The 576,716-nt window shown below is 40.6% G+C and overlaps 2 protein-coding genes and 1 long non-coding RNA gene across 6 annotated transcripts; 1 reads left to right on the forward strand and 2 right to left on the reverse strand.

Annotated features, from left to right (window-relative positions):
- Positions 1-51,007: 51,007 nt before the first annotated feature.
- Positions 51,008-389,505, reverse strand: ARHGAP6 (Rho GTPase activating protein 6). Of its 4 annotated transcripts, none has more exons than XM_061998789.1 (13): positions 388,693-389,505; positions 113,540-113,699; positions 93,283-93,354; positions 83,952-84,208; positions 79,028-79,223; positions 75,691-75,746; positions 71,834-71,984; positions 70,531-70,679; positions 67,123-67,302; positions 62,927-63,024; positions 56,586-56,848; positions 55,045-55,125; positions 51,008-54,060 (listed from the first exon to the last, which is right to left on the reverse strand). In XM_061998789.1, the coding sequence occupies exons 1-13, from the start codon at positions 389,197-389,199 to the stop codon at positions 53,354-53,356; spliced, it is 2,877 nt and encodes a 958-aa protein (XP_061854773.1). In that variant the 5' UTR covers positions 389,200-389,505; the 3' UTR covers positions 51,008-53,353. The 4 variants fall into 4 exon arrangements, with proteins under 4 accessions (XP_061854773.1, XP_061854791.1, XP_061854796.1 ...); XM_061998807.1 differs by lacking the exon at positions 388,693-389,505 and adding an exon at positions 219,441-219,589; XM_061998812.1 differs by lacking the exon at positions 388,693-389,505 and adding an exon at positions 182,795-182,854.
- Positions 389,506-391,651: 2,146 nt separating this feature from the next.
- On the reverse strand, positions 391,652-395,679 carry LOC133624941 (uncharacterized). Its single transcript, XR_009818206.1, has 3 exons — positions 395,584-395,679; positions 394,981-395,097; positions 391,652-391,868 (listed from the first exon to the last, which is right to left on the reverse strand). It is a non-coding gene; the product is annotated as an uncharacterized LOC133624941 (long non-coding RNA).
- Positions 395,680-431,747: 36,068 nt separating this feature from the next.
- Positions 431,748-457,823, forward strand: MSL3 (MSL complex subunit 3). The gene is made up of 13 exons (XM_061998820.1): positions 431,748-432,358; positions 434,329-434,411; positions 434,984-435,079; positions 436,307-436,407; positions 437,338-437,429; positions 438,234-438,356; positions 438,826-438,986; positions 441,727-441,885; positions 443,140-443,402; positions 443,780-443,889; positions 444,065-444,164; positions 444,603-444,687; positions 456,886-457,823. Exons 1-13 carry the CDS (start codon positions 432,260-432,262, stop codon positions 456,983-456,985), a joined length of 1,572 nt encoding a protein of 523 aa, XP_061854804.1. The 5' UTR covers positions 431,748-432,259; the 3' UTR covers positions 456,986-457,823.
- The last annotated feature ends 118,893 nt before the right edge of the window (positions 457,824-576,716 follow it).

Below are 576,716 nucleotides of genomic sequence, written 5' to 3' on the forward strand. Positions count from 1 at the left end.
GCACAGGGACAGCCTTTACCTCCTCCCATATCCAGAAAGACCTTTGTGCTGTAGTTAGACTGTCCTTAACCATCCCCATAACTCCAATATTAGACATCCCTTCCCCTCTAACTTCTCACTGTGCTGCCCATCCTCACTAAAGAAAGCATTAATTCCTCCAGTAACCCCCTTCCTTCCCTTGGTCCCCTCTCATGCCACCCCTTCCTACAGTCCTATGTTTCCAGTGGCACTGGCAAACTGAGAGCGGCTGTCAGAACATTCTTCTTTGAACTATGGGGAGAAGAGAGACTGAAGTTGGATCTGCAAATATTGCTGCCCTACCAAAGACAGGAACCAGTGACCACTCCTCCACCACCATCAGTGCCTGATTCCCTTGCATCTTCCATCTGCAGCAGCACCAGCATCACCAGGCATTCTGTGAGCAGACATTCCTCAAGCTTCTGTTCTTCAGCAAGAGCACTGCAGGTGGTCAGCAGCCAACCATTTCCTCATTCCCCTTTGTCTCTGTATCCCATTGCCTTAGGCAATCATGTAATTTAAGGTTTCACTTCTACCTGCTTTTCTTTCCAGCAGCTAGATAACTCCCTGACACCTCAGCCACCTCTCCCTTGAACCTTCCCAACTGGCCCAAACTGCTGCTTGAGGGACCCAGAACAGATGCAGCTTTTAAGACAGTAGCAACATCAACAAAACCATTGGCAAAGGAGTTAAAGTACATGTGGTCTTTTAATGAGTTTGTAGCACAGTCCTTCCAATACAACTGAGGGGACAGAAGAGAGCAGGAATCAAAGGATTCCTTTGTTTCATACAGGCACCAAATACAATACACCACCAAACCTCAGCTGTCTTAATAGTTTCCCTCACCAAACACACCCTGGGCCTTGTAAAACAAAAGGAGGCATTAGACCATGGGCCTCACCTTAAGGAAGTTTACTGTTGGTCTGTAATCTCTTAGTTTTTATCTCTGAGGAAAAAGCAGTGGCACGTCTGGAGGAACCTCTGCCTAAGTCAATCCCTACAGCCTTGTTTGCTTACCCCTGCCATGTGCCTCCTCAGAAGTTAAACTGCAAACAAACCAGCTCCTTCTTTCAATAAAATTCAAAGAAAGTCTTTGTTGAGCTGTAGTGAGAATCCAAAGAGACACAGTAAAAACCACAGGTTCCAGTCCTTAGAATGGGGAATTAAATGGGACAACTTTTTTTTTTTTTTAATTTTGTAGAGAGCAGTCTTGTTCTGACTACAGCAATATTTTTATTGTGAATATTATCATTCCTACCACAAAGGAGGAACAGATGGAATTTCTACTCTTGACTGTAAAGCAATTCAGCCCACTCATATTAACTGGGTCAATATTGAATTCCTGAGTCGGAATGCTATCAGTGAGTGAGGGCCTCTCAGAAATCCTCTCCTCAAATCCATGGTATTTCATGATGTATGTAATGCTGAGTGTTTGAAATGAAGCATTCAAGTGTAAAGAAGAGAGCAGTTTTGAAATTTGGTCCATAAGTATGAACACCTTTCTATTGGATTGGTCAATTATCACACATCACCTCCCAAGAAAAATACATCACTAATCTTTTTGCATAAACTTTTAGCAATACTAAGTTTAATAGGAAAAAAAAATCTGAAACTTGTATTACTAAATCATGCAGAGGAAACAAAATACAAAGATTTAACAATGATTGCTTTGCTTAGGTTGTTCAAATTGACAAAACAAGTGGGTGTGCGAGAGCCATAATTAATACAATCAGGGTTTGAAATTTCTAATCAATCTCAAAATAGAAGTATCCTCTTTGTAAAAGATGGATGAAGTCTTAAAAACAAATCTGTTGCACAAGTTCATCATGCATGGAACCAGAAGTAAAGGGTTCTAAATTGAAGCAAATGAGATTCAGATTAGATGATAGGTACTGTGAAGCATTTCTGAAAGATTGTCTAAGGAAGCTCAGAGATCTCCACCAATGTAATTCCTAAGAATAGGTTAGATAAATTTAGCAAGACATATATGAATATATTAATTCATTGTTCCTTGGCTTAGGAAGCAACAAATATTTTGTTCAGTGCAGATCACTGTTCTGTATTATTACAGCTGTGGTGTTAATTTTTAATTTTACAGTATTTACTACCTAGCACTTAAACATATTGTCTGCTTGCATTTATGCATCTTCCTTTCCATATTTGACAGATAAGAAAGCAATAGAAAAAATTGTCTCATTATAGCCTTTACCAAATCTGTAGCCAAAGATCAAAACAAAAAAAAAAGTCAAAGGTTCAGGAGTTTCAGCTCCCACTGTCATAGTCACTGGTAGGATGTAATAGCTCTTTATAGTGGGCTAAGCAGAGCTAAGTGGGGTTCTAAAGGCATTATCCCAGAATTTCCTTTTTATGGTTGTTTTGTTTCAATCAAAATATCATTTAAAGCAAGCTTTATTTGTTTTACCTATTGTAGTTGCACTTCCACAGATATTCCCTCTACCGTCATCCCGACTCCATAATGAAAGTCTCAAGAGACTTCTGACAGCTTCATGAGCTGTCTGTGCTGATGCTACGTCACATACAATGGAATCGGGAAATGGAGAATTCAGCTTTTGCAAGAAAATTTGGAGACAATAAAATAAATTTAAATGTCTTTTAGGGATTTGTGCAACTGTAGCATCTTAACTGGTTCAAAATACATTTTCCATATTTTATCAAATACAATTGTAAAATTGCCTAATATCTAGTTATTAAGAAGAAAAATATTTTCTTATTTTTGACTCTATGCTTCCACTTACTTTTTCTTTAAAGAAAAAAAAAAACATTATAGGCAATATGTGTAAGTCTTTGATTTTCACATAGAATTGTATTAGAGTTCAACTCAACTGCATTTGCATCTGTTTTTTGGAAAGGGAACAAAAGTTGTGCTTTTAATACATAAAGTTCTTAGGAATGGTTTAGTATTTAAAGAGACATCTGATAGATGAATTGTGATAAAGTGTACTAGAAACAAAGCACAGAAAGCTAACAATAAATAGTGCACAGGTAATGAACTCACAGACAAAAACGCTTTGAGAGTAAAAACTAAGAGAGTGATAATTGAAGAGTTATTAATAGGAGGTCTGGAAAGTTCTGAGAAAAGATAAACCAGAAATACTTAGAAGTGTACATTAAGCACATGGAAACAACCTTTGCTCAGCCTTACCACCAGCATCAATTTAAAGTCCTTTCTGGCCACGTGCACCCTAGGAGTATTTTCCTGAAAAGTAGCTTGCTGAACTAACTGCTGGGAGGATGGAAAAACTCATTATATTATTAGAAACTTGATCTTCTTGGATCTGTCTCTTCAGCTAAATTTGCCAAGATGCATAATCCACTGGAAGAATAATTTGAAAATTAACCAACATTTAACCAACAATTACATCACTTTCCATTTTGGTTATGAATGTTTCAAAGTATTTCTAGGTTTTGTGTTACAGCTTTTTATTTTAGTACCACCATTGTATACCTGCACATAATATATTTTAGCATGCACAATATATTTGTTTGTATAAACTGTGGCACATATTTCAACACCTATTTTCAGTAGTTTTCTCCAAGTACTGAGTTAATCATAACTGTACCTAAGTCGTACATTTGAGATTTAAAATAGGTTAATTTAAAGATGATCTACTTTATGTTGTACTTAATCTAATTGCTTCATTAAGAGTGCTTCATTAGGAGTACAAGACTGGCCCATGTTGAAGTTGAGGTCCATATCTGTGTAAGGGCTACCTTAGGCTGTATCATACCAGTAGTTTTGATTCCTGGGCCACACCTGATAAAGCTGAAATAGGTACTTAGAGCCTAAAGGAAGAAATTGATGCTCAGAAGCAATATGCACATTGACAACATGCTGTGGAGTTTGACTTTTCTAAAGTCTCATGCATACATAAGACCACAGTGAAACTCCAGCTAGAACTGAGCTCTTCCAGATCACGTCTTTGAGCACAGGAGTATTGATTTACAGCTTAAAAATACTTTAATTATTTTAATAGTGGTGTCTATCTCTTAGCAAGACAAAGTTAGGGCATTAGTCCCTTTGAGCTTTTTGAAGTCACAGCTTCTATTTTGCCACAGAAAGTCAAAACCAGGCATTCCTTGGCTGGGGAGACAGATAGACCAACCAACTACTTCCTGTTATTCACATGGACTAGGATAAAAGGCATGGATTTGGCAAGCAGAGACCCAACAAAAGAGCCCACCGTGATTCTGGAGCCCAGAAACTGGGGGATTGACCCTTGATGGGAAGGAGTTTTGGATCCAAATCACAGTTCAACAAGCTGTTTACATAGTTTCATCTAATAGTTTATTAAATCAAAACACTCAAGTAGTCCCAAAGAGCAAAGAAAGCCAATTAAATGAGATGAATAAGATGCACCACAGCTCATGAACTACAGTACTTTAATTGTTCCTTTTGACCATTTGCTCTGGACTGTTTCCACACACAGATTAGCTGACAACGTATAGGTGTTAGCTTGAATGAGGAGGAGGGAGATGATCAGTAAGGCTTAACATATCAAAAATACGTGAGGCCACTTTTCAGGAAATGATTCTGAAAAGGATTCTTCTGATGAGTCACTGAGACAGTAAGCTAGGAATAGCATACATGTTAAAACTCCACACACACTCAAAACCAAAGAATAGACAAGAACAGAATCAGAACATCAGTGCAAGACATTTTTTTTTAACTTCTTTCCAGTGCTATCACTAACATATGAACATATCAGGTTCTCAGCTATCACAGATTTCAATAAAGGTTGTGTATTTTATCAAAAAAAGCTAATAACAAAAATACGTGTTTAAGTAAAAGTCAGGTCTTCTAACCAGTGAAGATAGGGGGGTTTTTTTCAGTATGTCTTCAAAAATATATCCTGATAATAAAAGACTACATTATAGTTCATGCTAGTTTAGTCATAAAACTATGAGGAGAAACAGATAGGTGGGTATGAGGAAACAAATTGATATGCAGACAAGAGAAAGAAGAAAGAGTGATAAAGTACATTTCTCCTCATTTGTATTCTTATGAACAAATAACATTTGTAGTAGCCTCCTTTACCATGACTAGTGGCAGTCAGAACAGTAGATCACAGCAAGGTTGACAGGAATCAGAGTGGAGAACTCTGCTTCACCCATGGGAGCAGCAGCCCCATAAAGACATAAGCGACCAGCCAAGAGACAGAACAAAGGATGTTATAATTCTTAAAAGCACCAAAATGAAAAGACGCCAGTCTATAACACAAAGCATTTCCTTAGTCTCTGCTGGGAAAGAAAGGACAAGAAATTAGCACATCAGTATGTCAGCACAACCATTTAATAAGGTTGATTGTGTCTGATCTATAGCATCAATTTGACCTAGCACTATACTTTCTATCTGAAATTATTAATGAAGAATGGAAGAAATACTGAGTGTAAGTATAGAAACAAGAAGTCCAACTTGAAAGAACACAGGTCCACAACAACTTGGAAAACATATACTGTTCTTATTTAATACATTGAAAGGATTAAGCCAGATATTCTTTGGTTTAGCTGTAGCAAGGGCAAAGAGCGGATTTCTTACTGTCTAATCTTGAGACACTCTAACCTGTCCTGGAGTGAAGGATTACTTCAGTAGTTGGATTCATCCCTTGCTTCCTCCACTCCCCTTCTTATCTATCAAGCTGAAGAGATACTCTCTTTCATAAACGACAGTGGAAGAACATCTGAGCATCAGCGGAGAGATGTTCCAGCAGCAGCAGCAGGCACTGATTTTCTTTATTTAAGAAAGGAAAATAGAATCAAGACCAAGACCTGCTAACACAAATCCAATGAGATACCTCTTGTTGACCATGGTCAAACATCAAAGTGTAAGACCTGTGGTCTAGTGTCACAGGCTCCAGGTCTAATTCTGCTACAGAATTTAATAGGTGATTTGGCAACTATAACTGTGTCAACATCTCAGCTTTCTACTCTGTAAAACTTAGATAGTTAGATCAAGCTATCTATTAAGTATTTTGAGATCTAAGGAAACGTATGCCATAGAGAAACTCGTATTATCTCGCAATAACTTTGAGGCTCTAGTTCACACTGCAATTCATTTGGTTGGTGGGTTGGTTGGTTGGTTTGTACGTGCCCAGTACCAGAAGCAGTCATAGACCTGTGTTATTTGGGACCTGATCTTGTAGGAAACAGCCTCATGCCCTAACGAGAGATTTTCCTTGATGCATGCAATGAAATCAATGCATGTGTGTATAAGGTGCCCCACCTAGGCCTGAATAGCTGGCTACATCAGACTTTCTGAGCATGTAGGGATTAACTGTGCAGAAAGTATCTCACTCAGCACAGCACAGAGGTGCAAGCAGGGGTCAGTTGTGGCTTCACAACTCCTCAGACCAGGACTGCTAAGTTTCGTTTCCCACAAACATCTCAGTAGCAGCACTTCACCATTTCCCTTAAGGCTACACCTGACTGCGGTCCAATGTGGCCAAGGGAACAAATAATGAGGAAACTTCCACGGAGGGAACATATATTGTTACATAAATGCTTCCATAGGCCCGACTACTGTTTCCTGAGAAAGGAAACTCCATTCATCAAGTCTGTAATAAACTGACATCTCATCAGCAGGGAAAACAAGAGGAAGGTACTTGTGAAGGGAGAAATCTCTCGCTCTATATATAAGAATTGTTTTCCTTTGCATGCCTAATCTGTGAGGTGACTAAAGTTTTACCCACTGGTGCTATAATACTCACATGGGAAACATTAAGTTAACTATTACAAAATTAAACTGTAAGAGTTATTGGAAACTAGAGCTGAGCAAAATATTAGAATTTTCATCCTAGGGGAAATTCTAATATTTCAACTTTTGTTTGCTTCCAAAATTAGGATGGAAATGTTGAAATACCTCTTTTTCATAGAATGAACGTGTTCTCAGCCACTTTTACATTAAAATGAATTTGATAAAGGTGTTATAACATCTCCTGGGAATCGTTGTTAAGGTACCTTGAGCTTAGAATTGTGTTAACAAGGATATTTTAGTTGGGTTATTGAACCAAAGCCATAAAAAAATGCTTAGGGTCAGGCAAAACATTAATTTCATCCTTTTCTTCTTCCAGGTTATTTAACTCTTGTATTCCCTTTAGCAAAAAAAAAAAAACCCACAAAAAACTCCTCTTCCAGAAAAAAAAACCACCTTAAAAAAAATGTTCTATTCTAAAAAGGAAATAAGTTTTGCAGCGGAGAAGTCTCACCATTCAATTTTTAAGACATTCAAAAGTGTTCTGTATTTTGTGTCTGATCCTCACAAATGTTGGATTTTTTGGTTAAACTTCCAAATGAGAAAACTAATTTTGGCTCTCATGTTGTTGCCAAAAGTAATTATTAATATGTATTCAGTAAATGTTTTCAATTGATCCATAAAAGAATGTATCAAACAAAAAAAACCAAATCATTGAAAGTTCTATCTCAATTTTTTATCATCTTCATTCTTCAAAGGCTTCCTGGTTTGATTACATGCCCTCATAGTTGATCTGCAGTTTAGGAAGTTGAAACACTCACCTGGCATATTTTGATATTTGCATGACCTAGCAAGGAGCATCCTGGGAACTTACTATTTTTTGTCTCTTCAGAATATTTATTTTGTCCTGATATTGTGTTTCTGGGTGCTGCTTGCTGGGTACACCACTTTTATACTCAGAGTATTCCTAGTATGTTGGCTGAAGTCAACTTATGAACAGAGGAATTAAGATCAGAATGGAAAAACCTCAGAAAAATGCCCCTATGGAGGTGAAAAGGTATCTGCAATGAAATGCACACTAAGGCACTTGAGAAGCAAAAAGAGGGGACCCCACTGTTCAGATTCTTTTTGCAGATTTAATCTGCCTAGATGTTTTCCACTTACAGATCATTCATTGATCTTCTGATGTTAGTTTAGTTGGCTGGTATTCTCCTGACATCTGAGGTCTAAGACCCTATTTTTCTATTAAATAAATAGGGCCTGAGACCTCAGATGTGTATACATATACATTTTTGTAAAATCCTTGTTCATATCTTTTTGCTGTTCTCATACCAAGGCTAAAGGTTACGGTTTTAGTTTAAACATAATATTTTCATGGTTCATAAGAAAATCTGTATTAGTTTACATTTTTGGCAACTTTCATTATACTCTAGTGATTCCTAGAAGTCCTTGTACTTTCCTGCTGGTGAGAGATACTTTCCATAAAATAACACAATATAAAAATAGTAATTATTAACTCACTGTGATGTATTTTGTTAAGGCACAGAGTGCATATTCAAATGACAATTTATTCAGTGTGCAGATTTTTGGCCATATTTTCAGTTTAAAATTACTGTTGCAAAATATATTTTTTAATTAGCATTAGGAGTTTGAATGATGAGAAAGACAGGAGCTGATCCTAATTAGTTGCAACAGTCCCAAATCTCTCATGTTTCGCAGATAACTACAGTTCAGTTGACTGAGGGTCTGTGCACTGCAGAAGGCTTATACTTTGAAAACAGCTCTAAAAATCAGTTCAGAAACTCTAAATCTCTGTTCTGACATCATCAATGTCAATAATTGCATATTTTTAAAGGCTAATGAAACGGTATATTCAGAAACTGAATAAGAATTTTCATATCTTTTTTTCCAAAGGATCTCCGAGTTGTTCACAAACCTGTAGATTAATCAAATTCTAAATAATGCACATAGTGAAGGTAGCCTCATACACCACACACCTGCATAATGTTACTCAACAGAGTACATTTCTGAGATGTTAGAGGTACAACCTGGAAGATACTTTATATGTACATAAAAGACTCAAGAAAAGGTTCACCACTGATACAGGGAATTATTACTGATGGGAATTATTTCTCAAAGCTCAATTCAGGTCCTGCATCCCTTCACTGACAGTAGGTACAGATTCAAAAGAGTGGCATTTCCTCCCAACAGGTGTTTAACACTCTGCCCCTGAATCAATGTGCAGAACCTGCTGCCACAATCATTCCAAGGCTAAGGAAGCCTAGGCCATTGACTAGGCTAAGGAAAGCTTGTGTTTTTGCAAAAGATGTCTTACTCTATGTCTTACTACATTTAAGATGGTGTTTGCGTAGGGCTATACATGTCCATATTGTATGTGAATCTGCAGGAAGATTACATAAACAGTAGTGTGGCAGGCTTCTAGACTATTCAATATCAATAAAGGTACTTTTGTCTTTTTGTAGGATTCAACTCGTGAAAGAAATGGAATTGAATTTCTTAAATACTTTTAAAATTTCTCAGGAATTATTTTCTCCAACAAGTCCCTTTTGAATGCCCATGTGAATGCCCGTATTTTGAATGACTTTGACAAGAGTGCAAATGACTGGCTAGATGAGGGGAGAGCAGACGTCATCTACCTTGCCTTCAGCAAGGCTTTTGACACTGTCTCCCACAACTTCCTCATAGAAAAGCTCAAGCAGAGTGCGTTAGATGAGTGGACGGTGAGGTGGATATAGAACTAGCTGAATGACAGAGCCCAGAGGATGGTGATCAACAAGGCTGAGCCAAGTTGGAGGCCTATGGCCAGCAGGGTTCCAGGGGGGTTGATTCTGGGGCCAGTCTTATTCAACATCTTCATCAACGAGTTGGATGGGGGAACAAGGTGTACCCTCAGCAAGTTGGCTGATGACACCAAACTGGGAGGACTGGCTGATTCCCCAGAAGGCTGTGCTGCCATTCAGCAGGATCTCGAGGGTGAGGGAGCCCTGGCACAGGCTACCGAGGAAGAGTATGGAGTCTCCTTCTCTGGAGGTTTTCAAAACCCACCTGGACATGTTCCTGTGTGATCTGATCTAGGTAGACCTCCTTTGGCAGGGGGTTGAACTACGTGATCTCTAAAGGTCCCTTCCAATCCCTACCATTCTGTGATTCTCTGATATCAAATTAATGTATTCTGAGACTGACATGTATTAATACATTTTCAGTGTATCTTTTAAATAAACTGAGAATGTCTACAATTTTACATGTGTCTTTACAAAACCCCTACTGGCTATCAGAAATCCATACATTAAAGCCCATTATAAAACAAAATTATATAACAGGAATAATTCTAACTATTTGAGATGTGTATTTTACCCTATAGCATATTTTTATCTCATAGAATAAAGTTATTGTTGGTCCATTTTCTGCACATATTTAACACAGATCACTTTCTAACAGTTTCTGAAATTGCTTGAAAAGTTATATATGGAAAAATGCCTCCACAGGCATTTGGAGCTACATAGTAGTTAGGGAGCAAATGATAATACTAGTAATCTTTCACATAAAGATTTTACCCAAAAATCTGAAGCAAGTAGTAGTATATTCATTTCACAGATGAATAAATACATAAGCAAGAAGAAGGGGCATCAGCCTGTATTCTTAGCGGTTTTATTTCCTTTCCTTGTCTTTCAGCTTGGATATGAAATTCAATTTGTAGCTATAGGGTCCTCAGAGCAGCATGTAATAAGGTCAAATACTAAAGCAGATTAAACTGCAAAACAGTTTAATAGATTTTGAATGGAATCATAGGATCATACACTGTGCAAGCAAAGACAAGCTTTAAACCAAGTTTAAATTAGTAGCAGGAAAATCTTATGAGAAATAAAGGCAAATACTGTGAATTAATGCAGTGCATTTAACTAGAGCTCTGAAAAGCTGTACCTACCTTAGTGTTTTGACCAGTAAATGAAGTGACAAATTCAAAATCTGTGTTTAACAGAAAATCATCTACTGCCCTGCTATCAGTAGAACTTTACATGCTTTCCTAGTAACAGAAAGGTACATGTTCATCACTGACTGTGCAATTCTTATGAGTAAAAGCCCAAAGTGAGTGGATTCATCCCATTGAAAAAGAAAAAAAATAACTATTTATAGGCTGGACATGTATACTAGAAGTTGTATGCTCATAGCCTGATAATGAAAATAGAGACCTTGGCACATATTTTGGGAGAAGCAGAAGCAGACCAGATCTGTTTAATTGGAATAATAAAAAGAATGAATGTCAAACTATAGATTATATTCACATATTCTATTTCACTTCTCACATTCCAGGTTCCTGTCTCTTTACTTAAAATATTTCAACTGCTCTAATTTTTCTTCTTCTTTGTTTTATAACCGCTTTGTCTGGACGTGCTGAACAAGTTATTCTTATCTACTGACTTCAATCTATTAGGCAAATTCTGAACATGCCAAAACGACTCATACAGATTAAGTTAGATAATGTGTCTGGTAACATATTTTGCAGAACACTTAAATTACACATGTAGTCATACACGAACTGTAATTTAATTTTTCAAATATATTTAATTTAATACAGTTTCCAAATTCAGATGCTTTCCTCTCAAATGCATATTATGTTTAATCTACTGATCTTTATGTCAAGCAACTTTGACTACAAAATGAGTATTGTATATTTTTTTATATCATATCCGAACCAACCAGCTTGAAAATTTCTCAAAAGGAGAAATAGGGAAAAAAAAAATCCCTTGACATAGAAGAATTATGTGAATCTTATATGATTCTTAATGAAGAATCTTTCATAATGATCTCATAACCTAGGTCATGTTATTTCTGAAATGTTAAGCCTATACACTCAGCTTTGCAAGCAGTAAAATCTAAGCCAAAGGTACTAAATTGTCAGCTCCAAAAGCTGAATTCCTCAATGAACCATTGCAATAAAACTACACTTGCAGGAATGAGGGAAGAATATAGGATGTGTTTCATCTTTTAATATCTAGAGTTGAATGAAGAATTGCTCTTTTCATACCACAACTTGTATTTCAAAAGTTAAAATACTCCCAGGGCAAGCAGTATGCAGTCAAAAGTCCCGATAGGTAGTTATTGCTATGCACTTAACACCAGCTCAGATAGTAAAAGATTCTATTTCTGGAGGGAAGAAAAAAACCAAAAAAAAACAAAACAAAAAAAACCCCAAAAGGTCAATCCATACTTCTTTTTACATATCAAATTTCTACGCAACTAAGTATGAAATTTTTTTAGCCCTTCTGCAAACTACAACACTTTTCCATCTTACACCATTTGGAACAATAAAGACACCAATAATGTGTTGCCTGAAAATTTCAGTGCAGCTACTCCATTCTGTTTCAGCCAAGGCAAAGCAAATTTGGGAAGCAAAAGCAGATTTGGTAACACTCAGAAAAACTATATCCAGAGACAGACAGCAACTGTAGATCTCAAACACAAATTTAGCTTGGAAATGCAGTAATCCAAAGCCTCAAATAAAAAAAAGTAAATATCTTACTTCTGCAACCCAGTTCACAACTTCTAGATCTTCTAAGTGTTGCAAGAGAAGAATCTGTCTAATGCCTGAACTGACAGTTCTTCCTTGTTACTGAATAGGAAAGTACTTCAGCCTCCCTCAAAATTCAGTTCCTCTACTTTCCACTACAAATTTGTCTTCCATTTTGAAACTCAGATTCTTCTTACTATTTGCATTCTTTGTATTTATTGCTTAGACTTAGTTTCCTCTTACTCATAATCTTTCTCCCATCGTCCATCTTGTTATTTTTGTTTATCTATACACAATACTGGAAAGGCACTGTACTGCTGAAATTTTCAGTCTGAAATACTTCTGCAAGGCTACACCTTCTAGCAATGTATTCAGGCAGCTTGATAGCATGCCCTTCACAATAGCAGTTATTAGGAGCTGCATTGCAAGTGCTCGTTTTCAGTTAACAATCTGTCTAAGCTCCTGTGAAACTGTTAAGTTATAAATCACTTCACTCTGTTATTATAAAAAGGTGGTAGCACACAATTAGCAATATAATTATAGAATTATTGCACTCCACAAATTATACAGCCAGGCCCCCAACACACATAGCTGCAGGGCCCCAGTGCAGCTAGGGGATTTTTTTCTTCTAAAGCAACAGATGTGTCAAGATGGATTAGAAAGCTTTTTCCAGATGCATGATCTTAGGGCTTTTCTCCTCTTTTTATTTTTTTTTTTCTTTTGCTGCTAATCTGGTTTATCTTTTGAATCATCTTCTCTAAGAAAACATACAAATTAAGACATGATTAAGACATAGCTAAAGGCAATGAATTTCAGGTTAGGACTCCAAAATTTAGCAAACATATCTTGCATCTTAAAGTGAAGATGGCTGTATGGCACTCGGCTTAGAGCCAAGATGAAAGCACATGCTGGGAAACACTCATAGTCCTTCATTATAGAAAGAAGCTGAGGGCCAGCTTGCTTCTTCACTCAAAGGAACTCCCTATGAATAGAGAAGATACACAATTTGCTCTGAAGAAAAGTGGAGTGACTTGCTAACACCTGTGCTGCAACTAAGGTCAATCCTTTCTCCAGAGCAGGGCCCACCTAAGCTGCCATAAGACAATAAAATACAGCACTTTTCCCAAAAGTTTAGTTAAGCCTAGGTAATTTAAATGAGTCTTCAGACAAAACTGTCGGCTATATGTCATAGTTAAAAGGAGCAGTAGCATCAAACTTCTATTTACAGGAACATTTCTGCAGGAAGGACATCGAGGTACTGGAGCACGTCCAGAGACAGGCAACAAAGCTGGTGAAGGGTCTGGAGAACAAGCCTTATGAGAAGTGACTGAGGGAGCTGGGGATGTTTAGCCTGTAGAAGTTGAAGCTGAGGGAAGACATGATCACTCTCTACAACTACCTGAAAGGAGGTTGTAGCAAGGGTGGGGGTTGATCTCTTCTTCCAAGTAATAAATGATAAGACCAGAGGAAATGGCCTCAAGTTGCACCAGGGGAGGTTTAGATTGGAGACTAGGAAGAACTTTTTCACTGAAATGGTTGTTAGACACTACAACAGACTGCCCACTGAGGTGATGGAGTCATCATCCCTGGACATGTTTAAAAGTCACATAGATGAGGTGCTGAGGGATATGTATGGTTTAGTTTAGTGATGGTCCTGGCAGAATTAGGTTAGTAGTTGGACTTGATGATCTTAAAGGTCTTTTCCAACCAAAATGATTCTGTGATTCTATGAAGGCAGCTGGACAGACAGATAACACACAGACTTGAAAAACAGAAGTTAGTTACTTTTCACATTTCCAGGAAGGAATTGGGATCACCCGAGCTATCTGTTCACCAAAAACAGTTTAACACACAAGCATATTCCTGATCACATAAGATCCTGCAGTTCCCTTTATAACAGAACATGAGAGGGGAAAAAAGTGGTGGTGGTTTTTTTTTCCTAACATAGGCAGCTTCTGAATTCTATGCTCTAATAATAAAAGAGTGGGAGTCACTAGGATGGACTTGCATTCTCCAAGAGCAAAAACCAAAACCTGCAGCTGCTGCATCTGAAACAGCTTTCATAACTCTCCATTTAAGACCCAATGATATTTTTGGGGAAGCTGAGACAGGGGGGAAGGCAAAAGCAAGCTGTACAAAGTAAACATTAAAAAGATGTTTAAGGAAACAACAGATTAAAACGTAGAAGGATTTCCAAGTTGCAGTGGGCTGTGGACTCGCTTCAGTCAGAAGACATGCTGTCTCACTGCCTGGGCTCAGTTTGCTACATAACTGCACGCTATAATTAGTCTGATAACTGTGCACTTATTTTAATGAGTAGCAAAGTAACTGCCAGATCTGCCTATAGTTGGACTTGTTTGTCAGCCTATAAATTACACTTCTATTGCCTATACTTTGGATTTACAAGTCCTAAAGACCCTTCTTTGCAATTTCCTAATTATTGCAATTTTGATAATTTTATATGACCACATTTTTACCAAACAAAAAATATACTGAAGAGTTTTACTAGTTTAAACTGGCTCAGCAGTTGAAAAGAAAAGCACTTAGCATTTTCACCATGTTTTTCAGCCTGTGACTGCTTAGTGAACAAGTAAGTATTCAACTGCTCATTTAGCAGATTGCTCTGGAGAGGAACAGCAGTCTTACAGAAATGAGCACACAGACAAAGTTTTATTAAAATTAAATGAATTCTCAAACTGCTTCTCTTCCAGACATTTGCTATTTTTTCCAGTAATTTTTGGCAATGCCTGAAGAAATGTGGTTCTCCCTGGCAGTACCTGCAGTGTGTGGCACAGCCCTGCTCCCACAGAGAGCTGCTGAACAAGAAGCTCAGGAAAACCCTTGATGTCCTTCACCTGTCCTTGCTTTCTGCAGTTCTAGGTCTCATCACTCTGGCACCTTGTGTATATATTTGGTCCAAGATTGAAGGAAGGATACATGCCATGGGTATGTTTGGGCCCCAAAGAGAGATTTGAGAGAAGTTAGCACTGTGTTTCAGCTGTGGCCATCTATTTAAAAAAGCCAACCCTAATGTGCCCCAGACACTTGTACTGTGACTTCCTATTTAAACCTTATCAGCTTTAGCAGAATCCAAAATAGCAGACACCAGCTTCACTAACACGGGCACCTTAGCACTCTGTGGTGTTGAGCTGTGACTATCATTGCTGAGGATTCAGGCAGCAAAAGTGAGTTTTCCAATGAGCAAATCTAGCCTACCACAGATACCTCGGCATTTGCTTTCCTCCTCTGGATTTCCAGCTCTCAAATATTTATTGAATTAAAGGTTAGTAGTATAGTACTCTGTGTCTAGAATGAAGGAAGAAAAGCACATCATTGAACATATATATCCAGAGCTAAGGAGAGCTAATTCCCTCTTAATTAACACCTCACCACTCTCTCCCCTCATCAAGAAACTGCCAAGGCATTGACATCCTGCTCTTGCCAATTCTTATTAAATTATCTGGAAGCTCATACCAGATTATCACAGTGGCTCCATCTGGTCTTGTAAACCTATCTTTTCAACCCCTTGTCCTCTGGATTACTCGCCTGTACCTACTGCAAGAAGAGAGGCAGCCCATCACACATGGCCATGGTGTGGTACCTAGTGGAATGATTTCCAGCATCATTATACCCTAATAAATGCCCATGGTCTCAGCTCCATGGCACCTGGCACTGGGCAAGACGGGGAGCTGGAAAACCCTGCCCAGCACCAAAAAAGGAAGCACAGCCACAGCGGACTCACAGTTCTTCAAGCACTTTTTAACATATATCTAAGCATTGGGGAGTCTCTTTGAGGAAACAGCGATTTATAATTGTTACAACTTTCCTTTTACAAAATTCCAGCATGGAACTATAGATGCACAGTAGATATAAAGGCAGAAAACCCCATGGGTACATTCTTTGTATCAGCAGGATTAACACTACTGCGCTACTACTACTTCTTGACACTACTACTACTTCTGGAAAGAGAAGTGTTCCCAAGATGGTGGGAGAAAAGACATGAATGAGATCATCTAATCCAAGGTACCTTCTCCGAGCTTAGATACATAAACCATTATATCATCCAACTGAGAGGGACTGACAGTGGCAAAAGGAAGGGCAGTGACAGGTAAGGTTTGCTCTACGCCTTTCTAATTTCCAATAGACTAGATTTTCTAGCCTTTCCTTGTAAAGCAGGGTTAAAAGATGCATCCCAAATCATATAATAGTTATATGAAGAAATCCCAATAGTTCCTGGTACCCTCTGTAAACCCTTCAACTCTTCTAGGAATAACAGCAAAAAAAAATCCCAAAGCTTTGCAATTGTAGAGTGCTGTTTGCTTTTCACACTGCAATAAAGATTATTTGTTGCCAAGATTAAAACTACCCAAATCAGACTATTTAGTCATAAATTAGAAAAAATGATCATTATCTGCAAATGGCTTTGTAACTTCTTCCTGTATGTCTTTTCACACACACAGTTTGAGCTGCTACATGCCTGTCTCTGTGAGTCTAGGGGTAGCCAGCAAAATCCCCATGGCTGTCTGCTGCATGGACACTGAAATGCAGAACTCTATGTGCTGATGACTTAGCTAAAAAAAAATAAAGCTAGGTGAACTGTGATTTCAGTTTTCACCATGCATTATATTACTCCTGATTAAAAACTTTATATTTTTCACTAATTGTCCCCCAAAATGTTACTTTAAGATTTTATTTCCAAAGACTGAAGCTGAGAAACACTTTACTATTAGTTTTCCTAAATTAAATGCTGTAGAAAGCCTACTCATATGGGAAATTTGGCCAATAAATTAAGCAGAAGAATTTCCCCAAAATCTCTCCAGTCCAAATCCAGAAACATATATAAATTATTTTTTTCTTCATAAATTTTTTAAGAATTAAAGTTACATTTCCCGGTCTCTAATTCCCACGTTTGCTGGATATGGCCCAAGCCAAGACCGTAGGTCCATTAAGACCTCATCCATAGTGAAAGCAAGTCCAAATCTCCACACTGGGCTTTGCTTTTATCTCCTTAGAAAACCTCAGTGCCCTAATCTTTGGAAATAAAATTGTCATAATAAATAAATCATCAGCCATTTTGCCTCATTAAAACTCTTCTCTCCCAAACCAGACGAGAAATATAGCTAAGGAGGTCCCAAAAGACTAACTATAAGCTAATTTTGAGTAAGAGTGGAGAAAACAGATGAAAATGCACAATTATATGAAGTGAAAAAACACTGTTGGTGACTTCTAAAGAGTTTGACAATTCCCTTCAAATTTTCACCCTCTTCTATTTTAAGAGTGATCTAGAAATCTCAGAAAGGAATTTTAGACATTTACAAAGCTCAATTTTTAACTCAAGTCTGGAGGGAGATGAGCTTTCATGTAATATTTTTGTGACTTCATTCACTCTGTGAAAAATTTCCAAATATTCACTTGTCATATTAGTCAGTGGCATTTCAAGTGCATCTGTGAATTGGTGTCTGGCAATGTATGAAGGGAGAAATTTGCCCTGAAGAAGTTCCACTGAAGCGTACAAAACTAGAGATTAATTTAAAGCTCTACAATGATTGAGTATTCCGGAAGCTACATGTTTTGATATGAAAGCGAGACCTTAATACCACAAAATATGATATGATATTTGTTTTCACTGTCATGGCACTTCTAATTTTTCAAAGGTAATTTGTAAAAGCATTTTGTGTGTGGCCAAATTAATTTTTTCCAATTACATTAGAAAAGCACGAGAGCAAGAGCTGCGCTGACATAATACATTCCTTTAAAATGACAAATAAAACTATCTGATTGAAATTCACAACTCTTGGGGAAAAGAAAAAGGAAGTTGTAAGAATGGAATGATATCTGTAGCAGCACTTAGCAAGGATGAATGAGTTCCAGAGGGAAAATAAGGAACACTTCCTTTTCTTAAGAGAAACTAAATCAGTGTAATTTGCTTTGATGTTGATGGGAAATTACTGTATGCTTTGAAAAACTAGGACCTAACAGACTGCTATTCAACAGGAATCACAGTGGTCTGAAAGAGAGCAGAGAGGTGTATGTGAGAAGAAGGGATAGGCAGAAGAGGTCAGATGCAACAAAGCAACGAGAAGGTCATTCCCAGTGATGTAAAAAGGAAAGGGACAGCTGAGCTTCAAAGTAGCTACCCACTGGATTTCATGGCTATTGTTTATAACACTTTGTAAGATTATTTATTTAGTGTTAATTAAAAATTCAGCTCTAAAGGGAAAAAAATAGCATGTAAAATTAATATCTCTATAGAGATTAAAATGGTCCATTTGGAATTTCAAAGGCAGGAAATTCATGAAAACTATCATGCAGTGGAACTGTCAAGCATTCAGTAATATCAGCTACTTAAGGAAAATGCTCAGTATCTCAGAGGCAGAGTCTGATACTGACTCCTATTCTCATTTAATGCTTAACTTATTCAACACTTCATGTCTATGGACTCAACTAGAATGCCTGGTATGAGAGGTGCTAGTATTGAAAATGTTGCCTTTACTACCACAACGTATTACTAATCACTATAACTAAATACTCCATGTAGTATGGAGTGTACATCACACACAAAAGACAAAGGACAAAACTAGTGCCCAGTTTAATATATATATATGTTTTTTTAAAAAAAATTATAAAAGGATAACAAACAAACTGTAATGATCTGGACTATAACAACAAATTGCTATTTTTATTAATAAACCATCAGTTCAATCCATTCTGACCACTATGAATGGTTCATCAGTGTGGCCTACAGCTCCTCAGATGACCGAGTTGAATCAGGACTGAATTCTGCCTCAAATCCAATAAGCTGGAAGAAACCTTATGTTAGTTTTGCTTTTTGCTGTATAATTAGCAAAAATAATCCTATTGCAGTTGTTGCCATTATCCTGTGACTAGCTCACTTTATTTTAGCATATTTCACTTCCTAGCTTGCCTTTGGTTAAGGATGTTGTTCTGCCTCCTGTTACATAGGATTGGGCCAAAAAAAAAGTGATTTGCACCATGTTTGTTACTTGTGCTGTATCTCAAGGCACAGCATGATGCAGAATATATAAGAAGTGCTGTCAGATGCAATATGCTAATGGCACCTTTTTTCAGTGCAAGACTTTTACTTTGAAATGGTCTCAAAGTCCCCCCATTACTTGCTTTTGTGGAGGACAGAGGAGCATCTGTCAGAACTAAGCCCATGTTTTGTTGATTTAATGGAAGCAGACTATGATCCCTGAATTTCTGTATATAACCCTCTACATTACCTGTGCTCTTTACTCTGATCTACCACCTCCATGAGAGCAGTCCACCCTAAGCTTACCAGCATCACCTTCACTCACTCAACTCAGGTTTAATGACAAACATTTAGGCATTTCTAGCAGGACTATCTACTTTGAAAGACTTAAAGAAGAGGTTTCAGATACAAGCACAGAAAGCAAAAATCAGTAAATCGTAACTCCAAGAAAATCCTCAGCCATTCTTAAGGAAGATCTGGCCTGTCTCTTTGAGCTCCACTCTGCAAGAATTCCTATCTTACTTCTCTTTTTGTAGGTCTGGGACCTCAAATTCAGAGAGACAGCCCTGCCTCTTCTTATATTCTGGAGTCAGATTTTTCTGCTGATTCAAGTGCCCCTGACAATCTAGCTAGCTCTGGTTTTTTGACTGCTCAGCAGGATTTCTCCAGCCCCAATTTGCACATAGCTATGCACAAACACATAATCTAAATATGAACACTGATGGGACTGCTTATCCTATGCATTTAAAGCTTCTCTCCTACTCTCCTTACCCAGCCCTGTTGGCTGACTGCCTCCAACTTCCAGATTATTCCTTTAGTCCACTAGAGATTACTAAAACACTTACATTAAATGTCACACAATCCATACATTTTGTCAAACTTGGGATCTGGGTCCCTTGCCAACTTTTTGTGGAGACCACACAATGCTTTCAAATATATGGGAAACACTGTAAGAAGAAGAGAAGTCCAGCTCTGTAGGACCACACTGAAGATCCATTTAATTCAGGAACTGATTTCAAAGTAGTGAATATTTTGGAACAGGAATATTAAGAGACAAAGGCAAGCAGACACAGATATTTTCTTTGTATATTCTACCAGTTCCTGGTACTGCACAATCTAGGACTTACCGAGCAAATGGTTGCATCAGCATCTTAATGTTTAATAGGACCAGGTAGAGATTTCTTCCATGAATTTGTCTCATTTCCATGCCCAAAAATGCTAGAAAGGTAAGCTTTCCTCCAGTTACTTGCTTTTACTGGGGTTCCCATGACACAGAAGGTAGTAAAACCCATAAGATCACACTGATTTCAGCACTTCAGAAGATAAGTACCTGGAAGACAGACAGCTGGCTCAGCTTCAGTCTGGATGAGAGCTTGATGGTGCTGCTAGATGGAAGAAACCCTTTCAAGGGCAAGCCACAAGCCTGGAATTAAATGTTAACTCAATACATCTGCCAGCCTGTGTTTACAAACCACTGCATATTCAAAGCAGCTTGAGTTTAACAGTCTAATGATAACGGAAGTGTAATCTACAGGATTAACTACTAATTGCAGAGTTGTTTCAAGGAGTAGGCATCATAAGTTTGTAGTTAAAGATTCAGCTGATCCATCTACTAAAGACAGTGCTGACTGACTCAAATTGGGCTCTTTGCAGCCCTCAAGTCAGAACATGCTGGCTGTGGTTTCCTCTATCTGTAAGAAAGTGTCAGAATCTCTGCATCTATATGGCAAGATTCAGATTTGAAAGCAGACACACAACACAGACAGTAAATGAGACAGCCCTGAGGGAAAGTGAGCGTACAAATGTCCCTGAAGAACTGAATTCTATGTGGGACACCATTCCAGGAAGGACGATACATCTTTCCCTCTCTGTAGCTGCAGAAAAAGTTATGTGGCCATACAAGAAGCCTGTAGATGGATTTAGTAGGTCATAAAAAAGATATTTTCATATTTCTGATGAAAACATTTCTTCTAAGGCACACACTTTTTTGGAACTATGGTGATACCTAGACACTCACAGATAGATTTCTTGTCACTGTGTGGGCACAAAGCCAGAGTCCCAGAAGAGCTCATTCTCGGATTCTAAGAAGATAAAAATATAGAATGAGTCAGAGGCACTGCAGGACTTGCCTGGAGTTGAAAAGGTTCAAAATCCTAAAATAACCTTGCTTCTCCTGAATCATAGAATGGTAGTGGTTGGAAGAGACCTTTAGAGATCATCTAGTTCAACCCTCCTGCTCAAGTAGGTTCACCTAGAATAGGCCACATGAAATTCCAGGCTAGTTTGCAACGTACACAGTCCCAGAGTCTGCACAAAATTCAAGCCATATGACAGACAAATAGTTATAAAACCTGAGACTAATGGAGATAAACCACCATACCTGGAATAGGAAAGCATAGTGGATGCACACAGCATAATCTCAACAGGGCCAAGAAAAGCACTGAGAACAATTTCTGTGAGCAGAATCAGATTAAATTGATATATATTTGCACAATCCTTTGTAAGAACAATTGCTTGAGCACATGGTGTAATGCAAACCAAATGTAAAGGTAATTAATTTTCAGACAAAAGCCTGTAGGAAAACAAAAGCTACCAAAAAATACACATATATTATATAAATATTTAAAGTAATATTCTAGGCATATCTCCTGGAAATCAGATTGGAGCTTTCTTTTCCAGGCTAAGCTACTTTGTTCTGAAGTCAAAACTTTTGAAAAGTCATGCTGTGAAAAGTAAACAAAGAACTCACCTGTATTATCTGATTTCATGGGTAGTTGTAAGTTTCTTTTCAGTCCTTTTACACTCCTGCTAGATGGGTGCACTGTCCTCCTAGCATTTATTCAACAACAAAATAGCCTAAAATACCATTTAGCTGCATACCAGAAATTGGGTGGAGTGCTCACCACATCTTTCAGCTTCTCCTCAAATATTTGCAGAAGGAACCACTTGTTTGTATGTATAGAAACTAAAATCCTAACATATAACAGGAGACTGTACAATACGTTCAGCCATGGGGAAGCAGTCTTTGTAGCCTGATCCAAGCAATTGCAGGAGCCAGCTTACTTTGCTGACTACTAAGACAGAATGGTTACAAACACAGCAGGTCACTGCTGTTTACCCTTGAGTCTCCTAAGACCATCATCCCTTGCAAGGTTGGTGGGACCAGATTAACTCTTCATTCTGGTGGTTTATCATCAAAGTAACACCATTGGCTTCTCCAATATGCACCATTATGAGATATCGCAGATCTAAAATAAATCCCTCAGGATTAAATTGGGAACGCCAAATTTCCATTCTAAAGAATAAAATTGCCAATTTTATTGCCATTTGTGAAGATGGTCACAGAAGGGCTAACCCTTCACTCCCTCAAGCTCTCCTTTACTTCAAAGGGTTTTGGAGGATGGCAATGCAAGAGTGTATCCCAGTTGTAACCGCCTGATTTCCAGTGATGGAAAATTTAGGCCTAATCCAAGAAAAACACAGAGAGAAAGACACTGGTTTGGCACAAATTCCTGTACTGCATCACCCCCCTACATATGAATGATTGCAGTGCCCTTATGGATATTTTTAATTCTCTTGCTATATAAAAACATATACATTCAGGAAAAATGGAAGGAAGACTCTCATTCTAGAGCAAGCATACTGATTCCCAAAAGACTGGAAATGCTCTTGAAGAGTAATTTGTCTTAATGGAAACCTCAGATATGGCTATTTTTGATGCAGTGACTAAACTCATAACTTACAGAATAAAATAGAAACATTTGTCAAGAGCTGCAAACCAATTGTTGAAAGGCATGCATTTATCATGGGATGTTAAATATAAATTTACACAAGTGCAGAAGGTTTTGCTGTGATGAACCCTTTACAGAAATAGTTAATTAACATTCAAATCAAGATTCATTCATAGCAATTAGCAAAGCCCATCTTAGTAAAGTGTCTTTAGCAGCCAATATTTGTCATCTGGAGAACGGAACAAATCACATAAAAGCAGTTATGAATATGGGAATGATTTAGAGTTTATTAATAATACAAAGAACAAACCTGTTTTCTGACTCTTCAAGGAATCATTGTAATTTGCAGATTGCAACGTAAAATGGAGCACAATGATTAATCTGTGAGCTACAGAAGAACTACTATACATATAACAGATGTCTGCTGTGACAAGGGACACATTACCTCCATGTTTATATTAAGAAAGAAGAGGGATTCAACTGTTTTATATGGGAGAGTTGTGGGAAAGATCTCAAAAAGCCCCCTATGAGAAGGTGGGGAATTATAAATATTTGCAAGTGTTTATTCAGGTGCCAAGTACAGTACACTGGTGAAACATGGCCTGAACGCAAAGGGGAGTGAGGGGTAAAAAGTCTGATCTAAATGTAACCATATTCATTTCCCTGGTACGGATATTGATTCAGTTCATCTCACTTGGCTGAGACAAAATTTGTTTGCTCATTAACATCAGCTCTACAGATGAGAGGATTTTTTTTCCAAATTAAGTCTTGCCAGAGAAAGAATACTATTACAGGCAGTTACTTCTGAATAATTAGAAACACAGGAAGCAGCTTGTCTTCATAAAGGTAGGTGAATGTCAAGCTTTTGGAGAGAGCATCAGATGCCCTTCTGCTTTCTTTGTACTAAGCTTTGGCAGCTGCTGATGCCTTTGGTCTTCTCACACCACTACCGTCTGTTTGCACCACTAGGCCAGGTTCTTTGAGAAATGTGAGAAGTCCGTCTGCCTTTGCCAGGACAGCAAGAAGAAAATGGGCAGTACCACTGCCTTTGAATGAGCTGCTGAAAAGGCTTGGTGCCACAGCCCCTATTGCATTGTTGGGGTCCTCTTTGACTTCTGATGGGAAAATGTAAGCATTGCTGCTCTTAAAAAAAGCAAAACAGTAAAGCAGACAATAGACATAAAGCGTATGATTCAGTTAAAGTTATCTACATATGTCCAACCATGCTCAGATCACCTCATCTAAAAATGTAGACTGGTAACTGGTGTCCTGAACAGCTCTCTTGTCCCTACTCAGCATACTTTGCCTACACAGGGACACCTATATGTAGACATCTAAATGAAGATGTCCTAATTTACAAAGTGAATATATCGAAATTTTGTTTTTATGAAAGACTATGAGAACTAAGACACAGTGCTTCTGTTTGTTGAGATGGGCCTTCTCACTTGTACCTCCAGGGAGACTGAAATTTTGGGGGTCCTGCCAGTGCTTATATGCAGTGATAGCATAGGGCACATATATCCATTGTCCTCTCTGAAAACTGATCCCATTATATAAAAAACAAGGGCATCACAACTGGCTGTTTCTCTCCCCTTTTGAACAACTTTGAGCAGTCCAAGTAACATACTTTTCATTCCAAAATCTTGCTGTTTAAGTTTGCCCCCTAATGGGAAGTAGCTCCAGTGCCCATCAAATCCATATCCTTTCTTTCCAACCATTGCCTGCAGGGAGGGGGATGGGAAGGGAATGATTTCAGGGTATATCCAGCTTCATTTGCCCTCAGGGACACCAGCAGGAAATTATCCCAATTAATTCAGTATTAGCAGCACCGTCATCTATACCAGCACTGGAAAATGATGGGACCATCCTCAGCTGATGGTTCATTTGCCCACTGCTCTAGGTGTCTGGTAAGAATTACTTTGTTAAATGATGATAAACAGAGGGGGGAAAAAAAAGAAAAAGAAAAGAGCTTAATACTTCAATCTGATCCACCCTGAGGCTTCTCAAAAGCCTGGCAAGGAAGCAGGACAACAGCTGAGTAGCTGGGTATGCACAGTGTTGTTTAGCTCTGCTTTTCTTACCTGATGTCAACTTCCAAGTTCATTTTAAATCATTTCCAGAAGAATTCAGAAGACAAAAAAAAATTTTACAGTGTCAGAAAAAACTGGAATAGGTACTATCCAACTGGAGGGGAAAAAAACTCTGCATCTTAACTGAGCAGAGAGTAACTCATTGATTAACTAGCTAAGCATGCTGTGGTTTTCAGTACAAAAGAAGTGTTTGTGAAATCCCAACTGACTTCAAAAGTAAAAGAACCAGGTCTTTCAGAAAACAACATATCAAATATACACCCACTAAAACCCACAGGCATAAGCATAACTGTATTTATTTCACAGTGGTTATTGGTATGAAACTGCAGTATCACCAAGCAGCAAAGCAGCGTTTGGCTCACTCTCCATTGAAGAAAATTGAGAAATGCATGTAAGATTTGTAGTATTTGATGCCTGCCAGTTCTCTTCATGCTTCTAAAATATCATTTTCAACTGATGCTTCTAAAATATCATTTTCAACTGAGACCTGGCAAACTTATGCATATGTGAACAATCTCAAATTATATGCAATGCAAAATGTGCTAGGATCAGAAAACAAGGTATTACTGAGAATAGCTTTTCCCCTACAAAATAGAGGTTATTTTTGAATGGTTTCCCTTAAAGAGAAACTGGAAGTACAACTATAAACTCCGAATCCAGTCTCATCTCCAACAAGAAGCAACTGTTTCTGCACTGTCACAGTAGCACCAATTTAAATTGTCTTTATTAGAGGTTGCCTTCAGAGGAGGCAGGAAAAAGGACACATGACACTCCTCTGTTTGACTCATGGGCATCTCACACACATCAGAAGTCAGAATAAGAAGCAAAGAGAGGAAATACAATCTCATACAGGAGATGCAAAATAATACAAAGGTGGATTCCTTTGCAGAGGAAACAAGCACCTCAAGCCAACTGTCTTGAGCAGGCAGCTGAAGGGGAAGTGAGCCATGGTACTGCAGAATGTATAGAAGCCCTGACAGATGATCCAAGTGCCTGGGGAATACATAGGATTCCAGGACTACTTGAGTTTGTCTTCTACACTAAATTTCACATGATATCATTAACAGAATGACTTGCAGCAAAAACAAGATAGGATTTGCTAAAGGAACTGCTCAGTGTAGTTCAAATAACAGACTAGTCAGAGAAATGTAACAATCCCACTTATTCCCTGATTCATCTGCTCTGCCTAAGAGCATGGAAAAGTGAGAGGAAGGAGAGAGTAAGCGTTCCAGTTTGCAAAGCAAGATATAAACAAGGAATGGGGCACTGTCATCTCCTGTAGTACTCTGGTGGTCTACTAAAACCTTTACCAAGACTGTGGACACAAAGGTCTACATTTACCTTCCAAAATCCCAAACAGGTAAACCTGTACATTTCTCTCAGGTAAACCTGAGGAAAAAACAAATTAAAAATAAGCCTAAGAGAAGTAATTTGCCAATAAGAAACATCAAGGAAAAAACCCTGACTCTTCTACAGAATAGCTTCCTGACATAATTCAGTTCTAACTCCTCTTATTTTTATAGGTAGAACACAGAAAGAAGCAGGATGGAAAAACAGTGAAAATAGGAAGCAAATCCAGGTGCCATTTTGTAGCTGTACTTGTCTGGAGAAGGCATTTATCCTGAAGCTAAAGGGTATAAAGGGCTTTCAGATCAGAAAAACAGCCCCTTCTTCACAGGTGTTAAGAAGCAATTGACACTGCAAACCGATTGCATGGGCAATTCTGACCGAGGATGTCTACACTAATTGGAGAAAGGCCTCTAATCTTCTTCAAAGCAAAGCTATGCAGCAGCCTTTCAAAAGAGTAGTGGGACAAGAACTCAACTCTGTAAAGACAAATTTCTCAGATGTAGATTCAATGGCTATCTAGGTTAACAGCCATAGAATCATAGAATCATAAAATAGTAGGGGTTGGAAGGGACCTTTAGAGATAGTCTAGTCCAGCCCCCCTGCCAAAGCAGGTCTACCTAGATCAGGTCATACAAGAACACGTCCAGGGAGTGTTGAAGACCTCCAGAGAAGGACACTCCTCTCTGGGCAGCCTGTGCCAGGGCTCCGTCACCCTCACACTAAAATAGTTTGTTCTTATGTTTAAATGGAACTTTTTGTGTTCCAGCTTCATCCCATTACCCCTTGTCCTGTCACTGGATACAATAGAAAAAATAGATGGCCCAGCCTCCTGACATCAAGCAGTGGGGTGCACTAGATAATTCAGGAGGTCTTTTCCCATCAATATCTGTATACCTTTGTGAAATGATCACAATGTAAGATGGCAACTGTCACACAAAGGCCACACATCATCACATCCCAGAATTTTCTGCTGAGGTGACTTGCCCACTTGCATGTAAATTAATAAAGTAGATCCAGAAGGAAATAACATAATTACTGAAAGCCAGCAGCAAGAGGTTGGCAGGGAGCTGAAACACCACAGTTTTGATAAAAAATAGTAATACAGCTAGTAATATTTAACATTTATCCATGCTCTTAGCTTTCCAGAATGCCAAAATTCAGTAAGTCCCAAAGTCAAAATTTGTCTTCAGAAGTGCTTACCAAACCACTAATACAGTCCCATTAGCAGTAGGTTCTGGATATTCTTCACTGTAATACTGAGCCAAAAGCCTGAATCTGAATTTTGGTGTTCAGCTTGGTCCTTCTAATCTTAGCACTGTGTGAGAAAGGTACTCCAAGTCTAATGCATGTACCAATGCATGTACCAATGCATGTACCACCTCTATGTCCTTCCCACAGGCATATTCCTCCCTCTGACAAATTGGGGGTTGTGATGGCAATATATGAATTAAACTAATCCATCTGGAAGCCATCCAATTCTAATCAACACTATTAAAAGAAAATTCTACTTTTCACTGCCAAAAGTAAGCCTTAGTCTCCCAGATCATCCGGCACTAATGAACTCAGATTCACTTTATGTCGCTGTACATGTATGGTCAGACAAAATGGAAAAAACAACTGCTGTCTACCAACATAATAAAAAGATTCAAACCAGTTCAATCCCAATCATCACATTTGAAAATCCGTTCGCCACATTTGCAAAAATTTAGGACCACCTTTTGTTTAATTACTTCCAGGAAACCATGGAAGATTTCTATTAAAAGCTAAATCCCAGGACCACTGTTAGCAGAATGTGCAATGTATGAGGTCCTGTTTTAATACAGCTTTCAGGAGTTAGATTTTCACCATGCTTCAAGATGTAGTTTGAAACAAACGTCTGGTTGTTAGCTGAATGCGTTATTATAATAGGGAGCAATGCTGTAGTGACACAACATGTGAACAGCTGAAAGAAATACAGAATGATGAATCCTAAGCAAATAAAAACCTTTCATAAAGGAAACATTCCAAAATATATTTCCAAACAATGGTTGACTGCAACCAAGTAATTCACACCCCGTTGTGAAACAAACATTAATAATTTCTAGCAGACACTAGGGCTCAGAAGCAAACAATGATCTCCCCTTCTCCCTCCCTCCACTTCCAGGCTGATTTACCAAAAATGAGATTAAAAGTAGCATATATTAAGTCAAAGAACAAAACCCACTTGCAGCTCTAGTAAAGGTATTTATTTGAGTGCTATTTCTAGCAGAACACTCTTTAAAAAAATAATCAATCCACAGGCTTCAAAGCCAGCTTAACACTTCAAAAAATTACTTTCTATCAAGAGTATTTTTGGCATGGGCTTTGGCTATTGTTTTCATCACACTCCTTCCAAAAACTGGTATGCTGTAACAGAGCAGCTACAAGCACAGACCTCACATAGGTGACAGTAGCTGTGTGCATTGATTTTGCAGTTACTTGAACTTGCAAGGAGCTCAAGGAGCTGAGTGGTGACAACGTTCACATATGCTATGTGTTAAAACAGCCACTAATTTTGCTTAAAATGGCTTTGCGCTTCAGTAACATTAGTATTTTCCTGTTGAAGCTATAGAGCAAATTTTAGCCCTAGTCAGCCAATGAATGCTTTAAAATGTTTAGGGTACTCTAATTAATAAAGCTAATAAATCTCAGAATGTTAAAAGTAAAGGGGTTTTGCTAAAACCTAGTGAGTAACAATTTTCAGTACTCACTTAGACAAGTAGGATTGAGGAACAGGAATTAAAAGTCAAACACCTTAGGGTACAGGTCTGCATCGGCCCTGTGGGCTTCCTTCTGGCTCTTCTGCTTTGCACAGGTGGTTCCCTCTTTTTCCTCAGGACCTCTCCATCATTAGATGATTAGTTGTGTGTCTGTCTTCTCTCTAGTACTATACCCAGCCAATATCAAAGGTAGTAGCTCACTGGTGAGCAAGCCTCAAGCACATCAGAAGTTTTTTAAGTCTGTTTAATCCCTGAAAAGTGCAGTCAATGTGAGAACATCCCCATCTGGAGTAAAGTCCAGTCTGCTTATGGAGCATAAAACCTCAACAAAAGCAGAATGTCCAGTGATTTTTAGTGTTCTTAATATCATAGAAAAATTAACGTGCAAAAGTTTGAGGTTTTTTTAATTTTTAATCATTAAAATTTTCTGATTGATGTTTTACCTTATTATAAACCCTGAGGCTGTTTTCATATTACCTACTTTACCTATGGCTGAGGCACAAACTTTGCTGTTTCAGCAGTTTCGTGCAAAAATTGTGGGGGTTTTTTATACCACTTACACCATCATCATCAGTGTACACACCCTACTGGAAAAAATGCCCACGTTCTAAATAGCTTTGCTAATGCTGAATTGCTTTGTTCCAAGAAAAAAGAAAAGAGCTTGTTGGTGCCTGACCCAATTTTACAGAAATCTTAAGAATTTGTTATTGGCCAGTAATAAAAGCATAACAGAAATTCAATAATAAAAGCACTTTAGCAACAAAGTTATACCTAAATGATTTTGTATTATAAGCTGTTCTAAAATTCCATTCTAAAACTTTTCCTTATAAATATTTCTCTGAAAGTTTTTGCCCAAGTTACTTAAAGATACAAGAGTTTTTAAAAGCAGAAATTTGAACATTTTTTACTGCTGCAAACGGTCTATAGCATGCCAAAATTCAGCTGGATTTGTTAAGGTTTCTGCATTAACATGTTTGCTGTCTTCCCTCTTTCTCTCATTCTGTGAATAAAAATGATTCTGTTTCAATACAGCCCATCCTTTAATATAATCTACATGGAGCAGAGACTGTTGGTCTAACTGTTTCCATAGCACTTAGAAGAGCAAATTCGTTTGGACTCTCTAGTATAAGAATATACAACAAAGATGCCACAGAAAGCAAGAAATGAGTGATGTGTCTCTTCTGTTTCACCACTCTGAGCATTACTTCAATTCTGAGTATGAGTTTGTTCTAGAAAATCACTAATTCTCTGACAGAATTAGACTCAGGCATTTATTTTTGGTTTCACTTAGGAAGCTGGCAGTACAACTGTCAAGATGCTAAAAAAAATGTCTTCCTTTTTTTGTGTTGCTTCTAGAAAGGAAATATTTGCCTGTTAGTGGTTCTGAGTAGAGTTAATGTGAGTCCTCTGCTGCAAGAAGTAATAATGCCCCTCACAACCGAGGGAATAATCAGTCAAAGCCTGTATTAATATCTTCCCCGTAGGTTTTTAGGATCTGTAATATTAGGGCAACAAATCTCTGCCTGTTATAAAGTCCCCTGAAAGTCACTACCACAGGCTCTCTTCATTTTCAGCAGACAAACTGGAAATAATAAAAAGACCTTAGAGAAAAGCCGTTCCATCTGCTACCTTTGTCCAAAATCCCCAGATGTTTCAATGCAAGCTCAGTTTCCCTGCAGGAATGAAGAAGTAGCAGCTTGTGTCTCTGAAGGCTCCAAAGGGGACCTTGTCCTTCATGCTCAGAGTGCCCCATGGTTTCTCCCAGGCTGGATAATGGAATGAACTCCAAAGACAATCTTATTAAGAAACTTATTAAGAAATCTGAACCAAAACTGCAAACAGAGGTCTGTGTGAATTGGGCCACACAGAAGTGTTTGGATGAACCTGAAGCTTCATGTTCTGCTTTTGTTGATGAACACATCTAACCATGCCAAGATGTGGCTCACTGTTTAGATGTGCCAAAGCAATCAAACAGATGTCTATTTTGTGCCTGGACCTTATCTGAGGAAGCAGAAAGAAAAGATTTAGAAACTCCAAGATAAGGCAGGGGACAAATGACATTACCTATAGAATTTGCACATCATAAGGAAAAAATGAAGGAAAATTATGTTTAAATGCACACACTCTTCAAGCTTAATTTAAGTCTTTTTCCTACCACTTCTCTCCTAAACCCTCAGCATGGAAAATTAGGCTCACACAGACCATTTTCATGCTCATTTCATGACATCCAAAGGTTCAACTGGATTGTCTGTCAAGAATATGTTTCTGGGGGAAGGAGTTAGCGCAATTACCACTTGCAAATGCTCTATGGAAAAATGGATCTTAGGCCCACATTTAGTGCATAAAATACTGAAGTTCCCTCACATATGGGTGCCAAAGGTAAGTTTGCCTTCTACAGCTCTGCGTGTGTCTATAGAAATATAAAACCACATAGGGTTACAAAGCAGAAGCTATGCCATGTTTGCTTAACAAATGAAATATAGATACTTAAATTAAAATTAAACAGTCAAGTCTTTGTTATTGTAGTAGAGTCAAACCAGTGTAAAAATCCATAGAATAAATAATCTATATAATCCTCCGGATAAAGTAATTCAACAGAATAGCTCATATCAGCTCCAAGAATTTGCTTGTGCCTGTCTGCATGACTAGGTCTCCATTTTTAATTTAAACTGCAAATAGAATATGCAGTTATCTTCTGTAGGGCTTTGCAATTGCTTTTCTCTAAATAGGTTGTGGGATTCATCTGGTCCTTAATCTGTATGGGACAAGATATGTTATACAGAAAGTCCTGTTCGTAATTTTGTTTCAGGTTTTCATAATCAGTTTCTTAATAGGATTATGCTCCAGGTTCATTCAATTATCTCAGAACAGTTTTCCTCAGTGCTATGCTCTATAGTAACACTTTTATTCTTGCTGTGACATAGAATGATGTCGTTTACTGCCTAAGTATTTGTTGTTATTGGAACATGGCCCAAATGACATAATGCTGAGCGTGTCCTTAAAAAAAAGATGGAGGAAAAAGATAAAAATCTTTTCCAGCCAAGTGTACAGCACAAGAGAGAGATACTCTGACTGCTTAGAAAGTGTTAACTTGAAATCCTCAGGCACATGAAGTGTTAGCAGTCAAAAAAAGGGTACAAGCAGGAATAAGTAGGATCACACTTCTCTGAAATTCCACTACTGATTATCCATAAGAATGAGTGGCACTTCTTTGAAAATCCTTATGGACACTGATTGTAACTGCTCCTTCAGCCAGTGACAAGCTCCTGAGGGCTACAACTGAAAGTCCTTGGGCAGAAACCAAACCATGTTTATTTTTCTTCTCTTTATTTACAGGTTCTGTCCAAGTATTTTGACCCCAGAATTGTAAGGTTTAGAGAAGAATAACACTGCATGCCATGTTCTTTAGTGGTCACACCATGTTCAAGGATAGTAACTTCAAAGGTTGTGCACATGCATGCAAGCCAGCCCAGGGCTTTGTCCTATTCCCTCATCCTGATGGAGAATCACAAGACTTGGGAGTGGGTGGGAGTGTTTTTTTCTTAGATACACAGATGTACATGGTAGTGGTAGAGCATCTTCTCAAGAAAGAGTTTATCAGGTTGCCTGTGGAGCACCACACTGATGTCCTCACTTCTGCATGGACTTTGGGAGGGATGTGGTGCACCAGAGCCTGATAGCAGGCCACAAACCAGAACCAGTTTTTATGAACACCTGCACAAAAGTGCAGGTCAATACCACTCCATCAGCTGTCAGATCTTCTTTCTTTACTGCCGTTTGAACCCATTAACAGCTTGCTTGGACTTGCCCAGCACACTCATGACAAACTTTTCATTATTGCCCATGGTCCTCCTCCTTCACAGAGAGGCTGCTTGCATCAACAGAGCTTTCTGATGAGGATGTTACGGGAGACAGTGCCAAAAACCTTGCTGAAGTCAAGGTAGATGACATCCACTGCACTCCCCTCATCTACTCAGCTGGTTGTGCACTCATAGAAGGCTATCAGGTTGGTCAAACAGGATTTCCCCTTGGTGAAGCCATGTTGACTCCCCCTGATAACCATCTTATCCTTCATATGTTCAGTGACAACATTCAGGATGAGTTGTTCCATCACCTTTCCAGGGATGGTGGTGAGGCTGACCGGCCTGTAGTTTCCTGGGTCATTCTTCTTGCCCTTTTTGAAGACTGGCGTGACATTGGCCTTTCTCCACTCCTCAGGCACCTCGCCTGTCCTCCATGATTGTTCAAAAATGATGGAGAGAGGCTTAGCAATCACATCAGCCAGCTCCCTCAGCACTCTAGGATGCATCCCATCAGGACCCATTGACTTATGAGCCTTAAGCTTGGCCAACAAGTCTTCCACTGTCCTGGCCATCCTGTTATCCTTGCCAGACTGGACTTCCTGAGTGTCGGCCTTGGCTGTAAAGACTGCAGCAAAGAAGGCATTCAGTACTTCGGCCTTTTCTGCATCCTCAGACACCAGGGCACCCTCAGCGTTTAGCAGTGGGCCCACATTCCCCCTCACCATCCTTCTGCTGCTGATGTACTTGAAAAATGCCTTATTGCTGTCCTTAACATCCCTGGCTAAATTTCATTCTAGCAGGGCTCTAGCCTTCCTATTTGCACCCCTGCATGCCCTGGTAATGTTCCTATACTCTTCCCAAGAAGCCAGCCCCTGTTTCCACCTCTCATAGATGGCTGCTTTCTGCCTCAGTTGTCCCAGCAGATCCTTGCTCATCCTTGGAGGCCTCCTACCTCCTTTTCCTCCTTTGTTGCGCATTGGGACACACTGATCCTGTGCTTGGAGGAAGTGGTGCTTGAAGATTGACCAGCTCTCATGGGCACTTCTGTCTTCTAGAATCATATCCCGTGAGATCCGTCCAAGTAGATCTTTGAAGAGGCCAAAGTCGGCTCGCCTGAAATCCAGGGTCACGTTCCTGCTTTGTGTTCTGCCTTTTCCACACAGGATCTTGAACTCTACCTTCTCATGGTCACTGCAGCTGAGGTTGCCTCCAACCTTCACATCCCCAACCAGGCCCTCATTATTCGTCAGTACCAGGTCCAGCAGCACACCCCTCCTTGTTGGTTCCTCCATCATCTGTGATGATCTGGTTGATAATAAACTAACTATAAGCCACCAATGTGCCCTCGTGGCCAAGAAAACCAATGGCATTCTGCAATGCATCAAGAAGAGTGTGGCCAGCAGGTTGAAGGAGGTTCTGCTACCCCTCTACTCTGCCCTGGTGAGGCCTCATCTGGAGTCTGGTGTCCAGTTCTGGGCTCCCCAACTCAAGAGTAACAGATAACTTCTGGAGAGAGTCCAGCACAAGGCCACTAAGATGATCAGGGGACTGGAGCATCTTTCTTATGAGTAAAGCCTGCAGGAGCTGAGGCTGTTCAGCCTAGAGAAGACTCATAAATACAAGTATTTGAAAGGTGCATGTCAAGAGGATAGGATGAGTCTTTTTTCTACATTGCCCAGTGATAGGACTAGGGGTAATGAACACAAGCTGGAACACAAGAAGTTCCACTTAAAGAAAAACTTCTTTCCTCTGAGGGTGATGGAACCCTGGCACAGGCAGCTCAGGGAGAATGTGGAGTCTTCTTCTCTGGAGGTTTTCAAAATCCACTTTGTGTGATCTGATCTAGATGGATATGCTTAAGCAAGAGAGTTGGACTAGATGATCTCTAAAGGTTCCTTCAAATCCTACCAGTCTACAATTCAATGATTTCCCTATATCATCCTTAGCTATCAGACCTCCTTTATACCTTCTTCTGATGTTAAAGAACATCCTCTCCTACTAGGCTAAACTAGGCATCTTTCCTTTAAATGAGGCTCACTAACTGGTGTGCCACTCCCACAGGGTCATAAACTAACTGCCAATAACTATGGGGTGCAGGAAGGCCTGAGGGACTCTGTTTCACTGCCCAAGAAGACAGTCAGCCCTTGGGCAGAGAGACCTGGGGCTGTAGGGAGGGATCATCTAGGGTTCAGGCTGGAGAGGGGACACATAGCAGAAGACATGGTTTCTACACATGCAGTAAAGGTAGTAGGAACTCACACTTATTGTGGGTATCAAATAAATTAACTCTGGGGATCTGTGCTAAGCACTTTCTGTGCAAATTTCTGCCCAATATGCCAAAACCATGATGACAGGAGAGAATGAGGTTAAATTAATAGACCTTTCACTAACTGTATGTATTCCGCAAGTTCAAAGCGTTTTCCTAGTTTGCTGAACAAATCCTTATTTGCTAGGACATTCCCAGTCACTTAAGTTTAGTAATCCAGTCATCTACTGAAGAGAGGGAAATTGGATTATTCCTGTATTTATCTTCCAGTAAAGCATATTCTTAGAGACCTGAGAGGGTAACAAACTTTAGAAAGGCTTGAAGTCCTTGTTGGAGAAGGGACCTACTCCTGACTGCAACAGTATTTTGTCAGTATTATAAGGAAAAACAATGTATCCCTTTAAATTAATTCCATAAATTGTGTGTTACAGCAGTTTATTCACCAGAAAGCACTAGTGAATCATAAAAAAAAAAAGGACATGTTATGGGAAATGCAGTGTACAGTATATATTAGCTCATTAAGGCTCGTGTGTTTCATAAGGCAAAGCCAGAGATTGTTCAGTCTAACTGTACCATCAGAATGAGAGCTGAGGAAAAGGGGGGAAAAAAAGGCTTTCTCAATCCAGAAACCCAGAGTGGAAAGTGCTCAAAGGAGAAGGATTACAACTCCTGTCTGACAGATGCTGTTGTCCACTGCCCTGAGTAGATATGAGGTCCCTGGGCGGGCAAAGCAATGTACTCTGGAGCAGTCTCCACTCTTTTCGCTTACCTAAAAAACTGACACTGATTATTCCAGGTGCAAAGCAGCAGGTTTGGGTTTTTGAGGTTTTTTTCTGGTGGGTGAGAGTGGGTGCATGTGTACAGACAGGTTTCACGCAATCACACTTGAAGCTTTGCTCTTCTGGTGAGGAGAGAGTTAAACAGTGCATGCACTACACCGAGGAAAGGTAAGAGCAGAGGCTCAGTCTAGCTACCAATGAAAAGCTCCCAATTTGAAAAGATGTATTTTTAGATTTTTAACATCTATTAGGTGCAAATGGGGACTGGGAGTGGTCGTTTAAACTGAGCTTTTGTCTTTCTTTGAGAATGCAGAGGATGTTGAGTGGGCCTTCCAGAAATGCACACATACCTGTCTCCAAGGGCTTTGTAATCAGGATAGTAATATTCAAATCATCTGAAACAGCCACAGAATAAGATAACATCTCCTCAAGTGAAAGATCTGACACTTTGGTTATTCCCTCCTTCCTATTCCAGTCTTTAACTGCCAACAGGCACATATAGTCTAGATTGCAGTTGCATTGATCACATTTGTAAACCTTTCTTATGTGAATGCCAGCTGTTTTCCCTTCTTCATAGACCAGAACTTTCTCTACTAAAGTTGCATTATATGAAGCACCTCTTTCAAAGACCACTAACAATTTTAATATGACTTCCCCATATATGCAGGTGCCCTCAACTGCATTCACAACAGCACACAAAAAAGCAGATAAGTTCACTGCAAGGATTGAGCATAGTGTCTTGGATGTTTTCAGTGAGTGTAAACTTCTTAACAATTGCTCTGCTGCTATACTGGAAGAAGCTTGTGAGAGCCAGATTTCAGTGTTACAATAGAAAAGACGGGTTAAAGACACACTTGGAAGAAAGTCTCAGTTTTCAGCACAAATTTACATGGCCAACTTTGCAAATAAAAGCCTAGTGTTTCACGTGACCTTGTTTCTAAAATTCTAGAGGGATTTCAGTTGTTTCCACTCCAAAAAAGCAAAACATTTTGTTTTCCTCTGAGACTTCTTACATATTATGTATAAACTTTCAGACATCAAAATGAATGTAGTAAGCCAAGTAAACAAACTAAATTATGTATATTTTGAATCATTGTCTGCAGAAAGTGACCATAAGAAAGAGCAAGAGGAATACAAGCTCTTCTTTCATGTACGGTCATGCTTTTCTGGTTCTTTTTAACTCTTTCAAATTATTTAGCAAGATACTGATTCAAAATTCACTGGGGTAGAATGCTATGCCTATAGGAACAAGCCATTATTCAGCATGGCCTAAAACATCTGAGATGAAGAAAAGAGAGAAGATAGCTTTTCTTTACTTGCAACAATTTATTTCTCATGCAGGGCATAAAGAGCACCTCTGTCCTGAAGATAGTTGGAAAACCCTGGCACAGCAACCTGAAGACCTGCACTACTGCTTTTGTCCATCTTGCATCTAAATGAGTATTTCACTCATAGACAGCACGGTGTGCCCTGGAATGGACATTTTCAGTTCAAGAGCTGGCCTAAATAAATAAAGAGTGGATCACTGAAAATTTTGTTTTTGTTTTCTTGGAAATAATCCCACATTTCATTCCAAATCAAGCAAAGACTTGGCAGGATCTAAACCAAACATTTCAGTCAGTACTAGTGCACCCCCAAACACACCCTCCTTCAGTCGAATGGTGAGGACATTTACCCGAGGCATGGAAAATTCAGATTCAATCTCATTTTCTATGTAAGGTTAGTTCATTTTTATCATCTGCCTTCTTTTCAAGTGATAAGGATTGTCCAGGCATAGTTCCCTCACTCTCTTTTTCACTGAAGAGCTTAGTGGAAAACATTGGGATGTTGTCCTGAGGAGGAGCTGAACTTTGTCTCCTACTCTCAGCATGTCTCACCTCTCAGTGCATGTCCCATCACATACTTCATCCCAGTGAATATCTTCATGTTAATAACTCATGGCTTAGTGATACCAAGTCACCCTGAGGAAGATTTGCCTGCAAACACCCTTTAGCGTTGTAGTTCATACCCTGTCCTTAGGGGAGCTGGGAGACAAGGGAGGGGGTGAAGGTGGGGGAAGGAGTTTTCAAAACTAGGTCTTCCACATTCCTGGTGGATTGGCTATGAAGAAAGATACAGAGGTGCCTGACTCCCTTCTATTCTTCTGGCATAAAACAACAGAATGCACGCTACCCAGCAAGTTCAGACAAATAGCTTTAGGATGCCAAATCTGCATTTTTCCTTGAAGAAAATCCCTCTCTCCAACCCCCTTCCAAAGGGATTAAAAAGTATCTGCCAGCCCATCCCTTCAGGCTTGCCTATACAAAATCAACACTCCATAAGAGCATTTGTCTCTTGAGTTAGAATAGTTTTTTCCATCTAGTAAATAAAATATTTCTTAGTCCTAATAAAGAACAACAATTCATAGTTAATAACTTTAACAAGAACTTTTGATACACTTCCAGAAAATAAACCTGCAACTAATAGCTTGGGACTGAGAGTGTTACTGATCCTGCCAAGTCTATCTAGTGCAGGAGTTTGGAGAGTAAGGGAGACAATGTAGGCCCCACAGTCAGGATTTCTTCAAAAGGGCTCAGAGAGAAGCAGATTCAGAAGCAGCTCCTCTCTATCACAGCAGTCCCTACCTGGTCCCTGAGCAGAAAGGACATGTATATTCCTTTCCTGTCCTTCACAGCAGTGACACGCATACATGTACCGTAGCTTCTGTCTCAGATAAAACCCTTAACTTCCCTCTCACCATCTTTAGTTCACTCCACTGAGCACAGAATGGCCCCTATGGAGAACTTCACTGAGCTATGTGAAAGCTTCTGGGGAGTTCCTGGCCAAGAAATGTAAAGGCACAGAAAGCATGAAGAAAGACATACAGAACAGAGAAAACAAAAAAAGGAGAAATTATTCAGAAACAGTTTTGTGAGAACAGGTGGATGGAAACACTAGACAAAGGTTACAGCAACTGTTCTTGATATAGTGTGAGGGGGTTTCAGGGGGAGAGCCAATTGCCTATCACACTGGTCCCAGGAGGAGTGTTTCACACAAAAATTGTTTGGGGGCACAAACAATTGGATGGGAGCAAAGGAATAAACCCTTTGTCCAGCAGCTTCCTGTACAAGTCAGCACTGAAATGAATGGTGTTCTGGAAGGAATGGACTTCATCGACAAAGCTTTTGGATATCATTCCTATGTCTGGCTCCATCAGTGAGGAGTCCTGGGATTCCCTGTCATGGACACATGTGCCACCATCAGTCAGGATAGCAAGAGGTCACTGGATTATTCCATAGCCATACCAGATGAAGCTAAGAAACACAATACAGGTAGCCTTCAGTTGCTGCACAATAGCTAGTTTCTGGGTTGATGTCCCAGAGACTTTATGGAGACAGAAAAATTCACAAGGATGAAAGAAGGCCAGTAAGAATACCTTTGACAGAGGTGGGCTCTAAAAGAAAACAAAATGGTTATTTGTCCAGGTAGGTTAAGCATAGGTATGCCCATGGCAAAAAAAAAAAGGGCATTCAGTGCAAAAATCTCCAAACTATTGTAGTTGGTTGTAGAACTAGAAGCAACATAGGAAGCAATTTACCCCTGCATAGGACTATACGAGCATAGTAGATTTTAATCAGTTGATTAAAATGCCAGAGCTTCTTCCATTGTGTCTGACAGTATGCCAGAATTGTTATCAGCTGGAATTGATCTCGTATTTCCACACAGAGCCATGCTCTGTCTTGTAGATCTACAAGGTAAACCATTTAGCTTGCAAGTTTTCTCCCAGTTCTACATTTCATAATCTGGATACACCCTAGTATCCCTAACGATTCTCCTTGAAGCATCCCCTCTTTTATGAGCCCAAGAAATCCACTGTTAAAAAAAAAATAGCTTCTTAGGCAGCACTACTGGAAAAGTGCCATGATGAAGAAGTCTGGGTAAAAGACAACCTGAAGAAAGATGAGCAACGGCCAACTAAGGAAGTTTCTTTTGTGTTCCCAGAGTCCCATGATCACAGTTTTTGGTGATCACCTCAGTGCTTGGACTGCTGGATGATCATAAGACACAGGAAATTACTGGAAAAAAGATAAATAAACAACTAAATACATAAATAGATGCAGTCAGTGCAGTATGAGTATTGGTACTGAACATTTACAAGCAGAAGAAAGGTTGGTCATTTTTGCTCATACTGTTAAAAAGACCTGAACAAGCAGTGACAGTAGATATGATGTAGAATTTCTGAGACTTGCACCTATTTTCATTTTTGCAGTGGTTTTTCTAGGTAGCAGCAAGATCCCTGCAGGAGGTCACCTTTCCCCAGCCTCATCATAGTGAAACCAGGGAGCAACTGCTCTATGGGGATTCCTTTATGTTCCCTGGCACTGCAAGGATACAAATGCACCCACAGACTCTCCTCACAGATGCACAGCAACAGGATGAGAATGGTCACAAGCTGCAGCAAGGGAAATAGAGATGAGACAAAAGGAAAAACCTTTTCCAATGACAGTGGTCAAACACAGGAACAGGTTGCCCAGAGAAGTTTTGAAATCCCTGTCTCAAAACTTGATGAGACACAGCCCACAGCAAGCTGCTCGCTCCATTTAGCATTTGACTCTGAGTCACAACCTGTGAGAGATAAAGCTTAGTTTCCTAAATCTCAAGTACCATTTATGAATGAGCAAGGCCCCACTCTCCCCTCACAGGTCTGCACAAAATGATGGAAGCTATGACTTGTGCTTCAGGCACTGCAGTTTGTAAAGTCAGGCACTCAAAGTCACCCCCTAGTCTCATTTCTTCCCAGCACTCCCTCAAGGTCAAGTTGTATCCCTTGTCCATTTGATTTTCTCTTTTCATCACACCAAAAACAGCAAGGTCTACCTGCATCTGTCATGAAACCACTGCAGCCCCACAGCAGCTGTGTGTGAACAGATCACAGCCACTCTGTGTGGAGACTTCCACATCTGCATGGCAACTAATGACTTGTAAATGGGAGAAGTCCTAAAACTCATGCTTGCACAAATGCTTGCATCCCAGGCAGCTGAAGTGGCAGAGACTGTGCCTTGCCCAGCCTCAGGTATTATAGAAGAGGGGTCTAGATCAGTCCGTCCCTGAATATGCTTAAAAAACTTAACACTGCCTAGGAGCTCTCCTTGAAAATGGCAATGTTTGAGCTGCTTACTGGCAATCTCTTTTCCTTCCTTTATCCCTGCTGAAACCTAACTGTGATTAATATTCACATGTTCTGCTGGATTCTCTGTAAGCAGTGCTAACAAACTGCTTGAAAGTCTTCCAGGCTTCATTCATTTTGATGTGGTTTTGCTGCCCAGTATAAAACCTGGATGAAATTACAACCAAAAGCCATTGCATATCACACTCTTTAAAATCCCAGAGGTTCCTGGCATAGTAATGGGCTGCTTTGCAATACCCATCTTAATGTTTTACATTGCAAAACAGACAGGGCAATATCCTACATGGGTAAGATAGAAGGTGATGGGAACACTAGTGCAAGGTTAGATGAACCTTTTGACCTGCCACATGTGCTCCCATAAGTGCTCATCTCCTATGATAGTGAGGTCTCAGGAACCACTAATGAAGAATAGCAACGAAATCTGCCTTTCCAGCCAAAGTCTTCCCAAAGGAAAGATCTAAGGAACTGAGTGGATGCTTCCCTCTCCCCAGATATTGTGGTCACCCCAGGCCATGAGAGTTACACGTTGCCAGTGTGGAACAGAGCTGCCCCGTGTGGTGCCTGTGACGTCATGCTACACGTAAGAGCCGGGGTGCTACCAGAAGTGGGCATTTTCCTTATAAAATGGTTTGTCTTGTGAGAAAAATAAGATACAACCCAAACATTTTTGGCTAACTACTGCAGTGATGTTATTTAATAATAATTGTGAAAGGGGATTTTGTGAATTTTTGTTTCATTCTGCCTGGAACAGAAGTGTTTTCTAAAACACTAAGAAGTGTTTTCTAAACTACTTCATTGTATCACAGGGACTTCATCTGAGTCCACCTCATTCACACTGTTGAGTATCATACAACACTAAGGTAAATACTGAGAAATGCTTTAGGATTGTCACTGCCTCTGAAAGCAGGCATCAGGAGGGATCTCACATTGTGCTTAGGATGAAAGAAAAGGTGAAAGTAGGGCTCCAGGAGTGTTTTTCCCCAGCTGCTTCCCCACAGCACAGGGAAAGCATCTCAGCCACACCTAGGGCTGAACAAGGCTTTGCCTTGTAGTAACACATGTAGTATCCTTACAAATCCCCTATAATCTGCAGGAACTGATGCTTAAAATAAAGAAAACTCATCCTAATGGGCATAGTTTAGGAAGTGCCCATCCTAATGGATCTGAAACACTTAGTGGCTTTATAAGTACAATGTCCTAAGAAGTGCCCATTAGGATGGGCACTTCTTATGACCTGGTACTTATAAAGCCGCCAAGTGTTTCAGATGCATTAAAATTAAATGATCAATATTATGAGAGTCTGATTTGGCTTTCAATGCCATCCCATTACATTACATGATTCATTACATGAATCTCTAAATAGACTCACTTCCTTTGGCAGGGCAATCATTCAGTGTTCAACACATTCAGTGTTCACTTCAGAGCAGCCTTAGTGTTAAACATGTGACAACAACAAGCAGAAAAACTGAAGCATAACTTAACACCCTTAGAAATGGTCCCATGAACAAAGCCAGTTTTATGGCTGTCCTGCCATATCTACAAGAGTATAAGGTTTGTGAAAACATGAAAGGCAGCTTAGCACTCAGACTCACAGAGACAGCTAGGCAATGAGACTCTTTCTCTGGTTAATCCCTTTGTGGGAACATGGCCCAAAACTCCTATACTTTAAAGAAAAGGTCCACAAGCTCCGACATGCAACAGATATTTGAAATTTCAGCTGGCCTCGCTATGTGATTTGTGTCTTAGTTTACGGAACAAAACTGAAAAGCTGAAGGGCAACACATACATATATACATAAAGAAAACCCCTTTTCCCCTCTCTTCCCCCCTCTATTTCACATGGGGCAAGGTTGGCAGGGTTTGGGTTTCAGCCATGAGGAACTCGTCCTGGCAGCCTGTTTTCTGTGTGCAAGAACTGAGGCATTCACTGCGTCTCTTGTTGATCCAGTTATAATGGATTTACGTTACCACAGTTGTGCAGTGAGCAGAAACTTTTTTAAGTGGAAAGGTCTGCTTCAGTTGCCCTGATAGTGTGTTTGCTAGCCTGCCAAATAAACAATGTCTCCTGTTGGGTGATTGGAAACAAATGTAAGAAATTCTCGGTATATGATGCTAATCCTTATGGTATAATCTCATCTCTGCTCTGCAAGGACTTCTCCAGACACCAGAGCAGAATTGGTTACACAGCAAAGCCTGTGGGCTGGCAGTGAGAGTCGGGTGCATGGCCACCCTAAGATCCCATCTGGAGCTGCGCTGAAGATGGGAACCTCCCAAGGCTCATAGTCTGCTTACAACCTCCTCATACCAGAGTCTGGCCCTGCACAACACTTGGGTGTGAGGGATGTGCTGTAGAGGAGTATCAGAACTGTGGAGAGATGAAGATCTAGGGAGGGGAGCCAGCGTGAAGCCCTGAGGGTCAGCACCCCATGAGGGTCAGCACCGCTCCTCCCGTGGGCACAGGCAGCCATGAGTGGCTGACACCCACAGCAGCCATTGGGGCCCAAGCTGGGTATGTGCCTCATGGTCACAGTTACGGCTGAGAGGTGCTGGCTTCCAGGGAGAGCTTTCTCTGCAGCTGTTGAGGACACTATAGCAAATCCACCAAGATGTGAATTGGACATTCACCAAGAGGTAAAAGCATCATGATTGTGGTTCATAGGGTTGGGTTTTTTTTCTGTCTCCCTTCTGCCAAAGAAACCTCTTAAGATTTGTTTGGAGGTATACGTAAACCTGAGGGTCAGCATGAGTCAGCTTTTGGCTTTGAACATCAAATCCAAGGCTAGACCTACATGGGGCACACAATAGACTATGCTTCCCTTTTCTAACATGCATCATTGCAGAGAAATGCCCTCCTACACAGTGATTATAGAAACACTAGGTACTTAAAAAAAAACAAAGAAAAGAGGCAGTATGAAACATACTATTAAGGTGTTAATACAAAGCATACCCTGAAAGCTCAGATCTTATCTACTCCTATTAGCTTTGAGAGGTTTCCAGTGGTTTACTCTGTACTTTATGACATACCTCCACAAACAGGGAAAAGTTACCTACATTTTACAGTTACAAAATGAGCTCCAGTACAGCAGAGCACGGCAAACAAACCTCTGACTGCAAAGTTGTGCTTAAATTAATAACATGACTTTATTGCTTTTGGTGCCAAATTTTCTTCTGTCCCAGTCCACCGTGTGGGGGCTGATCAGACTTGACACCAGGTATCACTCACTGGTGTGAAGGAGGAATGGTCATAGAAGACCATTTTAAAAAAAAACCTTTCTATGAAAAGGGATAGAGAGCCTTTCTCTCTAACTACTGTCTTCTGGTTACTTTTGTTCTTTCATTGCCATCTGCATCCTCAATGTTCCTTATCCATGTGCTTAAGCTAATTCCTTGTTCTCAGAGGAAAGGACAATTACATATCTTTTCTGCCCACTCCCTGAAACACACAGTAGAAAATTGCTGGAGGCTCGTATGAATATTAAACCAAAAAGCTTCTGAACAGCTGTCCTCAAGGGGGCATACAGACTTTTGCTCCCTCTTTCGTACACGAGGCAGGTCTAATGGTCCATGTGCATGTGGAGACCAGGGGGAACAAGGGGCAGAGGAGAAAAATACTAAATATAATCAAGGCCCCCAAGATAACCACAAAAAGGGCAGACATCTCAGGCAGCACCCTGGGGGCTGGGAGCCGAAGGCTGCCCTCAGGCCCTGCCCTGCCCCATCCCAGCATGGCATGGCACTAGCTCCATGGCTCAGGGCTTACCTGCAGGGACAATCAGATGTCTCCTTGTGGGTTGTGGCAGGAGTAAGGGATTTCCCTTACAAACACAGTAGTTTTTCTGGAATCCTTTTTTTTTTTCAGCTCTTTCATGCCACTTTCCCGTTATTCCTGCAATAGTAGTGAAACAGAATCTTCTACTACCAGCTAGCCAGGGCTCATTATCCATGGGTAACACGGCTGCTTCTCAAGGCTCCCGACTCACCTTGTCTGACTCTCAGGAGAGGCCCTTTTTCGATGCCAAAGGTGTATCTGAAGGTGTCCAGGAAGTAGCCCAGATCCAGAGGCTTCCTATTTACTCCCAGTACAAATTGTGTTGTTGGTACAGCACACTGCAAGGTTCCCCAGACTCCCTGTGACTTAAATCACCATAGGCAATACCCACATGCCCTAACACTTGGGGCTTTGGCTTTTCAGTGGAAAACAAGTCAAAACAACTCAGGCAAACTAATCTCCAGCACTAACCAACTGTCCAAGAGGATTGGGAAAACCAGGTGATAGACACCCTAAGCTTAAATACACCTGGTATATCTCAGGAGTATTGTTCAATCTCCAGATGACAGGAAAATACTGTGAAGGGGGTACATATTGAAGGTCACTTCTTCAGTCTTGACTAGTGCACAAGGAAGAATGCAGAAGCCATAAGGTTGGAAGCAGAACAAAAGTCCGTATGAATCTGTCCCAGCATTTGTGTCACAAGGCCGTTGCAGCAAAGGTCACACACATTCTCATAGCCAGCTTCTCACCAGCTCCAGGGATCAAGCAAAATAACTTGCAGTGGCACAGAGGACAAAGCACACCAGCTAGAAGGGCCTCGCCACACCTCCTGGGTTCCCTCTGGTGCTCCCACTTTCCGACTACCCCTCTATTCCACCACACCAACCCTGGCTATTTCTAGCTTGACTTCAAATCTTGACTCTTTGAGGATAGAAAAGCCTAAAGGTTCAGAAACAGATCTGTCAGTGGCAATTATGAGAACACAGCACTCATTCTCCACTGCAAACTTTCCTTCTTTTCCATTATTTTTTTTACTAGAGAGGTTGTTCCTGGAGTCTTCCAGCTCCCCACTGTCAGGTGACAGAGTTAGCAGCAATAGGCTCTTCTAAAATAATCTTCATCCACTGACAACCCCAGTGGGATGAGGCTGCTACTCCAGAGATCCTCCTTTTTTTTTTTCTTTTCAGCCTTACTGCTTTTTTCACAGACTGCTGAGTGGCTGATGTCACTGGAGATGGGACTTTTTTTGGCTTTTAGGAAGATTTCAGAAGAGTCTCCTTACAGCTCTGAGCTCTTTCAGGGCTTCGGCTCTCCCTGCTAACAGAAATCAGGCCACAGCTACATGATGTTGATACTACCCTGGGCAAAAGCATAGTTGGTAACCTTTAGCTGACCACTGGGAGTTACAGAAATAGCCTGCAGGCGTAAAGAAGAGTTTGTTCTGCATCTCACCCTTTTAAACCTTTTTTTAGGAGAAAAGCCAGATGCCACTTCCATGTTCAACACTCAGTCTCCCCAAAGTGATCATAAGATTCTTGTTCTTGAGTGACTAGTGTGTTTTTACTTTAGTAACCCTGCTTGGCAGGTCACCACATGCATTTGTTATTTTCTGTATAAGAAAGTGCTTACCAGTCCTCCTTCCTTCCTTCCTTCCTTCCTTCCTTCCTTCCTTCCTTCCTTCCTTCCTTCCTTCCTTCCTTCCTTCCTCCCTTCCTTCCTGCCTTCCTGCCTGCCTGCCTCTTTCTTGCTGTCTTTCCACTCATCTACCCAACTCTGTGAGGTTGAAAATAGTAACCAGGGCTCAGGTGATCTTTTATCTTCATGACTGAAGAGTTTTTAAACTCTAAAAGACGCTTTGAGTTTTCAGTAGCCCTTTTTCAAAGCAAATGACATTTGGAAGACAATGCAGTAAGAAATCTTCCTTCCTGAAGCATGAACACTCAAGCAAAGAGCAGTCTCTTGGTGACAACCATGTGGGAGCTGTGGTTTCTGTGTCTATAAGCTGCCTAGTCTGGGCAGAAGTGGTTCAGCTTCACAGAGTCCCACCTGGCCAGAGCAGCTGGAGGTGTCCCCATGCCCCAACAGCAAGAAGGGCTTTGCCTGCCAGAAAGAGAATGCCAGGGCTGGTATCCATGCCTTGCCCAGTGCTTGCATGGCCCTATACACATTCACACTCTCCATCCTCTCCTTCAGGTACTTGAATGTGAAGCCCCACAGCTGAACACCCGGCCACCGTCTGGGCTTGCTGCCTCCCACCAGCACACATGCACAGGGAAGAGGAAGGGGATGCTTGTTGTTTGGTAGGATGGGGACAGGTATCTTCTGATCTTTTTCCTAGATCTGTTTTGGGTGTTGGGTTTTTTTTATTCTCTACCTCAGATTTGAAAGCAAACGCTTTTGTTTTCTAGGCCCTATTATTTTTTTTTCTAAATTAAATCTCAAAGCTACGGTTGGAAGGGGACATAAGGAAATGGAAAAGACTGAGCCTAGCAAAAGGAAATGGCGATCTTGAGGCATCCCCTTGTGTACCCTTTGTTTAACAGAGACATTGTTAAAAGGTTGTTCTGTTTTGTTTAAAAGTTTAAATAATCACTAGAAGAGCGTCCAGAGTCTGAGGCTCAAGTCCTCACCGAGAGAGCACAGCAACCACCCAGCTGGAGATACTGCTCTCGCCCACTCTAATATGCTCTTTCACCCCCTCTCAAATGTAATTCTGGAGAGAAACGAATAAAGACAGCTCTCCTCTTCCCTCCCTCCCTCTGCGACCATAAAAACTCCAGTGGCAAAGACATTTGCTTACTCAGCAGCAAAGAAGATTAACCCCTGTCTTTCACAAGGAAGATTTTATCTGCTGCCTCCATTTGCCAATGCCACTTGGGATTCAGCACATGCCTGCTCCTCCCTTAGATTTCTAAAATGCCTGAATCAGGTTGATTTAATAAATCCCATTTTTGGTTTTTAATTCACTGAGTGAATTAATTAAATTCTGGTTCTGTTCATGAGCACTTTGAGATCAGCTGGAAACAGTTTTCAGTGAATAAATAAATATAATTAAAAAAAACCTAAAACCAAACAAAAACCATCCAAAAAAAGAGGCAGTGTCCCTCTCTCACTTTCCTGGACTTCTTACAGCACCTGGCAGAGATGAGTGTGCCATGTCCTTCAGCTGGTCATCTTGCCAGGCCCCCAGGAGCAGCACTGACAGCCCCGTCAGCCTCAGGTTCCCACAGGAACCCAGAGAACAGCACAACAGCCCCGAGGCCTCCGGATAAGTTTCAGCTTTCCCAGGAGCTGGAAAGGTGTTCTGAACATCTTGCTTTTCTTTCCCCAGGTTGTAATAATTTGTTGAAATTAGACAACAGCGTTATTAAATGCTCATTTTTATTGTTTCTAGGATTGCCAACCATTGTCTGTTTTACCGGACCTTTAGGGTGGGATTCATTCAGACAGACTTGGATGGATACCTAACAGAGAGGTCTCTATTTGGGCAACTCACTTAGGCTTCCTTTATACAGGCAGTGAAGAGAACCAGGCACTTCTAGTCACCATCCCTTCAAAGGGGACCATCGTTCAAAGAAAGACTCGAGGAGGATGTATGGATGATGGCACACAAATACCCATCTCTCTCCACTGAATGAAAAGGGAGCTTGTCAGTGACTTTTCCAGATGCAGACACCACCTTTGGAGATGCTTTAAACTTCAGAAAAATTAGATGAATGCTATTCTCAGAGACGGTGCATTTTATGACCCAGCTCTCTCTCTCTGTGTCTACATGCCTTGAATAGCTCTGCAGTCTCTGCAGCGCTGTCTGGAAGCTGAGATGCCTTCCCCTAAAGCGACTGTAGCACAGCAGCAGTTGGCTATTCTCAGTGATGTTGTAAAAGGGCTTACTGAAAGGGCTTACTGATGTCAAGATACTCTTTAATGCAACTGAGAACAATTTCCACTGCTTTGCAGTTCTGTGAGGTTACAGCATCGCACAGTGGAGCTGCTCTTTTCTTTTTTTGGAAGTGAACGCAAAGAGAGGAGAAAGACACAGAGGAAAGTGAAGCTCAGACATCCCCTCTGCTTCTCAAGAGGAGAAAGAAATCCCTGACCCTCTGGCAGCTCAGCCTCACAGACCACAGTGGTGCTCTAGAAAGGCTGGAATTGAGGTTTTTGACCTCGACTGATGCCTGTGAAACAACAAAACCAGTAACAAAACAGGACACTCCCCTACTCCCCAGACCATACAACCACAAATTCTGTCCCATTGAACCACAACACTTAACAGCAGGCAAGTTCTGAGTGGTATTAGTCTGTGCCATGGTAGAGGCCTAGGCTCCCAATGCAGACAGCTGAGCACTCCAGACATTTCAAGCAGCTGGGCTGGCTTAGGTTTCTAACACACAGCCCCTCTCAAATGCTTGGCTGGGCTCTTGCCCACACATTGAAGCAGTAAGCCCTGCACTTACACAAGTAGCTTCAACAGGGCTGACTTGCAGCTTCTGCTCTGGGATGGGCAGCCAGTGCCGCCCTCCTGCTCTTCCCCATCTCTGAGCCCGTCTCCTCTCCTTTCCTCTGCCTACCACTTGTAAAAAACAATGAGCTTCCTGAATTTTACATGTTCATTGTACAGGGCAAGTTTCAAGCCCCACAATTCCTCCCACCACTCAAAGAGCTGCTGATAGCTGGGATAGGAGGTTGCAGAAAAGGGAAGAAGGTGCAACTTACCCTTCAGCAGTGGAGCATGGTCTTGGAATGAGCAAGTCAACTGTGTAACCACATCTTGTTTTATAAGACAGCAGAATCAGTAATTTTTAAAGTAGTATTTTAAAGTCTGAGCATTTCCTTTTTTCCCTTTGACTCCCCAAGGTTCCCTGCCACATTGAGGTTCCTAACCATGTTTGACTTGCATGTAGAGCTGCACCGATTCCTCTAATTTTCTGTTTCTGCTACAGAAAAGAGCAACCACTCACCTAACCCCTGACCCATACCCAAGAGGAAGTAATGCAGACCATCATGGGAAAGAGGGCTTTTTCAGTCCTAGGTGTGAACTAGCATGGTGTGATAGGAAGTGATGAGAGGGAACTGAACTGTAGGAGTTTGCTCTGACCTCCACAGGAGACCTTCTCTACTACTCTTCACTGAAGCAGAGCTCCATGAGCCTTTTGCTACAACAGGAATCCTGCTCCCAAGGGAAAGAGTCAGAGCAAAGGCTTTGATAGCCCCACACTAGAGACTTTCCCTGTAAGAGACAAATACTGTGGCTGTACAAGAGAATGTGTCATAGCAAGAAAAAACAAGCAGAGATCTAAAATGGAACAGCCTACGCAGATCCATCAGCTAACATAAAAATAGAATGATACTTTCAGGGCCACATTTCTTATGAAATACAAAAAAGCTATCTGGAGTCCTGTGTCCAGTTTGGGGCTCCCCAGCTCAAGAGGGACAGAGAACTTCTGGAGAGAGTCCAGCATAGGGCCATCAAGATGATCAGGGAACTGGAGCATCTTCCTTACGTGGAAACGCTGCAGGAAATGGGACTGTTCAGCCTGGAGAAGGCTGAGGGTGAACTTATTAACACTTAAAAATACCTAAAGGGTGGGTTGTCAAGAGGATGGGACAAATCTTTTTTCTGTAGTGCCCAATGACAGAACAAGGGGTAGTGTGCACAAGCTGGAACACAGGAAGTTCCCCTTGAACATAAGGAGAAACTTCTTTCCTCTGAGGGTGAGGGAGCCCTGGCACAGGCTGCCCAGGGAGGGTGCGAGGTCTCCCTCTCTGGAGGTTTTCAAAACCCACCTGGATACGTTCCTCTGTCACCTGATCTAGGAGAACCTGCTTTAGCAGCGGGGGTGGACTAGATGATCTCCAGAGTTCCCTTCTAACCTCTAACATTCTGTGATTAAGTGACATTGAAAGAAATTACAAAAGTGATTTAGACCTGGAAAGAGGTACAACCAAAAATTATGATATCCTTAATCTGCTTGTGATAATTTGGCTCTCTCCAGTTCAAACTAAATGGCAGAAATGATATAATCTTGTCAAGCATTACTTTAATTCATCAAATTTTATTCTGTATCTCTTTTCTTGAAAACAATTGTATATTTCAATGTGTGTTGACAAGGTTGTCCTCCAGCAGTGACCTTGTTTTTTGTACTCCATTTTTGCATAAACTCCATATAAATGGTAATATACACACATATACACTTATATACAGAGAGAAGTACTGTCAAAAAGCAAGCTCTTGATGAGGCTGAGTGATCATTAGACATCTTCCACTAAAAACGTTTAAAATATACATGTGCGTCTGTATTTAGAAAGGGGTTTATAATGGAGAGATGGACATCTAGTGAGCAGAGCATACTCTGCAGCATGATTTACTCTATGTCTAGTTTGGAGGACTATTAGGGAGCTTTAATTCGCTGTAGCCAATTCATATGAAGCCTGGGATAATACTGAGACAAGATCAAATAGTGAGGATTGCTTGGGAGAGCTCGTTTTTGTCCTTCATTATGTTCCACTGTCGTCTTAATTTGAGGTGGGGTTTTTTTTGATAATAAATTGACACACAGCAGCTGCAACAAGCTACATGCAAGACCCTTTTCCTATCAAGTCTCATATAATGGCAGCATTTGGAAAAGCCTTGCCACCATCAAAAGGAGCTGAGATTTATTCTGAATGCAGTATTCATAAAAAAAACTGACCAGCCTGACAGTCCTACAGCGGTCAAAGGCCAAATCTTGCCCCTTTCTATGAGAGCTAGTGCTTTTATCCTACAACTTGACTTGGGAAATGGAGATATGATGGACAGACTCTTTATTTGGTGGATTTTTAAGCCTAAAGCTCAAGTAAAATTTTGGATCTTGTATATTTAAGTTGTATTTGAAAGCAGTCCTTAAGCTCCTAAGCCTTTTAGATGTTTTGACAGACACTCAAGAATGTAATAAACACACAGCAGTCTTTTGATAAACCTGACTTCAAAAAAAAGGAGCAAAAAATATGCTCAAAATTTTGCTTAGCTTTTTATTCCGTCATTATGGCACAAGGTAGAACTTAAAGACAACATCGCTGACTAAGTCTTCAATTCATTAAAATTAAGACTAGTATGTTTTATAAAATTCTTTTGATATGATACACTTTCCCTTACCAAGTGATAAAAAGAATTTGCTCTAGAATACTGAAGTACATTGCCACCCGCTGGCCATAAACAGTATTGCAATTCAAAAATACCAGAAAACGTATAAAACAGCAACACTTTAAGGACGCAACACAGTCACTGAAGTACTATTGACCCAGACTTTGGCAAAATATTTATAGAAATGCAGCTGTGAACTTCTCCATATGTCACGTTCACTTCTGAAACTCTGCGTGTCTCCCTTCGGTACAGTCTGTCTGCATTCTATTTTTTTCTTCCTCTATAGTGATGATGCTTTTGTTATTCCAAAGGAAAAGCCATATTCTTTCTCAGCTGTTACACACCTCAATTTATTTGTTTTGGTTTTCTAAAAATTTGGATTCCAGTTTATTGGTTTAGAACAATACATAAAATCATACACTTATAAATATATATATTATATCCTGTATACATAACATAGGTCTTCCTCTAGAACGGGAGGGCAGACTTTTGCACTATATCCTCAGTTGGTTTAGGCACGGCCTTGCTCTTAAGTTGATTCTCTGAGCTGCTTTCTACCAGAATCTAAAAAAAATACTTTTACAATCTTGTATCAAATTTTAATTTTGTTTGCAAATATATTTATAAGAAAAAAACAATATTTGGTATTTTCCCCTCTAACTTCACTACTACCCTTATAAAATATATGGCTTTTCACGTTCCACTCTATTTTAGTGTTTTTTCAATAGGCAGTGAAAAAAAGGACAACTTCCCCTTTAACAGGTTGGGAGGTTTTTTTATATAAGCACAGAAACCAGCTTGTGCACTTTCTATAGAATTCCAATGCATACCACGGTAATGTTAAGTGCAGTGATTTTTTTAAAACAAGCAGTCACAACTGATCGACATCTGTATATGAAAACATAATAGATGATTATCATACAATACCCATTACAGAATATACAGTCATCAAAACTGCAGAGATATAAATACCTTTTTAGCGACATCAAAGCAACGGGTTTTCTTTATACACAGCGTATGCAATGCAGAGTTATTAGACTAAAATTTTCATCTTGGCTTTTTTTCTCAAAAGCTCGCTGAAAAACAGGGACATACTGGATTTGTAAATGGAACTGCTTGACAGCACTGGTAAGAAATGAAAGTGAACAAAGTTTTTTAAAAAAAACAAAAGGATACGGAATTCAGTCAGTACAAAACAAACAAACGAGCCCTCCCCGTTTTCCAATGTCACCGTTGTTTTCCTATGAGACGGAGGCACGGGTACAGAGGCAGTTCCGTGGAGTCCGATCATACAAGGGTTTCTGGGAGAGCGTCGGGGTTATCAGCTGACAATAGCTCCCAAATTTGCCACCTCTCCCTTTGCCAATCATGCCAGTCCGCCTCTGAAACGTTTTTACTGTTCTGACTTTGAGGTGCCGTGGAATAGATGTGACCTGCTTGGGTGCGGGGGGCTGGCCGCTCCTGCCTGGAGGTGGCCTGCTCTGGGGCTCTGGCTGGCGGTCCTCCAGCTGCCCTGGTCCCTGAACTTTTTTCTTGGCGTTGAAATCTCCACAAAGAGTGCAACGTCGAAGAAACGCTGGATCGCTGTGACAACGCAGAGCTCGTTTTTGTTGGGCCCGGGTAGGGGGGTGGAGGGCGCTCTTTTCTGTAGGAGGGCTTGGCTAGGCCCTGCAAACAACCCACGTTCGAGTCACGCTCACTCAGGTCTTCCACACTGCTTAAAGTCAACTGCTGCTCCGACTCTGAGTGCGACAGGCCCGAACTCCTACTGCTGACTTCGATTTGGGGGTTACTGCAGACCCGAGAGACCGTGGGGTGGAGCTGACACTCAGGAATGGCAGCGGTCGTCTGGCTCCTGCGCATGACATGTTTGCTGGCGTCCAGCTCAGAGGAGCTGCCCTGCCACCGAGGAGAATATGCGGCGAGGTTGCCCTGGGAAAGAGAGCACTGTCCAGGCCGCAGCAAGCTGCTCTCGTAAATGTTCCCGTGAGAACCTGGGGGCCAGAGTCAGAGAGACAACATCAGTCTGAGTCACCATTTATCTACGTAGTGTTTACTGCTCTTCCCCTGCATCAGGCTGCAGAAGAGGTTTGGGGGCTTTCCTCATCAGGGGATGCCGCTGGAGGTGTACCGGCCTCATTGCTGGCTACACCTGGGGACACAGAGCAAGAGCCCCATATCTGTCTGAACCCTGTCTGATGTATTACCCTGTGACTCTAATACTTTGACATAAAGCCTTGCAGCACTTACAGAATCACAGAATGGTTGGGGTTGGAAAGGACCTCTAGACATCATCTAGTCGAATCCCCACTAAAACAGGTTCACCTTGATCAGGTCACAGAAGAATGCAGCCAGGTGGGTTTAAAAACCTCCAGAGAAGAAAACTCCACAGCCTCTCTGGGCAGCTGTCCCTCACTCTCACAGGAAACTTTTTCCTTGTGTTCAAGTGGAACTTTTTGTGTTCCAGCTTATGCCCATTACCCCTTGTCACTGGAGACAACAGAAAAACTGTTTCCTCATCCTCCTGACACCCACTCTTTAAGTGTTTGAAAAGTGAGTGGGTGTTTTAGTCTCACAGCTCCTCTGCGAGGTGGGTGCATATGTGAGGAAAACAAAGGCAAGAGGGGTCAGGGACTTGCTGGCACCAGTGGCAGTGTCAGCACGAAGGGCTGCCAACCTCACAGCCTGTGCTTGTGCCACTGTGACAGCTGCTCAAACTCCCACTGGGCATCCACCTTCCAGTGACTTTTAGAAGAAGATGAAACTATTTTTTTAAGTAATTTTAAAACAAATTTTTAAATTATCTCATGACAGTTTGAAATTTTGCTGCATTTATATAACCACTGCACTTCTCTGCACCTTTTAGAAAATCAGCTCTGGATATTGTGAATTCTCCTGATTTCACTGTAGTTTCTCAAAATCAAGCAACTGTTTGTGTCTCTGCTAGATTTGGGCTTAAAACTTGACAAATAACTGACCTGTTATTGCTGGATCTTTGCAGCCACTTTTCAGCGTTGAATGCCAGGTGCCCCAGATATCAAAATGATCTTCAGAAACATCTAAATAGTGGTAAGAGCAGGAAGATGAAGAATCAGTCCTCTTAAAACCATTATTCAGAAACATACAAATGGAATAGTATAACCTTAGGTATCAGAGTCATTAACATATACTAGCATCTGACTTACTATGCACCTAAAAAACACCTCAAATGTATTTGTTCAGAGTCTTGTTTCAGGCTTAGATCCTGTAATGGATTCAGTGAGCTCTGTATGAGCAGGATCCCTGAGTGTGTGCTGGTGACTGGAGTTCCCCTGAAGTCCTTACTGAAGTCAGTCAGAGAATTTGTACAAGAACAGGAGGATTTGGTCAACAGAAGGTAGTTCATGTGGCAAAGCTCCCTCATGCAGCCCCAGTCACGGTGAGGCACACTCTATCAACTGCATCATCTCTTGGGTCTTACACAAAAGTGCTGTCACAGAATCGAGATGTAATGTGCATGTCAGGCATTGTGCTGGCTTACAGCTTTCCTGCCTTTTTTTTTTTCTGATTCCATCTGGCAGCAACGGAATTTCCTGATTTGTCATGGTCCAGTATTGTTGTGATGCATATTAAAGTTTTAAAGATGGTAGATATGATAAAAAGTCATGTAATTTCCTGTTCATAACTTACTAGAAATCTGACCAAATTTTGAAACCTCTTCAGAGAGTTAAGATGCCGAACATGGAAGATAAATACTCTTTGGCATTTATAGAGCATATAATTGAGATAACAGTCTAAATCCCACTAATTCCAAAGGGAATTAAATGCCTAACTGGTAATCCTGAAATTAAATGGTTTTAAAAATATCACCGGTTATCTGCATCCTTAAGCATAAAAAGTTCTTAATGTTTGGCTCACTAAATATACATTTCATTCACGTTTTGGGTTTTGAAAAATATTTTCAATTAAAGGCATCTTGAAATGCTGGTGAGCTGTCAGTTTAAACCACAGTTATTTACAGAAGAAATCATTCAGGTGTGCACTTTCTGGATACCTATGCAAATTACAGATCCACGCACTAGCATTGCTAGGCAGAAGACTGAATGCTGTGGAATTCACCTGTGTTCTCCAGTGAGAAGATGTTGAGGTCATTCTTTTCAACTGGAGAGAATTTGTAGTTTGATATCCTAAGATATCAGATTTTTCCAAAATTGCAGATATTTGCAAGAAGCAGGATTAGAAATCTGTCTTTGCCACGCTGTCCCAGATAGGCTGAAAAGCCGGACGTAAATAGTTCTATTTTCCTAAATAATAGCTCCAAGGTTTGAGAAATGTCATACCAAGAGCACCCCTGACAGTTGGCTGAGCTAATGAGAAGGACTAAGCAGAGACTTTTCAGGCTCACAACAAAAAAAAAGGATGTTGGTCATTTACACTACTGCTCCTCAAATGGTATCTGGTAACGCAAAATTTGGCACTTAATTCAGAACCTCCCATCAGTCACTGAGGGGTAGGAACACAAGCAGGGTGTGTACTCTACCTTTTTCCGTTTGTGATGCAGAAGAATTTTCCTTTATCTTAGGCTGTAAATGTCCAACCAGCGTGTACTGTTCAGGTACCTTGTACAGCTTGTCTGGGCTGCGGGCAACTTCTTCTTGCATTGCCATCAGTGAGCGCTCAGACAGCACCGGGGAGTTGTTGTCATAAGGGGACACATCTCCACTTGAAGCTTTGTTAGAGTCTGTGGAAGAATGTCTTCCTCCTGTGGAGTAGGAACCTTCTGACCGCAGCATCTCAGGGCTCCTGAGAAATGTTGATAAACAAACTACTGTTAATGAAAAATGCTTTATGTTCACAACTGAAGGTGACATTTGACATCATACAAATAAAATGAAATACAAGGATATGATCACAGCTGCTGAAATGAAAACACTTTACAAGCAGTACAAAGGTGAAATTTCTAGGAGTAAAATTTTTGCCATGAAGTGTCCAGCAGAGGCCACTAAAAATCAAAACATGTTGCTGTCAAGAAAGAAAACAACAAAAACCACACAAGTGTACAGTTCACCACAGGAAATTAAACAGTGAATCAATTCCTTATGTTACCTTGACAATTTAGCTTGTTGCAACAGTAAATCTGAGGGCATGATAGGGACGATCAGGTTGATGTTAAGCAGTATGCTAAAATCTTCCACTCTAAAGTACTACAGAGCCAGAGAAATCAAAACCTTAGCACCCCTCTCACACTGTGAGAAGCATCCTCTTCTACAGACAACAGAAAGCAGATATTCCACATGGGACAAGCAGATATACCTCTGATGGAGACAAACAACTGGCACTGCTGGTAACTCCTACAACTTCTTTTACCTTTACATCACCAACAGCATGGCCTGCATTTAATTTTGATAACAAAAGGCAAATGAAACCCCTACCAACCTACAGCAGAGGCTGAGAGACAACTCTCATTTTCTAAACGTCTTGGGAACACTGAGGGGGATTTCTTGAACTGTTACCAGTTTACTATGCAAATAGGAGGGAGTCTGTGAGTCACTGAACCTCCCCCAAAAATACGTGGAAATACTCTCTAAACAAAATGGGGTTTTTCTTTCCTATTGATCATTCCTAATTGATATTTCTATTACTCATTTTTTATTTCTTTGCACTTTGATCTTTGTTTCCTAGATGCTTCTCTTTTGCTTCTCTCTCTTAGAGACCTCACATTAATAACTGCTCTAACTGAACAGGTAAAAACAGAGGCTCATTCTTGTAAATGATCACTGAAAATGGTCAGCCCTTCTGAGTCAAATCCAAAGAGGGGTTTTTAACTGAGTGACCAAACAAAGCACATTACTTGTTATGGAACAATAACCTTCTTTCCAGACAACTGAAATAAAACTGAAGAAAGAAAATAAAGAAAACACACAGGGGTAAGACAGATCATCCACGGCACACTAATACAGAATTCATATTAATACAGATATAATTAACAGACAAAACTTAACACAACTTTCAGGCTGATGAAGTTTCTTCCTGGCTGATTTACAAATTGCATGTCCCAAACCATAAAATACATACATTCAATTTCATTCAATTACTCAAGATTCCTTTTTTTTTCCCCACTACCAAAGCAACCACAAAATGTTGGGAATTAATTAACTAGGTTTACTCCTTGGTAACTCCCAACAAGAAATCCATCACTGAACTGATCCTGAACCTTAACTGGGGTCAACTGAAAAAAACAGAGCTGTCACTTAGCAAAGTAGTGCTGTCTTAGGCTTCCCAGTGTGGTTGGTATGATAATGGAGAGTCACTAAAAAATAATAAAATTAATCAATTCCTCATTATTTCACTTCTCATCTGAAGATGAGTCCAACATAAATTCATCTATAAACAGTCCCATGCTGAAGAATTATTGCCTTTTAGGTATGCACAGTTCTCTTAGAAATCTTTTTTCTTTCTTTTCCATCCCTTAATCCCTTCTTTCTGCCCTACTGCTTTCTAAAAATCCTTGTGTAGTTGATGTGACTTAAGATGAGATTTAAGCAATATCTTGGGAATATTAAAGACTTGAGAGTAAAGGGGAGAAATAATGTTACCTGTATGTTTCCAATGATTAAATATCTTTCTCCCCAGCTTTCTAGACAGACCGTCACCTAAACCTCACCCTGCTCACATGCAGACATACTTAGAGCTAACGGTGACCCCAGTGAAGCTTATCGCATGTAAATCTTTGCAGGATCAAATCTCAAATTGTAAGTATGTTGCACAAAGCAGAGAGAGATGTATACCCTCACTCAGCCATGGCAAGGTAACACAAGGAATAGGGGAAAGGGAAATGGAAATGAAAGAATGTGGGAACATAAACTTGAGCTTTGTGAAACACTGATTTCGTGTCTTACCTTGAGTGATCTGTTATAGTCTATCTCTTCTCAAGACAAAGTTCCTGATAAAAATTTACTTGAATGGAAACTGTCAGGTCTTTGGAAAGATCCAAATGGTCAAGTTTCTAAACTAATTTACAGTTTCTGCTAGTATATATATATATATAAAATCACTTTAAAATTTATTTATAAAAAAACAGCTTTAAAAATCAAGGAATATGTCCATGGACTCTGCCAACCTCACTACAAGAAACCATGAAAATCGATTGAATACTTAAAACTGGAAATCGATCTCACAGATTTGCAGCTTTACCATGCTCTTTACAAACAACATAAAATATAACTTGCAAAAGATTTTGGCTTGCATCTTTCCAAATATAAGGAGTTCCAAAGAAATGTAAAGAAAAATTTCTTCACTGTGAGGGTGATGGAGCACTGGCACAGGCTGCCCAGATGGGTTGTGGAGTCTCCTCTGGAGACATTCAAAACCCACCTGGTTTAGTTCCTGTGTGACCTACTCTAGGTGGCCCTGCTCTGGCAGGGTGGTTGGACTAGATCTTTTGAGGTCCCTTCCAGACCTTGAGATTCTGTGATTCTGTGAATTCTCACATTCTTCTTAAAATAAAATTTTTGCATCTATTTGCTTGATGGTTTGAGTTCAGTAGCAAATAGATGTTTAGTACAATTTGAAATTCACCTTCCACTGGTTGGCTGTGAGATTCTCTATCCACACACTGAGGAGTAACTAAATTGGGAGGAAAATATAAATTATGAACAAGATACCCCTTCTCCTGTATGCAGCCTATGAATAAGGGCAGATTAGGGTCTCCACAAAGAATAATTTTCCAGTGGTTATGAACTATGTTGAGGAAAAGATTTAAAAAGTGGCTATGCACAAATAGATTTCAAAAAGATTTGAAAGCTGCAAAAGAAGCCTGTGCCACATATTCAAAAACACTATTTCAGATTTCAACACAAAAATTGACTATGCTATCAAGGAGTCTTGGGCTTTGCTTTTTAACTGGCATCCTTCTAAACTGATGTTAGCCACTAGAGTTTTTTGGCAGAAATCTTTTTCTGTTATACCTCAAAGCTTGTGAGTGGGGAAACAATTATGTCTTCCAAGAGGCAAATCATCCAGAGTGTGACAGATTGGCAGCATGCAGTAGTAATTTCCACACATATTTGACAAACATAGGTGCCACTAACAAAACTGATTATTGTGGGATTATGATGTGGTTGCTACTGTTAACAGGGTAGAGGACTTTTATTCAGGGAATCTGCAGCTTTGCAAACTGCTTTTATGCATATAGTATCATCTATTGTATTGCTTAATCTTTGTGTCACAGGTTAGGATGGATCAACACCTATCATCATCACCCAAAAACATTTACAAATTCAGTAAATAATCATAAGAAACAGATTTTATTTTTGTGTTAGTTTCAAGATGCTTCATCTTACACCTGGAAACCCCAAATTCCATGTGATTAAGCCAACATACAGAAAAGTTGGGTAGTCATTCACAAAAGCACATTTCATACTTTAATTAGTGCTTTACCATGAACAATTCCCATCAACTCCCTGACACATCACTCACAATGCTCAGCTCTTAAGAGAACTGAAAGCTGAGGAACATCTGATTTGTTCTCTTATGTGGAGGAAAATGTGGATTGTGTTTACTCTGCTAGATCAGAGCGAAGAAAGCATGTTAGGACATCAAAAGCAGAGATGTGAGGGCAATTGCAGAAGCAGGACTTTCAGAGCAATTAGTATGACATTAAAGTCTTGAAGTTGATTACATACTCTAAGCTTTGCAGCCAACTAGCTTTCTGATGAAAATTGTCTCAAGAATATGTAAAGTTTTCTGTTCCACAGATCCAAATTTGGATCTCAAGTACATGACCAGGAAATTTCCAGGAGTAGTAAGGATGTATTTTGGAGGCTCATTTTTTTCAAATCAAGACGAACACCTCCTTGTTGTCTGATGCCTCACATTTCTCACAGGAAAATTAATCAACAAATATGTAGCCTCAAAATTCACATTATGTTCTGAAATATATTAACCTCTTAAGAGCATCACACTCTTAACAATAACACTAAACAACATTCCTGCTAATTGCCTGGAAAATCTTAACCGAGGAGTTGCAACCACAGGGGAAAAAGATCTCATTAACATTAGGTCACTTACATGATACCAGAGTAGAAGAAAAATGACAGTAAATTTTTCCTACATTATTGATACTTCATCTGTTAATTACTGAAAATACAATAAACTGGTACTATTGTAGCTATTTAGTTTCGTTAACCTCTTCTTACAAAACCCCTTTTGTCAGCTGTGTCCAGTCTTGCACAAAAGATCCATTTTCTCTTGTAGGTGTGCATGCTGGCTCAAAAGTAAAGGAAGTTCAAGGAAAAGTCAATTAACTTAAAGGAAACAGGAGCTAACAATAATAAGTTACATCCATAAAGATTCGTGATAAATTTATGCTCAATTGATATATGTAGCCACATGTAAGACACGTTTTTATGTCTTCATATTATATAGATGGTGAAATCCAGCACAAAGGTTTTTGTTAGCTTGAGTCAGAAATAATATGATCATTCCGAACTGAGGACTTAAAGAAAGAAGTCTCTACAGACCATATTGTACGTCAGGTGATTTGCAGTGTCTCTCCTAACTGTGGTCTTTGCTCATGGCAAAAGTTAAACAAGTGTAAAAGGCAATTAGCAAACCTTTAATTACCCTGCATTTACTGTGATCTAAATATACACGTGGTTACTTGTCAGTTAGACATCAATGAACAGAAATTGTTTCACGTCTGGTACACTGAGAAAACACACAGAGACAATCACCACAAATCAGATGATCTGTGATAATTGGCTACTGCATGCTATGTGTTCATGTGGTTAAGTCAACAAACTAATAACATTCTTTACAACACATGGTATATCTTCTGCACGTATTTTTGTTTTCAATTTTTTCATTAAAGAAAGCTTTTTCCTCCACATGCTAATTATACTATTTCTTTTATATCTCTCCCTTTAAAGCCAGGCAAGCTGTTACCTTCAACTATACAATGTTCAGAGGGAGAGAAAAAAAAAAACAGCTAACTGTCCATACAGATTCAATTTTAGTTATGTTCTCAATGCACTAGGCATTTTCCACATACACAGGAAGACAGAGTCCAATCTGTCCCAGATTGTTTAGAGTCTAGGAAACGTCTTAAAAATTCTTTAGAATAAGCTTGTCAAATTTTGTGGTTTTTTTGGGTCTGACATATTGGGATTCACTAGAATAAAGGCAACAGCTGTGTGTCCCATGAGAAAGCCAGCAATCCTGTTAAACCAAATGTACAAACTCCAGCATTAAGGCACAGGGGTGTAGGCGTAAATACATTATACACAAAGTTGGAATATGTCATGTCTTATAACTGCAATAGTGAACGGTACAATTTATTTCCTCTGCAGACCTTTCACAAAATATACAATTAAATGATATCCAAAGAGTGTCCATAAACCTGCTGTCATGGTGGTTGACTTGTTTGCAATGTCCTACGTGTATACAATGGGAAAAGAACAATAAACTGGTCAAGTCGGGATCGTGTTAAGGCACTCTAGGGTGTGTTTCGAGGATAGTGTAATATAGGTCTCCTGTGACTGAAGACTACAACAAACCTAAGACATGAACCAGCAGATCACTAGAATACATCCTGTCAGATAATAGTGCACTGAATATTTTTATGTACATGTCATTCTGTTCTCTGCAGCAGAATGCAATCTTTCCTCTGAATCGGGAAACAAGATTTGTGTTTAGAAAACACTGTACAAGAGTCATCATTTCTTTGGCAGAGTCTGTGTAACGGGAAGGATATTTCTACTCCACTGTAGACAGTGCACTGTAGACAGAGAGTTGTGGAAAACTAGAACCTTTTGAACACTTCCAGTGGGAGATAAGAAATTCCCAGCAGAAACAGGGACGATGAAAAAACAGATTACTCACGATGACTGGGAAGCTTTCCTCCTCAACAAATAGTCCACAACATCTGGGTCAGTCTCTAATAGGCTAATAAGCACTTCATTCTGTAGGTCTGGGGAAACCTATGAAGGCAACAAAACATACGGCTTAGTTGGGGGATAAATATCCTTTCACATACATTAATTTTGGTACTACGCTTAACCTAAAAGATTGAGTACAAGTACATTTATGGAGAGTATGTAAAACAAATATTCAGAAGCTTCCACTTAGAAGAGAAATTTCATGTAACAACCGGTGAGGTAAGGCTACAGATCACTTTGGAGAATGTCAGATGCTGACTCCTGTTGAATAAGCCACCAATATTAGTATATAATACCCAACCACTAGTTGGGTATTATATCTGATAACAACACTGGCAATGCTCATGCATTGCAATCTCAAAAGCTCCAGGTTGAGATCCTCACCTCCCCACCTTACATCCCCATTCAAAGACCTGGGGACATTTACAAATTCCCATTTCAAACAACTGCACTTTTCTTCTTTTAGAAACAATGTGAAATGTAATTACACTGGAAGGAGAATGTTTCCTCACATATTCTGTGGCATTTGACTTATGTCCTTCTCACATGGAAATTTCACGCTAACTGTTCTATCTATGAAGTTCTTCAACTGCTCCATTTCAGTGAGAATTGCCAAAGGTCAACATTTTTCTAAGTGAAGCCTTATAAACATTTCATGTTCAGGTATCCATACAGCCAGATCCTGGGATCTAGAAGCATTCCTGCTTATGCTTAATCAGAACTTGAGTAATTATAGAGTTAATCTGTTCATAACTCAGGTTTGCAAGTAGGTCCTGTTGGATCTCCAGCCACTCTGGACTTTGGGTAGTAGCAACAGGCTCTGACAGATTCTGTGTTGTCTTCTTTAGAGTTTGGCTTTCTGATTTTTTTTCTCTAGTGCACTTCATTTGGAGATGAACTTTGAAAACGATTCAGTTGCTGCAGGACACAGCAACGTCTCCTGGGCTGGTAGCAGGAACAGCATTCCAGAATCTGCCCAAGTAAACTTTGTGCTTCCAACTGCATTTTACATAAGTCTTATCAATCCTTAAGTTGGTTTGTGGAACAGTGGAACATTCAAGTTAGCCTTCAAAGCACTGAAAACAGATGAAACCATCTGAGAACCTTGAACTAACAGCCCAGGTTCACTCATGACAGATGGAGCTGGAGGCAAGACAATCTCAGTAAGGGGTCATCAACTGTGCAATACGCTTCTGGATGCAATTTGTCAGAGCCTGAATCTCTTGACCTTCAGGTCACACCACATGGGTCATTTGTTCTCCCTAACATTTCCTGGGAAATAGGAATAGAATTACTAATAGATTCCTCAGGAGAATACTTCAGTTTGGGAGGTATTTAGAGAGTCAAGTTACAGAAAAAGCATATTTATTTAAAAGAGGAAATAATTTGAAAAGAAATTAAATTAATTTGAAAATAAATTAAATAAATTTGAAAATAAATGAAGACATGCCAAGTTTAAGCCAGTAAGACAAAGTGTGTTTGAGTTGTGCCTCCCCACATTCAGCAGCTGGGCACAGTTCAGAAACTGGCAAATAACCCGTTGTATATCCCCTAAAACATTTTAATGCATCCTTACGACTCACTGAAATTAGATAGTAAAGGCCCTGACATCAGTGAAGCAATGTCAAAATCCATCTTCTCTATGAAATCCATGTGCTTGCGTATTACTGATGTCCATAATTGCTTAATAAAACCAGTCTGCTGTATCCTGGGTTCTGACAAATAGAACCTTCTTGGACTGCCAATATATCAGATTTATTCTGATACTGTGGTCTGAGTGTCACAACACATCCTGATTTCCTGGATTTTATTTCACAAGTGTTGTCCAAATTTCAATGCTGAAGCCAATCTGAGTTTTAGAACCTCCCCATACCCAAAATTAACAGGAAAAAAACCCCAGCCCAAACACAACGACACCTTAGCAGCAATACATTATGTTATTTATAGCTGTAGGTGAATGCTCTTTTTTTTTTAAAGTAGGATGAATGTCAAGTATAAACAGCAGTTCTCATTAATCCTCTCTCTGATGAGTTTAGAAAACTAATTGGTGCTGCCTGATTTCAAATGATCATAGTTTTATTACAAGTCTTCTCCTTTCAATGCATCTAGTACCAAATGATGTACTGGGCTAATTATCTTCAAAATAGTCTCTCTGTGCTGCCCATGAAAACATGACAAAGACAAAGGTAAATCCTGGAGCTTTATAAAACACTAACTACGAGCAATTTGACACAATTCTATGGATTGAGAGCTGCGACATGGCTCCAGAAAGCAGTCAGCCCTTGCTATGGCATTGGGAGGAATGAAAGCACCCAGAAATGCTCAGCTGCTAGACATTTCTATAAGTTTCACATCAATGTATTTTAGCTTTCAGGAGAGCACCCAAGATAGGTTTCTTTTTCTCTCACATGCAGTCAATCTCTCCTTTTGAAATCCAATTTTAAACTGCCTCCACAATCTGAAAAGCCACTCTGGGAAACCAAAGAAAGCTACCTATTTTTTTCCCCCCAAACTTCATTTAACCTTCAGCAGAAAATGCAAGCACTGAAGAGGTAAAGGAATAAATCTGTTACAATTAAGAGAGACAGTATGTAAGTTAGTCTAACCCTAAGCTCCACCCATTCCACATCAAAAGTCAGAATGTGTGCCTAAGTCTGATGTGCTGAGAGGTGGTCGTGCTGTAAAATGTTCTTAAAGAGGAATAACAATAAGAAGCCTTCAAGTATTGCAAGTATTCTTATTCAAGTATTATTTTAAATCTGCTAGTTTAAAAAACTGCACTCTTGGCCGACAGACCTTCGCACAAGAGTGCAGTTCTGCCGCTTTATTTTCCTAGTGTGGAAGGAAAAATAGCAACTAAACTTTCCCCAAACTGTGAAAAGCATTTAAAAAAAAAGAAAAGAGAAAAAAAGATTGCTGACTGTCTCACTGGAACAAGAATAAAAATAAAGAAAAGGATATAATGTAAGGCAATACAGTGTGAAGGAAAAGAGAAAACCACAAAGTTCATCTGAGGCTAACTAAGGCTGACAGGCAGGGCTTGTGACTGCTTTCTCTTGCTCTTCTTGCGTTTGAAATCTGGTAGACACTTTCTCTTCACAGTATTACGTGGCCATCAGTCCGACACGCCCCCAGTCCAAGCTTGTCCATCTTCTCCCATCAAGGTATCCAGCTTTGCTGAAGCACTAAAGGAGGTTTCCAGAGCACTTTTCCTCTTGCTTTGGGAACCCACCTCTTCAGTGTAACATATAGGTTCGAGACACAACAATCAAAGGTATTTTCACCTTTCCAAAGCTGCTGGGTTTGTTAAGACATGCTTTGTTAAGACATGTATGCCTACTAAAATGAAGACAAGACAGTGCCCAGCACTGGGTCTGACTGGCCTCTGCTACCCCAGAGCAGAGCTCTCTCAGGCAGAAGTCATATTGAGCTGACCTGTTAGTCTGTAGACAAAAAGAGGAAAAGGTAAAGTTCCAGAATAAACTGTCCAGGTACTGCTAGGCACAAGGAAGGGTGATTTAACTAAGCTGCATCTTAAGTAAACAACATGTCCAAGTCCAAGGGTCATCATCCCTTTTATGAAGAACTTTCTCACTTGAGAAAAAGAACAGAAAGGAGCTCAGGAATTACATAGATGTATGCTTCTCTTATCCAAGACACAAATGGGAGAGTTTTGTCCTTCCTCTCCATCCAACCAACAGCCTTTGGTAGAGGAGGCTGTTCCTTAAATTAACCAAGGGTCTCTTACTCCCTGTAGAAAAAATTGGTTCCCTGACTTCCGAAACTGTGAGGTGAAAGGTCATTTTCAGTTTTGTCTTCAAACCTAAGGAGTAATTCTGGTGCATTTTTGGTATACAACTGACCAGTCAACTTCATTATTTCTAGAGACAGAAATTTTCGATGGAAGATACTGTTATCTACACAGAAATTATTCCAGGCAAAATAAGAACAATTTTTTAACACTATTACTTACTGCAAAATATTCTTGATAGAAGACTACTTTTTCTACCAACAGTAATTGATCCTGATTTAATGCAGTCTCCACAGTTTATTTCATCCTAGTCTACTTTAATACCAATAACATACTTCCTCATTTAACTTGAAAATGCATAGGAATAATGTGAAGAAACATCCACCTACCATGAAAAGGGCTTCATAGTTTTCAATCATCTTTTGTACAACAGCTATGATAGCAGTGCTCTCTTCAGCTCGAGCTGAGCTCTGAACTGAGAACTCTTTGTCTGTAGATTTCTGCTTGTGCAACAAGTTGGGGCCAAAGATGGTAGCCAAGTTAAGTGATGTCATTTTATTCCCAGTGATCTAGAAAACAGAATAGAAATAAAGTGGTGTCTTGTAGGGTCTAATGTATGCAGCTATGTACACACACACAAACACACACATACACACCATCTCTCATCTGATTTGGTAGATGTTTCATTCATCAAAACCGAGTGCCAGTCAAATAAAAATGAACAAGTTTTAGAAAAGTTGAAACCCTTTGGACATCTGTGCAACAAGCACCACAGATTTTCTGGATATATTTTTGAATGGACTGGAGGAGGAGAAGGCAGAAGTGCTGCCTGCCCTTACCTCCCTGGAAGCTCAGCAGTAGCACACTTCTTTTGAACTCAGGGAAACCTCCCTCCTACTTCATCACCTCAGCATATTGCTATCTCTTAGGACAAAATACTGAAAACCGTTAGCTTTCTCAAGCAGGACTGAAACAGATGCAATAAGGAAAACCACACTTTTCCATATTTAAACAGTTAAGGAGCACACTCAGTATTTTTCTTAGTATTTGTCTTTCTGCTTGTTTCCTAGAACATGCTAAACATTTACTTGTTGGGTGGATTTATTTTGTTTTGTTTATTTTTTATCTTTTTCCCAAGTTTTCTAACTGTACTCAAAGAAGCAACAGTAATCTGGTTTTGTAGGACAAGGAAGGCTAGGAATACACATTTGACAAGATAGAAATTATCTGAAAAAATATGTCATAGAGGTTATTAAATCAAAATTTTAATTGACTTATTTGTGATCAGACTACTTTTTCCCCCTTCTATTCATTTAACAAAGCAAAAAGCAGGGGTCACGTGCTTCCTCTCTGTTGCCCTGCTCAGTTGCTATTCTGGGAACGCAGAAGAAGGTGCCAGCAGTTTGACTATATAAGACTAAGTGAATTTCAGCTGTCGACCCAGTATTTCTTGCAGGGTTTTTTTGAAGGACAAAAAGACAACCTAAGAGGGATTTTTCATTTGTTTCAGTTACATTTGAACTAATAATTTTTAAAAGGGACAGGAAGAGGCACCAAAAAAAGGCAGTAAAAACAGCATTTCAAGCAATGAGTGATACAAAATGAGTCCTTTCTAAATAGTGGGAGCTTTTTTGTAGCTGATCCTCTGCCAAATACTCTAGTCAAACTTAACAACTGTGCACTGACTGCACCTGCTTTATTTTTTAAAGAGCTCAGCTAGACAGTATAGAGATGATAGTAAAAAGAGCTTTTCCTTTTATTGGTGGGACCACTGTGTAATCTTGCAAAGACATCTGCACTAAGTAGGTACATGGACAGTCAGAGCAAACACATTGGTTCATCCCAGAATGACTACTGAGTGCAGCACATGCACTTATTTGCACATCACCATGCACTCAGATGGTTTTTGGGTGACTTGCTTTTAAACATTGTCAGAGTACTGAGCCACCAAGGATGTACAGGCTGAATATTCAGTGCCTTGGGTGTGCCAGGGGCAACTCCTGGCTGTGCCTAGATCTGCATGTGCAGGCTGTTTGTACAAACAACGAGTTTTAAGGGCAGCCTCAGAGCATCCCTTAAAAAATGTTGTAAACATATCCACTTAAGTTAATTGAATGAGTAATTTTAATAAAGCTAGTCGGGCATCTTCATCTTTATGACTGAAGGGCTTTTGAAAGAATCTGTGGAGGGGGCCTGTGTGCCAAAGCTTGGCTGTTTTCCTTTCAGTAATAGCAAACAGTCTGATGAAATACTTTCACTTGCCCTGTATGCTTTTATTCACTTAATTATTCCTGAATAGCTTAAATAATTGTGAGCTGAATACTGTATTATCTGTAAAAAGTATCCAATTGCACATAATATTCCTGGTGCTTACAATGCTGCCAAGGGAGCTTACATAAATTTGCCTTGCCAAAATACCTGTAGCCAAGCTGATATACTGAAATCAATGAAAATGCCTCTAACACAACTGGTAGGCCAAACCACCTCTCTTAAGCAGTATCATATAGCCCTGCAATAAGATCCTCTTGGTTACGTTCCTGAATCAACAGATAACTCTTTGCAGGATCAAGGGGATAACAACCTTGGTTGGCTTATACATGTTTTTAAGCACAGTATAATTTTTACAGGCTGCTCTTTTTAAATGCTTTCCATCACAGTGGTGCCGGTTTTTATCAGCTCTTTGCTGAGACAAAAATAAAAGCATTTAAAATGGATTCAGAAATGCAATAGGCCTTGAAGTCACATACAGAACATTGGAAGTTAGGACTTGAGGCAGAAATTTGTCAAAACTCAGTCTCACAGTGTCAATTGTTAAAACCAGCCAACTGCAAAAGATGTCAGCAGGTTATCCATCTGGAAGATAAGTATTCTCTAGGAGTTTCAGATGAGTCTGAGAAGTAAACTCAGAAATAGTGCCTATCAAAGCTCAGAGGACAGAGAAGTCCTTCCCACAGAAAAAAATGGTACAATTTTGTCAAGCAGTGACAGTCCCCATCTCATTCAAACTTAACATATTTGCCACTTTTCACAGAGCAGTCCACTAGTTCAAGGATTTTCCTGCTAGAAAACAGTAAGGCTGGATTTTCAGATCTCTAGTGTGAATGGCGCAGACACCCACACGCGAATTATTCAGAAATCCAGCTCAGCCACTCGGCTAAGGGGATTCTTGGCTCTGAGGGGGTGGGTGTTCTCCAACATCTCCACTGAATTTGGTCCAGAATTCAAGAGTAAGGAGGCCAGAAAGAAAGAAGGGAAAGCCAGCAAAGGTAGATCCTGACTCCAACTAGTGATTATGTCTGTTAGTTGCAAGGGCACAGCTGGAGTTTCTGTCCTTTATTTTTTATTCTTCACTAGCACAAGGAAGCTAAGGCAACCAAGAAGTGAATTGCTATGTCCAGACATTATATAAGAAAGCAAGAACAGAGAACAAAAAGAGAATGAAAAGCACACCCTTAAATAGCTGACACTTTTCTGTATGAGTATTTTTTCCATAGAATACAACAGGATAAAACAAGGGGAGGGAAAAACGATGGATAGCATCAAACATTCTTAACAGCAAGGTCGATTACACTGCAAAACTCCCAAAGGAAGCGGTAGATGCTTTACTGATTAAGTCATACAAAAATTAAACTTTCACAGCCCTAAAAACATAGTAAACAACTAAATGGCAAATGTGCAGGCCACATCTTTCCCATCTGTCAGGGCTACACCACCATCGTGTTTGTTTCACAGCTTTTAAAGATCACTTAAAGGTCACAAATTAAGCAAAGTCAAAGGCAGAAGTGACCAGGATTTACCTCTTGGCCATCCTTGTCTGTGGTATCTTCTGCATGGCCAGCCACTGTGGAGAGGAACTGCAGCAGCCGGTGTAGGGTATCGCAGTTACAGGGAGGTAGAAGATAAATAAGGAGCTGTAAGGTGCTTAGCTGTTCATCTGGCTCTAATACTACGAGGGGAAAAAATACATTCTAAGAAAATCACTCCAACTAATCTAAAAGCAGAACATATATACTGTTTCCAGCCCAAAGGAAGACAAGTAAGAATAGCTTTGTTTAAGGATCATTTTCCTTATAATGTGAGAACAAAACAAGAAAAATCTAAGGAAGTATCAAAAGCGTAACAAATACTCTTATGGGATTTTTGCCTTGGCTGGTCAACTTTTTGCTCACAGGTTCATAGGATCTTTTCTCAGCTTTTAAGAGACCAAAATCCATGTTGAACTCTCTATCAGTGTCACTGGACACAACAATTCTGTTTGATTTTGTATTTAGTTCATTCATTTAAGTAAAGCTACTGGTATATACAGGGCACCATTGGGAAGCATTCCAGTCAAGTTTATGCTCCTGCCATTTTCAACGGGTTTTCTTACAATTTCACATCTTGCAGAGGTATTGAGGACCAGAAAAACCACTAGAGATGTAAAGGACTTTCCACAACTACCATCACTTTAATCACCTAAAATGCAACGGTAAAATGCACTGACAAAAGTAGTTCAGACGCAGGACTTCAGACATGAAAGCTAGAAAGAATCTGAAGAACACATACTAGGCAGCAGCTTAAGCTTGAAGGGCCCACATTTATTTTTTCTCAAATCTGTGAGAGTTTGCACTCAGGTCTTAGGCAACATATTTGGGACCAGTTAACATGTATGGCTTTGAGGATCCATTAACTATGATGAAACTTGACCTTTTGAAGCTAGGTTTGTGAATCTGGACTGGAAATTTTGGTCAGTGATCAGTTCTAAAATTTAAAAGCATCAATGCCATGATACCAGGACTGAAATGGGAATCTGTCACCTGCTACTGCTGAACCAAGGTTAGGGTGAGAATTTATTAGATAATATTAATCACATCCTACATATAAATGCAAAAGTAGGTATAATAAGTGAAATTTTTGTTGGTTTAGTGTTCTTACCTATATTTACACAGTATTAAAACCAAGGAAAGACCTCAGCAAATTTATACTATACAAACATTTGGAGCAAATCAAGGCTATAGTATTAATTGCACAGGAAAAACAAGAATATGGTTAGTAGAGATCAAAGAATTCCAACAGGTAAGCTTTGGAAAAACTGCTAAATAGAGATGCTGCAGAGCTCACAGAGAGTGTTGATGAAAGGTGTATAAAGTTCTCTGGTGAGAAGTGGGTCAGGCATGTCACGCAGAAATTCCTTTAACAAAGCAGCAACATCATGAATGCTGTGCTCTTCGTCTAATACAACATCTATGCCCCGGTCAAACTCTTCACGTAACTGAAAAAGATGATGACACAAAACCACAGTCTCAATTAGCACATTACATCCCAATACAGAAAAATCTTTTAACCTGCAGATTTACCCATTTTCACTTTTCACAGGTTAGATGTGACTGGTCTTTGGTCATATCAAAGATAGAATTAGTGTCTAATTGCTGCTTATTCCATGATACATAACTTAAGATCTGTACTAGACTGGAATAAAACACAATTCTTTCTTCCTAGATAGTATATTACACTTTTATGGAAAAATGTCCCCCAGTAAATATGATTTTTGCAGAAACGTAAGCTTAATATCAAAGGCCAAAGCCAAGCAGAACCAGGAAAAGTGCAAGAAAAGCTTTTTTATACCACCTTACTGCATTATCCCTGGATTTTAGGACCAGAAAGACTAATACCACATTTCATTATATCTACATTTTTGTGCAAAACCAATGTTAATATCTACCAAACTTGCATTTCTCTGGTCATTTAAGACTATATTTAAGCATTAACAGAAAGCAAGTAAGACTTCATAACATTTGTCCACACATATCTTGTTCTGCCCTCCTAATTTAGGCATACGCGACCTGACCTAGGTTGACCTGTTGCTGTAGGGGGGTTGGACTAGATGATCTCTAAAGTTCCCTTCCAACCCCTACCATTCTATGATTCTATGATCATCATTAGGGAGGTAACACACAGCAAGCTAATACCATTACAAGATATTGCTATTTTTTTCCTCAGATAAGTTCTGCATAAATCAGAGGCACCAAATTTCCCAAAGGCAGAAGAAACCCCTCTCCCACTATGCCTTACAAAAGATAAATGCCTTTCTGGAGAGATTTCCCCGTACTGAGAGTAGAATATTTTCTTCAGGCTGAGAGCTCCACTTCTTTATCTCTTTTCATTTTGAAAATAGTCAAGATGATTTAAAACAATTTTTTCTATCTTTGCTAATAATATGAAGTATCATCATCTTACAAGATCATTCCAGACATATCAAAAAAGAAGGAAGAAGATAAGTTGCAGGCAAACCATTCGTCTATGATAATCTGTGCCAAATGTTGACTTCAGACAAAACTATCTTAAGCATGTATAGTGTGAAAGAATTTAGAAAATCCCATGTTTTCTGCTGAAATTGTACTTTCATAACAGGTGTGAGAGGTACTGTATAAAAACTTTTCTAATTTATTAAGACTACTTTTAACATGAATATCAGTTGTTACTAACAATGAATAAATATGCTCCAAAAAGCACACTTTGCTCTTTCTCTAGCATCATGCTTCCCCCTGCTGATTTGCAGTAAAAGATTTCCCAGTGCCAACTTGGGGATTTCATTCCCAGCTGAATTCTACTCTTCAGACTGGTGGCAAACACATAACATCCCCGTGAAGAACCATAAATTACCTCTATTCAGAAAATTGCTTTCAAACTTACTGCTCAAAAGCAGTTGAGGAAACAGATTAGCACTGCATCAGGAATTTGGAATTCCCAAACAGCTGTCTAAATCATAAATTGTTGTTTAAGCCCTGAACATAGCACTTCTGATCATATATCCCATGAGGGCTGTAGAGATGGCCTCATTAGCACAGTATCAGATAATCATTGGTGAAACACAGCCACATTACAGAGCTAGGTATCACAGCTGTTAAAAACTGTGTATTTCCAAGTTTAAACTTTAGGTCTCTCAGACTTAATTCTCAGGGAATACTTTCAGACTTTTGGAAAACACACTCGGTGAACTACAGCATGCACTGGAACTTGACATCTGTGCAGGGAGAGGGGATGAGAGACCACAGCTCCAGTCATGTCCCTCTTCAACCTCAGGGCCTGTTGGTTGCTTCACCTGCAGAGCTGCCACCAAGTCACCAGGCTTGGCATAGAGGGCTGCCCAACCTAAACTTGCAAACAATGCTGTGTTCAAGCGTCTGTATTATTTCTGGGCACAAACCTGTCCCTGACATCTCAATGTACCAGACTTACCACCTTGAGTCAACGTCAACTGAGGAACCTTTGCCCTACATCCCACTGAAGGATGGCAATTTGTCCCTACATCCCACTGAAGAACGGTAATTTGTAATAGAGGTACTTGTTCCTCATTTCCTCTCCCTGTTCACTAACTAAAAATCCTGCTGGCACGTGCATTTACTTATGTAGTTATTGCAACAAACAAAGTTGAAACGGGACATTTTCTAACTGGGGCAGGGGGTGGGGGCTGGGGGGAGATAAACAAAACTATGCCTATTCTCTACACAAGAAAAACTAATGAACAGCTGCAAAAGCACACCAAAATCTGAGTACTGGGTTTGGCTTTCCTTGGTTCAGAAAATGAGTGGAATTTTAATTGAATCCAGACTTTCTCATGTGTTCATGTTGACAACATTTATTATTGTAACTGCAAGGGCCAAGCTGATGCTTCTGTGTTGTTTAACGAAATATATTAGTTGACCTAGTTCAATAAATTAGTCCATGTAATAGAATACATAAATACCCAAATCTCTCAATTTCCTCAGCTTTTGAAAGCACATTAAAACCGACACTGGTGAAAGTCGTTGACGTTGAAAGTAGGGCTTCATTTACAACTAAATGATACAAGCCCTCTGCTTTTTTTCCCCCAGAGGTATGATGCAATTGTACTCACTCCTGAATGGTAATACATGTTGTGACATTGGAGCTTGTAACGCAAATGACAGGCAACTTATTTTTCAATACTTTATCTAGTTCAGTGTTGATCTAACAATTGCCCCTGCAGCTTCGTGTTACTCCAGCCACTCAGCAATAGAAACTGCTAGAGAATAAGCTACAAATCAGCAGGCTGTACTGTCCTACCAGCGAGGCTCAAGTCAGTTTAGCTGATTCAACATAACTTTCCAGATACCAAACATTACACTATCATTTTTTTTTGCAAAAAAAACCTATTATTTTTGGGCTCAGGTGCAATCAAGCCTTTTTGGGTATTTATTTTTTTCAGTTTCATCTTTTTGGTCTCATACTTCCTGGCAGGAGTATTTTCCTGTAACTTTTTGTTCCCTCCCTAAGCACCACACAACCATTAAGCACTATTCTGTACAGCTCTAATTCAATATATATTCTCAGCTTCTGGGAATAAGCTTCTAGGGCTGAGGAAACGCCCACTTTTGACTTTGTCTCTGGAACGTAACTATACACCATCTTTGCTTTTTCAACATTTGGCTGAGACTAGGAGTTGGTCTGCTCTGACCTTCAAGTTTAACAGGGGTAAAAGAAAGGTGATATTTGGGAGCACCAATCTGAGGGTCAAAGAGATTGTTCTGTACTTGCATATTTTCTCATACTGTGAGTTTTCCAAAAAAGATTTACAGTTTAGGTTTACTTTGGGAGCTTCAGCTGTTTCTGAGATGAAACTAGCAGCCAAGTTTGGGTTGTTTTTTTTTTTCCCCTACAGTGTAACCTTTGGAAAATTTCATCACTGTAGTCTATTTGGATCTTCAACTCCATGCTACTTCTGCACAGTAAAACATATAGAGAGTGTTAACCTGCTGAGAACCTGACAAGGATTTCACCAGATGTAAAAAATGACTCAACATTGTCTGTTACATGCCATCAAAAAAACAATAAAGTCACTGACCCAGAAAGCCTTAAGTTCACCAGGTGATAGATGGAGAGGAAATCACTTAACAGAGAGAAATCAGGTTTGTTTGTACTATAGCTGATTAAAGAAAAGCACATTTACATCCACTCACCTGTCTTACTCTCTTTTTTGAGCTTCCAACTCTGAATATTCCTACTGTCTGGAGACCTGCAAGTGTAGCACATCAGACAAATGTTTTACTGTTTAATTTTCCACTTAAAATTGCATTGAGCCAAAGAATCTGGGCTATGTGTATACTCAAATAAAGTCTGCAGTGTATTTCTCTACAAACTTGTACTTACCGCTCTGAGGCAAAACTCAGTTGTCTTGGATTAAGAAGCCAGCCGCTGTAGTTTTTAAGGACCTCACATCACCTAACCTGCAAAATGGCATCTCCGTGACATTTCCTGCAATGCCATTCTGGTAGTGCCACACTGCTACTCTGTGAGGGACAGCGGTATGCAAAGAGGGAGGCACTGCTCAGTGTGTGGAGGTGAAACTCCCAGGACTGACATCAAAGGAAACAGGCAATAAAATAATGAAATACTTGATCTGTGTGTTTGGATACAGGAAGCAATGTTTCGGGTTACCCACTAGCTCTATAGTGCCTGTCAAGACAAAGCTGAGAATTTCCTTCAAATGGACATAAGTAAGGCCTGGGAGTTGGGTGTACTTTATAGGGTAGGAACAGTGATATTTGGGGGTATTGGTCTAGATGATCTCTAGAGGTCCCTTCCAACCCCTACCATTCTATGATTCTGTGATCAGCTGCTATCATTTGATGATAAATGGAGAGACTCTGTTTGTAGCCCTGAGGCAATACCTGGAAAGTATACAGAGAGGGAAAGCTATAAAGAAGTACTGTTGTACTTCAGGCAAAGTGCAAAAGGTGTGCATCTTGTGTCATTTAGACTTACAGAGATTTGGAAATAGGTGTTGCCTGCTATTCCGTAAGAAATTGGTTCAAACCTTCTTCTGGCTGTGTAGATATTACTAGAATATCAAACAAATGATAATGGGGTTGTTGAATGGACATACTTCGCTGAGGAACAGAAATGGAAATATTTGGGAGTAAATATCACCTTAGAGGTGACACAGTCTTTAGCAATAAGAATGTGAATGGACATCTTAGAGACTCAAGCAGCTGTGTACATAACATCCTTTTACACAGTTATAGGTTTTTCGTAAAAAGGATGAAATTGTCTATACGTTTTAAAAAGTTTATGGTCTAACAAAGCTACTTTGCAACATTCACTTTCTTTCCTGAAATACACGAGATGGAAAATCACCTTCCAAAACAAACCCCTTTTGACATCCATGAGGCTACACTTGCTTGCTAGAGACGTTTTAGCTATGCAGTGATGTTTGGAGTTCCAGATTTTCATCAGAGAAATTCAGACAAAATTCTGCCTTCTAGTTTTTGGTCTCATCGTGACACCTCTCCAAATATTTTTCTATCTTTGGTTAAAAGAAAATTACATTAATGGAATAAAAATAAACCAGAAAAAGAGAATCATCTGAGATGAGATACTCATATTGGGCTAAAACTAGAGGCTGGTTACCAACTCCTGCACAAACACACAGTATTTGTTTTACACTGTGGTTCTGCATAATGCCAAGCCCTTACAACTCTGGGACACGATCCCAGGGAAAACAGGGAAGACGAACAAGGCACTAGGCTTTTATGAGCAAAAACATAACCATTTTTTCTTATGTAATGTTGAAAAATGATCACTTAAAGCATTCGTGAGAGACCCCTAGGTAGTTTGCTGCTGAAAAACTGACCTAAAAGGCTTAAGTGTACAGGCAAGTATTTTCAGAATCAGAAACTTGGTCCATCATATAACCTGGAATAATGTTGCTGTAGGACTGTTGCTACAATAGAAACTCTTCTATTATCCCCAATGTCAATGAGCAAGCAGCAGTGTCTGTCTTCTGCAGTCTTTAAATCTCTCAAAGTCGGCCAGTCCTGATGACTGTGTTGTGGAGGGCAGCTTAAACTGAAAATTGAAGAACATCAATATTTGCCTCAAATTATCTCAGATTACTGTGTGGTGGGGTACTACAGTATACTCCTAGAAAATCCCCCCCAGAATAAAAAACTTTCTTTAGAAGAAAACTTCAATGTGAAGTATGTATTTCAGTAAATAATGTTGTCTAGAAAAGAATCTTATGTTATCCTGTTATGACAGTGGCTTAAGTGGATTAAAAAATTTGTCACAGATGTTCAAGTGACACAAAATAACAGTATCCAAAGGGTACTCCTCTGGATGGCTTTTTTTGCTGACTCGGACATTTTCATGTTCTCCAAATCAGCTGCCCATGCTTAAAGTGATGGAAGTCATTCATCTCAAATCATTCCCACATTTATTTGCCAGCCAGGGTATCTAATCTCTATAAAAGGCAAACAATGACTCTTTCTCACAGTTTTTCTTTCTGTAGTTGTAAGCAATATAGTTTTCAGCTACGTACTGTAAAAGCTTAGCATTGTTTTTCTAAATTGCAGTGCCTCATCTGAAAAAGCCTTTCATTCAGAGTCAGTAAATTATTTATTTCTGGTCAAATTAGGCATCAAATGCATTGTTTGGTGTTGCAGTCATCATTACTTAATGTTTTATTTATTATCTGGCCATGTGATAACTCCATCTTGCTCTGGCCAAGTTATTTCAATTTCCATTAAAAATATTTACAAGGCTGCAATACATTGAGAGAGATGTAGAACAGATACCTTGATTAACTATTGTTTCTGCATTACATAAAGCTAGTGGGTGGTTTGTGTCTGGGTGATCATGAAGGCATGAGAAGAATATTTGCAGAAGTTTATAATTCCCTACGGAGAGAGCAAGCCAGATCCTGGGGCTGATCAGGAGGACTCCAGCCAGAGACAAACTGAGTATCCAGCCTGCAAGCTTTGTAGTGAAGAGGAAAAAACTTCTTGGAGGTTAATATAATTTAGCACAGGATTTTTTTCCTTATCTGAGCCTCTGTCTTTAAATGCTGTTTCTCATTAAGTCTTGCACTGTAGTATAAACAATTATTTTAGCTCTTACACCTAAAGATCCACTGGTTGCAAAGAATGGTTCCAGGCTGGCTGGCACATTTCAGACTTCCATTCTCAAGGTATGGGTAAACCCATGGGGTGTCAAGAGCTGTTCCTGTGTAGCTGAGCGCTCCAGTACAAGGTGAACAACTTCCAAGAAATTCTTCTTACCCTGTGATGTATGGGCCAGTTACGAGCTTAAAGCACAGACCCTTAGTTTGGGAAGCTATTATCTAAGCAATTATTTGCAAGAAAGTATCTTTAGCAAGAGGTAACATAGGAGGGAAAACATCTGACCTTCAAACATATCCTTGCAATTGCAAGTACATCCTTGCTTCTCAAAATACGCTTGTATTTATATTATGGTAAAAATAGATCTGCCACTCCTGGGAAAACAAAATATTCTTACCATGCTTTTCCAAGTGCTGGCAGCAACTATCCACAAGCCGGGGAACCTGTCTGTAAATAGGGTTCAGGCTTAGTTTCTTATCTCTTGCCTTTTCTTTCTTGCTCTGGGCTTCTGCTGGCAAAGAAAGCTGGAGAGCCTCTAACAATCGTGACTGATTGTCATCAAGATCTGTAATAGAGTCCACAGACATCGCGCCCTGTAAAATACACACACATGAACAATCAGTATGGCTGGAGAAACAAAAACACCACAGGACCTTACCCAACAAAGACTTTTGCCTACCTGCATTTCAAACAAATTAATACACTGTTTTTTGTAAATTAATGAAGTTATTGTACCAGTGTAATGGAGGGGAAAATCACAATGGTACCAATGCTATTATTACCATACCATAAGGAATATAAAACAGATATGGAAAAAAATAAATGCCTTCCATTCACTTGGCACACCTTTTTGTGTTGTAAGCCTGCACATACTGTAGGACAAGGATGTTCTGGCAGGGGAGTTGGACTACATGATCTTTCGAGTTCCCTTCCAATCTTTAAGATCCTGTGATTCTGTGAATCACAGTCTGTGTGTGCATTTCAGCTGTACTGTATTTGTGTGCACAGAAATATACACACATTTTCAAACCTGATTCCCTCCTTCTTCTGTAGCTTGGGCCGTTGTACCAATGAAAACGATGTAAACAGATTTACAACCATACACTACACACAGTTATCACCCTTGTTATCACAGAACAAAGACACACCAGAGAAGTAGATGAGTGACGGTTTTTAGATAATTCTACTTCATTTATCTTAATACTTTAAGATCATGACAATTCCAATGAAAGTTTTGAAATTTGTGTTTGGATTATGGCAAGGCACAGAAGTTCAAGCGGTCTGTAAAGGATTAAGCAGCACAAGCAGCAGGAAGTTTATGGCATGTTTTAGTGTCCACATTCAAAAAATAAGACTATTTTTTTCAAACCACAAGATTACTGTTACCTCAAAACAACAACTTCTCTCAGTTGTTATTAGACTTACAGGCAAAAAATATTTAGGGGACATCTAGGCTTATAAAACATGACAAAACAAAGAGAAAAAAATTATTCAAAGTATCTATTGTAAATTATTTTCATCTTTTTGAAACAGAAGATACATTTTACCATAAAATAAAACATACAGGGATCCATCACATCATCCTAAGATCATCCCACTCAAAACTTTCAACAACTCAATTTCTTAAAAGCATGCTGTTTACTGACAGCTACTTCATAGATTTCTGGTGAGATCTCTGTTAAATGAGAAGTGGACAACTGCTTCAAGTTCTAGAAGATCTTCCACAAGCCAAGACAACTGAAGTTTACAAAGATTTCCAACTCACAGGCAACTCATACAAAGTCCATTGAGATTACATATTAATTTTAAAACAGTTCATAACACCTTTTTAAAAAACCATCTACCTGATCAGGTGTAGATCTATTTCTTGTAATTCATAGGAGACTTACAAATAAAACACAGTGAAGTTTTTAGATTTTTTTAGACCCCCATCTCTGAACAATTACTAGACCCTTTACAAAGATACTTTGACCTTGATTTCTGATGTCTCTCAGAAGCAAATTTCCCATCCCAAACCAAACCAAACAAGGATTTCTGTCTATGATCCATGTGTGTAAAATTCCAACTGAACAATTTTTCTATTTGGTTTTTAAGAGTTTGGGGTTTCAGATAGAAAAATTATTCAACTGACACTGAAAATCCTAACATCATCCTCACTGCTGCAGATCACAGGAAGTTCCTGTACAAGTGCTTTCCTTTACACTGTGCCTTTACTGATCCTTCTCTGACTGCAAAGCACTCTCACCTCATGAATCATTATAATCACAGAGTCATTTAAGTAGGGTTCAGACCCCTAAACAGATGTAAATACAATCAGTTCACAATTATTGAGCATTTTATCAATGTTGTGGATTAACCGGGGCACCGAGCTGGCTTTAGGAGGAATGACCTTGAATTTAGTGGCTGAAGTACAGCACTGCTTGGCAATAGCAAGTACAGATCAGGTCTCATTTTAAATTTGAATACAAACAGGAAAACACTGCCAACACACTCCATGGATTCATCACAAATTCTGACAGACCTGTTAGCTTGGGCTTAATCGTACTTATACTACTGCTGAGGAATGATGCAGGAGTGCATGCACATCACTGCATAGACTATTAACACAGAACTACTTGAACTGCAATGCCCAGCAACTGAAGAAAAATCAAGTTCTATCCACTAGGCATTACCTTTGTACATAATGGATACCAGTACTTGATCCAACATGACAAGCTCAAAACCTAAAGAAACTGGGCAAGTCTTTAGCTGAGCACACAGAAAGAGTAAAGAGGAGATCAAAGAGCAAAAAGAAAATTAAAGCCAGAGGGACAGGTGTAGAATGAAGGTCAGATGAAGCTTTTCTTTATTTTTTAAGGGTTATAGAAAGCTTTTCTCTTTTGAAAAGATGAGCAAAATTACTGAGTATGTATGGGATCAAGTACAACTCATGGCAGGCCCATTTTCCTTCCACAGAATGTGCCATTTGAGTACTAAAGTAGCATGACTGAGCTCCTGATACTTTAATAAATTTTTGCCACAAAAGATATATATTTATGTGTGTATATCTAAAAAAAAAATTGATATATTAACAGAATATTCTCTATAATAAGCACACTGAAAGTGCCTTGCTGGATGACCATGGTCTCAGCTTCCAACTGCTGGGCAAAAATCTTACACAGAAAATGCAGTGACAGTGATTTCTGTCTAGTTCTTGGAGAAGAGATACCCACAGCACTCACATCATGAGTTCTGTAGCCAGCATTAGCTTATATGTCCTACTGAAAGCCTTAGCTATATGTCTGAAGACACACTTGAATACACAAAAGCGAATGACACAGTTGCAAAGAAGTGAATGTTGCAGCAAAAAGCAATCCTTCCAATTTAAGAGCACCCCAGTTGTCTGTGTAGTAGTTGTGTGAGAAATTGGTTATAGTGGTTGCATGTGCTAATGAATCATCCTCAAAAAAAAAATCATTTTAAGCATTTGCTTCTATAGTTGAAAAGAAACAGGTAAAAGATAAGTGCAGGTTTCTGTACCATCCCTTAAAAAAAACTCAGGACACTAGAGTAAGTACACCGATAAGCAGAAGAATGAAGGATGAAGACAGACAAGATATGAGGCATGTTGAGCAACTGACATTTCATGAAGTACATTACTGAATAACTGAAGTTCATTCCCCAGGGAAAATGCCAACTCCCTCCATCTCACACAATCCACCTTAGTTAACTTTTACTTCTCTACAACCTCATAACCATGGACTGAAGGTTCAAATTCAACACTCTGAAAGCTGCAATCCTGGTATTAAAAAAAACAACCAAGCAAAATCCCCCACAAGCTTCTAGGAACTCGATCCGATGGAGCTGTATCTCTCGGATGTAACAAAAGATGCAGGTTCCTTCTGCTTGCTGGCTGCTCAAATGCATGTCAGAGATCTTACCACACTCAATGAGAAGAAGAACAGATGACCTACACCTGAATTATCTTTCCCTCATATGAAAACAGTTTATGAAGCCAATGGGTGTATACAGTGAATTTCTTTTTTTTTGTCACTGCCTACGCCAAATTCTGGAAGAAGTTGGCAGCTTTCCCTTCACACTTACACTCAAGTGTACTTTGCATTTTTGTGTGAACACAACTGCCTGTTCATATCATCTGGACAAGCCAACAGCTGTGCATTATGCGTATGTAAGGATATGCAAACATCTTCAAATATCACGCCCTTTGCTACTTGGAGACAGAATGTAGACACTTTAAGCTTCAGCTGACAGCTAGAGGGAAAGAAGACAGGTCATTGAGGTCTTAATCTACAATTTACAATCTTAATTTACAATTTCTCCAGTTCTATGCCTTGTAACACTGTGGATTGATGAGCCCTACATAGGATTTCTGTCAAATCCTAGGGTTTCAGAAGTTTTATCCCAGTGAGGAAAGAAGGGGACAACCCTACAAAAATATTTTATTTTCCAGGGTCTGTTCTCGTACCTCAAATTCAGGGAAGGAGTTACTGAAAGTATTTGGGTTTTTTTCCTCCACTGCAAATTAAATTTAAAAGTAGTAATTCTAGAATCTCTATCTCATGGTAAAAACAACAAAAAAAGTCTGTTACCATTACTAGCTGTGGTACTAGAAAACTAGAAAGCTCAGAGCATGAAATTTACTTACAAGGAACAGAACCCTGCAAACAAATGGCATACCAGGTGCCTATCTTATATGCATAATTCACACTCAGTCCAAACCACCACACTGTGTTCTGCTGCCAAAGGCATCTTCATAGACTGTATGCAGAAATGTCCTCCAAAGAGCCTCATACAAATTTACTCTGGCAACTTCTTACCTCAGAGGACATGATCAGAATTAGATCACGAGGATTTTTATTAATATTAGGATAGGGATTTATAATTATATTTCAAGTTTGTGGCACTTTATGAACATAAGCATACGTACATAAATATCAATCACATAGGTTTATTCTTCCCCAGATGAAAAAAATAGGTTGAAAACAGATGGAATTTGTTAAATCTGAAAGATCTAGATAGAAGGAGGTAGATGAAGTAAGTAAACAGAAAGACTTCTAAAGAAATCCCTCTGCCACTTCGCAATCTGTAATGCATTTGTACAGTCCGTATGAACTTTTCCCACCAGCACCAGAAAAAGATGTCTACTACAATTAGTATTTTCTGGTATTGACCTGGCCAGCTTCCACCTGGAAAAAAAAATACCTATTTGTACATGAGGGAAGAAATATTCTACAATCCACAGACACAACAAGGCTTTGTCCTGCTCCAGACAGACTCTCCAGACCTACTGGCATGCACCACATTGTGATGGGTCTACTTACACGCCTCCTTGCTCGTGGTGCTGGCTCAGGTGTGTTAGGAGAAGTGGATTCGTTCGGTGTTTCTGAGGTTGAGCTGAGAGATGAGTTACTGCTTGAAAGTTCTTTGTTCTGCCTTTTAGTTCCGAATGGCAAGAGAAAGGCCACAAAATCTGAAACATCTTTTTGCTCTTCTCTCTGAGTATCTTGCTTGAGCTTATAGGCCCGGTCATTAGCAATCACTTGGGACAAGGGCATTCCAAAAGCCTGGGGAATAAATTCTGCAACAACAACAACAAATAGCATTTATTGAATATTTGCTATTTATTTAGTACAAAATGAGTTAAGTATTAAGCTGTTAGAAAGAAAAACAATCTAAAGTCTCTTTAAATATATAACAATTCCAAGGAAGTACCGGACTGCATAATAATAACATTCAAACAAAAAAATAGTGGAGATATGCCAGGTAATTGTAGCCCATGGTATCTAAATCCTGTTTCTAGTAGGATTATGCAAGATACACCATATAGAACCTTGGAAAAGAGCTTGGGTACAGATCAAGATCTTAACTTCCACTGAAAGCAACTGGAAGTCAGCTACCTTTGACTACATGAAAACAGAGCAGGTGGCCATCAGAGGTTCCGGTAACCTAATCCTGAGACAGAGGAGCCAAGCTGGTCTGTGCTACAGCTCTCTCGCGTTTCAGAATAGTTTATTTCTCAGAAATGCTGCAGGGCACCAAGGTCAAGGGGTATAACCACATACAGCAGTCTCATTATAGGTAAGGATGTTATACAACTACCCGTATGGAGATCCACTATTCAGACTAAGCTTTAATCTATATAGACATATAGAAATACAGGAGAATGTGGGTTTGTCTCAATTATCAAAAATAACATAATCCACATCAATAAAACCGTACTGTAACAAAAGAGCATTTATTGAAATGCTCTATAGTGAATCAGCCAACAACAACTAACATTGAGTTCTCATCATTAAGTTTCAAATCTAGACGTATCTGAGATGAGTAGAGCCAAAACCACTGGGCCAGACTGCTAACTAGAACTGTTTCATGCTCAAATGCAATGAAAAAAATAGCTATTGACTCCACTCATTCTGGTGAAATGGGTGCAACTCCTACTAGATTTCAGCTTCAGACCTGGATCAAGAATAATTAAAGCACCAGAGATTAAAAATTATATTCTTTCTTTAAGTAAGTATGAAAAATGAAAAATTAAGAAAAAAGGAAACAAAAAAATTCTTACATACTACCCCTCTCTTTTGTCACAATTGTCTAAATTATTAAAGGACAAATTTGCTCGTGGGGGTTAAATCTGAATATATCTTTGATGCCATTTTTCTAGGCTTGCATTATTATTAAGATTAAAGTAAGGCATTAAAAAGAAGAGTATATTTTATGAATATTGAATGAAAACAGTACTAACCTATCATACTAGAGAGACAAGGGCCCCTTGTTCTGATTTGTTGAGAAACATTACCGCTCTTTAGAAGTATGAAATGTTAAGACATGAACTAACTTTGGTGGCCAGACAAAACTAAATCAGGAAGCAGAGCCTCACATATCAAGTAAGTCTGGAGGTGACCCATGAGTAGAATGACATCTAAAACCATCTGCATTTAATTTAGGACAAGAAAGAACATCATCACATGCATATCAAGCAATTTGGGGATTGCCAGCTCTAGCAGTCCAGAGTTAGACCCATCCCTCCTGTACCCAGCAGAGTGTGCCTATAAAATGATGAGACTATTAGTATTAAAAATATTTACTGTTCTGAATCATCTTCCCAATGAACATTTAAGACCACAAACTTGAAAGACACATACACAACATCTCACCCTTTCTGGCCGTCTAATCAGGTACTCTGTTATACCTCCAGCACCTCTATTTGTCTGCCCTTACTCAACATTTCCTGGGAAAAGCCACTGAGCCAACTGAAATCCTAAACATGAAATATTTATGTGATTTTTGGCTCCCAGCCACTTGTGCTTCACATTGGGATAGGACATAGTACATAGCCCAGCAATGCCCTACAGCACATTGATGCCATTGATGCCTACAGAACTAGGACCAACTGGGGCAAGATGAGCAGGTGGTGATATCTCAGTACTGCTTAAAAAAAGATTATTAAAATGACCCTCTCTCTGACTTTGTTATGTAGTGCTTGGTATTTTGAGGTAGGTGTTGCTCCCCCTTGAAAAGCTTCAGGTGTAGGACACCAGCTTTTTAACTGCTCTTGTTCAACATGCCTGTGTAGCAGTAAAAGGACACTGAACTTCTGCTCTGGCTGCTTTGCTGCAGGCCTCCTCCTCAGAGGACATGAACCACTTCCCTGATTTCTCAATGTCTGGCAGAGATGGGAAACTGGATGAAAACCAACTGGCTGATTTTCAGACTAAATACAGATGGAAATGATGCTGTCTGGCAGTGGTAATTATGTTAAGGAATTGGCAAAACCAGTAAACTTTTGCTCGTTTGTTGAAATTAAGAGAATTGGTTGCACCCTTCCGCAGATTGGCTCCAGCCTCAAGTTCCCACCACAAGTAGAGTGTGTGCATGTGTGTCTGTGCTGTGAAGGGTGACAGTAGGGAGTGTATTTTGCCCACCACTCTTCAGAAGTATTCCATCCCAACAATTTTCTCTTTCAGCAGGTAATGTTGTATCCATTAGGGTAAATTTTGCCATTTCAGATTCATTAAGAACGGCTGTAGTCATGCAAAGCATTTAGCAGCCCATTGATGAGGAATAAAGGTCACTGACTCAGATATAAGATGTGTAGGTTTGAGGCTCTGGTCTCACAATCTAGTTAAAAGCTCCAACTGCCTATTTCCTGCTGTAGGCTGGGGATCCCTGCTGTTGGAGATGTTTAATTTGTATGAAGAAATGTTCCCTAGAGCAGAGGCTCAAACTTTGGTCTCTTGTGCATATAATAAGTGTTTGCCAAAGCTACTAAGTTAGTTACTCTCTGTAAAACCAATAAAAATTTGATCACTTAATCATCAGAGTGGGCAGCTTAAAAAGAAATTTCACAGAAAGCACCATGTAAAAATATAAAACAACCTGGCACTCTGGGCAACCAGTGTGGAAATATAGACTCATATCCCTTAGCCCAAAAGTAGCATATAAGGACTTAACTTTTGATCCACTCTGGGTTTCAGTGTTTACTGGCATGGGAAATAATTAGCTATTTTGGAGAAGTGCACAGTTTCTCCTACCAGAAAGTTCATCTTGCAGCTGAAGAAAGTTTCTTAACAAAATTTTGATAAAAACTGGTATGTTGTTAAGAAATCTTTCTGTGACGGCAAATCAGCATTTTCTAATACAAAGCAGCATGTCATAGAAAGACTCCCAACCAGAACAAATGAGAGTTTCAGTGACAAGAAAACCTTTTCTTTGCTAATCAAATGATGACATCCAGGATGTCATCCATCCATATAGTTAACCTACTTGGGCTCATGCCACCCCATTCAAGTATAGTTTTGACAACCTCTTTAAAGTTTCAGCTAGTGAAAATTATGGTTTCCATCCCACAAACCATAGCAGTCAGTTAAGAACCAGTGAGGTCTATATTCTAGACCCTAATGAAGCATTCAATGTCAACAAAGTGAACTGCATACAATACAGCAACTTTGCATAGTGTCCTTACCACTTTGGAGTTTTTTATCTTAAGTATAGCTTTTTAACTAACGGTTTTGAGCTGCTAAAACCTTGTGACCAGCATCTAATGAGGTGTTTGTACTACCTCTATTTAAATGACAGGAACAGAGTAGGAGAGAGCTTAGAGACTATTATGCATCAAAAGAGATCTTTCAATGGACTTAAAAGGGTCTTTAAGTTAATATACCCAAGTAGCCAGACTGGGTAACTCTGTTTTTGTAACTGAAATTAATTTGGATCCATAGAGGGAGTGAGTGAAGCAAGGAAATAAGGTAAGTGGAAAACTTGATCAATAATGGGAATGGCAAAACTCCCTCTCTCTACCTGAAGGTTTGTCAAAATCCTGCCCTGACTCAGAAGACTTGAGATAAGACAGTGTTCTCACAGCATCAGTTCTGTGGCTGAAACTCCCTTCTCCAGCTAGTCAGAGTTCACCAACTTTCAAGGAGTGATAAAAGGCCCTTGCAATCACTTTAAGTTTTTCTGTGGACAGTTTTAGATTTTTTTTCCAAAAAAAGAACACAGTAAAACTGACAGGTTCTTCAATCCTTTAGTTGACTTTAGTACTTTAGTGTGCTCCTTAAAAAACCTCCTTTCATATGCCTAGAGAGCAAGAAAAACATTTTTTAAGTTTTTTAAAAAGCACAGTGGGGTGCTGGAAAGGCTTGAGAAAAAAATATGTTTCTGATAAACTATAATAAAAAAGAAAGTTCATCTATTCAACTCTCATCTTAGGCTGTGCCAAGGCATTCTAGCATCATAATAGGTTGAATTACTGAGGAACAAATGCAAACATTAAGAAATACCTTTACATTTGTTAAGCATGACTGGGGAGTAAACATGGAATACATTTTCAAGAATTCTGAACTAAAGAAAAAAAATCAAACATTTACTATTGGATCTGGATATGCCACAGAATTACCAGGAAAACCTCTTCTCAGGAACTCCAGCATATACAGCAGCATTGCTAAGGCCTCATGGATGAACCTGCCAAGGATTTACATTTCACACAAACAACAGCAAAAGGGATGATACCCAGCTGCTCAATATATCACATGACAGGTCTCTTGGTACACCTGTAGGGTTCACTGGAACCAAGGCAAAATAAAGATGGTTTTCCGACAAAATCTTCTAAGAGAAATCCTTTTTCAGAGGCATCCCTCTCAGGAATGCTTGTGTGCACTTTACAAGTAGGCATGCTTATGCTGACACCCGTATCACTGGCAGGAGACGGACAAAAGGCTCCACTTCTGCTGTCGTCAAAATTAGCAGTGAATTTGTAAGGGAACACTACCCGGCCGCCAGCATGCAGAGCATCCTGAGAATTTCTTATTCCGAGCAGCACTGACATTTTACTGCTCCTCCACCCTGAGTACTGTTTGTTAACAGCTAAAGCAAATGTTTGGAGACATATGGGGACAGCACAATTGAAAGTCATGATGGCCATTAATAACAAGCAGGCTGGGTAGAGAAAAGCAAAGACACTGAATGATAGAAGCTGAAAAGATTGCTTAAATATCTGGGTGGAGTGCTGCTCTCCTGTTTTGTCTGTTTACATTCGGCAAGTGTGCTCTGGTGACTCATTCAGAGATGTAAAAAGAACTGAAAAAACACTTGGTTTAGAATTTTGTTTTTAAATTAAAAGATCTCATTAAAAGATGAGATGACAACAGATGTACCTGTCAAAAAGGGCAAAATAAAGACAAGAACCTCATTTAATGAGCATTCAATTCTACTTTAGTGTCTTTGTTGGCCTTCAGAAGTGTAAGTTTGCCGAAACTCTCACTTAAAAGCTACACATGTTGATCAACTTATTCACCTAAATAAACTATGTTGTTAGGAGAGTAAAATCATCACAGATTGGACCAAGTCCTAAAACATGAGTGATTAAATCTTTTTAAGCACACACTGCTGGTGGGGTGGGGTGAGGGAGAACAGTCTTGGGCACAAATCAGAGAGAAGTGGTACCTCCCCAGAAAGAGCAACTTCAGAAGTCTACACCATAGGATGGTTCAGTGCATGTCAGTGCTAAAGGAGAAGGTTTGCCAATCAAGGCCAAGGACACAAGTCCTCCCTGCTCTTTCTCACGAACTGCCCACACATGAAGACACAACGCTGACCGCATGCACTAGAAGCTGTGCAAGGCTCACGCCTTGTGTGCCCTGCAGCAGGGCCTCCATCATGTATCCCTGCTGATCAGCACAGTGACCTTTTTTCCCCATCTCTGTGCCTTCCTGCACCAGGCACATCTCAGTATCTTTGGCTGCAACTCCCACACAGGATCACACGGTGCTGTGTTAACCTTCAGAAGCCTATTTCTTAAAAAAAAAAGAATGTTCAGGTGGCACATATTCCAGGCAAAACCGAACAACATGGCTGCCTCAGCTCTTACTTGTCCTGGTATGTGGGGTCTCCTAGGTTGGGATACAGGAAACTCAGTATATTTGGAATTGATTACATACTGTTCAAATTGCAACTGTGCTTACAAAAGTGATGCTGAAGGGATGGAAATGCTGTTTGTGTCAAGACAGACACAACTCATCTGCATGAAGTGTTCTGGAAATTTGCTTCCCTACTGCCCCTCTGACATCCTACAGTCTGGTCTCACTGTTTCTTTCCGATAATGGTGCAGCTGGGCTAGGTACCAAAAAACACCCCCCCAAAAAAAACCCAAAAAGAAACAGAAGGCAGGCATTCTTTTCAGGCACAAGGACTAGGGACTTGCTCGAGTGGCTAAGTGTGTGCACCTGGGCTTTTGTGTGAGCACATCCACATCCACAGTGCAGAGTGTTTGTTTTGCATCGGTTGCCCAGAAATGGAAGATACTTTCTTTATAAAATAAATGGTAGAAATGCTAGAGAAAAAGCAACCATTGAACAGACCAGGATAATACTTCCAGCTCACTGTGACACATATACACACTGGGGAAGGTTAACTCTGATTTTGGGTGTCACACAGACCCCTGTTCAGGGAAGGTGGTGAGGTTCAGTCATGATATGGGCACAACAGGCTCATCCTTATGGAGACCAGCAGCACGAGGCTTGACATTTTTTTTTGCAGAGCCATGTTATCATCTGAGTGATGTTGCAGATATCTGGGCTGGTTTTGCCTAAAGTTTGCTGTTGGTAACAAATAAGAGCCAATATGGCTTTCTTTTCACTGCTGACACAACCTGGCTGGGAACCTGACTCTTTCCAGTTTCCTCTTCCTCTGTACCCTTACTGACCAAGCCAACAACACTGTCAATACAGACAACCCAAAGGAAAGAGAAATATAAGGTTTTCTGAGCAGTGCTGCAGCGTTTTTCCCTCAGAAGGTGCTACTATAATATTTTATACACAGTGCAAGCATGTAAGACATTTTTATAAATGAGAACAGAGCAGTGGAAGATAGGAGAAAGAGGACAAAAGCAGAGGAGTCATGTTTGAAATGCCTGAAGTTAAAAGAAGAAGAATAAATTTTAAAAAGGAATTAAAATTAAGAGAATCAGCACAGGGATTTTAAAAAATGCTTGGATATAGTTAACCAGATGATACCAGCAATGCTGAAAAACAGGAAGTAGATAAATATACACAAAGATAAATAAGTACAAAGTGCTGACCTTTGCTGTGGGCAACTAATGAGCCCTAAACAGCAAAGTGGACTCATAAAATCCATTGGAATAAGACAAGAAAGCATATGCCCAAAGTTACTGACTGGAGTATAAAGGCTATCATGCAAACAGTCCCTGAACAGAAATGTAACAGCAGAGAATATGATCGGTAAGTGTTCAGTAAGTACAGTTGTGTAATGGTCAGAAACTGAGGTCAGCTGAAATAAATGAGGCCATATGGAAATCACAGAAGAGTGTAATACAATGTAAGAAACTAGTCTTTGAAAGATCTAAGGCAACAGAGACTTCAGAGGAATAAAGAGTAACTCCGGGTTAAGCACTTATATGCAGCATCAAAGGAAGCTATCAATTTGTCAAGGTACCACACCAAACAGGCATTGGAGGAGTTCTGGAAGTGCAATTGCAAAGATCCACCAGGTTTGGGTGATGCAGCAAAATTTGATCTTTCGTGAATTATCAAATCAATTTATTACTGCTAAAATCTCCTACTGCAATAAAAAATGTGAGAATAAAAATATGTATTCGAACTCTCAGAAGAGCTTCTAAATACAAATTTTCAAAGGAGATTACCAAAGTTGTGCTATCCGTATGGGTGGAAAATATAAAGCTCTTCGTGCATCAAGAGTTCATGAGAGACCAAATATATTTAAAAAAAACCTAAGTAAGCAGGAAGCAGTTACCCATTTCCGATACAGAAGAGCACCCCACAGACTTCTATGAAGATCAGTATCTGCCAAATGCACTGAAAAGCAGGGACGGTTTTGCACAGGCCTGTGTTGCTTGGCACTATTAGCTGCATGGAGAACTATGAGGAAAAAACCCAAGGAAACTAAGACTGATTAACTGCACTGCAACCAAATGTAATGCATTGGTAGGAGCAGTATGAAATAGATTTTTTTCCCCCAAAACTGGCTATAAAACCATGAAATCTCTTCCTTAAAGACTCCTTTTGCATGTAGATTCAATCCCACAAGTAATTCTCATAACAAATGAAAGATTTGGCACTCACAATGCAAAGTGGGAGGCCATTTGATTTATCCAAAAGCATGTGTCATGGGACTTTCAGTTTTAGAACGACTAATGCAAATATTTTCCATAGGCACTTTTAAATCAAGAAAATAAGAATCCTATCTATGAAGTCACTAAACCCAACAAAAATCTTTAAAAAAACCTCAAACACTTCCTGACAAATATCTCAACTTTGAAATGGGGATGTTCATTTTTTCAATGGATTTTCCAAGTTTCATCCTTCTGACAAACTAGATCACAAGAAATAACATCAGATTAATCAAATCACTTCTCTTGTTATAAATGTGTGTATTTATGTGTGTGTTTGTGAAGCTGAGGTGAGTCTCACTACCACTTTTGCAGAACTTCTTTTTCAGGTGGAAACACAAAATTAAGTGTGCAATTATCTATGTGCTGAAAACTGCATTTTGATGGACACTTTTCAGCTCTTCATGTCCAGACTTAGTTCAAATGGCTGAAAATCATGGGTCAAGTCCAGTGGATTAGGACACAGCCCATACAGTTGATTAATGTCCAAATAAAAAAGTACAACCATATCTGTAAAGCCATGTCACATGGATTCTATTAAAATCCAACTGATAAGTAGTACTCAATCATTTATACATTTTAAACAATGGCTGTTTTACCAAGGTTAAAAAAAAGAAAAGCAAACTAACTGACTTGCTTGGGCAAGGCTGGGTTCACGTGCTTTGCAAATTGAAAGAGGAGAGTGCAAACGCAAGTAACAACTGGATCGTTTGTTATCCAGACCACATTCTCCACTGAATGTACAAAATGGGGAGAAATAACAAGGAAGAAAAGACGTAGTCCTTTAGCTACTCCTTTTCTTCCAGGAAATAGCTTTCAGTTGATGAGACCTGGGTTGCACTAACGAAAAATAGTAAAGACAAGACATACTTTTCAACTTTGAAATAAAATACCTAGGCAGTATGTCAGCTCAGTAATATTTTCCTACTCCAGAAAATATATAAGATCAAAGAAACCTCATATGCAAAACTGGAGACACAAACAGTACGTATGTACCCATCTTATTTTACCTTTGTCTTTGTTCTTCTCCTTTCCCAATGAGTCCAGTTTCTTTCTTAATGATTTCTTCCTCTTTTGTCCATCTGTGAAAAGAAAAAAAGAAAGAGGAAGTAACTGAAGAGAAAAACTGCTGAACTGACTGATGCAAAAGTTGTAGGAACAGGGAGTGAGATGGCAGCAGTTAGGAAGGGTGCAGGATACATTTCACAAAGTCCAGGGACTGTCACCATCCTTTAGCCCAATGAAGTGCTGCTTTTGTTCTCTCAAGTGCCGAGGTTGTACTGGGGAAATAAAATATATCCCACTTTGTGCTGCCGGGCACATCTACACATGTAGTCATGCAGCCTATATGGCAGAAGGGAAAGCTAATTTTGAAGACTTTCACAACGGCGTTTGTTGCTGGATGCTTTTAATAGCAAGGTACCATACACCTAAAAGTTACTGGTTAGCCCGCATCCATGGTCACAAGTCCATAATTCAGGTGTGGAGCTGAGGATAGTATTTGGAGAGGGAGAATTACTAACCACCAGGATAAGCTCTGCATACCAGTCATACCAGTTGGGTGATAGCTGACCACATTCTCATGACCCATCTGATCTGAACTCACACTAGGAGCTGGCAATTTGGTACAGCATGTCCAGATTGGTTCAGATGGATTAGTCTCAGAGAAGTTATTGTTCTGGCACCCTATATACCATCCAAGTTTTCACTAAGGTATTAAGGACCAAAGATTTTGAGCAATAGCCTAGGCAGGTTCATTCTTGAAACAATTATGTCAAAAGGCTGGCTATCATTATTTTTTTCAGCAGAATCTTATATAAAGAAAAGTCAAAGAAACACATTTTATTTATTAGTTCTCAACAAATACCAGGGATTAAGATATGGGTCTGCTTTAACTTGTAACTTTTAAATTTTTTAAATTCCAAAGCAACATAAAAGGTCTAACACAGGGATTGATACTAACACAGGCACCACTCTAGCTAAAGGTTCACAAACAGGTACTTTTGCCTTACTAATTTCGTAACATGGCAAAAACTCAAAAATCATAGAATCATAGAACGGTAGGGTTGGAAGGGACCTCTAGAGATCATCTAGTCCAATGCCCCTGCAGAAGCAGGTTCACCTAGATCAGGTCGCATAGGAACGTGTCCAGGTGGGTCTCGAAGACCTCCAAGGAAGGAGACTCCACAACCCCTCTGGGCAGCCTGTGCCAGGGCTCCCTCACCCTCACGGTGAAATAGTTTTTTCTTATATTGCATCTGTGTTTCACTGTTATGGCAAGAAGGTCATCAAATAATCTGCCTCAAAATATTATTCTAGTTATGTAAGCCTGTGTCTTACATGGTCTTTTACAGTAAGGAACATAACACAGAAGATCGAAGCTGATCTTTGTCAATTAACTCTCATCTTAGCAATTAGGGGTTGCAAGTGAACACAAGTTGTCTCCCCATAATTTTCACTCAACTCCTATTGAAAGCTGCATCCAGAACATTACTCAGGAGAGAGGTGGACAAATTCTGACTTTTTCATAGCAAGTTAATATCCTCTTTAGTTCAAAATTAACATTTCTTTTTACCTTGTGTAACTGGTGTGAGCAACTTCTCTTGCACTCTGCATTTAGAGAGTACTTGCTCCCAGCACTCACTTAACTATGATACTCAGTCCTCATTTATTGAGGTAGATTATCATTTGCAGGTTACGATAATTCCCCTTTTTCTGCATCTGCTCTGAGGAGAATTAATCTCTCTGAAATGAGGCTGATTAGAATGGATAAGGTATTTTAGACCAGAGTTCAGCAATATAATGCTGGTAATTCATTGCCTAATTTGGTCTATGATTAGATTTTCCTTTTTTGTAGCCACGTGTTAGGTTCATAACTCAAAGTCATACTTTGATTGATTAATATGCCCAGTCTTTTCATGCCTTCTGACATTTCCATTTGAGAAGACTGAGTTTATTACAGAAATTCTTCTTTCACCTCTTGGCAACATGAATAGTCGGTAGCCCACCTACATAGACCTGACAGCATAGTTTGTTTTTATAGGGTTACCTACTGCCATTGTGTTCTGGCTTTATATAGATAAAATCATTTTTATAATACTTTTTGCATTAGAAATTCAAATTACTGCTTTGCAGTAGCCTTTTGATAAATGACTTACAGTTCTTTGGAGTCTTAGAGCCTTATTCTCCAAAGACCCATTTATTGATATTCTGACATTTCACTGAAGTACACTAAGATGTAAAGATGAGAACAAAAGTCAAAATTGGATGTGAAATAGAGAGTTTTGCTGTTATACAATAGCAACTTCTGGACTGTTTTAGTGCAGGAAATACAGGAAAAATGAATAGTATTCAATATTAAACATATGAACAAATAGCACTCATAATCTACAAGGAAACCAAGTTTGATGACTTCTAGGGCCAAACTATCAATGCTTTCTCATGAACCTTGTTCTTAATGGGTATTCCTTGAAATCCAACACTGAAGTAATTACTCATTAAATCATAGGCAATGACAAATTAAATGACAGTTTGTCTCTGTAAACCTCGAATTCTGAATACAAACGATGCTCAGGCTCAGAGGAATGTAAGCAGCAAGAAGCACTGAGAATGGACAAACCAGAAAATACAGAAGAGTCCACTCTGTGTAGTGCTGTGCAAAGAGAGCTGGGCAGAGTAACAGAAGAGAGATATTTATATTGGGCAAATAGTTGCAGTTCCACTGCAGGCCGTGGAGCTATGATCATTTACATTCACAGTTTACTCCATACCAAGAGGAAAAGAGTTTCATATGAAAATAAGTCTGGGAAGAACCTCAGTGAAAAGCTAAAGATTAGATGATCTGCCAAGAGGTCCGAGGTCAGCTCCAGTTCTTCTCTTCCTCAGCAAAAGAGGTGATTAACTACAATCTATACTTTGTAAAAATAAATATGTTTTGAAATCATTGTTGACTCAGGTTACATAAAGCATGAACACTGATGAAATATTCATAACATTCAACTCTAACAGCTTTACTTCTTAAACAAGCTCAAATCATAAGAATAATGCTTAGCGCTTGTTATGTACAGTGTGTTTTGAGAATTTAATCAATATCCACAGCCTTCACCATGCATCATACCTACTGTACATTTTAAAATTAACTAGTAAATACTTAGGCAAAATAGTATTTTATCAGCCCAAAGTGCTATTATATGTGGACTGGTATTTTAAATCACAGTTTGGAAGTGTTTAAACCATAAAATGATAAATGCTGTTGAGCTTTTATCCATTCTTTTGTGTATATAAATATCACTTAATGTCTTCTATTAACAATATGCTCCTCCTCCAACAGATTCCACTCAAGAATATTACTAAGATGAGAGAAGTACTCAAAAGATAGCAATTGTCAAAAGTGAAGGAAGCTGGGGTTTTTTTCTTTGTTAACTCATTACTTTTTTTTCTGATGAACACCTGCTCAGGCAGCTGTGCAGATCATCTTTTTCAGAAATGAACTTGGTTTGTTCAACGCTTACTTATTTATAGGTTTGCTGCATTTTTCACTGCAATGCAGACATCTCTGGGCATCTACACATTAAGACTAGCATGATGAATATTTAAAAGACCAAGAGTCTGGAATCAAACTCCTGAGTGCATATTAAATTGCTATGTGACCTGTTTTTCCAAAGTGGTGAGCACTTTCAGGTTCAGTCAATGCCAAAAGACTTTTCTATTTGAAAAATTAGGTCACATTTTTAGGACTCTGACACACACTCTGGACAACAGTCTACAGAATACAAGAGTATTTGCACTGATATAGTGACTTTGGATAAGAATTAAGGAATTTTACTTCTGAGATTATTATTTTGGAAATTTTGGGTTAAGGTTGAAATTCACCTGCAGTGACATCACTAACACGGTTTAATTAGCAGTTACACTCTCCAATCCCAGATCTTATTTAGCTTATTTCAGGGCCTAGATTTCATTCTAATAAGACCACAGTTCAACAAACTAGGTAATAAGAAGCCATTTTCACAGTGAGAATATATAAATTTCAGCTCTGAAAGTTCAAAAAATGAAAGAAAGAAAACTGTATTTTTTTAATGATGGATTGCTCCGTTTCTTTGCACAGGATCACCTACCAACACCACATATGACCCAAAGAGAGAGAGAATGCAGTCTGAATCCTGTTACTGTTATTCACTTCCAGTACTGCTTTACTCATTTTAAAGTCATGGAAATCACCAAGTCTATTGGGTAGGTAACTGGTGGCATAAGCAAAAGCATCGCCAGTTAGGTACAGGGAACTGAAGATGATACAGTTAGTGGCATACCTGAAGTTAACATTCAGGAACTCTTGGCAACTAGTTTCCTATTATGTCACTTGATGGTCACTATATTGTGAAGCCCTAATTCAATATATCTTTAATAATTAATATAACATGCAGTAAAAAGTGCAATAGCACCTGAGCTCTCTAAGTCATTTTTATGACACTATGACAGGATCACGGAATGCACCCTGATGAGAAAAGCTTGAAGCGAACCTGTAACAAAAACGTGATTCTTCAGCATTTCCTTCTCCTACACATGGCCTTGTGGATTATCTATAAGAATAGATGCTCCTTTTATGTTACCTATATGTAAGGACACTTTTTTGTTAATTTTGTTAATCTTAAATCAATATAGAGACTTTAAACTAATTTAACTCAGTTGGTTTTTGACAAAAAAAAAATCTTCTGTTGTTTATGGGATTACTGAGTAAAAAGAACTCCCCTCCCCATCTATTGGCAAATTCCTTTGCTTATAATAATGTTTCTTGTCCATTTAGGGAAGAAAAATTGTCGTGTTTTACAATGAAGGGTTATTTTCATACAGTATAAAGAGAGGAATTATGTGAGAGATGAATATCACACAGATCATTTATCAGAACAGAAATGCATGAAAAAGTTGATACTGTGAAAATTGTAAAACACTTCCTCATAGTAGCTATATTCATGGCCATTTTCCCTTATTAGTCATTAGTAATTGGACCTAATTGCATTTAAAGAAACAAAAAATGTACTTTCTAAAAGCGTGATCTATTGTGTTTTGAAAATGACTACCAATGGCATCACAAAGCAACAAGTTTGACCTCTCCTAAGGACTTGTCAGTTCACTCATTGAGTGACACATTTCCCCAGTGCCAGCCTCCTGCACTCTGCCTGCAAGCTGAACATCAAGCTATAGTTTCTCTTGCCAGCATAATACTGCAAGTCATAGAGACTCTGAAATCAGAAAACACTGCTAAAGTCTGTTGACAGAGCACAATAAAGACAAGACTTGCACTTCACCCATTGACAGCTGCACTGTGTTTGTGGTTGAAACAGCTTCTTTGGGTCACTATACAAAGCAAATTTGCTTCTTGAGCTGCCCTACTGAAGAAGAGAGTGCTGGTTTTACTTAGCCATTTCAGTGACTATAAATGTCCATCTTGAAATATTTATTTAGGTTAACTTGTTGAAATGCTCTGTCTCCATACAGTAATTTCCAAAGCACTGTCAGCTGCAGCGCAGATGGAAGGTAAACAATTTCAACTGGAGAGCTGGGAGCTACAGATTTTAGCAGATAAAGGAATACAAAATCAGAAGGGTTGAGTCTACAGGTACTTTCCATTGCTCACTCTCTCACTCATCCTCACCAGTACACATATGAGAAGATCTCCATTAGTGACCCAGATATTCCTTCAGAAACCTTGGATTATCTCTCTGTTTTTCACACCACTTCTCCTTACGGTCTACATTGCCCTCCTGATTTCATTTTGACTTCAAGCCCGCAACTGATGGAAGAAAGGCCATATTCATTCATGCACATCCCTCAGCTGCAGCCATGACTTTTCAGGTGACAGCCAGATCACATGTGCCCACCCCAGCCCAAGGAGCCAGGTTTTGGGCTGCCCACCACAGGCACCACAAACATGCTTGGTGGCAGCTTTCCTTCCTATGTGATGCTTTCTCTGATGCAGCAAAGAAGCTTCAGCACTTCCCTCTCAGGGAAGTTCCCACTGAATGCGTATATGACAGAAGAAATAGTGTAAAAAAAACCAGAGCTGAAGGTAAACTGGTTCTTCAGGAGAAGGGCTGCAGTTCCCCAGGAGCTGTGTGCACATGAGACCAGAGCTGGACCATTGCAGCCCTTTGGGCAGGAGCACTACCTGACCCAAACCCTTCTCAGGGCAACAGTGAGAAACTGGGCAAGGGCTGAGGAAAGGCGACTGCACAGGTGTGGTGGCTTAACACTGGCTGGGTCCCAGATGCCCATCAAGTCATTCTATCACTCCCTCTCCCAAACTGGACACAGAAGAGAGAAATATAACAACGGCCTCATGAGTCAATATAAGGACAGGGAGATCTCTCAGCAATCAGCACCATGGCCAAAACAGACTCAACTTGGGGAGAACCAGTTTGATTTATTAATGAACAATCAGAACAGAGTAGGGAAATGAGAAATATAACCTGAATCTTAAAATATCCCCCCCTCACCCTCCTTCCAAGTTTCTACCTCCTCACCACAGTGGTACAGGGATGTGGGGAATGGGGGTTATGGTCAGTTCATCATAAAGGGACTTTGTTTCTGCTTCCTCTCAGAGGGAGGCCTCTTCACACTTCCCATTGGTACAGTGGGGGGTCCCTCCCACATGAGACAGTCCTCCATGAACTTCTGCAATGTGGGTCCTTCCCATGGACCACAGTTCTTTGCAAACTGCTCCAGCATGGGTCTCATCCATCAGGGAAACAGTCCTTCAGGAACGAACTGCTCCAGCGTGTGTGTCCCCCAAGGGATCACAAGTACTGATCAAAAACTTGGTCTGGTGTGGGCTCCTCTCTTCATGGGTTCACAGGTCCTGCCAGGAACTTGTTCCAGCGTGGGCTTCCGACAAGGTCACAGCCTCCTTCGGGCATCCACCCTCTCCAGGTGCAGGGTCCTCCACAGGCTGCAGGTGGATCTCTGCTCCCTTATGTCCTCCATGGCTGCAGGGGCAAGGCCTGTCTCACCATAGGCTGCACCATACGCTGCAGGGGAACCTCTGCTCCAGTGTCCAGGCACCTGCTCCCCCTCATGCTCCACTGACCTTGGTGTCTGCAGAGATTCTCACTCCCTGTTGCTGCTGCTGTTTAGTAACTGTGCAGCAACTTCTTTCCCTTCTCAAATTTGTTAATTACTGAGGCGTTACCTCCATTGCTAATCGGCTTGGCCTTGGTCAGTGGCAGATCCATCTAGAAGCCAACTGGGACTGGCTCTATCAGATACGGGGAAAGCTTCTAGCAGCTTCTTACAGAAGCCACCCGTGTAGCCCCCTCCACTACCAAACCTTGCTACAGAAGCCCATGACAGCAGGAAATCATGTTCTGAGCAATACACAGCATATACGGCATCATCATTTGAGAAAACCCACAACCATCAGACAAAAGTGTTTTTTCATTATCTTCTTCCTCATCCCATCTGCCTCTTTGGTAACCTGCAGTTAGAGCATCTTCTTTTCACATAGGCTTCAATCCTTTTGGGCTAAGGCACTACTGATTGCCGAAATGAAACATAACGCAATTACAAAGTCCACATGTGTAGGTTTAAGGTGATGCAGCTGCTGGAAATTTAAATCCTGCATTATACACAATGTCTTTACTGTGGAACAGTAAGAATTCATCCACACTGGTATGTGAATTATATTACTTATCTAGCAAGTATAAGTTGCATGGAACTTGACTAGAAGGCAAAACTCTTGGTACCCTCGTCTGCTTCCAAAGAAAGCTGCATCCCTACATGGACCTTAGTTTTATTAACCAAGCAACACTGTACAATAACTTTGTGTGATTCTCATACAAGTTTTTAAAATGTCATGCAACAACTAACCTCCATAATTTGCTTGACAAGTATTAATAGATTTTTTATGCAGCTCATAAATTCTGAAGGCAAAGCTGTTATTCCAATTTACACCAGCTGAGCATATTATGAGCCGACTTTCCTGTCTTTTAAGAAAACATATCTAAACAGTGTAGTTCCAAACTAGAATCAAATCTTTTAGAGTGAAAAATGCACCATTTCTATTGAACCCTATTCTCAAGGTCTATTTCTATCAAGAAGAGTCATGCCCTAACTTCTTGAACTAAAAATGTTACAAGCTGGAAAAAAGCAGGGCACATATACAGACTATAACTGTAACATGATAGATATGAACTCTTCTTCACACACAAAAAAACTTAGCTTGGCCAACAGCCTAATTCAGATAGCAACTACTCAACTCATAAGGATAGAGCAATCATATGAAAACGTGACATTTCACATACACCTACTTACACCTTCCCTACTGGATATAACTTTTTAAATAGTCTCCAAGGATATATGTTGGACGAAAACAACTAGTTCGGTACTTCCAAATATGTTCTTGCATGGTCTTTTATCATGAGTGACTTGCATTAGCTTCTATGCAAATGAAGGTGAAATGTACACTAAAGGGTGAGAACCAAATCTTAGTAGATAAGGGATTTGGGCTCTGGAGCAAGGTCAGGACTGTGGAAGCTACAGATAGAGGGAGGGGGCTGTCAGCACAGCCCTCCCCTACAAGGAGAATACAACTTTCCAGTCAGGCTCCAGGCCACTGCACTGTGCAGGAGCCTCCTGGCCTAGGACTCTAGATGGTAGGGGTGCCCAAGAAAGCTGTTTCATCTTCAAGACTACTTCCTCCAAGCCCAAGATTGGTGCATCCTCCTGAGTAAAAACTCAGGTAAAGGAAATAAGAGGCCTGCATGGATGAACGGGAGGCTTCTGGAAAATCTCAAATGGAAGAAGGAAGTCTGTGGAATGTGGAAGAAAATGACTGGTTGCTTGCAAAGATTACAGGTATGTTTTCAGAGTATGCAGGGATGAAAGAAGGAAGACTAAAGCCCTCTTGGAAATAAATCTAGCAAAGGATGTAAAGGAAATAAAGAAGTGTTTCTTAAGTATACCATCAGGAAAAAACAAAGACCAGGGAGAATGTGACCCTGCTGCTGAACAAGGTAGGTGCCTTGGTGACAGAGGATACAGAGAAGAAAGAGCTACTGAATATCTTCTTAGCTTCATTCCTTACTGCTAAGGCCAGCCCTCAGGAAGCCCAGTCTCTGCAAGCCAGAGGGAAAGGAAGACCTTCCCTTGGTTGAGGACGATTGGATCCACCTGGAGCTGTTTAGCCTGAAGAAGAGAAGACTGAGAGGAGATCTTATCAATGCTTATAAATACTTAAAGTGTGAGTGCTGAGAGGATAGGCCAAGTCTTTTTTCTGCAGTGCCCAGTGATAGGATTAGGGGTAACAGGCTCAAGCTGGAAGACAGCAAGTTCCACTTGAACATGAGGAAAAACTTCTTTCCTGTGAGAGTAAGAGAGCCTTGGCACAGGCTGCCCTGGGAAGATGTGCAGTCTTCAAAACCCACCTGGACATGTTCCTGTGTGACCTGACTATTGCTTTGGGATAACTGTGTTTGAAAAATTGTGAAAAAAAAAAAGTTTTGGCATTACTACACTGCAAAAATATATAGTTTTTCACCATTTCAATATTTTTTTACCTACCAATAAATTTTAAGTGGCTGTGTTACATGAACACTGAGGAACGAGACATTTAGTAAGTTCTATAGAGGAAATGAAAAATCACAGCACTAAACTATAATTGTTTTGGAGCTTATTTGTATCTGCTGAATCTTTAGCTGGACCTAAGGAAACAAGTTTTGCATGGCCACAAACAGTTAATCAAACTTTTTTTTTTTTTTTTTGCTAGGATGAGGAAGACTGCTGCTGCTGCCATATATAGAAAGGACAACGGCAATAACTCAAACAAGCATGCAATGCTACCTGGCAGCCCTTAGAGGATTCCAAATGAAGGAGCAGTGCCCTTCTGTGGCTGTCACTGAGAGGAGCAAAAAGCAAGTGAATCCCTAGAAAGGGAGAACAGATAAAGGTGCAGCATGCTAGGTCTAACTCCCTGTGCACAGAGACAGCCTCTCAACTAAAACAAAACTCTGCTTGCTTCAGTGCCTACATTAGTGCAGGATTTCCCAGGTCATAAGAAATCCCAAATCATAGTGTTCTAAATAAAATAAATAAATGAATGTCTTTATAGAAATAATAATTAAAAAAAAAAAAAAACCACCAAAAAAACCCCCCTAAAACCCCCTAGAGAGAGTGGGCCAAAGGATAACTTGCTACATATTTTACTCCAGGATGATCTTTTGATGGAGCACAGGCCTTGTGTCAAGATTGGAAGTAAATTTTGTCTCCATGTATACTGGAATTAGAGAGAAACCACTCCTTCTATACTTAAGGGCAGTATTTGCTACACTGAAACTGATGACAGGATTCATGAAATAGTCATGTGAACTACCAGGTGCAAGACAAATTACACACACTATATTTTTTCACATTGTAGCAGTATCTGTCCTGTGGCAGGAGATTCCCTCAACTCAAAAGGTAGTAAATTCCTACCTTAAAACAGATAGTGGTACATCAGGGACTTTGCTGCTGCCCTTGTCTGTACATGGAAGACGTTCAGAAACCACAATGAGGGGCAGAGGTTTGAAAGCTTTGAGAAAGACTGAACAACATCCCCTGCTTGGAGTGCTCTCATAACTGACAGTAAAACAGGTAGAAAACTGCCTACACTGCTACATCAAAACAACCACAGTAAAAGAAAATATTTAAGCTGGACTGAAAAAAAATCAAAATAAAAAATATCAAACTCCAAATAAACAGCAAACAGGAGCCTTGATGCTGCCGTTTGAGATAGGAAAAATACAAATAACAGCTCTAAAATTGCCTTCAGTCCACTGGGGATAGGGGAAAGCAGACTACCTTCTGACATCAGTTACCTAAACAAAAAGTCATTTTAGTCAAAGTGACTCCTGATTTACTAAGAGGCAGAATTACCTTTAATCCCTACAGTTTGGAATGGGCCAGGGGCAGACCAGACATTAAATTGCTGGCATTTAGATGGCATTGAACTTTTTGTGTGCTGATAATCTGGCCTGCATGTCTGTACCGGCAGGTGAAACAGCAACCAAGTTTCTCCACATCTCCCTTAGAACTTTCCCACAGGTTGCTCTTGGTGTGAGCATGGGTTGAGTCCTTCAAATGAGAAAAAAATTCCCCCAGGTCTCTGGAATTCAGGAAACCTGCTGATGGTCACAGAGGTGGTTCTGGGCACCCAGGTCCCCACCGAGTTCTTCCCATCACTTTGGTATTGTGAATCCTTCAGACAAATCTTTTTTCAAACTCATCTTAAAGAAGGAAACTGTGCAGGAAAATAAAATACCCTTCATAACTCGCTCCCTCCAGGATTAACTAAAGTAGTCCACAATATTCCTGCTTAGAGCTTTAATGAAGAAATGAAAGAGAGAGGAGCTTTTTAAGGCAAAGCGTTTAGGTGCAGAAAGTCTCTCACTGGACAGGTTGGCGGCCCCTTTTGAAAGGAACAAAACACATAACAGAAATAAATCTGGTTCTCAACTGGAATTTTAAAAATACATATATCAGAAGAACACACATGTTAAAGCAAAGCTCTGCCAAAAGGGAGTGTGGAAATTAGTAGCCTGTAAGGTCAGTATTCTTACTAAAGGTTCAAAAGCTTCTCACATGGGATATATTTATTGGTATTTATTTTTTATCTTTGAAATGTAATAAAGTACATAATTTTAAGTCACTATAGAATTACCACACATGGATTATTTGCAAAGCACATAACAAAGGAATGGTACTACATCAAGTACTACAGACAGATCTGGCAGAACACAATCAAGACTCTCTCTGTTACACTAGTGTTCTCACAAAGACTAAGAAAACAAGCAAAAAGAATAATAGACCTAATTCTGCAAAACATAGTGTTTTAGAGCCTCTGTTAAAGCACCTTGCTTCCTCACACTGGTTTGCTCAGGCCATGTGTCTGTACTTTTCAATATGGCCAACAGTCACAAGTAACATTTTAAAACGGAAGCTGGTTTCCCTATGGTACACTAATACAGAAAATACTGAATGTTATTTATACATACTTACAGTCAATAGTGATTTCAAGTGTATTATTAAGGAAATTACATTAGACAGGAGGTTTTTTCCTGTCTCAGAAGTACTTTCTAAGCTCAATGGGACTTCATATCAAATGTAAGATATTTGATATATGAGGCAGCAGCCTCTGGGCCTGTAAGAGCAGTACCTTAAACACACAACAGTCAGTGACTAAATAAGCATCTGTCCTAATAATGAACACAAATATTTATTTTAAAAGTGTTGTGTTACATGAGGATTTTTCCATGTTCACATTAAAACTGTCACTGATTTCACCGAGAAGTATAGCATTCTCTACTTCTGTTCTGTATTCATATAGCACTGAAGAAAATGCCTGCTGCTTCTCAATCAAAACTTACCAAAATACAAACTAATTACTAAAAAGACCAAATTTTTTGTTTAGTGGTGAATAAAAACATTTGCTTTTAAAACTATGAGCTTGTCTCTAACTGATGGGATAGATATGCTGAATACAGCTTTTCTGATGTATACTGACATGTAAAACCTGCAGTGATACAAGAAAATCTTAGAAATCAATTTGCTGTGCATTACATAGTCTTTTACTAAAAAAAAAACCTGCCTCACAGTAACATTTTTTTAAAGGAACAAAACACTTAACACTTAAGTTTTGAAGATAATAAATTATCTTCTCTGTTCTATCCATTAGAAAAATTACATTCTTGCATGCTTCACATATTTCCATTTTGTTCTTGTCTCGATAGTGGCAAAAAGTCAAATTTGAAAAATCACAAGAAATTTATGTGAATTTCTTTATTGGGAGAAGAAAAAAAAATATTTTTGGCTCACATCTCTCTTGTATGGAACAGCTCCTGTCATCTTCTCTTTGGCAAACTCCTGTGTAAGCACAGCGTAAGGCTGTGTGCTCTCACAACCTCTACCCTGTAGCAGCTGGGATTTCTCCTAGTTTAAAACATTAAGTCAATTTTATTTTCTTTTTTTCCAAACTGAGAGAGATTGTTTCTGTTTTCCCAGGAGGGAAAAAAATTCTAAGGAAAATCCATGCTTCCATGGAAAATTTGAATTTGCAAGGGGGAAGCTTCTGTGTAAAAATCAGTAAGATACACAGCTTTCACCTCTGACCAAGTCTGATACAGGAAGCCTGACACAGTATACACAAGATTTACCAAAATATCATAAAGGAGCAGAATTTATCTCATAGCCTTGCTTGTCTTTCATATAATCTTTGTGAACATTGCTGTATTGAAAGAAAATTCATAGACTTGTACGATCATGTTAGAGATGATATTTATATGAGAAGAATTAGCAGAAGTTGGCATTAAGAAGGGTGGTAATAAGCTTGTTCACTTAAAAGGCATACTGATGCCAACTCAAAAGCATCCAGTCTGTAATCCCATAGATCCATAAAGGATAGGCTACAGTTTACTCAGATGCTTTCCACTGTTACAATAGCCTACAAAGTATACAACATGGTCAGTGATTAAAAATAATGAGCAGTTTGGAGCCCTTGCAAAAATGCAAGTCCAGATAAAAATCATAGTCACTCTCAGTGTTAAGAAAATGGATAATGAAATACAATGCCAAGTAATGTAAGCAAAAAACAGATCCAAAAAACTACTCCTTGCCAAAATAAACAAAAAGGGGACAACAAATAACTCTGGACTGTGATTTTTATTCAGAACTTAACTGGAACGTACTGGAGGCAAAGCGTGCAAATTAACAATAAAAATTCAGAAAGCTCAGCTATGTATGTTTTCTTCCATTTCAGAGACAGGGTTGTCTCAGCGCTCAGTCTGTAACCACACACTTATCCAGCCCTGCGCCTTCCAATTCACCTCACTGAAAACAGTTGTATAGGAAAAAGCTCGATTCACGTGAGCAAATGCACAGTGTCACACACCTGACGGGACTGGCTACAACACTTGGGTGCAAAGATGTACAACAGCACATGTTCCAGCAGCTTAAGCAATGTCTCCCCTTAAATGATCAGGACTGCATATAGGTTTCTAAACCCAACATTTGATCTCATTCATTATAACTAATCAAAATAACTGAGAATTAGATTTTGCAGTAAAATTAAGGATTATCTTGTCTTTCCCCAAATGTCCCAGTAAGTCTAAAAAAAAATCAATTCCCTCAGAACATGGAACATGTGCTGTAATTACTGAAACTGTGTATAACCCAGTTGCTGTGAATGATAAGAACTTGTGTGGATAAACATTCCTTTCATAGGTGGCATCAACACAGTAAACAGTTTTCTTAGTAAACGCAGGTAATCTCTTTTATTACTGAATCACAGAATGATACAGGTTGGAAGGGACCTCTAAAGATCATCTAGTTCAACTCCCCTGCTAACGCAGGTCCACTTAGGTCACTCAGGAATGCATCTAGGAAGGTTTTTAAAACCTCTAGAGAAGGAGACTCCATACCCTCTCTGGGCATCCTGTCCCTCCTCTTGACATGCATCTTTCAAATACTTCTAAATATTAATGAAGTCCCCCCCAGTCTCCTCTTCTCCAGGCTGAACAGCCCAAGATCCTCCAGCCTTTCCTCATAAGAAAGATGCTCCCTGATCATCTTGGTAGCCCTGTGCTGGACTCTCTCCAGAAGTTCCCTGTCCCTCTTGAGCTGGGGAGTCTAGAACTGGACAGAGTAGAAAGGAAGGACAACTCCCCTGTCCAATTCTCAAGCCAGTCAAGATCCCGCTGAATGGCATCACAGCCTTTTGGTGAATCAGGTGTCAAAGGCCTTGATGAAGTCAAGGTAGATGACATCCACTACTCTCACCTCATCTAGCCATGCTTTTATAGAAGGCTATCAGGTTGGTCAAGCAGGATTTCCCCTTGGTTAATCCATGGTGAGTCCCACTGATAACCATCTTTTCCTTCATGTGTTTTGAGATGGCATCCAGGATGAGTTGTTCCATCCCCTTTCCAGGGATGGTGGTGAGGCTGATCAGCGTGTAGTTTCCTGGGTCATCTTTCCTGCCCTTTTTGAAGACTGGAGTGACATTGGTCTTCCTCCAGTCCTCAGGCACCTCACCAGATCTCCATGATCATTTGAAAATAATGGAGAGTAGCTTAGCCATAATATCAGTCAGCTCCCTCAGCACACGTGGATGCATCCCTTCAGATCCCATAGATTTATGGGTCTCAAGCTTGCCCAACAGGTCTCTAGTCTGATCCTCGTCCACCAAGGGAAAGTCTTCCATTCTCCAGACTATTCTCCTGACCTGCAGGGACTGGGCTTCCTAAGGTCCAGCCTCAGTAGTGAAGACTGGGGCAAAGAAGGCATTCAGTGATTCTGCTTTCTCTGCATCCTGTGTCACCAGGACATCTTCCTTGTTCATCACCGAGTTCACATTCTTCCTTATCTTCCTTTTGCTGCTGATGTATTTGAAAAAATCTTTCTTGTTTTTCTTTACTTCCTTTGCCAGGTCTAATTCCAAAAGGGCTTTGGGCTTCCTGGTTTTGTCCCCGAATGTTCCCATACCCTTCTCAAGAAACCAGGGCCTTTTTCCACCTTACATATATTTCTTTCTTCTCCTTGAGTAGTTTTCTGTTTTTCTAGTAGTTTCAGTTATTACATTTGGTACACTCACTAAAATACCTGGGTAGCACATCAGTTATTGTCAGTTTATTGTCAGTTCTGGAAAATGAAGACAAATTCTGTGGCCCATCTTTGAATTTTCACTCCAAAATATTTGACAAACCTTAAAATAAACCCAAAGGTACAAAGTAAACAAATATAACACTTGTACCAAAGCATAAATATATTGTGTTATGGGACACATGTGAAAACCAGAACATCACATCCAGGGATTCATTGCTATTAATTCTTTAAAAAAAGAATGACATATGAAAACTGAAAAAAAACTTCTACGACTCTTGCCTAGTAGAACTTCTAAACTGAGCAATCCCAGGCCTCTGAAACCTGACCTAGTGCACACACAAACAAAAGCTCCCCTGTCAACTTCCTTATCGTTGAAATACTGGCCTGAAATAATGTAGAAGGCTAGAATCAAAAATTTTTAATATGGAAAACAATGACATTCTGTGAAGGTGAGCAAAACCTAGATAATATATTCCCCTTGTTGATGCAAACTCTATTCTATCCATATTAAGATAATATTTTCAAACTTTAATAAGAGAATTCAGCATAAATTTTCATTTATCTCCCCCTTTTATAGAGGATAAATAAAACACCTTTTTCTAAACAGTTTTCCTCTTCCTCAGTGTCTCATAATTGATTGGTCCTACAACCTTCTTCATCACAAGAACTTTTTCTGATTCCTAGTTTGTTCAAGTCCTTTCAGTAAAATGAATTTCATCACAGCTTTTTTTCTCTCCTATTATAAAGAGATTAACTTCCCTAAAATGAGAAAAACACAGTTTATATTCTAAACAGCAACTGTAAAGAAGCGTCACCAGAATTGTATTGCTGTGCCCCCCAGAACATCAGACAGCAAATTACAAATCTTCCATTGAGTAACTGAATTGGTAGAGAAACTCTGTAAAGCTCTGCTTGGAAATGATAGCCTCTTGCTGTCATATTAACCCAGAGCAAGGATAAACAATTCTCAGACTAGTTTCTGGTGGCACACAGGGGAGTGACATGGGAGCTGAAAAATGTTGGTTACAGAATCTGAAGGACAGATATGAGGCACCAAAACAAAATAGCAAGAAACAAACCTGAAGTATCTCTGTAAATCGTATAAAAATAGTAACTTTCAATCAATTTGAATTCATTCAAATTGCTGGCTGCAGGGCAACTGTAGTGTACTTTAAATGACAAGCTGCTTAAAAAAATTCCTGTGGGAGGTGGTCCCCTCTCTGTGACCACAGGATAATTACTTAAGAGATGTCAGTAATGTGCTTCAGTAATGGTAATGGCTGCACTACAGCAGAGGAGAGGGATTACATATCATTGAATCATAGAATGGTAGGGGTTGGAAGAGACCTTTAGAGATCATCTAGTCCAACTCCCCTGCAGAAGCAGGTTCACCTAGATCAGGTCGCATAGGAACATGTCCAGGCGGGTCTTGAAGACCTCCAAGGAAGGAGACTCCACAACCCCTCTGGGCAGCCTGTGCCAGGGCTCCGTCACCCTCACAGTGAAATAGTTTTTTCTTATATTTAAGTGGAACTTTTTGTGTTCCAGCTTCATCTGATTACCCCTTGTCCTGTTACTATCTACTATAGAAAAAAGGGATGTCCCAACCTCCTGACACTCACCATTTAGATATTTATAAATGTTAAGAAGATCCCCCCCTCAGTCTTCTCTTTTCTAGACTAAACAGCCCCAGTTCCCGCAGCCTTTCCTCATATGAAAGATGTTCCAGTCCCCTGATCATCTTGGTAGCCCTGCACTGGACTCTCTCCAGAAGTTCTCTGTTCCTCTTGAGCTGAGGAGCCCAGAACTAGACACAGTACTCCAGGATGAGGCCTCACCAGGGCAGAGTAGAGGGGTAGAAGAACCTCCCTTGACCTGCTGGCCACACTCTTCTTGATGCATCCCAGGATGCCATTGGCCTTCTTGGCCACGAGGGCACATTGCTAGTTGATATTTAGCTTATTATCAATCAGGCGTCCCAGGTCTCTCTCTGCAGAGCTGCTCTCCAGCAGTTTGACCCCCAGCCTGTACCAGTGTATGGGGTTGTTCCTTCCCAGATGCAGGACTCTGCACTTATCCTTGTTGAACCTCAAGAGGTTCCTCTCTGCCCAAGTCTCAAGCCGGTCGAGATCCCGTTGAATGGCAGCACAGCCTTCTGGGGAATCAGCCAGCCCTCCCAGTTTGGTGTCATCAGCCAACTTGCTGAGGGTACCCTCAGTCCTCTCATCCAGGTCGTTGATGAAGATGCTGAACAAGATTGGCCCCAGAACTGATCCCTGTGGAACTCCGCTGGCCACAGGCCTCCAACTCGATTCTGTGCCATCGATCATCACCATCTGGGCTCTGTCATTCAGACAGCTCTCGATCCACCTCACTGTCCACTCATTCAAGCCACACTGCCTGAGCTTTCTGATGAGGATGTTATGGGAGACAGTGTCAAAAGCCTTCCTGAAGTCAAGGCAGACGACATCTGCTGCTCCCCCCTCATCTAGCCAGCTGGTTATGCCCTCGTAGAAGGCTATCAGGTTGGTCAAACAGGATTTCCCCTTGGTCAATCTGTGTTGACTCCCCCTGATAACCATCTTATCCTTCATATGTTCAGTGATAACATTCAGGATGAGTTGTTCCATCACTTTTCCAGGAATGGTGGTGAGGCTTACCGGCCTGTAGTTTCCTGGATCAACCTTCCTGCCCTTTTTGAAGACTGGCGTGACATTGGCCTTTCTCCACTCCTCAGGCACCTCCCCTGTCCTCCATGATTGTTCAAAAATGATGGAGAGAGGCTTAGCAATCACATCAGCCAGCTCCCTCAGTGCTCTACTATGTATTCCATCAGGACCCATTGACCTATGAGCCTTAAGCTTGGCCAACAAGTCTTTAACCTCTTCCTCTTCCACCCAGGGCAAGTCCTCTGCTGTCCTGGCCAACCTGTTATCCTTGCTGGGCTGGGCCTCCAGAGGGCTGGCCTTGTCCGTAAAGACTGAAGCAAAGAAGGCATTCAGTACTTTGGCCTTTTCTGCATCCTCAGACACTAGGGCACCCTCAGCATTTAGCAGCGGGCCCACATTCCCCCTCGCCATCCTTCTGCTGCTGATGTACTTGATAAATGCCTTATTGCTGCCCTTAAATCCCTGGCTAAATTTCATTCTAGCAGGGCTCTAGCCTTCCTAGTTGCACCCCTGCATGCCCTGGCAATGTTCCTATACTCTTCCCAAGAAGCCATCCCCTGTTTCCACCTCTCATAGATGGCTGCTTTCTGCCTCAGTTGTCCCAGCAGATCCTTGCTCATCCATGGAGGCCTCCTACCTCCTTTTCCTCCTTTGTTGCGCATTGGGACACACTGATCCTGTGCTTGGAGGAAGTGGTGCTTGAAGATTGACCAGCTCTCATGGGCACTTCTGTCTTCTAGAATCATATCGCATGAGATCCATCCAAATAGATCTTTGAAGAGGCCAAAGTCGGCTCGCCTGAAATCCAGGGTCACCGTCCTGCCTTGTGTTCTGCCCCTTCCACACAGGATCTTGAACTCTACCATCTCGTGGTCGCTGTAGCCAAGGTTGCCTCCAACCTTCACTTCTCCATCCAGGCCCTCCTTATTTGTATATAAAATGTTGTGCAATCTGATCAAGGCAAACCTGCTTTAGCAGAAGGTTGGACTAGATGATATCTGGATGTCCTTTCCAATCCCAACCATACTGTCATTCTTTTTTATTTTCTACATTATTATTTTCACAGACTGGATAACTTTTTTTCTGGTTTACTTTGATTCATTAAAAAATTGGTTCAACGGCATCACTGTGTCTGTGCCACCACACCACTTTTGCTCACAGCCAAAGCTGAGAATTCAGTGGTCCCTTGTCATTCCTTAAATAAGTACAAAGCAAATGTAAAGAAACAACAGAAAAGACAGATTTTCAGATGATTGTGCAACAGCTGTCTTTGCTAGGACAGATCTTCAGCCTACAGGAAACAATAGAAATGGTCACATTAGTTTTAGTTAGGCTTAGTTCTCTTCCACAGTAACCTTAAGTACAGGTCTCCTATGTGCATGTATCCTCCATTGGGACTCTAATAGCTAAGCTTCTCCTCTTCAATTAATCTCCTGTTCCTTAGGAGCTCAATGTTTTATGTTGAAAATTAACTTGATTTGTAGGAAATAAGCACCACTGTCTTCAGGAAAACTTGGCCAGGATTCATCTTACTGATGAAGATCTCTTCACTCTCTGTCTGAACTGCTTGGTTTCCTCCAGAGCCAACACAATACAGAGTGAAAAAAGCACTTCTATGGCATGATCTATCTGACCTAAATAGACGTGTACTTCAGGATGTCAGGAAGGGTAAGAAAAGCCTTTTTCTCGCAACTCAGTATCAAGGCATCCTAGCATGAAGAGATGTGATTTAGATTATCTTTCCTGTAGACATCTGTCCTTGATCAGATGATCCCACCCCAGGTGGCCTGAATTCAACAGAGCAAACAACTTCACTAGTTGTTTCTACGTAGTTACTATGTTTGTTTAAGCAAAAATGAAATAGAAGACAATGTCTGTGCAATAAACAATTGAGTATTTTCTCCTTTTTCTTGCTGTGATACAAAGTCAGTGGCTTAGCAGTCTAAACAGAAACAGTTTATCAAGCCCTTACCTTTGGGGATAGTAATCTGACAGCCCAGGTCACAGTCCTGCTGCAACTGATAAAAAGCCACTTCCTGCAGTCGAGCACGCTCCAGCTCCGAGAGGCTTTGAACGGGAACTGACTTCAGCCGAACACTGCGCCCTGACATGCTGTTCCAAGTGAAATCACCCTACAGGAAATCAAATGGGAAAATATGAAGCATCATATGGTATGCACAGTTTAACAAACAGAACCATCTCTTTTACTGCTAGGAAAAACAACACAGGTCCTCTTTTCTCAAAGGCCATTTTTTTGGACATCTCTAACCTTTCAAATATCTTTGTTTTCCTAAGAGCAGCATTCCTTAAAAGGAGCACAGACATGCAAAACAAAAAGTCAACTCTGTCTGAAACCATTTAACCAAGTATTGTTGTAAAAACATTGTGATTCCAGTAACCAAAAGTACAAAGCAGGGAAAAAAAAAAAAGCGCCTTTGTCTGCTTTACCCAGTTTGCTTTCTTTGTGCAGTACTCATCACCACTTCATTCCTTTCTCCACACAGTCAGTCAGACATGCAGACCTCCTCAGGTCCGTGGACAACACTTGTTCATCCCACTCCACCAGACTGTTCAGAGAACACATAGACAGAGCCCCTTCTGTTTTCTGATGTACCTCATTCCCTCCTTATGATGATGCTGTGTTTAGACCAAGACTGACTAAAGGACATGCTGTTTCATGTTTTTGATAAGCCGTAATAACAATGTATGTGTTAAAACTTACACAGGGGAAAAGCATGAGATATGCTACATATCTGTAAGGTACCAATTATGCTTGGAAAGGAAATCAAAAGCTTTAGCTGTTCTATCTCCCACCCTTGATAACATACACAAAAAGCTATTCTTTTAGCTAGTATTTAGTTTGAGTGAGAGAAATAATCATCAGTCAAAAAGAAGTGCAAGCACACAGACAAGCTTAAAGGCTAATAATTAACTTCAAGCAAGAATTTCAGAATTCATCAAAGAGTAGATTTTAACACTACAGGGAAAGAAAGAAGAATTTGTTTTTCATTCTAATTGTCTTAAAAATAAACAGCAAACTTGTCAGTAGGTATAACCTGATACAGTTGTAGGTAATGGAAAAACTTTGATGCACATCAGCTGAGCTGTACATACAAATCCATCAAGCTGCCCTTCATCACAACACGGCAGACTTTAATGAAATTCATTCTCATTTTAAGGGCTCATTTTCAGTATATATTTGAGCACCTGTACTTTCACTGCCTGCTCACTTTTTCACCCTTCCCTTATAATTCATCTGTTCGGCACACACATCTGCAGTCCAAGGATATCTTTAAAAGTCATTGGCTAAAGCTTATTACAAAAAAACAGTAAAAGGTGACTTTACTTAGCAGCTATGCATCCTCTTGCATATAAACATCCTTGTGCATGTTTCCGTATCTTTTACCTATATATGTGTAAGTGTATATATATGGCCACACATACAACCTATATCCACTGTTGTGTATACAAACAAATACAAGTACCTACATCTGCATACCTGTGACTGCATGTGTGTATTCACATATCAATATAAGAAAAGAAAAAAATCATTCACAAATATGTGGCACCATCTACCAACATAGACCACAGGAACCACACATTAAACACTGTTTCTTATGTTGTACGAAGTACATTTGAGTTCATCAAGGAAGTTTTTTTCATAGTATCTTCTTAGTATCTTTCATAGCAACCATAACAGAGAAAGCTGCTACCTCAATGTGAACAACTGCACACCTGTACAGTCAATGCATGTACTACACTCAGTATATTTATGAGATATACATATATACATACACAGGCCACATATGCGAACTTCTGCACTGGCCCAGACTATGGGAATTTGTTCCTTCATTTTCTGCCTCCTCATCTCTTCCTGCTCTTCTAGTGCCTTACTTTTGATTAGATACATTCAGTAATCTCAGACAAGCTCAAGAGTAAACTCAAACAAAACCAAAGCAGCAAGTCACATAAACTTTACTTGCAAGTAAACATTTACATTTTTAAAAAAGCTGTTGTCATTTATAGATGAAAGTGATCAAGAACAGAATCCACAACCAGACAATGTATACTAAGAAATTAATTCCTTTCCAATCCTGATAATGCAAAAGAAACTTTACAAGTGCAGAAGTATGCAATTCAATCCTCCTGAACATATAATGTACAAAATGTTCTACAGTCAAAATGTTATAAAGAGAGAAATACAGTTCTTTATTGCAGAGTTGGAGGGGATTTTACCTTATCTATTCCTCTGAGATGAGCATTTTCATAAACAAAAGTATCACTAATACTCCTACCAAAAATATTTAAACCAGAGATATTTAATTTTAAAACAAGAATGGGAAGCAAAAAGGGCATGCATTAGAAAATGTTGAGGTAACAGAATATTGAAAACTGTGAACTATTTAGGATATGTTCTCTTTCCTGTAGAGCACAAAAATGAAGGGGTGCATGGGTCTTCTAGGGCCTACCTTAAGTAAAATAAATATCCCTTTACTGATTTTTGCATAGACACATGAATTCTTTTTTGGAGGAAAATCACCAAGGTAACTCTGGAGGTAACTCCATATCCTCTGTCTTATCTCTGAGTTAGCTCTCTAACTGCAAGCAGTGAGCAGTATTACCACAATGCCACAGCTCAACTGCTATTAGCCCAGCCAAACCAGTTAAACTCACAGAGACAGGGCTTGCTAGCTGTGGTTGAGTCCCACATTAATTTTCTGTTTTGGAGACCCTAGTACAACTCTTTGCACAGAGCCAGGCTGCTTTATATGAGCAGAGCAGCCAACTCAGCACTGTCTCAGGAATCCTTGATATGAGAGCAACCCATCTCCTTTTTTTATAGGAGGTCAAGGTTTAAAATCAAAGGAAAGAAGTCCTCAACAAGACTAAGAGGGCTGCCTCTTCCAATCAGTTGGTTTTTTTTTCTTTCAGTCTGCAAGCTTCCAGTATGTCCCTGGTGCTCACTGGGTTGGTCCTGTCTGGCTTGAAGCTGTGGGATGCAAGCTCTTCACCTTCCAACTCCACAACAGGTCACCAAGCAATGATAAAGAACATGGAATCACTCTGCCCAATTTCTGTACACTGAAAAAGACATTCCTCTTTTACAGTTCTGCGGGTTTGATAAAAATCTCTACTAGGTCACAGCAGAGATCACAGCAGGTTCCATGCTAATGGAACATTTGACTAATTAACTTAAATATTTTTGGCAGATCATGTTTTAGGGCCAGTGGAATCACCTCATCTGTTAAAGAAGTGAGAGGATCAAGAAATAGTTCCTTGAAAAAGTGTCTTTTATTTCATAGAAACATAGAATCATAGAATGGTAGGGTTGGAAGGGATCTTTAGAGATCACCTAGTCCAACTCCCCTGCAGAAGCAGGGTCACCTAGAGCAGGTCACATAGGAAGATGTCCAGGCGGGTCTTGAAGACCTCCAAGGAAGGAGACTCCACAACCCCTCTGGGCAGCCTGTGCCACTGCTCCCTCACCCTCACAGTGAAATAGTTTTTTCTTATATTTAAGTGGAACTTTTTGTGTTCCAGCTTCATCCCATTACCCCTTGTCCTGTTAATATCTACTATAGAAAAAAGGGATGTCCCAACCTCCTGGCATCCACCCTTTAGATATTTGTAAATATTAATAAGATCTCCCCTCAATCTCCTCTTCTCCAGACTAAACAGCCCCAGTTCCTGCAGCCTTTCCTCATATGAAAGATGTTCCATTCCCCTGATCATCCTGGTGGCCTTGCGCTGGACTCTCTCCAGCACTTCCCCATCCCTCTTGAGCTGAGAAGCCCAGAACTGGACACAGGACTCCAGATGAGGCCTCACCAGGGCAGAGTAGAGGGGTAGAAGAACCTCCCTTGACCTACTGGCCACACTCTTCTTGATGCATCCCAGGATGCCATTGGCCTTCTTGGCCACAAGGGCACATTGCTAGTTCATATTTAGTTTATTATTTGGTAAATAAATATCACTGTCTTCAATTAGACAAAACACAGTACTTGATAATTTAATCTATCCAAAGGTTCCTATGCTTTGTATGACACAAGGCAAATTAAGACTGTACAATTTTATATACAGCTTGTAAAGTACTGAAAAATCAACCAGAGTTGGGAGAGGTCCAGAAAAATTAATCTCCTTTGAAGAATGGGTGCTGCTGTAATTACATTAGTCACACCTCCCTACAGCTATTCTCCACTCTGTGGGACAACCAAAGGAGGGAAAGGGCAGGACTGACATGGAAAATGTTTTCTGCTTCTCTCTCCATATGAGGATGAACATTCCATCAGTCTGCTTCAACATCAGCCTGACACAGCTCCTCACAGAAGACCTTTAAGCAGCAAGTATGAATAACTTGGTTTGTGAAGCTCATGCCCTGCAAATAGCAGCTTCATCACCAAGGAAAAAAAAATTGAAACAAACAAACAAAAAAACAACACTGCAAAACCAAAGATAGATGAGTGCATTGTTCTGGGATAAAGTGATCAGCTTGATAAGGCACAAATTGCTTACTGCAAGGGTGCTTTCACAACTGACTTTTAAAAAATCCTACACCAGACTAAAAGCCTTCTCTGTTTTTTTGCAGCAAGCAGTCACTTCTTTTCCCTCACAAGTTTCCATAATATCTTTCCTCCACTCAGCTGAGCAGTTCACTTACTGGGTAACTAAAATACCAAAGCAGATGACTCAGTAAAGGAGATGACTGATTAACTGCATCTTGTGCCTTTGAAGAACCTGTCCACTTTTCCCATATTTCTTATCCACAATCATAAGCACTTTTTTAATAAGATGCAGACTACAGATTTACTAATATTCTTTGGAGCATTTTTTAAAAAATGAGTTAGATGTTCAGTGGCTCCAAAATAAACATTAAGTGGTACATCCTGACTTAACTAACACTGTGAGCTTAAATTACTCCTAAGTATGTGTAGGCTATTCTTGTGTGCCTGACCTCTTTCTCCTGAGTCACCAAGACACAGTCTTTCAGATGTCTTTTACTGAAGTCTCATTCTTCTGTCCCTCGTACAATACAGAAACTGGCTGACAACTACTGCAAGAAATCCTGAATGTAGATGCAAATCTACCAGTGCTGATTGATCTCTGTTGATCTCTGCAGAGTTTTAAGCCTTAGTGACTGATATGGACAATGTACAGGGTGAGAAATAAGAACCCATGCGCATGGTAGTGCTAAATAACACAAACTTTAATGCAAGATGGAGAAAGTGACTTTTATCTTACTGCATTGCTGTTACTGGTAACAACTTTAGTCTGTACTGATTTAGGTAAATGTAATTATCAGGTTAGCTGTTTATTTTTCATTAATCTTTTGTTCAAATCCATTTGAAAGCACTAAGATCAAAACCAATTATGTCTATTTGTTTTTCTCCTACAGTAGCAAGACTTTGCTTGTATTGCATGCTTGTACTAAGATGGACCTTCACTGTAAAATAATTTAGTATGTTTGCACACAAAAATATTACATTGCAAATAACGTGGCAAGTACAGCATTACTATGTCTTAATTCTGCTTGATTAATCACTACTTTAAGCTCCATGAAACTGCTTATCATTGCCACTTAATAAACCTTTCACTTACCCATGTCATTTATTTCAAATCTCTCTAAATTTGTTTCCACATTTGTCAGGCATAAACCCTCACAAATTCACTGCTAGTGCAGGTAATCCCTCTCTCACTTCCTTGGTGTTGCTGTTAGTATGAACTAAGACTAGTTTTGAAGAGAAAGCTGATCACTTCAGTGCAGCTATACACTCTTATCATATGAAATCAATGTACAGAATACTATTTCTGACAGCATAAGAATTAAGGAGAAGGGGGAAATAAACTACATTAAATATCCACTTAGGCTCTACATGCAGTTAAGGACCAAATGTCTAATCCTTTACTAATGCCATCCTAGAAAACCAACTGTAGATTAATGAACAGTTAGGAGAAAATAGGATGGTGTGAGTGTACTGTCCGATTCTCTCTGTCACCCTATTACCAGATGCTATTCCTCAGTCAGCACAGCTCATTGGAGCCAGTGTACTGATTATAAGCTACTGCTACAAACCTAGGATGCTTCAGCATCTCTAAGCTCAGAAGGTGTCACAAAGCTGCTCTCAAGAGACTGTTATTATCATAAAGGAAGACAAGTCTTTCAGATTGATGAAATGGCATCTAAATACTAAATACAAAGAAGCATAAAGCTTGCTCTGTGACCTTGAACCATTCAGAGGAAGATATCTGAACACAGATGAACAAAGGATGAAGTCCCGGTAATTAATCTTTATTAAGAAAGATTGACTTCATTAAAGTCGTTATCTAGGGTGACATCCTGTTCTCCTTGACGTCAGCGGCAAAATTATTAATATGTCTCCACTAGGAAGAAAATAAGTACAGTCCAGATGATCCTGTGTTACAGTTCAGAGCCTTGTAGTAAAGTTACCTTGTCCCTTGCTGAATTGTACTCATGTGTATTAAATGATGTACAGATAAAGCTAGGATTTTTGTCAAAAAGATCACACTTAACAAAACAGTTGTTTTGGTATCAAACTATTTAATGGCAATTCATGTAACAATGGCCAATGTTACCAAAAACAGGCACTTCCTCTCTCCTAGTTAGCATCCTGTCTCATTCCCAAGGCTGGAAATCTGTGTACTTGGGATCAGCACTGCAAGACAACTCCTATGGGACACTGAAAAGTTGGTATTCCTCACAGGGGAGGCAGAATTCACATCCACAGCAGAAATATTTCATCTAACAAGACAGCATGGACCCAGGTCAGATAAAGATACACATTTCAGAATATTACAATGATGATTTCTATTTATCCGAAGGGGAAAAAATTAAAAAAAGAGTCCTTCTAACTTTAGTCTAAGGGTAAATAGGGAGCAGAAGAATGAGCATACTTTCATAGCAGTATTAAAATTGCTAAAATAAAGTGAAAATTATTTCCTGTTCTTCTACGGTCAACCTCTCCAAGTTTTCCAAATGCCTCGGGATATTATTTCATGTTTAGAACATTTAGAAAAAAATTACTGTGGAATGGAGATGTATTTCATTCCTCTTCTGACTTTAATAAACACAAATTATGTACAAAGTTATTGCCTAGCAAAATATTCATCCCTAACATACCCACTCTGTACTGGAATTTTTTTATATATTCCAAAACTCAAGTAAGAAAGCTCCATTAAAATGCACCAAAATGCATGTTGATATTGTCAGAATTTCTTACTTCAGCAGCTACCAATATTTTTGGAGGAATTATCCAGAAGCACCACAATTTGTGCCAGAAAGGGCCATGTACTTCTTTGGAGGTGTCAAAATGGAGAATAGCTTAAAAAGCCTAAATGCAACTGTAAAATTACAGTTGAAATTTTGTTGGTCTTCACATAAACAGCTTTTTGTGTATTTTTGTTAGTGAAAGAGAATTAAGCTATATTGCAACACTCCTGAATTCTTCTGCTGGTTGAGAGTACATGCATAGCTGCCATAACCACAACTGCATGCAGTGATAACCTGATCTGCAGCAATTAAGCCACTCGAGACCACAGTAATGGGCTACACTACAAAAGCCAGAGGTTTCAGCAATCTCAACACAAGAGATCTGTGATAACCTGGGTTGATCAAATGGAGAATTTTCATCCCTTTTCATATATTGTGTGTTTTGAGAGGCTGGTGCTATGTTTTTCTCAAGTGCTAAAACAGTTTCCTGCTTCAGCAGGAATAAAGTGAACTCTAGCTTAACAGCAGCTTACCCAAAATCAAACACAATAGCTGCACAAGTATTATTTTTAGTGGCAAAGCCACCTTAAATAGATCTTGGTCTGGCTTCTGCAACCAACATAAACATGCTCGCAACAGCCCTCAATGCTCAGCTGCTCATGAAGCAGAACAAGGAACCACTTGCTCAAGTGATTCAAGTCTGTGACACACCAAAGCATGGCATGTCCTCTTATGTCCTTTCTAAGTTTTCAATACTCCAACTCTTTGGAAAAGGTGGGGACTGTCACAAAGATAACCTCTGCTCGATACTGTAGGTTTCAGTACCCATTCACGCCATGAATGCCATCCATTCATGTTACTCTTACCAAATGCAAACAGTTCCAATGAGATTTCAAACATGAAGGAGTGTTCTTTCTCTTAAATCTAATGAGATTAGTGTTAAGCGTATGAAAAAATTAGAGCTGAAACTATATGTGAAATGCATTTAAATCAATACAATCATACATCCTATGCATAGCTTTACTGGTCCTTAAATAGTACATCGTACATAATGCCCCAGTGAAACAATAAGGATCTCTGCTAGCACAGCACAGAAGTTAACCATTTCTTCATTCAACACCAAGTATTGATGTGACTGTAGCCAATGCTTTGAACAGTTAAGAGTGGCATTTATTTCTATTATGTTCAGTAAAAAAAAAAGGCAACATTTTGGAGAGAAGTAGATGATCTACTACTTGAAGGAGAGAACACACATGAGAGAGTACATGTTTTCATTTCCGAGTATGCAAAAATCATATCAGTCTGAGTACTGGACACAAGGCTAAAAAGATGTATTTGAATACTTTAGTTTACTTCCTGGATTTTGAGCTTTTAAGATACGTAGATTACACTATCTGACTTGAGCATACCATCCGAATTTCATCATAAAGTAAAATAAAATTAAATAAATTTCTCCAAGAACTGGGATTTGGCTAATAGTAAAGCCTTTAATTCAATAAAAATCCCGATTGTTAATGTTTCAAGTGGTTCAAAACAATGTTTTCTATAAGCTTCCATTACTTATAGACAGGGATTTGGGGTCTAAGGAAAATGAAATCTCTTGTGGATGTGAAAAATAGACACTCTGATTGCCTATATACCAGACCTGGTTGGAAAACAATTCTAGGGGATTTTTTTGTGGTGTTTTTTTGTTTTTGTTTTTGGCAGGGGGGAAGTGTGGGTGGGTGTGATTTAGTTGAAAGGACCAAAATGCAAGACTTCTCTTACATTTGGAAGCAGAGTGAGAGCTCTTCAGTTACTTAGCTAAGATACACAGGACTCAGGAAGAGGTCTGTACTACCTGGGTTAGAGGAAGAGCTGGAACAGGCTTTATCCTATCCCAGTCAAATTCCCTAATCAGGGCAACAACTCCCCACATTACTACATGGAACCTTGGTAGAGATCGTTAGCCCCCTCCAGAACAATCTGCAAACTCATTATATGACTGGCTACCCTCAGAGCCAACTTGGACACCTCTACCAGTGACCATTCATTCACAGAATCACAGAATCATGTGGGTTGGAAGGGATCTCTAGAGATCATCCAAGTCCAACTCCCCTGCTAACACAGGTCCACCTAGACCAAGACACACGAGAACGTGTCCAGGTAGGTTTTGAAAGCCACCAGAGGTGGAGACTCCAGACCCTCCCTGGGCAGCCTGTGCCAGGGCTCCATCACCCTTACAGTGAAGTAGTTTTTCTCTATAGTTTTTTCTGCAGCGTGACTCTGCATGCTCCTTCATGCATATTCTCTCTTTCACGGCTTGGGTGGAAAAAAAAGCCCATCAAAATTGAGCCTATTTCTTATTGAAGGTAGTTTTCTTTGAGTCATGAGTTTACGTCACCAGCCAGCCAGCAGCATTGGAGGTGTTAGTAACACAGAGTGTGCGTGCCTCTCAGAGGCAGGGACAGGTACATTTCAAACATGCAGAAAGCAAGCAATTAGCTTTTAGGGATTAGGAGTTTTCACTTCATTTGCTACATAATCACTGCACACTTCTGTTTTGGTTTTATCATTCACACATTATGTTCAAGTGTGCAAACACTAGCCTGTCCTACACTCTGATATCCGGCAGCCTGGGAGCAGTCTGTACCACTAAGAGAGTTGTAGCGCTCTATCACTCTACTCTACCGGGAATGTGTTTCTTGCTTTGTTTGGGCTTTTTTTTAAGATCTAGGATATCAAATTCCACCCACATTGACAGTTGTTTTGATGACTGTCACTTTCCTGTAGACCCTGCAAAGACAATTCTCTATGGAAAAGTTTAAAAAGTAGAGAGAAAGTCTAATAATTGGGGAAAATATTATGAGTACAAAGACGTGGCTTTGCAATCAATAGCATTATCATTACTTTTCATATATGTAATTACTCTTCCTCTCTTTTCTGTGTATGCTTGTCTTCTTGCAGTGCATGGTAAAGGACAATAGTTTATTGAGAAACACTAGCTCATCTCTTATAAAAAAAATCCTGTTTGCACCCATGAATCTTCTGATTTGCCATTAATGTAAATACCAAACCGAGTTTCACCATTTTTTATGAAACCCCCTCAGCTACACTGGAACTACAGAAACTGCTGTCTTGATACATACCTACCGGTCAGACTAAAGGATCAGTGTACATACGCAGAAAGACCGATAAAGAGCACCTTGATGCTCATCATTGTCTATTAAGGTAGAGGAACATTAAAGATATAGCATTCCAAAGCAAGAAATGTGAAGTGGATCCACACAAACAAAAATACTGTGCTGTAACATCAATTTTCAGGGGAAAGGTATGTTTTGTAAACTGCCCCTCCAACCTGAGGCCCCCCCAAGTTCAAACCACATGCTGGCCAGAGAGTCCACAACTTCTGTCTTTGTTTTTAAGCAGCAAATTTACTTTGGACAGAGAAAGGGAAAAATAGCCCATAAAGTTCCCACTGTTATGAAAAACAGAAACAATTGCTAGAGTTACAAGCTCCTCACAGACTGAGCCAGAAGATGAACAGCTCTTGGTCTGTACTTTCTTCTATCCAGCTAACCCAAATTTAAAAATGCAACAATAATACTGTCGTGGCCATAAAATCTGATGCTTACAGAGTTAAGAAACTCTTATTTTCCAAACTGAACCTATGCAGCTGTTGTGCCATCAGCTTTCAGAAACCCTTTATCCTCAGCACATTTTGCTCACAACTGCCTGGGTTATAAGATCTTCATACCCTGAGTACATGGAAAAGGGTAAATGTGTCACTGCAGATTTCAAAGCAAGCCACCCGATGAAGATATTCAAATGCAAATCAGCCTAATTATACAGTTTGGTTTCACAATGTTAATGCCACTTCTCATTCCATCTTTTCATTCCTCTTGATTCAACTATGAAAACCAGCAAGGTCATGAAACTGGTCTGTATTTGAGGGCTCTCAGTTTGTTGATGGATCTTCAGAGCCTGGTAAGTGGTAGGTAGTGCCAGCTTTTTCCCCCCACTGAAACAAAGCCATTCTCTTTTCTTCAAGCTTAGTTAAAGCATAAAAAAATTAAACCCAATGTCATCGTGAGCACCAGGTTCAGCACGCGTTCTCCACAACGCTTAACCTCTACCCCACTACGTGTGAGATTATTCCATTTCCTTACCTGTCAAATAAGGTTTTTTGTGTCTTCAGCATTCTTTAGCATTTGATCAAATAAGATTCTAATTAAGGATCTGGATCTAACTACGTCATTTTACAAAATAAGAACAAGGTAAGAATGAAGTCTGTGGTGGTTTAACCCTGGCTGGGTGCCAGATGCCCATGAAGTCGTTCTATCACTCCCCCTCCAAAACTCAACATAGAAGAGAGAAATATAAGGCCTCATGAGCCGATAGAAGGACAGGGAGATTGCTCAGCAATTAGCATCATGGGTGAAACAGACTCAACTTGGGGAGAACCAGTTTGATTTATTAATGAACAATTAAAAGAGAGTAGGGAAATGAGAAATAAAACCTGAATCTTAAAACATCTCCCCTCACTCCTCCTTTTTCCCAAGTTTCTACTGCCTCACCCCACAGTAGTGCAGGTGAACAGGGAATTGAGGTTAAGATCAGTTCATCACAGATGTTTTCTCCCATTGCTTCCTCTCAGGGGGAGGCCTCTTCACTCTTCCCACTGCTACAGTGTGGAGTCCCTCCCAATGTGAGTCCTTCCCATGGGCTACTGTTCTTCATGAACTACTCCAACGTTGGTCTCATCCACGGGCTGCAGCTCTTCACAAACTGTTCCAGTGTAGGTCTCAGCAATAGGGGAAACAGTCCTTCAGGAATGAACTGCTCCAGTGTGGGTCCCTCATAGAGTCACAAGTCCTGACAGCAAACCTGGTCCAGTGTGGGCTCCTCTCTCCATGGGGTCAGAGCTTCCTTCAGGCATCCACTCGCTATGATGTAGAGTCCTCCCTGGGATGCAAGTGGATCTCTTCTCCACCATGGACCTCCATTGCTGGAGGGGCAGGGCCTGCCTCACCATGGGCTGCACCACAGGTCACAGAGGAATCTCTGCTCTGGTGTCTGAAGCACTTCCTCCCACTCCTCCACCACTGACCTTGGTGTCTGCAGAGATGTTGTTCTCACACTTTCACTCCCTGCTGCTGCTGCAGTTCAGTACTTGCGCAGCAACTTCTTCCCCTTCTCAAATATGTAAATCACAGAGGTGTTACCTCCATTGCTAATTGGCTCGGCATTGGCCAGTGGCAGGTCCAGTTTAGTTCCAACTGGCACTGACCTTGTCAACTACAAGAGAAGTTCTGGCAGCCTTTTTTAAAGAAGCCACCCCTGTAGCCCCACTGCTATCAAAACCTGGCCACACAAACCCACTACAGTGTTGTTGACCTGAAGTTGTGTACTGGGAATCTGAGAGCCCAGCTGGAGCAGCTGTGACTCCCAAGACATCTTTTGCTGCCAGACATCATGAATCTTAGCAGGGGAAAAATTGAATTTTTCCTTTCTGAACTTTGAAGCAAGCTGAGAACCCAGCCCAGGGGAAAGTGCGGTCACAAAGAGAAGTCCTGACTAGCTTCCTCACTTCTTACTCCAGAGAATATGTTCCAAGATAGCACACGGAATGGTGAGAAAAGGGCAAGTCTCTCCTCAAAAATCCTTCTCCTCTGTGGCTGTGCAAGCTCAAAGCCAACTGTAATTGCCCAATCACTACTTATCAGGTGTAGCTAACAGAGACTTGGACACAGCTGCCATGGCTCCCTGAAGCACAGTGAGGAGGACTCCTTGGTGTCTGCCTTACCTTCTCATGCAGTTAGCTTAGAGCTTTTTAAAACACCTTTGAAAGCTTTCTACTCTATTATATTTACAACACGGTTTTGACAACAGCAACACAGAGATTGAGTATTTAATACAGTTCGCTAGGGGAAAAAAAAAATCCTTGATAAAGGCTCTGCTTCATAAATAATGTCTGTCATGTTCACAGTCTCTACACACAATGCTCTCATCTACCGTGTGTGGGCAGGGAGCATAGGAAATTTGTGAAAAACAAACAGTGAATCACCAATGATTTTGATGGCAGCTCTGCCCTACGTGGCACCTCACCAAGCCATCACTCAGAGCGACAACTTTGTTTCTCATCTGGCACGACTCAGCGCTTCATCACGTTGCTCACAGAATAGGAGAAAACGTGGATTAGAGTTCATGGCAATGGCAAGGGAGATTACGTAAATCATTTTGTGTGTATGTGTGTGTGTATTATATATCCACCCAGATGCTTTGTGCACCTCTAAACTGAGGTAAGCTGAACAGCCTCCCACCTGCTGGAATACAAGGGCCTGCACTCACAGCTCAGAAATGCATGCAGTCCTTTCTGGCTCAACATCTTGGCCACTAGTGCCTGCCTGGTGAAAGCAAACACAGATATTTGACGTCCCTCACTACAGAGCCTTATCCAAAGCCCAGGAAAATCAATGTACAGGCCTTAGTATTTTCAGTGCCTCTTAGATCAGACATCAAATCCTCAAATCATGCAGCTCCTCACTCCCATTTTCAGTCTCTTTATGCACCACTACCCAGAGCTGAGCAGTGCTGAGGACAGCCAGCATGTTGTACCTTAAGCATTGCATCATACAAGACTTACAAGGAAAAAAATAACCCTCGTTTAGCTTCGAAGAGAGATGAATAACCTTCTCATTGATCGTGCTTACATCACAACACAAACACAGGGCACTGAAGTTAGATTTATCTCTCACTGTCAAAATGCTGTAGACAGAGATCAGTGTTGTCCCAGTGATCTCAGAATGATGCTGTGCATTTGAAGTTCATGCAATCATTCTTCAAAAATAAGTTTTGTCAGCCCATATATCCTGTGATATTATTCTTAGAGATTCCTTAATAAAAAAAACTCAGCTATTTAGACTGGAAAATGGGGGCATGCTTCTTCATGAATCCACTCGAACCATGCGACCAAGGAACTGCCATTTCCAGGCTCTGCACAGCAGCCACCCTACAAACAAAGACTCTAAAATCACTAACTTTTTTTGGCAGCTTGCAGAAAGGTAAGAAAAAATGGCTGTGAGGGACAACTAGGTTGTCCCTTTTGTATATATGAGATCCAGAAAAGATTATATTCCTTTGCCTCCAATAAGAAATTTGAAACTATAAGTCTCAATTCTTATTTATTGGAACCATAGGTTGATAGAATGTGTTTCCTTCTCAGAAACTGAGAAGTCCAGTGACATTTGTTGAGTTCTGTTTTGAACCAGGGTTCTTCAAGGTACTCAGTGGCTAACAGTTCTCTTTTCAAAAAAAAAAAAAAAAATCATAGAATCATAGAATGGTTGGGGTTAGAAGAGCCCTTTAGAGATCATCTAGTCCAATCCCCCTGCAGAAGCAGGTTCACCTAGATCAGGTCGCAAAATCAGAGTCTTTTGGGGTATGCTGTCTACATCTAGATTATATTATTTTTATTTCATTTCTATTAGCTACCAGTATACCTGGAGAATTATTTTCCCAATTTCAAACTACTTTTTTTTCAGTAATGCACAGCTTTACATTTAAAAATATGCCATTCAGGATAAAATATTATGATATAAAATGTTCACACTTTATGGAGAGGCTATATAAAATATACTCTATCAGCAACAAGATGGAAGACAATACATTTCTGTTATCTGCTTTGGATTCATTTCTTCCCAGAGCACCTGAAAATATTAATCTTAAAACTTTAAACTCTTAGGCATTGCCTAATCTCCCACGAAGAAACTGGTTAAGTGGTTCTGATACTGTAACATTTTCACTCACAGATAAGTAGTACAAGACTTTTAACTTGTTTCTTAATTATGCAAAATTCCAAGGACTTCACCCTCACTCCAGAGGGTGCAGGATTAGGAAAACGGAATTAGTAGGCATCTGAGAATTCCTCTGGATGATCTCTTGTTACACCAGTGACCAATATCAGCCACAAAAACCTCAAAGGACTGTAAAAAATAGTTCCAGAAACAGAACTGACCTAAAATCTCACTTTTTTTAGTGAAAAAAAAAAAAATAGGGTTTAGTCTTTAAAAATATCATTAAAGACAGGTTTTCGGGGCGGGGGGGGGGAAGATGGCTTGGTCAAAAGGCTTGAAAAAGTTTGCAGCTATGAAAGACATTCTCAGTCCAAAATGCTCTGGTGTGCCTCATGTGAGCTGCGCTACCTTTCCCCTCTTGAGCATGGCTTCTTATGACATACCACTTCCTTCACCTCCAGAGATGGCACTGCACCACTCAAGTCCCTTTATGGTTCATTAAAATGAGCCTGGGGTATAAAAAACATCCTGATATATTCCAGGAGACATGGCAGAGATATTTTGAATAAAAGCACATTCCATTTTTGTAGTTCCCCCAAAAGTAATTGAAAAATGATGAGTAGGCTTTCCTGGATTTCTTTCAAACTATACGGGGGGAGACTGAGAGACAGACTGGGCCCACACAGACACACAAGGTTTCACACATTAAGCTTTGGGTGATACAGTTTGCTCAAATGTAAGTAAAAGATTTACGCTTGACATGACCCTAAGACATGTGAAAATATAGATGTGGTAGCAAGTTGCATATGCAAAAAAGGCACTTTAAATATATCTGAGCTGTCTGGTCCACTAACCACAAAACACCTCGTTTGCTCCAGAGACTGACTGCCTCTGCCTCATAGACTCTAAAAAGCAGAAAGCAAGTAAAATACAATTAATATATTTAACTTGGGGGCTCTATCTCACGATTTGAAGTGTTATCTATTAGCAGATGACTCCCAAAGAGATGATGTAAGTACTCTTGGCAAGTTATATTAGACTCTAATAAAAGCCCATACAGTGAGAAAGATTAGAAGAGAACATACAGCATCAACCCTGTTTCTAGAAAAGGAAGCCCTCAGAGGGAATTGCAGAGACTTTGGTAAACTGACAAGAGAGCTGAAAGGCAGTCCTGGAGGAACCAGAGCTCAGTTTGCTCAGACATGCTGGTGCTGCTACTGTAATCTCTAAACAGCGGAAGAAGGGTATGCTCTATTTTTTCTTGAAGACTATTGAAAGCAGTCAAAAATTCTGAGTTATTGCAATATCCTGAAAACCCCACTTTACAGTTTTGCTTTTATAAAAGCAGTAAAGTAGATTTTACTGAAGTTCCAAAATTCACGTGTAATGAGCAGCATTAGGTACAGCCCACACCTCGCCAGTCACTGAATCACAAGGGCTAACTCCCATCTTTGGGCATGTTTAGATTTCTCACCAGCAGAAAGCAGAGCATACACAGAACTATGTATTCAAATTACGTTTTGGAAAACGATGCACTAGATTTTAAAAGAGTATTTGGTGAGAAGCGAGTGCAGCAAGGACCTTGTCCAGCTCTCAGAGGGACCAGTGTAGACAGAGAAAAGCTCACAACAGTTCCCCACGCACCCAACCAAGGTTCCAAGCGCTTTTTCTGAAACTTGAAGCTTAAAGAACACATGCCTTGCTCCCAAATTATTTTAAAAGACACATCCTCCATCCACGGTCCCTAAATGAAAGACATAAACAAACTGAGAGGCAGACTGAAAACCTATTTTTAGATGAATGGACAGCATGAAAGCTTTCCAACTTCCTCTTCTTATCCCCATTTGCTATTTCTTCTGTTCCCGTCTCTTCTCCTCCATATACTTTTGTTGGTGACTGTCAAATGCTCTCTGCTCCTATTTAAAACTCTTAATGGCAACCTAGCAGATGTCCCCGATTCAATTATTTTAATCTGTGTTAAGTGGCCACAGCAGCTGTTCATCTCCTCTTATTGACATTATTAATACTGTAATTAAAATATACTTTAGTCAACTGAAAGATTCACATAAACCTCTCTGAATTTGCTTCTCACTACCAAGAGAGGAAAGTGCTCGGTGAAAAAAGAAGGAACCAAGAGTCTGGGTTTTAAGAGCCAGTGTGAAGCTCTTGCTAAAAAAGGCATGCGTTACTTGCCAGGTTAAGTTTGCTGCTGGGGCTCACACTATTGCCATACAAAGAGCTGGCCATCCCACAGACATGTAGCAGCTCAGCTCATTGCTTTTGAACTTTTATCAAAGTCTACTAACACTGAAACAGCACAGCATTTCACCTTACTGTAATGTAAAGGTCTAGGGAGCAAATTTATTTTGAGTTTCATAGAATCTTAAAGAGTTCTTAGCTGCATTATGCCCTTTATTAACCTGAAGGGGATTGTTTGATACTTCTTAATAATCAGAAAAAGTATTCAAGGGAAACTCAAGCCATAAGCCTGTATTTCAAAATAAGAGGAATTATACACTTAAGTATCATTGCAACTTGCTTCTAATAGGCTGCCGATGAATTTTAGTTAATCGCCTTAGACCTGTTCTTTGTTCTCCAGATCCCCAGGGATCTCTTCGAGGAGCTGCTGCACTGAGGGTGTGCCTACCATGTGCCGAACTGCTTTGGAAGCTACACTCAGATCCTCTAATACAATTATACGTAAGGATCCAGCTCTTCAGATCTTCAGAAGAGTCACTTTGGCAAAGCAGCAGGACTCATAAGCTCTATTTGCTGAAGTTGTGGCTATTTGTTGGGAACCAGAAGAGGACAGAAAAAAACCAAACTGATATAAATAAAGCTCTTTAAGAGTCTTTACTCAGGTCTGAAGAATTCAACAGCTGCATCCCATTCAAAAAATGGAACAGAATAAATATCCTCAGCTACAAGACCAATTTTCCAGCGGCCAAGTTGAAATCTTAGTATATTTCTAAAAGAAGACATTGATTTTAAAGGCAATTTTTAACACACATTTCACAGAATTTTACAAGTTAACTTCACAGCATTTGATATTTGCTTTAAAGCTTTATCTCCAGGAAGTATGTGAAAGTATAGGTGCATCTCAGTGTATGTGTTTACATAAGGAATTCATAGGGAATATGTAAAGCTCCAGGTGCTGCAGAGCAAAACTGGCAGGAGTGTTCTCTGCGCTTATGGAAAGTGAGAAGCTGAGAAAAAGAACTCAAATGCACTTTTTAATTCTATCCAATGATTTTAAAGCCATTTTCATCACACTGTGTTCCTCAGGACCTGAATGGTTCTTTCTTTGAAGCACGCAGCTAAAATTCTAGGCATTAGGAGGACTGTGGGCAGCTCCCCAAGCTGCTCTTTCCTGCGAGGTAACTGGGCTGTGGCTGGACAGAGACAGCACATTTCTGCTAGTGGCAGATATCTAGGGTAACACCATCCTGATTGCCCTCATCCCAGTCTGAACTTCTGTATTTGAGTCTCTAGTTATTCACACAATGTAAACTGAAATTTGCCTTAATAACATTTTCTCCTAATATAGCTCTGGGTCACACAGAAGCATTCAGTATCTTACGGGACTGACAACTGATGAAATACATTACCCTGGCTGAATAAATGATATACACTGTATACAAGAGATATTTTGGTAAAGATGAATATAAATACCCAATAATACTTGCAGACAGAAACTAAGAGAATATTAAAGAACGAAGCATCTATTAAATGTATAACAATGTTTATTATTCCATAAAAGGCTACTTCTCTTACTTCCCTTGTTTAAACTCTCCTCTGAGTGAACAGTAAACACATTTTTCCTCTGTGACTTCTCACACAGTACAGAATTAATGGATGAGTATGTTACTAGTGTTACTTTTATTATTATCATCCATACATCATTCATTACAGAATTAATCAGCTTATTCTTGAGGCTTTGTGAAGTCTTACACTTTCCATCTGACAGAGTAATGAAAGCCAACAATGGCAGAAGTGCAGAGTAATTATGAATGTTTCAAATGCTGATAGATCAGCTATGGGGTAGACCAGATTTACAGTAGGATTGCTTTCAAAATACGTGCATCTACGTCTAACTAGACACTCCAAGTACTACTCTTAACTAGAGGTGAGCAACAAGAATTTTTGGGGAAGAAATTAATTTTGTTTGGTTTATAGAAATAAAAATGAAATTCCAGAAATGTCCTTTTCCTCACTTTTTCCCATGCAGGGAGGGAGCATACAGTGGCCAGCTCAGAGGTCTACACTGTGGCATAACTGCAGATGTGTAGTGAGATGAGCTGAATTCCTCCCTTAAATACCATTTTCCCTGGCTGATGAGCACTTCAAAGTTTCCTCTGGGCTCTGACCTTTGCTAGCATGGCAGAAGAAACATGATGAACACATCAGTGGCCATCTACACAGCTGCTTGATAAAAACGGGGTTTTGTGGCTAACTTGCCAACAAGTTTCACAGGGCCGAGAATTTGTTCAGCCGCAGTCCCTCTCATGGTCCTCTAAAACAAGCTCAGCAGGACCACCACAACCTTCACTGAACCAACCAATCCTTACACAGCCCAGACCCGTGCTCCAGATGAAGCTGCACCCCTTGTTAACAGCTCAAGGTTATTCTTCATTTTATTAATTTCATGGCCAGCAGTGAAAATGTCAGCTGCAGATGAACCTACCCTTGCTTAGCTCATTGCCCGCTGTAATTCCCTGAAGTCCAATTGCCATTTATAGCGATGGGGCTGGGTGGAGCGTCCCTGGGAAGAAGGAGATCACAGGCTGCATTCTTCAAATGCTGCAAGAGTCTTTTCCCCTAAGAACTGGGCACAAGCTGTGCTATTACAAAACAAACAACAGTCAGGGTCAATTTTAAATTATACTACTACTGGTTTTCAACTAATTTGATGCCAATCTCTGCAAGAACAGTTTCCAGCACTACCAGAATTCACCCTGAAAATCATTCCAATGAGTTCTGTTACTAAGGACGTGAACTCCCACAAAAAATGAAGGGCAGATCTGCAGTAATTTCACTGAAAGTAGGATTATGCTGCCTTTTTGTTTTTCCCCCTGCAGTACAGAACATTAAATGCCAGCTGAAGCAATAATATACCCATCATAAACATTGATATGCCAAACTCAGAGCTGCAATGCACTGTGGTGTTATGTAACTAACAGCTCGGCTTAGAAACTAATTTAAATTAATAATGCCTTAAACTTTCCTGACTTTTACTGTCTTCTCTCAAAAAAAAAAACCTTCAAACAAACCAAAACCAAAAAGAAAACCTAATCCAAAAGAGAAAAAGAGCCAGAGCTCTTTCAAATTCATTAGTGACTTGGTTATTGCCAGACTGTCCTATGCAGAAGGTATTCACACTACAGCAGACTACATAGAGAAGCATCCAATAGAGGAATGCATGGCATCCATAGACTGCAATTATATAGTTAACACTGTCCTCCTCCCCCATCTCTTCCAAACAGCTAAAACTGCCTTCTATCTGAAAGCAAACCAGAAGACAATAGTACAAATACCATCCACAGTTCACATTTCCAAGAGTACTCTGTTTAAAAGCAAATCAACTCCTAAATTGCTCTTTCCAAAACAAGTTTTTTTCTACTAGCTAATAATTACAGAAGAATTTTCTCAAGTTTATTGATGGTGGGAAAGAGAAGCACAGTTAGAGCATTATTTTCTTGTAGAGAACTGAAATAACACTTTTTCCAGATTTCCACAGAGATGTTCAGTGGAAAAATGCCCAGTATCCTGAAAGAGTTCTCTCTGGAAATTAATTTCACTCTTTCCCTCCCATAATAGTCTTTTATGGATGTGCAGATAAGCTTACAATAAAAGAATATGCAGCCTTTAGAAGCACACTGAAACATTCATTTCTGATATCTGAAATTACTACCTGAGAAGACCAAGTTTATTGTATAGTATTCCAAATCAGTAAAGATTTTCTATCAATCTAGAAAAACTAAGGGTTTGGGGTTTTTTTAATATTATTTCCTAGCATAGCTCCTGATGTGAATCCAAGTTCTACTTGGCTTAGTTGTTTTATACAAATAGTTGCATAACAAAGACAGGAGTAAACTCCTGTGCACATGCCTTAAGCTCTAAGGTAAACGACTAAGATGCCAAATATTAGAGCATGACTGCATGTCTGGACTTCTCATTTATTTCTAATTCTTCTGGTAGTTACAAAAGTAATTCAAAGAGTCATCCATCATGTTTCCTGATAAATATGTCTTCATAAAATGTGCCTACTTGTTTTTTCACTGTACCATGGGTGAGAGGATAAGAAGCATTTCAGACTGCTCAAGATAAACAGTTTTTTAAAACTTTAAGATTACCCAGATAAAAATTTTCTCAGAAATCTAGCGGGGAGAGAGGGTAGGAGGAGGCAGAAAGAAGGGAGAAGGAAGAGGCACTAACCCAGTTCATTTATCTCACTGGAGAAGAGAGAAGGGCTGTCTTCCAGACTAGCTAATCATTTCAATCATATCACCTCACACAAGTTTGTCTAGTGTTTTGCAATAGGAACTAATTTGCGATAAACATTACTGAACTTGGCAATGAGCTAACCATCCATTCCACCACATTGTCACCGTCCCTTCAGAAGGTTGTCCCTACAAGAGACACGCAGCTGCTCTCCAGAGGGAGAGCTGACAGAGGTGGGTCTGCAGCCACAGCCTTCAGCTCAGCCCAGGGTCCTTCCCCTTAAAGGCTCTCATCTCTGTTCTTGGGACTTGAGAGTGAGCTGAAGGGGAAGTCAGGAAGGCATACCATCAACCTCAGATGTCACCAGTTTTAGGTTTCTAACTGTGTTTTCCTGTTTTTTCGTCAGTGTTTTCCTCTAGTACTACAGTGTTTTCCTCTAGTCCTACTGCTTTGTGGTCACTATTCCTCATTCTGCCCTTCAGTCCCGAGTAAAGGAAAACAACTGCTGTACAAAAGCAAATGAGAAACTGAACACCTATTATCATCACAAAAGAATACAACAATAAATCAAAGTGATGAGGAGGGAAAAAGACTGCAATTTATCTTCTACTTAATATCTCTTCTGTGTTACAGCATATCTGGTATTTCAAATGCAGTATGCTTTTAAAGATGACCACTCCTCATAAACTGCATCTTCCTTTTTAACCCATGAGTTGCCTAAGCTATGGTGAATTACTTGAAGCTCTTCTAGAATATGGCTGTCCAAGCTGCATCCCACTGGTCAGGCTGGCTGCACCCTGAGAGATCACTCTACTGTGCTCCCAGCCACTTCTGTCATCAAATAGCACAGCCTCTCAGCAAACAAATATCCTGCTGTGTAACAAAACCCTATCCTGGCCATACAGATCTGTTCTAGGCAACATCACCAGTTGCCTTTGCAACCCCCAAAACAAAGTAAATCAAGTATTTTGGAAGCTGGGTTTTTTTCTTGCCCTTTCTAACACAAGATGCACAAAAAGCTTTTGATAGTCTGCTCATCCATGTACCTACAGCTGCTCAGGTTTACATTATGCCGGCATAAAAGCTGCATAATTATGCTTGACATAAATACTGGAAATTTTTTTTATAACAAAATACTTGAAAGGTCAGCTTGTAGTACACTGCTGTTGAAGAAAACACATTATTAAGCAGGATGTTACTGCATGCTTTGAATATCTTGTTTCATCACTTAGGACCTGCTTTTTGAATGTAAAAAATGACATAGAGTGCTTGTTTCCCACTGACCTTATCACCAGATTTGCTCATAACAGTTTGAATTAATAAGGCTATTAAATCACTTCACATCTGTCCTCATGTGAACACTGTCAGAATCTGCTCTTTCACTCTCAGTTCTCACAGATTTTTCATTGTATAGAAGGTGCCTTCTGTATAGATACATATATTCTGTATAGAAGATACTCAAGTTGACATTTACCTGGTCAACAGCACCATGTTACTACCTAAAGACAAGGATGGAGAATTTATTGTCTCTGCTGACAGCCACCATAGATTTTCAAACTCCACATGCCAAGAAACACTAATCTAAGACATCTTGTGGGTTTTGTGCTGTGTTGGATCTAGATCTGTTTTCTAAATCTTGGACTATGTTTCCCTCGTTAAAAAAAACCCAAAGGAAACCAGTGTGACACAAAGATACAGCTGCAGAAGCTGTAAGAATTTTTTTTTTGCCAGCAGAGGTATCATCATAAAATTTGGAAGCATAGGTATGTGTGTTTGCATGCATATTTGTACTTGTAGTGCAATGCTGGTTTAAGAGACAAATTTCATACATTTACAACAATTAAAGATCAAAATAGGATTATCAAAATGAGAACATTCAGTTGTTACATGTTGAGAAGCAGGAAAAAAAGACTGTTAGAAGGATGAAGACCTTGTAACTCTCTCCACTGCCTCCACTTCCCATCCAGGCTGAGCTTCAGTGTGCCGAAGGGGAGCATGGGGAGCCTGAAAAATTCCCTCTGTGCCATGCTAATGTAATATAAAAACAAACTAAATCAAACCAAATTAAGGAACAGAAACTCTATTACAGCTTGTAACACAATGTAACAAGTTAGCATCTGTTTTAATTTCCTACATATTTAAGAAGCTTCTGTAGAAAGGTGTGGACCAGACCTGAGCACAGAGACATGCCAGATAAAGTTACATGGTCTTTTACAGGTTTCCACTGGGTTGAGGGCTCACCTCACCTTGCTACTGTTACTGTGATAGTGAATATCCCCCACTGTGCTTGTTTATATGGCTCTCTTAAGATTGTAGGGAGGTCTGTAAGTGTTGGTGTAGGCAGACTCCACTGTCCCCAAACAACCAGTCAGTCCTGACTGAAGAGCAAGCCCAGCTTCACTTATATAAATGGAAGATATTTATATTTTACAAATATTTTACTTGTATTTTATTTAAGGCTGTCCCTACAATTAACAGGACACAGCATGGCACCCACTTCACACCAGGCAGTGCTGATGAGGAAGCTGAGAGGTCTTACCAAGGCTCCCAACTGACCAGTCACCTGAGTTTCTTTGTAGGGATGGGGACGGTTTGCAGCCAGGACCCATTCATGGTCTGGGCATGGCAGCTGAGACGTGACCTCAGCCTGGTGGTATAGCAGGAGCAGCTACACACATGAAGGTAGAAGACATATCTACACAGTCAAGAAACATGTATGTAATCAAGTATACACAGTTTAACAAGTGACATCAACAGGAGTGGAATCACTATCTGTGATAGCACTGTCAACTTGCAGCTAAGAAAAGACACTATGTGCTAGCTTACAAACACAATGAAAGTTTAATTTAACACATTTTGCCAACTGAAGGGTGCACATACAGTTAGCAACCTTAGCTCAGCCATCTGCTAAGCTTCAGCAGTCCCATGATACCGTGACTAATCACTGTGGGTAAGGACGGTTCACTAAAACCATAGGTACTCAAGCTAAGGGCTCAGGCTGAGAGCTGAGGAGTTGTTTGATTTCAGTTCAGAATGGGGAAAAACCATAAGCCCAGAATCAGAGGCTGAAGTTTGTATTCCCCAAGTACATGTGTCTGGACTTGTGCCTGGGTTTGTGCCCTGGCAGTTACCCAGCTGGCAGGGATCAGCCTTAATCCTCACTACTGCCTTCCTCTGCACAGTGGCCATGTCCAAATGTTCTGTCATGAATAATCCCTGGATTGGGCTAACTCTATACTCAGGAGCTTTCCACAGAGTTGGTCTGGACCTCAGCTACATCAGAAACATTGGTGACAATCCAATGACACAGATAATCAAGCCCCAGCACCAGAGGATGCCCTCAGACACGGTTCAATCTGTCTGTGTAGACACTGCCAAAGACAGCAGAGCAGGAGGCAGAAAAGTAGATGCACCTGCAGTCACAGCATTTATGTATCTCACATTAAAAAGTTACACTTTGCAATATGCCCTAAGGGAGAGAAGACATGAAGCTGTACTGTCAAGAGTAAAGGAAAGGGAAAGAGAAACATCTCCTTTGTTCTCCTTCAGCTTCTGCCGCTGGGCTAGACCTGTGCTGCCTGCTGCCTGACCTTGGCAACACAAACAAGAGATTCTAACCCACAACTGATGAGGTCAATTCTTCAAACTTGTACAAAAATGGTAATACTACATTTTGTATTTTTCTTTTCACTGCCCAAGCTGTGTGAAATATTTCTATGAGTGAACTTGTGTATACACCATATAGCAGCAAAGTTTTAACTAAAGTAAAAAAATAACTAACATCTATCATTAATATCAGTGCTAAACCATTAATTAACATATAGCTGTGTTAAACAAGGCTCTCCAAGGCACCCTCAGTCTTACTGATTGGGTCACACTACTCTTAAGCAAGGCAATAAGCTTTAGCTGAGCTTCAAACAACTCAATGTATCCCCAATTTAGGCAAGTTTATTTCTACAGAGCTGATATGTACATTTGTTAGCATTTTATGCTGTTTTTTTACAAAGCAGACAGTGGAGTTGCCTCTCTTAAACTACCTAGGAAGTTGTACGCTCCAGTTAACAAAGACATATGAAGACATTGGTATTATTTACAGATAGTGGGAAATACTTCTTTCACCTACTCACCAACCCACACCACAGCCAGTGGGACTTCACGTCCAAGCAGTTACGCACGAGGTGATGTGTGCTGTTCAGTGACAGCCAAATCACTAAATCTCTCAAAATACAAAGGATATCTTTCTTTTGGCACCCTGATGTATATGACTTGCAACAAACTTGACTGTTGGCAGTCCTTAGCTCTGCAAGGGCACAGTAGCAGCACTCTCTTCATTGCACATTTTAAACCAGGTTTTCAGCTCAATATATACTTCTATTCTTTTCTGTTTTCATGCCTGCACAACCCTTCTGACATTAGAACATAAATAAACACCACAAAGTACTTGTTCTGATACAATGGGTTTTCTGATACAACAGTTTCCCAGTTCCTAAGAGAAGATCCCACTGTCTCTGAGGTCCTTTCCTCCTGGGATAAGAGATTAGTTTTACATTTTCCTCAGATTTTGAAAGGAAAACGTAGGTCTGTGACCTACCCAATATATTTTCCTACTTTGAGAAGCATAAGAAGGAGCTGTTGCTGCCTGTTTATTCTTTTTCCTTTAGCCCAGAGAAAATGATCATTCCATGAGAAAAAAGCTATTCACTCCACTTCCTGGCAAGACAGAAGGTGATCCCGTTACTCCTTGAGAAGTAACAGACGAAGAGATATTTTCACTACCTCCACAAGGAAGCAAAAGGGGATCAACACCTTAAAATGCTAACAGATTCTATGCCAGTGGAGCAGAGTGGAAAGTTTAGGCTATATAAAGATTTTCTTTAGAGTTGTGCCAGCAAAAAGATGGTACTCGTAATTTCCCTGTCAGTTAATGCTGCTGAGCATTTCTTACTCCATGATCTTACCTCAGCTAACTATTATCCAATCAAACTACTGTTCATTCCTTTCTTCTCCTACTTAATGCAGAACAGTAACATCAACTTTTAATTAAAGAATGTTCACCAAATACAGAAATTATAAGCCACAGAAAATAGTTGGGGTGATTTACACTACTATTGCATTTTTTTTTCATGGTAGGAAAAAGCAATTGTAGCCTAGTATGCCTTACTCAGCAATTCTGCAATGTTCTTCCTTACTGAGACTTTAATAAGATCAATGGTAATAAAATTGAAAACATCACTTAAAAATTAGTGTATTAGTCTGACTTCTATCACCATTAAAACCTTGGATTCTTTTGTCCTGAATCTTCACACCAGGACAGCAGAAACACCATTAACTGGCTGGTAAAATACATACCCAAGCATTTCAGACGCCAAGAGCTTTATACATCAAAGCTAAAATTTTAGTCACATAATTTTGTTTTCTGAAATGACTTTTGAATATTATTAAACCACATAGTTAAGCTTGTTTTCATGACCTGACATAGTACTACTAGCACAGGACATGACCTAAATTGGCTTATTGTAACAAAAGCAAAATATCTTACTTTTCTTCAACTCCCAACTGTGATACGTATGATGGAAGACCTCAGGGCTTTATTTTTAAAGGCATGAAGTCATTAAGTTCTGGGAAACAAAATGCCTTTCAGAATGTGATCCAAATGCTGGAATTCACCCATCTTCAATGGGGCACACGAGGATGTTTCCTGTATAGGCATCTAGGTGTGCACTGGTGCTCAAAATTGTGTGCAAATAGATACTAAATATATACTAATAATCCAATACTCAGAAATAGTTTTTTCATCCAATATTGAAAAATAATTTCTCACTGAAAACTTATTATTTCTTAACGCAATAAAAACAAGATAGGTTCCTGCAGTGGAAATACCACACATACACACACCCCCCCTCACACGCACACACACCCCCCCCATTCAGTTTCTTAACTCTGCTCATGGTAGCGCTTTGAAATTGTGCCCTCCTTAACTTTGATGCACACTTTTTCAGAGAGGTCACTTCAGATGATTTGTTGAAAAAGACAAATGTACTACACCATTATAATACTAAATTATATGTGAAATATAAATTTGGCACACAATGCTATACTCTGTGAAAGAAATTACATTAAGATAATTTGGGGAGTTGGACTAGATGATCTCTAAAGGTCTCTTCCAACCCCTATCATTCCATTATGCTGAAATAGATGAAACAGATAGGAAAAACAGAAAAGAAAATTATAACTAGCGAGAGTGGACAGCTCTTAAAGCTCAAGGCAGCTCTTAAACATTTTTACGATTTTTCTTCTTGAAAATCTCCCATGAGGTTTCCAAAAAATAACCCCAAACCAACAAAAAAAGAGAAAACAAAAAAAACCCCACAAAAATCCCACACACAAATAAAAAAAGCCCACCACGAAATGACAACAAAATCAACCCCCCAAAAAAAACTCCCATGAGAGTCAAAACCCAACATAGCAAGAAGATATCATGCACAGCTCAAATATTTTTGCAGATTCTCCAGTTGCTAAAATCTATTGTTGTTTTTTTAAGGCTATGACTGCTTCCACATTCCTCTCTCTGAATCTGCTAAAGCTGTGCTGTTGGCAAGTATTGCTACATTACTTTTAAATGACATTTAGTCTTTTTGCTCTTGGTACTCATGAACTGGGATCCAAAATTAAAGGGAACTGCCCTCAGAGACAGCAGAAACAATGGATACCAAAACTAAAAAAAGATTAAACATTTGCTTTCTGTCTCAAGATAAATTCCAAAATTCAAAGGAATTTTATCACCAATTTGCTGTTCCCATCAAATATTCATTAATGAATGATCCAACTTCCAAAACAGACTGTAGAAGATTTGTCCTTGAGATCTACAGATTGTTTATTTTAATTAAGATATTAATACATGACCATTGTTCTTTTCCTGACATAGTGATTGGATCTTGACCACTTGCCTCCTAGGTGTAACTTTGCTATGCCAGCGTGTACTGCAGTCACAACATGACTGTAATAGCAATTCAGTTCTCAGTTTAAACTTGGCAATGAACACTCTTTCTACTTTACGATGCATTATCAATTATACATACACAGAATTACAAAGTAAAAATTCCAAAGGAGAGAATGAAGATCTAGCTCTTCTGTACTCTGACCAGGGTTTATTTTAGCAGATGTCTTGATAATGGTCGATGAGACAGTGCCATGGGATGCGGACGGAGCCTTGGTGCCTACAGCTGGCCTCCAGCAGGGAAGGAAGGATCCCTTCAGAGCAAGGATACACCTGAACTCCACAGGGCACCCAACAGCACCTAGTGCACATGGCTGGCTGAGGCAGCAGTCAGGTAGCAGGAGAAGAGCCACAACACAGCACCATAGGGACACATCTGTCACACATAGAGAGTGCCAGCAAAGAAGCATCCATCTTGGTCTCTAAGATGTGGCATTTGACAGCTCTGTGCCACTGTTGCTTTCAGAAGATTTTCCTACTTTCATGAATAGCAAAGCATGTGGATGAAAACTCGCCCTTCTGAGATGGCTGCAAAACCATTTGGTGTGCCGTGGCGTGATGTGCTGAAGTTAGCAGCCACTCCGGGCCAAAAGTCAGGATTTCTCTTCCAAACTCCTCTAATCTTATTAGTCTTTCCATAGGAATGAAGTAGAGATAGCAACACTGTTTTGACTGCTAATGCTTCACGTAAAAATAAGCTCCTAAGGACTCCAGATAGAAAGCAAATCTGCCAGTCAGCAAAACATTTAAGTACATGCTTAGTTTAAGGAGTTTTGCCACCTTCTGTGTGCAACTATTCTCTTGAATCATAGATGTAGGTTGGGCTTTGTATGGCTGAACTTGAACTAGATGTAGGTTGGGCTTTGTATGGCTGAACTTGAACTATTTAGTAACTCATCTCACCCATCACAAGCATCCTTTGACCTAATGAGGTGCTTGCTCTTTTTTATTGACTACAGTGAGGCATGAGACAATTGCCTTATATGTTTAAACATTAGATGAAAAAGCTCATGCTCAAAAAATCCTACCCATGATGGCTTACCAGTAACTCAGTGACACAAATCCACCACCGCTATACTCATTACATAAGCTCAAAGACCATCAGCAAGACCCAGGCCAAGTGCTTCAGAATAATTTTTACTTCAAAACACCGATGATAACAAAATACATCTTAGGAGTTTCCTTTTCTAGCTGCCCACAACCCAACACATTCTGGCTTTTATCAGCTTCAGATAGGAGGTAAAATATTTTCATCCTTCTGACATACTTATTCATTTTAAAACACCTCATAGGAGGAAAAAAGTGATTCATTACTGACTTACATCAGTGTCGACCAGATCCCAATGACACAAAAGCAGAACATTGCAAAGTGAAGATCCACTAGATCTTCAGAGAAGGTCCAATCCGAAGCAAGTTCAGAAGATGAAGCCAAGTCAACTATAAGGAGTAACTTCAAGTGCCAGTCCTGGTTTACCAGTCTAGAGAATTGTTTTAAACATGGAAGTTCATGCAATAAATTAAATTCTGGTTTTGCTGTATTGTATGACAAAGGAATTTGCCTAAAAAATGACAGATGTTCGTACATTTGTATTCAGGCAACTCCACAGACGTAAACACCCATAATACCCTTTAAATGAAGGGGGGAAATAGAAAACAACAACAACAAAAAATCTTTTCCAGTTTTAGGGAGGGCTTTTTGTTGTACCTAATCAGAAAGTTCAGAAGTGTTGAGTATTTGGAAAAGGTTATCTGCGTAAGAGAAAACTTGATCATAACCTTAGGAAAAGAGAATCACAGATTTTGGAAACTATGATATCTGCCTTTTTTCCTGCTATTTTAGCTAGTACAAAATATTTCCCGTCCCTCCAAGACCAGATGGCTTTAAGTTTTAACCTTGTGGACTGCAGCACCAACATTGGAATAGAACTGGAAGCACAGACGTTTTCATCCTCATTAAATGGTAATGGTTTTAAAATTTAGTTTCAGCTTACATCAGGTCCATGACAAAGCTTTTGAAATGTGTTACCACAGGAGTTTCTCAGTTAGGTAAAAAGATTGGACAAAATGTTTACCCGGATGCCTCTGTCTGCCTTAGTTTCACTTAGCAAATTCAGGATGTCTCAAAATTTATGATTTGAGGCCAGCAGGCAACTATAAACCAGAAACTTCAGAGTTCCAGACTCTTGGCTCACCTGAAAAGCCATCCTATTAGACCCTCTGGTTTTAAGATATGCTTTTTTGATTTGTCATAAATTAACAAATTTTGTATGTTCTGTTACACAAAGACTGAGCATTTTTTCATGGAATCATTTTACTCAGTTTTTTCTGTCTTCTTGTACTGCTACAGGCTGTTCAGCAGTCAAAGGAAACCTTTGAAAACCTTCTCTAGAAAATGATCATCATAGGTGTTATATCTGACTCAGAATGCAACTGTACGATCAGTGGGATGCTTGGCTTTACCATCTGTTCTTGGGCAGGGAAATATGCTGACATACCTATGGATTACCTTTTCTTTCCTGGAGGAAGACATTAACACGTTTGATACGGTACCAAAGTGTAAGACCCTAGGTACCACATTTCAATTTTTTTCTGCTTTCCACTCTATAAGCAATCCACAAAGTCTTCATCACTGACAGACAGGTGTAGATATTGATTGTTTATGAATATGTATAAAGAGGCATATTACTCCTGCACCTCTGATAACATTTGTTACAATAACCAAATTACAAGGATTTCAAAGTGCTGCGTCAAAGCACCTGGAAAACAAAACACTCAAGTGCCCTCATGGGGACATAAGTTAGCAGGAAGCAACAGAAACTCTTCCTGCATGCTCCATAGCTGGAATTCAAACACAAGGGAAGACAATATAAAAGGCAATACTCTGTGTGGGCAGATCCATCCACCACTGTATCCTAGTGTACAGATACTTTTCCCTAAACATCTCACATGAGCAACTATTTTGCATCTTTCTTCCATTATGCTGCTATTAGATTATTCTCCCACTTGGGGAAGGGGATCTCTAATAAAAGAATACGCTCCTCATTTTGCAGAATAAAATAGTGTTCTCTTGCAGTTCCAAATGATGCAGATCATCAAATCACAGGAAGCACAAACTTTGGTCCAAGAGCTTTTATTATACGATCCGGGCAGCATAACAAGGGCCACCCCTGAGGGCCTCAATGTGCCACCACAGTATACATGTTAAAGAACAGCGAGAACACAATAAAGCAGGAATCTTTCTCCATCTCTGCATTCGACCTGTGGCTATGAATCAATGGGAGCTAGCTACATCAGCAACATTGCCAGCTGACCAGCAGAACCCGCAAACACAGAGCCTATCGTCTCTCCACCCACGTTCTCTATGGCACTCCAGCACTAGCTGATGCATATCCCCTGGCTGTATCCAGTTTCCCCAGCAGCCCAGCACCAGTCAAGCCTGCCAAGGCCAGCTCAAAGAGCACAACTGAAGGCAGATAACCAAACTCATCCCAGCAGTCTCGGCATTCTGTGAATCCCAGGCAATCAATGCAGCCCCAGCAGCCAGGAAAACCCCACCTGCCCATGGAGCCTACTGCCCTATCTGCTCTTAGACATGGCTCTGGAGCTGCAGCAGTCCACTGACAATAAAAAGCAGGAGGAAAGCTTATTTATTTTTGCTCTCTCCCCTCAGTCATTATGGCCAGTGAGCATGTGTGTTAAATCAATCTATGCACTCTCTCTGTACAGTCAGGTCAGAATTGGTTTTTATCAGTTTAACTTCTGGAAGATTGGAACAAAAGATCAAATCTTAAACCAATTTGTAATTAAACCAGGAATACAACTGTCAGATCAGATCTCTTACTGCAGATTTATCATATGAGTACAGTCTGTCCTGAGAAAGCTTCATGAAGTTACGTGGAACTTCAGAGGAAGAAATATGTATTAACAAACAGCAATGCTGTACAAAGGGAAGACAACACTTTTCAGGATTTTGCATCCTACAGAAAAATATAAACATACTAACATGATGGCCTTTGCAACAGAGAGCTAATAGCATGTTCCTTTACATTTAAAAGAAACCAAGTATGCAATATAGTACATGCTCATTATGTGATCCAAAAGGCCAGAAGATCATAACAGCTTCTTCTAACAGTGCAACAAGCTTCCACAATTCTTTGTTCATCATCCTTCATTTTATACTTAAAGCTCATTAATGCTTCTACCCTGGAGAAAGTCACAAATCTCATTCTTTCTGTATCTTAGAACTCATTTCTTATCACCACTGCAAAAGAGACAAAACACAAACCCCATCGCCGCCATATGAGAGCTCTTTGTAAGGCTGGTTTTAATTTCATTCTTTTCCTTCTCTTTCAGGATTAAAGAGACCAGCAAATCAAAACAAAAAAAAAAAGCTAAAATATTTTAGGCATTTTCACTTGCTTTCAAAAATCAATCCATCTTCTGCAGTCAGTGGTGTATGCCTCTATTAACCTTCCCCTCCTTCTCAGTGAGGACTCTAACTGGAAAAACAAAAGTGTGTAACTAGCAGAGGAAAAAAAAATACATTAAACAGAAAAAACCTCCCATATTTTTGTTGAGCTTAGAATTTAAAAGATGAACTTGAGTTGTGATATTTTGTACCAAAAATAGCACAGTGATTGAGCAGAATAAACCTGCTATCCTGAAAAATGGTCACAACATGGTTTGAAAAATGATAATATATGAAATTATAAAGAGGACCTTAAAACTTTAAATCTGAAAAAAAAGTACTTAAAATAGAGACATACCTAATATACACCATGAACTTGTACCATGATTGAATTTGACTTTAGACAGTGAGAACATGACACTGTTGCAAAGTACCCTGTGCTTCCAGTAAAAATATAGAGAATTAAATCTCCATGGACTATTTCTAGTTTTTTTCTTACAAATTATCTGAGAACACAAGGCCATATCTTACTCCTTCCCTTACTAAAAGATAAGAAAGAATACAGCTTTTTTTTTTCTGAAAGAACTGAGAACATAATAAAACATTTTATTAAAATCACTGGCTTAACTGACTGTGTCAACGAAACAGTCTAAATCACCTATATTCCTGTAAAAAGGCACATTCACACAGACAGTTATTAGCTATAATATCCTTAAATTAAGTTTGACAGGCTTATGTTGTAAAAGTTCCCTTTATGAAAGACACAGTGCCAGATCCCAGGCTATACAGCATTCTCAATAGATATACCTAAGGGAAAGATAGGAGAGAGGCATTTGCTACCAGCGCAGCGAGGACTGTCACTGACCTGGCATGCTGGAGGAGGATTTCCATCACACTTGCCAGAATTCACTTTCCCAAATAGTTAGGAAAATAAAGAAAGAGGCTCCAATCCTTTCAGTTAAAAAAAAATCTCCTCCCAGGACCGGCTTGGGGAAGCCAGTATCATGCTGCCTGTCAGCCCATTCTGACAGCAAAAGTGCTGCTGGAGCTCTCCCAGAGAAAGGCAGCAGAGATAGCAATGGCAAAGCAGAGATGTGGCCACCAGCAGTGAGCTCCTGCTGCCAAGAAATCCCCAAAATGTGTCCCAGCAGCGAGTGCAGGCTGGGCCTGGGCTAGATGTATCCTGGGCACTCACTAGGCACCTGCGCTCCCGCCATGCGACACTGGTGTCTTTACACAGACTTGCAGAGACTCTACTTCCAAGTCCCTTCAAGACCTCTATGCTTTCGTTTTGCTTCATTCAACAGGAACAAAACCACCTTGAAGTGAGGAAAGTTCAACTGAACTAGCTGTCTCCAGGACAAACTTGCCATAGAGGCATAGCTGTCCGCAGCATCAACATGAGCCGCCTATACTGTCTGGCTTCAGATCTTGGCTTTAGATGTAGGCGTCAGGCTCTGGCCCTCTTCTCTTCAGCATCATTGACAAAATCCCTCTCCATGGCATAATTTTTTCCATTCTCATCTCCTTTAAACGTGACCCTGAATCTACTGAAGATTAGCTTTTATTAGCTTAATGGCCAAAGTACCATCTCCTGAAGCCAACAGAAAGTCAGAATTCTGCCATGAAACCCACTTTTTCATCCAAAATATTCTATATTTTTAAAATGCACGGCCAAAAAACTTTCATTCTTTTTTTCTGTTTTAAAAAGTAAAGAAATTTAAGAATAACATTAACCATCTAGAAATAGAAGGGGGAAAAAAACCACTTTAGTTGAATCCAAACCAACAAATCTTTTGCTTTTCTAATGAAAGCAAAGCCTAACCTTTACAATACACTGCCCATACACTGAGATTTTTCTTCTGCATATTGACAATGTCCTTCTACATGGACATTTGCACTAGACAAAAGTAAATGGCATTGAACATTTCAGAATAACTGTATGCCAAATGTTGTTATTTAAAAAGAAAGGCTTTTACTCACTACACTGGAGGATTTGCAGAGCCCTATTATTACTAGCGTGCATTTCAGCCCTAAGAAGCTCTACACAGCTCTTCTCAAAAGTCCCACAGAAAAGAAAGGCAGAGAACTAGAAAGGAGTTACTGCAGCACTGAGGATAATGCACTTCAACTCATCTGTAACTCCACTAGTGCAGGATTATCCCACCAAGTAATACACCACAAACAAGAATTTAAACCTCTGCTTGCCTCCCTTGGCTTTGCATCTGCCTCTGGATGTCAAAGAAAAGCTTTTAGCAATGAACATCTATATGCACAGTTCATATGAAACACGGTTCACATGAGGAAAAATGCAGCAGCAAATGAGGAAAGCAAAATCTCCTTTCCACAAGGGATTACTCTATGAACTGTACAAAGCCACTGAGAGGTAGTCATGGTACCTCAAATTGACTTCACCTGTCTACAGGGCCCAGTGCAACACTATGCTGAGTTGCCAGCTCATGTCCTGCAAGAGCGGCAGCACTACCAGCCCAATGCTTGGTCTCTCCTGGAGTAGAGCAACCCTGAAGCAGCATGATGCAGCCCTGAAGTAGCACGAAGCAGCCTTTCCACTGCTGGGACAAAGCATACAGGGCAGCGACTGGGAAAGGCCAGCTTCATGAAGACTGAATTCAGCTCTGTTAAGTGCAGAAAAGTGAGTCAAGCAGTGAAAAAGAAACACAAAGATGGAGGAGGGCAATTAAAACAGGAAAGGAAAAGTATAGCCCCCCCCAAAAAGTGGGAACAATAAGTAGTATTGGACAAAGCTTTGAATATTGATTAAAAAGTTACTAACCTTTAAGCAAGTAGAAGCAATACCACTGAATTCAAGTGGGAAATGTTCTAGCTTAATTTGTTCTTAAAGGTAATTTGCAAATTAAGAACTGGCTCATTTGCCCTCATTTGCTTCTGAAAACCAAAGGAAGACTTTTAGGGAAATGAGAATAAGGAACCAGGATCAGAAAAGGGAAGAGATAAAATTAGTTCATTTGAATGAGATTAGAAAAAAGACTGAGGCAACAACCCTCTGCATGCAAGCCAGTGGACCTGAAGTGAACCCAAAATCTTGCTTATAAACATTTTGAGGGATCTCCACATCTTGTTAATTGACAGATCACTAGATTTGAATTCCTGCTTAACCAATCTGATAGTCATGTATGAGAGTATAACTGGCTGGCTAGATGGGGTGAGAGCAGAGGATGTCATCTACCTTACTTCAGCAAGGATTTTGACAAAGTATTCCATTACATCCTCACAGAAAAGCTCAGGCAGTGTGGGTTGCCTGAGTTGACAGTGAGGTGGATCGAAAACTGGCTGAATGACAGAGCCCAGAGGGTGGTGATCAATGGCATAGAATCAAGTTGGAGGCCTGTGGCCAGTGGGGTTCCACAGGGATCAGTTCTGGGGCCAGTCTTATTCCACATCTGCATCAGTGACCTGGATGAGGGGACAGAGTGTACCCTCAACAAGTTTGCTGATGACACCAAACTGGGAGGACTGGCTAATCCCCCAGAAGGCTGTGCCACCATTCAGCGGGATCTCGACTGGCCTGAGAGTTGGGCAGAGAGGAACCTCATGAGGTTCAACAAGGACAAGTGCAGAGTCCTGCATCTGTGAAGGAACAACCCCATGCACCAGTGCACCATCAACTGATCTGATGGAGAACAGCTCTGCAGAGAGAAACCTGGGAGCTCTGGTGGGCAGCAAACTAAACATGAACCAGCAATGTGAATGGCATCCTGGGATGCATCAAGAACAATGTGGCCAGCAGTTTGAGGGAGGTTCTGTTCACCTTCTACTCTGCCCTGATGAGGCCTCATCTGGAGTACTGTGTCCAGTTTTAGACTCCTTGTCCCCCAAAGGGACAGGGAACTTCTGGAGAGAGTGCAGTGCAGGGTCATCAAGATGATCAGGGGACTGGAACATCTTCCTTATGAGGGAAGGCTGGGGGATCTGGGGCTATTCAGTCTGGAGGAGATTGAGGGGGGATATCATTAACACTTAAAAGTATTTAAAAGATGCATGTCAAGAGGATGGAGTGGCACTTTTTTCTGTTGTCTCTAATGACAGGACAAGGGATAAATGGATGAAAGCTGGAATACAAAAACTTGCACTTAAGGAAAAACTTCTTTCCTGCCAGGGTGAGGGAGCCCTGGTACTGACTGCCCAAGGAGGTTGTGGAGTCTCCTTCTCTGGAGATTTTCAAAACACATTCCTGTGCAACTGATCGAGGTGAAGTTGATTTAGCAGCGGGTTGGACTAGATGATCTTTATAGGTCCCTTCCAACCCCTACCATTCTATGAATCTAAGATTTTCAAGGCCACAAGTTACAGCTCAGAGCTAGTCAACTAAGAAGCATGTTGGTACATTAAGAATTTATAAACCCAAGAAATGCCTATCTCCAAATCCACACTTCTGAAAATGTGTCCCCTAAGACAGAGATTTTGGAAGAGCAAATCAGCAATCAGTTGTATGTCTGTTTGTTACTACCTTGCAGTGGTTTATAGCTGCCTGTTTATGATTTCAGAAAGGTCCATTTTTATGATTACCCTGACAAAAGACATGAAGTGATGAGAGAATTATAAGAGCATTTTTTTCCCCTTCACATACAGTTCACTTCTATAGAAAAGCAGCCCACCATTCTCATTCCACTTGTTCCAGAAGTCTTCCCCTGTTTATTTACAATTTTTAAGTTTTGAAAGCAGCCTTTCCCAGTTCACTAGCTACTGCCTGACAGAAAATTATTCCCTCGTTTCCTAAGATATAACTAAGAAGAAAGAAAATACAAGCTCAAATTACCATCAAACAACATACCTTCTAGTTTCACACTCCTTTCACAGGAAAAAAAATTACACACCTGGATTGAAGTCCTATTCCCTCACCTCACCTATATCTTTACTACACAGCCTTTCACAGAGAAAGAGAGCATGCAGGCATAGCATATTTGCATGGAAGAGACAACTTGAGGAAGTTAAGAAAATCACCTGCATCTTGCTGAGCTCCTTCTTCTTACAGGTACTGACTGCTGTAGAAAAAGGTAATCTCTATAAATATACAACATACTTGGCATAGGGCACTGCTTGAAATCAAGGCAGAGATAAGCAAAGCCTGAACAGACCTTATTTTCTTTAGCCATAGCCCATTTTGCAAGAGACCCTTAACTGGAAAAAAATCCTGTAAGAGATTGAAAGGGACAGACTGGGTAAGAAATCACATAGAGGATGTAGAAGCATACGAAAATAATTGGAAGACACCTCCAGCAGATTGCAGAGAGCATCAGACTAGTGACCTGCAACCTGAGAGAAGATGGAAGAGTTTCAAGGCAGGCTGAGATAATGAGAAGTATTAAATATTCCACTAGAGACATGAAAATAAAGTAGATGAGACCTTGAGAAAAGCAAAGGGACGCTGATGTAAAGCAAAGAATAAAACAAAGAGCTTACAAAAAAGGATACAATTAATGTGAGATCATATGAAATGAATTGAAATTCATCTAGAATGCAAAACAGTTAGATTTCCCCAAGGGATTAATATCTCCATTTCTCTTGATACAAGTTCACATGCAAAGACTATTTATTATTGTTGCCTAAAAATTCCAGCAAAGTATTCTCAAGTCTAAAGCATCCATGGGAAATTTCTCCTCCTGACAGCTAAAATCAACCAAATTGGTACATTTCAAATATCACAACATGACGAAAAGAACAGCATGAAATAGCTCAGGTATTTTTTTTCCATCACTTTTATTCTACCATCAAAGCCATGTAAAATGCCTGAAAAACATTCTATGAAAAACAATCAAGTTAAAAACTTTTTTGGGCCCTGCAAGCAATCCCAGCAACTCAGAGCTGTTTGTGGAACACAGCTGTCCTAGGAGGCTTCATCTCTTTGCCAAGTAGGAGTGAAGGAATCCCATCAGATACTACTTGTTCATAGATAATGTTACCTGAAATAAGATTAACCTGAAAGATTTTCTCCTGAGAGAAGTATCGTGTCATTAACATGAGTGAATCTGCATGTTACCATATGTTCAAGAGTGGAAAATTTCCACAGAACTTGAAAACTTAGGGCTTAAGGTCTACTTAGATCCCTGTAAACTGATTAAGTCTTGGATTAATGGAGAGGAATGACTCTGAAGGCCTCTAAGGTACAAATCACTCCCCTCCAGCTGAGAAAGAGCAGTCCAGAGTTACAGCAAACACAGAGTCCAACTGGAATGTACTGCTTCAAAAGAGGCAATTAATAGACCTTGACTGCAAAGTCAGATACCCTCCTGGTTTCTCCTGTCATACAGGCTCTCCTCCCAAACCTTTTCCAACAACTTGGGCAGCCCAGAAGTCAGTGGTGATCCATGTAAGTGCAACATCTCTATGAAAAGAACCATTAGTAAGGTAAGGGCTATGGAGGTTTCTAGACACAGGCTCATATTTCACATGACTTAGCCTTACAATTTTATTTCTCTACAATGAGTGTTACTTTAGGCCCAAGTGAGCTTCTCCTTAAGTTAACAGATATGCACCTACCATAACCAAAAAGCATGCCTGATATTGTTATCAGATCACATTTTCTCGCACATCTAGTTATGCAAAGCACAAACTCAGACCATGTTCAAGCATAGCACCAAGGAAATGGAGTGGACACAAGAGATCAGAAACATGAAGAACAAAGATGAGGAAGGAACAGAAAACTCACAGCTCTAGGTGGAATTCCCCCAGCTTTGGTGAATGCCAAGGGGCATGGATCAAACTCCCCTCAGTCATATTGTTCAAAGACAAGTAAGGTACTTATTCCTCAGCTGCCCACAATGAACTCAGATACTTAAAGAGTGTCTTAATTTATTCTCTTCCATGGATAATCAGGAAAGATAAAACTGATGACACTTAAGCACTCACAAAATAAAATAAGAGTTTTGCAGAGAAGAAATGGGGAAGGAGGAAAAGTCAGTTGACATTACAACCCACAGAGGAAGACAAGGATGTTAGTACCTTCAGTGATTCTCAGCACAGAGCAAGATGTGTTTAATACAACTCCCACTCAGTTAACAACTTTTTCCTCTTCTGAACTGTAACTGATGCATTCCGTGTCTCACTGAGCTCTCTTAATAAACACACATCTCTATCACCAGCATATGGATAAATTACCTTAATAAATATTTCTGGCTTAGTGTAATGTGCTAATCTGTAATGATAACAGAAATATACCTATCACTGTTATCTTCAAAGCACTGACCAAATACTAATTAATTGATCAATGAACGCTGCACTAGGGAGTGCTAACAGGAGATTAATATGTTCATAGATATGTGGGCGGCTAATGTTTATGGTCAGCATTTAATTTATGTACCCAATTTCACCTTCCAAGAAAGGTTGCTCCCTTAAGGCAGGTCATGCATCTGCCTGCAAGGGAAGGGTGAGAACCAGGAAGCAGCGGCTGAGTCGGTGCCAGACCTTGCCTGACAGTGGAAAAAGTCACTTCAGAAAAGCCTGGAATGGTCCCAAAACCTCCCTGCCTCCTGCAGCAAGTGAAGAGAGAGAGAGAGAAAGAGAGAAAACTTTACAGCTTAGGCAGGATAACACTGGAGGTGGCTGACATTTCAAGGAATAGCATGCTAAATTGGAAAAGTAAGCCTTGGGACACAAAGCAAGTCTGAGTTAACTCTGTGATGGTAGTGCTTAAAATTTATTTTGCAGTACAGTATCTTGCAAGTGCCCAGAGGAAGAGTGAAGACCAGTAGGAGCACGCCCAAGCATTTCCCTCCCAAGCCATCCACCATGCCACATGTTCAGGCTGCCAGAGCCCAGGAAATTCATTACCCATGGCACCACATCAGCCAACATGCCAGATCATTTTGTGAAGCTGACAGAATCTGAACAGTAACAGAGCACTGCAGCACTGTATCCCTCTGGGTAAACAGATCCTGAATTACACCCCTGTGAGCACATCTTCAGCCACAAGTGGATGATCCACAAGTGAACAAAGTCTTAAAACACATTGAGATCATGTCAGTAAACCTCTAGATGACATTCACAACAAATCAAGATTTTCTTTATAATCCCATTGATTGATGGCTCTTCAGTTCAGCTATCTTCGGTCTGCCACAGTCATCTTCTATTTCCAGTCACAACTCTATCCACTTCAGTGATCCACCTTGAACAGACAGGACACTCCTATACCAAGCAGCTATTTTTTAATGGCAAGGTAGTTGCATGAAATTATTACCTAGTTGTAAAAATCTTAAGACAGTGAAAGTTCCTGTAGACTTAACCAACAGAAAATAACTCCAGATTCTGTTCTAAATTGATCTCCTATATAATAGTCCCATTAGCAGAGTTTAACCACCACCAAATGGTATGGTTTAATTCAGTCTAAATGTAAGCAAAAGAAGGTAGGTGGGATGGTCACCACCACGAAGGACATGCTGTTATTCTTTGGACAAAAACAATGGCAACTATGTAGACCCAGGCATCTTACTACAACAATGTCCCCCAAATTGCTTTAATTTACAGGTAGAGGTGCTCTGTGTGCCATATGCTGGGAAAAAAAAAGAAGTCTTTGATTACCCTATCTCCCAGCTTTTCTTCCTCCATCCCAGAACAACTCTTTGCTAAGGCAATCTACACTCTCAACAACACAACTTTCCTGCTTCAGAAAGAGGGCAGCCTTGAACTAGCTTTGACCTACACATCTGAGTAGCAGAATCTCATTGCAAGTAGCAAAGGCTTTTCCATGGCGTCCCTTGCTTCTGGAAGAAATGCAATGCACTGGCAGTATGGAAGCCCTAAAAAGCTCAGAGATGCTACACTCTTGTTACAGGCCAGCTAGCTTTTCATCTCCGAAGAACTTACCACCCAAATCAATCACAGAAACTTACAGCAGTATGATAAAGTAACAATTATTGGCGGGGGGGGGAGTGGCGCAGGGAGGAAGTACTTTGACAATATGTCAGAATTTGGCTTTGGTAATGCAGATGCTCCATGGCAAACACATCCAGGAATGGGTGAAAAAATGGCTGCTGTTTTCCCACAACTTGTGTTAGCAGGTTTGCACTTACAAACTTAGGTGGCAGAAGCTGGATTTATTAATCAGGGAGCTTTCAAAGTACAGTTGCTGACGCTCCTCTCCTTATTTTGGCCCCCCTGGTTTTGCTAATTCCCAGTGACTGAATTCTATTCACTCACCAAAACATCATTTTCTCCTAACAGAGACATTACATATTCATAATCAGATGGAAAGATATGTAACCACCTAGGCAACACACACAGTGAGAGCTGTGGAAATTCTTTCACCCTGAGACTTCACACATACACAGTCCAGACATCTCAGCACCGCAGCGCAGGCAAGGTGGCAGCGAGAAACCCACATGGGAAATGTCAGAAAGGCAAAACGGGATGAAAGATTTGTCAGACTTCTGAATGTAAATAAGCACTGCTGTAAAAAAGTAAGAGCCTCTACAAGAGTGCTGTAGTTACATTAAATGCTAAATACATCTCCTTGTAAAACTGCATGTAACTATCAATATTCCTGGCAAAATAGATTATATAAATACTTCAAAACAAAGACCAGGCCTCACTGAAAGCTCTCCAAATGTCTTTGGGTTAAGAAATACTTCAGCACTTTGTGCTGCAAGGCTGGACTTGCATTTAACACGCAAGGGTATCATATATCAAAGAGAACTTCTTCCTTTAAAGAGCTGAGTGTGCCTTTCTTAGAAAGCTACCAGAACTCCTTTCCATCTTTTTTGGCTGTCTGATATCACCAAAACTTATCATATGTAGACATTAGGCAAGAGAGATAATACTTCATAACTTTCCATATACTGGATCAGGTCTTGGATAACAACTGGTCCAAATAGGGCTGGAGTTGTTAAGTTTCACTCTCAGGCTATGACCATAGCTGATTCAACAAATTCATAACCAGCTCCTTTTAGCAGAGTATCAATTATTTGATAACAAAAGTCAACACATTTCAGTCACTCCTTATCTGCAGCTAACTCTTTAACTCACACTCTTACGTGAGGCTACAGCTTACTCAATAACATGTCAGGTTCCACACGCTACAGAAGTGCTTCCTCCAGAGGCTGCAGTGATACAGCATCAGGCTCCCACATCCAACACTGCATTCCCACATCCCTGGAGTCTCTGTCAGGAGCAGAAAGGTGGCTACGGTGCAATCTTGCTGCCACCAAGGAGCTGCTTCTCTCATAGGATGCAATGAGGTCGTGCTCAAAAGAGTCCTCACCACATCCTTGTGGTATGGCCATGAGATGACGAGTCCACTGCATGAAGCCTCAGGTAAGCAAGTCAGTTAGGAAGGGCTCATACTCACCAATGTCTTCTTGGGAGATGGCATCCTCATGATTTGCAGAGCACCCCCTCCGCAGCCCACTGAGCCTTCCCAGCCTGTCAGCATTTGCACTGACACCTTGAGATTGGCCTCCCTGACTGCTCACTCGGCTCACTTCGTCTCCTGCTTCCTGAGGGTTTAGCATCTCTCTTTGATGTTAGGCTCAGCCTTGGACAGGGTAGTCTGTGCTGATCCAGTCAGGAGACATCTCTCCCAGTCGATGCTGTTATGATCACAGAGCTGGATCCTACAGCCTGTGCACACCCTCACTGCATTTACCTCTTCTTTTCATTTGATTGTTTTGTTTTGTTTTGCTTTAAATATAACATCCTTTTAACTCTTCTGTTTAAATCTGTGCATTTAGAGTTGTGCTACCACTAAACTACAGCACAGAAACCCAATCCCGCGTACAATTTTACACGTCTCCAGATGAACTTGTTAACTGAGTAAAATCAGCACAAACTAAATTGGATTTTCATTCTACCTTATAAAATGCAGCGGTGCCTCAGGTGACCTTGCGCATCTACCTTAAAGAAAGTCAAGTCTTAACATATACTTCAAAGCAATGGAGAAAAAAGTCATCCTATCATAACAAGGTGAATCTGAGCCAGGTCACCTCCCCTTTCAAAGATACCAATTTTTGTCCATGAAATTTAATGTTTATGGATAATTTTGAAGGTGCTATCCTTAACAGCTGAGCACCCATTTTCACTGAAGAAACACGGAGAATCATTTGCTGGAAAATACAAACCCAGTCTGGTCAGTTTCCCAAATGAGAGTTTTCTATCTTCAAAAATGATAAAGATGAAGACAGGAGTGATGCTTTTTAACAATAAAATACTATTAGCAATTGCATAAACTGGGCTTCAGTTCAACTCCTTTGGTTTGCAATTCAATCGGTATGAAGACAGAAAAATCTTTGCTTTAATTCTACTTTGAAAATACTTCATAGTAGCTATTTGTAGCCATTTTGCAAGAATTTACTTTCAAGACAATTGTGAATAACTTCTCATCATTTTTGATCTAGGGAAAAAAAAAAGACAAGTAAAAAAAGTATGTTTTCAGATTATATGCTTTCAGATTATACCAATATTTTTTCATGTGAAAGACTTCAGATTATCTAAGGAAAACTGTGAACTAGTTGGCTAAAAGAGACATTAAAATATCACCAAAACTCAGTAAACCTTAAAGTTTAGTTGTTCAGACAATTTATAAGCATGTGCTGCATGTCCACAGCTGTCATAAGCATTAACAGCTCCAGCTAAGTGCCCAAGAATCAGAAGCTGAAGAATTGTATCAAAAAGCAACAACATATTGAGTTTTGGGGAAAAATCATACAAACACCTGCATGTTCTCCCACGCCAGAGCATAATTCACAGTACTAACTGGGAGGTTTACCTGAAACACAGTTAAATACAGCTGAGAGGAGATACCATTACCTTCAAAGGTAAAGGAGGTTCATATACTGTGTTTGCAATCAATCCCTGAGCATCACATTATCTCAATTAATTTTTGCCTAGTTCAAAACAACATAAGCATAAAAATATTAGCATTTTCTATAAGAACATTTAGTTCTTCACGTCACAGCTGTCCTTGTCAGTTCTAGGAAATAAAGTATCTTCTTTTTGCCTACACACTAACAATTAAGTGGGACTGAAAGGTTTTCATTTTGTGTGTCATAAAGAGCAGAAACAATGCACATCAAGCAAGTACAAGAAGTTCTGCTGATGTCTCTCTATAAATGCAGTGCTATTTGGTAGTCATGGGATGCTGGAGGAGGGCAGTCAGATGCAGTGGAAGGGATGAGAGCCAGTCTGGAAGAAGTCCAGACAAAACTGAAGAGTAGCTGAATCAATGAATTTGACATGAAAACAAGAAGGGACGTGGACAGCAGTTGGAATAGCACAGAGAATCAAAAGTGCAACATGCGTCTTAAGATGAGAGACATGAAAGTAGGTTTCTATGAGGGAGAAGAAGAGAAAGATGGTGAGATGCAAAGAAGAATTGTCCTGCAAGGTGACTCTGAGGGAGCCTGAAAGAGTGAGCATGAAAGATCTGGAGATGGGGTTGTGTCACCAGGGCAAAGTGAATGAGTTAAGAGAAAGAAAAACAATGAGCCACCTCAGCATCTGGGGAAGGATGAAGGAGGAGAGGGTTGTAGAAGGAAAAGAAAAACAGATAGGACATTGTGGGGAAGAGGACATTCATGTCACAGCTTTCAAACACAGGAATAAATACTGGTCACTAACACATGAATATCTAAAAACAGAGCTTTCCATCAGTCTTCCCTTTACTTCAAATACTGCAGTTATCTCTCTCATCTCACATGAATCCAAAAAATGGCTTACTGAATGGCAAGAAGGTAGTAACTAGTCCTCTACTGAGTTTAAAAATGCATAAAATTGGTGGCAAATATTTATTACTTTGTCATCCGTGGAAAAAAATGTGCATGCTTCATGCACTGCTTCTCAGCAACTCAATAGCAGTGAACTTACTCCAGTTAAATACCTCAGTGTCATTCACTTGAAAACTGGCTCTTAATTCAACCACAATTTTTAACAAGTGCACAGTGTAAAATTGGTATGAATTATATCAAAGCTAATTTAAAAAAACCCAAAAAACTCAAAGAACTGCAAAATAAAAATGAGGATACAAACCTACAAATCTGGGAGCTCTCGTTATGAATTGTTAATGCTGAAAATATTAGCAAGGACATCTGTAACATAAATCTTACTCCCAAAGAGCTAGGTAAACATGCCTGGTTCATGCAAACAGGGCTTTAAAACTCAAGCAAAAATTGTGAAACCTTGTATTTGACATTCCGTAATTTTTCATACTTATTTTTTATTTTATAAAGATATTTAATGGTTTAATACCTGATTAATTAAAATCAGTAACCTTAACTCAGAACTAATTATGATCCTACATAGAGAATCCAAGGGGAAGGCAAAGTGCTATGTAAGTGAACCTCTCCAGCCAAAGACTTGCAGTGAGATTTCAAAAAATGCAGAGTAGTCTCTAACTGTATTCCCATGAAATTCAGCTGTAAAATGCTCCGAAAATTCACTAAAAAAACTGAAACCACCATTACATTTAGATATGTAACCTTAAATTGGTGAATGAAAACTCAGGTTAAGACACCTTTTATGTATTCTAAAATGAGTGTCTGTATACTCTGGGATGTGATGTGTGGTTTCTGCTTTGGTATTATTCCTCCCAGATGCTAGCAGCCAGCTGGGTCCTAAAAAATTACGAGGGTTAAATTCTCTTCCTCAACAGCATTTATTGAAGCATGTCTATGTCAGGGCTGGTTCTGCAACAATGCTGCAGGGAGAGCCAGTAAAATTCCCCTCCTGCCACAAGTCTGCATCATCTTTCACTTGCTCTATAATACACCATCATTCCTACATTAAAAAAAAATATAACTCCACGGTAACCAGAGAGAGTTTTAAAAACACTTTGCAAAAAAATAATCACGGTGGGAAGGAAGGGAGAGGATGAGAAGTAAGGAAGCTATGAGATGAAGAAGGCTCGGCCCAGTGACAGCCACACTTAACAAAATTTCTTGAAGCAGAACAAGGAATGCATTTGTCCCTTGAAAAGTATACTTTTCAGAGATGCTTGAATCCTTGCTTTCCGGTACATAAATAATTTCTTCTCTGCTGTCTCCATAAAGATCACGCAGCCTTGCAAGTGCAGCTGAGCTGGGCAAAGGAAGAGCCATTTCTCAGCTGAACTCGTAAATTACTTATTGTTTTAATATACTGGAAAATTGGCAGGAAGCGGGGGAAGGTACGTCAGTTACACAAGACTTCATACCACCACTTATCCTTGTCTTCCATTAAAAAAATGTTAGTTGCTGTAGCAACTGTCAAACCGCACTCCGGTTCCTCTTCCTCCAAGATACAGAACTTCTCCAAAACACTCACATACAACACAGTCCTCCCCTATCCAAGGGACAGGTTTCTGGAACTTTTGCATTGTTTAAAAAGAAAGAAGCTCTCCAAGGAGCTGAGAAATCCTTCGCATGGCTTTTGCTTTATGGTACACTTCTGTAGAATTACCTGAAATCCCTAAAACTCTTTCCTTTGTTTCCCCCTGCCTCTACCTCCTTATTTTTCCCCCTTCTCTTTTTTTTTTTTCCCCCCTCCATCTTTCTCAACAGTATAAAGAATGTTACTCCATGCTGCTTATTTCATCACTACATCTGCCAGCTTTACACAAAACATCTACACATCTGTCGGATGTCAGTTCATCTCTCATTCCTTCCTCATGATAATGGGGACATCACACAACACATGTTGCAACATCTCTAAGTCAGGAAGACAAAGCCAAGGATAGGTCTCCTACCCAACACCTAAAGAGACAGGCCCTCTCCACAACCAACGCTTCTCAGTCATTCCTAGGGAAACCCTGCTCTGTCACTGAGGAGAGCAAGTCTTCCCTCAGCTAGCTGAAATTCTCCTCCAGTGGACAGATTTGAATAAGCCACAAACAGAAATAAAAAGAGAGGAAATCATTAGCATAAAGAGAGCCCTTGAGAATGTTCTGTCAGAAACGGACAGGTCACACACTGTTGAAGAAAATCTCATGAGAAACCGAAAACACATTCCTCTTCTTTGTGCAGCATGCCAATATCAATGATAAGCAAAGATCCCTGGGAAGCTCTTACATGCTCAAGGACACTACCCAGGGCAGGATGTTTGCATAGTAAAAGAGAGGTGCTACTCACCTTCTTACCTCCCTTAATCCCCAGTAGCTCACTTCTACTTCTAACCAGAAATTGATGCTTAAAATATTTTTGTGCCTAAATGCTTCTGGTTTTAAAAACTATTAATGTAAATAAATGCATTCTCATACCTAATGGGATGAATATTCAAACTGTCCTCTAGAAAAGAGAGTGTCATGTTATTGCACAAATTGTATTCAGGAATAGATACAAATTCTACTCTTCCAAAACAATTTCAGACTTGGATATACTTCCATTTTCCTACCATAATAGTTTTACCATAATTTTCCTGTGAAATGTCTTGTAAACAGAGTGATTAATGGTTCAACATAAAATTGCTTTTGGTTCTTCTAGAAAGGTCCAAGCTACCCAGCCACTTCGCCTTGGAGCTCGTTTCTTCAGCATCATAAGCATCATCTTTGTTTCTTTCTACCAACCCACTTGTTTCTCTGACAGGGCAAAAATGAGCTGAGAACACCCAGTGTACTTGTTCTGCCTACAGCAGCAGAAAGCACTTAGGCAGCTATGAGAGGAACGGTTAGCGTGTGTGTCCATACAAAATTAATTGCAAAGTTATATGCACAAGCATACCCTCAAACTAGCTTTCTGTGAGTGTTTACAGTGAAAACAGTTGGACTGGCTACATAGCATAAACAAGGTCACTTGACTCCTGGGAGCAGTGACACACAATTGCCAGTTTGAACTGCAAGTGTTGAGTCAAGCTGTTCCCCAAGTTAACAGTCCTCTCTCCCTGCAATTCAGTGAGGAGTGCTGAGGGATGACCTTGGTCGCTCCCAGCTCTGCCACCAAGAGCAGCAGCTGAAAGCAGGTATTGGTGCTGGACTTCCTATCAAAAACCCCAAAACAAATTACCTTTTTTCTGCATTTAAGAGACTGATGGACTGTTTCCATGCCCTAGATGCTCTTCTGGGCTCCCTCTGTTGCATCTTTTGTCTGAACAGACACTCTAAGCAGCTTTGTTTTCCTGTGCTTGCTCTTCCTTTTGCATTTCTACTGATATGGCCTCTCTACCACCACATCCCTTCTTTCTATAATACCCCATAATTTATCCAGACTCATGTGTTTGCATGACAAGGCCTCAGGCTGCTAATGAACATCCCCCTGAAAGAAGTGCAAAAAACCATTTGCTTTTTGCTACTACTTAGCTTTTGTAGATCTGCACAGAATGAAGAAATGCACAGCAGCCAGCAGCTCCAGGACACCTCGCAACCAATGTCAGACTTAGTGCTGAAACAAAGAATCCCAGAGCTATAAACAAGGGCTGCTGTAATTTGCACTAAGGCTCCCAAACCAGCACTGTGAGATTTATGTTCAAAAAAGACGTGACAGAGTAGGCCCTCATTAACTATAGTGTGTTTAACTACAATGCAAAGCAAGCAATTCCATCCTGTTAATTCACCACAGCTATATCATCAGCCAGGAATCTCTCCAGAGATCTTCATCCTAAACATGAAAAATATCCATGCTGTTACAAATCCATATGCAGCCATGCTTTCATAGATGGGGACAGACTGAACTGAGAAATTACTGACCCTAGAAATGAATTTACCACTTTACTGCTGGCCAAACACAGTTGAGCTACGCATTGCAAACAACATCTATGCTTCTTTCTTCAGTTGATTCAAGTCACCTTGTTGATATACGTTAGAAGATAAATAGAAGCATTCACACTACACATTTGTGTTGTCTACAATAGCCATAAAGCATAGGTCATACAGCTGTAGGCAGATATTAAACTGCTCCAGTAGAATGTACAAACACGCATCTTCTGTGCTGGAATGATATATGTGCTGTTACCACCTGCTTCCCTTCTGCCTTTGTATTCACCTTCCATCTTCATTCGGCTGTGACTCATCTTGCAGGAGTTTGGGAGAAATTACTTTCAGAGTGCTGCTCACTGACTACTTGCACATGAAGTTTCAGCTCAGGGAGCTGCACTGTATGCTCACAAGAGACAAAGCCACAAATTGCAAATTGTACATGCTCCTTAGACAGTGGCTGTGTGTCATAATTTGCCTAAAACCAAGGACTACATGAAGATGCGTCCCCCTTGCCGCAGCCATGCAAAATGGGAAAGGTCTTTGCTCAGCAGTGCTCAGCACCCCTGCTGATTATTAACGCTCCACCTCAAGAGTAGGAGACTGTATACCATGTGAGCATTTAAATGTTACTTAAGCTACCCTAAATTACTATTTTTGCAGCTATTTATACCTCTAGCTCATGCCTAGGCAGCAATTAATGCATTTGGACCTCCAGCGCATTAAGATTAACCCACAAAAAAAGTGACACATAGCTACTATTACAACCATTTTAGCTTATTTTTATTATTATTCCTACACAAAGTTGTCTCAATTACACAAAACTCTTTATTTTAATATGACAGCCTGCTGATAGGACCAGCCATTAAGCAAGAAGCTTCTTAATATTCTTCCTCTGTTATCCACAGCTTTATGTTTCACATTAAACTATGAGTTGTACCACCCGCTTTTGCTGCTCCAGTAGTATTTTGTGTTGTAAGGTTACCCCACTTTCAGTAAGACATCTATTTAATCTGCTCTGCTTCATCGTATACTAGAGCATTTTACTAAAAGTTATTGTAAAGGGACAACATGTACAAGCCAAGTTTTACCCACATATAAACAAAGTGGCACTTGAACCAGAAATTACAGAATGTGGAAGAGGAACTGTCTAACTTGTCTTAAGACATAGATTTTAAAATACTTTTCTTGCATGTTTTCTATAATTTCAGATTTTTCATTTGAGAGATTTTCTCAGTCTGCCTGTAAGTAATTAAGTGAATCTGTTCCTTAGAACAAGTAAATATTTGATAACATTTTCTTCTGAGTTCTACTTTAGCTACAAACCAAAAATGACTTCTAATCCCATGTATCCTGGAGCTGATTACTAGAAACTCAGCTCCCTTCAGATGAAAAAATCCAGGGTCTAAGGGAGAGAAAAAATAATTCATACCCATTTCCTGACACAGGAAGCTTGAGTGCATATGGCCTGATAGAAGGAGAAAAAAATCCCCAAAACTCTCAAATGTCTGAGCCTGGTAGCTTGGCTACTTCTGAACACTTACCAGGATACAGTAAGTTCCTCCTCCCAAAAAAAGCATGATGCGTCATACAATACAGCACAAGCCCATAGATTATCTTTTCCATTTTTTAAAAAACTTTCTAAACACAAAGTTCTACAGCATTGAAGAGGAGCAAGAAACTTCGGGATAAAGCAAGGAAATGTAAAAAAGTTTAAACTAGGAGAGATTTTCCCATATGGCCACTTATGATGGTTCCAAAGAAACAAAGGTCAAAACACAAAAAAAAATCAAGTTTTTTGAGAAAGCAGTTTACTTTTTTTCTCTTGTTCTTTGGATTTTCATTCTTTCCTTTTATATGAGGAGCTGCTGCTCCTTAAAAGCAATGCACTGCAATTACACAAACAGCTTCTACTCCACCTCTTTCAGCAACAAAGTTTGGGGGGGGAAGATTGGGGGGGGGGGGAAGATTGGGGGGGGGGGGGGTAATCAACCCCAAAAAGAAGAAAAGAAACAAACAGAAGAAGCAGAACCTCACTGCTTAACAGATTAATTTTTTTTTTTTTTAGAGAATAATACAATTTCAATCCAAAGAAAGTAGTTTTGTAGTTGCAAGCAGAATAGCATGCATATGAAGCCTGAAAGACATCCTCTTACAGACATTAACTACTATTGGAACACAGAAGCCTTTATCAGAAACTTTCAGAGTTAAAATTAAAACACTATTTCAACAAAGTACAGTATAATCACATTTTAATAATAGTAAACATTATGATGGAGGAAACCACTATGAGACTGCAGGATCTTGAACATTTACTGAAGAACTAAAGAACTGTAATGGTTCCTTCTTTAAAGGAGGGAATCCAGCTCCAAGCTATGGTTAGGATGTAACTGCAATGTCAGTTTCCAAAGTATCAGTCTTAATCAGCAGAGAATTTCCTCAGTCAAATTTAGTTTGGTACTGTGAGAAAAATGAATGCTGACTATAGTTTCTGTTATACCACAACATCTGCAATTGTAGTATGTAAGTATGATTTGCCCATGTTTGTAACACTACATGTAAGAGCTGAGAAGCTCAGGCTACAACAGCTCCAATCTAGCCAGCTCAAACGCTTGTCTATACTACTTGCCTACTTTTGTTTCTGCCATTCTGTCTTCTAGAGGGTCCCTCCCAGTCACACAGTTGAAAAGCCTCCTCTTACTTGACAAAGTGCCAGCTCCCACCCCATCAAGTCCACAGTGCACAAATGCTCAGGTTAAGTGCATGGCAGCACCTGTGATCACTGAGTAACAAAGTAAGGGCTGTCTCAGCATCCAGCCATCCTACAGCTAGGCACATTCCCATCCCCTGACCAAGATATCGGTGTTCCCCATTGAATCGTTAGGTATTTACCCACAGAGAAATGTCTACACTTTGTTACTGTGATGGACACTATTGGTCAGGCAATGGAAAACTCCATAATAAACCTTGGAAAAGACAAAGGATCAGATACAAAATGAGTTACAGAGCCTGAATCTGGTGATAAATAGCTTGACAGTTACAAGGAGAAACATTGGAGAGAGGACTTAGAAGAGAAGAAAGAGTAACAATTCTAGACACATTTCCAAACTGGGTTTGACTCTATGCATTTCACAAAAGGAAAATACAGCCTAAAAAAAGGGGACTATCCCTCACTATCCTTTACAGAACTTAGTTGTTAGAATGTTACTTGGTAATTAACACTGTTACCTCCTTATCTGAATGTAGAATTTGACCAATGCAGAAAATAGCTCGGTGAACAAGGTGGGCAGTTAGAAATGAACAACTGACAAGTAAACTTGAGATATTCAAGTATTATTGGCATTTGTTAAACATGAAAGGAGGAAGGAAGTTGTAGCAGCACCATTACTATACTAACATAATTAATATAAAGCTGTGATGTCACTTGTGGTATCAAGATGTTGAACTCATATTTGTATATGCACTCAAAACCTATAACATATTCCTGTCCTGAGAAGCTATTTGCCAGAGCTCAGAAAGGAAACTACTTCATAAATTGCTCTTACTAAGCATGACTCCAGCAGTCTTATATTCACTTATATTCAGTTGCTTGTCTGCACTCAAGTCACTCTAAACTGACATTGGATTAACCAACAGTTAACATGAACTTTACAAACAATATGATTTTTTAAACTAGGTCTGCAGATACATATAGATATACATATGTAGCATGTTATAGAAAATACATCAATGAACGTTTAAAGGGGTAATATTTTTCCAGTCATTCCCTGTTCCCCTTTGGACTCCTAGTTGCTGTTGGCATCTACTGCTCTTTCATGTTTCAATTACTATTAAAGTTACAGTAACCATTCGAATTACTGTCATGTATCAGGTCATTACAAGTGGGCTTGTCCAAATGATTTACAATAATCATAGTGGTAATAACAGTGCCGCAAGGAATAAAATTTTAGAGCATTTTTCACATCTAGATGGAGACATACCATGAGTTTCTATGCAAAACACACTCATCTCAGAAGCACGAAGCAGGAGGGTTCAGAGTCTCACTAGCCTACCACTATACTGGAGCTGATTTCCTAGCTAACACAAGCAATTCTGTCAGGCAAAGATACGGGTGAGACAGCAGAGTCTGGTCTGTCTGTAAACACCCTACCACAGTAGGAATGAGAAAAGCAGCAGCAGCTGGATACAGCTGAGCAGATGGGAGAGTAGAAAAAAAAAGAGTGAGGCTGTACTAACCGCTATGACAGTCAAAGCTTAGGGGGAAAAGAAAGAGTTTTACTTATCGTGTTCCCTGCCAACACCATCTACCATTATTTCCCTGTTCTGTTCAGAACTGGATGATTATCATCATTTCAGTAAGATTTTCCATGCTAGCACAAAATCAACTCCAAAGAAAGCACCCAGAAAGCAGCAATTCACAGTGACTGCCAACCCTAGTTAGCTTTAATGGAGCAATTCCATTTAATGAAAAGCTTTGACGGTCTCATATGATATTTTTGAGAAAGCTTCTCTCTTTCCCTATATCACATTGTTTAAAATGCTATTGCATTTCATAATCAGCCATTCATAGTGCTGAAAGTATGAACACATATATACTTTCACACAACAAATCTAGAATGCTTCTAAATTGTTCTCTGGGAAGAGAATGGAAGGAAAAAAACCCCAAAACTTAACAGCAGGGAAAAGAATCTTCAGAGAAAGAGAAGCAGAAACAAGATTTTCAGAAGCACCAGGAAAAATCAGACAAGAGGGAACCAGAAAGAGGTGCAGTAGCATCCTTCCAGCCACATTTCAGAGCCAGTGGACAAATACAATGGTGCCTGCTGAGTTATCTTGCCAACTCCTCTCTTCCTGATGACCAATAACCAGAAGAGGAAAAAGAGATTCTTTTTAGAAGAATAGTCTAGACAGTTCAAAAATAGCCTCTGTGCCCTTGCCAAGGTGCAAGGGAAATTGGAGAAGTAGGAACTGTGGTTACTAAAACTAAGGTGTTGTTTTGACTGTATTTTTCATCCACCCTCAACCTTCTGGACTTCCACAAGGAGATTCATATCCATGCAGCTCCCAAAGAAGGCCACCTCCTACCAAGGCTTAAGTGAGAAGTACTCCTGACAGATTTCTAGGTCCCTTTCATACAGTGCAAAACGCTGAATATTAGAAGTATTTGTGATGCAAAGTGGTAAGAGGTTCCAGAAGCTGAGATGTCTTGAGGGTTTTTTAGCTCACCCTTTCCCCTCCTGTTCGTTCCAGTAAAAAATTCTTATTTGCTTGCTTATGACAGATGCCCAACCTGGGGAAAGAGTTAAAAGTAGCAAAGGAAATCATATTCCTCCTTTCCCATTTTCACATTTCATAGAAAATGGCAAAGAGTTGTTTATTCTTTCAAGTGCATGTTCTGTGCACTCAGGATGACATTCCCTCAATGGAGACACGTAGAGCTAGCTAACATCAATTTACATTAAATAATCTTAAAATAGAAACACATACAGTGTTGTTTTTAGACATACTAGGTAATGCTTTCACATAGTCTGGTTTTGCATTTTCAGGCTTTTCTTCAGTATGTGGGAGATATGTCATCTCACGTTTTAATAGATGTGGTCATTTTCTCTCTGTGGCTAAGTTAACAAATTCTTGCAGGTTGTGTTCCAACATTTGGAGACTCTACATTTCCCACAAGATCCTGGTTCAGCAGTACTCCACTCTGCCAGTGAGCCTGCACAAACTTGAAGCAACTGAAACTAGAGAGAGTGCAGAGACAGCATGGGCTGCTGCAGGAAGATTGATCATGAAGTGATCAGGGATGTTAAAACCTCTATGCAGAGTGTTAATGTTGCATACACATGCCATATCATGTAATACAGTAAGTCTGTGGCCATCATATCACATCATAGACCAATTTGAGTTCAAATCTTAGGCTGCAAAGAAAAGTTTTGTGTAAAATTAAACATTCTGATATCACACTGACAAAGAAAATTTTAAAAAACCCTATGTTTTGACCCATCAATCTTCCTCATGATCCTGACGGGTTATTTATTCGGCCAAGTACATAATCTAAGCATTTCCAATACTGCTGCTGCACTTTTTGTTAGTCATCAAAGAAATTGCATTTTGGCACCTAGTATACAGAGGTCTGTAACAGATGATCTCTGTTTCAGAGATCAAAATTCTGCAATGAGTATTACTGCTCAAGGATACGAAATCATGATTTGCAAACACGGTCAACTCAATCATCTTTCTATCAGGTGTTAGACTGCAACATCTTTCAGACAGACATGAGGTTTGCAGCAAGATGAAGCAGCCCACTTGCACAATACAGTGTTCAGAATGGCACTTCAAAGTCTAAGAGAAGCTTCTCATACTTTGGAGCTTACACTCAGAATAAGACATCTCTGGCAATTCATCATCAAAAACGAAAAGCAGATGAGGTATTGAAGTGCTTCTGTTCCTGTAACAGAAGTAGCAGGAATGAAGATGACTACTGATCATATGCACAGTTCCTTGCATTTCTAGGTCTCCCTGTCAGTACTTCACTTAAGGTTTTGTATTTTTTCAGTCAGATCTGAGAGTTCTTGAAGCACTGCTCACTTCTAAAATACATTAACTGGCTTCCCTGGAAATAGCACATAGCTGGAAAAGAACAAAGGTCATAAAAGTAAAACCTGCACTATGGAATAAGAGAAAGAAATCCTTTGAATTTACAATTTTAATTTATAAAGTAGTTTGTTATTGTCAAGATCAGCACAGCATAAGAAAATCTTCATGGGCAGACTGAAAAGAAGTCAATTTTGACAGTCTACTGTCTTCAAAACCTCTTGGTCACTCTTTCCCATCTTCCATACTTCACTGTGCACATAGCTTTACAGAATCACAGTCACTATGTTACCTGGTAGATACAAAGTAATTCAGTTTTACATACAGTCAGCCTGACTAGTGGCAAACACACATAATCCAAAAGCCTAGACATTTCCAGAAAAACACTGCTAACAACCCGTCATCATTCTTGACAAAGATGTGCTTATTAGAGCAAGTATATTTTTGCAACTTCTTTAAAACATCACCTCAAGAGTTTCTTGAGCTTTCATGAGGAATAAAATCTCCCCCTGCTTTTTTAAACAAGAGTTTTAAATCTACAGTTGCCTTCAGGTCAAGTTTTCTACCGCCAAGGGCATAACATTTCCTCACATTGTTATTGATGCCCTAATTATGAGTGTTGTATTTACCCTGGAAATATAATAGGAACTCACAGATTATATTATCCAATTAGATCCTCCTTTTCACCCCCACTTCTTCAGAGACTATCCAATTAAGGCCTAACACAAAACTTACAGTTAATGCCTGGTTGAGGCTACATTAATGACAGCAAGTTCATATGTATCTAAATGCATCACAATTCTATACTGTCATAGCTTTTGGGTTTTTAGTTTTGCCATTTTGCAGTAAACTCAGTGAACTGAAGTGAAGCTCCTGTGGTTTTAAACCCATTCCCTGATTACATGAGAATCTCAATTTCACATCTTATTTTGCTCCTTAAAGCAGGGTTTGAGCCCTCAGAGTTGTACAGAGAAGTTAGGAAATATGTTAATTCTTAGAAAACTGAAAAAAGAACCAACAAATACGTATTTTTTTAAATCTATCTCCATATTTTTTCATCTATCTCATGGTTTCTGGATGCTCCAGATAGGATAGTTTGGCTGCAGAGGAAGGAAGGTTACAGAAATTTAAACCAAAGAAGTATGGCAAACTAGGAGAAGGGTAGAAACATATGCATGGCTTTCTCTCTGTCAAAATGTAGACTGTGCTACACTCATCTGAAGATATATTCATTTAAAAGGTAGAAGGAAAGTAAGACTTATCTAGGGATCATCAGTTGTGGAATTAATTCTCTGTTGGTTTGGTCATTAGTGAATCTTGTGGATTGCTCCCAAGTACTGAGGGAGAAAGCAAATGAAAGAGTTCTGTTATTTATAAAGTATAAATAGGAGAGTTCTAGTGTACTACATCTAAAAATGGTATTTACATATTGGATGAATTTTGCCATGAAAAACTATGTAAATGCGTAAGAAAGCACAGATTGTGTATCTTTTAACATAAAAGCAGAAATATACACCATGCTCTATTGAGACTTGGGAAAAATAAACCCAACCACAATAAGCTACGAATTTCATTTTCAGACTGTGGTTCTTACATACATTCATGTTCAAATATATCCTTATTCATGCCTCACTAAATAAGGCATATACATTCAGGAGAAGTTACAAGCCTCTGCAATCTATAGCTCACTTCAGAGATTTCAGTTTATCTTCACTAAAATTATCTGCACTTAAGTGAAAATAAAGTGCAGGAAATTTAGATTATTTCAGTGCTTTATAGTTCAAAAAGAAACAAAGATCAAAGGGAGAAAAAGTTAAATCCTCTCTCTGATTTCACACCCATGTATAACTGCTAAGGACTGCTGACTGCAGGACCTTCAGATCAGTCTAGGATGTTTCACTGTTTCATTAAGTGGCAACTTGTGAACTGCAGTCTGACATGGCTGCATTTGGAGAAAATATGTCCGTAGCTCTTCCTGTCAAAATCCCAACCAACCTAATAACACCTATACATATAATAACCATTCGATAGTCTCTAAATGAGCTACCATTTCAAGCTGATCACCATAGTCCACGGTCCACTTGAAATTTAGCTTGACATATACATTCAACTGCTAAATGTTATGATCTGTTCTACCTTTTTGAGATGATAGGTGAATTCTCTTTGAGTAATAAATCTTACACAAATGCAGTTCTCAACTCTCAAGTCCATAGTCAGGTTAACCCTTTCCACAATGCACCTATAAGTAGTCACTGTGGATAACAAGTTTTTCTAAATCACAGAACCACCGAATCTTAAGGGTTGGAAAGAACCTTGAATGATCATCTAGTCCAGCTTCCCTGCCAGAACAGGACCACCTAGAGTAGGTCTACAGATGTAATATGAAGAATGTCAACACATAGCAAATACATAGCAAAATTTAATAAATATACACTTTAAAGAGATGATGTGTCATGTTCTTCCAACCTACCATTTATTCCACAGGATTCTCCATCTTCCTCCCACAAATATGGAAAACAAAACAGCCTAAAAAGATCTCTAGTTACCTGCAAAGTAGATTCACTGATGGCATCATGTTTCTTTCTGATGTCCTATAGTCTACTGTATTAAATCACAATCAATGTTTATACTGCATAACTTTGATACAGATCAGATAGCGTGCCACAGCTCTGACATACTCAGTGTAGGCTGTTTCCATTTCTTAGGGTAACAATTCAGTCATCAAATGTAATAAAATAAGATTTTAAGACAGCAGATGGCATCACTCAGTTATTTTTAACTGCTATAAACTGACCATATGCATCCTATGTAGCATAATCAGTTTTTGAAGATTAGTAAATGGAGTTTTATGGATAACATAGAAAAGTGACATTTCAGAAAATTAAAAAATGATGTATTACTGTTTTATCTATCTGGTTGCCTAGATCTGTATTGAGTTGCATACAGACTTTTTAAAAAAATGCGGTTGCCCTTCTTTGATTTGCCAGATATTTCTAAGCCCCTAAGTGAGCCTCCTACAAGCCACCAGCTGAAGGCATTCCTGTCTTCACTAGGTCAGCAAGAGCAATGGCTGGCTTTCAGAAACCTGGCAGATGTGACTACAGCTTAGTGAAAATTTATAGACTCATTTCCTCATCAGTTCCCACTGGGACCCCTATTAGAGCTACATCACACCAACAGGCACAAAAATCACAAAATATTTCAAACCACTGTTAGAGGAGTTGCCCATTCAACAAATCAAGAGCTGACAAAAAATGGAGAAGGCTAGAAAAGCTCTCAATGCCCATTCAGCCTCACATGGAAAATAACAGCCAGGATGAAAACAGACCTGGCTCTAAGCTCTGTGAGTGGCTGCGAAACAAGATCTGTTATTTAGTCTTCTCTTACAATTTCTTTCTGAATGTTCCTTACATAATTGCTAGGATGATGTGAAAAAAGTCAGAAAGATAAATTTCCTTTGTGTGTTCAGATGATATATAGATTTAACAAGGTGAAGTACAAAAACAAAGGTATCTGTGTGCAGGCTCAATCTGCTATACAGAAATTGAGAACTCACAGAAGGCAAAGTACTAAGTCATTTTTCTGATCCCTTTTCAGAAGAATAACAAAAACATTATGTTCTACTCAGTATTTAGAAAGTGGTTGTCGCAGTAGTTTGTAGGTGTTGCAGTAAGAGTTTGCAATCATAAACCTGTATTTTTCCATGTTCTATTCAATCAGAACTGATGCAAGAATGCACTGTGGGGATCTTAAGCTGCCACCAGAGAGCAGTCAGGTGGACTTAGCAAGATTTGTAGATTCAAAGACAGCAGCCCACGGTACAAACCCAGTTCACAGGTGGCCCTGTGCTGGCTGGTCCCTGGTAAGTGCCATTGCCAACTGACCCCTACTGATTGACCTTCTATTCCACAGAGTGGTTACTTCAAATTTTTCATGATAGAGATGTATAGGAAATGAGGAAAAGGCCATACAGAGAAGGTAAGAAATAAGCCAGGGTACAGAAGAAACTTTCTCCTCCTTGTCTACATGTCGAATCATGGAATGGTTTGAGTTGGAAGGGATCTGAAATATCATCTAGTTCCAATCCCCTTGCCATGGGCAGAGAAATCTTTCACTGCACCGGGCTGCTCAAAGTCCCATCCAGACTGGCCCTGAGCACTTCTACAGATGGGGCCCTTCCACAACCTCTCTGGTCAACCTGTTCCAGTGTCTAAGCACCTTCAGAATGAAGAATTTCTTCTTTACATATAATCCAAATCTACTCTCTTTGAGCTTAAAGCCATGCCCTCTTGCCCTAGACTACATGCCCTTGTAAAAAGTCCTTCTCCAGCTTTCTGGTAGCACCCCTGTAGACACATACACAGCTCTGCTTTTCTTTATGCACTCATAACATCTTCTCTGGTCTTATCTTTTTAAAATCTATTCCCAGAGCCATTCTGTATGTACTGCCTGAACTCAGAAACGGCAGCCTTAGAGAATATTTGGCAATTCTTTGTAGGATTGCTAGTAGTTTATCCTTGCTTGATGGATAAGTGCAAATAACCGCTAGCATGCATTTTTAGTATTTAGTGTGCATTTAACAACAGCTAGGAGCTTGAATTGACCATCTTCTGTCTGTAGATTTTCAATGAAAAATGAATTATGAAAGGTCAAAGGGTAAAGTAATTTCTGAAGAAGCTATAGATTTCTTCAGAAAAGAAAAAAATGACTGCAGAGAATAGTGGAAACGAACATTAGAACTAATGAAGATATTATAAAATCTTTGCATTTTGTATCTTTGTAAAGACCTGTTTTCTCCCTTGGTGTTTAGATCAGCACATTAGCAGCACACTACCAAAGCATTCATCCTCTTTATGCACTCAGCCTAGGGCAAAAATATGCTTTTTCAGACATTTAGAGCATGTCATTATGCTTCTGAAAAGCAAACAGAGCTCCAAGAACTGTGAGAAACAGAGGAGGGAAAAATGGAAGGAGTCAGTCCCTGATACAATACATTACAGAAATATTCTCAAATCTTTTTTCTTTTTATGGAAGTCACCTTCTGAAATGTTGGCTCTGAGTGCTATTTTTTTTCCCAAGGGTATTTTTTTTTTCAAATCTGCTAGTATTACAAATTAAATGTCATTTTTTCTCCATAATAGAATTAATTAGACATATAAATCTAACAATAATGTGAACTTAAACCAGCAGCACCATTACTAATGCCACAATGATTGGTGTTCATACTCATTATAGCCATATGCCTTCTACTGAGTCAGTTTTGAAATATGTACTAGTCCAAAGGATATTAGACAGAAGATACAAGACTAAATTCCTGGAGGTCACCAAATAGTCATTAATGTTACCTATAGTTAATATAACTACTATAATGACAATAACTATGTGATACAGTGGACTACAGTAGCAGCGGTTTGCCTCAAATGATCTTGCCCTGTCTTATCTTGCAGCTGCAGCTTAAGAAAACAAATGATACAGATAGAAGCTAAAAACCACAAAGCACTAATTCAGGAGGTCTGTACTCAATGTCACAAGTGATGTGAGGCAGACTTCAAATTTTAGGTGAAGCATATACATTTAAATATCAGACCATATCTTAACATTACCTAGAAGTCTAACATTACACACAGAGGTCTAGTAGGGCTCTCTAAAACAGAAGTCAGTTGCCTAAGACCTGTTGCAATCAGTATTTATTAACTCAGCAGTCTGTTTAAACACTGTAAAATGCTACTGAGGACTTTTCACACATTCATGTGCCTTTATCTGCGTGTCGTGCCCCCCCCCCCCCAGTTACATGTAAACTGGAATGCTATTAACTCCCTCAATACTGAAGTCATTCTGCCTCATTCAATGAATTTTGTGAAAACTGAATCTCTTTAATCAAATCAGATAATATATTTGTTATGTAGATACAGACATACATCAGCAGAGGAAAACATAGTTCCCTAGACATTACTACATTACTTCATATTTAGCTACAGCATGCTTTTGAGCTCACCTATATACATAAAGCATTATATTTTCCCCAGCTTACTCCTGGTAGGGATAAACAGGTCTCTAGAACTCCATTAGTTCCTACAATGAACCCCTAAACGATTCACTTCATGATTTGCCTTCCTGCACCTTCAGAATTATTTCCTTCCCAAATTATCCTTTTTCTTTTTCTGGTCTAGTCTTCCCAGCTCAATTATGAATTTAAATAAGCAGTGAGAATGGACAGTTTCTCAATGGTGTAACAATCTACTTACACTTTTTTCTCAGCCGTCCTAGTTGGTTTGTAGACACCTGTGTGGCAAAAGCCAATGGATTAGCTATCTCCTCACCTCCTTTAATAGGGTACAACTCTGAAAACTTGAAGAATTATCTTCTTTCTTGTCTTTTGCAGTGTTTTTAAACTGGTGGTGGGAGGAGCAGAAAGTCTTTCTATCTTTTCTTGTGAGAAAAAGCTTAAATTCCCATCAGAAGTGACTCACCGACATTAATCATATATACACCAGATTGAAAGGCACTCAGAACACGAAGCCTGAATCCCATCCTCAGTTAAGTAAATGAGAAGCAAATTGCTCAGCACTATCATTTTAACTGCCATATCTGTACAATTTTGAACAATGGAGCTGATGAATATAAATTTATTGTTTCTAGTAGTGAACTCTTACAGAAAAGTGCTGCTGAATCTTTTGGAAGAACAGATAGCTGAAATAAGTATCAGTGTAAAGATTTTTGTACAGGACATATTTGCTTCATTTAGCACCTGGTTTATGCATTCAAATAAATATCCTTATCGTTTAATCAAGCATACACACATCAGAATCTTCAGCAACCAAATTATGCTATAGTTTCAGATACTGCATCTTCCGCTTGCTTCTCGCTGGGAATGTTGAGAGTTTTTAAATTCAAGTACAAATACTCAAAGACTACTGCTTATATTCAAGACTACAGCTAAATGTGCAGGGTGAGGGGGGTTGAATAAAAAGAGAAAAATGATAAGAAAAAAAATCCTACCATCTCTGAAATGTAGCTTCAGAATTACAGGATTTATTTTCTTAATTCAAAAAAAAGGAGACAACAAAGTCACATTTGGAAATAAATCCTATTGAATCTACAAAGCAGGGAATTTTCCTGTTCATACTATGCACACAATACTGCTCTACATTCTTCATCAAGTGGGCTCAGGCTGTTTGCCCTTCTGAAGTTTTTAACTTTGCCTAATACTAACTATCCAGCTCCCACAAGAGTACACTCAGAATTATATATGAAGAATATTCCATTAGCCATAAAAACAGTAGAATTACAAAAAGTGAACTGCACTGATATTTTCACAGCAGTATTCCAATGCCCAGGAACTAGATTATGATCTGTCACGGTCCTGTAAATTCAGGATCAATCAAGTGTTGCTCAGATATTACCTTGGCAAAAAAGAAATCAAAGCCTCATTGCAATAAAGTGCTTGAGTTATTGCTGAGTTAACACTGGCATTTAGTTATAGCATGTTTCCTGAAGCTAAGGCACAACCTTGACATGAAAGCACGGCTACCCTGAACAAGAGACTACTTATTTTACAAATAGATTTAATATGTAGCTACATGTGACAGAAAACTAAAGCACTACAAAAGAACATAAATTTAGCTAATTAAACATCTAGAACATTTAGAATGTTAAAAAATACCCAACCCAGAAATTGTAGCTACCACTAAAAATAATAAAAATATCTAAGTACATCCTACTTATGTTTTGCAAGGGTAAGAGTAAACCGGTCAAATTTCCCTATGGGTAGATGTATAATGTAAGAGTCCTGGTCTAAAACTAGGAAATACTATACTTTACACATTTTTACATCTCTAGAGACAATGTTTCTGTGACTTCAAAGCTTCAGTCTCTTCTAGTTCCTCACACAATAATAGAGCTTGCTGCTTCAGATATATTGCATGTGTTGCTTCTGGTGTTCCGCCTCCCAAATCTTAACAATGAGTAAGCCTCCAGGAATGAGCAAAGTGATAATCTTGCTCTTTGTGACATGGTGTATAGCTTTTTGTATAAATATACTGCCTCAGAATTAGGTTACAGCCACTTGCTTTGTGAAGCTCTTTGAGGCAGATTGCTGATGAAACCTCATTCAGTGGCTTAAGTTGGTCATCCAAAAATGTAGGTATTCCACTATTCACTTCTGAAACACTTGAGAATGACTGTACATCATTCAAGAAAACAAAAATCCAGAAAGCAGAATCCCAAACTGACCATGATGCCACAGCTAAAGAGTCACTAATAATGTCAGTAAATTAATTTATTCTATAGTGGGAAAAGAGTTAAGTGGGAGCTACCCAGCAAGGTGAAGCTGCTGTAGCATCGCAGTATAGATGTTTTCTCCGTGTTGCACATGCACATTCCCTTGCCCTAAAGGGAAAAAATAAAGGTGTAAGTAGATTGTTGCCCTATAAAGAACCCAACTCAGGTTCACATCTTTTCTCATGTGGTTCCTGAAGGATTTGTTGGTTGGGGTTTTTTTTCAGATTCAGTCAGCACTTAGCAAAGCAAGAAAAACAGAAATATTCTGATTTTTGGTGACTAGACACAGTATTCACTGTATTTTTAACAGTCTTTTGACATGTTTGAAAACAAGCACTTCCTAGAAAGGGTTAGAGACATCATAAGCTGCAATTGTCCCTGATGAGTAAGTCATCTGGGTAAAGATTTTATGTAGTAAATAACAAGGACATCAGTGATAAATTGGTCCTGATTGCTATTGATGGTCCCAAAGCCATGCTATTGTCATTGAGTGTATAAAAGAGTGTAAGACCTCAAAAAGTCATACTAATAATGTAGAAAAGTTCAGCCTACAGAATATCAGTTCAGTTGTTACAGAAGATTCTGTAATGACAAAGATCAGAAGGTAAACGTTTGTCTCTTGCTAGATTTTGAGTGCATTAAGAATGATTATGTTTGATTTTTAAAATGAACATCTCTACTCTCTTCTGTGCCAAATTTTAGAAATCAAGTGAGAACAATATCTCATATCATTTGAGACTTGTGACTAGTAAGAACAAATCAACTATGAATAGTTTGTAAGCTAAGTTCATAGTAACATATGCAGCATATTGAATTCACAGAGCAACAGAGGGGACCAACCTGTATTAGTGTGAAGCATCTAGCTTTTCAGTAATCACTGATTTATATGTGGGAAGACCAAGATGAAAGGTTTATGTTAGATGCTTAACATGGACTGTACATGGGTGTTCAAATTTAGGCCAGGGAAACTGCCCAGGCATCTGTAGCCCATCTGGCATGATCAATGAAATCTCAGTCTAGCCAATCCTCCTGGCCTCATCCCTGTCACACTACCCTAAGAAGTTCAGAAAGTGGTCTCCCAGACACACATCTAAAAGGCCATGTGCTTACAATACAGAGGGATGACCACAGTGTTCATTCAAAAACATGGACACAGGTTCCATTCTTATAGAATAGCCTCATGGCTAGAGCACTAAGCAGATGTGGAAATACATTTCTTTAAAAAACAAAACACAGGAAAAAAACCCCACAAAACCAAATCAAACTCCAAAACCAACCACCACCACTACCACAAAAAAAAATCCAACTACCAACCAAAGCAGCTATAATGAGAAACATGGAGATGCCTGATCTTAGGCTATTCTGTAGCCTAGTGCGTTGTAGCTTTTCCAAGAAACTGGAGTTTTGACCTTCCAACAGGCCACACCGGGGAAGAGTGAACCTGAGTTCTCTGGGTCTTGTGCAGCCGTATCTGGCACAGTGGCAGGTCTCTGTTACAGCACCTGCTTCTTCCTTTCCACTGCACTGTGAGCTTAGGCTCACACACTCAAGGTGGTAGTTTCCTCTCCGGAAAATGCCAAGCGTATCAAAAGTCTGTTACAACTTTGCAGCTTGTCACTTCCCTCACTATTTACTTTAGACCCAAAGAAGCTGCTTAAGGTCAGAAAGGAACCATTTGTGGAAGAATGAATAGGAGTCCACCAGTCTCAGATGCAGACTGCACCCTGATACTCAGGCAAGGATGAGTGCATTGTGCAAGATCCAGAACTTAATTCTTTCTCTTCTCCAGATGATTTATAACAACTGCTGTGATACAGGTTGGAACACAGTATGAAGCTTTTCATGCTAAATTTCAAGTACATTTCTGTACTCATCATTTGGATTCTTCTTTCTTGTCTGTGTAGAAACATACTGAGGAAACATATACTATAAATAAAACAAACGTCTTTGAAGAGGCCTCAGATGCTCAGGAAGTCCTTTGCAGTTTGTGGTTCAATCTATTTCCTCTCATTTAATCTGACATGTTGGCTTATTAAAACCTCTTGTGGTGCTTCAGATATTTTCAATTAGTCTTATTAAGACCAACTTCCCTCCCATTTAAACTAAATGGGAGTTTTCACCCATGTTATCTGGACTTTTTCATTATCAGAGAACAAATTCTAAACTGATGATGTGTTAACACGGTAAAAATAGAAAGGGGATGATCTCAATACAGGTAATCACAAATAACAAGGTTATCTAAATACAGAACTCAAATGAAATACATCTTTTGGAGTTAAAAGGAAGATTTTTCTCTCTCACATCATTGTAATTCATTTCTAGCTTTCTTATGCACACAAAAACATATGCTTGTATTTGTTTCTACCTAATGATATAAGAGTCTCAGAAAATTATGTCAGTAACCAGGAGTAATGACCAGTCTTGATTCTGATATAACAACAAAGAAACAAAAGAAAGATCATAAAAAATTGTAGAAGCAAACATTGAGTGCCCGAAGGGAACAATTCATCGCAAGTTAATGAGTACCCAATATGAAACCAAATAGGAAAGCAACAGAATAGGAATATGAGACCTATCAAAGAAAAGGAGAAAATGTAAACAAGAAGACCATAGAATGAAATACGGTGTCAACAAAAGACAGAGCAAAATTCAAGGCATCGCAAAATTGGGAGAACTGGAATGAGCAACCAGATGCAGGAAGACAAGAAAGAAAAAAAGGTAAAAAAGGGTAATTGATAATATTTTATAAAATAAGATACTATTAAAATAAAAGATAATGTGATATATAAACCTTAGCATCCTGTCAAATTTTAATTATCTTTTCAATTACTAATTAGGCCTTTGCATGGATTCCATGGAATGACATACCTTCAAGAGTCTTAATGTTACTGGTTTTTTTTCTCCCCACCGTGATCTACCCATCACAGTGGTGAACCAGAATCCCATCAAAGTGTAGAACAGAACATCTGATGCAAGATAACTTTTGCCCCTTAATGCTATAGGAACACCGAGTGTTCTTCCTAAAGGAAGAACATGGCAAAAATCTCAAAGTCATCAGCACAGTATGATTTTACATGTGCTCATGACAAATAAGTTTCTCTGAGAATGCAACCTAAAATGGAAATTATCTTAATTTTTTTTTGAGTCTTGATTGGAATAATGACTTTTTCAACCATGTGTGCATCAAAGAGAAGACAGGCAATAGACATTAACAGGCCCACGGCCACATGGTGCCCAGCAGCTGTACCTGCACATGGCCATACCAAGTTACACACACGCTCATTTGATGCATCTCCATTTCCTCCCCCCAGCTCACCAGACTGAATCCCTTTTAATCAAGTATGAGACAGACAAATGCCAGTATTGTCACCTATGTATCACCTTCTCTTCCTCCTCTCTCAGGAGCAGCACTGGGACTCAGGGAGCGTAGGGAGAAAGCTGGGCATCTCCCCCACAGCCTCAAAAGCAGCAGCAGTGGTCAGAGCAGGACAAAGCTGTTACAAGCTAGTGCTGGAAACTAATGTCTGAACCAAAGCGCAAAGGATGACACCTGGAGCTTTGCCCCTCTTCTCCTTTAGGAACAGTACAGAGCAAGTTGTTATTTACATGTTACAGAGAAAAAGCGATTTGCATCCCTTTCAATACTGATGGATTTCAACTAGGTGTACTAAATCTTAAAAAGTTAAAAATGGAGGTGCGTTGACCATGGGAACATTAAGTCATATTACTGCTTTTGCTAAAATTACTTCAACCGGTAGTTTATTCACTTCAGATACAAAGTCTTAAGATTTTTTTGACTGTGGGGACTTTTGTGCAATACATGTCTCAGTGAAATTAGGTGCATTAAAAACTGTCCCAAGGGTAGGTATAAGTCTTTGATGGAACTCAATATACAGACAGTAGTGTTTACTTCGGAGTAACCTGGGAAGGCAACCTTTATCTCTTATTTTAATTTCAGTACTTAAGGCTAAGTCTTTCAATAATTCTTAGTATTTAATTCATAAAGAAGATAGTGGACATTTTCTCTTTTAGAGAATCCAGTATTAAATAGAAATTCCATTTCAGAAGAGATGTTGTTACAGATTAGGTAAAATTAATATTATGTTGAAACTGGACAAAACTGAATCAAATTGATGTCATGTAGCTAGGCAATTCTGGTAAAGCAAAAACTACTGTTCCCCTGGGAGAATAAGAGGTTTTCTGTATATTGAAGAAGTGCACAAAACACACCATAGCAAACAGAAAAATTAATTGCTGTACTTTAAAAAGCTAAGTCTGAAAGAGATATGCAGCGACTTCTGTGCTTACAGTCACTAAAAGGTAAGGACTGATTGTACAGAACAAAATTTGGTTTGAATCTATAGCAAAAATGCTCAGAGTACTCAAAGGTTTGCTGGAAATGACAGAAAAGTTCAAAGGCAAGCAAACTTCCATTTTTGCAACAAAGAAGGCGGCACTACAAAAATTAATCTTGTACATTAATCTTAGCATTCCTCACAAGTGACTCAGGCCTGCAGAAGAAAACATTCCCACTGTCTGGGTAGAAAACGTTTCCCGTATGAGAAGGAGGAGAGGAGCCTGACCACCACTGGTTTTACTACATTCACTCTGATGAATATGTTTGCAGACCCTTCAGCTGCTCAGGGTCCCAAACTGCTAGGGAAAATATTTTCCATTTACCAACAAAAAGACTTGAGCTTATTATACAAGTGAGAGAGAGTTTAAGTCAGAGCATTCATAAACAATTATTTAATTATTTCTAATTTATTATAATAGTCCTTGGTAAAAGCATCTTACAACCATAACTAGCAACAAAGTAGAAGAGATGCTAATAACTCCATAGCAATACATGTTTACACATTAAAGAGCAATAAATATATACCTTATGTGGTGATGAGTGTGAAAAAGACCATCCAACAATGAAGAGTGGGAAATACTCTTGGTAAGTTGGAGGGGTGAGAGAGTTCAGAAGCCACATATAGCACCTGAGCCAAACAGCTCCTTTTTCAGTGAACGCCTGGTTCTGTCAGGAGCGCTGACCACACACTGCTCTCATTCACTTCAGTAAAAACCAAGGCAGCTAATAACTGTAAAAAAATACATTTCAAGGGTCAGTCCTGATGCTTCACTCTTGAATCCTCAATGCTTGCAACAGAAGCAAGAGTGTCCCGCTGGGAAGAACAAGAAGCAAGAGGAGTTAAAACCACATGCTTTCACAACTGCTGGTGAGCTGAGTAAAGCAACTGCTCAAACCAGCCCCTAAGAAGCAGCAGATGCAGGTGTCCCAACTTATGTTACTTTAGAACACTGAATGACCACACTCATCATTCAGGAGAGGCTGGCATCCTACCAACTCTCAGTCCATTCACCCTCCTTGGGATACAATGTGGAAATTGCAGCATGTTAAAGAGAGAACAGGAGGCTCGCAATGCCAGAGTTGGGTGCTGAAGGTACCTGCCTGGGCAGTGAGATATTCCTCAGCATCATCGCCTTGCATCGACTTCCCACCAGTGTCATGGGAGACTCCAGCTGCATTTGAAGACGGGATCAGCAAGACAAGCAAAGGACTGCTGAAAGTCAATTTACTGTCTTTGTAAAATACATAGGACAACAAAGCAGAAGACTCAAAAATGTCTTTGGTAGAACCAGGTAAAAAAACCGAAAGCTTGACTACTTGCAAAACAAGAAGAACTCCACATGAAACAATTAAACTCTACAGAACACTTACAGTAAGCAACAGATGTGATTCATTTACCTTAAAAGTATTTCCCAACTCAGTTACTCCAATGAGTTTCTGGCTTTTTATTAATGTGACATGAAAGTTCAATTCAGAATTATTTTTCTCTATTTTTATTTATATACGTGGGAAGCATACACAATCCAAATGTCATTTATAATGTGTCCTTGAATGAAAATTACCAGTTTGGTCTGAATAGATTTTCTGTAATAGCTTAAGTCTTTCAGTAACTGCTTTTTCACAACATAATGTATTGGGAAAGGACATAGATTATTGAAAATAACTGTATTGGCAACCAAGAAAGCAAATTATTAAGAGAAAATATTTCAAGTTTTTGAAGTCAAGTCCTCCTATTATAAATTGTATTTTCAACTTTCTTTTACTTTTCTTTATTAAATATTTTATTATATTCCAATGAAAGAGATATGTTGTAAAAGGACATAAAATATTCTTCAAGTAAATTCTTTCTCTCTGTATCTTGCACAGTACGTCAGTCACAGCTTAGAAGTTGTAACAAAAAAGAAGCAAATAATTTCAAAGAATACCACCATAAAACATGCAATTCCTTGCTGTTTTAAAGAAACTCAAGGCGTTTTTCCACTTCTCACGCTATGATAAATGATGTAAGACAAAAGGATGGAATTTAAGTTATTAACAGATTTTCCCATCTATCTCCTATATCTCAATGTGCTTTTTTGTTGTTAGGGGTTTTGTGGTCACTGTTAAGTTTGGCACAGACAAGGATGAAGTGTTTCCAAGTCATGACCTACTATAAGCTTTTATATGAAAAAATTACATAAAGGCTTGCTACTTAGTCAAGTGTTTATTTTAATCTGTCAACAGGTTACAAAGAAAACAACAGAATGAAACTGAGATAGTATGAAGAAAAATAGTTATCATATATGTATTACTTTAACTAAACTGATGAGTTTCCAAGGTGATTTTGTAAATGAATGCTTTCAGAAAATGTGTATGTTAATGTCTTTAAATTACATATGTGTAAATAAAAGACTAAGTTATTTCAAGAGAAAACACAACACAGCAAGGTTATTCTTATGTTTTTCCAATGAAGTTATGAACTCAAATAACTTCCTTCCCCTCGTCACCAGGTGCTCCATAATTTCACCCAAAAAAGAAGTCCAAGTAGGCATCTACACACATTTATTTACCATTTATTTTTTAATTTCATCCACAGACTATTAATTGTCTTAATATACATACATGCTACATATATATTTACTAACTTTTCCTAAGCACCTTTGATAAATATACAGGACAATGATATGAACTTCATAGAATCATAGTATGATAGGAGCTGGAAGGGATCTTTAAAGATCATCTAGACCAAACTCCCACCAAAGCAGGCCCACCTAGATCAGGTCACACAGAAACATGTCCTGGAGGGCTCTGAAGACCTCCAGAGAATGAGACTCCACACCCTCCCTGGGCAGCCTGTGCCAGGGCTTCCTCATCCTCACAATGAGATAGTTTTTCCTTATGTTTAAATAAAACTTTTTGTGTTCCAGGTTCTTTCCATTTCCCCATGTCCTGTCAGTAAATACAACAGAAAAAAGTGATGCCTCAACCTCCTGGCACCCACAATTTAGATATTTGTAAATATTAATGAGATCTCTGAGGAACCTGAGGAAGGTTTACAGAAAACTTGATAAAGAAATATACTCATCAGGATGTCTGATGGCTTCACTAAAAGATTTCACTGGAAAAATATTATCCAGCAGTATGAACCTTAAATATACCTAACCTTACCCAGCAGAGCAGAAAAGGCATATCTCTGTTTAGTTTGGAATAACTGCTGCTCTCATGCTTTAGAACATCTCACCTGTATTGGAAAGGCATCTCTCAGAAAGTCACTCACATGCATCATCTAGAAAAACAGCAATAAAGCAAGTAGTGATCTTTAATAATTTAAATAAATAAGGATAATGTCAAATGTCATCAGAAAAACATGGTGTCATGGTTTGACATGACAGCCTTTTCTGGTAAGGAGGAAGGGACTTTAAAGATGGCTCCTGTAAGAAGTTGCTCACAACTCTCCCAAGCTCTGAGCCAGACCCACTGCTGGGGCTGAGCCAATTAGGAACATCCACAATCACTTTCTATGAAGAAGCTGGAAGAGGAGGCTTCTTCCTCCTTGTTCTTCCTGTTTCTTCCTTCTTCTGTCCTTTTTCCTTTTCTGGCTGGTGGTGGTGCAAAGAGTGGGAAGAGTGAGAGAAACAACCATGCAGACTTCAAGGTCAGCAAGGAAAGAGAGGAGGTGTGCTGGAGCAGAGACTTCCCCGCATTCTACAGAGAGGACTGGTGAAGCTGAGCTTTGTTTGCATTTTGCTAAAGACGCCACATCAAGGGCACAGACTCATTTTGCTGAAGACTCCAGACCAGGGGCAGACATTCATTTTGCTGAAGGCCCCACATCAAGGACAGAGATCACTTTACTAAAAACCCCGTGCCAGGGGCAGTGACTATAGCCAGAGGAGGCCTTATCCCAATGGAAAGACCCAATATTCACAGAAGCTGTAACTGTGGGGAAGAACCCACGCCAAAGAAGCTCATTAAAACTATGGCCAGAGGAGGCCATGTACTGTGTGAGGGTCCCCATATTCACAGAAACTGTAACTGTGGAGAAGAACCCACGCCAAAGAAGCTCATTAAAATTATACCCAGAAAAGGCCATGTCCCGAGGGAGGGACCTTGTATCTGCAGAAACTGCAATTGTGGAGAAGAACCCACATCAGAGATGTACACGCCAGATATGTCCCGTGTGAGGGCCCCTGTATCAGCAGAAGCCGCAGCTGCCAGGAAGAATCCACACCAGAGAAGTTCATTAAGGACTGTGTCCCATGGGAGGGACCCCATATCGGAGCAAGGGAAGAAGGCAAAGAGTAGTCCCCATCTGAGAAGACAGAAGCAGCAGAGCCCATCTGTGAGAGACTGACCATATTCCCCATTTTCTGCCCCCCTGAGCTGTTGAGGTGGGGAGGAGATAGAGATACCAGGAGCAGTGTGCTGGGCCCACGAAGAAAGGAGGGATGGGGGAGGGAGATCTTAAAGTGCTGGTTGTAATTTTCTCATCATCCTACTCCCTTTTTGCTTTTATTCCGTTCTGTTTCTTGTAGAATAAACTTTCCTACTTTCCTCTCTAAGTTGAGTACTGGAGTCTGTTTTGCCCGAAACCATAATTGGCAGCGAGCCCTCCCTGCCCTTGTCTTATCTTTTTACTCCCATTTCGCTGGGGCCTCTGCCATCCTAATGAGGGTGGGGGTGAATGGGGGCACCGAGCAAGAGACTGTCGTGGTGCTCCTGTGCTAGCTGGGCCAAACCACAACATATGGAAACTCAAACCACCGAAGTAACCCACCACAGAAAGTCAGTAAAAGAGAAGGAAGAATACCCAGTTTCCTCACATGGACATGGGCCTTGGGGTGGGAGATTCCACTTCAACTTAAAGTCCAGCAGACTGTAAGTTAGGATAGCTGTAATTTAAGATTTGTCATAATGCCAAATATTCTCTACAGAAAATTAAATTCTGGGGTTTCTTTGATCACTATTTTAAAAAATGAACTATAACTCTTAGAACCATAAACATTAAAGAAGCAATCCTTATACAGCTCCAGATATTAAATTGCAAACTTTTAGAAAGAGCATTTCAGGTATATTTCATGCTGACAGTTCAGTTAGTAAGATACTGAGAACTTACAGAAGTATTCTACTGAAGTCAGTGGGACTACACACACTGAGTTGTCACACAGGATTTTATCTTAATCTTTAATGCGGATACTGCAGAACTGCCCACGTACCTACTTTCATGGTAGATAAAGATGAACAATATAACCCACATCTTTTATCACTGTAGTTAACCATTACTCCCTTCTCTTATTCAATAAAGATTGACTTCTTGATCTACAAAATCTCCTGGTTACCTATCAAAATAGGACCCATTTGCTCCAGTGCTTATTCAGAGATCTCTTTCAGGAGTCAGTTGACCTATTCCTGATTAATCTTGTCCCTTTCCCTGAAATGCTTTTCATCTAATCCATCCAATCTGCCTGGATGGCCTCTACATTCTCCTTTGCACATTTCCTATTCTTAGATTTCTTCACTCTCTTCAATGTGTCTTCACCACTTTTATACTCACACTAGACCCTAGCAGTGTGTTAACAAAAAAAGGACATTTACTTTGAAAACAGATGCATTAACCTCCCAACTAATCCCACTATTACATTGCTTCCCTTGCTTCTATTCTTTTTACTCAAATGGCATTCATTACTAGTAATCTTGGTTTCTTCATCACTTGAAACACAGGCACACCAGGTAGCTGCTGCAGCACCGCACTGAGTAAAAACTCTGTGGTAAGGTTACAGTCCAGAAACCAGTGCTCACACTGCAACCCTGTAATGAATATGAATTAGGTCACCCTTTAGTGACAAAACAAGCCACTTCTCACGTACACGGAGTAAGAGCATTTGTAATGGGCAGAAACTACTTAACAGCCAACACACAGCAAACTAATTAGAGTTTATCTGGATGTAACTTGCTTACACTTCAAAAATGTAAACTCTTCAGGACAGCTGTTTCAGGTCTCACTGTCGCTTACACTGAGGATCTTGAGAGTATACCATTGTTAGCAGCTTTACATAGTCAAAGAAATATAAAGGAATGTTATTGCAAGTGACAACTAAACGTTCTACATTATATGTAATGGAAAATGCATCAAAACATAGCCGTATGATAAAACATCTTCCATCTGAGACAGAGTCCCTGAAACCTGTAAAAAAGCCACGTTTCTGTTATTTATTTTAAATTTGCACGATCTTTGTTTTTTTATGAAGATGATTAAAAATTAAATATTCTTATCTCACAAATAATGCAACAGAATTGGACTGTAGGTACTTCAGAGCAACTAAGGATGTTTAATCTATTTTATTCTAGGATTCTGCCTTAATTTGAAGATTCAAAAGTCAGCAAAAATAATGTACCATATTCTGACAGAAGCACTGAGATCTGCTGCTGCCACATTCTGTGATTTTCTTAAGAACAAACCCAAACCAAACAAAAAAAAAAGAGAGACCTAGAAGAACATCTAACAATAAAACTATCATTTACTTTCGAATACATCTTTCTATACATGCTAACAAACTCCCTGTCTCTGCTGAGGAGGTATTAGACAACTTGGCAACTAGATGTGAATGACACAAAATACAAAAAAGTCTCCAAATGTTCAATCCTTCTGAGCACCTGACAGACAAAAAGTTCCCCAGATGCTTAATGCTTAGTGAGATCTTTCCACATTTCTCAAGAACAAGCCTCAAAAACATTTTTATTTCTTGGTGCCAAACCATTTAATGTGATCCTATCTTCTTCATTATGTGTATTCTGGGAAATTAGAGTGTCCTGTCTTTGAATAAATCTTTACCTTTTCAATCCACACAGTTCTCAGTATGTTTTCAGTCCTGTACGCCTACAGCTCACTTTGCATGAATTAATGTGACTTTCCCATAAAAGCTGGCTTGAACATCATAAATAATTGACAAGTGTTAAATAAACTCCTCAGAAAGCAAAGCTCAAGATGAGATGGAGACTCCCCCACAGTCATCGCACCAGGCAGCAAGAAGACAGAGGCCAACACAGCCACTAGTCCTCACCGTCCCAAAGCTAAGTGAGACATTCCAAGGCAGAGACTCTTGTAAATATTTTGAATGTCACATTCACATGGAATATCACTAACAACTGAGTGCATCACCATTACACAAGTTACTCCAAGAATGCAGGTCTTATTAGAACAAATGCTTTCTGTCTCCCTGCTTGTGAAAACTCCAGGGCTAGCATATAGACAAATTTTCACCTTTTTTCTCTCATTTTTAAAATTACAGACTAACACGCATGCAGAACATCCCAAAAATACGACATAGGACAAACAACTTACATTCATTTCTGATAGCACTGGCCTAAATAAGCTTGTGGTCAAATTCAGCTTTCCACAAACTGCACCAAAGGAGGTCATCTGCATTTCCCTTAGGCAAGTGGAGCAGCTTCAGACTGAACATATCCTTCTGCCCTTCTCTCTCTTCTCAGGTCTTGCTTTACATTTGCCCTTACATACCACAGTTTGCTTTCTTCTTGGCCTACTAGCTACCCTCATCCCTTTCAATGCCATACACTAGTAAATCAGTCCTCTCACCTCCCAGTCACATGTGATGCCATCTCATTTTACCTATCTGAGAAAACTACATGTGTCTCCTCCCATCTCTTGCCAACTACAGCAGCAGGTGCCCCAACTCCCTAAACCTTCACACATACACAACCCTGGCTAGGATGGAAGAAGATAGAGGAGGCATGAAGGGAACAAGTCATTGAGAACTGCTTTAAAAAACAATTAAGCAACACCCATTTCCAGCATAGCTGTTCTCTGTGTGCATTCACCAGGTCCAGGGAGATTGTACGGCTGTGGGAGACGATTCTTTTCTGGCTGGGGAGGCTGTCTGGAGAAGGAATTACAGAACAAGGACAGGACTCTCCCTTGGTGCTGGGCCTCTGCCAAGACAAGGCTATGGGATGAACCTGACCTCTGAAACTTGCCTGAGGATTAAATGAGCTTCTTCACATTGTGTACAAATGTAACTGTTTTGATTGTGGTTTGCTGTCCTACTAGACTGTAATATAGAGTTTTTCTCTCAGCATAAACCAATTACATCAACAGCCCAGTGCATCTTGGGACTACACCAAGAGCATCTCCTCCATGTGACACACAACTGTCACACCAATCCCTCTTGTCAACAAAGGAGCAACAACCTTCCTGGCCCACAGCTCAGGCAAGAGTAAGGCACCACAAACAGACTCTTGATGGACACCACCACAGTGCTCAGTCAGGTCAATACAGAAAGAGACAATCTTATTACATGTAAAAATTTAGTGTGATGAGGAACCTTCAGATAATTCTCTTTTAATGACCAAATCTCCTAATTTTTTTCCTAACATGACTGTCATCAGTGATGCCTTCTCAAATTTCAATGTGAAGCTGACAAAATGCAGGGCTCCAATGCCTTTATCAAGGAAAATATAGATCTGTGATGAGAGTTTTTTTATAGCTTCTAAGAATATTTCAAGTAATGGAGAGTCAAAAGCAGGTATGACAATACCACTTGACAGAAAAACCACACTGCCTACAGAACAAATTCTGATTATCTTAAAAGACAACAGATAGGACCAATCTCTTCACCCAAGGTAATAAGCCCCAAGCAGAAAGTGTTCTGCCTTTTCAACACTCCACCTCAAATCCTCCAAGCAGCTACACTAACAAAGATTGACATCATCATTGTACAGTCACAAGGGTCTATTGTGCTAGGTTCCCATCACAAAAATATCTTATCAAGAAGCTACCCCTCTCATTCTTCCTATGGCAGGTAACCTGCAAGTACAGTCACACACGCTGAGCCATCTATGATGCATAAGGCACATGCTGACTGCTATCTCTCCGCAGGCCCCATACCTTGGCTTGTCAGTACTGCCCGTGAAGAGGCAATTCCTAAAGGAGAATCTGAAAAAGACTAAAGGAAGTAGCTTCTGCCATCTGGATGACCTGATTGATGCATACCAGAATGGCCTTTCTTTTATGAAGTGATACACTGTGCCTGCATCTGTTTGTTATAAATACATCCAGCATAAGAGTAATCACATACACTGCCAGACTGAAGAGGATTTTGTGTACGTGGCAATCGGCCTTGGTCACCTTGACTGAGACACTGAGGGAACTGGAGAAAAAAAAGAGAGCTATAAAATCTCCTTTACAGATACAGTAGTAGAGTTAATAGGTCATCTCAATATTCATTTCATTCTACTAATGAAGAGATTGTCTGATGGACTGCAGAACACAGACACAGACTCCATGGAACAGGCTCACAAAAGGGACAGACTTGTCAACTTTCTCATTTTTAAATTCCAAGATAATGGTGGTACTGCAACAAATCAGCTTCTGTGAGCTTCCAAATATTCAGCGGGATATTTGTGTTTAGCAATAAACCAAAACATTACTGCCTTCCAAATATTAACAATGTGACATTGCAAGCTACTGACAGCAATAGAGAAAACCTTTCAGTGAGGAAAAAATCCCTTAAAATCAATTAGAACTCTTCTCCTCTAACACATCCTTATTTAATATATCTATTTATTTATGATAGCATAGTGTATCTATAAATATGATTATGTATTATATATATTTAGATATATTTAATATATCTATACATTTATGACAGCCTTCACATAAAGGTGCTTTAGCTCAGTACAGATCCTGTAGAGATTCCTCTGTGGAGTACCAGTAAGTACTAGCAGTTTAGTCCAAAAACTTTGTGAACATCACGTAAGACTAATACTGCTCAGCTTAAGTAGAAACAGCCACTGTTAGAAAAGAGTCTCTTAAAACATTAATCATTTCTACACCAGTACATATACTTTGGGCACATTCCATGTTCTCGCCCACTTCCAAGACCGTATCTTCACAGCCCAGAACAGGCCCATGAAGAGATGACAAAGTACATCAGCTTACAGAACAGAAACATTTGGCTGACTGACTGGTCCTGAGGAGCATCTGAAATAATACAAAAGGCACTCTTTCTTTTATGCTAAAGAGCTCAGGACTTTGCTCTTTTTCCCCCTTTCCTTTCATTGACTGGAGACAGATGGTCCTGCAGGTTTTCTCTCAGCTACTTCAGGATTTCAGAACTGGTTTGTTCTGTTCCAACAGCAGTACTCTTCTTCACTACAGGTACACACGGCTCATCACAACAGCCTGTGGTTAGAAGACACTACCAGCCTTCCACAGGATCTTACTACCAATGCAAACACTTTTAAACTCTCAAAGTCCATCTGCTTTTTGGACAGAACTGTTTTTTTCCAGAAGAGTTACCAAATATTTATCACTGTTAATGTTACAGCTAAAGGCAAGTTTAATTCTTCATTATCCTGGTGAACATTCCTTCTTATTCAGGGCAACATGCACTTTTCAGGACACCACCACCACTTTAAGCCTAAAAATGACTAAACCTTTTAACTGCTGTACATCTCCAAGACAAAAAAAGAAAAACTCCTGGCAACAAGTCAAGAGGAAAAAAGGTTTACATAAGACTTCAATGTTCATTTCAGTACTTTGACTCCAAATACAGAAGCAATATTATCTGTTTTCATCATTGATATACTAGTAAAAATTGAAAAAAACCCCTATATTCTTTTGGCATCTCACTTTCTCTTCAAAGCTGGGCTTTCAAGATCTCAGTACTTTTAAGTGGCTATTAAAGCAATACATTCTTTCATATATTGGCATTATAGGGACTGGCATTACTTAGAAGAAAAAAAATGTCAACTGGAAAACTGACATTGTCATTTTGACAGCCTTCTCCATTTAGAAAGGTAGAATTGCACGTTTCTATCAGACAAATAAATATTTCATGCCTTTTTAAAAGCATTGTGGTGTAAAGTTGTTACAAAAATGTTAGAGAGCATCTTTGATTTCCTTGCTTTTGTTTCAGAACAGTATTCCCATTTGATAAAGATTTCATGAGATATTTTAGGTCTGCATGTAGGATTTCTTAGCTCTGAAACATGCATAAAGCTTTCCAGCTTCCATTTCATAAACATGAAAACAGCGTTGAGCTGCAATCCAGAAAAACTTAAATAGGAAGCCAAAAGCAGTTATAGGTACAATATCTCCTCCCGAATCTTACTAATTTTGGTTGGTTTACAAGCAAGTTTGTAGGGTTTTTTTCCTTAATATGAATGAAAGACCCACATTAACAAGAGAGAAGGCTTGCATCTATAAGCCACATAGAGAAAGTGGCTGTATATTAGCAACAGATTCCCACTGTTTTTTGAGGGCAAGACCAACTCTCCCTGTGCTGAAATCTTTTGGATACTAATTAACTTCTTGGTGTAAAGTAATACATTAAGGTATCCATGAGAGACAAAGCTTAGCTGTGCATGATGAAGCTTGTGTATCCATATCTACACTACATGCACAAACTGAGTACACGGTATCGACTTCCCAGGGTTGCAGATCCATGCAGGACCATGCAGATCCCTACAGTTATGTCAAGTAGCTATTACGAGGCTCATGAGCCAGCTACAGATGTCAAATGCTGCACAAGTTCATGGGTATGCAGGTTGCCTAAGCAGCACAAAGGTACACAAACTTAATAGCAAGGTTGCCTGCCAGGCCCACATCATGGCAGAACATGCTACAGATCTCTGGGGACACTTGGGCATAATGCAAGAACTGCCCAGCATACAAGTCAAATACAGCAGAGCCACTGGGCTGGAAAACAGCTTTGCAGAAAAGATTCTGGCAGTTGAACCTCAATAGTTTCCCAAATTGCATTAAGTGGTGTCAACAGCAAGTCAAGGGAGAGGATCCTTCCCCTCTACTCAGCCTGGGTGAGACATATCTAGAATGTAGGTTCAGTTCTGGGCTACCCTGTACAAAAGAGACAAGAACTTAGTGGGGCAAGTCCTCCAGCTAAGGGACACGAAGACAATTAAGGGACGGGAGTTTCACTTGTACAAGGGATGGCTAAGAGAGATGAAGAGAGGAAGCCTTGGGGGGGTGAGTCTTATCAATATGTAGAAATATCTAATGGAGGGAGGAAGTACAGGCTCTTCTCTGTGACAGAAAAAGAGACAGCAGGCACAGAGTGAAATTCAACTTAAATATAAGAAAAAAGCTTTCACTGGAAGAGTGGTCAAACACTGGAACAGGTTTCCCAGACAGGCTGTGTAGTCTCCATCTCTGGAGATACCCAAAACAAAACAGGACACAGCCCTGAGTAACCTGCTCTAGCTGACCCTGCTCTGATCAGGAGCAGATGACTTCCAAAGGTGCCCTTCCAATCTTAACTATTCTCTAACTCAGTAAAAATAAACCCAAAAAGATAGCTTCTAATCTTTCCCTGGTACAAGTTATATTAGATAGTACTTGTAGAACTGGCAGGAATGCACATAGAGAAATGAGGCGTTTAAGCTGACAGTGCCATTCATTGAAGTTTATCAGTAGACTCAAGTCAGTTATCACTTTCATCCTCCACCCATCCTAGAGGAAGGAAAAACTCTTTTAAATCCATAAAACTTCTTCTGTCAGATAAATAGAAACTTTTATCTACAGTAGTTTACCAACCAGCTGAGAAAATAAGTGCCAAAGTCTCATTTAGAAAAACATCATGCTATTTTATCAGTCTTGGATTCTTAAGAAGTATTAATTAGTACATTCTTGAAAAAAAAGTATCTCTTGCAATAAATAATTACATCCCATGGAATATTCAAAGCTACTATGAAAAAAAAATTCTGCATAATTCAAAATGATAGCACACACTTTTTCATTATGCAGCACATGAAAGTGTGCTGGTTGCACACTTCTACTCCATCTAAATGGGGCCAATAAAAATCACTACCAAAAGCAAGAGCTCTCCTTTAGGGGACAAACAAAAAATGAAGTAAGAAAGAATGTCAAAAACATTTGTCTGAGCAACCCATTAACAAACTACCCAAGAAACTAATAAGTCTATAAACCTTTCCATTCAAAAGAAATCCACCATATTTAGATTTTATTTTACTATTTCATGCCAATGATGAGGTTGACTCAAAGAAATTAGATTCAAATCTGAATATGAAGTTTTCCGAAATGGTGTGGCTAGGGAAGAACTCCAAGGAAACAGTCTGGCCTTTTACTGTAAAGCAAAGACAGTAATTCTCAAAATAAAAACTTACAAGTTTTCTAAAGTCACAAAACCATAAAGATAAGCCAGACTATTTATTCCTTTGAGCAGCTTTCATTCATCTTGCTTTCTTCAAATTCCTCCAGAGCAGAAAGATATATTCCCTTTGGACTTAAGGTTATTTATGGGCAGCTCTACTGAAAACGCACAGATATTGACATCTATCTGATGCTGAGACACAATCAGGAATCACACTGCCCTCTCTTACACAAAGCCTGTCCCAATTCATTGTGTCCTGACCCCATTTCCTCACTGAGAGGGATTCAAATATGCAGAACAAGTTAACTGCATACTCCATGACAAATGTAATACATGACCTTCACTGATGTCAAAACAGCATCAGCTATAGAAGTTAGTTAACATTAAAGAGAAGATAAATGTGAAAAGATGGCATGAGTCTTTACACCTTCAACCAGCGTAGTGTTTTTTACTAACAGAGGTAAAGAGGATGAATTTGTCATATTTGGCAAGCATTTATCCACAACTGGATTTACCTGCATCCTGTACTGTCTGTACAGCAGTGTGGCATGTTCATACTTGTTAATAATTAAAATACTGAGGAGTCCTATGAAGTTGTTCTGTCCTCTATATCATGATGATGATTACAAATTAAGTCAAAGCTCAGTTAAAGAGATACTATTCAAAATCTGGTGATAAAGCCACCTCCAGAGGTTAAAAAAAAGACAAGACATCTGAGAATGCTTAAGTACTGCTAGAGTGTCTTAAACCAGCAATATTTAGGAGGAGAAAAAACAGACTGTAGCCTTTTTCAACCGACTCCAATTGAAGAAGAAACAACTCCCATTCATGTTAAAGGGAATAGGATCAGAGTCCTGCAGACAGAGATATGCTACGAGCCACACAAAAATCAAATATGTTTTAAAAGTTGCACATATAAGTAATGTCCAAAATTTTATCAGGATAGACTTTACTGTATTCCATTTATTCATTGCCACATCACAGCTCACAGCCTGTTACCAACGCTACCAAGCAGCCTTGGCTAAGCCAAGGCCATTCCAGAGGAGTTTCACAGATGAGAAGATGCATTAAGGGATTTGACTTACAGGAATGATTTTAACATCTTGCTAATCTAAGTGATATTGCACTAAACTCATGTTAATACCTAAATTAATAAAGTTGAGAATAGGAAAAAGAAACAGAGATTGTTGTGTCAGCTTGCAAAGACAAGCATCTCATGCCCATTAACCCAATATACATTTCATAATAAAGCCACATATCAAAAAGCAACAGCGCCAAACCCAGTGATGGTTAGTGAAACACAGTGCCTGGCAGCAGGAAAGTTGGGTGTAGCATGCAATCTAATCACAAAAGCTGGAAATGGGAAAAGCCAGACATGTAACACATGCAGGAAGGGAATGAAGTCGTCCTAAAGCAGCAATCCTATTTTTCACTTTGTTCAAAGGCTCAAAGGATTTGCCTGCTACAAAATAACCGTAAGCTAAGGAAATGCACTGAAAAATGACAAGCCAATGAGCACTCCACCAGTGGTTCCCCAATAGCAAACCACATACACTGAAATCCAAAAGGCCTCCACTGCAGCATTCTTTAGCAATCCATGGAAGCCAGTTACTGAATGTAAAACACACTTTCAGATCCTTTTTTGAGACTCTAGCTCAACTATGCTCATATAACAAGAATAGACTATACACTCCTCAAACATCTGAATCAATTTTAAGGCAAAAAAGTCATTGAAGGCATCAAACCTCCAGACAATTTCTACAGAGCTTTGCATTTTTGCTGCCACTTCTGGTTTCCATTTCACTCCAGTCCTTCTCATATTATTTAATTCACTTATTTAATGATTTATGTAGCACCTATATCTGTAACTATCAGCAATGCTTCTCATACAGCCTTAAAAGGACTTGTTTAGGTTTGCAGGGTGAGGGGGAGGAAAGGGGGTTCTTTCTGAGCGCATTATGTCAAGGTTGTTAGAAGCCAGCAGATCCTGGCCTCCTGATCCATTTTTAAATGGCAAATTATGAAAACAGTCCACACGTCGTTTCTCAGTAAATCCAGTTTTACGATTCTACTCATAGTAAAAGACAGAATCTGCATTTTGGTGAGAAACAGTATGTGAAATATTCTATAATTTTCACTTTAAAAGAATGTGAGAATCACTGGCTTCTTACAAACTTGACATATTCAGTACACACACACAAAAATTTAAACATGTCCTTTTAAGGCTGCATAGCTTCTGTCTTTAAAAAAAAAAAAAAGACAACAAAAAACACAACCCTCACATATTTGCTGGGCTGGGCTGCTAGCACTTCCCAAGGCTCTTCTCTATCCCTCTACGAGAATAAAATCGTGCTCTGTCCCCATGCACATGGGGACAAAATTACTACATCAATTCTCACAGAATCACAGAATCAAAAGGACTGGAAGGGACCTCAAAAGATCATCTAGCCCAACCCGTTGCCAGAGAAGGACCACCTAGAGTAGGTTACACAGGAACTCATCCCGGTGAGTTTTGAAAGTCCCCTGAGAAGGAGACTCCCCAACCCATGTGGGCAGCCTGTTCCAGTGCCCAATCACCCTCACAGTGAAGAAATTCTTCCTGGTATTTCTTTGGAACCTCTGATGTTCCAGCTTGTACCTGTTGCCCCTTGTTCTGTCATTGGACATCACTGAGAAGAGCCTGGCTCCATCCTCCTGACACCCACCCTTTTTCATATTTGTAAACGTATTCTCACCAGAGGGGAAGGGATGGCCAAGTGACATTTCTTCCATGCAGCAAAAATCTTTTTTTTTTTTTTTTTAAAGTACTCTATAAATGGTAAAAAACTGGGGAAAAGTTTAATTGGATTCGATCATTGCATTAAAACTACAAGCTGTTCTTCTGTCCTTTTGACTCTAAAGCTCAACCTTCATTTTCCAAATGCACTTGACTACCAATCTTTGTTTGCTTAAATTCTGCATTTCCTGCTTTCATGGTAGTAATATAGTTCAAAGCCCAAAAGACCAACTGGTATATGAGATTTTTTTGTCTTATAAAGCAATCTCTCCCCATCGTAAATACATGCCATTCAAAAAAGAAGTCTAGAGATGAAAATATAACTTTTCCAGGTTTTATGGCCTCCAGCACATTTTGTCTCCATGGATACTCAAGGCTATATTTTTCATTTATTCAGAGTGGAATAGGAGCCTTTGAACAGATATACATAGTGCTAATAGTCGTTACACATAGAAACCACCACAAAATCCCCAGTGGAAATCTTTTTCATCTAAAAGAGTTTTTCTGTGAAAATCAACACTTCTTGTGGGCCTCATAAATCCTGGGCAGAACAAGTATTTCCTATTCCATACAATACTTTTGATGAGGGAACATGAAAAGAGGAAGGTGATCATCCTCTGACTGATAGACTGAGAAACACACTGCTTTCATAGAAGGAATCTCCTAACCACTAACCTGAGTTATGCCCAGTTCATGATTCATTTGTTGTCATTGCTATGCTTTAATGGAAAGAATTCTCTTTCTTTCCTATTTATTCCCTTGATACATTAATTGACAATAATCACATTCTTCTCATCTCCCCTTTCATTAGGCTGAGCAAAGTTATTCTCCTCCAGTCCTCAAGATGATAGTACGTTTATTTCCTTAAATGTTTTCTTACAGTTCCTCCAGACATTAATTTGTCTTTCTTGAACACAGGGCACTGAAAACGTACTCAGTGTTTCTCAATGAAACTGTACCAGTGCTCTTTGCAATGGTATAATACTTCCCTTTCTCTACCAAAAAAATCTAACACCTGATATACTCCACAAGAATACAAGTATAGAAAAGTCAAAAAAAAAGGAGGAGTGGGGAGAGGCACTAAACCCACAACACAAACACTTCTCAGAGAACTATCAAATTATTCTGGTACAATATGGCTATGGTAAAATTATGTTTCCTTTTCCTCTCATCTTCCATTAATCATTATTCCTTGTCTTTAATAATGATTTCCTTGTTCTAGTCCTTCACACAACAGATGTCAGAATAATCAGACAACAGAATAATCAATCCATAGGTGCCTGAGTCACATTTTTGGTGCTTCTTAAGAGCAATAAATACATTTGTTATTCTCCAGCCATATGCGAGCAGCTCTGAAATGACTGATCTATCAAAAATGCTTGAGATAGATTTTTAAATTTTATGTCAGCCCCTTATGGTATTTTGAAATGATATCTAATGACACAGTCAATGTAAGACCTGCAGAGAGAGTAATATATTTCACAAGAACAATCAGCACAGCTGTGGGAAAAACACACACACAGGACTTTTAACTTTGTGGCATTCTTATGGTCAGTTATGATGGCTATAATATGGTTCTCGGGATCTGGGAAGATCAGACACTTAGGTTTTGTTCTTTAATTGGAGAATCACTTATACAAACTATCTTGGTTTCAACACAGCATCTCCAATGTAATCAATCTGTTGACAGTGGGGGTAGAAAATATACCTGGTTTAGAGGTCATACCTAGATTATTTTTAAGGTATACTACACCTGTAATGCATAATAGCTTCGTTTCAGTCCTCATTCTTATGTCTGAAGAACATCGTCAATTTGTATCACTTTCCCCTGTAAAGAACTCAAGCTTTACTTTTGACTACTTTCACAGAAGCCTTTAACCTCTCCAAGCCACATCTTTCTTTACAGAATCTATTCTTACCCTTTGTTCTGAAGCAGTTAATTCTACATTTGCATTTCCAATAAAACATTTTATGTATGGCTCAGAGTTTAATGATTTGGGTTTCTTGAAAAATGTCTTACATGATGTCTTTAGTTAATTAATTCCCTTACTTTATGATTGCATTTTGTTCAACTTTGTATTTAAAATCAATTAAGTGATAAGCATTTATTCAGGACTGTTTTCATGAGTTCTTCAACAAGGTAATTCCTACATCCCAAGGCTAATCCTGAAAGACAGCGATCTTTTCATTCAATAACTATTGGGGGAAGAAATATGATGACTACTATATCCAGAAAAATCCTTCCTATCATTATTAACAGTATCTTCTCCAAGAAATAAAAGTTTCCCAGACCTCTATCTCCCAGTAATATTTCTTTCTTTATCAAGAACTTGTAGAACAAAGCTGAACTCAGGATCTATAGCAGACTCTTAACATCATTCCACTTCATCTCACATCTTAAATCTACCCAGGAAACGTAAAGCATGACAAGGCAAGGGCAAGTGCACGTCTTTGCTCCACCCCATCAAATCAGGAGGCCTTCCAGGCCACCAATAACTGGAGTAGCCTTCTCACCACCTCAATGCTTTTCTGGTACAGGTTGGGAAGCATAACTAATGCTATTGCTTATTTCACACAAAACTCACTCAGACAGGAAAATTGAAAAACGTCATAAACCTCACGAAGCTTTTAAAAACTTTTTAAGTTTGTGGACCCCTTCTGCCAAAAATTGTCAGAGAATTAGTCAATCTGACCTAATAGGAGATTCTTATCTACATTAGACAGATGTTTAAAGATGGACAAGTCTGAAGACAATTTTATCTTGATTTGCCAGTTCAGAAGCACTTCTCACCTCTGTAGTGTAACAAAGGCAGTTTTAAGCAATTTGAGTGCAGTTGTATTTTCCCCCCCGACACTTTGCATGAGTCATCACTTCAAAAAATGCCTTATGCTGACCTTACAACCATATTGGCATGTATTTCCTTTGAACATTTTGCTAAGTGCTACTAAGCTTTACAGCCTTGGGGAAAAAGACGTAGGAGAGAGCTGGCACACTTATACTTCGATGAGGCATATATATATCTGTTCCTCTTCTTCCCCATTCAGATTCATGACAGGTAAAAAAAAAATCTCTTTATTTAATGTAATGATATCCTTAATGTCAATCTTACATTTTTACAAATATAAATTACAATTTCCCCAGAAAATGCTACATGTCCTTGGTGAGCTATGCACTACAAAGGGACACTGCTTCGAACAAAGACAATGATTTGAAATCTTAAGTGCAGCTATGTAACAGAGGAATGGAAAACACATGTCATTTTTAAATTAACTCAGTTTGCAGATTTTCTTTAGACAGTATGTACTGTTCTGTGTCTTCTTTATCTCATATATTCTGTTTTCTCAATTTTTCCACGGCAGAGAATAACATCAGTGAAGCAAATGAATTAGGGAGAGGAAGGAGACTGAAGAAGTTCCCATTACTTTTAAGTTATAGTCATCTTTGTTAAAGAAGTATATTACGCTCCCGGTAGAGTTCCAATTTCTTCCATTGCCAATGTATCTGTAACTACTGCTAAGGAAATGCAAAAGCTTCCTTCAAATTAAGCTATCCATACAAAAATCATTGATTGTCACAGCAGCAATGGTGCATACAAAATAAATTTGTCCACATGAGCAAAAGGTTTCCCCATAGTAACGAACATCTGCTTTGCTTACTATGGTTTTATGTGGTAGAGAGGCATCTCAGAGCTTCTTCCATAGAGGGTACACCAAGTGCCAGCAACGTTTATACTCTGTGGGCTATGCCAGGGGTGCTGGTGCAAGAGTTGAGGGGTACAGGGGCTGTAAGGGGTTAGTGCTGAGACTGCAGGCTGGCTTCCAAACACACCAGCAATAGGGTCTGCTTAGCTATATCCTTTTATCTTTCTCTCTTGTCAATACTTTGCCTTTTTCTGAACTCCACCTCCCCCTCTTCTGAACCCAGAATCAGAAGTCATGCAAAACACACTTCGAGACAAACTCCAGCAGAGTGAGAAAGATTAGATATGTGCTCAGCTTTCCTCTTCTGTCCTGCAGGGGCAGCAGATCTCAGGCTCTGAGGGGATGCTTCTTCTGAACAACTGTAGAATAAAGCTGATTAAGGCATCTATTTACAAGATGGGAAATAAAAAAAAAAGAAAAAGCCATGAGTTGAAAAGGTCACCAAGGGCGGTATTAATCTAAATGAAGAAGGCTGCAATGTTGATGTCAACTGCTAAGCTTGGACTCCATTTATAGTTGGGGTGGGGGAGGGATCAGGATAGAGGATATTTTCTCTTTGACTTCAGGCCATGATATGAGCTCCAGTCACTCTGCTCTCCCAGCGAGTCATTTGTTTCCACTGGGCATGAAGCCCATACCTGAAGAGAGCAACAAGTGCAAGGCACATTTTCTAGGCAGAGGCATAGAATAAATATGTCCATCACAGAAAAGAGCTAACTTCCCTTCCTCAGCCAAAACAAAATGAAGGGGGGAAAACTTCAATAAATACCTAGGACTGCAAAAGTGCAGCTTAAGCTAAAATCTCATGTTGCCTCAAGAATAAATTTAGGACAATATGAAAAGATGACTGTCAGTCACAGAGTTCTGTAGGAAACCTTCAGTTGAAAGAGTGAACCAAAAAAGAAAAACCACCCTACTTCTGAGACACGGAGCCTGCTGTGTTTATGTAAGGGATTATGTGTAGCTGTGTGAAACAGAAAGAGGCAGGGATTCATGGCTCAGGAGGTCCCCTGTGTCTCACATTCCTAGATATTGGCCAAGTGGAATTTTGCTAAACTTTCCAAATATTTTCCTTCCAAAGAAATCACTTTCGAGCTTTGAGCAAGTATGAAGAATTGCAGCCTCAAAGAGTGATATTCTTATAAAAAGTTCCACCAAAATAGAATGAATACACTTCTTTGAAACTTTTGGGAAAAGGATCAGTCCCCTAATTTGGCAAACACGTGACTAATAATTGCACCAGCTTGTTTCTAAAGTGCTTTTTTCTGTTTGTTATTGCCATTCTTTCTGGAGAAGAAAGAGGTTCTCAGGGGAAAAATAATTAATAGACTTAGTCAAGAGATCATTTCCTCTGGTCCCTCTACAGTGCTAATTCGCATCAGTCTCCAGGAAACAAAGTAAAGTGTGAGCACTAAATACAACCTAAGCCTACTACGAATGGGAGGAAGGTGTGTACCGAAGCAATGGGGAGGCACGTGGATGTTTAAAAGAGCTCAAGGAAAGCTATTCTTTCTTTTTATTGGGTTTTTTTTGCACTGTACAATTTTCCTTGGTGCTCAGTTTACACCTATCTTGACTTACTAAGACTAGAAATACATATTTCAGAGGTCATTTAGGAAGTAATTTAAACACAATTAAGAGGGTACAACCCTATGGGAAGTGCAACTAATCCAGGAAACTACCAAACACTCCTGGCACAAATTTAAAAAAATTGAACTAAGAGGTGGCCTGTAGGATCATCATAGACTCTCCCCAGCACAAGACCAAAAGGCAGACATGGTTCTGATCAAGGTAGAGAAGAGGTACACAAAGATCAAAAGGCAGCAACAAGAAAGTAGGCTGTCAAAACTATCATACAACCTGAAAAACTTCAGGATAAGTTGGCTTTATGCATCAGATCCAGACTACGTGCCAAAGAAGAGGCATCCCTCTGCAAGCACAGCTGTGAGTAAAATTCAAGAGCATCAATGTTATTCCTGTAAGTTCTGTAAGTTCACCTATAGATTTACCTACAGATATATTTTGGCCCTTAAATTTTTCTCCAAGTCAGTATTTTTTCATTCCCAGAACTAATCCAATTACCTCTGCTGCTGTCAAAATTCAACTTTCTGGGTTTTTCTTCCTTCTTTTTAACAAAAAATTATTTTTGTTGAAAGACAAAAGCTACCATCGAAAAGAACAGGGTTTAAGGAACAGTATTTCAGAGAAATAATTGCCTAAGAACTGCCCACTAAACCCCCAGTAACACTGCATCTAGAGTGCCCACCCAAACACCATGTTACTTTACCCATTTGAAACAATGAGAATGCTCTTGTAGCTCAGCACGTCAATGCAGTAGGACAGGAAAAGTCTTGACCTTCAATCTTCACCAGATTCCCTTACTTATAAGCATCCTTGAAAGCGCCATTCATAGAGCTGGGACCATCTGAAATTTGTGTGGCACAATATGAACAAAAAAGACAATCCCAAATGCAAAGAAACCTCATCAGAAGACATAATTATAGTAAGTGACATGGAATATGCAGCCATTTGTTTTCCTACTTCTGCTTCAAGTAGAGAAGGCCTGAAAATATAATCCACAAAAGCTCATGTAAAAGCAACTTTGTTTGCCTGATTGATGTAATCAAAAAGGCCTGTTCCTTTATCTACTTATTCGGAGCCAGATTGAGAGTCTGTACTTAAATATCTATCTAAATACATAAATATGCACTGTGGTGAGTCAGAGTATTTATTGTTGCCGTGCTCCAGTCACCCTGTTTCAAGTTGCATCCAAGCTTGCTTTAAAATGGATCCACAAAGATAGCTTAGGGCTAGTTCAGGTGGAATTAAATAATATGAATAGCAAGACACATTAATTCCTCATGGTAAGTCCATTAAGTGCAGACACTTATCCCAGAGTAAATGTGACCTCCTCTTTTCCCCTTTGCTTTTGCATCCTTAATAGACAAATAACCATTCTACTGAGTTAACAGAAAGATGAATAGCATTACTGCTAGTTGGGGGAAAAATATGTTTCATGCCTGAGAACACCAAGATGAATCACCCAGAACACAACAAGGTTATTTGCGAAAACCAAGGACATATGTACACTCTCTCAACCATACTACCTCTGAATGCTCCAAAACACATTTTAAACACTTCACAGAACAAACTACGTACAAGCTCTGCTCCTATCAGCTTATAAATTTGATTTCATGAAAAACCACATAATTTACGTGCTCAAAAGGGCAACATAAAGGTTATCCTAAAGATCTGGCATGGTTGCTCAAACACAAGTATACTTTGTTTCTGAGTTGGAGTTAACTAAGATAGTTCTAAGCTGACAAGATATGTTTCAGATCAACAGTTTGCTTTCAAAAGCTTAACTCCATTGATGACAGAGAGAAAATAAATGTAATTTGCCTTTTAAAGGGAAAGAGAAAATAGATAAAAACTTATTTTAAACAAAGACTGCACAAGTAATTCTCAGAACACTGAAACCATCCTCACCCTTGTCAAGCAGTCATGTGAATGCTGGGATTTTCAAAAGCAATGATTTAAATCTGCATTCAGTGAAGAACAGGCTGCCAAGGGAGGGTGTGGAATCTCCTTCCTTAGAGGTCTTCAAGACCCACCTGGAAAACGTTCCTGTGTGACCTGATCTAGGTGGACCTGCTTTGGCAAGGGGGTTGGACTAGATGATCTCTGAAGGTCCCTTCCAAACCCTTACCATTCTATGATTCTGTGAAGTTTGTTTTACTCCAGACCTCAGTGTATGCAAAGTTGCAGCTCTTCAGAAAACTTCAGATACAGCATTTGTAATATACACCTGTAAACAAAATATCACCCCTGTAAAACAAAATCTTGATGTAGCATTGCGCATTGCTCAGCACCCTTAAGAGAGGAACAATGTTAGATAAGAGATCAAACATTCAAGTGTTTCAAACAAGACGATCACACAATGTGACGACAATCCATACAAGACAAGGAGATAAAGAGAGGGGGAATCATCTTTGCAACTGAAATCGTCCAGCACAAGTGAACTTGAAGGGTTCAAACCAAAACCCCAACTTGCAAAATTACTCCAGAAAAATTAAAGGAAATATAATTAGCAAATGACCAGGAAGATCTCAATAAAGTACTAATAAACCTATATTGGAGAATGTGTGTTAGTAAACTAAATATGAACACACAAAAAAACCCACTAGAAGTAGAAAACTCTGCTATTTGCTGTTATTTACAAAGAGATGTTCTAATTTGAAAAATCTCACACATTAAAGTAAAAAACTATCAATATCCAATTGCACCATATTTATTTTAACATTGAAAATGTAGAGAAGACTAGAAAATTTATTAAAAAGTGCAATTATTCCACTAGAAACAATATCAGGATCAGTTGGGCTGATAATGTGCTCTGCACTGAGGTTTTAAAGGATGGTTGTGAATGACCTACAAAGTATCTGTATTTCACAACCTCTCATTTTGCCACTTGCTGGCAAAAGACAGAATTTAAATGGACTTTAAAAAAAGAGAAATAAGCAAAAAAATCCATCCTTAGGAACATGTCACTAAAGGAAAGGAATGCAATGATGTTTCTTCAGTCAGAAGTCCTTTTTCAGGCCTGAATTCTACATAAAGGGCAAGTGATTCAAACTATTGGTACAAAATAAGCCAAAAGTAAGATATAAGTAAACTCTGCTTAACATTACATGCAAGTTAAGGTAGAAGGTACTATATTTATACTCATAGATATTAACTGTAAGGGCTTCCTAGCCCTTATTTCTTGCCCAATGCTTTGGGATGTTTGGTCCAGGAGCTTACTACTCATCAGAAGAGCACTCTGTGTGCATTTCAATTACTCCCTATTTACACTTGGGACAGAAATACTGCCCTTCACCTTTTTCAGCCCTGCAGAGACAAAAAGGAGTTGTAACAGCATTAAAAGAGTCTTGCTACATAGTAACAATTACTGGGTATTTTGTATTGGCAACATCACCCGAGAAAGAAAAAAAATCCACAGCCCGAGGCTAAATGTACAAGAGTGGCTCCTAACAAAGGCATCTTTTCAAATTGAGCTCTGCAGACCTATAGGTCACTGAAAGACAATACATTTAAAAATCCAAAATGTTATTTTATTCCCATCGCTTCACAGAAAACATCTCAATGCCACTGTGACATAGTCAAAGGCACAATAACAGGTCTTACTCACCTGGGTTTGAAAAAGCCTGCGCCAAAACAAAATTAGATGACATTAAATGGATAATGGAAATGTGTAAACAAAAGGTGATACAAAATAGTGTGACATACAGGATAAGAAATCTCAAGTTCATCCCACTGCAGGAAGGGCCACAATCTTGACTCCAGCTCAGCCTAATTTACAGTCTAATAGGCACAGTATGACAACTTTTAATTTATAGCCAGAAATGCTGTTCTAACACTGAAAGATTTCAGTACTGTCCAGCCATTACGTATCCTCTCCAGAAGTAAAAATGTATGACTCTGTTAAGCATCACTGACAAATAAATTCTCCAAATTCATGCAGAAAGACTCAATAAATGCAGACTCACAAATTTATCATATCGAGAAACGCTTTCAAAGATTACAACACTACCAGATAATTGCAAGGGACACGTCTAATGCCATGAATTACTTCTCTTCAGAAGTTCCCTGTCCCTCTTGAGCTGGGGAGCCAGAACTGGACACAGGACTCCAGATGAGGCCTCACCAGGGCAGAGTAGAGGGGGAGCAGAATCTCCCTTGACCTGCTGGACACACTCTTCTTGATGCATCCCAGAATGTCATTGGCCTTCTTAGCCACGAGGGCACATTGCTGGGTCATGTTCATTTTATTATCAATCAGGACTCCCAGGTCTCTCTGCAGAGCTGTTCTCCAGCAGTTTGACCCCCAGCCTGTACTGGTGCATGGGGTCGTCCCTTCCCAGATGCAGGACTCTGCACTTGTCCTTGTTGAACCTCATGAGGTTCCTCTCTGCCCAACTCTCAAGCCGGTTGAGATCCCACTGAAAGGCAGCACAGCCTTCTGGGGAATCAGCCAGTCCTCCCAGCTTGGTGTCATCAGGGAACTTGCTGAGGTTACACTCTGTCCCCTCATCCAGGTCATTGATAAAGATGTTGAATAAGACTGGTCCCAGAAACGATCCCTGTGGAACTCCACTTGCCACAGGCCTCCAACTTGCCTCAGCTTGGTTGATCACCACCCTCTGGGCTCTGTCATTCAGCCATTTCTCAACACATCTCACCATCCACTCATCCAAGCCACACTGCCTGAGCTTTTTTATGAGGATATTGTAGGAGACAGTGTCAAAAGCCTTACTGAAGTCAAGGTAGATGACATCCACTGGTCTTCCCACCCAGTCAGTTATACTCTCATAGAAGGCTATCAGGCTGGTAAAGCAGGATTTCCCCTTGGTTAATCCGTGTTGACTCCCCCTGATAACCATCTTTTCCTTCATGTGTATTGAGATGGTATCCAAAATGAGCTTTCCCATCACCTTTCCAGGGATGGAAGTGAGGCTGACCTGCCTTTAGTTTCCTGGGTCCTCCTTCTTGCCTTTTTTGAAGACTGGAGTAACATTGGTCTTCCTCCAGTCCTCAGGCACCTCACCAGTTCTCCATGATCATTTGAAAATGATGGAGAGTGGATGAGCAATAACATCAGCCAGCTCCCTCAGCACTCATGGGTGCATCCCATCAGATCCCATAGATTTCTGGGTGTTAGGTTTGTCCAACGGGTCTCTAGACCCGCCCTTGTTCACCAAGTGAACGTCTTCCTTTTTCCAGAATATCCTACTATGCTCCAGGAACTGGGCTTCCTAAGGACCAGCCTTTGGCAGTGAAGACTGAGGCAAAGAAGGCATTCAGTAGTTCAGCCTTCTCTGCATCCTCCGTCACCAGGGCATCCTCCTTGCTCATCAGCAGGCTCACATTCCCTTTAATTTTCCTTTTGCTGCTGATGTATTTGAAAATGCCTTTCTTGTTTTTCTTTACTTCCTTTGCCAGGTTTAATTCCAAAAGGGCTTTAGCCTTCCTGGTTTCATCCCTGAATCACATGGGAACAGGTGAAATCTTTTGTCATTTGCTCCTGGGTGGTTTAGGCTTTTTACACATCACACACAAATGAAAGCAAGGGATGTAATGCTCAGCTGTTACATAGTGCTACACCTCTGCAATCAATCATCTCTGGTGTTCCTCCAACAGTCCTCCCAAGCATGCAACACCATAGCAATTCAACTCTGAGGTTACAGTGACACAGGTCAGCAGCTCCCCACTAAAATGGGATAAATCCCTTATTTCTGAGCTGAACAGAAGGATTAAGATTCACTACCTGTAACTTATATGATGCTGAGAGATATGCAGGTGTATGTCAGGCATATCTCCAGTGAAAATACATCATCAAGGTATGTACATCTTCTCAAGACCTGAGCATCTCACATCCCTTACTGGAATGGCAGCTCCTGAGGTTCCCATTTACTTCTCAGAGGCTGAAAGACAACTCTTCCAGTCATTGTACCTACTCCTACCTTTGCAAGACATTGCAGATAGCACAAGAAGAAAGAGAATCAGCAGCTGTAACTCTGAAAGACATTCACACTCCAGTAAAAAGCCAAGTCATGCTCTTTCTCTCCTACCACCTGTTTCTACCATTTGTCCAGATGTGCTCAGATGCTGGAACAGGCTACAAACCCAAGTATGAAAGCACTCAGAAGGAAAGACCACAGAAACAGGCATCTGGGAGAAAAAGCATCCAGCTAATCAGGGGGTTCCCCAATTATTCATAGAGATCTCTGCTTGCAAACCAACAAAATTTCCAGTGCTCTGCCACAAGTTACTTAGTACCATACTCTGCACTAAAATTAAACACTCACTTGGTTGTAAGGTAGCTTTCATAGAAATGGGGAATATTTCCAACATTCAGTATGTGCAGCTACAAAAGCTGATATTAAAGGGGTACATAATCACTGTATGCAAATATTAATGACAGCCTGCAGTGACAGAAAGATGAACAGTTCACCACAGAGGAAAAAAAGAAACATTTAAGGCCACAGTACCAATTAAAGGATGTTTTGCCCAGAGGGTCGCTGGAATGCGAGACAATCTGCCAAGGGAAACAGAGGGTGTGGCCTCTGCACAAAGCTGGACTCAACATCTGTTTCAAGAGCCGGGACATATTTCAGCAAGAACGAGACTAGGCTGCAAATACCTACATTTTTCTTCCTGCACAATTTGTTTATGAATTTGGTTTGGTTTCCAAACAGCTAGCACTATATCCTATGCTCATTCAAGACCCCATCTGGAAAGCATAAATATATTTCCAAGTTTTTAAGCAACCTTGATATCTATCTATCAATTGATGATCTTCAGATTATTTTGTTTAAACAACAAAGTGCTTTGCAAGCCTCAGGATACTTATTAATAGGACCAGACTGGAAAAATACAGTAATCTACTCAAATGAGAATTTCAGCCTGCAAGGATACTGAATCCATACACCAAGTCACGTATAGATGAGGATAACAGGAGCTTTTACATACTAATGGGCAAAGGGAGAAAACAATCATCATTAAACACTACTTAATTTAGATTTCTAAATCAAATCTGTTGACCCAGACAACACAATCAACTTTCTAAATATGTAAACCTTTTCAAATATTATACCCTTATCAAAACTGAAAGAAAATGACTGCAAGTTTCAGGAGATACAGACACTCAGGACAAAGTTTGGTTGTTACAGATCAGGTACCTATACACATAATTAGGCATTCAAGAGGCCCGATTTCAAAAAAACGGATGACCCACAGTAAACAAAAACAGTGAAGAATGACTCTAATCTAGGGGAACTACACAGCATAGCGTAATGGCAGCATAACAAAGGTGATTGATAATCAAGTTCAGAAAGTAATGCACTTCAAATATGCTATTTAAAAGTAAACATTTCAATAGTATGATGAAATATCAAACAGCCCCCAGTATCATTTCCAAAGATTCATTCACCTGCTTCAAAAATGCAAAGCATCCAAGTACGAAACAACAGCAGGCTATCGTACAGGTAGTTATGATCAGCCCTTACTCTTCCTGCATACCTGAGGGCACTGTACCCTGAACAAATCCAGACTTTATTTATGTTGCCTTTAGCAACCGAACACTATTAACATCTACTTAGTACTGTTGTAATATTCAATTCTCCATGAGCAATTCCTAACACTTTTTGATTTAGTAGAGGATATATTCAGGAAATCCCTTTAACTGTGCACTGTCGATAACACTTAGATAGTAATCACTAGAAAGAAAAACAGTACTTAGTTTTCTTTTTGAGCCAGCCATGCTCGATAAGATTCGGGTATCTCCCATGGGAGCATTAAGATTTGACACCCCTTTAGAGAAACTCAATGTGAACCACTAGGTTCATCAGCAAGCCTTTCTACAGAAAGGCTGTCAGATTCTTTTTGTAAGCAATACAATGCATGCACACCTCCTTTATTCTCTAGGCAAGAAAAAGCTTCACTGCGTGGAGTGAAATGGCTTTCTATATTCTCAAATGTCACAAAAAGGCAGGAATGGTGTGAAATTTGAACTCAGTGCATCTTTTCTAAGCCACTGTATTTCTGCTGCAGGTACAGGTATCCAGTTAGAACAAAAGCATAGGTATACTACTCAGTGAATAGTGAAAGTACTTAGCAGACAAACAAAAGAAGAGGTGCAAAGGTGTTCAAAAGAGCCTGTAAGCATGACATGTAAAACAGATTGTTTCTTAAGTGTCATCTTTGTTTGAAATTTAAATTCTAAATAACTGAAATTTTGAAGAGCCTGACCAGCAAAACTACTTTATTATTTGTTAAGTCGCTAGAAAAAAAATATCTCAAGTAATTCCTTCACAATGCTATGCAGACACTTAGGCATAAAAGGTAACTGATTAGCAACTGAAGATAAATAAAACTGGAATCAACTATCCAAATATATCTGTGACCTCAATCGTCCTCTGTTTACACAGCTTCACTCTTCAGGCTTAAAGTATAAAAATGTGCCTGCAACTTTCAAAAAGGTTTTGAGAAACAGAACTGAAATACAAACCATCAGCCTGCAAGAAGAATATAACCACAAGGAGTCCAACATTTTTACTTCAGGGTACTTCTGTACAACACCACCTTCACATCTGAACAACTTCTAAAGGTCAGCATGTGTCTCCACACACCATCTCTTTTAGAAAGTAAAGCATTTCTGCAGAAAAATAATTAATAAAGAAGTACTGGAGAATAGGCTTGCTCAAAAATCATCACAAAAGGACATGACAAGGACAAAAATCCTCATCTTGCACTTGATGTTCACCTTCCAGGCATAGGTTGCTTATTTTTGCTATGCATGACCTTGCTGCTCAGGCAGACTTCCTTGGTATCATAAGCCCAAAACTTTATCCATCCAGTAGCTTTATGAAGGACTACTGCTGGTTGACTAAATCCCATCTCAGAGAAGCACCACCAGCATAAATTGTACCAAGGAAGCCAAATGGATTTCTCTACATTCACCATCACTCTCCGGGCCTAGTCATCCAGTTTTCCACTCAATGCAGAGTGGGTCCATCTAAGCCATTGGAAGCCAGTTTCTCCAGGAAGACGTTGTGGGAAATGTCAAAGGATTTGCTAACATCCACATCCACAGCCTTTCCCTCATCCACTAAGCAGGTCATCTTGTCACAGAAGGAGATCCGGTTAGTAGAGAAAGACCTGCCTTTCATAAAGCCATGCTGACTGGGCCTGAACACTTGGTTGTCCTGTATCTGCTTCACAGTAGTACTGAGGAGGATTTGTTCCATAACATTCCCTGGCACTGAGGTCAGGCTGACAGGCCTGTAGTTCTTAGGATCTTCCTTCTGATCCTTCCTGCAGATGGGGGTCACATTTGCCATCCTCCAGTCCTCTGGGACCTTCAGTGAGCCAGGACTGCTGGTAGATGATGGAGAGTGGCTTGGTGAGCACTTCCACCAGCTCCCTCAGCAGCTCATGTGGATTCAACACAGCCTCATTAACTTCTGTGAATCAATGTGGAACAGCAGGTCGCATACCATTTCCCCTTGGACTAAGGAGGCTTTATTCTGCTCTCTGTTTTCTGGCTCAGGGGGCCAGGTATCCAAAGAACTGCTGGTCTTACTATTGAAGACTGAGGCGAAGAAGGCATTAAGTATCTCTGCCTTTTCTTCATCCTTGGTTACTAAGCTTCCTCCTTGCATCCATTAAAGGATGAAGATTCCCCTTAGCTCTCCTTTTGTTGCACATATATTTATAGAAACTTTCTACTGTCTTTTACAGCAGTGGTCAGTTTAAGTTCCAATTGTACCTTGGCCCTTCTAGTTTTCTCCTTACATGACCCCACCACAGCCTTGTAGTTCTTTTGAGCTGCCTGACTCTTCTTCCAATGGTCATAAATTCTCTTTTTGCTCCTGAGCTCCAGCAGAAGCTCCCTGGTCAGTCAGGGTGGTCTTCTGCCCCGCTGGCTCATCTTCTTGCACGTGAGGACAGCTTGATCTTGCTCCTGTAAGATTCCCTTCTCAAACTATGTCCAGCCTTCCTGGACTCCTACAGAATTGCCTCCAAAGGGACACTGGCTACTAACTCACTAAATCTGTCAAAGTCTGCCCTTTGGAAATCTAAGGTAGCAGTTCTGCTGATCTCTCTCTCTGTTTCTCTGAGAACTGTGAATTCAAATATTGCATGATCACTATGCCCTAGGTGGCCTCCAACCATTACATTCCCCCCCAAGTCCTTCTCTGTTTACAAATATCAGGTCCAGCAAGGCATCCTCCCTCACTGGCTCTCACCAGCCATGTGAGGAAGTTATTTTCCACACACTACAGGAACCTCCTGGACTGTCTCCTCTCTGCTATGTTTTATTCCCAGCAGACATCCTGTAAGTTGAAGGCCCCCATGAAAACAAGGGCCAGCGATCCTTAGATTTTTCCCAGCTGCCTTAAGAACATTTTGTCTACCTCCTTATTCTGGTCGGGTGGTCTGTAACAGACTTGTACTGTGATATCAGACTTATTGTCCTTCCTGATGATTTCTACCCATAAACATTTGACTCTACCATCACCATCACTGACCTCTAAACAGTCAAGGCACTCACTAACATAGAGGGTTACCCCTCCTCCTCTCCTCCCTTGCCTGTCCCTTCAGAAATGAATATATTAGGCCACGTCTATTCCCAGTCAATACCTGAGAGCAGACTAATAGGACTCTATCCACATGACTCTGCACACACAAGAGGAAGGACACTCATATTCGTGTGTGTAGAGCCACAGGAATACATGCAGAGTTCAAGTGCTGTAAAAAATATAACCTGAAGTGAAATCTACTTCCTGCAACTTTTTTAAAGCTCGCGACACACACAAGAGCTCTTCACTTCCTGTCTTCTCCTCATCCCATCTCTTTGGCACTAACTCAGCCGCTTTGCACAGCGGATAAAAGCCCACCGGACTCACTTCAGGTTCCACCAATCCCCATCAAAGCTTGGCCTTAGTGTTAACTACTGAGTGACAAATAGTGTTCACTTCCTATATTTATATACGCTCTTTAGAGATTAGCAATAAAAGCACTTTCAAATGTTACAAAAGTGTAAGCATGAATCATCACTGACACTGGGAATTTCACCCAAATGAAGAAGGAAGGATTGGACTCAACAGCAATCGGAAATCTTATTCCTCCAGCAAAACTTCCAACTTGCATGAGGTCAGCCCAAGTCCCTGATGAAAAAAATCCTTGAGTCAGATGCCAGAAAGCTGACATTTAACCATTCCTCTGCTGCTAATTACCTGTTCTACAGTTTGCTTGTATGACCAAGCTCAAAGTTTTCTTTGCAATTGAAAACAACACCTGAAGAGTGATTTAATTCTTTTGAACAAGTTAACTCTGCCTTTGAGTACTCAGACTATGAGAAAATAAGCAGCTCCTGTGGAGTACAGTTTTAGTGTCTAATGAACAAGAACTTATTCTCCACGAATCCCACCGCCTGTCCTCTACCTCACCAAACTGGACTGCAAATATACATTGAGGTTGATCAGGATATGCAGTGGTCTGCTCCCATGTTCCTTCTTGCTGACGAGTCCTTTGGTAAGAGAGATAAACCAGAAAAATGGAATAGTTGAAAGCAGCACACTTACTAGTCCTGTAAGATAAATCACTTGTAGATTTGACTACAACCAGGGTAATAAATGTGGTCTGCTTGCGGCATGTAGTTTTGTTAAAAATCTGTGAGAAGCTGAAGGCTCGAGTCATCAGGGAACATCTTGAAACCAGAAAGGCAAGTAACTCTTTTTAAAAGTGGATTCTTGCAAAATGTAAGCAAGCCCACAGGAGGATGTCAGTGCTTAGATCTCCTCACAAAGAAATTTTTACAGTCCTACCTTACAGATTTACAGCATCATATCCAATGTTACCATTCCACTTTGAATCAGTCTGTAATCTAATAGTTACAAGTAACAATTAGCACTACTACAAGTAACAATTAGCATTACTTCAACTAGAATATTGGAAGAAAATGTCTATTATCCTCTTTTTAACTCCTTCTGTTCTCCAGAAAGCATTCGGAGGTTCACTAGTGTCACCGTTTCCCTTGCAAATTGTTTCTTTTGCTTCCTCTGTCCCTCCACGCAAACTGACAGACTTCAGACGATTAGAGTGGCAAATCTGCCCAATGCACCAGCAAAGGGTCAGCTGGGCCCAGGGCAAGCCAATGCACAAGCCAATGCCCCAAGTACTGCTGGAGACCAGGAAAACCCCTTCTTTTCCTAAAATACCCTCTAATATCTACATTGGTGATGACCTCACTACCAGCAATAGATTCCAGAGGCTTGACCCAACTCAGTTGTGTCCTCCAGGACCTACATATCCCTTCCACTCCAGCTGCCAGAACTCCCAGGTTTTGGCCCCCAGGAAGAGTCTCACATGTTCTCTTCAGATTAATCCCCTGCAGTACTTCATAGGTCACAGCAGTTACTTCAAAAATCCCAGCTCCTCACCATCTTCTCGTATTCCCAGGTTAAAGACAGCCAGAGTTTCCTCATCAGGGCAAACGTCATTTGCCTGCAGGGAAATCCCTTCTGGTAAATATTTCAAGAAATAAATCAAGATTAAAGATGCTACACCAGGATTCAAATGGCTCTATCCAAACCAAATCATACTTCAAGCTTCCTGCTTTGGATCAGTTTGTTGGTCGGGCAACACCAAAAGCTATCTTCACATGTGTAAAACAACTACATTTCACGTTACTGGTGTATGTCTAAGTACAGGACTATTGGTGGTTTAGCCAAAATACATGAAGCATTTTTTAACTCCCCCTTTAACTGCTGCTAAGATGAAAAAAAAATAACCAAAACAATATACAAATTTAGGAACCAACAGTAAGAAATCCAAAGACAGAAAAGTGATCATCTCTCTTAATGGAATCACTTAACAAATGTTCCTGGAATATTTGGAGATCTTAATATCAACTACAGACACCACAACACCAAAAATAATTTGTAAATCAGAGTGAATTCAGATCAATGGTTAGTGGATAGGTAAAACTAACTTAGGTCTAAAAATTAAAGGGCATAGCTTGGCTAGGCAACACACTGTGACAACGCGATATTGTTCAACTTTCTACAAGTTTTCTTTAAATATTATTTAGATATAAATAGCAAAAAGAGGGAAGAGGTCTCTGGGCTGGAGAAAAGATATTAGGAGAAAAAAACCCCACATTTCTGTGACTCAATGCAAGTGTCACCCTTTTTTTTCTTCTCTCATTTACCTAGTCTCCATTAGCAAAGTAATTTTATTCATTTTCATCTGACTAATTTCTTTTAACTTACTTTTCAATGGGAAAAAAAATTGTCTCAGCTGGTTAAAATGACCTCTTTGCCTACTGGAGCTTTTTGGTGAGTCAACACTGATGTGGAGTTCAAAGTGTAACTGTGACATAATTATCAGTCATCCTACTCACAATACACATTGGATCAAATGCACTATAGGTTATGTGATCATCCCCACAGATGTTACAGTCTTAAACTACTAAGTCTTTGTTTGGAAAAGCTATGCTTGCAAATACACTATAAAGCTTCAGAATTGCAACGGCATCCCTGTTGATTTATGGCTACATTTATCATGTAGCACTGGCAGGAGCACATTGCAGAGCTAAAGAGCTGGTAAAGTGGACACTGCTAAACAACATCAGTTTCACAACATTATACTCAAGCTGACTTTAGCTTGGTCCTACAGGTCTGGTGGTGCACCAGACACTAGGCATATCGTCTAGTTCAGCATCATCTGCACAAAACACTATTTCCCATGCTCCTGGACTGCTCCAAGACATGAATCAAGACACATGAGTAGGGAAGACTGGGAGATTCCCTTCAAAAGCACATTGCTGATCTGAATCAAGATGCTAATGCAGATGCTTCCTTACGTACTTTTATGAAAATCATGAAACTTTAATTATCAGTCCTGATAAGGAGAAGAAAAGCCCACCACGGAAAGCACTATAATTTCTTCTGCCAATAAATAAACCAATTGCTATTAAATACTATCATACTGTCTAATTTTTATTTCACAGTTATCAAAACAATCCAAGAACTTGACTTGTATTTACACCACACGACTATTCAAAGTTAGTAATAATGGTACTAAGTTATACTTAAGCAGTAATTACTAAGGCCTCAATGCAATAAAGCTTAAAAGTCTCAGCTGCAGATCAACAAAGCATGGGGCTTTTTTTCAGTTAGGCTATCCAGAGACTTCCCAGTAAGCACATGCAGGGATAATGCACAGCATCCAGATGATTATTCTCTGAACAAACCAGTAACATCACCTGCAGAAACCATTTACCACCTCTATGTATATCTATGTGTTGTCATTTTATTATTGAAATACATCTTGATACAGTAAAAAATATTTTAAAGCGCTAGCTGCACAATTTCCCCATAGCTGCAATATAGAGTAAATCAAATATCAGTGGTTTTGCAACAGTGGTAATAGTCATCTGAAATATGTGTCCATCCTGCCTTTTCCTTCACATGCCTGCTGACCCTGAGCCTAATCCACTATCTGCTGCCGGCTGTGGGCAAGAAAATGGACTGATACCCAAGTGATACAAACAGTAATGTGTTTGTAAGTAGTGGTTAATGGTAGACTGACCAGTACAATCACAGGAAGTAATAAAAGTTTCATGGAGCTAGCATGTGATGTGACTGTCACTGGTACTCTATGTGTCTAAATATGAATGGGGCAATCATCCTGTTAAAAGAAGAGGTTCCCATGTATTTGATGCACAATAACTAGTTCCCCAGTGAAATCACTACTCACATATGATACAAGATGTATGTGCTTCTATATAACTATCTTAGTCAAATGCCATTACCTCCAAAAGCTGTAGTATTACTACAGTAGCTGAACACACCAACACCTATAGTTGAGTAGGTATGAGTATTTGCAAAGATAGACGTGACCCCAACCCTCCCAAAAAAAACCCCAAACCAAACAATCTTTTCTACTTTAAACTCTTCACGTAACATTTTTAAAAACAGATATAAAACCCTCTTAATGTCTAATATTGAAAGAATCAAAGTGAACGGAGTGAGAAATGCACATGGTTGTGTATTCCATAAGCGATGCACTTAACCCATCCTCACAGTGCTTAGCAGCTGTTCTCATCGGGACCAGAAAAGCAGCCCTGCTCTGACTGACAATTCCCACAGAACTTCACGAACAGTGAGAAAACTGTTCAATATTTACATGAGCACAAACAAGAGCAGCATCAGACCTCGCATGCTATTACTCGTGCTAGCATTTATTTATGACTTCAGAAGAGGAGGCAGCTGGCTGTTTTTATGCAGCTTTTTTTTTCTTTTTCTTCTTTTTTTTTTTTTTTCCCCTGCCCAAGCAACCGAGAAAATGCTCCTAATAAGGCTGGTAGAAAGGAAGTGGCTTCTCAACAGCGCAACCTCTTCTGAAGGAAATAATAAAATATGGTGTTATTATCTCAAACGCAGCGGGAGCGGTGCCGGGACGTTACTCGAGAGCCCTTCTGGTGCTGGGGGCTCGCCCCCTCACTCCATTTGCGACAAGAGGGATAAACGCGGGAGGTGGCGCTCAGGACCCCTCCGAACGCCCGTCTGGGGCGAGGGAGTCCCTGCCCCCCACCTCCCCCCGCGCCAGCTGCCTCTCGGGAGGGCGAAGCCGCCCCGCCACAGAGGGTGCGGGCTCAACCCGGCCTCCCGGGGTTGGGACCTCGCCGCACTCTTTTTTATTAATATTTTTACAAATAATATTTTCGTGTCATCTCCAGCAAAGCGCGAAACTCCCACACGGGATAAGCGGATGGCAGCCCCCGGCTCCGCTCGGTGCCCCGCCCGCACGTCGAGGCTGCGCCCACCGTGGTGGGGCGCGGGGTAGCGTCCGGGGCAAGACGGGACGGCGGCCAGTCTGACCCGCTCGCCCTCGGCACCTTCCGTGCCTCTGCGCGCACACGGATGACGGGACGCACCCGCCGCCTGGCACACGTGGGCGCACCGTCCGCGGAGCCCCTTCCCGCCCCGGCACTCACCGCGTATCGCAGCGCGGGCTTCTCGCTGAACACCGAGTCCCCCATGCGTGCGGGCGGGCGGGTAGAGGGGCCGCTCCCTCCACGCTGTGCGGCGGCTGCGGCGGCGCTGGGCGCTGCTCTGCCCTCAGACGGCAGCGGCGGCAGCGCGTGGCTCCCGCCCGGCAGCCTCCGGCCCCATCCCCTGGAGCCCCTCCTCGCAACTTCTGCCTCCACCCCGCCCCCGGCTGTCCCCACCCCGCCGCGGAGCCGGCAGCCCCTCGGAGGAGCCGGGCGGCAGCAGGAGCAGCAGCAGGAGAAGGCGGTGCTGCCTCCGCTGCTCCCCCGCGCCGCTTAGGAGAGGCGGCGGTTTCAGTCCTCCCGCCCTGCGCCAGTGACTGCCCCGCGGCGGGGCCGGTCGGCTGCCTCCCGCCGTGGCCCTCAGCCCGGCCGCACCTGAGGGCCGACCCGCCGGCGGGGCGACAAGGGAGCCTTCCTGCGGGGGGCGCCGCGGCGGGACAGAGCTCCCGGAGTGCTGAGTGGAGGCGGCGCTGGGGCCGGGGCCGAGGGGCTCCGTGCCCCCCTCGGCCCGTCCTGGGCTGTCCCTGACACCGGCTCAGGACTCACCGAGCCAAGTCCCCCATGAAGACGCCGACCCAAGGACCCCCGGCCGTGTCCCTCATGGAAGAGCCGACCCAAGGCCCCGAACGCTCGGGATCGGCGGCCCCGTCCCTCATCCCCAGGGCAACGTACCTGGCCGGCCCCTCGCACCTGGCCGGCCCTGGAGCTCGGCGGGGCGGCCCCGGTCTCACAAACGGGGACGTAAATGTGAAGGAGAGAGGGACAAATAAAACTAACTTTCAAATTCGTGACTTTGTAATGCGTCTTTTGGGAATACTCTCGATGCATAAACGCACAGGCTTTGAAAAGCTAAACGCTGTTTCTCGGCCAGTTCATTATTTTGTCAATACATATTTACACAAACTGTGGAAGATGAAACAAATCCGGTAGAAAAATTGCATTTTGCTGTGTTATAATTAGTAGTGACTATTGTGTGACTTGCCTAGGGAGACTATGGCACCTCCATCAATGGAAGTGTTTAAAAATATATAAACCTCCCTCAGTTAGGCATGACCTCAGCAGAGCGAGGCTTAGATGATTTCCTGAGCCTTTTTCCATCTTTTTAATCATTTTTCAATGCTTTGCACGAATCTTTGTTAGCACAGTAACTCCCCTAGTTGTTCTCTGAGGAAGTGGCCTTATTCTGGTGCTGCATGACAGATATGAAATTAATGAGTTTTACTGTTTCCGACCTACAATCTAGACAAACGTGTTACCAGTGCCTCAGATTCTCTATGAACAAAGGTAACATAGTTCTTCTGTGGAGAAAAAATAAAAAAGGGTATTTCAGGAAGAGGGGAAAAAAAGGTAAAATAACTCAAAATACATGCTGGAAAGATAAATCAGTTGGGCCAAAGCTTTTATGTGCTCTGAGATCCAGTTATGGATCTTTTGTAGATCTTAATTCCTATTGCAGAGGAAATAATCTTTAGAAGTTCCCATGATCAGGGAGGTAATTCTCAGTTAACTCAGAGTGGACAAAGAATACAGTATCTGCATTTACCCATAAAGTCCATTTTTGTCTCTCGGATGAACAGTCTGTGCTACTCTCCTTCCTGGAAAACAAGGCAGGGTAGATTGAGCAGTTGGAGAGCATGTATTGGAAAACACCAGCCAACTAAAAGAAACTTTAATCATTAGGAACCCCAAGCAGGCAGGCAAAACAAAATAAAAAAGTTTTAAAAAGCAGAAAAAGGAGTGTCTGTTTTTCCCTTATGCAGTTCTGCTTTTTAATTATGTCAAGGCTTCGGCCCAAGACTTCTGCATATGCTCTGATTGCAATCATTTTTTCCTCTGCTCTGCAGGTGTGGCGTTTGACCACAGAAAGCAACCAAAAAGCAGGTGAACAAAATTGGAGAGAAGCGTACAGTATTTTTACCCTCAAGCTCTATAGCATCACCAACTTCTTTTTTAGCCATATCTTCTGGAAGTGATCAGTGCAAAAAGAAATGCTAAACACTAGAAATGGCTAGGATTAAAACGGAGGGGGGAGGAGGCGTGGGCATAATAATAATGTTTCATTAAACATTGCAAAGTGAAAAAAATAGTATGGGACCAGAAACTCCCTACTGAATAAAAATACAAGGGAAAGGAGAGATGCAAAACTTGGAGGAAACAGAGAAGTTTAAGAAAAGGGACAAAACCATAAAGCTCGGAAGGTGAGGAATGCCCCAGAGGGAGAAGCCAGGGAGGGGAAAGACTAAAGGTGAGGTTTTGCAGGTTGAACTTGTCTGGGCTACCATTTCGTTGCCCCTGCTCCCAGCCACATGCTGTCACCGCCTCCTTTCCCTCTGCCTTGGTGCTCGTCACAAAACAATACAGTAAATGCACGCAGTTTTCTTCCCATATAGCAGGCTGAATCAGCTCTCCGAGGGAGGAGATGAGTACCAGAGCTGGCACAAAGGAAAGCAGGAGCTTGTCTGGTTGGGAGCAGGGTACCAGTGGCTGAAGAGTAGCGTGCATGGAAATATCTTTGCAATAGTGACAGGTTCTTACATTGGTGCAGCTAAGAGTGAAACTAAAGAATATGCAAGTGGTAAATAGAGTAGAACTTCTTATGATTACAAGGAGTTATGGGCAAAAACTTAGAGTTTGGAGGGGCATCAACCCAGAAAAATGCAGGTTTTCTAGTTATCTACACAATATGAAAAATAGGGAGAAAAGATTTTAAAAGTACTTTAATTTATAAACTCTGAAAGGATTTGGTAAATACATCTATTAGGAATTTCGCAGTACAGTTCAAGATTTTTGTGTCTCTAATAAAAAAATTTAAAACTACTTGCTAATTACAGATGTTTTCAGAGGCCAGACCTTAAAACAAAAGCTTTCTTGATTCTGAAAGCAAGTTATTGTGGCTGTGACTAGAAAACTTGCTCATACTGTATTTATGGTAGCCAAGGAGCCTATCTGGCTTCAAATTTCACAGGATTTGGAGCACACCCATGGTCTCCAATAAGCAGCAACCAACTGAGCTGTGCTACTCAGCTGCTTGCAGTCATACGTCATTCTTTTAAGCCACTCAGCAACTAGGACTAACATACAGATCTTCCACAGCAGCTCTGACTACCTGTTCCCCTTTCACATTCCTTCCTTATTCACATTGATTTATGGTGTTCCTTCCTGGTGTTCCTTCCAAATTTCCTTCCTCCTTTGTTTACCTGATCACGTGTACTCAAGGAATGCATGGACCTTGCTTTGGGAAGTGTAAACCTTCCAGATTGGCTTCTCTTAACAGCTGATACAGAGCATAACTCGATTTCTTACATATTCACTCCAAGGCTACTCAACCAAGAAAAAACATCAGAAACTAGAAAATTTTCAATAAGTCATTTTAAGTAATTTCTATTGTATGAAGTACTGCTTCTTTGCCTTTTGTTTTTTTTAACACTTTCCATGATTCCCATTGTAGCTGTTCCTTACACTGCTTTAAGAGGCTGTAATGCTTTACACCTGCAAATGTAGATTACAGTAAAACCTTCATTCCTTCTATTTATCATTTGTTGTTGACAACAGCACAGGAGAATGCACATTTCACCTAAAATTTAGTTGCTTCCAACACAGCATCTGGGAAATTAGCAGGTAACTGAATTTTACTCTGCTGATTGTTAATGAAGACAGGTTTTGTCTTTCCAATATTACCCTGTGAACTAAGTGCTTTCTCAACACTAATTGTTATAAAACAAAGGAAACTAGCTATACAGTTGCAGACAACACACAATTATGAAACTGGGGAGAAGTGACTTCTCTACTTCTCCACCACAACTCCTGGAACTAGTGACTCAAGCTGTCTGATGTCACATCAGATGAGGTAGGAAAAAATTTCCAAATCCACCCTATTACGGGAGGGAAGCCAGCTTGGTCTTTAGAGCAGTAATGGATTTGTCTCACCTAAATGTAAACATCTACAGTCTCCATGTTGGTTTATCACCCTGCCCCCCCCATTTCAGGGGAAGAAACTGACACATCTGGTGGCCAATTTATGTTATTCCAAGTAGACATCTAAAATAGGTCACATAAATTGAAGTGCCTGCTTCACTCCAGTGGGAGCCCATGACAATTAGTTCAGATGGCTGCCCTTTAGGCATCTGCAGTTAAGTGAGAGGAAGACCACCTGGGAGCTGAGCTAAGGGATCAACCTTTAAATCTCACTTTGACTTTCAGAAAACTCTTTAATAGTCTTAGTGTCTTTTCATTCCAGAAAGCAGGGGCTGCTGTACTTACTGGATGAAAAAACAGTCAGCTTCTTCAGGTGAAAAAGCTTCAAGCAAGCATGAAGGTCTTGTTTTGTTTGACCTTTCTAATAGCACATGAATGCAGCTTCCACACAGAGCTAACTCCAAATCTGGAAAAGACTTGCCTCTGTGGCTGCTGAACCAGGGCCAAGAGTGATACTGGCAGCACACGTCTTCCTCTGGGAATTAGCACTTTTCTTATTCTGGCCAAATGTTCAAACAGTTATTACAACTTACAGTTTAAGTCTATTCCGCCTCCTCAAAAAAAAGACAGAGAAAAGATGAAAGACAAGTAAATCAAACACATAAACCTCTATTAACGAAACCTAGAAATTAAGGAATCAGAACGTAGGGGTAATACACTGCAAAAATACTTTGTTCAAAACTAACTTTTTAAAAAAGTATTTGCTTGCTACCTATCAAAATATGTTGATGGTTTTGTATCAGTTTGTTACAGAACTAAGGAAACTAGTATTTAATGACCATGAAGAATGAGGTGTCATCACACTCACAGAGAAGCTTTTTCACAACAGTGACATAAATCTTCCTAGACAAGAGAAGCCCTATTTAGAAAGAACTTGATTTTAGAAAGAATTCTAATTTTTTAGATGTCTGAAACCCCTTGATATAAGATGTGATGCAGTAGAAGAGCATGACAATGCTACAGCTCTCAAGGGGCAGTTGCCCAAGTGTTGCTCATAGTGGTGGAGAGGAAGTTAGCACTTTATTCCTCCAGAGCAGATAGAAAGCAGCTTGTGTTCTCCAGACACAAGCACCCATCTTATGCTTGCACTAGGTGGTACAGGCCGAGAGAGACAGCACCATGTGCAGACCCACATAAGGCTGTGCACATCCATTGTCCAACTCTGTGAAGCCCAGGAGCGCAAACTGGACTCCAGATCACTAACTCGAACCTGTAAACTGTGCTGTGCGAAGGGTCAAGAGGAGCAGTTTTTCTTAGGAAGAAGATCTGTAGGAAGACCTTCCCTATACTCTTCCCCATACCCTCTGCCTGTAATCAGCCAGAACTGCTGGAGCGGCTGCTGCTGCCTGATGGATTACCATCGGGAAGAAGCAACAGCAATGCAAAAGTAGTCCCAAGGGAAGGGTTCAAGAGACTCAAAACAATGTGCCCTGGGGCCAAAATCAGCTCTTTTGGTAAGACCTCAGTGCAAGAAACTGACGACTTGTGGAGCAATCACAAGTGCAAGTTTTTGCCAAATGAAAGTGTCTTCACAAGCATCCAGGAGTGTGTTAGCACCAGTGTGTCACGAGGATTTCACTCAGATTTCATCCTAGTTATGGCATTACTCATACTTTTTCCATCCAATAAATCTCCGTACTGTCTATAGGCCATTGTATATATGCTGTATAATGTAAAGGCCAATGATGTTCTGTATGTGATTGTGCACATTACTGCACTATCAGATATCAGCATCTTAGCAAAGAAATTTAATCCAAAAGACTTTTCTTTTACAAGAAGGTTAAATTACTTCGTGTCACGTATGTTTGCACATTGATCTGTATCTTCGACATCAGTGAAAATGCACTAGAATGTCTTTAAACTAGAAGTCCAAACTACTAATTTGTAAATAAAAAATATGACCCTATCACACAATATAAAATATTTTTTCAACAAAAATCAGCATTTAGCCTGTGGGTCGCTAGAATTCATTCAGGTATTAAAACCACAAAAGAAATTACCAGTTTTCCTGCCATCTTTTGCTCTCCTCAAATGCCTCAATTTTAATAAGTGGGACGACTAACTGCTTGAAGAAAAATGACAGTTTCAGGCCTTATTTTTTTTTTTTTTTACATATTTGGTTTTCCTTGCTGACAGAACAATCAAAAAAGATAGGAATAAGGGAGGGAAAAATTAAGGGAGGAAAAAGAGAAGGAAAAAAGAATGGAAGCAAACTTAACTTCCAGGTTTAGAGTTTTAAAACAGTTTAAGGGGCTTAAGCATACAAGCCAAAAATCTTAGTGAAGTCTCATCTCTGTAAATGATACACATCTGGGAAAACAACAATTCACTGGAAGATTTTTCTAGTTCCTGAAAGTGGGTAGATCTCCATGTATTTTCTTCCTTGTTTATCTCCTTGCAACTTATATTCACTGTAAACTACATTACTGGGCTGAGCTCTTACTAGCAATTATCCTTCTTCTTAAAATGTCTTCCGAGAACTGGAGAGGGAGAAAAGCACAATTTTCTTTCATTACATATGACTTTTACAGAAATTGCAGCTATATAAAAAAAAAAATTTAAAACACTAACTTGAAACAAATAGACTCCAGATACATGATTTTCTCACTCTGACTAGAAAGAGGAATGCTAATCAACAACAGATAGAAGCACGGACTTCTATCTAAATTTACTGTCTGGGCATTTGACAAGAATTTAGAAGAGAGAAGTTCTCTTCCACAAACCTAAAGTTTATTCAAAATTGCTTTGTGGACAGTATAGACTGTTAAAATTCAGTTAGCATGCAGAGTTAATAACTACATTATAAAACCTCCCAAGAAGTAATGTAACTACTGTACATTTTGACTTAATATTGTAATTCATAAACTAGTTTTGCAGTGTAAAAGTAATTATTTCAAGACTGGAACAAGGCCAAGCCTCTTGTGACCAACAATAATAATATTCATAACATTAACAAACCTCTTCAAATGCAGTCATTGTTTAATATGTTGCAGGCTATATGTGAAGTGGTTACAAACATCATGTTTTTGCAGTTGTCAGTAATTTGGGGATTGTGTAAGCAGATGGACCTTGTGTTCTTCTGTTCTGGATTTCAACTGTAAATTAAGAGTCAGGGTATTATGCTTCCTAGTATTCACTGGAGCTGATTGAAAAGCTAGTGTTCCAGTTGAGAAGGAACTTTGCTTTTCAAAATTTGACTGTCATCAAATGTAAAGCCAACATTTTAAAACTCCTTGCAAACTGTAAATTCTTATACTTTCTTTTTCAGCCAGAAAAAAAGACAGATCATGAACTAGTCTCCTTGGTTAGCAATAAGCCAGATAAAAATTGCCCTTTCCTCTGAGCCCTGGAGGTGCAAACTGCCCTCAGAGTGACAGTCCCTGGGAGGCATCCCAGTACATCTCAGCTCTAGCACAGGGATCCCGGGAAGCCAGAAAGCTAGCCTGGCAATTAGTATGGAATTAGGATTTGCCACGGTCCTGTGACGCCCTGAGGTCTTGGCACTGGCAAGCTGAGGGCTGTGCCATCTCTGGAAGTGCCAAGCCCTGGCAGGCAGCCTGACCGACAGCCAGTGAACACACTGCAGGGCAGTTATGCCAGGCAGCCTGCCTTAGAAATGGGAACCTAGATTTTTCTGGGTCACCAGGTCTTGGTTTAGATCATTGGATGAACTCAACCAAAGATACACACTCTGAGTTAGTCCCTTGGCCTTGAGCTGTGGGACAGCCCTGGAGGATTTTCTCACAAACCAGATTTTCTCACAAACTAGATTTTCTCACAAATCCAGAGCCCCAACGTAGCCTGCTTGTAACCCAGGGATAGTTTTCCTGGATTGATTAGAAGTGGATTCAAGGAGTTGCAAATGAAATATTTGAAGGCCAGCAAATTGGCTTTTTTCACTGCAGCAAATTTCTACTGATCACTGTGATTAATGGCTTTTGAAATATTTCTTCTTTTGTATTTATAAAATGGAATCACACACAATTACCAAACACTCTGAGTTCCTTATGAGGTATTTTAAACTTGTATATATGGCTGTCCACTGAGTTAACAGTGTGCTCTAGCGATTTACGTTTGTCGTCCGTTTTTTCTCTGAAGAACAGGTATGGTTACAATTTCACTGTATGGAGTTCTGAGGGCTTTGAGCAGTACTGAGTTTTATTTGAGTATCATTTTCCTTGGCGGTAAGTTCATTATTGTTTTCACCTCAAGGCTGCAAAAGCATCAAAGCATATTTGTTTTCTAGTAAGAAATGTCAATCACCTAATGATTCATAAAAGTTCTCCTGACTTAACATGACAAGTGAGAGTACGAGGGAACTGACTTCAGCACTCAAAGCAGAAATTGGGAGATGAAGAATCTGAAACACTCTGGATGACCCTTAACCTAAGTATGAAAAGACTGTAAAGTAGGTAGGAGAAAAAAAAGCCCAATCCACAACAGCAACTATGTCTAAGTGTTCCAGGTGGGATTCCTCTTCAGATTCAGATATAGCTACCTATCAGTGTCTATGCGTGAGTTAGGTCACTGATATAGTCACCAAAGACCTACTCTACATCTATGCAGACAACAGAGTGGGAAGAGTTTGTGATGTGTCAATCTCAAGCTGTTACCATGTTTGATCTGGTGAATGCATTTCCAGACCCAGCTGAGTACACTGACTATGTGTGCCCACCTGTAGAAGCTGCCATTGTAGACACGTCCATGTACATAGCCCTACAACCACTATGCTACCCGAAGGAAAGAATGACTACATTAAATACCTTTTGCCCAGCTGGCTGTATAGTCTGTTTCAACAGTCATATGTTCCCAAAATATAAACCAAAATGCATGCAGATTGGAGCTTGGGGAAGGGATTTGTAAGCAGACCTGTCTTGTATGTCCAGGCAAAAAGGATTACTACCTCATCCAAGAGAATTCATGGACTAACCCAGTACTAAGCAGTACACATTGCTGAAAACACAGCCCAGTAAACGTATAGCAAAGGGTGTATTTATTGCACTTTTGTTCACCTCTGCAGCAGTCGTGACAACAGTTTCACCAGACGTGACTGCTGTGCTGTAAAGATGGCATCTCACTCTCACAAATCAGTCCTCACACCAGAAAAGCTGCATTTAACTGAAGGGTTATAACATGTTAGCGCTCACAGCTGCTTCTCTGTTGCATTCAGTGAAAGGCTAAATCATACAGCACTTGGGTGTCTGGTGCTCCCTGTTACCTGGAAACTGGAGCCCTGAGTGCAAGCACTGTTGAGAAAGTGATTTTTAAAAAGCAACAGGCACATGAAAGCACAATTCATATGAGAGATGCACCATCATCCAAGCAGTTTCTCTGCTTGCAGAGCTGTATTGTTCTAAGCTGCAGGATCCTTTACTGATGTATATATACTGAATGCCTCTTATCTTGGATGCAGTTATTCCAGTATATCCCAAACTATGGTTATTCCCTTCACAGTGGTGGGAAGAAGGTGAAAGCAGGGCACAACCTCCCAAATCCAGGGATCCAGAGGTGCCCAGCCATGAGCAATGACACTTATGCTAATCTGGGAGGGGAAGATTCCCCTGGGCAAAATAGCTTGGGAAAGGCTGGGTTGTATAAAAATGCTGGCCTATTCTCAAGCAATTGTTTTGGAAAAAGGTAAGCTATGAATTGCAAGCACTACAGCTATTATTGAAGAATCCCCCAGGAGCCTGCTCTCCTTCTGCACTAAGGACGACCAGCTCCTTTGTAGTTAAATTCTTCTCAAGTGACTTGTATTGCTTTAACTGTCCTGGTAAGGCTCACAAAAATGTACATACAGAAAAGGCTTTGGAAAGATTCATTGTGGTTTTATGCTAGTTTGATAATATTGGTGATTTGAATGAAGCCAGCATAGGAGAAAGTGGGAATAATGCAGCAGTGAAGCAGAACTATGATCTTTTTTCCCCTTTTTGTCCTTCTCCCTTGCCTGAAAAGTTGAGGGGAAATCTTGGAAACAGTCCTATAGGCGATTTGTTCTCCTGAGCTGAGCCAAAATTCTGTGAGCCAAGAGCTGGGCTGAATCTCTAAACTTTTACTGTTTATATTGAAGCTTATATTCACTGGCTGCAGGAGTTTTAGAGACCACTTCTCCTTACACAACAGCTGGGAGATATCAAAGCCCTTGTGAGCTATCCACCCATTCACCTCCAATTAGACTGAGTGTCCACAAGATGCTGAAAACACCAGAGAGTGTTAAGGAAAAGGAATTCATCCGCATGGGACAAGGAATTTAAGCTGTTTACAACTTTCTGCTCTCTGATGTTTATTACTCCCTCCACTATAAAATGTGCCTCCATCTGCGGTACCTTGTAGCGACAGAGTTAATGAAAACCCAAGCTGCATTCCAAGGATGGCAATACAGAATGAGAGCGACCTCAGCATTGTTTTGTTAAGATCTCAAATTGCCAATACAACAAAATGAAGTAATGTGCTCTGTCAACATACAGTATGCTTTATAAATGGGATCGCCTGTTCATCCGTTAGTAAAACATGCAGAAAAGCACTGTTTGATCGGCTATAGAGCAGCTGACTGCTTTAACTTCTTCCTTAAGACTTAACTGATGCATGAAACTGCTGAAAGTCTCCTGCAAGTAAAAAAGGCAAAAAGATATCAAAAAAAACCCAAACCAAACAAACATCTATTTACAAATAGCCCTCACTTTATGTGTCTGGTCTCAAGTTAGCATTTCTTTATCCGTATAATTCAAACAAAAGTTAGCTAAAGCACTGAGTGTTGAAAATGTATTTCCACGGGCTTCAGTATTAATTTATAAAACTGTTATTTTTTTTTACAATCAAAAGATGACTGTATTAGTTAATGTTGAAACCTCAGACAGGTTTCATAAATTTATAGACAGCTTCCAGATTCAATTTTGCTGATCCAAGCTTCTTAGGCAGAGTTTATGGAGCCAGACTTGTCATATGAGCTATTTCTATAAGCCTCAGGTAAATATACACAGGGCTCGTGTTGTCCGAGAAAGTGGTTTTTTCTCTTCTAAAAAATTTAAGTTAATCTTAAGCAAAAACAAAAGTTTATTCAGTACATTTTGTATTTATTATTTTTGATCCATTTTGGGAAGCATTTTCCTTCCACAGATCTTCTTCCACTGCTTCTCTCAAACTCACTTTAACTCTTTCATTTCTTTTACCACTCTGCCCCATAGTCTGCTGCTCTGGTCTCTGAGCTAGAAAAAGATAGATGAAGAAAAGAAAAACGGGGGTTTCAGGTATTTCTTCCTCCTTCTTCCCAACCAGCAGCACACATGCCTTCTCTTTCTTATGTATCTACTTTAACTCAAGCCTCATAGAAAGTTTATCACAAAATCAATTTCGAAGTGTAAGGTTATACTCATATAGCTGAAGTCCTGATATGGATACAATTACAGGGATTAAATGGATATATTTTATTTCCTTTCAAATTTCAACTTCCATCTAGAACAGTTTTATAAGAATATCACTCTGTCTGTAATAACAGAGTTCCCCAGTTTTCAGAACACATAAAGCTGTGATTTGTAAACTTGATAGCCCAAGCAATAGCTCTTATGTAAGACCTCCGTTTAATGGTGATCTTTCAGTGAAATGTCTTCTAAAAGTTTTCCCATAAAGTACTCAAAGACAGCTATCAAAGTCAGGAATCAAAGGATCTGTAGCTTCCCCTTTAGGTATACGTGAGCCTGGCAGCGAGGTGGGAAAATGTGTCCTCTCCCCAGTTTAATCTGTAACAATTCCCCATCCACCATTGTTACCAAGCTGAAATTTGAAAAGTAAATCAGGTTTTTTTCCACTAAATTATGGTATAGTATACTCACTATAGGTAAAAATTTGTTACTATATCTGCTAAATCTTTCTGTGACCAAAAATGGGATAAAAGATAGTGTTAGCAAATAAAGAATGGAGAATGTGGCAATACAACATGGATGAATAAACTTAATAATCATTAGCTGGAAATGGACACCTTCATGTGATCAAGAGCTTTCATATGACCAATGCCCAGAACTCAAGAGCCTTTTGGAACAGGCTCCAATGCCTGTTGGGGCAGCTCTCAAAGATGAAGACACAATGGCAAGGAGCTCCCACTGCTGCTTTCTGGGACATTAAATTGCACACACAGCTGGGGACCCAGGTACCCCAGCAATGTTGCCTGAGCAATCCCTGTTGGCTTAGCTCTACTCACAGCCAAGGATGAGAATCAGTCTTTGTTCCAGCACAGCTTCGCTGCTGGCCTTACAATGAAATGATGGCACTTGAACTGTCCCATGAGGACTGGAGAGACTTGGCTGGATGCCCACAAAAATCCCTCCAAAGAAAAGGAGATAAGTGTTTATGTGAGGAGAGACTCAGGCAGGTTCTTTGAGATGGAAAAGAGAGATTTTCCCCCTTTGTTGGTTCTCATGAGAAGGCAGGTAGCAGTTTTTGCTGCTGATAGTGCCCAGACCTGGTGGTGTTCTACAGATGAACACTGCAACGATGGACACAAAGCAACAAAGTCATGGCTGAAAACTGCCTGTGACAGACTCTTCTACTCCCTCAGGTTCACAGCTGTACCAGCACAAGAAGTTCTCTTGTGATCCTGGGTGAATCATCACTAACAGAAATTACGATTCCCATGGGTCGACAGAGAAAATAATTTTTATGCTGCTCCTTACTTCATTTTAAACAAAAGCATCTTGACTTGCTCTACCAATAGGCAGAGAATATTTGACTGATTTCTTCCTTGAACCATAAGCAGCTAGCTTTCACACATCCTGGTTTGTCAGTACCTTTATGGCCTCAAGTTGTGCCAGGGGAGGTTCAGGCTGGATATGAGGAATTTCTTTACTGAAAGGGTTGTCAGGCATTGGAATGGCCTGTCCAGGGAGCTGGTGGAGTCACCATCCCTGCAGGTGTTTAAGAGACAGTTTGATGTTGCACTTAGGGAAATGGTCTATTAGTTGATAGGGTTGGGACAGAGGCTGGACTCGGTGATCTTAAACGTCTCTTCCAGCCAAAACAGTTCTGTGATTCTGGAACATCTCTGGACTGGAACATCTCTCTTATGAGGAAAGACTGTTTAGCCTGGAGAAGAGAAGGAGGCTGAGGAGGACCTTATCAATGCTTGTAAATACCTAAAGGGTGGATGTCGAGAGGATGGGGTGAGTCTTTTTTCTGCAGTGCTCAGTGAAAGGAGAAGGGGTAATGGACACAATCTGGACCACAGGAAGTTCCACTTGAACAGAAGGAGAAATTTCTTTCCTGTGAGGGTGAGGGAGCCCTGGTACAAGCTGACTAGGGACCTCCTTCTCTGGAGGTCTTCAAAAGCCACCCAGATGTGTTCCTGTGTGATCTGATCTAGGTGGACCTGCTTCAGCAACTAGATGATCTCAAGAGGTCCCTTCCAACCCTGACTATTCTGTGATTCTGAGATTCTGTGGTTGTGGTGATCTACTCCATGAGTCTAGAGGGATCTAGAAGACAATACCTGTATATGTCAGTCTACCACCTGGATTATTCCAATAAATTGAATGATCTTTAGGCTGATGAAGTTACCTTACTGAATTGTGAATGGATGCTCTCAGTACTTTAATTCAAAACCACTGTGAAAGATCCAAAGTGCAATACAAATCTCCCTCTTACTCTTTATTTAATCACAGGCTGCTGACAATGGCTGTGATTCAAGGCAGAAGCTAACTACTCACATAGCTTTGAGTATGTTTGTAGCACAAAGACTGTTCATACTTTTAAAGCTCTGTACATCCTTAAATGTTTGTCTAAATCTAAGTCTAACTTGATTTTTTTTTCCTCTGTGGTTCTTTACAAAGCCTTAGGGCAGTGTGCTGAATCTCACAGTGACTCCTGGAAATGATAACTATGGGATTCCTCCTGCTTTTTTTGTGGAAAACTGCTCCTGAACTAAAGGCAGAGAAAGCTATGCAGCTCTGGGTGCTATATTTGTTATATGAAAACTACATCTGCTACCTGCAGGATGACTGCAGGTCCAGCTAAGGATCTCAGATAGACAAGCTGCTTCTCAGGCATATTATTTCAACTGGACAGAGAGCCATGGCAGAACTTCATACAAGACAATCTTCCACATTGACCCCTCTGTCCCTCTGTCGTGACCTTTTATGAGTTCCTCTGGATCCACCTCCAAAATACCATCCAGCAAGTAGAGTTTTTTATTTTGCACAGCTGCGGCATGACAAATGCTGCAGGAGGTACCTGAGCCTGAACTGTGGTGCCTATTTGATGAAGGCTAAAAAGACAGTGGCAGTTCTGCTGCACTAGGGATGCCACAACACAGATGATTACACTCCATCATTTTTTGGTGAGAATCCAATCAAAACAAATATGGGGGGACTCTCAGCAGAAGGGAGGAGAGCACTCTGTATCTGCGGCAAACAACTGGAGACACCTATGTCCCTCTGCCTCAGCTGCAGCTGTACCACAACATTCTTCTGGAGCTCATGCATTACTCAGAGTCTCTTCTGTTTAGTTTTTTAAAGCTTTACAGACTTTTTAAGCAGAGGAAGGGAGACTCAGATGTTCCTCTCCCTAAGTTTTTAAAAAATCTGACAAAATTTTGTTAATAGATATACTAGAACCTGCCAATCCTTTAAGGCCTGAGCTTTGTGGATTTTTCTGGCTCAGGATCTTTTCTTAACTGTCACATTTAATATTATTAAATGAGCAATACCATTATGGTAAATTTGGTATTATTGTAATTAAATACTATCAGCTATATAAAAAGGAAAATAAATTAAGTGAATCAATGTTCTTTTGATTAAAATTCAGAAGTTAAATCCAAATACCAAAGTAAACTGACACCGTCACTTCATCTGCAAGTAAATTCTTCCTTTTCCCTACAGAACTGGAACATAAAGGCATTGCCAATATGCAGATAAGCACTGTGTACTATACAAAACAGCAGTATGTAACACACTGTGTTGTAATGGAAAATCCCAATTTAAGATCTGCAGAGCAATAGTAGAGAGGAAAAAAACTTGGAGCTACCATTCATAGCATAGTTGGTGTTTTTGGGGTTCTTTTTCCAAGTGAGGTCAGGGAAAGAGATTGGAGAACTACATTTACAAGGCTCCTCCTACTCAAGCACAATAGGAACAACCCTGTTGTTCTCCTTATAGTTAATAAACTATGTTCTTCATAGAATCATAGAACCATAGAATGGTCATGGTTGGAAGGGATGTTTAGAGATCATCTAGTCCAACTCCCCTGCCAAAGCAGGTCCACCTAGATCAGGTCACACAGGAACGCATTCAGGTGGGTCTTGAAAACCCTCCCTGAGCAGCCTGTGCCAGGGCTCCCGCACGGTGAAATAGTTTATTCTTATGTTTAAATGTATTTTTTTGTATTCCAGCTTCTTCCCATTACACCTTGTCTTGTCACTGGATACAATAGAAAAAAAAGGATGCCCCAACCTCCTGACATCTACCATTTAGATATTCGTAAACATTAATGAGATCCCCCCACAGTCTCCTCCTGAAATATTGTGTCCAGTTCTAGGCCCCTCAGTTCAAGGACAGGGAGATGATGATGAAGGGAATGGAGCATCTCCCTTACGATAAAAGGCTGAAGGAGCTGGGGCTCTTTAGCTTGGAGGAGACTGAGGGGTGACCTCATTAATGTTTACGAATGTGTACAGGGTGGGTGTCAGGAGGATGGAGCCAGGCTCTTCTCAATGATGGTCAATGATAGGACAAGGGGAAACCTGTACAAGCTGGAACATAAGAGGTTCCAAAGAAATACAAGGAAGAATTTCTTCACTGTGAGGGTGATGGAGCACTGGAACAGGTTGCCCAGATGGGTTGTGGAATCTCCTTCTCTGGAGATACTGAAACCCACCTGGACAAGTTCCTGTGTGATCTACTCTAGGTAGTCCTGCTCTGGCAGTGGGGTTGGACTAGATGATCTCTCAAGGTCCCTTCCAGCCCTTGAGATTCTGTGATTCTGTGAAACAGCTGTTCTGTTCAAACTTAGGTGGCTGTGGTGCCCATGTTACTGAGAGTGGAATTTGAGAGTGGAATTTGTCTTAGTAGACTATAAAAACAAACAAACAAACAAGTTTCTCACTTATTGATAAAGCCCTGAAATGGTACAGTATGTTTATGGTGCGTTAGACAAACAGCATATGCTGCTCTAGACTTCTCAAACACTCCTGCCATTCAGACCCTGTGCACACTCACAATGGGCTTAACCCATCCAGCCATGGGCTGCCGCCAGAGGAGTGGTCCTGCATCCCTCTGCGTTCCTCATGTTCCTCCCCATGCTCCTGATTTGGTGGCTGTGTGGTAAGGCACCTTCCTCTGAAAGAATATTAATAGTCTTCTGGTGGATCAATTTTCTGTCAGATCAGCTCCCCCTGAGGTCACTCAGCTGTTTACCTGCTGCAGAGGAAGCAGGAGGAATGGATGACTACAGATTGTCTTTCTAAAGTGGCCTGAAATTAAACCAGAGTAATTAAGCATGAACTGTACATTCACTCTCCAAAAACCCTGCATATTCAGAGTTTATTACTCCTAAAAGAGGTTACATTACTTGTTGTTTTCCCTTTCTGCAAAAGGACAGGCCCTATCAGTGTTACAAAGGATTTTTCTGTGCCGTACACAACTCTATTGTGGAATTCACACTGTGTGAGAGTCAGAAGAGGGGTTCAAAAACCACATAGACGAAGTCCCCAGTCCTCAGCAGTTATTAAACAAAATCACTCAGATTATCGTCTAGTTCAAGAAGACCCTAAATCACTAACCATCAGGCATGGGAAAACATACCTTATATCTTAAACTTCTTTTTTTTCTACTGTCTTCTACACTTTTATCATCATTCCTGCCTACCACAGAGAACAGCATTATGGTGTTAGGGATCCTCTTCATCTCAGCCAGTATGTCAGTTCTTATACTGATATACCTACACTTCACAGGAATTTGGCACCTCGTCTGTAATTAATGAGTCCCTTAGAGGGGGGACACGGGGTTATCAGTAGCATTCTTGCTAGTGTCAACTAGCAAAGGTCTGCAAGCACTGAACTCCTAAACAAAAGTTGCCCACAAAATAAAGCCTGGAAAGTGGAGGAAAAATTATATCCACGAGGCTGAATGTCCTCAAAAGTAAATACAGAGCGGGAAAAACACAGTGGCTGCAAAGACAGTTGCTTTTTGACCAAAGAGAAAAAATGAAAATGCTACTCAAACAAGAAAGAGAAATAAATATTAAAAAGAAATATTAATTTTTTAATGAGTGCATTTGAGAGTTCAGATTTTATTTATACTTCACCTGATCTATTAGCTTTAAGCTTTTGCAAAAATATCTAGGTTTAGATGGCTCAAGTTTGTCTGCAGAAGAGGCCTTAAGGTCTCACCGAGCTGGAAGGGATGTAGCCACAGGTTTCACAGAATCACAGGGTAATTAAGTTAATTAAGAATTAACCTGCCTTTTACTCTAGAAACCAGGATGCAATAAAAACAGATCTTGAAGAGTGCTGCTTTCTGGAACTTGGGGCCAGAGGATTGGTATGGACTTAGCTCAAATACCCGTGTCAATGCATGAACATGAAATGTGGTCCTTAGATGTACACACTCATGTTAAAAGAACAAGACCTTCTGTAGGATAGCTCTTCTGACTTTAATTTTTCAGTGAGGGGCAGAAGTAAAGCCAAGCAGAGCATCCCTACCTATCAGAAACATCACTTTGAATCCTCCCTTAGCCCTGAATCCCACCAGAGCCCCATGCACAGCCTGGCACCCTCCAGCTTCCCTGGAGCAAGCTCCACTCCACACTGGGGAACAACAGCAGGCAAATTAGCAGCGGGAAAGCTTTGACAAGTGTGTTTATAGAGCTGTTTACAAATACAGGAGAGAGCAGGAGAAAAAGAAAGGACAGAGACTGCGGACAGCTTTGGCACCCACAGCCCACGGAGCACACTTACCAGCCAGGAAGGAGAAAGGCAGTCCTATAATTAGAAAACGAGGCAGACAGGCTCTCTTGAAAAATGCTCACTGCTTTGAAAGGTTAAGACCAAGCAATGGCCTCATCTGTGCCCTTCTGCAGAGGCCACCAGCAGTCCCCGCATTCCCCTGCTGTCACCACCTTCCCCGTTCCCTCGCCCGCCAAGTGCTCAGGGGGAATCTCATCACAGAAGGCTCTGCTCACTTCTCCAGACAGCCCTACTCATTTACTGGTGCTCCAACAAGCAATACCTGTGCATGTCTTGGCCACTGCCATTTATGAGCATGAGCTGGGAAAGAAACCTAATTGTTTGGTATTTTGTAAATGACAACTGAATTTAGATTATTCAGGTTCGCTCTCCAGAAGCAAAAGGGCACTTCCTTAACCACTGCACTGCAGAGTTTGCAAGACAGATAACTGTGCAGTCTGCTGAAGACATGGACCCAAACTCAAGCCTGCCTGTTCCTCTTTAAAGCTATTTTTGTTCTGTCTAAATGCTGAGGATTCAGAAAAGCTGTACAACACACACTGCAGCTTTACTCCTCATTTTCCGCTGACACATTTTCCTCCACCCTTCCCAGGAGCCCTCAGCATTGAAGTGAGAGGGAAGGCAGAAAACTGCAGAAGTTTCCCTTTCCTGTAGGGAAAATCGTTTGAAGAGCCATAGAAGATGGACACTGGTCTCCCTCCATGCATTTCAGAGCTGTAAGGAAGAAAGACACTTTCTGGAGAATACAGTCACCTTGCAGGGACAAGGACTCCTGGTTGTTTTCTGCCCTCTTGCTGCCATAGCTGGGGAGGCTTTAAGGTTGCTGTTTGTTTCCCTTCAGATGATTGAAGCTCAGAGGGTGATGTGTTCTGCCCTCTCAGATGCCTGATTTCCTGACAGACCCTTATGGCTGTGATCTCCATCTCACCAAGGCTTAGCACCATTACATAGACACATCTAGCTCACCCAAGCAAAGCAAGAAAGGGCTGGTTGGAAAAGCCTTTACCCTCATACAAAATTTTGCTTCTGTTCCTGACCCTAATGTAAATTACCAGTAGAAAATCTCAACATTTAGTAATTTGGTTTTAATTTAAGGGCGTCTCCTGACAAAAAGTGGTGTTTTGGTTTGGTTTGGTTTTTTATCATGCAAGCTCTTTTTGACATAATATTGTGTTTCAAAGACCAGTTTTTGCATTGAAAAATAAAGCTTCCTTAGACCTACTCTAAGAACTAAGCTTGTTTGAGCATACTAAACTCTATGGGTGATGTAAATCCTTCCTTTTTTCTAACTGGTCTTAAGTATTTTCTTTAACACATCGTTTGAGTCAGCCTTTTTTTCTTTCCTTATTTCCTTATTTCACCTGCAGTAATTCGTTTCTCTCTGTTACTACTTTTAAAAATACCAACATTATGTTTTATGATAATTTTAAAGTATTGCTGGCCCTCCACTTACACTCTGTATTTCCAACTCTACCCACCTTCTTATGAAAGCTGGCTTTATGCCTAAAAGGATTTTCCTAACTTCTTGGGCTATCCCTGTCCTTTGTTCACTGTAGAGGCTTTTTATTTGTTCTCTGTTCTTCCATAGAGTGTTCCTGGTGCTGCCTGTGTTGTTCAGAGAGAAATGATCAGTCTGAGGACTTGAAAGGACAACAAAGAATAAATTTAGTTCAGAATCATTCCTGTGACCTGTAATAATCCAAACATGTCCAGGGCACATGCACTCCCACCACCCCCACCCCCACCCCCACCTTGCCTCCTCCTACACGCACACCACCCCCTTCCTCAATGAAACATGTAATTACTTTAACACACATTCTCTGTAAACTGTGCTTCATGATTCCGCAAACCTTATGTAAAAGTCTGAGGAGAATATGAAACTAAGCCCCTATAGGGAAGAACTGAAGGTAATTCTGGATCAGATGTAGTAGAAACATTAGGAACCTTGCCCAGAATAGTCTTTGCCTTTTTGCAAATTACACTGCAGTATGTTTAATTTGTTATCGATTAATGTTCAGATCTTCTTTCTCACTGTTTTACTTTTTTTCCTCTGGTTTTGATTGATAAAGGCTTGGCTTAGGCTATTTTTTCCTCCCATTGACATGACTTATGACGTTGAATTTCCCCTTGGAAGTTGCAGGCTCTGCTAAAACTCTCCATGGCCCTTGGCAGTCTCAGTGCTCCAAAACAGTAACCTTTCACAAATGGCAATAAACTACTTAGTTTAAATTTCCAGATCATTCATAAAAGCAAAATACAAACAAAATTAAATACAGGTTTAACCTTGACACAACTGTAGTTACATAAATGTCTTTATCAATTCCTAAACTCAGTTTCAATTTGATATCAGTCCTGAATTTCACGTCAACTAAAAAGCTTAAGACTGCTTCAAAACATATAAGATTCGCAAAGTTTGCTCTAAAATTCCACGTGCCCCACAGTTTATCAATCTGTTACCACCTGATCGTTTACAGAATAATCTCTTTATTTGCTTTTCACCATATTAGATATTGAAGTGAGACAAACTGGCCAGCAGCTTCCTGGGCTGCTTACTTAACTATTTAGGAAGAGGAGATTTCAGCAGAAATACATGCCGGTATTGCCCCTTATCACATCATCTGAACGGCTCTGCTTCTCCCCTCGGGACGTTCCACATCTCCAAATCTAGCTTATTTTAAAGTGTTTTACTTATCTGGAGACACAGGAGCTTGTTATTATGAGTAATGAACAACACACTGCTTTTCTTCATTACAGCCCTGTGCAAACATTGGCTTCGTGGGAGCTCTGGGTGTCGGTTGCAGGGAAGGCTTCCAGCTGGGTGTCTCTCATCACCAGCACTGCCTTCCTCCTTGTCCCACCAAGCCCTGGCTCATTCTCTGGGGAATGTGGACCAGCACCTTGGCCCCACTACCCTTTTCTGAGCGACTCTGCAATGATCATGTATCAATAACGATCATGCAACAATTCTTTGCTGAACAAAAAGCTGTTTTCAAGTCACATTTGGCCACTTTGCAATAATTTTGCTACCTATATCACACCATAAAATGCACGAGGCAATTCAGAAGCCTGGTGAGCAGGTGGCAATACCAGGGTTAAGGACTTCTTGACACTCAAGAGCTGGCTCCCAGCTGTATCAAAGGCAAACCTCACTTATACACCAGTTTACACCACCCGAAGTGCAGCGCCAGGGGTGGGAACTCGTTTGTCCAGCACTGCTGCCAAACCACTCACGCTGTGGAACCACAGTCCAAAACATACAACGTTTCATGGCGAAACTTGCTTAGGCAGCTGCTGAAAAGGTGAGACGATGCTTACACATGCATAGTCCTGAATGACCTATCTTATGCAGACTTCAAGATGCTTCATAAATATAACCTGAACCCAAATATTATTTAAACCATCTATAAAGAAACCACATCTCTGAGAGTCAGAGCTCCAGTTCACATGCACCAAAATGATGACATGGGTACCTGAGCATCCACCGCTGCTCAGATACAGGGCACAGCGCCTGCAGCAAGGAAAACTGAACAACATCTGAAGCAACTTCTTGTCACATGACACACTCCCACCCCTTAGTTTCTACTCCACATTCATTTTATAACAGCAGCTTTGTAGTCTCTAGAGAGAGCATGATTTTGAAGCCAAGAGCATACGACATTGTTTCTGACTGCTTGGAAGCTGTCATCTTGAATCAGAGCTCTCCTGTGGAGGACGCTGTACTCCAATATCTGACTCGTCTGTATCCACATGTTTCTTTTTCTATGCTTATTACTTTTTAACAAAAAAAATCATTATCTTATTTAGCATTTTTCTACTGTATTCTTCTAGTTACTACAATGTTTTTAAAGTTTCATTTGACTCTTTTCCTCTCCCCCAAAATATTGTTATAGCCTGGAGAATAAGTCTGATGTCAAGATGGGCCTAGCTTTGAACGCAGGGTGGAGAAACTTCTGATACACTTCCAGACCATTTAATTCTCTAGTCAGGTATCCAAGTATCTACAAAAAAACAACTTTCCCATGCCCTGCACGTCTGTGAGACGTAGGAGAGTAAAGCACCCAGTCTTTCTGAGAGGTAAGGTGCTGATTACACAACTTTCAGCACATCCTGAAAGCCGATTCCAAAAACTAATATTGCTTTTGGCGTCACGCAGAGTTCTTCACATGGCCTTTTGAGCAGAAAGCTAGCACAGGAAGGTGAGAAGGTTTTTAACATAACTTGCAAAGAAGAGAAGTATGGAGCGGAGAAGTGAGATCAAACAACCCAAGATCCATGTCAGACTTTGCCAAAACCTGGCCACATCATTCATGACATTTCTTTACTGTCTTCTCCATTTCAACGTGGTCATGCATCAAAGGTCACTCTGAAAAATTGTATTAAACAGAAATTTTACACTTTCTCTTCTATCTAGTACTCATGAAGAAGGGTGGTTACGCTGCAGAACTGCAGTACAAACTGCTGTACTTGGAGACAAAAAATTACTCAGATGCTAAAAAGCTCAGAGGTGTCAAAACGGATCCTCAGGCAAAAAATTATTCTTATCAAACTGATGTCATGAACAGTCTAGGCACATACAGGAGATAGGAAGACAGCCTAGGAGATGGGAAGACTTTGTGCAGTGTGAATAACCAGGACTGTAATTTAAATAGCTGATCAAAAATAACCAAAACTTCAGTGCACAACGATTCTGTTGTTAAAAGTTGCGATTAAGACAACAAAGCACACTGAACAAACAGAACCTTTTACTACAAAAGGAAATAAATTCCCTGTGTCCCTTCTAAACTGGAAGCCAAATTTTCTTTATTGACAATTCTTTCACTGCCAGGCTACCTTTGGAAATCACTCTGGATTTCCTTAGAACATTATATGTGAAAGGAATTTTCTTTTCACATTTTACATATTCAAGCTGTCCCAAACCAATTTACCAAGCAGGCCAACACAACAGCGGGGAACAACTAGATCAGGATCACTTCACTAACGCTATCTGGAAGCCAGAGAGACCTGAAAAGCCATAGAGCCACCGAACTCCTTGCACTGGTGGTATGCCCACAGCAGTATCAGAATGTTATAAGCATGAGCAAAGCCCTCTCTCTGCCAGGTGCTACATAAACATCATAAATTTATAGTTTACTGAAAAAGCAACCAGAACCTGAAATGGACACTCCCTTCCTCCAGAGCGAATGAAGGGAAAATAAATAAGTGAGACAGATAAATAAAAGTCAGCAGAGGAATTAGTGTCTGGCCTAGAACAGAAAAAGGGTGAGCCTCTAAAAATGATAGCTTGAGATAGAAGCACAGTTGCCAGGAATCAGACTGTATTCCTATCAGGTTTAAGATGTTTTAACAAAAGGCAATTAATTTTTTCTGTCCTGAAAGAACATTTAAGCATCATTTTAAACAGTGGGAATTTTTCTCAGCCTTTACCCTCTGCCTATTTTCACTCTTGACTTCAGAGTAAAAGGCTCTACTCTTGCACAAAAAAACCCCATACACAGTCAGAAAAAAGGCCACCAGTTTCATTTCCAAGAAAAACTGGGACTTGCAATTGCAAGCAGGCTCAGCACTAAGCCTTTGCAGCTAGAGACCACGTGGTATTTTCCCCAGTGGAGTACCTGGTGGAACACAGAGGTGGATATCATTAAAGGCAGCCCGTTGGCAACACAGTGCTGGGAAGATTTAATCATCCTGTTTCCCTGCATGTTCATCTATCAGGTAAGTACCTAAGTTAACATGGAGGCGACAGTCCGTATTCCTATGTTAAACCTGTGAGGAGGCAGCAATCACAGGTGAGGCGAGGCAGAAGTCTTGCTTTTGCCCAGGAAGATAGATCAGATGGTTTCTTAAGTCTGCCTTTTTTCAACAACTAGACACTAGGGAAAGTAAGGAACACCCTGGACTTCTCTTTTCATACCTCTTACTTTTAAGGTGAAGAAAGACACTGAAACGTGGGTTCTCAAAAATGGAAAAGATTAGGCCCAAGAAGGAAAAAATCATGACACCTCATGAGCAGCTATCAATCAGCAGAAGCAGCAGATCACAAAGTTTATTTAACTTGGTTTTGCCACATACTTTGGCATCTGAGCCATCTATTGCATGGGAGAGGTTTTTTTCCAGGCCTTTTGTTGATCATGTTGCTCCCCAAAATGGTGTCCCTTAACAACCCAAGACACTCTTCCAGAAGCTTTTTCCAGCAGCAATGCCTTTGGAAACATATGAGTCTGGAAAGCAAATTTGCGTGTGCTCATCCGATATGTCAGGGAGCTGGAGAACTCCTGTGCCTTTGATGTCCAGAACACATGGCCAAACAGAATGGGTCTGCTCTAGCAGCACCATCCCAAACTGAGTGCAGGTGGGAGAAGCACACACCTTGCACAGAAGCACCAGTACTGCTTGTAGTGGTGCTTCTGTCTCTCAGATTTTTCAAAAAATCTCCCCCCAAAACAAACCCTTTTCTTTCTTTGTGTAAAATGAGGCTTGTTGCTAACAAATCCAACATAAAACCAAGGGCTCGATTAGTTTGATGTCTTCTTGTCATCAAAGTAGTATCAGATAGAAACTACCATTTGGTTTTCTCCTGAAGGAAAGTGAGTTCCAGAGAAGTTACACAGCACGAACGTATGAAAAACATTACATTATCATGCAACTGATCACAGTTAATTATCACACTAAGTATTCAAGCTGTTCCAAACTGGCTCTTACAGTAACACTTGTAAACTATATTAATCATCATTTTAGAATACATTTATCTATGGATGGCAATCAATTGATTTCTCAAGAGTTCAGTAAACTAAAAAAAATAACTTGTTTTCCCCAAGAGATAAATACTTTATGTCCAAAATATGTCATTAAAGTATGCATCCAAGCATTAAAAATCAATGTTTAATAAAAACTACTTTCTTCAACCAGCAACTCTTAGGACCTAAAGCCTGTACTTTTGTAAGGATGGATTTGCTAATATAAGCATTCTTATTGGTCATGTGTTTTTATTCAGTGACACTGTAGTTTGTATGAGCATCACTAAGATGAGCCCACTGTGTTTCTTATCTCCCTAAAATTCAGTATTGTACTCTTGAGGTTCAACATGGTTAAGTACATCAGTGATGTTCTCAGCTACACAGAGCACATTTTTGAATCTGCCACCTGCCTTCACATGCAGTTTTGCACTTGTGATCATAAGGCAGTGTCACTGAAAGCCTTCAGAAGCTTTGCACCAGCACAATTCCAGAATCACAGAATGGTAGGGGTTACAAAAGACTTCTAAAGATCATCTAGTCCAACCCCTCTGCTAAAGCAGGTTCACCTAGATGAAGTCTCACAGGAACATGTTCAGTTGGGTTTTGAAAACTTCCAGAGAAGGAGACTCCACACTCTCCCTGGGCAGCCTGTGCCAGGGCTCCACCAGCCTCACAGAAAAGAGATTTTTCCTTCCATTTAAGTGAAACTTTTTGTATGCTACCTTATGCCTATTATCCCTTGTCCTGTCACTAGATACTACAGAAAAAAGTGCTGCCCCATCCTCTTGACATATACCTTTTAAATGCTTGTAAGTATTAATGAGGACCCCCTCAGTCTCCTCTTCTCCAGGCTGAACAGCCCCAGTTCCCGCAGCCTTTCATCATAAGGAAGATGTTCCAGTCCCCTGATCATCTTGGTGTCCCTGCACTGGACTCTCTCCAGAAGTTCTCTGTCTGTCTTGAGCTAGGGAGCCCAGAACTGGACACAGGACTCCAGATGAGGCCTCACCAGGGCAGAGTAGAGGGGGAGAATCTCTGTATACTTGCTGGTCACATTCTTTTTGATGCGTCCCAGGATGCCATTGGCCTTCTTGGCCTCATGCCCAGACAGTGTTAATGCATCAGTCTATCAGCAGCATTCAGGTGAGCTTTGACATCAACTGGACACCACCTAATGAGGTAGTGCTTGTGAGATGCAACCAATTGTGCCCCATATTCTGAACCTCTTCTCATTCACATAGGCACGTATCATGCAATAATGAGGGTGGAGAGAAGAGGGCTCTGCAGTGCCATCTTAGATTCAGAGCATGTCCCAGTACTCTGGGTGTCCCTAGCTGAGATTTCCAGAGGTACTGGTATCAATCTGAAGCCAATAGGTGGTTTCTATGAGAGTTAAAATCATAGAATCAATCATAGAGTCATAGAAATTTTTACTTGGAAAAGACATTTAAGATCGTCAAAACCAGTCACTAACCTTACACTGCTGGTACTGGTCTGTGCTTGTTTTCCTTACTGACACAGCCTAAGAAGAAAAAGGTAAATGACTCAGCTCTCTCTACATGTGTATGATGACATTTCAGTCGTCCCTGCAAGATCACAGCTTTGTAACATGTGACACTTGCTCAGGGTTCAGTGTTCAGTGAATCTCTGCCATCACGAAATCAGGCTTCCTCACAAAGACTTTCAGCTCCTGGTATGTTTCTACAATTAATGTAATTAGCCCCGTTTTAAAGATGGCAGCTGAAGCAGGGAAGAATTTGCAAAAGATCACACACATGGGTTGGTCTTCTGTGGTAGAACTACTCAACGTCAGGCAAGTACTTAAAGCACAAGATTCTCATGAATTTAAAACTGAATTTCCACCAGCTCCTGTACTGGAAGCCATGCTAGAAGAGTACTGTTATAATTAAATTCAGCTCAAAGTCTTACGGTTAAAATCAACTGTAAACCGATCCTTTAAAACAATACATGAGCAAATAACAAGATCTGCAATAATGCAGAGAAAATTAATTACCTACGCAGACTCCTTGTCAAGTTCATGACTCATGCCAGCATATAAATGTCTGTGTGAAGCCAGCTCTTAATGCTAATTTTGCTGCTGTAAGAAAATTGTAACCTTCTCTGTAAAAAACTGAGTACATACCTTGCTATTGATTTTTCAGGAGTCTGGCAGAATGCTGTACTGTAACTGCAGATTTCTGCTAATGCTCTAAAATGTTCTGCTAAAATTTGTTCTTTCGCTGAAGATAAAAGAGACTCTCAGCCATGCTACATTCGGCTTCAGCTGCAAAGAAGTTGTGGTCACATCCACTTCATTTCTTCCTTTTTACTGAATATAGGCATGGTAGGTGTATCACTTAATAGGTCAAAAATCCCACTGCATATAATGACAATCCCACAGTACAAAGAGTACAAAGAGTAAGAGTAGAAAAAAAAATAAGCATTTTTGTGGAAACCAGTTGGTGGTTCAAATCATATCCCTCCTTTGCCTCTCCTGCTAGAAGTTGATGTGTTTATCAGCCACTGCTGGCACTGGATTGCAGTATAGGGTTGCTAAAGGAGACAGCCCTATCTGCCTCCCCAGGATCCCTTCTCAGAACAATAGCCTCTTACCAGAGTTAATTTAGACTCCTGGGCTACCAACCGTAGGTATCTGCTTTTTATATGAGAACTACCAAAGTGCTTCTCATTTGTTTGGGTTTTCTTAAATCCTAATAGAGCAGAACAGGAGAAGAAAGCAAATGTGTCTGGCAATCCATATGCACAGCTGTACTTGCCCATGCAATGCCAAAAGCTGCACATGCCACCACAAAAAGTGCCCATACAATAGCAGCATCTCCTTTATAGGGTTCACAGGCTCATTAAATGGGGGAAAATCAAACATGCAGGCATTGACCCACGTGATCCTCTCCTCAGGAGCCAGGCAGGGCCCAGCCCAGTACTGGGATGTCAGCATCACGCTGACACCAGAGGAGTAATGAAGATGAGGACCTTGTGGCAGGCCCTCTCCAAACATGTAAACACACAACATCCTTGCCACAAGCGGCCTAAAGCACTACGTCTGACAAGGCACTGAGCATTGCAGACGTTTTAGGGCTGGCAGACCGAGAGCAGGTCAAGTGTCCTGGCAGCCCCTGGCATGCTACAAGCTGCTTTCTTATTACACAAAGCAAAAACCACACAAGAAAAAAGATAAGTTGGGGAAAAACCTACCTTTGCTTTCCCCTCCCTCACCAGCTCCATGCCTATGGTAGCATGTGCAGGGAACAGCTCAGCATGGCAACATCCAAGAGCAGGGGAAAAAAAACATCTTGTCACCTGCTACACCCAGCCTCACCCCAGACACTGAGCATCCAGTGGACCAGATGTGCTGCTGTAACTGGTCCACTGTTCACAGTGGCCCGTGGATCAGGGGAGGGGTAGAAGATGGGTGCAAAGGGGAGTGACCCCATGCACTCCCAACTGTCCTACTTTGCTCTGCAGGGTGGCCAGGCTGGCCCCAGGCATGGCCCCAGGGCAAGAAGAGATGAATACAGAGTAAGACAGAGAGAGCCCATGCTTCACTGTGTACCACACGAAGTGGCACAAAGTGGCATTTACACCCAAACCAGCACAGATCCAAGCAGGGACATTTATATGATGCACTGTGGAAGTGCACATGGTGTGGAAGTCCTAGCTTGTACCTCCATAGAGCACAGTCTTGTCTTATCTCAAAGTGCCAACCCCAAGCACCATCTGGAGCCAACATGGGCAGCAGCATCCCTGCATCCTGTTTCCTAGAAAATGTAGAGACAGCACTTAAAGTCAGAGGAGTTAAAGGGAAAGGTAATTAGAGCATGTATTCTTTTTTTTTCAGTATAAATTACCTATTGGCCTTTTTTTTAAAACTAGTTTTAAAGGTGAAATGTTTGTTTGGTGAACTCTTTTTTCCTTGCATGTGTTCTCAGGAAGTGAAGTAGAACATGGCCAGTGTTGCCTAGATAGATTTTATGACTTTGTTATTATTTTTCATTCATATCACTGACTTAGATTTATGCATACACAGAACAATCAGTCAACTGATCAATTATCAGCATTTCCAGTTAAAGTGAGTATAAAACCATTTGCTGGATGTTCCAGTGTTTCTGTAGCAAATCAATGAGAGATATTTAAATTGCTGGTTAGACTTCAAAGCTAAGATGGATGAGAACATTCTCATTTCTTTCCTGCTCCTATGCTTTCAGGCTGTGGCTTTTAAATAAGACCTGGCATGTGTAATTCACATTGCACAGAATAATTTATACTTAAAAGCTACAGATCTTATTTTCAGAGCAACATGCCCGCCATCTCCATACAATATGCTACACTGTTCGACTTCACTGCAGCAATTCAAAAGTATTCGCAACAGTCTGTTATGTGGCTTAAATATCTTTTTCATCATTGAATCCACAGAACACAGAAACGACCTATGGTACTGCACACTCCTGCTCAGGAACCTATCCCATGCTAGACACATTCCAGAAACCAGGAAAGTTCTGGGGCTTGAGATTAAACTCTCATAGGCTCATAGACTCCATTAATTTCATTTGTGTCATTTCCCAAACACAAAGAATTCTGTTCTTTAGGTGAAGTTTATTGATGTTTTATTAAATTTGTGGGAAGCTGCAGAGAGAAGAGGCAGAGTACTAGTGCAGGGTTTGATCCAGCAATGATCTCTAAAAATGTTATGGATGTATTTGTACAACTAGGAGGCTCTTTGCTGGATATGTTACTGGATATGTGATTTATTAACTTTTGCTGCTCTGCTGAAGCTGATTTTTTTTAAGGGTTTCATTCCATATAACTAGAAAAGTGAGGGATGTCCATATTTTACAATACCTGAGAAAATATTTGCATTTTTAAAACAGGACAAACACAAGAGCATAAATCAACAACAGCACTGCAAGTACGTTGTCAAGGACATAGACCTTAAGAAGGCCATTTGGCTTGCATAACCTAGGCCACACTTGGAGACTTACAATTGCAGAGAAAAGTTATATCATTTCACTCTTAAGCAATGTAACTTCTCCCATAGTTATTAATTTGTTTTGCTAAAGTGTTTAATGAAAACAACATGCCTGCAGGTTCCAGATTTATTCCATAATGCCTCCACTTTGCTGACTCCAACAGTATACCAGCACCTCCTCTCCTCTGAACCCACCTGCAATAAAGCACGGGGATTCTCTCTCTGATAGTGAGCAGGACTCTGCTTCTCTGCTGCCAAGAGATTAATAGCTCCACCGAAGCAGAAGCTGATGCTTTGGAGGGCCGATTGCAGTTTTGGAATGCTCGAGCCTTCACCCCATAAGTATTATCAAACAGATGCAACAGAGAGGTGCACAGCTCAGCTAACATCTGCAAATTACTTTTAAATATAAGCATTAAGAAGGCCTGTTACAAAGAGAACACAGGAATTAGGTGTGCCTAAATGTTGCTTCCAGATCTCTTGTGTAAGGTGACTTACCCTGACTGAAACGAGGAAACGAGCTAGAGGGTTGGACAGATGAATGAGACAAAATCCCTTGGCAAAACTGATGTCTCTTTTTTGCCTGATATTCCTGTGATGAAACTGAATTACATTTTGAATTACATTTCCAAACTGCCTCAGTAGAGTAGGGAAGAGCAAAAATATAACTCAGAAATGAAAAGCTCAGTTTTCAGCAGCAGCTGAACACTAGAAGGGACCAAGAGAGGAAACAAGTGCCAATGGAGAGATCTTAAATTTGGCCAGTCCTACACTTGATTCAGCTAACAAGGCTTTAAATTCCCGACTTTTATAGTAAAGGTTTGGCAAAAATAATTCAGAATTGTAGACACAAGAGATTCTTACATAAAGATTTTTTTTTTCCACTTCTATCAATATCCATCCATATACATAAACTCAGCTGGTCTCTGACGTAGTGGTATTAAGAGCACAATCCAAAAAATTCGGATAGAAATTTTATAACATTATAACACTTTTATAACGCCAGTTAATAATAAAATGGGGGATTTAAAAAGCATATCTAGACAATAAATACATGTTTTCATTTCTCATCTGATTAGTCAGTTTGTAGGTCTGTTGTGCTTTCTTGAGAGACAGAGTAAGTATAAATTAATACTCAGACTTCAAACAAATGAAGTCAATGGGCATTCTAAATTCTACTTAAAAACTATATCTGGCCTCTGTAACGACAGTTTCATGCTGTCATGACCTATAATTGAAACACTGGGTTACTTTTGATGTTAATGCAGTGGCAAAAATGGAGTTTGCTCCCACATTTTCTGTGGGACAGATATCAGACATCATTAACTCTTTTTTGTAGTTGCTTCCAAAATTCAATGGAAAATGTACAGCTTAAGTCTTTAATTTCTGAACTGGTTAAGCAATTTTTAGCATCTTACACTATCTTTGGTATCTTTTGTGTTCTGTTTTAAATTACACAGTTATAACAAGACAAACTTTGAAAGAGAAGACAGAGAAAGTGCAAATCCTCTGTTCTCAACTACTTTATTCACAGAAAGAATCCCCAGATAGCCACCTGCAGAAGAAGGGCCAGGTACCATTTCTTTCCCCTCACTGTGTTTTTTAATAGGTAATGGCAAAACCAACGTGCTTTTAAGTCCTGGAGTTACAACTATGTCAGCCTGTCCCAGCCACTGCTTTTATGACTACACTAATACTGTGCTCTTTCATTAAATGCTTCCATTGCCACTTTTTAAAATGTCTTTCAATGTAAAGAGATCAGTCTTCTTTTTGTCTGTATATTCAAATTGCATTGCTTTCCTAACTGCTTTTCACAGATGCCATTGGCTTTTTTCACCTATAGTAAAAAGGAAACTAAAGCATGTCAATCCATTGCAGTTAAAATTGGAGTTACACGCACTTTTTTGTCTGTGCCATAACTATTATCAGTCAGCTTGCTTACATGTAGCCTATGATTTATCTGTAAAAATAGCCCCATGAATTTAGCACTAATGCAGGCTATATATACATGTGTGAATAGATATGACATCAACCTTCAAATCCCTCTCTTCCTGTAATCCCTTTGTTTTGATCCTCCACGCAGTTACTATACTAAAGCAACACATGAACAGCTCAAGAAAGATATTTGGTGTATGTACACACAGTCAGCGATATTTCCAGCTGCTAAAAATTCTGTAGTCCAAATGAATGACAGACTGAAGCAGTGTGGACATGTGTTCTGCCAGATCCTCATTTTACTATGAGGTTGGTGGAATGGAATAAATATAATTTAAGACATTCATTCACTCATTCAGAAATATTTGTTTCATAAAAGCACTCAAAAGTCCTTCTGAATGAAAGAAGGGCAACATGTTAACAAAACAAAGCACTGCTTCATTCAGGAAACAGGGTCAACCCCATGCTAGCTTTTTGTATATGGAGGTATTTGTGGCTAAGATACTATGATAAACCTTGCACATCTTCAATATCTTACACTTAGAATATCCCAAAGCCATTCAAAAGATTTGACACACGTTGAAGACAGGCAAGCACACATACTTTCATTATACACTCATGCACAGGGAAGTTAAATGGGGTTCTTGGCCACAAAGCTGTTTGTGGCATAGTTGGAGAGAAAACTCACAGTAATATTTGGTTTACCACTCTATCCGGTCACCACTCCACATGTTCCCTAAAAAACATTAAATTTCAGTCCCTAAATTATTATTTTGCATTCTGGGCTCCTGAAATTATTGTGATGTTCTTGGCATATGTTAACAACCCCCACAGGGCAGATAAACTGCTCTGATGGTCTCAAACTAATAAAGGAAAGGTTCTTACCAGGCGTAAAGGAGATTCCTCAGAAACCCATTAACAGTTACAGTGATTCACCCAATTTTCCATGGATCCATATTTGCTACGGCATCAGCCTTACTCATTGCATATTAACAAATGTTACATCAGTTAAATCCCCAGTAAATGGAGATTTTCCTCCAATTACTGCACAGTTTGACATGCATTACTTCAAAGATGTGTATTGTTGGATGAAGCCCAGTAATCTATCCATTGGGTTCAGGGAATATGCCCAGCTCTGAGGCAACCTCCACCCTCTCTATTTGTATCAGAGAGGCAAAATACTGATCTAAATATGTCCTTGCATTTCAGGTACCACTGTTCCCCTTACCACCCCCAGTCCTTCTTAGTATGGTCACATCTCCCATCATAGACTTTGTCTAGTCCCAGAGAGAGCCACCAAGGTCCTCTGCTGCTCTTTCTCACTCCTTGCTTCCACACCTGCCTCTATAATGGAGGCAGCAGAAACAGAAAAACTCCCCATCCTGGACCATTCTGCTCCTGACAGCAGTGATTCATCCAGGAATTCTCAGCAAGCATGAGCTAACAGCATTTCTGAGATGCAACTTGAAATCACAATTACAAAAGAGTTGAATGCTACTTAAACCTTCATAGCTGTTGCCATCTCAAACTACACCAAAAATTTGGTTTATACTCACAAATATATATATATATGTATGTATTTTAACAATGACATAAACACTCTTCAGGAGTGCAACTGCACAACCCAAGCCTTCAGATAACAAAAGGCAATGGATATGAAGGGTGTGTGTTCACACATAATGACAGTTTTTCTGTGTTTACAGGGTTTTCTTACAGTGTAATTCTTGCCATCTCACCATGTTGTTATCAGTGACTTCCCATAGTACCAGCAGACTTGAGGACACTGAGAAAGCAGAAATTATTATTAAAGTATAACAAGATTGTATTGGATAAACATGTCTTGGTTTATTTTACCAGTGGTGACATAAACCAAACATCTAGGTTTTTAGGGCAGGTCAGTAGGTAGCAGAGAAGCCTCTGAGCTGTCAGGGTGCCTTTGGACAAAGATATGACACAAATGATGTTGTTTGAGTTTAGGCTTCCTACTAGCACTGACGCTTCAAAGCTGGAGGTTTGTGAGTCAGGGGCCCCAGGAAAGGAAAAACAAAACAATCCCAGCAACTAGACAACCAGCAAAGGCTCATAAAGCCACAGATTGATGACTGACGGCAAAAATGAAGAAAAAGTCTAGAGCAGTAGACGAGGGGGCCCTTGGAATCACAAACAAAAAAGATAAATATTGTCTTTCATACGCTTGCCAATTTTTGATGAAGCAAGTGAAAGAGATCCTGCTCTAGGATCTTGGTTTTAGATGCCAGTAGTTTCTATATTTTATCACATTTTGCTCTGACTTAGCACACAATATTGCAATTTATGGAAATATATTTAGCAGTCTTTAAGAATAAAAGCAATGCAATTTTTTTTTTGTTATTTAAGAAAGCTGATTTAGAAAGCAGCAGCCCCAACTCCAACGTGACAATATCAGTTTATTTTTTTAATTTACTCAAACTGTAATTAGGCAGTTACAAGCAATCAAGAGAGAGCTATTTAAAACCTACTGGCCACAGCTGTTAGCTACCTCACCTCAGCTGGAAAACAGCACCCCCTGAGCTCAGGGATTCACACAAACTTATTTTATCACAGCAAAGTATAAGTGCTTAAATCTTCAATTGCTCAGCTGAGAAATCAGCAACTTCTGGGAGCAGGGAAGTAACTTCATTATAGCTCCATGGGGACCTGGAAAGGGCATATCTGATTGTGCCCACTGATTTGAGCTTTTCTTTCTCCAAAGGTGACTGTCAGAGTTTCTAGTTTATGTTGCTACTAATATTCCTCTTAGGGCTGCCCAGATAGCATGCGTTTAAAATGCTGTTCTTCTCTGAAAAATGGTTTTAATTAAATTTGTATTCAGAGGTCCCATATTCTTTGTTTATCACTAATTATCGTAGCACATTTGTTCCGTTTCCAAGCTAATGGGTGCTTTTCCTAACTGCCAGCTCCCAAATTAAACCTGGGATCTGAAACGCTGGGCTTTTTTCTTCTCAAGTCGTATTTTGCTGCCACTCCATCTTCTGAGACTGCACAGTCTCTGCAAGGAGAGCATCCTCCAAAACCTCTTTGCATAAAACTCAGAGGTGAGTGCCTTGCCGAGCATGTCTGTCAGAGTGCAGCATGTGTTCCAGTCACTGCAGGGGGTCTGTGTATGCAAGGGCAGCAAGAACACACTTTAGAGCTTAAAGTAAGCATGAAGCAATCACTGTGAAATCACCACCAGTGAGCAAAAAGCAGAGAAAGCAGAGACGTTAAGCAGGAAGCTGTAATTTGGACACAGGCACCTTCCTAAGTGCTTAAGAAAAAATCCCCTTCTCGAGCAGTGAGTATCCACCATGTGACTTTCTTGTTCCAACAGCTCTTGTGCAAAGGTTTCCAAACTCAAAATGAACATGGAAATCTAGCAAAAGTAGGAGAGGATTTGAAATATGGCACAATCTTGGAAACCCGAACACATACTGGGTCTTTCATACCAGGTTTTTGCACAATACACTGGATTTCTCTGGAGGTTTTTCTTAGCTACTTCAACATAAGTGTGCCGTATTTGTTTGCTTCAGAAATGCAGACTAACATACTAAAGTTATACATACCAAGGCCATCACCCAGATCATAGCAAACTTTCAATGGAAACTTTTATTCAGAAGTCAAGAAGATTGAACTAGGAACGGTCAGTGGGCACACAGATTTTTCCAGTCTTTCCAAAAGGATACCCTGATGTGTACGAGGCTACTTTGATGTGTAGTTTGCCAATGATCAACACAGAGAATAACGCAAAAATATTTCAGACTCTACAAATAATTCTGCTGTTCTTCTCCCTCAGAGACTATGGAAAAGAGGAACAAATGTAGGGGTGCGCAGAGCATAAGGCCACAATGAAATCCATGTGCAGTGCTCCCATGCATAGAAATGAAACACCCTGCACAAAGTGAAAGGAGGTACAGCAGATTTCTTAACAGATCAGAGTGTAACAATAGCTGTAGAAGGTATTGTGCAACTTTAAGGTTGACCACTAATGCAGTTGTGAGCTAGTCCAGAAGCAGACTCAGCAACTTGTTCAAAATAAGGTTCTTGCTCTTTCCTCTGAGGGAGTCACAGAGAAAGCTGAACCCTAAAGGAAAATTGCTATGCATAGCATCTGATGGGTGATCAGAGGGTGCAAAGGACAAGTAGTCAGGAAAGGACAGAATAAGGATGCTGAGAAGGGGGTCACAGGGACCAGCACTTACACCTTCACAGAGGACACTACTATTCATGAGAAGCGATGGTTTGGTCATAAGCAAAGTAAAATAGTTCTTTGCTTTCTAAATCATAGAATCATAGAATGGTAGGGGTTGGAAGGGACCTTTAGAGATCATCTAGTCCAACCCCCCTGCCAAAGCACGCCCACCTAGATCAGGTCACACAGGAATGCATCCAGGTGGATTTTGAAGACCTCCAGAGGGGACTCCACACCCTTCCTGGGCAGCCTGTGCCAGGGCTCTGTCATCCTCACAGTAAAATAGATTTTCCTTATATTTAAGTGGAACTTTTTGTGTTCCAACTTCTTTCCATTACCCCTCTCACTAGATAAAACAGAAAAAAGGTGATGCACCAACCTCCTGACATCCACCATTTAGATATTTGTAAATATTAATGAGATCCCCCCTCAGTCTTTTCTTCTCTAGGCCAAACAACCTCAGGTCCCATAGCCTTTACCCATAGGAAAGATGGTCCAGTCCCTTGATCATTTTGGTTGGCCCTGTACTGGACTCTCTCCAGGAGTTCCCTGTCCCTCTTGAGCTGAGGAGCCCAGAACTGGACACAGGACTCCAGGTGAGGCCTCAACAGGGTAGAGTAGAGGGGGAGCTCTGGAGGAAAAGGTTAGCCCTCATAAGTGGTCCTTCCACCCCAGCATCTCTTCAGGAGGTGGCAGCAGCCCCTTCAAGCCTGCCTGTTCTCTTGATCAGACAAGGACTTCCCAGTTTGACTCTGGACTTCACCAGAGTGATTCAAGCTAACTTAATCCCTAGCTTTTAGGCAACCTGGGTCAACCAGCAAATCTGAGGAAACACAAGGGCAGGTGGATGTGCATAAAGGAACTCTTCTTTTTTCTTTTTTTTTTTTTTAATTAAGAATATCTCTCCCTGGTACCAGAAAAACTTTTTTGTCCAGTCCTTCTAGCAGGCCTCATGGGTAGTAACATCTTCAGCTGTCCTACTTCAGAGAGCCTAATTTTAAAAAGATACCCTTACTTTGGCCTAGATTTTTTCAATGCAATCCTATGTTGCAACATAAAATGTATTTTTACAAATACTTAATCAAAGGAGAATAATTAATTTTACAGAATGCTCCAAAGCTGCCAATGAAGAAAGCCAAGGGGTTTTAAATGGCTAAGGATGACTTAAAAGTACCTCTGTGCTTCCCGGGGACTCACACATTGGTCTGCACTAAGTTTCAGTACTCATCTCATTTCTCCAGAGTTGCATCCTGAGCTGCAAATGTGTCCACACAGGGATGATCATTCTGCCTTGAGCAGAAAAGATGATCTGGGAACCATTGCACATCCCCCCACACACAACTATAGCATGGGAAATGCTGCAAATGCTCTCCCAAGTCTTGCTCCTAATTGTACTGCGACCAGGTACCCTTTGACATTACCATCAATACAGTTATATAAAGGAAGAATGAATGACCAGGTAGTCTGACACCAAGAATTCGCTCTGCTGGCTTTTGTACACAGCAATGACTCTCTCCTTGGAATAATCAAGTGAGACTACAAAGAATTTCAAAGGACATTTTGTTTACAGTGTTGCACAGTCTGAAGAAAAGGAGGCTGCGGGGAGACCTTATCAGTCTCTACAACTACCTGAAAGGTGATAGCAAGGTAGAGGTCAGTCTCTTCTCCCATCAACAAGCAATTGGATGAGATGAAACAGCATCAAGTTGTGCCAGGGGAGGTTTAGATTGGAGATTAGGAAAAAATTCTTCACTGAAAGGGTTATTAAGCATTGCAACAAGCTGCTCAGGGATGTGGTTGAGTCATCATCTCCGGAGACATTCAAAAGCCACGAAGATGTGGTTCAGTGGTGGACATATCAGTTTTGGGTTAACGGTTGGACTTGATCTTAAAGGTCTTTTTGAGCAAAAATGATTCTGTGAACTCAAGACAAGCACATTAAAAGCTATTTAGACCAACCTTCTTCCCTACATACGTCCAATAAATTACTTTGCAGCCTGGAAACACAGATAATTATGAAATAACTTTCAGGACCTCTTTCTGGAAGCTGTCTTTGAGGTGCACCTAATCAGGTCACAAGAGTAGAAAAACCCCTTTGTAACTGCTTTCAGACTTCTAGTATTTTCAAAAGTATACATATATTCAGCAAACAAAAGTACATATTCCAGTGTAAAACAATGTGCAGCTTGACAATCATTGCTACTTTAAGCACATTGGTATAAAACGGGCTATTTCCTGATTACTAAAAGCTATATTTAAATATCATGATGGATTTTGGTATAGTGCATTTAAAAACTAAGAGTTAGAATTATTTTCAGTGTATCCAGGTTTCTTTAAAAAAATCTTCTGAATACAGAAAATAGGAAAACACTGAAGTTGCATTTACAGGTTGGAAATGAATAGTGATCAGTCAGAAAGGTGAAAAATAAAAAACCTAGAGGTGAAATGTATAATTAGAACTTGAGCTTGACCATCCTAAGGGTTGCACACCACTGTGCTGACACAAACACATCATCAAGAGTTTGCAGCTTTTATTCCTGCTGTCTGCACCAGCATGGCAAGATTGTGCTGTACTACTTCAGCCTTTATGCACTTTGACTCTGTCACTGCTTTGCTATAACACAACTGCACAGAGTGACAGTATTCCTCAAGGCAGGACATCGTACTGCAGACAGGCTGGTATTTTGAGGCACGCAGACCTGCAATAGGTAAGACCTGCACATATGGGGAATGGAAAGGAATGTCTGGTGCAGGAGCAGCAGTAGAAGGGTTGTGAGAATGGGAGGTGGTGCTGGCATCTTGGCCAGCCCATCACCAAGGTCCCTGCACATCTTCAGGACACTCACTTCTCAGGCAAGTCGCCCGGATCAGAAGACAAAGGACAGTAAGTAGATCTTGGCAGCTCAGGAGAGGAGAACAGGAGGTAATCCTTGTTGGAAACCAGCACAGGATCACCAAGTTACAAAGAACACAGGATATTATCTATCTGTCATGGCAAAGAAACCTGGATCCAGGCCACTTGGATGAACACATCTTCATGTCTGAACATTAGACAGGCTACTGGGACACATTGGTGTTTATGACTATGAGTGGGAGAACAAGTGAAATTGGATTAGTTTTAAAATAAACGAGATCCCTAAGGCATTGCATTGAACTTTGCTACACTGTTGGCATAATGCTGCAGCAATATTTCCTACAGTTGTTGTCAGGTATTATGTAGCATCTTGGTATCTGTTACTGTTAGACTAGCACTAATTGCAGATGCATGATTTTCCTTTGGCCTTTTTTTGTGGAGAGGATGTGGGGCAGGGGAGGCAGTGGGGTTCACTTCACAAATATGTGAATCAGGAAGGAAAACATCATAACCTTAAGTTCTTGAGGCAAACAACAAAATAAGAAAAAGGACCACACATGTTCAGCATTAACATAAGGAACAGTTAAAGGACTCTAAGCCATACTGATAGACCACAAATTATCAACCCATAACTGCCAGCTAAAATGCCTAACACCATCATGGGGCTGCTCTCAATGCTGGTTGGTAACTATCTAGATACAACAGACCTGATGTATGGCCTAATCCTTTGTATCTTCTCATAGTAAAGCAACTACAGATCCTCAATCCATTGTCATCCTGTCTCCACCTCCTTCAAGCAGAAACTTTGTATGTATCTTGAATCTACAGCTATGCAAAGTTGTTGCTTTGTAAAACTGTAACAACCACTTTAGGGCTGTTTCCTATGGTGTCCTATCTTTGCTAGTTTCTTATTAAGCGTGAATTAATCACTCCTATATACCAGAAGGACTGAGTACTGCTGAGCAGAACCCTAGGTCATGATGTACTGGGTCCCACCCTGCTCTGTTGCAACAGAACTTTTCTACCTTTCCCATATCAAATCAGTATATTTCTACAGCCATATCATGCCAGCTATTCCAAGAGACCCAGCACCAGATGTCAGTTGTCAGAAGGGCTTAAAAGCTACACAGAAAAATCAGAGAAATTCAAAGTAACTTAATAAAGCTGCAAGCTATACAACAGTTGCCAACATTGCCCAGCAGAGCTCAGTTTGCCTCAACAGGTCCTTTCTTTCCTTCCTTAGAACTGAGATGCATTTAGAAAAATGTCCAAGGGAACATTTGGAGCAAAATCCTTCTTTGCTAATATTCTGCTAATCACTAGGATTGCTACATCAAATATGGACATGCACAAAAAAAAAAAAACCCACAGAAGCAGTGACGTCAGTGATTACTTCAAAAACGCTGATGCTCAAGTCTTCTAAGCTGTGGTATCCAAGCTGTGTACACTTTGCTGCTGTTTTATTTACTTAATATATCAGAGGAGGTGATGAGTAAGAACACGATTCCCTTACAGCCCAGAGGAAGAACCAATAGTAAAGGGGATTATGCAGTTGGAAGTGCATGTGAAGCGTGACTGATGACTACTTTTGTAACAGACTGGATACATCATTTGGTTTTACCTTGATAATGTAACTTGACCAATAATTACCAGGTGGTGAAGTGTCCCAGGAAGTTTATTTCAAACAACAGTCCATCGCAAACCAGAGTCTTACCCAAAATGAGTCCACTTGTTCCAAGAAACAACTGTGAAGTATTGCACAAGCCATAGCTTTCTGGGTATACAAGTATACCTTCTGCTTAGAGCAGATGCAATAAATCTGGCATTTCCTGAAAGCATCAGACCCACTGGGTCTGTGTGAGCCTGCCCAGCAAATTTTGGAGTGGTAAATTAAAAAGTGAGTAAAGTCACCAGTATTTTAAGCAAGCAGTAAACAGAGAAGCAGATATGTGAAGTTTATCTGCACTTACAAGTATGGCACTTATCATGGCTCATGGAAAACACTGGATTTAACTGAATCTAGTGCTGCACAATTACACGGCACTCCAGGCTGTGAGACACTTGAAAGAGTTGCAGAAAAATCTGTAATAGCTGCCCTGGCAAAACTTCCAGTATACATCTACAGGAACCCAAATGCAGGATGATCTTGAGCATACAAGACATGTAGATGTGGTGCTTAGGGACACGGTTTAGTGGTGGGCTTGGCAGTGTTAGGTTGGAGTCAATGATCTTAAAGGTCTTTTCCAATCAAAACAGTTCTATGATTCTATAAATAGCAAAGTCAGGACTTTGCTTAGGACTACAGGTAACCGGAACTGATCTATTAATGATCAGTTGAACAGAAAATGATTGGGGTTTTTTTTAAACAATACCTTTCCTCCCTGAAATAGTCTTAAAAACAGATTTTTAACAAAAAATAAAAATTTCTCAATGTACTCACTTCTATGCAAAACTATAATTTGAAAACCTATAATTTACAGATGATTCATTAATTTAGAGTCTCAGATCAAATATAAAAAAGGGAAATAACTTTCTATTTGCTTAAACCACTTGAAAGGTATTTCATTTCACTTATGGATGTTTAAGATGCACTACTGTATATAGTTTCAACAGCATCATTCAGGCAAATACGGATATGGAGATGCACAGGTAACAATGCTCATTAAGTGTAAAGAATGTTTCATTTTCTTCAGTCAACAAAACATTATCTAATACAATACTTTAATTTTCATGTTATAGTTCTTAGAAAACTCTCAAGAATTAGAGGTGTGCATGAATTATAAGCACCCATCTTATGAACAAAAACTGCATTTTTGTCTTTTTTTCCATTTAAAAACTGAGTGAAAGGCTGGAAATGTGACATTTACCACTGAATAGACATTTCTGAGAAATAACAGGCTGTCATGACACCTCCCTGGATAGCTGTCACTCAGCATACCAAGCAGCCTGTCTTGTTTATAGCCTATCTACTGCTCTGGCTGGGTAGGAGGAAAAAGCAAGCTTCACCTCCATCAAGAATTGCAACAGAATTGCATAAATCTTCAGAGATATTTTGATTCATATAAGATTTCTCTGGCCAAAAGCTCTCTTAAACACTTTGGTCAGCATTTACACACACATGTGCACAGAGATATTGTTCTGTACAGGTGAGAGTGCACAGTTGTCAAGCAAAATCCTTTTGAAATTGTCTGTGTGGGGTGTAAGGAAATTCTAATAAAAATGGAAAGCCAAGGATGAAAACACTATCAGAACACATCCTCTGCTCAAAAAAGAAGGAAAAATGGAAAAAGCCCATAGACCACCCTTGTAGACAGGAGGCCTACAGATACAGAATGGAGACCAGGTAAGGGCTGCATGGGAAACATCTCACCTGCATTCACAGAATACAGTTCAACTTACAGATAAAGGGCTCAGATTATTATGCCAGTAAATGACAAAAATCAAGTCAAGAACAAAGCTAAAACTAATAGAATTGGATCCTGAAAAAGCACAGCTCTGTTATACCCTCTTTGAGTCATTGTGCCCACAGGTAGACACAGGAACTTGCGACTTTTCTAGTGAGCAGTCCTGGAAAATACACAGAAGCAGTATGCTGTTTGCCTGATCTAGATACTCTCCAGCACAATCCACATGTTATTTTAACTGTTTGTTCTCTACCATCATGGCAATTGGCAGTACTGTGCTACATCCAAGGCCTCTGCATGAAGTTCACAAATCTTTTGATGTTCCACCCTACAGGAAGAGGGGTCAACACATCACCGGTGGGATGTGCCAACAGCCTCCTGCTGAGCCCAGGTGGCCATGCAAGCTTTGTTCACAATACTTGGACACCTGGCGCATTTTCCTGCAATGGGAATCTTTTATCTCATAAGCACAAGATTATTGATAGAAAGCTGCGTAAATCCCTAGCCCTTTTTTTTGCTGCAAAGAGCACTTGCAAAACTCTGACTCACTGCATACCGGTGGCACAGTGTTTGAATTACCTCCGACACAACCAGCAATAACAGCTGAGAGAGGTGTGACCTTTTTCAGTTCAGAGCAATAGGCTGTTAATTTTGAAAGCCAGTGATAAATCAACATCTGGGTTGTTGGTAACCTAAGGAAATTACCAGAAGTAAGAGGGATGATCACGCTCTGAAGCAAGCAGCTCAAGTACCTTATGAACAGAATTTACGATAATGTCAATGGGGTTTTTTTTCCAGACGTTTCCAATCAGGAAAAAGAATATTGAATTCTGTACCTCAAGCTCAGTCTCCTGCTATCAAAAACATCCACATCACACAAAACCTTCTGTAAATTACCCAAGCCCACAGGCAGAATCAAGTAAGTATCTCCACTTCTCCTGTTGGGAAGCTACTCAGGATTTTGCTCCTCTGACAGTCAGAAATTTTGTTTTAATTTCTAGTCTAAATGTATCCTCCTTCAGATCATCTGTTTAAACACTAAAACAGCCTTAAGCATTCCCAGATTTTTAGCCTTCAGACAGGTAGTAATCAAATCCTCTCAGGCTTTGTTTTTCTAAACCAAACAGCCTAACTCTTAATCTCACCTCCACAGAAAGGCACTCTGTTCCTCCTATCACACCACTTTCTTTTTTTTGATTTTCAAGATAATCCAACTCCTCACTTCCCCTTAAGAAAGGGATGTCTATTATATTAATTTGGTCCCAAGACCAACAAGAATTTCTCCAGTAACTTCCCGCCAGCCCACATTTCAGCTTTCAGCACTAATTGCTGCCATATCACCATTAGCCAATTCCTTACTCATCTCAGATTTTTTTCCCTACTTATCTGACTCATTGTATATAACAATTCTTCATGTAATAAAATATATTAAGGTCAATTAAAGAACTATACAACAAAAAATATCTTATTAAAGAAAATGCTCAGGCATATAATTCATTAAATCATTTCCCAGCACATCCAGAGCCATAACAGAGTAAAAGTATCTGCTACATGGCCTGTCCTCCAATGGAGAGTACTCTGTTCCCCTTTTCCCTTTCTGTCTTTACAGACAGAGAAGTTCATAGAATCATAGCTCTTAGATCATAGATCTCCTGGTTCATAAAATCATTACAGTTGGAAAAGACCTTCAAGATTATTGAGCCCAACCACTAACCTCACACTGCCAGGCCCATCACTAAACTAAACCATGTCCCTCAGCACCTCATCTATGAGTCTTTTGAGTATCTCCAGAGATGCTGACTCCACCACCTCCCTGGGCAGTCTGTTCTAACACTTCATAACTCTCTCTGTGCAAAAGTTCTTCCTAATGTCCAATCTAAACCTCCCTTGGTGCAACTTGAGCCCATTTCCTTGTGTCCTGTCATTCAGTACTGGGGAGAAGAGACTGATCCCCACCTCACTACAACTCCCTTTCAGGCATTTGTAGAGAGTGATCATGTCTCCCTTCAGCCTCCTCTTCTCCAGGCTAAACATTCCCAGCTCCCTCAGCTGCTCCTCATAAGACTTGTTGTCCAGACCCTTCACCAGCTTCACTGGCTGTCTCTGGATATGCTCCAGCAGCAAAAAGTCCTCCTCGTAGTGTGGGCTCAAAACTGGACACAGTATTCCAGGTATGGCCTCACCAGTGCCGAGTAAAAGGGGACAAAATCACTTCCTTGGTCCTGCTGGCCGTGCCATTTCTGATACAAGCCAGGATGCCATTGGTCTTCTTGGCCACCTGGGCACACTGCTGTTTTGCACAGAAAGTGAGTGTGAGTACGGCTTTAATCTCAGACATGGTTATTTCCATTGTAGAAGTAATTGTAAAGTAAAGGTGATTTGGAAGGTTCCTGGCTGCTCATCTGAAACTGCTGATGAAGGTAGTTTTACACCAATATTTGAGAATTTCTACTTAACTGACAGACTTTTTCTTCTGCTCCCACTGCTGCGAGGGCAGACATCTCCAGCTGGGATGTGGATTGGGAAGGGAGGGACTAGTAATTTCTTTGACTGATGGAGTAGGGTTTGCCAGAGTATTTTCTGCAACATGCTAGAGACAGGATTTCAAACTGATCTGCCTCAGTCAGAAGATGCAGCAAATTAAAGCCAATAGAGGGTGCAGTTCCACGTTACAGTCAATGATGAACGGCCACCAAGAGCTGTAGTGTGCCTGTGTTCAGCCACTGCTAGCATCAGCTCCTGCCTGAGCTGATAGAGACCTGATATCAAGAATTCACACAGAAAAAAACCTATCACTTCATTATTTTTTTCCAGAAGCTTGTTTCTCTCTCTCAACCAGTTTGCCAGGAGCATCAGTGGCAGTGCTAGTGAAGCACTTTAAAACTTTAAGCTGAATAAGCATACCCATCAGGCAGCTGCACTGCCTGCAAAAACAATTTTTAAACCAATCTAAATAGAAGCCATGCAACATTTTTTTGGTGCAAATGGAGCTTCTAGGTCTAATCCCTACTTCTGCCAATGTCCAAAGTCCTGCCAGCAAAATGCAGCAGGGGTGTCCACTAGAGGGTCTGGGTTGAGATGATTAGAGATGAAGCTATCAATTCCTTGGGAGAATAACTTGAAAGCTATGCTGGCCCTATGCTAATCTGATGTCCATTTAACCTTTGTACACATTTCTAAAGAAGTGTTGTGAAAATGTACTTTTCTTCTTTTGTTTTCAGAAAGAAGTGTGCTTTTTATACGTAGCAATAAGGAAAGCATGAGTCCTTGGTAAGACCAGTTTCAATTAAGTATCCTTAGCTACTTGCATAAATCTGCATTGCAAACCCTGGGGAATAAACTTACTGCAAATATATCACAGTTTTTATTTTTGTCTTTTTGGAACTGATGTTTCTCAATGCCTCTCAGAACTGAAAAGAAAAATTAAAAAGTAGAGATTGAAATAATAGTTAATAACAGATTACTGGACTCGAGAAGAAAATGCCTGACTTCTCTAGATTTATTTTTATTGAACCTGAATCATCTCACCCAGACAGACCAGTTGGTTTCCTGACAGTTCAGAGATCATAGAATCACAGAATGGTTGGGGTTGGAAGGGACCTTTAGAGATCATCTACTCCAACCCCCCTGCAGAAGCAGGTTCACCTAGATCAGGTTGCATAGGAACATGTCTTGAAGACCTCCAAGGAAGGAGACTCCACAACCCCTCTGGGCAGCCTGTGCCACTGCTCCCTCACCCTCACAGTGAAATAGTTTTTACTTATGTTTAAGTGGAACTTTTTGTGTTCCAGCTTCATCCCATTACCCCTTGTCCTGTTACTATCTACTATAGGAAAAAGGGATGTCCCAACCTCCTGACACCCACCATTTAGATATTTGTAAATATTAATGAGATCCCCCCTCAGTCTTTTCTTCTTCAGGCCAAACAGCCTCAGGTCCCACAGCCTTTACCCATAGGAAAGATGCTCCAGTCCCCTGATCATCTTGGTGGCCCTGCACTGGACTCTCTCCAGCACTTCCCTGTCCCTCTTGAGCTGAGGAGCCCAGAACTGGACACAGGACTCCAGATGAGGCCTCACCAGGGCAGAGTAGAGGGGGAGAAGAACCTCCCTCGACCTGCTGGCCACGCTCTTCTTGATGCAGACATAATGAAAGTTAACAGGAATACCTGTAAGAAAGAGCCTTGGTATAGTGACACAATTTTTGCAGCATGTGGCCTTGCGTTCTCTAAGAGAGTGCACCAGAAATATTAAAATAGTCTGAGATTGAAACCATTGAACCCTCAGAATTAAAAAATACACATTAAGAATAAAAATATTTTCTGTTTCCCAGCAGAACTTCAAACATACACAAATACTCTAGGCAGTCAGTTTTATGCTGAAAATAAGTTTTTCTCACACAATATGTCATTTCAAATGAGATATGCTAACATTTTTAATTTGTGTGCTTCCTTCTAAAGATTTCTGGTGACAAAATTGTGAATGCTGCTAGCAACATTAGGAAGCCTTGCCATATCACTTATTTTACATGTCTGAGTGAAAGACTTGAGCCACCCAAGAAGTGCAATAATCTCTCAGTATACATTGTTTGAAGGGTTGTATTGTTCGCACGTAAAAGGGTGAAGGTAGAGAAGGTCATGTTTGTGTACTCAGTGTACATTCTTGACATACAATCAGGAACCTCTTCTTAAAGTATTTCCAAATCCATCTCCAAATAATACTCAACAATGTAAATCTCACTCACGTGTTATCCTGCTCATAATCTGACATGAATCACTCTCTTCTGAAATAAGAGCAAGTCACCTACATTGTCTTGCTAAGCAGATACGAAACACTGTGAATTCAGGCTGGAACTGTCGATGACGGTGGAAATCTGAAACTCTTTAATCACATCAAAGCTTTCACATGAATATAAACTGATAGAGACAATTGCCACATTTAACACACGTAACACATGCTGGACCAGCACAGTTCTCCAGCAGTACTTCCACAAACTTTGCACTCTCAGGGGTCCCTGTATGTCCTCATGTCACACATACTCTTGGTTTTATGCTATAAAAATATGCAGATGCATGGGTCAAGTGTTATGCGATGTGGTGAATCCAGCCAATATCTGGTGGTAAGCCTCATGTCTTGGCTTATTTCACCGCTGAACTAAATACAGGTGTAGGCTTGGAGACATGTGAACCTCAAAGCTAACAACACACAAACAATGTGATACCCATGCAGTTAACAAACATTGATGTTGCAGTGTCAATCAGAGAACTGGACCACGGTACCTTCCACTTTGCATATCCTATACTTGGTCAAATAAGAGCTAGGTGTCCCATTCCATGTGCTAAATCTGTACCCAAAGTCTTGAGTTAGAGCAACACGGAAGGCTGTCAAAAGAAGACTAGCTACCATGGCTAAATGGACTGTCCCTACAGACCTCTACAGTCACACCCTTACAGAACAAATCCTTTGGCAGCAACATCAGTATGAGGAATTTTGGTCCCCAGCTCCTTGATGCCTCGTTCCCTCCTCTGCTCAAAGCTGAGAACCATCATTCCCCATGGTGCCAATGTACCTGCTTGTGGGATTGCACTGTGAAATCGGTTGCTCTGTGTAGTGTCCACTGACTTTGTGGGCATAGCAGCAATGGTGGCAGCTTGAAGCACAGAGGTAGGGAAGAGGAGGCCCGGGCCAGGGGACAGTCTGAGTTTGGATGCTTAATCAGAAAGCTCTGTGTCAGCACAGTTTAAATGGCTAATCTGTTCTCAAATCCCTCTGACTGCAAAGCACAGACATTTGGAGAAAAAAAATCCAATGTAAAAAGTGTAAGATTCTTTCTTTCTCCCACATCCAGGAAACCTCAGAAATACTACCTTTGTTCTGCTCTCCACTAACTCCACATCAGAATACAAAATCTATAAATACTTCCCACAAAGCTGAGCTGTTGGTCTCTGAATTTTTCTCATTTATCACTGTTTTTCCCTACAAGTTAACTTTTGCTATTAATTCTCTTGCTTTATTTTTGTATAAATATTACAAATACTAAATTTGTGTAAATATTTGTGATATAAATATTATAATTTACCATGGTAAATGATTTCTAAGTAAAAGCTTATCTTAATCAAGTTTCTCGTGTTAGTTCTAGGGACAACTGAAAAAAAAACCCCACAATGCTGTATAGAATCAGGTTTTGTTTTATATAACATATCATCTTTTATCTTCTGGACCATCCAGCCTTGCCAAGAATGATTTCAGCTGGAAAATATCCTGGTAGGAAGACGTACTTGTAACGTTAGCTAACATGAAGCAAAGGGCTGAAACTTCAAATTTCAGCACTTTTTCCCTAACAATAAGGGGCAAAAGAACTCCAACTGAAAGACAAACTTAAATAAAGCTAAGTAAAAATATTATTGCATAGTAGTCCAGCTAACAAACAGAAACAGAGCAACCAAAGAAGTGAAATCAAAGCAAACAACTTATTTACAAAATGAACTCAGGACTGATGAGAGGATCAAATAAATGTAAATGAACTTTCCATTTTGTCTAAGGTTTGCTTCTCCTGTTCAGCACTGATTGGACACCACAAAACAGAACACCACAAAAAGACTGCTCTTCTGACAGCTTGCTTTCAAAGAGCGTAAGAACATGAAAGTCTAGGCAATTGTATTGATTTTTCATTCCAGGATTTAATTTAAATAAAAATAAAAAACCCACACACACAAAAAAAACACCTCAAAAAAACCCCAAGAAAGAAGCAGCATTTCAACTTCTGGATCTGTTTGGATGTTCAGGCCTTCAGACACTTGGTTACTGCCAGCCTAAGTCTCTAAATGTGCTTGTTTCCAAATATCCAAGACTGCAAAAGACTAAATCCACTTGCAGAGCAGAGGAAGGAAGGGAATGAGTTGTACACAGCAAGTAGTGCTTACTGCTCACTAGCAGTGACTTTGACACCTGAAGAGACATTAAAGCATCACCACATAAAAACTGTTAAGAGATTGTACTGTCATTCCTGGATTACACATTCTTTGTTCTACAGTTCTACCTCTCTAATATAATTTCTCCATCAAGGCAAGTTTATAAAAAATAAGAGAATCCTTCTGTTTAATTAAATCATGATGCTTTGAAACCGAATTCTATGACCTGGAATGCAATTGGGCTTCCCAACATTGAAGAAAAAATATCACTTTGACAACAGAAGGCAAGGTGTCCAACTATACTGGGACTGATGTTCCTTATGCTAAATGCACTCCTGGAAAGTCCTCTCTTTAAGATCGAGAAACTTTTTCTTTCCCATTAAAAAAACCAGCGGTGGTCAGAACATAAGGACTGGAATACAGACCAGAAGTTATGACAGTGAATGAGCATCACAGTCAAGTAGACTAACAAAGAAGCCCATTTTTTGTGGAGAAGGGCAGGAGTAGTATAAAGAGCTCCTCCCTGACTGGAGGAAGCACACAGCAGTGATCTATGAGAATCCACCACGGCAGGCCTCGCTCAGAGGCAAAGGAGCTCTCATCTTACTCTTCCTAGTAGTGAATCCTCAGCTAGCAGGTATGGGAGATCCTGTAATTGTTGCAAGACTGATGATGGATTTAGCATTGAGAAGTCATTGAGTGGACATGGGAACAAACTTGGTACTAAAAATTAGGTTTCTTCCCCCAAGTTTCTTCCCTCAAAGGTGAGCCTCAGCCTCCTGACTCCAGAAACATGTTGGTTTGAAAGTATTTGGCTAAGAAGAAGTCAACTAACCAAACTCCTGAAGTAGCTAAGGAATGAAAAATTAAGAACTTAATAGTGCAACTGAATTTGTACCACAGCCCATTTGCAAGTTTGGGATGTTTCCTGAAAAGAACCATACTCCAGGGCAGACAAATGTCTGTTCAGAGGAAGTAACATATCACAATGTCAGAAACAAAAAGTTTAAAAGCTGATGGATAATTGAAGGGGGAAAGAAAAACTGGTTTGGTAAACATGAAAAAATTAATTGATTGATACAAAATTAAACACATACAATTATGAGGAATGTGCAACAGCAGTGACTGTTCCATAACAGGAATTCCTCCATATGCCAAAATATGGATCTGAAATACAGACCGGAGACATCTGCAGAAGGGGAGACAGAACTAGTAGTGACCATGAAGCTTTGAAAATTTGAAAATTGAAAATTAGGTCTGGTTATGTTGCAGTTTCGTGATTTAAGGCAGTCAGTGTTCCTTCTGTGTCCTCAGTGTCAGCATCCAGTAAAGACATTCTTCTGTACAAGAGGATGATAGTCATGATAATCATGTTGTTTGAAGCACTGTGATTTACTCCAACTTAGACACTTCACAGTTCTTGTTGCTAAAAAGGCTCTTAGGTTTCCTTGCCAACACTGGTGTTTGAAGGTGGAGTGGAAACAGGGAAGGCATAAGGGACACACCAGAGAAAAGGTCCCCTCTAAAGGCTGCCTAAAACATGAGTCTTGATGCTTCATCAGCCCTTTGTATAGCTGCCCTGCTAACAGAAATGCTGCTGGCAGTCATTTGCCAGATCACGCAATGGAAATTACATATCAGGCATGGACTGCTAGAAAAGCAGTCACCAGAAACGTATCACTGAGTGCTCTTACCACTCCATTTCCCCACCTCTCCAGCTGCATACTTGGAGGCAGTAATTTGCAATTATCTTCCCTCCCCAGAGCAGTATGAGAGCAGTGTACAAAATGCAATCTCTTCACAAGACATGTCTGCTTGGCTATGGGAAAGAACACCTCTGTGCACATGTCTGCCTGTCTCCCACTGACAGTTACATCTATGCTAGCCAAAAATGAAGATGTTTTCCTGATTCATTTAATCCAATTTTAGTGTAACTGCTTCCTAAAGTGACAGTTGAACTTTCTCATCACTTCTATCTTCATGTTCCCAATCTACTCCTCATTACAATGCTAAGCATTGTGTGACTGTGTGTTAAAAGAGATGACTTGGTGAAAATTCACCCAGCAGCAAAAAAGGAGCAAAAGATGAGTCTTCAGCTGGGTCAGTTCTCTGATTCAACAACTCACTATGCAGCCATGTCTTTATTGGATGCTGACACTGAGGACACAGAAGGAACACTGACTGCCTTAAATCACGAAACTGCAACATAACTAGACCTAATTTTCAAATACTGTAACAGTGGCTGACAGCTGTATTGTAAGTGGGTCCCCAGAGCTCAGTGTATCAGCCCAGTTAAGGGAGTGGTGCTACACGACAACCTTCATGTGGAAGATCCTCAGGGATACTACAGCAGTCTGATAGGTGCAGTGCAAACAGGGCCCCCAGGCTCCTTTCAGAATTAAGTTAAGGCTGTCCGTGTCACATGATGTTAATAGTGCTGTACAAAGGAAGAGTACAAAAAGCAGTTATTCTTATCTATAGTCATGATACAAACACCTCTTTGAAACTGCAAGCTCGATGATCTATGAGAAGCAAGGAAGATGGACCTTTTTGTGCAGCAGTAATTACCCAGATATGATCATTTTTTCACTGCAGGGAATGGTTGGCTCTGACATTTTCGTAACTTTCTTTTGTGTTACTGTTTGTACATTCAGAAATGGTCTTCTGTGAGGTTTATCTTTGCCTCATTAAATGCCTAATCCTCTGGAGCACGGCAGATGTAATTATTAACATTAAACTTCTGGGCATTAAATCCAGCCACAGAATTCTACCTGACATTAAATTTTGCCTTTGTCTAATTGAGCCCACATTGAATGACAGGACAGTAGCAGTAAACATATACAACCTGATTCTAAAAACTGAGCACATATCAAAAGGTACAAAATCTGCGAGTAAAAGAATTTGAAGAAGCACTGACTTATGAGACATACTTATGCCTCACCTTGTGCTAAAGATAAGGTGACACTTTCTGAAGAAGAAATCAAACGTGACATGTTTATTTTCTTAGCACTAAGACTGCAGCAGTTGGGGAGGACCTCACATCAATCCCCCCCTGGGCCTCTTCCCCATCCTGTCCACAGCCCAGGGCCTCAGGTCAGCTTCCCAGGGCTCACTACACTGTGCCCATGGCTCAGGACCCCTGGAGACTATCAGGTCCTGCCTCAGTGATACCGCAGCCAGGCCAGTCTCCAGCTCCCCACAGACCTGTCCTGCCCGGCCATGGGCCCTGATGAGCTGGACCCACCCACAGGGAGATGCTCAATGCCCAGGGCTGGGCCTGCCTCAGTGCCTCCTGCCTGCCCTGATCCTGGCTGGAGTTACAACAGCTCAAGTTAGGACTCTAGTGAATCCAGATATGGAAAATTAGATTATAACAAAGACCTTTTTAAAAGGTGTGAAGACAGCTCCTTAGTGATTTTAATTATAACAATCCCCACAAATGTCTCCTCCTGTTTTATCCAGCCTCCTTTTAATGGACTGCAGTCATAAGGGTGATTTGAACCATGCTGGAAGGAAGGTAGCTGACAGCAGTGTTATCTTTAGGCTGGGCTCTGGATAACCTGGGGACACAAAACTGGGATGTTTGCCTGAGACTGGGAGCAATCTCTCTCCCTCCACCCTTATCAGACCATAAAATTGGGGCATGTGGCTTCTTTGCCTTTTCTATTGTCTCGTACTTCCCTGCTGAACTGGAATGTCAAAAGCAAAGCAAGGGTTCATCAGCTGAGACATGCCACAGCAACTGAAGGGCCTCCATGCAAAGGGCTGTCTCTTTCCAGTGAGAAGGACTCATCAGAAGTCAGATGTGGATCCTGAGCATACCCATGCAAGTATCCTGGCCCCCTCCACACACATCCTCCTCCATCATCTGGGGTCCCACTTGTTACTGAAACGGAGGCATTGCTTGCTGGGCTTACAGTTGACCAAGTGGAGGTTGACAACACTGTTAACATGAGCCAGCAACATGCCCTCGAGGTCAAGAAAGCCAATGGCATTCTGGGGTGCATTAAGAAGAGTTGTCCAACAGGTCAAGGGAAGTTATCCTCCACCTCTGCCCTGGTGAGGACTCACCTGGAATACTGTGTCCAGTTTGGGGCTCCTCAGTTCAGGAGTAATGGAGAACTTCTCAAGAGAGTTCAATGGAGGGCTACCAAGATGATGAGGGGTCCGTAACATCTCTCTAAGAAAGGCTGAGAGACCTGGGACTGTTTAGCCTGAAGAAGACTGAGAGAGGACCTTATCAGTGCTTATAAATACCTAAAGGGTGGGTGTCAAGAGGATGGGGTGAGTCTTTTTCCCGCAGTGTGCAGTGACAGGACAAGTGGTAATGGCCACAAGCTAGAACATGGGAAGTTCCACTTGAACATAAGGAGAAATTTCTTTCCTATGAGGGTGAGGGAACCATGGAACGGGCTGCTCAGGGAGGGTGTGGAGTCTCCTCTGGAGTTTTTCAAACCCACCTGGACATGTTCCTGTGTGACATGATCTAGGTGGACCCGCTTTAGCAGGGGGGTTGGATTAAATGATCTCTAAAAGTCTCTTCCAACCCATTCTGTTATTGTGATCCTGTGATACACTGCTCCCTAACCTACTCTAAGCCAAAACACCCTCTCCCTCTCCAGTGCCACTTTCCGTCACTTGAGTGTTGTTAAGGTCAAAAAGGTGTTTTTTTCCTATGACTGGTTATAACATTGGTCATCTTTTTCCTCCAGACAACATCCTATGTACCTTGTGTCTGTGCTTTCACCAGCTGTTTTATGACTAATGTTCTCCACTGTAAAGTACTTACTAAGAGGCCACTGAATTCTTGGTGCCAGAAAGCAAGGGGCTTCTTCCTCTCTCCCCAGGACCAGGTAGTGCTGTGCCTCTCCACTGTGCTATGCCAGTGTTTGTAGGGTTCTTCAGTGAGCCATAGCTCATTAGGATAGCAGAAAGCTCTCCTGCTTTTTCAATGGATACATATAGCTTCTAAAATTGCAGGAAGAGGCCCATGGTAAGTCATAGGGGATTTTTTTTCCCCTGAGACCTGATGCTGAGCTTGTTTTCTGGTTGCACAGACCATGATAAGCTACACTGGAGAGCAGCCCAGCTCCTTTCTATATCTGTGAGCTCATTTAAATCACTTTGCCATTGTACTGATGTCAGGCAGGCAGGAACACTCTGCAGAAGGGAAAGTCCCATGAAAGCCTTTCCTAGGCAGCCCCAGGACAGATAACAAAGCAGATCAATGCACTCACCTAAATTTAAAATGTTAGCCTGGCTTTGCACTTGCTGAGTTTTAACCAGGAAGGCAGCTCAGAGTGAGACAGCTCATCACATGACCTCCTGACATGGCATGAGGTGGATGATCTGTTAAACTGCTGGCAAGGCAAAAGCACTGACACCAAGTCACAGACACTGCAGTGCACAACAGTCCCTCCTCCAGGATGATCTTTCCACCTGGACACTTGTCGTGAAAATCTCATGACTCATAAGCCCACGGTTAGCCAAAGACTGCATGCTGCTTTGCCACAAGGAGAAAGAGACGAGCAATCTGCAAATTCCACAGGGAAAAAGCCAGTTTAGCTCTTTGCTTTCCCTATGGATTTAGCCTCGATGACTAATGTGATCATCTCAGAGTCTCAAGAAAACAAAGTCTGGATGTGAGTGGTGCACATGAGGACCTTAAGGGCACATCAAGGCTGAACTTCCTACTTCTCTGTGATAATTAGGTTTTGTTCCAGTATGCTATATTCTCAAAGGGTTTCCAGTTCCTTATACTGAAACTGTTAATCAGGGAAAGCTTTCTGGCTCTGAAAGCACAGTAAGAACTCATAGCTTTTTGAAACACCCAGGAGGTAGCCTGGTGCTTTCCAGACCATTCGGAGTGAAAAGTGACTAAAAATAACACCTCATGGTTCAGTAGCAGTTAGTAATCTGATACACAAAGTAAACCTTGCTCACGTGATGGGTTAAATAGCTGTTTGTCCTTGTCTTGCAAAGCCTGTCTGAAATCAGAAATGTGATTTGGTTTTTTTTATTCTAATGAACTATCAGTAACACAGAGCAATATATATGGGACATTATTCGAAAATAATTATATAATAATAAATTATTATAATAATTATAGAATAATTAATAATTGTTATAAAATGAGCTGAAATACTTATGCAGAAAATTATCCAGGGAAAGATACTTGTTAATTCATATTTCACTCTACTTTGTCTGGTAGAACATGTTTGAATGCTGCAATTTTGTGATGGGGTCCGAGACAACTTAATTTCCTCACTGGCAAAATGACAAGTTTGCAGTCAACTCTATTTCTACTACCTTCTACTCCCTAAAGTCCTAGAAAAATAATCCAAGTTTTAAAAAAGTCTACTTTTTTTGGCAAGGTTTGAGAATTAACTGGTCCACTATAAAGAAAAGCCAAGACTTGAGGGGAGGGGGAAGACGATGAGTCTGAGAGTGAGACTGTCCCTTCTGGCAGAGGTGAGCTCTCAGTCTGACACATTCACAAGGTGACTTAAGATCACTGTGAGCCAAGATCCATCCTTAGTTAAGGATCTTTGCAATCCCACACATGCTCACATTTAAGATGCTGCTTTTTCTGAGCCTTCGTTTTATTCACTTGTGCCAAGCTGGAAAGATGATTCACTGCTGCATCATGGCAAGTGTGTTTCTGTGCAAATTTGACAAGAGTAATAACTCTCCTTTCCTCACACAATTTTAATCTCCGCAAGAAACTGTATAAAAAAATAAAAAATCCAGAAAATGACTACGATAAGTGCAAACAATTCAGTGCCATTTTCATAGTGATGTGCTTTCAGCTATCATTAAGTCTGCATGAGAAAAACAACAACAAAACTGCTGGAGCACACTGATCTCCAAGTGGAGGTTTTACTGTATCTATCCTTTTCTACCATGTATTTAAAAAAAATTAAAAGGCAACAGACATTTTTGGTGTGAGGAACTCTTCTACTCAAAAAAGTCAGCCAACCTAGTTCTCATACATGCTGATTTATACATACTGAATTAGTTTAATTAATCTCACTGTAATTATCCATACGCATTAAATTTAGGGGTACGTAAATATTTGAAAGATTGAGACCTAAACTAGCATGTTGCAATTCCTTTGGAGGTACTTAGGACTAAGGAGGAACAAGTGCATAAAGAAAACTCCTAATTTCCACCCAAACTCTTAAGGATAAAGAGTGAAAACAGACCACTGTGTTATACAGTCTTTGGGCAGTGATATATGCTCAGTCTGAAATGAGAGAGACCATCAATTTTAAAGACCTCTTTCCCAGTAATATAGATGTTTATCTTTGTGAGTATGTAAGAGAAATCACTCTAGGCTTTCTAGTCCTGCAGAGAAGATTGCTATTCTAAACAGCATGTCCTTCACAGCTCGCTACTGGACTTGTTCCCTTAGGAAAGATCACACTGGTGCCAATTTCTTCAGTTCCACACTTCTTTTTTTTATTGAACTGCACTAGGAACCTTTTAATGCCACTCTTCCACACAAGGTTATGGAACAATGAAACATGGAAGAACATTCAGTGCTTGGTCAGTGAAAGATCATGACATCAGGCTGGCCTGCTGCCTAATGAGAAATTAATTTCTTTCCAAAAGGGTACAACTGTCCATGTTAACCCACAACTCTCCCTCTCTCATACCTCTCACTGTTCAAGGAGATCTAACTATGGCCTTAGATAACGGCTCTCCTTGGCCAGATAAAGCAGTATTCATGAGACAAGAAACTGGTAATAAAATATGTAAAATTAGTATGAGATTCCCACTGATTTTGAAAGAACACTGATGCTTCCCAAGTGAATTAAAAACTAGATTGCCACACACTTCTAATTTTCTCATCCAAAATTGTTTCTACTGGTACTTCAGACCTATATTGGAACGTAAAGGACATTACAATTTATTTGATATCCTGGTATTTAGCAGCCACTGCTGTTTTGCTCTTATGGTAGTCTTAAAATATACATATTATTCATTGTAGTTAGATAAGGCCCATTATTTTGTGCCTGGCTGTAAACCTCACAAGAACATTGTAACTATGCACAATTTCAGCTTAGTCAGAATTCCCTCCGGTGACACACTGGGAATCAGTGCAGCTGGAACTGGACTGATTTCCACCTGTACCTTTTTCTTCTGTTAGGTCTCTGCTTTCCCAGCTGCAGGAAGCAAAATACACAAGGCTTCTTATCCTAAACACAGATGAGATGATGAGCAATACATTGTGAATTAAGCTGGAAAAAAGCTCTCAGAAGGAAGACTTGCCTTTCATCTCACACCATCATGACAGGGGAGCTGCACAGAGGCACTGATAACTGGGCAACAAAGTGGGAGAGAAAGGACCCAGGGACAGAAACTCAAAGACTACTCACTACTGTGTGAAGACAGTAGAAAGAGATGTGAAGCTACGTGAGGCAAAGAGATGGAGTGGGTAGGGAACAGAGGATGAGGAGGGGTAGATGGCCATTTTGAGATAACTTGTTGGGTGTATCCAATGGATTTCAGGAGGCATTTCCTGAAGCCTATGAGCAGACAACAGAAATACTCTTCTGCCAGAGGGAATCAGAAAGCAAGACTGAAATACAGCTAAAATTAGAAAAAATTAGCTATGTAAAGCTAATATTATTTTAAACTAATATGCTTATATTTTGGTTTGTCTCACACTTTTCAAATTCACAGGCAAAATATTTATTTTTCAGTGCATGATTAATATGTGGTATTTCTCTGCTATGTGTTTGACTAGTGAGACTTCAGCACTACACACAATTTCTGGATTTAAACTTTGGTTTACAAAGTTCCTTGGTTTTGAATTCACAATGGCCTCTGCCATCATCCTTTACCTCATGGGGGTGTTTCAAAGATGTGCTCCCCAAACACTGAACCTACAGCATTTTAACCAGTATTCGGCAATAAAACTACTCTGTGGCTAAATTTTTCAAGCCAATTCTCTTTCAAACAGTGCGAAAAAGTATTCATAGCATTTTTAGTATTCCCTGCCCTTATAACCCACACTTTATAGTATTTTTGTTGGAGGTAAGAAGGAAACATGCGGAACAACCACATTGAAAAGAGCCGTGGTTTAACACTATAAAATCCTAATTCTGCTTCATCTGCCACAGCATATAAACCCTACTGTATGCAGTCCAGTGGCAGACAAAAGTGTCAGCATCTTTATAGTGCTTTCTATCTTAAGATTGCTGGCCTAAATTAAACATCAAGATTTACTAGTCTGTTTAGAAAAAACGGAAGGATTTTAAACAAAGTGATCTGTTGCAGATCACCTTTTCTGCGAAATGTGCATTAATCCATGTCTTTTTAAAGGTGCTTCAAGCTGAGGAAACAAAATCACCTATGAAAATTCTTTAATGCCTCCGGAAGCTTGAACACAGATGCAATTTTTCATTTACGTAAACTGTGTTTTTCAGTGCTGCAGCTCTACCATGCATCAGTGGAGTATCAAAGGGGACAGGGGTAAATAAGAGAACACTGTTGGGAAAACTATTACCCACCTCCAAGTGCTCTGTGACAACGTAATAGTGCATATAAGGAGAATCTGCCAAATCAGATTTCTAGTCTTCCCTACCATGAGGCTCCCAAGCATTTTACCCACAGAAGAACACTCATATGCTAAAGCTGCCTCTGGCCGGGACATCCTCTTTCCATCAACACCGTGTTTGCCCATGTAGAAACCTCAGGAGGAACAGGCAAAGGGTTGTGTGCACCTTTGCCAGTGGGACTACCTGCACATGAGTTGCTCCCGCCAGGAAAAGTCATGGGTATCGAGGCGCGCACAGCTTCACACCCTAGATGTGACTCAGCTGCCCTGGCAGAGGTCTGGAGCACAGAGCTGGCCTTAGCCTTGGTTTGTAATCACACAGCCAGCCTTCTCCGTCAACAGGGTGAGTCAATTCATTTAATTCCTCTTGATGGATGGACTTTCATGCAATTTTCACCTGGTTTTCTTCCACCCAGAAAAAATCCCTGTAAATATTTAGGCTTTTAAAAAATAAAGAGGGCCAACTTCCTGAATGTGATCCATGTGCAGCTCTTTTACTGTTACAAGGAAACAGAGAGCAAAGCTATTTAAGTGCCATCTGGACAAACAACTTCTATCTACATAAACATGTCCCAGCGAGTGCAAGTCCCATGGGCAGGATATTTGCCACTAACTCTCAGATTCACACGACCCTTCTCACAAACACTTCAAGGCCTTTAGATTAGGTGTCTCTGCTCCTAGCACAGACTTCTGGTGCATATTCCCTCACGGCTGTGGAATTATCCCCTCATCTACACATTTGACGTTGGTCCTACTGGCTCCATAAGACCCCAGTTACAGAAATACTGCCACATATATGTGATAAGCTGTTGATATGTACTTTTGACAGCCCTTTGAATCACCCCTCCCCTTTCCCAAACAGTACCGTCTTTTCAAAGCTGTACTTGAGTTTGGTTTTAACTAGTACATGCTGCTTCTTGCTGGGTCAGGACACGACAGCACATGAAAGAACAGGGCACCACAGACCGGCTGCAAAGACCTGGCATGTTCACAGGCTGACCCTTAGCTCCAGGTGGTGAAACTCAATTGTACCAGTTACTACTCTGGTCTGTCACAGCTGTTTCCCTAAAGCAGACAGTAATACCATGAAGCTGTGTACTGGAAGGAGGGCAAAGTCCAGCTGCATCTCTTGCCTCCTCTATTCATCCTGACATCACAGGTGTCCATAGTGGAAAGCATGATCAAGAAAACTGAACAGGAGAGAGACTATGAATATATTTTCACAGAATCGCTGAATGGGAGGGGTCAGACCTCTAGAACTCATCCAGTCCAATCCCCTGCTAAAGCAGGTTCACCTCAATCAGGTCACATAGGAATGTGTCCAGGTGGGTTTTGAAAACCTCTGGAGAGGAGATTCCACACCCTCCCTGGGCAGCCTGTGCCAGGGCTCCCTCACCCTCACATGAAAGCTGTTTCTCTTCAAGTGGAACTTCCTGTGTTCCAGATTGTGTCTGTAACACTTGTCCTGTCACTGGCCACTGCAGAAAGACTTGACCCATCCTCTTGACACCCATGCTTTAGGTATTTGTAAGCACTAATAAAGTTCCCTCTCAGTCTTCTCCAGGCTAAACAGCCCCAGGTCCTTCAGTCATTCCTCATAAGGAAGGTGTTCCAGTGTCATCATCATCTTGGTAGCCCTCTGCTGGACTCTCTTGAGATGTTCTCCATCACTCTTGAACTAAGAAGCCCAGAAGTGGACACAGGACTCTAGATGAGGCCTCACCAGGGCAGAGTAGAGAGGAATGAGAACCCCCTTCAACCTGCTGGAGACACTCTTCTTAATACACGTCAGGACGCCATGGGCCTTCTTGGCCATGAGGGCACATTGCTGGCTCATGTTTAATTTGCTGCCCACCAGGACTCCCAGATCTTTCTCTGCAGAGCTGCTCTCCAGGAGGTCAACCCCAGCCTGTACTGGTGTATGGGGTTGCTCATTCCCAGGTGCAGGACTCTATTGTGTGCTCGCTGTGTTACGGAAGAGGTGGGGGAATGCAAGGTAATTTGTAGGTGTGTTAAACAGCTACAATGGTAATTGCATTATTAAAATCGTCTAATATAATACTGCCTAGAGAGAGGAAGGAGAACAGCTAGGCTGCCTGCTCAAGACTTCTTTGTATAAACAAGGCCATGGAAATGCATGCAGTGTATCACGGAAACCCACTTACGAGAGCCGAGCCTCCTTCATCTCTGACACTTTTGAAATGCTTTAAAAAAATAAATTGGAAGCAAACACACAACAGAACCACCATGTGTTGATTTTGTACCATTTTTTACCAGTGCCTGGTAGACATATTACACCTGTGTTATTCTGATTGATGGCAGCCAGACTCAACACCTTCCTTTGGTAAGGCTTTCTGCACGCCTCTTTACAGCATGCTGACCACAACCGTTTTGAAAGGGCACTACTGTAATACAGAGATCAGAGCTTCAGTAACTACCTACCTGGGGACTCTCAAGCTTTGTCTCTAATGCCATGATGATGCTTCCTTCAGCCTTTGAAGTCAAAGCCACATATTCCAACATCCTTTCAGTTTGTTAAAGAATATATTTTGGGTGCGAGCTGCAGCTTTCCTGGATATCTGTTCATGCTCTTGTGTGGAAAAAGAAAAAGGTATGCCTGAAAGTAAATCAGGCTTGGACTACAGCTACAAACCCCACAGTACAGGGACTATATTGACAACTATTGTCATAATTGCTCAGGCCAGCCACAAGCTTTCCAAGCAGACAAGTCTCTTCATAAATCTGTTGCCTTTACTCCCATTACCTTCATTCTGAAGAGTTTCACAGCCTCACTGTTTTGATGACTGGAAATCATCTTCTAATTTCTGTCCTAATGTTATTCAATGCCACATTATAGCACCTTAATTATTCAGCTTCATCCCTACTATTTGGTCCCTACTAAGAAAGGATAATCCTACCGCCTTCTCAACATCCTTTTGTTGAGGCCAAGCAATCTAAAATCTTTTGATCTTCCTCTTCCCTGATTTAAGCAGCACTTACTTGGATCTACTCCAGCTCTAGGTCATTATACTTGAATATGGTTGACCAAAATTGTACATGCTTTGTACAATGAAGTAAATATTTTTCAAATAAAGCTATATGTACACAAGTAAATTAATAGTTTTCCAAAGGTCATAAGGTATTTCCACAATTAAGTCTCTTCATAATGCAACAAAGTAGATGGCATTTACAAAGGCATGCTAGTGCTTTTGCTGCAAGTCACTGACAGAACTAGGTCCTATTCTTTCATTTATTGAAGTCTCTTCCTCTCTTTAAGTGAATGCTGCACCACAGACTTGCAGAGGATTCTGCTCCAGTGCCTGGAGCACTGCCTCTCCCTCCTTCTCCACTGACCTTGTTGTCTACAGAGACGTTGTTCTCACATTCTCCCTCCTTGCCTCTGCCACACTTGACCTCAGACAGTTCCTCTGTCACAGTACTATATGTTTAACAAGATCTTATAAGCAGGGGACAAGTATGATTTTATCCTTACACTGGCTTTCCTCCTCAGTGCCAGCAATGCAAAGTTTAAGAACTACCAGAAGCTATATTAAAAGCAATTTCTTTTTTATCTAATTCATTTTTAAACTCATTTATACTCTTGCCCCTCCTAATACCTTGCAGGAATGGAATCGGGTATTCTTATGAAACTAGTCGTTCTTTCCTTTGTGAAACTGCCACCTAATCTGTGAAATCTGCCACCTAATATTTCTAAAATTCCCACCCAACATCAGAAAAGTAACTTTTACACATCTACAATGTAAGAAAAATATATTCTCCTATAAATGGCAGAAATGCACAAAATTTACTATGAACCAACAGGTGTCATTACAAGACTCACCAGAAAAAAAATCACAAACACATACAGGCACATGTAATATTGGTTGGGGATATGCTGCTGCTGTGATATGGTTTGTGCCAAAAAAACGGAGGTACCAAGCCAGGACTTCAGCAGTACATGTCCCACATGGCCTTCAACTCAGCCAAATGACCAGCAGGACTGCACAGTGATACAGAATCACAAAAATAACAGAATCTTAATGGTTGGAAGGGACCTCAAAAGATCATCTAGTCCAACTCCCCTGCCAGAGCAGGACCACCTAGAGTAGGTCACAGAGCAACTCATCCAGGTAGGCTTTGAATGTCTCCAGGGACAGAATTATGAAGACCAGTAGTGACAGTTGCACTGGAGGACAACAAATACAATATACTTACAAGTTGTTCTGGAGCTTCTGTGGCAGAAATCTAACCTCGGAGCATGCCTCAGAGTAAGAAATATGCTGTGAGCCCCAGCTGCAAGGATTATATCCCTGCAGCCAGCAGCTATCCAGGTGGTCTTGATAAATTTATCATCCCTGTTGTCAGGTTCATTTGACTTGCTGTAAGGCAGTAACTGCCATATCTTGCCAAGAAACTGGGCAGTAGATTAAAATCCTTCTCATAACCAGAGGCCTAACTTACACTCGACCTTCCTGGTTTATGGAGCCTCCTGCTGAAAACTTGGACAACAGAAAGAAGAGACATGGCTTAACGCAGAGAAGTTGTACAACTGCGTGGTTTTGGAAGATCATCAGTTGGATGGCATTAGCTATGCTTCCTGACCTTTGGTTTCTCAGAGGGAATTGTCTGCAGCACTTTGCCCAACATCTAATGAACAAAATCCTGGATAATATACAAGAGCAGGAAGTGAACAGACTTTTGGAAATTTTGGGCAGTTGCAGAGGCCATCTCTGAGAGAAAAAGTGCAATTTATCAGGGAAATAGGTCATAAATACATTACTGTTGCCACTTTAATGGCAAGGGCAGTTGTGACTAGGAAACACTTTGCTAGACAGGAAATACACTTTTGCATGGGAAAAGAGGAAAAAAATGGATAAGAGGAAGTTAGATATAAGGAATGGGTCAATCTGGCATATTGTCATTTGTAGATTGACCAGAGTGCTCTAAGTTTTTTGTACAAGTGTTGTTGGTTTCAGAAAACACAAGGATTTGTTCCACAAAACCTGGAAATTTTTAAACTTAGGAAGAAAAGAAGCAAGTCATGGCAAGGAAGACTTTGTCTCCTGTGGGACTGAGTACGGTGGAAACAATCTTCAAGTGAAATGGATATTCCACTGTGGAGTGTTTACTCCATTTTGCAGGGTGCTGGAGTGTAGTGCTTGATCTTATAATAAGAGCTGCAACCCAGCAGCTGTGTTCCTGTGTAGGTTTTAATCCTATCACTATACAAAGCCACATGTTATCGTTTGCTCCACTGAGACTGCTCCAAGAAGCTAATTCTCCACAAGCCTGATTTCGCATCTCTCAGTTGGGATGAACCAAATGTTTCCTGGAACTACTTGGAGCTATTTAGGGAGTGCTGAGAGAGTTACTTGATCATTTACTATTCTTGTCAAACAGAACCCTTTCTTTGCCTTAACTCCCACAGAACAAACTAACGTTCAGTTTCTGTATGATCACCACACAGAATAGTACTTTAAGTACATAAGGATTTTGAACTCCTTGCAGCCTCACTCAAAGCCTTTGAATCATGACCTCTAAAGATTCAGGAAAGAGGAAAGAAAAATGCATGGACAAGATACTGTAAGAAATAAAAGAGAAAATATTTCCATCTCCAGCATAGAGGCTGGCAGTAGGGAGCTAAAAGCCATCCATGACTAGACAGGTACTTTCTTCTACCCAATACACTGCTTGGCCATTTCTAGCTAGGAAAGACACTTGAATGACACTGCAGGGAAAGATCACACTACTAGAGGGAGTCTAGCAGTCTCCTGTAACACCACTCATAGATAATGTTCCTCTATGAGACTGCAAGTGACTGCCACGGACTCTGTAGGCTTCTTCTCATTTCTCTTTCAATGTGTGGTAGCACTTCTTCCAAAAAAACATCTTCGAGTTCCTCATGAGAAAAGTAGATATTGTATGACTTGCCCAAAGTCCTATTCTGGGTGCATCTACCCCAGAGACTTCATTTTAAGACTTGAATAATTACAAGCTCTGGTAGCATCCAGTAGCCACCTGTCCTATGAGACATGCAAACAGGGCCATCAGCCCTGACTTTGTGTCACAAGGCTCAAGACTGCACCTCTTCATAGTGCAAGGGAAAGCGCTATCCTGATTGCCTTAAGCACTAGAGTCAAGCTACTTGTTGGCACGTAGCTACCAAGCACCTACATTGAGTTCATGTAGGATGCCAGTTTGAGGGCCGCCAACAACACAGCTGTAAAGAATTTGTCTATGCAAGCCTTAAAGTAAACCACCCCTCTATAAAGCAGAGAGGGTTATGCTCTGAGAAGATTACTTACTGAAATCTAAAGTGCAAAATAAATGGGGTTTTGACAAAGACGTCCAGCTATAATGTGAACTAGAGGTAGTGAGACAGAAGGACTCTTTGCAGGTGAGATCTAATTGAACTTGTGATTCTAGAGGCAGGAAAAGAGGGAAGCAGAAAGTATATCAAACAACCTTGCCTAATTTCACCCGACTTACCCTGCCACAAAGCACACACTCCAAGTGTAGCTGGTGCCATGGGTGGAAAGCTGGTCCCTACTGCACAGCCAATACTCAGTATCTGCCATTATTAAGCAATAAACACTAAACACTATTCACTGGGGGGGGGGGGGGGGGGGGGAGAAGACTTTGGAGTTCTTGAGAAGCTACTTCAGCCTGGAAAAAGTTCAGAACTGACGAAGAAAATGCTTTCCTTTAACAGGGTAAACCCACGAAGCTAGGGTGCCTCATGCTAGGGATATTGCTGCTTGCAGCCAGAAAGAGCACCGCTCCCTCGTGTGGTCTCTGCGACACAGCGCTTCCTCCCTGAAAAGCTCAAGTAGAATCGCATCAAGTAGCAAGCTAAGCAAAACTCAGTCATTTTTAGGCAAATGGATACATCAGACGAGGGCTAGGAAAATAATGACAAAAAAATCTAAACCTTTGTGGAGGGGCTAGCCCACTGAAAACTTTTACTAAAACAGATACCATTGAGCAGCACAGCAGGTGCCCAGCTTTTCCCTCCCCAAAGGTGGCTGCCAGTGTTTTCTGCTTTTTAATTCAAAAAGATTCTGTAAAAAAGAATAATTAAAAGTTGATTGTTATAGGAGAACTCTGAGGTATTCAAATAGAAATGTCGTTTATATCTGTAAAGGGGAGAAGAAAAATTACAGTTTGGAAGAGCAGAACTTTCTTCACAATTTTATCTCTTTTTTTCCCCTCCAAAAAATAGCAATCTTTACTGTAGCTGGCTATCACAAATTGGCATTGCTGCAAGCTTAATCCCTGTGGTAATTCTTAAATGTTTTTTCTAGCTCATTTTTCTTTATAAAAGGAAATAAGGGAGTCTTATTTCCCTTAAGGGAATCTTACAGGAAATTTAATTTACAATCAAATACATCTCACTGTTAAATTATTGCAGTCTCTATGATCCTTTCCTTACATTCTGGTAAAAGTTGTTAAGTTTTGCTTCAGATTAATGAGAAAAGAAAGTGGGAGGGGAAAAAGTGACTCATCGCACGTGAGTCCCCACGTTCTGTATCAGTGAATCACTGAACACTCATTACATCACTGATGTCCCGTTGGGCACCCGGAGTAACTACTACAGTTAAAGACACGTAAACTTGTGTCTGCCTGTACATTAAACAAACAAGAATGACGTTTCCTTCTATTCTACATAGCTGCATGTGCACATTCCTCCAATCTGGGTCTTGTAAGGTTAATATCTGTGTCATCTGCTTTCTTGAAAATTCCATCTCTACTACTAATGAAGCAAAACGTCTTCAAAATGGATGATCCCTACATCAGCAGCAAACGTGCTGTAAAAAACACAGCTCCTGACGCACAGACTTCAGCTTTTTGGTCAGTTGACATTAATACATCTCCATTGGTACATGCTCTAATCATGTCTTGCTGTTCCCTTCAGAGCCACAGCAAAGTGCCATGTACAAGCCCTTAGGAAATAAGGAAAATCACCCAGCAGAGTTCTTTTTAATGAATCATTTGTGAAAAATTAGTCACTACTCTACCACAAAGAACAGTCAAGAAAATCATCCAGCAGAGTTCTTTTTAATTAACCATTTTTGAAAAATTAGTCATTATTCTACCATAAAGAACAGTCAACGATAACCTTCAGAGCAAATCAGTGTACTTTTCTAACTCCCAGTCATCACTTCTCTCCTTATTCCCATATGTAAAAAAAAAAATCAATCATATAGCAAATTGTAGGGATTTCATTTTAAAAAAACTCAGATACACCTACTAACTTCAGGGAAACTGCTTTAAAAGCAAAGATGCTGGCTATAGCTCAATTCTGAGGCCATTATAGAAAAAAAAAAAAGCAACAGAACCAAAGGAGCTAAATAATAATAATAATAAAACAGCAGGAAAACATTTAGAGTAGAGGGTCCTGAGATGTCATCACACCTAGGGTTTGGTGAGGAAATGGTTTGGATGTCCCACTGAAGCCCATGCCTGGTTGCCGGTGGCAAGGCAGCTTTGCACAATCCCAGTCCTGACCTCCTCCATCACCCAGGCCAGGAAAGACCAAAGACCTGCAATGGGGCTGAAGATGCCAAACCAAGTACATGGACATGGGAAAACAATGATGGAAAAATCAAAACTGTTAGAGGGACTGGCAAAACCCTCATGCACTGTGGGTGGCATTTCATGAGACTGCAACTATAGCTCCAAACAAGCCAAGTATACCCAGCTGTCGAGTGGCTGCATTGGTGAATGCTGCAGTTTCCCTGGGCAGGGTTGATCCAGGACTGCGTATGACTAACAGTGCGACTGTGAGCCGTGATGGATGCTGTCTCCCTCGCAACACAACAGAAATAGTAAGATTGCCAAAAAACATTAAGTCAAATTTGATCTCTTTTCACCTGCCAAGCAATCAATTGCTTGAAAAATTAATTTGATTCGTGGCAGCTCGTGGGCAGACCTGAACAAGCTCTCACCATGAGAACCGGCAGTGGACACAGGCAGCGCTTTGGGATGAGATAATAACAATGGGACAATAACATTGTCAGGGAGGTGCTCTACTTGGTTTCAATCAGGGCTCACAGCTTGAGCAACCACAGTAGCAAACCTGACAAGCACCACCAAAGAGGAAGCTGACAGGCAATACACAGAGTGCTTTACATTTCTCTGAGCTCCAGCTTGCCAAAGTTTTTCCTTTGTGAATGCCATTAATCCCAGGTTTCCTGAGAATTTGAGCATTGATGGCATATTATGTGACTATGCCTAAACAAATACATCTTACTGTAAGTTCCTAATTATATTGTATCAGCCATTTTAGAATAAATTAACTCCTGACAGGATCTCAAGATCCCAAAATCCACTAGAATCACAAGGAAAAGAAATTTCAGGTATTCTACTTTTCTATCAGAAAACATTTTCTTAATTATGTAGGAACTAGTGAATTGATCTCTTAATTCTGGGAAAATAGATATATATTATATATTATACATTATATATTATATAGACTCATATCTTACATAAACTATATATTTTATATATAATATAATTAACAGTAGAACTGAATTTTAACTTCTAAACATGTTGCATTTTCTCCTTTGTATATAAGAAATTATGAAGTATATAAAAAAGCATTTCAAGATAAGATAAAACATTTTGATTGCTCTTAACATTTTTCAACCATTTGCTTTATGAAAGATTTGAATATTTTAATATTTAATACATTCATTAAAGGCATTACATTAATCAATATTTAGTTAATATAAAATATTTAATGAAAAGTGAAAATTGAGACAATGGAATCTCACACATTATATGAACTCCACTTTCAGAACAATTGTGTCATTTTAAAATACAGATATCAGTTAATTAATAAGAACATAAAGTTACTAGTGAGAAAAAAAGATTAAAATTTAATATATCTTTTTAAAAAGTTAGGAATAAGAAAACAGCACGACAACTACTGAATACAGGAAAGGGACAAAAATCTTAATTTCTTCTCAAAATGAGTGGTTTTACATCATTACTAGCAAGAAACCTTATTTGCGTTTCTTTCTGTAAGCTGACCATATTCCTCTTCACCACTGGGTGGCATTAATACCTAGAGATGCAGTATTTGATGCCTACATTAAGTTGTTACCATGAAGACAATGTGTCGCTCAACTTTACTGATCAGAATCTATAGAATTAAACTGGTTTCCTGAGACAGCCATCTAAACTAGTCTGCCGACGTGCAAAACTGCCCCTTTTTAGCCAGATAATGATTGTCTGATAGTTTCAGAATGCAGATTGCTGTAAAATAGCTGGACCTTTCAGCTTAATTTAATTCATAGTACTTGGTTTGGCGATGTTGATTCACATACATCTCTCTTCAAAGAACTTCAAAGGAAAGCACTAATATAGTCAAAACACAAGGTCACTATCTGTGAAGCAGAAAGAAATAAATTAGATATAAAATAACTCACAGATTCAAAGACCATTTCAGCTCCAGCAAAAATCAGAGTCTTCAAGCACCTAAGCAGTTCAAATTAAGTGAGGCACCTGCTTACTAATTTGATGATGTGTGCTGAACATGCCAAGAGAAAAGCAAGAGAGTGGATGTTATGCTGTCTACTGCATGTGAATGAGGCACCTGTGCTCTGCAAAGCATCCCACAAGCCCCACCACCAAATTTCCCCTTCTTTCTTATGCATATGCAATGACCATTCTGCCTGTTTATTTCCAGTAAAATCAAAGCATAGGGAGGGAGAAAAGAATAAACCCAAGTAAACATCTCGTTGGCAGGATGGATGTAAGTGATGTGCACACACGCATCTTGGGTTGGGAAATACTTTGGGTCACAGACAGCAACTCAGCACTACCAGGAAATATGTGAGGACCAGGGATTACTCTCAATAATATCTTTCTTTTCTCCATTTTACAATGTTGAAAAGTATGAGATCAGAAATAAAAATATTAATACAGTTGTTACTCGAGAATCCATTTAAATAAATATTAATAGGTAGGGGGTTAGATTGCAAGACAACAAACTAACAAGACTTTCTGATGGTGTTAAGGGTTTAATTTTAATTTGGCTTGATCCTAACTCTTAGACCACAATCCCCTATGTATTGCTTTTTGGTTAACTCATCCTTCTCGACACACTTTCTTCGCTCCTTTCCCCTGGAAATACTGTTCTTAATCTCTTAAGTAGTCTGTCTCTATGTGCACATACCAGACCTAAGGCACATCAAGCTTTCAGGCTTTCATCCTTGAAGAACTGGCACACACTTATGATAGAACAGCACAGGATAGGACAGCAAACCTCGCACTTCTGGCATATCACAACCATCTCATTGCAAAGTTCTGTTCTCACGTTACTATCACTTTTTGTCTCAGGTCCCACCCTAGGTTTGAACATCTTCAAGGCTGGCAGTAAAAACATAGAATAACCTGCCCCAACTGAACCTTCTAGAAAAACAAAACACAAACAAACTCCCAAATTTCCAGTTTCAATCCCCACTCACCTCAAACACAATAATCCGTGGGGTAGAAAATGTTTCATGTCTACGGTAGCACCCTTTTTAGCTAAAGAGAATAAAACCTCCAACCATGCTTCCTAAGGCTACAGTCTCTTATGTTGCACGGCACCTTGCTTCTTGTCCTTTAATTCCACCAAAATCCATTTAAAAGCATCTATAGCCCAGACTGAGAGGTCTGAGTGTGCCCAAGCCATCTCCCACACAACGATGGGCAGCCACGCATTCCTGTCCAACACCCTGCTTTGTGTGCATGGCTGCCCACGCTTACGCCCACACATGCACAAAGGGAAGCTCAAGACACAATGCATAGTGGGCTTTTATATTGCTGATTTCATTCAAACATTTAGAGAAAGAGAATCCTTTCTGTAGAAGGAGTTCAGGATACGAAACTGACTACCCACTACTTCCTTTGCTCTGGTATTCTCTCTATGAGCACGTACATTTTGGGTAAGGACTTGATTAAAGAGTCAACTCTGTCTTTCCCTGAGAGATTTGTATTTAAAACCTCCCCGTAGAAACAAAGGTGGCATCCTTCCTTCTTTTGTTTCCTTTCAACAGTCACATTTTATCTATTTTTGCTGCTTCCACAGACTTCAGAGGGTTTTTTCCTATTCATCTGTGGACTAGCTGCTATAAATTGTGGTCGTTGTCCTCTAAAAGGAGGCTGAAATAGAAGAAACGAAGGTTTTTTCAGTAATGATTGTTCCTTTCAATAACAGCAAGCTACAGCTTTACATCACCAAGGACAAAGTTGTTTTCATCATGTGACTAATGGTTATTCAAAAGTGACCATAAGAACAAAAGAATTACTCTGTTATTGCCAATCTAGTTTATCCACTTACTACTTCCAATATTTCATACACCCTACCTGAAGTTACCATCTTCTCAGTTCTACTCATGTAACTATTCATCCAGTCCTATCCTAATCCAGTTTTGTCAAGTGATTCAAATTATGAAAAATAGAGGGGGAGAAGGGGAGAAAAACAGCCAAAGACAATACAAACTGTTTTCCATACATGTACTTCTCGCAGCCCTTTTTTAAAAAATGCTTATTTCACAGATTTGGAAGAAAAGAACAGGTGGGAGAGTGAAAATGGCACAACCATAGAAGCCATATCTGCCACCAACAGAAGAACTTTTACTCGAATGGCTTTCAGATCAGGCATTGTGAAGGTATTTTCTATAAGTTTATCTCCATTCATGCATTTGGGCGCCAGTCTGGCCAGTGTATGTGTCTTCCTGCTTCTTGCCATATCAGTCACACCAAAGAAGAAACGCCAACTAAAGAACTTGTCTGTCTACATACAGTAAATGTAGAAAAGGATTCTCCTCTGTTTCTCACTCCCAGCAGCATGTGCTAGTAGAACCCTGCACTTCCAGGAGCCTAAGCCAGAGCACGTACCACGGGTGCCACAACTGCATTTCTGGTCACAGTGATGCAAATTATGCTACCCACCATGCTTGCAAAGATGTTGCTCATTATTTCAATGAGTATACAGAATGAGCAATTTTCAGCTGCATGTGCCACATCATGTATAAATTAGCAAGCAGAAAAAAATGTCTTGCTACAACAACTACACTGTCTACTTCATCTGCAGCTGCACTGCTTTGTCTAAGAAACATACCTCTTGTCATCTCCGAGAAAGGCTGAGTTTAGGATGAACTCAGGCCAGTAGTTCTGAATTGCCTTTTTTCCTTACATGAGGGATTTGCAAGTAATCCTACAGATCTCTTGGGTCTCTGGATACGTAGACTAGGTACACAGCAGAGATTCTGCACTGCTATTAATCACTATATACCTCAGTAGACTGGAAACTGAGGACTTAATGCAATCTTTGCTTCTTTCCCTGACAGTTTATGGTGAATTCTGTCAGGGATTTTTGAGTGATTTAAACAGTACAGAAGATAAATACAGTAGAATTCATCACCAACAAACTGTCTAGCCACTGTCCATCTACATGCTCTTCCTCATTCTAGAACAACACATTGTCACTTTCTCTACTTGTTTCTTATCAATGTATAAACCCTTGGGCTCAGCTGTAGACAAACTTAAGAGTTACTGATAGTTGGAAAATCCTGACAGCCAGGATCAGCTACAGCTGAGCTATTCCAGGACACAGCTACCTAGCAAAGCTCTGAAATCACTCTCCCGGGAAGGTAAGTACAGGTTAGGCAATCTATTTCAGTGCTTCACTATCCTTATCATCAGAGAAATACTGATGTTTATATGTTTCCCTCCCATTCTATTTTTGGGGATCTTACATGCTGTGGACACAAAGAATTATATTGCCTCTTTGCCTGTGATTTTATTGAAGAAATCTGAAGTGTCTCTCCCACAGCTTTTTTTCTATAAAGTAAACAATCCCAGTTCTTTCAGATTCTTTTTTTTTATATATCACAGCCTGTAAACTTCTATCAGAATTACCTCAAGATGGCCCACATTGTTCTTGATGAGGGATGCCCAAAAATGGACATGATAGGTTTTTGCTAAAGCCTCAGCAGGGCTAAGTAGAGCAGGCAGATTACTCTGCAAGTCTTGTATGCAACAGTCCTGTTTATACATGCTGGTATGGTGTTTGCTTCCTTTACAACACATGTCACTCTGAACCCCAGATTAAACGCAAGGCAGCAATAATCACTGCATCTTCCTCTGCCTGTTGCCTAACAAACAATTCATCCCCTGTTCATGGGGATGTGCCCTTGACTGCTGATAAATAAACAAATCACTTTTCCCTTGACTTGCATCTTATTTGAGACCAAGCTGACCAAAACAAATCCATTTTAATCCCGTCCTTCAATGTTTACAGAGCAAGTCCTCTCTCAGTTTGGCACTGGCTGCATACTGAATAAACTTGAGTCTCTACTCCACTTTCCAAGTAATTAATAAAAAACCATTAATTCATTTTTGAACTGTGACAGATGTTTGGTTCAGTATATAGGATTGACCTCTTGCTCAGTCTATAATTCCTGTTTATGCCTACACTGAGACAGGCTTTCCACTGTGGTTATGGAGATACAGCATGCCAATCTCCCACACTTTCTAGGATTTTCAAGTCAATATTCAAATAAAGATCAAATCCACCACATTTCCTTTTCTTGAAAATGAGCTCTTTTCAAAGTGGAAGGTTATTTTCCATATCCTTCCATGGTTTTAGTCTTTCCTTCAATACCCTTAGGTTATAATCAGTTAACAAATCCATACTGCCTAGAACACATTTTCCTACTTGTTCTCCTATTTGAGTGCTAAATTTCCTGCTTGGTCTTCCTTTAGGGCCAGTCACCAACTTGACTGACTTGATAATCATTAAAAGTCCTTTTTGCCAGAACTACAGCTCCATTTACTTTAAGAACTTGGTGATAATTAGAGAAACACCCTCTGAACCATTCAGTTGAGTTGTCCTCCTCTTGGTTTTACTACTTTCCACTTCCAAGCCTTGTTTCCATTAGTTCTCTTTCCTTCAGTGGATATCACCGAAAGCTAAAGCATGTTTTTCCTTTGATCGCTTGAGTTCTCTGCTCTACCATCTCTGCAGAGCAAATGCAATCCTTTATTTTATAAATAGCTAAAGAACTTCTACTATTGGAATATTTGTTTTATGGTAACTAAGCAGGCCTTGTGTGTTTTTAATACAGGCCTGTGTTTACAACTTTTAAACATTTCTTTATTGATGCTTCTGTTCTTTTTTCCCTGTTCTTTGTGGGAAAACTCAGTGCTCGCTTCTAACCACCTCAAAAAGTTCTTTGTTTGACTACACCAAGTAGGCTGCTGTGCAAGCATTTCTCCTTAGTTTGAAATACCACTTCCAGTTCCTCTGTAATGTTGTCACTATTCACCAAACCCCACATAAAACAGTACTAACAAATTCACTGGTTATTTGGTGAGAGTCTTATACATTTAGGAATATCTAAATGTCACAGTTCAATGTGTCTAAACATCCCTTGTTCCTAACCCCATATTTGCTGTGATGACAAGTGCCAGCAGTCTGGAAATGCCAACTGAACAGTGCCAGCCAGAGGGAATTACTGGCACAGGGACTGAGAGAGTTAAGAGTCTCCCTGGGCTTACCTCCATGAAGCTGGGCAAGCCTAAGCATCTTTTTTTTTTTGCAATGCCACTTACTGGCTTTTCTGCCCTACCTTTCAGACAACACACTGCCATTTTTCCTTCAAGAACAACTTTTTGCCTCTTCATAGAATCACAGAATCTTAAGGGTTGGAAGGGACCTCAAAAGATCACCTAGTCCAGCCCCATCTGCCAGAGCAGGACCTCCTAGAGTAGGTCACACAAGAACTCGTCCAGGTGGGTTTTTGAAGGTCTCCAGAGGAGACTCCACAACCCATCTGGGCAGCCTGCTCCAGTGCTCCGTCACCCTCACAGTGAAGAAATTCTTTCTTATATTTCATTGGAATCTCTTATGTTCCAGCTTGTACCCACCGCCCCTTGTCGTATGCACTACTCAAACACAGTCCAGAAAATGAGACAGTGCCCCAACCATCAAAATGCCAAGCACAAAGTTCTTTTACCCTCCAAATGTCTTTTTTCCTCACAAGTGTAACTTCTGAAAGTACAGCGCAGAAATATTAATTTCAGGAGGACAGCTGGCTGCTCTAACCTTTCTGGTTAAAGTGCCCCTCATTTTCTAAATAAGAAGACTTGATATGAAGCAGCAGAATCAAAAGTGAAGGAATAATCAGTGTTCCTGTGACCTTGCTTGCCTTTATATCAACCCCTTCATTTCCAGCCAGCAGGAAAAGCTCCTATCACTTGCACCCAGCACCTCAACCAGCCCACGGTCAAGACATCACTAGAGAACAGTGACATGAGTTAGTCCACAAATTCACTGAGTGTGGCTGGAGAGACACTCTGTGACAACGGTCACATCATTTTGCTCTTTGGTGCTGGTTAAAGTGTGACCTCTCCAAAGAGTGTGTCCTACCAGATACACACCAAATTAAGTACTGCATTCAAAGGGCTCCCAGCATGAGGAAAGCTTTGAAAGGCAGCTCTATTAAAAGCAATTGCAGCAAACACACTCTGAAAGTTTCCCCCCACCAGCTGCCACAGGAATCAAGTGTTTATGGGACAGAAAACAAACACAAAAATCATATTAAGCATGAAGAAAAATTACATTAAAAATATCAGACCTGGAGATTATGGATTTACAAGGCACTGACCCAGAGGATGATGATGTTAACAGTATTTATTGTCAGCCCCTCAGCAGCAGGATCTTTTGTCAATAATACATGTCTTAGGATACTCATTTAAAAGTGAAATGCATCTTTCAATAACTCAAGGACTATAAGGGACTAGCTTGCAATTGATTTTTTTTAAGCATCATCTTTCATTTCTTAGACTTTTTTGTTGAACTGATGTGGCACTTCAGTAGCTTGTAACACTATTTTTAGAAATTATCCATCAGTGATGATTGCCAAGAAATAAAGGACTCTATACATACAAAGCCTTGCCTTTTTATCAACCCTTTCATCTTGTCAGTTTGTGAAACACATATCAAAATACAGAAAAATATCCCAGGGATCTGTGTCTCTTCCGTATGAAATGGCCGTTTTGTGAAACTTTTATCTTATAAAGTATCTCTATTTCAAGAAAATGTTAATTTCCTACTCAGAAGCCAGTTCTTGTCATAATTTTATAAAGACAGATTCTGCAGCTCTTTCAAAGCAAGATTTTCCTCTTTGCACTTTTCTAAATTAAACTGGTATTGCTAGATGTTATCTGCAAGACAGATACAGTACATATGCTTATCATGCCTTTTAACCTGTATCATTGAAAGCTGTCTTCTTAGATGCCTAATATTTACTATCTCTATTCTATACAGCACATGCTCATGTTTTACTATATTCATGTTTTACTATGTACTTGTCTTATGAGTTATAAATAACCAAAAACTTGTCCAGATAGAACAAGTAAAAGGTTCCACTGATCAGCACCAGGAACTACAGTCTGAAAAAATACAGGCTTGTGGATTGCAGGTACTTTAGGTTCCCATCTGCCTCCACTGAGTAGAAGATATAGCTCTAGACCTTATTGTCAGGACAGTAAGCTTTCTTACAGCTACATCTGCCACCTCTTGCCTGAGTGGAAGGAATGCAATACATGCCAAAGATGATACTTTACCCAGGAGTTACCTTGCCCACAGAGCTTGCTGAAGAGTTTCAACTCTTCCTTTCAACTCTTCCTATGCATGTGTAAACCCCATAGGGATTCTGAAAATAACACAAAATCCAGTTTGTGGAGGTGAGGCTGAAAGGAAGATAAGGTGCTTGCAGACGCATCAAGCGTCAAAGCTTGATTCTTGCAACAATGGGGTAAGAGCTGTCATGTCAAAACACCTTCACACCAGGGAGAAACTGGTATCACTGCAACAGCTAAAGGTGCTTCGGTACTTATCTCATATTTAAAAATTATTTACTGGGTCAATAAGCTCTTAAGCAATTTATCCTTTGATATTTGGCTCATGATTCCCCTTGGAATCATATGTACTGTGGAAACCATGATAGATAACCCATGAAAAAAAGTGCATCTGTTTCTTGTTCAATGTTTCCAGCATGTAACTAAGTTTGAACAGATGGGTCCTTCTACTACAGGATCATTTTGTGGATAATTCTTCTCCCCAGTGACCTCAAATGCTTTAATATTTTCTATAAGCAAATCAGTGTTTACATCCAAGCTTCCTCCCGCCCTCTTTGATGGTGGCCCATTTGATAAATACTCTATCAGGATACAATTGTATTGGGTTTGTATTGTCACAATAGCTCATCTGCAAACATGAGGGACAACCAGAAAGCTGCTATAAAGATTACAGTTTTAGCAGTAATTTGTCATCAGAACTTAGAGTTAAAATTAGAACCAGAGCTTCTTCAGAGTAAGTTTCTGGGAGATAACATGGTAAATAAATGCAGTGATGGCAAGAGGTCTTGAATTATTTTCCACTGTGATTATACAGTAAATGTGTGCTTTTCGTTAATTTAACGTTTGGTTATTTGTTTGCCAGCATCCTGCCATCACCAACATCTGTTTAATGAGACATGAGTTCTTTTGCTAAGTGATCGAACTAAAATGTATCCCTGATGAAAGAGCTGTTCTTAAGCCAGCCAACTTTTTATTTCCTAAAATTGCAAGGACAGGATGCAATACCCCTTTTTAATGTTGTTTCTTAAGAAAAGCCAGAGCAGAGAAAGCTCCCCAGAGAGTCCCCAGAGAGATGGTGTTATCTTAACATTCATGCTTTCATTCTGTGCTCATTTAATGTTGTTTCTAGAACAATTGACACACCATTGCCAAACACCAAAAGTGACTCAGGGTCTAATCTTTCTCTTGAGGAGGGAAAAAGATGTTGTTGCCTTGCCTTAGCACCAACTTCCTATCAACCCCAGCCTGGAAAAATGGCGCTCAGAGCAGGACCCTTAATAAACCCCAAAAGCAAGGTTATAACACAATAGTTGTCTGAGGAAAGACCAGTGTCTTACTGGAGTGGCGTGGAGAAGATTCAAAGCACCAGGATTAAATCCAAGGGCCAGAGCACAACCTGACCCTGTCAGAGGTAAAATGCATTATTAGTACTAATCCTGGCCAGACTGTGGACTGACTTTGTTGATATTTTCTTGAAGAAAAGTGACTGTTCTGTACATGTTCCAAAAGCAAGGGACACACTTCATTTATTTTTGCCACTTTCCAGGAAGAGTTTGTTTTATTATTGCAAAGCCAGTGTACTAGCTTAAAGCTTCTAAATCAAGGACAGAGGTTTACGCAATACCTAAAACTAAACCAAAAACCAAATCCACTCAGTCTGTGGCGATCCCTTTCCAACACATTAACTCCTTTCCTGCCAGGTGTGCTCAAGTCCTGAAGGAACATATCTTCAGAGAAAACCAGAGGATACAGGACAATAGCACCATATCTCATTTCCCTTTATAAAAATCTGGAGCTACAGAATAAATTCCTTCATGGGAAAAGCACTCTGACAGCACAACACAGGCTGTGGCCAAAAGCACAGACATTGTGGGCTATTGACAAGTGACAGTCAAAACACGTGAGACCGCACAGATCTGTAGTTAGGTCTTTAATATTGAAGCAAATGCATGGCTAGCATCTACATAGATCTTCTTATTCAAGAAGCACACACATGATTATGACAACAAAAAGAAGCATAAAGGATTTCTGAATTAAAGAATAAAAAAGAGCCATAATACTTCATTGAAGGGAAAGTATGATTGTTTCCTAGACTGTAAGATGTCTAAATCAGTCCCTGAAATGGAAATGATTTCTTAGACCAGAAGTCCTTCCTGAGAGATAACAGAAAGCATAGAGTCTTCCCAGCGGATCTCATGCATTGGCCTTCTTTACTTCAGTCCACTTCCAAAACTCTACTATTAGGAACAACGAAATGTGAAATATATGTTATTTACATAAAGTATTACTAGAATATTCATCCAGATGAAAAAGTCAAACCCAAACCATTCATTTGGATTAACTGCCGTTTTTAAGAAGTACTCCTCAGGGGACTGACACATGGGGAGTATTCAACCTAGCAAATCCAAGCTGATCATCTAGATGCTTTTCACAGGCAAAGGCATCACTTTCTCATCCTTTAGCAGGTACATAAAGTGTGGCTTCTCTCCATCAGACTGATTGCAGAGACAGCAGGTTGGATAACTCTCAGCTAGATATCTACATCACAAATATCTAGAATTAGACTAGATGAATCCTTACCTATATCAAGGAGAAGGGAAAAAAATAGGGGCTTGGAATGAGAAAGGTAGCAAAAGACCATGCTGCAGAGTGAGCCCTGAGGATAAGCGAGTTTTGGAGGGAGAGATTTGTATGCTTGTTCCCTTAATGAAGCAAATACATGCAACTGGAAGCAGAGCAGCAGACATACCACTATGGTGGGCTGTCCATGTCATTACAGCAGTAGTAGTTTGGCTTGCAAGTGCTAAAATTAGCACACTATTCCCACCAAGAGCCCAAGCATTGGCTGTCCTCTCCTACGTTGCTGAACACTTCGCCTTACCCTTGGAAACAAAAGATTTTGCTATGACTATCCAAGCAGGTTATTCTGAAATGTATCTCTACAGGCTTATCGTAAAGACATAGGCCTCCAATAAGGAGAAAAGGTTCAGCAAGGGACTCCATCCAAAGCTTTGATTTTTAGTGGTTAAGAGATCCAGGCATGACATTTCCTACTTCCAGTTCCACTTTGTCCCTTTCACATTAAGGACTGTATTCAATCACTGGCTTATTTTAATAGGATTTTAATCATAAGAAAAATGAAACTGGTGATGAGATTGGCTCTGTAGCCTGCCTTCTTCCTTACGCTGCTACAATTAATCACAAGGCAGTTCAGCTGTGAAAATGTCAGTATTTATCCTGATATAATGCAGAAAAAGGCAATGCAACACCAGCTCTCTGGAGAGCAATGAGAACTATTCAAAATTTAAGACAAGACATGGCTGTCCTTACTAGTGGCTACAGGTAAATATTAGTAGATGGCATTTACAAAAAACAAAGTATTTATCACTCTCAGCCTATCAAAATTTTTAGAATTACCCCGTTACACAATTCTGAATATGCAGCATTAATGATTTTCTGTTGCCCAGATTCAAATAGTTTGTTTTCCTAAAAAGGGCCCAAGAAGTCAAACAAATCAACATTTTTAAGTTTCTGTTGGACACTAGAAAAGATTTGAAGCTCTGGGCAAACAGGGTTTGTCACGTGACAGGACAAAAAGGAAGCAGCACAGCAAATTGTAAAATCAGCATCTCCCTGGCAGAAACAGTGTTTTTGCACCATGTTCTTGCTAGTTCTTAATTTCAAGCTGTGGATTTTACATAATAAATTTAGCACGATCCTTCTAATTAACTTACACTGGGAATTATTAATTCAATTCAATCAAGTGACTACTTATTATTGTCCTTGACCAAAACTTTGATGCTATAAAAGAAGACAAAAATGCTTTGATGGTATTTTAAGAATTTCTAACACTAAAGGTTGAAAAGGGGATGGGACCAGAGTTAGGGGAGATGATTTAAGAGTACATCATCTAATAAAATTAAAATGAAGGAGTATCTGTGAAATGGAGTTGAACCTCAAAACATAAAACGCAAGAGACAAAACAAGTATCTTACATCTATGATACTGGATTTTAGAAGACAAATAAAAACTTTTCACCACTCTCTTCCCTTAAGTTGTCCTTGGGGAAGCACCTGAAGCCACTGCATGAGGACTCTGCTCTGCTGAGACTGGCAAAGGAAACAGCACATTAATAAACACAGACCCAAACCAGCTCCATCATCCATGTCACACACCTGGGAAGATACTTCTGAGAGGCCACTGCTGGAGATACCATAAGTAGGTTACCAACTTCAAAGCCTTCCAGGCACCCCTCTGTCTGTTGCCCGGCTTTTCACCTTCCTTATGGCAATGCAGGCAAGAGTCAGGGAAGACTGAATCTAGCATCAGTATGTATGTTGCTTCTGATGTAAATTCACAGCTTTGCCTTCAGCTTTGCCCTCCTTCAGCAGTACAATCAAAATACAGACATTGGTACCTTTTTTTTTTTACTGGAGAGGCAGCTTTACAGTCACATTTAGGACTAATCAGCTCTTAAAAAAATAAATTAGCCATTCACTTTTGGAGACAGTGATGTTAAACTCCACTGAGAACAAAAAATGAGGCAATTGTTGGAAGAGAGCTGCACACCGCTGCTGGGTGAAATCCTGAGGATGCAAGGAATAAAACAAGGGTCCTGATGGCAGCAGTGTGTCCTTTGTGGAATTGGTTAAAAATGTTCAAGTCACAGAGTTAATTTGGATTTGAAATGTGACACTTTTTTTTTTCCCCTGCAAACATTTCCATGAAATTTGCCCCATCAAGTCAGTGATTATTTGGCTTCAAGTTGATGGAAAGGGCCTGTACTTAAATAATCAGGACTCCTAAAAGAGCCTAAGAATAACGGGAAGAATTAACCTCAGCCTGTCCTCAGTGGAGGTAGTGACATCTGTGGCATGGCACCACCAAAGGGTAAAAGCTCTGATATCAAAGATAACCAATCTCTCCCCTCACTAATAACTTCATACAATAAATAAACCAAAACTTCAGCAGTGTTAAACAAATATCAAATAAAAAGACAGTCCCTGTTCTGTAAGACAAATCCATGTCTTGCTCACAGTATGAATCCTCTAATGAAAAAAGCACACTTCTCATATTGCAGATTCTAAGTATCTATCACTTCCAAGCAAGCTTTCATGACTTCAGTCACTTTTAGAGCTCCATGGATGACTAGTATTGGTGTGCTACACTTCCATTACCGAGAATGAATGTCTTCTAGTCCTTTCTGTGTCTGGATGGTGAAAACTTTTATCTTTTTAAAGCATCTCTTTAGCCAGCGAAGCTTATCTGGATGCACTGGGTTTTCTTCCTCTCTCCTCTCTCTTTTCTTCCTCTCTCTTCACGAACTTCTTACTACCAATTAAAGAAGATTTTAACAGTACTGGAAGGTTTCCATTGTTTTTCTTTAATACAAAAGAGTCATTAAAAGACATAATTGCAACCTGCAAAGAGAGATATAAATCTAGGACTGTTCAGCATCCTAATGAAAACAGAATCCCTGAGGCATATGTTACATGCCTCTAAAATAGGCTCCTTCTGCTTCAAGGGAGAAAAAAAATGCAAAAACAAAACCCATCAAACCACACCAATCACAGCAATTTAGTTACTATAGAATTAAACAAAAGGGCCACCGCAGTTGCAAGTAGCTTAAACAAAGCATTCAGTAATACATGACAGTTAAACTCAAGCTCATCCTTACTTCTTCCTCTTATTAAAATGCAACGCACATGAGAAACATTTTGTTTTCTGCTTCAGAAAGCTGATAATACTCAATTTAAAATTTGCAAGCACTAATAAGGTAACACATTTAGTCTGTCCTCCTGTTCACCATTAGTGCTGATGAGATCCAGAAATAGGAGATAAGAAAAAAACCCCATGCATATAATAAAGCAAAAAACAGTTACTCATCTCAGGTACCAAGAACTTGTTGGGAAAACAAAAGGCCAAGGCTTAATGCTGTTACTAGACAAGTTCTAAGCCTTCTCAGTAACTTCTCCCATTTAAAGTATGAAACATTGCAATGAAGCTGATTTTTTGTTTTCCTTCATGGCAGATACTGCTGTAGCCACAAATGATGGAAAGAGCACAAGGCATAGGAAGGTGAGCTATGATTTTACTAAGGATTGGTACAGGAGTGTGACATAATGACATAATAAAGAAACTACCTAACTTGACTGTATTTGTAACTAACTGTTAGAGCTGGCCTGCATTTACAACAGTGCCACCAAAAGCATATTTTTTTCAATTTTAATGAGTATCATTACAGCATAAAAGGTAAATTCAGAACCTTTTCTCAATGCATTCAATATTTGGAAAATGTGTTATTTAACAGATTTCTAACACTATTATATGGATTTGATACATATATATCTCACAATATACAGAAATACTTCAGATACTGAAGTAGGAAGTAAAGTAACCTCCCTAAAATGCCCTATGCTGCTGCTCAAGTCAAAGATGTTTCCTCATTATTTTGCTCCAGTAAGTTCTGAAAGTCTACTAGAATGACCACCTCCCTGACAAAGGGCCCTCACTGGTTTACTGCAGAGATGTCAGACTGCCCATTGAGGTTCACCTGAAACATCTCCATCCTTGGGCTCTTTGCTCAAGACAAAATTTAACTGCTTTCCATGAACTAGAATTCCCATGGACTTTCTGTGGGCTCTGCTTTCCATGGACTGTATTTCAACCTATTTTAGTAATCTCTGCAGTGCTGTGAAATGTCCCCAGCAGCACTCTCCAGAGAGCCTGCACTGACTCTTCTCTGCCAGCTACAGAACAACATAACTCTTCCAAAACCAGGAGGAAAAATCAAAACTCCATAAAAATATGAAGATTGGAGCTGCTAAGTCTCGGGAGGCCCTTCAGGTGCATATCTAAGACTTGGAAGGATAGATTTATTTAAGACTGCAGTATTTATATGCCACTGTACCACACTGAAATCACAGACATTACAATCTATAATATGGATACTAACCATCAACTAACAATGTTGACTCCCTGAGGTCTCCAGACCCTTCAAATTTGTGCTTGGCAGGGCAACAGATGTTCTGAGGGATGCTGACAGCCATGCTTTTGTTGATGCCCTGAAAAAAAAAAAGGCAGCTGCTCCCTGTGACTTTGCACCTCTACCCTTTTTCATGGAAGACCCCTTTTAAACAGATACCCAGCTCTAGGGAGCATGAAGAACAGTGGGGATGAAATTTAGAAAGCGTTGTGAAGAATTAAGATCAAGTTTCCTTAGGGGGACAGATTTCGCTCCTTGAAGCCAAGTTGCATTTACCTCCAGCTACATCAGTATTGTTTTTTCCTTGGGTAGCCGCACATACAGCTCCAAGCCATGAATCTGAAGAGATGCAACACATCATACTGGGCCTTCCTGAAGAGCTCTGATGATTAAAAGCTTCAAGTGAGAACTTTGCATAATTTAACTTCTAATTCTCAGGACAAAAATGACTGTTTAAGCAGTAAGAAGTCCCAGGAAATTCTCAGCTAAGGGTTTGACTATCATTTACTTTTAGTGTAGCTGGTGCTTCACAGCTCTGATCCTCCAAACAGGTAGGCAAATGTTTGTTTGTTATCCTAATTCTTCCCTTCAAAAGTAATGTGACTGCTCTCATGCACACAAATCTATGTGGAGTTCATGGTATGCATGTTCCAAGAGTGAGAGTGCTGGATTCATTTCAACAAAGATTTCAACAATTAAATTACTATCAGCAAACTTAACACCCAGTTTAAATCAGTAATGTTCAGTCTCATGTTTATAAGTGCATAAGCAGACTACCAAGTTTTTTAAGAGTTGCCAATATACAACAGCTAGCTTAAATAAATGTGCACACACATATACACAGAGCAGAATACAACAGTGTCAAGTTTACAAGATATAACATCGGCAGCACAACCCAAGAGGACCAGTGATGAGCATTGTTGAGATTTGCAGTCAGACAAGTGTGACTGGGGAGCGGATGGTTCTGTGTGCCCATGAGGCAATGAGGCTGGCAGCCCAGCTCCAGTCCCGAGGCACAAAGGCAAGGGAACACCCAGCTGAGGGCTACACCTGCTACAGCATGCCAGGGAATAACCTACTGCTCTCCATACCAAACACCAGCAAACGCTCAGAGCATTACCCAAGCCTGAAGGAGGGACAGAGAGCTGTGTGACTGAGGGCTGCTTGTAAACCCATCTCAGTGCACAGTGCTCAGGAGGGCCACTGCGATCCAGCAGTGTGTTTATGTGAGCCTCTGTGGTGTGGACGCAGCATTGGGCCATAGTATCCGAAAGCAGGGAGACCAAAATGCATCTATTACTCATCCTGGTTATACCAAAGCAGCTCAGCAACCCATTGGACTAACCAAACGCAGCTTTTACAAAGAAGCAGGACTAGTATGAGGTTTAAAAAAAGTTACATGCATCTCAGTATTTTTCACCAGAATTTGTCAACAAAATAGAGCAACACTAAAATAAAGGCAAAATCATTCATGAGATCAGTAAGAAACTCCTTTCTAAAAACTGAAACAAAAAACTTCGACTCTGCAGACACTTTGCAAGGGCAGAAACACTATCTGAAGAAAAAATATGTTCCAAGTAATTTGCCTTGGTTTGCTCCATGTCCTTTTAACAAAATGTAGTTCTTGACAATATCTGGTTTTTTTACAGTCCTGGTGTTTTACCGTGAGGAAAGACACTATAAGAAGGGGATGGTATGAGAAGCTTGGATTTTGCCTAAGACTTGAGTGGGGAGTAATTTGCTTTATTCACTCCACACCCTTACTCTTCTTCTTGCATCCCCATGCAACAGAAAATCTATCAATCCTTAAAGAGAAAAGCAAGGAGGAGTGGGAACATCTTTGTAATCATGGTCTTTTCTAAGCATTTTGGGTTTTTTTTTTCCACAGCTTGTTTATTTTTAACTGCTTTAAACACTCCACCAGGTCCTGTAATTGCTTCCAGCCCTGGGCTCACAGCAGAGGCACCTCGCAGGGCAGCGATGCCAAGCTGCCAGCATGCATGGCTGCAGCAAAGCAAAGCATTCACAGAGCTAACCTAGTGTGGGATGGCATCTCCTGCACCCAGCACCAGCAAGAGCTGCGTCCACATCGGGGACAGCATCAGATGTGGCACCTTCTGCACAGAAATGTCTGAAAACTTAAGTCCTACATTCACAACACCAAGATGCATTTTGTGGTCAGTGTCATTTCCAGCTGAAGGGTTGGCACTGAGGGCAGAAGGACACCACAGCAGCAGTGGCTTCTGCCAGAGGTATCACCTATGTTTTTTTCCTTTGGGTCTCAAGCTTATACTGGGAGATTCCCCTACACTCATCATGATCCATTGTTCCTCCTCTCCTCAGCCATGCTAGCTTTTTGTCATCTCAAAGGCTTGCACCTCTTTAATGAGCTCTTAGCGTTGGGCTGTCATGGTAGCTTTTTCAAGAGACAAAACAAAAAAAAGTAACTTATAAACAGCAACACAAAAGGGAATCAAGACCTTCCCCAAGAGCACACTGTCAGCCCACTGCAGCGGTGTCCCCTGGTTAAAGCTGAGCTGTGCCTCTGGTTTTCATCCCACTTAAACTTGTCACTGCTTTGCTTTCTAGCTTTCTAGGATAGCACTGGATATAGTCACTGATGCTCTCTAAGGGATTTTTTTTTTGTTGGCATCCTACTATTAATAGATCAACTTGCTTCCCCTGCAGAATTTATCTACTTGAATGCTCCTCACCAGGGAGGCACCCTGGGACAGGCACACGCTACTTCAGCGCTTTGCAACCCTGACAAAATTACTTTCCCCAAACTGACCAGGTCAGAGCTCTTTCCTGGTGTCTGTACCAGTCTGCAAAGAGAGAGAGAAAAAAAAAAAACAAACAAACATGAACTCTTGTGGCTAGGGCTGCTGGAATACCAGAAATCAGCATCTCTACTGGAACTGGGTTGCAATCTCCACAACAGAAGTAGCTGCATTCACACTACACAGGGGAAAAGATCTATCCAAAATAAAACCTTTGAAAGACAAGTTACATTAACCCAAAAGAAGTTTTGTAAATTTAAAACTGGAAAAATGCCTCTACCCAATGCCCTACAACATTCAGCTGAAGGTTCTTGATAACAGTGAGGCTCCTCGAGATCTCACTCTCCTCCGAGGGGATATCTCAGAGCATGAGGATGGCTGGAGATGATGACCTGTTTCCTCCCACCACAGAAAAAACGCTTCTAGATCTATGACACATGATAAGTGGCAGTGGCACTATTTTTCCCAACAAGAGATAAAACAAAAGGCAGTTCAGATACCACATGAGCCAATAAAAAGGTGATGTTTCCAGACTGGAGAAGATATTAAAGAATGTACTCCAAAATTATTCCAAAATGTTTTAGTTTTGAAAGACTTTTACAGATTTCTCTCTTGCTTCCCAGGCTGTGACCACCCAGGACTGAACTGTGTGATCCTTTGCCTCCTCATGGTATGTAGAATCAAAAAAACAAGCAGGAGGCTGGCTTCTCCAAGAACTCTTTTTTGAAGTCCTCTTGCTTATTCAGAAAGCCACACTTCACTTTGATGGCAGGCATAGGTACAGGTTGCCTTATGCTACAAATATCCCCTGATTTTAGTGGGATATTCTTTTATTTTCTTCAGTGGCTTGTAATTTCAGAGTCTACAAAATATAAAATACAGCTACTAACTCTTCTCAGTCTGCTCTGTGTTTATTAAGAAGGAGGATAAAATATACAGCCAATAAATTCAAGTCAGCACCAGTATGCACTTTGCTACTGTTCTCGTGATCTTTCACTGGATAGTGTTATTCCTGAATTAAATACTATTTTTAAAAGGAACCTGTTGTTCTCTTCAAAATGTCATGCATTCCTTTAATGCCATATACCAACACTGAACAATGAAAACCATTCTGCCCTCCTGGAACTCATACTTCGAAAACTTAGTTCTACAAAAATAAATTATTCAGAATCAGAGGTTTTGAATTCTAATGGGTTCATAACATTCATCTACCCCATTTCCGGGGCTACAGGTAGTAAGGCAGCATGTTCTCATGAGCACATAATGTATTTTCACTGGAAAGCTTGCCTATTAGAAAGAGATTATCTGATAAATAAAAATGTTCCACAATTATTCAGTAATCAAGTAAAAAAATTAAAATTATTATGACCTTCCCTTATCAAAATGGTTTAATTTTATCAAAATAAAACACATTTTAAAACATATTTTCTCTCAAAATTTTGAATTTTTAACTTTGGATACCAGTTAAAGGCAAAGAAGTGCTACAGGAAGTACATTTCAGGTTTCTGGCAGCTGGAAAACCAACCCTGCTTTAAACACGACAAGTTACAGGCATCCCACCATATCCTTTCACAGGACACTAAAACATTTACGTCTTCACTGAAAATTTGCTCCCTACCTCTCGCATCAACTTTTGTAGCTTTTAGTAAAATAATTCATTATTTATTTTTGTCCCCAGATAAGTAAAAAGTCTAAAAAAACATCTCTCCAACCAAATGCAAAGATGCAACCACAGCAGTGGGTTCAGTCTCTTACTAGCCCATCTAACCACACAAACACAGAGACACTGTGGAGCCAGAGGTGTTAAATGGACACAGAGCGCAGAGTGTCCATATTGCCATCAACATGTCTGCACTGTTCTTCTAACTCTCTAGGTTTTACTTTCATAGTTAAGTTTCAAAAGCCTATCACAATACTAAATTTTCTACACAAGGTACCCACTCCACTTTGCGGCTTAAGTGGCCTACTCGTCCAGAACAGCCAGCAGGTATTGTCACATAAGAATGGCAAGATAACCATATATTTCAGGTGAAACAGATGTACTCCCTGTTGTAGTGGTACAAGCAATATTCATTCAAAGATAAAGAGAATCTAGGTAACGTACATTCAGAGACATACACAGGCAACATAGTAGAACCAACAGAGTTGACTCAAAGCCACACTTCTTTTGCTAGCTCCTTATATGCTGCTTCTGCCCATGTGATCACCCAGGGCCCAATTGATTAACTTGCAGCACCTGTTTCTGATAATTGGAAGTAGTTTGCCAGCTGCATTAACTTGTCCCTACCATCTTTATTCAAGCTGGCTGGTCCAAGTCACATTTGTGCCTACAATTCCCTTGGGTCAAACCTACAGAGAACTGGATCCAGCTGGAGATACCCGCTTTGGTGGCAAAATGGATCTGAATTGTGGCCACGTGAGTACCTACTAGCTTGTCTTTTACTGTAGCAATTCAACAGGAGGAAAAAAAATTTAGGCTGATTTTAAAAAAAATACTTCAAAAGCAACCCACAGTTTTACTGCAAGTCAAGGGAAATACTTAAACATGCACTGAATGGCTATTCCCTGGACTTGTGTTCTAGAAGGATAGGAAAGAAAGGGCAGCAGCTGTGGTGGTGCCAAGGTGCTAAGCTGTTCTAAGTTACAAGCTATTTTAAGTACATAAATAACCATCTGGGACAGGTCTGGATCCAGAGCAAGTGCCCTAACCACCAGCATGTTAGCTTTCTCAGACTTATAAAATAAGTAAGTAATTTATTTTATTGTTTTAAAGGAACTGGATCAAAAGGAGAGAAAAGGAGTAATACACCTCCAAATATCCTCTAACTGGTAGACCATATTACTCTCTTAAGAGATGACTGATGTGGCTTCAAGTCCTTTTGGCCTTGAACTCACTTTTCATTATAATCTCCTAATCTCAGGGTAATTGGTAAAAACAGAAAAATCACCACTTTAGCCTGGAACTTCTTTCCATCTAAACTTTTTCAGTCTATCAATACCCTCTACAAACTGAAAAGTACATTTTTAATGGTTTATGTGTATCCAGTACAAAGAATGTTCAAGTCTGTGAAACCAACTTTCAGGTTAAATGTGAGGTGTTCTACTCCTTGCTAGGGGGGGAAAAAAAAAAATCAATAAATTTAACACAGTTAAAGTTTTCAGATTTTTTTTTACATTCCCTTTCTAGGCAGAATTCAAGGCTCAAACACACAGTTTAACTACAAGGGTTAACAGGCTACTGCGTGTCAGCTGATATGCGGGAACTTCTTCATACGCATGCTTAGACCTAGATAAATGCAAAGTAATATGACTTCAATGATTGTACTTTCACTGCAATTGAAAGTAAATTGAATTACTTAGCATTTGCCATGCCCAAGGAACACAGGCACAGACTGTTACAGCTTCTTTACTAAAGCAGAGTACACTGCTAAGCAGCAGTAATAAGATTATGCAACAAACACTCAACCTATCCATTGCAACACTCACAAACTCACATTTCATTAAGTTTTTGTTGCTTTTCTGGACTGTAAATGCAATACTTAAAAGTTATCATGCTCATGTAATTTATTTTTCTCCCCTCACCACATTACTGATATATACTACAAAATTTCACTGAAGTTTAACAAAATTTGTCTTTGGCTGTTAAGGTAAAGCATTTAATGTTACAAAGCACACAATTACAAACTCTCCAGGAAAAGTTTCCATTTACAAGAGGACTATAAATACAGAAATTTCATTACAAAGAGCTGTTTGAAACTTATATCAGCCAGATTATGACAAAAGCTGCTAAATGCTGATTTGATCCATACTCTATTTTTGAGGAGAATGCTAGCCTTGCAAAGGATATCAGTCACACTAACTCCAGTCTTGTAAATGCTGCTGTTGAAAAAAAAAAAAACCCAACAAAACCAAAAAACCACTAAGGAGGGTTTAAATTTGTTTCTAAGCAGGTAATGATATAGGAAGAGATGGAATGAAAAGGGAACATGCTGAAATTATTAAAGCAAAATGGTCATAGTGAATTGCCAGAAAGACAAATAGCACGAATTGAAAGATGTTTTTTTAAAGACTCCTTTCTTTACCTCACTACAAAATTGAGTGTTTTCCTTTCTAATGGATCAGGAACATTTACAAGAAACATCTCTTCCATACACTGCAGCATGGCAGTCAAAAGCAGAACAGATCTTGAGGAACAGAGGTTACCTTCTCCTTTGAAGGATCTCAAAAAAGACTGGATAAAGCACACATGGATGTTACTTTGTGTATTTATTTTTGAGTACTTGTACACAAACATAAATACTTTGCAAATTTTGCCAGTTCTAATGACTCCAGCTTCCTAAGAGCCCTAACAGTACAGCAAAGTTGTCCTCTCTGGCCAGCATTGCAGATTTCTTATTTCATAGTCTACATGAAACATCATCATTACAATTACTGCTCACAGGAAATCTTTATGCAGTGGCAGTTAGCTCATCAACATTGATAATTTTATCACTACTTAGACTAACACATCAATTGTTGCCTTAATTTGTTATAGTCTTACTATCGGGAGTATGTGAGTACTCCAACATGGAAAAAGCTCTATGTCTGCTACTCTAGAGAAAAGTGACTCCCCCTTCCCCCCCCCCCCAAAAAAAAAGCCATACCAATGTTATCTGTATCAAAAGTAAAATAAATGTTTTCCTTCCTTGCTTTTACATTGTAGTTTTAAGTCTAACACACAACTGTAAAGTACAGAGAGCTGCTAAGTACTTAAGCCCAAGCAGTTGCATATTTTGAGCCAGGAGTTTATTGTTGGATATAGAGGTTACTCGTGTAGGAGGCATAGATTTTGCTCCACCAAAAGAAAATGCTGATGCTCAGCAGGATCTGAAGGGTCTGACTATGCTTCCTTCCCTTAAACCCCTACATGCTGTGTATGTGTATGGCTGTGTATGGATCCACAGAGGGGATCACTTGGCAGCAAGCAGCCTCTCACACATGATCTGCTTCAGGATGCATTAAAGATCCTTAGAGTTAAATCTCAGAGCCTGAGTCCATAAAATAAACTTAAATGCAAGATGTTAACAAAATGTTGGATTTTTACATTAACAGGATACACATAATGCATTTGCTATAAAAATAAATCTGAGTGAACTAAAAAATTCCCTTATTTCTAATAATAGGAGAGAAAATTACAGTTGGCAAACTTGAGAGACAATTAAGCCAGCATTTCAGAGAACTCCAGATCACTGCCAAAACAAATATTCAGATAAAAGAACACAGCTTCCACTCGCTGCTTCCTTATTAATTGTTTTCTTCTCTAGACTTTACAAATGGGTTTGTAAAATAAACAAAAAATACATGAGTCTCTTTTTTGATTTGTACTTGATTGTTGTTTCTGAGGATGGTACCAAGTGCTGAAGAAGAAACGTTCACGAATATTCACTCTGTAAAAAAAAAGTAATTAAAAAGAAAAGCCACTGCACAGCAAGGTTATATGAGGATAACATAGGAAATTCATGTTATAAGGGACTGCGAGGCCCCTCACTTGGCTTTCAAGAGCACGATATTCATTGCATATTACTAGCTGATTAAAGAGGTGTGTGGCAATTCATCTGGAGCTACTGAGGTCCTTTGATCCACCCTCCTTGCAGGCGCTCCCCCAACACACAAAAAAACAAGCTCTTTGTGGCTAAAATTCCCTCCAGCAGGAGGATGCTGCCAAGGGTCAGGCTGGAGACCAGCAGCAGTCTCTCCAGGCTGGGGTGACAGGTCCAACCATCAGGTCCACTGCACAGGACTGACCTTGGAAGGGCTGTCTCCCACATATCAGTTCTGATCCAAGACACATCACTCCTGCCAAGGCACATGTAAGCCTACAGTGTTCCATATTATGCTTCTGGGAGGCTCCACAGTCTCACCACTCCATGTCTTGATGGGACAGACAGGCAGCTGTTGCATGAGTATTCCTGAACATACATACTCACTTTGGGGAGGCTCTCAACCTGCAAAAAGCCCTCTTTACCCTTGCACACACAGGCATTGATAACATCAGTACATGCAATCCAAAGCTACGCCTCAGACATGCAAATGGTTTGTACCATTTAAGCCTAAAGATCTCAAGTACTACAGTTTGCTCGAGTGCTCAAAAAACCTCTCCACCTTGTGCCATAAAGGAGACATGTTGAGCCCACTGGACCAACCATCTGTTAGAATTGCCAACAGAGGTAAGGAAGCTGGACCCAATGACCCAAGGGTTGCTCTAACTCACAGGTTACAAAGACCAATGTTAAGCTCTGTAAGGTAGGGTAGGGTACACCATCCTGGCTGTGTGCAGCTCAGAATGAGTATCTTGGTGTTTAGTTTTCAGCTTTAGAACGATACTAAATAGTACAATCTAAAGTAGACACTCTTGAAAGCAGGGAATGTCACAGAAGAGGGAATTTTTCATAAGTGTTCTCTCTCCTGACATCTTCACTTTAGGCCAAAACCCTAGAAGCTGTCCTTATCTTTTGGCACACCACAGCTTGCTCTGCCAAGTGAGCTTTTGAGCCCATTAACTGGAAGCTGATGCTGCTGTTAACGATTAAACTGAAAGCTAAGGTTTATGGATACCAAGCTTTAATGGAGTTTCCCACTCCCAATGCCACTGTGCCCGGCACTGACTGGCTTGTCATAGTTACTACAGGAATCAATTCAAGTACAAGCTGTGTGCAGGTCTCAATGATGTGCACTGCAATTGTAACTTTCTGTTAAGAAATCAGACATATGGAGTAAGAGAATAGAGAGACCACAGTGTTAAATATTTACATATAATATTGAACAAAAAGCAAATGGCATTAGTTGATTTTTCTAAGTGCATGTTATGGTGTGTTTTCTAATAGTAAGTAATAGAAGATAAAATTAAATCAATAGGAAACAGCATTAACAGCCATTTTCAAACAGAAATTACATTTACTCAGTCCTGGCCTATTCAGATTTTTTTCTTAAATAACATAAAAAATGACCTTTTCCAGGGTGATTAAGACAGCAAAGGAAGCAATCTGAAGAACAGGAAAAAAAGTGGATGAAATGGAGCAGTTCCTCCATGCTGACATTTCCAGACTGCAGCAATGATTTGCCACGCTGGTATTGGCTTCCTTTGATTTCATGCCTTCCATGAATAGTGAAAGGTGAGGAGAAAGGCAAGCTACTCCGTGTCTCCTGGAAGAGGCTGATGCTGCTCTCCTTCTCAACTTGTAGAGTATTTCCCCCGATCACATCATCATTTCCTTGAGCTACAATATGATATTTCCCTTAGGAAACCTCCTTTCCATCAGAGGTATCTCTAATTCTGGTCTCAGCTTATTTGGGAAGACCCATGCTGTTCATCAAAGTCACATGTAGAAGAAGCCTTACTTTCTGTGTAATGATCTCCCTACAGAAGGTTCGAGGCAGCTCTGTGCTGTCACAAGAAATCAAACACTTTAGTGAAGGTCTCTGCACTAGGAACATTGAGTGCATCTTCAGAAGAAGGTAATATTTGACCACCTTGTTCTTCAGCTGATGACACCTTTTTAGATTCGGGTTTTCCTCACATACAACATCCCCTACGGCAGCAGCTGCTCTCCCAGAGGTCTGTGAGGCTGGACATTCAAACCAGAGGTGCCAGGCTTTGGTACAAGGTGAAACTCCTCCCTCAAGAATTTCCAGTGCATGTCATATATGCACAACTGTAGTTGCAGTTTCAGAGTGCTTTGCCTGTCCAATTGTGTTGATGCACAAGCAGTCCCAAAATAGCTGATGTGCTCCAACATTTTCAAAATGAAATAGTGGGCTCCCTCAACTCAATGTTTTAGTTTCAAAATGTTCTTTGCATAAAGAGCAAAAATACTTGAAAGGCAAAAATGCCACAAAATCTCTTGAAATAAATCTTCTCATTCAGCCTGAAATAAATGTGTTTTGTTAATTATCATCCAAGATTCGCTGAAATAACTTTGTAGACTTGACCCCAAAGGAATTTTATATGAGTTTCTGGATGTGCCAACAAACCAGTAATATCCTCACATTCAACACTATCCATTTCCATTGCTGTTGGCATAAGCTAGAGATGCTAGGATGTTAAAAAGAGCATAGCTACACTTACAAGCATTCCCAACCATGCTTACAAAAAAGCACTACCAGAAACAATTTGAGTTGCTAAATATATTCTGTAAAACTTGCAAAGCATGCAAAAGCCAGCCTCACAATGGCAAATGTCTGCTTAGTAACTGGATCCATTCTGAGATTGTCCTGGATGTCACTTGGCTTCTAGGAAAATTACATCCCTTAATGAGGACCATCAGTGGAGGGAGGGGAAATATTTTCACATTCTATAATTATAACTTAATTTGGAGATTAAACTGATTTTAATGACTCTTCCCAGTTTGAAAACAGAATCCAGGAAGAGATGTGGCCAAACAGAGGCAACTGTCATATCCTGTCTATGAGAAGCTCTCAGCTGCTAAAAACAGCGCCTGTCTGAAGAGAATGCTCTGTGCACCCCTGGATGGGCCAAACCTCTCCTTCCCTCATGCCTCATGCTGGTGGCAGAGACACCAGAACAAAGGGTGCTTCTGGCTAGGGTACCTTTTCACCATCTCTCTTAGTAGGCACAGCACTGCTGAATGGAGGTTCTCCAAAACATAGCTTAGGACCTCAAAACCTTGAGAAGAAACAAAGAGGACCATAGGAATGACAAGGATACTAGTAGCTGTCTGCTGAGGTGCACCAGGAGCAGAGGGGGACCTGCCCACCTGCATAGCCACACTCATTTGCCTCTCTCTTGTACAAGGACTAACCAGCACAAGCTGGAACATAGAAAGTTCCACTTGCAACACAAGGAAAAATTTCTTTCCTGTGAGGGTGAGGGAGCCCTGGCACAGGCTGCCCAAGGAGGATGTGGAGTCTCCTTCCTTGGAGGTTTTCAAAACCCGCCCAGACATGTTTCTGTGTGACCAGACCAAACTGAACTTGATTTAGCAGGAGGTTGGACTAGATGACCTGATTTCTGCAAAACTGGTGGGAAGTTCTCCCTCTCTGCTGAGTCTGGTAAATTTGCACAAAATCAGAAATCATTCACAAGGGACAGCATCGTTCTGTGAGACTCCCTCACACAGCAAAACAAGCTAAAAAGAAATACCTTCGGGCAGTTTCTATTTGTCCTTAACTTTCAAGACATTTTTCTGCAAGCCTCAGTACACTGTTTTTTTCATTTTAGATGACAGCTGCAATCTTCACGGGTGTACAATCCCCATTGAGCACAAGCTTATGAAAGGCAAGAAACGGGGCAAGAGTCCCCATAACTGTATGACAAGTGGCAATGGCTGTGGATGAGGGAATGGCGTCACATCAGTTGCAGAGGTCCCAGCAGGGAGCAAATGTCTGAGCAAGGCCATGGGTGCAGCAGGGGAAGTGCCACCAGCACCCAAGGCCTGCATCCCCTCTACACATCCCCTCTGGCCTAAGAGGCCGTCCTGCCACTAACACAAGGCTGACGCTGACAGCCTGAGTGACACCTGCACTACAAAGCTTCAGATCTGAATGGATAGGAATGTCTGCAATGTACAAATCTTTTTAACTTAAAAAAAACACCCCAAAAATGGGGGAGCACCAATATAGAATTTAAGAGGCATGAGCCCTGAAAAAGAGGGGGGGAAAAAAAGAGTAATGGTTGAAAAGGCAAGAGGAAAAAAACCAAATCACAAAATTGAATCCAATATATTGCAAAATGAGTACATTTGCAGTCAAAGCCAGATTCTCTGCTCCTCAGTGAAAATCAGGAGAGCTTACAGTACTTTCAGGAGAATCAGTCCACCAGCCTGTGCTAAGGGCACCCAGCCCAATGTTTTGCAATTCTTTATCTGCTGTTAGTAAATTACTTGTGATTTATTTCTCCAGTGAAGAGAAGACAGGCCAATCTAAAAATAAGTTTGGTGAACAAAACCACAGAATTACTCTTGGATCTCCAGCACTTGATAATTTTTAGGCTGCAGATCTAAACCATCTCATCTTCCTTCAACACAAAGAAGCAGCAAAATATTTTGCTGAAGTGAGATCACGTAAGACATATGGTTGATACGTGTACATAAATACATCTGTTTGTCCCTATTACTGGGTATGTTTAAAACACTATTTTTAGAATACTATCAGGATGCCTCATTTCTAAGTGAGAAAATCCTACATAATTAACAAGGTGAAACATGCTATTTGTGACCAAAAGCTTTCTCTTCCACCTCTGACCCCTCCCTAAATCAAGCAAATACGGTTACTTTTAGTTTCCTTCAGAGGCTGTGCCAAGAATCGAAATGCAACGGGGAAAGAAGTCTTTCTCTGTAGATTTACATCAAAATCATATCCTTTCAAACATGATGGTGTGCCATTATTTTAAAAGATTTCAAGAAAGAATGCATCAGAGTTATTCTACAATAACACTTCCCACAAAACATGGTTCTTTGTCCAGCAATGATATGGACTGTGTGACTCAATGAGTGCTGTCAGATCTTTCCCGCTAAAGAAACTCAATATTTAACTTGCTGGGATGGCAATTTTAAATGTTTTAATCAGACAAAATCACAAAATTTTCTAAACTCCCACACCTCTAATTATAGGTTTGCCTTTAAAAAACACCACACAGAAAGCCAATGTTCATGCACCCCCATCATCACTGCTAGCACCATCCATGTGACACCAAGCTAGAAAGTGTTATTTTTCCTACAAGCTCTCAAAGCAAAACCCTTCCAGCTACCTGCTTTGCAGAGCAGCACCTGTTCAGCAACAGCTTTCCGTCATCATGGGTGGTTGAGTAAATTGACAACCTAAGGCCTTTCTTCCTCTTCACTGTGTTCATTCGATTGCAGTTCAGGAGCTTTAATTGTAGCTGTTCCACAAACCAAACAGGCACCCCAAAGCAGTGGCAGCTGGCAGGAGCCCCCATCATACTTCCACGTTGATGGGAAGTCAGTCTCTCTCCAGAGAGTTTACAAATGAGCCCCTATTCTCACAGCAGCCAAATGTTTCATTTTAGGCATTTAGTTTGTGTAAACCAAACAGATAACGAGAAAGGCAAAGACCTTTGAAATATTTATGAATAAATTAAAAGTCCCAAAGCTTTCTACTCCACAGTGGCAAGGAGCAAATTCTCACATAAGACAAGGCGTGTGGAACAACTGAATTTATCAGAGTTCAAAAAGAGTAGGTTTGCATGCAGAAAGAAAGCAAAAATGAGCTATATAGAGATTTAGAGATAGCTACTATATACTATGAAAGCAGTATGCAATAAATTAATTTGACAGGGCATAAAGACTAAAACCTTATGAAAGACAAACTTAGAAACTATAAATATAGACTGACGAACTGACTGAATACTTTGACTGATGTACTATTTTCTCAACCATGTTATGTTATGTTATGTTATGTTATGTTATGTTATGTTATGTTATGTTATGTTATGTTATGTCAGCAGTCAAAAGTTGTATGTAAATACAAAATAGCACCTTCTTGTTCAGTGTGGATGAAAATTACTCCTGTGTTTTTCTTAGTTGCAAAGGTGCTTATTTTTCTCATAACACCATGTTTGGGGAAACCTGAATGTGATAATAAATGACTTCACTGGGTTGTATTGGTGTTCTCAGTTTAACAAAAATGAAGCATGACTTAGTGTGAAGGTCACTGTTCAGTATGCACAATGGCAGAAAAATGAATAGAGTGCTGGGGCACATCGACAGAAACACAGACTAGAAACAGGCTTGAAAAATAACCCTGTGCAGTAGGATCACAGCAACACTGAAATACCACAGAGGTCTGGATGGTGTCACCTCTCTGAATTTGTCACCACCTGAAGACAAGACAGTAGGAAGGGGCTAGCAGACAGATCACTGGCACAGTTCAGTAATTTCAAACAGCTATTCAATGCCTTTCCTTTTAATCAAGCTGTATTTTCTTAACTTGCCTCCTTCATAGTGGCTTTTAAAGCTTTAAAGCTGAAATTAAAGCCACCTCGGATGACATAAAAGTAACTCAATTAATGCCATAGAAAATAAACTGCCCATCTCCATACTCTGTAGCTGCAGGGGCAGGTGCTGCTGGCACACACGTCTGTCTCCCCAGGTTATTCTAGTGCATCTGTCACTATGGTATGCAGCAACATAAGTCTGTTGGTCAAATTCACAAGGGCATTGCAGGCACTTTGGACAGCCCACAAACATAACTTAGTCCTAAACTTAACTCTTTCACTTAGCAGCAAAGTAACCAAAATGCTGTATCCCTTGTGTGTTAGAGTCTTTGAATGCTGTCAAAGAAAGAGGGGAAAAAAAGAGGAATAGCAGAATAAAGCAATGGTATCTTCTATTCCTTCTATTCTTAGCTATGCTTTCACCTGTATTTTTCCAATCCACCCACAGGAACAAAAAAATCCACCTCCAAACTTCATCACCACCTTTGCTAAAAAGCACTTTGGCAAAATGTTTTCCTCTTGGAACATGGCGGTCCTTTGAGCATAAAACATTTCACCAGGAATTGTCAAGCCTATACCTTTTCAGAAGAAATCAGCCTGTTTTCCCATACCCTTCTTACCTCCTTGACAGCTCCTAGGCTGGCAGGCTAGCTGGGCACATGGGAGGCCGAAAACCAGGCTCACAGATCTCATGGTAGCCTAAGAAGCCTCACTGATTTCTATTTAAAACTTGACATTGGGATAATTATTTAAAATTCATCCTGTGGGAGCACTGCCTCCAAAATTTGAAACACCCTTCAGAAAATATTTCACTGCATCCTTCTTCCAGTGTAAATTTTTGCCACATAGAGTGCAATTACAATACAGCACATCTAGAGACTGGGCATAACAAAGTGAGGGTGTTTGTACTCAACTTCAGTCCCTAATTTCAAGGTACTCAGTCCTTGCAGAACAACAGCACTAATCCAGACTGGTAATATGACATCACTTTTCATCACATAGGACTCCCTACCAAGCCATGAGGACATGTCCAGTGCATGTGGGTCTGGGCAAGAAAGCAGTGGTTCAGAGAATGCCTCAAATCCTGTAAAGGTTTATTAGGAAAACATCAGGTTTTTGACATGCCACTTGCTTCAGTGAAACTACTCAGTTCAAGATGTTAGTCAGTGTGCAAGACCAGTCATACATACTTTTCTATCTGGGAAGCTAGGCAAATTTGGGCAGCCTGGAACATGAGTTGCTGCCCTGATGGTGGCAGATCCTGACCCTGCCTGTGCCGGTTCTTCTTTGGAAGCAGAACTAAGAGTGGCACACAAAGAAGCAAAAACAGCCTCTGAGCTGCACTCTTCCTGGGAACAGGCAATTCTGTTTAGGTTGAGAAAAACTCACTTCTTCAGTTACAAGCAACTGCAGCTTGTGGGACCAGCTCACACAGCCTCTCTAACTGAATGATTTACAAGCAGTGAAGATTTACAATGTGAAGAACAACTTCAGAGGTTTAAATACTTTACTGCAAAAGGTGCAAGAGTATTTTCATTGTTTTGCTCTAAAGCAGGTTATAAATGTCCCGCCTGGACAACAGCAAAGGACTTGCTGGTGCTAACCATAGGCTGGAGATATCTGGGGATCATGGTTTACATTTGGATAGGAGCTTGCCGTCTGCATTAACATCTCCCAGCCATGCCACTTGTGCCTGTACCCATACATTAACTCCTGCCTCAGTCTGTTACAGCTCCATAAACAGCATACTGAGAAAGGAACCCATTAGTGGCCAAACTGGGTGCCTGTGGAGGCAGAAAGGGCTGCTCCATTGGCAGTGGTATCTTGCAGAGCTGCTTCTGCTGTCACCCTCTCCCCAGCCCTTCTCCTCCACTACTCAACCCCATCAGGGCTGAGGATCAGACTGTTTGGCACTCTTCTCTGTGTTTTCTCTCTGTGTGGTTTACTTATTCATCTAATTATTCAGTCTCATTGAAACTCATTTCTTTGCCGGAGATGGTGATGGTGGAAACAGATGAGACAGAAAGGAAGTTGCTTTTGTACAGAGGAGGAAAGACAACAATCTCTGTAAATAGAGCATGATATTAACAGGGTGATGACTGACGTTCAGCAAAAATAGCATCATCTCCAAGAAATGCTTAATTTGCTGTAAAAATGTGTGAGAATCTTTGATCTTCACAATTATTCAACTGTGAAGCCTCCTGATCTTTACGGACAACACATTTCCTTTTGGGACAGCCATGGGAACTTCTTTTTGAAAAGGGATAATCATCTGTCAAACATGTTTTAGGGCAAGAACTAGCATTAAGAAGAGAAGCAGGCACAAAAACGGAGCATAATCAGGGGCAAAGCAGAAAATCGGCATACACTCTTCATACACACTGCCTGCTGTCAGCATTGCCATGGGGAGAAATCACTTTAAACTCTGCCTTTGCCCAAAGGACTGCAGAGACTGTAACAGAACATTAGCTCCACCAAAAGGGCCAAACAAACTGGCAGCATGTACTAGAAAGGGCATTCAAGTGAAGGTTCACCTTCAGACACATCTGAAAGACATGAATCCAACCAAGACCCAGACTGGGACAAACCAGACCAGCTCATGGCAGCTCAGTATAATGATGCACAGAGAAAAAATGACCAAGCATCATAAATCTTAGCTTCCTCCAACCAAAAGCAGTACTGTCCTGGACACAGGCAAGAGTATAGAGGCACAGAGGCAGATGGCCCTGGGGCTGGGATGGAAATGGCACTGGCATACCACATCACACAGAGGTGAGCTTTGGTGAGCAAGAAGTAAACCTCTGGCAATGAAGTTGCTGCATTGCCTTACCCTAAGTTTTCTGTTATTCATTTCTCATTTCAGAGAGGAGGGCTTCTGTCAGTGCTGCAGCATGGCTACTTGACATCCCATTTAGTGCCCTTCTCTGCAGGGCTGCCGCTGGATTTTTAGAGGAGGAACAATTAGTCATGCTTCAGAAGCAGCCAATCTGATGATAAATTTGGCCTCTTACAAATTGACTTCAGCTGCTGTGTCTGAAAAGCCCAAGCAAACACAAGAAGAAGATAAAGGTGAAAAAATATGGCTTCTCATACTGCATATGATTTGTTGTTTTTAATATACTTGTCATGTATTTTTAATGCAGAATACCTGTCAATAATATGTAACCTGCAAAGTTAAGAGGTTCATTTCTTCATAGCTTGTCAGAAATACCAAAGCTTTACGGTGAACATGGGCCAGAGGCTCTGAATTTTCTTATTTGGATTTAATTTGATTCTTACCACGCAAAGTTTTTTTTTTTTTTAAACTTACTTTTATTTCCTTTCTAAAAAAAACAAAACAAAAAAACAAATAAACCCAAACCAAACCATCTTCCCTCCCCCCAAAAGAAACCAACCCCAAAAAACCCACACAAACAAAGAAAAGAAATTTAAGGTTGCATAAAGCACTCAAAACCATGGAAATGGTAAAGGGAGAACTGTATTGCCTTTCTCAGTTGCAGTACGAGTCTCCAGATGGGTTTTGAACCATCCTTTACTGTTTTTCAAGTAGTGAGATATCAGAATAATGCTGTTTCTAGGCTACTTCAGTAGCAGCATTAACTTCAGTAGGATTTCTAATATTTTGCAAGGTTAAGTACATGTATATGTAAGTATATATATATGGAGGAGAATACGTATGTAAGGTATACTGACTTACTACATTAGGATTAGGGTCATGTTTTCTCATCCTTGAAAGAAATTATCACTTTAACACTACTTTACCATTACATGTTAAAGCTAACAGAAATTTAACCTGGGTGTATTTTGAATGCAATGAGATCTACGCCAGAAATTACTGCTTGTTATCTGTTTTTTTCCTCTCCAAAATGTGAACCATACAATCTGGTCCTTTTACCAGCACACAAATAGTTTGTTTTCTTTCTCCAGCACAAGCTATGAATATGCTCCTTTTCTATTTCTGTCCCATGTAAACACATTTTTCCCAGGACTTTCGTATTTCAGTATGTGGAGGGTATCTTGCAAATAGCACGTCGATGAAGCCATACAGATTGCAATAAGCCATTTTATATGCATATCACTGAAGTCTCAAACCATCTGCTTTTCAAATGTACAGTAAAACTACCACACACTGACTAGATTCAAACAGGACCTCAAACACCAGATCATTCACTGCTGACTTTATGTATTTGTGCTACGATCCACGTCTAAAATGAGACCATAAGAAGTCACAGTACAAAAATGCCATTAAACTGGAAAATACTGTCAAATCAAAATATCTTTTAACATAGATGTATCTATCTGACTTTAAATACATTTGTTTTCATAATTATTGCAATAACTGCTGTAACATTATATTTAATCTTTCAACAGCATTTATCAAATCAGAACACTCTGATGAGACTCTTCAGTCATCAGAAATCACAGGCAGGAACAGTGATGTACATACCCAAAATGCATAGCAGATGTGTACAAAAACCTGCATATTCCATGACCGTCCTGTCTTGCAGGTGTACGTGCAAGAAATAAATGTCTTTGTATGCATGAAAGCAAGCAAGCTTCTGAGAAGTTGTGAACTAGCTTACAGAAGAAATGGACACTCTTACATGAAACAACCAATTATCCTACACATTAAACAGTTTCTGTTTATATATATATTATTACACATATCTAATTAAAGTGATAGGAGCAGTATGATTCTGATAACCCCGTGGCACTGAGATGCAACACGTATTATCATTCCATTAACTGATTTTTTTGTAAAGCAATGTGAAAACTGAAAAATTGCAGAAAATACCATTTTTGTGTGCAGAGACTGTTCCTGTTTTCTTCCTGAAATGACTGCCTATCATAATATTGCTACACATTAAAACAAACAATTCAACAACTCATACCTCCTCGTTCCATATCCTATGAGTTTAAGGGCTACTTATTACCCTTTTATAAATTAAAGTGTGTTTATATTTAGCATATTTGTATGCAGTGTATTTATATTTACAACAAAAGAAGGAAACATTTTATTTCTAAAATGCTAAATGATTTGACTTTTCAATAATGTGTCTCCTTGCTTTTTGAGCTGGAACTGACCACTGGAGGTGTATGTCATTTTCATTTCATGTTCAACCAAGTTGAACACAAATTAACCACAACTTAACTACTTAGTGAATTGATTATTTTAATATGATGAATTGCATTAAAATGCGCAATGTGGGCTTGTAGGAGAATGAGGAAAGAGAAATGAGTGTTCACATCTCATCCATGCACTATATCTAGCATTATTAGCTCACATATGGGTCTCATCTGCTTCAAGCTGAGTTTAGGAAGAGTGTAAATAAATTAACATGATCTTTGAAAGCTAAGACGGGGCAGGGGGCCAATAATAAAGCATGAAATACTGGAAAAGAGTCCAACTACAAACTCAAAAGATATGGAAACTATTATGCAATAATTTGTATATCCATGATATGAAACTTAAATGCTCTAGAAAGTCTTTCAGGAATGGCAGAAAGTCACCTTGATAGGGAGTCTGAGATTTTTAGGATGCCTGATGAAATATGATTTGCCTCTTCAGTACATTTCTCCAGTGACAATGACATTCTTCAGAGGAAATATATTGCTCCCATTTGAAGGGAAAAAAAAAATCCCTACGTATGCAAGAATAAGCTCTACCAGCTTTTCATGACAAATACAACAATACCTGTCATACTGATCTATTTAGAAAATGTAATATTGTTGAACCAGTTGTTATCATTGGTTAATCCAAGCCCTTCTTGTTAAAAACAGCATATGCAAGAACAACCAAACACACTCTGAGAGTATCTGATGAGAAACTCCATTATGTTTCACTAGTTTCTTATTTATACAGAGAAATAACAGCTGGACTACAAGTAATTACAAAACATAAACAAAATGAAAAGCTGAAAGCAAAGATCAATTCATTACATGCATGGATAAGTATTTTTATGGGGTTTGAGCAGATTTAAGCTCAGGATCCTCCTGGTCATGACATTAAAATAAAATCCTGAGGAGAAAAAACTCTCTTTTTGAAACATCATCTGGAAAAAATATATCTATGAAGAGAGTTAGCATTTTTCTGAGTTTCTGTAGTGTTTCTGTTTGATTGTACTGGGATACTGTCTATTTGTCAAGCCTTTGGCAATGGCCTCATTGACTCATTATATATCCTTTATTTGTCTAATTTTCAAAGCCTGTTAAAAGAGAGTTTGGAAAATGTTCTAATAATAGCAGTGCTGACCTCAATGTCTTATAAGATAAAGTGTCTGAAATGAAAGAAAAGCCACAGGAGAAGGGAAATTGCAAACTCTGCTGCCTGACCTGAATCCCACACCTTCAACAAAGGTGAAGTGAGCAGCTGGGCTGCACAAGGGGGAAACAGCAAAATATATAGCTACTATTTGAAAAACATAATTACACATCTGAAAAGTGGAAGTCAGAGATGAAGCCTATCAGGGTACTGTTCAGCAGCTGTGGCTGATTTTTACATACAAAGAGATAGGAAGGAGGAAGCACCAGAGAGTGACAGCAAGACCACAGTTCAATACAATCATTGAATCATTTCAGCTGGAAGAGACCATTTAAGATCATGTCCAACCACTAACCCCACACTGCCAAGCCCACTGCTAAACCACATCCTACACATCTTTTAAATATCTCCAGCAACAGTGACTCCACCACCTCCCTGGGCAGCCTGTACCACTGTTAAAAAACCCTCTGGGTAAAAAAACTCTTCATAATGTCTAATCCAAACCTCCCCTGGCACAACTTGAACCCACTTCCTCTTGTCTTCTTGCTTGTTCCCTTGATGAAGAGACTAATCCCCACCTCGCTACAATGTCCTTTCAGATAGTTGTAGAGAATGATCATATTTCCCCTTAGCTTCCTGTTCTCCAGGCTAAATATCCCCAGCTCCTTCAGCTGCTCCTCATATGACTTGTGCTCCAGATCCTTCATCAGCTTCATTGCCCATCTCTGGACAAGCACCAGCACCTCAGTGTCCTTCTGGTAGTGAGAGTCCCAAAATTAAACACAGTATTCAAGGTGCTGCCTCAACAGCGCTGAGTACAAGGGGACTATCATTTCCCTGGCCCTACTGGTCACACTATTTCTGATACAAGCCAGGATGCCATTGGCCTTCTTGGCTACCTGGGCACACTGCTGGGTCATATTCAGATGGCTGTCAATTAACATCCCCAGATCCTTTTCTGCAGGACAGTTTTCCAGCCACTATCTCAAGCCTGTAGCATTTCACAGGGTTGTTGTGGCCCAAAGGGCAGCACCTGGCACTTGACCTTCTTGAACCTCATGCAATTGGCCTCAGCTTATCGTTCCAACTGCCCAGGTTCCTCTGAACAGCCTTCTTATACAGCTCCACAATACTCATCCATGACTGTGCATCCTGCTGCTCTGGGAGCTGCCACAGTAGTGAGCAGGTCCAGCCCCTCTGGGGTGCACTGAGAGCATCATATACATCCCAGCAGCACATATGCCTTGGCAGCATGGAGCATCAGTTTCCCCAGGGTGGCTAGGTACCATGCTCCAGCGCAGCAACCTGGCACCAGCCCAGCATCCCTCATCCAGACATCTGCTCATGTGAATCCCATTGCACCTCACATTCCTGATATAAAACAACACCAGCGTGGCAAAGCTACTGGCACTCTGCCAGTATTTTTATCTGCAACATTATGCCCAGGCAGTATGTTTCCACTTCTCAGGCAGGGACTGCTGCTAGAACAGGTAGATACCACAACATCTATCACATAGACAGACAAGGCTTGCCACCTAGAGCAAAATTTGGGCACTGCTCCAAGCCCCCTTCTCACTTGGGAAAAAGCAATGAGGACACTGGAAATAACTGTTAATTTTTTGCTCACTTCAGTCTGGAACAACATATACAGACTTTCAGTAGCTATGAGAACTCTCACATGTTCTGCACATCACTTACAATGCTTCCAACTAGGATCCAGTAAAATAACTAGACTAACTTCTTGGGAAGCCCCAGAATTACTGTATGATTTCTTAGTGACAAAATCCACATTTCCTCTTCATAATAAGCATTCGAGACATCACAAGGAGGAAAAAACAACATCTTGAGTTGTCCTCTCTGGGGCCATGTGTCACATCCTCAATATCCTTCAGCTTTCAAAAGGTTAAGAGTTTACAATTCAGTTCTTTTCCTATAAACCCTTTTTAGCTTCCTTCTTACTATCTTTCTTTCTGAGATACATGTTTTTCAAAACTGAACTGCATGAGTTTCCTAACCATATCTGAGGCAGAAATCTCCCTTTGCCTCCATCCTGCCTGTAGCCATACCTCCTGATTTGGCTAGCTCCCAGGAACACCATAAGACAACTCCATTGCTTTCCTTCTCACAAGTGTAAAGAAAGGAAACTTGGTGTGAAACGGGATGCTGGGCCCAAAACAGATGTTCCAAATATGCTGTTACCTTATCAGGGTGGATTAAACACTTTGCTTTCCTTGTATCATGCAGCCTGCTCAAGAGCTCTCCGGGTTCCCAGAAATATTTCTTCATAGCAAACACTACCGCAACAGGACCTAGGCTATGAAGAGTCAGTCTGTGGCAATCTTTGGTTACAAGGAAAGCCTGATGTGAAAAGAAACAAAAGAAATTTTGGGGGCTATATAGTGGAAAACAAAATGAAACAACTGTGTGCAAGATTTATGCAAGAAACTGCAATGATGGGAGCCACACACAAAGGCTATGAATTGGTTTCTCTCCAAAGTCTGCTTTAAATCCCTTTTTACCAGAAACTGTAGCTTTGCCTTGATTTTATGTGATCACACTATAACAGCATTATTTACAAGTTACAAATTTTCATTTACAAGACATCTGGAAGAATTTTTTTCTCCAATTGGCCTTGATGGGAATTTTAGGCATAGAGTATTTTCATGCTCTTACCACCATAAACATTAAACCTATGAACTTCATAGTCATCCAACATTAATGCACTATACCTAGACACAGCTACATTCTCCCCTTCACAACAGCCTCTAATTTTCAGTGTACCCTGTCCCGTGTAACCTCAACAACAGTTTAATAACAACTATCAGCTGTTTCTGACCAAATTCTCTTTCATCCCTTTCCAAAAGCAGGGCAGGCTATTAGGGATGAGTACATGGCACACAAATAAAAGCTCTGGAGCAAAACACATGAAGAAAAAAACACTGCATATGCAGATTTGGATGCAAACTCACTTTCTCCCCATTGGGCTTTTGCATCACCTCACAACACTCCAATTACCCTTTTTTAATTTTTTTTTTCCTTAAAGCTCTCTTTTTCTCCTCTCTTCTCTTTTGTAGTTATCCCAGTTTGGAAAATCTAATTACTCCCTACCTGTTTGGCCTGCCTGTGCTATCTTAGATTTCTGTTCACAGATTAACTCCAGTCATTGTCTGCTGTGTTTCGGCTGCTCCCTAGGGATGCTGCTGGGGCATGATAGCCTTCAAAAAACACTGCACTCCCTGCCATCAAGCAGTTGAATATTATACAAACACGAATTAGACGTGAATTAGAGAAATACGAAACTATTACAACACAGGCTAATATACCCTAAAATCAGATTTGGGATGCAAGAAACTAGCTGGGCTGTGTAGCAGAAGTCTCATTTGCTGGGGCATTTCCAGTCCCAATGTACTTATATCTGGCTTAAACTCCACTCACTGCACTTTGCTGTCTGACATGATGTCTCATTTGCACATCTGAAACAGATAAATTCCGTATTCCCACTGCTACAAACTTCAGAAATTTCCTTTCCAGGTCTTTGGCATGGGAAAAAGAAAATCAGCTACTTGGTTCCTTGCTCCTCTGTGATGTCCAAACAACTTACTAAAATCCACTCCATCAGCTGCATATTGCAAAACAAATGAGATCTTAAAAGCTCTGCCTCCCTAAGCATTAGAATTGCCAAATGTACTCTGCTTGAGATAACAGAGCACTTCAGGCTGCCCAGGGGAAAGCTGGGCGAGCAGCTGCACATCCTTGAGAGCAGCCAATACCTCAGCCTCCATCAGGAGCTGCAAAGGGATCAGGGTGATGTTTCTTAATTAGGGCTGGGATTTAAGACCAGCAACAGAGCTCAAAAAAAGTACTACACAGTCCTGGGAAAGATCTCTACAATGCAGGGAATGACAGCAGTACCTTCTGAGATTTCCTGAAGTACATGCATGAAGGAAATTCAAATGTAAAAGGAATAGAGGAGTTCTTAAGGAAAGGACCTGCGTTATTCATGGGTTTAGCCAGTATGCTACACTGACTCTCAATGTTTAAGCAGTAATTACTAGATACGGGGGAGCCAAACAACCTGGAAGTGCTGGCAGGAGCTACATCAACCTGTTTGGTTTTCCCAGTTCTTACATTTGTAAGCCAGTGGCTCTACTTGATCATAGACTTCTCACTAAGCTGTAGAGCCTACCCATTCCCTCTTCAGCCAGCAGCACAATACAAGTCATGCCAGATCCACCTTTCCTTATGCCAGACTCAGCCACTGGTTAGTGGAAAGCCAGAGCTGAGCAGTGTGGCAACCAAACTGGCTGGGGTAGCCCCAGTGGTCAGGAAACACTGCCAAAGCCCAAGTGGCTGATCAAAGCTCCATCAGCAGAAGGGTTTTTTTAAAGAAACAAACTTAAAATGTAACATTTCTAAATAAAACCTTCTCACATTTACACAATTCCATTAAATTTGTTGGCAAACCTCTCATCAACTGTATCAAGGTGCCAGGATTTTACCCTTGACATTTTAAGCAAAAACACCCCAAATAAAGCACATTAAAAAAAGGAAAAAATAACATCAACCACCAAATGACATAACGAGAGGCCCTTTGGAGATCTTCACAGAGGGGTTTTCAGATGCCCACATACCATTGCAACATCTTTGCTGGGACCAACGGTCATCTCCCGTTTTTCTTCTTCAGCCATGTGAACACTGTAAGGACATCTCCAGAGATAGGAAACCATCTCTTTTCCCTGGGGATCCAGTGCACATCTGATTAAAAATGGTGATGTTTCCCTGGGAGTCTTCACATGAAGGCAGGAGACACTGCTGAATGGACTGAGAGGAACTGCCTATTGCCCAGCCTGAGCAAGCAAGCTCCGGTGCTGCAGACAGCAACGGGAAGAGATAGTTCCTGGAGATTTTTTTCTGACTACAAGTCTAGACAGGAAGCTTGACAGAAAAAAAGAGTTGCTTCACAGAGGTTGGGGATTTTTTTTCCCCTTTTCATTTAAAAAGATATTCATTTTATATGGTATCACACATTCTATATATGATATCATAAGGGGTTGGAACTACATTATCTTTATAAAGTCCCTTTCAACTCAAACCATTCTGTGCTTCTACCTTTACTGTGAGGGTGGTGAGGCACTGGCAGAGGTAGCCCAAATATGCTGTGGATGCCTTATTCTGTGGAAGTGTTCAGGATCAGGCTGGATGGAGCTTGGAGGAACCTGGTTTAGTGGAAGGTATTTCTGTCCATAGCAGGGAGGTTGTAACTAAATGGTCTTTAAGGTCTTTTCCAAGCCAAACCATTCTATGATTCTATCTTATATATGACACACAAGACAGTTAGAGTGACTCAGTCTCATTAGTATTTGTTCCTTTCTCATGGCAGAATAAAAGCTATTTTTGAATCATTTAAATCTGAACTATTCCTGGAAAATGACACAGTAAATTTGCTAAATGCTAAATGCATAGCTAAATGCTATGTCAAATGAGATTTAATATTATGCTAAGATACTAATTAAGATAATTTACTTAAGTAAATTTACCTAATAATTCCCTTAAGTAAGTTATGAGTAGAAACATGAGGCACATTTTAATTTCCTCTAAAACAAGTACTATTACTTATAAAGATGGCAAATTCAAGTGTAAAATGGAAAGAAAATTGCCAAGCATTGCTACAGAAATGTACAGGAAAGACAGCAAAGGAGTAACTATGGACTTAAACCACCTCAAGTTATAAATGGTTCATACCACCCCAGACAGCACTACAGCAGATTTTCATTTTGGGTATGTTTTTGGCTATTTATTCCCCCCATTTATGCATAAAAAGCATTTTTTAAATCAAGGTAGCTTAACTGCCTTCAGTTACCATGCTGAGATCCCAGGTACCTCCAGACCATCGCCTGTCATTCATTTGGAGCAAAGACAGACCTCAGGGGAGTCTGGGCCATCACAGTGTGTACCAGCTCACAGATGAAGGTAAAGTTGAAGGCAAAGGCAAATACACACACCAGATAATCAGCAATAGGTACCTCCATGCCGATGAAATATGGGTATCTCAGCCCCTTTCTTTCTCCTTAGCTAGGAGATAATCTGAGATAATTTCCAGATCTGATAAAATGTTATTCTATTAAAAAAAAACAACCCACAAACAAACCAACCCCCCCTCCAAAAAAAAACCCAAACATAACATGAAGAAGAAGGAAAAAATACAAAAAGAAAAAGCACCAGGAGAAAGAAAATTAGTATCAAGGGAAATGGTAGTGACAGTTGTCTTTTCCACTATTTCAGTCATTAATAAGTGGTAAAGAAGCTAAAAATTCCATTTAGAAAAAAACCCACTTCATATACTAGCAGTTTGGGGAGTCGGGAGAGTGGATAGATCACAGTTTGAGGAATAGAAGCGAGAGACAAAATTCAGCTTGTGGGATTCTCCAGCAGCAATAAAAGTGCAGGCTGAAAAGCTGCAACTGGGGAATGAGAAACAAATATCAGAAACAAGAGTGAAAGGAAAACCACAACGACACTACCAGGGCCTTCAAAGGCCTCCACAGGTCTGGAAGGTGCAAAAATGTACACCTTATTTATGCACTTAAGCAGGTTAGCAGTGTAGTCCTCATACATTTGATTCAACCTTTCCTTTGCAGTCCATCCTGATGTCCATGGCCGGGGGTTAGACTAGATGATCTTTCCAAACCAAACCATTCTATGGTCCTATGATCCTCTCTTTACCAGCTGATCTACTCGTTTTATTAAAAAACAGCTGTAACACACATCTGTCAAACTGAGATTTTTTTTTAATATCTCAGAATCTATGATTTTTTTTAATCAAGGTTGGCAGCAAAAGTTTGTTCTTCTTATTTAGGAAGGAAATTCTTTATCTAGGAAATGCAAGAGCAATACTTTAATAACTAGATGAAGAAACAAATTCTAATGTTAGATAATCTAGTTCACTCTTTGTTTGGGATGATATAAAATATCCATCAAAAACGGCTTCTATGACCTTAAATATGTTTTGAGCATTAGGACACAGAGATACAGAGCCAGTATCACTGACTCAGTGTACAGTGCTGTTATTTTGTGGGTCAAGAAAAATAATACTGAAAACTTACTGTTTAGAAAAGTTACAATAGGAAAATATTTCTCCATTTTAAATTTTCTTTCAGTTCATAAATCATTTATGGGAAAATCATAATATGATTTGCAAAATTTACTTACATGGAGGTGGAAGTTTCATAAAGGAGCATTGCTGAAAGCTATGTGAAAAATGAATTCATTGTAAAAATTAATCCAAACGTAACGAAAGGAATGTTCCTGGAAGAAAGTCATTACAGTGCAGATGACCCACCTACTCATAAAATGTATTATGAGCTAAGGGAAAATTTAGAATAACACTGCTTGTTTCCTTCTTTCAAGGATCTTTCTAAAAGGCTGAAGCAGATCAATGCCACTCTGGTAAAATGATTTCTTTAATAAGCTTATGATGCAGGGACTCTGTCTAAGGAAATGGGTCATTTTTATGATGTACAGAATAGTTGGAGGCTAATTATCAAATAGATCACAAGGGAAGCTATTAGGCATCCTGGACAGCATTTGAAGCCAAGACAAAGAGTGTCAACTAGCACACGTGTGTAACTGGCATTTAGCAAAAGCCATGCCCACAGCTTTACTGCTGTGGCATATCCCATATCACAGAATCACAGAAACACAGACTCACAGAATCACAGAGTGGTAGGGGTTGGAAGGGACCTTTAGAGATCATCTAGTCCAACCCCCCTGCAGAAGCAGGTTCACCTAGAGCAGGTCACATAGGAAGATGTCCAGGCGGGTCTTGAAGACCTCCAAGGAAAGAGACTCCACAACCCCTCTGGGTATCCTGTTCCACTGCTCCATCACCTCACAGTGACTGGCCCAGGGCAAAGGGCTCCCTCCTGCTCAGCACTACACAAGCTTTATTCAACAAAGGGTTTCATCTGTGGGATGATGACCACAATGACAAGCACTTTGGTCCTGCAAAATCTGCAAGCACCATTAAGGTTGCTTGCTGATGGAGGTACTGGGTTTTGCTCCACGAGGGTGCCTGTGCTTCTTGCTAGCCAAGACAAACACTGGTCCTCAGTGTAGAAAGAGGGCAAGGACAAAGCAGGCACTGCGGGAGAGGAGATTTTCCTCTCTGATATTTGTGGTTCCCCTTAGCTGTTTTTATTTTCTTCTTATTGCTACTACTGCTAATCAACATGTACAATTTCCTTATCTTTTGCCATGTAGTTTACTTAAAACAAATGCAATCAGTAATATTTGCTGATTTTAGCTTGACATAGATGTTCATGGAGGTTCACTGCTGGGCCATATATATATTGCAATACATTTAATTTATAATATATATCTAGATACATGGGAGAAAAGATAAAAAGAGAAAAAATAATTTTAAAAGCAGATTTATTGAGACAGGTAAGTTGATTCACTTTGATATCACTGTTTCTGCCACTATAAAGGTTTTTTGGTCTTTCTGTCTGCTCCACCTACCACATGAGCACTTCTCTGGATGAGCAAGGGTCTGCTGCAGGATGCTGTCCTCCTATTCCCCATTCTTATCTCTGAAGTCTGAACAGCTTCCACCACAGCAAGTGGCCCATGCTATGCAAGCTTACACAAAGATCGAGGGTTTGTGGGACTGAGAGTTTCCTGAGTCATTCCAGAATTGCTGGGGTAACTCCAGCTACGTTAAAAGATGAGGATTTGATCCTCTGTCCTTAGAGAGATTAGTTTTATGAAGCAGTTATGCAATTCAGAAAAATGAAAGCTATGGACCCCCATTATTCTTCTCCTGTTTTACTGTATTTAGCCAGACTGTCGTAACACTAATATATGTGATAAACAACTGAAATGTTCTAATCCACCAAGGCCATGTGGTGGGCATGCATGGGCAATTGTTATTTCCATATATGATGCAGTGTTTTCAAACACTGTGACACCAGTGCAAAAGTTAACGTGCTGACAGAAATGTGCCAGCTTTTAGAGTAGGTACTTAAAATGTTCTGTATTGCAAAAATTCCATCACTCAAAATTTAAAGCTGCCTTCACAGTTGTTTGCGTTGATGAATTACCATAATCTCTTGAACAGACTTTCTCCACATATCTTTGCACGACAGAGTCAGGGCATAAAGTTTCTATCATTCCAATAATATGAAGACTTTTCTGCAGTCTTTTCAACAGTGGATGATCTATGTGTGCAGCATATCTCTACCATTGATGCAAACTCATGGAGTTCTCTTCTTACAGATGCATTTTTGTTTCATTGATCTTTGTAAAAAATAATGAAGAGCAAGAAACTCTACTAGCACTCATCTCTGACTTTCTTTTCCCTCTGAGAGGATTTTCCCCCTTTGCTTACAACATCCAAAAATGGATGGGATTCTTGGTGAATTCCATGGCATCGGAGAAAGGCAAAAGAGAGCCACCACGTGTCCCTTCCTGCAACCTAATGCCTTCAAGCCAACTTTCATCACCCAGGAGACTTAAATATTCAAGCAGGTATCCACAAAGGAGATCTAGAGGCCCTGTGAAGTGGAGAAGGCGGTGACAAGAGGTAGCTGGCAGGTGCCACTAGGTATCTGGGACCTGGAAGCAGAGCAGGACAGGAGACTGGTGTCTCCCTCCTCTCTTCTTTGCAGCCTTCCTGCTCCCCATCACAGCCCTAATCTCCCTGCTGGCATCCAGGAGAACTTGTCTGCAGGAAGAGCAGACTGACCCTCTCCATGAGTCCTGCATACAAAACACACAGAACATACGGTCCCAGCTCCTTGCTGGCATTCTACCATGAGTGCTTTGATCATGATGAATTGGGGACTTGAAACAAAATGGAATTGGAAACAATGACCATTTATGCCCTGGAACTAGTTATTAATTGTAGTCAACTAATGTTGTAGGCATAGTAACTGGAGACAAGATAGAGACTATTACTAACCATCTGATCCAATGCTGTGCCCTGAATCTGAGGCTAATCGTGAAAATATTTCTCTCACACCCACTCACTACCACAACAACAAATGCAGCCAAGTGTAATAAATTTTCCTTTTTTTTTTTTCCTGGTTGCTCCCCCTATGTCCAGAGTTTACTGCCTTTCAGTTCATTCCAACAAGAACAGTGTAAATTCTTCTCTAGCTGCTGCATTATCAGTAATTACACAGCTTGAGTGTTATTTTGCCTGGATTTAACACCCAAGAAGCTATTATTGGATAAATAGAAACAGTGGGAATAAGAAAAAAGATCAATGCATTAAAAATCAAGCACAACCAGGTCTTTTAAATACACTTCACTTGAAAGTCTTAGTCTTAATGGGAGTGCCAACGTGGCTCCTCTGTTCCGGATAGCTTGCCAAGCTAACAGTGTGGTTGTGATTGATCTTCTGCCTTTAACTCCTCATCTGGCCTGTTCTAATGGTACAGTATCTCACCCACAGGCATTAACACATGCTTGGGCCCAAGACAACAATGTCATGAAGTTAACGTTCACCAAACTTCCCATGCTTTGCTTACTAGTGCTCTCAAGTCCTTCTCTACAATAGTCCAACCAATAATAGTCTTTTCCTCTCAAAACCAGTCCTTGGCTATTTTCATGTCCACCTCTCCTCTTGAGGAGATTGGTTTATAGCTGTAACAGTTCAGTAACGTCACCAAAGACCTCCAGAACCATTTGTCAGAGCTTCCAATGGCCTGGACAATTGTTCTTTGACTACTCCCCTTTCCAGAGCTTTTCCCTGTGAACTTAACACGTAAAGCAATCTTCCATCCACTTATTTTGCACTATAGAGGTATTCAAGTAAGAGAAAGGCAATATACCAGAGTGAGAAACTCTTCCAATGAAACATAGTAACTCTTACAATGAAATGCACTATGAAAGTTAATAATCTACCAACTGGCACAAGCAGATCTTTTATGGCACTAAATTGACTTTACTAACATAAAATGCAGTGCTGGAATGTAGCAAATGCACCAAATCACTGCAAAAGAACAATTTCATATCCATAAATACAGATTTCCCATCCCAAATAAAACTATACCTTCTCTCAAAGACATGTGTTATGGCAAAGCTGTATTTTCTTTTAGGACTATTTGATTGGTCACTGCTTTACCATTGAAGTGGAAACGGAAGGAAGAAATAAAACTTCATGAGAAGAAGACTCTTAATCACAAAAGAGAAAAGGAATGCTTTGCGCTACTTTTGTAGAAGCAGTGACAAAAGCACGAAGGACAGCACCAGGGAAAGCAGAACTATTATGGTTTAACATGAAACACTGTTCAGCACTCTGAGATAAAGTGATACAGTTGAGACAAATATTTTAAAAGCTCCTGGTGTTCTCACTGTATTTTCCCTTTGAAATTCCTAAATAATATAATTCACAATTAAGTAGTAACACAGTGGTCAAGAAGTATGCCTGAATTATTAAGAAAATAACATTACATTTTCACTTCTCATTTGCAATGAAGTGAGATGATACACTAAGGTCATTGGTGCTTTCTTGTAAATTCTCTTTGCAGTAGCTGAAAATGCCTGTCAAACACAGTAGTGCAGCACACACTCAGCTCATGTGGCGTGAAATGCCAACTGCTTTTAGACCAAGCAGACACAAAGACAGAAAGGATTATCACTGAAGTCTTGGAAGTGCAGTGTTGCTTACCTGACCTTGCACACCAAGTACTCAGAGAAGTATGAATGCTATAGATTTTTACAGATACACTCTGAAATATTCTAGTGATGATCTACATTTCAGTATTGACCCATTCACATCTAACCCAATCATGAAAACGACTACCAAAATACACCCAGGAAGAGCCTTCAGTCACAGTTCCATGCTTCATGATAACCATCCTGCACACTGGTGGATAAGTCAGAAATGGAACTTTGACCCAGATCACAAACAGACACACAATTACATTTTTGTGAAATAAGCCAAGCCATTATGTTTTTATGCAGGCTGCAGAAGATCCAAATAATATGTGACACTCAAAAATCTTGTTGGCACAAGGTTAACCCCCAAAGTTTGAAAGATTAGAAGTCAACAATGGATGAGTCCTTTGCTCCACATTGCCATAGCATTTCAGATCTGATAACCAGGACCAAGAAGTTAGATGGATTCCTGATGAACTTTGAATTTAGTAGGAAGAAAATAAATCTTGTAACAGCAACTCAGTTAGAGAAAAGTTTGTTAACCAAGGAGTGGCCTTGCCTTCAGAAAAATTAGTAAGGTGTTCAATATACTGTCTGTGTTTCCCATAACTGGTCTGGACTGTACTTGATAAATACCTTGTGAGATTGGAACTGCTCAGTCGGAAAATAAACAGAAATTCGCATTTCAGAAACACTCAGAATTAAGGAAATAAAGATTTGACCAACAAATGGGACGAATGAAGAGGACCTGACACAGCCATTCACCTTCCTTGTGTGCTCACTCAAGTCTGTGAAAGGCAAAACAATTTCTTCCACTTTTGCTATAACGCAAATTGTTCCTATCTGATCTCTCTTTTCAACAAAAGACAGAACAGGGCCTAATGCTCTTTAAAAACAGCACTGTTAACATGTTACTAAGTCCCTAAACAGCATGTTTTTACAGATATTTCAGGTAGGAATAACCATTTGTTGCAGCAGACTGAGATTGTTGCCAGTGTTCAGCTCTCATTAGTCATACACTAATATAAAAACAGCAATATGATTTTGGAGAAGGATATTCTCTAATGTAAACATTTTATAAATTAAGGGATTTTTTTTTACATTGCTGTGTATCTTCCACACACCCACATAAGTATGGCATAAAGCAATCTGTCCATGAGGATAAGAGAGAACCTTCCATATTTTCCCAGTCTGTTAGAATGAGAAAATAAGAACTGAAATTGTTCTATTTCCTGCCTGTGTTTGAAGTGTCATTGAACTGAACTCTGGATAACATCCAGGAATCTAAAGTCCCCTCTTTGACTAAGTGTATATTTCCTAGGATGGTGCTGGCATTAGACCACAGCTGCATCTCACAGATACCCTGCCTTCAGGTTAAGAGCAATATATTACAAATTACTCAAAAGAGGTGAACCACAAACCCCTGTAGTAATGGTGATTGGAATGCAAATTGGAACACATTGTTTGTGTTATGATCAGTCCAAACTATAAATCCAAAGGTTCTCTTCTAGTAAACACCCCACCTGGCCGTAACTTCACTAGAGGCATATGCGTATTACTTACAAGACGCAGACAGAACAGCATGTGGTGAAACAGAAGAAACATATGGTTTATGGCTCTTGCCTATGCCCTGTTTGACAGTTGTGGATTTAATAAAGCAAGTTGGCTTAGGTTAAATTACTGGTGCAAAACCAATCAGACATACTTGGGCACGTGCACATGCCCACGTGGGCAGGGAGCCCAATGCTCTTGTGTGTGTAGGAGACAAATGCACATGGTATGGATGTACTCTCTCTTCACTTGCTGATGCTAAGGGAAGGATCCAAGGTAAAAGATGGCAGTCACTAAACCACAGGGAGAAGCAAAGCTGGGCAAAGGCAAAGATAATAGAGAAAAAAGAAGGGAAATTGGAATACAGAATAAAGAGAGGAAATTAAAAACTGACGGTACACATAGCAGAAGGATAAATCTGTGGCTAACGTACGGGACAAAAAGTCCTTGCCAAGCACCATGTGTAACCACAGTCACATCTTCCCTTATTATTTCAGTTAACATATCTGCCAAGTGAGGGAAATACTGAGCTAGTGCAGGTAGGAAAGAACACACCAAGTCCTGGGAATAACACTGCTCACTTGCTGTTAGCACAAAATAAACAAATGGTGTCTCAATCTTTTTTGGTTCAAAAGCCAAATAAAGCCCGTTATTTTGAAGAGGTCAGAGCTATAATGAACACCTGCTGACATGACTTCTGCTCTATTTCACTCTGCACCCCAAAATCACCTGAGAAGGTCCAACTCTCCTCTGCTTCTTCCTGCCAGTCCCCATGAGTGCAGCCGTGGGGAGACTAAAGGATCACTGCTGCTTGGGATGGACCTTGGGTGACAGGGACCAGTGGGTGCAAGTGAAAGCAGCCCCTGGCCAGTCCATCCTCAATGGGAGCCAGGACCAGCAGCTGTCCCTAGCTGTTTACTCTCAGCTTCTCCTTTCCTTCTTCTGCCACAAACAACTCAGGGCAGCAAATGTGCAAAGCCATCACCTGCAAAAGGCATTCCTGGGCAAGAATAGCTCCACTTGGCTCTTTTAGCCACTTCCATAAAGAAACAACAGTTTGAGGAGACCAAAGTCCCTTTTTCCTCCCTTCCACCTGGTACAGCAGGGCAACAGCCAAGCCAGGCAGAGATACAGGTTGCCGGGTCCCCAGCTCACACCATGGCCATGACTGCAGAGCCCAGCAGTAGCCACACTGCACATACTAACGTGCTGCTTCGTGCTTTCCACTAAAGGACTCTCCTGATGCAGCTCGGGGACCATATTTTCAAACACACTGAAATACAGCTTTTCCTCCTAAACAAAGCTGTTCAAAGGCACCAAAAGTGATGAGCACTCAGTCCTAAGTAAAGGAAGCCCCAGCCCACCCCAAAAAAAATTGCTGCCTTTCACTGCATCCCAAAAAATAGCTGTTGTTCCAGAAACTACTCCAGGCTTCTTCAAAGCAGCTGGTAGATTTGAAAGCTGTCTTTTACATTTCTACAGTATCTCTGCTGAACTAGCCAGTAACCCCATCTCCTAATTTGGTAGCGGTTCTCTGGCTTCTCTTGCTGTGGAGTGCGTGTTTCCTTGCAGCCCGAGGAAACTGCTGCCAGGCAAGGATCTGTCTCAACACAGCAAGAGGCAGTGGAGCAGTATTTCTAGGATGATGAAACCTACACCCCAGATGTCTCAGACCCATACACAGTAAAAGAGTAAGCAAGCATGAAAAGAGAATGAGTGTCTAGGTACAGCCCAGACCACAAATAAGACTCTTAAAAAAAATTCCAAAACCAGCATTGATACCTAATTTTGCCCCACAGGGTGACAAAGCACAGTTCTTTCTAATATTTTGGGGACAGATACCTCCTCTTCTGTCTCCCACATCCACCCCTTGGTTCAGGAAAGCCCTAGACTCAGCTGTAGCTTCTTGTCTCTCAGGCATACATGCTAAGCAGCAGGCCTAATAAAAGGCTCTAATGGGAAACACCCCAAATTTGCGGCTAGGTTATCACAGCACTAAGTTGTGTACAGCAGAAACCTGAATCAAGCTCCTTCTTACTCGGGAGAAGGGTAGGGAGAGGTCCATTTCTAGTAATTCATGGGGTTTTTTTGCTTTCATATCTGTATTTGTTAGCAGGAGTCCTACCTCAGACTCAACAAAGATCCTTGCTGAAACTCTATTTTAAAAAATAGGTATTGCAGAAAGCTTCTGTTTGCATAAATTAGCATTCTCTGATACAATGTATACTTTCACAAATTTGAAACCCACCTCTACAGAAGTTTCTCCTTCCAGCATACCATCTGCAAGTGTGGAACAGCTTCAGGGTGATGACAGTAAGTATTAGTGTGCTTCTCCTACAAGAAGCACATCCAAACACAAAGGCAGAGGGAATTCTCCCTATATTTCAGCTGTAAAGATCCTATAGACAAGTACTGAAAAGTAACTGCAACGAGTCTTGTTACCCTTACGGGATGGAAACATAAATTCCAAATAATTTAAGGGGAGCCAAAGAGGAGAAGCATCCAGGCAGGATAAAAAACTCCAGCTGCATGCTGACCACAACAGAAATCAAGACAAGTGTTCAAAGAGCTGTGCCAAGCATCCAGATGCTGCTGCTGGCATCAGAAGATCTTCCACAGTCTGATAGCATCTGGTTTCGGAGACTGCAGCCAAAGCCTGAACATAAAGAAGAGAACTGAAGAAAGAGAACACAAGTTTGATGCACTACTATACCAGGGCCAGTGACCTTGAGATTATTAGAATCAGCATCTGCAAAAATCTGACTGCTCATGTAGAGAGGGCCATTGCAGGCAATTCATTAGGATACCTGGATGAGAAAGAAAGACTGCTTGAGAGCATGGAGCCAAAGTTCCCTCTTAAGTATTTGTGCATAGTGTCTTGTTTCTACTTCTGTCATTACTGAAGCAACCAGGGCTGCTCAAGTATTTTCTGTGTCTGTACCTATCCTCCTTCATTTCAAATTGCTGCTCACCCTCTGCTGCTGACACTCTCCTTCAGCCTCCTGGCATGTGGTTTGGCCATTGCATCAAAAAGGTGTCTCAAACTGACCAGCTGTTACACATCAAGAAACTGCTGGCAACATGAAGTGTTCCCTTTATTAACTGTCTCCAAGGATTGCTCTTCAGGCACTTCAAGCAAGTTCATCATCCAGAAAACATAAGATGCATACACTCTCTCCACTCCAGGCTTGTTGAGACACATATAAAACAGGTCACCAATGAGTTGGTGAGTTTCCCCCTCTACTGTGTTCTGATGAGACCCCACCTTGAGTATTACATCCAGTTCAGGGGGTACTCAGTAAAAAAAGACATGAATCTGCTAGACCAGGTCTAGAGGAAGGCCACTAAAGCGATCAGAGGGATTGAACACCTCCTCTGTGAATAAATACTGAGAGCTGGGGTTGTTCAGTCTGGAGAAAACTCGGGGGATACCTTCCAGTATTGTAGCCTTTCAATACTTAAAGAGGGTCTAGAAGAAAGACGCAGAGAGGCTTTTTACCAAGGCCTGGTAGCAACAGAACAAGGACCAATGTTTTTAAACGGAAAGAGAGTGGGTTTAAATGGGATATAAGGAAGAACTTCTTTGTGATGAGGGTGATGAGACATGGGAACTAGTTGCTCAGAGAGGCTGTGGATGCCCCATCCCTGGAAGTATTCAAGGCAAGGTTGGATAGGGCTTAATCTAGTGGAAGATGTCCCTGCTTATGGTAGAAGGGTTGGACTAAGTAATCTTTAAGGTCTTTCCAACACAAACCATTCTGTGATCCTGTGATTCTGAGTAGTACTTAGACTTGGCAGGGAGAATAGAATAGAATAGAATAGAATAGAATAGAATAGAATAGAATAGAATAGAATAGAATAGAATAGAATAGAATGGAATGGAATGGAATGGAATGGAATGGAATGGAATGGAATGGAATGGAATAGAATAATTATGGTTGGAAAAGACCTTTAAGATCAAGTCCAACCGCTAGCCTCACACTGCCAGGCCCATCACTCAAATAAACCATGTCCCTCAGCAACTCATGTATGTGTCTTTTGAATATCTCCAGGGATGGTGACTCCACCACCTCTCTGGGCAGCCTGTTCCAATGCTTAATAACCCTCTCAGTGAAAAAGTTCTTCTTAATGTCCAATTTAAACCTCCCCTGGCACAACCTCAACCCATTTCCTCATATCCTATCATTCATTACTGGGGAAACTGATACCCACTCACAACAGCTCCCCTGTATAGAATTAATTAAGATGGAGCATCACCAGGAAGCAGAAAACATTCTCTGATATTAAAAGGTTTCAAAGAGAGAATTTCAAGGATGGATAGTGTTGGAGTGCAAGTCTGCTAGGAGATCCCCTTCACAGGTCTTCACTCACTGCATTAGTAAATCTAGTTCTCAGGAGAGAGAGAAGCTTGTTCTCAATATGGGATGTGGACTGTATTACCAACAGGATGGTTGTTCCTCTTTCTTACATTCAGAAAAGGATGCAACAACTACCTTGTTCCTGGTAAGGTCCTTAGTTCTCAAATGACCCCAAAAGAAAAACAATGCAGATATTTTTTTCAGTAACTCTCTTTCAGTAATCTCTCTATTCTCCATTACTGTCTCTATTAAAAGACCCTTCACACTACCAGAACAAACAAAAAGTCTAGCCTGGACCAGTATCTCCACATGGCCAAGTACTGCAACACCAGAGGGACACATGTGCAGAGTAGAGGACATGACTATATACCTAGGGTGTATTAGAAGGGATGTGGGCAGTAGATCGAGAGAGGTTCTCCTCTCTACTCTGCCCTCATGAGACTGCATGTGGAATAGTGGGTCCAGTTCTGGGCCCCTCAGTTCAAGGAGGACAGGGAGCTGCTGGAAAGTTCAGCACAAGGCCATCAAGATGATGAAGTGGAGCATCTCCCTTATGATGAAAGGCTGAGGGAGCTGGGGCTCTTCAGCTTGGAGGAGACTGAGAGGTGACCTCATTAATGTTTAGAAATATGTACAGGGTGGTTGTCAGAAGGATGGAGCCAGGCTCTTCTACATGATGGCCAATGATAGGACAAGGGGCAATGGGTGTAAACTGGAGCACAAGAGGTTCCAAAGAAACACAAGGAAGAAGTTTTTCACTGTGAGGGTGATGGAGCACTGGAACAGGCTGCCCAGATGGGTATGGAGTCTCCTTCTCTGGAGACATTCAAAACCCACCTGGAAGAGTTCCTGTGTGATCTACTCTAGGTGGTCCTGCTCTGGCAGGGGGGTTGGACTAGATGATCTCTTGAGGTCCTTTCCAGCCCTTGAGGTTCCGTGATTCTGTGATACCTGTTGGCGGAGGGGCGATTTTGGAACACATTAGACTCAATGTCCATTTGTACACTGAACACATCAGGTGTGCTTTGGAAGCACATCTTCTAGGTGAGTTTCACCTAAAATGAATGCAGGTTGTGGGCCCTGAGGCTGCTCCCAGGCAAACAAAGCAAGGGAGGCAAGGATGGATCAGGCAACTGCTTCAAAAGCTCTGTTTCTGGTTTATTCTTTATTCTTTCTCTATAATTCCTAAAAAATTACTTGCATTTGTGACAGTTACCGAACTGTGTTTGTACAAAATTATCTACTATAAACCCAAGTTCACATTCCTAAGACACAGTAGATTACTTAGACGCACTATCAGCAGTGAAAAATTAGACACTAGAAATCAGAACTGTGCCCAGGTTTTTTCTTTTTTCCTAGAGGTTCAGGTCACCAATTATTGTCAAATATATCCCATCCTCCAAACCACAATTAATACCTCCATCACATTTTCTTTCAACTTTCCAGATCACCAGTGAGCTTCAAATGAGATGCTGATTTTGACTAAGCACCTCAGATGAAGATGTTGTTTTCCTCCACTTCACAGAACAAAAAGTTATAGTAGGAAGTGGGCCCTTGAGGGTCAACGTTGATCACAGCTCCCACGGGATCATGGAACAAAGGGGCAAGGTATGCCAGCGATCCAGACTGAATGATACAAAAGAGGCCAGGTTAGAGCTGACAAAAATCACGTGTGATGCCTCACCAACCCTTTGTGGGTCTCACCTGTGTGCTTCAAGTGCATTTATTTTCTTTCTTGATTGGACTCTCATAACTGAAATTACAAGTTGACCATGACCTAGAAATGGGTTTTTTTGCCAAAATTACATAAGCTCTTTGATTCCTCTTATATCTACTCAGCAAAATAAACACTGCTAGGACAAAGGTGAAGAATGATGAGAAAGGTGAGAAAAGGGCCAGAAACTGCTGGCTTTAGGGCAGTCCTAGTTACAGCACCTCCCACCTCAGGCCTGAGGACTCTGGAGTTGATGGCAACACAATAGACAAACTGTACTGAAGACGGAGATGTGCTCCTAAAAGGAGTCAGCCAACAATCCTATCTAGTCAAGCATTTCCCAGAGCTTTTCTTGCTTTGGTAAGACTTCATCAAACCTAAAACATGCCAACTTGTTAAATCGTTTTGATTGCTCTAATAAATTTATATTTTTTAATCATTCTACTCACAATTAGAATTTAAAACTCTTGAAAGTATTCCTCTTCCCACATGCAGTAGAAAGTTATGCGTGATAGAGAAGTTTCTTACAATACTCTCCCCCTCATTTATCATATCTTGAATAACTCACTTTGGCCTTTGCCCAGAAATAACAGAGCTATTCCCATGCTAGTACAGATAACACTTTTCTTAATATCATCCTAGATTTTCTTCTCTATTTGACATTATATACACAGAAAAGAAACATGGACAGATACATTAAAATGCACTAAATTAAGGAACTACAAGGAAACAGGAAATAGGTTTTCTGCAACTTTAAATAATGGAAACAGAATGTGATCACATCAAAGCAAAACCCAGAGCAAGAAGACAGTCAATTCAGCATGAAATCAAACAAATATGCAAGGAATGAGGTCTATAAGAAGGTCCAGATCTCTTTTAAGGATTCAGGTTCAAAGGGGAAGCAAGGTGACAGGACACGGCTCATAAGCCTTCTCACTCCCATGGAGGTTAGGAACTGGTTGTCAACAGAAGGAATAAAGAACATCTAGCAAAATCCTACAAAATGAATTGGCTACTGCCAGCAGCTTGCTGAAACAGGCCAAAGGCATTTAGAGACTGTAAGAGATTAATATCTCTACCTCTGATCTGCAGTATTTCATGAGGACCATGCTTATCATAAATTGATGTGTATTTTGCTTTTGCTATCTCACATTTAGGTTGGAATCCAAAAGGATATAAATTCTAAAAATGGGATAACATCAATCTGCTCAATTTTCATTTTCAGTAAGTCTACCCTGGAAGATTAACTACAGCCCAGTTTCAATATAGATATCAAAGGACTGTTCAGAAAAGACTGGGGGAAAATAATTAAATTCAAACACTGGACCCAGCTCACAAACTCACAATGACGACAAGATAAAAGAAAATAAAAGGGCAAAGCAAGGACAATAAGGAAGCACAATGTCATTTATTGCTTGAATTTTCCAGGCACAGTCCTAGTTATTTGTGAGTATACATTGTTTTGACTAGATGCCCAACTACTATGTAAAAATCATGGTGAAAACTTTAATGAGGACTTAGTGCACCACACCATAAATGCCAAACAAAGGTACAACGTTCTACATATATTTTTATATGCTTTTGTTAGGAATGTGTATTTTAAAATTGAATTAGCCAACATAAACAGCTGCATGAATCTCTTCCAGTACATGAGCAATCTTATAATATTTACCAGATTGTGGACTGGCATTCAGAGAAAAGGAAAAAAAAAAAGGTGTTCCATGTTTGGATGCAAGAAATCACATGCAAAACGTTGTCACCACTTGCTACCTCATCCCCTATGCTATATAGGTAAATTCGACTGGAAATATCTGCCTTCTATTTAGAGGCTGAGAGATCAGCCTGATGTTTTAATCAGACAGTGATGGCACTCATCCCAGGACAATCAGGTGATTTTTTTCAGTTTGCAGTATTTCATGATGGCACTGTTGTCCACCAGTGTGTATTTACCAGCAATGACATTTCACAGTTTGAACCAAAGAAATCAGAATTAAGATAACACTTGATCCTATATATTGGTAGAACTAGGTCAATAGCTATTTTATTTTTGGAGCAAAGGAAGTTTGAGCAAGATTAACTTGGCCAATTAGTACAAAATGTATTCATAATTTTTTCATGTGTATTGGCTTATATGCTTATCCCTGCTTTAACATTTTAGTACCAAAATTCAATGCATTATTCTGAGGCAGAGAACCTTATTAAAATTTGACCTTCACTACTAACTCCATCTAGTTAAGTTCCTGTATCAGAAATGTAAATTACACATCATGTGCTCACAGGTGTGTGTACATATTGCATATGAGTATTTATGCATTTCTGACCCATAAAGCCAAAATTCTGCTTTTGCAAGTTTCTTAGGAAAAAAAAAAACAAAAAAAAACCTGCAACAGTCAACATTTGTCTGATAAAGCCCACCTAGAAGAGCGTGTCCAGCAGGTGGAGAGAGGTTCTGCTTCCCCTCTGCTCTGTCCTGCGGAGGCCTCATCTGGAGTCCTGTGGCCAGTCCTGGGCTCTCCAGCTCAAGAGGGACAGAGAACTTCTAGAAAGAGTTCAGCACAGGGCCACAAAGGTAGTCAGGGGACTGGTGCATCTTTCTTATGAGGAGAGGCTGCAGAACCTGAGGCTGTTCAGCTTGGAGGAAACTGAGGGGGGACCTTGTTAATACTTACAAGTATTTAAAAGGTGCATATCAAGAGGATGGGGCAGCACTTTTTTCTGTAGTGTCCAGTGACAGGACAAGGGGTAACAGAAAGAAGCTGAAACACAAAAGATTCCACTTAAACATAAGGAAAAACATCTTCCCTGTGAGGGTGAGGAAGCACAGGCACAGGCTGCCCAGGGAGGGTGTGGAGTTTCCTCCTTGGACAGTTTTCAAAACCCACCTGGTCATGTTCCTGTGTGACTTCATCTACGTGAACCTGCTTTAGCAGTGGGGATTGGACTAGATGATCTCTAGAAGAGCCTTCAAACCCCTACCATTCTGTGATTCTGTGTGATTCTGTGATCTCTCTTATAAGAAGCATGCAATCTTTCTACCTTCTTTACAACACAATAAAAGACAGTTTCTTTGTTAATATTTCTCAGCAATATCCTGCCAATACTTAGCTCAAACAACCCCTCAGCTGCAATTTTTTTCTCCATTGATGTTGTTCATAGTACTTGTTCTGATTTTGTGCTTAATTTCCTAATGCTTTTCCCTTGACCACTCAGATCACTTTTCCCTTGACCACTCTGGTTATCAGAAGACAGGAGATACCTCAAAGTTAAACCTCTATGCCAGTCAAAGGACAGCATTTTGGAGAGCAGAGATATCTCAAGTTTTCAGATGTCTTTATAATGCCCGTCTTACTTATAATATAAGTTATAATAGTAATGTTTCATATAGCCCACAATAATGCATTTTCTATTCAGTATGAAAAATAGAAAGCCAAGGGAAAAAAAAAGGAATCACACTTTCAAACAGGTTATGTATCCAACATCTGGAGCCAATGTATCTAACAAAATTACTGTGAGTGTTCGTTTAAGTTTAATGCATTTAATTCTGTGCTTAACAAAAAATAATCACAAATTGGTTTATTTCAGCTACAAGATGCTGTGGTAGATACAGGAACGGTTGGCCTCAATGCAGGTCAATCTGGATCATGTTCTGTTCATGCCTAATACATTAATCTGAGGAACATGCATGGAAAGTTTCTCTCTGTATCTGCATTTGATAAAATGCAAAATGCTAAAGCATTATGTATAGATAAAGAAATATGTATTTTTCACCACTGATGGTCTATTAAGAAACGCAAATTTTGGTCTTCAAAATTTGTAAAGCAGATTATTTAACATTTAAGGATTTGATGTCCCCTTTGTGATTTTCTATGTTATGTTCACACGCATTATTGCCCTTTTGTAAAAATAACTTTATTTATTTTAAAAATATAAATGTTGTATGATGAACAAAAATAACAGTCGCCTCAGCTGGATTTCCTGCCACCCTGATTCCAATGCTGAAAGATGAGGAAGAGCAAAATCTTAACAACTGGATATGTGTTCACATTTTGCAAACAAGGTGAGAGAAGGATGGCAATGGAGATTGTATTTCATCAAACTAACTGCTCTCATCTAACATAAACACAAAAAAGCTTCCCTTCTATCTATCATGCAACAATCGCTACGGGTTTTCTCCATCATGCATTCAATTAATCAAAGAAATCTCAAGTTTGGTTAAATCCATCCTGAATTTTAGAAAGTTACACAGTTTGTGGTCCAGTGAGGACATCTCTGGCACTTGGATAGCCCTTCATACATAACCTTTTTTTTCATAATTTCCAAACGATACCCTGGGAGGCAATGGAGTAGGAAAATGAACCCCTCTTCCTTCATTAGATGTACTGAGAAATGGCAGCAAAGACACACTCTTCAAGAGTTTCCAGAAAATGAAAATAGACACTAAACACTGAAAATTAAAGTCAACTAGAAAAAACTTCAGTTCACCATTCTGTTAGCCATAAAATAAACTCCCTGTTTTATATCAGCTGGAATAAGGTAAGGACAAAGCACTGGAACAGGCTGCCGAAATGGGTTGTGGAGTCTCCTTCTCTGAAGACATTCAAAACCCATCTGGATGAGTTCCTGTGTGACCTGCTCTAGGAGGTCTTGCTCTGGAAGGGGGGTGGCCTAGATGATCTTTCAAGGTCCCTTCCAACCCTTAAGATTCTCTGATCCTGTGATGCTGTGAAATGCTACTGTCATTTTTGGAACTACTTTTTACAAACCCACCATCACAAGTACGAAAGAAGCACTGTTCAGGAGGAAAATTAACCGGCAAACATCACATTTCTAGATTTTTTTTAACATTTACTACAAACTGATGAAACTTAGCAGTTTATAGTAAAATGATGCTTTGGGTGTCTTCTACTCCAAAGGAAACTATTGTACCTCAGGAAAAAAAAAAAAAAAAAGAAATAAAAAAACCCCAAAAAATGGAAAAAGAGAGAGATACTTCTGGCATAATATCCTGTTGGGAAGCTGGCAAAACTCAAAGCTTTATCAGACTGTGGTAAGCATCCTGTAACAACTTGGCTCATTTGATGCTCCTATAGAAGATTGCTTAAAAAGTTAAGATAGTGACTTTCATGAAATGTCTTCTGGAGACATTCAGCCTGGGGGTGGGGAGTTGTCTTTTAAAGATGGTAGCCTGCTTTATTTTGGACTGAGTATGTGTCAGTAACAGACACAAAGCTTCACCCAACTATTATGAAGAGTGATGCAATTAAACAGAAATTCAACAGAGATCCGGAAACCACTTTCTTGATTCCCTCTTTGGCTATTTGGTAGGAGAGACACAAAATAAAATTTCTGCTAGGTCATAAGACAAATGGTTTCTTAACATCAACTGTACATGTCTGGGTTTATTTAATACCCATAAGTGTAATGAATCCTAGTAGATTAATTATTTTTAAAATTTCTATGAACTATTGTACGAGTCCTTCAGCATAGTCACTTTCTGTCAAATGACGAGTTTGCTGCCTGCCAAGGTTGCAAGCACTTGGGGCAGGCAGAGATGACATAAATCCCCGTGCCTCTGATATGGAAGGATGTGTAGCAGAGCACTGAACAGGCTCAGATAGCTGCTAGTTACTCTGTCTCACACTTAACAAAGTTTCACAGAACACTAGCCTATAGCACCTGGCAGCACATTCAGAAATCCACATATATATATACATCATAGTATGGTAGAGGTGTGTAGAGATATATATATATATATATATATGCATGCATATATAGGTATGGATGCAGATATATTACATAGCAAGAGCAACATGCTTTTGAGATGGAAAATTTTTACATTAGTTTTCATATTTAATTTCCTCTACTGAAGTAAGTATTTACTATTTAGAAATGAAAAGCATTTACACACAACAAAACCAGCTGTTATATTTGGAAAGCTATCTCTAAAACACCATGTTAGTGTGAGCACAATTCTACAGAGAACATTTTTCATCTCTCCTAGTGTTTAGTTTTAAAAGTTTCCTAGAAAAAGTTTGGAATTTTTAAAGTAACAACTAGTGTATTCTTTAAAACTGCTTATTTATGTATAAAACATATTTGTGTACATGAAGTGGTAACATCTGTTAGCTGTCTTGGTGCTGCTTTGTTTTGATCCCATTCCTTGGACCACTATGAGATGCTTACTGTCCAGATTAGAGCTACTAATGCTGTGAGGTGGAGTGAGGTTTCATGTGCAGTTAGTTTCTGCAGAACTAACTGGAACTGGACATTCTAAGATGAGATTCGATTTCATGGAAAGATTTAACCAAATGCTTCACTTCAAGTGAAAAAAAGTAGAAAGTACAGCAAGAGAGACAGGTCACATAAGGACTATTTGCCAGGCTGTGCTGAATATTTGAGGTAGCACTTTTACAGGCACTCAGAACATCTGTTCTGCTTCCACTATTGATGGCACACTACAATATGGCAGTGATTTCTAAAAAAGGGGAGAAATGTCCTGGAGGTGTTACCGCCTTTAAGCCACGTGTTAGACTTTTGACAAAACCTTACAAAACAACATTACACTATACATACAATGCCATTATGCATTAAAGGCTTTAAACAGAATAGTCCAACCACGAGTCATTACTCATGAGCTGCAAAACCACAAAGGAATGATGTTGTTTATCTTAAGTCGACGTCAATAAAAGTCTTCCACAAAACTAGGCTGTCAGGTGTTTTCTGTAAGTCATACTGTTGGGGCAAGGTTTGTATTAATCTCTGTAGTCAAATCTCCTGTCAGGCAAATATCCAACTTGCAGTGGGCACCAGCAAGACAAAGTTCCACATATAACCTCTGCAGCCCCAAGAGTTGGTCCAAATTCTTGGCATGGTGCTCCTCTGACTGGGAATGCTGCAAAGCATGTGTGAGGGATGACTAAGTCACTTTCGCAGGAGCCATCTCAGGTTGAAACACAACAACATTAGCCATGTTGTCCTCTTGACAATATCCTGGCCCTTCTCTGCCATAATGAAGATATGGGTTCATTGAGTTGCATATAAAGCTATGCTTCTTCATTCATAAAATCTAGTCTTAATGTATAGAGTAGATGGTTGCACATATAAATTCCATCTCTGTAATATTTACTCTTCCATTTATCTCTTCAGCAATCCTTTAATATTTCTTCTGCTGTGCTTAATACAATAATGATGTGAAATGCTTTCTCTCAGGATACACAAAGTCTATAAACACAATGTGCAATTCCTTTGGGAATAGGGAAGTGCTTGTTTTCTAATATTATGAGACTTTCTTTTATAGTCCTATTAATTCACAAGTTAACAGGCTTTAAATCTGCCATTATTCCAATATTGTTCTGCCTCTCAAGCTACTGCGTCTTTTTCAAACATGTAAAAGAATAAAACTCCCTGTTTGGAGGAAGAAAACATTTCTATGAACAAAGGGTAAGGAGGCTGTTTCAGCCAGCAAATTGAACATTAAAAAAAACCAAAAGTCATCTGATAAAGATGTATTTTACCTTTAACGGCAAACAGTATTCTCATTAAGCACTTACCCGTACTTGGCCAAAAAACTCAGAAACAAGGAAAATCATTTAACAAAATTAGCAAGATTGTCCTCATGAACTGATGATGTGTCTGTTTTGAAATGATGCTTTTTTGAAGAGCAGTAGTCCCCTTCCCTTATATGATTTTGTTTGTATCAGGTTGTAGCAAAAGTAAATTAAACAGTCACAATACACAGAAGGCTTTCAAGCTTTTGATAAGATTCAAAACTTTATTCAAATAAATGGTCAGGAAAACTTCAAATAACTCCAAATTACTCCAAAATTCAGCAGCTCCCATCCTCACAGTGTGAAAAGGCAAGACTGGAAAAGATGTTATAAAAGGGCCGTTAACATACTGCAAATTCTTGAAACTTGGAAGAGCCTTGATTCCTGCAATGATTTACAGTTCCAAACGTATGTTTTTGTTGTGAAATTATGCTTCCTCAAGCTTTTTTTAGCCCTAAATTAGTACAATTATTTAGTAGTATAAATAGAAAAATGGGGAAAATTGTCCAAAAATGCAAGAACAAGGTCTGTGTGCCTCTCCCATGAAGCCCAAGCTGTCTAGATGGAATGGCTTTAGAGGACTTTATGCCAGCATAAAAAGTAAAAGCTGTTTAATCCAGTTGTATGCAAGGATAAGGTATCTGGAAATCATGCAGTCATGACCAGCTCCAAGCAAAGCCTCCTGCCTCTCTTCCCATGAGGGTGATAACACTGAAACTGCCCCTAAAAAGCTGGTATCACACGAACCATTCCGCTTTAGGAGAGATAAGTGGCCTCAAGAGCAGGCACCGAAGACACTAAGTTGAGAAAGAACAGATCTGAGCCATGAGCTGGGAGTTTTGCTGTAACATTATGCCAAATATGACATCACGCTTGAACAACAAACAAAAACTAATAATAGTTTCTGATCTTAATTTACACAACAGAGTTTTTACACATTTTTGGAATCTTACCAGATTGCCCAGGAGAATATCAATATTCCCCTCCAGCAACCTTAAAAACTGATAAAGTAAGTATCGCTGATAGAGACAGACAATTAATTGCTCTGCATGCGGTGAAGCATCCCACAAATGTTCCAGAGGTCATAACTATTGATTACCAGCTGCCAAAGACCATTCATCTATAGAGGGTAAAAATCAATATTTGGCCTTTTAAAAAGGCCAAGTTCTTGCTGCTTCATTTCAATCCAGTGTTTTCTATAGTTAAAAAATTAAAAATCCTTACAGGATTTTTTAAAATGCTGTCAACATAACAGTTAGTCACCGGGAAAACTCCTTGCATTTTAAAAGAGAAACTAAACAGTCCTGACAGTTCCACCAAGGATATCAGAGCTTTCAGCAGTTCAGCTGAGGTTCCCATATGATGGTTCTCAAAGACAAGGAAAAAAATTATTGAGAAAAAGTCAATCAAGCAACTACTGAAGCCATGAAACTAATCTTTCTCTCTCTTACAGCAGTTCTTCTGGTGTTGATGCATTGCTGTCAGCCAACACCTTTGGCAAAAGCCAGCAGGTGGAATATACTACTTGAATTATTGTACTTTCACAGAGCAAGAATGTGCGCATCAGCAGCTCTCACGACAAACCTTCAATTTTATAATCATGGGATCACACAGTTAGGCTGCATAAAGTATTTAGGCAAGTCAAATGCGAGGATTCCAGTTAATGTTTGCACAGAAGATGGTTCGCATTTCAAATACTTGCAAGCATTCCCATCATGGTGCCATGAAAATCATTCTAATTTCAAGACTGGCTCACCGTTTCAGGCTAAATGTTGATATTTATAATAGAAACCGTTTAATGGCTCACAGCTCAGGACAGTCTTACTAAGCATCAACAAATGCGCCTTTCTGCTGATGTTATCCCTACAACTCTGGCCCAGAGCTGTTTCATCCTACTTGACAACCAACCAGTCCAGTGGACTGAAAAGGTCACCTTGGATCAACTAATTTCCCTTCATTTTGGACAGAAGGCCTTTCTAATTTCCCCCTAAATGCAAAAAAAAAACCCAAACAAACAAAAAAAAAAAACCCCAAACCTGAAGGTCAGTCTACCTTTTATCCTTTCCTCCAGTTTTAGTCACAGAGTCAGCCTAGGGGTTTGTGCTTTAATTTGAACCAAGTGTTGAATGCTTCAAGTTCTAAAAACAGATCCTAAGCTCAAAACTTCTAATAAGCTTACTTCCTTTTCTTTAAGCTTTCCCTCTTCGTTATTTTCATTCCATGAAAGAACAGTTCCGATGCAGCACAATAAAACAAACTCAGTAAGAAATCAGACTCTAGCAGGGTCCTAGGAGATATTACCCCTAATCTACTAGACAGTAAAAGATCACAGTGCCTAATCTAAATGCTCTATTCCTCTTTCCATACGTTTATAGATTTGCTTCTCTCCAAAGCATATAGCAAGTTCAATCAATATGGGGGGGGGGGGGGGGGAAGTCCATTAACATTATTTTTCATGAAATACAACTTTTAAGTACAATAACATGCTGCATCAAGAGTATCAAAATCTGACAAAAGCAGCTTAATGCCTACTTAAAAGAACTGATATGTAAATATGCTCCTCAAGCCATGGTGGTGAGATGGTGGGTTTGAGTGACTTTGGTCCACTACTACCACCATGTGCTGCCCTACAGCCTGTCTACAGGGAGCAGAGCCAGGGACACAGGAGGAGAGAAGCAGGAGCTCACTCCCTCCTGGGCCAGCAACCTGGGAGATTACTCAAAGCACCTCTCTCTGGGAGCCACCTGGAAGCTAAAACTCTATAATTCATTATTTAGTTCTAACTACTTCGCAGAACAGTCTGCAAAAGAGCTAATTAGCCTCATAAGCTAGCTAAAATGCTGAAGTGGGAAAGAAGAATTTAAGTGTACCCTTAGTAATACGTTTTTGTGATTTTAACTTTTTTAGTGACTTCATTCCATTCCTGTAAATCTGTATTTTAAGTAAACATGCTTTTATCATTAAATCTTCTCAGTGATAAAGCTGACTCAGAGTAATATGACACACACCAAGGCCTCCTTGTTTCCAGGGTACTGAGATATCTTTCCAGGATGAACTAGTCACTTTCTTTGTTTCTCACTGAAAAACTCAAAGCTTTCCTGAAAGCCTCCCAGCAATCTGCCACAGGGGCGCAAGGTTTTGGCTATAGCTTTTCAAAAGCTTTCTGCCTATGGAGCACAGCTTCTCTGAGCAGTGAAGACAGTGGGAGAAAGTCTCAGCACTCAAGCATCAAAAGAAATCATAGTCACACTCAGCTTTCCAGGAAAATAAAATAAAACAAAAAGATAAACCATGTTATAACAAATATTCAACAGGGTCCTCATGGAAATGAGCACACTGTACACCTAAACTCCAGGTACCACCTCACCTACGTATGAGTGGTTTGGTGCCTGTCTCACCAGTTTGAAGAGAAACAGGAGGGGAACATCTTGGTCAAGAGACTCAGCCTGAGTACAGGGCCTCCTCGTTAGGGTGGCTGATAGACTGACTAGCACAGACACATGGGAGATCCATTCACCAGTCCTCAAGCTGCCACAAGAGCGGATCATCCCTGTGGGCAGCCTGTGCTGCCTGCATGTGTGTATGGGATAGGGCTCTGAGTGCAGCCTATATGGATATGCTCTATCGATGTCTATATTTGACTTTCATCTTAAATAGCTGGAGAGGAGAAACAGGATCAATCCACTGAAACCCCTGTTCCTATGACTGCTCTGTGTCCTCTGTGTTGATCCATGTGTACATATATGTATATACACCATATATGTATATACACCATGTATATACATACACACACGTATATGTATATTGTGTGTCTATTGCGTATACATGCTGGACCTAGGGACACAGAGCTGCAGCAGCCTCACCTCTATTTAGCTGTTAGATTCTGCACCCCTTCCCCCTGTGCATGCTCTTGAAATACTACCAGACCTTCAGAGTCATGGATTTAAAAATCATTAGTACAGCTCAAAATCTAAAGAGTTATTGGAAAGCATAAAACAATTTTTTCTGAAGGCTGCATCAGCAGATACCAGCCTTAATCATAAAATGCTTTTTTGCAGCTCTGCATGATATCCCTGGATCCAGTTGAGTTATACGAACGACTACAGGAGGCTTTAAATGCCTTTACACAGCAATTTGCAACATGAAAAGGCACTGGCTTACTTCATACTGATGAAACGCCTACAGTCCCCTCTTTTAGCATCACAGGAGGTGATTAAAAAAATCACACTCAATTCTGGATTCTTGTAAAAACCAGCTTCACCACCTTGAACACGTATATCTGAAAGTTGTTAAAGAGTAACGCAGACAAAACAAGGACTTGGACTAATTCCAGATTTTAAAAATATATATCTATAGGTAGCTAGGAAAAGTTCAGAGGTCAATCTTTATCAAGAAAATACTACAAAAACACATTTGGCAAAACTGTTTCCTGCTCTCTGAGAAACCATTTCAGCTGTGGAGTACAATTGAGGACATTAGGCAAGAAAACACAGGGACAATTTATTTACTGGCTCAAAGTAATAGGAAAAATCTAGGAAAAATCAAAATGAGAAACCAGTCTCAAATACCTTGATCCTGAGAGTGAAATGTATTTAGAAACCAGAGGTTCTCTGTTGAGTACTAGGTATTACTTTTCATTGCAGTATAAAAAAAGCCGCAAAAAAGGAAAAGGAACATATTCTTCTCTGTTAGGTTCAGCTTGAAAAAACAGTAAGCTTTGGTTCTTGGTGTTTACTGTGGATGAGATAAACTCTGCTTTGGGGGTTTGAGTCAGCTGTGAACATGGAGGGTTTTGAGGTCATGATAATTTTGTGTGGGAATGAAGGTTCTTTGGTAGAGGTCCAGCCCCTGAGAAAGGATTTCACACAAAGTTTACTGAAGCCTTTCTCTGTCTACAGATAGCTTTATGTGAGGTCCAGAGGACCATGCAACATGACTTTCTCCTATAGAGCTGGAACTCCAGGACCTGATGACAGCAGTCTCCATCACAAGCAAGATCCTGTATGTGCACTGTCAAAGTGCACAACTTTCTTCAGGGTCCATGAATAAAAACTCTTCCATGAGAGGTACGGACTGAATCGAGACATCAAAAACATAATGGATGGATAAAAATATAATGGATAATATGGCTACTATAGGTAGCCCTTCTACTAATGTGCAGTAAAAAGCACTGTAAATAGGTACAGACATTTAAGGCTGTGGTTATTCAGCAAGTATGAGATCAAGGCCAAGCCATAACTTAAAAATCTAAGTTAAGGGAACAGTCAGCAAAAGAACTGAAATTACTTGAGTGCACATGACTAAAGACGTACATCTCCAATACAGGTTTACAGTCTGCTGCCTTGTTCTATCTGTGGCTGCTGCTTCAGGAAACAGAAGTGGCAAAAAGACTCGGTATTCTTGAAGAGGCTATGCTTATGAAGGTTAGAAACTTTCTTCTCCAGATACAGACCTGTTACAGCTAGTCATGTCTCATCTGAAGGTAGGAGTTCTCTGATGTCCTCTATTAAAGCCATTTAAGCTAATGTAAGAAACACACTTCAGCCCCTGCCTAATGGCATCAACCTGCACCACATGCCATCCAGGCCAGGAGATCAGTAGTGCATGTACAGTGAGCCTCCTCAGCAAAGGAATGGCCTGAGATGGGCACAGGTTTCCCTTGGGGAGGCAGAATGATGCTTCCCAAGGGTGAATGAGCAAGGAAAAGACTGCTATTGAGCTTAGTTTAGTTTGCATCCTATCGTTCAGCTCTGACAATCTGAATATAAACAGATTTTTATCTTACTTCAGTTTGAGTCAAGGAACACTTTAATATGTGCTGAAGAATACATACATAGCATATAGTGGTTACACCATGTTTTAACAATTCCTCCACTACAGGGCATGAAATAAATTAATGTTTCCTACTAAAATAATGGTTTGCATTCATGTTGAGGTTGATTCTCAATGTGAATTTTCAGTAGTCTACCTCTGGAGGTTAAAATTCAAAAGTAAGCTTTTCACCATTTATGGCTTGTGTTTTCTTGTTTACTTTGCACTCCGACTTCAGAGACACAAGGCCAGGTAATTAGAGTCTTGGTTCTTCCAACATCAGAGTTGTGTTACTGTGCATGGGTTTCCAACACTAACAAAATTACTTGTATCCAAAATAAAACTGGTAAATGAAATTAGGAAAAATACTTCATAGCAGTAACACAGCTATTCACAGAGGCTTACATGCCCTGTTTCACATTTTGAAAAATTAATTTGGAAGCCAAATGGCATAATCTTGTCTCTTTAAGAAAATTCAGATTTGCCATACTAAATGGCACAAATAAGTATGAAATATAAATCACATCTATTGCACTTATCTGGCATTTTTTAATCCTAAGATTGCAAAATTAAACTGTTTGATAGCAAAGTCACACTGCTGACTGCTGAAACATCAGCTGTTCATGGGTTTCATTGGGCCGTATAAGGAGTGGCACAGGATGGGGGCACACTGGGGACATGCACGTGCATGCAGGTCACCCTTCGGGATGCTTTCATGTGCCTTGTCACAGCAAACTGTTGGGCACTACTGGTTTAGCCTATTCTGGATACATTCATTAATGTTAATCAGCAGCTCAACAGCGAGGGAGAAAAAAAAAATGCATCTGTTTCCTAGAAAAGCTACGAAGAAAACCCAAAATTCTGTGTTCTACCCACGGGAAAGTTCATGAGAAGTCCCCAAACGTGCCTCATGTTTTTATACGACAGGAAATCTATTTAGATACAAATGCTGACACTCTTGTGTGTGCTATCCAAGATGTTTCAAACAGACATCGCTCAGCTAAATACTATACTCATTTTCACAGGACAAACCGCAGCAATACTTTCAAACCACAGCTAATCCTATCCAAATGGGAATGTAATCTCTCTGAATAAATAAGAAGTAAAATGAAGAGCGAAGCCAACGAATAATGAGTGTTTCTCAGGACCGTGTGTCACAGCTAGTTGAGTATCTGAAATTGGGGTTGCATCATTTATACTGCATATGCTGAAGAAGGGAAACTGTGCCCTGCAAGGCAACATGGACAAATGTATTGGGACAAAATACTCTATGGGCCAAACTGTGGTTTTCTGCTTGCTGGAGGGTGCTCTTTGAAGTTACTGTGTGTTACTTTCTTCTGTAGTTGCATTCACACAGGTGCACACACTTGCATTATGAATTTTACATCTTCTAACAGCACTGAGCCAGAATGACCGACTCCATGGCACACAGTTTGACTAGTGCAGAGCTTCTTGAGCACCATGCACTAACTTTCAGCAATCTCCATTGCATTTCTTAATACTTTTTGCCATAACCATCCAAAACCTTTCAAACAGCTGCAGTAAAGCCTACAATTATATTGCAACTATTCCTACTGCAGAATGATTTTATACCCCACGTAGAATTTACGGATATTGCAAAAATGAACTGAAACAACATGAGTTTCATCTCTAGCCCAAAAACTTCCCACTGCAAAGGTTATGGCCCCTGGCCTGCCCCAGCTTCCTGTCATCTCCCCATCACTGGGGATTAACGCCCACCCTGGACTGCTGGCATGGCTTATTCCAAGAGTATTCCAGCACCTTTTAGGCAGAAATTGCTGTGTTAAAAGAGCACAGTACTGGAAGCTAACCTGGCTGACTGAGACTTAACAAAACGCGGGTCCCAGAACCGGCACTGCCAGTCACCTGGAGCAATGTCATGCCGGTGGGAGCAGGCCTTGAGTAGCTGGGATGGGGAGTTCTCCATCCCAGCAAGCTGCAGAGACAAAGTGGTCAAAAGTGAGCTGCAAAATCCTGTTTCTTTGTCTGACATCCCAAAGCATCATAGGTCTAGACCCAAAGACCCTGCACCCCACTAATCTACAGGCATGCACCAAGCCTGCTTTGAAGCACCTCCCTCTTGAAAATGCCTGAGAGACTACAGTGCCAAACACTGCAGACCTGGCAGGTTCCTTCCACATATGTACAGTTTTTAAAGAAAAAAAAACCTCTTAGCATGTATGAAAGGTAGAATCACCATTCCCAATACATCCTACAATAAATCTCCCTGGAGACAACCAAAGCCCACCTCTCTACCTCCTGCTGGATGGCCCCACCTTCCACACCATGGTCTCTTCAAGAGCTGGGTTTAGGATGAAGTAATCCTAACCCTGTGCCTCCAGTCCTCTACTCCAGATTTTAATTGTTTTTATTTCTCCCTCCCTGTGAATATTTGTGAACTTGCTTTTATAACTGTTCATGTAATCCCAGAAGAAATTTAAGTGGAAACACATGTGATTTTTACCATTTTCCTTTCTGTCACAAGGATCAAAATAGCCACAGGGAAACCGCCCGCAGCGTTATCAGAATCACTTGCCTGCAGTTTGGCAAAGTTCACATGCTGGCAAGTCTTGGACTTGACTAGCAGGAGAATCTGGAAAATAATTTTTAGCCTGGCCCATTTAGGAAAGAGCTCCTCCTGAAATAGAGAACTACAGGCATTTTTATCTGAACTTGAATTCTACCAGAACTGGTAATACACACATCTTACTCCCTTCACCTACAAAACATAGTCTCCCTTTTTTTCTGAAATGTTGACCTTGTGTAAGCTCTCTCAAAACTTCCCCAAATCATATCTAAAAGCCATTAGAATAACTCATTAATTATATAACTATGTGAAAAGAATGGATCCTCCCTTTTTGCTCAAGAGCAATAAAGATACTCCAAGATAATAAAAGGATGTCAGTGCCACTGCAATCTATACAGGATTCCAAATATGCCTGTAACAAAAACCACTCTTGAAGTATAGCCCAGGTTAAATAAACAAAGACTGATCACGACTGCTGCAAGCAGCAGTGCTCAGCTGAGTTCAGTTGCTGCATATCCAAAGGTCTTACTGGATGAATATTCAAACAATGCATTCAGCCTCATGACCTTGGACTCTGCTAAAGAAAATTCCAGGAGACCTCTGAGGTCCAATCCTCTATGACCTTGCTGGGAAGGGAATATAGAGATTAATGACCTGAAAACATAATGCAACAATCTGGAAGAAAATACAAACCATACTGAACAAGAGATGTCAAAAAGGTAAATAACTGCAAACAACACTAGAACAACTTTGATAGAAATCAAAACTACAGTAGGGGGAGTGGAAGAGGGGAAGGGAAGAATATAAAATTGTAGTATCAGTCAACAGCACATAATATACCAAAGCAAAAGTCTGTCAAAAATGGATATAAAACTCCATGCACATACTGTGTAACTGTGCTGCTGTAGCCAAACTGGGAACCGAACTACACGAGAAAATAAGCCAAGAGTTGACAGTACTCTCTACTCAGAAGGGCTATGACACTTAACACGTTGCTCAAGTACACTCATTATCTAGAAGAATGAAATAGTAAAAAGACTACTTTTTCCTTAGTAGCCAAAAGCACAGATTATGTTAGAATCTCACTTAAAACAAAGTTTTCCTTTATTTTTCCATATCAGTGCTTACCTTGGCCATAAACTGTTCAAAACCAACACAGTAAATTCTTCCTTCATTTTCAATTGTTGCATATATGGACAACTATAAACTCTTGCTAGGTGAGCACAAGAACAATGAGCTCATTGACTTGTATCCTCCTGGACACATAGGTTATGGTCTCATGGGACATTTAGACAAAACTTAAATCTATATTGCCTTCCTGGCCAGCTCCATCTTGGGGTTCACACTCTGCTGCACACATAACTTAGTCATGAGCCCAAAATAGAGACCCTCACTTCTCCCTGCAGTCCCTGTCAGCCCACAGAGACAGTTTCAAACATGCACTAAGGACAGAGCAGTGAACCATAGCCACAGAAACAATGCTTCTTACTTCCCAGCACCCAAATGCACTGTTTCTTTGCTTTATTTTGGGAACAGGAAAGAACAATGCCTTTGTCAGCCCAGCACTGGCCATCTCATGAGACTTAAGGGAGACAGACAACTCTGAGCATTCAGGACATCCACATTCCCAAAAGTGATTGCTGGGACACAGTACGGCGTGATTTTTCATCCTACGCACCCCTGCCACTTCCTTGCTTAGTCCTCAGTTGAGTCAGGTACAAGTACACAAGGGGTTCACTTGCTCCAAGATCACATCCTAAGCCTAGGGTGCTCCTCAACATCAGCCGAAAGACAAACTCGTGGTCATGACACACTTTTGAATGAAAGAAAGCAAGACAGGTAGTAGAAGGGAAGGCACAAACAAAAGCTGCACAGTTTCTTTGCAGCTATTGCATTCCAGTTTTACAGTGGAATTACATTAGCAAAATAACACCTATATTTAATCTTGCCCAAAATATACTGCTGATAGATGAAGACGAGAAAAAGAAGACAAGTGGTTGTAACTCAGCTAGAGTGTTAGGCATCCTCAGCACCCAAATTTCTTGAAAACAATAAACAACAAACTTTTAGAATGTGACATTTTATTTACTATAATCTTAAGTTTTCTGATTGCATTAAAAAAAAAAACTATACTAAATTCAAACAGTACACATCTGCTGATGACATTTACAGGGAAGTCAAACCACTGAACTGGACAACAAACTGCTTAAGGACCTGTAAGATGCATCAAAGTGATAAACCAGAAAAGATGTTTGCTCAATTATAAACTGTTTTGTTGATAATAAAACATATTTTCTTCAGTTTGGTCCATTTCAAGAACTAGTTCATTTAAAGACTGAAGAACTTATTGGAAGAAAATATATTTCCCACTTCACATCTACAAATCTTATTAGAAGTGGTTGATACAGTTTTAAAATTGAAAAGAAATGGAAACCAAGAACAGTCCATTCAGAGTCATACACAGTCCTACCTACAGATACGGTCCGAGATTTCTAGGAAGTTAATAATTCTCTTAGCCATAGAGGCTTTTCCAAACACGCAGTGTACCTGATGTAGACTGAACACGTACTGGTGCATTTTGCAGTCTAATTTCATGTAAAAACAATTTTGTCCACATGCTCCAAGGTTGCTCCAGTATGTGAATCCAAGCTCAATGAGTGCAGATGATCAACAGAACTGCTTCCAAATGTATGCTCCTGATCCAAATTAAAAGTATAATTTTCATGGAGTGTCCATGAAACACATTGTTTGACAATTCCCTTAGTTTCAAGAGCAACAATGTACACACTTGCCCCTGCTTCTCATATATGTAACTCAGTATCATTTAAGCAATTTTGTAACCCTGATTTTCTGCCTCATGAACTGAACTCCAAGACATCACCACTAGTAAAATATGACCATATGCAGTATACATTATTCACCATTTGTAGCGAAGAGTATGTATGCAGTTTGTCAGTCTGAACAGAAAAAGTAGCAGCAAATTAAGGAAAATATTATATTGCCATGGACAATCAACACATGAAACAGCTATCAATCAATATAAACCGATCTTGCAAAAAAAAAAAACTATGAAATATGATCCAAAAGTGTTTAAATCAAATGTCTTGCTTACTAATTAAGTACACATTTAAAATCAGTGATTAAAATCACTTCAGCTAACCAGCCAAAATCCAAACATGATTTAAAGGCCTACTAATAAAAACACAATTGAAGACAAGAAGCAGACAAGGGCTTATAACTCATCTATAAACAGCATACAACATTCTCAGGACCTGGAAATTTCCCCAAACAATCAAGCAACAAGCTTTGATAGTGTCAAAAACATCTGAGGACAAAACACAACTGCATACATTATTTTTTTCTAATTTACTCTTTGGGAAATCACAGACACACAATTCCTACTTTTGTTGTATTTTCCACATAAATTTTAACAGGTTTGGTGACATCCCCAGTGATCTCTTTTCTTCACTTTTTCTTAGTTAAAGGGAATTTTGCTGCTTTGAATACCATAGCACGTGTCTGCAGCCACATTTCTATTAGTAATGTGATGAGGCCAAGTTTGGATATTTATCTATTATCACCGAATAAGAAAGATTTGCAAAAGCTTTTTGCTGAAAGTCCCCAAAACACTTCAAATTAGCTACATTTTCTCTGGAAATCTGTCCCTTACTACCAAAGGCCATTTGCAATCCAGAGTCATATTATCCTAAAGAAACTAAATCCATTTTTAAGAGTTATGGGTGAATTTTCACAAAAATAGCTGAGCCCTCAATTCAATCAAGCTCTGAAAGACAACAAGGGACCTCAGGAAAACTGAGGCCTGGGAATAGGAAACGATACCTTACCTACCGCTATCATTAGCCATTTTTAATCATCTTAATGGAACAAAACCAAATAATCCAAAGCAGAGTAGAAATAAGATACTGAAGGCACTGAACGGAGACTGAAAATTTTTCAGATTAAAACTAAAAGAGCCCTGGCCTTCTGAAGGCCCATGTTTATACAGATTGTGCTGAAGTGGTAGAATTGTAATAATTTCATTTGTGGCTCACCATTAACAAAGCCAAACAAAACAACAGAAAAAAAGCAACTGCAACAACTCCATGTTTCCACACATCTATAGAAATGTAATAAAGTAACTGTTATTTCTTGAGCATTCCCAGAATTGTGACCCGGCTGGACCAGTTTATATTTTAAAAGAAAACAAAAAAGCATCCTTCTCTTTCAGCCTTAGCATTTTGGCAGTTGATAAGTGCAATCCCATATGAAAGGCCACATAACAAGAATACAAAACTTGCAAATGTAAGTGTTCAAACTTAGAAACTTTTGATGATAAAGTTGATTGTATAACTTTCATTCTAAACTGAAATAGGAAGCAATCATTAATTACTCAGTCACCCAGGATTTCTCTAGCATGATGCTCTACACATTTTTTTCTGTAACTCTCAACATGTTCATGTTGCTGCTGGAAGAAGCCACGGATACACAATTACATGCAAAACCAAAAAGCACTTATGAAAGTCACATAATAAAACCAGTTATATGGTGCTTTCTTCCTAATACACAGAAGACCGCTAAGGATTTGAGACACATAATTTAAATTTTCAGCCAAATCGGCTCCTTGGAGTACTTATTCACCAAAAGATTCAGGAGCTCCTCTGTGCCCTCGGGTCCAGCTGGTTCTACTGAGAGGCAGGATCTGGGTTTGCACCAGATCTGCTCCTGCCACTCCTTTGACTCTTTGCTTCTCACACTAAGGGAAAAGTTACATACCAGTGAAGCAAGATTCAGCCTATTTGTGTGGCTTCTTCATCATAGCAGATGAGGACTGGCTCCCTAGGACATCCTGTCCAAATGTGGCACTTAGGTTGAGACACATCATGCACGTCTCATTTGTTGGTCAGTACCTGGCAAGCCAAAGCTCCTTCTCCTATGCTAGAATAGCACTGCATAGAAAGATCTGAAGCTAATTTACTAAACACAAGCTTAAAGAGGACTTTGGAAGAAAATGTTATGTTCTAGAGCTTCCTCAGACGTGAGGCCAATAACGAAGCTTTATTTTTGTCCAGTTTTCACACATACCATTCATGCTGCCAAAGACAAATGTGGGAAACATTTTGTCCTTTATTTAAATGCACACAAATTATTCATGCACGAAACTATACAGGAACATACACACATACAAGAAATATATTTGCAATCCTATATGGGTGTAGTTCTTTTTTTAAAATAATATATTTTCAGATGCATATCTCTTTCTGATCTCAGCATATATAGAGGAAATTATATGGTAACATCAAAATGAATGGTGTTCTTCAAATCAATGAGACTTAAAAACACATCCACATAAATCAGATTATAAAGCATCAATATAAATGCCCAGTACTCAGAGATAAAATCTACTCATTAATTTGTGTTATCCTACAGATTCTCAGTTCACTGATTCATCTTGTCATTCTGTGTATGCATGGAATACACACTTTTAATATCCATTTTATCCTTTTCCCAGGAGTAGAGGTTGGCAGAATATAATATTGCTTGTATATATAAACACAAATAATTCATATCCTGTTGAATGCTACTTCTAACATGAATGACGTGTCAACTGTCTGCTTCCAAGATGTGGTTAAAGCATTAAAGCAAAGAAATGTCATACCCCACACAAAAATTACTAAAAATATTTCATCACAAATAGTATCTTATAAATGTATTCATGTGTTAAATCACCAGTTGCAAACAGTACAACACACATGACATGACAATAATCCTACACATTTGGTATTTCTTTTCTATTCAGTATGTTGGATTAAGTCACAGCAGCAACACACATTCTAAGTGAATGTTGCTTACTCCTCTCATAATATGAACATGTCTATGAAGATCTGACAAAGTCACAAAGTACTGAGTCATCTACAGAACAAAGAAAAACAGTGAAGTGAAAGAAGTCTCAAAATTAATTAAGCCTGTAGATGTAGGAAGTCTGGAAGGAGGTGGATCACGTCTTACACAAAAGACTGAGACGCATGCAGGGACATAATGGAGTCGGACATGGCATTCCCTATGGAAATGAAACATAGTGGTGATCGATGTGACAGCTTAAGCAAATATGTACACCAAACCAACATTTCCAAAATGTTTTTTTAAAGAAATACAGTAAATACAAAATGGTGTAAAGTAAAAACAAATCAAGTCCTTATCTCACTGTTGCAGTTGACGTTGTACTACAGCTTTCCAGCAGGTGTTCGTGTTAGATTAGACATGGTAAGATCTAATAAATACAGTCCTCCCTATTATGGGAAGGCAAACTGACTGAAAAAACAAACCCCAATCACAGACCGAAATAAATACCGTCAAGTGGAGACCGCAAGACAGTCCTGACTGACAGCATAGCTCGGTAGGGTTTTCTTATTGAATATTGGTTTTCATTTTATTAAAATAAACACATGTATTGAAAAATGAACCATATGTTGTGAGTCCCTGTCAAAAAATATATTATTTCAGCCCCCAAATAGGAACCAGGACGCTATATTTCCCTTATAAGCTTTACAGGACAACCCTAATTTTAAAGCTGAATATTGGTGACCTTTTCCTGTTAGGAAGAGTGTGGTGCTTACACATCTGTTGAAACACCATATCACTTGCAAAGTAATACTTAATTGATTCCATAAGATGTTAAGACATGTTTTAAGTAAGACCACCACTGATAAAGAAACTATACCAATTAAAATCAGCATGCTGCTTGATAAAGCTTCATGTTTATCAGCCATACCAATCTCTGTAGTTTAAAAAAATAACAATAAATAGCAGAACTTGCTACAAAAGTCTCTGATTCTCTGGCTAGGAATACTTCTCCTACATCTAGTGACTTGTATCTTTGCAAAACAATCAAAACATAGCACTTTGAAGTGTAGCACGTTCTGGCAAGGTAAAGACACCATAGACAGTAATTAATTCTTCATGTGAACAGTTCTCTCGTACTCAATGACTAGACTTGGAGCTCAGGATTAGAAATCAACCAGAAGCTGATACATTTGCCTTTAAGGAAAGAGCACTGTATTCCTTTAAAATGGAAATTAATTTTCAAAGTACTTAAAGATATTAATCAATTAAGATTAAACACATATTTCTGTTAACTCTAAGATACACCTTGGTAACTGCCAAATAAGATTAAAATATTTAAAAAAAAAATTAAATAATACATGTTAAATATTCACTGAAGAGTGTAATTTTCCTTGTCCTGTTTATTGGATTGCATATACTTAAGAGAAGGGGAGTGAGACTTTTACACGTCTTAATGTGTAAAGCATATTTCCATTTCTCTGATTTTAAACTTACCATTTTCCCAGATCACAGAATGGTCAATGACAAATCCCCCTGCAGAAGCAGGTTCACCTAGATCAGGTCACACAGGAACACATCCAGGCAGGTCTTGAAGATCTCCAAGGAAGGAGACTCCACAACCCCTCTGGGCAGCCTGTGCCAGGGCTCCCTCACCCTCACAATAAAGAAGCTTTTCCTTATGTTTAAAGTGGAACTTTTTGTGTTCCAGCTTCATCCCATGACCCCTTGTCCTGTTGCTAGATACAATTGAAAAAAGGGATGTCCCAACCTCCTGATACCCACCATTTATATATTTGTAAATATTAATAAGATCTCCCCTCAGTCTCTTCCTCTCCAGACTAAACAGTCCCAGTTCCTGCAGCCTTTCCTCATATGAAAGATGTTCCAGTCCTCTGATCGTCTTGGTGGCCCTGCATTGGACTCTCTCCGGAAGTTCCCTGTCCCTCTTGAGCTGAGGAGTCCAGAACTGGACACAGGACTCCAGATGAGACCTCACCAGGGCAGAGTAGAGGGGGAGAAGAACCCCCCTTGACCTGCTGGCCTCACTCTTATTGATGCATCCAAGGATGCCATTGGCCTTCTTGGCCAGGAGGGCACCTTGGTGGCTCATGTTTAGTTCATTATCAATCAGGACTCCCAGGTGTCCAGAATTCCATCATTTCTACTTGTTCAGTGAAATAAGCTGTTTTAGAAGCAAAGCTCAGCCACCCTCTCCTGATTTTAACACCATGCAAAGCACACCTTTATGAATCATCTTAGGAAAAAGGTCGAGAAGCAGCATAGGGGGTACGTTACTCACACCTGCCTCTGATGAAGGGACTTTCAAGACAGGTGACACAGCACAGATAGTGCATGTGGGCCCTTCAGAGAGGCAACGGGTCATGGGCATCCTGCAGGGCAGAGGAGCAGGTACCCAAGGACAGACAGGCATGTTCAACTGTCTTGACAGCATTATCAATACTGCAGAGCAAGTCTCTAGTTGTTAAACACGGACATGCAGAACTGTCCCATGTGCTTCAACTGCTCCACAGGGAAGATTTCTGTGTATTTGTCTCCAACATAACAAATACAGAGCTCTCAGGGCACAGCTCACTGCATCTGTCACTGGATCTTTTGCGCTGTCCTTTTATGAGATGTTTGTTCAGATAAAGGTAAATCATTAGATTCCTCTTGGTAATAGCTAACTACCATGGCAAGCACTTCTGTGAAAGTCATTGGTGGCCTAACAAGGCTAAAATATTGAACACTGGATTAGAAATTTCCTGTTCCACCCTCAATTTCTTATACGAAGATCTAATCAAGGCACAGAAATACCGATCTTTCAGGGTAACAATTATTCATCTTCCCAAGTGACAAGGTCACTAATAATTCAGGTCACACTCCTGAACTCACATTTCCAAGTGAGATATTTGGCCTCTTAAATGAAGGATCTGTCTTCAGCTTGTGGTGGTTTTGTTGTGCTTTTCTTTTTAATTTTTCACAATACTAAAAAGTGAAAAAGTAATACAAACCAGTTTTTACTGAAGTAAGTGTCCTTCCCATAAAAGCAATTTCTCATAAAAGTAATCCTTGTTTTGGGGAGATCAGGACCAGGAGCTGTACCATGCAACCTTGGCTCTAATACCCAGCAACTTCCTTGTGAGATGTTATTAACTGTTATACAAGGTTGAATCTTGACAGTTTGTCTCCAAAAAGGTATTGAGTGGAGAACATGAAGACATCTATCTACATGAAAGATAACCTCTTACTTTGGGGTACACCTCTCCTTGTCAGAGGGCTGAGGTGCTGACAAAGACAAAAGCTGTGCCCTGGTCTGTGCCCCATAGGTTGCTGCAGTCCAGTACTGGCTCCAGGCAGCAGCAGGGCTCCAGGAAATAAAGTGCTCTGGAGTACTGCATATGGTTGAAGGTTGGTTTGCCCTTCTCACAGAGAAATAAGAAAGAAGGTATTTAGAGAAGAGGCTTACAATCATGGCTGCTGACACAGTTACAGTTCAGAAGTAGTTAAGTGATCATAACAAACAAGTAAGAAACTCAGAAGTTTATGACTGGCAACACTGGAGGAGTCTTTGCACAATTGTTACGTATAAACGACCAGCAGCCACTTTCTCCTGCCTCATCTGTGCCTTTATTAAAGGACAGGCTAGAAAACTCTGTGTTTTCAGACAGAATTACAGAGCTAAGTTTCAAGGCAAACATATGTAAACACCATTTAGGTAAGTGTTAATAATTCACAGCAAGAAGCCAGCTCTCCATTAAGACAGTTAATGTGCAAAGAAAAATAGTGCAAAAGGTCCTTGGAATAAACTGAATAACTTTGAAACAAAAGGAATTACTTAGCTTACTGGTATTGTTCATCAAGACTTTCTTTTTGCTACTCTTAAAAAAAAAAAAAAGTGTTTCTGTCTAGACTTTAAAGTTGTGTACTTAAAACTATACAGATAACCAGATAATCTCACACATAAAGGGTGTCAAACTCTTTTCACAGTATAAGCAAAATCCAATACTTCAGTACAGCATGTGCTAATGAAACAAACTCTGCTATCAGAGATAAAAGTAGACTGATTCTAATATTCATTTACTTTTCATTTATTATTACTATGGCTTACTAGTATCTGACACTCCCTCTCTCCTTAAGAGATTATTAGGTCTTATTAGATTTCTTATCTTACTGACTGTGGGAGCACAGCTGCACTACTTTGGGAATGACAGCTGCCCTACGCCATGTCTGCTTTCCATCTTAGACCAGAGATCTTTACACCATGCTGCACTGTGTATCTAGACATATTCTCCAGGACACAGGGAAAATCTGATTCCTGTGGAAAGAGAGGCAGAAGATTACAGAGGCCAGTATATGCAGTATTCCTCCTATCACCTATGTACAGCCAGGAGCTAAAAGAAGTTCCATTTATACACAAAGTGTCAATACGCAGCATTTTCAATATAAAACCCAACTCGGAAACCTATGCAGACTTCTATCTTCCCAATGGCTCTGCTATTCCCTTTCCAACACAATGCTTCTCTGCTTATATTCATCCAGAATGAATAAAGGCTACGCGGCTTTGATGATGTTGCCTTTTTCTATGCAGCTGACCATTGCATCTCAGATTGTTATTACATCAAACATATCTCCCCTTAACCAGTTCCATCCTCTCCATCATCCTCATTTACTTGCCTACATTCATTCCACCACGTCAGTTCTCTGTCATTCAGTTTTACACACTGGGAACTTCACTCTTTCTCTTCTCATTCTTGAAGAAATTATCCCTAAATATCTCTATTACCAACCAATTATCCCCACAGCTTAAGACTCTCTGAAACTTAGCAAGGGCAAAACATTTGTTTGCTGATGCCACTAAATATCACAAAACAGTCTTTGCACAACTCCTGACACAACCATGTCTACTGTTGTCCCCTCTGTAAAATTTCTAGAAGAAAAATCCACAAATGTCTCTTGTGTTTATACATGTTGTAGCTCACAAATAGGATACCAAGACACTACAGTAAGGTAAATATCACCTCTGCCATGCAAAGCAACCAGCAGGGCAGGGATGCCCACACAAATCCTCCAGATTTGTGGGGGGATTTTCTTGCTGTTGGATGCCCATTTCTGTCTCTCAACCCTCCCCAGTCAGCGAAGAAACAACAGATACTCTTATCACTCTGCTTTACTGTCTCATCCCTAATTTGGGCATAATCCCACTTTAAACCAGTTATCTAACAGCTAAATATAATTTCTGTAAGCTGTGTAGTTTCCAGAAATAACTAATGCTGCATCCTTTCCCCCCTCCACCGCCTCAGGGAAACACCCATCAATGCTGGCCAAATCCCACTCCATCCCATTACCCTAGTCAGCAGGGTCATTGGCACAGAGACCTCGACCTCACAGCAAACGCTCCCCATGCTCCTGCATGGATTAGCCATCAAACCTACAGGCTCAGCTACAGCTCTAATTTTCTGAGATTCGTCCCTTCCTGGTGTTTCAATGAGCCATCCCCAGACAGCTCCTAAGGACCAAGTCACCTGCCCACTGCTTCTGTCCCACTCTTTGGGATGAAGACAGAAGATACTCTAAGAAGCACCTAAGATGTGCGTACCTTTACAAAACATAAATTATTACAGAGTTAATGTAATCCGTAGTACTAATGGAGGAAGAATGAAGGGGTAAAAGTTATCTTAGTCTCTGTGGTAAAATTCACAGCCGATCCTCTTCCAATCTGGGTAAATTAATTTCTTCCTCAATGGTCTTGAGCACTGCCTCAACTCTTTTTGTTCAAATACTTCCTAAATAAAGCTGGGAAGAACAAAAGCAAAACCAGAAATAGAATATTTCCAGACTTATCCTAATACAAAGCACTGGGGGAAAAAAAATCTTAATTTCTTCCAAATTCAGTATGCTAGGCCCTTTTCTACACACTGATGTTGTGCCAGTTGAGCATAAATCACCAATTCCTCACTCTGAAGTAAAGGCAGAAGCCAGTTTTCTTCGGAGGCAAGCAACCTCCAACTATTTGATCTCACAACAGCTTGCAAGTCTCCTTGTTCTGGAAGCTCCTTGGTAAAAGGCCTCTGGAGGAGTCTGGGAGGGACACCTAATGTCATCTGCATCAAGCACAGCGGTCATACACAACTGCAGCGTTGCTGTGCTGGAATGCAAGGCAATATCCCACTGACCACACTGAGTATTCAAACACAAATCTGGGGAGCCTCAGCTCTACTCGCTATGAACTTCCCCCACCCTGCCTTGCAGTATTTCATCTCCAGGAAACCACATCTCGTAGCTAGATGATGTTTCCTGACAAAGCAAAGAAAGAGATGGACAATAACCCCTCAGTTTAATACACAGAGATGTATATTATTAAGAAATGGTAGATTTTACATGGTTTTTCTTTTCCTTGGCATTGTACATTTAAATTTTTTTATAAGTAATATACAGCTTTTTAGTAAATTGGACCCCAGAGGTACTTATGTGAAACGGTTAAACTAGCAATTTTTCCACAGGGCAATTCTTCATGGAATAGAAAAATCCAGTCTTAAAGAACATTTTCCATGCAAAAAAAGCCCAACATAGCAAACATTATTTGTGAGTTTAGAAAGAAACAGTAAATGTATTAAATATATATTTTACAGGCAAAATATCTTGTCACAAAAATTAAACAATTCCCCTGCAGTTCACAATACCAATGCTCCCAAAGGCCTTCTAGTTTCCTTTTCCCTTATTGTGCTCCTAAACTCTTTCCCTTCCTCCCCTCAGCTGTTTGCAGTCTATTTCTCCTGGTTAACTATGCGTCACAGACGATGTGATAATGTAGAGATGTAATTCACAATTTCCATCCTGAGGGGTTCAATTCCAGGCTTCACTAAGGTTTGTAAAGCAAATTAGAGCACTTCACCACTGGAAAGAATAATCTTCACTGGTAAGATGAGTCCTAGCAACTCAGTCACTTATCCCAAAATATATATGGTACATTGAGGACATTAAGACAACGACTATACTGGTTATATCTCTCTATGCTCAGTGTTCACTAAAACTCTTTTCAGCCATGTCAGCCTTTCCCAAATCTTTACCACCCTTCCCAGCAGGGCTTCCCAATCTCTCTACTTGCTAAGGCTGGGTTACAAAATAACCAAAAAAAGCATCAGCTTTGGACTTGATGGGAGGTCCCATTACAATCCCCACATGCTGCTCATTCTGTGTCCTAGACAGCTCAGCATCTGGTTTTGTTGTACCATCATCCCCAGCCCGCAAGCCTGGAAGGAGATCCCTTCCCTTGCTCCTCTGCCCTTTATCACTAGCTCCAAGGAAGGTGCCAAGCAACCTCCCCTTTGCTTTCCCTGCTTTCAGCCTTCTTCAGCCTTGGATTTTCTTTCAAGAGGGGTCAGTAAGCAAGCCTCTCTGGAGCTCCCCTTGCTATCTTATCTTGTAAAGGAATCTTCTGTACTCTCCTTGGGAATATCCCAATGAACTGTTCCTTCCAGCTTTGCTTTGATTTGCCCCAGATGTTGCCAGCCATCTCCTTTCCCCTTGGCTTCCACTCCATCTGTCTTAGATCCAACACAAGAAGAGCTCCTGCCTTCCTACAAATGCTTTGGTCCTGTTTTAACTAAAGGAGTCAGTCACCCTGTAACACATCAGTACAGTTATTAAATGCCTTTATATCAACAAAATGAGAATATTTTTAAAAACTGAAAGGAAGCCAGAAATCAATAATTCACTGCAGGAATCTCATTCTTTTCAATCGTAATTTAAGCAGCATCTTAAGCCTGTTATCTTCAGCTCCAAAAAAGGTCTAAGTCCATGTAGCTGGACATGGTTCAGAAGAAGGGTCTCCAAGAGCTCAAAGCACTTTAGGAAAGGTGTCCTGTCACCTGAGACCAGATGAAACTGTGTAGCCACCACAACTGCAGTACAGTCATAAAGATGAGCTCACTGCTGTTCCCAATGTCTCTATTTCCAAGGTGCAACAGCTCTTCAACTGCCAAGTGATGAATGCTCTCTCTGTTCCCTACTTTTGTCATTGGGATTTGGAAGACATAGTGCAACAGCTCTTTTTTTGTGAAGCAAAGGCAATATAGATCATGTGTCATATGCAATCCTCCTGCAGTGGGATCTCACTGGCTTGGATGAGGCTGTGGCCCTCAGCAGCCTTTGGAATATAAAGATTTCCTCCATAGAAAGCAACGCACTATTCATCTTCCAGATTTGTGAGATTCCTAAACAACCAAGCCCTCAAACCCAGTATCTAAACACCATGGACTTTTGTTCCCAAAAGACCCCCAGGGAGAAAGCTCTGATTGATAAATACAGCACTGCAGCATAGGTTCTCTAGTGTCACTTCTAGGCCAGCTATCATAGGGACATAAAAAACAGCAGATCTTCTTTTCTAATTCTGGCACTTATGCCAGATCCCGCACTCTACAGCAATCAGAATTTCCATTTACCATCTGAGCGTGTAAAGTAGATGCTACTGGATTAAAGAAACAAAGTGCATATATTGGAATTTAACAATGCACAGATACAGCCTCAAGACATGTTTCTAAAACACAAGCGGATACACTGTAGCAAGCTGAAAACAGCAAATGATAGCAGAAGGCAAATACAATATAGCAAGTTGTGTTACAACACATAGTAATGGCTACAGAACAAGTACATGCGAAACATGAATGACATTCACAGGAACAAGTCAAAAGTGCTACTAAAATCAGAAATAGCTCAAGAAGACATATGAACGAGACACAGAGACCCCTTTACTGCTAAAAAAATGGTATTCGGTTGTGTGGAATACCACAGCATTACACGTCAATTCCTCTGAGAAGGAAGAAGAAAGGAAGGAGGCTCTAATGAGTGTAACAAGAAGTAAGGATATAAAAGATCTAGACTAAGATTTCAAAAAATAAAAAGACCTACAAGCTTGAGGTCCATCTTCAAAAGTGAATCAGGGGCTTCAGAAAATCTCATCGCTAGAGATGATGGTGAGAACTATTCAGAGAGTGCAACACACCACAGCAACCATTAAGGACCACACACCACTGGGGCTAACACTGACCTTTCATCTTACCAAAACACAGGAGAGGTTGGAGCTTCTGTGAGGGCCAGGTGGAGCAGCAGGCAGGGCCATGAAGCGCAGAGCAGCTCCAGGGCGGCACATCAAGCATGGTGCTCCCAGGAGGTAGCCACAGTGTTACCCTGCCAGTAAGACAGAGGCGGGGACACCCAAGCAGGAGTCAGAGCTCTCCTTTTCCCAGCCGTGGTGGCACTGTGATCCTTTTTCCCAGCCCTAATGATGTTTTACTTAGCTACTCACTTCTTGCGTTGTTTCAGTCTTCTCCCTTTCCTTCTCTTTTTATTTGAACCATGCAGCTGTAATCCAGTCACCGTTTTCTCTTTTTATTTCCTTGTCCATTCAAAGAAGAAAGTACTTATTGTGATCACAAAAGGTTATGACTCTGAGCAATCACAACTTTGGTTTACTGTGGACCAGATCCTTCTGTCAGCCCATACCCTATGCTGGAGGCTGCACCTCCGTGACAAAACCTCTGCCAGTTAAATACAGGCTTTCCAAAATCATTTCTCAAGAGCGAGTAGAAGAGACTCAGGAGATCAAATGTTGATAAACACACTCCAGAAGCTCACAAAAGGCCACCACTGCATTGTGAATGGCAGCAAATTATTAGCTGCTCTCCTTTTAAACAGCATCATGGAAGCATTTGTTTCAGAAAGCCAATTTAGTACCAGCTTCTTCCGGGCTGTGTGGCTCCATCTGCCTCTTCCAGTTCAGTTTAGCTTTGACTGATCCCAATTACCTAACTGTACCCTTAAGCTCATAAGTTCTAAGGTCAACATCAGGTTAAACTGTTGCTGTGTAAGACAATGCAGGCAAAGACTGAACTGTCCTACTGCCACACTTATTTTTCTGCGTATCTCATGCAATTCCCAGCTCAAAGCTCAGCAGATTTCCTTCCCTTCTCACATACCTCTTCAATATTTTAACTTGTTCTTCCATTTCCCCTCCAGATTATGTTCACTATTATAATACACTCAGGAAGACAATAAAAATTAAAGCCAGAAAAGCTAAATTGTCAGCAATGCTTCTGTACCATCATTTCACTACAGACAGTGGATTGGAAGTGTTTTAGGCAGCACATCATATGGCCTGCCAGGAGCACAACAAACTGCCATGAAATGAGACAGGAAAAGACAACAGTGTTTTGACAAATGTTCAATGGTTTAAAATCTAAAGTGAAATAACCCACAAAAGCAGACAGAGCTCAACTTCAGAGCAGATCTGTCCCAATAGCACACTGTCTTGAAGGTAGATACCTTGTCAGCCTCAAGCTCCTTAATTCTGGAATATGTAGGTAGGCTTGGTTAAATGAGCTGGCAGGAAATACACCTGGCAAATACTTACTGAAACTTCCCTATCAAATCCCCAGTGATGTTCTGCTGAAGCACTGCCAAGCTGTCCTTGAGATGGGTTTTTTGGTTTTGAATTTTGCTGACATTTTTAAAATAACATGCTATTATGATGATTTTTACTTATAATAATTTTTTTATGTCAGAATTTTTGCTGACATATTTGGGAGACACTGACAGTGTAGCTGCAGTGTAATGGTAGGACACGTCTCACACCGTAGTAGCACAGGAACAACTTCAGAGAACGATGCAAGAAATCACGCTTCTTACAAACCCATTTCAGATGTTGATGCTGGAGAGTATAAAACTTTCTGCAGTAGCCCAGAAACTTCTCTTCCATCAAAGGTATGTTGTAGCACAAAGGAAGATAGTAGAGTTTTCATTCTACTGTGAACAGAAATGATACTCAGAATCACAGAAAAAATAGGTCAGAAGGGACCTCTGGAGGCCATCTGGTCCAATCTTCTGCTCAAAGCAGGGCCAACTTCAAAATCTGATCAGGTCCCTTGGGGTCCTGCCATGTCAAGGGTTCAAAATTTCCAAGCACAAAGATTCCAGAGCCTCTCTGGGAAATCCATTTCAATTCTTAACCACTCTTGCCATGAATGGTTTTTTCCCTTTGAGCCACTCCAGATTCTTGTTGCAACTTGTGACTGCTAATTGTGCCACTTTGGCAACACTCAGCTCCAATCTTCTCTTTAGTCCCCAAGTAGATAAAGTTGAATTATATCTCTGCTTATTTTTCTCCAGGCTAAACCAAGTCTCAAGTGTTTCCTTGCACATTGAACACTGTCATCCCCTAATGGTCTTGGTGGCCCTCCACTCGCTCCCTTATATCAATATCCCACTTGTACACAAAGCCCAGATGTGAACTCACACAGGCGAAGTCACTTTTCTCGACTCGTTGTTCTCTTTTTGCTCATACAACCCAGTATGCAGGCATTCTGTTCTCCACACTTGCCCCTTCCACTGCTCGCTAACTTGTCTAACTAGTTTCACTCCAATCCATGTGAAGTGGTGTAATTTAGCTGCATTTGTGCTAAAAAAAAAAAAAAAGACAGGAGGCTCTGTTACATAGTTCATTCCAAGAAAGAAAAATATGCTCATCTGTCACATTTGTTCTTCCTCTTTTGAGGAGAAGGTTATGAAACAAAAAGGTTCCATCTGAGCCTTGACAGAGTACGGAAATGGCATGCACTCAGACCTCGGGCAGAGAACGGGATCAAGAAACATTTTGGACAGTGTATCAGTGATTTTTAAAATATGCAAATTTAACACTGTAAATCTTGCCAATTATTCTACTAATAAGTTGCCTTAAAACCTTCCATACAGGTTGACTGCCAATTACATCACATTCCTTTAGTGACTATAGAATTGAGGCATGTTATCACCTAAGAAAGAAAAAGAGTAAAGTTTCTAATTGTGTTTATTTAAGCAATTTGGCCACCAAATTCTCCCAGCTGGCTATGGTTAGGTACCCCTCTCTGACACAGCCCACTTTGTGTGTCATTGTCAAATACGTTGTCCCCTTCTAAAGACATATGAGACGTGTCTCTATGGCGCGCTGCTATAAGAGCTGTCAGCAGACACAGAGACATGAACACATGCTTGAGAAACAGTAGTGAAGTAATAAGCAAAAGGCACACCATATTTTGTCAGCAGGAATGTTATGAAATAGCCACAAGAAAATGCAACCATATTGTTCTAATTTAGGACAGACTAGATAGGGTCTTATTTTGGAGCTCGAAAATGTAATCTATCCCAGTCTCTTCTTCCCCATTGCCCCTTTCAAATAACAGTCTGCACTGTCATCCACATTAAACTAACAGCTAAACATAGCTGACTTCCAACCAGGACGTTACAAGGATTTAGTCTTCCTATATACACATACACTTATAAAAGGATTTGTAGCAATGAGATAGAGATCAAAATATTGTACAGAATCTTTTAAAAACCAAGGGCAGGTAAAAGACAAGAGGGGGTTCTTTGTAATCTAACAAGGATAAATAGGAGATACGTATGATCAAAACAACTAAATTTGGGAAATTACAGCAGCTCTGTTAATCCACATCCTCAGCTTCAAATTCTCTCCTTTCATGTGTCAGCTTGTCTCAGAGCTTGACAGCACTGTATAAAGAAACAATTGCAAAACTTCTAAAAACACAAGATGGTGGGATCTCTTGGACAGTTTGCCCAAAGACTCTATTGTGCCTAAACTCTTATGGGAATATAATTCAGAAAGGTTTATTCAATAAATTAGGAGAAGTACCTCCTACGGGACGCAAAAGACATAATAGAATGAAAAACATTTCCTGTAGGAGGAATATTTTTAGACTTTTAGAGAGAGAGAGGCAAAAGAAAACTGAACAGAGCACTGCCAACTGGTTTCTCACCACATTACTCTCAGTAGGGTGCAACTCAACTGAAATTACCCTTTAGGAAAAAAAACCAAAAAAGACAGTGCTCAAAAAATATCTTGCCACATTACAACAGTGGCAGAAAACAAAGAGATCAAACAAATGAAACCAGAAAATAGCAATGGAAAAAGTATATTAGTCTTCCTCTTACAAAATCTGTTGTAGGTGTTCAGTGGAGGTATAGTCCTATCACTAAAAAACACAGAATCACAGAATCACCTAGTCTAACCCCCCTGCCAGAGCAGGACCTTGAGTAGGTCACACAGGAACTCATCCAGGTGGGTTTTGAATGTCCCCAGGGAAGGAGACTCCACAACCCATCTGGGCACCTGTTCCAGTGCTCCATCACCCTCACAGTGAAGAAATTCTTCTTTGTATTTCTCTGGAATCTCTTATGTTCCAGCTGGTACCCATTGCCCCTTGTTCTGTCATTGGACATCATTGAGAAGAGCCTGGCTCCATCCTCCTGACACCCGTCCTTTGTGTATTTGTAAACATTAATGAAGTCACCCCACAGTCTCCTCTTCTCCAAGCTAAAGAGCCCCAGCTCCCTCAGCCTTTCATCATAAGGGAGATGTTCCACTCCATCAGCTTTGTGGCCCTGCACTGAAGTCTCTCTAGCAGCTCCATATCCTTCTTGAACTGAGAGGCCCCATCCTCTTGACATGTATCTTTCAAATACTTATAAGTATTAATTAGGTCCCCCTGAGTCTCCCCTTATCCAGGCTGAACAGCCCCAGTTCCTCCAGCCTTTCTTTGTATGAAAGATGTTCCAGTCCCCTGATCATCTTGGTGGCCCTGCGCTGGACTCTCTCCAAAAGTTTCCTGTCCTTCTTGAGCTGGGGAGTCCAGAACTGGACACAGGACTCCAGATGAGGCCTCACCACGGCAGAGTAGAGGAGGAGGAGAACCTCCCTTGACCTGCTGGCCACTCTTATTGATGCATCCCAGGATGCCACTGGCCTTGGGCATGAGGGCACATTGCTGGCTCATGGATAGTTCATTACCAACCAGGACTCCCAGGTCTCTCTCCACAGAGCTGCTCTCCAGTAGGTCAACCTCCAGGCATTTGCTTCATTTGTTTGCAAAGCCTGTATCATCCTTTGTACTTTATTGAAAACCATTTTATCTACTTATGAGACAACCCATTTACGAGAATAAAATGACTCATTAACATTTGAATCGGCCAATCCAAATAATAGGCTACAGCTGCAGTAAAGCAGCCTCATTTTAGAATGAACTTCAGGTGATGAAAGCAAGAAAAAAACATATTCTCTTCCTTCTTAATGTTTGCAAGGAGTAAAACTGAACATAACGAGGACAACTAGAAATGGATAAAAGACAAGCCCAAGCTAAAAAGGTCCACGATTTTGGAACAGGAACTCACAAATGAATAGGGAATAAAAGAGAAAAGAAAGACCTATCCAAAGTCCTACCAGGGTCTCAGCACCCACAGGGAAAGTTTCTGCATAGCACTGGGTGCTCATGTGTATTCTCACTAGGTGCAATGCTCAAAAATGTCTTTTTGACTTTACACAATCAAAGAGTCATCATAAATACAGACCATAAATCAGGAGGTCTTTTCTCTGAGAGAATACAGAAGAGAGCAAGTAGAAGATTCAAGAAAGACAGTTCTGGATTCACAACTTGGGAGGTTGATGCAAGCTGTTCCCATAGCCAGGACTGTGAGGATGACAACCCAAGGATGAGAGATTTAGGGTGGGAAACTGATGTTTGTTTTTACAGGACAGAGATACAGTACCTAACCTACACAGCTCCAAAAACATGAACATGTGGTACCCAACATCTGGTTCCAGTATGACAATGTGGCAAGCATCAAGCACTGGAAGATGAACAAATGCTTCAGAAACACTCTTAACTCTCCCAGGGATTTAACAACTCCTTGCTGACAACTGGAGTAGAAGAGATTTGTAACTTGAAATAGCCAGTCTGTACACATCTAGGAAAAGCTGGAACTCAAACGGGAAGCCTGCATGTATGTTTCCATTGATATGTATTATTGCTACAGGATAAGAATAGATTAAAAACAACAATAAAAATTCTTTTGAACAAACACAGCTTAAGAATCTGCACAAAACTATAGATACAAAAGTTTTAAAGAGCAGTGAATAAGTAAAATTCCTAGGACTGAATGATAACTGAAGTCTTTGCTCCCTACCTGATGTTTTAAATCATCAGCTTAATTCCAGTGGCCCTTACATTCTTAAATGTTACACCGCACAGCCAGAAAATCAAGTATGAGCAGTATTATATCCTACTTAATGCGACAAAGGTACTATTGGCATTGTAACCTTCACTTTCACTCCCTTTTTTATGTTACTATTTCGAACCTGCAACCAACTGATATGATCTAATTAAAACTATACCATCATGAGTGTTCAGCCTTACTTGTTCAGAACTCCCTTCTTGTTTCCATTGATATTTACATCTGGAAGGAAAAGAATTCCTAAAAACACGCTAAATACCTATATGTTTATACAGCCACAACACATGCAGAAGGGTGAAGAGAAGAATCCTGAAAAGTTCTCCAGCTGTAAATTGTCACAGCTGCAGTTCTCATCATACAATAGAGTCCACAAAGCTAAATGCACCGCGCTTCCATCATGAAGTCAAGGCAGTAGTCTGGGTTGTTGATATTTTAGAGGCTGCTCGAAATTACTTTTCAGTCTTATTTCTATTATTTTCACAAGTTCCTTTCCCATTCTGTCTGTCCTAGCTGTCAACTCCCATATTTTCACTAAAGATCTTCAGACATAATTTATTTGGGAATGTGAAGAGTCCATTTGCCAGATTCAGAAATGTTGGATATATCTAGTTACTTTTAATGACATTCCTCTTCATTCAAGGCCCACACATTTCTGCCCACCAAATCTGCAATTACAGAGCCCTTCCAGCATTGAATGGGATGGACTTAGGCTGAAACTAACCCATGTGTCTAGTGTTTTAAGGTGTCTTCTGCAAAAAGATAAAGCAATTTTAAAAATTAAAAACCTTCCAAAACACAGTTCTCACATATTTCATTAAGAAACCCTCCTCAAGGGGAAAAAAATGCAAGTTAGCAATTTTAGGGATGGGGGAGTGTCCAGTTTTTTAGGTGTTCAGAGAATGAACAAAAAAATAGGTGATAGTCATTTAAACATGCTTGACTCCCATTTTGCTTCCTAGACAGCAGACTTCTGCAGTGAAATATCATCAAACCTCTTACATCTGTATAGAAAATTGTCTAGGTTGGGTATCACAGTGCTTAAGGATAAGTCTAAAAAACACTGAACTCACACTTCAACTGCATATCACTCTTCAGAGATCATTATGACAAAAAGATCGACTATTGCTGATGGCAGTTTAATACATTTCCTTGTTTCCTTTGTGATTTCTTCCCAAACACAGACAAATCTTCCATTTGAAAAAAAATCTAAAGCATCTCTTCATAAGAAGCCACACAGTGAACACAGTAAAGTGCAGAAGCAATGAAGTCAAAACCACAAGATCAGGAGCTCGGTGGCAAGTGGAGAACAATATGATGTTGTCACAAGAGAATAAATGTTGCAGAGGTACTCCATTAAAATAGTTGCATGTATAGTATTAAATTAGTTTATTAGGGAGTACTGACCTTTACACAATGTGAACTACCTAAGTCTTATCCCCAGTTCCAAGTACAGTAGCTTTTCTTTTACACCTCAAAAGCTCCAGCTTAACCCCTGCTATCACATCAGCACCACTTGAAGTGGAATGCCCAGTGAAACTGGGGAAAGGATTTCTTTGCTCACGTATCTCACGGTAGATCTTTTGAAAGTGATGCAGCAAATATACATCTATTTCACCTTTTTTTCATGCATCCTAACAAAAAAGAGGAAACCCCTCTCTTTCTTTTCTGTAGGTAATCTACAGTTTTCAGAATATATATCAATCATTGCTCATGAGCTGAACAGGGCAAGGAAAAATAAAGAAAAGCTCTCCCTCCTCTTACAATGAATAGGCTCTGCTCCTGCAAACTTGATTATGCAATTGGTTCTTTCTCTCCCCAAAACAACTTGTCCCACTAATCTCAAAGAAAAATACTCTCCTGAAGTACCTAATTATATATATCCATATGGGTTTCACCAATTTTTAAGAATTTTGCTTTATCCTTTACCTCTGAAATTATTTTTCATGTATGTCCTTCCATCAGCATAGTTTTGAAGCAAGCATTGACTATAAAAAAGCAGGAAGGAGTAGACTCACAGCAACTGGGAAAAATGCAGTTAAAATTAGTTTGCAAAAAAAAAAAAAAGTGATGCTCAGGAGGAAGCTTTGGCAAGCAACAAGATATGGAAAGATAGAATCTGAGACCACTCTCCCAATGGACTTAAACTCTTAAACGTATCAAGCAAGTGACCTCCCAAGGCATCTATCAGTTGAAACTAGTGGTACGAGCGTTCCCTATTTCTGACTGCTATGTCCTAAATTATCACTCCATATGACTCAAACAGAAGTTAACTAATGTCCTAGCTCAGGAGACACCAGGACAATGCCTGACTTCCTCCCTAAAATCTGGTGAGGAACCAGAGCAACCTTACCTACTGTACTATGGGAAAACCCTCACTCCATTGTGCTCAAAAGCCTCCCTGGACAGCCAAGAACCACAGGCTCTGCCAAGCAGAGAAAGAAGGGAAGGAGAGATAAGCATTGATATTCAACCATCCACAGCAACCCGACGGCGCTGAGGAGCAAGTTGCAAACTCACAATGGTGCCTCCTGCTTCCCAGCAGCCAGGCATGCAAGCAGGAAGGCTGCAGACCATCATCTACCATTACCTGACAAATAGCTCTCCCCAAAAAAGCATATTAGTTGCAGGTGTTAAAGTGTAACTAGTCAAGAACATACAGAGTATGACGATAAAATAATCAGACCGTTTAAGTGTGTAGATTTCGTTTATCATAACAAAGAGGTTACTCAGATACATTCACATGGTTTGCCATATTTGCTATACACATCCTCTGGCTTTCCATTGGCATCTTTAGGACAGAAAAATAAGCAGAAGAATTAACACAACGTGAGGCTTCACAGAGATATATTCATTTTGAGCTATTCTTGACTTTTCACCTCATAAACATATTCAATCACTGTAAAACACTTGCATCTCTAACTTGTAGATGTGGTGATGCAGAGCCCCTTCCCTGGGCCACATTGCTATGTTGGAGCCAGCCAACATCATGTTCTTTTCTTGATTAACCATGGGTGAACTGAGACAATCTGGTGCTCTCTCATCTCTGTTACCAGTGTAGTGAGTCTACACAATCCATTGATCACAGAATCTCAAGGGCTGAAAGGAACCTCGAAAGATCATCTAGTCCAACCACCCTGCCAGAGCAGGACCACCTAGAGTAGGTCACACAGGAACTCATCCAGGTGGGTTTTGAAGGTGTCCAGAGAAGAAGACTCCACAATCCATCTGGGCAGCCTGTTCCAGTGCTCCATCATCCTCACAGTGAAGAAATTCTTCCTTGTATTTCTTTGGTACCTCTTATGTTCCAGCTTGTCTCTTGTTTGTTGTGAGTGACCCATTGCCCCTTGTTGTGAGTACAGCGAATTACATTGATTAGGCCTAATTATATCTGAACTTGTGCCATCTGGGAAACATACCATACAGTCCAGTTGCCTGGCTAATAGCAAGAGGAGATGCAAGAGTTATCTGACAAGTAATATAGCCAAAATGAAAAATTACTGACAAAAGTAAATAATCTTGCAATCCTATAAACAGAGGTCCTAAGTGAGACCCTTTTTGCTCTCCAGGATCACCGCAGCCTGATTCTTCCCCTGAGCCGGGATAACTTTCAAGGCTAGAGTTCCCAACAATTTTTAAGACCATCCACTGGCTGATGCTGACAACTGTTGTCTGCTGACAAATGCTGATGATGGAGAACAGTGAGTCACTACAGTTAGGTTTTGCACAAACTCAGCATTATGGATTCAGGACTCAGGATTCAGGATTTAAGATCATTTGGTACCAGTAGTTTATTACAATTGGTAAAAAAACTAGGTTAAGCTCTATACCTGTGTGCTTGTGTGTGATCTGATTTAGAAGCTTTGCCATAAGTCTTGTGTAATCTCTTTTACTTTTGAATCATTAACTAAATCATTGCATTGATTGTCACAAATATTATTCAATCACTCTGATAGTTGCCTGACAATTAAGTGTTGTTAAGTAGGTCTTCTTTACCCTTTGTATTGTTTCCATTAGGCGTAAATCATCAACCAAGTCTGAGACTAAGTTTGGGTCCAGACTTATCCTGATTCCTGTCTTACAAGGACTGTAGAAAGCATGGGGGCCCATTCTGAACCTTGTGACTCAACAAGAGGGTCTCTCTTACCCCTTCTGTCTCAAACCTGTGTGCAAATAATTCTAAATCAACCCTGATGTGATTTCCCCTTTTATATTTCTTCCCTCTGGTAAGTGGACATTGCCGTTGAACTCTCTTAAGTCACATTTTTACAAATTCCCATTAAAAATAACTTTTAAGAATACCTTTGACAGTGTTTCTTTAAGGGATCCAAAACCTAAATCATTCCTTTGTGACAGTATAAGACTACTCACATAAATACTCACAAAGCATAAAGATATGACAAAATGTTGGCAGAATCTAGACATTAAGGTTTCTCTACATATTTTTACCACCTTTTTCCATAATATCTACTTTACTTAGAGAGTCACTTAATCATATAAAACACTTAATTAAAACATAATAGTCATAACAGACTTAAATTTTGTAAGTGAAAGTAAATTTTATTTAGGGAAAACAGCTTAAAAGTACAGCTGAGATCTGATGGGAACTGAGGATGGATGCTTTTTCCTGTTAAAAATTCTCCTTGACTTTTCTCACTGAAATCATTCGAAATGTTGTCACCGACTTCCACAGACCCAGGAACAGGTTTTTTACCTAAGCAAGTTATGTATGAGCAAATTACAGAAAAGGGAAAGAATGTCTGTCAGCAAAGTAAAGCCCCACTAAAAGTAATCTTCATAGTTGTAAAATACTCTTGTACTACATATTGATAATGAAGAACCAGATCTCCTGGGAGTAAGAGACACCTCCATCATGTAATGCTTCACACCCAAAAATGTGTGGGTCTGAGAATACAGGCCTAACATCTTTCATTATACAAAGCCTTTAGGTGTGACCTGCTGCTGAAACTGGAAATTCCCTGTGAGCTCTGGCATTCCATTAAAAAAAAAAAATATCAACAGGTACGTGAACTGAGTGGCAACCTTTCCCTCCTTAGGCCAGCAGACGGGGTTCAGGTATAAAATGCTGAATCCAAAGAACAACAATTTCAAATCAAAATGTAAATCAAACAATCCATCCTTCTGACCTCATCACAGCTATTATGAATATATTGGCTTCATATACAGAAATCACAGATCAGGTGATAAGGGAGCACTCAGCACAGACTTTACAATCTGAATGTAGCTGAGCCAGGTGCTCCTACCCCTGCAACCATGGAGCACCAGCTGCCCCAGGGCAGGGTATGCACAGCTCATATGCCAGCACCTGCTGCAAAGTGCAGCCTCACCACCTCTCCTCTCTCCAGACACCACCACATAGAAACACCTTCGGACAGGTGAAGGGGGTCTCACTCAGAAATTATTTACCGAATCACAGAATGGTAGGGGTTGGAAGGGACCTGTAGAGGTCATCTAGTCCAACCCCCCTACTAAAGCAGACTCACCTTGATGAGGTTGCACAGGAACGCATCCAGGCGGGTCTTGAAAATCTCTGGAGAAGGAGATTCCACACCATCCCTGAGCAGCCTGTGTCAGGGCTCCCTTACCCTCACAGGAACGAAGTTTCTCCTCATGTTCACATGGAACTTCCTGTATTCCAACTTGTGTCTGTTAGCCCTTGTCCTGTCACTGAGCATTGCAAAAAAGACTCTCTCCATCCTCTCTCCATCCATGTGTGTCCTTTATACACATTTATAAAGTCACTTCTCAGCCTTCTCTTCTTCGGGATAACCAGCCCCAGGTCCTTCAGTCTTTTCCTATAAGAGAGATGCTCCAGTTCCCTCATCGTCTTGGTAGCCCTCCCCTGGACTCTCTCAAGAAGCTCTCTATCACTTTTGAACTGAGGAGCCCAAAAGTGGACACAATACACCAGATGTGGCCTTACCAGGGCAGAGTTATTAGTTATTAGCTACTAGTTATTAGTTATCAGTTGTTAGTTGCTAGTTATTAGGTATTATTTTGGGGGTTCTAAAGAGAAATTCTCCAGGGCATTTTTACTTACCTTTGCTGCTTTAGAGATTAAGGTAGGAGGAGGAAAATAATTCACACATGCATCTCCTAAAATGTTATTTTTAGGGCATAATCCTGTTCCTTGCACAGTGGCTTTAGAGAAGCATTTTCCAAAAAGTGCAATTATACCAAAGGTGTTGGAATTAAGGTTTTGCAATGGACGTTTCTTTTAAAAACTCAAACCAAAACCTTCTATGCTCATTTTGAGTCTGTAGCCATCACAAGCTTTTGCAGCTGAGGAAACCATCACCATGATGTATTTCATTTTCTAAGCTGAAAAAAAAGAACTATAGCTTTACTATGGAGAATGTAGTAATTTGCACAATCAGACCTTTTACAGTTACAATATTATAAATAGTTATTTCCTTTTCAGTCAATAAAATGTGGTCTTTTTCCCTCCTCAAGCTCACTTTGCTTTTGCTTCTGGTGAATCCCCAGAGTCAGAGAATCCTTCACTTCCTGAAAACTGAACAAACCCTTTTCCAATAAAGATGAAACAGGAAGCAAACAACTAAATTCTTTATGAACAACGCTATTTTATGATAAAATCAAACTGAAGGATCATTGGGATGCACACTTGCAGTGAGAGGGGGAACACGATCAAAAATACCTGTGTGCAATTTACTTTCAAATATAGATTGAAGCCATTTATATGTGTCACTGTTGATACTTGTAACTAATTTAGCATTTTAAGAAAACTTTGAAAATTAAAACTTTGAAACCAGAAGGTATCAGGTGATAAAGCAACTGACATATAATGCCTCAAATTCATAAGGATGACATTAACCGGCCATAGGAGCCCAGCTTCAGGTGCAGCACATCCTGCTCCAACATGGCAGCCCCACCACTGTGATTACTGGGACCATGACTACCAAACTAAGGGCTCTTGGAGAGGGGTGGCCTGGCCACTTGCCCAGCCTGGCCACCAGGACCCGGCACAGAATCACGGATGCTTGCTTGTCTTGACAGCACTGGGCTCAGACCTTCCCAAAACTGTTGTCTCAAAAACAGTCACATGGCAGGAGAGAGGAGGGAGTTTGGTTCCTCGTGTAAAAGTGATTATTTTTTTTCAAACTCCACTCACATGTATGTCTCAGTTACTCTAAAAATCAGGCCTCACCAACAGGAAAGATGCCTCCAAAACACAAGACCACACTTTGCTAGTGTAAACATCCATTTCTCAAATGCATGAAAGATACTTACATTCAAATGCCAAGTTAACAACACTTTGCCAGAAAACAGTGCTGTAACGTCACATGAAACTGCACTGAATCAAATTTCACTACAAATTACATCACTATGCTGCATACATTGTTAGTAATATAATACAGCCCCCACCCCAACCTCCCCCCCCCAAAAAGGTTTGACTATTTAAAAATGCTAGATACACATATAATTGGGGGGGGGGAGGGGGCAGAAAGAGTACTTTTCAGTTTGCAGTCCAAAGATATGTTGTGATACACAGTTTGATGGCATACAGATCTGAAAAAAAACCGCCCCAAACATCACTGATGTTTGCTGATCAGAGACCATGCTCTGAGTCTTGGGCTCTGTCAGGAAACTCTGCACAGGAAATCTTACCTATCTTACACTTTCAGATGTTTCTTATCAAATCTTAAGTGGAGAAGTAGCCAACTCACCCTTAATTATCATGAGCATCTAGAGGTCATTACCCACACTCTCACTGGAGGCTTTTTGTCACTGACACTGCAACTCCCACAAAATTCTTTGAATCAATTAATTTTTAACTATCTTAAAATTCAAGCATTGAGATGGAATATTGCTATGAGTAACTTTTGATCACAAGACTCAATAATTCATTTTTGAAAACTACTAAAAATTCTGTCTCCTTCACCATTAGCATTGACACTCCACCCCAACTGGCAGATGTTGACAACTTTTTTACTTTAAGCTGACAGTAGGATGGATGCAGGAGCTTTTTTGGAATGAGAGTCAGTCTCTGCCCTTAAAAACTACTTTGTAGATCTTATGCCATCACAGAGCCCTCTTTGGATCTCAGCTCCCTGTGTAAGGTAGCAATTTTTCTTCCCACTGAAAACAGTGGGGCTGTTTTGTTAATAGATCTAGTTGGTATTTGCTGTGAATAATAAATGCATCTTAAATGGAGACAGAAATAAAAAGGCTGCTTTTCAACCCCAACCTGGAAGGCACCAGTAAACAATGAAGTGGGGAACCTCATCACAACGAACAGGACAGAGAGTTTCTTCAAACAAAAAAATTCTTCTTCTCTTGCTACAAAGGGCTGTGCAGAACCAACTCTCCAAGCCATCGCTATCAAGAAACAATGCCACATTCTTCGAATACCCTCGTCTGTGTGGCACAGTATCTGCTGCCCAACATCAACGACATCCAAGTTAAACGAATAAATATTTGCATTGCAAAGTTGGATCCGCCTTGGAATACGACCGCTCCTAGTGTGGTTTTGCCACATGTGTGTTGTCAAATAAATCACAGCTCGCAGGGTGCGCGCATTAAAAAGCACTTGTCTATCTTGTTAGAAGCCATCGCATACTTCAGTTTACGAGGTGTGAAACGGGGAAGAAGGGGAAGGTTTTACACGACCAAGATAACTGTCTACAGAACCCGTCGAGGGAATCTCAGACGCTGCAGTCCGCCCCACCACGGATCCCCCCGCCTGGTGTGAATAGCCCCCCACGTCCCTCTCCCACGCCGGCTCCGACGCGCCGCAGCCCGGGGAAGTGCCCCTTCCTCCGCTGACACGCGTGGGCCCGCGCTGCTCCCCCCACCACCGAGACAGCCCGCAATCCCCTCCCCACGGGGCCGCCTCGTCCCGCCGACCCGCAGCTGCAGGGCTCCCCGGGGCTGCCCGGGGCGGCGGCGAGGGCGGCGCGGCGGGTGCCCGTCCCCCGAGGGCGGGCGGGCCTACCTCGGATTTCCACACGACGTAGGCGGCGGGGCGAGGCCCGGGTGGCGAGGGCTGCCCCTTCCTCTGCTGCAGCCAACGCCGGGGCGAGGAGAAGATGCTGTTGACGGGGCCGGCGGGTCCGCTCAGCGCCGAAGCCGAGGGGGCGCGGGCCAGGAAGGGCAGTTCGCAGCCGGAGCTCCGCTTCCCGCGGAGGTTCTCCTCGTCGAAGAGTGCGCTGCCCGGCGGCGATCGCTCCAGCGGGGTGCAGGGCGTGGAGAAGGAGGCGCCGAGGTGCGGCGGGGCTCCCCGAGGGCCGCAGCGTTCCCCCGCGGGGCTGCCGGCCGCCCGCGCCCGCGGAGACCGGCCCGCGCCCTCGCCGTCTTCGCGGCCGCCGCCGATGATGGCGGGGTCGAGGCTGCGCGTCTGGCGGAGCCTCCGCTTGGAGAGGCTCTTGGCGGCGGCGGGGGCGGCGGCGGCGGCCGGGGAGGAGCAGGAGAAGACGCTGCTCAGCAGGCTCTGCGCCGACATCGCGGTGGACGCTGCCCCGGGGGGCGGCCGGGGGTCCTGGGCTCCGGAGGGTTTCCTCCTGCCCCAGCCGCCGCGGCGTGGAGCGGGACGGTCCTCGAGGTGTCCCTCGCGCCCGGGCTCAGCCCCCGGCCGCGCGGCCCGACGGCGGCACCGGGGGCCTCATGGCGGCGTCCGGCTCTGGGGCTGCTCCGGGGCTGCCGCCGCCGCGGTCACTTTGCTGGGAGGGAGAAGGAGGGAGGGAGTGAGGGGAAAGGAAAAAAAAAAAGTTACGAGAGAAAATGGGAGGGAAGAAGGCAGCAGCGGAGCTTTTATCTCGGCTCGCCGCAGCCTGCCAAAGTCACTCCCCCCTCGGCCCCAATACGCACGGGAGCCGCTCGCCTCCCCCCGCTACCCCGTCGGGTCCCCGGGCGGTAGGGTCCGCCTGTCAGTTCCCCGAGGCGGGGAGCGCCGGCCCCGATGCCGCCCGCAGCCGGCAGCCCCGCGGGGCTGTGCGGGCACCGAGGCTGCGGCACCCCACGGGCTGATGCAGCTGCACCGGCGCGGCGCGGCTGCGTTTTAGTCGGGGAGGGATCAAGTAGCGAGGGACGTTACGGAGGCACAGCCGGGGAAAGCTCCATCCTGACCCTATAAAGTCCAGCGGCGCGGCCTCGTCCCGCCCGCTTCCACTGGTGAGACGTGAGACACGTCGGGTGCTGGCGGTGGCACCCCCGTGTCCTCCCCAGCCACGTCGGGGAGAGATGGTGCTGTCAGGGAGAACTTGCAGCAATAGGCAAGGTGCTCACAGTGTACAGCTGTGAGGGTCACTGGGACAGTGGAGCGCAACCAGCAAGTGTGTGTTCTGACCCAAATCTCTCATGTAGGGTCAATTTGAGAAGATATTCTTACATATTTAACCATAACAAACAGATACGTACTTTGAGTGCATTCTGTGCTACTCCTGATTGTGTGAACAACCCCATGTGGACAAGAGCGTGGACAACCCAAGACCTATAACTGTCCTGCTGGGTAGGTGATGGCAGCACAAAAAGAGTGGGACCAGTGAAGCTAAGTCTTCTCAGGAGAAATAGCTGAACTTGCTTGAACCTATCTAGAGATTTTTATCCACTTGCTTTCCAAGCATAGACGAGGAAACCTTTATCAGGAGAAAATAATAAACTTGGTAAAGCCAAAACTGTAAGGAAGGGCAAGAACAGAACGTACACAGAAGAATACCACGCAGCCTCAGGAAGGCTGGCAGCCAGCAGCCAGCTCCTTCCCTACCTGGAGTGCAGGGAACGGTCCTTCAGACGCAGGATCCAACTCCTGCCTCCCTTTCCCAGCTGGGAACACCAAGCCTTCCTTGCTGGAAGCAGTTCAACAGTGATGATTGTAAGGTTCTTTATGGAGGCCCAGTACCATAATTTACTTACCATTTCAACTTTATGACACCTCAGCTAACCATTAACTTCTTGGCTGTGTTCAGATCAGCTGCTCTTTTGTCACTGAGGAATACAGACATTACATGTTTTGAGATAAAAAGCAAAACATTCAAATCCCGGTTTGCTTCTACACCTACACTTCCATTTGTGAAGAGAGTCGAAGACACCTAGGGAGAGATTAGCCAAAAGCTCCAATGCAAGGCTTGAATCTCCTCTGACTGAGGTGAAATCACCATTAGACTACTGAATCTTTGAGATGTAGGCATCCTTTTTTTGACCTGGGAAACCATGATCTCCACTGTCTCCTCAGAAGTATCGTGAACTTTTAAAATTCCTTAGAAAAATCGACTATTTTGAAAAGAAAACCCAGAACACCACCTGAGCATAACACAAGGGTTATTTTTCTCTTCACACTGCTTGCATTTTCTCCTCAAACTCTAGTGCAGGATTGTGTTGTCCTCCTCAGCATCCTGGAGCCTGTGCAGGTAAGTGCTCTGTGGCAGCATTTTCTAGTTTCATCAATAGAGGGAGTCGACAGTTCTTTCCTTCGTGGCATTATTGAAGGTTCATGAAGAGAAACGACATGCTAGCCCATCCAGTTCCAAAGAGAAGTGTTCTGGCTTTATATAATGTTTCCAAACAGAATTTCTTTTTTCTACTATTTTTTTTTAATCTGAAAAGAAGCTTTCCCCCTGTATTTTAGTAAACTGTTCTATTGCCTAATTCCAAAGTCTGCTAGTTCCTCCACAGCTAAGGTTGCAGCTGTTTCTGTTTAAAGGTTCATTTTGCCTCCTCATTAATGCCTTCAGTAAGGTCTTGTGCTTGAGACTAAAAAGAAGGTCTGTAGCATAAAACAGTGACCTGAATTTGTTTCTGTGGCTCTGTGCCCATGCTAGCAATTCAGCTGAGGGAGATATGTCTACAGCAGTTTTATAGTTGTGTGGTTCCACATACTCACTCTATGTACATACATATTGGTTTTAATATAGATATCTATTTATATATCAAATATATAATCAGAATATGGAGAGAGTGGAAGACAAGGAAGAAAGACGAGGGAGTTTCAGAGCTGTGTTCATATGAGTAGCAGTGAGGACAATCACACCTGCCTCCAAAGTCCAGTGGAAATCATTCCTGCCATGCTCAGTAAGGTGTGTTTCCTGTCTTGAAGAGCTGGTACTCTTGGACAGAGCCAGTTGTCAGTGGGCAAACCTCACAATGCAGAAGCACATCGTTACATGTCGCACACACCTGTGAAAGGAGATGGAAACAGGCAGGTAAATGGTGTGTTAGGACCATATGTCAGTTTACAATAAATAAAGTTCTCATTTCCACCTACTTCAGTCCAGGTATTATTATTGCCCAGCTGGTTTTCTTCATGAGAGCCTTCATGAAAATTTGGAGGATGGGTTTCATGAGAAAGAGACCTGGAGAATCGTCACAACTATGATTCAGTGAGGAAAGCCAGAATACACAGAGATGCTTGTAGACATCTTCACTACCTATTTTTTCTGCTGTCTTTATCTTTTGGATGCAACAGCAATATAAGTACTGATTATTTTGCAAGTTGCTGTTTATTATCACTACTAGCTGCATTGTTGTGAGCCCTGGCAGTATCACCTGAGCAGCTCGGCTCCAGGTGGGCACTGTACAAGCACAGAACAAAAAGACTGTCAGTGTCAGCCCCCAAACCTGAGCACTCACCTCCAGCCAAAAGATACCAGTAGTGTAGCCATGTAAGCAGAGTAATGGTGAGACGATACTAGGTGATCGGATAGTGGTCATCAGCCCTTCTCTTCTGAAGCAAAGCTGTTTGTATAACTGCTGCTCATAAGGTTGCCATTATCAGTCAAGAATTGGACAATCCTTCCTGGAGCTGTGAGTAGCAGACAGCTGACTGCTGGGTTTCCTAACAGTTTGCACTGCCATATTTTTTTTACAGTGAAAGCTTAAATCCAGTGAGCATGTTTATACTTTGTTGTGTCACACTGCCCATCACTGCCTTATGCAGTAGTCAACTGACGTACTGGAACGTAAAAGATCTCAACTTTTCAAGTCTGTGTTTCTGAAAGTAAGCAGTAGTGACATGGATCAATAATGCAATGAATATCCAGAAATATTTTGAGACATAGATGCCTTTGACTATTGCAACTTTCTAGACATTGGGTTTATTCTGAAATATCTTCAGTCTCAGCACACAGAGTAGGAGTGCAAAAGCATTCCTTGGGTATACAGGCAGGGCCTGTGGGGAGACAAAGCTCAGCTATTGATGTAACCAGCAAGGATGTCAAGGGCAACAAGAGCACCTTCCACTACCACATTTGCAGTGAAAGAGTATGAAATGAAAGTGCAGGATCTGTATTGAAAAATGCAGATGACTTAGCATCAACAGACGGAGAAAAGGCTGAGGTGGTCAATGCCTTCTTTGCCTTGATCTTCACCAACAGAATCTGCCAGCCCTTTGTGCCTCAAGGAGAAGAGAATGTCAACAGTCAAAAAAGACTGAGTATGGGATCTTCTTGTGAGGAATCCTAGCCCATGCAAGTCTGGGGACACAGCCAGGTGCTGGCTGATGTCACTGCAATGTCACTTTGCACCTTTGAAATGTCATGGAGAGGTACCTAATGGCTGAAAAAGCCTCAATATTGCACCTTGTCTTTCAAAAAGGCAAAGAGAATCCAAGGATCTACAGGCTGGTGAGCTTCACTTTTGAGAATATCACAAAACTAAGTTTTCTTGGAAGCCATATATGGGCATATAGAGGAGGAAGATGTGACTGAAAAGACACAGCATGGGTTTACCAAGGGTAAATCATGCCTGACCAACCTGATCACCCGCCTTGATCCATGGATGGTGGGAGAGCAGGGTGTATAGGTGGCTTTCAGCATTGTCTCACACACCTTCCTTGTTGGGGCAATTAGATGAAAGAAAAAAATGAACGGATCTTGGTGCTTCATGGTTTATACTCTACCTGGAGGCTGGTTACAAGTGAAGTTCTTGTCTTTTTGTGAAGTCTATTTTGAGACCTGTCCTGTTGAACATCTATATCCATAGCCTTAGAGCACACTCTCATCCAGATTGTGGACAACATCAAATTAAGGTGTGCAGTCAACACACTCTGGGACAGGGCTGTAGAGAGTCATAGCAGGCATGAGGGCTAACAGAATCCTTAGTTGCTTCAACAGAAGCGTGGTCAGTGGACCAAGGGAAGTGACTATTGCCTTTTACACTGCATTCAATATACCTCAGCTGGAAAACTGTATCTAGTTTGAGTGCCTTCAGTGAAGGAGGAGCAGCCACCAAGCCAGCTGGGAACTGGGGCATTTGCCTTGTGAAGAGATGCCAGGAAAGCTGGACTTGTTCAACTTGGGGAAGGGAAAACTAATAGCAGCCTTCCCATACCTGCAAGGAAGTCGCCCTCTAAGTTTAATGATTCTGCAGTTCTAAGCAAATCTGAATTTTGGCTTAAAGTTGAGAAAACAACCTTTAGAAATTTTTCAGAGAGTGTGCATATGTGCATTACCTGTCTTGCTAGCAACCTTGCTGCAAAGGGCACATTTTAGAGAAATTAGGATATTACTCTACTTTTAACAATATCTGGAGTTATTAATGCCCCATTAATGTGAAATTAGATGGAGATACTAGACAGAATATGAAGTCAAATGTCTAAAAGTTCATCTCAGTCACACTTGTTCTGACAGCATTTAAAAACAATTGTTTATCAAAATATAAGTGTATTCATCTCAAGAATTAACAAAGTCTATTTTTTCAGACTTAGAAACAAATATCTGAAAACAAGGGTGAATTAGGAAATAGGACCATTTTGCTACTCTTATTATTTCTTCCTAGTTTATTAAGCACAAGAAAAGTGAAGATACCTGTTTTGTATTTCCTGATATTTGACTCTGAACAAAAAGACTTTTGAGTTAAATTTTAGCTCTTCCAGTTTTTCTATGAAGACAGAAGAGCTGTTATGTTTTTTACAGAACTTTTGTCTATGTTACAGTGGAAGTGATCTATAAGCATTTCTCCATAGCGTTCAAGGCTGCTTCTCCAGAGGAGACAGTGCTACAGAAACGTTGGTGGGAGCAGCTGGGAAGCAGGTCCATAATTTCAATCCACACAAGGAGCCTGCAACCAGCTTTGTATCCTGAGGTCTTTGACCTTCTCCTAGGTGATGACCAAGTACTGTGATGGCCTGGTCCTGTTGCTACAGAAGCCAGCATGTGTGTTTGACAGTGACCTTGGTGAGACGTGTATGGCTATGCCATGCCAACACAGAAAGCATTTTGATGTGACTAGGATGGAAATTGCCTTTTGGGCTGCATCTCTGGTAAAAGTCACGTGATCCCTTGTTTCTTACCTGGTATGGGACTGTGTAGGTTGGTTGCTGAGACACTCTGAGGAGTCTTGGCAAGTGTGTTGTCTGGATTGGCTACTTGGTGCTTAAGCTGGGACAGCTGAACCTGTCTGATAGCAGCTGTAAAAAAAAAAAAAAACAAAATCAGGAAAATGCAAAACAGGAAAAAAAAACAGGAAGAGAAAAAGATACTCATTTATACTGAATGGGAAAAGTGATGGAATGTCATTACTCCTCCAAACATTTGCTGCACTGAAGCAATAATACTGACAACAGTGACTGCTACCATGTACCTACTGTACAGTAGTGTGTATATATAGTTCCATGTAGTGTGTGCATATATACTAGATAGTACCTGTAGTTACTATATATAGTGTGACTATATTAAAACTATAGTTATATATAAGTACAATATAACTATATATTGTGTATATGTATAGCATAGATATACACATACACTACAATGTGTACACTATATATACAACAGTGTACATATACATATTATACCGTCATACTTTTTTTATATATCTATATATAGAGGGTATATGTAATATGCTCCAATCCCAGTCTTTTAAGTGCCACACGTTACAAACCCATCCGACATACCGGGGACCGCTCAGCCCCCTGTCTCGCCCCGGGCCCTCCGCCAAGCTGCGCCCGAACAGCCAGCCTCAGGCACGGCCGCGGAACGCCCGCGGCACTCAGGGCCGGGCCGAGCCGTGCCGTGCGGGACTGTACGGGAACACAGAGGTGGGGTGTGGGTGTCTCTGTGTGTGGGCGCGCGTGTGTATGTGTGTGAGACAGGTGTGCGCGCGTGTACGTGTGTGTGTGTGTGTGAAGCGGGTGCGTGCGTGTGTGTGAGGCAGGCGCCCGCGTGTGCACGTCTATGTATGCACGCGTGGGCGCATCTGTGTGTATGTGTCTGTGCGAAGCAGGCCCCGCCCCGCGGCCGCCGAGCCCCGCCCCGCGGCCGCCGGGCCCTAGCGCCGCCCCCCGCCTCGCCCCCCTGCCCGGAACCGCCGCGCCGATGCCACGTGGGAGGCGGCGGAGCCGCCGTCGGCGCCGGGCCGGAATCGCGGCCCCACTGACGTTGGGGACGGCACTCGCCGGGCGCCGAGAGGAGGGGAGGTCGCGGAGCCCCCGGGACCGCACCGGGATCGCTGAGACCCGATGGGTGCTCGGCGCGGTGGCGCCCGGCTCGCGGCTCGGCCTCCCGGGCCTAGAGGCGCTGGCGGCGGCGGCTGGGCCTAGGGGCGGCTCCCCGCCCTGGCCTGCGCCCGCGCTGCTCCAGGTGCCGGCGGCCGCCCAGCCGGCCCCGCGGCGGGAAGGCAGCGACCTGCCTGCCGGCGCGCCGGCCGCCCTGGCCGTGCTGCGCCTCCAGCCCGGAGCCGAGGGCTCGGCGCGGGCGGCGGCGGGGGCCGCGCCGCGCCTGCGGACCGTCTACGTGAACCCGCGCTGGCTGGAGCGGCAGGCCGCGCTGGGGGCCGCGGCGGCGGCGGCGGCCAGCCCCAGCCCCTGCGCCGAGGCGGCTTCGGCGGCGGCAGCGGCGGCGAGCGGCGCGGCCGGGGGCCCGGCGGCGACGGCACCGGCGGCGGGGCAGGGCGATGCGGCGGCGGAGACGGCAGCCACCCCCTACGTGGGGCTGCGGCGGCCATTGGGCTACCAGCTAGCCAAGGCCACCAAGGAGCGGATCTGGCGGGGGGAGTTCATTGACCTCTTTTCCTTGCTCCACACAGAGCTGGCCCCCGAGCACGGCCCGCGGCCGGGGGACACGCTGGACCAGTGGGTCTCGGCCTTCCTGGTGTACGCCAGTGTGGTGTGCGAGAAGCACCCGGCGCGCTGCGGAGCCATGTTCAAGTACCTGGACACCATCCGCAAGCTGCATGCCACCTACGGGGGCACCTCCTGGATGAACTACGACGAGGACTTCCGGCGGCGGGCGGCCAAGGATCCGTCCTTGCCCTGGGGCGACGTCGACCTCGACCTCTGGATGAAGTGGATGGCACCCCTCAAGTCGCTAATCACCAGGCACCCGCGTACTGAGGGCGAGACGCAGCCCTCGCCGGCCCCGCCGCCGCCCCCTCCACCACCATCACCACCTTCTCAGAGCCCCAAGCAGGAGGAGAAAAGCCAGGTGTGACAGGCTGGCAGCCGCGGCTGTGTATTCCCCCCGCGCCCCTGGCCAGGCAGCATACCCCCGTGGAGGAAAAGGGAGCAGCTGGGGAGGCCCCAGAGTTGTCTGGTGCCTCCCGTGTTACGGTGCTGACCCTTTGCTCACTCTTACGATAGGGCCACTGTGCCAGCTGGGGAGACATGGGGCCACATGGGTGTCCAGCTGGCCACGGTTGGAGGTGTGGGCATTGCTGGAGAAAAAAAGGATGGCTTCAGCAAATAATTGTTTGTAGCAGTTATTGCTGTTGTCACTGGAAATTAGAAACCATGCTAAACTCTGCTCTACAGTTGCATTTTCCTCGAGACATTAGAAAAAAGGTGGATTGTTGTGGTGGTGTTTTTTTTTTTTCTTCTGAGTTGTCTTAGAAAAATTACTTTTCTCAGCACTACAGTTGTCCGTAAGTAAGACAAAGAGAACAGACTCTCCTGTGACTATGGGAGCATGTGATAGTTGCAGGCTATGTGGGAGGCCAGATAAATCAATGTGAGTAAAGATAAACTTCAATATGAATGGCCTGATCTTACAAATTCACTATCATTTGGAGATTTAAACCCATTTGGGACTCAGCAATTTAATCTGTTTTACGAGATGATGAGTGTGACTAGGGGAAGTACAGAAGATTCTGTGTGCATTGAAGTTTTGCTTTCAGTATAGGCATTGGTTGCCAGCAAGTTGCTATCACCCGTGTAACGTACATGGGCAGAGCTACCCTTTCCGCTGCCTGAGCTGTGACAACTTGCTCCGCTGGGTACAAAGGGCTGCCTGTCTAAATTAGGGGGAGTGCTGCTTCTCTTGCATTGGTAACTGGTTTGTCAAATCCCCACCACAGAAAATGATGAATGTTGAGTTTTATGCCAGCTGAACAATGGTAGGGAGATTCTGTTATATTGGCTACATTTATTCCTAAAAAAATTTTTAGGGACTGTAGGAGGAACCTTATGTGTTCCTGAAGGGTTTTTTCTAGCTCATCAGATGCTTCCCAGGGACCACAAGCACAGAGGAGTAGCTGCATTGTTCTAGCCCAAGCTGGAAAGAGAGGACCCTTTTTCAGGGCATCTGGAAGTGTTTGGTGCCTCATACAAAGTTCTGCCTTTTGTGACTTCTCTGGGCCAACCTGTGACACAGAACGGGAGCAAACACCACGCAGTAGTTCAGACAAACAGATCTTGGTGCAGCCGTTATGGCCTTGGTCTGCCTTCTGTAATTGATGCTCTAGATTTATGCGACCTTCTCTGATATCTTTGTTTAGATTTCTCCGTTCTCAAGAACAGCAGCTTGGTTCTTGTTTTGCTGTGGATCTTATGTGAGCACCAGATGGGCAGTGGCTTATAGATTTCATCTCATCCGAGACTGGATCTTCAGCTTGTCATGTTAACCAGCCTTGTTACTTCTTCCACAGCAGCCGGTCTGTCAGTGCAGAGCTTTGCACTGTTGGTGCTAAGGCATCAGAGGTCTTGATCACATTTGATTTTGTGGAAATTTTCAAGTTGATTTTTAGCAGTGGCATTGATTTTTGTTGTTGATGTTTGTTTTTAGGTTTTTTTAATTTATCTTTTTTATCTCCCCTCCCAAAATAGTGTAAAGAAAAATTAAGCATGTTTTGTTTAATTAAATAACTTAGAAAATGCCAAAAGTTTAATGCTTGTAAAAACGGTAGTTCTCTAGCAGCAAAGGTAAAAGTTGTGCAGTTGTGCAGTGCAGGTTCAACTGCCTTTCTATTATTAGAGCAGTTTTTAATTGGTAGCACATAGCCTCTTGCAACAGTTTTAAAATGGCCTTAACTGGTGTAATATTTTGAGCAGCTGTAGGTGAGGCCTAGGGATAAAGCATGAGTTTATCATTGGCAAGGCAGCAGCACAGAAATGTTGCTCTCTTCCAGGTGAGCTGTGGGTTTTGACCCAGCTCCTTGCAAGCTCTAATTACATTTCAGTAGTGTAAAACTACTTCAGAGAAATAAGATGTGGCTTCACATTTGGGCAAAGGAATCAGAGAGATAAAATGGGAGAGAATAGCCTTTTATGAGTTTATGGTTCTGACCAGAACCTAAGCTTTTCCACATCCATGCTGTCAAGAAGAAGAAGAGGTGTTTTACAAAGACCTTTTCTTTCATGTTGTTTATCTGAACGGATTTGGTTTTCATAATTTCAAGGGACAGCATTAGGCAGCCTAACTAGATTTCATTTCCCCTTCTTCCCTTTCAGTTAAAGGCTCCTTAAATTTCAGCTTCACGTCATGCCTGTATATCTGGTTCTACAGTTCCACAGAAGTTTAATCTGTAAAACCAAAGTCAAGAAAAACAGCATCATGTTTGAAGCTAGCTGTCCTTTCTAAAGCACAGATGAAGAGCTGTAACTCTGCTTTACACAGAAAGAACAAAGTCAGAAGCCCTGGTTTTAGTTTGATAAGTGGTGCATACGTAGGATAGTTGAGATTCGTACCTGCAAGTTTACGTCTGTATGTATAATTTCAGACAATTCTCTTTTTTTTTCTTCTCCAGACTCCATGAAAACAGAAGGCCAACGGGGATGGCAGACAGACTAAGTGGGTGAGTTTATTTATAAAACTGACTAACTTTGGATCTTAAATATTTGCGAATTTGTTAAATACAGAATTTCTTATTGGTGCCAACAGCCTGACTCCGTTGGTGTTTAAGTGGAGCTCTGGTATTCTAGTGCATTCTTTTACCTCTGCTTCTGTTGCGTTGCAAGCTGTGCTAGAGAAGACATAGGAAATTCATTTAACCCAATCAGCAATTGTAACAATGGACTACAAACCTGCAGAGCAAGCCAGTTTGCTGGAAAACAGGAATTCGTGCAGCGCAGCACTTGTCACAGACTATCCAAAGAGGGCAAAGATTCAGGAAGGTGAATAAATTGAACATTGGTTGAATGAGGTCAGGAACAGTCTCCTGGAGGAGAACCCTGTCCTAAAATACTACTTTGAAAGTATAAGCCAATTTAATGTGCAGATTAACCCTTCTCATTTGAGCAAACGTGTGCAGTCCTGGATCTTTGCAGGTCACAACTGGACACTTCAAAAACCTGTGTAATATATTTGCTTTTTTTTTTTTCCAAATAAATCATAACTTGTCTTGTTACAGCTGTTACTTTTACCATTTCGTTGAGAATATCTGCAACATAAATGTGTATTTGACTTGAAACAGTATCACAGTCATGGTATAATAGCTCAGGTTGTCAACAGAATTATTCTGTGAGGCTCAACATTGCCCTCCGTTCTTGTCTGAAAAATGCATTTGCCATTGCTGTCATTATTGGAAATCAGTTATAACCCAATTGTCCTTTACAAAAGTGTTGATCAAATATTAGTAATTGACTCAAATTAATATTCTGGGGTTTATCCTCATAGGATATTTAACATCCTGAGCCTCAGGCTAGACCTTTGTAGTCTGGTGTTCATGAAAATCTTATTTCCTGGTTCACGGTTTAATCATTCTACATCTCAGTGTTTTGTTTTCTTTTCCCTTGCATACTAGGGAGTATGATCAAGGTAATTCTATGATCCAGTAACGCACATAATGGTAAGGGTATGTCTTGAGTTGTTCCAGGAAAAGGTTGCCCATTGTCTGCTCTCCTTTACTTTTCCTGATAGTTTTCAAAAATACACATAACATGAAGTGTTTGTAAGTTGATATTAAACTGTTTGTGACTTCACCTAAATAAATTTTTATATATAAATGCTGTTCTTAATCTCAGCCTTTTTTTTCCTCCCTTGTTCTTATATTACCGTTTCCCCCTTTGTCATTGCTTCTGCCCATCACCCGACCTTTTGCAATATTTCTGGTTTTCAGTTATTAAAACACAACTGGATCTTAACTATCCACAGTAAACAAATTAGCCTTTGAAATTTGCTGACAATATTTTGCATAAAGGCTTGATAGTGCTGTAACTGTAGTTGTTGGAGCTTATTCTTCTTTGCCAGTTGTTGAGACCACGATAGGTATTAGGCCTTAGTCTGTCTGAAAATTAAATAGCTGCTGAAATGCTGAATAGCAGTATTTCAGTGGCCTCCAAGCTGGGACTGTGATCCAGTGAATGCTGGGAAACCTGCATTCAGTGCAGTAGAATATAGAGTGCTTTTACAGATGGAATTACAAGTTATAATAATACCTTTCATTTTCGAGAAGGGGCTTAAGCTCAGTGATCAGATCATTTCTGCTCCTTTCTCCCTTGTCCTCTTGGCTTAAGAAATCAGAACTGAGTTACTCACTGGTTCATAGAATCATAGAATGGTAGGGTGGAAAGGGACCTTTAGAGACCATCTAGTCCAATCCCCCTGCAGAAGCAGGTTCATTCTGCATTTCTTCACCGTCTTTGCCACGTGTGAACTGCAGGTGCCTCCTCCTGAGGAAGTGCTGCAATAGTGTCAGGATTTGGGGGGAAGTGTGGAGAAGGGAAGATGGAGAGCAAGGAGGAATGAGCAGATGTTGGTCTCCATCCCATGATGAATTGCTCAAGTGTGAGTCTTGACTACTGACTCAGAGCAGCAAAGCTGCAACAGTTTTGTGTTTCTTGTCCTGTTTGGGGGCAGCATACCCAGCTGGAGTCTGAAACACTTCCTAATGTTCTTTGCTGAGTCCATCAGGAATTTGTTGTGTTGGTTTGTTACTTTCTCCAGCCTTCCTACAGTCTGGTGCCCTTCCTGGCACTCTGTCATCTCCCAGTTTCCTGGTTACTGTTGATGCTGGGTTGGACCACCCTGTCTTCTCTGTCTACTGTAGACAATTGCCAGGGCTGTGCCTTCTTTCCAGTGTCAGCAGCTGCTTTAAAATTGCTGTCTGCTTTCATAAAGAAACCTGCCTTTCAAATTATTAGCTGTGATGTTTTACATGTGGGAGTTCCCCTTCCCCCCACCTCTCTTTTATTTCTTTTTATTTCTTCATAAACTTGGCCTTCATTGCTGTCTTTGAGCCACTGGTAATTTCACTGTGGTACTTGTGCATTCTTGCTTTGAGGTTTATTGTTGCAAGTGTGTTTCCCCCCTTGTTACTGTGCTGTGAGCTTCTATGTGAAATTTCCTTGTCCACTAGTTTCTCATTAAAAGTAATAGACTTGAATGAGTTTCTTCAAATTCCAACAGTTAGTTACTGGACGGGTTGGCGTATGGTTATTGACACTAGGCAAATGTTACCCTTACAGTTCCTGTAGAGTCAGTGTGCTGGCTGTGCTGAAAGAGTGGTGCAGAATTGCATATCTTCTGTTCATCTTTGATTTATGAATGGATTACTTTGGGTGATGTCATGGTTTAACCTCAGACAGCAACTAAGCACCACACAGCTGCTCACTCATTCGTCCACCTCCCCCAGTAGGATGGAGAGGTAAAACTCATGGGTTGAGTTAAGAAGAGTTTAATAACTAAAATGAAATAAAATATAATAATACCAGCAATAATAACATATAGTAAGAGTAATGAAAGAGAGATAAAACCCGAGGGGAAAAAAAAGTGCTGCACAATGGAACTGCTCACTATCCAGTGACTGATGCCCCAGCAGCGATCCACCTCTCCTCATCAACTCCCTCCAGTTCATATACTGGACATGACATTCTATGGTATGGAATAGCCCTTCGGCCAGTTGAGGTCAGCTTGTTGCTGTCCTCTGTCCCAGCTTCTCACTGGCAAGACAGGGGGAGTGAAAAATCCTTGGCACTGTGCAAGTACTGCTCAGCAATAACTAAAACATCCCTGTGTTATCAACACTGTTTTCAGCCTCATAGCCCCGTGCCAGCTACTAGGAAGAAAATTAACTCTATTGCAACCAAACCCAGGACAGGTGATTATAAGCTGAACTTGCTGTCATTTACATGGTGTGGCAGGGAGCAGCGTGGTGCTGAAGATGCCTGCTGCCTGAAAGCAGACATTGAAAGTAAGTGATGGGTGAAGATGGATCATGCAGTGGGTAAGAGGCTTAGTGTTGAAATGAACTGTGGTTCAGTTTTTCTTTCAGTATCCGTGATCTGCAGCAGAAATCAGTGACAAACAAGAATTGCTGGTTTTACTATTTCTGTAAGCCCTGATATTTAGCATGGGGGGATGTCTTCATTGCTGCTGCAATTTCTTGGGCTTTTCTCAAGAAATCTAGAGTGTTTGTATGAAGTTGCAGCAAAGCTTTTCACCAAGACTGATAGAATTTCCAGTTGGGAATACTTGTAAAATATGTGGTAATTGATTTGTTTGGGAGGACCAACATCTTATGGAAAAATATTTTTCTGTCAATTGACTAGAATTGTGTAGTACATAGTTTTGGGGAATAATTTCAGGTCAATTTAAGCATTTCTAGCAAGACAGGATTTTTTTTACACGGATGTGCTTTTTCAAGTGCTAGATTATTGTAAAGGACAAGTTAAAACCAGCCCAAGGTGACTCTGACAGCACAAAATGTGTTGCAACTTAGGTATGAAGCTAAAATATCTTTGAGCAAGCTGACATGACTGGGGAGTTTAGAGTCAAGCTTCAGCAGGAATCAAGTAAATGGGATTTCTGATTTCCATCTGTGTGCTGCAGTTAGGTTTGAGGTATTTGGAGAATCTGGACAAGTGAGGTGATGTTACTACTCTCCTGACCTTACTAGTATAATGATAAGTTTTTAGAGGTAAGATGACAGCAGAACATTTTGCACATGAGGTGGCCTGCTGCATCTGCAGTTGAGCAAAATTATTACTTCGAGCCCTGATGGGATCATGTCATTATTCAATGTGACTTCCAATTTAAGCTTAAACTGTTGCTTTCCCCTCTTTCCCATCCCTTCTTTCTCACATCATCGCACCAACTTATTTTCGGTCTATAAAGAAAAATCTGGTGAATGCAGCAAGCCTGTCCTGAGGGCTAGCAGTGTGGGATCTGGCAGTGTCTGACCAGATGGTCTGCATGTATGTAGCCTTTCATCCTCGTGTAGGTCCTTCTGCCACATTGGCATGGTTGAGCATGAGGAAATTCAGTATGTGTGTAAGTGTGGCTGGGCAGAGTGCATGTGGCAAACTCCCCAGCTCCTTGTAAGGCCCCTGTGTCTTTGAGATGCTGATGGGCATTGGCAACAGGTCCTCCTGTCCACCCCTGTGGTAAAATCATAAACCAAAAGACCAGAGACTGTTGTAACAATTAAGGGGAAGGATGTGAGTCAGTGCTAACAGCCTAGATGTTTCTGGAAATGTTGCTTAGTGAAGTTATCAAAATTTTCTCTTTTTTTTAGGTCATATGCTTAATGGGGGCTGAGAACAATTGATAATGTCTATGGGGGCTGCAACAATTGATAATGTCTATGGGAGAGCTTTTAGCTATTCTTTTTACATAGAGTTTACATCCCTGAAAAGTCATCTGGAGAAATTATAAAGCTTTTCCCCTTTTTTTTTTGGCACTCAGGTTTGACTTTTACCTGATCACAAAGTTCAGGGTGTATTAGTCCAGTGCAGTGCCACACATAAATTTTTATCCAGATAATCTTCTGCATCCAGCATACTTTTTTTATTCTTTTTATTTGTTTGAGGTTTTGTTTTTGCTTTTTTCCCCCCTGCGAATTCTCATCAAAACCAGTTGTCATCTTTGCAGTTCAGCAATGTACAAGGAAATCGGCTAAATGGCAGTTGAGACTTGGAAAACAGGAACACGTTTACAATATCTTACATATTTGTAAACTTTAAATGTTTCAAGAAGTACCTTTATCTTTTTTTAGTGGTTGTTGCTGTTTCCGTACTTTAAAGAATGCTTTCTTCTTCCCAATGTCTCAGAGAAGTGTTGCTGTGTCAGTATTTCCAGGGCAGCAGAGGAATGTTTACGTCTAAAGAAAATCAGTTTTCTTTGAATTTTTTAATTGCAAACGTTTGTGTCCATGAAATCCTTTCCACAAAACTTAAGTCACCATTTACCTTTTTTTTTTCCTATGCAAAGTCTAAAACTCAGATAACATTGTTTTTTCTTTAAAAAAAAAATGTAAACCATGTAACGTGAGCATTGTATCTGCACCTACATCAGCAGGTGTAGAAAATACCACTTGCCACTTAAAGTGGCAGTCCTAAAGATCTGAAGTCAGGAACGGCTGTTTAAAAACAGAGACATGACTGACTTAAGGTATAAACATCATCTGCATTGCTGATGTTCAAAGTGTCCATAAATGCCCTATATTATCCTGAAATAACACAAAATGGCTTGGGTTGGAAGGAACCTTAAAGCTCATCTAGTTCCAAGCATAGGCAGGGTTACCATTAGACCAGGTTGCTCCAAACCTCATCCAGCCTGGACTTGAACACTGCCAGGTATGGGGTATCCACAACCTCTCTGGGCAACCTGTTTTCCTGCCTCACCAGTCTCATAATGAAGAACTTCCTAATATCTGTTCTAAATCTACCCTCTCAGTTTGAAGCTATTCCTTGTCCTATCACCACATGCCTTTGTAAAAAGTTCCTCCCAGCTTTCTTGTAGCCCCCTTTATGTACTGGAGGTTACATGAAGTTAGGAGGCTGTATGAAGCCTCAGCCTGGGACTGTGTGTGGCTGGTTCTGCAGAGGCAGCTGTGGGCAGTTAAAGGGCTGGGTGTGCTGGTTTTAGTTGGTGGAGCTGCTTAGTTAATATACTGCAAAACAGTGTGGTGGCGGATGACCTGGATTGTGTGTTCCCATATCAATGTCCTTGGTATAAACAGAAACAAGACAGCTCCTTGAAATGTGTAACATGGCCCAAGAGTTTATACCACCTCTGCCTGAAATTCCCACTCTCCACTTGGGTATTCTGGCATTTCTCTTCTTTCATACCTCTCTTGTCTCCTCTGCTGCTTTTTTTCACTCTGTAATAGTCAAATGTTGTTGATGCAGTGTCTGGAAGGAAGAAATACCACCAGTGACTGCAGATGGTTCCCTGCAGTACATGTTGTCTCCCACAGATGCGATGATCCGTGCAGTGCTAATCAAAAAGAATTCTATTTACCCATAAAGTTGGGGAATGAAGTTCACAGAAACACTTAACAGAGGTGCTGGAATTACAAATTTTAGTAACTCTGAATTCTTGAGAATAAAATAAAATAAAAAAGTCAGTTTGAGGTGGGGAAATCTCTGAGGCTGCCCTTGCTCAGGGCACGCAGCTGTGTATCTTGCTGCTCTTGGTGTGACTGCAGCTAATGAGTTCCAAAGCAACAGGTTTCTCAAAGTGCTGTGAGTTGGGAGGAGAAGCATTTCATTTTCCTTCCTCCATGTCATTTTCTTTGTCCTTTCTCCCTCACCAACAAGTCTCCCAGGCCAGATATGTTACTCTCTTATCAGGTACAGATGGATAACAGGAAGTCTCACTGCCATTGCACTGGGTTGTTAGGATAAATGAGTGTGTTTACATCTGCAAGATCATGGAGGTTTTCTAGAAGCAGCACAATAAATTTGGTGGTATTGGGAAAAAAAAAAAAAAAAAGGCTTCAAGGGACCCGATCTGTCCTTTGCCTTGCCATTTAGGAAAAGAAGATTCAGCTGCCTGGCTTACCGTGGTATTGGCCAGTGGAAAAGCGATGTGTGGTCTATTCTGATTTGCTTCTCAATGAGATTTGGTACCAGAAAGTAAACGTGCACATTACTGCTGTAGGCCAATATGCAAGCTGTCCTGTGCTTTGTAGGCCAATATATAAGCAGAAAAAGGTGAAGCTGGCCAGGCTGCTGCTGCTGCTGACCCACCAACTGTGAGGGCACTTCATGGAACTGGTTACAGAACCATGCAGCTCGAGAAGAGAGTTTCAAAGATCATTCTTCTTCTTGTGCCTTAGCATGCTTAAAAAAAACCCAAAAACCCCTCACAAAAAGTACTCTTATTGTATAACTGGAATGTGCAACAAATAATAACAACACTTAAGCTACAGTTACAAATGCTTTCTGAGAGGAGAGTGGGTGGTACCTGGTATGCACCATTTCCTAAAGCATGCATTTTCTATTTTAAACATTTTGATTGCATTCAAGTGAAAAGGCATAAAATTAACTTTTTCAATACAGATAGAGAACAATACAATTTACCAGTGTGTTAAGATTATTTACAATGTTCTGTGGCTTTGTTAGCAAGCATTTAAAAATATTGGTGAGGTATTTTTGGTCGCAGCTTAGAGCATTGAAAACACAAGCTTTTAACGCGTTAAAACAGTTAAGAGAAGCACAAGTTACTTGTGGCCCTATCCTGCACAGAGGTATAAGTAGTCTTAGTTGTTTCTCATCAGAAGGGAGAGGAATGGATAAGCATATCCTTTAATCTGCCTCCTTTTTGAGGAAGCTCTTAACATGGAGTGCTTCCTAAAGCAAAGAAGCTCAGAACAAGACCTTAGGTCACCTGGCTCCCCAGTGGTTCACAGCAACTGAACTGCTGGGCTCTGAGGTACATGGTACACTTTTTCTTCTCTTGATCTCTCCAGCCCACAGTCTTTGAATGACCAGTTTTGGCAGAGCAAGGAAGCAAAAAAACTATTCCTGTGAAGCTACTGTGAGAGGGAATTGCCAACCAACAGAAAAGTGAGGAAGGCTGGTATAGATGTTCCTCACGAGTGTGAGAAAAGTGCAACAAATGCTACTAAGCTTAGTCTGGGAAATGTTAATAGCTTGGTTTGTATCTCACAGTGCTGGAGGACCAGAAGAAATAAACCTGTTTATTGCAGGTTGCCAGCAATTTATGACAGCAGGCCCTGTGTATCATCACAGAGTGGCATGGGCATGGAATGGTTTGGCTGTGCTAGGAGTTAAAAAATTGACAAAATGTGTCCTGATGAGATATCTGACTCTAGATTAACCTGGCCAACCACAAGAAAGTAAAACATTTTTTGTCTCTCTTCCAGAATGCAAAAGCAATTTTCTTGAGATGGGGATGTTGCCTCAAGCACATGTGCCTGTTTGATGTAGCGAGTGTTTTAAAAATGGTATTGCAAACAGTGGGCCTGGTCAAGCAAGAACCCAAAAGCTTTGAAATATTTACTCAGGAAATCTTTTTCTGTTAGTTTGCACTGCTCAAAACTACTGGCAATTAAATTAACTTCTGTATTGCTACTTTAATGCCTGTGAAGTTCCAGGTTTCTGGTGGTGTTCTTAATGAATTACTTTAGGAACAACGAAGGACCTATTCTGATTTCCCTCTCCTTGTCTGTGGGAGAAATGCTGTTGTCAAAGGAGAGTGATTTCAGACCCCAAAGTGAAGGCTCAAGTTATTTAGGAAACTGTAGCAAGTGCCATTTACCTCATCCTCCCCTCTCTGTTACTGCACCCTTTGAAAATGGGCAGCACCAAAGAGCCCGCGGTACCTTGGTGGGCCAGTGAAGAAGAGAGAGCCATTTGAGATAGCTAAGGATGGCAAAGCTGTCTTAATATTTAGCTAATGACCTTCACTTATGATGTCCATTTTAAGGATTTTGGGGAAGTCAGAAACACACCTGCAGGCACACCATGTACTAGTAGATACACAGCACTGCAGGAAAGGGATGAAGTTTGGGGCTGACTATAGATTCCCTACTTTTCCTCCTTCTTTCTCTGCCATGCCTGCTGCTGAGGCTTTTGCAGGTGGGAAAGGTCAGTTCACCACCCCAGTTCCCCATGGCACCTGAGCTTGGAGAAGCAGGAATAAAGATAGCTGATAAGCTAGATAAGCTGAGTTTTACAAATTTGTGTGTAAGCATTGGAAATTGTGGCTACAGAGCTGTGGAAGGCTGGAAACAGTAAACTAGGGGATATACTCTCTACTTGGAAGCCTTTCAAGCAGTAAAGTAGTAGTGAAGCCTGTCAGACTTTGCTCCGTGTTGTGCTAAAGACAGTCAATACTCAGAGGTGAATCAAAAGTGATAGATGGGCATTGTGTGAGTCAAATCGTTGAGTGTGGCTTATGAGTATTTCTTCACTGTGATATTTCCTATTACAGTTTCTACCCCAGAAGTTTGACTGGCAGTTCCTAGAGAGCAGTCGGTGGCAATGCCCTGAGGAGAAACTGTTTAGAGGCCCCTGAGATACAGTCATTGTTTATATTCTGTGTGTGCTGCTTTGCTTTTATATATGCTGGATTTTACCTACTGTTGTTCCGTGTAGTATGAGAGAGTTGCCAGGGGTCTCTACAGTTTCTCAGCATTTCTTTTACAGATTGACTATCCAGCCTACATAATTGTAAAATATCCCAACAGTCCTTCTAATTTCTTCTGGATGCAGGTGCTTTTGACACCTCTAAATACCTCTGCTAGGTAGTGGGTAAGAGAAGCTCAACTTCTCTCCTCAAGTTTACTTTCTTCCTGTTGAGTCTCTTGTCCTCTGAGACACCATGCTGTTCTTTACAGTAGAAGCTTCTACTTTTCGTGTTTCTAAAACAAAGCTCTTCTGACCTTAGATTCAGTGTTACACCAAAAAACCGTATATCTCAAATCTCATTTTATTTAAAGTGAAGCTGTTGCTACTGCAACTATCTAAAAATCATTCTAGTTTTTGTTCAGCAGCACACCTCTGTACATTTATCATTACATTTATTTGCAAAAGTGTTTCCAATTGAGTGTTTTCACTGTTGAAGATGTTATTTTAACAAGTTGCATCAGAAATTTGTTTGGATTTTTTTTTTCCCAGAAAAGAGCAATTTCTACATAACAGAAAAGATACTGAAAACCCATCTAAATTATTTGAAGATTTTTTTCCCCTCCTTTTTACTTCATGAAAGGAAAACGAATTAATCTAGGAATTTGCACAAAAATTTATCTCAGTTTACTGCAAAGTCTTGGAAATACATTAGAGCTGTCTTTCCATGCAACTTCATAATGCATCAAAGTGTGTGTGCTAACAAAAATAAAATTACTCTCGGCTTTTACTTTAATGGCTATGGACTGCAATACAAGTGGGATTTTTCAAAGCATTATTAAATCAGAAATTCTCAGTCATTCCTCTTTGTTTACTTAGAGGATAACCAAATTGATGTGAATCAATTTCGGGGACTGTATTTGTACCATTATCTTTAGTTTCTATTTTGGTGGTCTGGATTGGAGCCAGACTTTTTTTGTTAACTTGGAGTTCTTCTAGCACAATATAAAATTGGTTCTGGTTTTTTATTCCTAACATTTTGCAAAATATCCCTTCAGAGTAGACTTTTCTAAATTAACTGATGCTTGTACATTTCTTTTCTGCTTTTTATAAAAAACATTGCTGAAAGGAAGGACTAAAAAGCCTGATTGCTGCTTTAAACTTGGAATTTAATCTGTATTTAGCACAAATAAGCTCTCATTTCAAGATTGTTTGATGCAGCCATTTCATCTGTCAATGTTAATCGTATTTCTGGGTGTATGCAGACTGCAGGATCTAGTGCTTGAGGATTTAGAAATGATGGGCTTTCAAGTGATTCCAGATGGTTGGATTTTTCCTTCAGATGCTGTCCTGTCTCTTCACAAGACATAACTTGTACCAACCATCCTATGATTGCAACACACTGCCTCTCAAGAGGCATTTGGTGTAGCTCAGCTGTATCTTGCCTCTGTAATGCCACAGTGAATTTCTCTCCTCCAGACTTGAAAGCAGTCTAAGCCTTCCCAGTACCACTACAAAAACAAACACCTGAAAAATCCCTGAAGCTGCAGACAATAACCCAAAGAGAGAAAGCTAAACCCATGGCATGTATCTGACTCTGACACTGGCATGGCAGATTCCTTGCAGCTTCAGTGTCACTACCAGGGGAAGGGAGATGCTCAGTGCAGAGACAGATGAGCTGATGCTGACGTTTGGTACCGCAGAGCTGTGGCAGCATCCCGGTGACGTAGGTCTGGTGATTCCAAGTCCCGACGTGGTACTAAACTGCTCACTGTAAACAGTGCCGTCAGCAAGACAGAAACACGAAGGAGATGAACTTCTGTTTGTCTGACACTGTTGGACAAGGCAGATGTGCACCTCTGTAGTGTGTGCTGTGGAGACATGACTTGACTCATGAAGCAGTCTTAGGCACATGAGGGCACTGAATCTGAGTCACATGAGTCTGAATCGCAGCAATGATTAGAACTGCACGTAACTGAGTTTAATGCTGTCAGCTGCTCTACAGGAGGCCAAAACATTGTTCCTGGCTGTCTTTACTCTTCTCTCTCCCAAAATATAAAGCTAAATTTATATAAATACATAAAACTCATATACCTAAATATAAAGCTAATTTAATTTTCAAGACTAAAATGAACGTCAGTGGTCTAAGCATAAATAAATAAATGGCTGCATAAGTCTGTTTTATTCAAAGCCACATTTGCAATTCAAAAATATTTCCTGGAGCTATTAAGACTTTTCCCAGCTCTGAAGCCAAGAGGGAATCTTTTGTCAGCAACGCAGCCACCTCTGGCACTGCATGACTGGTAGCAGCAGATGTACTGCAGCTACTAACTGCAACAACAGTTGGTCTGAGATTCAGGGTGGGCACTACTCACCAGTGCTTGTCATGCAAACTCAAGGCACTTCCTGTTGGACCAACTTCAGTTAAGTGGAGTGAGGCCAGAAAACCCAATTACAAATAGTAAGATACAGTGTCTTTGGATTGCTGTCTTGGTGCACATCATGCCTGTATCCTGGGAAAATCTCTCACCATCAGAAAAAAGTATCTGCCTTTTGTTAAAACAGGATTCATCTTCGCATGCACTGGGTTGGTATTCACTAAGCTTCAATATAAGTTTTTCTTTCCTGAGCAATAAAAGTTCCTATTATCCCCCTGAGGCACTGAGAGTCTTTTAATTTATTGCTTTTAGATTTCCCAGCAGACTATGGAGCAAATAACGAATTAGCGCTTTGATTTTTACCAGCTTTTGGTAGATGGTATGTTTTCATAACAGAAATTATTACACAGATTGTTCTTCTGGCTGGAGAAATGAGTTATACTGCAGAGCTTTAAAGGGGAAAAAAATCATTCAGAGGACAACTACATGTCCTGGGAAAAAGATGGGAAGAGATAAACTAAAAAAAATAAACATTTGGAATGGAAATGGTTAGTATCTGCCCAAAGTGGAAAGCAGAATTTGAGTGTATTTCTTTGCATGTATGTGCAATAGGATATTATCTTAAATCAAGAGAAGGAACACTCAGAATTGTCCCATTCTTTCCATTAACCGCCTGTGTGCACACATCCAGCTAATGTTTGTGTTTTCAGTACAAGCAGGAATGCTGTAACGAGTCCTGGACAACCAATGGACAATATATTGAAATGTCTAATTTGATGTATTACTAATGCTAATATTTTTTCTTCCCATATTTAGATACTCATTGGCTTTTGAGTTGAGAACCTTCAAATGTGTGAGCTCTGCTGTTTGATTTTTATCATGTAAACCCATCCTGCTGCAGTTCACTAACTGAAAAGATTTTAATATCGTAAAAACTACCTTCAGGAGTTCTGAGTTAGAGCATTAGGAATAGATCCATCCTCCTTTGTATTGTTCACAGGTCAGCTGCGGATTTGACTGGTGCAGGACGATGTATGGCTAATGTGAGTCAGCAAAGCTGTCCCTACACAGCACTCGCCTGGCTGCCCACCAGCGTCAGAGACGTGCCTGCTGAAAGCAAGAGGTCATGGTTCGTGCACTGCTGAAATATGCCTGTTGTTGGCATAAGGGTCCCTACTGCAAAGCAGCGTAATTCAGCACAGTCCTCGGGATCAGCTTGGCAGCAGCTCCTGGGTATGAAGGCGCTTTGTCATTCTCTTCAGGATGTGCTGAACAAACCCTCAGCCAAGCAATGCAAATCAGGCACGTTTCCAAGTCACGTCAGCAAGTTAGTGCTGTGTGAGCTCCTACTCTGCCCTGCAAAGAGATACGTTTTAGTGTGCCCAGGCGAGGGGTGAACTTTTGCAGCTTGCAAAGTACCTGTAACTGCTCTGGCCAACTCTCAGACTGATTTTTTTCAGCTCCTTAAGCAAACCAAAAGATTAAAAGAAAAAGTACTCTCAGTCTCTTTGAGCTTTTTGTTCTTCTGATTTTTTTTTTTTTTTAGATTAAAGAAAACATTTCTAGAGAAAGCTGGAGGGGGTTTATACACCTAGCCCTACTTACTGATAAAGAAGAAATAATTTGAGAAGGCCCCTTTCAAGGACACCACTTGCTCCTTGTCAATAGAGACATAATTAAATCTGAAATATTTGTCTTCTAAATTTTCTTCTGAGCTACTCTTTACATATACTCCCTAAGCTATTTCTTTCTTTCTCTCTTTTCTATCCTTGCTTTAATTGCTAAAAATTCATTTTACTGTGAGTCTGATTAAAAACACCATGTGAATTGTTTGTCCTTTGCCTTATGGCTGGGCTCTTCACCATGCCCCCAGCTACCTATGACTGTCTCCTCATGCTGTATGCCAGCATCTCTCTACACCTCATCCCCTTCACCAGCCCTCTCTGCTTCTCTTCCTTTGCCTGAAGCTTTGCATGTTCTCCCACTTGCTCTTTTTTCACCAGCCATTTAACTGCCATGAATCTGCTCTTCATTCACCGTTGATCCCTATGCTCACCCCTGCCACTGTCTCTCCCCAGGTCCCTGTCTTCCCGCTGGCACCTGCTCCAAACTCAGCTCTTACATTTGGAGACTCTTTCCTGCTTCTGCTGTTGTTTTGTTTTCCGTCTCACTCACCGATACTCCTAACTCGGCAGCTTGAGATATGATTAAAAACAAGGCCTTGTTTTTGTCATAAATAAATTTATATTTAAGATTTTCTGTGGCTCTAATCAGCAAAGAAAACGTGGAAATACTCTAGTCCTATGAGAAATCTCAGAGGTAAGATGATACACTATGGGAATAAGGAAAACAGATGAAGCAAATGATACTCAGTTTTGCAGCCAATTGTTTTGTTAGTTGGTATTGCCATGATTACATAATCTCCTGTTTTCAGTGTGTCCCATATGGCCATAAAACTACCTAAACTGGCTTAATTCTTCCCCTTCCACTGTCTAGCCTTCAGATCTGCGACTCCCTGGCCACCGTGCTCAAGAAATGAAACTAGAAACTGCCAAACCTGTTGCTTTTGCTTAGTCATTGTAACTTCTGTTGCAATGGGCAAGCTGTACTTCCCCTTCCTCCCAGAGTGGACTTTTTTAGTTTCATGTGCCTTAAAGTCAATTAGCTGCAGCCTCTTTCCTCTGAGAGAAATGCACTATGTTACTGTTGCCCTCCAGTCTCCGTTCAAATGCTACTGATCTGTGCAAAAATGCACTTTTAGCATGCACAGCATAATAAAACCACTGCCTAAGACCAGCTTGAGCAAATCCTGAACTCCAAGTAGCTCTGTGCTGTTGTAGTACAGCCTGTGCAGAGTGAAAAAAATATCAAGTTCACTTGACTGATACAACCAGGCTTCCTGCCATCATAGCTGCTGCTGTATGCTCTAGGATGTAGGATTCACAGTTATGTACTGTGGCCTCATTACAGGAGCAGCTATAGGATAGAAAGAAACCTCACAACAGCTCATTCCTTCTGCAATCTCACTTGCAATCTAATGATACAGTGCAGTGGGGCTGTACCAAGTCCCTGATAAGCAGAGGCTGCAGGGGCCCATATGAAATGCCACAAACATCTGCTGACTTGTTTTTCTAATGCTAACTATTTCCACAGCAACCCACAGCCTTTTTTTTTTAGTGATTTACAGCATGTTTCACCCTGTGAGTTTGTAGCCATAAGTATGCATGTAAGCAAGTAAGTGATTATCTGGAAAGATGAGGTAACGTAGTTTTACCTGTGATGTGAAACCTGGCCTCCGTGACCATCTTGATAAGGCCCCACTTGGCCTGGCAGGTGCACACCTTTTAAAGGCCACGTAGAGAAATATATCTTAGGAATCAAACTACAGGTCTGAAAAGGTCTGAGACACAGCTTTGTGAGCAGTATTTTTTTCCTTGAGTCACAAGCCTTGTTGTAGGTATGAGTTTGGGAATGAGATCATTGTCAAGAGAATTAGGAGTGCATTTGGATTTATTACTAGGAAGAGAAACCAGCAGCAGACTGTGCATACAGAGAATTGTAATTAAGCCAGGTGAGAACTAAAACCATATTGAAACACTCTCATAGTCTGAAGCCTTTGAAATCCCAAACTATGTCTAATTTTTGTAACTTAAGCGGATAGTACTGTTAGATGCCTTAGGCTGAGGTCATCTTTCAGCCAGGAGTGATCTCAATGACAGGTATTACATCGCATCACATCTTATGTTCTTTCCCTGTTCTCCCCAGGGCTAATACATTAAAAACACAATAGCTGCACTGAAGATTTCTTTCTAAAAAACACCATAGATACATCCATTTAAAAATTAGTTGTGATGCTGTTAAATATAAAGTGCTTTTTCATAAAAGCTAATGTACTTCTCCCTATTTGTGGGAAAGTCACTTTAATACTATTTTACTGAATGAGATTAAGTCAAAACTGTTGTCTTAAGAAATGAAACACTCTTTTAAAACGAATTAAGTTACTCAGTCTGTTTCAACCTGGGGAAGTAAATCAAATGAGAGACTGACTTGATCCAAAGCAGGACAAACAATACCTCAGCCAAAATAAGGTGTCATATCGCTTTATATGATGCCTTACATATACCTTATGTAATAACAATTCAGACAAACTATGCAAGTCTCTAGGACAAGACATACCTCCTACCTGTGTTTTCCAACCCAATATGAACCAGCAGAGTGAGTTTGGCTAGCACTTCACAATCCATGCCTGTTAGATATGGTATATCATCTTGTCAAACCAAAGCCTAAGCATGTAATAAAACAAGCTATTTTCATACAAAGTTTCAACCTTACAAGAACAGTCGTGCATCTGAAATCTCTGAAAACACATGCATGGTCAGGGGAACCTCTTGTGTGCTCAGTATTAAGAAATTAGCTGAGAAGTTGCACAAAAAGAGCATTAATCCATGATTTCCACATTTCAATTTGGCCATAAACCTGGCAACGTTTAACTAATACCCCAGAAATCATTCCAGGCTGGAAGGATATCTTTCCACCCTCAGCTGGAAATATTAAACAAGGTGAAGTTTTCTGCGTGGTAGGATCCAAACACTGGTGCTATAACATGTTTGCACAATCTCTACAGGAGGCTTTCTCAAGAGGTTCATGTACCAAGAGGTCCAGAGGTTCCCAGCACTACCAGAGGCTCCTGAAATTATGAAAAGGGCACATCCTAGAAGAGTGAGTTTCTGTCATTAAAATATGAAGTGCTGCTCATTTCCTTACTTGCTCTTTAATAGAAGCAGTAAAATATCAGAAAGACTGTTTGTATACGCCTCCACAAAAACCAAGGGTGCCTTTGCAAATCATTTGCACCAGAAATCATCAGTTTCAAAAATTATGTCCTTTTACTATAATAACATCATCTGCAGTCAGAGTTCCTGAGAATATTATGGCATGCTTAAATGACACCTGAGGCATCACAGAGCTATGTTGGGCTGAGGATGAATCTTTTGGAAACTGTATTTTTGGCTGTATTCAGCCCTGTTAACTAAGAGGATTAATCACTGTGTAACAGAAAGTTTTCTTATCTTCCCAAACTCATTTGAGATCACTACTAAAGGAAATACATGGCAGTGATTTAACCACAGCAAGTCTCTCAAAAAAAAATCCCAGATATTTAATTTTGCTTAAACAGAAAAAAGCATCCTGAGGAAGGGGAGAGATTTATTTTGATAATAGGGTGGAAAACATGAATGTCTGCCCTCAGAGAGGCTGTAACCTGTTGGCAGTAAATATTTAACAAATAAAATGTAAGCTGATAATCATTTTAGTCCTGTGCCTTTATCCTGAATTTATCCATATCGACCCAACTTTGGGCAGAACATCACTTAACTCAGGGCACCTGAGCTATGGCAAGGCAATGCCAATCTGGAGTGAAGACTGTTTCATACACGTTACCACATCCATGTCAACAGTCCATGTTAACAGAGCTTTCCTGTAATGAGGAATACTAACCACTGCACAGAGAAAAAAAGAGCAGCACTGCAGAGGAGTCCTAGAGAAGTCAGGTGAAAGCTGTGGTTATGCTTCAAGTCCTGTTTCCCTGCCGGTGGAGGGGGCTTGGCAGCAGCCTCTTGCTGGAAAGACTGGATAGAGCCGCAGTGCCCACCATTAGCAACAGCATCCCAGCAGGGTGCTGAGACTACAGTACACTCAGCTTGCCTGTTGGGAAATGAATGGGCTTCAGTACCTCCCTGGAAGTAACCTATAACAATTCATAAATTGTAAATAGGCTGTATATTCTTTTTTTTTTCCTTGCCCATACTTAGATTTAACTTCAATGTATCGTTAAAATGTGGGAGATGACCATAAAACAAACAGATGAAGCATCTTCCTTACCTAGGACTCTGTTTAGCATAGGAATGTCATGTGTTGTTGCTATGGAGTAAGGACTGCATTTGTTTATTCACTGGAATATAGTCAAAGCCTAATAGTATTTGTGGTCATTTCTCTGCCTTTAAATAACCATGTCTTTTCCCATCTGTTAGTTTTTCTGGAACTTGATCAGCAGAATGTCTTTCAGTCTTCATTTTTGAGTTCATGCTCTCTAAATATAGACCGTGTTTTTACATATTATGCTCTGTCTATATCATGTTCTATAGGTATGTCAGTTTCCTTGTGTCTCCTTTTCAAAAAAGTACTTTTAAAATTCCTCAGGAACTTTTTTCTAGTCCTTAGTAGTCTGAAACATGTACGAGATATGAATTTATGCCACTTGCAGTAGCCAAGACTCTTCTGCTGCACAGCTTAGTATACATGATCCAAAGAAGTTTGGACATTGCATGAGTAGTCTGAAATAAACAATTGCCTTCAATAAATAAATTAAGTAGAAATATACAAAAAACACTGTCATGTAAAGTGATTTAGTTTACACAGGAATCTAAGTGCAAAATGTCACCCTTTGAATGCCAAATATTGTATTAATATGGGATGAGAATACTGTATTAATATGGGAGGAGAATGTGCCTCTTACTCCAACTATCACCTCTATAATCCTAACATCATATCTTTCCAAAGTCAGCTCTGCAAAGAGCAGTCTTCTAGGCTGGTTTAATGATTCCTTTCATAGACCATTCAGCCTTTCCTCCTATGTGACTCACAATCTGGGAAAACCCCAAGATTCATCTCAGTCCCCACTGCGCACTGAGAAGATTCCAGCCAACACCAGCTCTTCCTTTGTTGTGAACTCCAGAGGCAGCCTTTGTTTGATGCTTGATGAAGGAGAATCCAAAGCTCCTCCAGTGCCCCTGGGCATTGAGATGCTGGGCATCGCAGGAGCAGACCTAGACCAGGGGTTAGGACTCTACTTCTGTGGGGACTTGAAGGCCTCTGGTTTGCAGCCACTTTTAGTCACTCTTAACTGACACACGCAAGGAAAGTAACTGTAACGCATCTACACACTTGATAGCTGTCTGCAAGGTACCTCATCTGCTCCTCCTTTCTAGCAGGCTGTCTAGAAAATCATCAAAGATTTTCACATTTTCCTCAGACCCACGTCCGCTGTTTCCCACAAGTTTCATCCTGGCCTTGGGCTTCCCAAGCAGATACTGACTATATTTCTCCTTTCTCATCCTAATTAGTAAGGCATCTATTAAATGCAGTTCTGTTGAAGGTGTAAACTTCTTGTGATTGACTTAACAAGGACATTAATTTTTCCTTTAATTCCTAGTGACTTGTTTTACTCTAATCAGTGAAATGGCATCTTACTGAAATGCAGTAGAATCCAGACTGATATGGTCTGATGCTGTTCAAGCACATGGTATCCACGAGTGCCTGAACCTATGGACAGGAGAAAGCAATCTATACACGGCCATCAGACCTGTCAGTGGATACCGTGAATGCCTTCAGCACAGTATGTATTGATCAAAGAAAGACTGATAAGCCTGGGCACCATCCTTATTTCTGTTCTCCTTCCCCGAAGAGCCTCAGAGGCTCCCTGGAGAAATCTTAAGAGTATTCAGAGATGATGTTCCCCTCTTGACTTTGGATGTAATAAAGCAATCACCTTCAGTGTTGTCACAGTGGCAAGCCTCCGGACTTCCATTATTTCCCTCAGCTTTTGACCCTTGAATGCCAGGTCCCCTAATTCCTACAACAGACACAGTGATGCAGGCTGGCAGTGGAAGGTGCCACTGCAATTGGTCGTTTGCCCATCAAATGGGCATTACCTGGGGGCCGCTGTGAAGAGCTCTGTGCTCAGGGCTTATGGAAAAGAACGAATGGACAAGACCTTGCTTTTACTAAAGATGACTGAATCATTTAATTGGTAACACCCATTGGTTAGTAGTACAATTCCAGGCAGTCATTTCTGATGTACCGTTACTATATTTTATCAGCTCACTTATTTTCAAACAGATGATTGCTAATTATTTTGCTGAGTTGGGCATTTAGGTATCTGCACTACTTTAAAGTCAAATGCAAAAGCTGTGCCTACAGATAAAAATATTATTTAAAGTGCTTGTTGCCTCAAAACTTCATGAGTCTGAATGTTAGTTCTATTCTATTGGCCTGTTCCCTTGCCTGCAACTACAAGGGGCTCTAGATCAATACAAGTTTAATGTGTGTAGCTCACTTTTCTCCCTCAAGATCTAATCATTATTATAAAGACAGTAACAACAGGCTTCACTGGAAAATCATTCAATGCTTTCTCTTTCTTCTTATTAAGTAAAAACCATTTTTTCCCCTTGGTATTTTGTTCTGTTCTGTAGCCAAGTTTTTCATTCTTTCCCGTGGCTCAAGGAGGATCCCTCGCTGCCTTTAGTGTAACTAGTCCATTAAATGGAGCCTGTATCAAAGTGTTCCTGTAGATTAACCAGGGCGTATGCATTTCCCATTTTCCAGCTTGTCCCTCAATTTCTCCAAATTGTGCACACAGATAGAATGGCACGAAGTGCAGCTCGGAAGCTTTCTCCTTTTAGAAGATGAATTTGTCTAAAAGATGTAGGCACGGTTTAAGCCAGACACCGAAGCAGACACTAATACTTACCCATGTGTTACTGCTTTTTTGCTGAATAGGAACTGAGTTTAGCTTGTGCTTAAATTCCAACAAAACAGGGAACATCAAATTAAACATTTTGCTGAATTTTCAGTCTCCAGCAAAACAACCAAAGAACATAAGTGATCCCGCCATCTGAGAAGCTTTCCTGCTTTCCCTTTTCAGGGTGCGTTGCCTCTGGTTGGTTGTAATTGCAGATGGTAAAATAAACTGCATTGTGTTTTCTTTAGCTGAACTAAACAGGAAAGGCTGATTAGTTCACAGCACACTGACTAATACCAGAAGGCAGCAGACACATGAAAGAACAAAGACGCATTCACTTAGCACAAAAATAAATAGGTTGAGAAAGGAATTACTCAAGGCTTGAAAGAATATTAAAATACATTTTTAATTCTCTGTGTGCCACTAAAAGCAGCCTGAGTAATAGACAAGAGAAAGTAATTGCTTTAATTTAGCATAAACAATCCCCAGAAATGTACTAATAAAACACAGTGGAAACATTTATATTATCGTATTTTTAACAATAAACCTGCTATCTAATAAACCTGCTATCTAAAACTGAGCAAAAGAAAAGAAAGCTGAAAATCACATTAACTGGGACATCAATTTTAGTTGTACTGAAATTAATTTAAATATCAGATGTTACATAGGTTTGACTAGGGACAGTTTCACAGAACTATCAGTGGAAGAGTGGCGTTATTCCCAGTTGGCTGAAGAAAACTCACTTAAGGAGGAGTAGACCAGGGCTATGGTAGTTTCTCTGCTTTAGAAACCTGAATCCACCTCTCCCCATATTTGAAGAACTGCTGTGGTCAGCAGCCACTAGACTAGTCTAGAGCAACAGGTTTTCCTCTCAACATTTTTCATTCTCTGTGAATAATTGAATGCTGACTGGAGCAGTGGTAGATCCAGATCCAGCCTCCTGGGGGAAGGATCCAGCCACCAGCCTGCACAGTCACTCCTCATCACTCAGCCTTTTTTTTTTCATAGCGGTAGTTATATATAGGGAAACAATATCTAGAGAAGCCCATTGTGGACCACTTTACGAATTGAACGTGGGGCATTGAACATAAGAAACAAGAGGGAGTGGGGAAAACAAAAGCTTTATTTTTCCACTCCCATTTTCAGATTGGTTTGCGTAGCCACCTTTATAACTGAATTGTGATGGGCTGAGTGGGCAGAAGAGATGGGGAACATGTGCACTGTATTTCTGAACTGGTTTCCAAGTCACTCAAAGCCTGGAAGTGAAGGAGAGGGTGAGGTTTCACACCACAAAGGCATAATTCACTGGGATCCATCCAACTCCACAAATACTTTCCCACACCATCTGCTGCTCACCACTTGACTCATAAGCCCATCTCTGACCCCTACCTCATGCCAAATATCCTTCACTTTATAATCGTAGCCAGGGCTATTGCCTGACTACAATAATTTGTCTCAGCTTGGGAACAGAGGCAGAAGATGTGGGAAGACACATAACTGCTCCCAGAACTCCACCCCTTCCTACACTTATTTTTCCAAAAGCCATTACTCAGATCCTCACTCTGAGGACAGCAAAGGCCATTCATGGTTATTTCCCATGAAGCCAGGACCACCACTACAAACTAAAGAACTCCTTTGCAAATACATGTCATACAGGGAAGAGCATGGAGGCTTTCACCATTTCAGAGAGAAATTTCTTCCTGAGCACTCTGAAAAATGACATTCTGTTCCAAAGTAACTACATGCCAAGTTTCAAACTGAAGTTATTTTGAGGTTATCCAAGCAAGCAAGAGAAGAAAATACACATCCCCAAAATGTTTTAATTACAGAAATTTATGTTCAGGGTCTAAATAACTCAGGAGATGCCTAAAAGACTTGTGAATGATAAAAAAAAGTCACTGAAAAGCACATGGGTCAAATAAAACACGAAAAAAGTCCAAGTATTGGACAAATTATAAACATGTGAAAACATAAATTTAAAAGTCTAAAATTAGCCTTACCTCCACTATTATTTATGTTATTAAGAAAAGTAGATGAAGTTAAGAAACAATTTCCCCAATATGGATTTTGCCATGTCAGTTCAATTAGAAATGTTTCAGAAGTACTCCTGTCACATCAGATGAAAAACTGTCGAGGCTATTCCATGGAAATATATCTCCATTATAGCAGGCACTGTTATTTGTGTTTTCCAAAAGTTTCCTTGGCAACTTTTTTACACTGATGTTACATAAATGGCATAGTCCAGAACCTGTTGTACTAGAGACAGCTAACCCTTTCAAGGATGCTAAATCATATTTCAATGACACTCTGTACCTCGGCTTCTGACACTTTGCTTTGTCTGACTCATTCAATATACAGGTACAGAAGCAAAGGGAGGAACAGAAGGTGTTGACTGAGTGCCCTTACAGAATAAAAGACCACGTTGTACCTTGTTACCTTAGGTATTTCTTTTGAAAGCCTCTCCCCTTCTTTACACTTTCGAATAAGATGACCACGAAAAATAGAGCTTAGCAAAAGAATGGACATATGAAAAGAAAGACTTTACTGTATCAGCATGTGGACTGGAGGTATGCAGCACACTTGGCAGCATGAGGACACGCCCCTGCAAAAGGCAATTTCACAGTTCAAGGGGAGATGGTGCAATTTGCTTACACGTATTTCACATCAACTTTTCTGACTCTGAACAAGTGCATAGGGTCAGATTTTAGTAGCAGGCACTGTTTAATGAATTGCCAAATTATACTCTTACAGCTACATGAGGAAAAATCTTGACCCCGTATATGTGTTCACCCCTCCCTTTCTGAGTCATGGAAAAATCTCAACATCCAAACATTAGTGGGAACCTGCACTCCAACTTAGTGAGTGGGAGGTGTGGGGAGCTGAAGGCTACAGAGTGGAAGCTGCTTACATGAAATTTCTTTTGTGGGGAACCCTTCCTGAACACTACTAGGGAGTTGGCTGTTGAGCTTCTGATCTGGAAAGCTGAATGGCAATTAAAAGATGCTTATGTGAAAAAGCAGATGCAAATTTTGTCATTAAACTTCTATGCCAGGGAGAGGTATCAGCCCATGTCTTTACCAAAAAAAAAAAAAAAAAAAAAAAAAAAAAAATCATCTGAATCCCATAGGAATAAGGATTCAACACTGAAAGTAACATGGTCTTAGATGTTAACATAGTCTTAGATGTACAGGTCTTAGATGTGTACCTATTCAGGAGTGGTTCTTGCTGCAGCTTGTCCTTGCACATTTGCAGTGCTGATTCTCTGCTTTAGCGGGGGGGTTTGACTAGATGATCTCTAAAGGTCCCTTCCAACCCCTACCATTCTGTGATTCTGTGATCTCTCCTCACCCCTCAAAAATATGAGTGGGGAAAAAAAAAACCAAACTGAGGAAAAACAAATGGTTGTGGGGGATGAAAAATGATACAACAAAAGAAAGCAAAGAGTCAAAATTGTTAAAATAAGAAAATGAGGGATGGAAAAGAGCAGGATTGCTGGGGTTACAGAGGTCATATGAAACTGGAAAACAAGTGCCATGTGTGCATCCTGAGGTCCCCTCCAAAAGTCAAGGATTTCACCTCAACACCTGCAGCTGTCTGAACTCAGGACTTTTCAGCAGACCACATCAAGGGACTGCCTCCCTGCAAGCATCAAGACTCAGGGTGTGGCTTCACAAAGAAGCAGCCAAACCCCTACTCTTCTGGGCTGTGGACACTAGAGAATGGGAAAGGCTGACTTCAGGCTGTGCTCCTCACACCCTGGGCAACCTGCCCTGACAGCCGGGGAATGTGTGCTGGCGCACAGCCCACCTGTGCTCCACAGATGCAGAACATGGCTGCTTCTGCTCTTAGTCTGGAGGCATGGGGTGTCCTCTGCTCTGTCTGGCACGGGCTGCTTCTGCTCAGCCACAAAACATTCATCTACCTAGATCTCCCACATCAACCCCAGTTGATCCCTCCTCACTTGAATTGCACGTGCCCTCTTACACTCTGCCTTGCTCAGCACTTCTCTGGACACCAAGGCAGCCACAGAGGTCTGTATTTTCTTTTTCCTTTCCAAGCTCCTGACTTCAGGGCAGCAGCTTACTACATTATTTATGATGCCACAGTGCGAAGGCCAGGAACAAGGGAGGTTTCCATTCCAAGAGAGGCATTTCTTTCCCAAGAAAAGTATGCACATTCCTAATGCCCTGAGTGTGTTTTCTACTACAGAAAATTCATCTCCGTGATATATGGTATGTATAAATACCTTATTTCTACTTCTTCCCTTGCAGTCTTTTGTCATTCAGAGCAACATGACAGAACCTGTATATTTTACTTGTATTTATTCTATGCAGATGGAGTTGAGCGTTTGTAAAGCCTCAATGAACACCCACTGAATTACTTCTGATTATGAATATTTAATCTTTGTTTGTTCCTTCAAAAACTTCTGCACCCCATTTTGCTACATCAAGCCTCTCTCAGAATAAGTGTGCTCAGAGTCTTCTAAGAGTCTCGAGCCATTGAAGGTCAAATCTGAAGAGAAAATTGCAAATACCAAGGCCAAATGATTGTACAGCCTGCTGTCTGGATGCCTGCAGGCTTTGTGTCTTTGTGCCAGCACCGTTTCACAGTCTATGATTGCTTCATGGTCCACTTAAACCAAAAGAGTGTGAAAATTGTAGCCTTAGTTCTCTGCTGTCTTGAAGTATTATTATCATTTTACAAGACAGGAACCCAGGCAAAAATATTAAGTCAAATGTGATTGGGATGTCCACCTGGACTTAAGTCTTGCCTTTTTGAAAAGAAAATTTGTTACTATATATTGTTTGTATTTCATCTCAAGCTTCTGCTCAATTCGACTACAGCTGTAAGGTCTCAACTTAATCTTCAGATCGGCCTCCTTGCTGTGCACACTGTCATGGTAGGATAGCTGATGGTGGTGCGGGAGCAAACAGGTAGCAAGGGAAACTTCTTCAGCTGCCTCAGGGAACTCTGGCCTGAGACCTTCTAAAATGAAAGACATCTCTACTGATCATGTGCAGGATAATGAGTTTTGCCCAGAGGACTCTAAAGCTATATATACAGCACTAGTCAAAAAACACAGGGCAAGGAAATGAGATTAAGCACTGGACTGCTAATTGCCCATTGTGCTTCACTGCAGGCATGTGTCCTGTAAAAGGTTTGGCTGTTGTCAACTAATGCTGTCCCAGTGTCCAGACCACGAGATGGAGCATGCACAACCTACTCCAGTGGGCAGCGTGCACTAGGTGAATGCAACATCAGTCTCCCTCCTTTCTGCCCTTCCTGTGCTCAGCATCATGTTTTTCACCACCACCAGCCTCACCAGGGCATGGCAGACGTTCTCGGATTCATACTAAGAATGATGGATGTCAAGACGATGTGGTGACATGTTTTTCTGTAGTGTCCAGTAGCAGGACACAAGCTGGAACACAAAAGTTCCACTTAAACTTCTTTGCTGTTCAGTTGAGGGAGCCCTGGCACAGGCTGCCCAGGGAGTGTGTGAAGTCTCCTTCTCTGGAGGTTTTCAAAACCCGCCTGGACACATTCCTGAGTGACCTGATTGAGGTGAACCTGCTTGAGCAAGGAGAGTTCGACTAGATGATCTCTAGAGGTCCCTTCCAACCTCTACCACTCTGTGATTCTGTGAAAACATCAACAGCCAACCGAAAAAAAAAGCACTAATATACTAATAGTTGTGTCTTAGAACCCTGGAAAGGAAGCGATTCCCATGTAAGGTAGATGTGGCCAGGCGCTTGGTCAGAGAGCAGTCCCTCAAATATTTTATTTGGTTTTACAGCCCAGCTACAAGAATCTGGTCTTACCTTCAGAAGACACACTTGTGACACTAAAACCACCATTCTGATGAAATCCTTGAGGGCCTTAAAACCAACAAAGATTTTTACCTTTTTTTTTTCCCTTCGAGCAGGACAAATGTTAGCTTTGGCTGAAACTGCTCAGTTTGAAACACACACCCAGACAAGAACGTTAGGAGGAATGGCCTTCAGAGGTAATGATAATCTCCCGATCTGCAGCATATGGAAGCAAAGCCCTTTTTTAATCCCAGAGATGTCTGTAGCGTTACAGTAAATTAGGGTGAGTTGTGTTTTGTTTTGTTTTGAAGACCTCACAATTTAATTATGTTGGAGCAGGAAGTCTGCTTCATTTAAGTGATGTCTGGATGGATTTCCCTCTAGAGCTGATTCATGGGAAGAATCCTTACTTCTTTTTCTCTGTTTAGGCTGAAGATTTATGAAGCCAATGTAAACAGCTGAAATAAATACTGGGGATTAACTTCAGGAGATTTGAAAGGAACAGGGTCTGTCTTAATAAAATGAAGCAATTAGTTGATATGATTTAAAGATACTAGAGAAGTGTGTTCCTATATTAAACATTTACCATTTGATCTTCTTGAGGATTACTTCAAAGTATCAAGGATAGTTGGTGTTGGGGTTAATTTTTATTAACTTCAGGGAGAGGACAACTGGGCTATTATGTCATTCAATACACAAATATTGTATTCGCTGTGTGTCACAATTCAGAAAGCGTTTTTACTCAGTAAAATATTCTGAAAGAGTAGAGTAATATTGTCTATTTCTTGTGAGCTGTGCTTTGGTTTTAAAGGTCCCCTCTGTTCACTACAGATCTCTTCTTCTTCCTCATAGAGTCTTGTAGTACTAATGGGAAAATTTCCATGGTGCCAAGACTAAAACTAGTAGTTACAATTACTTGTAAAAAACAGAGGGGGTACAAATAAAGAATGTGACTCTGCCAAAAAATGTATCCTCTTCCCCCAAGCAACTCCAGACCGAATAGTTTTGTTTTCTGAGCAACAAAACATACAACAGAATCTGTTAAATAAAGGTTTAGAAAGAAAGTTACATGATCTTAAGGGATTCCAATATGAGCAGGGTGATGAGAGCCTTGTGAAGCCAAAGTACCCTCAGAGTGCTTGCTAAAAAAAATTCTGCTTGCAGTTTCTAGCCTGAAAGAATAAAGGAGGAATTTAAAATAAAAAAAAAATCATTACAAGGATAAAAAAAAATATTGATTGCTTAACTGAACATTCACTAGCGTTTATAAGCAGCATACTAATACTGTGGATGCTGAAGTTCACACAAACACCACTTGCCTCTACTGCCCTCAACTGACATGCCTTCCCATTCAGTGTGTGTAGGCTAAGTACTGGAGCAATTAAGACCGCGTGGGTAACTACGTATCTCCTATCCTAATACTGATCCCAGGCAAAATAATGAAAATCAGGGAAGAGTCAAACATTAACTAATACAGTTACACATATTACATCTGATCAGATTAACCAGGTATGCCTTTAGAGATATTACAAGTACTACAATTAAAAATATCCATATATAACAGACTTCCACTAAACATCTTTTCATCATCTTGAGCCAAGCAGTTAGCCAGTATTTAGGATAATGACATTTGTTCACTTCAGGAGAAGCTGTGGCTACAACTGGTCTTTCCTGGAGGCAAAGCTGTTTATTATACACAGTATCTTAAATATGACAGAAGATTTCATCTTTGATCACTGCTTTGGGCACCCTTTCATCCAGGACTTGTTAGAAGTGCTCCCTGTAGACTACATTTGAGCTGTGATCATATTCATAGGGCTCACTCATGTCTTATACAGTACTTCTTTCTCTAGACAAAAAGAAAACGTCGATAAAATAGGCAGTGACCCTCTGAGCTAAGATGTGCCTTGTAAATATGTGTTGGCTGGTCACTTGCTGGCATTTGAGAAGCACCTTTATTGTGGTGTAATGCATGTGTGTGTCTCTTCTGTTGCCTCTGCAAATTTCTTCTTTGCTATTTGTGCTCTAGATGGACAAGACGTGCACTACATCTTTAACATTCAACCTGAAGGGCAGTACCATAGAAACTATTCAGTGGCAACCTGAACAAACTGGATTGTTTTCATCTTTTAATACTGACTAATTGAAAATCAGTCTGTGTGGTTTTCATATCACAAATATAAGTATTTAAGACGTATTTTAAGGTGCGGTCACTTTGTTTTTTCCCTCTGCAGGTGTGTAAAACAAGAAGACAGCAGTATAACTAGATGTCAAGCCTCAGCAGACATGGTGGTTACATACGAGGTGGCAGTGAAAGCTCTGCAGTTTGCAGGCAGGCGTCGTCTCGCCCACCTAGCACGAACTCACAAGGCCACAGGTAACTGCCCAAACGCCTAGGAGAGCTCAGGCCGGCCGGTGCTGCCCTCCGTCCCCAGCGAGGACCACCGGTCCGCCGGGCGTGCTCGGAGCCCGGCTTTCTGCCACCTCTCCACGCGGGCGCCGCCTGCTCCCCGTGGGCACCCCTCTTCTCCAAACAGCCTACGTTCCCAGATCGTTGCCCAGAAAGGGACGAGGCAGGAAACCACCCGCAATACTGCTTTTTGCGAGAACCCGTGACCTCTTCCCCACGGGGCGACTGAGCTATTCTTTCCCCGTCGTTCCCCGGCCTTCCGCCGCTGTCGGACTACAGCTCCCAGCATGCCTTGCGAACCCCGCGATGCCTCCATCTTGTGGGCCGGAGACGTGGGAGGGTCTTCGGCAGGGTTCTGTACTTGGGCCACAGCAACCTCAGGCAACGCCAAAGACTTGGGGCAGAGTGTCTGGAAAGCTGTCCAGCGGAAAAGGGCTGTTAATTAACAGCCGTCTGAATATGAGCCCTGCAGTGCACCCAGGTGGCCAAGAAGGCCAATGGCATCCTGGTCTGTATCAGAAATAGTGTGGCCAGAAGGACCAAGAAGCGATTGTCCCCCTCTACTCAGCGCTGGTACTTTGAATACTGTGTCCAGTTTTGAGCCTCTCACTACAAGGACATGGAGGTGCTGGGCCGAGTTCAGAGGCAGACAACAAAAGATGGTAAAGGGTCTGGAGGACCAGTCTGATGGGGAGCGGCTGAGGACAATGAGGTTCTTTGGTCTGGAGAAGAGGAGGCTGAGGGGAGATGTGATCACTCTCTACAGCTGCTTGAAAGGAGGTTGTAGTGAGGTGGGGTTCGTTCTCTTCTCCCAAGTAATGGATGATAAGACCAAGGAAATGGATTCCAGTTGCATCAGGGGAGGTTTAGATTGGAGATCAGGAAGAACATTTTCACTGAGAGGGTTATTAAACAGTGGCACAGCCTGCCCAGGGAGGTGTTGCAATCCCCATCCCTGGAGATATTTAAAAGACATGTAGAATGAGGTGCTGAGGGATATGGTTTAATGTAGTGATGGGCCTGGCAGTGTGAGGTTAGTGGTTGTACTCAATGATCTTAATGCTCTTTTCCAACCCAAATGATTCTACGATTCTATGAAATGGTGCTTGTTTTGTTTGTATAAAAGCTGTGTAGCCATAGGGCTCTCTGCAGTGTCTTTTTTGAGCCTGCAGTAAGGCAGACAGTTGACATATTTCCTCAAGCAACCCTTAGCCCTCACGATGCGGTGGGGCACGCTATGTTGGAAGGGCTTCAGAGCAGATGCGGTCTCCTCTCCTGGGCTGCTTTGTTTCCCAGAGGGGCTGTGAAACCATTTTTCTTTCCTGGAGGCAATTTACTGTCCTGGGAAGCTCTATAAAATATGCAGCGGGTCAGCTCATCTGGTTCAGCAATGTTAAACAAGCCATGCTGCTGGTGGCTCCCAGCCCTCACCCCTCTCCTCATTCCTCGGCATTTGGGATGTTGAACCCGAAGACACTGCCCTTGACAGAACCCTGCTGCCTTTGATTTCTTCTTGTAGCAGACTTGCTGGATATGAGTGAGGAGCTATATTTCAGGCTTTGCTAAATTTGATACATGTGGCACCAGACCTTTTGTTTATGTGCTGTATGTGGCAGGTACAGCTCATCACAGGTGTGCACAGGTAGTATGTATATGCACATGCACAACCACTCTTTTCCTTTGGGGTTTTATTTGTTTGTTTTTCACAGCCATTTGGCAATCCACACTATGGAGAACTTGGTGCCTTTGAAAAATCCATATTCTGCATTTAATCTCCTGGTAAACCCAGGCATTGCCTGCATAGCACGATCATAAAACATGCCAGCCTTTCTGCTCTCGGGGCCCCATCTGGGTGCACCTCAGTTAAGCATAGCCCACGCACAGGTTTTCTGAAAAATCCTGCTTAGGAGCGGGAGCCTTGCTGGGAGATCTGGCAAGGCCAGGGATCTGCTGGCAAGGATCATCTACAGCAAGGTGGCTCGGGGAGATAAGGCCAGATGTGCACATGCACATATCTTAAGTGTGGGAGCAGGGAGAGGGAGGGACAGGGTAACAACTGGACCTCAAATGCAATAGCTGAGAGCTGTTTGTGTTAGGAAACGTAAGTGAGAATAAATTCTAATCAAAAGGCTTGAAAAGTTGCTTGGGTGAAAGCCATACAAGTGGGCTAGGCTGAACTAGGAGAGGCTGAGAGAAGATGATGAGAAGTAGAGTCTGTAAATGCAGACCAGCAGGGAGTAAGGGAAGAGGGAATCCAGGAGACAGTGTGGAAATACCTAAGGCTGTTTGTGCAGAAATGATGTGAGTCTCTTAACACCAGGTTAGAGGCAAGGACACACGCACAACTTTGTTGTTCTCCTTCCCCTGTTTTTTTTTTTTCTCCCAATTTTTTAAAGCATGGTAATCTCTTGGAAGCAGCTTTTTCTTTTCTCTCTCTTTTCTGCAAGTCTCCAGCACCATTTCCCTTTTGATTAAATAAAAGGAACTTCAGTAACACTTTCTGCAATTAACATTGCATCCCTACATTTTTGAAGCCTATTTCTTAACCTAAGCATCAGTGAGTTCTGAACAATTTCAAGAACATTTCCTTAATCGTCTCACACTCTTCCAGCAATTGGTTTCTCTGACTCCACCCTTGTCCTAGCAGCAAGTTCACGTTTTTTTTCCCACCATCCTGACCATAAAGAATAAGTAAGTTTTGAATCAAAGGAAATTGAGTACTCAGCCCATCCTATCTTAGGGAGTAGTCATCCTCTCAGAAACTCGTTTTCTGGGCATCCCTTACTGCCTTTTTCTCTCAGAAACTTTCTGGTAATACACTAGCAGCTCCTTTTTCTTTCCCATGACATTCCTGCCAGTTTCCATCTTTGCTATCAGCCTCAGAAACTAGAATAATGGAGGATTTAAACTACTACTCTTTGCAGTAGCACCAGCCTAGTGTACGCTCAGTTACACAGTTGTCTTTCACCTGTTTAGTCATACACCTCCTGAATGGCTTTTACAGAGAAGCAACTTCAGAAATGCTAAACAAGTACAAAATAACTGGTTTTCCTACAGGGTTGATCAAACTCAGGCTTCCTCTCTCTGTCATAGTCTGGTGTAAATCAGAAATGCAGAACTGGAATCAAAACAGTAATGGCCTGAGGGACTATCTAATAATATCGTGTGGGAAACTGAAGTATTCCCCTGACTGAATACCAGTCCCTTCTAAGCATCAGTCAGCATAAACTACAGAGTCAACAAAAAAATGCAGGTGGATTATTTCCACTATTTGCATCCTGTTTGAGACTCGAATTTGAACACTGGAGAGATAAATCAAACTAGGTAATTGACTTTCTAGTCCAACACCAGCTTATTTTCTTGCAGGAAGGCTGAAAAACACAAACAGGGGGAAGCAAACCTGGAGGGATGTTACAACGTGTGAACAGCCATCTTGGCAGTAGGGGGCGGTTCTTTGCGTAGTACAGATCCCGATAAACCGGGTAACGAACGGCACGGCGCTTAGGAGAAGCGGCAGCGGAGAGAGGGGCAGCTGTTGTCCTCGCGGGGCACGTTAGCTCTCCTGCACACGGCCCCGCAGGCAGGCAGACGCCGGCCGCTGGCCCCGTTCACGGGGCGGGGGGAGTGTACCACCAGCACGGGCAGCAGAGCCAGGTGACTGGCCGCGGCCGAGAGCTCTCGGCTCGCTCAGCCCAGGCTCCCCTCGCCCCGGGCAGGCAGCCACTCCTCGCACGGCGGGACGCGTCCCCTCGCCATCCGCCCCCTCCCGCGGCCGCTTCCCAGCCACCAGTGCCGCGCACCTCGCGTGAACGGCGGCGGAGCGGGCACGGCACGGGAGAGCTGCGCGACCCCGCAGCCGGTGACCCGGCCGCCGGGCGCCATACCCCGGCCGCGGCCCGGCTGGGGGGGCCCGGCGGGGCGGGGCCGGCGGCGGCGCCTCCTCCACGGGAGAGGGCGGGGCTGCTCTCCTTTGCGCCATGATGAACAAATGACCTCGCGGGGAATGAAATTTAAGTTCCACCGAGGGGAGAGAGTTCTCTGCTTCGAGCCCGACCCTACCAAGGCCAAAGTGCTCTATGATGCCAAGGTGACCCGCCGCGCGTGACCCTGCCCTCAGTTTCCGCCGGCCGCCCCCGCCTCCCTCCGCCGCGCCGCGCAGGAGGGAGCGCAGAGGCGGGGCCGCCGCCGAGCCCATCCCGCCGCCGGTGCGGCCGGTAACGCGCTCCGCTGGGCGCTGCGCGCGCCCCCGGGCGGGAGGCGGAGGAGGAAGCGGCTGCGGCACTCGCCGAGGAGGCGGTTCCGTGGAGCAGCGCTTGCTGTAGGAAACGGACGCTGGTCTGGGGAGTGGGAGAAGAGGCCTCGGGGCGGGGGCCTCCCGTCGTCACGGGGCTGCGAGACAAAGCGAGGCGGCCCTCATCCCGACGGGTTTTTCCCTCCGCTGCCCCGTCGTTGTGCCGCCGTCCTTGTCTTCCTGGGCGTCTTAGCCCGGCCCACCGCCGTGGCTTGGCTCTTCCCCTCACACACCGGCACCGCCGCCTGAGCCTCGGGGCCTTCTCCCGGCGGGGCGGAGGCGACACGCTGCTTGGGGGAGACAAAGGCGGCGGATCCCGGGTTGTGGGTGCCTTGTTCTCCTCTCAAGAGTGCGGAACCGCCGTCCCCCACGAGCTCTGGAAGTGTCGGACTCGGTTCCCTCCTTCCGTTCTTGACTCAACACCTGCAAAGTAATTCTGAAATCCTGTTGTCATCCGCGTGCTGCCGTAGCGCAGCTTTTTTTAAATCCCTCCCTGTCTTTCTACCTTGTCCTTCCTTTCAGAAGGGTTTAGATGATGATGAATGATACAGGAGAGTACGCAGAAATACAATAGTGAGCTATAGGCGGTGGACCATAAGTGTTGCAGTAGGAGATGACCAACTCTCTTGGGCCTGACCTTAAAAGTAGTGATAGTAATTATAGACTTTTATGTAAATGTTTGTGAAGCATGGTGTTGTTTTGGGGTATCAGTGCGATGTGAAATAATTTTTTCAGTCCTAAGCCATCTGTACCTAACTTGCAAATGGAGTTCTGTTTTTTATTTTGTTACACTGAGGGTGAAAAGGGAGGTATGGTCATTGGATTCTTGACCAAATTAATAGTTTGTGCTGCAAGTTTGCTGGTTGTGTGTATCAGTGTTTTTTAAAAAAATATCTTTTTATCAGAAACTCCACCTCCCTGTAGCATTTTAGTCTGCTCTTTTTTTTGTTCCTCAGTTCTACCCACCTCAACAACTTCAATTACCATCCCTAGAGGTAACTCAAGTGAAAAAAACCTCAACCTTCCTTGTTCTCAGTACTTTCAAATATCGCAAACTCCAGCATAACTGTCCTTGACTGCATCATTAAGTTCTGGACTTCCAAATTAAAACATTACTGTAACCTAACTACTGGGTACGTTTGGAGATACGGGGTCTGTCAAGAGCCATTTAAGTGCAAGCAGAATGCTTCCTTATTACTAGTCCCGTTGCTCTTCTTGATGATCCATATGAAGTGACTTTTGAGACAGGCCCGTTTTATGTATGTGAAAGAGGAAGAAAACAAAGGCCCAGATGTTTACAAACCCTTTTTTAATATTTTGTGACTAAGATTCAGTGTTGTTCAAGAGAGCAGTTTTTCTGAGATTTATGTACATAGAACTTTATTGCCTTCTACTTTGAGGACAGGAAGAGATGGCATACAGGAGAAAACGTTAGTGGCCCAGTTGTATATCTGCATATCCATATTGTGATACTGCATTGGTTCGCACCTCCCTTTGTTTTGAAATCATGGGACATCTGAGGACAGGACAAAGACCGTTGGCAGTCCCCAACCTTAAAAGTGCTCAAAAAAAGCAACTTTTTTTCCTGGCTGTTTAGTATAATCCTTATCTTCTGCTCATATCAATATTCACTGGCAGAGTTATAGTTTTATTTCATTTTTGTAAGTAAATGTATCTTTTTTTTCTTTGTGTATCAATTCTCTAAATACTGGAAAGCTTACTTTCTCTCAAGCTTTTTATTACATGCTGTTCAATATTCGTTTCAGGTTGTTGATATTGTTGTTGGAAAAGATGAGAAAGGCAGGAAGATTCCAGAATATCTGATCCATTTTAATGGTTGGAACAGAAGGTAAGAAACTATGTATAGTTTTGGTTCTTCTGTTTCTTCTCTTTTATTCTTCAGAGAAAAGTATTGCACAATATATCAAAGGCGTGAATATTTTTGATTTCGCAAAGGCCTTTAATGTACTTTCTTATTGTTGACACATCAGTCTGTTATCCATGAATTTCAATGGGTCAGTTTGTTAGACAGCAGTTTAAACTTTATGGGATATTTGTCTTTTGCACATACTTGTAGCTCCTACGTTTCCATCAGTAAAAGGTGTTTATACTTTGTTTAATCTAGACCTTGATTGTTGGTTATCAAGGCAGGTGCATGAGTGCAGTCTCTGACTGTGACCTATAGCATGTGGTGGTAATACAACCACTATCACATATTAAGTCAAAGTTTGAGAGATTTAAGACAGCAGCACAAGATCTGAAGCCATGTGAATACAAAAGGATGCAAACCTTGCAATTTGGATATTGCTACTGAATGATGTGAAAAGAGTGCTTTTTAGATATAACTTTTGTTAATTCATTAGCAATCATGAGTGGCATATATTCATAGCCATTAATTGTTTTCTTTTGATTTATACTTAGCTGGGATAGATGGGCAGCTGAAGATCATGTTCTTCGTGATACAGACGAAAACCGCAGATTACAGCGTAAATTGGCACGGAAGGCTGTGGCTCGCATGTAAGAAATCCTTTTGGTCTCAAAAGGAGTGAGACATTCATTTTCAGATTCAAACAGATAACATCCAGGTGTGAGCTTGGTCATTAAGCTCACGCTGTAGGTGTTGGAGAGCTACTCAGTATGGTCAGTACATTCTAGAGAGCTGCTATTCTCATACTATGGTCGATAGCTGCATATTATTATTATGAAAGAACACTCTAAATTAGACATAACACTTCATAACTGTTATTCTTAACTGCTACTGCAGAGTGCTTATGTATTGGGTCTGCCATCTGAATACGAGCCACCAGTGTGCCCAGGTGGCCAAGAAGGCCAATGGCATCCTGGCTTGTATCAGAAATAGTGTTGCCAGCAGGACCAGGGAAGTGTTTGTCCCCTTGTATTCATCACTGGCAAGGCTGCACCTTGAATCCTGTGTTCAATTTTGGGCCCTGCACTACAAGAAGGGATTGAGGTGCTGGAGCTTGTCCAGAGATGGGCAACAAAGATTGTGAAGGGTCTGGAGAACAAGTCTGATGGGGAGTGAATGAGGAAACTGAGATTGTTTAGTCTGGAGAAGAGAAGACTGAAAGTGAATCATGGTCACTCTCTACAACTGCCAGAAAGGGAGCTGTAGTGAGGTGGGGATTGGTCTTCTCTCAAGTAACAAATGACAGAACGCGAGGAAAGGGGTTCAGGTTGTGTCAGGGGAGGTTTAGATTGGAGATTAGGAATATCTTTTTCATTGAGAGGGTTATTAAACAGTGGCACAGGCTACCCAGGGAGGTGCTGGAGTCCCCATCCCTGGAGATATTGAAAAGACATGTAGATGAGGTGCTGAGAGACGTGGTTTAGTTGTGAGGTTAGTGTGAGGTTAGTGGTTGGACTTGATTATCTTGAAGGTCTTTTCCAACAGAAATGATTCTGTTCTGTTCTACATCTACATCTTCTGTTTCTACATCAAGTAGAAATGTACTTGAAAAATAACTTGGAAAAACCGGAAGTATTTTTCAGCCAAAGGCAATAATCTAACATTGGTTGGCTATGACTTGAGGATCTGCTTGAGAACATGAGTATGAGGTCATGTACAGACATTAAGATATCCACTCTTAAGCATTGTCCAAGTTATTTCAACACAAATGAAAGTAACTGAAACACATGTTTCCTGAATATTTGTGTGTAATGTAATTAGCTAGGTTAAACAATTAATATTAGCCAAATTTCAGTCAACCATTTTATGTTCTGTAGGAGAAGAAAAGGAAGAAAGAAGAGACGTTGCAGGTTGCCTGGTGTTGACTCTGTGTTGAAAAGCCTCCCCGCTGAAGAAAATGATGAGAGTAGCGAAAACTGTGAGATTGTTTTCATTCTTTGATAACTGGCATTGATGTCTAACTTTTTAAGCTCAGAGTACAATGCATGCTGTAACTTGCTGTTAGGATGAGATGAGGGTATTGCAGTCGTATTTGATATATTATGGTTGCAGTCATATGAAGAGCAAGCACTATGTTTTGTGCTAAGCATCTGTTATCTCCTTTCTTATGTTCCAGAGGCTTTTCTTTCTGTCATTTCCACTCAACTATTCTCATCAGTGATTTTAGACCTTAATGCTGCTTTTAGTGTAGTATTTATTACTAGGTGAAAGAAGCCCCCAGTTTTCTTTGTTTGTTGTTAGGAAACAAGACACTTTCCCTGCTAGTGTTTCTAGGGAGCAATAAGATTTTTCTTTTTTATTTGCCCCCCAGTCTACCTGGCACAAAGGTCTGTTTCTTGTCAACTGACTTACTGATTTAACTTTCAAGCCAGGTCTTTAATTTCATAGCATTTTTCTTTGTTGCTTTAAAGCCAGCAGGAACACTAGTTGGCACTTAACTGATGTTCTGGCAACTGTCGCTGTACAGAGCCAGACGTTCTGATTGAATGATTAATACGTTAATCCCCTGTTCAGAGCTGAAGTCCAATAAAAATTGAAAAGATCTGTGGGTGTTCAGAAACATAGGGAGCTTTTAAACGTGAGTGGTTTTTAATTAGAGAGGATTCAACAATGCTTCTTGTAAAATTCTTGTATTGCATATTTAGAAAGTTTATAGTGTGCTGTAAAGGATACTTATGTGTTTAATTCAATTGGAGTTATTCATCCTCATTAAAAATAACAAGCTGGTTGTGGTGATTTTGGTGGGTTTTGTTTTGATTATTTGTTGCTTTGAGGTCTGAAATTGTTTGTTCTTAACCACTGCAGTGTGACAATGTGATATAAATAATGTGTAATCTCTTTTACACAGCTATAAGTAGTTCTTCTTCTGATGACAGTGATGAAGGAACAGATGAAGAAATAAAAAGTGAAGAAAGTGACATAGAAGAGAGAACAGAAATGGTATGTTTAACTTAATAGAATCTAACCATCTGCATTTGAAACTCTAGAAAATTTGAAGTAGATGAAACATAGACCACTGCTTGTTATTTAGCTGGAAAGAAAAGCATAATTTTCTTATTCCTGGTACTTATTGTGGTTGAGTTTTTGAAAATAATAGAAGATGTCGTATTCTTGTAGAATTCTTTGATGATAATATAAAAATACACATTTGTTTCCTCTCTTTCTATGTGTAAGAGGTGGAGAAATGTAGCAAACTAGATTATCCACATCTGTGGATGCTGCAAAATGATACTGATCTATGCAGATTGAACAAATCCTAATAGCAACAGAATCTTTTTGGCTTTTGTGTTTTACTGTAGTATGGGCATGTTGACTTTGCCCTTAAAATATAGAAGGCTGACTTCAAGAAAAAAAATCTTTTTTTTTTTTTTTTTCTTCTACATTATCAAAAGGGAAGTACAGCAAGAAAAGTTGTTCTGGAAGTCTGTGGAATCGTAACTATTACAGTGCAGCTGACCTTGAAGCAGCAAAACCCAACAAATTTCTTTTGATTCTTTTGCATTAAATACTTCAGCAAAAGCCAACTTAAAGAAGTTTAAAAAAATGAATTTACAGATGACTTCAAAGCACTTTTGTTGAATTGCTTACATAAAGGCTGCTAACCACCTAAATGTTTACTATAAAATAATACAGTTTATCTTTGCATGACAAAACTTGTTTATTATGTTGTATCCAGACTATTGAAGTTCTTTTAATATTTGTAAACACAACCAATATGTTGTGTCTTGCGCTGTTCTGTTGTAGAGAGAAGAACAAGACATTCATACAAAAAGGGACATGGAAGAAAGAGCAATAAGCATAGAAATTCCTGAAGTCCTGAAAAAGAAGCTTGAGGAAGATTGCTATTATATTAACAGAAGAAAAAGGGTATGAAATAAAAGCTATAAAATGAATACACATGGGGGAGTGGGGAAAGCATCAAAAGTAGTTCTTGTATATAAGAACTCTTGTGTTTTGGAACTTTATTGCAAAGGTGAGCTTAGTTGATATAAGGAAAAATAAAAAGAGTGTAGGGAGCAGATTCTTTATAGCTAAACCAGTGAGTTGTCATTATATTTAAGAAAGTAATATTTCAGTACCCAATTGTGTTTTAGAGTGCAGATGGTTTTTTAAAGATGGATATATAGTAAGCTTGTTAATCTGACCATGTTTTTGTTTCTCCAGGTGTTTATAAAGGATTGCTCAAAAATTGTTTAAGAGATGCAATTAATCACTCCTGAAATAACTTCATGCAACAGAGACTTATTAAACTAGTTGATACATTACAAGCTCCTGTTTTAGCTTGGTATAGTTAATAATTGTTTTTGTAAGACTTAAATTGTTGTTCCTTTTTCAGCTTGTGAAGCTTCCTTGTCAGACAAATATAATAACCATCCTGGAGTCATATGTGAAACATTTTGCTATTAATGCTGCTTTTTCAGCTAATGAACGATCTCGGCACCATCAGATGACTCCACATGCTAATATGAATCTTCATTATGTGCCACCGGAGAAGAAGTAAGTGATCTTTAGTCTGGTGCAATTGTGAAGAGAATAATGACCTTGCATTCTGTGTTCTTTTTCAAGGCTGTTCACTTCTGTTAGCTTTTGCTGTGATATATGTCTATTTATGGAGCTTAAAAATCTTTAGCAGATACCTAGAGTACAGCAACACAATTTGTTGATCTGTAAAGTAGCTACACAAAGCATCAGTATCCCCTTTTATCATATAAGTTCTTGTGAATGTTGTGACCTGTTTTAGAAGAATGTGTTGCTATTGCCTATGTGAAGAATTTGTTGAGCAATGAGATAGTATCTGAAACAAGAATTAATTCTCCACTTAAATAAAAATTAACAGGTTCAAGTTTTAGAAAGGATAAAAATTTTATGCAAATACTCATAGAGAAATCTTAAGTGCAGATGTTTGGTTTGTTTTTTTCTGATTGAGTCAGTACTTAGGGAAACTATGTAGTAACATCAATCTCATTTACCAATATTTATTGCGTTTTAGTTGCTGTTTTATCAGCTGAGCTGTACATTCTTCTACCATTCTATAAATGCAATGTGTTAACCCTGCATGTTTGCAATGTGAGGTTTTTTTTTTGTTTACTTCTCTTATGTTTAAGATTCTCAGTATTAGTTGAGACTGCTGCTTTATTTGGGTCTACACAGACGAAACCTTGACTTTTGTTAGCGCATTCAAATTCAATTATGTATAATTATACTATTCCTGGCAATATTTCAGTTTGTGAGTGTCTTGGTTTGTATTGATGTCATTCATCATTTGACAGATTAGTAATGTTTTCCTCCTTTGTAGTATAATGTCCCAAACAAGAAGTTAGATGAGTCATCAGAAGTGTAAACAGAAGGCTGTACACACAGGCATTCTGATTATTAAAGGTGTGTGTTTAAGTGACTTCCTGAATAAAGAAGGTGCTTTAATAAGAAAAATGTGTATAATCTCAACGATCCTTAAGCAGGAGAGATTCAACTGACAACTTTACCATGTTGTCCTTACTGCTCTGACACAGAAGGTAATTGACAATTGCCTTGTACAATTGTTGTACAATTTCTGCATATGATACTACTCTGACCCAATTTATATAGTGTTTAAGAAAACCAAACCAAAAAAGGCAATGTTTTAGCAGATCGTATGGAATGGATATAGGAGGTATGGAATTTAGCATGGATCACTGTGGTAGAATCAAATTACTGTTACCATACGCATATATGCACATGAAATGCAAGAGGTGAATACCTTCATAGAGGTGAGGGATATTGGAGGTGGACTGGATTCAATGTTACAGACACAACCAAGAGCAGCACATCTGCTTACCACCTAACACTGTGCTTTACACAAGCCCTAAACTGAATTTCCTAGTAGCCTCTAAATGCAGTGCCATTTTTAGCAGGAGCAGGCCTTTGGAAACCAATCTTCAATGCAAATGTGTCTGGTTTTGTTGGTTCGCTGGGTATCTCTTAATCTAAAATCATAGAATGGTAGGGATTGGAAGGGACCCTTAGAGATCATCTAGTCCAACCCCCCTGCAGAAACAGGTGCACCTAGATCAGGTCACACAGGAACACGTTCAGGTGGGTTTAGAAGGCGTCCAGAGAAAGAGACTCCACAACGCTCTGAGCAGCCTGTGCCAGGGCTCCCTCACTCTCACGGTAAAATATTTTTTTTTTCTCATGTTTAAATGGAACTTTTTGTGTTCCAGGTTTAGTCCATTACCCCTTGTTCTATCACTAGATACAGTAGAAAAAAGGGATTCCCCAACCTCCTGACATCTGCCATTTAGACATTTGTAAATATTAATTAAATCCCTGTGCAATCTCCTCTTCTCCAGACTAAACAGTCCCAGTTCCCGCAGCCTTTCCTCATCAAGAAGGTACTCCAGTCCCCTGATCATCTTGATGGGCCTGTGCTGGACTCTTTCATAGAGTCATAGAATGGGAGGGTTGGAAGGGACGTTTAGAGATCATCTAGCCTAACCCCCCTGCAGAAGCAGGGTCACCTAGATCAGGTCGCATAGGAACATGTCCAGGTGGGTCTCGAAGACCTCCAAGGAAGGAGACTCCACATCCCGTCTGGGCAGCCTGCTCCACTGCTCCATCGCCCTCACTGTGAAATAGTTTTTTCTTATATTTAAATGGAACATTTTGTGTTCCAGCTTCATCCCATTATCCCTTGTCCTGTTGTTAGGTACAATAGAAAAAAGGGATGCCCCAACCTCCTGACACCTGCCATTTAGATATATGTAAATATTAATAAGATCTCCGCTCAGTCTTCTCTGTCCCTCTTGAGCTGGGGAGCCCAAAAGCTGTGCTTAGTGGCTACAGATGTGGCCTTTTAGACAAAGATTGAATCTGTTGAGTACTTACTGTGTTTTTCTAGCAGGTGCCTCTTTTTTGAGCCTAGTAAACTTGGAAAGGAAAATGCTTACATAAAAACTGACTTTATTTACTGTACAATAGATTTTATTAATCCAGTAAGTAGTAATACAATACAACATTTTTAAGAATTTGCTTGACCTTACTAAGCAGACTTTTAAAGTTTGTGTTTGTCTGTTACCAACAGGAATCACTGTCTCTTTTAAGTATGCTTTTAATCACTCATCATTACTTAGTGGTGAAATCAGCATATTGTAATTAAGATATTAAAGGTCTGTCTTAAAAGGGAATTTCCTACAACTACACTGAAAAATTCTGACATGCAACTTTGAAATTAATAATTCTTTTTTATTTTTTCTTCTAGTGTTGAGCTGTGTAAAGAGATGGTGGATGGCCTGAGAATAACTTTTGACTTCACGCTTCCATTAATTTTGCTCTATCCTTATGAACAAGCTCAATTTAAGAAGGTGACTTCATCAAAATACTTTCTTCCCATCAAAGAAAACTCAACAAATACTAACAGGTAGGTTAGGTATATGGAGTCTGATAATGCTTCTCTCCTGAGGAAAATGCAATAGAATGTGATTAAATGTTCAGAACAGGATGATTTCTCACGGACTTTGACCTAAACGTTTTCTTGATAAAATGTTGAACTCATCTGTGAGTTGCTTGCCTGGATTTAGTTTCTGAATTTCTGTCTGGCTAACTTCAAAAGGAGTCTGCACTGATGAAGTGGAGTTATACTGCAACTTGGTAGGGAAGAAACTTTCACATTGAAATGTAAACTTGTGTTCATTAACATTTGGGCAGAGAGGAACCTCATGAGGTTCAACAAGGGTAAGTGCAGAGTCCTGCATCTGGGGAGGAACAACCCCATGCACCAGTACAGGATGGGGGTTGACCTGCTGGAGAGCAGCTCTGCAGAGAGAGAACTGGGAGTGCTGGTTGATAACAAACTGAACCATGAACAGCAATGTGCCCTCATGGCCAAGAAGGCCAATGGTATCCTAGGATGCATCAAGAAGAGTGTGGCCAGCAGGTCAAAGGAGGTTCTGCTCCCCCTCTACTCTGCCCTGGTGAGACCTCATCTGGAGTCCTGTGTCCAGTTCTGGGCTCCTCAGCTCAAGAGGGACAGAACTTCTGGAGAGAGTCCAGCGCAGGGCCACCAAGATGAGCAGGGGACTGGAGCATCTTTCATATGAGGAAAGGCTGCGGGAACTGGGGCTGTTTAGTCTGGAGGAGACTGAGGGGAGATCTTATTATTATTTACAAATATCTAAATGGTGGGTGTCAGGAGGTTGGGGCATCCCTTTTTTCTATAGCAGCTAGCAACAGGACGAGGGGTAATGGGATGAAGCTGGAACACAAAAAGTTCCATTTAAATATAAGAAAAAACTGTTTCACTGTGAGGGTGACGGAGCAGTGGCTCAGGCTGCCCAGACGGGATGTGGAGTCTCCTTCCTTGGAGGTCTTCAAGACCCGCCTGGACATGTTCGTATGAGACCTGATGTAGATGGACCTGCTTCTGCAGGGGAGTTGGACCAGATGGTCTGTAAAGGTCCCTTCCAACCCTACCATTCTATAATTCTATGATTATAATTTGAAAACAAATATGTTTCTGGAAAAGAGTATTTAAAAGAAAGGCTCACCACTGTGTTAGTTATGGGGAGAAGACTGTTGAATAAGTATTTAACAAGATCTGTGAAAGTAGAAGAAATCTCTTTTGAGGGAAGAGCCCCTATCCCTCCACTTCTATAAAGCTGCCTTCATTTCCTAGAAATCAGGAGGAGCTTTCCCCAAGTCCTCCTCTGTTGAATCCACCAACGCCTCAGTCAACCGACAGCCAGCCTACAACAGGAGAGCCGGCCACGCCAAAAAGGCGAAAAGCAGAACCTGAGATCCTGCAGTCGCTGAGACGTTCAACCCGCCACAGCTCCAACTGCGACAGGCTGTCAGAAAGCAGTGCTTCCCCACAGCCAAAACGACGGCACCTGGACACCCCAGCTTCTATGCCAAAGCTTTTCTTGCACTTGGAAAAAAGTAGGTTTTGCTCTTTAAATTATTACTCTAAACAAGGTTTCAGACTATGTTCCTTTTCAACATCGTCTGGACTGTGAACTGAATGATTGAAGTAAGAATTCATTACTTTTATATATCAATTATTTATCTCTGAAGCTTATACCAAAACAAGAAATACAAAGCAAAATATCAGTACTTTGGTACTGTATTTCTCAAGAGAATTCAAGAAACTGCTTTTCTGTGAGCCTGCCGCTTTAGGATAGCGTTTATTGAATTCTAGTGTTTAAGACTTTAAATGTTTCAGCAACAGGGTTTAGTTTTGTTTATAGCCTGTGCTTCCATAAAACAGATAATCAACTTTATTTCTGTTTTCTTCTCTTTTTCTTTCCACTTGGAAGAAACCCCTGTCCACAGTGGATCGTCCTCACCAATAACTTTGACCCCTAGCAAAGAGGGGAGTGCGGTTTTTACTGGCTTTGAAGGTAGAAGAAACAATGAATTGAACGAGGTAACAGCCCTAGATTCAATCACTAAAGGTTTTGTGGACCTCAGAGTAGGGCTATGTAAGAAAAGATTTTGTTTGTGTTAGTTATTTAATCTTTGATTTTGAAGTTCTGTACAGACTAAATTATTTATGGTGCTATAAAGTTTTCACAACCAACATTTTCGTGTTTTATGTTTAGGTTTTGTCCTGGAAATTGATGCCAGAGAATTATCCACCAAGTGATCAACCACCACCTCCCTCATACATCTATGGATCTCAACATTTGCTACGGATGTTTGGTAAACTGATGCAAAATTCTGTGCTCTATCAGAGTTGATTTATTTGTTTTATTTTAATTTTGTTTTAGAGATAGTATCTCTGATTTTTAATTCACATTTAGTTTTATTCTTGGAGAAATATAAAACTCTTGGAGAAGTATAAAACTCTGACTGTTCATAAATATGGTTATCCTTTACTGGCTTTGTAAGCCTTCATTTAACAAAAGCAAACAATTATTACTTCTCATACACTCGAAAACATTGTTAAAGCAAGCAACATTCACTTTCTCAGCATGTTTCTGTTTTAGTAAGGCTTTGAAAGATCACAGAGTAACTTAAAAAAAAAATGGAGGCTGCAGGGAGAAGAAACTTTTGTATTCTTTTCTGTACAGTGGATGAAAGTAACTAGAACTTCTTTTTAGGAGAACAGGTATAAACATTACTTCTCTTTATTTACAGTAAAGCTACCAGAGATACTGGGGAAGATGTGCTTTCCTGACAAAAACTTGAAGGCTTTAGTAAAACACTTCGAAATGTTTCTGAGGTAATGTGACACAATGTACCACAGCAGTGTTTGCATTGTTAGAAAGATCTAAGTGTCCTGGAATGACAAAGTGTTTTTAAAATATAAGATGTTGATTTTCTATGAGTACAATAATATGGTAAAACTCATGTAATATTTTGTAAAAAATAATTTTGTATCTAGCAACAGGACAAGGGGTAATGGGTTGAAGCTGGAACACAAAAAGTTCCACTTAAATGTAAGAAAAAACTATTTCACTGTGAGGGTGACAGAGCAGTGGCACAGGCTGCCCAGAGGGGTTGTGGAGTCTCCTTCCTTGGAGATCTTTAAGACCTGCCTGGACATGTTCCTATGTGACCTGATCTAGGTGGACCTGCAGGGGGGTTGGACTAGATGATTTCTAAAGGTCCCTTCCAACCCTACCATTCTATGATTTTAGTAATAACTCTGACTGGAGATTAATACAAGGGTTTTAATTTTTGTAATGCAAATTGAAGAGAATCTGAGCTCCCTACTTAAAGTTTTGCTGAACAGTGGTAGAGGATTAAGTATAGAAGTTTGTTTGCTAGTATGTCTAGAATGATAAACTGATTAGGTGAGAAAGCATGCTTTATGAAGACACATAAACTTCATATTGTTCTTTTTGAGAGCATAATCTGAAAGTTTTGATGTTGCATTGATATTCGTGGGGGAGAAATGTGTCAATTAGAACATGTTTTTAACTACAGTGGATTTTTTTTTAAAATAAAATATTGTCCTAATTGAGCTTTAAAGATTGATATTTCTTTGCTATACAATACAGTAACTTGTAGAGGAACCAGAACTCTTTCTGACCATACTAGGTATGTCTTTCAGTGGTCTTTCTAATAGTTTCTGCTCCATGGCTGGAGTGAGTATAGTCATATCTGCATCATGATCAGCTTTATTTGTCAGGTACTTCAGTTAATGTCTGTGAGACATTGTAATGGTAGTTAGATATCTAGTGTGGCAGAATCAATGCAGTAGAAAAGAAATTTTCCAAGGAAAACTTACAGGTCAAATTGTTGTAAAGGATAAAGATGTGGAAAAGACGTGCAACTCCTAACTGAATTTTGTTCAAGACTCTTAAGTAGTCACTTACTGAAAAGTAACACAACGTGGCACTAGCGTGTTAGAGGTTCTGTTAGAGATCAGGCAGATGAAACCTTTAAAATTATTTTAGTTTAAGTATTGATTATAAAAGGTGTCTCAAACGTCAAAATTTCTGCAGCACATTTCTTTTTCTCTTGAAACATTTAAGTTTTATTAGTTAGTTTTCCCATCTCTATTTTGTCATACTCTTACTAGTATCTAAAATATCTTTTGAGTTAAACAGGACAGTATTAGTTCTCACTGTTGGAAACCTCTTTTTTCTTGGTGAATATTATTTAGATGTATAAATCATCTACTATAAGTCAAAACAGTTTTTCTCAGACAGACCTCTGCTTGCTCAAATTCTTCTATTGTTGGTCAGAGCAGGTCTCTAGCATCTTAAATGCAGTTACTTCATCATGCACCTTGTACAAGTAGGGACATGATTAAACTGAAAGTTCTTGTGATAGTATCCATTTGTGTCTTATTTTTCCATCTCACAGTCTTCTTTAAATGCGTAGTCATCTATAAATAGCAATTTTAAAAAGTAAAATCAGAAGATGTCTCCACATCAGCATTTTTAGGTCAGCTAGAACTGTTCTTTTGAAGCAAGTCTGTTGGTAGTACCTACTTAGCATGCTTGGTGTGATGTTGGAGTGCTCCGAGTACACTAGCTGGACTCCCTCTGGCAAACACTTAACCAGAAGTGTGCTCTAGTACTAGTGGGCATTCAGTCCTCAAGTCCAAACTATAACTAAAGCAAAATGAGCCTTCCAAGGCAAGCATAGTGTGAGTATCACATGTCTGGTACAAGAAAAACATTTGAAAGCTGTGTGCTTTTTCAAGTGCCTTTTAAGCCAGTCTAATATATGTTTTGCTGATACTATTCTTTAGGTTTCTTTCCTATGCTAAAACAAAGATTTTATGTTTTTGTCAGAACTGGTCAAATGTAGAGCCTCTCTGAAAGAACTTCCACGTTACAGCTACTGCTGTAGGAAGCATTCAATCTTAGGTAGCTCTGTTGTAAATACTCTTCTTGGACTAGTTTCCTTATCGGTTTTGCTACTGTATGTTCAAATAGGTAACATGGAAACCAATGTGAATTCTAAGATTTTAATTTTTTTCCAACACTTATTCATGGGGCTTTAGGGTGTCATTCCTTTGGTATTTTTTTCTTTGTCCCATATGTCATTGGAAGTGGTCAAACAACTACATTTTCTAGAAACTTGTTCAGAATTGATTTTCATCACAGAAATACATTATCATTTTGTGTTGTGTTTGCATGGAACTAGGCATTATCTGTTACTCCTCACAAGAGGAAACAAGGCTGACGTGCTATCTTGTAGTTCTTCGGTTTTCACACTTTGTCTTTTTGGGAGTGAAAGGATTAATGAATGTTTATTAAAAATGCTTTCTATTAGTTCTGTTCTGACTTACCTTGTGAAAGATAAGAACTTGAGTGACAAGCTCTGAAGTATTTTTCTTTATTTTTCTTTATTTCTTTATTTCTCTAATAGCAGACAAGGGATTGAACCTGTCTTTTCACTGCTTCTAAATCATCTTTGAATTCTAGGTAGAGTATTCCAAGCACAAGTAATTCATGTATTTTTAAATAAAGGTTCCATGTGGTGTACAAATGCTTTAGTTCCGTCGTAGATACTGATTTAATTTTGAGTTACGATTTTATGGCTAAAATTTACAGTTTTGTTTGACATTTGTAGTATTAATCTCATGTGGGCTGAGAAACTTGAGACTTATTTAATATAGTACTTTGTCTGGAAGCTTGTTTTATTGGGTTTACTCAGTACTTGATAGATGCATTAAATTCACTTTGAGATGTTACATGGGTAATATTTCCCAGTTATGCCCTCAGATTGCTGTGAGATAAGATTGATCTCAGTTTCCCAGACAACATACATTTTTAAGGGATGTATGAAATGCATCTTTTTGAGTTTTGTATTAAGTAGAAGCTCTAATCTTTGTGCTTAGTGCAGCTTTCTGCAGGTGTGCATAGTGAAAATTTCTTCATGGCAAACATGCACGTTGATTTTTCAATTGCAGAATCTGGAGAAGTAAAGAAAATCAGTTTCTCAAATTAAGTATAAAATTCTTAGTCCTCACTTCAAATTATTTAGTTCTGAAAGAATTCATAATACTGACAGAAGAATAGCAGTCTGACAAACTTGCCAGTTGGTTTCACTGAATTTCACTTACAGTTTGACTTTAGCCTTCAGGAACAGGCAGTGGAAGTTAACACAGTGACTGGTGCCTATTAACTGGTAATCTTACTGGCAAAGGACCCCAGGTTAAATCTTCCTGTCTGTAGTAGTTTCTAAGATAAAGTATTGCCTTTTGACCAGTTCCGTTATTTCCACTGTATTTTTAACAAAATGTTGTATATGCTGTATTTTATGGCTTCTCTGTGTTGTAAGATTTCTGGCATGCTTTCAGATGCTGCTTCTGTGATGAGACATGATAGGCAAGAAGGTACCAGTTTTTGTTTTGATGTTTCTGTTGATTTGAACACAGTCTTGTCTTGGAAAACTGTTTGAGGATCACAGAATCACCGATTCTTAAGGGTTAGAAGGGACCTCAAAAGATTGTTTAGTCCAACTCCCCTGCCAGAGCAGGACCACCTAAAGTAAGTCAGAGAGATCTGTTGTCAGGACTGTTGACCAATAGAAAATTTATATAGAAACTAAGAGAATATAAAATGTCTGGTTTTAGAGTAACAAGACCCATCTTCACTGAGGTAATTTTAGTAAATATCACTTGCATTTGGGAGAAAAAAAGGCAAAACAAAATGGTTACAGCACTTCAGAAAGCCATAGGTATTTTCACTCCCATGAAATATAAAAGGATAAGTGATGACATTTCTAAATTAATGCTTCTAAAATTTTAAATACACTTTTCTAGATGAGGCCAATATGTAGTATTTCAGACTATGGAAACTACATTCTTAATGGTCAGAGACTTTGCTTTTATTGAAAACCCACAGATACTTCCAACTCAGTATATCCTGTAAGTTGTCTCTTTCATTTCAGATCTCATTGTTTTTTTCCTGATGTTTTACAACCTGCTGTATCTATTGTGTCATTCTACTTCATGAGTAGAAAAGTATCTTAATACTGTTGAGTATTTTATGAGAAGGAAGCCAAATCAGAATGTGACAGAATTAGAGAGATGTGATAATCAAGTGTATATATAGAAAGATGACAAGTTGTTTGAAGTAACCTTAAGAAATACATCTCTGGTTTTGATAGCAGAATGTGTTTTGAATAGCAAATGATTGAAAAGCTGTGGATATTTTTGGTTTTTTTTTTAACCTCAGCTTTATTAAAACTTTTGACACTGTTTCCCACAGTATTCTCCTGGAAAACTGTTTGCTCATGGCTTGTGTGGGCATACTCTTCACACATTAAAAAATGTCTGGATGGCCAGGCCCAGAGAGCGGTGGTGAATGGAGTTAGATCCAGTTGGCAGCTGGTCACCAGTGGTGTTCTCCAGGTCTCAGTGTTTAGAGCCTGTTCTGTTTAACAGCTTTATCAATGATCTGGATGAAGAGGTTGAGTGCACTGTACCCTCAGTAAGTTTGCAGATGACATGGAAGGGAGCATAGACTCGTTGAGGGCAGGAAAGCTCTTCAGAGGAACCTAGACAGCCTACCAATCCAAGGCCAATTGTATGAAATTCAACAAGGACAAGTACAAGGTGCTACACCTGAGCCACAGCAACCCTAGGCAACGCCACAGGCTTGCGGAAAAGCTGACTGGCAAAAAACCTTGTCTGGAAAGCTGACTGGAGGAAAAGGACTTGAGAATGTTGATAGACAGCCATCTAAACATGAGCCAGCAGTGTGCCCAGGTGGACCAGAAGGCCAATAGCATTGTGGCTTGGATCAAAAGTAGTCTGGCCAGCAGGACCAGGGAAGTATTTGTCCCCCTATACTTGACACTGATGAGGCTGTACCTTGATACTGTGTTCAGTTCTGGGCCCCTCACTACAAGGATATTGAAGTGCTGGAGCGTGTCCAGAGATGGGCAACGAAAGTGGTGAAGGGTCTGGAGAACAAGTCTGATGAGGAGCAGCTGAGGAAGCTGGGTTTATTTAGCCTAGAGAAGAGAAGGGTGAAAGGAAACATGTTTGTTTTCTACAACTACCTGAAAGGAGATAGTAGTGAGGTGGGAGTCAGTCTCTTCTCACAAGTAAGAAGTGATAGGAGAAGAGATATCACCTCATGTTGCATCTGGGGAGGTTTAGATTGGATGTTGGGAACAATTTCTTCACTGAAAGAGTTGACAAGCATTGGAACGGGCTGCCCAGGGAAGTAGTGGAGTCACTATCCCTGGAGGTATTTAGAAGATGTGTAGATGTGACACTTAGGGACATGGTTTAGTGGTGGATGTGGCAGTGCCAGGTAAATAGTTGAACTCCATGATCCTACATGGCTTTTCCAACCAAAGCGATTGTGTTTCTGATTTTCTTACATGTAACTGCAGTGGTGAATTATGGCCACTAGTCTGTGCTAATGTGCAATTAATGAGAGGTTAGTAATGGCTCTCTGAGAATGAAAAAATGGAATATTGCACATGGTGAATGGAATCAAAATGTCTCTGTTTAGGTGAAGTTGCTTGTGACAGAGGTCCTGATTATTGTGACTTAATAAAGTTGCAAATGGCAACTGATTAAAAATCACTTTTTGAAAGACCACAAAGAACACAATTCACCTATGTTTCTTATTTGATTAAAGCTTTTCTTATTTGCTTCTCAGTTTTGGGATTAACCAGTTATGTGACAATAAGCACTTGTGCAGCATAGCAATTATAACATAGTAGAAAAGTATGGAACTGTAGCCTAAATGTTAGAAAATCCAGGTTCTGAGTGTGAATGAACAAGTGTGGGGTTTAGAGTCACAAATAGGTAAAGGAACTTTTTTTAAAAAGAAAGATTTGAAACACTTTGAATTCATTCTGTTTACATGGTGAATGTATATGCTTTATTTTAGGGAACTATTAATGTTGTATTTGCACTTTTGCTGCATTCAGCGAATGAGTAGAAATGTAAATTCTGTTTTGGATCCTCTCAAAGTTTTGGCATTTATGTTGAATACTGTTTGTCAGTGAGTATCTGCTATTGTACAGTTCTTATTTTTGGCAGGCCTTTATTGTCTAGTTGGTCTGCAGAATTTGCTTGTGTTTGTTTATTGTTCTCATACTTCCTGAAACTGCACCATGTGGATTACTTCTCTTCCTTCTGTTTGCCTGACTATTTGAATAATCATAATAGCAGAGGTTTGGATCATGCATTTAAAGTGAGATGTTGCCAGAATGTTTTAAATGTGTTCTAATAACTTTTGGAGTCTCTCAGAATTGATTCTGGGATCTGTGCTAGCCTTGCCAAAAGTGGATCTTCATCCTCAAGACCAACCAAGGGCTCCTCTCCTAAGTTCTTGTAGCCCTGTTTTCCCAAAAGTTCTGCTAGAAGTTACCGCTTTTACTTTTCACTCAGCCTGATGACTGGGCATGTTACACTGTTAGCTTGGCATCTTCAAAGTTCTGCACTTTCTCTTTAAAGACCAAGGAAGATATATCAGTTTCTGTATGGGCAGGAGTGGTGACAAGTCCAGTCAATGGAACAAGTCTGTCTGTTTCTTTGGCATGGTTCTTGAGACAGTGGATATCAGAATAAATATGTGAAGCTCTTCACTTTTTCTGTTGTGTGCATGGGGGTTATGATGAACTTTGTGCTGGCAAGCTTTTGCCCTCAGCAGTGTTGCGGATGGAGGACATGCCTATCAGTTGCAGAGGGCTGGGGGCAGGTAGTAGCATCTGCTTTTGTGTGCAACTAAGCCTTTTAGCTTTCAAATTCTGCATCTGAGTAGTAGTCTCAGAGAGAAGATAGTTTCTTAATGGGCAAATGACTTTTTTTTGACTCATTAGGACTCTGCACTTTAAGCAAATTAGTTACCTTGCAAGTAGCATCTAGCCCAGACCACTCATCTCACCAAAGCATCTGCTTACATTCTAGAGCTCTATAACAAAAGCTTCTGGAAAATTTTCTTTGTAGTTCTGTATTCTTATACTTTTATGGCCAAAGTTGTTGTTAATGTTAAGGTTTTCCTTTCTTCATAACTTTCACACTTTTTAGGCTGTCCCTGAGTTTATTCATGTGATGGTAGCTGATGATTATAAGATTTTTCTTCATGCAGAGACTGTTCAGGTAATAGGTAGTGTTGATGTTGCCAAGACAAGAGTGTTTTGACCACCAGATGACGCTCTTAAAGCTCATATTAAATCCATGAGTGATAAACATTCCTGACGTATATATGTCAAGTAGCTTTTTAATGTGGCTGATGATAGTTCTGTGCCTCTTTTTGGTAGATCTACTTGCATAACTTTCAGCCAGATGGTAGTATATTTGTGAGGCTATTGCTTGAAGTCACCTGAGGTAAACTTGCTTACTTCATGCTTGAAGATCAGAACATAGGAATTCTTCAAGCTAGGTTGCCCACATATGTTTCCATTGTCTCCGTTGCCTTTAGTCCCTTCTGAAGTGTTGCTGTTCCAGGAACCTGTAGCAGAGAGGGGAACAGCGGCGTTGTGCCATGTTACTGCTGTTCTGTGCATGAGTGTAAAGCTTAAGTATTCTTTTTGTGAATACTCACAATGAGAAAGAAGTGTGCAAGCTTACATCAGGATGTTTGTGTGGACTGTGCATCTCAGAACTCGGTTACTTGTAAGCAGTTTCACTTTGTATGAGCTCCGTTAAAAGTACGAAAATGAAAAAGGCAGTCGTGCAACAAGTGACTGAATTTATGGGATTTGTAGGTTAAAAGTAATGAAACAATTTCTGAATAGCTAAATAGCAATGTGCTTTCTGATCTATGGCTGAACATCGGCTCTGCTTGCTAAGTACAGCTCCCTCTCTTTTAAATTTAAATCTTGGCTCATGACTTGCAGGTGCCAGTGAAATTGATCTTTGTGCTATTTCTGCTTTTCCAAGAGCAAAACATTAGTGACACATCCAGTAGCTAGGAGTCTTCTGAGACTCTTAATATTTCTGTGTCAGCTTTCTACATGGTGATGTAGTTTGAATAGAAAGCAGCTTCAGAAGGGCCACTGCTCTTCATATACAGATAAACAAGCAATTTGGGATGGAAGCTGACCTTGTGTTCTTTTGCCTGGTTCCTTCTGCTTCTCTGCAGAAAGTAATTTGTATTTGCTAGCTCTGAGCCATTTTGCTTTTCACAAGTGTTACATTAAGAACAGAGAGATGTACATTTGGACTTCATGCATTATGCCTGCCTTTTTTTTAAATGAGTTGTAGCTGTGCCACAAGAATCTCAGCAAAAATTTCTCATCTTCACCAGCTGTCACTTTAGCTTGCACCAAACTGGCATTTATGACTGATGATCTTAAGCAAAAGTCAGGAAATTTGTGAGAAAATGAACCTGTTTTCCATTATTTGCCTTAAATTCCTGGAACTGTCAGCTACACGATGTCCTCTGAAAGTTCCTTTGAGTTACCGATGTTCTTTTCAAACACACCCTTGTATGCTCTAGCACTTGTAACATTCTGTAAAACACAGTACCAAACTACTCCTGTAGTTTGTTTCTCTCTCGAAGTCATTAGTGTGTGTTAATGAAGAATTAATTAAATTCCATTTGTGGCTCATCTTAATCTTGTTCAATACAAGTGTGTTAAAAGTTAGGCTCGAATCTGTTAAATTTTAGGCCTTATGTCACTCACTTCATGCCAAAATCACATATCCTAGAATGTGATTTGCAGTTAACTGCAGAGGTCATAGCAGTTGATGACTCAGATATCTTATTACTTTCTAAGTTGCTGTAATTTCTCTGTTTACTCTGTTGTGTTGATTTCCCTAAAGTAAGTGGTTGTATACATGTGGTGCAAATGAATGACGTGTTTCAGTGAGGATTAGGAGGATTTGACTGTGTCAATTATTTTTGTGTTTCTTTGCTTTATTTTCTAAGGGGTATCTCTGTGTCATGGAAAAAAAAAAGCATTTGATGAAGTATTAGAGCAATTCATGGCCTGGTAAGCTTAGAAAAGTACATGCTGAATGGTTTTAATGACAAGGCCTAGTAAATCACTAAATAACGTGGTTCAGATAGTGTATTAATCAAATATTGGTAGTTTTAATCTAGATTTGTCTTTTTTTGTAGCTCTAGTAAGGAATAAAATGATTTCTTTTCTGGTTCATTCTTTTGCCAAAGTTTAACTAATTTGAATCCAATGCGTAGTAATTCATTGTGTTGATTGTGACTGTCTTTTCTTCTTTCAGGGGAAGTATTTCACTGCTGTTTTTATTTAATTTATTTAATTTACTTTATTTCTCTAGAAAATTGGTATAATGCAGCTATAACATGCTGTAATAGTAAAAACTTTTTTACAGAGTTTTTTTTATATCGTTTTCATAGAAGTTTTTTAAAAATCTCTCAACCTTAATGATATAATCCTTTTTGCTTGGAAGCTGCTATTGGACCTAGTGAGAGGCTAGCACAGTATTAATACATACAGGTTAAAAGTATGCTTAAGTATTTATTGCACTTAATGTTGTGTACATGAAGACTGTGTGGAACTTTACATAGGTCTTACACATTTGTTATTCAGGCTTATAGAGTATCAGTCTGTGACAAAGCCGGTTGGATCCTTGCTTTAAATAGAATCATAGAATGGTAGGGTTGGAAGGGACCTTTAGAGATCATCTAGTCCAACCCCCCTGCAGAAGCAGGTTCACCTAGATCAGGTCACATAGGAACATGTCCAGGCGGGTCTCGAAGACCTCCAAGGAAGGAAACTCCACAACCCGTCTGGGCAGCCTGTGCCAGGGCTCCCTCACCCTCGCAGTGAAATAGTTTTTTTTCTTATATTTAAATGGAACCTTTTGTGTTCCAGCTTCAACCCATTACCCCTTGTCCTGTTGCTAGCTACTATAGAAAAAAGGGATGTCCCAACCTCCTGACACCCACCCTTTAGATATTTATAAATGTTAATTAGATCCCCCCTCCATCTCCTCTTCTCCAGACTAAACAGCCCCAGTTCCCACAGCCTTTCCTCATATGAAAGATGTTCTATGCCCTTGATCATCTTGGTGGCCCTGTGCTGGACTCTCTCCAGCACTTCCCTGTCCCACTTGAGCTGAGGAGCCCAGAACTGGACACGGGACTCCAGTTCTGGGATACAAGATAGATCTTTCTTACAAGAGAGATCTTTCTCCCTTTTGGCAATATCTGCCCTGCTGAATATTGCCAGAAATGATGTGCTTGATTAGACACTGTTAAGGGTCACGTAACAGAGTCTTTTTTGCTTAATGCCTTAGGTGATGTTTAATAACAGAAATGGGCTGCTGTTTAATCTGCTGGAAATGTATTGGTTATCCAGCCAGTTTGCTTGCTGTCTTAAACCTGAAACATTTTACATCAGAAATCACCCTAGGTCCCTCTATTCTGTTAATTACAGAACACATCAAATAAGCAGGTACAGAGGAAGTTGACAAAGTACTTTCTGAATAAATGGTGACACATTTAAGGATTTATTTGCACCACCCTCCCCCCTCAAGAGAAGTGTATTTCCTCACTGCTTTTCCTGGAATTAGTAGGATGTAATCGGTTATTCTTCTGGTTAAGCACTTGTTTAATGCACATGTTTAAGTACAAGGATTGTGTGTGTGTGTGTGTGAAACATCAGCCCTTTTTCATTTATCTGTTTTTTTGTGCTGTAACTTTTCTGTGTGAGCTCTCAGCAATTAAGATGTTCTGGATTAAATTTAGTTTGCCATATACAGAGCATCTTGTCAATATTCTTTGATGCTCTGTTTCTCTTAAGATCAAAGGTATGAGTGAGGTTGGAGAGGTTTTTTTTAAAATGTATTTTGGACTTTATATGTCCAGAGTATTGGTTATGCAAAGCTGGTATTTTTAGCTTTGAACAGTGTAGTCATCTCCCTCGCCAGTGGTTCTTGAGAGAAACCAGATCTGCAAGTAACATTGTTTCCTGTTGTTTCTGTTGCTTCCTACTCTTGACTCAAACAGTGAACCTGTAGCAAACATTTTGCTATGTTTATTGGTGCTGATCTTTAATATCCATGTTATTATATCCAATATGTAATATTTGTAGTATTTTTGGAGATCTGTTGTTTTTTCCAAAGTACAACTCGATTGTGTACTTCAGGGTTTAAAGAGCCATTTTACCCTTTTGCCTCATTTGTATACCTGATGTCTTTGTATACAAAGGAAAGAGCAGAGCGCTTACAATTATTTCAGGTGTTTTTTGCTGGTATTAGTAGCAGCACTGTTTATTTTAATTTTCTATCCTAAATTAGATAAGGAGTTGTATGTTGACAGAGCAGGAAGACATGATAAAATATTGAGTACTTGGCTGTCTGAATAATGTTTGAATACCAGCTTTCAGAAAGCTGAAATTAGGGAAGTGTATTTGCAAAGGATGCATACATGTCTGAGAGCTGTGTTTAAATCAGATGCCTGTGAGGGGTGGAGACCCTAAATACACGGGCATATGAAAGAACAAATCATAACTTTACTTACAAGATACAGTTTTACTTCATTGTTACTGGCCATTTGTGTAAGATACTGACATAGTGAAAACTGAAAGTCCTGGTTTTCACACAAATGAAAATAGTGTGCAGAATAGGTGACTGACAGAAGTTGCAGAAAGATCTCTTAACTTCTTTTTCTCTTCTGTGATTGTTCTCTGCATTATTTTTGGAGTGCAGCTTCAACTTTTTTTTTGAGCTTGATCACATTTTTTAAATGCTATTTGGATTTCATAGAATCATAGAATGATAGAATGGTAGGGTTGGAAGAGATCTTTAGAGATCACCCAGCCCAACCCCCCTGCAGAAGCAGGTCCACCTAGACCAGGTTGCACAGGAACGCATCCAGGTTGTTTCTCATTATGTAAAACTTGTAAAAATAGGGCAAGCATTTTATATGCCAGATTTCAAACTGTAATATTTTTCAGTTCCCAGGCTGTGATTTTGCTGAGCTTAAAAAATTTATTTGAAAATAGCTTTTCTCTAAAATGTTTCATGTTCTGTTTGGTTTTTTTTGTTGTGCTTTCTTCTCAGGTTTTTAGCAGAGTACCATGATGATTTCTTCCCAGAATCTGCTTACGTAGCTGCGTGTGAAGCCTACTACAGTACTAAAAATCCTCGGGCAATCTACTGAAGCTATTAATAAAGATTAATTTCTTCTATATGTAGCCCATGACAATGCTGTTTTTCCATATGGCTACAAGAAGATGAAAAAGGAACTAAAACAACTTCTGGAATTGAATAAATAGGAAAATGTCTTCTGTGATGGTTGGATTACTTTGGCATGGAGAACTCCTTTTCAGAGATCTGTATAGACTGCATTGTGAGTTGCTTGCAGGATTGAATATAACTGCAACTCCATATGAATTAAGAAGCTTTGTTCTGACTTCTAATGTATAGGACTGCATAGGACTATTGAAGAGGCGGATGGCAAAAGCAGAGACATTAGGAACAGGACATTTTCATGAAGATACATTGTCATGCTGTGTTTCATTTTAACTCAACTTCTCCAGCCTGAGAAATAAGACTTGGCGCTACGCAGTTACATGGAGAGAATGCATAACTGATGTCTTACAGAGTTGTTTTCCTCACAAATTGCACTTCATTTTGTGGAACTGTCATGATCGAAAAGATTGCTTAATGCAGAGGTTTTGCTGTTTGGTTAGCATGAAATCTGCCTCAAGAGTGACTTTGTTTCTTGAATGAAAGATGTGTTGCTTACTTTGCATTTTGCAAAGGTGTGTATATAGCCCTTTTTGTGGTAAGGCTGATAGAGTTCCAGCAAGAGCGTACATTGCCAGTGATTGAGCATTTACCTGGCAATATGTCATTTCAAGAGCCGTAACAAAAACCCTGATTTTTCTATGAGTAAGTGGAGAAGTCAATAAAGTGATGGCAGTTTAACTGGCAAACACTTCTTAATAAAGTTCGCAATGGCTGCCATATAAACGTGTGATTTTAACTGTCTAAAATGTCTTGTTTGTGCTTGAGTAGTAGTTTTGAGATTGCTAAGTGTACATATAATGAGAGGTTGGTGCACTGACAACACAGAAGTGCTTTCTTAAATGTTGGGTTTTCTTCTACACACTTTTCAACAATGTCTCTTTATACAGTTTTAAAAAGTTGAGCTTTGGAAACAGGAAATTGGTGAGAATGTTCAGTAATTGAAATATAATTCTTGTCTTTATTGTCATCAAAACCTCGTCCATGACTTAGAGCTCTGGCTTTCAGAATCCTCTCTGTGTTTAAGACAGATTTTAAAAACACTAGGAGAAAACATGACTCGAAGCTCATAGCCTACTGCGTTAATCACCCTGTGATCCTTTCTAACTCAGAGAACTTCTGTTAGAACTTACTTGTAATGCAAAACTCTACACATTCCTCCCGGAGCTGCAGAAACATCTACTTAGGAAGAGTCATGTTTCAAATGTAAGAGGCAAGCTTGGTCAAAGGAAATCTGAAATGTACTGTTGACAGTCAGTGTCACTTTTTGGAGTGTACTGGTGTGTTAATGCATTAGAACTGAAAAAATATGGATTGCCTTGGCTTTAGCAACTTAGTTTTTCTAAAAAGAGGAACCTACAAAGAATCTGTTAAACATAATAGTTGTTTAAGCAAATGTTTGCCCTGGATGTGTTCAGATTTGACGATTTGTTATTTCTAAAGATTACCATTTAGTAATACTATTCCTTTTTGATACATTTTTGTGTAGTAAAAAAACCACTTCAGTCTCTCAGAAATTGGAAAAGTTCTGAATCTCTAGCAGAATTGAAGTAGCTCAAAATCCACTTTGCAAATATGTTTCATTCTAGGCTTAGACCATGTTTTTCTGAAAAGACAATTCACAAAAATACTAATGACTATCTAACAAGAGATTAATCTTGGAATGCTGCCTGAAACTCCGTCCTTAATCCTTTCTATTGCAGGAATGTTAGAGTATGTGTAATGTGACAAATCTGGTTTTTGTTCCATTGTTAGTACCTGTGAGTACAAGGCAACTTATGAACAGAGTTCAAACATTATTGTGTGGCTGAACTTAACTGTGGAAGTGACAATTTCTGTATGCTGGGTTATTAATGCTGCTGGTCTTGCCTTGTCCATACATTGTGATGATTCTCAAAAGACCTATGGGAGGGGAAAGTTTATGAATGTCCAGTTAGTGTCTTTATGTAAACATACTTGAAGCTGCTATATAATATTACAAGGTACCTTGCAGTCATAACAACCAAAAAGCTTTTCTCCAAAGTAGCACACTTTTACGCTTCTTGACTCTTCTAATTGGCATAACTTCCCCAGACACTATCTCTTTGAGTTGAAGAAGTTTATATATTCAATTACAGTAATGTTCATCTTTAACATTCCCCTTCTTACTGTCAGTCTTCTTTTACTGCTTTCCTATTTTTATACCTGATGTTTAGTTTTGGATTTGATTTAGTTTTTTTTTTTTAGTTTTGAGTTGAAGCAATGCAAGAGACTAAGCAAAACTTGAATCAGACTGCCTAAGAGAGTAGTGCTTACTAGTTTTAAAATACAGAGATACTTACTAGTGTGGCCCGTAAAGATTCGCTTTGAATGGCATATTCAAGGGCTCATGGAAGCTTGATAGTTATACTGCTGGTGTAAATCTGTAACTCTTTGAATGTACTCAAGTGGTGAGATTTTTTTTTTTTTTTTTTTTTTTTAATGGGGTTCATATCTGTCTGAACTGAGGAAAGAAGTTTCTGCACTTAGCTGTTTGTCATTTGTTGGTTGGTGTTTGTAGAGCTACTCCTATTGATATTTTCTAACCTAGTTCAGTCAAAATGGCTTACATTAGCTGAGGAAATGTGAAAAACTGAAGTATGATCAAGTCTGCCAACTGACTTCAGAGGCAGTCTCCCGTACAGGAGGAGCTGAGCTAAAAAGCAGGTTTATGGGCAGCAGTAGTTTACAGTGGCATAGCCTTTTGCATAGCTCGCCTGTGCTCTGGTTCCAAATTGAAGGGGTCTTGTTTGCGTATTGAATGACATGATACAGGTTTAATTATGGTGCGTGCTTAAGCTCATAAATCTCTCCACCCAAGTCAAATCGCCTTCAAGAGTAGGCTGTTCCAAATTGAGGTATAGGGTGTGGTTTTGAATGTGACTGTTCTTGGGAGAAGGCAGAAGGGAGCAATGGGCAGGGTAGGAGTAGGAGCAGGTACTGCAGCTGATGCAATGCCTAAAGTGTGCTGTGGTGTACCTACCCAAGGTGCTCAGCCTGCACCAGTATTACTCATTGCAGTACCTGCTGTGACTTTGCCAGCGTGAAGATACCTGAGTAGCGTGATACTGTGCTACAGAAGTATGAAGAAGTATGTGAAGTGCTTTACATAGTTTACAAAGATTACCAAAGAACATATTAACAATAAAACTTCAATATTCTTCTATTTTGTTCCTAATTTTAGGCTTTGCTTTGTACTTGCCATGCTTCAGGAAAAAATCATGCTGTTCTTTCATATGAACTACGTAGAGTTACTGTGTTGCCTTTCATTTTGCTACTGTGTTGCTATGTTTTTCAAGTTCCTGTTTCAAATCTCAGGCTTTCACATAGTGTCCTATTCTGCTGAGATGACCGGGGCAGATGTGGCCAAGTGCTAATTTAAGGTATGTTCCGTGTCCTGTTCTGAAAGTAAGCCTACGCAGATGTTAGGGTTTCCCTTGGCATTTGGTGAGGGCTGACAGCATGTGTATGCTCAGCCATTATGTTGGAAACATTTAGTGGGAACTTGTCAAACAGTAGTGCAGGATGACCTTGCTCTGGATTGTGCTGAGAGGAACATCTGCAGTCCAAGAGGAGAGAAAAAGCTGATTAGAAATAAAAAGCTGTTACTGCTTTTCATGTTTGCATCATAAAAAATGTTATCAAGACATCTCGGAAAGACACAGGGAAGATTATTATTGGAGTTAAAATATGTATGTATATATTAAATCCTTAATTTCTTGAATATTGACATTTTCCCCTCTGGAGCCTTAAGCATGTCTCCCAGAAATGTGCATAGTGGAGTGGAAATAAGGTTTTCAGGGCAGGGGAGAAAGAAGCAACCTATATAATCATTACCTGAGTCTAAAGTCAATGTTTATTGTAGTAGTTAGCGGTAAAGAAGCACAATGCTGACAGCTCTTGGACAGAAAACCATATCATAACTTCTGGCCTGGTGTATGTTTGATTACTTTTAGCTTCTTGACCTATTAACAGATCTGGGAAGCAAGTTTTCACTTAGGAGCACACAAGCTCTAAATTCACGGAGAAAATGCTAAAAACTGCAGTGCAAGCATACTTAGGCCATTTTTTTTCCCATGTGCTGTAGGAATCTGTTTTGTGATATGAGATGATTACATTTGATTGCATTAATAAGTCAGGTTTACCTATTTATTTTTCTTTGTAAAGACATCTCAGTGCATTGAGGTTCCTTGGAACAATGGTTCTAGATGGTATGTTACTTTAGTAATGTGTAATGACCACAGTGAGTACAAACTTTCTGTGTTTACATAGTCATTTTCTTAACTTTCTTGTTTAGAGAGATTTTCAGCATTTTGTATAGCTGCATCGTTTTTCTGTAGGAAATTAGATAATACAGGTACTGCTACAGGTAGAGGTACCAAAGCAATATTTTGGTGGTTTTCACTTCAACAACACACGCAACTCCCCCCAGCTCCTAAAAATTTTGCCTCAGGAAAATGGTGTCAGTAATGACCGAGTGGCAGATGTAGATGCTTACTAAGATCTAACTCATTGCATCCTCCCTATTGCATGCATTATGTATTTTCCCTGTCTAATTCATCTAGCAGATGACTTTTTTGCATTAAGACTAAGGATTATAGCAAGCTGAATAAAATCAGTGAAGTATGAACACGTGCTTAAAGCTGAAAAGGAGAAGTCTGATGGTTGGGGTTTTGTGTGATTTTTGTGTGTGTTTTTTTTTTTTTAAAAGCACATTTTGTTCCTCCTGTGCGTCAGCTGAGAGCGGTCGCTCACATCGTGTGAAGTGGGTAACATCATCATAATGAGAATGAGCAAACCTGTGAGGTGCTAATTGATAAATCCCAGCTCTAATACAGACTGTTAAAAGTGTCAGCTGGGGAATGAAGTAATTTCTCCCATTTTGTTGCTGGAAATGGTGGAAGGTTTTGATTGAGAAATGACTTTTTCCTCTTACTGGTAGTATATATTGTATCTCCTTCTGGGGAAAGCAACCCAGGTATTAAAGCATTGAATCATACAATATGTTTGTGGGGATGTTTCAGTGTGATGCCAGAAAACAAAATGTGTTTATATAGCGAGGAATGTAGAGAGAAACGTGTTTGGTTCCTGGCAAAATGAACAGCGGATATTTCAATCGCAGCAGGAGTGTACTAGTCATGCCTCTTAATATCTGAATGTTGAGGAGATGCTCAATTTATTAAACTTTTTCTAGACTTTCATCGTAAGCTATTAATAATTATCAATCTAATGATTAAGATGTTACGTTTACTTCAAAGACTTTAAAGATTATCTCCCAAGTACTTTCTTTGCTTTCATTCCTTGCTTATATTTTTCTGATAGTCTAGAAAATTACAAAAACCTGCTTAAGAGATTCATGGCGAGGAGGAAAATGGTTCTGACTCAGGCAAAGCCAGTTGCACATAGTTTTCTTAAGTATTTAGATGTTTCTGATTCCTTTTGAGGTATAATCTTCAAATACGTGTTAAATATAGTCAGGATTTTAATTGCAGACTTGAAAGTAGAGCCAAAATGGAACAAAAAACCCAACAGATGAATTGAATGGTGTCAATATCTACTCAGATTTTTGGATAATTCAAATATGCTTGAAAATAGTTCTGATACACGTGTTTCTGTGTTTTCTATTTTAGATGTGGTGCTCTGATTTGTCTTGGTTACTTGATGCCAAGTACTGTAAATGAGGGCCTTTTCTTTAGAGTATAAAAGTGATTAAATGTCATGAGGAATCAAAATATCAGATTTTATCATAAATTTTAATTTAAATGTATCAATGCTACCATTCCATATTATGAGCAAATAGACATTCTGCTCTTTTTTTTTTTTTTTTGCAGAAGCTTCTTAGAAATACAGTACACAACAAATCTGCCACACAGCTGACCTGGCAAAGGTTGTCGGTCTGAGTGGAAGGATAAATGTAACCTGCACCTCTTCATCAAGTGCCATCAGCCCATGCAGAAGGTGCTCATGATGTCCCACTGATGGTCTGGGGGCATCGGTAAGCATGCTATGATAGACTTCTCAGATGGAATAAACCTTCACAAGTTGCCTCTTACACTTGTATTTTAATGACAGCACTACAGTGAATGCTTCCACGGTTGATATTTAGTAAGGTTTTTGTGGCTTAAAACCTTCTGTTTTGTAGGCTGCTGAGTTAAATCTAAAGCAGTTTTGTTGAGATTTCACATGCATAACTGAGGAGGTAGATTTTACTAATTGTTTTTAGTCAGATTAATGAGAATTTTATTTTCTGTTGCTGTCAGTGACTACTATGGTGATGGAACTTCTTTGGCATCATTGATTTGTGCATTTTAAATAAAAAAGTATGAGAATCTGGGAGTTGTAACTAATTGGATATTTCGTAAAGATTTTGCTTACTAGCAGATGGATGGTATGACACATGTAATGTATAGGCAGTATTGCTAACTGTAGGCATTAGAAATCATGAGTCAGACTGTTAAAAGTCTTGAGAGTGATTAAGAAATTGTGAAGATTAACTCCTGTTCTCTAGGCCCCTAGGGTAACATGAGTCAAGCTTGTGACAAGACTCACTTGAGGCTTTAGATAGGAAAAACGGAGTTTTTTGGCTAATCACATGTCTTTTAGAGTTGGAGCTTTAGAAAAAAAAAAGGCACAAAACCTTGCAAGACTGGCAATAAAATGATGATTTGGCAGTGCTCTAATAGAGCAGGATGCCATTAATCTGAAAATAATCAGAGACCGAATTTATTTGTGAACATCTGTGCGAACATAACACAAGCTTTGGATAGCAAGGTTTTCCGGGTAGGGTGGTTATATCTGCTAATCTACAAAGCAATTTGCCTTTGCCAAAAGCATAAATCTAAATTTGTAGATTCAATTTTTTTTTACTTCTTTGAAATGACTATTAATAAAGTGAGAGAGATAAATTGTTTACCATAGTAACAGAATTACCCTGTGCATGATGATGAAGCTGATGAAATTGTGCATCAGAAGAAAACAGGAAACAAGATGAAACTCCAGTTTTTTACATTGTATGTGCAAGACTAATACTTTTTTGTTGTTAGAACCACTTGTTGAATTATTTGTGTGTCTCATTGCAACGGGAGATTGCAAAAAAGTTGTCACTATTGCTTTTATAGGATCATAGAATCATTATGGTTGGAAAAGACCCTTAAGATCATTGAGTCCAACCACTAACCTCAGACTGTCAGGCTCATCACTCAACTAAACTATATCCCTCAGCACCTCATCTACATGTGTTTTGATTATCTCTAGGGATGGTGATTCCACCAGCTCCCTGGGCAGCCAGTTCCAATGCTTAATAACCCTCTCTGTGGAAAAAGTGATTCCTAATGTCCAATCTAAACCTCTCGTGGAGAAACTTGAACTCACTTTCTTGTGTCCTATCATTCATCACTGGAGAGAAGAAACAGATCCCCACCTCACTACAACTCCCCTTCAGATAGTTGTAGAGAGTGATCATATCTCCTCTCAGCCTCCTCTTCTCTAGGCTAAATGTCGCCGACTCCCTCAGCCACTCCTCATCAGACCTATGGTCCAGACCCTTCACCAGCTTTGTTGCATGTCTCTGCACATGCTCCAGCACCTCAGTGTCCTTGTAGTGAGAGGCCCAGAACTGGACACAGTATTCAAAGTGGGGCTCACCAATGCTGAGTACAGAGGGACAATCACTTCCTGGATCCTGCTGACCACACTATTTCTGATCTAAGCCAGGATGCCATTGTCCTTCTTGGCCACCTGGGCACACTGCTGGCTCATGTTCAGACAGCTGTTAATTAACACTCTCAGGTCGTTTTCCTCCAGGCAGCTTTCCAAACACTCTGCCAGGTTGTTGCCCTAGGGCAGGACCCTGCACTTGGCCTTGTTGAACCTCATAACATTGGCCTTGGCTCATTGATCCAGCCTGTCCAGATTCCTCTTAAGAGCCATCCTGCCTCAAACAGACTCATACACCCTCCCAAATTGGTGTCGTCAGCAAATTTACTGAGGGTGCACTTAATGCCTTCATCTAGGGCTTTGATAAAGATGTTAAACAAAACAGGCCACAGCACTGAGCCCTGGGGAACACCACTGGTGACTGGCTGCCATCTGGATCTTGCTCCATTCATCACCACTGTCGGGGCCTGGTCATCCAGCCAGTTTTCCACCCATCTTGGAGTGGGTCCATCCAAGCTATGGGCAGCCAATTTCTCCAGGGGATGCTGTGGAGAGACTGTGTCAAAGGCATTTCTGAGTTCCAGGAAGACCACATCCACAGACTTTCCCTCATCCACTAAGAGGATCATCTTGTCAGATAAGGAGATCAGATTGGTCAAACAAGACCTGCCCTTCATAAAACCATGTTGACTGGGCCTGTGAGTAGTCATCAGAGCTAAAAAATCTCAAAATCTCAATTATCTTTCCTTAAATCCATCTGGGGCACCTCTCTACTAAGAATAGATGAAAGGAAATGGTAAGAAACTGGTCTTCCTTTGTTGAAGAGATTCAAGAGAGACTTGGTCATTGGCAGTAGAGTGCTCCCAAACAAGTGTTGAGAGTGGCACTGCAGGGGTGATGATGGGGGTGAGTGTTAAGGAGCCAAGAACGTAAAGAAACACTGAGGAACTGCTCAGAAATATGGTGAACAAATGGGTTTTGTGAACATGTAACACATGCTTTCTAAACAGGGATGGATGTAGGCTTCTCTCATATGGATGAAATGAATAATCCATTAGGATGAGAAGTTAATTTTCTGGGATAGTGTAGGTGCCATTAGATTAATAGTCAGAAGACTGTAGTCCTCCCCCACCTGGGATTCTGACTCTGGAGCAGAGGATTAAAACTGAATCGCCATATGCTGCTCAATCTCTGTGTGTAATTTGGTAGTTGTTTCTCAAATAATTAATTAGATAATGCTCCTTGTCAAGTAATCAGTTTGAGGTTCACTCGAGGAGAACTAATGTAAAGTCCATCAAACCAGAGAGGATTTTATTAGGAAAACCATGATTAAGGATTCAAATTCTAAATGAGGACTTCTTAATTATGCTGTTCAAGTGCAGAGGGAGAAATATTTAGTGTATGGAAAGATTAGAGAAGACTCCCGGGGATGCATTCCTTTTCCTTGATGTCATCTCAGAGGAAAACAGGAAGAAAATTCACATCTTCCTTTTAAAAAAAGAGTTTGACAAGTCTTGCGAAGCTCTGAGTGGCAGACATGAAAGCACAAAAGGCAAATCAGTCAAAATATTTTCAGAAAAACTTCTCTCCCTTAGTTTCACAACACCATTTCCTTAAATGCAGGGTTATATTAGGTAGTTTTCCAGTCATCTTGTAACATTTATTGTGCTTTAGCTGAACTGTGCTAGAGTGAAGTGCCTTTGCCTCCGACAAATAGCTTGAAAGTTATAAATAGAGCTTCCTGTAAGGTCAGGGATATGTGCAGACTGGCCAGTACTGAATGGTGGAGTTAGTGGTGGCCATCGACTAGTCAGAGTGGAGGAATTTCTGTGACTTGACCTCATGGTGATACTGGACAAGGCACAAGATGATACGAAGCAGCAAGGAAGGTCTCGTTGATCTAGATATCAAATGTCTTCTATGCTTTCTACTTTGGTGGAAATGGTGCTATTTTAAGAGAGTTTTTCTGGAGGAGAAAGATGTGTGTGACCAGCATTAGGTGACTTTATGTGCTATTTAATTCATGCTCAATGTTTGGCTGGAAGCTGAAGAAATACATTTCTTTTCTAGAAGAACAAGAAGGTCTCCCTTGTTTTTGAGCCTCTATATCAAGGAGGCATTTCTAAGGAAACATAAATATTGAGCTAGTTCTCTTTCCACTTTATTGGAAGAGGAAGAAGAGATAAGGAATAGGAATTTCAGATCCTGCTCTGATAGTAAAAATCCACATCTTCAAATATGACAGGGTAAGCAACTGTCATTGTAGTGGTTCAAAAGTGAAATGATATTAAGCTGTGGGCAAGTCACATATATATTCCAGCTTCTGTACCCTACTGCCTCATAGTGCAGTAAGCAGTCATATATGAGTGTAACTAAATATGCTGCAGGCCACATGGGTTGCAGAGGAGCCCAACAAACATGGTTCCTTTCTTTGAATCGTTTGTACTTTCACTAGGTAAAGGAAAAAAAGAAATGCAAAAATGAGGCACTGCATGAAGAGAATCCAATTTAAACAAATTCTTTCAAAACCCATGAAGATAATTGCAGTTTTAATAAAAAAGCATCCGAAAAATCAGAAACCGGAGCAATTATGAGTGGTAAAACAGTGAAGTGGAGCTCGCTGGGGATTAATGTTGAGCCTAATGCTCACTTCTCTATAAATGACCTAAAATAACAACAGAAGGAAACTTACACATCAATCAAATTCACAGATGGTATCTGGAGGCTACAAAGGAAATGGAGACAACAGATAAATCACCGAATAAGGTAGAGAGTATAAAGAAAAAAGGAGTATTCAAGGACAAGGTGCAGCTTTGATACACGTAAGGTCCTTTTGTGGATTAAGAAAAGACTAAAAATGCAACTGTGTTTGCAGAAACCCATGGACAGGTGGGAGTTCATCAGGAGACAGAGACAGTCTTATATAACCACATTGAATAATCAGGGGCAAGTAGTTTAAATTGTGTTTTAACAGCAGTCTTTAGTCTCTGTGCCTGAGGGAGAGGCATCTGTAACCGTTTTGTTTTACCACAGAGCTGCTTCAGGACTTTGTTTTCAGTCGCTATCGGAAGGAAAGCAAAACTTTTTGAAATTATTGTTCCCATTTTTCATTCAGTTTTGCCTGTGTTTTAAAAGGGTAAAGTCTGACTGGCATTCTGTTTTGCCTGTGGTGGGAGACTCTCCCTTTACCAAAAGCTGTAACAAAATCAGTGCACCTGTGAAACTTGTTGACTTTGCATCCACCAGCGATGTGGCAGGTGTATTTAGTATCTTCATCTACTTGTCTGGTATTTACTTCTGTATCTGCAATGGTACCTCCTTGTTTCGTTTTGGCACACCTAGGGCAAGTGGGAACAGCTGTTGCATTTAGCAGAGAGCCACAAAATGGTGTGAGTTTTTTATTCTTAGGTAAAGGACAAGCGAAAAATACTCTGCCAGATGAGCAGGTAGCCAAGAAGCAGATGACCAGACTGATTTCTGGCTAGTGAAGGACATTGCCTGAAGAAGGGAATGAGTGTTTATAAAGGAAAAAGGTTTTTTAACAAGCAGCCTTTCTTTGATTATCAGAGAAAGACAGACCTGACTTGGCTGCAGGGTCAGGAAGAGATGTAGCTTCAGCAAAAGCCTGAAGTCTTTGCAGACACTGAGCAAATCTGAATAAAGTCGTGGAAAAACTGAGGCAGTGATTCACATATTTTTGAGTTTTAATCTGCTTTTCTGTAAATCTTTGTTTCCTGCACTGAGTGAATAATGTGATTTTTAAAAGTATTTTTTTAGAAAATATCTTGGCAAAGTTTTTACATTCTTCTGTTTTCATGGATCCCTGAGAACTGAGCAATAAACCAGTATCTCTGCAGAGGAAGATGCGTGTATCAGAAACTTGGAAAATATTTGAGTGGGAATACGGAGGAGAGCAGGCTGCAAAATGAAGCTGCTCATGGTCTAAGCTTGTTGTCATCCTACCAAGACCTCCCTGGGTAAGGGTGTGCACATTTCTGCAAGATAATGTCTAAGACTATGGGCAGCTGTGGTTCCTGCCATATGAAGTTGGATAGTTAATTAAGAAGGGTTCATCTTTGTTGTAACTGACAAATAGTCAAAGCAATGTTGTTGCAAGAATGAATATGCCTTTACATATAAATTACGGTTATCTGCAGGGTAGAGCGAGTGGCTGGTGGAGGGGAAGGCAAGTTTGGTGGCTTAGTCTGGAGAGCCTGTAGTTCAAGTCTGCTCTTCTTGTTACTTTCAGTATCAGCCTAAATTCATAAGGGATTGAGGTCCTCTAAATTGGAATGAGTAATTTGGCATCCTAAAGCCCAAATTTTGTTCCTTATTCCTCACTCTCTAATTCTTTAGATGCAGAGATTTTCTCACTTATAGTCAGGGAGTTATTTAATATTTTGTTTCTGTGCACACTTACAAACAGCTGTTGTAAAAGCAGTTAGAAACCAAGCCTCTACACTTCTGATCCAGTTTCCCAGTTGCAAGTTAAAAGATTAGGCATCTTTTCTCTACTCCACTGAATGACTGCAAGAGGAGGAGAGAGGAACATCCAGATTGTAAAAGCTGTGGCAGGATGGTCGAGATGGGAAGCAAAGGTCTGTACAAAATAATTTGGTGAAAATAGAAGCCTCCCACTTTCCTTTCACACAGATAATGACTTTTCTCCATGTTACACAAGGCCCAGTATAATGGGCAGCTATGATTCAGGAGAGGACTCCAGGCTAGAAATCCCAACCTGATGCTAATTGTAGAATCATTTAGGTTGGAAAAGGCCTTTAAGATCATTGAGTGACTGTTAACCCAGCACTACAACATCCACCACTAAACCCATGTTGTTCAGCAGCACATCTACATGTCCTTTCAATATCTTCAGGGATGGTGTCTCCACTGCTTCCCTCAGAAGCACATTCCAATGCTTTCAGTGAAAAAATGTATCTAATAGATTAGATATTAGAAGCAACTTGAGTCTAATATAATAACTGTGACTCAGGTAGGGGAAGTCATATGAGTAAGGGACTGTCAGATGGTGTGATGGCTCCTGGTGAGCCTGGGTACTTCTCCACTCATGGCTCTGCCCGTGGCAAACTCAGTCTCCTAGAGCCAGGGCTGTGGTGGTGCCTTGCTATTTGGTGAGGAGAGGCAGGTGGCAGCCAGACACCAGGAAGGCAGATGCTGCTGCAAAACCTGAACCCCTTAACACATCTAACCCTTGGGTCTCTGACTTACAGAGTGAATAATGGTGTGGAAGAGATGTTAAAAATCAGCACTACACTGTATTACTCAGGTAGTACAGTAACAGAAGGGAAGGGAGAATAACAGACCTCTCTACACTTGCTCTTTCTTCTTTTCTGCAGAACAAGAAGACATCTGTGGGGCAGGATAGAAAGTTTCCTCATTCCAGAAGTGCCACTTTTTTTCCAATGTGAATTCTTGTTTTCCTCCTCAAAGCCCCTGGCTTGTTCCATGTTTCTTGAGTGCCGTGTGGACTGTGCCACGTTCATGTGTGATGCATGCCCATGTTCACCTCGCTTCTGATGGCAGGGAAGAAACAGGCTGCAGAAAAGCTGCAGAGGAGTGGTGCTGGTAGGGACAGATGTGGCTCAACAAGCTTCTCATCAGCCAGCACCCTGTGTTTCTGAGGCAGAGGTTATGAATGTTGACCTCTTGTATGTTTTCTGAAAATGACTGCTGTAAGGCTTTTAGTTAATCACAGTGTTTCATCAGGTTTTAAACACAGACTTTGTGTATCCACTCGATGCAGCATGCTTCTGCCTAGCACAAGCTGCTGCGCGATGAACCTTGTTTCTGCAGACCTTTCAAATATTTTGTTGTGCATTTTGAAATGTACTTAAATTTTTAATAGCTGTTATTCTATAGTATGCTATAGAAGGGAGTTTGATCACTGGCTAGCTGCCAGCAGTACAATTTTTCAGTTTAATGGCTGATCTGTTGTTGAAATTATAGTTTCACCTCTAGTGATAAAAGACCTTTGTCAGCCTGAATGATTTCACATGTTTTTGGGGCCTATAGCTGTTAATAGACTTGAAAAACACTGGTTTGATGAAACGACTGAAGGAAAATTTCTTTTTTTGCAGCTTCATTTTTTGTATTTTGTTTTTCTTTGGTGATTGTAGCAAGTCTGCCTGCTTTAAATTGAATTAAAGCATCTTAACTTGGCAGGGCAACATAATTTCATAACATATAGGAGTTTTCTAAGATGAAAAAGAAAAATTCAAATGCTTAGTGTGAAAAAAAATCTTATTTGTTTCAAATGTAATGGCAGGCTTTTCTCATCTATTCATCTGAAGTTTTAAATCACTGGCTCCAGGATTAATGGTATTGCACAATTAAGGAGACCCTAGAAGGTTCCAATTGTTTTACTGGAACTTGAAATTTATTTCATGTGTTCTAAACTGTTTTCTCAATGTATTAGTGGCTGCTTATAAAATAGCAGCTAGGAGTAGTGAACCCATACTAAATGACTTGATCCAGATTCTTCAGAGAATATACTACATTGTTTTTAAATGATGCATTAATGCCAACATTATCGCTTTACCGTAACTACTGTATCATGTTGCTAAAGGACTCTCTGGTTTTTATGAAGTCAGTACTTTTCAGTTTAAGTGCATCACTTTTTTAATTGATCTCAGTACAAAAGCTGTGTATATTTTTAAAGTTACAACCGTAAGCACCCTGACATGGAAGCATATTATCTTAGAATCTACATTCCTCTTGTATCGGAAAAATTATCTCCTTTTCTGAATACCTTGCCACAACCTTTTGCAAAGTGTATAGAGGTATCGGAACTGAAACATTAATAATTTGTAGAAGAAAATGTAAGATGAATATGTGGTCTTCAGCTTCATTGTTCTGGTGAATCAGCCAAACTAGGAGGACTGGCTGATTCCCGAGAAAGCTGTGCTGCCATTCAGTGGGATATTGACCGGCTTGAGAGTTGGGCAGAGAGAAGGGCATGAGGTTCAACAAAGACAAGTGCAGAGTCCTGAAACTGGGGAGGAACAACCAGTTTGATCCCTTCCTGGGGATCGACCTGCTGGAGAGCAGCTCTGCAGAGAGAGACCTGGAAGTCCCGGTTGATAATAAAATCAACCTGAACCAGCAATGTGCCCTCATGACAAGAAGGCCAATGGCATCCTGATGTGCATCAAGAAGAGTGTGGCCAGCAGGTCAAGGGAGGTTCTGCTCCCTCTCTACTCTGCCCTGGTGAGGCCTCATTTAGAGCCCTGTGTCCAGTTCTGGGCTCCTCAAGAGGGACAGAGAAGTGCTGGAGAGTCCAGCGCAGGGCTACCAAGATGATCAGGGGACTGGAGCATCTTCCTTATGAGGAAAGACTGCCAGAACTGGGGCTGTTTAGTCTGGAGAAGAGGAGACTGAAGAGGGAATTAATATTTACAAATATCTAAATGGTGGATGTCAGGAGGCTGGGACATCCCTTTTTTCTGTTGTATCTAGTAACGGGACAAGGGGTAATGGACAAAAGCTGGAACACTAAAAGTTTCATTTAAACATAAGAAAAAACTTTTTCACTGTGAGGGAGCCTTGGGCACAGGCTGCCCAGGGAATGTGTAGAGTCTCCTTCTCTGGAGGTCTTCAAACCCACCTGGATGTGTTCCTGTGTGACCTGATCTAGGTGGACCTACTTTAGCAGGAGGGTTGGACTATAGACTGTCCCTTCCAACCTCTACCATTCTTGCAGCAGCATGAAGGCTTTACAGCATACTTTTAGCTTTTCCTTTTTGGATTAAGCACAGTCCCAGATGTCTCGTCAAAATAGCTAGATAGTGATAATTATCATGCATGTTAATTACCACCATTTTTCCGCTCCGTAAATTATTAGTCTTGCACTTTCTCTTTTTAAGCCTTATTCACTGAAGCACAGCCTACCATTTCTTACCTCACGCCTGCTGGGAACTAAGAGCAAGCATGGAGTCAGCTAGGCTGAGGCACGGTAATTCATCTCACTGAGGAAACTCTATTGAACGATGACGGCTTTGCCCTTTCTGTGGATGATGCTTGGGAATGAGAGAAAATTTTCAAAAGGCTTCATGCTGTCTCAGTGTCTGAAAGCTCAGGTTCACACAAATATTTCTCTTTGGTCTAGAAATTCCAGACAATCTCTTTATCTGCAAGATGATCTCCAGCTCTGCTGAAACATCCTTAGCATTGGGTAGTTTGATATTTCTGGTTCTGAACTCTAAAGACAAAGTGTCCAAGAAATATCAAATAAGTGAAAAAGAAGTAATTTTATCTTTGGAAATGAAAAGGTATTTGCTTCTAAGCTCAAGTCTTTTCAAACTTTATTTTCAGTATCAAGGGCTGTATTTCAGCTTATAATGCTTCCTCAGAATCAAAAATATATCGAGCAACTTATCTGAGTAAGATGGGGCTGCTTGGAATGCCTCCACATAAATATTCTTATAATGGTGATATAAACACAATGCTGGATTTTTTGGGAGAAGAATATGCTTGGTTGATTGGTTTGATGCAAGACAAATGCAAAGATTGCAAAGGATAAATGGTCCGACTTTGTCAGTAATTGGAACGTGGCAGGAATCACTGTCTGTGCTTTCCTCAATGACACTTCAGCTACGACTCTGCAGTTGCATGCAAATATTATAAACATTGCCTTATTAGATCGAGTTGTGAAAGACTGGCCAGAAGAGCCAGCAGACTGGCACTGGTGGGCTTGATCTTTAAATGCTTGCTTTGTGAAATACTGCTGAATATAGAGGGGCATCGGAAAGGCTCATCGCTGCTGATGTAACAACTGTCCAATAATGTTTTTATTCCAAAGAATGCTATGGGAAAAAATTTGCCATCATGACAATTACAGAGTTCTACTTTACAGAATTCTACTTTCCAATAATAGTAAATGTAGAATAGAAAAGATAAACTCAAAGTCATACTTCAAAGGGCTTTATCAGCACAAGATATTCAAAGCAAGAAAAAATTGATTTGAAAAATGGGAATTGATCGGCCTGTTCCGTAAAAAGCCTAAGAACAAATGAAAACTACAACTGGGAGAGAAAGAGATTGCAACTACTCAGTGCCTGCTTTGCCTTTTCTTTAAATAGGGTTTGGGAGTGCCCTTCCCCACACTGTAAAAATGCTTTTTACTATACAAATGGCAGTGTTTGTGTGTGTGGAGTGCTTCAGAGAGTGATGCTTAAGCAATACTCTTTCCTATGTTGTCTGGGCTTACCTATTTGCATGCCTGGAATATTGTCTTGGTATCCTCACCTTTATGCAAAGTGAAATGAAGGGTTGGCTTGAGTTTAACTTAGCTGCAAGAAAGACAGTTTTATTTGTAAGTGAAATTAAGTTAATGTATGCACTCTGACATGTCTCAAGGCAAGCAAAGCTCTTTGTTTCAGACACATTTACATAACTTCCTCTGCCTTTTGCATCTTGTAGAAATATAGGATGGCATGACAACATTTCCTATATCTCTGAGAACATATGACTGGAAAATAAAAGCTGAAAACTGCTTCACCATTAGATTAAAATACTACTTTTTATTCTTAAGGGAAGAGGGTGATTTTTTTTTTTATTTGTTTGTTTTGCTTTGCAGTTTCTGCTTAATTCTTTTCCACATTTCCAGTGTCTGTGCTCTACAACTGAATTCTTAAATAACAAAGAAATGAAGGTTTTATTTGAGTGAAATTCAGAATTTATTTGAGATTTGGGGGTTTTTAATGACTTTGAGAAGTTTTATCAGTCTTTGTGTCAGTTTTAATCCTGAGCAAAATAATCAAGTAAGTATCCTAAGTAAATATAATCAAAATCAAAACCTAGACAAACCCCAATCAACAAAACATCAACCACCAATCTAATTTAATTTGAGCCACTTTATAGTCAGCGTGTCTGACCAATTCCCAATTTTCTATGATGGCAAGGCAGCTCCAGTGATCTAATGCACCCTGGTCCTGAGTTTTCCTACAAACTGGATTACCTCACACAGGCTTGAACTGAAGGTAGACAATGCAGCAGGGGGGAAAATTTTTGGCAATGTGAATACTCCAGCAGTTGCCACTGTCAGTGGAGCCTGTGAAAGCAATAATGTAAAAGTAGAAAATTTCCACCTGCTTCTTAATAGCAGCAGCTGTGGAAGCTTAGTTTTGCCTTTAGAGCTTGGGAGGAGTTGAAGAAGCTCAGTTTTAAGCTACCAAAATACAGCAGGGCTGTGAGTGCATTTGGGAAAGAATTGCATTTGGAGAAAAAAAACTCCAAAAACAAATGCAAGCTCAGATCTAGAGGACAGACAGGTGGTGCTGGTTAAATTGACTGGCAGCCCCAAGCAAGAACAATGGAAAATGGCTCATTAATTACAGATGGAAATATTGAATGTGAAAGGCTGCCAGCAGAGTCAGCTCAGGTTTGTGACAATGATCATTTTACGACTTGCATAGTGTCAGTCTCACAGCAGATTCCCTCCTACTCATAGAATAAGTGAAGAGGTGACCTCTCATAGTTGCCAAGTAATTTTAGGCACAGGGTTCTTTACTAAATAAATGTTTGGTTTCCATATTCTTGTATCTAGTTTTAGCTTGCCTATCTGGTATCAAAACTGAGATGAGTGACCCTTGCTTGTGCTCAAGAACGATACAGGCTTAATCCTGGGGTTGAAGCAGGTTGACAGTACAACTTCCATCTATCAAAAAACAAGTACCACCTTCACAGGTCCATTTGAGCAGACTGAAGGGACAAGAGGTTTGTGTAAGTAATGAAATTCCCAAATGTCAACAATGTTCCCACCGCTCTTGATGTGGGCAGGGATCTTTACAGTGGGAGAGAAACCAACCCTATTCACAGGAAAGGTAGGTAAGTGACAAGATATACTCATTGCAATGAGAGGATAAAGCAGACCTCAAATCTCTGAAGACCAAGTGGAAGCATTCTCTGTGACTGGGAAGCCATTGAATTTTTAGGGCCAGAATAGTAGTAAAGGAAAAAAATAATGATGTTTCATCTAGTAAAAATAAATAATTCTATTAATACCAGAATCACACAGAATCTCAAGGGTTGGAAGGGAGCTTAAAAGATCACCTAGTCCAACCTGTCTGCCAGAGCAGGACCTAGAGTAGGTCACACAGGAACTCGTCCAGGTGGGTTTTGAATGGCCCCAGAGAAGGAGACACAACAACCCATCTGGGCACCTGTTCCAGTGCTCTGTCACCCTCACAGTGAAGAAATTCTTCCTTGAATTTCTTTGGAATCTCTTATGTTCCAGCTTGTATCTGTTGCTCCTTGTGCCTTTTTTGTGAACATCAGTCCCTGTGGTAGTTTGAGCCTGGCTGGATGCCAGGTGCCCACCACACCGCTTTACCCCCCACCTCCCGAGAAGCAAGCCAGGGAAGGGGAGAAAATAAGATGGGAATCTCGTGGGTTGAGATAAAAGCAGTTTAATAAGTAAATAAGCAGCAAAGCCGCGCGCGCGGGAAGCAAAGCAGAAGCAGATAAGCTGTTACTCTCTACTTCCCATCAGCAGCGATGTCCGGCCACCTCCCGAGAAGCAGGGCTTCAGTACGCGTAGCGGTTGCTTTGGGAAGGCCAGAAATGAATCTCGCCTCCTCTTCCTGCTCCTTTCCCCCAGTTTATATTTCTGAGCTGACGTCATATGGTATGGAATATCTCCTTGGTCAGCCTGGGTCAGCTGTCCTGGCCATAGTCCCTCCCAAGATCATGCCCACTCACAGCTATTGGTGAAGGTGGGGGAAGGAATGCTGGAGGGACAGCCCCGATGTTGTGCAAGCGGTAGTCATAATATTGATATCAACAGTAAGCACAGCACTGCAGGAGCTGCTGTGGAAAATCACTACCGTCCCAGACCCACTACAGTCTCCACCCCTTATTCCATACCATTTATGTCATGCTCAGACAAACCATCTTAACAATCCATATACATTCTTATATACTCTCATTAACCAGTACCCCTACTCTTCAACAGACAAACATCATTCTTGTATTCCCTCTTGCATCTTGCATCAAACAAACAAACAACATTCTTATATCTTTCATCCTCTGTAGATGTTCACTGGAGCAGGTCATAACTTCTGTCTCATCCATCAAGATGAATATCCAGGCCAGGGGAAACAGTATGTTCAGTGTTGGGCACCAGCACCGGCTTGGTTTGTCCACTTGTTCGGTTTTTCTTGCAAAGTTCATCTACAACAGATAACTCACATAACAGGTTATTTTTCCCCCAAGGTTAAGTCTCCTTGAGGTACACATCGAGTTTCCCCATCCTTTCTCATCACCCACCAAGTACAGCCAGGCCCTTGAGCAAAGACAATCCCACGAATGGGTTTGCCTTTTCCCATGGGAGGTGCAACCCATACTGCCTTCCCCAGCCATTTCCCTGGGTGCACTACGGGGACCTTATCTCCTCCCACAGTATGTAGTGGTTTTGTTTGGGCAGGACCAGGACGGTTAGTTGAACCTCTGCTATTGACCAGCCAAGTGGCTTCTGCTAAATTTTTATCCCACTGCTTCCATGCCCCATTGCCCAGTGCTCTCAACATGGTCTTTAGTAACCCATTATATCTCTCAATCTTTCCAGAGGCTTGTGGGTGATAGGGGATGTGGTATATCCACTCAATGCCATGTTTCTTTGCCCAGGAGTTTATGAGATTATTTCGAAAATGAGTTCCATTATCTGATTCAATTCTTTCTGGAGTGCCGTGTCGCCACAAAACTTGCCTTTCAAGACCCAAGACAGTATTTTGGGCAGTGGCATGGTTTACAGGGTATGTTTCCAACCAACCAGTAGTTGCTTCCACCATGGTGAGTATATACCGCTTGCCTTGATGTGTTCGTGGTAGTGGTCCAACATAGTCAATTTGCCAGGCCTCACCATACTGAAAACCCAGCCATCGGCCTCTGTTCCAGGGAGACTTGATTCGTGTGGCTCGCTTGATTGCGGCACATGTTTCACATTCATGGGTGACCTGTGTGATGGCTTCCATGGTCAAGTCCACCCCTCGATCACGAGCCCATCTATATGTTGCATCTCTTCCCAGATGTCCTGATGTTTCATGGGCCCATCGAGCTATAAATAGCTCACCTTTACGCTCCCAGTCTAGATCTACCTGAGCTAGTTCAATTTTAGCAGCTTTATCTACCTGTTGGTTATTCCATTGTTCTTCATTGGCACGGCTTTTTGGCACATGAGCATCTACATGACGTACTTTCAGAGTCATATTTTCCACCCGAGCAGCAATGTCTTGCCATAATGCAGCAGCCCAGATGGGTTTACCCTTGCGCTGCCAGTTGGTCTTCTTCCATTGCTGTAGCCATCCCCATAGAGCATTAGCCACCATCCAGGAGTCAGTGTAAAGATAGAGTACTGGCCACTTCTCTCGTTCTGCAATCTTTAGAGCTAGTTGGATAGCCTTCACTTCAGCAAACTGACTTGACTCACCTTCTCCTTCAGTGGCCTCAACAACTCGTCGTGTGGGACTCCACACAGCAGCTTTCCACTTACGATGATTTCCTACCACGCGGCAGGATCCATCAGTAAACAAAGCATAATGCCTCTCATCTTCTGACAATTCATTATATGGTGGTGCCTCTTGGGCGCGAGCTACTTCCTCAGGCAATGCTCCAAAATCTCTGCCTTCTGGCCAGTCCATGATTTCTTCCAGGATTCCTGGGCGATTAGATTTCCCCAGCCGAGATCGTTGTGTAATCAACGCCATCCACTTACTCCATGTAGCGCTGGTTGCATGATGTATAGAAGGGGTTTTCCCTTTGAACATCCAGTGTAACACAGGCAGACGTGGTGCCAAGAGGAGATGAGCTTCTGTGCCAATGACTTCTGAAGCAGCTCGAAGTCCCTCATATGCTGCTAGTATTTCTTTTTCAGTTGGGGTGTAGTGGGCTTCCGATCCTCGATATCCTCGGCTCCAAAACCCTAATGGTCGACCTCGGGTTTCTCCAGATGTTTTCTGCCAGAGGCTCCAGGTGAGACCATGCTCTCCAGCGGCAGTGTAGAGGATATTCTGCACATCTGGTCCTGTACGGATGGGCCCAAGGGCGACTGCACGAGCTATTTCCTGTTTAATTTGTTGAAAAGCTTGTTGTTGCTCAAGGCCCCACTCAAAACAGTTCTTCTTTCTGGTGACTCTAAAGAGAGGGCTCACAAGCTGACTATAACCTGGGATATGCATCCTCCAGAATCCCACAAGGCCCAGGAAAGCTTGTGTTTCTTTCTTATTAGTCGGTTGAGACATAGTAGCTATTTTATTCACAACATCCATAGGCACATGCCGACGCCCATCTTGCCATTTTATGCCCAAAAACTGTATCTCTTGTGCAGGTCCCTTTACTTTGTTTCTTTTTATAGCAAAACCAGCTTTCAGGAGAATCTGTATTATTCTTTTCCCTTTCTCAAACACTTCTTCTGCCTTGTTGCCCCATACAATTATGTCATCAATGTACTGTAAATGTTCAGGGGCATCACCCGTTTCCAGCACAGTTTGGATTAGACCATGGCAAATAGTAGGACTATGTTTCCACCCCTGGGGCAATCGATTCCAGGTATATTGGACACCTCTCCATGTGAAGGCAAATTGTGGCCTGCACTCTGCTGCCAATGGAATTGAGAAGAATGCATTAGCGATGTCAATCGTAGCATACCACTTGGCTGCTTTTGACTCCAGTTCATACTGGAGCTCTAACATGTCTGGTACAGCAGCACTCAGTGGTGGTGTCACTTCGTTCAGGCCACGATAGTCTACTGTTAACCTCCACCCTCCATCAGATTTTTTCACAGGCCATATGGGACTATTAAATGGAGAATGAGTTTTGCTAATTACTCCTTGAGCCTCCAGTTGATGAATCAACTCACGGATGGGAGCCAGGGAATCTCGGTTCGTGCGATATTGCCTCCGGTGCACTGTCCTGGTAGCAATTGGTACCTGTTGCTCTTGAACTTGCAGCAATCCCACAACAAAAGGGTCTTCTGAGAGGCCAGGTAAATTAGAGAGTTGTTTGATTTTCTCTGTATCTACAGTGGCTATACCAAAAGCCCATCGATACCCCTTGGGGTCTTTGAAGTACCCTCTCCTGAGGTAATCTATGCCAAGAATACAAGGGGCCTCTGGACCAGTCACAATGGGGTGTTTTTTCCATTTGTCCCCTGTTAAGCTCACTTCAGCCTCTAATACAGATAATTCTTCACATCCCCCTGTCACTCCAGAGATCCAGACAGAATCTGTGCCTCTATACCTTGATGGCATCAATGTACACTGTGCCCCTGTGTCTACTAAGGCTTTATACCTTTGTGGGTTTGATGTGCCAGGCCATCGAACCCACACAGTCCAGTAGATTCGGTCATCCCTTTCCTCCTCCTGGCTGGAGGCAGGGACCCTCTATTTCTGTTCTTCATCAGAGTATTCGCTATCTGATCCTTGCAATTGCAGACCTGAAGTCTCCTCATTGGCTTCGAAGGAAGTAGTTGCAGTTCTTCTATGTCTTGGAGATTGTTGATTGTCCTCTTTTGTTTTGGCAGCCACTCTGCTGACAGCCCTCTTGGGCGGTCCTTTTCTAACAGCTGCCTTCCCCCTTAGTTCACGTACACGCGCTTCTAGCTTAAAAGTGGGTTCACCATCCCACTTCCTCATATCCTCTCCTTGGCCACGCAAAAAGAGCCAGAGTTCATTTCGCGGTGTACTCCTGCGTCTGGGACTTCCCTTTCCCCTGGTCGGGACAGTGGATGACTGAATTCTTGAGGCAGATCTAACAATCAGGCCATCATCCCACACTGATGAGGAGGTGCAGAGGCTCTCTTCATAGTTCTGTAACCAAGAAGATACCCTCTCCACTGTTGGTATGTCCATGTCTGGATGATACACCATTGCCAGGATATTAGAATATGTAGCTGGGGCACTCTGGATCACTTTTCTCAACATGGCCCGTGTACACTGGACATCGTCTGGATCTGTGGAGGCCTCAACATTATCCAGATCACCATAGATGACTTCCAACACAGCTAATTCCCTTAGATATTGGATCCCTTCATCAGCTCTAGTCCACTTTCCTCGGGCATTTACAAGGTCTTCCTTGAATGGGTATCTTGCCCGTACACTTGAGAGGAGTCGTTTCCAGAGACTACAAACTGAGGTTTTCTTTCCAATGCCTTTATCAATTCCCCGGTCCCTAGCAAGAGATCCTAGCTGTTGGGCTTCTCTGCCTTCCAATTGTTGACTGTCAGCCCCGTTATCCCAGCATCGGAGCAGCCAGGCACCAATCCGCTCACCTGGCTGGCGACTGTAATCTTTTCGCATATCTCTAAGTTCTGTTGAGGTGAGGGACCGAGTAGTTTCCATTTCCTTTTCGATTTCTCTCACTTCTCCTGATCTCCTTACCGAAGGACCAGTTTCTTCTTCTAGCCTTTCCTCTTCCTCCTCGTCTGCCCTTACTAATCGATGATATGGACTTGACCTCCTTATCCACTGCTTCTTTTTCACTACTGGGGCAACCACTGTGGTTGTTGTTTGGTTCCCTGACTCAACCATGGTAGTCTCAGGTATAGTTTGAATTTCCACCTCGGCCATAGTTCTCTGAGAGGGCTGGACTGCGACTGACTCAACTATGTTGGTCTCAGGTATAGTTTGAATTTCCACCTCGGCCATAGTTCTCTGAGAGGGCTGGACTGCGACTGACTCAACTATGTTGGTCTCAGGTACCGTTTGAGTTTCCATTTCAATTACAGTTCTCTGAGAGGACTGGAATGCAGCTCGGTAGGCAGAGGCTAGGCCCCAGTATAGTGCCTGAACCTGATGGGCCTCATTAGGGTAGGTAAGACACCCTTCTATCAGGTAGCGTGTCAGTAAAGCAGGGTTTTTTATCTGTTCAGATGTAAAATCCCAGATTACAGGAGGTGATAACCGTCCTAGGAATTTGCCTAAATTCATCCACATACCCTGCCACCCAGGGACTGGCCGCTTCAGGGGGCATTTTAACATGTTTCCATCGCAAATTTGTACTCTCTGATACCCAGATGACTCCAGATTCCACAAGATATATAATATACCAACCATGTTAATTAGTAATATTAAAACTCTCGTATAAGGGTGACTAAGGACCTGGGAAGTCTGTGTAACAGAATTGTCTAGATCAGTCCGAGCTGAGGAGAAAGAGGTGCTTTGCCCCATGGCCTCCACAAGATAGCTCCCACAGCACACTAAATTCATCAGTAACAGAATGAGACTTGCTATTATTATTTGGGCCATCATGTTCCCAGGCCCTTTCATCCTCTTCACAAAATTATATAGCCAGCTTAGCAAAGCTATTAAGGTTAAAGCACAGCCGAGAGTCAATGTTAGGAGCATCATGTTCCCAAACATTAGAAAGTGTAAGATAAGCTGCATAACAGCAAGGCCCCGTGACCAGCACAGGAACTTTGCTCTCATTGGTTTACTGTAATTGCAATGCAGTTAATGTAAATCTGCTATTATCTCGCCCCACGTTGGGCGCCAAAAGGGCTGTGGTAGTTTGAGCCTGGCTGGATGCCAGGTGCCCACCACACCGCTTTACCCCCCACCTCCCGAGAAGCAAGCCAGGGAAGGGGAGAAAATAAGATGGGAATCTCGTGGGTTGAGATAAAAGCAGTTTAATAAGTAAATAAGCAGCAAAGCCGCGCGCGCGGGAAGCAAAGCAGAAGCAGATAAGCTGTTACTCTCTACTTCCCATCAGCAGCGATGTCCGGCCACCTCCCGAGAAGCAGGGCTTCAGTACGCGTAGCGGTTGCTTTGGGAAGGCCAGAAATGAATCTCGCCTCCTCTTCCTGCTCCTTTCCCCCAGTTTATATTTCTGAGCTGACGTCATATGGTATGGAATATCTCCTTGGTCAGCCTGGGTCAGCTGTCCTGGCCATAGTCCCTCCCAAGATCATGCCCACTCACAGCTATTGGTGAAGGTGGGGGAAGGAATGCTGGAGGGACAGCCCCGATGTTGTGCAAGCGGTAGTCATAATATTGATATCAACAGTAAGCACAGCACTGCAGGAGCTGCTGTGGAAAATCACTACCGTCCCAGACCCACTACAGTCCCTTGTAAAGCTCATCAGAATGGACATCTGAAAGTAGAGGTTCTTAAAATCACAACTTGCCTTCCATAACATCACTCTACACCTCAGCAGAAACTCTGGAACCATCCTCAGAAAACTGGGGGAATTAAGCTGCTATGTAAGTGTTATTGGAGATGATAGTAGTTTCTCCTTCCTTGGCTGCATTTTGTTATTTTGATCTTCTTTGGTTAAAAATTTAAAACATAAATTGGTTTGACACTATAATACATTGCTATAGTAGCTCCATCATAGCAGGACTGAGACCTGCAGAGTGTGCAAAAGTGTAAAGCTTCAATTTAGATAAATGAAGTACTAATGTGCCGCAGTGCCTACAACAGCAACGTTATCTGAGAACGATAGCTAACACTTATGGTACAATTTTTATGAAATATATGAATCATCTGTCTTTTGGGGAAGGCATTGTAACTTCCTTCTGCGGATTCTGTGTTAATATAGCGATTTAATTTCTTTTTCTCACCCAGCCTCTGGAGAGAAAAATAGTAGCAAACACCAGCATTTCATAATCACAGCCTTCAGAAAGCAATATATGTGCTTCGAAAGCATACAAAGAGACTGGGAGCCTGCAGAGTTATCGAGCAACGAACAGCGTGTTCCTCAAAATTCATAGGCACCCGTTTGGAGAGATGCTGTGGAGCAGAACTGCCGTGGAGGTTGGCATCTCACCGTGACCTAATCCGCGTGCCAAAGCTCGCTGTGGATTATTCTGGACCAACGGCTTCCTCAGCAGTAGATGCTATTGAGATTAGTCACGCAGCTTTCATGCTCCATCCTTCAGAAAGATCCTTGGAATGTGTTCCAGCTATCAAGGGAGAGAAATTTTTTGGATGGGATGCCAGCCTGGTGTATAACAATCTGGGCAGAATGGATACCTTTGGATTGCTACAGTTCATCTAACAATTGATTTTTATCTGGAAGCAGGATTAGGGCTGCCAAGACAGTTTCTTGGCCCTGTTATCATTTACACTGTGAGTTCTCCCTGGAAAGCCATGCAGGCATATCTGGGGATGTCTCCAGCTAGCGTAGCGTGCCATGTGGGTTGACTATATTGTTTGATCAAGTTTTGCATGTGTGTGTGTTTCTTTTTTTTTATGCCTGCAAATAGACCATATGGTCACTTCCTTATTAGAAACCTCATTGAAAAACTATGAGTACTTGTTCCTCAGGAAAGCTGTAAAAATGGTGAATAACCTTTGTTATATTTTCTTTTTCAGAAGGCTTTTTTTTCTAATGCTTTGTCCAGATTGAACACGGAAAAATTACCAATTCTTTTAATTTCCTGTTTGCCATGCACTAAGGTAATGTCTGGCAGAACAGAACAAGAGTTGGCATAATCCGGGAATGCTTGACCTTACAAAATCACAACAGGGTTGAAATTTCAGCAATATTTTCCCTTAGGAAAGAAAAAAAAACCCCAAACGATTTAAAATTAAGTGAAGCGTATTGAAACATGGTAGGTGTGGACAGAGAAGAATTGATAGGGCTTACTGCAGTGTAATGTTTTCTAGGCTGAACTGATACAGATTTCAGAAAATTCTGAATTCAATTCAGACATTTAGGTTGGAAACCACAAGGCCTATGGAGTCGGTGCAGCCCTCCCGTTATCTCAGTGGCTTGCGAATTACGGACTCATTGGAGAGCCGGATTAGCCTGGCTGTGCACATGGAAGACATCCTCTCACATTCAAATCCCATTTCACCTTTCTCATGTCTCATTCTCCCATAAACCCCATTGCCTGTTTAAGAAGCATAATGACAAGAACTGCAAATAAACCTGTGTTTCGTGCTGTTTCATTTTTGATGTGTGGAGAGGAGGAATGTCTAAAAGGTTAGTGATTAAAGTCTCAGGTTGAATGTAATTGCGTTTTTCTAAACTCTGATTGGACTAATCAGAGAAAGTACAGTTCCTTTTTATTTGAAACCTTTTATTGCATGACTTTAGTGATGTTCTCAAAGCACGCAGTTGAGACAGTCTCTGCCAGGACACTGCTTCTTTAGAGCAGATTTTATTTCACTTTGGCGAGGAGATTCAGTGTGCCTAACATCGGTGCTCAAATCCTTCATGCTGTCAAGAGTGAAAAATAATCCCTTCCCCATGCCTTCTGCCACATATGCAGATGTACAAACACATCCTGGGGCAAAATCCTGAGCACACTGAAACCCAGCAGGGCCATTAAGGTAGGGATGGAATAGCATACATATATACATATATATATATACATATATATGTAGTATGTGTCTCCAATATGAGGGGTAGAATTTATTTGTAAGAGGAAAGAAGAGAGACACAGTAAAAACATGGCTGGTAATTTGATGGATTTACATTGGTGAATGAAGAATACCATTAATTAGTTATTGCTAAAATCATCAGGGGAGGGTGTTCTGTTTATCATTTTGATATATTCCTCGATTTCCTCAAACTGAATTTTTGTGAATTTTCTCATAAATAGCAACTCTTTATTCTATGCTCAAAGCTTCCAAGTGAAGTAAGATTCATTAGAGAGGTCCAGGGATGTTGATCTTTGCACTGGTTAGGGTTTGAAATAAGTTAACCCTAAAGCTGATTCCACCTGTGGCAAAAGGTGATACTTACCCAATTATCACTTCTTCAAAATACAGTACATGCACACAGTGAATCTGTACTCTTTTTGTTTGAGTTGAAATTAATTCTCTTCTTAGTAGCTTGTATGGAGTCACGTTGTGAGTTTGTGTAGAGAACGCTGTTGGCGACACACTGATGTGTGTATTATTGCTGAGCAGTGTTTACACAGAGTCGTGGCCTTTTCTGCTTCTCACTCCACCCCACCAGTGAGTGGACTGGAGGTATTTGTCTACCAATGTCACCATGATGCATGCTGGAGTCCTGCTGTCCTGGAGACGGCTGAACACCTGTCTGCACATGAGAAGTGGGGAATGAGTGTGGTGAATTAATTCCTTGCTTTGTGTGCAGCTTTTGCTTTACCTCTTAAACTTTTTTATCTCAGCCCGTGAGTTTTTGCACATTTACCCTTCCCGTTCTCCTCCCCATCCCACTGGTGTTGGAGTGAAGGAGTGTCTGTGTGGTGTTTGTTGGGGTTAAACCACAGCAAAATCAATTTGACAAACTTTTTAAAAGAGTAGATGACTTGATTAGCTCAAGGTTGCAAAATGAGTCAGTAATGGATGCTGCTATCTGTTGGGATCTCAACTATTTAATCTATTGAGCTATCACAGGCAGGATTCTTGGCCTGGATGGTTGGCAGAACTGTGTGACAGGAGATGACAGAAAAGGACACGATCGACTTAAAGGAAACATCAGATTCCATCAACTGAATCATTTGACAAAGTAAAACTGGTAGCCTAACACCTGACAGCTTCTTACTAAAAATATTCAGCATTGTTTATTAAAATGCAATCATGAAGTATTGCCTTCTGTTCTATACCCCCACACTAATAAGCAAGATATTTAGTAAATCAGCTGCTTCCAACAAACAACTAATGACTCTGACACCCCTTTTTCAACACTATAAAAGATTATCCAAAACAGCAAACACATCTACAGAACAATAGAATGTAGCTGATTCTGCTAGCATTTCATTTGCATGAATGCACTTGACAATTATTTAGAAATTGTTGATGTTTTAGAAATCTATTTGTAGTATAGCGTGCTGAATACTGTAAGTTTTATAAAAAGTGTGCAGCGTAATTTGCAGTGTGCTTTAGGGAGGAATTAATTCTTCATAGCAGAGCTAATGTCTTGGAAGACATGGAGTAGAAAGGAAATTGTGAAACAAGCATAATAAGACTGTCACAGGGGTGGCATCTGGTCTATGTTTCCATTTGCTCCATTTTATCTTGTAAATTTTCAAATCTTTGGACCATCTTTACGATTTTTCTTTTTGCAGCACCTAGCAGAAGCAGGTTCTGGTTCAGAACCACCTGCTTGGTGGAGTACAGCCCAGAGAACAAGCTAAAGGAGGAGGTGCTCCTGGCTCCACATTTTGTGTATCCACCCTAGGATGTTGCCTGTCAGCTTTGCTCCAGGGTCAGTGAAGCCTCAGACATCTCTGCTCCTGTGCATCATAATGCTGATTCTTTCAGAAGATACAGGTAAACAAGCTGGGACGGGGCACCCTCACCTAGACAAGATGGTATCAAGCAAGAAGATTTATCTGTTTGGAAAGAGGAGGTGAGGATATGGTTAGGAGATAAGTATGCCACCTGACTCCTTAAACAAAAACTAAAATGTGGCTTTTAGATGTAGACGATATGCACACTTATGTGCAAACTGCAGTGACACCACAGAGATAAAGGGACTCAGGGAACATGCTCAGTGGTACCACATACTTAAGATCACTTTTATCACTTAGGACAAGAAGATGACTGCAGTAAAGCCAACCACAAGCCTCTAGTGTGCTCAGGTGAGCTCAAGGATGAGGATCAATGTAGCAGGAAACAATATAAGGCCGCAAGATCCATTCACAGGGTTGGATGTGGATGACAGCTCCTACCAGTTTTAACAAGCAACAGGAAAGGGCAAAATCCTTATGGAGAGACCTTTGCTCACATGATATTGCTGCAAGGGCTAATGTACATTTAGCAGAGGATTCAGGCAAAAGGTTCCCTGCAAACATCAATCTGGAACCTGGTTGGGCCAACATCATAGGATGCACAGGAGCAAACTTTCTCTGTCCAAGCTCCAGGGTTCCCCAAATTGGTTGTCTAACTTGTGACTGAACTGGATAAATGCAGAAAGAGTTGAGACTTCAACATCAGTTTATACCTGAAGAATTGTAAAGCCTTTAAATATGTAATACAAATGAAAATCCGAGAAAAAAATCTGCAGATGTAAACCTCCTCTTTGTCTTCTTCCATTGACATTGTTTGTGTTAATTCATTTAGACTGAATAGTAGGTGCCTTCACCATATTACTGATGTGCGAGTATATCTATCTGCTCTTGGCATGGTTGCTTCCATCTCAACTAAAATCCCCCCCCTTTTTTTTTTTTTTTCCTTAATAGCACACTGTGGATGTCCACCCTTTAGCTAAAGTTACTGTGAGAAGCATTATTGTTGATGTTATTGTTATCACCATCATCATTATCATCCTGGGTGCTGTCTCCAAGCTTTTAAAGGACAAGAGAGTCATTATCATAGAATCATAGAATGGTGGGGTTGGAAGGGACCTTTAGAGATCATCTAGTCCAACCCTCTGCAGAAGAAGGTTCACCTAGATCAGGTCACATAGGAACATGTCCAGGCGGGTCTTGAAGGCCTCCAAGGAAGGAGACTCCACAACCCCTCTGGGCAGCCTGTTCAATTAGGAGCAATCAACATGGCTTTAGCAAGGGGAAGTCATGTTTGACCAACCTGGTAGCCTTTTATGAAGATGTAACTAGGCGGATAGATGGTGATAGTGCAGTGGATGTGGTTTATCTTGATTTCAGTAAAGCATTTGACACAATCTCACACAGCATCCTCGCAACAAAACTGACTGGTCAGGTAGCGAGGTGGATTGTTAACTGGTTGAAGGGAAGAAAGCAGAGAGTTGTGATCAATGGGGCAGGGTCTAGTTGCAGGCCTGTATCTAATGGAGTCTCTCAGGGGTTGGTGCAGGGACTGGTACCGTTCAATCTATTCATTAATGATCTTGATGAGGGAACAGAGCGCACTGTCAGCAAGTTTACTGATGATACTAAACTTGGGGGAGTGGCTGCCACACCAGAAGGTTGTGCTGCCATCAAAAAAGACCTGGACAGGCTGGAGGGTTGGGTGGAGAGAAATCTAATGAAAGTCAACAAGGGCAAGTGTAGAGGCTTGCATCTGGGAAAGAATAATCCCATATATCAGCACAGGCTGGGGAATGAACCATTAGTATTGTAGGGAGATCTTGGTGGACAACAGGATGAGCATGAACCAGCAATGTGCCCTCGTGGCCAAGAAGGCCAATGGCATCTTGGGGTATATTAGAAGGACTGTGGGCAGCAGGTTGAGAGAGGTTCTCCTCCTCTTCTACTCTGTCCTCGTGAGACTGCATCTGGAATATTGTGTCCAGTTCTGGGCCCCTCAGTTCAAGAAGGACAGGGAGCTGCTGGAGACAGTTCAGCGCTGGGCCACCAAGATGATGAAGGGAGTGGAACATCTCCCTTCTGATGAAAGGCTGAGGGAGCTGGGGCTCTTCAGCTTGGAGAAGAGGAGACTGAGGGGTGACCTCATTAATATTTGCAAACATGTAAAGAGCAGGTGTCGGGAGGATGGAGCCAGACTCTTCTCAATGATAGCCAATGATAGGACAAGGGGCAATGGGTATAAACTGAAACATAAGAGATTCCAAAGAAATACAGGGAAGAATTTCTTCACTGTGAGGTTGACGGGGCACTGGAACAGACTGCTCAGATGGATTGTTGAGTCTTCTTCTCTGGAGACATTCAAAATACACCTGGACAAGTTCCTGTGTGACCTACTCTAGATATTCCTGTTCTGTCAGGGAGCTTGGGCTAGATGATCTTTCAAGATCCCTTCCAACCCTTGAGATTCTGTGATTCTGAGATCATCATCCTCTATCTTTTCTCTTTTATTACTTTTTATCTGCAGTAGCTCTATGCATTGGCTGTGTCTGGGTGGGTCACTCCAGGCTCCATTGCAGTGCTTGGAGATGGAGGAAGTATGTCAAAGTGTGATTTGTCTTCAGCATAAATGTATGAGTCAGACAAGTGGATCAGATGTAGGAAGTCTTGAGCAACCAGGAAATATACGCAAAGTTACACTGTAAAATCTGAAGATAGATTAGAGAGATGAGAGCTAGGGCCACTGTTTATGGTGCAGGGACCACTGTTTACCTCATTATTTTTTACTGCCCCATCACTGCATACATTCCTGCTGCTTCCTTTCCATTTCCCATCTCTTTCTGCCAGTCAGTTGCTTCTCTCTCCTGTACTTTGATTGTGTAATTCACAGAGCAGAGAAAGCAATACTCCAATTCTTGTACTACACCAAACATGCTGGGACTCAGGCCTGTAAATGACTCAATGCAAATTACTGTAATAAGCCTTGTTAACAACACATTCCCATCAGGAGGGTACTTAGACATTTGTAAAACTAAGGATGTGCTCATATTCCACTGAAGACAACAATACTGAGGTATACCCTTAGACCTCAGTGCATTTTTCTTTTTTTTACTCAGTTACACCTTGTAACTTTGTTATCTGAAACAGTTGATCTAAAACTGCATCAGCACAGAGGAAGGGGTAGCCTAGATTGCATGTTGGAATCAGGAAAATTGCTGTTTGACTACTATTGACACTTACTTGGCTCTTCATCACTGGAGTATGATTGCCCACAATCATTCTTCGCCTTTCTATTGCTTCTCATTCCACTCAGGGATCTCAACATGTTTTACAAACGGCACCAGATCCGGTGAGAAACTGAGTGTCTTGGTAGGTGATTGATTAGCTGTCTTCTTAATAACATCTACCCCTTCTATAAAATCTGAGCTCTCACATTAAGGCTCAAGTTTGATTTGGCAACAGATTTCAGATTCATTCTCTTTATGCCACTGACAGCAGCCATTGCTGTTGTTAAGTTTGGAAAACAGAGCTGATGCTGTTTTCAGCCCTTATATTTAACATACAGTGCTCAGGTTTGCAGCCCTCTGCACAACATGTGGATCCCATTTTCGCCAGCTTTGACAGAGCTGAGACAGAAAAGAAAAACCCACCGTATGTCTGTAGGTTTGCAATACAAGATGTGAAAGTAGTAACAAGGCCTTTAGCACAGTGATGGTTTAAATTCGTTTTGTCAGCTGTTACTGCTTCTAAATGACTTCCATTTTTAAGCAACTGTAGGCAGGGCTTATTGATTATGCTGTTTCTACAATGCAATGAGATCTCACAGTCCAATTAAACAGAGCTCCCTAGCAGTGTTTCTCTGAATTTTTATGCGAAGCTTTACACTTACAATATGAGAACAAGCTGCGTTATTAGGTTTTTCTCAAACTGTCAAAACATTTAGCAATCCTATCCAGGCTGGTGCTGCAATCCTGCTTCCTCACAGAAACAAAACGTGGTGTGTGCAAGAGGAACAGAAGCACAAACAGTCTGTACCAGAGGTCACCTCCTTCTGCCCTGAGGTGATGGGTGGTGGAACTGGAGAGCTGACATATTGGGTTGAGCCTACTTTTCAAATTTAATCCTTTCTACAATGTATCCAGAGTAATATACATTTGATAAGCTTTTAGTATTCTTTGCTGTGCTGCAGGAAAGACAGGTGCATAGAGGAGGAGAGAAAGAGTCTGGGAAAGGGTGGGTTAAACTGCTGTATCCTCCGTCTATTGATTGTTAGCGCTGTCATAGGCAATGTGTTTTGAGGTTCCCTCAACACTTTGGTACCAATTTGTCTACCATTCACACGTGTACATGCCGCAAAAGGAGAAAAAGCTGCTTGATAATGTTCCTTACATAAAGGTTTGGGTTTTTAAAAAAATTGGTTCTTGAAAGGTTAAAAATCAACATCAATAAAAGTACAACAATCATGCAACTATTCTTTGAAAAAAATCTTATTAAATTCTCTTTTATTTTAGACTAAAAAGAAGGCAGAGCTTTTGATAGATTAATTAGAAGCTGAAATGTGTTTATTACATGTTTTTTTATATCTTCCCATTTTCTGTTGATCAGGCTGACTTGATCCATTCATCTCATCTTTGAGCTCATTTCATCATGAGCTGATGAAGTGCTTGAAAGAACCTGTGATGCCTGACAAAACCAGCTTTCTAAAACTTTGTTTAGGACTCCAACTCCAGATCCTTCTCTTTGGCTTGGAGGAGGAGAAGGCTAAGAGGTGAAAGAAGAGCTGTGTTCCACCTGCCAAATTCTGCCTACCTTCCTGCAGCCTGACTCACCCATCCACAGACGAGAAGATTACTCCAGATGAACAAAGGTAGCCAAATCTGCAGGGATACATTTGTGAAAACAATAATTTTGTTGTTCAGGAATTAATCTCTTCCCTCACTTGAATTCAGCTTTGTATATGTGACAGAATTATTGTCTCAGGAGGAAAATACAGTCTTGTGTGAAAAGTTCCTGGTAAACACTGAAACAATCACCTAGACCTGAGGAAAATGTCACATTTATGGCTGGGGTACAAAGAAGTGCCTAAAATTCAGTGTATTAATGGGTATGGACATGTAATCTCACCCGTCTCTGTCCTGCTGCTATCCAGGAAGCTCGGAGGGCTCTCTGTTTTTCAGAGATATAAAAGGAGCCAATCTCATGAGATAATGACTTGTCAAGAGACCACTGGTTTGCAAAATATGCATGATCAGGTTTTCTAGCAACCTGTCAAAACTAAATTGAGTTGGGCACTTCTAAGAGACTTGGGTTAAGCCCAGCCTGGAAGAGTCCTGCTCTCTCCTTGGAGGCACAGTGAGGTCAGACGATGCTGGCAAGCTGGGCACTGACCTGGTGGGTGGTCATGCTGCCTTACTGCAGGTCCCGCATTTATAATGTCCATTTATTCTTCTTCCACCAACTTTACAGGGGAGTCAGAGGCACATCATGGAGTCCATGTGGTTTTCTTTTCTCTGTTGGACTCAGAAAAGATTATATTTCTCTGAGCAGATCTTCCTCTCCACCAGCACAGCCACATTTCAGATTCAGACAGTGCCCACTTGGAGGACAGATCTGCTTTGAGCAGAAGGGAAAAGCAGCATTCTTGATGCTGCTTTTTCCCTCAGCCCACACAAGACTAATGACAGCCACAGTGGCACAGAACTGCGGTGTAGTTCTGGCTGTCCTGGAGCTGCCAATACCCACAGGCCAACGTTTACACTATCAGCTTCTGGTCACCAACACATGCATGCTGGCAGCACTGAGGCTGAGGTCACACATGACATGGACAAGTTATGCCTGAAGTACTGTTGTTCTTTGGATTATATTTGTTGACTTTTATTGTTGAGTCTCCTTCTCTGGAGACATTCAAAACCCACCTGGACGAGTTCCTGTGTGACCTACTCTAGGTGGTCCTGCTCTGGCAAGGGGGTTGGACTAGGTGATTTTTCAAGGTCCCTTCCAACCCTTGAGATTCTGTGATTCTGTGATGAAAGTCAGTTGTGTTTTCTCTTTCCCCCTCCTCAGCTAAGCAGCTCAAAATATGGGAAGTCTTGGAAAGCAGTTGTGAGACCTAATCTGATTAGGTCAGCTTTACTACATCTGTACATAAAATTTGTGGGGAGCTGAAGTGCACCTATGCTAATAATAAAAGCATCAATACTAATGATTTACTCCTGGATACTCCTGGCTTTTCTGTGTTAGGTTTCTCTTGCTGGAGATAATGAGGAAGGCAGAAAGCATTTCAAGCAATATAACTGTTTTGCTTTTGTGGAGGTATCGTTTGATGTTGGAAGTACTATAAATGATAAAAAATTGATGTATATTTCTGTCTATAGGATACTGACTTGCATTTGCTATTCTGTGACTTTGGACAATTTGTGTCTGTCCCCGTCTTATTTGCCTTTCCACCTCATATCTACCTAGACTGCAGTATTTAGTCATTTTTGACTACCTCTTGCTGTTACACTGTGCCCACCTTAGGAGAACTTCAATTCCAGCATTGCAACTGAAACAGTAAAAGAAAATAAATTCAGTAAGCGATGACCAATTTTCTCCTCTCCGATCCTGACTGAGTTAAAAGCGTGAGAACTGTGAGCCTTTAGGAATTGCGAGGGAGTCCTCTGAATCGACATTAGGATTTGCTGCTGCACTGGTGACCTTTCTTTTTTGAGAAAAACACATGGGACCTCATGGGACGGTGAGCTCCAGAGGAACCCATTGGTGCCTGAAGGAGACACTGTGTGCCCAAGAATCCCTGCCTCTGGACATGGCTTGGCCTACATTCCACTTGGAAATGACAGGCTGCATGTTTCCTGGTGACTGAGTGACCACCACACACTGATGCTGGGCACTAGCTTCTGCAGTCTCAAAAGTGCTTTTCTGTTTCCAGCTAATGCAAAAAAGAACAAAAAGCTATTGTATCTTCCCTCACCTAAAAAGCCAGACACAACTTCTTAAAGTTCCTGATGTCAATTAAAATGTAATTTTGAAGTCTACCTGTGAATGAAAAGTGCCATTAAGTTCATGGTGACCTTCTAGACAAGCTCTGAAAAGCCTTGCGATACATGCATGTAATTTCTTTAGAAATATTTCTCCTTTGATTTATTAGAAAGAAGTGCAAAACCAATTTGACTAATTATAAAGATAGTTCCTTTATCTGTGAGAAAAGATAAGGTTTCTTTCTATGTTTTTGTTCTACCTTGTTACACAGTATGAAAATTAACAAGGTTGTTCTGATATATCTGATATATGACACCTTTTGTTTCCCTTCCTCATTCACAAACTTTGTTTTTTCTACAAAAGATGATAACGGAAACATAGAAAAGAAAGAAGGTGTTGGGTATTGTAGCTCACACAATTTCTGCTTTGTTCTTCTGAAGACTGCATCCACAGGCACAAATGGTAATTTTCTTAACATTCAAAGGAAATCTCCATGTCATAGTGATTTACTTACTACTTTTGGTTTCTAGCTCCTTTCCTTATTGTTTGAATGTTTCCTAACATTAGGAAACAATGCATCCTAACAAGTGTAGTGTTTAGCTCCTTGTGTGGCCATTTTCCCTCACCAATATCTTGCCCATACCTCTTCCCGTCAATTTAAGGCTGCCTTTGAGGTTGGAAAGTGCAGGATGGCTGACATGGGAAGTGCACTTAGACTGGCATTGCCTGTGATTAATGAGACATGTCAGGCAGATATCCCACTGGATTTCTTCTGTTAACATTGGTCCATTGCTTGTGCCCTCACTTTTGGGAAAACAAAACATCGCTTTAATGTCTGTATGCTTTTATTCAAGATAATAACAGAGAGATGGTATGGATGGCAGATGTCTCAGCACCCAGTGGTTTGTCTGCTCACAGATACTGTCTGAAGGCAATAGTTTGCAAATGGAGCCCAAATCTAACCGAGTGCCACTGCATGGTGAGGAATGCATGGCACTACCTGCTCCCCCTGGCTGGGACAGGGTAGGAATGGGCTAAGAAAAGTATACAAATATCATTTTCCCAGGTAATTCTCCTCCCTGAACTACATAGCTGGGTTTGCAATCAGCAAAGTCTCCCCAGAGCAGAGGCTTTTTATTTTCACAAGCTCTAAGAAGTGGGGAGTGTACCAGAACGTGCTCAGGGCAGGTGGAGCTTTTCAAAATGCCTTTGAGTTGTATATTTTTCTTTTTCAATGAGAAGACTGATTAGATTTTTCTGATGTATTCTTGTAAAGGCTCTCAACAACAGGCAAGCTGGCTTGTTTGTCTTTTCTTTTTTCCTTCCTTTCTGAACTATCCTTTCTTTCTTTAATTATAAATTGAGTTTAAGATAATGAGTGTTGCACACAATTCTTTGAAGAGTGGCTGTGCAGCATGTGAATCATCAGCACACATACCCTGCCTGCATGACTCCCCTTGTTCACCACATTGCAGCTTGCGAAGCCAGCTGTAGAAAATTTTTCCAAAGAGCCGATCAGAAAAGATGCAGATCTGCAAAATTCATTGGGATTTAGACCAGTCCATTGCCACAAAAGCTTGCATATCTCTGCAACTCTGCTCATATGAGCAGCCCCATGAGTTTCCATGGAATCGCTCTTGGAAGACAAATTAAGAATATGAATACATCTCTCTAAGCTGTGTTTAACTTTCCTTAATTGCCATGACCAAATTATGAAAATGACTGCAGTATAGTCATATATGTAAGCAAGGGGATATTTTCAGATGGCTAAGATGAAAGAAGATAATTTTTTTTCCTTTCACTTCTGAATATCTTCCCTCAACCCTTCTGAAAGATATCACCTGCATTAACATCTAATGCTGTTAAGTGCCAGTGGCTGACTGTGGCCCTGCCTGAAGTGGGCAGAGCCATCCCAGGAGGGAACCTGTATGGGTCAAGAATTTCCTGTAACTGTCAGAGTAAACTGGCTTTCTATGATAAAGGTGTCATTGTACTTCTGCACTGACATTTACATTTAAAGTCTCAAGGGAGAGAGAGAACATGTCGGTGTTTGTATCCTCATGGTTTCAGTCTGACTTGCAGGAAGGTGCTAAAAGCCTCCCAGCAACACTTCCTATCTTTTTAATACATGCAGGCAAGAGCAGATACTTATCCAGACTCTGGGATTCAGCAGTCATCTGCTAAAGACTCCCAATACTAATGCAGTGTTCATTTTATGCAGTGAAGTGGTCCTAAATCTCTACTGACTGCTGTTTTGGATATACAGAAAATGAAGCAGCAGTAACAAGTCTGGAAGAATATCTTAACTATGAGTGGAGGGCTTGCACACTCAGGGCTCAGAGAAGCCATCTGGTCTCCCACTGACCACCTACAAATTTATCTGTGCCTGAGTGGGGCACATGGCATTTGCACCTGTGCCAGCCATGGCCAGAAAAATCAGACTAGAAATTAAGCATGAAGTAAAATGCGTCCAGAGTCTGTGTGAAGCGAAATAAATGAAGGAGTTGATGTTTGCAGTGATAATTGTAAAGGACCTTGCAGACTGTATGATCTGCTCCAGGGAGGGTTTTCTCTCATCCCTGGCAGGATTACAAACACACTCTCTGCTGCGGCAGTGAGTGGAATGAACAGATCTTGGAGGGTGGGTGTGGAGCTCCGTGGTATGTTAAGTGTCTCAAAAATAGGCTCAAATGTTTTATTCTCTTTCTGCTCCTGTTCAATACTATTTATGTGAAGGAAAATCTGGATGTACAATATTGCCATAAATAATTGAAGAGCCACAGTCCCTTAAAGTGTTTTCTGTAATGCACTTACAGCCATTTAGAATTTTAATATGAGAATTGTTGAAATGTTTGCAGTCTCCTTATTTTAGATGTGGGAGGAAGAGAGAACACCAAGCACAGTCCAGTTAGAGAGAGGAACAGAAATACCATCAGATTAAAATGATGCTATCTAAGGTCTTCTGTAGTGCCAGAAATACCATAGGAACCTTCCTAAGGCATCTTAGGAGGAAGAGGTAACTTTTTAAGTTCAAAGCTGTGTTTTGGAGCTTGGAATATGAACTACATCAAAGGTAATTTGTAGCAGTCCAGGGGTAGCTGTATCACGTAGCTCTCACTATTCCTGAGCCTCTGTAACCCCTCTGATGCAAGGAAACAGTGCCTCAGTCCAGATCATCCTCATTGTCTTCATTACTGTTCACACCTTGGAGACTTGCCTGTGTCTCATGGACTTACAGTACCAAATTGTGGCCAAACCAAAACACAAAGTCCCATTTCCAGGCTTGCAGATTTTATATACACCAAGAGACAGCCAGGAGGAGGTGGACAGGTGGCAGCAGTCAATGTCCAGCTGGCATAAAGGTGTAATTTCTGCTGTAGTCTGAGTAAAGAAGGAAGCCCCTCACTCCTGAGTGTTACCCTTGAAGGCACTGCAGTGAGTTGCTTTCCCCTGAGAAGACTGACAATGATTTCCAGCATTTCTTGCTTACAAAATATGTGAAAGATCCTGTCACCTTGCAGAGGCAGCCAGCAGGGCTCTGGTTCTTCAGCATCCTCAGGCTCTCGTTCTCCATATACCCCAAGGCTGTGGCTAAGAAATGGATGCTCTTCCTCTCCTGAGCTCTCTGCCTCCTTCCAATCTGCAGTGTCCCCCCCACTCTGCCTTTTCTACCTAGGGTGCCATATACTCCTATCTCACTAGGCATAGCCTATGTGGATTACTTTTGTAGGCGCATCTACAAGCTCCTGTTGCAGCATTACAGTATTTTGCCTGTGTGATGGAGCTGGTGCACAAGGATCCAGCATGTTTTCCCCTTTCAGACCAGAGCAGAGCTCAGTGCTGTGGGGCCCTCAGTCAAGCCATCATAGAGCAGTCTTCAGCACCAGGAGGTCCTGAGTCCACTTCAGATTTTTGAAAGAGCTTTCCCTGACAGAATCTTTCTCTTTTTAATGCAAAATATTTCCTGCATTTTCTACCAAATTTGAACTTGTTTTCTCAAGGAAAAACTCCAGCCTCTTTAAATTCAGTTTGTGCTAGAGGAGAGGTGTGAAATATATTAAGCAGATGAAAAAAGCCAAACCAGTGTAGGGATAGACTGTTTGAGGGACTTAAATTCTAACTATAAATTATTTAAAGCACCTAATTTGAATTTACAATGTCCCTTTAAATCATTCTGTGTATTCCATAGTTGGAAGTAAGACTTCCAGAGACATTCAGCCTGCTCTGCTGTGCACAGCATCTCTCTTTACTTTTCTTGCTGGCCAAGTACCTGACAGCTTTCTCTTCCTCTCTGATGATGCTACATTTAAAGTTCCCTTTAGGTGGACTTTAAACATTCGGAATGGGAGTTCACAATATTCTCCTGTAGGCAAAGGTCCTCTCCTTATTTCTACAAGTATTGTATAGTTATCCTCCTCCAGGCAGAGATACACAAGGAAAGGTGTGTGATTTATTCACTGTGCTGTGCAAGGCTTCCCTGCTAGCATCCTGGCTTGATTCAGTACCGAGCAGAAGACTGCTGCTATTTCTTTCATTTTTCACTTGAGAGGGGAATATAGATAACACACAGAGCCACAGTCACAGTGTCATCTTCCTTATTCCTGTAGTAAATTGGCCTGGTTCAGAAAAAAAGAGGCTATACTTCCTTATCGAATATGAGTGTTAGGCTTGGGATCCAAGGCTCCGCTTACTGCCTTGGAGAGGTTTTCAGTCTGCTGCTGAAAGTGCTAAATCCTACACTTCTGCTAGCTGGTTGGAGGAAACACCATCCCCCAGCTGCGTGGGTTTTAAAACCATTTTAATATATTTTTAAGTGCTTTAACACTCTCCCTCATATGTGATGGGCAACCTCTAAGCCTGGATGTTGGGCAAAATATCAATAAAACCCGCTGCTTCTGTTGAAAGGAAAACCTCATATGGCTTCCCGAGCAGTCATTGCATTTGTAAATCACTCAGGGCACATGACCTCCTCGCCGTATCTTGTTTCCAACTCGCAAAACAATGAGAAGCGATAGGTCTCCGTGGGCTCGCCACCACTCTCCCCCCTTCTCCCCTCTATGTGATTTGCCTCCCCCCGAGTTGCTCTGACAGGGTAAGCCCAGCTTGCACCCGCCTTTTGCAGCCAAGGAGCAGTGGGCGTGGGGCAGCTTCATGTGCTCCTCGCTCCCGCCAAGAGCAGGGTCAGTGGAGAGTTATTCCTGTGTCCACCATGGAGAGGGACTTTGGTGGTGGGAAGAAGCAAACCCTTTGTATTCCCTGGGACATCAGCAGAGTGACGGACGAAGAGGAAGAGGAGCCGTTTTGCCCGTGAGTAACAACGTGTAGTTTGGAAGCTACTTTCTGTGGTGCCGGCAGTGGATGTGTGGCACAGGCGAGCCGCGGTGTGTAGAGCTGCCCCCGTGTGATGTGGGGACAGACTGAGATCCTTGTGTTCCTCAGTGTGGTGGGAGGTGCTCCAGCCCCCTCGGAGGGTGACCTTGGCAGAGGACAGCTGTGCTGTGGGCATACCTTCTTCATGTGTAGAGTTGCAGGGGAGTATGAAGCAGTTTTTGGGAGCAATTGAAAGAAAAGTTGAGCTAGATGCAGTCCTGAAAGAGCAGATAGAGAAGAAAGCTTCAGGCTAACTCGTATCCTAGCACACATTTAATTTTTTAAACGGCTGTAGGAAAGTCTGCTGCTTTCTTCTCTTAAAAGGTTAAAAGCCTCTTCCAGTGTAAGAGAGTAGATGACTTGTTTCTACCCAGATATCATGTCTTTTTGATGTGGAAGAAAAAAAACTACAGCAAGGAGAATGGGTTTGGAGGGGTGAGAGAAGGGCTGGCACAAAAGAAAGGATGCTGAGAGCATTTTAGGCTAACATAGTGACAAAGTCAAATTTGGCTTCAGTTTTAATCTTTGATAAGATGAGCAGTCCTGGCTGAATTTCAATACTAATTGGGGGTGTCTCTTTTGATCATCGTACACACACCAGACTCCAGCAAAATCTTTAGAACCACTTAAAATGCACAAACATATTCAGATGTCCCTTGCAATCAATAATATGGGTGTATCTTATATAAATAAGATATTTTAAGTGGAAAGGATGTTTTTCTGATACAGCAACTGTCAGGTGAAAACTTGTACCTCATAAAACTCATTGACCTCTAATTTCCTTCAGACTGACCAGACTCCCCTCCTCCCTGGTGCTGGGGTATGAAACAAAGCTGGGCTGGCTCCACCTACTCTTTGTTCCCTTGATCTTTGTAGATTAGTAAGATTTTATGGGGAGGAAGTTCTGTATCTGAGGAGGGAAGAGGGAGGGAGGAGGACTTCTCTGCATGCATTTGGAGGGCTGTGGGTTGGTTGATGTGCCACTGTACAGTCAGCCATAGACTTGATTTTTCAGCTGTGACTGTATTAACTACACAACAATGCTACGGTTTCTTTTTTCTCTTTGAATCAAGGGAGTGTGGAAAATGAGCTTTTTCTCTCATCCAAGGTATTCCTCTGAGTGAAGAGCACATACCCAGCCTTAGCAGGTGCACTTGGATGTGTGCCCCTGCCTGTTTTCTTGCAAGGAATCTTACACTTTCCTGGTTTGGAGGACATTGAGCATATTTCTGTCTCCCAGGAGTAACAGAGACCAGCCCAAGAATTGTAAACTACAACAGTTTTTTAGGGGCTTGCTATAAGCAGGTATCCAAAGCATGGCATGGCTGCTGGTCTTTTCATGTCATGCCACCCTGCAGGGCAGAGAGATATATCAGCATATATGCTCACTTAGATTTGGGATAAATCACTCCATTAATCATCCCCTCTGGTGAGGCTTGAGGGAGTAAGAAGCTTGAGAGCTGCCCTGCAGGGCAAATAGGAGAACTGCCATGGCAGACACTGTTCTAGACTGAGGGTAACTCTTTGCTGGTGGCCACTTCACATAAAGAAAAGGAAGCAGTGTTTGAGAAAAAAAGAAATTAATTTTGCTACCATATAGTCTGCTCTTTCATCTACTTTAGGAAGCAATGGGAAAAGGAATGGGGAAGCACAAATATCATCTTCTCACAAGAATAATTACATTTCTCCTATCATTATAAAGAGGAAAAATGAAAACCTGTGAAGGACATCATAGAAAAAAAAGAAAACAAACAAAGGAAGTGTGGATCCAAATCTTTGTAACAGTGAATAGTGTCCATTTTTCATCATAATAGTCTGTCTTCGTCATTGTTATCAGTTTAGTCTCAGCTAAAATAAATCTTCAAGTATTCATTTGTCTTGCACATATGGTTTGCTTCCACCCTCCTTCCATAACAGACCATGACAAGGTCCATTCAAATGGCTACTAACGGTTGAAAATAGTAAACCCTAATGAGATACCTAAATTAAGGTATTGGTACAAATGTAGTTCTTTTTTGGTTGTGGATATCCTGCCAGAGGAGTTAAACTCCACTGTATTTTGAAATTCAGTGCAAAACAAGCATGGGAGGTGAAGGTGAGGAGGATTCGGTGGGCTTTACCAACTCTTCTCATAACTCTTTTAATGAACATTTACATCTGTGGTGGTTTAGCCCGATGTCCACCCAGTCATAAAATCACTACCCCTCCTAAACTGGACAGGAGAGAGAGAGAAATATGACAAATGACTTGTAGGTTGAGATAAGGACAGAGAGATCACTCGGCCATTAGCATCACGGGCAAAACAGACTCAACTTAGGGAGAAAAAAGTTTGATTTATTAAAGAAACAATAAGAGCAGGGAGTTCATTACAGATGGACTTTGCTGCTGCTTCTTCTCAGGGGGAGGCCTCATCACACTTCCCACTGCTACACTGTGGGGTCCATCCCAGAGGAGACAGTCCCTCACAAACTCTTCCAGCGTGGGTCCTTCCCATGAGCTGCAGCTCCTCATGAACTGCTCCAGCACGGGGCCTCCCACAGGGGCAGCTCCTCACACCCTGCCCTAATGTGGGTCACCCACTCAGCAGTCCTTCAGGGACAGACTGCTCCAGCCTGAGTCCCTCACAGGATCACAAGTCCTTACAGCAAACCTACTCCGGCGTGGGCACCTCCCCCATGGACTCCCAGGTCCTGCCAGGAACTTGCTCCAGGATGAACTTTTTACAGAGTCACAGCCTTCTTCAGGCATCCACCCGCTCCGGCGTGGGCTCCTCCACAGGCTGCAAGTGGGTCTCTGCTTCCCAGTGGCCTCCATGGGCTGCAGGGGGACAACCTGCTTCACCATGGTCCTCACCACATATCACAGGGCAGCCTTTTCAGGGCCTAAGCACTCTCCTCCTCCTCCTCCTTCTCCACTGACCTCAGTGTCTGCGGGGATGTTTTCACATTCTCCCTCCCTGTTGCTGCTGCAGTTTTGCAACTGCTCCACAACTTCTTCTCCTTCTCAAATATATTATCCACAGAGGTGTTACCTCAGTCACTAATTGGCCAGGCCTGGATCAGGTGCAGGGTCAAGCTTAGAACTGACTGGCCCTAACCCTGTGAGCTACAGGGGAAGCTTCTGGCAACTCTGTTTTGTTTAAAGAAGCCACCCCTGTAGCCTCCCTGCTACCAAAAACCTGGCCCAGGCAAAACCAGTACAACATCACACACTGAAATACCACTGAATAGAGTTGCTCTTGACTTCTTTAGCTGCCTGTGAAACCTTTGGCTCTCTGAGACTACTGCTCCACTTGCAGTGAAGCTTCCAGCAGATGTTTATGATGGATTTCAGAGTAGTGGAGAAGCGGTTCAGTGAGCAGTGGAGCCAGTCTTATGCTTTCTCTGAAGATTTGTGCCTTGAGGCTGAGCCACCATGCAGACACTAGTTCAGCTTGGATGGCTGTTGTTTCTCTGCCTCGCTTCCTATTTCTGTGAGTCATGTTGAAACCAAACACTCCTGATTCTCCTGCTACTCTGTCAAATCTCCTCGAAACTGACCAGCAGCTTCACAAGCTATTAGGAATGACAGGTAGACGTATAGATAGCAATGCCAGGTAAGCCTTGTTAGGAAACAGTAGTAGATATCTCTAAAGCAGATTACTTTCAGTTTCAGCAGTTCACATTGGTACTTGCTTTATGGAGTGGAGGAGTAAGGTGTGTCCAGGTCAAGCCCTAGGAGGTGCTATGTACCTTCAATTCCAATTAAATTCCACATTAACACATGGAAACTCTGTACCTTACAGGCTTTGGCCAGGGATTTGGATCTGGCCATGACTTTCTCCAGAATTGAGGCAGATATAAAAGCTATTATAAGTTAATTTGGGGGAGAAACTCCAACAAAACCACCCTCCCCCCACTTGATGAAACATTCCAGAGCTGTAGTGACCCCAGCTGTATTTTAAATGATGTGCAGAATTGTGCTTGGCAATAAAATCTTCTAGAGCTCATTTGACCATTTCTTATCTCATTTTGGGGCAGATGCTATAAAATGCCTAAAGCAAAAAGGGCTTTGCCTTGGGATTGTCTGTCATAAGATGATGAGACTCATGACTGTGGCTGCAGGATGAGCACCATTTTATTTGCGGAGGTAGACTGTGCACTCGTGAACCCTTCTGGCAATAGTCTCTCACCTATCAGTGGTAGTTATTCACTTCACAGCTGGCTTGAGGCAGTGTTACTTGTGTTACTGTGTAAAGTGCTTGAGTGAGTGGGCAGAGGCACCCGGGGCTGAAGGGCAACAGGAGAGCAGGGGAGGGAGAGAGGGAGGGGGGCTTGTGACAACGTGGTTTGTGCTACCCCAAGGTGCTGTGGGGCTGTTTCTACAATGGCAGGATGGTTGTCTGGAGCTCAGGCAAGAAAATGAAAGAGAGACATTTTGGCTCAGCCTGGGACTGGAGGGAAAGAAGAGTGAGAGGCAGCATGGAGAGTTTGATGTTTTGATATGCAGTATGTCCCCCTGCAACTTCTGCTCTTCTGAAGGTCACCTTAGATTCAGGCTTGCTTTAGATTTGGGTCAATACAGGAATTGTCTCATCTTTCCTTAGAGCATTGGTGGTTACATTAACCAGCTGGGGTTTTGTCTGAGAGGCTGCATTTTGCTACAAGCCTCAGCTTGTGCCGCAGAGATATTGAGCCTCATTCGGAAGCTTGCAGGAATGACGACTACTCAGAAACTTATGACATTCAGGTTTGGGTACCACAGTTAGTGTGCTAGTGCTCATTTCAGTCCCATGCAGTAATGTCTTTTTCTTTTTTTAATGAAAAAGAAAATGCTTGTGAGCTTGTGTGAAGCAGATAGGGTGCTGTGGGAAGATGGCAGAAACAGGACCTACCAGCCTTTCCTACAGCCAGGTAGGTTGCTACCGTGTTTAGGAGGACTAAGACAAAAGGGAGAAGACTTAAGGCTTTATGGTTTAAAATCAGTTTAATAGCAGACAGATGTACACAGGCCATAGTATTCACAATTTATTACATTTTACTAAGTTTGATATTATTAGCTTTTCAGAAAATAAATGCCTGAGATGCCTCTCAGTAGCTTCTATCACAAATGTGTTTGAGCAAGAGATTATTTTGCTCTTTTACCAGCAGAAAAAAATTTCTAATTAATGTACCTGTCATCAAACCAGCTATTAATTCAGAATCCACTGAGAAGCTTTTGATTGATTAAAAATTGTCCTTTTATTAAGCAAAGTAGAGCCATTTGAGTAGCACATGACACATTTGTAAAGCCACTGTTAGAAGTAACTCACTGAATGATTTTATAATAAGAAGCCAATTTGCCAGGAAGAGGAGACCATTTCAGTTCCAGCAGGATCAGGCATAGCTGTAGCTGTAGCATCACGATGGACAGTGAAACTAAACAGCTGTACTGCTCAGGATGTTGCTAATAATTTGTTTCCTGTATGAAAAATCTGCTTCTTGTACATTAACACTCAGGAATGCTAAACTATGAATTAAGAGTAAATAATCTGAACTGCGTTTAGTCATTGTGCCAGCACTCTCAATAGGAGTTGACCTTAACTCAATTAAATAGAAATTATTTTCAAAGTGATATAAACTAAGTGGTGTAGTAGAGGCAGCAAGCTATTAGATTGCAAATTATTACTTATGAGGGATCTGCAGTAAATGTCAATGATTCTTAACATGTAGCAAATGTGAAATCATTCCAGCTAGATGGGTGGTAGGGCAGAGAGCACACACCGATGCTCACTCACGCAAGAGCTGGCATGTGATAGTGTGTTACACCAAAACTTGTAGTCCAGGCACTAAATCACTCTAAGGCCTTTTTCATTCTATATGAGAGCATCCAGAGGAGAATTTAATGACATTCACCTGAACTACCTTAAAAATGGATTGGGATTAGCTCTGCTGAGTGCTGCGCATAACCAGGCTGTGGTATGTAAGCAGGATTCTGGAAGCAGCCAAGGGACAGCTGAAATCTACTCTGCCAGCTGTCTTGGGGACGTGCTGAGACACAAGGGGTTCAGAGCCCCCTTGGTAAGGGAATGGCAGGTGTGACTGAGTGGGGAGTCCCCTCTGGATAAAGAAAAGGCACCAAGAAATGCCTCTGCTGTTGAACTTGTGGGCGTGAGGGATCTGGGGGCTGCCAGCACTGGTGCAAGCTGGCAACTTCTAACACCTGTCAGGGTGCAAATCCTCAACACCCAAATCAGATTCCAAGTGTCTCTGTTCCTCATCTCATTGCACTGGAAGGTGCCACCATGTCCAGCTCCAGATCTAATCTGTCAGTGCAGATTTAACTCGTGTATTACATTTTCTGTGAGTAATGCAAAAGGCATGGAGAACTTGTCTGAATCTCCCACTGACTCTTTGGCATGTTTCCCCTTTTCCCTGTCTCATTTGGCATCTCTGTGCTCACTCATAATGAGCATTCACAGAACAACAATAAAGAGGAAATTTGGTGAAGAATAAAGGTAAATTTATTAAGGCTAGCAAGTGTGGAGAAAGCTGGTGTGTGTTGTGTCTATAATTTTGCCAATGACATGGTGACAAAAATAGCAGTTAAGGGTTTGTGTTCAACTTGTGCATCTGCATTTCTTCTCCGTTGCTTTGCAGTCAGACTAACAGCCACTGAAGAGACCATCAGTGACATGATTACATTATGACCTTTTTAAAGCTTGCTTTCAGAGTAAAGGTTTTTATCCCATATTACCGATAATTGCTGACTGTGTTTAATACAATCCTCCCAGTGCACTGCAACTGCAAGGTTTGTGATTTCCATGATTGAAGAGATCAAGTGTCTTGGCCGTAGGGGAGACAAACTATTGTAACAGGATCTTTGCCATTTGGTGAAATTCAAATTTCCTATTGAGATGCTCCATCTTTGCTGTATGCTTCGGCTGCCCTGGTCTTGCAGATAACATCACTCTGCTGTAGGGTACAACAATGTAAGGGGTGCATCCAGAGCCAAACTTCAAGGGTTTTTCAAAGATTTGTGCTAATGAGACTCCAATTTAGTTTTATCTCCAACCAATCCATGGGATTAGAAAGCAAAAGGAGGTATGTTAATCTTATGTTTCGGCCCTCCATGGCATGCTTTTCCCACGCAGCTGCACACTGCATGTGGCCCAACATACGTTTCAGATGAGGGAAGGAGAGGACACCTGTAAAAGCCAGGACAAAGGGATCTGTGTCTCTGTGCAAAAAAATGCATTGGTGTGTATCTTGGCCATTCATGTGCCAAACTTCAGTCATGTGCAGTGTGCTAATTTGGACTCGTGACATGCTTATGTCAGATAAAATCTGTTGGGCATAAAATAAAAGCAGAATCAGATTGTTGGCTCAATATAAACCAAGCAATCCCAGCGTACCATTTTGGAAAGGGCACTGTCTAGAGAGACTGAGTTGAGATATAGGCCTGTGTCTCATTTGTTTCCTGCTCTTTAATATAGAAGACACTCCCATTAATACAGTCCTAATCAACGATTTGCTTGTAAACGATGAAAGATGCCACAGAAATAGCTGGACTATTTTCCCTGAGGAAATCCTGCCAACCTGAGAAGTACTTGGTAAGGCAGGCCTTGTACAGTGCCTGGGACATTTTGTGGCTACTGAACAGGAGAAATGGACACTTTAGCTCTTTCAGCAATATGCTTCCTCCAGGGCTGTAGTTTAAAGAACCTGTCCCCCAAGACATGTGGACATAGACACACGTGTGCATGCATATAGCTGCATGCACAGGTGAGTGAACACGTATTACATCATACATCCCCCTACCTCAGTCAGCTGTCCTTTTGGGACAGAGCAATACTGGGGTATGGTGGACTGGACATTCCTAGTGTGTATGTAAGGGGTAGGATGCCTTTGCAGTGGCCATGTTCCGACCCAGAACAGGGTAAGAAAGTCCTCTACAAGGGGCAGCCAAAGCTACCTGTAAGAGATACTGAGGTCATGCTAACACCTTGAGGAACCAGGATGAGGCAATTTGCATGAATTACAGAACAGATCTTCAGTGAAGACTATGAATGATCTCAGTGACTTTGAAATTCAGGTCAAATTTGGAAAACTTAGTTTTGTTACTTTAGATTTTGCATCCCCTGAACAGAGGCCAAGATGGACTGACTCCTCTGTGAAGCCCGTGCCAGGGGACGTTGAGTGCCCAGTACAAGAAAAGCTGCCTTGAACCCTCATCCTGCTGTTTATCTTTTGGATAAAGACGTCCATGCTTACCTTATGGTTGATGGCAGTTTGTTTCTCCCATGAAGCAATTAACATAGCAAAGCTGTGCCAGAATTACCACTTCTAAGACCCTTGTGGGAATGTGCTTTTTTACCTACTTAGTTCTTGGTCTTGGTTGGTGGGACAGCTGACACTTTGCCAACCATGCTGGTGGTTTATGGAGTGTGAACCTCTTTGCTGAGTTCTGGATGAGACTCCTGAGCTGAATCACGGGGTCACTAGTAGTAACAGCTCCCCTTCAGTGAAGTTCCTGCTCTCTGCATCAGTGGAACATCTCTGTATAAACCTGAAAGAGAAAAAGACTCTACAGCTCATTCCTTATTGATTTGCCAAAGTAACCAGTTCCCTAAAATTATGTGAATACCCCTATGGTGTAATTTCCTCATTAAATGGTGAAACACACCTCCACTTGATAGAATCCTATATATACAAGCTGGGAAGTCTCACCTCTGAAGTTTCCTAATGCAAGAAACTTCTGTCATTTTCTGAAACACCGAAATTTGGTGCTGTCCATTAGATACAACGATTTTAACGTTTCTATTGTACAGTCCTGGCATCATTCCTTTCCATGTTATTGTCTAAAAGAGCATTAACTAGATACATGGGAGTTATGAAACTAGTCAGCTAACATTCGAAGCAAACGTTTTAGCAGCACGCCCCCACAGTTTTCAGAGGCTGAACTTTTGTTTCAGCTGTGATGTTATACAATCCCATTTCCATGGCAAACTTACAGATACACACTTGTCAAAATTCATGGTTTATTTAGCAAAACTGTCGAGGCACATATGTGCCATATGCATTATCCCATTCTTTACAGATAGGCTTTTTAAAACAGCAATTTCCTGCTGCAATTAGGTCTGTTGCTCGGACTTCAATAGATGTATTTGGCACTGAAAGGGAATCTGGCTTGGATCCCTACCGCTAAAAAGAGCACTGTTCAAAAAACCCCACATGTTCTCCTACTGTTCCATCTCTTTACAGCCTTTTAAACATCTTCTATGTCATTTGATATTTCTTAGCCTCGCTCCCCCGCACCCGACTATTTATCCTATATTCATAAGGTGCTCTTTCCCTGAAGAAAACTGTAACTAGTACTTGCACACACCTTAATATCAAAAAAATTGACCATTGTCTACCCATGAGCCTCAAAGATCTGTGTCTGTTAACTTCTGTGGCATCTCCTTCATATGACCCAGGATAAGTATGCGGGCAGTCTGAGGATGAAGCAAAGGAGATCCCTGTTTCTTCCAGCACAGAGATGTGGCAGGCAGGCAGCAGCAGGTGGGGTTTTGTGAGCCCTTGCACTACCATGCAGACAGAGGTGTTGCCTCCTTGATAGGTCTGGAGCAATGGAAAACAACCACAAGCAATGGAAATTGTATGCCCAGGCCTTGGACTCCAGTTGAGTATGATCTAGGAATCTGGGCAAAACATAAAAACTTCATGGGTGTCCTAGTTTAACCCTAAACAGCAATTAAATGTGATGCAGCTGCTTTCTCACTGTTCCTGTTCTTTTTCACTGATGGGGAAGAGAACTGGGAAAAAAGAAGACAACTCATGAGCAGAGATCAGAAAAGTTCATTAACTAAAACAAAATTTTAAAATAAATATTTAAAAATATATAATAAAAATAATAGTTGTAATCATAGAATCATAGAATGGTAGGAGTTGGAAGGGATCTTTAGAGATCATCTAGTCCAATCCCCATGCAGAAGCAGGTTCACCTAGATCAGGTCACATTAGGAACAGAGAAATAAAACCCAATGAAACAAAAAAAAAGCCCCAAACCAGGTGATGCACAATACAGTTGGTCGCCACTCACTGGTCGATGCCCAAGCAGCAATCAGCTCCTCTCTGCCAACTCCTCCCAGATTATATACTGGCAATGACAGTGTATAGTATGGAATAGCTCTGTTGCTAGTTGAGGTGAGCTGTCCTGGCCATGCTCCTTCCCAGCTTCTTGTGCTCTCCCAGCCCGCTCGCTGGCAGGGCAGGGGGAGAAGCAGAAAAGCCCTTGACACCATGCAAGCACTGCTCAGCTATAACTGAAACATCCTTGTGTTATCAATGCTGTTCTCAGCATATATCCAAAACACAGCCCTGTGCCAGGTACTAGGGAGAAAATCAACTCTATCCCAGCTGAGACCAGGACAATAGAACACTGAAATTTTTTTGTGAGACAGTATGTATCACAGAATCGTATCTATAGTTCAAAAATGTTTTCAGTGTTGAGGAAGATCCCTAACAAGAGAAAGTACATTCTTGTACAGGATGATGTGAACCTGCTTAGTTGAAGGATTATTATCAGACTAACCTGTAACAAAGCAGTCCAAGCAACAAATTAGCAAAAAAGCAAGGCCTAGAACCAAGGAGCCCCAGCTCTAATTTTTCTTGTTCTGGTCACTAGGCTGATATAATCTTGATTGCTTGTGTAAAATTCTATTAGGAATGAGTGGTGAGACTTTTCTCACTCTACCTTCTCCATCCTCAACTTTAATGTGATGCCTGCTGTCAATCCATAGCTTAACTCTGAGCCAGCTTATGGTATGGCCACAGCAGACCTAAAATGAACTTCAGTGCCTACAAACCAGAAGCAAAACCCCTTCCCCATCCTTGTCCATGGTGTGGGGAGGCAGTTTTGCATGGTGACAAAGCCATTTGGTTGGAAAAGGAAAGAGAGAGAGGAGTTACATGACGAGAGAGTTGTGCTTTACTCTGCAGGAGGTATCACTGGCCAGAGCCGCAGGAGCCAGGAGCTTGCATAGAGAATGCATAGGTCACTTTTATTTTTTTAACACTGAATCACCCTAGCACAGCCTGTCCCACTCTACCTTGTTCAATTGTCTCTCACTATTAACTAACTGCCTGTCTTCACAAGAAGTCCCTCTCTGTACAACAAGCACCACTCGGTCCTTCACCTAATCAATTTTGCTGTGTGAGGGACGCTTGGGATGGCATAAGGAAAGGAGAAGGGCTGCCAGGGAAACCTTGGCCATCTGGACTTTGATTATTTTTGATTTTAAGAAAAAATAAATATTAACCTGTTATGGAATGGGTGCACAGAAAGCTGTGGTAGGAGAGAAGCCTCAGAGGGAGATTTTGAAGCCCTAGTGGATCGGTCCATATTACTCAATACAAACACCCCACTACATGAAGCAATGAGTGACTTTGAGTACTAGACTGCCAGCTCAAATCATTGAGTTTAGACCCCTGGGCTAGGAAATGAGAGGGTAGGCGTTTCATTTACTGGACTGATAAAATGGAAAATTAAGAGACTTGCCTGAATTAGACAGACTGCAGCTTTTGGTTGCATGACAGTTAACAATCAAGGTAGGATACATGTTAAGACAGTGTATTTTAGGCCCAGCGGTTCTCTCTGTAGTATCTTTGAACCCTTCCTATGTCACTAGCAGCAATATACACAGCAACCTCCAAGCAGCCTTATTTTTGCGACCTCTTCAAGGCTTAAACGTTTTTCTTTTTCCCAGTTTTTCTGGTTTCCTTTTCTTTGGAGATAGTGGAGAGAAGGAAAGGAAGCAACTATTTGCAAAATCGTTTGGAAGTGGAAGGAACATGGAATTGTGAGGGTTGTCTGTGACAGAAAGTCTTCCTGAAAGGACAAATTGTTACAGAATTTCAGTAATTTGTCTGTTCTGTGAGGCTGTTGAATAAACAAACCCTTATCTGAAATTACTCTGTTTCCACCCTAGTCTATACCACACTGTACAAGGTACATGCATCTGTTGTGCTAGAGAGTAGATGAAGCTGCTGCTTTGACACACCTCATGCTTGATCCACTTACTAGTAATAAATACTGAAGGATAAGCAGAAGTGAAGTTGGATAGAAATCAGAAGTGTTTGCCAAGTGAAGATCCTTACTTTGCCCTAGAATAAATAAAAGGGCCTTCTGAGATAGCTGTCAGAGGTTCAAAGTTAGACATATCCTTTTAGTGAAATGAACATAGATGGTTTCATAGATTTTTCCCTTGTAACAGAAAGTACAACAGCAGCATCGAGGACACACAGCTAGTAACAATAGTCCCCTTTTCCCATCACCACTCTCTAGGGGAACAGGCACATTTATTATTCCATTTCCATCTGTGCCAGCACTCTCATACTTCATCATCCTCTCTTAATTCTAGAAGTCACCTGTTGAAATATATAGCTCAAACAAGATTTCCTCTCTCTAGCTTTTCTGCTTTGCCTACCTGGTTTTAGATGTCCAGAAGCTTAAAGCTACCTTTAACATCTAACGTGGCTTAGGCAGAGTTTCTGTGAATTATTCATATAAAATACTGTCTAATTCTGTCTTGATTAAATTTATTCCTCCCCTTGCTAAATGTAGAAAAAATACATGTCTTCTACAACCACTATTATTAAGTACCTCAAACTATTCCTTCTGATTGTAATTGCTTGAATACCAGACTTTTTTTCCTTGGGAATTAGTCACAGGTTACATGCACTTGGCCTGAGTCATTATTGCTCTGCCTTGCAGACAGGACAAATGGCTACATGTGGAGATAATAGCCTTATCCACTGTTGTTTTAAACACATGTGTGAACCCAGTCCCTGGAAGCATACTTTGAATTTGTGAGCAATCTGTTCATCCATTCTTTCAAATACAGGATTTTTTTTCCAATGTCAAAATTTGAACTGACAGAATTGTCTCCTCTGCCTCTTTTTTTTAGTCTCCGGTGTATGTAGCCACCTATGCAATTATATCATTAATAAAAACCTCTTTCCAGATCATGCATTGTTCCTCTTCATCTAAAAATGAATTGGAATGTCCTTTATTCCCATCACATGGAGCATAACTGGAAATACATGCATAAGATTTAGCACTGAAATATGTCCTTTTCAAGTTAAAGTTGTGTGTGACCAACTTCCTCTACTGCAGGGACTGTCAAATCTATGGGAGTGTCATGCTGGATTTCCAGTTTCTTTACCAAATGAGCCCTTATACCTTACAGGTCATCAAAACACCAACAATCCCTTCTTTAGTCTTAAAAGACTTCAATCCTTGAAGTCCTTATAATTTACATAACCGAGATGGGGAAAAAGACCCATGGCACAACAGTGCAGAAAGTCTGAGAGGTGAAGCCAGATCTGCTCCATGATTAAACACAAGCTGAAATGGCAGCAGTTAACCTGAACAAGAAATATTTGTCTTATTCTTTTTCTTCCTTTTTTGTCTCCTTTTTCCAAAGCAGCCATCTATTTTCATTAGAAGTAAGAAAATGAGGGAACCATTGAAAATACATGCAAGCATCTATGAAACCATGTCAGTAAAAGTACCAGGGTGCTGAGTCAAATACAGAGTTAATAGGTACCAACAGTTACCATAGGTAGCTTTGGTTATATTTTTATTTAACTAGTATATCTCTGGCAACACCACTCATAAAATAAAATAATGATAGAAGTAGTAAGTAACATCAGTGAGTCTTCTACAGTAATGCTGAATGTGTAAACACATGGTGATCAGTTTGATATTATCATACCCACACACACCTGCCAACAAGTAGCTTAAGATTTATGGGTGTTTATTAAATGAATTTAGCACAAATGTTTATTTGATGCTCTTTTGTTTTCATAGATAAAGTGGCTTTTTTTTTTTTTTTTAATTAACTTATTTTAGGTGGCTTTTTCCCGCCCATAGTTTGAAAACATCTTTTCCCAGAAAATGTTTTGGAAATATGTGTTTCCTTTGGTTTCTATGGGTAGAACAAAATGCTCAAATGCCCCTCAGAAATTTCCCATATCCTTCAAGGTAAGAAAGTCAAAAGAAAGAGTTAAAAACCAGAAGTGCCATAAGCAGAAATAGTTTTTACAGTCCTTCTACAGGAATGCAATATCATCCCAGTGGAAGTCATTAGATTTTTTTTTTCCTCCATGTGTAATGAAGGACTAATGTGACTCATTCCTGAACTGTAAATGAATTTTTAAAACCTTTCAGAGCCACGGTCAGGCACATCATAAAAAACAACAGCTCAGGATATCATACCAACCTGTAATCGCTTAGCAAGGAGATCCTACAGGTCATCTGCTGAGTAAATGCTGTTTATGATTATTGAACTTCAGGTCAAGGATAGTGCTAGGAAATTATTTTTTACTGGAAATTTAAGTGCTGATGATAAAAAATAAAAAAGTGATTATGACCAATTACGTCTGTATAAAGCTAAACATGTCTTTTCATTGTCGTTGTGTTAAAGCATTAATGGCCAGAAATTACCAGAGATAATTCAACAGAACTATTTCCAAGGGTTTCCTGTCACAGTGCCTGCTATCTTTCTTTTTCTCTCAAGTCCTTGGGATGGAAAATGACACCATGACAGTCTTTTTCACTTAATTACATTGCTGTATTTTTGCCTTGCTGGAAGTGGGAAATCTTGTTCAAAGACTATTGTCAAATATTATCCTTTCCAGGCTATTCTCACTTAGCCTCTACTTTTCAAAGCAGATGTTTCTTTTAATGTGTTTTTGTTTGTTTTTCCTACCATCAGTCCTAATAATGGCTTGGTAACATGGAGAATAGATGTCAGAAGACTGAATGTGCCCTTCCCTGCATCCTGCCATAGCTTAATTTTCCTTGTGCATAGCTCACAGGGATGTAGCTAACCAGTGGCCTAAAAGGTGAGTACCATTTCTGAGAAGAAATGACAGACTGGAAGGCTGAAGTGACAGAGAGGGATCACAGGACAATGATATTCTTGTTCCTTGCCATGGCTCTTGGGAAGTTACTTCAATGTGCCTCAGTTTCCCATCTGTAGCAAGCACAAGGCTACTGATCTCACAGGACTGCTGAAACTTAGTTCATCAGCAGCTGTAAAGCACACTGTACTCCCCAGATAGAAAATACAGATATTTTACAAGATTAAACTGAAAGACTCATAGAATCCTGTAGAGATTTTAAATCCTCTATTCCATCCATTAAGAACATCTACTCCAAACTGCACAAAACAGTCCCTAAAACATTGCTCAGTTGCTTTATGAAAACCACAACAAGCACCTTAGTTAGATACTGTGTTCAGAAAATATTCAGAGTGAAATCCTATTCCTGATGCAGTAAAGTGGTTGGGGTTTTGTTTCCAATTTGATTTAGATTATCTGGACAACAGAATACTGATTATGTCCTTTAGGATCATATTCCACTGGCTTATTGCCCTCACAGCCAAAAAATCTCCAGTTTGAAGATAGCGTTTCCTTAAGGAGTCTGCCCATTCTGAGATTAGTTTTGAGCCATCTCTTCTGCTTTGTAATTGAATATTAAATATATTCAGAAATACATTTAATAACATCTTGTGGCTGCTGGTCTTTGCAAAAACAATAACATCACTATTTTCTAATAATCCGAAAGCATATTGCCTTTCTAAACACACAGGAAAGAGCTTAAAGCAATGGGAAAAAAACCATCATTCTGATTCAAAGAACTATTAAAGTGGTTTTCAAAGGCTGATATCGAGAAGGCAAAGGCAATGGAAAAATGGAAAAAGAGTTTATTAGAGTATATATATCCCTTCTGTGTAACATAATTCTTGAGCAGAAGAAAGTACATAGCAAGTGTTTCATTTTTATTAGAAGAAAAAGAAATTTGGATGTACGCTTTCACTTCCAACAAGACGACTCTGACCTTAGGTCAGCAAGCACTATAGGAATATAATTTTTCCCCTTACATACATCTGGATGCAATTTCAGTTATAGAATGTGTGGAAACAGAGGAAAGAAGGAAATCTTTACAACACTTCAGACATTATCACTTTCATTTTCTCAAATGATTCTGGATTTTAGTGACAACAGGTGATTGTTGTTACAATGTTTTAGTTAAATGCCTGGGTTATTAGGCTGAAAGAAGTCCAGTCAGCCATAGCTACACTTCTGCAGAGAGCCGAGTTTCAGTGATTCTCTCTCCCCATTAACAAAATGAGCTAGATCAACCTATGTCTATGTGCAGAAGTGAGCTCACAACAATAACATGACGCTAGAATCTGCTTTAAACTGTAGAAATCCTACCCCGACCAGTCGGAGTGCTATATCACATCTTCAGGGGATGTTGCTTCCTTTCATCACTCTCTTGCATCTGTGGTGTATGATTCACATCTTCCCATCTATTTGGAGTTGGATACAGGACTCAACTTCTGCTTCTCAGAGAAGTGGGAAGGGAACGAAAACTTGTAATGCTTACATTGTTCAGGATGGAGACTGCCTGGAGTAACTTGCTTGCTAATCATGCAGCCTATGAAAGCAACACTAAGAGATGAGGATAGCAGCTAGTGAAAAAAGGTCAAGGATTCTTGCAGCTTGCCTCCTACCCAGAAGAACCAAGTACAGGATAGATGGCTCATCCTCATGAGGAGAAGGAAGCTTATGGCAATGCAGAAAGGAGGTCATTCATGCTGCAGAGAGATAGTCTCCACAGGAGACCTCATCCACTTTCACTTCTCTGCATCCCTGAGGTGTTCTTAGGCCAAACTCTCAAGGTTATGTTTTACAGCTCAGTACAACTGTTTGAGTTGTTAAGGCTTCATGTTTGATGATTTTCATTTAATGGAAGTCAGGAACCATTAAATCTCTGGTTACAGTGGGGTACCTCTATGTCTTTTGCAATGAAAATGGACATATGGACAATTTAGTTCAGAAAACCCTAAAACATGCTGGATCCAGATGGATTTTACTGCTATGTTTTAAATCGTCCAACAGAAAATGCAGTTCTTGTGTCTAAATGCCCTTTTGAATCCAGTAATAGGTCTCAAGAAAGTTTTGCTGATGCTGTGATTTCAAAGCTGAGCGCGATTCTACCTCCTGAACCAATTATCAGCCAGTTTCTTCAATAATTCAAAATCCTTGCTAAAATCCCAACCTTAGAGATTAATAAAATGATCCTTTACAGCCTTTCCAAGTCAGGCTGATTAAACACAGATTTGGCACAGGCAACCTGAGGAACCTTAGTAACGTTATTCATTTAGCTAACAGAGTTACCTCCCCTGCTGACGCACTCCCAATTAATGCCAAGAAAGGCATCTGATCCGGCTGAAGGGGACCGCTTGTTCCCTGCTTTCTATTTCCTTGGATTCAATCCCAATTTAATGATAACATCACCATGTTTTACTTGAGAATTGTAATCATTTTGTGGAAGTGAATAGCAGCCTGTCCAACTCACAAGTCTTTCTGAGGCCCTGGACAACAGCAGGTGTTTTGGAGGAATGTGTTCGTTTGTTCCACCAAGAGCACCTGAAGGAAGAAAGGCTTCTTTGGTATGGCAGTGAGTGATTAGTTTATACCCTGCAGCAGGAAGATACCCGAGCTGAAGTATTTTATAATTACAACTGACAGTCTTACTCGTATCAGCATGTCACCTTTTCCAGACCTAGGCTCTTTTGCAGCCAAGCAGCACCAGCTTAGCTTAAATCTGCCTGCAAGCTGCTCTGGTTAAATTGATGCAACCGTATACAAGATGATCGATTTAAAATTAGTTTTTTTGTTACACTAGTGTTTATGAATGCCAGCTGAATCACCACAAGCTGAATTTAAACCAGTTTACTAGCGTTCATACCTAAAATTAGTGGGGCTTAGCTGAATCAGTTTAAAATTTTGCCGTGAGGGTGGTACTGGCTGTGACTGAATTGTTCTGCGAGGCTACTAGGGAGGAAGGCCATGCCAGAGGTGAAGGGGCATGTCTGGCCTTGGCCTGGCTGCCTCTGCCAAGCTGCCATCGCCTCCAATGTGTCAAGATGGGGCCAAGATGGTGTGTGTGATAGCTGTGCTGGCTGCTGAGTAGAGGCTGCAGGAGAGCCAGCCCCAGATAGAAGTGAAGATATTTAGGGACAGAGAGGAAGGCCCAGGTGGAGGCTGGGGGGCGTGCGGTAGCTCCCATGGCAAGGGTGGCAGGAGGCTTTGGACTCTTGGCAATGGCAAGGAGTCCCTCCAGCCACAGGCCTGAAAGGAGAGTGGGTGCCATGTGGCAGGTGAAGGCAAAAAGCTTGCCTGGGGAGACATCCCAGATCCACGACAGCACCAGGTGGAAGTGATGGGGGGTGGTAGATGGCAAGATCCCTCACACAGGTACACAGGTTGCTGTTGACAGCTTTGGCAGGCCCTTAGACCATTGCCCCACATGAGCACACCTACCTTGGCCAGGGGAGGTCCTGATGCTTTTCTCCTGGATCCTGCCACTCAGAGGAAGGGGCTATAGTTTGCTGCATGGCTGTTGTCAGTGACAGATTTGGCTTTTACAACCATGGGACCCACACTGAGACTTGAGGATGACTTTGGGGGCACCTGGTAGTCACCTCTTGTTACCTACAAGGAGATTATGGAGGAGATGGAGTCAGGATCCTGACAGCATTGCAGGGCGGGAGGGCGTTAGACAATGGACACGAGTTGAAATGAGAGAGTTATAGGCTGGATATAGGCAGAAACTGTCTCCCCACGAGGGAGGCAGTGGAGCAGGTTTCCTTGAGAAACTATGTGATCTCCATTCTTGGTAGGTTTCAAGTCTCAGCTGGTGCAAGCCCTGAACAGCCTGGTTTGCCCCCAGAGCTAGCTGTTTTGGTCTGGGAGATGAGATGGAAGCTTCCTGAGATCCCTTCAAGCTTGAATTATCCCATCATCCTATGGTAATCAGAAAGTGTTTTTAAACTAAGACAACTTTGCACATACATCACATTGTACTTGGCCTTTAGCCTCAATCATGTCTTGTGGCAGCAAATTATATAGATTAATCAACTAACCATCATTTCATTCAGCTTTATTTTTATTCTGACTCTGGTTTAAGGAAACAAGACAGTTTCATCTTTGCAATCCCATGCACTCGAGCAGACTTTCCAAAATGCATGCTTAAGTAAGTAACTTCTTTCTGAAAGCGCTGAGCTCTCATAAGCTGTCTCTTGAATAGAAATTATTGCCAGCTGGGCATTTTGGGAAACTTTATCTTTTATTTCCCCACCTAAATAAGGCTTTTAGACCCTAATTTTTGGTACATTTTCTTCCAAGTCTTGGCCACAGCAGCTTCTATGTGTTCTGAAAAGAAAAATTCCTTCCTTACAAGAAAGATGCATTACTACATCTGTGGTATTGTCCCCCCAAGATCAAAGAGAGCAGCTGGCCCATCAAAAGTCTCACAGTAAGTGGAAATTGTTACTTCCAGGCACAACCACCAGTCTGCTAACCATGGACTTTATTAGCATAAGAGCCAAGATCCACCATCCTTATCTAATCAAGTATCAGTTGTGCTAAGACGTGAGGGAATACTGTATCTTAAATACGAGCCTTACTATGTTTATCTAAAATATTAAACCTTATGTATACTCTATTTTTAGTCATATGCTATCTGGAAAAGACATTTTTCTTTTTCAACTTTTATTTGTATGTCTGTTTTCTTATCTTCTTTTTTTTTTCAATAAATTAGTCACTAATTTAATCATCTTTAAGATCCATATGCTCGCCCACATCATCTTTCATAAGAGTACAATAAGATAAAGCTTATTATTTGCTGAACTGAGGTATAATTAAACACTGAATTTCAATTATTTCATTTGATTACAGTGAAAGATCACATGGTCTCCTGCAATTCAGGGGGACAATTTTTTTTCATTTTAAATGTTTCAGAATTTTCTACACTTGTCTTTTAATTTAACTTTCAGCTTTTGATAACAGGGTTTATTTAAATCAAGCCAGTAACACACTCCACTGAAATGAAATAATTCCTTTCATTTTTTTTCCTCCTATGGCCATATTGGCAAGTTTCTCAGTGGAGTAATGTGAGAAATACCATGTGTTCACCTTCGGGCCAGTGTGTTATTTGCTGGTAACTGCATTTCCTGCTGCTGTAGTTGCTTTGTGAAATGAAGAGTGACTATGACACTTTCCCCTTATTACCTTATGTTGTCTTATGTATATAGGAAACTTCCTAGAGTCATTGCTCCATGAAATGGATAAAAATCTGTGTAGATTCGTATTTTAGATTGGTAAAACACAAGTAACATTTTAATTCTCTGCAGAAACAGAAAAACATTCCAATCGGAAAGTTGCCTGCAAAAATTCAATACCTTTCTGCCTTTATTCATTATTTCAGCCTATATTGCTTATGAATCTAATGAAATGCTGGTCTACAGCTCCATTTCAGTATGAAATGTCTCAAGGGAATAGAGTAAATGTCCAACTTCATGAACAATATATGACAAAGCTATAGAGCAAGTAATTTGATTAGTTAATCTAGTGGCTTGTAACTCTGCTTTTGAATAAACAGAAGTTGTCAGGCTGAGCAGAAGAGTTTGCTGTGAATAGTCTTGCAAATATTCCTGTTCTCATTCTAGCACAATTTGATGAAGCTTTTCCTCTGCCTTGTTTTGATTAATTGACTTTCTTAATGATTTTTTTTCCCATTTTTTGTTTAAAGTTTCCAAGAAAGAGAGCATGGAAGTACAACTGACCAAGTCCTCGCTCTCTGCAGACCAAAGTAGCTGTCAAAGGAGGCTGAGAATAAAACAGAAAGGCAGGATTGAGCCTTTATATTTTCTAGAGTCCTGCTTCCCTCAGGACCACAGAAGACAAAGTAAAAGGGTTTAAAGGAATCCTTGCTATTTTTTAACACGTGGTGCAGTCCAGCCAGAACGAACTTTCCCTTGTTTACTTCTAGGCTAGTCCTAGCCCAAAGGGTTTCATTCCTTACTCCACTGCCTCTAGAGAAGCTCCTCCTGGTCCTCCTCCACCCACAGCATTAACTTCATTACCTTCCTCTGATTGAGAAATCTTCCTTAATGTTCAGGCTACTTATCCGTCCTCATGCACATATCCTTCACCAGCTGCAGCCACTCATAGGGGTGCTCACCTGTGGACATGAAGTAGCTCTATAGCTAGCAGCTGCACTGGAAGTTTACAAAATCATTTTATTAGGCATGCAGTCTTCCAAGTTAACAACAGTGTTAATGCTGTAAGGTGAAGGAAGGGGGAAAGTTTAGTGTGTGATCTTGACAGGACAGAAGTGCAGAAGTGAGGGAAGAGAGCTAAAGATACATAGTTGGATGTAGTCTGTATGCCTAAATATTAATAAATGGTTCAGTCTGCACTCACAAGGTGTTCTTACACCCAGCAGCAGTTTCCTTTAGGACCTATGTCTGCTCTTGTCACAACATCTGAGGAGAATTAACACTGAAGAATACAACCCATAAGGACCTAAACAAGAGCTGCCTAGGTAGCAACCAGCAATAAAGACGCACAGAACTGTAGATTTACTTCCCTTCAGTCAGTGTTATTTTGAGCTAACTAGGGATGTATTCACACCTGTGAGACCTCTCCTGGAGTAAGCTTCCAGAGAAGCCAGGACAGCTCTTTTTCGAAAGGACAATTGGGTGATGTTTTCCTTTTGTGGAAATGTACAGGAACAAAAATCTGTCACTCATAAGTACTGGTGGCACCAATTCTTTCTTGGCTTTGCTTTTTCAAATGCCCCAGCTTCCAATGAGATGCAGGACAATTGCAGATAGAAAGATTCCAGAAATTTAGACACTTAAATTCACAGCTGTAGCCCTGAAAAACTCTGGTTTATCTGCTGCACAGTAATAGTAGAAAACTTAATCAGAGTCTATGTTTTGGGTCAGGCACTGTTCAAGATTTGTTTATTTACATGCCTAAGACTGCTTCAGTCTTAACAGAATATCCTGGGCACCTGATTCTGTTGCCCCACTTGGAAGCAATTTTCGGTGGTTATCCAATGCATTTGGTTACACAAACACACCTGAACGAACAGAGCTGTTGGGTCCCTTTTTTACATCTCTGTCTGCCCCAACTTCCAAGCTTCTTTTTTGACTCTGAGGACCCTCAAACCTACATCTCACAGGAAAGCCACTTGATGAGAGCCTGAAGGTTACTCTAAGATGTGGGTATTCTTAGTTGTCAAGGAAAGTAATTAGCATTTAACTATATAGAAATGGAGAATTATAATAAGGACTTGTCTACATACAATGTTCTTCAATGAAGATAATTAACGTGTTAATTTTGCTGTATGGTGTTGTCAAAATCCAAACCCACTTCGTGATTTGTGTACTTTGTGACCATTTTGTCCTTGAATCAAAAGCATGGATCAAGGGTTTGAATCCTCCAGAACCGCCTATGAATATTCTTTAGGATCTTGCTTTCTTGTGCTGCCTTTCTCTCATTCATATGCCCTTAAAGATTTAAAGGAGGTAGGTGAAGTCTTTAAATGTGCTTATTTTCTTATGTGCATTTTTTGCTATAGAAAACATTGGAAATAGATTGTTTCCAGCTAATAAAGCTGAAACTTGTGAGACTTGAGAAATGTTAGAATAAGCTGCTATATTAAGCTTAAAAGATTAAAAGAAAACTTGGCTGCTCTCTACCAAGTTGAATGAAACAGTTGTTTTGTTAATAAAAGACACAATGTTATTTTAACTGCAGACCTTAGGATGTCAAACTTCAATCCTATCTCTAACAAAAGCTCTGTGATATCTGTGGAAATTAGAAATGAGTTTGTGTAGCGTCAGTACTGAGTAACAGGATGAACAAATAATTAAAGGAAGTCATTAGAAAACAATAGGAAGATGAAGATGCTGTAAAAGAAAGTGGTGCTTTCAATCTACTGACAATTTATTATACATGCTAGCATAGTAATGTCTAAGGTAAAATAATATTGAACAAATCATTTTGACTTTTAAAAAATACTTTTGCCCAAATTCCTGAAATGGGGTTTGTTAAGGTAATTAAGTAACCATGAGGTAAGAGAAGTAAGATTATAAAATTACAAGCCATAAAAACCACCCAGGAGTGTATGTATAGAATCATTACAGTTGAGAAATATCCTGGAGATATTCAAAACACACGTAGATGAGTCTCTGAGGGATATGTTTTAGTTTACTGATGGGCCTGGCAGTGTGAGGTTGTTGGTTGGACTTCACAATCTTAAAGGTCTTTTCCAACTGTAATGGTTCTATGATTCTAAATATCTCTAGGGATGGTGTCTCCACCACCTCCCTAGGCAGCTGGTTCCACTGTCTAGTAATCCTTTCAGTAAAAAAGTTCTTTGTAATGTCTAATCTAAACCTCCTCTGGCACAATTTGAACCCATTTCCTCATGTCCTATCGTTCATTATTGGAGAGAAGAGATCGACTTCCACCTCATTACAGCTCCTTTTCAGGTAGTTGTAGAGTAATCATGTCTCCTCTCAGCCTCCTCTTCTCTAGGCTGAACATCCCCAGTTCCCTCAGCCACTCCTCATCAGACTTGTTCTCCAGATCCTTCACCAGCTTTGTTGTCTGTCTCTGGACACAGTCCTGCACCTCAATGTCCCTCTTGTAGTGAAGGGCCCAGAATTGGACACAGTATTCGAAGTGTGCCCTCACCAATGCTGAGTACAGAGGGACAATCACTTCCTTGATCCTACTGGCCACGCTATTTCTGATACAAGCCAGGATACCATTGGCTTTCTGGACCACCTGGGCACACTGCTGGCTCATGTTCAAACAGCTGTTGGTTAACACCCTCATGTACTTTTTCTCCAGACAGCTTTCCTGCCACCCTGCCCCAAGCCTGTAACACTGCCTGGGTTGCTGTGGCCCAAGTGCAGCAACCAGAACTTGGTCTTGTTGAACCTCATGTGACTGGCCTGTCTCCAGCCTGTCCAGTTCCTCTGAAGAGCATTCCTGCCCTCAAGCAGGTCTACACGCCCTCCCAGCTTGGTGTCATCGGTGACTTTACTGAGGCTGCGCTTGATGCCCTCATTCAGATCACTGATGAAGATGTTAAATATTAAAGACCCCAACACAGAGCCCTGGGGAACACCACTGGTGACTGGTTGCCAAATGGATTTAACTCCATTCACCACCACTCTCTGGGCCTGTCCATCCAGCCAGTTTTCCACCCATTTCCACCCATCTCAGAATAGGTCCATTCAAGTCATGGGCAGCTGTGTTCTCCAGGAGGGTGCTGTGGGAGGTTGTTGAAGGCCTTACTGAAGTCCAGGAAGACCATACCCTGAGAAAGGAAACCGGGGAGGAACCTCCTGCACCAGTCCAGGGAAACCTGTGTGTTTGGGTAAGCCCCTGCACTGTCTCTACACCAATGCACGCAGCCTGGGGAATAAGCAGGAGGAACTGGAGATGTGAGTGTGGATGCAGGGCTATGACCTTATTGTGGTCACAGAGACGTGGTGGGACAGCTGCCATGACTGGAGCACAGCCATGGAGGGTTATGTACTGTTCAGAAAAGACAGACTGACAAGGCGTGGAGGTGGAGTTGCTCTCTATGTGAGGGAGTAATTAATGTGTACTGCACTGTACCCGGGTGGGGATGAGGAGAGAGTAGAGTGCTTATGGGTAAAAATTAATGGGCAGGGCAAGGCAGGTGATATTGTTGTAGGAGTCCGCTACAGGCCACCTGATCAGGAGGAGGATGTGAATCTTCTATGAACAGCTGAGAGCTGCCTCACAATCACACTCCCTGGTCCTCATGGGAGACTTCAACCTCCCTGATATTTGCTGGGATAGCCACACAGCCAAACACATGCAGTCCAGGAGGTTCCTGCAGATTGTTGACAACAGCTTCCTGTCACAGATGATGGAGGAACCAACAAGGAGGGGTGTGCTGCTGGACCTGGTACTGACGAATAGAGAGGGCCTGGTTGGGGATGTGAAGGTTGGAGGCAACCTCGGCTACAGTGAGCATGAGATAGTAGAGTTCAAGATCCTGTATGGAAGGGGCAGAACACAAAGCAGGACCGTGACCCTGGATTTCAGGCGAGCTGGGTTTGTCCTCTTCAAAGATCTACTTGGATGGATCTCATGGGATATGATTCTAGATGGTAGAAGTGCCAATGAGAGCTGGTCAATCTTCAAGCACCACTTCCTCCAAGCACAGGATCAGTGTGTCCCAATGAGCAAGAAAAGAGGAAAAGGAGGTAGGAGGCCTCCATGGATGAGCAAGGATCTGCTGGGACAACTCAGGCAGAAAGCAGCCATCTATGAGAGGTGGAAACAGGGGCTGGCTATTTGGGAAGAGTATAGGAACATTACCAGGGCATGCAGGGGTGCAACTAGGAAGGCTAGAGCCCTGCTAGAATTAAATTTAGCCAGGGATGTTAAGGACAGCAATAAGGCATTTTTTCAAGTACATTAGCAGCAGAAGGATGGCGAGGGGTAATGTGGGCCTGCTGCTAAACACAGAGGGTGCCCTGGTGTTTGAGGATGCAGAGAAGGCTGAAGTACTAAATGCCTTTTTTGCTTCAGTCTTTATGGCCAAGGCCGACACTCAGGAAGTCCAGTCCAGCAAGGATAACAGGATGGCCAGGACAGCAGAGGACTTGCCCTGGGTGGAAGAGGAAGAGGTTAAAGACTTGTTGGTCAAGCTCATAAGTCAGTGGGTCCTGATGGGATGCATCGTAGAGTGCTGAGGGAGCTGGCTGATGTGATTGCTAAGCCTCTCTCCATCCTTTTTGAACAATCATGGAGAGGTGCCTGAGGACTGGAGAAAGGCCAATGTCACGCCAGTCTTCAAAAAGGGCAGGAAGGTTGACCCAGGAAACTACAGGCCGGTCAGCCTCACCTCCATCCCTGGAAAAGTGATGGAGCAACTCATCCTGAATGTTATGTCTAAGCACATGAAGGAAAAGGTGGTTATCAGCAGGAGTCAGCACAGATTGACCAAGGGGAAATCCTGTTTGACCAACTTGATAGCCTTCTACGAGGGCATAACTGGCTGGCTAGATGAGGGGAGAGCAGCGGATGTCATCTGCCTTGACTTCAGCAAGGCTTTTGACACTGTCTCCCACAACATCCTCATCAGAAAGCTCAGGCAGTGTGGCTTGGATGAGTGGCCAGTGAGGTGGATCGAGAGCTGTCTGAATGGCAGAGCCCAGAGGGTGGTGATCAATGGCATAGAATCGAGTTGGAGGCCTGTGGCCAGCGGAGTTCCACAGGGATTGGTTCTGGGGCCAGTCTTGTTCAATATTTTCATCAACGACCTGGATGAGGGGACAGAGTGTACCCTCAGCAAGTTGACTGATGAGACCAAATTGGGAGGACTGGCTGATTCCCCAGAAGACTGTGCCGCCATTCAGTGGGATCTCGACTGGCTTGAGAGGTAGACAGAGAGGAACCTCATGAGGTTCAACAAGGACAAGTGTGATGTCCTGCATCTGGGGAGGAACAACCCCAAGCACCATACAGGCTGGGGGTTCGAACTGCTGAAAAACAGCTCAGCAGAGAGAGACCTGGGAGTCCTGATTGATAATAAGCTAAATATGAAACAGCCATGTGCCCTCGTGGCCAAGAAGACCAATGGCATCCTGGGATGCATCAAGAAGAGTGTGGCCAGCAGGTCAAGGGAAGTGTGGTGATTTAAGCCCAGCTGGCAATGGAGTACCACACAGTCACTTGCACGTTCCCCCCAACCCAGGGCCCCAGTGAGATAGGAAGAGAAGATATAACCAAAGGGCCTTGTGGATTGAGACAAGGGCATGGAGAGCTCACTGTCAATCATGGTTACAGTCAAAATAAACTCTACTTCTTGATTTAGGGAAGAGAACAAGAACAGTTGAATTTGTGACCAACTAGAAACAGAACACACAGAAAGAAAAAACAGCAGGATGATGAGAAAAATACAGCCTTAATTTTAAGATCTCCTTTCCCCACTTTTCTCTTTTTCCCAGGCTCAGCTCCCTGCTCCCCATATCTCTACCTGCATCTCCCTCAGCAACACAGGGGGTCAGGGAATAGCGGATGTGGTCAGTCCCTCACAAATAGCCTCTGCTGCATCTTTCTCCTCAGAGGAGGAGGACCCTTTGCATTCTCCCCTGCTCCAATGCAAGGTCTCTCCCATGGGATACAGTCCTTAATAAACCTCTCCCTCATGAGTCCTTCCTAAGTGCTGCAGGTCCTCACAAACTCCTTCTCGTGAGTCTCCTCCACGGCAGCACAACTCCAGGCACATTCTTTTCCAAAACCCGCTCCCCACAGAGTCACAGCCCCTCCGGGCACGGCCACCTCCTCACCTCCGTGAGCTGCCAGCAGATCTCATCTTCACCGTTACCCTCCACAGGTGCCAAAGAGACAGCAGCTCTCTCACCACAGGATGTAGAGGGTCTCTGCTCTGGCACAAGTTAGATTCAGGCACAAATCTAAGAATGTCATTGAAGTATCACGTTTGCTCTTCACGGTAAACCAGAAACTACTTTCCCTGTAGATAAATAGAAAAATAATGTCTCTATTGTGACACACATTCTTTTGTTATATTGGTTTTCAACACAATTGTAAGTCTGCAAATGTTAAAAGTAAATACTCCCAAGTAGATGATTTCCTCTTATTTGTAACACTTAAGTATGAAAATAAATAAAATCTCTTGAAGGATATAACATGGTCAGGTACTGTAGCTGCAAAAATGGAGGAAAGGTCTACTCTGCCTAGACAGGAACATATAAGTAAATTATTTGTCTGATTTTGCATGTGAAAACTATAAGCCTGACTGTCTGACTTAGCGATGGTTACCTCTGCTCACCATGCCTTATTAAGTGACTAGATGTTCCTTTGGCTGCTCACTATGGACCCTGTCAGTACTTGCTGTCTTCTATGTGTTCAGTCTTTAGGATCAAGTAGGTCTGTTAGTGGCAGCTTTCATTCTGGAACTGGAGCTGTTGGCTTTTCTTCCCTGTTCCACTATCGAACTGGCTGGCCAATTTTGTCTGTAGCTACCTAAAGGGATGAGACCCACAGCTGGTGAAAAACAGTAGCCTATTAGTGGAGGAAGAACTTGCAACTATCTTTATCTAACAAAAAAACCTGCTGTGTTTCTCCTTTGTTTTTTTTTTTTTTTTTTTCCCATTTCAGTTGGAAACAGGCAATTTGCTCAGAAGAAAAGAAAATTGGAGCTTATGTTTAGACATCAAAGTTGATCAACTGCACATCATGGATCCACAAGAAATCAGGCTGCATTTGCTCACTGCTCATGGGACTGGCTTTTAGTTTGGATTTTTTTTTTTTGTTTCCCACTCCATGGTTTGAATAAAAGAGACTTAGAGCAGCTTTATCTGATTCCACTCCAAAACATTTTGTATAGGTTCTTAGGAAAGGGAGTCAGAATAGTTTTACTGTCTCCACATACCCAGTCCCTTGATGGTTTTGGTTTTCAACTAAATTGAAATATTTGATGTCGGGGCACCCTCTCTACCTTGCCTTCCTCCTATTGCCCCTGTTTACCCAGCCCTACCAGTGGCTGCTGCCTTCCTTCAGGCTGCTGCCAAGAACTATAAGAGAAGCTCTGAAATATCTAGGTCATGTTTGATCCCATTCACATTGCTGAAGTTCTCTTCACAAAGGTAGCACAGATACCTATGCATCCCATTCCCATAACAGTAACTGAGTAAACCCCAGAGTGATCAAGTGGTTCAGTAGCTTATAGACCACGTTCTTACAACCACAGATGTTGTCATGGGCAAGGCTGTAGTCAAGAGATCCTCACTCCTGCCCGTTTCCTCCTGGGCACAAGGAGCAGAGCTGTCCCTGTGAACAGTTCTTGATTTTAAGAACTAGAATAGATCAAATCCTAATAACAATTATGCAGTTCATTCACATAATGTTTAGTTTTCTTCCTTAACTGGAAGAAAGCTGCTTTTGCATAGTGCCAAATTTCATTGTAAAATGCTCATGTAGTTCCTGAGCTGTGATTTCCAGTGTGTTTTGGAGCAGCTTTGCTGCAATAACCAGAGGTTGCCCCAGAGGAGGAACAGGGTAAGCTCAGCCAGTACAGTACATCGAAAGAGCACATTGTTTCCTGTTTGTTCTTTTTGCCTTACTTATTCTGGGCCATAGCAATAAGGTCTCAGAACTTCAAAAGCATTCCTGTAAAACTTGCTACCGGGTAGATTAAATCAGTCACTCAGTGGCTGCTCTGTAGATGTACATTATGGCATTGAAGTGAGAACCTTGTAAATTTTCTCTGTGTATGTGTGAGAACTACTTTATATTCACTAGGGGATCCTTAACATTGTGTTATTTCAACTCTCTGCATTTGAATATGTATCTTAATATTGGCTTACAATTTTGTTCCTAATCCTGGAAGTGTGTTAATTGATGAGCTGCTTGCCTTTTTGGTGACTATTTTGACTGAGAATCAGCAGTAAATGTCTGTATTTACAGACTGAAAGGGGTTTACAACTCTCTCTGTTACTGTTAAATTTATATTTCCTTTTTTTATCCTTTCCTACCAGCAGCAGTAAGCTCTTGAAAGTGGCCCTTGTTGTTCACCATCAAAACAGCACACTGCTTACACTGGGGTTATTCATCACAGGCTATCGTTTAAAACATCATTTGGAAGGTGAGCCAGGTGGCTCTATTTCATGTAGGCGGTCAGGTTTTTCGCCCTTGTATGAGCGAATACACAGTTTCAGGAAAACATCGTGAATCATTAATTATTGGAGTACCAGCCTCAAAGAGGCTTTAGTAGCCTCTGAGTTGAGAAAGCTGAGTGAGCAGCCCGGTATGTGTGTCTGTGGAGAGCTCTGCAGTCAGTTTGACCTTTTCTTTCCAAAGGATGCTCGTGGGCAAATGCACCAAGGGGTTTTAGGAATAATTGTAGATGTGGTGACATTGATTTCTTCTTCAGCGGTTGTCATCTTCTGGGGTTTATACCTGGGGGTGCTACTGTGCTGCTGTTAGCACTGGAAGTAGGGGTTACAGTGCCATACACCAAAAAGCTAAAAGACTTATTTTGTCTCCTTTGGGCGTAGGAATGACAGTGGGCAATTTGCTCTCTTCTTGCAACTTTGCCCCGTCTTTATTAATAGGTGTGTTAACTACTAATGTATGCCACAATAAATATTATTCACTCTTCTCCCTCTCTCAGGGCGGTTTGTAATTCATAGAGGGCTGGGAACAACTGGAAGGCAAGGCAGTGATCCTGAAATTTTCTGGGACCAAAGTAAATGATATTTTTATGGTCATCTAAGTTTCCTGGGAGCATTTTGTGTTACGTTAAATGGCTGTTATGCACTGATGAGCATACCTAATGAGTGTAGCCACTTCCCTCCAATAAATTATGGGAACAAATTTGAATGCTCATTAACATACATAAATTAACTCTGTGTGAGCGCTGTAAAGAGCTCTGCAGTTTACAAAAGTATCACTGTGGCTTACCCTATTATTTGGATCTGAGTTTATCACCTGTCAGAAGGAGATCAGTCTAAATGAAAATAAATAAATTACTACTTTCTAATATGAAAACTGTATCAGCACATAACTCATAAAAATGCCATACCCATGGGCAATTTCTTTCCTGTCAGGAATACCATTGAGTTGATATGGAGAGAAATAACTGCATGGATCACTATCTTAGTGAGAGGAGAGATGGGGAGGGCCCTGTGTGTCAGTGGCAAACTGAACCAAGTGTCACCTTGCTTCATTTCAGAAGAGGCTGGGGTCCTTGGCCATCTTGTATTTGGCCACTTTTTATGTTTGCTTCCTTAATATAGTCCTATTTTTCTATAGCTACATGCATATTACACTACTGTAATATTTATTGCTGCCATAAGCTGAGATATAATCTCTTTAGGGCAAAGCAATATTTTTCTACTAGGAAAATTCAGCAGGTAAGAGATTTCTAATCATAATATGCAAAACAAGTCAAAAGGAGTTATTTTAGAAAGTAGCTTTTGATCCAGTAGAGTTTTTTTCCCAGTAGATTTGATCAGATAACTGGTTGCATTAATTGATACTCAGTGTAGGAAGAAATGCTAAATACTTCTGACAGTCAATTCACTCAGATGTACAGAATAGTCCAAAAAATCACATGCAGTAACTGACAGCAATGAATTCTGAAATGACTGATAATCATGAATAATGCAGTAAGGTGAAAAAAAAATAAAATGGGGTTGAGAGGTCATTCACAGGTTGTTCTCCTAGTATCTTCTTTAAGTATTTTTCATAAACAAAACTTTTCCTGACAGTTTCACTAAATTACACAATCAACTACAAAAGTAAGCTCATGAATAAGCACTATGACATTTGAAACCTTTAAATATAAAGAGCTGGGTCCTGGGAAGGAAGCTCTTTTAAAATGGTATTTCTGTAATTGAAAATAAAATATTATTTCTTTGCTGACTGTAGATATAATAGAGACAAATTTCCACAGATCAAGAAGTAGATGTTGTCACAATTTGACATGACAGCCCAGCTAGCACAGAAGCACCACAACAGTCTCTTGCTCTATGTCCTCCAATAGGACAAACCAGGACAATGTATTAAAAGAGATTATTCTCTACAGGCTACCTCGTTTAATACAAAACTAACTGATGTCCAGCAGAAAGTTTCTCAGTGACTTCAATAGACTTTCATGAAGGAATATTTACACGTTCACTAGTTTAAGCATTTAATATGGTAATGCAGTTGATGCCAGTATTCCCTGATAGTTAAATCAACACATTGTTCTTTTATTTGGTTGTAGTTTGGGTAGAGTTACTATTTCTGCTTGTATGTATTTATTTTTTGCCTTTGTCAGTATAACATAAGACTGCAGGAATAGTGGTACTGTCTGTTGCCAAATGTCCTCCAACAACGACCAGAAGCAGAAAAACAGCAGTAGGAAACAAGAGCAGAAGAGAAGAGTATTTCAAGAATATTGTGCTATTTCCCAGGGTAGTCTCTTAGCCTCCAACAATTTACAGCTCAGAGACTGAGCTCACACGTGGTGCCCCTGTATTCAGTTACACTCAACGGGTATCTCTTCTGTAACTCACCCATCTTTACTGGGAATCTCTGCCACTTTGTCAGAACGAGCTCCACAGTTTACTGTGAAAACTGTCCTTATACTTCTATACTTTTGACCTGGTTTATTGTCTTTTTTTCCCCCCCTCAAAACATCTTTAGACCTTACTTATCTAGTGGTTGCTTGATTTCTGTAAGAGTTGTTGGTGACGAAGTTGGCCAGGAGCTGATTGGAAGCCTGGTGAGCTCTACTGGGGATTTTCCCACTCTTTTGGAGTTTTTGAAGCAAGACATCTTTCAATGGACCTTCATGAAGGAATATTTTCTTCATGAAAGAAGAAATAAAAGTCCATACTGACTTCCTAGATACCCCTAGATACCCCCTAGATATGCACACATCTCACATTCTGTTCTTTATTATAGCATGTTGTTTCATCAGAAAAACAATTTAGTCTTTTTTTTTTCTCTAGGTGACTTGACCTCCCACAGAATGGTTTTTTTGGAGGGGGTTTTGTTTTTTTTGTATATTTTTGTTTTTAAATAGATGATACCTTTGCTACCCTTTGCTACCTCCAGAGGGTCATCAAGGAGCTATGTTGCACTGTCATATACTACAATTGCCATTTCCCAGAATGCAATCTTCACTGTATTAGAAAAGAAATATCAGCCTGCTGTGTCCTATCTGCTATAGAGTATGTAGATCAACTTTTAAAAAAGAAAGATAAGCATATAGAAAAGTGATCTGAGCCTAGCAGTGTGTACCAAGGCACTGTAATACACCATAAACGCTCATAAAGAGCAGCCCTCAGGAATGAGCTGCCTTGGGTTTGGTTCTTACATACACAGAGGCCATGCTTAGAATCCTTGTACTGTCTTCGAGAGGTATGTCTATGCTGCTGAATAAAAGAGGACCTGGTTTCAAACCCAGTCCAAGCAATAGGGACAGGGTTTACATGTGCACTGTGAAGCTGGAGCCTCCTGCAGATCAAGACTGTCTTGCAGACAGCTGTTTGGAGGAATCCAGACTGGAGCCAGAGGCTCAAAGGACAATTAAGCTCTGTGGACAATCAGTAATCAAGCCTGCTCCCTGACCTTGGTTTATTTAAGAGTATAGAGGCACTCAGCGTGATCCTTCTAACAAACAGGAACAGCTTGTAAAAGGATAAGAGAAACAAAATGATTTCTGAGTAAATAATCTGATCTAGGGAATGATGTAAACCCCTAGCAGAGGCACTTTCATGCAGCGCAAAATCATTAATGTTATGTAAGAGCTAAAAGCATTCACGAAAGGCTGGTGCACTTGTATTGGGGTATGGATCACTCTCTCACTGACATTTAGCACCCTTTTACTCCTGGAGCTGGGTCTGCTTGAGATGCTCCATCTAAGTAAGTTGTATTTAGGCTTTAACATTTTGATGTTAGCTGAAAAGGGCTCTGTTGATGAGCTCCTTAATGAAAACATGGACAAATATTAATTCTGGAAGGAAAGACTGCACATATCTTTTTGACCTGACTCCACGTCACAGTGTTAGATCTGAAACGCGACCTGAGTAAAAATAAAACGGAGACGGGTGGGAGTGTTTCTGCTTAATCCACTGGTCTTAAAAGCAGATATTGCTTTTGGTGGCTGAGAGCTGTAACCGTGAGCAGTGTGTGTGGGGGGTAGGGTGTGAGTGCCTTTCAGGACAGCACTCCAGACGCTGAAATAAGCTGCAGTTAACATTCACTGCTTTTCAGGCTGACGTTTCTTTCTACAGTTTTTGGTGTGGGGTTTTTTTTTTCTTTTTTTTCTTTTTTCCTGTAGGTTAATTATAAGAGATATTTTCATAATACAGCTCCTCTTTCCTAATATAAAATCTTCACTACTCCTGGATTAAATGGTAAGTATTATCTAGTTAACACCAGCAAATTTGCCCATAAAGTATAGCTTTCAAAAGCATAGTAGACATGCCTTGTTAACCAAATGAAGTATTTTACAGAGATATAAAAGCACATGATTGACACATAGCATGCAGTCAAGGGAAATATTATCCTGCGAAGCTTTTAGCAATGTGTCACTTCACTGTGTAAAGTTCAAGTAACAGAAATAATGGGCTTCATTAGAAGAATCTAGAGTACACTGATCTGTCACTGATTAAAATCTAGCACAATGCCAGCTAAAACAAATGGCAGTTATTTTGTTTCCTTCCCAGCATCAAAACATTTTGTCTTTTAGGCCTCAGAGTGCAATCTCCATAACATAAGAGAAAGAAGGTTTTACATTAAAAAAGCTGTGGCTCGTGCTGTGAGGGAAATCGCTCCTGGATCTCACTTTTACAAGCAGCTCAATAGACGTATTCTCTACGCCATGTTCCTGGTAACATAGTGGCACTCTCACCCAGCAGGACACAACTCACTGCCCTGGAGCAGAAGAGCTGGACAGGGAACTGAGCTATAGAAAGATGCTGCCTACTCAAGTAGAAATCAATAGCCTCTGGATGGTGATAGTCAATATTATCACTTGGGTGCAGTTTGAATTTCCTTGGCATTTCAGTAACTGTGCATGTTTTGGCTCTTCCATGTGTCCTTCAATCTCTCTTTCAAGACCCTCAAGTCACAGAATCACAGAATCATTTAAATTGGTAAAGGCCTTCCAGATGGTTGGATTCAACAAAGTCTGAGAGTGCTACAGGCTTTTAAAAAATTTGCACTTAGAATCTTCTAAACATACTTGAGGAAAAGCTGTGCAAACCAAAGGGAACGCAGACTGATAAGATACATAGGGCAGTGTTTATCTCAGTGTAATTTCCAATCAACAGAACTACACTTTCATTTCAGGGTGACAGAGAAGCTGTTATTTTGGATAGCAACAAATTTCGGCAAATGGAAACTTCAAATGCTCTTCTGCGGATTCACACATCTTCAAGAGATGGGCTAAGATTGTTTTCATGAATATTATTCCCTTTTAAATCAGTTGTAGTGGTTATCTGCAAAGTGCCTCTTGGGTACTTTGATTTTATTTGTTTCAGAACACAAATCAGGTACATTTAGCTAATACTCTAAAATTCAGCTGTATTATCTTCTTTCACTGGCCTCTCTAAAGGGCATTTTTACTGTCATATTTTAAAGAGGATTAATCTTTCCCAATATAAATCACAATAGCCTCCTTAGTTATGGTACATCTTAAGGTTCACACAGTTTAAACTATTTAAATGTTGATTTATGTTGCCTAAATTATTCTACTAGTGCTGTTGAGACAGCAAGGCTGACATTAGGATTATTTTACTGCCCAGGACACAGACCTTGTTGAAGACCTGGTTCTTTCTTGATCATTGTCCAACATCTGAACCAGTCCCTATCTTTTTCTTAAAAAATCAAGAACAACTAGTGATGGATGTAAAATAATAGGAAATCACTAAGTTTTTATAAAATAAAATATTTGATAACTACCTCCCAGAAGATGGAGTCTCTGTATGTCACTGATATCTGGAAACGTCAGTGAGCCCTATTCTGCCTTCTAAGAACTTTAGCATGAGCTGTCACTCGAGTGAATCTGAAATCTGTAGTTTTCTCTCCTTTATGCTCTCATTCTGCTGCAGACTTTTATCTACACTTTTTTTCTCATCTGATTTGAAATACGTGGAACACTCTCACTTCCAGAATAGACCATTACGGTGACTCTGCAGAAGCTACTCTCTTTTGTAAAATGTGATTGGAGTTGATCTGTGAAGTTGTCAGTAGAGTTGTCCTCTCTTTCACATGTGTCCTGTTTACTCTGAATCACAGCTTCCACTCAGAATTAACTACTGAGGCTTGGCACAGAAAACAACAAGGAGACCAGTGAGATGGTATTGCTTGGGGCAAAATGAGGACATGCATGTTTTTTCTTCAGCTAGAGATTTTAAATTCATTGCAAGTGGCTTATGTGTAATTCCTTGGATTTATTAAAAATGTTGGTTTTAGTAGGTGGATGGGGTCAAAGCAAGAATGAGGAGTCTAGTCATAGTTTAGCCATTGATTTTTTCGATGATCCCTGAATAGTCACATTCTAGGACTTTCAAAAAGGGCTTGGAATTTAGGAACTCCCAGTTTATAGACTCCAACTCCTGATTTTGTAAATTATTTTACTTTTTATTTAGTTAGGAGGAACATTTGAAAACACTGCCTGGGTTGTTTTTCTTTTTTTTCTATTTTCAAGTAGAAACACAACTGATTCCTTTTAAACAAGTCAACCACATCTTAGCCCAGGCTCTTGGTGTAGGAAGTATTTTTAGAAATTCTCTTTTTGTTGCTTACTTATTCATATTATGGACACAGCAATGCTAATCATGTACAGCTTTTGAATCTCTTTTACACACATTTAGCTCTGCTTCATCTGAAATTGCTATAAAGCTGTGAAAGCTGGAAATCAGGTGTTCCTATCTTTTGAGCCTACAGTCAAGTGTTTGTACATCAATTTCATTTTGAACCCATGCATATTTCAAACTGGTTCACAGTGCACTGAGAGTGGGGGCAGATATGAGAAGTGTCTTAAGGACATCTTCTCAGTGTGCCAATAGGATCCTCTTCCAGTGAGATTGCTCATGAGTATCCATTTGACTACACTTTGACAGCAGTAGCAGAGGAAAGGAAGAGCATCACAAACCCTCCAAATCACATGCTAGGGCTGGCCAGTGCTGAGCATCCAAAGACATAAAGGACAGAAAGAAGTATGTAATCCTTACACCTGCAACTCTGCCAACCTCACATTCCTCCTGGCTCTCCAAGTGAAAGAGTTCACTTCTGAACATGCTAGCACAGCTGGGTCAGGGCAGCATAACAGTAATTCCTGAGAGTATTCCTTTTGAACCGCAGTAAACAGAAAACTTCAGCCTTTTTTTGACCTCCTGAGTGCATCTTGATCTCTTTTACGGAAATTCTGTTAGAAAGTTCAATCAAACAGACAGTGACTATATTTTTATTTTAAACTGCAATAAAGAAAAAGAGAGAACTTCACCAAGATCATAGAATCATAAAATCATAAATGGTGGGGGCTAGAAGGGACCTTTAGAGATCATCTAGTCCAACCCCCCTGCAGAAGCAGGTCCACCTAGATCAGGTTGCACAGGAACACGTCCAGGTGGCTCCTGAAGACCTCCAAGGAAAGAAACTCCACATCCTCCTTGGGCAGCCTGTGCCAGGGCTCCCTCCCCCTCACAGTGAAATAGTTTTTCCTTATGTTTAAGTGGAACTTTTTGTGCTCCAGCTTCATCCCATTACCCCTTGTCCTGTTGCTAGCTACTATAGAAAAAAGGGATGTCACAACCTCCTCACACCCACCATTTAGATATTTATAAATGTTAATAAGATCTCCCCTCAATCTCCTCTTCTCCAGACTAAACAGCCCCACAGTTCCCACAGCCTTTCCTCGTATGAAAGATGTTCCATTCTCCCGATCATCATGTAGGATTACTTGTCATAGCCAGCTCACCTACAAATGATACAAATCCACTTCTTGTGAATAATTGCAGCCTAAAGAGGGATGGTTCAGCATTTCATGATGGATGTGTTAGCTCCTGAATTCAGATAGCCCTTAGGTGGAGATCACCTGTTTTGGGGGGAAGGACTTAACCTGCAAGGCCTGTGAAGAAAGCTCCTCAACAAGAAAACTGGAAACCTAAGACTGGGAGTAGAGGTTTGAAGTAAAATTTAGAAAGTACTGAGGGATGTAGGCTATTTTATTTCCTTGGAGGGATGTGGCTGAAGAAGCCAGAGGTAGCTGAGGGCAAAAGCAGGAAGCACAAGTGGCCTCAGAGATATGTAACTGTCCGTGATCAGTGTTTTACACTTCCTTGCAAGGTCTCCTACTGCTCACCATCAGAGAGATGCTTCAGATCAGATTAACTATCTGTAAACCAAGTCAGGTGACTAGAAAAGCAGATCTCTCCTGGCTCTGAGATTTCCTAGCAGTCCCTTCAGTAGGATTGATTTTGTGTAATTTGGATCCCAGTTTAATGCAATTTGTGTATGAACACGTTTTGTGTGGGGATGTAAAATCAGATTCAAATTACTGAGTTTACTTGATCTCCATTATAGAAGAGGGCACTTGAAAAGACGTGAAGGAAGAGGAGCTATATTTACAGTACAACATGGAATCATTGTAAGAAGTTTTTATTAGTACAATGGACACATCTAACAATTTTGGAGAGCTTTTTTTGGGTTTTTGTTTTGTTGTTTTAACTGTGACAAGCAGAAAAGGGAGGTGATGCAAGTCATTTGAATTCAAATGTATTTTACAAAAGGCGTTTGCAAACTATTTAACCAGATCAATGGCCTAGAGTCAAGTTAGAGGCCTGTGGCCAGTGGGGTTCCAGAGGGATCCATTCTGGGGCCAGTCTTGTTCAACATCTTCATGAACAACCTGGATGAGGGGACAGAGCGTACCCTCAGCAAGTTTGCTGATGATACCAAACTGGGAGGACTGGCTGATTCCCCAGAAGGCTGTGCTGCCATTCAGCGGGATCTCAACCAGTTTGAGACTGGGCAGAGAGGAACCTCATGAGGTTCAACAAGGACAAGTGCAGAGTCCTGTACCTGGGCAGGAACAACCCCATGCACCAGTACAGGCTGGGGGTCGAACTGCTGAAGAGCAGCTCTGCAGAGAGAGACCTGGGAGTCCTGGTTGATAATAAACTGAACATGACCCAGCAACCTGCCCTTGTGGCCAAGAAGGCCAATGGCATCCTGGGATGCATCAAGAAGAGTGTGGCCAGCAGGTCAAGGGAGGTTCTACTCCCCCTCTACTCTGCCGTGGTGAGGCCTCATCTGGAGTCCTGTGTCCAGTTCTGGGCTCCTCAGCTCAAGAGGGACAGGGAACTTCTGGAGACAGTCCAGCGCAGGGACACCAAGAAGATTAGGGGACTGGAACATCTTTCTTATGAGGAAAGGCTGCAGAACATGAGGCTGTTCAGCCTGGACAAGAGGAGACTGAGGAGTGACCTCACTAACACTTACAAGTATTTAAAAGGTGTATGTCAAGAGGACACGGTGGTACTTTTTTCTGTAGTGTCCAGTGACAGGACAAGAGGTGATGGATAAAAGCTGGAACACAAACATTTCCACTTGAACATGAGGAGAAACTTCTTTCCTGTGAGGAAGCCCTCGCAGAGGCGGCACAGGCTGCCCAGGGAAGATGTGGAATGTCTTTCTCTGGAGGTTTTCAAAACCTTCGTGGACACATTCCTGTGTGACCTGACTGAGGTGAACCTGCTTTAGCAGGGGCTTGGACTAGATGATCTCTAGAGGTCTCTTCCAACCACAAACCATTGTGTCATTCTGTGATTGTTATTTTAGCTCTTGGTATTTAAACAGACTTTAAGCAAAATCGAATTTTGTTTTAATGAAACTTACGATATTAATTGCTTATTTCACAGTTTATTTGTGGTATATTAACAATATGTTTTCATTTAATGTGTAGAAATGATAAATAATGTTGAAAGAAATATTATGTAATTAACTCCCTTGTTGTAAACAGTGGCTTGAATGATGTGGTTCACTAATTCAATATTTAACGTGATTTAATATAACTTCTTATTGAAGTGGAGGGATCTTTTTCCCTCTTGCTTCCTAGGCACATATTTTGAGATTTAATGTGTAACCATGTGGTTGCTCTATGTCTGTCAATGAAAGCAAGCTAAAGCAAGCATGGTTTAAAAGTAAAAGCAGTTTGTGGTTATCTATGGGGGTATGTTTCACACCCTATTATAGACATCTTTTACTTATCTCCTAAGAAAACTCTTGTATCTTTATCTTTGCACTGGATAATTTCACTGCATTGGAGGAGCAGACCTAGAGGCATCTTCCTCATTCACAGAATATTAGGAACATTAGAGATGTCTTCAATCCAAGCCTTGTAAGTTGAGAGAGATATCTTGCATCTGAGTCTTTTTCCTTTTTTTTTTTTTTTTTCCCTGGGAAGTCAACACAGAAATTGCAGGACAGGTATGATGCCCTTCTGATGTCCAAGGTAATTCTTTAATTCACTTGATGCAACACTCTGTGTTACAAACAGTTTGTTACAGAGTCAGAATCTCATGTTCAGGTAAGCACAAGAGGTTTTATCAAGGGGACTTTTGAGACAGAGCCAAACAGCCACCAGTAGCGAATAGTGTCCCCTACTTTTAGGGGACAAAATGTGCTGTTTGCATTGCTGGCAAGTCAACATTTACAAGCTGTATGCTGTTCTGACCAGTAAGGGTCAGAAAGTATGTGCTTTAGGACAAACAGGACTTATATCCAGCTGAAAAACTTGTTTTCTTCTGTCCTTTCAGCATAGATGTGTTTATTCCATGGCTGATTAAATTGTCTGTTGTCTAAATGAGAGCAAGATAAGGATGCCAACCAAGGACAATGAAGCCATCACCTCTTTTCCAAGTAGGAAGCTGCGTGCTGTTCACTGCATACTCTTAAACCTGTGCCATTTCTTTACGGCTTCATTGAGACAGGAATCCTATTAGGAGCAACTCTTAATGCCTGCTTAACAAGGGAGGAATCTTGAGCTTGCTACCATTTCCCATTATGAACCTGCTGCATATCGCTTGAAAAGTCTTAAGTCACTGGAATGCATTCCCTGTATTCCTGTTAACTCCTTTAGCTAGCTATCTCCAATAATCTGTCAGTCATGGTTAATGATGTAGTACATGCCTGTACTACAGGATGTCTATCCTCAAAAGACTCATTAATCCACTAATCTGTCCAATTCACCAAAGTGTCTCTCCTCCCTGTTCCACACCCAGTCTATATTACACTAAGCTCCAGAAATCCATTGTAGATAGGTAAACATGAAAATAGATTTTCTCTAAATTCTTATCCTTTCACTTAGGAATTTATAAGCTTGAATAAACTTGTCTTTTTTTAAAAAAATAATTTTTGGAACAATTTGAAGTTTGAGGAATAAGGGCAAGGGGGAATGGTGGCCTAAGGATGTTTTTTTGGATGTGTTTCAGTAGAAATCTTTTCATTCCAGACAGATCAGTGGATGATATTACTCTGTAAGCAATCAAAATGGCCAAGGAGTAAAAACAGTTGTTATTTACAAATAGATTGTTAAGCGTGAAGGGAAGTAGGTATGTATTGCTTGGATCTAGAGGAATCCTTTATAATGAAGGTAAATGTCACCGTAGGTTAAGTGAAATGAAACAACATGATGCTTTCCCTCACTCTTAGTTAGTAATTATTAAAAACCAACCAGTTAATTCAAATGCTAATGCTGTATTACAGGCACTAAGATGGTTCAAACCTGTTATCACAAGCAGTAGCAACTAATTTCCCATTATTTTTGCTTGTTTTTGTGCATTGAACACATTTTTGTGATACAGTGTAAGTTGAACATTTAACAGAAGTGCCTGTACTGAGCAAAGGCTTAAATATTTGATCTTTTAAGGCACCCTAAAAAGGCTATTTCAGGGATTTTAAAAGTTAATATTATTTTTTACTCCCCACTCTGCCCCTTTAGACACTGTTAGAACTTCTATTTATTCTGACAGATTAGAAAATGATGCAAAGTTAAAGTGAAGATGGTGTTATGCTGCACTTGTTAAATTCTGATGGACCGTGATGTAAACAGAAATAATGAAATGTCTGCTTTAGGCTTCTGCATCTTCTTTTTTTTAATCGACTGAGAAAATTGCATCTTCAGAGATCTTATAGACAGCAGTGATATTTCAGAAGTGCTGACTGAAAATAATACAGGGCTTCACTTGTCTACATATTTGTTATCCTTGGATTTCTAGTTCTGCTCATAATTTGCATGTCATAGTAAGTTCTGAGACTTTTGAGACCAATTCTAGTAACAACTTTGTCTCCTTCACTGGACATAATACTAGAACTTTCCCTTAACCTGATGAAAATGGAAGTCCTTGTTTTCAGAAAGAAAACAGATAAACACAATGTATGTTTGTGATTAAGAAAAAGTCATACCTCAGAGCAGTGCAATATTTAAGCATTTACATGTATTCAGATTTAAATGGGCAAATGTTTGTATATTACATTAATAAAGGAGAAAGCATTCCCCTGGATCATCAATCTAGTCTTGATGATGGAAGTCACAGCACAGCAGTAAACATGTGCATAAGACCACCACTAAACCACAGAAATTATTCAAAGAAAGCAGGCATAGCCCTACCTTTGCCTTAGAAGTTCAGAGCAAACCCAAGCTAATTATCCCAAGAAGAAAAACAAACCATTGTTATTTACCTTAATTTATTCATTTTCTGGTGAATGCTGGAAATTGAAGATCTCAGTTGGTTATAACATGACACCTTTGCACTGAAGAAAGCCATTGGTCTGTCATTTTAAGAATGCCAAGTAGACTCTTTTAACACCCTCATTGGTGAAGATATTAGCATTCACCTCTGTGTTGTCCAGTGAAAACACAAAAAATAAATGAGATATGACTGCCAATGGCAGTAAGTCATGGGCTGTCTTTTTCAGGTAAACTGTAGTCTCCTCACTCCTGGAACATTGATTGCCCAAAAGGCAGTTACTTGCAGAAGAGATAACCTTCAGAAAATCTGAGGCTGTGATAACTGTTGCCACCCATCACAAGCCATTATTGAATGGTGGGGGAATGTCAGACTCTTATGTGCACACACTGTAAGTTCAGTATCAATTCAAATTTAAGACAAGACAGTTGCAACAGGCTGTCTTGTAAAAAGTCTTTGCATATACAGCATTTATGATAGGCTAAGGATAAAAATTAAAGTCAGTATTTATGGAGTACAGGTGAAAATTCAAGCTGTCATAATCATTTTTGGAACGAATAGACTAAGGTAAGAACGTATCTATATGTATACGAAAGAATGTGAACAATGAAATGATGAATCTAGCAGGAAGAGATTTTTCCTGTGGACTAAGACCTGAAGAGTCAAAAAATGCTGTGTAATCATCTCCAACATACATTTTCCTTCTTTTTTCTCTACCTCTGTTTTAGAATTTGCAAAGCCCTAGGTTTTTTGTACTTTACTTCATTGCTTATACAACACATAGTATTTACATATTATTTACACTTGTTGCAGTCAAATCAGGATAATCTCAAAATAGTCTTGAAGGCAGAGCATACCACGCTGGTGTTCAGCAAACGTTGACATTTCTTCTTGCCATCTTAATACAAAGATCGAGTTTCACCCAAGCTATGAGACTGGCCTTATTCTCTTTGCTTGATTAGAGGCATTACTGCTTTACTGTACTTTTAGGGAAAACAATCCAGACTTCCTTCTGGCAGCTGTGGACAATGCTGAGTAAAATCACTGGTGCTCCTGAAAAGCCATGCATAATGCTGTGCATTGCAGTGAGCCACCTACTGGCACTTTTTCCTCCCAAGTATACCAACATGAATGCCCTGCAAGAAAAAGGCAATCTCATGGTGATTCTTAATCCTTGCATTTCTAAAAATGGTTACCAGTCTGTCAGACCCAATTGTTCCCACATACTGTGCTATTTTCTTTCATCTCCTCTTTAGACCTTTTGACCTATCTCTCCTGCAGGAAATTTTATAATCAACTTCCTATTATGCATGACAAATCTAGTACTAATTAGGCAATTATCAAATTACAAATGGTAAAATTACAATATTATGTTCTATTAGCGCTTTCTAATGGAAATAAAAGCTATAACATGAAGCCGATGAAGGTCAGTTAACATACTGATTATGACAATTAAAACCATAATCAATCAGCAACTGTTACCATTTTCAGTTTCCACTTCCATTGTGATGAGCCCTACATTTCTATACAATAATCTGGAATGATTTTTCTCTTTTTCACGCCAAATAGGCCACAAGAATATTCCATATACCTCTCGGAATTTTGCAGAGCAGTTTCTGCTACCAGTTCAATTGTGTTTATGACAGAGTATTTATGGAATCTGGAAGAACTCTTTGGCCTATGACATTTCAGTTCAGAGTGTGCACTTGCTTCAAAACAAAGTCATCATCCTCTGTGGGAATGAATGCACCCTCAGCAGGTTTGCAGATGACCGTAAGCTGAGTGCTGAAGTTGATATGCTTGAGGGAAGGGATGCCATCCAGAATGACTTTGACCGTCTTGAGCAGTGAGCCAGTGTGAACCTCATGAAGTTCAACCAGGCCACATGCAACAATGCTAAGGCCAACTGAGTTGGGACAATCCCCAATACCAATACAGGCTGGGATTTGAAGGTACTGAGAGCAGTCCTGTGGAGAGAGACTTGGGAATACTCACAGATGAAAAAATGGATGTGTACCAGCAACAGCTCAGAAAGCCAATTTTATCCTGGGCTGCATCAAAAGAAGCATGGCAGTAGGTCAAGGGATGTGATTCTCTCCCTCTAATCCACTCTTGTGAGACCCCATCTGAAGCACTGTGTTCAGTTCTGGAGTCCTCAGAACAACAAAGACATGGACCTGTTGGAGTAGGTACAGAGGAGGGCCACAAAAATGATCAAAGGGCTGGAACAGTTCCTCTGTAAAGAAAGATTGATAAAGTTGGTGTTGTTCAGCCTGGAGAAGGCTCTGGGGACACCTTGTTGCAGTTTTTCAAAATATAAAGGTAGCTTGTAAGAAAGCGACTGTATTGACAGGACAAAGGGCAAAGATTTTAATCTGGAAGAGATAGATTTAGATTGAACATAAGGAAGACACTTTTTATGAACATGGTGAAACACTGGAACAGGTTGCCTGGAGAAACTGTGGATGCTCCGTCACTGGAAGTGTTCAAGGTCAGGTTGGATGGGCCTTTGAGCAACTCTGTCTAGTAAACAATGTTCCTGCCCATGACAGGGGTGTTGGACTAGATGATCTTTAAGAGTCTCTTCCAATACAAATTATTCTATGTTTCTGTATTTCCATACTTTCATATGTATTTGTACCTTTCGCTAAGGAGTATGTATCTTTTTGTTATCAAGATAGTTGAATCAAGAGCAATCTAGGACTACTGTACAGCAATTAAAACTATCTTAAAGATATAAAAAACCTTTCATTTCAATGAAGATTGAATTCTAGACCAGTAAGGAACACAGATAATAACTTTAAAGTTTAAAGGATACATAAAGTAACCATGCCATTCTTACAAAGAAATGCATTATTTAGGGAAAACATGGATTATGCTAGGAAAAAAAAGAAGGTTTTTCAAAACTTGGAAAGCCTGTCCAAGCTATGTGTTACCCTGTGACTGCATGCCAACAATCTCATGAAGATTATATTCTTCCAGATGTAATGAGGTGACATTTTTTTTCTACCGTGTAGACAGACTCAGATACTTTTAAGTTCAATGAACTTTAATTTTTATGCTGTTACATGAGAGCATGCCAATTTGTTACATATATGCTTTATATGTAAGCCTGATGTGGCTTACAAGAGACATACACAAACCTTGTATTTTGACACTGACAATTCCATCCTTAATCCTGAAAGTGCATCACACATTCATTTGCACAGCACAGTGAGAGACTTATGTGATTGCACCTTTGTGACAATCATAAACAGTAAATCACTGAGAAAGTGAACTAATGACATTAGAAAAAAGTTTATGCTTAAACCTGAGATCTAAAAGTCATGTAGATTTGTGCCTAAAAAAGTGTACACAGAAAATAATTGTTTCAGCTCAATGCATCTTTACAACAGATACTTCTTGGGATTTAATTACTTTAATCATTCTTTATGTCACAAAGATCTTTTCCATCTGTGAAGATACCTAGGACAGTTTAACTTAAGACAAGCGGAAAGGATTATGATGGTCTACATCTTGGGATAAAATGAACAAAGACAAGCCACTATTACTTTCTCTACTTGAGGAGAGACCATCTTAATGGAAAATGGGCTAAAAAGCATAAACATATGAGCATAGAATAAATGTATAGATAACTAATATCTGGGTTCTTTGTTAGCTTCAAACAGTGGCTACTCTGCCATGTAAATCCTTTAGCGTTTGAGACGAACCTGTGTGAAAAGGTTTCACTTTCTTTTATTGTGCAAATAGCACTGAACAACACTATCATCTCTAAAGACGGTTCAGTTGAAGGTTTACAAAATTTCATGAAGCCTGAGGGCTTGTTTGTTGTTGTAGATCTTGTGAAACCACTAGGTTACTTGTGAAAAAGTACAGCCAATTGTTTCTCAGTACTGGGTGGAAATGAAGACAGCCCTATGAGTGACTCTGCAGAGGCACCCACAGCAGTGTGCTTATGAGCTATGAACTTGCAGGGCTAGATATTTCCACCTACATTCAGTGTTGCCTACTGTTCTGCATCCTTAAGTGTATTATAGTTATCTGTTAGCCCTAGAATGGTGTAGTTGTCCACTCATGACTTCATCTGCCTTTAGATTGAGGGAGGGTTAGAGCAGTGCCATTTGCTTTGTGGCCTCTCAGACCCCAAAGCAGACCTCAGAGCTGGTGTGCTACACCTGCCCTATCTGACCATTCTTCAGAGGTCCTGTCACGTACATCTTCACCCTACATGTGAGTGCACACCCACATGCTTTTTATGAACATCTCCCTTTTAAGGCAGACATGAAGCAGAAGGAGGATCTGTGCTGCAGCACACTGCGGCTGAACACCCCCCCCCCCCATCTATTTTGGAAGAAAAGATTAAAAAAAAAAAGAGAAAGGTATGGATCAATTATCTGTTGGCAGATCTTTGTGAGGGTTTGGCAGAGGATAGCACTCCGAGCACAAGTGCATTTGGGCAACCACATCATTTTGGCCTAAATTTATCCCTGTAGTTTCAGTCAGAATTTATATTGTTCACTTTGAAATTGCTGTGTGCTGCTGCTGATGTGCACAGCTGAGCAGCTGCTCCCTCTCAAGACAAAGGAGGCTGCACTTCAGGACATGTTGAAGTGATTTCTGATTGTAAAGCATTTTGGGTTCCTTCAGACTAAAAGGCATTTTTACCACTTCTGCAGCTACTGATGTAAAGGGAACAGACAAAAAGTTCCCTGAAGCTGGTACAGATGAGACTTGATTTGAAATAGAACTTCAGTAGCTTTGGATAGTTTCCATTCTTCCTCAGTTTAATCTGTAGGCTGTAATGGTTGGGGTTTATACATAATTCTCTTTAGGGCATGCTCCTAGTGTAATTAGTGACAAAACCTGACTTATTAATTAATGAGTAGGATAAGGCTTCAGGGATGGTCATGCAGCAAAACTTTTCAGCCTAATGAATTGATTTCCATTAAATTAGCTATAAATATAATATCATTAATAATGAATTGGTTCTTTGTAAGGATACCAGTAGACAGTAGAAATGAGCAGATGTTAATTTTTTTGTCTCAGAGGCAAGTATGAAGAGTTATTTCTCCAGTAAGTTCTTAAACAATTTTGGCAGAATTTGTAACAATCAGTGTTTTGAACAGAGATAAGGAGAGAGTGATTTATAGTTGTGATGCCTCCAGGTCCAGTTAAAGTAAAGGTCCTACAAATGGAACACCTGGTCACTTGTCCCATAGAGGAAACAGCTGAAGAGTCTTAAAATATTCTTGTAGGCAGTGTCTCTTTAATCTTCATGAAAATCATCTCTGCATAGATAAGGGGTAGGTAAATGATTTAAAGGTTGTCAAAAGCAGCAGCAATATTAAAAAAGCCTAATGACCAAAAGTAATTATTTGATGAGGAGTCTAGAGCTGGCCCCAAGCAAATAATTTCAAGACTCCTATTTCCCTGTAAACTCTACTGCTCCACACTGGGGAAGGGATTTCTAAAATGCTACATCGCCATTGATGATATTCACTTTTATGAACTGATCATCAATAATGCAGTGCTTGTTCTCTAGACATTGTGATTTTTCATTCCTTATTTTTCTTATTTTATAGACTAGGTTCTTCCTAATTGAAAAGTCTGTAGGTGATATCTCCATTAGCATCCAGACTTCCAATTAAGAACGGTTCTCGAAACAATTGGATGGTAAAGATCAAAATTACAATTTTGTTTCTCATATGAGCATTCTATGAGCGGCAGCCAAACCCTATTCATTGTATATTCTCTTCCAAATAAGCCATGTTGGAAAAGCTCAAACTTCAGGAAGTTCAGAGGGCTGGAGATTCCTATTTCTAATACAGAGATAACAGCATCTCTGTTTTACTTTCACGTAGCTCCAGTTACAGCTGAGGAAGGATATTCAGTAAGTTGCTCTTATGAACTTTGTTTTCCAGATTAGCATTCAAGTTACTTTATATACCTGCTGACACGTGTTTGTACATAAACTTGTTTGTACATAAATTTAACGGGAATCACCAGCTAGTGCTGTTCTACCGCATCACAACATACCCATTGCCACAGTAGTCCAGTAATGCTCTGTCGATTTCCTCCTTCCCTAGAAGTCTCAAGACAAATACTTTTAGTGTTACATATCCATATTTTTGCTAACAAAATCCACATTTTCAAGACCAGATAGTTGTTTCTTATTTGGAAATGACCAATTCTCTGAATGCAGAAAAAATCATAACCCCAATGAATTCCACTAGATGTAAGTGACTATCATTTGTGAAGATCAGGCCACTCTCATTCAGATGTTTGAAAAACAACCCAAGTATTTAATCTCTAGACATATCTGTTCCGAAATGATGGTCATTAAACTAAGTCTTTTCTTAGGCTTCCAATTTAACCTATCTAAGCTGAGCCTGAGGTTCGGTCCCAGAAAAAAACTACATAAAGATTTAACACAGGTGGAAAAATATGCCTTCAAATATGGAAGTCCAATTAAATTCCCTGGATTCCAGTCACTATTAACAACTGAGAAGAGTAAGGAAGAAAAAAAAGGTTGATTTTTTGTGTATTTCTTTAGATTTAGGGACGAGAAAGGATACATCCATCCAAGGCTCTACATTTGTACTATCATTAACCACACAATAAATACATTCTCACAACGTTAAATAATCACTTCACCAGGAACTAAGCCAACCAGTCAGTTAACTTCAAGGAATCCTGGGGGACATATGAAGAAGTAAAATAAGTACCTCTGAATACCCTGGAAAGCAGTAAATCACTTTTCAGTAGTACAGCACTCTCACTTCTAGCCAACATGAAGGGCAAAATGCTCAGCCCATTTTATAAACCCATCATGATACAAGAATGAATATTCCCTGCCCTGGTTATTTTGTTAAGTGTGTTACGTTGTTGAGTGGACAGTGTTATTTTGGGTGGCAAAGAGAACTTTCTCCTTTGGAAGGAAGCAGAGAGCCTGGCTGATTGAGCTAACAGTGTCTGATCTAAGGTGGGGAATGTGTGCACTAACCTAACAGGTTGCTGTGGAAGTAAGCCAGCATGCAGAAGCAAAGAATTTTAGTAGAGATCTGCTTTGAGACCAAAGAAAAGGATGTGCAAAATTAATGGATTACATTTTTAATGCACTTTTTTACACATGTGAGTAGATTGTCAGGTGTTATTTTGTGTACTGAATGTGCCATATATAGCATATAATATAACATATATATCAACACAAATGAAATATCTACCTTACCAAAACATGGTAATGACCTAAGGGTACAATATCATGTGTCCAGAGCTAATTAGTGTGGAATACTGCAGCAAGAAGACACAAATGCCATGCACAGCTATGCAACACTACACTGTGTGGGAAAACTCTGCCTGATAATGGAGGGTAGTTAATACATGTCCAAAGCACCAGGACTGATAATGTTTTGTGCCATACAAAATATCTCCTCACATTCTTCAGTTGTTTTGCCACTGAGTTTGTCATGCTGAGGTATGCAGTTTCTGGGAAATACACACTTAGTTTTCTGTGCAACAAAGATACAAATGTACAGATCTGTTTTTTCTTTCTGGTTGCAATATTTTGAAGTCAAAGATATTTATAAATGAACCCCTTTGTTTGGAAAGGAAATAGATGCAGCTATGAAATAATTATTACAGCTATAGTAAGAGCTCTCAGACCTATGTAGGAATTCTTCAAAGGCTTCATATTAACAAAAGAAAAAAAAATATATTTTCATATATTTCTCTCTGCTTGTATAAGTTTTATGAGAAACTGAAAGGGTTTCATTATGGGAAGCAGTTTTTGGATGTTAATTCTCCGCTCATCTGTCTCCCCAAGCCCCTCAGACATTAATTAAACTTTTATAGCCATTCAAACCAACATCTAAACATTCCAACTCGAGGCAGCTTAAGTACAGCCTCAGGCTATATCTGGCCCAAATCCACCAGAATGGCTCTATGCCTAATCCTCTGTTCCAGCTATTGACTGTTCTTGACCCCTTTTTCTTTTACTTTTATCATCTATTATCTTAACGGGGCTTATTCTGCCCTGGTCCAATTTTGCCCACTAGCATAACAAATTCTTACTTTTTCTGCACCCTATGCTCCTGTGGCTAGGTAGTATTCTTCCCTGTAACACTTTCAGAAACATCTTGACAGTTTGGCTTTATCAAAGTTACACAATGGATGATGGTAGCTATTTGAGCTTGTTTTTCCAGATGGCATGGGATCAATACATGGGATGTGACTCATAGCTAACTAGATATCTGGCCTTTGAAGCGTGGTATTGCAGCTCCTTAGTAAGTGTTCTGAGCCTTATTGTTTTGAAGGAAACTCTATGCTGATATTTAGGGAAAGAGGGAGGGATGCAAACCATCAAAGCTGCTGTTTGAGCCTTAAGTTTGTCACTATCTCCCACTACGTTTCATACTTCCAGTATCTAGATGTACTATGACTTACACAGATATCTCAAATTCCATTAGCATCAGTGGAATTTTGAAGAATGATTTGGCAACTTTTGAGTAAGACAAACAGTTATTCAGATATCACTCACCGTGGGAACTGCATCTCCATTGCATACAGACAAGGTGTCTACAGACCCTTACACAAGCAACATGTACCTGGGGACTCCTGTATTGCAGATAAATAAAATTAAGTCAGCTCTTTGGTATGCAGATATAAAAATCTGCCTACACATGACAGTTGCATGATAAATATTCTTTAAGGGAGAATCAAGTAAATATTTTTCAGTGTACAGAGGATCTCTCAACTATTTGGATGACGTTTTCTAGTCATGTGATTTGTCTTCATTTTTTTCCAGTTGAACATCAGAGAGTTCTTCAGATTTAGTAGCTCATTCACAAAATTATATAGCATCAACGTAACATTGCTGTCTGGGACAAAGCCCAGTTTTATTAGAAAGTAGTTCAGGTCTGTGATAGAAAGCATAAAACTTCATGTGAAAAGAAGATGCTGTCTCTGGCCACCAGAGGATTCTAACAGTAATAGCAAAAGGGCCATGATACTCTAACAAGTCATTAGCTGGAGGTCGTTTACGATTTTAGCAAGTATTAGCAAAAGGATTTTCCCATGCAAGTTGCTTTATTTGTTTTCTGATTTTCTAAATCTTGGTTTTTTGTGTGGTAGAAATGTTGCTTGTTTAGATGTGCCTTTTAAAATAAATAAATCTTTGTTTTCTTCACTTGTCAAAGTGTTTCTTAAATTGTAAAGTAATAGATGACAGTATCCACAGTGCTAGATTTCTGAGGAGGGCATAAGCTCTTAGAAATATTTAGAAGTTAGTGTTGGCAGTGGCACTTCAGGTAGATGTACTACGGGTCTATCATCTCTGAATGGTGGGATGAGGTCAGGCCAATGAGGGGGAATCCAAAGGAAGGAGTCCTTGTGCCTGAAAGTCCACCTGACCTGACAGGAGGACAAGTAAGATCTCACTCAGTATTGTAGATTTTATGTTTAAAGAAATATTAATGAATGTAGTATTAAATCAAAATAAGCAAAGTCTTAGGTGTTCAGCAGTTATGGAGAAGTAAGTGTACTGATTGAAAATTTGAAACCTGGATTCAAATGATTGAGTTTATCTTAGCCATTTAAAATCAGTTAAAATACCAACCAGCAGTTGACAAATACCTGTTACTCTGTACTACAGGAGTGAAACTTTGGTAGAGTTAATAATGGTAATTACGATTATTCTTCCGGTGTGTAGCTATGCAATCATTACACTTCATTAATCACATTCAATAAAGGAGTACTGCTATTTGCTAGTACAGTCTGGGAAACCTTAATAGCTCCACTCTTCAGAGATTATTTGTATCCCCAAAAGCATTATTACCCTTTTTACTCTAGGCTCTTACCAAAGCAGGAAACTTCAGGTTTAATGTTTTGTAGTTGTATTACCAATTACTAGATGTGATAAACAAACTTTCCAGTATTTTTTAGTACCCAATATTGCAAACTGTTTATACACAAAGCTAATAGTTATGATTATGTTTATTGCTCACTCTACATTCAGCAAAACTTACAGAAATGAGGAGAGAATGACTTTGCGTGAAACCTACTGGTCAAAAGCTACAGGCAGTTCTATTTAAAAAGCTTGTTACCGAATCCTATTTTCTAATCGAGAACAGGACGTTAAATTTGCACAGTAAATGTACTGAAGCATAAATAACTGATTATTTAGATCAATCTTCTGTTTAGAAGGGAAGTCAAATGGTGTGTATCTACAAAATGCAGTTTTTATGAGGGTTGAGCATTAATCCTGGATCCTACTGCTTTGTAGGTCTGATATATTGAAAAAGCTGTTAGATAAGTCTGGTAGTCATCAAAGCAAATTAATTAAGAACAAAAATTATAATACTTTACTTGTTTCTAGTAAAATAGCATAAAGTTATAAAGGGAATGCTGAAAGAATTTTCCCTACTCCCTAATTCTCATTCATTTTTGTGAAGATTAATGGTGGAAGATCTAACAGAACCTCATTAGACGCCAAAAGAGATGGCATATATGTTAACATCCCTCTAGGAGCTGTGGCTGTGACTCATGGAAATTAATTCTAATATGGTTAAGACTTCTTAGTGTTTCTTTCTCGATGTTATGAGACAGTCTCTATCAGGACTAGCAAAAACTATGCAATAAATAAGGTCAAGCTGTTCCTTGCACCAGAGAACTAGTAGAGAAGCTGTCTTTTTCTCTTCTGTCATCTTCATCTTGCTTAAAATACACAGTAAGAACTCTGCCAATTGGGATGTAAAATGCGTTCTTGATTGTAGCATATAATTAAAACTTCCCTTTCTACTTTTTTCCACATCAGTTTATAAAGGATCTACTCGAATTTGAGGCAAAAAAGACATCTGGCTTCATGGCTTTGTGTGGGCTGAAGCTAGTTATATTCCTTTTTTAATATATATTTGTACTGAGTCAAGCCTAAAATAATGAACACTCCTTACCCACTAGAATGAATTCCTTCATGCTGAGAGGTGAAGGAAAACATGCCAGAACCATTATTGCACATTACACTACTTTGGTCCATTACCAAAAAGATTATAGTCCTATATAACAGCTCTTCAATATGAAAAAAAATCAACCACCCCAATTACTTTTCTTCCAGGTCCTGCTCGTGTCTTCAATTACAAAAAAAAAACCTAGCTTAAGACAACAACAGCTACTACTACTACTGTGGCTGCTACTACTACTACTACTGCAGCATGTTGTATGAGAGAGAGGATTTGAAAAAACCCCTGCCTATTATTCTAGAGCATGTGCTGAACACATTTTTGCTGGATCAACATCATCACAGCCATGCCTTTATACAGTGTCCTTGCTAAGAGTCACAAGGGTGCTTTACAGTGGAGCTCATTAGAAATAATCAATATTTAAGAACTGTCAAAAAGAGCAGCAGACATATTTCTTTGATGTAGTTTTAAATGTTGGAAGAGACCAAGTAGTTTTAAAATCAAACAGTGTCATTAGAAAAAATGCAAGAATTCTTAAAGTCTTAAAAGTCATAAGGAGCACAAACAAAGCAGCTGTACAATTCTGGTGGCAAAAGAAAGCTGTAAAACATGGATGTTGAGAACTGAGGAGGTAAGCTGGAATATAGCTGTCCTTACAGCTCTGGGTAGAGAGGCCTCCCCTGCCTGCCATTACGTGGTAATGGAGCAGCTCCCTGTGCTCAGTGATCATGCAGCACCTTGAGTATCTGGTAGGGTTCTGGTTTATTGTAAATCCATTTCCTGGTGTAAACCAAAAGGAAATGAGAAGGTTTTACAGTCTGGTTCAAAGGTGGATGTGCTTTAAGTCTCTCGAGCCTTGATGAGCTTTGACTTGGACTGGGTGAATTTAATTGCTTGGCAAAATCTGGATGTTTTACCAAGCAATAAATTGGATCTTTCAACAGCCTTTCTAAAGCGTTGGGATTGGGATTACAATCCCACTAAACATCAAAGCTATCTCCTTTGCCTCAGTTGTGTTGTACCCATCCCCTCCACCACGTCAATGATGCAGTACCTGTTTATCTCATGGATAAACTGTTAGGGTTGAGACACCTGAGGGATTCGATCCCGAGTACCTTGTAGCTGTGAGAATAGTCTTTGAGCGGCTTTTGAAAGAGAAAGAGGAGAGAGGTCAGTTGGGCAGCATTGTGGATGGCTCCTGAAGAAGGAGGAACATGTCAAACGCTGAATGAGCTCTGAAAACAGCTGGGATAAGGGCTTGTTCAGCAGTCCAGCACATGGCAGCTGGCAGTGATCCCAGAGGGACCATACACGCCAGACCAAGATCAGGAGCTTCCCTGACACCCCACCAATGCTGCAGCTGTAGCAAGGGCGAGGTTTAGGAGCTGACTGCAATAAATCCATACACACCCCAGTAGCTCCCTTTGTCTTGGGAGAAATCCCTTTTTTAGAGAAAGGGTAAAATTTCTCTTCTTTGACTGACTTTTTACTCTTTTGTAGAGTTGTTGGTAGCAGCGGTGTTACTAATTGCTAAATAAGCACATGTAAACCAGACAGATTAATATTCTCTCAAACTAGAGCACTTGCAACAGCTACACAGTGTTGCCAGGCAGCTGCCGGGTGCTGGGCCACGCAAGGACATCAATCTCTAATGAGCAAAGTGGTTTCACTTCTACCCTTTGCATTGTGTTCACTGGCAATGCCAAACAGCAGCCCAGCTATGGCAGCAGCTTTGTCCTTTCACTGGCAGAGCCCCTCAGCCTGACAACACACAGGGATCAAGATGCACCTACAACCCCAGCCCCACAGGAACAGGCATGGCTGATTGTTACAAAAGGAAGGTATGGTTAAAAGAAAAATTACCATTTACCACATGGAGAGGCAAGGAATAAGGATGAAGAGAGGAGGAAAAAAAAGATTCCTTTCTTCCCAAACAGTAAGGTAAAATAAATTACAGCAGATGCACCTACCCAGAGTAGTGCCACTCGGAAGTGATTGCAGATAGACTTCCCTGCTGCGGTATGCCATGTCGCATTGTGCCATGTCATGCCACGCTGATCTTCTGTGTTTCTGGGCCACATGGTCAAATTTTCCTTGCAGAGAACAGGGACAGGATTTGGACATGCTTGGGACTTTCCAAGATGTGGAGTCAGGACACAGCCAGAGCATATTGTAGGAAAGTTTCCCTGTCTGGCAGTACCAATATAGCAAATTAACCCCAATGGATTGTACGCACAGTGCTTGAAAAAATCTGAGGCTGAGGTCAAAACAAATGCAATTGGTCTTTCTTTCAGTCTGTCACGAGGAGAGCAATTTAAGCTATACTGAATGATCATAATTTTAAGCACCTCCTGAATTTTTAAAAACTCCTCTGGCTCCTGTCTTGAAGGACATGTTAAGTGGAGAGCTTTTCTGAGCTCTTTATAGATTTCCACATACAGTAAATCTTTAAATAACATAGTGTCTCAAGCACATGGAATCACTACATTTTGCTGAGACTTGGGCCTTTACCAAATAAGTTCCTCTGTCAGGCGGGGGGGCAGTTTATAAAAGCTAACACACTTTTAAAAGAGATTTGAAGCGACAGTTTGTTGCATGCCCATTATCCAACAGGTCTGACCACTGTCTCCTGTGGTGAGATTGACAGACTGCATGAGGCAGGGAAGAAAATATGCCAGGAAAGCCCCCGAGAGCTTTATTGCCATATCCATTCTATGTGTACATACCTGGCTTTCCTCTTCAAATAAGGGATGATTTCCTTTTAATCTGTCACCAAATTTTCAAAGGCTTTCTTTTCTACTTGAAATGTGACTGTGAAAAAATGTCATTTGCTGAACAAATCCACTCCCTGTATGGAACCAGTCACATCTGCTAACCATAGTGACAAAGCATTAGCTAGTTCTCAGTTGAAATGCTCTGGCCTCCATCCAAAGTATTTTGGTTTTCGGCCCAAACCCAATAATGTTCAGTTCTAGTATGCAGTTTTTAAATAATAAAAAAAAAAGACACCTCCACTCTCACCTCTTTTTATGTCCATTTTTGTTTAGTAACAAATACTTTTTCTTGTCAGAAAATGATTTCTGTATAAAATTTTACCAGGCTTAGCACATGTCAATTCCACTTAAAGCCAGCGAAGCAGTGCAATCTATTAAAGCTATTAAAAGGAAATTTTTTTTGGCTGTTGTGAATTTTGGCGTTAGTTAGTACTGTATGTAAGTAGCCTTTAGCTGAGGGACGGGTAGAAATGTTAGAAACTGAGAGGGGGAGTTGGCACATATCGCAAGGAAGAGCTCTAATAGGGGATTGACATCTTGGGCGCCTGGCTGATCTTGGGAGGAGGCAGCATTTGTATCACAGAAGTTGTTTCGTGGTTCACTACTTATCTAACAGAGATTAAGACCTAAAAGGAATGGAAAAAGTGATGCTCAACAGCTAGAGCCTGTTTACTGCCTACTTGTCTGACTGTCTGTCTTTGAAGGTGTTACAGCCAATAATCGGTTTGTCTCTGCACATTCATCCCACCTTGAGTAGCAAGGTTTTCTTGTGGGAATTATAAGGAGCCTGGAATGTTTCCCACAAAATTCAAAATTTCTACCTTGACGTTTCAATATGCCTAAAGAAGATTTTTATCACCAGCTCTGATGAGCATAAGTTGGAGTGTTAGCATTTCCCTTGGACAAATCCCCTCCTAATCACCACATTACTTGAGGAGCGTGAAAGAAATAGGACAGTTCCTCACACAACAACAAAACTTGGCACTGATGCTTAGAGGAAGATTTATGTCTCTTCTCAAGGGCTCTCAACAGCCAGCAGATTTGAAGAAGAGGAACAGTGTCTTTTGTAGAGAAATAAATATCATCCTTCTCTGTGGAAGAATGATCTCCCAAACAACAGCCAACATAGCACGTTCTGCTTCCAGTCTGTACCTTATTGGCTTGGCAGATTGCAGATTGCCTGCAGACATCCTGTCTGGACACACCAGGGAACATGGTAATTGTCACATTGCATTCCAGCATTCAGCATTCTGAAGTATGTGGCTCTGACCACACTGGAGGTCAAGCTTAGAGGCTTGCTGGCTAAACAGCAGGTAAGCTGAACAGCCCTATGACTGCCACATATGCATAGTATGGATGCATCCATTTTTACATCATAGGAGATCCTGCACTCTCTTACTGCATTTGGGAGAGTTAATAGATATGTCTGCTACTTATGGAAGACAGAGAAGTAAAAATTAGATACGATGACACCAAAAATAGACACAATACCAGCAAAAGAAAAATTATGTCAACATGAAATAAGGAATACAGAACAATTAAGTGCTGGCTTGCAAATGAGAGGGTACTGTGATTAATAAAGAAGATAGGTAGGTCGGTTATGTAAAGATCATTTAGAGATATATAATAGTGGTCCTTACTGTCCTGAGATAGTAGGTCTGCAAAAAGTAGCTGTTCAAGGAGGAGGGTTTAGACACAGACTTTTTCAGCCACTGCCATGAAGAATGCTCATGGCATTAGCATGCTGTTTCAGGGACAAACCTGGATTATGACAGCGCAATGATGATACAGAGCTGGCTTTTGTGTATGCTTCCTTTCTGAATCCTTTTTGGAAAGCTAAGGAGGGATAGAATGCAGTATCTGAAAAAATGTTTCTAATTCAGTTTAACAATTTGAAGTTTTAAGAACACTGATGATGTAGACATAAAGTTTTACAAGCAATTTTCTGACAGTTTTTAAAGCAATTCCATGTCATTGGAATAATATACTAGTAATTGATGTCATTTGCTTCAGCAAACAAGGCTAAAGAAGGGATTCCACAAAATGATTTGAAAAATTGTCATTATGAAACTTGAGAACATTTTCATTCTTCCATCTAACATTTATTTCACACCATAAAAGCTTATGTTCCTCTGATGTGTTTTGCATGTTAGAGAGTTTATATTACTCATGGATACTTTCTTAAAAATACGAATCTAGTATTGTCAGTTCTGGGTTTCAAGCTTCTGACAAACTTCTAGCCATCTAGCAATTTTGGTTGTCTTTACAATCAAAGGGGACCATAAATTGATCACTGGCATCAGCAGGAGAATAGTCAGTTAGGCCTTGGATTAACATAGAACAGAATGCTCATTTGTAAACTGAAGCAGACTGACTTTGATTTGACTTTGGATCAGACCTCTGTGGAAAAATATTCAGCAAGTGAAAGAAATTCAGCATTATAGTAAAGTCATTTGCTCACCAGCTGTTAAAAATAAATAGCTATACAAATGATGTGCCATAAACTAAGATTACTGTTACGCATAAGAATGTGTCTTCTTGTTTGATGATTGCTCTTTGTTTTGTGGCAAGGTGGTGAACGTGCATGTCCTTAGGAAGGCTTTATCTTTGTTGGTGACACTTGTTATTTTACATGACATTAGTGCCACCCAAAATTCTTTCAGGTCTTCAGTAAAGGGTAACTGTCATTTTTCTCCCTGTGATACTTCTTCCAACTAGAACAAGAGTCACTTAATAGTATGCAGTACTCCCACCACCTCCCAGGGAAACAAAGTTTATCACTGAGGCAGCATTCACACTCCATTAAAAGCACACATAACCTAAAGGACGGTGTGAAATAAGCTGAATGACATGTAAATGAAAAGTTACATTGTCTCATCTTGATATGAAAAATGTTAAGTAAGATAAAAATAATGGTGCTGACCTCTTGGTTTCTTTTGGTGACATTTCTTAAAAGAAATCATGATATATTTTACTTTTGTAAGGTATAACAGGTGGGTACATGCTTATGTTTTGTTGAGAAAGAAACTGAAACACACCAAAGTTAGGAGTTACCCAGCTATGCACTGAACTGCTTGTACAAAGGTGTGACTGGAATAACTCCTTTTGCTCTGATTCAGTAAGCATAATTCTCCTTCATTTCATCCAGTTTCCAAAAAGAAGTTGTTCAGTAAAGTGACTTATGGAGCTTTCTGTTTCAATTATTTGACAGTCATCTTTGACATTTAAGGTGTGATACGTAACTCTTCATGATTTTTATTCATAAGCAAAATACAATATAATACAGCTTTAAAAGAAAAAATTAAGAAAAGAAAAACATCCCTCTTTTCAATAATCAAGCACATACTGATTTTTCCTTCTTAAATCTTTGCCTGCAAAAGCTTTTCTGGCAAGAGATGAAGGAAAATAGAAGAGTAGGCATTCATCATTGACCTAAATTTCAGCAAGGCCTTCAATAAATGCAACTTGATTGCAGGTTTCTGCCCACCTTACTGTATGTGATAGGAGAAGTGCAGTGTAACATTCAATAGAAAGATGAACAATTTAGCAAATGGTAAGCATCCGTAAGGGAAGCTGTATCATACTAAATAAAAATATTGTGGAACCACATATAGACTGTTGATCATCACCTGTACTTCTGAGGCACACAATAGATATGAGTGATCACAGGGAAGGCATGAACTGTAAACTCGTTCATCCTGTAAACATCATAGAAATGAGAAAACTAATGAGCTTCAGATGAAATGTGAAAGGATTTCAATCAAATGTGTAAGTGGTTTGACATAAGCCTACTGTCATTTCACTCTAACAGATTGGAAGCAATGAAAAATTATTAGTGCAATACAGAGGGAGTTCAAACAGAGAACAGAGCACTGTGTGAAAATAACCTGGTAGTAGAGTATGTAGTGTTTCTACTTGGGAAAAAAAATAAAGAAACTCAGATTTCTTCTCTCTCTCAGTCAAAGAACTAGTTATTTGTGAAGCCAAAACAGACAATCTTGGCTTCACAGGCATTCAAACTAATGTCAGGCTGTAATGATCTATCCTTGCTGTACGTACACACAGCATTAAGAGATGGCAATGTTATCCAAATGAGCCTGCGGTTTACTAGATGAATTTAATTATTTCTGGTTTGTTTTTGCCCCTAGGGGCTAGTTTTTGATGGAAGAAATTCAATATTAGTACTTAGATGACTTGCAGTATACAAGCAACACTGCTGAGAGTGTACCAAAAGCGATGTTCAATTATAGCTCAGTGAAGTCAGTGAGGACAATGAGGTTACATCTGTTATTCACAACCTTCAGTGGAGAAAACTAGGTTGCACATAAACCAAATATATATAAGGAATAAAAGAAGAGGCTGAGATCATTCATGGGTACAATTCTGAGTGGAGACCTACAACCTCAGTTTTTCCCCACAATAATTTCTCACAATAACAGAAAGAGAAAGTTCACAATGTCAGCAAAGTCTGTAATTCCAAACTTCCTAAATCTAAGGTGCCCACAGCTAGCTGCTTCAGTGAGAATGATTTTTGGAAGGAATCACTGCAAAAGTTTTGTAAAGGACACTTCTTTCCTTCATCCCAATTGCTTTTGAAAATCAGGCCTATCACCAGAAAACAGAGGGAGATACTTTGGGGTTTAGCAGAGTGATACGCAGTAATTCAAAGATAAGTAAGTCCTTGTGCAGTTATAAATCTCAGGTTTAAAAAAAAAGCTAAAACATTTTTCATGTTTAGCAGAAGGAAAAAGCAGTATTTATATAAATGAGGTCTGGCAAGTGAGCTCTACTTAGGCTGAAGAGCAGTGAGGTCAGTGCTCACATACATTTACAATTGTACATCTCTACTGGTTCATGTAGTTGCTAACAATTAAAAAAGGATTACATTTCAGCTGCTGCTCTGCCTGAATACCTTCCTAGGAAAGCGCAGGGATAAGAAGAAGAAGTTGTACAACAGAGGGCTTTTGGTGCTGGTGAAAGATAACCTAGCTTATGTGCACTTGTGTGGTTACTTAAAATAGTAACCTACCCAACTAAGCTAATCTGAAAATGCACTACTGAAGGTGTAGAGCATTAGAGAGAATAAACGTGTAAGAAGATCCTCTTCTTCCTCCACAGAAGGTGCAATCACATACAGATGCGTGTGAGAAAACGCTGTCTCAGTTTCTGTGGGATGGGAAAGAGATGAAGGAGACAAAGAAAGAGGTGCATCTCTTCTCTCTTGTCATGTTTTGTTATAATGGAACATCTTCACATTTGGAGGACCCTTTGGGACTGAAGCACTGACCAGAAAGTCATGTGGAAGAAGAAGTGCTAGCCAGTGACAAGTTTGTGGCCAATACATGTCCTCTGTACCACCAGGTCACTGGGTAGTTGCTTGGTATGATGGAGTGCTTTGTTGCTTTCCCAGTCACCTTGTAGATGACTTTGGGAATGATCAATGAGCCCATCACCTTTCTCATGAAAATGGGAAAGTATTTTCCAACATTCCCTTTATAATAAGAAAAATATGTAAGAACCAAAAATGGTTATAAAATGAAAGACATGAGAAATTAGTCATTCCATTAATAGGCAGATACAAAGAAGTTAAATGCTTGTCTAAGATGTATTTTGCTGCTGATGGTTTCTGTCTGAGTTTGAGTATTTTTTGGTTAGTAAATTGACCTGTCAAACTGATTGTCAAAATACCCTTACACAGCCTTCCAGCATGGGAAGTATCTCTGTTAACAAATGTATCCTGAAATTTTGCTTCCCTGGAGTTGAGACTGACTTGGAAGTGAAATTCCTCCTTCACTTGACTCAGTTTTTGCTTGCAAGTGAATTGGCCTGTGGGACTTTTCACAAATCCTGATAAGTAATTAGTGCAATTGTTCAACTCATCACTGCCTTTCACTATGTTCGTGTTTGTCTGAGATGGTTTCCCTTTTATTACTTAACGATATTTTTGGAATCTCCCATCCAGCTGGGAGGACATCACTTGTCTGGATGTCTTAGTTGTTACAAACCCCATGATATTTACAAAATAGAAATATGCCTTTTCCTGGCAGACAGAACAGTAATGAGTTACATCAGTCTGAATATGCATGAGTTTAAGAGCACAATTTTTAATACTTTCATGGTAGTCATTCTGATGTATGAATGAGAATGATAAATATGGTTCATTGGAAGTCCTTGATAGAAATTAGCTATAATCATAAATAAATAACCTTAGAGTATTGCTATATTTGGATCAGGTGATCTTTAATTATGGCTTGTTGGGTTACTGGAACTTCAAAGTACCACCTTTAGCCTGATTACCGTTTGTAAGAAGTGTTTGCAATTTGACTGGGCTGTTCATTAGCCGTTTTCAAAAGAGGAATGTTACTCTTCACTGCTGATGTAACATGTCTCTGCTTGGGCTCCTTGCAAAACAGTCAACAAGGTGTGAGCCTACGCAATGCTCCTGCAGCATATAAGATCTGGACATGCGCTTCCTCAGTCACATGGCTCTGGAAACATGTTTTAAGAGCCACAGGAACTCGGTCACTGGAAGGAGCTAGTAGCCACAGAAGAGGACAGATAGTGATAAGCCCCAGCTATGTTTTGAACAGATCTGCCTTGTCAGTCATTGGTAAACCATCTGTGACCTGCTTAAACTCGATCATAATCTGTTTCTCCTGGTTGCTGAGGCAAATTTTTGCCTAAATGTGTTGGGGTGGATATAAATCTTCTGGTGGGATGTGACTTCTCGAGTCACAGTCCCAACTCACCTACAGTAGGGTGTCAGTTTCTGTTTGTTCAAGGCAGCAAGGAATGTATCTAAGTTAATCATTACTTGGGATTTCTGTATATCGCAGTTTCTAGAACAGAAGAATGTTGTTAAACACTTCTAGCAATGTGGAGGCTTCTCTCATTTTCCTTTATATATTCCAGATTGATTCTGCCATGTATATTCACAATGAGTTGTATCCAATTCTGCACATGAGATTATGTAACAGGATCCTATTTGTAAGGTGCAATGTTGGAAAAATACAATTTAAATTTTTCTCCCCATTTCCTGGTAACTAGGGAGTGTGTATAGCAGTAACAGTCATTGTAACTCTATAATACACCTGAAAATCTGTTTGTTCACTTGTTTTACTGATTTATTTTTTGTTTCATAGAATGGTAGGGGTTGGAAGGGACCTTTAGAGATCATCTAGTCCAACCTCCCTGGCAAAGCAGGTCCATCAGGTTACACAGGAACACGTCCAGGCAGGTTTTGAAAACCTCCAGAGAAGGAGACTCCACAACTTCCCTGGGCAACCTGTGCCAGTGCTCCCTCACCTTCACAGTGACATAGTTTTTTTCTTATGTTTAAATGGAACTTTTTGCTTTCCAGCTTCATCCCATTACCCCTTTTCCTGTAGGTAGATACAACAGAAGAAAGGGATGTCCCAACCTCCTGACATCCACTATTTATATACTTGTGTTAGTGAGGTCCCCCTTCAGTCTCCTCTTGTCCAGGCTGAACAGCCTCAGGTTCCACAGCCTTTCCTCATAAGATGCTCCAGTCCCCTGATTGTCTTCGTAGTCCGGCACTGGATTCTCTCCAGTTCTCTGTCCCTCTTGAGCTGAGGAGCCCAGAACTGGACACGAGATTCCAGATGAGGCCTCACGAGGGCAGAGTAGAGGGGGAGAAGAACCTTCCCTGACCTGCTGACTACACTATTTTGATGCATCCCAGGATGCCATTGGCCTTCTTAGACACAAGGGCACATTGCTGGCTCATGTTCAGTTTATTATTAACCAGGATTCCCAGATCTCTCTCTGTAGAGCTGCTCTCCAGCAGGTCAACCCCTAGCCTGTACTAGTGCATGGAGTTGTTCCTCCTGAGCTGTAAAATGATAAATATGGTTGGAAAATGATAAATAGTAGCATATGAAGCATTTAGTAAAAATGTCAAATGCTTATATAGCTTTGTTGATATGAGTGCAGAAAAATTGCTTTATTTAATGCAAACATCAATAAATGCAAGTCAACCATAAGCTGAGCGTTAAACAAATGCACTGAAATTCCAAACGAATCATAGATACAAGATTAACTCTATCACTGTTTTTCTTCAGCTCTGCCCACTCTTTTCAGTGAGCCTCTGACATGTCCACAACTCCAGCACCGTCAGTGTGCCCCAGTTACTCATCTCTGTCTTTTCCACATCTCAGTTCCTTTCACTAATGGCCAGGGCTGGAGATAAGCTTGGAAGGAAAGATGGAGCCCACATTGCAAATAAGAAACATGGTACGAAAAAATTTGACAGGGATTGTAAATATGATAGCAATGGGAAAAGGAATCTTGCTGAACAATCAATGTCATGGTCTATCTGAAATATCAGATTGTGCCCAAACTCATTGTGTGGGTCTTAATGTGTCTGACTTTCCCTAGTGCCAGAGCATGTTTTTTGCATAGTTGCTGGTAAGACTATACTTTCTGACATGTGAAAAGTTTTTTTCCAAAAACCTTTTTCGCAAATCTCTGAAAGGCCATATTCAGTTACAATGGCAAGCATAATTTCACAGAATGCTGCAACAGGACAGTAAGTTTTGGTACTGGCAGCTTGGTAGACCAGTGTAACACCACAGACCATTTTACACCTTGCTTTCATGCCATTTTAATATAGAGTCTCAGGGGAGGCTCTGAGACATAGACTTTCACATGACTTTATAGTTCAGAGTTCCTCCTCCAGCTCTGGCTCTTCTTGCTGTCTGCAGGACCACACACTGAATAGCTCAGGTAGATAGAAAATGGCAAAGGCATCACTTTGGAGTCTACTTGACTCAGTGCAGACATTTGACACCCAACTTGTCCTTGTGAATTGCTTTAGTAGTCATAGAGAGAAATGACCACTTCTAGGCATTATTCATCTTATCTGTAAAGCAGCCATCTGAATTAGGTCAGATGAATCACATCCTAGAAGCCACTGTGGAAGCAAGCTGTGGGTGACTAGCATAGACAGCCAGCTGCACCATAGATGTCTGACGTTAGCTGAGATGAGTCTTGTTTATGAGGGTTGTTGCCAAGATCAAATGAAGCTATAGATCAAGAACACGTCTAGGTTAGCTATTAGAAAAATTCACCCCTTTTTACCCTTAATGAGGGTTTTCAATGTTTCTGTTTTTTTTTTTCCTAAGTAGAATTTGCCTATCGTGCTACTTAATAATTATTCTATGGTATTGTCACCATACATAACCTATTAATTACTGAAGTAGAAACTTCTATGTATTGAAATATCATCAGATCTGAATCACTAACATGATATGCAAAGTTCTCATTTCTTAATAATTCCTAAAAAGCAGTAGGTAATCGTCTTTCTATCAGCACGATCAAATTGGCAACTTATCCACAGTATTTAATGTATTCAGTTATTTAGTAAGCCTGCCTTCGGCTTTACAAAATGTTATTGACACCTTACCTTAGAAACCATGTTGCAGCCAGTGGAGTGAAACTGATGTAAGTGCTTGGCTCCACTGTAATACAACCAGCTGTAGCAACTAGGATGAGGCTCCACCTTGCCTCAGTTCAGATGTCTATCCCTACTCCTGTGATAGGATTCATTGGGCCCAAACATTTCTCTATGAAGCTGATATTCCCTTCATCCTATAGATGCCTTTTTCTGTTCTTTAATGACTTTGAAGACTTTGGTGAGTGGGTTAGAAATCTGGACTTGGTAGGATGGATCCAGTTCTTCAAGTTTAAGTGGAAAAATGTTAGACATGACAGTCAGAAAGGAACTGTTTTACTTTCAAGTTCTAGGAACACTGTTATTGTGGATTTAGTTCATTTTTGCCCCTTTTTTAATTGAAGTAGCATGGCATCTTTTCCGAGCTTAAAACTACAGACATGTTCATCTCAACAAAGTCAATCGCATTAAAAACAAATCCTGTACTGGAATTACCAGTTACATAACCTATGAAACCCTTTATTAAAGACTGGTTGTCCTAACTTCTAGCATATGTAAATCATCATTGCTCTACTGGTTTCAATGTGTGTGCATCAATTCATGCCAGATGAGCAGCTGGCCTCAAACGTTCAGTACATGCTTCTCAAGATGCTAGTAAGAGTGTAGTGAGAGAAAAAGGATTATCTTAAATGCTGGTTTATTTCTGTATTGGTTCATTCAAAAGAGATGCACTGAAAAAAGCAAATAAATTAACATATGTCCTTTTTTGTCCTTCTTAGTTCTTTCATTGATCCTCTTGCTGGGACTTTACAACAGGGAAGTCCAGAAGGACTCATATTGAAGGTTGGCTTTGGGATCTATCTTATTTTGTATTGTGTTATTTCTAAAAGGATCTACTGAATCCCTTCAGAATAATGAGTTTGAATTCAGTGTCCAATGCTACATGGCCAATGCTTCAGCAGCTTGCCTTACATAGAGTGGAGGAATAGCAAGGCTATGCACAATAGAAGAGAATCTGAAACACAAGTAAGGAAAGATGCAGTTAAATGACACACAACAGAGAGAAAACATGAGAGTGCAAGTGACCAGACTACCTAGTTTAATTACATGTCGGAAAACCAGATGAGGTAACCACCTTCATCATGACTTCAAGTTTTGCCAGGGAAGGTTTTGATTAGATGTTTGAAAAAATTTCTTTACCAAAAGGGTTGTCAAGCACTGGAATAGGGCTGTGGTGGAGTCACTGTCTCTGGAGGTATTTAAAAGACTTGTAGATGTGGTGCTTGGGGGCCATGGTGCTTGCTTTAGTGGTGGAAGTGGCAGTGCTGGATTAATGGCTGGATCCAATGACCTTAAAGGTCTTTTCCAACCTAAATGATTCTATGATTCTATCTCTCAAACTGCTCCACAAATATTTCCTGATTTATCTTCTAGATACGTTAGTTCTTACCCCTGTTTTGGAGATGTGAAAACTAACATAGTCTAAATAACTGCTCTAAAGCCTGTTGAATTAGAGTGATATCTCCAAAAAGCACTCAGTGAGTTTTCAAAAGTGGCTGCTGATTATAAAAGTTCAATTAGTGATATCTTGTACCTGAGCTTTAGAGAAAATGATCATCTGTAGCTAATCCTTCAGGATAATACTCACTTTGAAAATATAGCCCTGTATGTCTCCAGCTAAAGACTGAATATCAGTAGCTATACTTGAAGAGTGATCTCTTCAAAATCTGTTGTCAATTTGTCCATCACCAGAAATGAAATTTGTTTCAGTATTAAGGTCTGCATTCAGAAATGAAGCCAAACCCCATATTTATACCATGCATCCGGGTTTTTTTTTCACCACTCTGGAGTTATTTCTTCTCAGGTCATGTATTCAAACCAAACTTGCAAAATTTCACTTCTGATCAGATTGTTTAGCCTGAATCAAAGCCAACCTTAGGAAAAAATCACGTCTGCAATACTTGCAAGTGTAGATGTTCACCTCTCTTGTGTTCCCAAGAGAAAAGTCAAAAGAGAAATCTGCAAACAGGCCAGAACATCCAATTGGGCTGTAACAGGCTCTGAAGACACTGGCATTTCAACAAGGCTGGTGTAGGGTTGTGCTCAGCCTCTGTCCTGAAGGTCAAGACTCTGGGCTCTCTATTGGTACTTTTTAAAAAAAAGATTCAGAATGGTCTCTGATTCTTTTCTCTAGTGGGTGAAAATATGATTTGGCCAATACAAAAAAAATCCCAGGAGGTTGTCAGGTTTGCATTTGCAATGAGGGTTTGCAGCCCAGGCATGGATTTTCCAGATATGCAAGCCATCCACTGCAGCCACTGAGCTCTCTTTTCTCTTCTTGATCTTCTTCTTGGTCTTCTCAGGGCCTGAAATAAAGTGTCCTTCCCTTTGCTAATCATTATCTTCAGTAATGCCAACAGTGTTTACAATCTAGCTGTCTGCACTTCTGTTCTGGAGGAATTTTTCCCCTTCTTGGGAGAGACCGTAGCAATGCACTTGTTTGTACTGTTTATCCTGTAATATTTAGTTGACAAAGAGTCTTTCTCTTACTGTCGCTACTTTTTTTGCATAAGTAGAATAAAACTTTATTTCATTACAAACCCCAAAGTCATATTCTATTCTATAAATCCCAATCCCAACAAAGGCGAGGAAAAGGAGGAAAAACTGTGTTTGTCCGTAACTACACCAGAAGATACTGACACATCCTTAATGTCAGGCTGAAATCATGTCACACAATTTTACAACAGGCTGCATAAAACCACATTTTTACATTTGTTGTGGTTAAAGTCAAGGCTTGTTTCAAGGTGAAATTGCAAAACGACTTTAAAAATTGTCATTAAATCATTATAGCCCAGACCATGGGACTGCAAAATTCACATTGATCTGTCTATGGCATTGACATGGAGTGGCATGTGGAGTGTTACTGTAGCAGAACCCCCACCCCCCCACCATGTCCCAAGCTACTGGCCAGTGCCTCTGGTACTCTTTGCCTACAGCAACATCTGTGATTTTACAGCTGAAATTACATGGGGGGCTGAACTGTGTGAAGCTGAGCAAGACCTACAGAGGAGCGCTGCATGTATGTGTGTATGTAACGGATAAAGCAAGAGAAGCAGCACAGATTTGCTGACCAGAATGTCTGAGTCCAAGGAGCAGTTTTCTCTGTCCATTGCTTCCATCGACTTTAAATAGAATGGACGTTTACGATAACCCACTGGGAATCTTTACCGTGATTCAGTGAGTAAGCTAATATGTCTCTACTTCATATTTTAAACTAATGGGAATATAAATATTTAAATCTATGCATACTTTTCAAGGGCAATATGGTTTGAAATGCTCACACTTCTGTGCCCTTAATGATAAGTCATGTTTTGAAATGACTTTGTTAAACATTGAAAATAGTTTGACCTTTGAATTAAACTAATATAAGTAGTATTTCAACAAATGGTAACAGAGACAGCCTAGATAAATTATTAACAATGTCATAGAACTCAGAAAATGAAGAAGATTCAGGCATTTTATTTCTCCAAAGAGTGATGATCCTCTGAGAAGTTTTAAGAATCCTTATCTGGTTTGGCAAGCTTGTATTTATTTCAGAAATGCATCTGAAAGATCCTTAAAGTTATGAAGCTACTTTCCCATTCAACTGTGTGGTATTTTTTATCTTTCAAGAATGAACTCATATCTTAGATAACTTACTCAGAGTTTCACTGTATAGTATATATGTTTGGTCATGGCATAGGAAATGTTTGTATAAAGTGTGTGTCACTGCATTGGTTTACCAAAAGAGACTGTCTAAAACTTAGTAGGGCTGTGAGTCAATATGCCTGGATCCTGCTTCTAGTTCCATCAAAGACAGTTCTTCAGACAAATATATATTAGGTAACTTATTTTGTTTTTTGAGCCTGTGTTTTTTCTTCTCTAAAATAGTTATAAAACTTGAACTTACTGAACAGGGGTGTGGAATAAAACTTAAAATTTGCATAACCCACATCTTCAGAAACTGTAAAGCTTTGGGCTCAGCAGGTTCCTTTTGACTTGAATAGACACTTGAGTAGAAGTGTCTTTTCCCATGCAACTGGATAGCAGTGGAAACAATATTCTCTGGGTGTTTCAGTAATGCTTTGTGGTTTGCTTTCTTTTTTGTGTGAATTATTTAACCTTTTGGACTCTATTTAATCTTCCATAAATGAGACAAAATAAGATAAGCTCAAAGAAATAGCTGTACATTTTCATTAACCATATGATCATAAAGTGTGTGTATCTTTTCCTTCTGCACTGTTTCCTTTTCATTACTCTTTGTCATCTTTGTTTATCAAGGTAAGCTTTAAATCTGTAATACAAATCCTTTTGAATAGAGACGTTGTCTTTGTGAGCCTCCAGTGAAAAAGCTAGCACATTCTGGAGCACGTTAAAATAAGTTCCAGGTAGTTTCTTTATCAACCTACAGTCCTTTCTCTTGTCATTGCTCTCAAAGGCAGATGGGCCACTGCTGTGGGGTCAGCTTGCCCCTTCATTCTGAATGCTGAATACAGGAACTGGGTAGACTGAAAAAAGATAGGACAGAAGTAGAGACAGAAAGAGTACAGCAAATACAGAATCATATTCATAAATATTTCCCTTTTTCCATCTTTTCCTCTCCAAAGACAAGAAATCAAAAACCAAGGCTGGAATAGACAATGTGGCTGGAATCCAAATCAGCACAGCACCAGGAGTAGCAAAGGAGTGGTCACTTTAGCTCCAGGCACACAGGACACGTGCTTGGGGTAATGCTGTTGTCCTTGGTCTCCCAGAGGCTCTGGATACTTTGCCTTTGAAGTCTGTTGAGCTGCTATGTAAAAGCAAGCCAACCACTGCCAATTTAATGGGGCATGGCAACTGAACCTCTGCAGGAAGATTTTTCCAAACAAATTGATGGAAAGATAGTATCATTTTACTGTATGTTCCTTCACATTTCATTGAGGCTGAAATGTGCTTGAAAATTCACCTTTTTTTCAGTAAGGGCTAAGGGCACCCTAACCCCAAAGACCACATACAATGGGTAAAATTATTAAAGTTCAGATGCTATGGAGTTAAATGCTTTTTTTTCCCCCAAGTGTTATTCTTTAGGCACATTACGTCAGAACAACAAATGCTTGCAATGAGTAGGCAGTGCTTGTTCACACTCCACAATACAGTCATGAGTAAGAGGGAGAGCTCTCTATTATGCACATTCCCCTTAAAACATGAAGAAAACTAGCAAGTCCTGCACAAGAGTAAGTAATAAGGCTGGGAAATTAGGAAGCTTGAAAAGAAAGGATATATTCAGACACAGTTATTACAATCTCAGTTCTTTGATTATCTGTATGAGGACTGCCAGGGACGAAAAAGGGACAAACACTGAATTAAATTAGGACTCTTGTATTGTCATCAAGCCCCTGTACTCTCTGTTGCAGAATCAGAACTCAGTCATTAGAGAGGTAGGTTGAACTTTTAGGTTTTTTTACCAGGAATCTAACTATTCCCTTGGAAGTCAGCAATACAGCTCCCTAACTGTTTGTGAAAAGCCAGCCCTCAGAGCTTGATTAGGCATGTGCTCCTTGACAGAAATGGTTGAGTCTTCATCTCTGTGGAATGCTTCATTGCATTCAGAATGGAGATGGTAAAAAATAAAAAGAAAAGAAAAGAAAAAAAAGAGAAAACACCCCAAAAGTCACCTATCTCATTGTCGTCCTCACAACAGTTGATCAGTGTGGGTCGCACATATATTGGGGTGTTTCTCTGACTTGGTTTCTGACATGCTATTCCCTGAATCAGTTCATCAAGCTGACTGTGAAGTGAGGAGTTTAAATAGAGTTAAACAGAGGAGTCAGCTTTTCAGAAAATAGTGCTTGTGGTTTCTGTGATTTGGCAGCAAGAAACATCTCCCCTATGAAGCCGTACAGTGCTGTCCCCAGAGCACCACTCCTGACTCATGATGCATCATAAGAACAGGCATCCCTCCATGGACATGCTTGGAAGATGACAATCTCTGGCAGTGACAACCTGAGCAGAATACACTTCAGGAGCCAGTTAGTATCAAAGTGTGACAGAAAAGGCTCATAATGTCAAAGGACTTCAAAATAAGTGACTTGTACTGCTCATTTTTAAACTTTCAAATTACAGAAAAGCAGATATTTCCTGATTTGGATCTGTTTGAGAGACTTCACTATGTAACAGAAAAGCAGGTTGTAGTCCTGCCTTTTCCAATAAAGAAGGAAAAAAAAATCACTAACAGTCATAGTGGTTCATCAAAATTAAGAGTCTTGTGTTTAACCCTGTACAGATTGTGAACAGCAAATGATGCTTTTATTAACTCAACAGTCAGAATATCTTCCTACATGAAGGATTTCCCTAGACCAAGACCAAAGAGATCCAAAGATGTGTTTGCATTATTAGTTTAGTTGAGACTGGGATTGTACTTGGTATACAAATATCCTTTCTTATTTGCTGCACTTGCATTCTCAGTGTGAAGTGATCTTGGAGCATGCAAACTAGATGCTCCTCTATTGAAACCTGGCAATGAGGTCCAGTAAGTCACTTGCTATACACTAACCCCTGGTCATTTTGTGTAGAGCCCAAGCAAGAGCTGGTCTGAAGTAAAATCCTTAAGATGTGTACAGAGTGGTCCTCAGTTCCTCTGCATCCACTATTTTGCTCTATAGATCCACTCCAATTACACCATGCTACTTGCTAATGCAGAGATGCCCTAGACTCCTAAAGTGGACAGTCAAAATCATGTTGACATTGAGCCAAATTAGCTATTAAGCTTGCCAGGCTTTGTGATAGTTTGCACTGAGATTATGGAGATGTGCCGAGCAGGAAATCTATGACTGCAATGTGAGTGCTGTTTAAAGTAGTTTTTAGCTTTAGGTTAGATGTGGGTTTCCAAAAGTGGTCTTGGTGACTTTTTTTTGCTGCTAGATCAGATGTGGTGTTCTCTCTCTCTTTTTTAACACTGTGCTCATCCTGATTATGTAGAAAATTGTGTAAGGATAGAGCAAGTTCTAGACAATGCCAGCAAAAAATGTCAGTAAAATGGCACTATCACAAGCCATCCACATTGAAACAAAGGCATGGTAGAACAAGTGGGTCACACCCTGTCAGAGAGATCATCTGGGTGATGTAACTGTATCTGTGACCTTCCTTAACTCACAGGGATCTTCTCTGCTCAACAGGGCCTGGAAATAGCTGTCTTCTGGCTAGATTTAAGTAAGCCACTTGTAAATAATTTTGTCATGTGTATTGAGAGGGAAAAATTCTGGCTGCAATTGATTTTGTTCCTGTACTTTCACAGCATTTTGTCACAAGCCTCCGTATTGACAGCCTTCACAGACCTACAATAAATTCACAGTGGCTGCCCTAAATATCTCATGTCTGCTATTTTCTCTTCTGCAAGTTCAGGTTGAATAAACATCAAAACCATTCCTGTCCCTAAAATGTTTGCATTCTGTGGTAAAGTGTCTAAAAAGGAAAATGCATAAGGTTATTCCGTGACTGACTCTGTAAAAGACGCTTTACTGAGAAGGTACAGTTGGGAATGAAAGCCAGCTTACTAATACTCCAAGTTATGCTATGCTTATATCCACAGGAAAGCTTATATTAATTTTAAATGGTTGGAGATTGAGATTACAGAATCTTTTGCTTCAGTCAGTACTTCCAATCTAGTTAAGAGTACTGTAAGTGACCATGGTTATCACCTCACCTTAGACCATTGGCCTATCTTCATGGAAGGACAGGATGACCTCAGACCTAGGCCACTGAGCTCTTCCAGCAGTCTTTGAGATGATGACCTGTGACTAAAAACCTAATAAGTCATTATGACAAGTGCTACTTCTCTTGAAAAGGCCAATGACTGATAGTTTTTGAAGAAGGCCACATGGCAAGGTGTTCAGTGTTGACCCTGCCTTGAGTAAGAAGTCAGACGACAGAGCTCTTGAAGTCACTTCCACTCTAAATGACTCTAGGATGATGTTGACAGAAGAATGGATAGGAAATATGCCAGAAGTAGCTTATGGAAAATAAGTTTATGTGCCTTTCAGAAGTCCTAGATGTGTCATTTAAATGTAAGTCAAATACTGGTTTATGATGTTGATGAAATCAAGAGAGCTGCAGGCAATTACAGTACAAGCATGAAAGATTGTATTAGTGAATCAGAAACATGGTTAATTTGGCAAAAACACATTTCAGTTCCTCTGCAATGTCCTTCCTTCTGCCTTAATACCCAATGCTTGACAGTGGCAGAGAGCATAGGGGCAACTTCAGTCTTGACCAAGTCATAAAACAGAAAAGGCATATTTTTCTTTCCTACTGAGAGTGGACAGCTATTTCTTGGTCTTCCAAACTAAGGCACGTTTTCAGTGTTCCTGAGTGTTTAAATATGCTTGTCACATCTGTAGAAGAATGCTCTAAGACTATTCAGCTTCCATTTGCAATAAAATCTCGATATCTAAGCTTGCCCAAAACAACCTAGCTTGTGCTTTCAAAAGTCTGGATGTGGAAGGCAGAGTTTAGTGTGGGCTGAGACATCCTAGTCTTCAGCACAGCAAACTGAGATCACTCAAGGGGGGAGTGACAGGTATCTCCTCTGCAATCCACCATGTAAACATATTCCTACAGCCCTTTAAGGCAATAGCATTTAGGTTGTTTGGGATTTTTTTAAGTTGTCTGGTGCCTACCTGCATCATGAGTCATCTTTGATAATGTGTCTCTTTGGGCCCAGTTTTCAGAGGTATTGATTGCTGGTACTTCCACTGACAACGAGTCAGCCATGGAGTGCTCTTATCTGCAGCTCTGCAAATTGAGCATCAGATGTGTTTGACAGTAGAATCTGTGGTCATTTTAAAGGGTTCTTGCATATATGTCTATGATTTCATGGTGTATTTACTGCAGAGCTTCTGAGAAAGGAAAACATTAATTTGCATGCTGCATAGCATAGGCAAGGAGCCCTGTCTGTGCTATTACAATATCTGATCTTGGTAAGGCAAACATCCTTCTGAAAGGAGCTAACGTTTCTGTCTGTTCAATTCTAATTCACAGTTCAGCACATTTTTCACTCAAATACCCTGGGGAAGATTGTTAACTGTTTTTCTCGTCTGTTTTTATCTTTATTCCTGGATTAAGTAAAGAAATTATTCGTTCTTGTTAAAGTTCTTCTTTCCCCTTGCAGTAAATATTTTGTGATATTTTTTGCTATTGATACGCTGTTAATTTCAGGCTCAATATGTGAATTACTTGCATGAAGAACTCTCACATTGCATGGTATGAATTGTAATATAGGAGTCACATGCTGTTAACTGATACGTATGAGCACATATTTTCAAAGGAATTAGAATGTGCATTTCACCAAAACCAAAGTATTGCTCTAAAATATGTATTTGATTTTTTTCCCCTCTGTTTATGAACAGATCATAATACTTAATATTTAATGTAGTCATTAGTAGAATTTCAACAGTAATTTTTTATCTGCTGTTCACTTGCTGCCTATGCATTGCAAACACTTTACAAAAATCAAGTGATATGGGTCACGAGGTTTGGTTTCTTGTTTCTGAGAGGATATGAGTGACTTAAAAGAGGCTTTTCTTCTGTGAATATAAACTTTAAAATTATTTTTCTATAAATATAATGCAAAACACAATTCATATTTATAGCCTGTACTCTTGCCAGGAAATTTAATTGCTGTTCACGGAGAGCAAGTATGTAGAAGCAATTTCATTTAAATATTTATACCTTTCCAGTATATGCTCTATCTGGAAAAAAAACCAAAAACAAACCAAAACCACAAAATTCTTATAATTGGAAGAAACTTTGCACTTATCAGCTCAAAGGCTAGCCATGTCTTTCTCCTCAGTCAGTCTGCTTACGCTTTCTCTAACACAGCAGTTACTCTTTACACCTGTAGTGTCCTTATGGACCTCTTGTCTTTCCAGATGAACAGACACAGGGGCTAATTACTCTTGTGACAATCCTCCAGGTAAAGTCTGGGGAGCATTTTGGAAGCACAGCACAAGCCTTTCCCTGATCAACCAACATGCCTAGTGTGCTGAATAAATAAGTGCCCTCCAAAATCAATGCATGTTATATACTGCTCCTCCATTTAAATAACATCCTGTTAATCTAGGGCCTTCAGGTTTAGAGCTGTGTAAGGTGATGGCAAGTTATCCCTGCATTGTTTCAGGCTTCATTTGCAGCCCAGTCAGAGTAGCACAGGCTATTCAGCAATCTTTTTCTTCCAAACGCTCCTGCTTTGTCCTACTGTGGATTTACTGACAAATTCACTCCACTGTGAGTGACAGTCCACAGCACCATTGGGTAGGGAACTTAAGGTCTTACTGGTCTAGTCCTTCCTTCCTGTGGCCGGTCTGGAGCCTTTTACTGCAATCACTTTGTGGAACTGGTTGTATCTGCTGAGGTATTGCCATGCTCAGTCTGCAGAGGATGGGGTTAAGGATGATCTGAACTGGTTTGGGGCTGCTGCTGCAGATGTGGCTGCCCAACTAAAGGTATCTAAGCACATGTGGGTTTGCCTGTTCTTACCCCACTTTCCAGTCACATCCTTCAGCACTACTGGAAGGGGCTTGTACAGCAGCTGTGCTAGCTTAAAAGCTTTGACAGTTCTTTTCAGCTGTTACAGTAAGAGCCTTCTGCAGGAGACACAGACACTTCTAAATATCCATGTTTCCACAAATATATTTTAGCAGGAAAGTTCAAGTTGCACAGGTGGCCCAGGGTCTTACTAAGATCCTGCCATCAGTCCCTGAGATCTGGAGTGAGGGCAACAGCCTGCATTTCATTACATGTTTGTAACTCAAATGAGATCTAGCTTTCTTTTACAGCAAACACCCAACATTAATATTTCGTTAACATTGATGTATTGAAGCTGGAACACCACAGCTTAATGGATGCTAATGGACTTTGTAGAAATGGAAAAGACATATGGATGCTCATGTGGTTCCAACCTTGACCAGCTGTACCCGGTAGCTTAAGGGAGGTACACTTGTGGGATACAAGCAGGCAGCATCGGCCCTCTCCAGAGGAAGTGCTCAACATCCCTGCTTCTACTGGCACACAAAAAGATGGCTCCAGCTGTCAATCCTTCAGCCTCCTACAAGGGGATAAAATTGCTGTGGTTTATTGTCACTACATACCAGTTGAACTGGTGTTTATAACCAAATATTTAACCCATGTAGAAAATAAATTTCAGCAGTCAAAATATTGAATTGAAAAGATACAAATGGCATTAGGAAAAGCATATCCTTTCTTATAAAAGCATCATCAGCAGCAGGTAGAAAAATGTCTCATAACTTTTTATTTTTGAAAGTTGCAATTTACTCATTCCTGATTAGTTAAGCTTACTTTGAAAGGATACCTTAAAACATGAGGAAGGAATACATTCTTTTGAAGATTTGCAGGTTTTTTCCTTGCTGAAGGTCATGAATTTTGGCTCTGAATCTCATTGACCTAGTCAGGAGGAGACTTTAAAAAGACAATTAAGCAGTACTGAGCAGTAGGTGTATCCCTGAGCATCTATATGAGAGAAGGTTTCTTATAAATTAATTTTCCTTGTCTCTAAGAAGCTTTCTCTCTGATTCATATGGGTCAAAAAAGTTCCTCTCATGAAAACAATTTAGAAAATTCAAAGGTAATCCAATTCTAGGCTTTCTGCCATCCAGGTGCTTGTACCCAGCAGGAAAAAAAAATCTCCTTAATCCTTTTTTGTTTTTATAATTACTTGTTTTTCTGCTTCCCAGCAGTTCTTCCTCTCAGTACTAAAGTTACCATATCTAACTATGCCTTTTTGTCCTTGCTTTTAAAATCTTCGTATCTCCTCAGTTATCTATTAGCACAAGATTAATCACTTGATTAATCTCAGATTCTTTTATCATCTTGCAATGTGACAGCCACCAGACATTTAGTGACATGTTCTTAGATTTTTGTGCAGACAATATGTACGTGTGACTGCACTGGGAAAAGAAGAGGGTAAACTAGAGAGAAAGCAAGAGTGAGAGCAGCAGTATCACATTTAGCATGGCAAATGCCGTGGCACTTTGGAGACCAGCTTCCACATGTGATCATCTAATGGCTTCTGATCTATCTTGCTTTGTATTTCATTTTTATGTAACAGAGGGCGACAGGAAGGGCACTTCT

This window comes from Colius striatus, chromosome 1 (genome assembly GCF_028858725.1).
Source record: "Colius striatus isolate bColStr4 chromosome 1, bColStr4.1.hap1, whole genome shotgun sequence".
NCBI lineage: Eukaryota > Metazoa > Chordata > Aves > Coliiformes > Coliidae > Colius > Colius striatus.

Bases quoted from the DNA above. Each gene is read 5' to 3' on its own strand.
- MSL3 (XM_061998820.1), top strand. From the start codon at position 432,260: ATGACCTCGCGGGGAATGAAATTTAAGTTCCACCGAGGGGAGAGAGTT. The intron at 436,408-437,337 runs GTGAGATTGTTT...TCTTTTACACAG, and splicing joins TGATGAGAGTAGCGAAAACT to CTATAAGTAGTTCTTCTTCT. The intron at 437,430-438,233 runs GTATGTTTAACT...GTTCTGTTGTAG, and splicing joins TAGAAGAGAGAACAGAAATG to AGAGAAGAACAAGACATTCA.
- ARHGAP6 (XM_061998789.1), bottom strand. From the start codon at position 389,199: ATGTCGGCGCAGAGCCTGCTGAGCAGCGTCTTCTCCTGCTCCTCCCCG. The intron at 84,209-93,282 runs GTAAAATAAGAT...TTGTTGTTGCAG, and splicing joins GGAGAAGAACAAAGACAAAG to AATTTATTCCCCAGGCTTTT. The intron at 56,849-62,926 runs GTGAGTAATCTG...AACATTTCTCAG, and splicing joins AGGAAAGCTTCCCAGTCATC to GAGCCCTGAGATGCTGCGGT.